Here is a 534,406-nt window from a genome sequence, read left to right on the forward strand (position 1 = left end):
TGGTGTGTCAGAATTTTATAGCTTTGGAAATCTGTTCCAGAAATCAACTTGTAATTGATTTATCAAGTTCATTGAATCATCACAGTGCTTTTTTGTTTATTATTTCTCTGATGATTAAATGCAATAGAATTCTCTGATGTGTCTGTGTCTTAATTGCTTTGAGGCTCATTAAGTGGAGCATTTGTCATGGTTTCATGCAGCCTAGATGAAAAAATCATCATTTGGAAATCACATGACAGGCTAGTGGAGTGTCAGAAGAACACTACCATTATCATCAATGTTTTCTTGGCGGTAATAACAGACCATTTTAAGTTGGGCCTCAAATGGATCCTTGATATTCAGGACCAATGTTAAAATTATATCCTGCCATGCACATATCAGATACTTCCAATATATACAGGGTGTCCCTCCAAAATATATACACACTGTAAAAGCTGATAGCTCAATTTTGAAAATAAAGCATATTTTAATAAACACTGCCTTTATAATTACTTGAAGTGTGTGTATACATTTTTGGGAGACATCCTATATTTATTGGGTGGATTCTAGACTTAAATTCTTTAAGTCTAGAATTTTCACTTATCATATCCCAAGCCCGAAATCACTCCTAACGATTTATGAAACTCGTGATTCTAAAGTCTACCCCTCTCCTTGAGTTCCCGAGTCCCATATTCTGTTTCAAATCTCCAACTGTATATTTTATGTGAATATACTTTCTAAATCTTAAGATCTACCTCACATAAGTCAGATATCATTCATGGTCTCCCTGTGCAAACCTGCTCCTCATTCCCCACCTTTGTAGCATCTTCTCAGTAACCAGAGCTAGAAATGTTGGAGCCATCTTCACTTCCTTATCTTATGGCATCAAATCTTTTCCCCTAAATGCCCCACTGACTCCATCTCTGAAATGTCTTTCATTCATCTAATCTTTACACTACTTCTGTCAAACATCTATAGTGCTTGCTATATGGAAACATCAACACATTCAATCCTCAAAATACCCACAATGAAGACAGCTAATAGTGTTATTCTCACTGTTCAGATGAAGAAACAGAAGCAGAGTTTAAGTAGCTCCCTGGACTTGCACATTTCTTGAACTCTGGAGAGAACATTCACACCCAGGCAGTCGGCTCCTGGAGGCCAAGCTCTTCAAGACTGACTGCCTGCCCATCCCATTGCTAACAAGATTCAGAAACTGCACTCTATCACCTGGCCTTTTTACACTAGAAACTCTCCTTTTCTGAGCTTCTCAAAAAAAGGTAAGGGGATAGAGTAAGAGATTCTTTTAACCTTGTTACTTTATCCTCCTCTCACTTAAAACTTTAAAAAACTCTCATTTTCTACCCTTCTCCATTCTACCCTCAAAATTCCCATAACTTATAAATTTCTTCCGTAATATGATCCCAACCACCTATTGTCACTTTAAGTGGCCTTTATGTAGGTATCACCTGGTTGTGTGCTCTGTCCTGACTCAGTGCCCATGTTTGTGCTGTTCCCTGCTTTTCCAATGCCTTTTTCCACAACATGCCTCATGCTCAATACTACCAGTTCTTTGAGTTCAATTTTTAAAGCTCTCCACCAAAAAATATCTCTTGGTTCACAAATGAAATAATCTTCCCCTCCCCTTGTCTCCCTTGTGTTTTATCAAAGTGCTAACAATGTTTATGTTTAAATGTTGACATTTGTTCTACGTAATTTTGGTATCATTAAAAATATTTAGAACAGGAATGCATTATCGTTTATGATCAGTAAAAACACAAAAGGGCAGAATTAATATTTAGAAAAGAAAAGGAAATGACTTACTCTAAATATCTGCTTGGGAAATCCAACACAAATTATTACTAAAGGAACCCTATCATTTTTTTTCCTTGAAAGTTTCCATCTTGATGATATTTTCAGGAAGGACTTTATAAGCAGATAGTATAGACAGAACTAACTAGTTTCTCAGCTCCTTTGAAATTCAACTTTCACTAAATTAACAAAGTAGCTGTAGTTGTTCTACTCACAATTTAAAAAGAAAGGACACCATTTCCCAATAAAACATCTTTTTGGAGTGCTCCATGACCATATTAGCTAAGATGACTGAAAATCTCCTGTATGTTTCCCTTAACAACTTGTACAACATTTCACTAAGCAATTAAAAATATTGCCGAATGGGACATTAATGGGCTGAAGGGTCACATGTTAAATGAGTCTCACTTAAAGGTCACACCATACTTAAGGGGGTCCTCCTGAGACCAGCCACCCTGTAACAGGTTACAGCCTTCCTAACAGCCTCACTAACTATGTTCCATCCACTACATCTCTGACTGCTCTTTATTTCAAGGAAATTATGATTCTATTCAAACAAAATGTGTACAGAAGAATATTTTGAGAGCAACAGATTTTTTTCATAAGCAAGTTCTTTGTTTGTCCTCGTTCCCCTCAGACAGTACACATACTTCTGCCTAGTTCCAGCATCTGTCCCACCCACTTCACACAGCCCATGCCAATGTGCTTACCACCATTCCATGTCATTTTAATTTGGGCGGCATCTGTTAGTTCACGCTGCTGTGGCAATGACACATGGTACTAGGAACTTGAGCTGTGAACCAGACAAACCTGGGCTTCTGCCTTGGTCCTACTCATTGCCAAGTGGCCTTAGATACAATGCTTAACTTTCCTCATGGAAACTGGGAGAAATTATAAATCCTGATTGCCGTGAGGATTTAGCGAGTCAGTGAATGTGTTTATAAAGTGCTTAGCAAGGGACTGGCATATTGTAGATTCTCTACAATGCATAGCTATTCAGAATCTAAGACCACTCTGGATTTTCTCCTCAGGGATTCCAAACACCATCCATAGGTCTTGTCTATAGTAATCAGATTTAAAAAGCATCTCTGTGTGCAGAATATTACTCTAACAATTCCATGAGGGATATATACAAAACATCCTTATTTAACAGACAAGAACATTGAAGCCTGAAATTTGAGTCTTAAAGTTCCTTAGGCAGGAAGAGGGGAGGTTAGTAGTAGGACCCAGTTACTTAGAAATGAAGACAAATGTTCTTTATAGCATATCCATGCTGCCTCCCTGCTTTTAATTGGTAATTTACAGTGACTAACACAAGTCTTGCTTGAAGTTGACTATAGAAGCACAACTATCTGCTTATATTTAAAATATATATAAACTTGATTTCCTACAATATGTCAAGCATACCACTTGGAATTCAAACAAACATCAGACCATGTAATCTGGGTAGCAATGCTCTGGGGTAGGAGTAATCTCCACTTTATGGATATGGTCAGTTGACTTGCTTGTGGCCACACAATCACAATGATGCGTATATCAAAATATCACATTGTACAGCAACTCCACTACCGGGTTATTTATCTGAAGAAACCCAGAGCACTAATTCGAAAAGATATATGCACCCCTATGTTCATCAGAGCATTATTTACAATAGCCAAGATATGAAAGCAACTTAAGTGCCCATCAGTAAATGACTGGATGTGGTATATATATACAATGGAATATTACTCAGCCATAAAAAAGAATGAAATCTTACGGTAACAACCTGGATGGAGCTATAGGGTATTATGCTAAGTGAAATATGTCAGACAGAGAAAAACAAAAACCATATGATTTAACTGACATATGGAATCTAAAAACCAAGATAAATGAATTAACAAAACAGAAACAAAGTCCTAGATCAGAACAAACTGATAATAGACAGATGGGAAAGTGGGGTAAGAAGGGAAAAAAGGTGAAAGGGATTAAGAAGTACAAATTGGCAATTATAGAAATAGTCACAGGATATAAAGTACTGTATAATTAATATGGTCAATTATATTGTAACTAGAGGCCCGGTGCATGAATTAGTGCACCAGTGGGGTCCCCTCGGATGGCCTGCGGGATCGGGCTGAAACCGGCTCTCCAACATCCCCCAAGGGGTCCCAGATTGTGAGAGGGCACAGGCCAGGCTGCAATTGGTGCATGATCGCAGGAGGGCTCCAGGGAGTGTATGGCCTGTCTTGCTCAGTTCTGATTGGCTGGACCCCAGCAGTGCCGTAGGCCGGTCCATCCTTGTTGTTTGACACAGTTGCTGCAGGGAAGAAACATCTGCACAGTATATGTTTCAAGGTACCTGGCATATACGGCATATTGTTCTTAATATGTTTGCTCCCCCTTTTTTAGCGCTGTGTGTTATAACCAGAACCACCTCCCTGAGAAAGGTTGTTTCCCCAGGTGGGGATTTTTCCCTGGAGTTAGGGTTTAACAGGACTAAGAAAGGGAATAAATCAGTAAAACCTCTTAACTAAGTACCAGGAGGGTAGTTAATCACCTTAACTAGGAACAATCATGCTTAAGTTACATAATCTTTACTTAGGATAATCTCCTTCAGTTACTTCCTTGTAGTTTAACAGAATAGTAGAGTAGTGACCTTGGAATGGAGATAACAAATTCCCTAACCTTTGGAATAGAATGGATAGGATTAAAATCAAATGGTATAAATACAGATGTAATAGGACAATAAAGGGAGAACCTGGCAGGAGAACCTGGCTGGAGAACCTGGCTAGAAAACCTGGCTTTGCTGATCATCTGGACGCTGCTGCCTCCATGTCATTCCTTCTTCGCCGACTCCGTCCACACCTTTGGGAACCCCTGGACGTGCTGGGGCAGGACCCCAACAGCAAGCTAACCTACCAGTCAGAATGTCTGCAACCTGGTGGTCAATGCACGTCATAGCGAGCAGTTGAGCGGCCTTAGCATACCATTAGCATATCATGCTTTGATTGGTTGAATGGACAACCAGACACTTAGCATATTAGGCTTTTATTATATAGGACTAGAGGCACGGTGCACAAAATTTGTGCATGGGGGGGTCCCCTCAGCCCAGCCTGCACCCTCTCCAATCCGAGACCCCTTGGGGGATGTCCAACTGTTGGTTTAGGCATGATCCCAGGCCTAAACCGGCAGTCGGACATCCCTCTCACAGTCCTGGACCACTGGCTCCTAATCGCTCACTTGCCTGCCTGCCTGGTCACCCTTAACTGCCCCCCATGCTGGCCTGATAACCCCTCACTGCCTCTGTGTGCTGGCCTGAACTCCCCTAACTCCCCCCCCTGCCGCCTGGTCACTCCTAACTGTCCCCCTTCCTGCCGGCCTGGTCATACATTATGCCCCCCCTGCCAGCCTGGTCACCCCCAACTGCGCCCCCCCATCAGCCTAGTCACTCCTCACTGCCCCCCGTGCCAGCCTGGTTGCCCTTCATGGTTCCCCCACTGGCCTGGTCACCCCACGCAGCCTGCTTGTTCGTCATTTGGTCGTCCCTCACTAACCTCCTTGCCAGCCTGGTCGCCCCATGCAGCCTGCTTGTTTAGTTGTTTGGTCATCCCTCACTAACCCCCCTGCTGGCCTGGTTGCCCCACACAGCCTGCTTGTTCAGTTGTTTTGTCATCCCTCACTAACCCCCCACTACCGGCCTGTCATAGGCAACCATCTTGTGAGGGTGTGATGGTCAATTTGCATATTACAGCTTTATTATATAGAAAAACCATGTATGGTGTCAGATGGGTACTAGACTTATCAGGGTGATCACTTCATAAGTTATATAAATGTCTAAGCATTATGTTGCATAACTGGAACTAATATGTCAGCTATAATTGAAAAATAGATAAAAATAATACTGCATTGTATACTTGAAATTTGCTAAGTGATTTCATCTTAATTGTTCTTACCACATACACACAAAAAAACCTCATAACTATATAAGATGATGAATATGTTAACTAGCTTGTCATAATCACTTCAAAATGTTACATATATCAAAACATCACATAGTATAGCTTAAGTATATAAAATTTTTATTTGTCAAGTATACCTCAGTGAAGCTGGAAAAAGTAAAACAAAACTTAAAAAGAAAAAAAGAAAAAATCAATCTAATGATATATTAAATACTGCACTTTTCAATTAAATTTATTGGGGTGACATTGGTTAATAAGCTTATATAGGTTTCAAGTGTATATTTCTATGATACATGATTTGTATATTGCATTGTGTGCCTAACCATGCCAAACTTCTAACTTTTGGAAATAAAGCATTTTCGTAATTTCTGAGCATAGAGAACTAAACAATTGAGATGGTGCTAATGAATCTGAGTGCGGATTTACTGTAAAGTGAAAAATATAATCATCCTTCAAGCTGCCTGACTTAATGGATCCCTAATTCCACTTGTGAGGAAATCATCCAGAAATTTCATAAAAGCAGAACTGAATTTTCCATCTTTCAATTAGATCTACTGAGTGCCAGCCTCAGCCTAGCTGTCATGATTTCCTAGTTCTGTTTTTGTTTAAAATTATTCTGTTCAATAGATAAAATTCTACTGAGAGTGAACTGCAGGGGGAATCTTGACACAAACCTCTGTTGTCCAGACACTGTCTCTGGGGTAGGTTTTCTGGGATAGGATCTCTGTGAAGACACTAAACTTAACTTTGATGGACAACAGGAATCTGAAGGGACATTGAAGTCTTCTGTCTTGGCCAAAGAAAAAGGCTTAAGAATTGGAAACATTTCTTGGGAGAGAAAGGCAGTATTTTAGCAGTGAGTAATATACTTTTATTGTTTTAAATTAAGTTGGCCCAAACGAACTGTTCTGCCCTAATTTGGATATGTGTTCTTGGTGCTGTACTCTCTGAGCTCACCTTACTCTGTGGGTGAATGACAAATGTTTCCCTTGGGTGGGGTGAAATGAGGCTGGCATTCATCCTAAGTAATTGGGCATTGTTCCCTGTCACTCTCACCAGCTCAGCCAGGGCCATTAACTCAGGGTGCCAGCCTTTGTTGCAATAAGCCCCAGTTAGTAAATCAATGTGCCAATAAAAGAATCGTGTATGCCATGCAGGAGTACTTGTCAATTTTGTGACAGTCATCTTCTTAATGACTTCTCAGTGTAGTCTTGTCATTCACTAAAGATGTGAAGAAGCCTGATACCGGACCTGTTTCTTTACTCTGTATCTGCTGGAAATCAGGTACCAGAAATAAGCTAGCCAGGAAAAAAAGTAGAAAGACACAGGGAAAGAAATGCCTAACAATGTCATTAATAGAATTACAATCAGGGCTGTAAGTGTTTCCTACTTTCTGTCACCATCACATCACATTTGGGAAGATACCCACGCACATTTTTCTTCCCAACCCCTCTGTTTCTAACCTATCACCTCCAGTTATGTATGGGATGCAGACCTCAGAAGTATCATTGATTTATCCTTTCCTGTCTTCTTCCTTTAGAATATCATTCGTGTCACTCACTTCCTCTCTGTGCTCTGCCAACAACCTGGACCTTAATAATTCACTGAGTCTGTGGCCATTTTCTTCTGGCTGACTTCTTTGCCTCCTGACTGTACAACTCAGCTCAATTGATCCTTTTTAAATGCCAATTTCATTAAGATAATTCTTAATTTGAGCACCTTTGATAGTTTTCTGTTTCCTAAAAGACCACTGTCTGGCTTTTAAGCCTCTCCACATTATGGCCTCATCTCACTTTTGCATCTTGTACTGTTCTCTACTACATCTCTCCTAATTATGCAGACTCTCTGTCACTCCATTCATCAAGAATTTAAGTAGCACTCATTGGTACCTGCACATCCAACACAGGATGTGCCACATATAAGAGTTCAACTGTTGCATAAATGAGGATGAAGCAAAGATACCTTCCCTGTGCCACTCCTTCCTACATGGAATGGCCTTTACCCATCCTATTCAAACCCAGTGATCCTTCCAGGTTCAGGTCGGGCCCAAATTCCTCTAGGAAGCCTTTCCTATCTCTCTGGTCATTTGGCTTCATTTTTCTTTGAGTTTTTTTTTTTTTTTTTTTTTTTTTTTTTTTTTATGGCATATGCTGTCTTTACCACAAAGTTTTTTATTAGACACCAATTTCTCTCTTTTTAAAAATATTTTGTTATTGATTTCAAAGAGGGAGTGGGAGAGAGAGATAGAAACATCAATGAGGAGAGAGAATCATTGATTGGCTGCCTCCTGCATGCCCCGCACTGGGGATTGAGCCCACAATCCAGGCATGTGCCCTTGACCGGAATCAAAACCGGGATCCTTCAGTCCACAGGCCAATGCTCTATCCACTGAGCCAAAATGGTCTATTGTATTGTTTGTTTACAAAGTCCAATATTTCAAAACAGAGTTCAAGTTTTGTGGGGAAAAACAACCTGTTTTGTGCTGCTTTGCCTCCCTTACACGAACCCACAATTAGGGCAAGTGGCTGTTATTGGATAGTTTAGTGTGTCTACCTGGCCACAACTTATTTTAATAGTATACACCTTGATTATCTTCTTGGGACACAGCTTAGTTGACCACAATGAACACCTGAATCAAAGTTTGGCCATCCAAACTCTTGCAAAAACATGAGCTGTAGTTTTAAGTTTAGCTCACATATATTGATAAACTGAATTAGTTGAAAGAAGAAAAGAAAGAGACAAATTAGTGGCACACAATCCCTGGGTCACATTTATGGTGGGCCTTCTGGTAAAGACTCCAGCCCTGTTCTCAGATCTCCAGGTGCCCAGCCAGAGCCCTGGTCCTGAACAATGGGATCTCATTTCTCGAACATCTTGCCTCTCGAACAATTCACTTCTCAACCTGACAACCATTTCATGTTGATACCCGTATGATCAGTCATGTGCCTCTCAGGTGACAAAGGAGAGAATGTGCGAATATGAGTCAGTTTACCACTGTTAAAATCTCAGGATATTGTGCTGTGAATATTTTTGTGTTTTATTTGCTTTTGTTGCTGCTTATCATTATTTTAAGCAGTTACATTTTCATTTTTTATGGTACATTTCCTTTCCTTTTTGTTAAATTTTCATTTACATTTCATGTAGTTTTTATTTATTTATTTATTTATTTATTTTATTATTATTATTTTTTAAATATATTTTATTGATTTTTTACAGAGAGGAAGGGAGAGAGATAGAGAGTTAGAAACATCGATGAGCGAGAAACATCGATCAGCTGCCTCCTGCACATCTCCTACTGGGGATGTGCCCGCAACCCAGGTACATGCCCTTGACCGGAATCGAACCTGGGACCATTCAGTCCGCAGGCCGACGCTCTATCCACTGAGCCAAACCAGTTTCGGCTACATTTCATGTAGTTTTTAAAGTGTTTATAGATTAAACAGTACAATAGACATGGGCTGTATATAAGAAAGGTTAAAACAGAAAATCATTTGGAGATCTGAAATGGATTAATTCAATTTGCATTATTTCTAGTGGGAAAAAATGACTCGTTTTTCAAATAGCCTTCCGGAACGAATTAAGTTCGAGAAATGAGGTTCCACTGTACTTTATTCTTCAAGTTTCATCATATTCTGACAAAACCCCTCCCTTCTTTCTAAGTTAGTTTGGCAACTCTCCTAAAAATATGAGTCTTGATTAGTCCTTTCTGGGAGAACATGCTCCTTTAGGAAGTGACCAAAATTCTGTTCCCCACCTCCCTGGCTCTCTGCCAGGTCCTTCAACTCTTTGTTCTTTGACTCAGTCACTTTCATAATTTTTTTCTCATGCTTTGATTGTTCTGGAATTAGAAGTGAGTGAAACTGAGGTCTCAAAGCAGCAATAAATCATGCATATTTTGTGAGCCATTAAACTAAATAGACCCAAAGTATTAATTTGTGACAAAGCCATCAAAATATTTGTCACAAAAGCCAAACAAAAAGCTCACATGGAAAAATTTAAACCAGAATTGTGTATGTATCTTTTCTACAACTACTGAAATAGGACAAAACTAGAGTACCAAAATCTTATAAAAACAAATATCTACACGCTCAATCACATTTCATTTGTTTGATCCTCTGACATCAACACTGTGTTTTTTTCTGGTTTTAAAATGCAGTGCTTGACAGTAATAACAATCTTTGAATAGTGCTTTGAAGATTACTTAGTGTTTACACATCCATGTTAAGAGGCTGAGAACATAAAAACTATGTTCCCTGATCCGTTGCTATAGCTATGTGGGCGTGGCCAATATTTTATTTTCTCTGTTTTTCAGTTTCTCCATTTGTGAAATGGGTAGACATTAGCCCCTATCTCATAAAGTCAAGAGAGAAAGAATATCAATAATAAAGCACTTAGAATAGTAAGCACTTAACAGTATGCATGGTAAGTACCTTATCAGTCTTAGCTATACAAAGAGAAGGAGGAAGAGTTATTCTATTTGGCCCTCACAATCACCCTGTGAAGCAGGCTGGGCAAGGTTAATTAGAGATACTTTATTTTTGAGGAGATCAAGACTGAGAGAGAGTAACTTATTAATAGTACTTGTAAAATACAAATCTAAATTCAGGCATTTATAATTTCAAGTCCAAAAATATTTGATGATTAGTAGACACTCCAGCCCCCAGTTTGGGCATGTAATCATAGTTCAGTCAAAATTCCTTTGTGCCCTATCTGGTTTGGCTCAGTAGATAGAGCGTTGGCCTGTGGACTGAAGGGTCCTGGGATCGATTTCAATCAGGGCACATGCCTGGGTTTGTGGGCTCGATCCCCAGGAGGGGGCATGAAGGAGGCAGCTGATCAATGATTCTCTCTCATTTATTGATGTTTCTATCTCTCACCCCTCTCCCTTCCTCTCTGAAATCAATAAAAATATATTCTAAAAATTCTTTTGCTAGGAATTTGCAGTATAGAAGAAAAGGAAGAGTAAAAATAAATTTGAGAAAGTGTGAGAGACTTACTGTGGCTAGAACTCAAGCATGGAAACTTGGAAATTATGGGTAGCCCTGTTTTGTCAGCATTACCATATTCTACCACCAAGGCTACCGAAGCATAGCTGGGAGAGGAAAGATGAATACCACTTTATTTGCCAACAGTTTTCCCAAATCTATTTTAATTACTTCCTGAGAGCTAACTATATTCCTTTGGAGACAAACCTTAGCCATGCCAAGGAAATGTTGACTAGTGATGAAGAGCACAGATTCTGGACTGGAGTGGTTGGATTCAAATCCTACCTCTATCACTTATTAGCTATGTGACTTTGGCTAAAAGCTCTGGTGTCATTTTCTGCAGTCAAATGCTTTACCACTGAGCTATACCCCCGCGCCTTTTTTCTGCATCTATACAATGGGATGGAAATATTACCTACCTCATCAGTACCATCATGAGACAATGAGATAACTATAATGCTTTTAGAATAGTGCCTGCGACTGTAGATGCTCAGGAACTATTAGCTGCCATCCCACTTACAACAAATTCCCCCTTGGGGCTTCAAACAGGCCAAAATGGTTGGCAACTCAAGGGGTTTAGAATATCATCTTACAAGAAATCCAACTTAAAAATCAGTCATTTGACTTCTCTTTTCCCTTAATTACTAAAATCTAATCAGTCACTAAGTCCTATTGATTCTAGCATGTGATTCTTTCTGCTACTGCCCTATTCCATATATTCACATTTCACTACATAAGGCTTACTAGACTGCCAATGTGTTTATCTGTGTTTTTTTTTTTTTTTTACATTAGTTCCAGAGCAAATGATCATAAGCACAGAACCCATTGTAGAATGGGGCTGGTCTGCCATATCTGTATAACTAGTGTTCATTTTTAGTAAATGTGCTCTCTTATTTCTCAAAATCCTCACTTAGAGAATAGTGTCCAATGTGATTAACGTAGCGTTCAACGTCCTTCATAATCTGGTCCCTATATAGCGTCCAGTTTTCAATTCCCAGTTCATACCTGACATCACTTACCCTCTACCTTCACTAGATTGATTATTCACTTTCTTTAATTTATGTAGTCCTTCAGTGTCTTAGTAACTTGTTCCCTCTGTAATCCTCCCTGCCTATCAAAATCCTATACATTCCACAAGCCTGAATCTAGGACTTTGTCTTCCAAGAAGCTTTTCAGAATATTCCAGGCAGACTGATGGTCCTTCTTCTGTGTACTTGTCATAAACCAGCCTCGTGACCTTTCATCATTCTACTGGCACAGTGCTCATTTAAATATACCTTTCTCTACCATTGAGCTATGCTCTAAGCTTAATAAGATAACTAAGCTATTATGGGTTTGATCCCTGGTCAGGGCATAAACAAGAATCAACTAATGAATGCATAAGTAGGAGGAACAACAAACTGCTCTCTCTCTCTCTCTCTCTCAAAATAAAAAAAAAAAAATTAAAAAAAACACAAAAGACAGCTAAGCTATCCTCTCCTCCAGGAAGTCTTTCCTAAATCCCCTTCTAGGTTATCTTCCCTCATCAACCCTCTCATAGTATCCTATGCATAGTTACAGCACATTTTTAATAATGCATTTTGGACAATATCTGTTACCATGTTCATTTCTCTAAGGACATGAACTATATTTTCACTTTTGTAAACCTACACTTAGTTCAATGCCTGGTAGACAGTTACCTCTCTGTGTTTGCTGATTTAACTGAACTTGAGGGGAAAGATCTTCTCTAGGTCAACATTGCTGCTTCTTACCCAGCTACAGTGAACACTGGCATTGTTTAAATATAAAAACCTGGCACAGCTGAAGCTATCTTGCTACTTATCCAAGGCTAAAATTCTCTGAGAACCAACTATAACTCTGGATATTTTGTTAGTTAAAATCATACATTTCCTTATGTGGAGCTGAAACTTTCCAAATTATTTGCATCTGGCAGTATCCCAATAGATAAAGGGACAGAGAGCAACAGTAGGGGAGTGGGGGTATTATGTGGAAAGATGTTTATGGCTCTCACTGCCTTGATTAGTGTCCCTCACCCACTCCTCAAGCTTGGACTGGCATGGGAATGGGATTACAGTAATTTCAATTATTACCTCAAGACTAAGCATTTAGGATAGAATGGAGTTAATCAGATCAGTAGAAAGGCTGGTGGGGAGAGGTAAAGAGTGTGGAAGGCTAAAACCTAAGGTGACATTCTTCATATGCCAGATTCAGTAATATCTAAAATTGCTGGGGTCCAACCCCAGCAGGTCCAGGGGTCCCCAAAGGTGTGGACGGAGTCGGCGAAGAAGGAATGACACGGAGGCAGCATTCAGTTGATCAGCAGCCTAGCCAGGAACTCTAGCCAGGATCTCCAGCCAAGCTCTGTCCAGGATCTCCAGCTAAGTTCTATTGCCAGGTTTTCTAGGTTCTCCAGCTAGGTTCTGTAGCTAGGTTCTCCAGCCAGGTTCTATCCAGGTTCTCCTGCCATGTTCTGTCTAGGTTCTCTAGCCAAGTTCTGTAGCCAAGTTCTGTAGCCAGGTTCTGTCCAGGATCTTTTGCCATGTTCTCCTGCTAGGTTCTGTCTCTAGGTTCTGTCTCTAGGTTCTGTGTTTCTAGGTTCTGTGTAGGATCTCCAGCCAAGTCCTGTCTCTAGGTTCTGTCTCCTGTTGTCTTGTTACATCTGTATTTATACCAGTTGATTTTAATCCTATCAATTTCTATTCCAAAGGTTAGGGTGTTTCTTATCTCCATTCCAGGGAGTAAAGATTATGTAGCTTAATCGTGATTGTTTGTAGTTAAAGTGATTAACTACCCACCTGGCACTTAGTTAAGGGGTTTTATCTCCTCCCTAACTTCAAGGGAAAATCCCTACCTGGGGAAACAACCTTTCTCGGAGAGGTGACCTTGGTTAAAACACATAGCGCTAAGGGGAGCAAACATATTAAGAACAGTATGCTATATACGCCAGGTCCCTTGAAACATATGCTGTGCAGATGTTTCTTCTCTGCAGCGACTGTGTCAAGCAGCAAGGATGGACCGGCTCCCAGCATAAAATGACTATCATTTAGGTAGAATGTATGAAGAGAAAAAAATAGTCCCTAGCACATCCTGATCTTTTTCTAGCTTTTATTTGCTCACTGGTAGGCTGCAAAACTTGCAGACATAGGTAGGCATCTCTCAGGTAATGTGAACTGACATGTTGCTGAAAAGCTACAGCTGAGGGATTTAAATTTTTTTTAATCCTCAAAAAATCACAAAAGCAAGCTGTAGAAAGGTAAACATCAGACCATTTAAACTCTGTTATATTCTATAGAATAAAAGGAGATGGCCTTATGCATGTGTCATCTTCAGGTCAAACGCTAGTTCTCTGGACAGAAACCATAACTCAGACATGTTGAATAGTGATCTGAAGTGAAATGGCTTCCCCACAAAGCATCTAGCATGTCACGAGGAAACCATGATCCATGTCCTTTCCAAGGGTACAGGTCTCATTCTACTATTTAAGGGAAATAGGCAGTCGGAAAACTGCTCCTGTGTATGCCTTGAGAAGAAACCATTTCAGTTATCTACTCTTTATTTGGGGCCAGGCACACATTATTCTGCAGTATTAATACTCACCAGAGCCCTATGAGGAAGGCACCCTTATCTTTTCCTTTTGCATTTTTTGAAATTATTATTAGGGAGATGAAGTAACTGGTCCAAGATCCCAGCATAAGTAACTTGTCTAGCATATGGCACTACTACAAAGTGGAAAAGCAGAATCTGAATGTAGGTTTACTTGACTCCAAAGTCTCTGTTTCATGGAAGTCCATCAAATCTCATTCAACTTTAACTTCTATGGTTGACTTATGCTTAATGTCTAGACATATGTAGAGAGGTCACATAATTTTCACCTAAATTGGGATACTTTTGAAAGTGAAAGTGAATGCTAACAAAAATTACATTGGAACAACAGACATAAATTGGGACTGTTCCAAGGAAAACCAGGGTGTGTCATCCTAGATACATGGCTACTTGAGAAAAGAGCATAGACTTGGGAATGAAATAGTCTTGAAATCTAATCCATTCTTAAAATCCATCTTCATCTCCAAGATGACAACAACCAAATCCTTAAATGAGATATCTCTAGATCACCCAGCATCAGCAAAGCTCATTATAACTAAGAATCAAAGAATATAAGCCTTTTTTTTTACTGTTTCTCCTTCCCCTCTTGTCTTATTTTCTCAATCTTGTGTTTATATAAGTACATACATCCCCATTTAAATGCCCCAGGATACAAAGTACAAATTGTATAAAATCAGATTTTCCACTCTCAGCATAGGTGGGAAACTTCATTGGCACTCAAAATATACTTGATTTGACTACTGGGGAAATAAATGACATGTAGAGTTTGACAATAACCATCTTTCACTATTTTCAAAAGTGAATTATATCTCGTCTTTTTTGTAAACAAATATATTTTCTATACATTTCTGGGCATTCACATGAGGGTACTTCTCTACTTTGCTGTGTCACTAATGTCATATTTAATGGTATTGCATCAATTTCTTCACAGTGTCCAGGTAGGTTAAAAAAAATAAAAGGATCCCTAGCTGGTTTGGCTCAGTGGATAGAGCATTGACCTGGGGACTGAAGGGTCCCCGGTTTGATTCTGGTCAATGGCACATGCCTGGGTTGTGGGCTCGATTCCCAGTAGGGGGGGCGTGCAGGAGGCAGCCGATCAATGATTCTCTCTCCTCATTGATGTTTCTATCTCTCTCTCTCCCTCTTCCTTCCTTTCTGAAATCAATAAAGACATATTTAAAAAAATAAATAAAAGGAGAAAATTGTGTAGTAACCCTTAAATTGACAGATTTTTTTAATGCAGATTTCCAATAGACTGCATCAGAATTACCTAAGTCTTGTAACAAATACAGATTCCTCAAGCTCAATTCCCGTCCCTAAAGATTCTGGTTCCATAGGTATAGGGCAGTGATGGCGAACCTATGACACGCGTGTCAGAGGTGACATGTGAACTCATTTTTTTGGTTGTTTTTTCTTTGTTAAATGGCATTTAAATATATAAAATAAATATCAAAAATATAAATCTTTGTTTTACTATGGTTGCAAATATCAAAAAATTTCTATATGTGACACGGCGCCAGAGTTAAGTTAGGGTTTTTCAAAATGCTGACATGCCGAGCTCAAAAGGTTCGCCATCACTGGTATAGGGGGTAGTGTGCAAAAGGGTTCTTTTCTTTCTTTCTTTTTTATTTTTAAACCCCCAAGCTGATTCTGACAAGCAGATGGGGTTGCAAGTCACTTTTTTAGAGCCTCCTTATGACTCTTCTAAACCAGCCATCTAAGTAGTTGAAATATATAAAGAAATACATATTAGGTACTTCATATATAGTTGGCACTAGATATAGAGGATACAGCTGTGAATATAATAGATCCTGATTTTATAATTAAACAGTCAGGTCTTTGAAGCTTAAATTTTCAGGCAGTTCCAATCCTGGGAGAAGTACTAACTGTAGAAAAAAAACCCTTGAGATTCATAAGGGATGAATTCACAGATTTTCACAAATTCCTAAAGCCTTGAGAGAAAACAAAAGCCACAGTGAGGAGGGTTTTCCCATTTATCTAACTATCAGAGACATTCAAGTACCTCATGATATAGTTGAAATCATAATTGTCAAAGTTAAGAATGAAAAGTTTCCATTACACCCACAATAAAGGAAGACTTTGTCATCGCCTCACTTCCTATTATCTGTTCTCTGAGGACCATCTAATTTCATTAAAGGCATATATCTCTACAGTTGCAATTTCCCCATTAGTTTCTGTAATAATTTGATTAATTTACCTGTATCATTGAAGCAGATGGCTCATGGATGTGGCAACTACATATGCTTTTCTTTCACAATTGCAGCCTTCATGCCTAGCACCATACCTCACATATAGAAATATCAAAAACCATTTATTGAATGAATGGGTGAATGAGTGACTGAGGCTCTTCTAACCATCATACTAAAACATTCACATTCTAAAGGATTTTAGAGATTTTCAGGTAGTCCCCTTGGAAAATCCATGTTGCTTCTGATAAATCTAGCATTAGTAAATCATTTCTAGAAGTTAGAGAGCCTGTGAGCATTTCGTTAAAGAAATATTTTCAGTGGAAGTAAATATTCATAATTTAAAATTGGCCTTTGTTTCAAGAGTCAAAGGTCATGCTTAATAAAATATTTGAAAAAAAAGAAAACATTTGCATATAAGTTTTAGCCTGAATTCTTGGGAAAATAGTCATTGCCAAAATTCTTGTTTGATAAGTTGTGTATTTTATCTCTGCAACACCAGTGTATTAAGATGCCTATTTAATTACCTTTTGCCTAACATTGTGTTAAATATGTTTGTTAATGTGTTAGAAATTATTTATCATTGTAATGTAAATTCCTCTGTCATACAATTCAACCTTTTCCTATAGTCATTTGTATTTCTTTTTTCTTAATAGTCAAATCTATTGTTTTTTTCCCTTTGTAATCTTTTCTTTGCTTCTATGTTTAGAAAATCCTTTTTTATCATGAGCTTAAATAATCATTTTTCTTTTTTTTTAAGACTTCAGTTTGTGTGCATTTTTGTTTTCATTTTTTACTCAACACTTAATTGTACTTAAGCAGTGATGTATGGTGTTTTCAGAATCCTCTAGTTTTAGTTTTCACTTGCTCTATTTTTATGTGGTGTGTGTGTGTGTGTTTTCTTTTTTATTTAACCTTGTAATGTGGGGTTGCTGCTTTGGAGAACAAGCCATTCTCTTTTTTTCATTTCTTTCCTCTTGGCAGGGGAGCTATTTACATTTCTATTTCCTTTTATCCTGTTTTCAATCGGTTTTAAGGTTCTAAAACAACTTCCACAATGTGTGAGTGACTGAAAGGGAAGCAGAGGACAAGAACAAGTTTGGCTTGTTTGAATTTGTATGAGTGTTGATCAAAGATGAAGAGATCATTTTGTCCTTTTGAGCAGCCTGACATGGAGAGAATACCTCAGCCAACCCTCGGCTATAGATTGGCTAGTGTTCCCTGCTAGACTGCAGGTACTAGGTGTACTGGTTAATAATGGTGGATTTTGTAATCAAGAAAACATGGTAATTTCAAGAGAAACATCAAAAGTGCTTTATTTAAAGTAATGTCCATCACTAGCTACACATATCCCCCATCTTTGAGCTAATTTGTGGATACCGTCCCAATAGAACTTTTCTTGTTTTGAGGCAAACCAGTCAGAGACCTAATTTTCCACTTCTTAGTACGTTTTGAAGTGCTGCTCAGAAAGTGCGTGTGCCATCGATCAGAACAAGTGGTAATCTGAAGGAGCAAGGTCTGGTGAATATGGTGGGTAGGTTAATACTTCCCAGGCAAGTTCTTTTTATGTGTCTTTAACTGGTTTTGAAGTGTGTAATGGTGTGTTATCATGAAGCAAAATTACTTTGCCATGTCTTCTGGAACATTCTGGTCATTTCATGATCAAAGCATGTTTCAAATTGATTATTTGTTGTTGGTAGCAATCAGTATTAACAGTTTCACCTGGAGACGCTCATAATACACCACACCTTCTTGATCCCACCAAATGCAGAGCATTGTCTTCTTTCTGAAGCAATTTGGCCTTGCAGTCAATGTTGATGGTTGACCTGGATCAACCCATGATTTTGTGCGTTTGGGATTCTCAAAATAAATCCACTTTTCATCACCAGTCACAATTCAATGCAAAAAAGACTTCCCTTTGTGCTGTTGAAGCAACATTTTACTGATGACTTAGTTCTCTTTTCCATTTGTCTTTTGTTCAGTTGATGTGGCACCCATTTACTTCCTTTTAAATCTTTCCCAGTGCTTGTAAATGATCGGAAATTGTTTGCTGAGCAACGTTTAATCTTTCTGCAAGTTGTTTTTGAGTCTGAGACTCATCTTCATCCAATAATGCTTGTAATTGTTGGTCTTCAAACTTTTTCGGTTGACCTGGACGTTCTTTGTCTTTCACATAGAAATCATCACTTTTAAAGCATTTTAACCAGCATTCACAAGTATCTTAAGATGAAGCATGTTCACCATAAGCTTCCCGAAGTATTCAGCAGCACTTTTCTTCAAAATAATGAATTAAGACTTCCAGCAAATGCTCTTTTTTGGGCACGAAATTCGACATTTTTAAGTGTAAAAATATCTATGATGTTAACACCTTCAGCAAATTTGACATATGAAATTATGAAGCTTGCTGTCAATACAACAAAATAGCATACATATAAAATTGCATATATGTCAACATATGTATAATTTCATCTATTGGAAAAAAATCCGCATTATTAACTGGTACATCTAGTAAAGGCCTTTGGTTCTGGTTTACAGAGATGAAGAATAAATTTATTTAAATCATCCAATTTTTATATAGAGAGAAACTCAGGCTTAAAGTAATATGTGCTAGGTACTATACACAATGCTTGGCACATAAAAAGTGTCAACAGATAGTTAGCCTCATCTACACCAAGCATAAAAGTAGAACATATTTTTTGGAAGTCATCTTATATAATAAGAGCCTAATATGCTACGTGTCTGGTCATCTGGTTATCTGTTCAACCAATCAAAGCATAATATGCTAATGATATGCTAAGGCTGCTCAATCACTCACTATGATGTGCACTGACCACCAGGGGGCAGACAGTTGACCGGCTGGCCAACCTCCCATGTCCCTCCCCAGCCCTGATTGTGCACTGGTGGGGTCCCTTGGCCTGGCCTGTGCCCTCTCACAATCCGGGAACACTTGAGGGATGTCAGAGAGCCGATTTTGGCCCAATCCCACTCAACACAGGAGCTGTCCCCTAGTGGTCAGTGTACTCCCACAGGGGGAGCACCACTCAGCCAGAAGCCGGGCTCATGGCTGGCGAGAGCAGGAGAGGTGGCAGGAGCCTCTCCTGCCTCTGTGGCAATGCTAAGGATTGTCCCATTGCTGGCTTAGGCCCGCTCCCCTTGGACCTCCCCCGAGGGCTCCCAGACTACAAGAGGGCGCAGGTCAGGCTGAGGGACCCCCGCCCCAGTGCATGACTTTTGTGCACTGGGCCTCCAGTATAACATAGCACATTGGCCTTAGAACCATATTACCAAGTGAAGAATTTTTGCTCAGCACTCACTAGTTGTGTGACCTCAGGAAAAGTACTTAATCTCTCTGTACTTGGTTTCCTCAACCTAAAATGAGAATCCAGTTCTGTAGCACTTTGGATTATGTTTGGAAACATATAATGAAAACTGAAGATTTCAGTGGTTTATTTATTTTGCATGTATAAGAATTACAGAGAGCCCTGACTGGTTCAGTGGCTAGAGCGTCGGCCTGCGGACTGAGGGGTGCCAGATTCGATTCTGGTCGGGGGCATGTACCTTGGCTGTGGGCACATCCCCAGTGAGGGGTGTGTGGGAGGCAGCTGTTCAATGTTTCTCTCTCATCAATGTTTCTAGCTCTCTCTCTCCCTTCCTCTCTGTAAAAAAATCAATAAAATATATTTTTTAAAAAGAAAAGAATTACAGAGAGAAACCCTCCAGGGAATGTTTCTAGTGTCCTCAGGAACCCAGGCTATTTCTAATCTGCATTCTTAGCAACTGGATTCCATCCTTATAGTCATACTAGATTCCAAGACAGCTGGGAGGACTCCAGCCATTATGTATACATTCTATGCATCAGGAACTTGAAATAAAATTGGGATTCTCTAAGACAATGGAGAGAATCACTAATGTGTAGGAATCTATTATTATCTGCTACATAATAACTCTTCGTAGGACTGGTGGAATAATTAAACAGAATAATGGATGTAAGATATCAAGAATGATGCCTGGAGACACAGAAGTACACCATATAAGTGGTAGTTGATCAACATTACAAAGCAAATCAGTCATAGAGTTAAGACCTGTATCCAGGTCTCCAAATCTTCCCTATATGTCATTTCTCAAGTAGTGGGGTATTCAGGGATTTCCACCAGCTACTAATGTATGGGTTTTTTAATGGGGTGACCCTCTGCATGGTCTTTTTCCCCAAGGCCTGAAGGTTTGCAGATTCAGAATCTTGATCCTATTGATATAATGATAATGGTTGTATCTCTTAGAATAGACTCAGTAAATAAGCCCACATAGACTAATGTATAGTTACTAGGATATCGATTTACTAATTTACATTGTGACATACTAGTATATATTTGGCCACATACTCATTCCATGAGGGTGACCTAAGTTATTTGAAAGTTATTAGTGAATATAATGACAGGGCAAAGAAAATAAAATGAGCTTGAATTGGAAAAACACATCCTTTAGTTAGGTCACCTTCTCTCTGGTGTCATGGGGTCACACTGATTTTCCCCCTATCATCTACAGTCACCATCTCCTATTAAAAACTTTTCAAAACTAGCTGCTAAGCCAGTTATTGCTAAACACTGCTGACCATCCAATGCTGAATATTATACCTGGCCCAGATGTATAGGAACTGAGGGCCTTCCAGAGAAATAGCTCAGGAATCCATGTACTTAAACTTTCCCCCAGATGATTCTGCTGAACAACTCTCCCTGACCTGCTTTTGGGAATCACTGGTTTAGTCTACAACTTTCAACATCCTAATACACTGAGATGAGAGGTAGGAGCAGAGAAGCAGAAAAGGGAGAGTGCAGGTCCCGAGAATATTTTACCCTACAGGAAAGTGTTATCCTCTCCCAACTCTCTTTAATCCCCACTCCAAAATTCAGAAGGACCTTCTTCCTATTTGCCTTGAGAATTAACGCTAAAAGAAGTGACAATTTATCAGTACTTAGCAGACATATTCAGTGGGTTAAGATGCAGAAAATGCTTTACAGGTTACACTGAAAGGAGAAATGTTGGTGGGGCAGAGGAAGAGACAATCTTCTTGAACGGGTTGATTAGGTAAAGATACAGGAAGGCAGTGGCATCTAAGTTCAGCCTTAACTAGTGAGTGGAATTTTGACAAGTGACATATGGGAAACAGCATTCTAGGCAAACAGTACACATGTACACAGACACAGAGGTCCGACTTTGGTTTCTTTGCCCTTAGACCACAGCCAAGCCTGTTCCTTTCCTGGACTTAACTGTAAGGTGATTCCTTAAGCGTTAGAGGATTCCATGTGGGTTCCTGTGCTACCCATGTTGAAAGGTTGATTTCTAGAGGTCTGGGGAACCTGATCCAGAGCCATGTTTTATAAACTAGCAAGGGAATAATAGATAGGGAACTGGCTTGAGATCAGGCCAAGCCTGGTGGGAGGTTAAAGCTAGAAGTGAGTGGTTTCATCATCTCTTAGATCAGTGGTTCTCAACCATCCTAATGCCGCGACCCTTTAATACAGTTCCTCATGTTGTGGTGACCTTCAACCATAAAACTGTTTTCGTTGCTACTTCATAACTGTAATTTTGCTACTGTTATGAATAGTAATATAAATATCTGATATGCAGGATGTATTTTCATTGTTACAAATTGAACATAATTAAAGCATAATGATTAATCACAAAAACAATATGTAATTATATGTGTTTTCCAATGGTCTTAGGCGACCCCTGTGAAAGGGTCATTTGACTCTCAAAGGGGTCTCGACCCACAGATTGAGAACTGCTGTCTTAGATAGTCTTCAGAATCCAAGAACTGTGTTGCTGTGTATGTTTGGATTCATTCGCGGGATATCCTTTAAGAAATAAAAAGACCTGGAATGTTATTGTAAGGATATCAGCTTTTATTCTTAGTGATAAGAAAAGGTCTTGGAAGGTTTTAAGCAAAGGAGTGTCATGACCTGACTGATATTTTAAGGAATGACTCTGGTTATAATGTTGAAAACACCTTGGGATAGGGGAAGGAGAGACAAAGTTGGGAACAAAGACCTGTTAGATTATTGCTGAAATCCAGACAAGAGATAATGGTATCTTGAAACAGGTGGAAGTAAATTGGTGTGAAGTGTTCTGATTTTGTTTATATCTTGAATGTAAATCAAATGAGAGTTATAAAGGTATGAAAGGGGAAAGATGAAAAAAAGGAGTCAAGGGCACACTTTTTAACTGAGTTATTAGAAGAATGGAGTTGATAGCATATTGAGCAGAAACATTTTAATATTTTCATACCTACTCTGACAGCTAACAGCTAATAATTGTCTAGTTCTTTATAATTACAAGGGCATTTGTACATATTATCATGTTATTTTATCATCAAAACAACCTTGAACATAGGCTTGGTGCTATTATCATCTCTGTTTTATAGAAAATAAAACTGTCTCAGGGAAATTAAATTACTTAGCCCAAGATCTCACAGTTGGTGATGTGACTCAAATTTTAACCCAGGTCTGCTCGACCCAAATTTAGGCCGCGGTGGTCTGTCTGTTTGCCTTTTAATTTGCTGTTTATCCAGCATTTATTCAGACTAAATGTACTTCTGCTTTCACACTGTTTTTTTGTACTTCAGCCTATGTAAACAAAGCAGCAGACAGCTATTGCCATTCTAATGAGATACACACACAAGGGAAAAGGTGAGAGGAATGCTTAACTGCATGATGGTGCTTCTGTAAGAAACCCACACACTTAGCCCAGCACACTTGTAACCTGAAAGCAGCAAATTATTTCTCAAATTGCTGAGATATAGCAGAGTTCCATTAAAAGGAGAAATCAACAGGTGTCCTGGAGGTAGGCCTTCCATCAAAACTAGACATTAGAAGACCTAGTTCAAGTTTTAGTATTTGCTATTAGCTGTTTGGTCATGTTCCTGTCAAAAGCTAATGCAAATCTTATTTAGAATGTGACTTATTGTCATTAATATCAATAATTAACAATTCATAAACGCAAACTTTTTTTTTTTTTTGCTTTAGCCACCATTAATTCTGCAAAGGAGAATGTCTTACTGAAGAAAATTCTGAGAATTATAGTAAGTAGAGCTGGGGAGTGGTAGAAAACAGAGCTGAGGACATGTCAATTCCATGATCTTTGTAGAAAACTTTCCATATTTGGCTCTCTGAAAAACCTGGGCCAAGCTCTATTTCTTTCATTTGCCAAGAATTTTCGCTCAAATTCATGAACCCTTGATCTAATGAAAACTCTAAAATAAAAATGTAAAACCCGCTAAGCTTTCACCTTTCTCTCTTCTTCCTCTCTGCACATTGTCTGTCCAGACACAATTTGTCACTTCAGCCAAGGCCAGATGCATGGCAAAGTGGATTCAGATTGAGTTGTTTGCCTGGCTCAGGTCGTTGCACGTTTCCCATCTCTCTGAATGTCGCTATGGACGCTCTGCATTTGCATGTCCTTCCTACGCAGCAGAGAGATGTGTTGGCAAAATTGAGCAAATTAAAATAATCAAAGTGGTCCCTGGAAGGACAAGAAAAAGTATCTATATATATATAAAAGGCTATGCGACCAGCTGACCAGCCGACTGGTTGGTAGGTATGATGCACATTGACCACCAGGAGCTGCTGAACAACAGCAACTTGGCAGAGTGCCCTCTCGCACTCTGGGACTCCTTGGGGGATGTTGGACTGCCAGTTTCAGGCCTGATCCCCTCAGGCCAGGCAGAGGGACCCCACCTGCCAGAGGGACCCGCTCACTCTGCAGATGCCCTTTGAGCCCCACGCTGCGCCAGGTGCAGCCGGCTGGGGAGGGGCTGTGAGAGGTTGGCTCTAGGGCGTGTCTGGGCATGTCTGGCCAGTCTCACCCAGTCCTGCCCCACCAGCCACCTTCTAATTAATTTCCTTTCAATGTGCACAAATCCGTGCACCAGGCCTCTAGTAATGTTACAATCTTGAAAGAGGACCATTTCCTTTAGTGTAAAGATGCTATCTCATGCAGCCTTGCCATTGGATTGGCACAATGACTGTTAGCACATTGTCCACAGATGGATGATGTTAGCCGTGGTGAGAATCCCTTTGGCCAGGGTTTCTGAGCCAGAACTGTGTTAGAATCGTCTCGGGAGAATGCTGAGGGAAATGCAGCTATATACATGGCTCCTCCTTCACTGCTGGCATTCTCCAAGTTCACAATTGCATAAGCCTATGATATTCTTTATTTTTAAAAAAGTAAGAAGTCATTTGGGTCCATCCTAAATTATTCCCTCTAGGAAAGAAGATGGAAGAAAGAAAGATTTTTCCAGCCTGATTCCAATCTTCTAAAATTATTTGAATCTGGGTGTTTTCCTGACCTTGGTCTGCCAGCTGCTCAGTTATGCTAGAATCCCATTCATTTATGATTTGGGAGTCACCTGTCATCATGGTATGCAGAAGAGAGGCTACAGCAAGAGGGAAAAACCTATGTGAATGTCTCAGTTGGCCTCTTGGAAGATAATGTAGTTACATGTTGAGCAAGCAGAGAATGGAAACAAAGAGAAGCAGTGTGCTATAGCAGAAAACTGCTGGGATGGGAGCCAGAAAATGGGTTCCAGTCTAATTCACAAGGGCTTTTGTATGGATTAAATGACATTACATATGTTCCATGTCCAGTTACACAGCAGATGCTCAATCTTTTTTTTTTTCTTGGTCCTGATTCTTCCATGAGCAAATTGTGGCACTGAACAAGTCAGTCCCACTCTCAGTAACCTTGTCTCTAGTGCAAAAACAGCTGAGAATGAAAAGACTACATATTCAGATACTGTGTTGTAAAGCACTATGCTAGGTGTTTAAACTAAATTATTTCATTTAATCCTCATAGTAACGCTTGTGTCAGGTATTATCAGCCTGAGACCAATGAGACATCCAAGGCTCTGAGAATTTTAATAATTTGCCCAAGGTCATGAGAACATTAAACGACAGAGTTTGATTCATGGACTCTAATATCAAGGCCAATGACAACTGTAAATAATGATTCTCAAAATTTCACTCATGGAAGGAGAACTTAAAAACCCAAAATGACTTCACATCTGTTTTATCTTTAAAATTCACATGGATTTGTTTGCATTCTATCCATCATGTATGCATGATTGTTTTAATATGAAATAAATGCTTCAGAGTAGTGTTTATTCTCTAGTCTGATATGTCCTGTTCATAGTGTTAGTTCCTAGATACATGCACATCCACAGATGTGGACATAATGAACTTTAGGAGGTCATCTCTATAGGCTTTCCTAATTTTAATGATTTACAGGTTTAATTGAGTGCCCTGGTTATCAGGCAATTAGAATTATATAAATAGTTGTCAGTGTTACTTAGAAATAGAATGCTGTAATAATCCAAGTTTAATTGGTCAAAACGTTGTTAATGGGGCAGTCTTCCAAGGCTGATGCAGGGGACAAGCTATTAGAGGTGTCGGACGACCCTCTCCTGAGTTGGTGTATCTCATATAATCAACTGCCATAGTTCTAGGCAGCCCATCTGAGATGTGGGTTGCTTTGGACAAAGGGAATGTGGCATCTCCCAGATCCCAAAGACCACAGCACTTTTCAGGTGGTCCTCTATTACAGCTGCAGCTGTTACCCAATTCAGCAGTTCCAACCAATGTCCAGTTAGTTGCCTAATCCTGCCCATATTTTTGTAATAGTTCTTTCATTAACACCTTTTCAGTTACTTCTTTTCCTGCTGAGATTCTTACTTTTCCTCTTCCTGAGCTCTGCTCCCATTTATCCAACATTTATCCAATATACACTGGACATGTTACTATAGTTTCACAGTCACCTCAACTCCAAAACAGAACTCATCATAAGCCTGCTCCTCCCAGAGTGTGGCCTGACTCAGTGATTGATGCTACTCTCTATTAATCACCACACTAGACACCTGAGTGTCCTCCTAGCCCTCTTCATTGCACTCACTTCATCCAGCCAGTTGCTAATTCATATCACTTCTCCTTCATGTTTCCTAAAATTTCTTTTGTCAGGCATATTCTGTGCCTAACAGTCCTTCAAGTTCTACCTCCAGCATTACCTTCTCTAGGTAACTTTCCCAGAAAACCACAACTCCCACAACTGGTTTGGGTGTGTCTTAAGGATTGCAGTGGCCCCTATCCTTCAGGTGATGGCATGTCCCAGGGCAAAGTGTTCTGTTCTGCTGGATGAAATACCATTGTTTAGTGCCGTCCTATGTCAAGTGAACACCATAAGCCTTATACTTGCTTTTCTCTTTAAGATACTGTGTAGGCCTGGAATGAGGCCTGGGACTAGTGTGGGCTATTCTGGAAGGAAGCTTCAGAGCCAAGTCTCATGAGATAAGATATGTTGGAATAGCTGATGGATCTTGGAATCAGAGAAAGTTTTGAATGCCAAGTCTTCTACTAACAGCTGCACAGCTTTTAAGAAAAGTACAGAGAATGTTATACCAATGAACAGTGTGCTTACTAGTTACACAGAGGTCTGAAGTTACAGAGGGCAGTTTGAGCAATGGTATAAGTGAAACCGGCTCTGGATTTTGCCTTTGAGTCAGAGCCAAGACTGAAGTACTAGTTGTCAGGCCTATCTCACAGATCATACAGAAGTTAGTTCTCTCTCTCTCTCATCTTCTTATTGATTTCATAGAGGGAGAGCAAGAAAGAAACATCAATGATGAGAGAGAATGATTGATCAGCTATTCCCTACAGGCCCCACACTAGGGATTGAGCCTGCAACCCGGGCATGTGCCCTGACTAGGAATCAAACCATGATCTCCTGGTTCACAGATCGACGCTCACCACTGACCCACGCCAGCTGGGCAGAAGTTCTTTTTTTTACTTGTGAAATATCATTGCTGAGGTAGATGTAATTTGAAGTTTTCATCCATATTATAAAGTTCAGTGATTTTTAAACTGCAATTAACCAGAGGGGTAATATAGAAATATATTAGGGAAATATATTTTTTAATCTTTGATTTGTGAACCCCCTTTATAAATATATAATTTGACAACACCCCTCTTAGCATTAAAAAAACATACATTTTAGTAGTAAATGATAAATAATTTTATATTAAATAATTTATTTTTTGATCTTTATATATGATGTGATAATTACATATTGTATAATAGAATTTGCTCTTACCTTCAGTAATTGATATATATTTTATAGCTCTAGCCTAGACTTCTTCCTTGAGCTCTAAACTCTAATACCCAACTATCTTCTCCAACAGACATCTCAAATTCAACATGTCCTCAACCTCCCTCCAAAATCTGTTCCAACTACTGCCTTTCTAACTCGATCTTGCAAATACATGTGTAAATTATGACCACTTTTCATGACCTCCACTGCCACTACCATGCTCTATAAGTCACTATCATTTTCTTGTCTGTTAATTTTAATAGCTTCTTACCAGTCTCGATTCTAACTCTGCCTTCTAACAATTTAGTCTAGGACAGTTGTCGGCAAACTCATTAGTCAACAGAGCCAAATATCAACAGCACAATGATTTAAATTTCTTTTGAGAGCCAAATTTTTTTTTTTTTTTTTGAATTTGGAGTCACTTTATTCATCGCGTGTGCTGCGGTGGGCTTAGAGAAAATCCAAATTTTTTAAACTTAAACTATATAGGTAGACACATTTAACTTTAAATTCACGGTTTTTGTCTTCCATTTTTCTTTGCTTCTTCTTCGTAGCCATCTCAAACAGGGCACCTAAAAAATGTTTCCATTTTATAATAATAAAGCCACCAACACAAAAGAATTACAATTCTTAAATCGATGACAAAAATACCTGTAGGATTTGCAGCTGGTTGGAAAAAAATACAGGTAACTTTATGCTTCGAGTAGATACTTTGTCACCTGCGCGATTTGCAGACGCGACTAGCACTAACCACTGCACCTGAGATTGCTGATTGACTGGCTCACTCAACTCATGCATGAATGGCGCGCGCCTCCCCCGAGCTGCGGATCCCGCGGCCACCTGCACCCCGTCTCCCTTTGCCTGACCGACCCACACCCCCCACTTCTTCAAAATAGACTCGCCCAGGCCGAAAACCGACTTCTGCGCATGGGCCATGAAGTTTCAATCGCACCCGCACGTGGTATTTTGTAGGAGAGCTACACTCAAGGGGCCAAAGAGCTGCATGTGGCTCTCGAGCCGAAGTTTGCCGACCACTGGTCTAGGACTTTCAGAGTGGTCCTCTTGAAACTAATCAGATGTTATTAATTCCTCTGCTTAAAATGCTCCGAGTAAAAGCCAACCTCCAAATAATGGCTTAATAGGCTCCATCTGAGTGAACTATGGGCTTACTGACATCAGTCTCCTTGAGCCACACCAAACTTTGTTGCATCTCCTAACATTTCCAGGCTTACTCCTTCCTCAGTCCCTTTGCGCTTACTGTTTACCCTGCCTGGCATATGCATTCTACAGAAAATTTCACAATTTGCTTCTGTACCTCCTTCAAGTCTTTTCTCAGATATACATAGGAGTAAAATATTTCCTGATGAGCTTACTTACAATTACTTCCCTTTCCTGAATATCTGTTATCTGCTTTATTTTTCTCCACAACACTTACTTTCTTATACACATTAGACCTTGCTTGTTAATTTTTGTTTGTTGTCTTTTCTGCCAACATACACATATTCATACTTATAATAAAAAGGAAGGTCCATGCAAACAATAGTTTTTTTTTGTTCCTTGCTCAACCCACAGAATCTCAAAAAGTGCCCTGGCATGTAGCAGGCGCTCACTATTTGTTGTTTGAGTGAATTATATATAAAGAAAAATTTCAATCTTTTCTATTTATCAAAAAGCTTCTTAAAATATACTTGAATTACATTTGTGAAGGGAAAAAAATCATGTTTTGATGACACAATAAGACTTGAGATTGTTTTATGTTTAGTTGAGATATTGAATTAATTGAAAGGTAGGCTGAAATAACACCACATATTATGGCAAAATACTTGCGATCATGATCTGATATTAGGAAATGTATTTGTAGTTTAAAAACAAACTGCATATATGTATCATGTTCATGATTTATTTCTAAATTAAACTAGACACCTTTATGTTTAAACCAATATTGACTTGGAAAACAGTCAAAAACAACTCAGGGCTTAATAGTTGTGTTTAACAGTCTGAATGAGCATCATGAACCCACACTTCATTTTTACCAGCTGCTCATCCCCTCACAATCCCTCTCAGTGTCCATGACTTGCCAACACTCAAATTAAGTTGTTTTTTTTTTTTTTGACAACGTGAGACTCATCGTGCCCTCGACTTTCTCCACCTCCCAACATGAGAGAATTGTGCAACTTTCCACAAGACCGCCTCCCTGTCCCTCCCCAGAGTAACTAGCCCAGGTGTTGGTTATTCTGGGTTTGACACAAGCCAGTGAGGTCCCGTGAAGCCTCTGATGGGCCCACCCCATCTCCTCTCCAGCCTCCTCCACCTGTATCTCTCGCACCGGTTGTTTTCCGTGAAAATGGCAGTAAACAGGTTCAGGTTTGAACTGGCTGGGAAGAAATGGGTCAGGATGTGTGTGGGCAAGAGGGAGGAGTGAGAATGGCTGGAGCATTGAGAGTGAATATTGTTTTTCTCAAAAAAACCCCCACAAAAAACCCACAACATATATATATTTAATAGAAACAACAAAAGCTTTCCGAAGGACCAACACATGGCAGAAGTGGAGCAGTAGAAGCAGCGGGCCTTCCGCAAGGTCACCTACCTTGGCGAGGACCTTGACAGGCTGGGCGAGCAGTCCCGGGGCAGAGCAGCTGATGAAGCCCTGGGAGCCCAACGTCGGCTCCAAACACAGCCTCGGGGGGGGGGGGGGGGGGGAGTGTGCTCCTGCCAAAGCGCCTGCGCAGGGCCAGGAAGGAGGCGGGGCCCCGGGAGAAGCCGCAGGTGGTGAAGGTGCACCTGTGGGACGTGAACATCTCGGGGGAATGGTGGGCTCCACAAGGACAAGACCTTCAACAGGTGGAAATCATGTCCCTGGCAAGGGGACCACCCACTCCTTGTACCCACAACCTCTAGGAAAGTGGTTCTCAACCTTGGCTGCTCATTGGAATCACCTGGGGATCTTTTATAAAATCCTGATTTCTGGAGAGGCACTAGCGCTGACAGCCAAGCCCCACAGCAGCTCAGCGTTGGGCCAGGATCACCCAGCGTGAACGCCTGTGTCTGTGAGGAGAATGGCATCTCAAGATGAACCACCCAGGAACGGTCCCCGGAAAGGAAACTTCCCGCTTAGATCTCGCGGAGGACCGGTCAAGCAGGAGGGAGAGGAGGCAGAGGAGGTCAGCATCCTCAGCCCTGGGCTCATCTCATTGAACAACAGCCGGGATGCGAAGGCGGAGCTGCAGGCCATCTATTGGTCCTTCTGGTCGTGGCTGCGGCCAGACAGGCACACTAAGATGGAGATGATTTTCCAACTGTCGGTGGAGCAGTTCCTGCTCAACAGGCCCAGCAGCGAGAGGGCCGCGTTGCGGGCGAAGTGGGAGTCGAGTGGCAGAGACATGGAGGTGTTCATGGGGCACCTGATGGATGAGTGCCTGAGGCCCCCCCGCATGGTCCTTGTCAGAATGGGGGACCAGGAAGCCCTGTTCCCGATGACCATGACCTTAGGACAGATCCGGGACTACTTACAGGCGCAGCGCTCAGCAACAGCCTCCATGGCACTCACCCTGGGGACACCCTTCCAGACTCCCCCAGCGACACCCCCGCCAACAGCACCAGGAGATGCAGATGAAGATGGCGATAACCTTTCCAATCCAGACCACCAACCCCTGGAGGAAGAGAACCCTCAGGGCCCCGCAGAGAGCGAGGGGTCCGGGGAGAGTCCACGCGGGTCCAGGGAGAGTCCACGCAGCTCCGGTTCAGCAAGTCCGGGCGCCCCCACTGCCCAGGGAGAGCCTCCCCGAGAGGAGGCGCCCCGGGAGGCGGGGGGTGCCCAGAAGCTGTACTGGTACAACCAGTGTCCCCGGGTCTTCAGGTGCCTCTCTCCGTTCCAGCTGCACCAGAGGAGGCACAACGAGCGGCCCTTCGCTTGCGCTACGTGCGGCAAACTCTTCTTCCAGGCCTCGGACCTGCGCGTGCACGAGCTGATCCACGCGAAGGAGGGGCCCTTCCCCTGCGGCCGCTGAGAGCAGCCTGTGGGCGCATGAGCGCATCCACACGGGCGCCAAGCCCTATGCGAGCGCTCAGTGCGGGAGGACCTACCGCCTGTCCTCCACCTACCACCGCCACCTGCGGATGCACCAGAGGAAGGCCTCCATGCCCCGGGACACCACCTCCGGGGGCTCCACATCCAGGGACTCAACGCCCAGAGCCTCCACGCCCCGGGCCTTCACATCCAGGGACTCCATGCCCGGAGCTTCCTCCCTGTAATGTGTGTGTATTTGTAGATATATTTATTTTATTTTATTTTATTTTATTTATTTTATTTTATTTATTTTATTTTATTTTATTTTATTATTTTATTTATTTTATTATTTTATTTTATTTATTTTATTTTATTTTATTTTATTTTATTTTATTTATTTTATTTTATTTTATTTTATTTTATTTTATTTATTTTATTTTATTTTATATTTTTATTAATTTCAGGGAGGAAGAGAGAGGGAGATCACCTGCCTCCTGCATGCCCCCCACTGGGGATGAAGCCCACAATCCCGGGAATGTGCCCTAGAAAGTGGCTGACACGTTTTAAATGACCTAGTTGTTGAATAAATAAAGTGTATTGTTTATTTCTTAAAATCCAAAAATGCCTCTGAGGTGGTGTGGAAAGCGGCTCCCGGGTGGCTAGTGATGTGGGTTGTGGGAGGTGCAGCAAGTAAACAAAGCTTGATCAGGTGTGTGTGATTGAGTAGATTCAAAACCCACGAGAACATTGTGAACATCTTGGCCACATCCACCTTTGGGAAGCCCTGGACCACTGGGGCTGGACCCCAGCATATGGCGCCCAGACAGGCCAAACAGGATTCCCCTAGGTAAGCCCCCACCCCCTCCATTGAGAACCCCCACACTCAGAGGGATAGGACTCCGCCAGGGTACTGCAGACCCCCCTATAGAGGATAAGTAGGGTAAGAAGGTGGATAGTACAGAACTTAGATTAAGAAGATGTGCCATACTGAGTCTAAAGGAAAAAGACGCTGTATTGATCTTCAAACACATATGCTTGCTAGCAGAGAAGTTAAGGTTACTCCCCGTCAGATGGAATGTTTTATACAAGAAGTATGTCCATGCTTTTCTGAGGAAGGAAAGGTGCCGGAAAGGTAAATGTAGAGGCATGGGAGAAGGTAGGCCCAAGGAGCCTTATCCTTAACCCCCCTGCAGCCTTTCCACCCCGGGAAAGTGCAGGATTGGCAAGCTCTCCCTGGGGTGATAGATCAGGACTCAGGTAATAGCAGAAAGCGCGCCAATCCTACTCTTAAAATGGATACAAGAGTGCATCTTAAAATGGATACAGGAGTGCATTTGAGGTTTTTCTTTTTAATGCCTGTTTTGAGTTGAGTAAATGGATTTTACTTAGTTTTAACATATCAAAGTTAGCTCTTGACACAAAAGGAAAAACGAACAGTTTGACTCGAAGTTGGGGTTTTGTTTTGAGGTGCTGAGGCTCCGGGGTGGAGCCAATTCACGGTAGAAAAGTGAAGCTGCAGCTTTTTGGGTTGAAGTGGGAAGTTGTGAATACAGAGCAGTATGTATGTTTATATATGGTCAGAATTCCATCAATATAAACCTTTTCTATAAAAACAAAAAAGGAGAGAAGAATGTTATATGTTAAATTTTTTAAAATTACAATGTAGCCCTAACCGGTTTGGCTCAGTGGATAGAGCATCGGCCTGGGGAATGAAAGGTCCCAGGTTTGATTCCGGTCAAGGGCATGTACCTTGGTTGCGTGCACATCCCCAGTAGGAGGTGTGCAGGAGGCAGCTAATCGATGTTTCTCTCTCATCAACATTCTAACTCTCTATCCCTCTCCCTTCCTCTCTGTAAAAAATCAATAAAATATATTTTAAAAAAATAAATAAATAAAATAAAATTACAATGCAGAGGGTTGTACAGCAGCCAAAAGGCATCGGGCCTCCTGTACAATAGCCTCTGCCGACTCAGCCCAGGGGAAGGATGCAAAACCAGCCAAGAGTTTTACCAGATCTAGTAATGACGTGGGGAAGAGGTAGTGTTTTGTATCTTTCCAGAAGGAGCAGTACAGCTAATTTGGGTACCAGAGCATTACGTACCTCACCATAATGGACCCAGAGAAGCTCCTTGTCCCATCGTCCCAAAGACTTAGAGTTGCCCTGATGACAGTAAAGCAGAAAAGGAAGATGATGAAGGCTACGCAAGGGACTGAGGTGCCAACATGGGGTCAGCTGAAGAAGTTAACAACTGAGGCCCAGCAGATGGTAGAAAAGCAAGAAGTGGAAGCTACTCCCTCAACCATGTTTCTGGCTATGCTAGCATTGGTGAGCTGCCAGTCTTCTGCAAAGTCCTACGCAGCCAAGTCCGAGGACTCTTGAGTAAATCAGCAAAAGAAACTTTCATTTAGTAGAAAAATGTTACTGTAGTTTGATTTCTCACTTATTACTGTTTTGCATTGGCATTTTTTGTTATTCTTACTAGTTTTAAAAATGTTAACACATTAGTATTGTCTTAATAGCCAGAGCTTGATGTTTAAGTTTTACTTTCATTATGGTCTGTAGTTTGGGTTTTGCATTGGCATTATTTTGTTATTATTTTAATAGCCAGAGTTTTGTTCTTAATGCTGAAGTATTGCTTTCATTATGGTAGCTTTTTGATCTTGATGCTTAAGTTTTGCTGTCATTATGGTAGCTTTTTGTTCTTGATGCTTAAGTTAAACTTTCATTATAGTAGCATAAAAGTAAAAGAAGGGTGACATGTGGGGAGCCTCTACAGGGTTAAACCTGGGACTGACCTGTTGGCAAAGCCACAAACAAGTCCCAGCTTAGAGGGCACAGTCCTCTTAAGCATAATTAGGCTTGACCTTATGAGGCTCCCTAGATTTTACCTGGGAAGCTAATGGGCTGAGGGAAGTGCAACAAGAACAAAAACAAATGAAACTCACAAGAACAGTGTAACTTTGGTAACAACTACCTTGTTTACCTCTGACTATAAAAATAAAGGTTCAGCTTGCCTCAGGATCTTTCTCTGTGGCCTCAGCCAGGCACAGGAAGATCCATGGAGACTAAAGAGAGCTAGAGAGTTCTGGACGCTGTCTCTGTGTAAAACATTCTTCGCCGACTCCGTCCACACCTTTGGGGACCCCTGGACCTCCGGGGCTGGACCCTGGCAATCCTTACTTTGCCTCATGGAATCTGGCTATAAAATAAAAAGTTTGCAGGCAAAAAAAAAAAAAAAAAAAAAAAAAAAATCCTGATTTCTGGGCCTCATCCTCCAGAAATCCAGTTTCTTTGTTATGGGGTGGGGCCATAACATTAGTAACAAAGAAACAGAATTTCCGGAGGATGAGGCCCAGAAATCAGGATTTTAAAAAGATTCCCAGGTGATTCTAATGTGCAGCCAAGGTTGAGAACCACTGCTCTAGGAGCTGGCTCTGCCAATAAAGGCATATACTACTCTCTAAACAACAAAAAACGCTCTAGAAGGGTCTTGGGCAACATGTATTGAAATATTTAATCTTCAGTTACTCGTAATAGCTAAAGATGTGGAAACAACAAAATGTCCATCAGTGGATGAATGAATAAATACTAGTAAAATGTGGTGCATAAGTATAAGTACAATGGATTGTTATTTAGCCTTAAAAGAGAAGAAAATCCTGTCCTAACCGGTTTGGCTCAGTGGATAGAGCGTAGGCCTGCGGACTGAAAGGTCCCAGGTTCTATTCCGGTCAAGGGCATGTACCTGGGTTGCGGGCACATCCCCAGTGGGAGGTGTGCAGGAGGCAGCTGATCGGTGTTTCTCTCTCATTGATGTTTCTAACTCTCTATCCCTCTCCCTTCCTCTCTGTAAAAAATCAATAAAATATATATTTAAAAAAAAGAAAATCCTGTCATATATAACAAATTAGATATTAATTATTTACCATAATTAAATTTATCTGTAAAATATTTAGGCCTATGCTTTTTAGTTATTTTAAATTTCCTTTTATCATATTCTGTTGTTACTGATATGCACTTTCTACTGGTTTTTGTTTTAATCGGTAATTTATATTTTCCTAGAATAATATTATTTAATCTGTATTTTCAAAATTATTTAGTATAAAATTTTACCTAGTGTTTTTTATATATCCTCTATACATGTAGCTATGACTCCTTTATTATTACTAATGTTAATTGTGGTTTTTCTCTTTTAGTTCATTATGTTTAATGAGACTCAATGAATGTCAATGTCTTGGTATTTTCAAATTAAAAGACAGGTTTTAATGATCACTTTTAATTTTGGTTAACTATTTGTTTTCTTATATTAATTTTGACTTAATATTTGTATTTTCTGTTTTGTTTATTTTCTAATATGTTCATTTGAAAATTTATTTTTAATCTTTTTAAAATATATGCATTTAGAGTAAAATATTTTCTCTGGACTACTCTTTGGCTGTTATGAAGATTTAAATATGCAAAGTACTCACCATGTTCATTTTAAGTAGGTTATGATTTTATTTATTTTTTAATCCTCACTTGAGGATATGATTTTATTGATTTTAGAGAAGAAGGGAGGGAGTTGGGGGGAAAAGAGAGAGAGAGAGAGAGAAACAGAGATAGACATCTAAGTGAGAAAGAAACCTCAGTTGGTTGCCTCCTGTATCCTGAACTGGAATTGAACTCAAAATCCAGGTATATGCACTGACAGGGAATCAAACCCAAAACCATTTGTGCAGGGGAAAATGTTCCAAGCAATTGAGCCACACCTGCCAGGGCTAAGTAGGTTCATGATTTTAGAGAAGTTTTTCTCTTCATCTCAAAAGAGCACTTAAAGAAATATCCCAAATGAACAGATTTCAAAATTTCATGTTTTTTAATTCAGTGAATATAGCCTTCACTGACTTCAACAATTTTCATTTTTGAAATTAAAATGTCCTTTTTCATCAAATCCAAGGTTAATGATTTTTTAATGTTTATATTTAAAACTTGTCATTCATGCACAGTGTAACTAAAAAGAATGTCTATTCTCTGTTTAACAGAAATAAAGCTTTAAATATATTTGATTATTCTTGGTGTTTACCTTATTGAGTCCTCTAAATTTTATTTCCTTTTCTGTTCTTGGAATACAATTCACCGTTTATTCAACATCTAATGAATGCTAGTATCTCACATACTGATTCATTTGAGGCTGTTGGAGTTAAGGGAACCATCCAACATGTATGATGAAAAAAAAAAGAAAGGAATGATAACCCTTAGTTGACCCCTGAGAGTCAAGCATATGTGCTGGTAGAGTTCTGAGAAGTCAGGATATAGAGAGAATGAATAATAAAGCTGAGCAAGACTTCCCATGGTTCAGTGAGATGGCTCTGAAAGTAATGCTATAACTGTATCAATTCATATTTTCTGCTCTAAAAGCCTTTGGAGATCATTATGGAAACAGCAATTTTTGTGACTAAAAGAAAAAGTATGTATAAATTTTATGTCATTTCCAAAATGTCTTCCATAAAACTACTCTGAGAAAACTAATCATTAAAAATAAAAAGATTTTGAGTTAATGCATATTTGCCTATTTAAAGACTGTCAAGTTCTGAGATGAAGACAGACATTTAACTTAGAGTTATTTTGTTTTCCAAACTTTTAAAACTCTAAAAACTTTTTATAAAACACCTATTACTATTTAGCAGTTCAGAATAGTCAATTTACTATATTATGTCATTTTCATGAACATATCGTTTATATAATTTATTATATCTAATGTATCCTGTTAAAGAAATATAGTTATGAAAAGCTTTATGTCAATGAGTAAAAATATGAGCTACATATAAATAAGCTAAATGTGTCTGATACATGTAATACATAATTGGCCTGTTTATATAAATATTCATATAGGACACATATGTCAAAAAGACTTATATGCCCTGACAAAAATATATGCCTTTGGTCTGGAGTAAAAGCTAATTAAAAATATTTATTCTTGCTAAGGTTAAGCAATGTTTTCCTGTAAATAGTTTTGGTTTAGAATTCTAAGAATGTACAGAAAAGCTGATTCTAAAAGTTTTCTTCATAGAATTTATTAAAATAATTTTTTAAAATAATGAACAGGGTACACTAACTGATTTCAAATTTTGAAATACTTTGACAAAAATCTGTAAATACTATGTTTTTGTTAAGGAGATAATTTCATTCATATAAATCTATCCACTTACCTACCTATCTAGCTAGCTAATTACCCTAGAAAAAATAAATGTTTTAAAATTGTTTATATTTAAAACTTGTCATTCATGCACAGTGTAACTAAAAAACTGGCCAGCATTAAGCATAGATCACTAAAAAAGAAAAGCATTCTTTCTGTGGAGTTTAAGGTTAGTTTATAAGAAATTATAGATGAAAAGTTTCAAGGTTGCATATGAGTTCAAATGTCATTAGGCTTACCCTCCAAAGATGTATGCTTTAAGTTGGACAAGAATTTGTTATAACTCCACCAGTAATATTGGACACAACATATCTAAGCTGCCTACTGAATATTAACTGTATATATTGCCACTAGGAATAGATACTATCTACTGAGCATTTATCATGTACCAGAAATGATGTAAATGAAAGAAATCTCACAGATTATTGTAACTCACTTCGCATTTAAAGAAAGAGGAATTGGTCCTGGCCAGTGTTTCTCAGTGGTTGGAGCAGTGGCTCACGCACTAAAGTGTTCTTGGTTGGATTCCAGGTTAGTAGTACATACCTGGCTTGCATGTTCACTCTCTGGCCCCAGTTGGGGTGCCTGCAGGAGGCAATTGGTTGATGTGGCTCTCTCACATCCATGTTTCTCTCTTTCTTCCTCTCCCGCCCACTCTCTGAAAAAGCAATGGAAAAATATCCTCAGGCAAGGATTAACAAAACAAAACAAAACAAGAAAAAGATAAAGGAAGAGGAATTGAGTCATAAAGAAGTCAATTTATCCAAGGTCATATGGGACAGGGCAATAAGATCCAGATTTTCAATTCAATGTAATTTCAATTGCATTAGCTGGTTTTGACTGGCTTCCATAATTCTATGGGATCTCACTGGACTCTTTTAATCTTTAGAACATAATTTTCTCTACGTGGTCCAGATATCAATGATCTCACCTCAACCTTAAGGATTTTTGTTTTTTTTTTGATATCAGAAAGGAAGGGAGGGAGAGAGAGAGAGAAACATCAATGATGAGGGAGAATCACTGATTGGCTGCCTTCTGCACACCCCCTACTGGGGATCTAGCTCACAACCTAGTCATGTGCTCTTGACCGGAATCAACCCGGACCCTTCAGTCCGAAGGCCAATGCTCTATCCACTGAACCAAACTGACCATGGCTCAACCTCAAGTTTATATAAACATATGACCATTTGTATTACTTAGAATAGAAGCCACTAAACCAAGAAAGTCTGACAAAGCACAAAAAAAATTATTTTCCTTTTTAAGATCAAACATTTTGTGTTAACTTCCATATATACTATAAGAATAAGAAGTTAATAAATATTACAATATAGGGAAGCAGAGAGAAGCTATATTTTAAAATCTACATTGTCTTTCTCATCCATGCATTAAATATCTAGCCTAATTTTGCTTTTAGGATTTAGCCTATTTGTATTCAGGGAATATAAATCTGCTTGAGAATTCATCAAAGCAAAAAGTGATTTGACAAGTAAATTTTTCCCAGGAGATTATGTAGATACTAGAGGCCCAATGCATGAAATTCGTGCAAGAGTAGGCCTTCCGTCCCCTGGCTGCTGGCACCAGCTTCCCTCTGGCACCCGGGATTAGGGCTTCCCTCACAGCCCTGGCTTCGAACAGAAGGATGTCTGGAAGGACATCCGGTTTAATTAGCATATTGCGCTTTTATTATTATTGCGCTTTTATTATTATAGATGCCCTTATATGCACACAGAAACATAAACACACACAGAAAAACATGTATAGATGGACTTAAAAGTGAAATATCTATATGGATGTGTGTATATTTGTATACACACACACAAAAAAATCTATATTATTTTCTGATGTTACCTCTATCAACACAGATCATTGTGGAATTAAATAATTTGTACTTATATTTCCATACACAAATGTGTTTTGTTTTAATCTACTGTCCCCAGGTTACTTTGTAAACCCCATAATTCAATTGTGTGGATCATTCAGAATTTAAGATTTAGATTATGGCTCTTTGGGTCTTAGAAAACACTATTAAGACAACATTCTAAACATTTAAGGGGAAGAATCTTAAAGTCATATAATAGTTTCTTTTTTAATATTTTTCAAAAAGTAACTGACTTCACAAACACCAACAATAACATGATTTAGACAACTGAGAAACAGGCAAGTGTATTTTAAAATGCTAAAATAAAACACATTTGTACAAGTACAAAGCGAAACAATGCTGATAAAAATGTTAAATTTTATGAAAAAAAATCATTTGCAATTCACATCAAAATAATTTAACATTCTCTATAGTTTTAATAGTACAAGTTGCAACAACAGAAAAAGAACAGATACACGCACACAATTTATTTTTAAACCAAATCAGTTATAAGTGCAGAAAAATGTAAGTACAAGCACTTGTAGCCCACACAAATCTTTTAGGATTGGCACCATCTCCCTACAACATCTATATTCTATATAGATTTCTAATTACAACACCACCAGCAGCTGCCATTGAAATCTAGAAATACACACAATATACATAGTATATTTGTTCACATTGGGAAGATCAGTGAAATTCAGCCAACTATTTTATACATGCCTCATTCTTCAACAGATAGTAGAGAATCTCCCAGGCCTCAGACCCTCTGTAAAGTGAATTCTAATTTATCTTTATGCTTTTCACTGATCTCTATTTTTTCACAGTATAAAATTGTAAATGGTTACTACAGAGATTCTGACAGCTTGAGGGTTATTAATAAGCTGTGGCTAAATGTGAACTCAGATAATACCTTTGAAGTCTCCAAAACATGTACATTTTTGCTGGGAGACTAACATAGAAAATGTTTATTTTTTTTTCTTAATAAGTATTTAATTCCTGGTTTGGAAGTCACAGAACTGCAGCAGAGCCATTGTACAATTCATTTACAGTCAGGAACAGCTCCTAGTCTTCCTGATCACTTGCTGGTAACAGCAGTAGCTTGGGAAAGACTGTTACTATCAAGGCTTAGCAACACTTGGGAGTTTGCTTTTTTCCAGTCAAATTTTATCTGGTTCTCCTTTCCATACTCCCTTTCTTTCTGTTCCCCCCTAATCTAGACAGATGGTTCTTCCCAATCCAGATGTGCTTTTCTCAGGCTGCCCCCCACTTCTCTCCCCAAAGCACAGAATGAGTAGACTGCTTAGATAGTCCACATCACTTGATCAAACCAGGTCTTCTTTTTTTTTCCATCCTGGAACCAAACTGTCCTGTAGGGTCACTTTTCTGAACTTTAGCATTTCGCTGTACTTTCCCCTTTCTTTTAGTCCCAACTGAATTATCACTGGACACCAGGAACAGATTGTTTTCAAGGAAATTCAATGAAAATAGGTACCCAAATTAATTGTGAAGTTCACATCCTAGCCCTAGAAGGAATAATCATTTCTCTTTGTATTGTAGATTTATTACTTGGAACCTGGTATGAGAATTGGCAAAGAGACAGAGTTAGCATCATTCCAAAATAAAAAAATCTCAAGAATGCACTACTACGACTAATATATACAATGTATAGAATGAAGTGGCATAGGGCATAGAAATACAGAGAACAATACATATTGTCCCCTAACTGGATAAATTATTTTTCTTAGAGTTGATTGTAATTTCATGTGGAATTATTACATGGTAATTTATTTGCTTTTAATTTCTAATAAATTAATGTACTTTTAAAAGAAATATGTTACGAAGAACTTAGAAAAGATTTGATCATGGAGAAAGTTTAAAAAATGGTATTCTGTTGGTCAATACAGTGAAACTTATTGTACTCGAGAATAAAATGGAACTCAACATAGGGTTTTACGAAAGACATTTTAACACTTAGGTAGTAAAGCATATTTAGAAATGTTTCAATGTCTAAGAAATCAAGACAGTAATCCTCAGGTGAATGCCACCCTTTGGATGAGGATCCAGGGATAATAATAGTTCAATATATTTACATTTGTTTTTTGAGTAGAGGCAGACATTTACTTTCAATGACACCTTAAAATTTAGCTAGGTTCACTCTCTTTCAAGGGTCTCATCATATTTGGAATCAGGGAGCTCTGATGATGCTATTTCAAATCTGTCATGGGAGGTTTGAAGTTTTAAATTTATATTTGAGTAAATTAATGCTAGCTTTTAATATTTTATATTGGGAGATTTGATTTAAAATTTAACACTGCAACAGGTACCAGGAAAAGGAAATCTAGCAGTATATTTATTATAGCTTTTAAAAGTGGAGAATGATAAAATATGGCCAATGGATATATTTCTATTTCTGAGTTCTTTTTTTAAGTCGATATGAAATTAAAAAAAATACATACAAAATAAGGATATTGAGCAAAAGAAAAAAAGGTTTTACCTACATTTCTGCCAAAAATGTACTTCTGCCTCACCGAAAAAGTTTTTCATAAGGCTACCTTTAGTATAAGGCTGGGTCAACTGAACTTGAAATTTGTAGGACATTTCCTCCTTTTATTACTATCCTTATTTAAAAATCAAAAACATTTGGCACCTGAGGATAGCTGTAATGGGAGGAAGAAAGATGACAGTGGATGCAGGTCTTGAGCTGTGAATGCTATCTATATGAGCCTATCAGAGCATGTATATTTCTATTATAACTTTAAATCTCTTTTCTGCAGTATTCAAAAAGTGACAGTATGAAATGCACAAAATGATATTAATAATTACTTTAAAAAGGAAAATAGTCATAATTGCTTTGCCTCTTTTTGGAATGGCTAAGAAAGACTGTGTGGTTTATTTTCATTAAGGTTCCTCTGTTTTAGTATTCTGTATTGCTTTGAAAAAAATCTACATTTGTCATAGTTCATAGCTGCCCTGTTTGCAGCAGCCAAGAAAAGTTAAAATCACTGCTCACTGGCATGGCTAAATCTCTGCTAAGCCAACTTGACACAGTTTAACATTTCCAGTGTATTAAGACTGTGTTAATTTTTTTCAACAACAGTGCCTCCAGTCGTGACAATGTCTTCATTGGGTCTTTGGACCATTCTTCCAGTGGTGGGACTTGAAAAGAACAGAGGAGCTTTTTCCGCAGCAGGTTCTCAAAAGAAAGGAACGAAGAAGCCCAAATGCATATGCTAATAGTTTAGCTGGCAATGCTAAGGGAACAGCATTCACAAGGAGGAGTGGCCCCAGTTCATGAGAGAGATAGCCAAGCTGGAGCTTAAGAATGATTATTATAAAGAGCATTTCCAGCTACACAACGCACCCCAGTAAGGGAATTACAAAACAGTATTCCAGAAAATATTTTTTTGCTACTCCAGTATTGATTGGCAACATGGTGAAATAGTCAAGAAATCTTCCACTGGTTTTCTTGGTCAATGGAGGTGAATTGAAATAAGTAGATGGAATCTCGGATGCAGGCTTTTGCAAGAGGATTTCACAAACAAATTGGAGAGGAAAAGAAGTCTCTGGTTAAAAGCCCTACATACATCAGCGCACCACTCATTATCCAGTTGTGTGCTATGCTTCGGACACACTCACTATGCCTCAGGAAATACAGGGCTCAAGGAACTGCTTTTCAAAGTCTTTAAAAGAAAAGGCGGGGGGCGGGGGGGGGGGGGGAGGCAAAGAAAAAAGGAACAAACAAACAAACAAAACAAAACGAGATAGGTTGACGTTTTGGTCCCAGATTTTCAGTTTGTTAGAAAATGTACATTCATGTTTGGTGAATCAAAGACTCTTCTGGGAAAAGAACTGAAGTAAACAAACGGAAACTGTACAGTTGCTTATCGACTATGCTTGTCCCCCTCCATGATGCTGTTTCACCCTCATTGCTTCCCTAGAGCAAAGCACTTGGTATGTAACGGTTTGAGCAGACTCCTGCCAGCCCTCAAAAATAGCAGTGTTTCTTAAAAGCCCATGTGTTCTAAGGCCACTAGAAGAGAATCTGCCAGAAGATTTGTCGTTGGTGTCTTCGTCGGTGGATGTTAAATAGCACTATTTAATCTCACGTCTCCAGGGCGGCTTTTACTCCACATCTTCCACCGCTGATCTTAAACCCGGCGACTGCACTGGTCACCGTGCGGACACGGGGCGGCCTGGCTCCATGGGGAACCCAGCGTGGTTTCCAGTGACTTTCACAATGACGAGGAGCTCTGAGTGTAATCTCTGATGATCAGTGTGTCATATTTGGGAGACGATGGAATACACAGGGCCGATTCGGACACTGGCGAGTTGGGCGTTGTGCTCCCCGAGTCCACCGAGTCTCTGAAGGGGGACGGCGGGGTGAGGGCCACCAACTCCTCCAGGTCCGGCTTGCCCGCTGCAGCCTCGGGCCCGGGCGCCGGGGTCTCCAGGGCAGCGCCCCCCGCCGGCGGGGCCGCCGCTGCCGCCGCCGCCACGGGCTGCGCCCCGGCCGTGACCTCGATGGCGGGTAGAGGCTGGATCTCGGCGAAGGTCGTCACGGTCGTGGGCAGCTGGATCTCTTTGGGGATCAGGTACGAGGAGCAGAGCGGGGCGCCCGCGCCGGGCCCGGGCGCGGCCGTGGACAGCATCATAGAGTTGAGCTCGCTGATGTTGGCCGTGAAGCGGGTCACCACGCTGCTGATCTGCTCCATGAGCGAGCCCTGCGAGGCGCTGCTGCGCGCCGCGGGCTCCGAGGGCAGCGCGGGCGCGTCCTCGTCGGGGCGGCCGGCCGAGCCCGCGCGCTGGCTCAGCGTGCTGATGGACGAGGGCGAGCGCGGGCGTGCGGGCGCGGGCAGCTGCTCCTCGGCCTCCGCCACGTCGTACAGCGCCTTGGGGCCGGCGTCGGGGGGCTCGGGGCCACCGCCGGGGCCCGCAGCCGTGCAGCTGGCGCCGCCCGGGGCCCCCGCGCTGGTGCCCGCGCCGCCGCCGCCCGCGCCTCCCGCGCCCAGGCCGCGGCTCTCCGTGCTCTTGGGGAAGGGCTTGATGACCGCCGTCTGGTTGGGATTCTCCTTCTTGTTGATGTGGATGGACAGGCGCTGCCACAGGTGCTGCCCCCGGCCGCTTCTCTCGTTCTGGGCCCACGTGACGGACTTGCCATTGGAGCTGCGGAGAGAAGAAGGGAGAGGAGAGGTGACTCAGCGCGGTCTCCATGGGCTTCCCCAGTGGCGGGTGGGGAAGGGGCTTGGATTGGGAAGGACCCTTCTTGTTCCTTCAGGAGATAAGGCATCAACGGGACGCCATGGAAAGAGATCGTGGAAGTGGCATTTGCTTGCTGGTTTTGGTTTTTGCGTTCAAGTCAGCTCCCTCGTGGCTGGCCTTCTGTTGATCATTTCCACGAAAGTGGTCAAAGGGGATATTGGTAAGGGGGAAGGAGTATTTATGGGGATTCTGCGGTAGCACTGAGCCCACCCGGAGTGCACCAGCTGGTTACACTGCAAACGTGGAGGCCAGGGCTCGTAGTATTGTGGCTCCGCGCAGGCCAAGGGCTTCCTAGACTTGGCGGCCTCTGAAAGGAAAGAACTAGGACCTCCACTCACCAACCCCGGCCTGGAGAGAAGGAGGAAGATCAAGCGTTACCAGGAAGTAGACAGTAGTTCCAGTTCAGTTTTTATTCTGCCAGCCATTGGTTGGTGTACTGAACTAGGGATTTCTATATGAATTCCTGACTTTGAAAATGATTTTACTTAGTCTGTCTTATCTTCAGGAAAACAGAAATTCGTATGAATTTCTAATGAATTAGAACTTTATTACTTCATAGAAAATTTCCTCACCAATTTATTTTTAGGCTTAAAATTTGAAATAATTTTATGAGAGAGCATGTAATATGTTGCCTTTGGCACCTAGCATATTGCTTTCAAATTAGGGGCTTATGTATTATCTGACTAATGTTCTTTCTTAGGGTCTTTTCCCCCTCTTTTCCCAGGCAGTTCTTTTTGGTTCTACTCTGGGATCTGAAAGCTGCTCTGATGAAGACTGTATTGGTGCCTCTGTGCCTGACTGCAGAAAATGACACAATGACCCTTGAAGCTATGTGTGGCCGGAGGATGTGGCTTGACCTTCAGGGATGGTATATGAAGAGATCCTGGTGTGATTTCTCATCATGAAGGAACTTGAGATCTCTTTATCTGGGGGTCTGTCTGGGGGTCCAGACAGCTCGATTCTAGGTGCTGTGACCAAGAGATAGCCTTGGGCAGTCTGTAGATAAAAGGCTCTGGCCACCGAATTTTATCATCTCAGCAAGTGGTTATTAAACGTGACTGTGCGTAAGACTCATCTAGGACATGTGTCAAATATCCTAGGCAGGATCCCAAGAGATTCTGATCGTCTGTATTGGGTTCCAAGGACCTATGCGTTTTACAAGTCCTCTTGCTCTCCAAAGTGAGTCTGCAGCAGGTGTTTTGCAAACTGAGAAACTCTATCAGGAAGCTCTCCGTTCTCTCTAGGTTGCCATTGCTCCCTTGGCCTCCTGGAGGCCAAGCTAGAGGGCTAGCCTGCCTTTGCCAGCCAGGGGACTGAATTGTGTTTGGAGCCCACCTGTCTTGGGGTTACCCAACTACAACTGCCATATTCACTCTGCCTGAGACACCCACTGCCTTGATCACTGATCACTGTTTCTGCAGCCTGTAGCACAACATGCTTCCTACCTCTTTTCCACACTGCTTCCAATGTCTTCATCTATCCTTCTGCACTTTGTGGTCTTCCTTTCTCTGCCCCTTTGAACTCTCATTCCATTTAATCAACCCAGGGCATTGCACCTTGGTGTCCTTAGGAATTGGGGAATGTGAGGTACCCTCCACCCCCACCGCTCTTTCTGCAAAGGGTGGATAGAGTATATCCAGGTTTGCTGGTTGCTCTGCATCCTCAGTAGCAGAAAAGGCCCTGCCAACCTCTAACTTTAGTTTCCAGGAAAGTTTCATGGTTTGTTTTTACATTGTGCATCAACCTGACCTGCCGCCTTTTATGTTTTTAGTGCATTACTTTTCTTCTTCCCAGGTGTCCACTAACTCCTGGAACATGACACAGAATAAATGGGCCAGATTATTTATGGGGGTTTGATTTGGAGGATGGTTGCCAACAACCCCTTTCTCTCCTACCAGCAGGATGAAAAACAGGCATGTTGGGAGGGACAATACGTCTTTCAGTTCTCTGAGGCCACTTTAATACAAAGCATGGGCTAGAAACTAGAAGCATAACTGGATTTATTCTCCAAACTTTATCCTGGGGAAGTTCTTGCTCCCAGCACGGAAAGGTTTTGATGGAACATAACTTTGGGTGTTAACAGTGACAATCCTTGGGATCACATGTCGCCATGCCCAAAAACATGACAGCAGATTAAAAAACCTTTGGATGAATGTGTGAGAAGGAAACTATCTTAACCAACCAATATGCACAAAATACTGATATCTTTCCTGCCATCCTTTGTTCACAGTGCCCATGGTCATGCGGGAGAGAGTGCCCCAGGCAATCAGAATAACAAAGGAAATGGACCAGGAAACACCAGAGACGTGGAGTCTAAATCTGAGCACTTCATTTCATTTCTTGGGTTCTTGGGTAATAAAATATATTTTTCTACAAAGTAAATGGCAACTCTTAGGGGGAAAAAACACCTCTAATTTATGACATTAATCTGTTTATTAGTAGAATATAGTTCCCATGAAGACAGGAACCTTATCTATCTTGTTTATTGGCACACAGATCTTCATAAGTGTCTGATGGATGAATAGGATGCTTAAGCTAACAGGGAAGCTTGTGTTGTCCTGGCAAGTGTAATGGACAAAGAATCCTAAAATCTGGGTTCTAATTCTGGATCAGCCATCCTGGATGCTTAGATAATAATAATCATCTCTTTAAGCCTTGGTAAAAAAAAAAAAATCTATCATTTGATGAAGGTTGTTGTGAGGATGTAGAGAAAAGGGTCTAGCAAGGAGAAGGTATGTATAGATTAGTTTTTGCATTCCAGAATACTACATTTCAGAAAATACTACATTTCAGAAAATAAACACAGTATACTCAGTGCCATTTTGAGCTCTGTTTTGAGGAACAGAGAATTCAGTGCAAAGTAAAATATATGGTAAAACCATAAAATATTTCTGGTTATTTCTCCTTAACGTGACCAACTGTAACAAAAAATGGAGTTTCCTAGGGCTTGATCTGTGGTCTCTTTTCGTACCCTGAGCTCTGTCCTTGGATGACAGCATCTACTCCACTAAATTCCACATTATTCATATTCCATATTTTACTTCTTCCTGAAATGCTCTTTCATTGTGCTCTGTGCTCTCTGTCTTTACCTTCCTTTTTGCTTAAACTCTTCCTTTTTAAATTTTGATTTCACCTTAATTGACTTTTCTTGAGGGATGCTTTCCTGACCTACCCCTGACTAAGATACTCAGAGTCCTGCCTTAGGTACTTAATAACTCTTTGCTATATGTACATCTCATTGCTGACTGGTGTGATTTGAAGGCACAAACATAAGGTTCTTTGTTGTCTGTTATATCCTTAGTACCAGTGCATTGCCTATAATACAGTAGGTGCTCAATCATATTTTGGGGCAAATAATTGGATAAATGCATTTCATTTAAAAAAATCATACTGAATTGTTTTTCTGTTAGAATTAAGTTGTAAAAGTAATTCAGTATTACTTAAATTCTCTTTTTGTCTTATGGATCTATTTTTTTATAACTCAAGGTTCTGAATAGTACTTAGTGTATACAGATAAAAGATTTCATTAACTAAATATGAAAACACAGATCTTGATATCTACTATGACTATCACAAAATGTTTCTTCCTTTTCTGTCATTCACATATATCTGTTTTAGTGAAACTTCTCAGTAGTGAAAGCTTACAGAGGCAGTACGAGCCGTGGACTCCGAATGTGGGTCCAAGATCTGGCCCTGAGTGACACTGGGCAAATAAATCACTTAATACCTTTACGCCTCTTTGCTTATTGGTAAAAATGGAAGAAATAAACCTCCCCTGCTCACCTCACATGATTTCTGGGAGGAACCAAAGGGTAATGCACATGAGGGTACTTGAATGAGCAAAGCACCTCTGTCTGGGGATATTTATCAACTCTTCCAATCAATTGAGGCACAGTGTTATTGATTATTACTTAGGCTGAGGATTTTTTTTTAAAGCATCAGGATTGTACATTTGTCCTAGGGGCCTGAGGTAAGAAGAAGGGAGGGGACTTGTCCTTACCTGTCTAGAGCACTTCAGCTTACCCACTGAATATCTTCTTCATTAGAGAAGGAGGAGGAAAGAGGCACAGAGGAGAGACGGGACAAATCATTTGCTACATCTGGGAAGGAGGACAAACTGGCCAAAACAAGGACCAACACAAACACTAACAAAACTTCTTCCTCTTTCCAGGCACCTTTTGCCAAATAAAATTGTATGTAAGTAAGCTATTGTTTTATCATCTATGACAATTTTCTCTTTATTTCTGAAAAAAATAAAGCAGCATTTCAATAATGTTATTTGAGGGATAGGTTTTTACTTTGTTTATTTGGGTCTGCCAAAATTTCACTTTATATCTTTATTCTCACAAGTGTGCTCTCTGTCTTCTTTTCTATGTGGGACACAAATAATTTATTCATTTCAAGCCATCTCTGAATGTCAGTTCAATGACCTCTCCCGTCTCTCTATTCATTTGCCAAAACCTGCAGGAATTAGAGCATTCTGCTATGGCACACCATCGTTAGGAAGCAAATGTTAATACAGAGAGTTTAACCATCAAAAGTCTATGGAATTTAGAATTTTTGTGCTCATTTTAAAAGGCTGTTGAATGATCTGTATGGTTTTTTTCCCCCCTCAGAACTTGTTTAGGGTTTTATTAATAGCATATAAACAATTAAAATTCTCAGAGTATTTTACTTAATGGGAAAAAAAAAAACACACCAAACTCCTAAGCCCTTATTCTCTCTTTTGTTACTTGGCTTATTAGTACCTTCATAAGTTGCACAGTTTCAGGGCATCAGAATAATCAAATATATCCTCTGAAAATTACCAAATTCTCTTTATGAAACAGTTATCTTAATTACTAACCTTTCTTGTTTGTGATTTTGGGCGGAGGGATAGGCAGGAGAGAGACACAATATGATTTTGAGCTTCCTAATACAAAAAGTATCAAAAAAAAAAAAAAGCTTGTAACCTCATTAGCATATATGTCTTTGGAAGGACATCAGAAAATACTAGGTCAATAAGAGAATTTCATGAATTAAGAATATTATAAACTGAAGATTTGCAATTGCAGTTCTATTTTAAATTCATTTTGTTAAACTTTTAAAATCAATATATTTTGTTTTCAGTAATTTGCTTTGAATTACGAAGTATGGAAATACAATTTTTAAAAATGCCAAACAATTTGATATTGTTGCTATTCAGACATTTTAAATTAGGTGGAAAATTTCTTTCTGAGCCTTTTCTAAAACCTGATGTCTTGGTTTTGACAATTGCACTGAGAAATACACCATAATATATAAGAATATGACAGAATCATCTATATACATTACCCCAGGTACAGCATAAATGGATGTAAATAGCTACCTCCCTGACAAAAACAACTTAAATGGACATGACAATGTATGCATTAGAGATGTATGTATAGAGAAAAACACTTGAATAAATGGAAATGAAGTCAAGGACTAAATTACCTATTATAGACACACACACACACACACACACACACACATCAATGCTACCTTATATTTGCATAGTGCTTTACAAAGCACTTTTAGAATCATTCTGATTGTCAAAGGTAGATAGGATCAAATTCTTTATCCCCCGTTCAAAAATGAGAAAACTGAAGCTCATTGAGATTAGGTGATTTGCCCAATGTTACACAGTTAGAAAATGACAAGGTGGGACTATACCGTAACATAATTTCCAATTCCATTTTCCATGACAGAACACTGTCTATATTTGCTTTTTGAAGTGATCTCTCCTTATTCCATGGAAGAGAAGTCTCAGATACTACCTGGTGATGATATGTGTTTTTAAGTAGCTAAGTTAGTCATTTGATTTATATTTTCTATTAACCTATATCACTGTACTTCTTAATCATATACTTTGCACTCTCAAGAAAGCACCCTATATTTCGCTCTTTGGATGTTAACTCAAAAAGCACAGGTTGGTCGAGCACCTACATTTGTCACATATAATGAATGGATGCCTTGATGATGAAGGCACTTGAAGCTTACAAACATATAAATTAATATTATATGGCAGTTTTTAGCCTTTATTTCATGCTGTCATCCAATAAAAGACACTGTCCTATACGTAGCACACATATTTCCTACTCTGATAGTTCTCTCTCATTTTCTCTCTGACTTATTTGGAAACCCAGGAAATGAAAATGGTATAATTGCAATAACCTTAAATGTGCACTATTTTGAAAATTTTGGTGTTTCAACTAATATTGGTAACAGCTGCTATGTGGTAACTTCACAAATGACTTTATTCAGCAATGCTTTTTTATATTGTGACTGAGAAGTATTGATATAAGAAACCACACTCAAAGAGGGTAAAATTGAATTCAAGAGAGAAGATACATAGAGAAGGCTAACAATATGAGTTACTCACAGTATTTTGATAGAAAGAGGCTGTTTCTACCCATCCCTACCACCCATCAGCACCTTGAAATGAAGTAGATGAGTGGGTGATAGGTGCTCAGGGTGAGGAAAGTGAAGGTGAGGGATTGTAGAACATGGGAACACTCAGTGAGTTCACTGAGTTTCTCTAGGTTGAAGCTCACAAGGGATTCAAAACTTCACAAGAGGAAGAAACCATGTCCAGCAGCAGGAGTGTGGCCAGGGAATGCTGCCTGCCCGTAGGAGACAGATGGCGTCTAGGCCTCGAATAATTAGAAGATTACAGCAAAGTACAAAAAGAGAGTGCTAGGCATTGGCTTCCAGGAAGAATGTTAATGACAGAAATCAGGAATCTGCAAGGAGTTTTCCAAAGATAAGCAATAGTCCAGTTTGAGTGTGTGGGGATGGAGCAAGAAGTTAAGGCATCAGAAGATAGAGTTTCCATTTTTTTGTCCACTATAATATTCTTCCTGGCCATCCCTGACCTACATGGATCTTTTCCCTTGTTCTTTCTTTTGTTTTTTGAATGACTTAGTAATTAACCTTGGGCTCCTCCTCCTCCTCCTCCTCCTGCTCCTTCCTTTTCTTTCTCCTCGTCCCTCTTTCTCCTTCTTCCTCTTTTTTGACAGCTGGTAGCCAACATACATTAAAGAAAGAAGGGGTCCTGGCCCAAGCCCTGGCAACCCAAGTAGGTCATTTCAGATGACAAATTATTAGGTTTATTAGAGGCCTTGTCTCTAGTTAGCTATTAGGTTTCTGCACTTATATGCCAATTTCTTTGATTTTAAATTGATTTGTTGGGGTGACATTGGTTAATAAAATTATATAGGTTTAGGTGTACAATTCTATCACACATCATCTGTATATTGTTTTGTGTGTTCACCAAGTCAAGTCTCCTTCCATCACCATTTATACCTCCATTACCCTGCTCCACCCCTTTATCCCCCTGGTAATCATCATACTGTTGTCTGAGGTTTTGTTTGTTTGTTTGTTTTTAATCTCTTCACCTTTTTCAACTTGGGCTTGTTAGTATCTGGAATTCATAGATGGTCTAATATGTTAGATCAGAGAGATGGTTCAAGTATTAGATACAGATGTAATCTACATGCTTCATCAATAAATGAATGAATACAATATAAAGAAATACTCATGGCTTCTTTCCTGTTATTCTTCAACTCTAAGAATTCTACATTGTTATTTAATAGTTTACATACTTAATTTTCTTTCTTGAGCTTAACAAAACAAACCGAATGTAGGAACCATGCCATAATCCTTAAACCCTCACCCCAGCTTCATCCATTGACCTTACTCATCATCTGGCCCCAGTTCTGCTTCTACTTCAGGAAAATGTTATGGCCTAATTAATATCGGTTATGTTAATAAGTCTTTAAGGCAATGAGGAACTCAGTAGATCAATACAAGTCAAATAGTGGTGTCCAGAGTAGATTTAAGAGCTTGTTTTTATAGTGCAGGGTCACAGTTTTCATACTAAAAGGTATGACAAAAAAAAGAGGATGGAAAGAAATATACTGATACCAAGAACTATTGTGAAAAGAAAATATATTTGTTCTTGTCCGTTAGAATTTTCTTGTTAGTATTCATCACTGGGGAAGAAGTTTAAAGGAAGGATTTGCAAATAAAGTGGACTTAATGAGGTGTAAAGCCTGGGGAATCTTGAAATAACATGGATAAGCAAAATCCAGTTAGCATATGTATTGCACATGTGGCTAAATAAATAAATAAATAAATAGAAGGTAATTCCATGTGTTTAATCTCATGAAACCCTTGCAGCAACCCTGTGAGGTGGACTTTCCCTCTCTTCTGAGTAGATGGGAGGGAGCAGTGGCTGCAAACTTCTGTGATAATTCCTCCAGAGCATATCTCTTACTGGGCAGTTAGTCCCTAATAAGATCCTTGTTTGGAAGAGAACCACTGGGCCCCATGTTCACTTCTCTTTGGTTTAACAGCAACAGGAGGCCTTTTCAAAATGTTACATGTCCATTCAGAGTAACTAATGGTAAAGTATAGCTGCTACATCCCCTAAGTCCTCATAAAGAGGCATTTGTTGGATCATTACAGAGGTTTCTTTCTCAAATTAAGCTATTTTTTATGATCCATAATTCAGTAACCTGGACTCAAATCTCAAAACTAAACTACTCCTCATACTGAGATTTAAGTTCTAGGCTTTTTAAGGTTCTTCACCTAAGATTAGAGGTTTTTTTTTCCTTTTCCCCAAAACAGGAAATGATCATACCTCCCTCAACCTCCCCTTCTCCCCGCTGAGCAATCATATAAAACCCAGATTAAAATTGAGTAAAGAGAAAACAAAAGAAGACATAGCTGTTTTGTGCCTGTGGGCTGGTATAGGCAGGACGACTTTCTGAAGGAATCCAGCTTGATTTAACCTTGAATAAAACATAGGGTTGGGATTGATGACAAAGGAGAGGGAGTTTGGGGAAGGTAATACCTCCCATTTGAATAGAACTTTACACTCCACAAGGAGTTTCACTTATTATATTTGACCTCACAACAGTTGTCTGACAGAGCACTTATATGATGGTAATTTTAATTACTTCTTTAACAATCTGTTTCTGCACTGAACCTAGAACACTCCAAGGGCAGTGACTACTGCCTCTCCTGTGCTTAGTATGGTGCCTGGTGTGGAGTAGTTGGGCTGGGAATGTTTGGGAAATGAACTAAATCCCATCACCTTGAATGCTTGGTATAAACAGCTATTATTAACGTGTACTATAGATGTAAACACGGAGGCTATGGACGTTAACTAAGTTGCACAAGTCAAATAAAGGCAGAGCGGTGCCTCAAATCTGACCTTAAACCCAGAGTCATTGCCACCATGCAATACTGTCTCTGTAAGTGCCCAGATGCACACACAAACTAAGGGGCAATAAGACAGACCCTTGTGGAGCGTCCAGGAAAACAACAACACCCAAGTTTGTGTCCATAAAATAACCAGATAATAAATTTGAAAACTCTCTACCAACTGACCTGAATATCGCAGAGATAAATCCCGAAGGACTGTAGAATAAGAGAATCACAGGATTTTTATAACGGTTGCTGAAAAAAATGATTTGTTTAGACAAAAGACTTCTTTTGGTCTTAGTTAAAGCATCTCTCTTTGATGTCAGAATTTTCACTAAACCACCCTACTGTGTTATTTAATATTCCTGATCTTCATTTTCCTTATCTGTACCATGGAAATAAAAAAATACCTTGCTTATAATGTTCTTGGGAGAATGCTTATAATGTTCTTGGGAGAATGCATATAATATATGAAGGGACTATAACAGTATCTGTTATAGTAATTATTATTATTTGTTTTAGAACATCTCTAAATATAAGTTAGAACATTAATTTGAAATTGACTTTGGGAGGGAATAAAGAGAAGTCTACTGCAGAGGTCCTAATCTATTGCTAAGCAACTAATTCGGGCTCTATTGTTCTAGAAAGGCAGAATCTTTCTTTTTTGTGGATTCTGAATTTTATATAACTGTGTGCATAGCCCTAATCTAAGCACTCAGTTCAGGTTTATTACTTAGTTTCTATGTCTCTTAATTCTATTTGCACTGGCAGAAGTTATAGAAATGATATCAAATGGGGAGTTATTCTGACACATTATCCTGTGGGAGAGAGCTTCTATATTATATTGAGATGATCTATTTTTCTGACTCAGTTCCCAAATAGACTACAGATTTTCAAGGGCATTAGTCATGTCTTGGTCACTCATTTATCTCCATAGTCTTGAAAGTGCTTGACTCATAGTATGCACTTCATAAATGACATTAAATGAAGAAGGTAGTAATTGAATGAAAGAAAGGCAAAACAGTCCTAACATAGACATTACATTTTGGGGTTACTTTTCAAATCTGAGTTTCAACTAATTCAATAATAACTATCATGACATCACTCTTACCAGGTTCTCTAAGGATTTATTAAACATTTATACCCACTAAAATTAGATGCTGCATCTACTAGGTGAAAATCAGTTACTCAACTGATTGGGGGTTAATAGTTTACATAACTGATATTATGACACAGCAATAATAAAAATAACTTGATACCGCCCTCCTCTCTTCCATCACTGGTGGGGGATTGTAGATCTATCATCTTCATTTGACTAAGGGAGCTCTTTCTCAAAGAGAGACTGGGAGGCTCAGAATGTCTGTGACTCTCCTACTGGGGTCCAACATGAGCACGTCACACACAGACTCCATCAAATACCCCTGCTAAGATAGGAGATAAGAACATTCATTGAGGTTTTAGTCATTCCTGATGGTGGACCATCACAGTATGAACGCACACAGTGACAGGGTTTAGAGAATTTTCGGTTCATACAGCACCCCCCTGTTTAGGACTCTTGTCCACTTCTCCTGCATTCAGGAGGACTCTGCTCTGAAATACACTTAGACTGGGGTTCCTTTTTCTCCAAATCCTCTCCAGCACTTGTCATTTGTTGATTTGTTGATGATAGCCATTCTGACAGGTGTGAGGTGGTAACTCGTTGTTTTGATTTGCATCTCTCAGATGATTAGTGACTTTGAGCATGTTTTCATGTGCCTCTTGGCTTTCTGAATGTCCTCTTTTGAAAAGTCTATTTAGGGCCTTTGCCCATTTTTTGATTGGGCTGTCTATCTTCCTTTTGTTAAGTTGTATGAGTTTCTGTAAATATTGGAGATTAAACCCTTATTGAAGATAATATTGGCAAATATGTTCTCCCATGCAGTGGGCTTTCTTGTTGTTTTGTTGATGGTTTCTTTTGCTGTGCAGAAGCTTTTTATTTTGATGTAGTCCCATTAGTCCCTTAGTCTCTCTTGCCCTAGGATCTGTGTCTGTAAAGATATTGCTACAACATATATCTGCAATTTTGCTGTCTATGGAGTCTTGTAGGGTTTTATGGTTTCCCGTCTTACATTCAAGTCCTTTAGCCATTTTGAGTTTGTTTTTGTGTATGGTGTAAGTTGGTGATCTAGTTTCATTTTTTTGCATGTATCTGACCAAATTTCCCAGCACCATTTATTAAAGAGGCTGTTTTTACTCCATTGTATGCTCTTGCCTCCTTTGTCAAATATTAATTGAGTATAACGGCTTGGGTTAATTTCTGGATCCTCTATTGACCAGCGGTTCTCAATCAGTGGGTCGCGAACAATGAAAATACACCCTGCATATTAGATATTTACATTACGATTCATAACAGTAGCAAAATTACAGTTATGAAGTAGCAACGAAAATACTTTTATGGTTGGGGGTCACCACAACATGAGGAACCGTATGAAAGGGCCGCGGCATCGGGAAGGTTGAGAACCGCTCTAATTAGAAAAGAGGATCAGAGTGATTCTTTCCATCCAACATGACTAGAACCATGACAGAGATAAGCACAGGGTAGCACCGGGCCCCAGGGGAGGGCACCTCGCACAGACAGGAAAAGGGAATTGGACTCTCCTAGAGTACATGCCCTTGACCAGAATCGAACCTTGGACCCTTTAGTACACAGGCCGACGCTCTATCCACTGAGCCAAACCAGTCAGGGCTCTTTAGAAGGAAAATAAAACCACCTCAAAAAGAATGATGTATATAATGGATTAATTTCCAGAGCATTCACAGATGCCATTTATGTTGCAAGTCTTCCTTCCTGAATTGTTTTCAATTTTCAATTGAGGGGTTATTTTAAAGCAAATAGATGAACCTGGTGAAAGGGAGAAAGAGAGTGAGGAGGGAGTGTGGGAAAGAGAGGCTTTGTAATGACTTCCATGTGAGGACAGCCTGGGACCTCTTTCTCCAACCTCATCTCCTTCCATCCTTTCTTTCACTTTATGGTTGGAACACATCACAATTCCCCAACTTGTACACTATTTCAAGCCTCTGGGGTCTTACTTGGACTGCTCTGTGTCCATGTAGAGTTCTTTTTCCCTCCTTTTGGTACGATTCAAAACTCTCTGCCTTTCTCCTTTCCTTCTTCTAGGGAAAAAGAACAGAGGAGAAGAGCCCTGACTGGTTTGGCTCAGTGGATAGAATGTTGGTTCAGTGGATAGAGCATTAGCCTGTGGACTGAAGGGTCCCAGGTTCGATTCTGGTCATATGGCATGGAGAAGGGAGAGGAGGAGAAGGGAGAGGAGAATACTGTGTTCTTAACTAAGATGTCAGTCTGCTTCCCATAATTCTATGTTCTAAATATATATTTTTTAATCTGGTTCAGAGAAAAAAAGACTACAAATAGATTACTAGGTAAGTAGCTTTTCTTATTTCATCAGTTCATAAGAGCTCTGGGCAACTTTTAAGAGAGTGATTTTTTTTTTTTTTTAAGTCAAACAAGCCCTGACCTCAGCGAATGTATCTCAATCAGATTGAGGACGTTTTTAGCAAAGGCCAGCTTAGGAGTACCCTAATTAAGTTAATAACAATGTACCTACCTATATAGTTTAAGTTTAAAAAATTTGGCTCTTTCTGTGGTTGTTTGAACTTCCTTAGCCCCTCCATGGGACTGGTTGTTCAGTAATGGTTGCAGAACCAGCCCAGTCATTTTCAGAGTAAATATGATAGTGACCATGACTCTGGGAAGCAACTGGGGGGAGTGAATGAGAAAGATGGCCATATAGGCTGATGCTTAAAGTCTCTATAAAAGTCTCATACAGTTATCTTATTTCCAGCTCTATTTAATGCCACAGTAAATAAATTGGGGTTGACAACTCTAACCTCTTATTAGAAATGGTTTACATTGCAGTTGCCTCCTCTATATGTCTTCACTTAATATTCAATTTTAAACTTACTTCTCCTGGAAAAATGTCATCGTGTTTGTGTGTATTTATATGAACAAATATAAAGTTGGAAAAAAAGGATTTAAAGGTCTTAGAAATTTTGGGCTCTCCTTTGTCTGTCTCCAGGCCTTCTGTCCTCCCTAACGGAAAGTTCTCTTAGAACACCGAGGGGCTCCCTTCCTCTCTCGCACATTCTTTTTCTCTCTGTGTCAGTTTTTATTTAATGCTAAACAAGTGGAAAGGAAGAAAAAGTAGGAAGAGAAAACCATTTGTTCCCAATTAACTATGCTTATCTGAAGGGCAGAGAGGGTTACTCCAACAGAACTGTCTTTCCGACAGCATGCTCTGTGTGCCTCTGCACCACCAGGACATACCAGTGGAGTAAGCCTTGCCATTACTTTGGCTATATCCAAACAAGTGAGGAAACAAAAGCTATGTGGTGTCTACCATTCCCCAGGATCGACACATTGAGTGCCTACCTCTGTAGATCTAGATCTCACCCAAGGAAGTTTGGTCTGTGTGCTCTGGGGTCCTCTTACCCTATGTGTCCCACTGTGTCTTGTCCATTCTCAACAAAGGCAGCCTTGAGCAAATCTAATTGCTGAACTGATCAGATCTGAGAGTTCTAAGCATTGACCAAATACTCCTAAGAACACTGCAGGACAGAATTGAGACTTAATGTTTGGCGTGAATAGCTCTATGTCCTCTTTAGATGAATGGAGTATTTCTAAATGTCAGTAGAAACTGGCTAAGACAGAATGACCTAGGAAACATGTAACACTACAGATTTCTAGGTTATATTGTCCAAGATTTTGCATTCGTATGTTTGATAGGCAGCCAAGTTTGCTAGGTTTGGAAACTCCAGTTCTACACTCTGGACAGAGCCCTGTGCTCATTTGATACAGTCTTTTGGCCAGTGAACTTGGGTGCTGTTTGATTTTCAAAGACAGGAATTAGGACACTTTATCATATCTTGATGGAAGGAAACCAGCAGTTCCAGTAGTAGTCTCTTGAGTTACTCCCACAAAATAATCTATTGAGGCTTATCTTCCAGATATACTGAGATAAAAAAAAAATAGTTGTAGAAAGGAATCATAGGCATAAGGCCATCAGATACACCAATGTGCACACATATGTACACACACTCTCGTTGCCTTGCCTCTAGGAGCCAAGGACAAAGGTGGCCAAGCTCTTAGCCAGAGCTGCACAAATGATTGCTCAGGCTGTATGCTGCACATTTCCAGGCGCCATTTTCACGCACTGCAATGTGAATGGTCCCCCAGAAGTTGTGCAATGCAGTGGTCCTTGGAGAAAATTAGAAATTATTTTGAAAACCTGAAGGAGCCCCTACTAGAAAGCAAATGCAACATTTGGGGTAAAAGGTCAACAGGATAAGTTCTTGCTATACAGCTGGCTCTCAAGCTCTGCTCTCAGCACATGCACACACACAGGTATATACTCTGCTTTCTGCACTTCCCTTTCCTTTAATCCAGGGCGATTTCCAAGAGCTTCCCTTCCACACCTCCCAGGTGGATTTGGAAGGGCCACAACAAATTAGAGGTGGAGAGTACGTTCACGGTCAGTGATTTCCCAACTTCTAGGCTCCTTCAGCATTTTGGAACTGTTTAATGCCAATCTTGACGGTCTTTATCTCCAGAACCCTTTTCCTGAAACCCAGTCGCATGCAATAAAGCACATTTATTTCATGCAACACAGCTTAGTCGATGCTTCTAATTACAAAAACCCCAGTTTACTGGGCACAGCTCAGTGGGGAGTGCCTGGTATGAAGGAACATGCATAGCACAGCAACAGGGAGTGCTTGCCACCAAACACAGAGAAGTAAAGGAGATGCAAAGCTACAGTAGCTAGAGTAGGACTAGCTTTCCTGATTTCAGTTCACGAAAAGCCTCTTGCCTCCATAGTTCACTAGTTTGGCATGGCATTTGCCCTTCTCTGTGAGTTGATGTTGTTATGTTCAATAGAAGTCAGGTTAATTCCCAGGCTTGTCTGGGATTAGGAGCTGGCATCTTCCCTCAATTGTAGTTCTTCTCTCAAAACCAGTGTTAGGCTTTTGCATTTGTTTTCCTAAGTAATTGGATAATCCCGAAATGTGAATCTCCTCCAAGCTCTTCCACTTTGCAAACTCCAGAAGCAACTAACCAATACATTAAGATCCGTGGGAGAACTGTGAGGTAAGGCTTCATACATGCAAAGCGCGCAGCCCTGGGAAACAGCAGCACCTGGGACAGGAGGCTCCCATCACTTCACATGAAGATGGTATGGGTTTTGCAAATCAAACACACACAGAAAACCAGCGATGGCCCAGGTTGGACACACTGTATGCGGTGCACAGTTGAGTGACGACCCAGACCAGGGAGCCACCTGTTCCTCTAGCTTGCACACATGTAGCTCACACCACCTCAGGCCACTCACAGTTTGCTTACCTGCTCATTGTTGCTCTCCCACCATTCCCCATACTCCCTTTGGGGGTGAAACACTCTATTTCCGACTTGTGCTGGGCCAGTCTCCTGTCTTTGTACCTGGTATGCATGAACAAGGACAGGAGCAAACAGAGAGATGTGATTGTATGTTTAACTGGCCAGACTGAGGAAGAGCTGTGGCTGCAGAGGGTCACCCCATGCCAAAACAGGGCCTCCTGCTTTTCACTTCAATGGCTGCCCGTGATACTTAATAGATGATTGTGATGGTATATGCATAAGACTGGAGACCATTCTGTTATTTCTTAGTTAAAGCACATGTGATCTACCCTTATACATTATTTATTAATCCGGGAGTTTATCAGATTTTATAGTCAATGGTAAAAGCAATACAATCCCTAGCATCAAGAAAAAGACGAAGATAAGTACGTTAGTGTTTATTTGGTGTTTACCATGGGCTAGCCAGGTAGAATGTTACTTACATTTAAGTAACATTATTTAAGTTGAATTCTGGCAACAACCCTGTGGCAGAGGCCCTGTTGTTATTACTATTATATCCATTTTTTTCTGAAGAAGAAATCTAAGATTGTAAGGATTAAATAAATTGATCAAGGATTTTGAACACAAGCGGTCTAAGTTTTGAACCCACATTTTTAGCGATTATAATGTGTTGCCTTCAATTACCAGTCTTTTAAAAAATGTAGTCTTGTCATTAAAAAAACCTTCATTAAGTGGTACTATGTCTGAACATTACGTACAGGAATGGGCAAAAGTCATCATTACCTAAAAGATAAGCCATAAGTAAGGATACAAGATAATATTAATAATAATAAGGAGAAGACAAATAATACAAATAAATAATACAATTATGAATAAAATAAAATATGAGAATAAACTCTGTTTCATGTACTCACAACTGTAAACCTACTTTTTGCCCCCCCCCCCCCCCCCCCCCCCCCCGTATATTAGAGACTGGTGATGCCAAAAAAGAAAAGAAATTCCTTTGATGTGAGAGGTTTCTATGACCATTAGGCTGAAGTTTGAGAGTCAGTATTGAGTTGCTTAGTTGTGCAGGGTGGCTCAGACAGCTTTTGCATCAGAATTCGCAATTCCCCAGACCTGGAAGGTACCAGATGTTTTATCTAAAATAAGCTATGTGATTTCAACATCAGTGTGCTCCATGGTTCATCAAAATGAGCCTTTATATTTAAATGACAGTTTTCAAAGCCAACATGCTTCACAGAATAATCTGTTTTACTTATCATTTAAGCCTGTGGGTAAAGAGGCACTGTGGTACCCAGTTGCCTAACGAGGTAACTGAGACTTATTTAACTGACTGACAACATCACAAGCCTTGTCAGTACAAAATAACTGCCAGTAGTGATTGCAGGGCCCCACAACTCTTAAAGTTTATCTTTATTACCTTTTTTTACTTGTAAAATTGGAGCCTGAGATGATGTTGCTTCATCCATTTTTGGTATTCAATAGTCAGAAATAAAGTTACTATCAGAAGACTTGTTTGCCTTGGTATGGTCACTTTTTAAAAAAGTTTCTTTTCCTGCTGTCTCAAAATTAGTATTAAATAATAACAAAACAATTAAAATCATTATTAGTCCTGGGATTGAGGCCTTCCTCTTAATTTTTTCCTTTTCAAAGATGTTCAAAGTATCTAATTTTTGAGTGAAAATGGCTCATTAAATCAAGTCGAATGGATGGAATAAATTACCTTATTCAGTAGACATGAATTAAGCACCTATTACATTCTAGGCAATGGGCTTTGTCCTGGGCATATAGAGATTAATAATACATGGGTGCCACCTCATAGAGCTCACACATTAGTGCCAGAAAGAAGGGTAGCAGACAGTATATACACAAGTAACTTTAGATCTAGGCCTTAAAGAAGAGAGGGAAACACTTAAAGACTTGGTTAGAGGAGGTAAAGCATTGGACCAAACCACATGAGTAGCCTTTATTTTACCAAAGAAAATACCTCAGAAGAGAATCCCTTGTGAAGTACCAATCATTGAATGGCATTCCACATGTCAACAGAAAATATTTTGTGCTTGTTTATGAATTGGGTTGCACAACCAGAATACTTCTCTATAGCATAAATTAAAAGAATATTAATAGAATAGAACTATTGATGGTCACTCAAAGGGGTCTTTAAACTATGGGGATAATACTCTAACCAACTGAGCTACCCAGCCAGGGCACTATCCTCAATATTTTTTTTTGGGGGGGGGGGGATAAAAAGTTGATTTATTGGTGGGTGTAAGGTGGGGACAGCACCAAGACTCTCAGGAGTGCAGGGCCAGCCATTTATCCAGGGGGCCACGATTAGAGATGTATTTGACCTCACAGCCATCTGGGATGAGACGCTTCTCGGCCACCGTGTCTTCAAACTCATCCACATTAAACTTAGTAAAGCCCCACTTCTTGGAGATGTGGATCTTCTGGCAGCCAGGGAACTTGAACTTGGCTCTGCATAGGGCCTCAATTACATGCTTCTTATTCTGCAGCTTGGTGCAGATGGACATGATGACTTGGCCAATGTGGACTCTGGCCTCTGTGCCCTGGGGCTTTCCAAAGGCACCCCGCATACCTGTCTGGAGCCTGTCAGCCCCAGCACAGGCTCCAGACAGGTATTGTTGATGCAGATGATGTGGAAGGGGTAGAGTCTCACTCACATGTGAAAGCCATCTTTGCCACAGCTTTTCACCATGGACTTGGCACAAATATAGGCAGCCTTCAGGGCTTCGGAGGAGAGCTGCTCCTATTCATCTGACACCATGTGGCCACAGAGTGGGAACTCATCCGCTTTTGCCTTCTTTTGCCCCAGGTCAAAGATGAGGATCTTGGCATCAGGGACACCTCGGCAGAAGCAAGACTTTGGGTATGGCTTGTTCTTGCAATATCTGTAACCCCAGGCTGAGCGGCAACCCATAGCGACACAAGGATCTTCAGTGGCACCAGGATCTTCAGTGGCATGCCGAAGGGAAAGAGGACCCTCAATTCTTAACACTACCCTACATAGTAGGTGCTTTTATCCTCATTCCAAAGAGACAGGCATTGAGGATCAGTGTCAATCGCCCACTCTCACATCGGGTGGGAAGCCTAAGGTTAGAAATTGGACCTCTCTGATTCCAGAGCTCCTCCTATTTCCATTAAACTTCTCTCTAAGTAACAATGTCAGTCACTTTAGAAACAAAACTATGAAGGCTTGTTATTTACTTTTTATCTCCTTGGCCCCATTTGCAAATGAATGGTACAGTTAACAAGACAGCCAGTGGAGAATCTAGTATGAGACTTTAAATTTTGTTTCTTCATTTAGGTTCCTATAGATGTACTATATATATTTAGTTTATATCATTGAAATCATTTACTTAATACTCCATGTGCAAGGCACTGTGATAAGGGCTCATGGGTAACTCTATGCCATTGATAAGCTCACAATCAAGAGTAGGAGGATGAAATGAAAACATATCATTTCCAAACAATGTGAGAAGTTTTATTATAGGAGCATGCAAAAATATCTACCTAACGCATAGTAGAATGGCAAAAAGTAAAAAATAAAAATGTTAGTGAGATGTGATGCCTAAGATAAATCTTGAAAGATGAGTGGGAACAGTGTGAAAAGATGAGCAGGCAAGCAGAAGAAAAATCAAGAGCAACCACATGGAGAGGCTTAGCAACATGGGGTATATAGGGAAACAGTGTTTAGTATTTTTATGGTAATCAAGCATATAATAAGTCAAAGTAAAATGGGCTGGAGAGGCATATAAAATATATAGCTTATGGATGAATTTATCCTGGAGATTAAGAGATTCCACTGTGATATTTTAAGCTAAGGAAAAAATATGGTCGGAATTGACATTTAGATAAAGTAGTATGGACTCGAGGGAACAAAACTACAAATAGACTCATACTATTGCAATAGTCCATGTGAGAGATGATTAATGCCTTAGGGTAGTGATGGGTGAAAAGCAGGGTATAGTTTCAAAAATATGTCGTAGGTAAAATGAGTAGGATCTATTAGATGATGAGCGTAAGAGAGATGTGTGGAATGCTACTCCAGTTACTGCCTTGAGTGGTATACTTACTTAAGTTAAGAAAATACAGAAGGAATATATTTGGGGTAGAAAGAAGAAGCTTAATTTTGGAATATTGAGTTTGAAACGCTGGTGGGATATCCAAGTGGACATATTCAATAGATACATGGCTATAGGAATCTGGATGTTAGTGGCCATTATACACTGGGGAGACATCAGCATACAGATGGTTGCAAATACCATGAGAATGCTCAGTATTCACAGAGAGTATGCAGAATATAGAGTCAGACTTGCTCACCCTACCTGTTCAAAAACTTTTATAAGACTGTTAATGTAAGCATTTTCTCAAAACATTTACTGAGTACCTACCAAAAGCCAGATCCTGAATTCAGGGTTTTTGAATCTGCTATTTTTTTACAGCCTCCAAATGTCTAGATTTGTGCTCCATATAGTGTTGACACTTTGATTTCTGCGCCATAACCTTGGCATGAAGAACTGTCATATAAGCTTTGATAAATTTAAGAATGATTTGTTCTGAAATTAGCTTTAGCTACCTTCCTTGAAGATTTTTTGTTGTTGTTCCTTTCATACCTCCTTTATCCAGGAGATCCTAGTTCATTTTTGTCCATTCTACAGGAGCCCATGTTTATCTGGTGAATTTAAAAGATGTCGGGGTAAGAATCAGGATTGGATCGAAAATATAATTTCTCCATAATGATTTAAATAAAAAATTCCATTTCTTCACTCCCATTTCTCCTTCCCTACCAATATCTGGTAAAATTGGATTACTGAAATTTCTATATAGGCTATGTGGTCCAGAATGGATAAGTGAGTCCAAAATGAGATGAAAGATTAATAATAATGTATATATTAGCTGAAATAGCAGAAATTGGGGAGATGATACCTGAAGCTGGAAGGAAAGGAGAAGACTTTGGTTTTAGTTAATTAGAAAACAGTAAATGGAGTGTTTAGTGAAGAGTTGAAGATGAAGGAAGGTCTGTATGGTCAAGCAAGGATTACATACAGATTCTTCAAATGGTTTGAAGGGAAAATCCAGTGAATGAAACAAAGAACAATGGGTGTAAGTGGAAGTTCCCAACATGATACTATTTCTGAGATGCTGGGAAGATTCCATTGGTGAATTCTCTCACTTTCCCTTAATGTCAAGAACGAAGATTTTTCCATCCTCCCTGAGTGAGGAGGCTAATGATGTAAATGTTGTTTGAGTAGACATACTATGACCTATTTAGAGGAATTTTTCTGATAGATATTGCAGACTCTCTGAGAACACGGTTAGAAATATGTAGAGGAAGGCAGATAGGAATGCTACTTTGGGCAGGAAGCTTATGGAATAAACAAAAATATAGTGAAAATGATTGGCAGGGTTGATCACTGAAGCCATGAAGTTCACATAAAAAAATAATCATCTAAAAAAAAAGTATTTGCCCCTCCTTCACATGGCCACATTCTTCATAACAAGCTGTCTCATCCTTACCTTCAGGAAATAGGTTTTGATAAGACTAAGATGGTAATTATAACCCCATTTTGCATATCAGTTTCAGCCAATGATCATGAGAGAGGGTCTTCTAGAGGTTTCTAAGAACATTTTATTTTTTAGGTCTTAGCTGGAAAACACGATCCCTTTTTGCTAAGGACAGTTGCCTGGATGTGCTACCCAACAATGCTACAACCATGTTGCAGGCATGAGAGAAGCTAACCCAACAATCCAAAAAAAATGAGAAATTAAAAAAAGGTTGGTTCTGGACAATGTTTCTGAACCACTGAATTAGCCTTTTTAACCTTAGAACTTCTTTTTTAAAAATATATATTTTATTGATTTTTTTTCAGAGAGGAAGGGAGAGAGTGAGAGTTAGAAATATCGATGAGAGAGAAACATCGATAGCTGCCGGCTAGGCAGAACTTCTTTTTATGTGATATTAATTTCCTTATAATGTAAGCCACTTTGAATTAGGTTTTAGGTTCTCTGATGCCAAAATCTTCCTACCTCTTACTTAGCTTTCATTACTTTTTCTATCAAGGATGAGTCTAGGAATTTCTAAGATTATATATAGCATTTATTTAGGTTTAGATAGTTGTGTGTGTGTGTGTATGTGTGTGTATGTATTTATGAAGTCCCTAAAGAAGAAACTTATTGACAAATAATTTAGTCTTACCTAATTGGCTTTATTTTTTAAAATATTATTCCTTTTTATACATACTATTAGGATCTTCATAGAATTAAATTTGTATAGGGATAAAAGGGGGTAGATAGCCTGGGAAAAAATTCTTATTTAGAGAATGCCTAAACAATTGGCCCACGTGGTACAAACACCACTGTTCACTTATTGGGAGCTATGATCATTATAATCATAACCAGTGCCATATTGTGAATTATAAGAAAAAATATATTTGGTCAGTCTGATGCCCTTGGCTCCTGGCTCACAGTTTCCAAAATCCCTTGTAATTTCCCAAGTGTTGAGTGTGATAAAGGTGTCCTCTGGGTTGGTGAACACATAGAAATGCTGTTGAGGGTACATGGAGAAGGCATGGAAGTTCCATGCCCTTTCCCCACACCTTGTCCTATGCATCTCTTTCATATGGTTGTTCCTGAATTATGTCCTTTTATAATAAACTGGTGATCTAGAACTAAAATGATTCTCAAAGTTATGTGAACCACTCTAGCAAGGTAATCAAAATGGATGGAAGGGGGTTTGGAGAAGAAGGGGGAAGGGAGTGGTAGAAATGTATGACTTACAGTCAATCAGTCAGAAGTACTGGCATCTAGAGTCCCAGGAGGGGGTCGTTGGAACCTCTAATCTATAGCTGGTCAACCAGAGGCACAGATGGTAACTTGGGTTTAGGACTGATTAACCTGTGGGATGTGATGCTGTGTCTGGGTAGATAGTGTCAGAATTGAGGTGAATTATAGGACACAAGCTGGTGTCAGGAGAATTTCATGTTGGTATGGGGAAGCCTCCCCCCACTACATTATAATTGGTTCTGGGAACCCAAAATAACCAGTTTCTATGGGGTTAGCTCTGCATTCTCAAAATGATTAGCTACAGTGGTTCCCAAACTTATTTGGCCTACTGCCCCCTTTCCAGAAAAAATATTACTCAGCCCCTGGAAATTATTTTTTTTTAAATTTTAATAGCAGTTACTCATCGCCCCCAAATGCACCTGTGGCGATCACCGCCCCCCTGGATCGCTGCAGCACCCACCGGGGGGCGGTAGCGCCCACTTTGGGAATCACTGAGCTAGCAGGAACTATCAGAAGTCAGAGCACTTATAACTAAATGTGTGAGGCCCAGTGCAGCACAATGCATTTTATTTCCCATATTTATTGCCACGTTACCTTTTTAACTATCCTAATTTTGAATCCCAACAGTGATAAAGCAAGGAGAGAAAATGAAACATACATTTGAGTATCATTTAGAATATTCTAGAAGCTTTTCCCAATACCATTTAATTATCTCAACAAACTGAGTGATGTGATTATTATCCTCAGCCTTCAAATAAGGAACCTGTGGCTTAGAAAGCTTCATAGTCTGGCCAAGGCTCCCTAAATGGTAAGTCACAGAAATGGGGCTAGAAACTAGATGTTGTACTTCCAAACCTCATGCTCTTTATTAACACCTCACGTTTTATTCATTTTTATGCTGGAAAAAACAAACAAACCCCTATCTAAATAATCTGGTAACCCATTTCAGAGACTGAAAAGGTCACACATGAAGGAAATAGTGTGCGCTTTAATGGAGCTAGACTTTGAACACAATATAAACCTATTTTTTCAAAGGTCAAATTTGACTACACTGTGGGGAACTGGAATAACTCCAGGCACCCTGCTAACAGGTCAACAGACTGCCATTCTCTGACTGGAGCTCGCCTACACAGGAACACACAGAAATCTGCAGGCTGTTGAAGTGGCATTGCTGAGACCTGACTGTCAGTGTCTATATGTGGGACACTGTGTGATATCAGGAGATGGACAGGATGAGGTGCTGGAAAATTTCAACAACCCTAAGGTGTTACAAAAAGAGCTGAAAGAAAGTCTAGGTCAATCTTCCAAGCCCAGTTGGCCAAAGGAGGATTCTAGAAGAAGACAGAGGAAAGTCCTTGTGGATCTTCAGTTTAGAGGGAAAGAGTAACCTACTCTAGTTCAATATCACAAAGTAATATTGCCAAGTAATTCCTTATTTCCATCTCATCCTCTTGCCCTCCATGTATCTACTCATAAGGAAATATATTAGAATGGTTTACGACGTGTTCCAGCAGGTCTTGTAGTCTCTACACTCAGAAAAATAGCTTTTGCCCAGACTTGAAATGTCAAGTTGATTCACTCAAAGATTTCAGATTACAGACAAAAATTGAGCTTGATTAATGATCCCAGAAAGTAGTGTCAGGAATGAACATAAGTTTTGAAAGTATTTGAGAAGCTGCCAGGGAACATATTGCTCCATCCTCTATAAAATAAAAGGAAGGTAGAAGTTGACAGGTGGGGAAGCAGTGCTAATAAGCAATTAAAATGTAAAGAATCAGCTATATTGACCCAGGAATTCTATTCAGACAAATTTATTCTAAGGGAATAATTCAACAGCAGCTCAACCGCTTCTGTATAAAGGTTTTTCCCCTTTAGTGTTACAGAAAATAGCAAAAAAAAAAAAAAAAAAATCTTAACAAAACAAGAACAAACAAACCACTGGAGAATCGTTTAATAAATTACAGCACAGCAATATTATGGAAATGTGTTAAATTTTGTATTGAATAAAGCCTTTCATTTAGCTTCTAGAGAATTCCCAAAGCATGTATTTTAATCCCACTTATGATGAGAACTTGTTTTCAGAAATGAATCATCTTAAGTCATTGCCTTTTCATTGTGTACTTTCCTTCAGCTTTGCTGTTTGTTTCACAATCAATAGAAACCCAGGAAGAGACAGATTTTAAAACTAATTCTAAGGTGCTTCACAGCCTTACACAACATCCTCAATGGGGAAAACTTTACAGGGAGGAACACAATGTTGACCAGAGGGGAGGGTCTCCATACAAGGACAGCATCAGTGTGAAGAAACATTGTAGTGAAGCATTAATTAAAAGTTGCTGGCTTCTACTTAGGACCGAGGGATTTCCAGACAAAATAATTATTCTTCCTAAAGTCGGATGAGTAGTTTTCCAACAGGATTTTCTCCTAACATGTTGCGCATGAACAAATGAAAGAGCTTTGGAGTCAGATCAAGCTGGGTAATGATGACAGAAAGAATCAATGTTTTCTGGGCACTTGGAATATACCAGACAGATTCTAAGTATCCAAATTTATTGATATAATTATTACCACATCCCTATGAATTATGTACGGTTTTATCCTTATTTTACAAATGAGGAAAAGCTAGGACACAGGGAGATTGAGTAACTTGCTCAAGTTTACCTGATTGATTAATTATATGCCGCACGTTGTTTCTCACTAAAGATGCTGGTTACAAACACTAGCTGGGTCATTAGTTGGGCCTGGTTCCTCTTTCAATGGCCTCAGGCACACAAGCAACTATGCTATTTTTCAAACTCTTTCCTGTCTTTTCTGATTACTGGCTTGAGCCCCTGCCTTTGCCCTCTTTTGACCCTTTCTACCCTAGTAGAGAGGAAGCCCAATCCCTCTTTGGTATTGACCCTGATTGCAGTTTACTCTCAGCAACTTGATTTTATCAGCCTGGGGTCTGTTGGAGCCCAAACCTCCGTGCTTCCTATGGAAGCAGATTTACTTTGCAACTGATGGAGAGTCAGGGCCCCTCCCTGAAAGCAGTCCCTTGCAAGTCTCTGTTCCTATCTTTGTATTCACATTTTGTCACCTTTTCTTTTTAAATGGAACATTCCCAATTTTTTTTAAACTTTATTTTTCCTATATTTAAAAAAATAATTACAGTTGACATTAGATATTATATCAGTTTCAGGTGTACAGCATAGTGATTAGACATTTTGATACCTTATGAAGTAATACCCCCAATACCTGACACCTTACCTTATTATTACAATTTTATTGACTGTATTTCCTATCTGTACTTCACATCCCCATGACTGTTTTGTAACTATCAACCAAATTGTATGAACTTTAAGTATCACAAAACTTGTCTCTATTCCTGAATCTCAGCTTCCCTCCTCTCCCCTAAGAAAATCATAAATTAGCTGTGTTATGTTACTAGACTTGCTAAGGCTTTCTACAATTTCCCCATCGGCAAAATGAAAATGTTGAGGATCAGGTCAGACAATTTATGTAAAATTCTTGATCTTAATAGGGTGCATAATAATGTTACTTTCATGCCTGTCATTTTTTTTCTTATTAGTAATTTCTATAACCAGGCAGGTTTTTTTTCTCAGACAGTTCTAATACAAAATATGTTGTCTTGTTTTCCCCCCACATGTCCCCTAATACTTATGAAACCATGAATCCTCTTATGGGACATGACCTGTATCATCTTCATTAAATTTGTGGGTTAATGAATCTTTAATTTTTTATTTCCATTTAGACTTAGCTCTTATGATCTGTCTGCTCCCACAACCTAAATTATGCTGCTGTGGTTTAGGCTGGATTTGAAAATGAGATGGAGATCGATGAAGCTCTTCTCTTTACGTCATCTCAGCCTTTCTCCCCTGTTGATCTCTAGAAGAAACATATTCTCTTTCTTCGTAACACTCATTACAAATTACAATTACTTGCTCACTGGTTTATTATCTTTCTCACTAGACTGTAAGCCTTATGGGAGCAAGGGCATGTCTGTTTTTTTTCATGAGCATCTAGTACAGGTGTGGAAAAGGTAATGGCCACAATATTTATCAAAGGTGAGGCAGTAATGTTTATCCAAGCCTCATTCCATCTGGCTAGTTTTTCCCTTCTGTTGTACACAGATGTTCATTCAGAATTCTTATCTCACCAAAGCTATTCTGTTTGCTACCCTCCTTTCTTTCTGTAGTCTTCTTCCTTCACCTTTGTTGCTCCCATCCCACCTTCATGAACAGACTCTTACTTCTTTTTCCCATTCCTCTGTCTCTTGATGACTGAGGAACAAATAAAAAGTGTTTTCAAATTTGGCCAAAGAATTTTTTTTTTTTTTTTTTTAATATTTTTTATTGATTTTTTACAGCAAGGAAGGGAGAGGGATAGAGAATTAGAAACATCGATGAGAGAGGAACATCGATCAGCTGCCTCCTGCACACCCCCCACCGGGGATATGCCCGCAACCAAGGTACATGCCCTTGACTGGAATCGAACCCGGGACCCTTCGGTCCACAGGCCAACACTCTATCCACTGAGCCAAACTGGTCAGGGCCACCATGGCTGTTTTTTTTTTTTTTTTTTTTTCCTTTTTTTTTTTATTTTTCGCTAAAAGTATTACAAAGTGTATTACATAAGAGTCCTTTTTCCCCCCCCGCCCTTGACAGACCCCTGCCCTCCCTTACCCCCCAGTGTCTTATGTCCATTAGTTATGGTTATATGGATGCATACCAGTCCTTTGGTTGATCTCTTAATCCCCTCCCTCCTCCCCCCCATGGCCAAAGAATTTTGATAAGACCAAGATGAAGTAGGATTACAGACGGGGGTTGGGGTATTCTTGCTCTCTGTATGTATGTGAGGGTGATGTGAAGGGAGGACATGTTCCCTGTGAGAGGTAGAGCTACCTGAGAGTGGAATGACGCCCACAGAGAGTGAAGCCTTGAGTCTGTTGAATTGTGCTCTTACTTGAGCTTTCAAAAGAATCATGTCAGAATGGCTATCATAAACAAATCAACAAACAACAAGTGCTGGCGAGGATGTGGAGAAAAAGGAACCCTCCTGCACTGCTGGTGGGAATGCAGTCTGGTGCAGCCACTGTGGAAGACAGTATGAGTTTCCTCAAAAAGTTGAGAATGGAACTCCCAATTCACCCAGGAATCCCACTTCTAGGAATATATCCCAAGAAACCAGAAACACCAATCAGAAAGGATATATGCACCCCTATGTTCATAGCCCCACAATTTACAATAGCTAAGGTTTGGAAACAGCCAAAAGAATCATCTCCATTCCTCTACACTGGACAAAATAATGAAATCACAAGTCTATGACTGGAAACTGCTTGTCTACTTCTATTCATCACATTGTTTTAATAGTATCACTTTAATAAAGGGAATTATATTTCTCCTGATTTCAGATAATGTATTGTGATTTTTTGTAATCAAATATAATTTTAATGGAGGGATTTACTAAGTTTACCATTTCTAAGCAGATTCCACATTGCTCAGTGTCTATCACAATATATTAAAAGTGAGATCGCTTTAATTTCATAATGGAGATATAAAAAAAACATTACAAATTATTCTGTAAGGCCTTTTCTTTGGTAGTGTTTCTGATGTACTTATTATTATCAGATACTGAACTAGGAGTTGGATGGTGGTCTGGAAATACTGGAATTTATCAGCAGAATATAGTAAATTAATGTATGCAGCCATATAGCATCATATATGCTATATGTGTATACATATATGTATACACATACATACACACATATCTCTATATAAGCATACAAGCACACCCATATAGGTACATGAAAGTTCTTCAAATTTTTCTAAACTGATTGCACCTTAGTTGACTTGAGATAGGCAACAAATCATGTTAATTAAGTGAACTGGCTTTGGAATTAATTAATATGGTTTCGATTTCTTAGCACTACTACTTCTAGCTGTATGATTTTGGGTAACTCATATAACTTTTCTTAAATTTTCTCTTTGCGTAATGGAAGGAATGCTACCTAACTCACAGCATTGATGTTTTAAATGGATTTTAACATCATGAAATGTCACAAAGATACTATGAGATAGGTACTGTGATTATCCCCATTTTATAGATAGAGAAACGAAGCAAGAGTTGTAAAGTAATCTGCTCAAAGTCACAGTCAGGGCAAAGCCAGGGCATATATCTGGGCTGTTGAATTCTAAAGCTCATACTCTAGAACATGAGGTCAAAGTTACCAAAGGGACAGAAAGCCAATTCAGAAAAAACCACCAAACACCAAAACTCCAAGAGAAGCCACAGAATATGAAGAAAAGGAGGAAAAGCAAACATAACCAGGCACTGTGTTAGGAGTTTGTATACATTGTCTCAAAAATCCTTACAGACCCGGAGTAGGTTAGTGATGATATTTAAAAGATGGGAAGATCCTAGGACTAAACTGGAAAATGTCATGGTGGACCTTGAACTTAACCTGGCATGACAGGCAGAAGCTAGGCTCGTGTGCAGTCACTATTTGTTGCATGTATAAGTGGTAAGAACAGTCAGTCAGGTGAAAAGGCATGGTGTTCTTTTCCTGTTACCTTTCGGCCTCACATAGATGTATTAGAACTGAAGGGCTTAGTTTTCTCCTTCATTGCTAGAAAGAGGACTTGGTGCGGAGAGGGGAGGGGGAAGAAAACCAACAGGGGCAAGCTCATTGCCTTGCCTATAATTGCCATGTCAGACACCACGTCTGTAACCCAATGTCCACAACAGTGACTGCAACCTGGTAGGGCTCAATAAACAAATGTACGGAATAAAAGAATGAATGAAGGAAGGAAAAAGATGGATTCTTTCTGGAATGACTAGAGAAGTCAGGGGAGAGAAAAGAAATCCACCACAACCAGAATCAATACCATCATGTTATCCTTTCTGTCCTCTCTCATATAACTACTTCCTCTTTGTGTACCCGCAGTGCCTCCTACAGAAACTTAAAACACCTACAATTCTCTATTGACATCTGCTCACATCTCTGGCTCTACTGTGAAGAGAGGAGTTATGGGATATTCATTTACATCTCTCTGGTGCCTAAAATATCACCTAGCTCATAGCAGACAGCATGACTGGTAGGTTTTCAGCAAATAGTACCTACATATTATTATTGTTTAGGTACTAAATATTCACCAAGCAGAGAATCTTGCTGGTCTATGACTGACCACTGCCCAACTCTTCTCCTTTTAGCCCATTTGTTTTTGTTGCATGGTATACAACTTAAATCTTTCTACCTCTTGTATAACTGGCTTCCTTTAATTCACTAAAATTAATCTCAATTCCAATCTCCATAAAAGTGTATATTGCCCCCTTGTGTCTCCTTTAGTGAAACTGCCCACCAACCCCTTGTTTGGTGCAGTAAATCTTCTGGTCCTGTGAGGCTCTGCTGCCCTCTAGGGGGCCTTGCTCATCACATTTCTCAGGACCAGTTTGCCCTGTACTTGGCAGCACAGTCCTTGGGTGGGATTGCCATGCTCAGGGCAGGGCTCCCAAACCCGAGTTCTGTTTCCCTGATCCTGGAGTCCCAGTTTACAAACTCGTGGCTGTATATGTAGTGGGTTTAGGAATATGAAACTTGGCCACAGCAAGCAAGGAGGATCTCAAGAACTGAAACCCATCACAGGTAGAGGCTTTGAAGAGACTGCCATGGGGTCTCAGTGCTCTTGGTACCAACAAGATCTTCGGTCACAGGTATCCCACCTGCCTCTTGGTGGTTTGCACATTCTATCAAAGTTAATTCTATGGAATCCAGTAGCTACTAATGAGAGTTCTACTTGATGAATGAACACTGACTTCCATTTTTGCTTGGGCATTTTGGGAGATAAAAAACTTCTTCAAAGAGATGGAGACTGAAATTGCTTCTTAAAAAATGTCCAAATCCAACATCTGGTTACCATACCAGTGATGAAGACTCTTAGCTCCACCTGATTTTACTTCTCTGTAACATTAGACCCATTGACCACTCCTTCATTTTTTAATCATTCCTTGTTTCTTTTATGGTATCACTTGTATTTGGGTCTTGGGTGTATTTAATACTAACAGTTAGGACTTCTTGGTCCAGTTCTCAGACTTCCTTTTATTTATTTGGTCCCTGGGCTCTGACCTTGGCTCCCAAATTTCAAATACCAAACTGTCTTGATCTTCAGGCGAGTTTTTGAGCAGGTCCTTGAACTTGTTCACTTATATGTCTCTTAGGCACCTTGAATCTAAAAATTCCAAAACCAAACTCATCTTTCTTCCAATTTCCTTTCCTTTCCTTTCCTTTACCATCCCCCTTCCTAAAAATTTTTGTTTCTAATTTATTCTTACTATCATCAAATGTGTATGACTCCCCCGAACCCTTATTTTAATCTCTAGATAGGACTTCTCCTCTGAGTGCAGAGGTTATAATATTAACATGTCCAAAATTAACACTTGATTTTACCTTTCATACCTGTCCTCCCCAATCCTTCCATTTACATGGATCAAAAAACCTGGGACTCATCTTTAATTTTTTCCCTTTATATATAATATAATAATCATTAAGTCTTACTTTCTACTTTAAACCATCATCATCTCTTACTTAGCCTGTCATAATTAATATCTGATTTCTCCCTTCTCTTCTTTACATTCTACATTTTATTCTATCTATAGAAACAACAGGGATATTTTTAATATATTAATATTATCATGTAACTTCTCAAACCTTCCAAAGCTTCCTATCAAATTCAGGACAGAATGCAAAATCTGTACCTCACCTCACCTGATCCCCAGTACCCATCTACCATTCTCTCCCTTTCTGGAGAAGTCCTCTGTCACATGACTCTGGCTTTATCTTCAATTGGTTGATCTATATCTACAGGGTATAGAATGTATATATTCTTTCATAGCTTATAGCTCAATTTTGAAAATGAAATATATTTTTAATAAATACAGCCTTTATAATGATTCAAAATGTGTGTATATATTTTTGGGACACCCTATATCTTTCTATCTCTATCTCTATCTCTATCTCTATCTCTATCTCTATCTCTATCTCTATCTCTATCTCTATCTCGCTCTAGCTCTATATTTATATACTAGAGGCTCACTGCATGAAATTTGTGCAAGAGTAGGCCTTCCTTCCCCTGATGTTGGCACCAACTTCCCTCTGGCATCTAGGACTTGGGCTTCCCTCTGGCACCTGGGACTTGGGCTTCCCTCGCAGCCCCAGCTTGGTCCAGAAGGTTGTCTGGAAGGATGTCTGGTCTAATTAGCATGTTACACTTTTATTATTATAGATTTATGTGAATATTTATTGTGTATTGCTACTTTTGTTGCAATAGTATAATTAACGTAATGAAGTTTGGTTGTAATTTGATTAAATAAAGCTTTCCTCATTTTGGAAAGATGTCCTGTAAAAAATCTACAGCAGGTTTTATTCTTTTAAAGAAAGAACATTTTTTATATACTATGGAGAATTCATAATAATTGAAGGTATGAGAGAAATTCATTACAGAGGTAAGATACCACACATATTATAATAACTTAAAGGCCCCCCTCATATGTGTGTGTGTATATATACCCCACAGTACATGATAAAATCTTTGATATGGGATATATATGTCTAGAACTTCTGTGGACTAGAGTGAAAAATGGCTTTATAAATGGCATATGCTGGACTGAGTAAGATGAGTGGGAATGAATTTCATGCTCAGTAAATGCTTTGTCGAAGCATTAATGTACAGAAATGTTTGGGGTTCATGAGTGAGGCAGCTTGACTTATACAGAAGATTAAAGCTCAAGAACAGTGTGAGGTAAGGTTGGAAAGGTAAGAAAGATAAGTTGAAGAGATTATGAAGAGCCTTGAATTGTCAGAGTGTTTTTCAACATGTAAGGCGTGAGAAAGCACTGCCTATTTTTGAGTTGGTCAAATTGATTGGGTTTAATCACTATTGCAGTAATTCAGATGTACAGAGATTGAGATGAGGTATTGGATCTATATAACAGTTGTGGAAATAAAAATGAGGATAAAAAACCCAAATGTTTGAAAAATACAATTTAAAGTAGCATCTAATAGTTTAATAACTTGTAACATCTGACTTAATATGTTTAAGTTGAGGACAAGGACCAATTAAGCACAACTAACTTTTTGAGGGTGGGAAATAACATTTGTTACAGAGCAGAAATACAGAAATAAAAAAAAATTACAGGAGAATTTATTTGATATGAGTGAGTTGAGGTTGAGGTGATGCCAGGTATTAAGATGGAACTATCCAGATGTCATTTAGACGTTAAGGAAGACTACTTGAGAATTGAAAGTGCAATGATGCTTGAGTTCTCCAAAGAAGAGAACACAGGAGAAAGAAGCCATAGGCCATGGACTGACCTTAGAGAACACCTACAGCTGGGAGACTGGAGGTGACTCCAAGTCGCCCTGCATCAGTCCCTTTGTGCCTGCAGTTATCTTTTGCTCCATGACTTGCTCTATATTTTCCTGCCTAAGAAATCAAACACTCTTACTTAGCTTTCCTTTCAAGTCTACCTCCTCTGTGAGTTTCTTTAGTATATTACGGAGGGTTGAAATTCTATAACTGATTCCCCTTTTCATACCAACAGGACTATTTTCTGCAGCTCAGGAGTAATGGAGGACATAATACGACAGCACAAAAAGCTTGAAGAGAAGCCCGGCAGGCATGGGTTCAAATCACCTCAATCACAAGCTAAGTGGACAGTCTTGGAAAGATTATTTCAACTCTCCGAGTCTCGGTCTTCACAGCTATAAAAATTGGTTTATCTTTACTTTGCAAGGTTGTACAAATTAAATAACAGATTGTATATAATAGCACAGAACACATTGAAGGAGCTTGAAAAATATTTGTTCTCTGCTTCATATGGGTGTGTATGTGTTGGGGAAAATTGGGAGGGATGCCAGAGAAATAGTTGGCCAAGTGACTTAGAAAAGGTAGAGAATTTATTTTAGCCAAGAAGCTAGAGAAAAGGATATTATTTTTCCATTGTTTATTTCTTCCTCAAGAATTCCATCTCTACCAAGGGAATGGAGCTTGAAGGAAGAAAATGAATTGTTAACTCATAGAATTATGCCTTGAGGCAAACTTTTTTTCTGGTATGAGATGTTATGTTCTGAAAGACATATGACTTGCATGCCCCAGCTAGATCAGTTCTAAGGGGTAATACAAATAAAAGGAGCATTATTAGAAATATAGAACTTTGAAAAAAAAGCTTACTTTATCCTACCACCCAAACAATTTATATCAATTAATCAAAAACATTTTAATCAAATTCAAGTAGTAACAAATGAGATTACTAACATCACATGCAAATTAAAATTCACTGTAATTACAGCATTCAAGAATATAAATTCATTATACAAAGGGAGTGTTTTAGATGCAATTCATCAAAATTATTTAGTATAGTCTCCCCCCCCCCACAAATATACTTCAGTTATTGCAGAGCCAATTCATTTAATCATTTCAAAGCATTTCTCTCCTTCAAATGAAATACCTGAAACATAGCATTCATAACACTGTGACCTACCAGATCTAAATCTTCTTAGCATTTACTTTCTACATGTCCAGTGAGAGACAGAAAAGTATATTACCAGGCAGTGGTAGAGCAAGACTTGAAATTGACTTATTTTCTTGGAAGTGAACTACTTTTCAGTGCTGAGTCACCACTAGGGGAGCAGCTAGGTCTTCATCAGAGACCAGAGAAGTGAATTTTGCTGGTCACTCACTTAAAACATATTTTTTTTAGAGAACTTGTTAAAACAGGCACTGTGTTAGTTGCTGGTGATGGAAACATAGAAGGCAACGTCCACAGTAAACTTATAGTTTAGCAGGGAGAAAAACACATAAACCAACCATGCAAAACAACTTGAGGATTTCTACATGAGGAGATCCAGAAAGTCTCATGGAAATGCAGTTTATAAAAGAGGAATGATGTTTGTGTTAGGAATGAAGGATAAGAAGTTGTTTTCTAGGTAAACAGAAGGGAGATAAAGGTGGGTATTAGTAGAGGCATAAATAATAGAATGGTCAGGAGCATACCAAACAAAGAAGTGGCTGAGGTGTGGCCTCTTTAGGGAACTATATGCTGTTTGGTACTGTTGGGATACATAATGTGTTTGAATGAGCACTGGTGGTGGGGACATTGGGGAATTGGTGGAGCAGGTTTGTGGCTGGATCTCAGGTTGAGAAAGTCAAGTCTACAGGGGACAGGTCTTTAAGGGCATTGTGAGGCATGTGAAAGAGTTTTATATATTTATTTGGTAATGTATGTATACCTACTAATTTGAAGGTTGAGTGATGAGATCCGATTTGCATTGTAGGAAGATCACTCTGGCAGCTGTTGGGACATGGTGATGGGTCAATAATATAGCTTGAGGACATTATGTCAGTAGTTCCAACAGCAAGTTACGGGGTCCTGATCAATGGTGACATCAGTGAGAATGCAAAAGATAACAAGATACATAGAGAAAATGTTTGATTGGATATGAAATGTCAAGGAAAGTAAAGAGTCAGGAATAACAGGAGATTGGGCAATTAGATTGAAGGTGTAGCTTTTATCCAGAGAGAAAATGTAAGAGGAAGAAGAACCATCAGTGATAATGTCTAGAGAAGTGATGCTGAAATAATTATTTAATTTCTTGTTTAAAATAATAGTTTCCTCTAATGATCTGTCCTACATGTTAAAATTATCCAGGATGTGAAATACACTTCATTCTAAACATCGACTTAAATATTTGCATGAAATAGGTGCTTAAGAAATATCTGGTAAATTTCAACGGTACCTGACCACTTTTAAAAGACACCTTTCACTATCTCACAAATTTTAAATCAGCAACTTTAGAAAGTTTTCATTTGCAAAAGGGAAATAAAAATAAATCATAAAATCCATAACCGATGAAAATGAAGCCATGTACTTAATTTGAATATGTCTTTAGGAAACATAGCCCATTGCTTGTACCAATTTAGTTCAAGTCAGTGCTTGTCTGAGCCACGCAGACATTTCCACCATGAACCCGAAATGTTTTTCTGGTGCACACTTGCTTTGATGACCAAGCAGTTTGGCTTTGTGCCTTAACTGGCTTGTAACTCAGCAAAGTAGTCTAGACCAGTGGTTCTCAACCTTCTGGCCCTTTAAATACAGTTCCTCATGTTGTGACCCAACCATAAAATTATTTTCGTTGCTACTTCATAACTTTAATGTTGCTACTGTTATGAATCATAATGTAAATATCTGATATGCAGGATGGACTTAGGCGACCCCTGTGAAAGGGTCGTTCGACCGCCAAAGGGGTCGCGACCCACAGGTTGAGAACCGCTGGTCTAGACAGTGGTTTTAAGTCTCACAGAAAGACAAAGTGGTAAGGGAAGGGGTTAACAAAAGAAAATGGGCAATGGATAAACCTTTAGTTTGTCAAGGAGATTAAACAAGAGGATATCCAACCTAAATCAAATTACAGTGAAGATGACACTTTTTCAAATGTCTTTCTCAATCCAGACCTTTCACTGATTCCTTCACAGTCTTTATTACCCTTTCAAATACAGGCGTGGTGCGTATAATTTCTGGCCGCTGAGACCATTGACTCTAGAGCTAAACTGTTTGGATTAGAATTCAAGGTCCAACCCTTTCCCGAGATCTTTCCCTGCTCAATTTGCTTAACCTCACTGTCTCAATTCTCTCATTTATAAAATGGGGATATCTACCATGGGGGTTCTTAAGGATTCAATGTTTATGAGGTATGGATGGTAGTGCTTGCCCTATTATAAATGTTAGCTGTCATCATCCGCATCATCATTCTGATCATCCTCCCCACACCCTACACTCTACCTGTTCTTCTGGAGGTTCTTCCTGTTTCAGCTTTTGGATGGAGTGCCTGGAAGCTTGAATTTAAATCAAGTAGTAGTGCCTGCCTGCCCCCACTTCAGTGTCCTTTCTCACCACCTCCCACCAGCAGATCCCGACTTTGTTCTACTTGGACTGAGCACTCAGGTATAAAATGCTGCAGACTCTGACTCATTCATTTTCACTGAAGTAAAGGCTCCCAGTCCCTTCACCATGCTTTGGTTCTCCTCCAGAAATGGTGTGACTAAACGTGTGACTGGGCAGATTGGCTTCTCATTCAGAAGGTCAAGCTTTAAAGAAAGCCTTAACGTTTAGGGCTAAATTTCTTCACTGCAACAGTTGAGTTCAAACCCTCTTTCAGCCACTCACCACCATTTTTATTAGTTAAGCAGTTAAAGGGGAATGTGTTGCTACACCATTTGGGTGAGAACATTTGGTTCTCATTTTGCAGTCTTGGCAGACACTTTATCTCTCTAACCTTTAGCATCCTTATTAGTATAATGGACATAACAAATCTTCGGAGGATCATTGTAAGAAATGCATTGGATTAAATAAGTAGTATGCATGGGTACATGGTGCATCCCCAATAAATGGGAGATCTTAACAGTACTTGGTTTGATTCCTGAAGAATAGACACTAGAAACATGACCTGTCAAATTGAAAGGCATTCCTGGTGGTAAAAGTGAGTGGTGGGAGAATATTTAGGCAAGGCTCCTCTGTGGTGTGTAAGAATAATGTATCTTTAAAAAAATCTAGCCTCAATGTTCTAGGACATAATGCTGTTTTTCTTCCTGGCTTTTATATGTCACACTATGTTTATAGGTATGGAAATGTGGTATCAGTCATGACGAGAAAACCAACAAGTTTGTATTAGGAATCTGCTTCAATAGGTACATCTGGGAATCAGCGCATGTACTGCTAATACCACTTCTGCAAAAGTTTGCCTCCGGCTGCTTGCAACAAGCTCTCTACACAAGCCCACAGTGGCAGTCCTCTATCATTGCGACCCAAGCTGAGTGCATCTGGAGCAGAAATGCTCTCCCTCTGAGCTGCCCAGAGAACACAGCCTGCCACCTAGTGGCCAGGAGAGGAACCTAGTCCCCTGACTACTGGGGGTAGGAACGATGGTTGTGGGGGCCAGGAAAGGAGAAAGGAAGAATCTGTAAACAGTTGACACCCACATCCTGGTTCTTCAGGACCATCACTAGGATGATGAGAAAAGCCCTGGAGTTTAAAGGCTATCTGTGCCTTTCAGCCCGCAACTTGCTCTCTGTCTGACACTTTTCTCCCTGGAGATGCAGCCACAGAGCAGTGTCTGCACCGTGGATACAATGAAAGGACAGCCTCTGGGAATGTCCAAGGGGACACAAGGGAACATGTGCTTTGGTGCAGGGATTTGGAGTTTGAAAGTGAAAAAAACCAGGCAGGACATCAGAAGTCTGCAGCTGCTCAGCTCCAATTCAGCACATTCGAATCCTGCTAATGTGTCATTGTAAGTTCTCACTGAAGTCAATTTGCTTAGTTTTCTCAGTATCCTCAGACATTTCAAACACCCTTTGGAAGAAAACAAGTCCTAAAGTTACAATGCTGTTGTGAGTGGATAGCGAAATAAATTTTTTTTCTTGTACTTTTATTACTGAACCAATGAAAGGAGAACGTGCTTGCTACTCCATTTGGGTTAGAACATTTGGTTCTCATTTTCCGGTCTTGGCAGACACCAGCTCTGTGCATGGAGGAGAGAGGCCTGCATTTGCCCTGACCCATTCTTCAGCGATGGGCTGCACAGTTGGCTGTACCCAGTGGCTGGAAAGTCCCCGAGAGAGGTGTCCACAGTTCACTCTGAACTCAAATTCCCTCTTTTCCCTCAGATGCTCTTGCTGTGCCTTTAAAATTTTTTAATTTATTTTTGCAATGTCATAATGTGTCTGCCTGAGTCAGAGCACACCGTCTGGTGTGCCTGGCTCTCCCCAAGGGGTCCTGCTTTCCTCAGCTTCTGACCAAAACATGGGGGATCCAGACTGAAGTGTCCAGGACATAGCATTGGAGAAAGTTAAGGTGGACAGTGGAGGACAGCGAGACCTTGTTATCCTTTGAAGAGTGTAAGTTGGAGGGCACATTCGGGCTCCATCTCCTTTTTACCTTCTGCAATACTGCAAGAGTGATTATGGAGCTCCTGCTCCAAGCCATCCTAGAGATGAATAAACGCTTCTGCCCTCAGTGATCTCCAGTAGGGCGTGTGTGTGTGTCACAGATGACCAGAGTCACAACCTTGTAGACTGTCATGGAACTTCATAGGCATTTTGTATGGAGAAGACCAAAATCTCCTCTCCCTCAGCCTATGTCTTTTAGGGCATGTGGTGGTCAGGATAGGATTATGTATCTGAGTCCAGATGGATTGGAGAGAGCATTATTTCATAAGATGCTAATATGCAAGACATAGAATACTAGAGGCCCAGTGCACGAAATTCATGCACAGGTAGAGTCCCTAGCGGCTGCCAGCTGCCGGCCAGGGCCTCTCTTCCCCAGCTGCTGGCTGGGGCCTCCCTTCATTCCGTGCCACCCCCTGGTGGTCAGTGCACATCATAGCGAGTGATCGAACGCCCAGTTGGTCAAACTCCTGAGGGGACACTTTGCATAATATATATATATATATATAGTGTCTCACACAGGATTGGGACTTGCTTAACAAATACTGATTGTAATTACCATTATCTTCACTGGGAGCTTCGTGAGGGTCACCAGACATTTCTTTTCAGTTATTATTTGTTTTAGGGAAACAAGGTCAGTGACACATTCATGTGTGTTTACCAAGTCATGGTTTCTCTTTTCATCACAAGGCCATGTGATAACAAACTAGAGGAAGCAGCATTACTGGTGTGTGATTTTGGCTGTGCCACTGTAACTCAGCAGAGGGGGAGTCACGTTCTCTGGCAGCTCCTACCGTGTGGCTTGTCTGTACGATGGCTGAGAACAGGCCAGACAGCAAGCTTGGGGGATGCAGTGATGATTTCCTGATTTCCTTCAATTGCTTCCTTTTCTTGGCTAAACATAAGTGAACGTAGTATATACTCGCCTCACCAAAGAGAGCTTCATATTACATTATGTATAAAACTGACCACAGTGATTTGTTACTTAATTTCTGAGCATTGGATAAAATGAATCCATATGTTTTGCATCAGGTCAAAAATACTTTTTTTATTTCATGAAGAGATATAAATGCCTGACAAAACCGCAAGGGGAATGAGAAAAAATGGCCAACACCTCGAAGTTATCCTTAAATTCTGGGAAAGCCTGAATTCTAAAAAAATGCATTTAACTGAAACTTTTCAACCTCCCACCTAAAAATATAATGGGAATTTGGAAGGCAGTGGATCCCCAAGTTATGGCAATGATTGACTAGTAATTGGAGCCAGCTTCCCAAAGTAGGATATTTTCATCTCAGTAGCTTTCCTGCAGAATGATGTCATGGAACCTTTCATATTATATCACTGGAGCTGTGCTTTGGGTAGACATGTACTGAGATGACTCCATAACTAGAAAATTGGAAACTCCCAGTTCATGGATCTGGACTATGGGATGCACTCTGTGTTATACTCACAGTGACCCTGTGAGCATAACACAGGCTGCAATGCATAGTATTGTCCCATTGTCTAAAGCAGCAGCTCTCAACCTATGGGTCATGACCCCTTTGCCGGTAGAATCACCCTTTCACAGCTGTCGCCTAAGACCATCCTGCATATCAGATATTTACATTATGATTCATAACAGTAGCAACATTACAGTTATGAAGTAGCAATGAAAATAATTTTATGGTTGGGTCACAACATGAAGAACTGTATTTAAAGGGCCAGAAGATTGAGAACCACTGGAAAGGCTCTGAGAGTTAAGCGCTTTTGTTAGGGTCCCAGCTTATAAGTGGCAGAGCCCAAATTGGAATCCACGTCTTTGCTGACAAGGCACACACTACTACTTCTGCCAGGTCATAATATGAGAGGGGTTGATGGGCTATCTTGTTTCATGATGTCACCTTGACTCATCTGCCTCTATGCAAAAAATTTAAAAAGTCACCTTTAAAGTCATTTCTCTGGGAGTAAAAATCAAAATCAAAATATGAATATTTTATGAGACAGAAATACATTCACAGTGAACTTGTTTATGAAAAACAACAACAAAGCGGGATCCATGGTTGAGAAAAATCAATGAATCAGGAAGCCAATGTTAGAATGAAGAAGAGCTTTGAAGACATATGGACTTGGGTTTGAATCCTAAACTGGGGTTTTAGAATTTATCAAATAAATATGCAGCAAATAAAGCAAGTGTCTCAGTTATTATTTTTCTTATCTATGGATGGAGGTTCTGTTTTCTGTTATAAAATATTGTGTGAAGATACAACAACAACAACAACAAATATATATATAATCTCGCAGTCTCTGTAATAAAGTAGTTTCCCAATAAGTGTTTGCAGCATAATGTAGGAAGAAAGTCACAAATAACCATTATTGTAACAGCACAAATTATTTTCTCTCTTTAGCACAGAGAAAGGGAGAAGACACAGAGTTTTGGTTGGGGTGGGTGGGGAGGCATCAAGTTGGTGTGGGGAGGTGGCCATGGCTATGAGGAATTGGATGTCTGACAGGGTGGTGGGTTAAACAGAGAGAAGAGACCCCTAAAAAGAGATCAAGGGAACTGGAATGAAAGGTGGTTGACTGATGGTTCCTCAGGCTGCGCCTCTCCTCTATCAACTTCTCCAGCCTGTCTCCTGTCACCTGTAGACACACTGTACATGCTGTATTTTCCTGCATGCACCATGCCACTGGGCTCTTGTTCATGCTGTTCCCCAGAACACATGTCCCCTGGTTTTCACCTGGCTCACTTCATTGTCCTTTGGGTTCAACCCTTTAGGTAAAACCTTCCCAGGATCTCCATTGGTGACCTCTGACCTTCCCGGTGCATTTTCTCCTCTATCAATGATTTCTGTATGGGTTAGTGTCTGCTCTGAGTTGCTCCTCAGGGTAGAGTTTGTGTCTTGTTTGTTTCTACATTCCTAGAATTCAGCACTGTACCTGGTATGTTGTTATTACTCAGAAAGACTGGACCAAGGTGAAACATCAGGATTCCTTGCCCTATTTTGTGAGCTTTTATATGACATCAGGCATATAAATAAATAAATAAGTAAATAAATAAAAATTAGTCAAGAAAGTAATACAAATCCTCATAATCCCTAGTTATAATCTTATCTAATAAAAGAGAAACATGCAAATTTACCGTGCCTCCGCTACACTCACAAGCCACGCCCACAAGCCACGCCCACAAAGCCACTCAGAGCAACTATATGCAAATTAACCCAACCAAGATGGCGGCCGGCAGCCAGGGAGCTGGAGCAAGCATGAGGCTTGGTTGCCCTGGCGATGGAGGAAGCCAAGCTTCCTGCCTTCCCTGGCCTGCTGTGGCTCTGCTCAAGGCAACAAAGTTTCAATTATAGAAGATAAACAAATCCTAGATATCTGCATCCAGTCAGCCTTGGGTGGCTGGGGGCCATAGCCAGCCTGAAAACAGCCATCAGCCCCTCACCCAGGCTGGCCAGGCACCCCAGCAGTGACCCCCACCCTGAAGGGGCTGTGACCAGCCTGCAAATAGTCATCAGCCACTCACCCAGGCTGGCCAGGCACACCAGTGGGCAGATGCTCAATGCAGGAGCTGCCCTCTTGTGGTCAGTGTGCTCCCACCTGGGGGAGCTCTGCTCAGCCACAAGCCAAGCTGATGGCTGCCAGTACAGCGGTGGTGGCGGGAGCCTCTCCCACTTCCTCAGCAGCACTAAGGATGTCTGACTGCAGCTTAGGCCCATTCCCCCAGGGAGCGGGCCTAAGCCAGCAGGTGGTCATTTCCCGAGAGGTCCCAGACTGCGAGAGGGCACAGGCCGGGCTAAGGGACTCCCCTGAGTGCACAAATTTTTATGCACTGGGCCTCTAGTATAATAGTAATAACTATAATATACATAAGATGTAAAAATGAGTCAGATTTTTTCTCACAAACATAACCTACATAGACATTTAAAAATCATCACTAAACAGGAAAAATTTCAGGCAGTCCTTGAAGTTCAAATTTTATATCTGATGTGTCTGCATATTTATTCATGCAGCAACAAAAGGAAATGCAGTCAGGCTCAGTGGAAGGAATGGCCACATCAGAAAGTACACTGCAACACTGATCTAGGGGCAGTTTTCAGGGAAACTCCTCGGGGGGGCATCGCACTCCACACCCACTCAATCCCAGTGTTTCTCAGTTCAGGCTACTGTGTATTAGGAGCTGGAATGGGGAACCTACATGGGCTTTGAAGCCAGCTACCTTTTCTACTCATTCTCTGTATGGGCTTGAACAAACAAATTAGCCTCCACTTGCCTCAGTTTCCTCATATGTAAAATGAGGGTTGTTTGAGTGTTAAAAGAGTTAATACATGTAAGGGGCTTAGAGCAGTGCCTGGCCCTGTAGCAGTGGTTCTTAACACTCCGGTGTGGGGTGAATTTCCCGCCAAAATATAAGATGGCGCGGGCAATTATTGGCAATTATTTAGGTTTCCCGCGCAAAATCAGGGATTTTTATGATACCTATTACCCCAATGGGTATGAAACGGTTCGCATACGCAGGTAGGTATCTTTGTGAACGGCAAACAAACAAATATTTGGTAATACGCAGTTACAATCGGCCCGAGTTTACACGTTTCCCGCACTCCACCGCAAATCTATATGAACCGAGTTAAGACGGCTCCCGCGGAGTACGCGCAATTCACGCGAGCCGACTTAACTCGTTTCCCCCACTCCAAGTGTTAACTTTTTGGCCCTTTAAATACAGTTCCTCATGTTGTGACCCAACCATAACATTATTTTCGTTGCTACTTCATAACTGTAATGTTGCTACTGTTATGAATTGTAATGTAAATATCTGATATGCAGGATGGTCTTAGGCGACCCCTGTGAAAGGGTCATTCAACTGCCAAAGGGGTTGCGACCCATAGGTTGAGAACCTCTGCCCTATAGCAAGTGCTCAATAAATATAATTATTTACCATCTTCAGCCCTTGACTGTTCACTGGTAAATGCCAGCATAGCTCAAATGTCATTATTTATCCATCCATTCAGTCACTTAGCCACATTTTTGAGTGTTCACAGGGCCTGGAACTGTGCTAGATGCCAGTGGCACAGAAAATGAATAAGACGTGGTCCTTGTGCTTCCTAAATTCATAGTACGTGCACCTGTGTGTTAGGGAGCCTTACAAGTAAACAGGTAATTATAACACAGGATGATAAGGGCTCATAAGGAAGGGGACCTAATGGAGTCTGAGCAGGACAGGCTTCCCAGCAGAAGTGATATGGAAGGTGACTATGAGTTGGCCATGTGAGACGTGAGGGTGGATGGAGCAGGTGTATATTATACCTCTATCAATGCCTCAATAGAGGCCTGAATGCAAGAAAATTGTGATGGGTCAGTATGGAAAGTCAGACAGGAAGTGACTAGATGCCAGGCTGACCAGGGGACAAGGAGTCATACCACTGGGCAGAGGAAGCTTGGCTCTGTCCTATCTTAGTCAGTGGAGAACCCTGAAGACGTCTAAGCAGGGATTAAAATGTTTAAAGAGTTTCTCTTGTTTAAATTGGTTCCTTGGGAAGATTTTTCTAATTCCCAACATGTAGAATGTACTGCTTCTACCTCTGGCCCCTTTGTTCCCCCATAGACTCCTATCAAATAACTGTATTACTTTATTGAGCTTATCTGTTTCCTCAAAGACCATTTTTTTTTTAGTTATCTCTGCATACCCATAACCTATAACAGTGCTTGGCACAGAGCAGGCATTCAATGGAAACTGCAATGAAAGAAAAAGTTTGGTTTTAGAAAAAATGCATTTCTTCTCATATTTTAAGAACAAAGCATTGTCATATGAAATCTGGACACTCAAGTCAACAAAGCGAGTGGTCTTCTCACCGGGATGATGGTGTGATCCCTGAGAGCTGTTGCCCATCAGATTCATAATCTACCACTGAGCAATGCAACCTGTCAGGCACTGTGCTAGGCACCAAGGGAGATATGAAACACAGTTGTGAAAATACTGCGCATATACCCAAAACAACCTCCAAATCCCCGGGGCTTAGCACAGTTCCTGGCAATGCGCAGTTCTCAGTGAATGTTTGTGAGTAAATAATAGATGAAGAAGATGTGAGGAATGTGTGCTAAATGTACGGCATACATAATACACGTTCTGAGTCCAGATGCGGGCAAGTAGGTGAGATGCCTAATCTGACAGGGTTTAGGTTCGTGGGCCTTGGAAACAGAAAAGATCTGAAGAGACAGTAGGAAGAGGCAGAAGGTTCCAAGGAGAGAGAAATGGCAGGAACATCATTTCACACAGACTAATAACCCCTTAATGAAATCTAAGCAATTGGAAATCATCAAAGCTCTGATCATAGTTGGGTTATATTGGAATTCACACAAGAGAAACAATTTTTCAGGCAAATTATAATCTGGGCTATGGAGATGAAAGGACTAGCAGTTGCTTGAGCAGACAGCCTAAGAGGGCCCTCCTGACAATGTTAATTAAAGCAAAGTTCATTAGTTAATTAAAACAAAAGTGGCAAATGGCAGTTTCTAAAATTAAGGTGGAGGTAATACTAATGTTTCTGCCACCGGAATTCCTAGGGGTGGGTTTTACCTTCTGAGAAAATTTCTGATGCAGGGTTATAGGCCTCTGTTATTATTTAGCTATGAAAGGCCCACTGAGGACCTCAGCCTCACAACCCTGGAAATTCTGAATCTTGTAGAGCAGAACTTTTGACTCATCAAACTCAATGCTTTATTTAGGCCAGAACTGGTTTTGTGTTTGTTTGTCAATCTGCAGCCGAAGTGAAGGCCTTAAGTAGAAACTTGGCATTAACTGCTTGACAATGATTTGATGCTGCACCACATGTGCTGGAAATTAGTGCCTAGAACCAAAGTGTTAATCACAGGGACCTCTATACATTGATGGCATAAATGGTATGTTTCTATATTAAAAAAATCTCTCATGACTCACTGCCTTGTAAATAAAAATCTCCCTTTGCTATTTCAGTGAATTGAATGACTGACTGGATATTTTCCTTTTGTCTGTTCTAGGGTGAACCTATTTAACTTCCCAGTAAACTGCTAGATCTGCTGGAATTAGTTATATTCTTCCCTTAGGTGTTCAGAAAACAGAAGTGATCTCCATGACTGGAGGTAGAAATTGGCTCTTTCTGCTAGCCTCACAGCAGATTGGATTTACAAGTTAGGCCTCAGGAACATGTCTACATTTTTTTGGCTCTGATGAATTTTCTTCCAAGTGAGTCTCCTTTTTAGTATTGATTCTCTGGAATGTTAATAGAGTTACTTGAAAAAAATAGTTCGGTGTTCCAAAGCTTGGGAAAAGATCGGAAAAAAATTAATAGATGACTGATTAGTTTCCACACTCAAGACTTCTCAGTGTTTACTTCCAATAAAAGGGTAGTCAGAGTTTTTTTTTTTTAATTTGTTTAACCAAATAAGTTTTTTTTATTTTTTTTTTATGGAGCAGTTTGTGAGAATAGCTTTCCGAAGAATACATTCTGGGAAATGTTCAGCTCAAGTGCCAAAAAGCTGAGGCCTGTTATAAAAAGAGCTTCATAACTGGCTAGTCTATGGGCAAGTCTTCTAACCAGGCTGGACCTCAAACTCATCTGAAAAATGGGAATGATTATTGTTTCTACTTTCAATATTTTGTGACCATGAGACAATTCTATTACTACTACTACTATTACTATTATGTACTGCTTACTGGTTTATCCAATAGCACTTGACACCATTCCCTTTTCCCTTTCCGTTTCCATTATGGATGCTATAAAAGCTAAATGCACACTTTCTTATACTTATGCAGCTAGGGATAGCTATATGAGATGACTTCGTCCATGAAACATAAAGGTAATTTTTATGGGACTCTAAGAAGACTTTTTTCCCTAACAAAGGGATGCAATGCATAGAACCATGACAGCCAACATGCAACCTTTAGCAGAAGGTGTATAGAATAGCAGAGATGTTAGCTCTGGAATCACTGAGCCATGGAGGAATACTAGGAACAGTTTACCTGCATATTTCCTGTGGTATGAGGAAAATGAAACCAAACAAGTCATATAGGCCTCTGAAAATCTGGCTTAATCTTTCCTGCAATTGAACACATTTCTAAAAGGTTTATCTGCCATTTATTGAGTACTTTTTATGTCTGATACTAAGAATTTAACACATACCACTTAATTTACTACTCACAACAGGATTACTTATCAACCATTTTACAGTGGAAGAAATGAACTGAAGTACTTTGTTCAAATTTAAATAGTACCCTGGGTCCCAATAAATTGGCTCATGACATATTGCAGAATTGAAGCCAGAGAAGCATAAGTAATGGGGGTAATTTAGAATAAAATGTGAAAGTATGAGAAGTACCCAAGTTCACTAGTTTGCCATTACTTAAGCTCCAATGTGATAGGCAATGCAGTACACATTGGCCTTTATAAAACCATAAACTAAACAGGGAGGTAAATCCATGCATAACCAGTCATATTCTTCAATGTGATAATTATTATGCTAGTGTTATGAACACCTGAGTTTGGATCACAAAGAAGAAATACTTACTTTGAGAGCTCCTGTGAGGCATAAAGGAAGGAATTTTAGTTTGGATCTAATTTATTGCTTAAGGTTGTAGCTTAAAAGGGGAGAAGGTATGGCATCCACTTGACACATATGAACCCATTTAGTCTCACAACCACTGGATGAAGTATGTATTTCATCATCTCCATTTATCAGAGGAGGAAACCCAGGCCCAGAGAAGTTAAATGATTGGCCTACAGTTATATCACATAGCTAGCAAGTGATGCTGCCAGGATCCAATCCCAGTGCTTGTTAGTTCTGCATCCTGCTACCTTTAGTAGAGTATCTACTGTGTGCCTGGACTTTACACACATTATTCCTTTCTCTCTTTCCAATCTTATGAAGTAGGTGCTATAATCTCAATTTGGAAGATGAAGAGATGAAGTCTCTGCTCAAATTCAGGAGAACCTGGCTGCAAAGCCAGTGCTCTTCACCACTGCTCCATGCTATCTCTCGAAGGAGCCCGCCCTAGAGAGTTTGGGCGGTACTTAGGCACAGACTCACAATTCTGTCCCTGTAGCAAACTGTTTCCTCTATCAGGATGCCAACGAAGACTTATTTACGAAGACTTATTTCAGTTTAAAGAAAGGCCGATAAATTAAGTTTGACAAAATAAATTTTCTTAGACAACATAAAAGGCTGATCTTGCAGACGTTTCTGGAAATGAATGTTTTAGAGAGAAGTCAGGAAGGTAGATGGAAAACATGCCAGCAGGTTTGAGATATGGAAGGGCTTCTGTGTATAGAACATGACATCTCCAGGATTTATTGAAGAAATAGAAGACGTAGTTTTCCCCAAGGTTTACAATTTTGTTGACTACCTTGCACAAGTGGCATGAAAATATATGAGAGGCATACAGGAATTAGAAAAGAATTGAAAGTGGCAAGGATACATGTTAAAAATGCAAATGAATTGGGCCAGGTGGGTAACTCTAAGTATCTTGTGAGTCCTTTTCCGTCCTCAGCAGACACAGAATCTTTACCATTACCACAACTCAGGCTTTGAGGGATTAGAGTTTATAGAAAATAGAACTTTTTATGTAGGCTAAATGATAGTTAAAAGAATCGTTCAAGCAATATCATTTAGCCATTTATCTTGCATTTATTTATCTAGAGTTTAGGGAACTTGTCAAATCTCTGTAGAGTTAGCAGATGATTTCCTGAGTAGCTCTTTTGTACATCAAAATGATGCATTATTAACATGTATCCTTACCACTCAATTCTTTTCTAATTCCTGTATGCCTCTCATATCTTTCCATGCACCTGGTGCAAGGTAGTCAACTAAATTGAAAACCTCAGGGAAAACTATGTCTTCTATTTCTTCAATAAATCCTGGAGGTGTCGTGTTCTATACACAGAAAGCCTTCCATATCTCAAACCTGCTGGCATGTTTTCCATCTGCCTTCCCTTCACCACCCCCCCTTCTATTTTATTTTTCCCATCAGACTATGTACTTCTTAAAGAGAGGAGATCCTTATTCCCAACCAAATAACTTATGTAGCCTTTTTAACACCTTCAAATTTGTTCCCAAACCACTGATAAGGTGTTTTCATTGCCTTTTGAAGTACCTTAGGGGGCATTTATCATATAAGGTAGTCCCTCACATGGGGGGAAACCATTGACTGTTGACTTCAGATTCTTTTCAGATGGCAACTGCCCAGTAACAAAACCTGTGGTACTGAACTTGGTGGGGTAGGTGGGATGGGACTGTGGGCAACAGAGAAAGTGGGAGACTGGCTGGTTGTTTAGAAAGAGCATATTCAAAGCTACTGTGTTCTCTTGTCTCTTTCATTTACTTAGACATTTCTCAAAGAGTTCAAGTTTCCCATTAAGAACTAGAATATCAATTCTATATTCTCATGTCTCTATGCGCTGGGCATGTGCAAGTGCAGTTGGATGTGTGAGGCTCTTGGTATTCTGTTCTCAGCATCATCTTATTTGTTAATAATTTTCTGTAATCTTTTCTGGTGAACTAGAATTTAGTGCACAATATATCTCTGTCCCCTCAGGACCTGGAGGGCCTTGCCATGGCTCAATGACTTAACTGTGCTCTCTCTGCCCTCTTGACCTCACCCCCTTTTGCGGTAACTCTTTGCTTTATCAGAGGTCTCAGCTTCTATGTTTCTGCCTTGGCCTGAGTCACTGGGTCCACATCCAATTAACCCCACAAAAACTATTCAAATGCCCAAAGCCCCTTTCCCAACACCCTGCTCCCTAGAGCTTCATTCACTCAAGTATTTTACATTTAAAAGGCCCAGGAAGCAAATGTCACTGCTTCAGCCAATAGCGGCCCACGCCCACAGGGTCCCCACAGCTTTTACCTTAGGGTTTCCCCGGAGGAGCCTCTCCTCTTCCACAGATTGACTAGGCTGCTGGACCTGCTGGCGGCCGAGGATGACTTGCCATCCCCCACGTGCATGCGCACCACGGTGGACGTGGTGAAGGCGCTGCGCACGTTTCTCTCCGGTTTGGCCAGGATGATGTACACCTTCGGCACAAACATGCAGCCTAGCGCCACGGTGGCACTGAGGCTGACTGAGAAGCACATGGTGATGATTTTGTAGTTGCTGCCAAAGTAGATGGGCACGAAGGCCAGCCATATGATGCAGGTGGTATACATGGTGAAGGCGATATACTTGGCCTCGTTGAAGTTAGCCGGGACGTTTCTGGTCTTGAAAGCGTAGAAGGTGCAGCTCAAAATCAGCAACCCATTGTATCCGAGAGGAGTGACGACTCCTAGGTTGGTGGTATTACAAATCAGGTAGACCTCCCGGATGCTTGGGTAGTCGTGCATGATATCAGGAGGCTCCATTATAAAGAGGGCGACGATGATGCCCAGCTGGATGCATATGAGAATGAAAGCAATCACCAGCTGGGCACAGGCACTCATGAATCGGGGCTTTTTGGTACAGATCTTCTTCTTGCTGCCGGCCAGGATCCTGGCGATACGGTTGGTCTTGGTTACCAGGGCTGAGTAGCTCATGGCTGGGGAGAGACCAATGCCGATTCTCTGAAGGTAGCAGTAGATCTGTTTGGGCTTTGCAATGAGGCAGAAGGTGCATAGGTAGCCCAGGCAGATGCCAGCCAGGATAATGTAGCAGAGTTCCCTGCTGGAGGACTTGACTACTGGGGTGTCGCGGTAAATGATGAAGACCGCCGTGACGAACAGGGTGGCCAGCAGGCCGAGGCAGGCAAACACCACAGCTGCAATGGGCTCAGGGTCACCCCAGCGAAGGTACTGTACTGGGATCAACTCACAACCTGCAGAGACACAGACACATATTGAAACAGAAAGAAGAAACGTTTACTCGGGCCAGTTGTGACGAAATTACAAGCCGCTGCTTAGGAACCTTTCACGTTGTCTCCAATCTACCATTCCAATCTCAGAATCCCATGCTACTCGTTTCTTCCTATATTCACTTCTCAAATATTTATCTCCGTATTATTAATACATATTCTGTGCTAGGAGCTGTTCTAGGATCTGAAAACAAAATGGTAAAGAACATGAACATGTTTCCTGCCTTCATAAAAAATAATCAGGGGGTGGGTTGGTGCTTCTGAAGAATTACAACTGTAATAAAGGCCATGAAGAAGTACAGTGGGGCCTTGACTTACGAGTTTAATTCCTTCCGAGACAGCTCGTTAAGGAGCTCGTTAACTCAAAATACTCTATCAACTCAATGCAAAAAATCGGCTGAGAGACAGCTGGTATCTCAAAAAACTCGTTAGTTGGGACACTCGTAAGTCAAGGCCCCACTGTATAGTATCAGCCCTGACCAGTTTGGCTCAGTGGATAGAGCGTCGGCCTGTGAACTGAAGGGTCCCAGGTTCGATTCCAGTCAAGGGCATGTACCTTGGTTGTGGGCACATCCCCAGTAAAGAGAGTGCAGGAGGCAGCTGATCGATGTTTCTCTCTCATCGATATTTCTAACTCTCTATGCCTCTCCCTTCCTCTCTGTAAAAAAATCAATAAGATATGTTAAAAAAAGAAGTATAGTATGAATCTTGACCCAGTCTATGGGGGCAATAATGTCTTCCCTCAACAGGAATTAGCAAATGAAAGTATTGGTTTGGCTGCATTTGGGAATTCAGTAGGTCTGGCAAACAGATTGATTGTAAGGAAAGAGCCAGGAGATACTGTAAGCAAGAAAGGAGGTCACCATACAAGAGTGTGAGGAGTGACCCAAGATAAGGCTGGGAGGTGGGTGGGAGGGAATCTTGCAGGGCAGAGTCCTAGATCAATGGGCAGTCATTGGAGGGATCTATGTAGAGGAAACGACACAGTCAAATTTGTGTGTTTTAAACATGCCTTTGGTTGCTGTGTGGATTTTGGATAAGATAAAGGTGTGGGCAGATTTGAGAGTTATTTGAAGCAATACAGAGTATTTAAATTGATGTGGGGATATGGGAGAGAAAAGTCATCAAGGATGACCAACATTGGATCAATCTATGCTGTCCTTGAATCTACTATATAGAAAAATAAGGGTTTTCAGAGAATCATATGATTCCAATGTTATAGAAGAGAAGATAGTGTTCAAAAAAAGGAGTGTGTAGTAGAGGAAAACTGATTCCAAAGGCAAACAGTTGGTCTCTATGGCACGTGCCAACACTCCCCAAATTATTCTCCACTCTTGGCTTGCAGGGTTTGTTTGTTTGTTTTTAATGTCACTTTTTTACACAACAGAAAAAAGTGACAAAATGTGGTATCATTTGGGTTACATGCTTTCTTTTAAAATTTCTTTGGGACAGTAGTTCTCGAACTTGGCTGAACAATGGGACCACCAGGAGATATTGTTATGAATCACTGTGGCCTGAGTCTCACTAACATTGTTTCTGGTTTAATTGGCCTGGGCATCAGAATTTTTTAAAGGCACTTTAAGTGCTTCTAAATTTGCAGCTGAAGTTGAGAACCATTGATCTAGAAAGATCATTCCTGCGAATTAGATATAAAAAAATAGAATTGAGATAGCTTTATTGTGATTAGGAAAGGAGTTGAGTAATCTGGAGGAGTGGCTATTTGAGGAATGTGAGATTACTAATTGCTTGCCAATATATTTTCTCCCCTTTATCCTCAGGAACAGACCAATTTCATTGGGCGTGATAAAAGATGCCGCTAAAGCGTATTTTCCAACAGCCTTTGCAGTCAGGTTTTCCATGTGACTAGGTTTTAGCCAATAAGATGCCAGCAGAGAACTCTTTTAAAGGAAATGACTCATCTTGGTGAGAGCCTTTTTGCCCTTCCCTGCTTTTTCCTTTTGCTGCCTGAAATACAAACATGTTGGCTAGAGCTCCAGCAGTTATCTTGGAATGTAAGATAACTTTAAGAACAGAAAACATGTTCTGGGTTATGGAAAAGAAAATAGAGAGAGAATGCCCGAGTCCCTATTAACCAGAGAACCACTGACTAACTCTGGACTATGTACATTACATTTGCCTTGCTTAAACTACTGTTTTGTTTTGTTTTGTTTTTTTTCTTTTCCCTGATATATGCAGCCAAATGAAATACTAATTGATATAGGTGTAAGGTTTTCCTATTAACTACCCATATTTTATGATCAAAGGTGTTGTAGGAAGTGGCCACAAAAATCAGCGGTTACTGGTAGTTAAGGGAGGTAACAATAAGTAATGGTAGCAAAGAAGCAGTGGGTTTTTCAAAATATTTTTAAGGCAGCTCTGTTGTAAAAAGGAAAGGGAACATTCTTTTTTTCATTATTTTTGGCTTGCAAGTCTTTTTCTTCATGATCTCAGGTTTCAGAGTCCCATTAGTGTTATAGTTAAATTCACTATGTTTTTTTTTTATTATCTAAAGTTTTACATAAGGCTCCTTTTTCCCCAATTGACCCCCCCCATCACTATGGGTTTAATAGGATTTGTGAGTTAGCCGAGGATCCTCAGCACACTTTACAAGATAGTTTCCACAGGAAAATGTATGTTTTATTTTAAAAAGTGTACATTTAATATTGAAACAAAGTGCTTTTAACCTAAAAAAGTGTTTGTGGGTAGCCCAAATTAATATGAGAGTTATTTTACATAATGTTGTTAATTATAAATAAATGTATACATCATTGCTAATGACTATACCTGCATCCATGTTTTTAGGCACCTGTGTTCACATATGTGCTTATATGTAGGAATTCAACCTCTGAGACCTTAGTGTAACACAGGGTTATGCTTCATATTTATAAATTTGTTCATTGTAGGAACTAATTGCAACAGTAAAATAGGAATTAGTCATTCTTATTTTTATTCTTTTCTAATAATTTATTTATAACACCGATATGAAAATGAAATTTACTACCTACTGTAGTTAATTCTATAGGGACCAGTTTCCTTGTTGGTCACGAGCTACTAATGTCCCAGTAATTTACTGATATAGGAAGCGTTATATAATACCTGAAGCAGAACTCCTTTCATTAGCTAGAGAGAATCAACTGGAAAAATCTAAATATTTACATTAAGGGCTTTCATTTTACTCTCTTCTTTTTTCTTGCCGTTTTGTTAAATTTTAATTGCTTTGATATAAATGTAATTAACACCCTAATTACTAAATGCTTTGCATATAACATTCACCACTATTTTTACTTCAAGTCTTCATGTGCAACTAATTAACATTATTTGTGAAACTAAAGAAAAAACCCATTAGATATATGTGTAGGAAGAAATGTGCACAAAGCATGCTTCTCATGTGATAGGATAATTTTCACAAATTTACCAGAACTTATACATTCCAATGAATGCTTTTTTTTCATTAAATGTGCACTCAGAAGGCTTTATGTTCTGTTTAGTGATGTTGCCATTGCACAAAGACTTTGGTAACTATTTTCTTGGAATAGCAAATTGGATTCTGATTAGAGTGTTATAATCACTGAACTTATAATTGGATAAGATCTTGAGTTTCCAAAAATGGATGTTCATCATACTTATTTTAGAGCCTATAAAAGTACAATTCGAGGGTCTAAACTCGGGAGATTTTTGGATTAATACTTTTGGAATGAGATAAAGAAATCTTAGTTTGAATAAGCAAGGTCAATGACTACATAATTGGTCCTTGGTTGGCAACTGGAGATTATGAGGTTGACTTCTCATCCAGCGTGAAAATGTCTTATATAATAATTTCAGGATGTGATCACCCTAATCCTACCTAAAGCTTTCTATTATCTCATGGACAGGACTAGTGGTGGGGGAAGATGGATTAGAAAGGCAGGTCAGGAAGGCAGGTGGAGACTAGAGGAAAATAAATTGGTCAGAAAGGCTATCACAAGAGGAAAAGTCAAGAGATGGTAAGGAAAAAACTAAAAGTCATTGTACTAAAGAAAACATTTAGCTAATAAAGACATTTTAGAACTAGGATTGAAAGAAATTATAAGGCAGACAGACAGAATCAGGAGAGAGGCTTCTAACCAAGTTGGTCGCAAGCTATTAACTAAGATGAAGACTGTAGGAAATAAAGGGTCACATGTTATGGGAATGGTGTCTAGTTCCAGTTTGGAAATGTTGTGCTTGAAGTATCTATGACCTACTGAGAAGATAGAAATAGAGGCTTAGAAGAGATATCAGGGCGGAAGTTATAGCTTTAAGAATCACCTGTTTATAGGAGGAAGTAAGAGACGTGGAAATGAAAGCAATCAATGAGGAAATTCATTGATGTAGATGAGGGCAGAGCCTAGAGGTCTTGTGTGATACCAACCTTAGGGAATGGCAGAGAAGAGGATATGTGAGGGAAGTCATAAGATAGAGGGAAGTCCTAGAAGGAACGAAGTGTGGCAGAAGCCAAAGCAAAGTGGTTAATTGGATGGTCCAGCATACCTTCGTCTAAAAACAACACTTCAGTTTTAGTTTTTCTTAAATCCTTACCCAAAGAGCTTTGAGCTTCAGGTTTACAGATACCTATCCTGCTGGTATATCATTCTCTTATATTCCCTCTATGCTTCCCCTCCCAACCCCATCCCCCCACCACCACCCACATACTCCTATTAGACCTGTTTTGTACAAGGAGTAATATCCTTCCATTGCTGTAGTCCTATCATGGAACATGATCTACCAAATCTCAGAATCTTGAGGTAATGCTAACCCTAGTGCAATGTACATTTAAATTTTCATTGATTACTATTTTTACTATGTGCATTGGTCTACAAACACCTGAATGCCCCAGTATTCTACCTAATTCTCTTCTTTATTTTCTTCTCTTTAATGGTTTTCTGGGCATTTTCTCCATTTAATAGTTTTCTGTTTCATTCTTGGTACAATAGTAAGTTACTGGAAGTACTGTTAGTATACTGGTAAGTTATACATACCAGAAGGGCATGTAGAGTTTTACTAAGAATCTATAGTGTATATATTTTATAGTTTTATCATAAATTTAATCAAGTTAGCATATGCCATCATATTTTAGATTAAAGAATCTTAGATCGTGTCAGTGAAGTTCCCTCATAGCAAACATGTTTCTCAGAAGATGCACATCACATTGGTTTCTAGAACTGCCAAACAGCCATTGGTTAGAAAACCATCGCCCATTTTCTGATCACATCTATTTAAGTAGCTATCCACTTCTCACTTCCATTCCCTTTCATGCTTGATCCATATTCTATGGTTCTCTACTACAATCCATCCTTTCATAGCTTGAAGTGAAATATATATTGAAAATGCAATTGTTTTTTTTAAAGGGAAAGTGAACTGCCAAAATGGTATTATCTATGCTCATCTTGTGACCGCCAGTGTGTTTGGATACACCAAATGGAGGGGCCTCTGATTTCCTGGACACCCCTAAAATGATACGACCCCTCAGTAATGACTGGTGCTCACGCTTACTGTTTGGTTATTAGTCTTACAGGGTTAACTTTACTGTATTAATAGTCCTAGACTATTGCATTTACAAACCCTATTCCAAGTGTTTGTGCAGGCAGTAAGAATGAGAAGTCAAAGATCCTGTGACAGATGCCTGATATTCTGTAAGTAGGCTAGGCAGGAACTCCTTAACAAGCTTCATTATTCCTGGTATATTTCTGAGGAAAGGAGGTTACTGTTGAAAATCTCTGAGAATCAGATGTACGTGTCCTCAGCTGCTGGTTAGGCCACTTCAGGTGTACTACATTGATACATGAACAATAGTTCTGCCCAGAGTACAAGGTGTTGAGTGGTGACTAACAGCATCAGGCTTGCATTCAAATGTGTTCCATCGCAGACCTCCTAAATGCCTTTCCTCCTCTCTTTACCACTCTGGCTTTGGATCTCTAAGGTGTTGGTCTGAGATAGCAAAGGGATGCAGACTCAGATTTTTTCTGCATTGTCCATATCCCCAATCTTGTAATACTATCTGTTCACTCAGGCTAAGCTAAAGGTTTTCATAACATCCATAGTTCAGAAGAATTGGAATTATGTGTGAGTGATAGAGAAAGAGAGAGGGAGGGAGGGAGGGAGGGAGGGAGAGAGGATATTGTTAAGGTCTGTCGTCTGTCCTCCCTGCTTGACTATAAGCACCCTGATGTAAAGGACTTTGTCTCTTTTGCTCACAAACGGATCCCCAGTACTGATCATAGTGTCTCACTCATACGGTTAACATAGCAATTTACAAATTAATGTATTTACTATATAACCAAAATGTATAATTATCATCTGGCAAATGGATCAAATCATTTTCAACAAAATTTTTTGTTTCCTATAAGAAGTTCTAAATTACAGAACTGTTATGTACTGTTATAGACAGAAGGCTAAATTCAGTGCATTGCATCTAAATTTTAGTCAAATTCTACTAACTAAGAAAGGACAAAACTAAGTAACCACTTTAAACACTTACTATCTAGCAGTGTGACATGTTTCACATTAGAAATATTCCTGGTATTGATTATGTATTGATAAGTGTTTTATGATTTACTGATTAACCTAATTCTGAATAATTCATTGAATCTGGGATGTGTGGGTAGAGGAAAAGAATGAGGAAGGCAGTAAACAGCAGTCACTTTTTAACCAGTGCCATCTAACTATAAAGTTCAGATTCACTGTTCCCAGGAAAGCTGTTAATTGCAACATTTTTTAGTTTAAGCCAGAAAAAACCAAAAGCACCCCAAGTCCTCTGCAGAGAAGGCATATGATAGAGTTGATTGATTTTTATCATTATCTTAGTGTGAAAACATACCTTGATCACTGCCTCAAATAAAAATTTTAGTTTCTGTCCAAATGTTAGTTAAGTTATATTGGAAATTGCTTCAACTGGAAGCTGCCTTATTCCTGTTTATGCCAGCATTTTAATTTTCCTTTTTTATTTTAAATTCTTTATTGTTTAAAGTATTACATATGTCTCCTTTTCCTTCCATTGAGCTCTCCCCAGCCACCCCCACCCCCAGCACATGTCCTCACCCCCCTAGTGTCTGTGTCCATTGTTATGCTTATATGCATGCATACAAGTCCTTTGGTTGATCTCTTATCCCCCCCTCCCCTGCCTTTCCTCTGAAGTTTGATGGTCTGTTCAATGCTTCTCTGTCTCTATTTTTGTTCATTAGTTTATGTTGTTCATTATATTCCACAAATGAGTGAGATCATGTGATATTTATTTCTCTGACTGGCTTATTTTGCTTAGCATAATGCTCTCCAGTTCCATCCATGCTGTTGTGAATGGTAAGAGGTCTTTCTTTTTTACAGCAGCATAGTATTCCATTGTGTAGATGTACCACCATTTTTTAATCCATTCATCTGCTGATGGGCACTTATGCCAGCATTTTTAAAAAGGAGCATAATAGCCTATGATATGTCAGATGCTCTCCTAGATACCTTAGCTAATCTTTATAATAAACAAGTGAAGTAGGAATCATCAATTCTATTTTATAGAGGGGCAATATGAGCTAACATGTTATGGCTGAGATTAAAATCCTATGGGATTTTTTGCTTGCTTGCTTGATGCTACCATCAGGGAGGCCAACTGATCAAGTGTCCCTCTGAAAGGGGTCCTGAGGCTACTTAGAAAAGAGAATTATGAGTAATTAACAGTGTCTGCCATGGGCAAGACACGGTTAATGGTAGTATAAGTATTTGCTATTTGTTATCCTGACCTAAATCCATGCTCCCTTCTGAAAAATCACATTGGTTCAAACTCTTCAGCAAGCTTGTCATCCTGGACTATATGTCCTGAGAGTTTCTGGTCAGAGACTCTAATTGGTCAAGTGTTGGATTCGTGCCCCTGAAATTTTCTAGTGTAGATTTTTTTGAATGGGCAAATACCTACACCAGAAGAGGACAAGGATTGACTATGGGGCATTCTTAACACTAGTCCAGAGGGGACTCACAGCCATCCATTTATCATTAGACCCAGCCCTTCCAGGTTTATTACAGACTAGAGGCCCAATGCACGAAATTTGTGCAAAGGCATTGGCCACCGCCATAGCGGCGGCTGCCTCTGCCACAGCCCCCACCCGCTATGGCTTTGTCTGAAAGGAAGGACGTCTGGAAGGATGTCTGCTCTAATGATCATATTACGCTTTTATTATTATAGATTGTTGGCTTAGATTCACTAAATAAAATTCCCTCAGAGAGTTGAGCCAATTCAGAGCAGTATTTTTAATTTAGTTTTTATTTTTGTTCTTTGTTATTGGTTACATTTTATAGGGGAGCTTGAAACTGTATTCAAAGATTCATTTAATAATTAAGGCATAAAGATGATTTACTAGTACTGCAGAGTGCCAGGGGGAAGGATTATCATAGATGAACATTTTAGGGAACAACTGAAAAATACAACTTTCGATTAAACTGAAGATGAAGAGGAAAAACACAGCTTATGAATCTAAATAATACAATGTGCTCCACTTTTACCTTGCCCCTACCCTGTACACTAGTTAACTCCTCTTTTGTTTCTCATTTGCCAGATTCTCTTCCAATGTGGCTTTCCTGATTCCCTGCGGCTGAATGACAGGTTCCTCCCCGGTGGTCACACAGTGCCCTGGCCCTGTGCCTATCACAGCCTTGCACACCATTGTTTTGTTGTTGTTGCCCATAATAGCACAACTGTTCTGCTCACAGTGAGTTTGCTTGTCTGCTTCATGCGGTGGACTGTGAACAATCTGAGAGCAGGAGACTGTTTCTTTGCTTTTGCTGTTTCCTGTCCCAAGCACAGAACCCCGCACACAGGCTGTTAAACGGGTTGAATGAATGATTGATTTCATTAATGAAGAGGATAATAGAGTAAGGATACATGTGCTTCATTTTCAGCTTGCACACAAGTATTTCCCACAAGTATGAGACTTTTGCATTATTTATTTGCATCTCGATTTTTCTATATGTAAAATAGAATAAATGCAGAATTCCATCCCTATAATGAGGGCTTTAATCTGAAGAACTCCTTATAGAAAAATGCACATAATAACAGTGAAGAAATTTTTCAGGACTGAGTCTATAAAATGCTTAAAACTATTTTTGTATTTTGTTAGAATAAAGCATTAAAGTCATCACTTTAAAACCAATAGACTATCAATGAATTTTACATATATGTTATGAGTTATACTGAGTGTTTTACATTTAGTTCCTATTTATTTCTATTAATTAACTGGCTTGCCAGGCTCTTTTCAGAGTCTCTTTCCTCCGGTTTAGTCAGACTCTTAAATTATTTTTTTTGCAAATAATCAGCCTACTCAGGCATTTCCTCCTGTGCTGCTGTTCCGTCCGAATCTTCAAAAGCTTTTCCTTTATACGACTCAGAGTTTTTGCAGCCACTTTCTCGGCCCCACAGTATTCCTTCTGTGTTCCCACCGCACTTGTTACACAGCCTTACTTTTTCTCCCTTTTAGAAACATACCAGACTGTTCTAAGGCCCGGGTTTACCTTTTCCTAAGGCTGGTTACAAAATCGTATGCATTCCTCTGCCACGGATTTTCCCTCCTGCTTCTCTTCCCATGCCTACTAGCTCCTGAATTTTATGTATCATTATGTATTATAGGTATTCCTCAATTAAGCTACTGATATATATTTAAGTAAATAAAATACTCTTTTATTATAAAAAGAAAATATAGGAACAAACCCCACACATATAAGAAAAGTGCACAAGGGGAAGAGTAATGTCTTGTCCTACTCATTAAAGATATTGAAAATGGTTCGCCTAGCACAATTAGAGCACTACCCTCACTTCCTAGTTCAATGCCCATTACCGAGCAGCTACACCCTTCACGCCACTGGGCCTGCACCATTGTGACACAAAGGCAGGCGTTTATTCCTTTAAAAGAGTACATGGTTATGCTCTGTGATTCTACTCTGCTAGGCACCGTGCTGAGCACTATACATACACCACTTCCCTTAATACCCACAACAGTCTATGAAGGAGGCACCACTAGTTCATTCCTTTTTAAACCTATGGAACTCAAGTAGGAAATGCAACAACATTTTTTTTAAATATATGTGTTCTTTTTAAATTGATTTCATAGAAAGGAAGGGAGAGGGAGAGATAGAAACATCATGATGAGAGAGAATTATTGATCGGCTACCTCCTCCATGCCCCCTACTGTGGATTGAGCCAGCAACCCAGGCATGTGCCCTGACAGGGTTCTTGGGTCGATGCTCACCACTGAACCTCACTGGCCAGGCTCATTTCTTTTTAGTTAAGGTAACTGAGGTAGGGTTGGGGCTGAAGAACATTTCAGGTGAAAAGGAACTATATGAGAAGTACAGACATGGACGAGGGGAGAAGGAATGTAAAGGAAACAGCTAGAATGCAGGAATCAGAGGCATGGAGGAATAATACCTCTACAGCATAGTAATATAGTGTCATCAGAGAATTATAACATCTCTGAGAAGTACTGCTGAGAGTTCAGATGCGAAATCAGTTAAAGCTGTAGGAGGGAAGATAATAATATCTTCCAGTCTACATCTCAAGGATTAGTGTGAGCACCACATAAAATAACATGTGACTTGAACAGGGGCTTAATAATTATGAAGTGATAAAAAGAGGAAAAAGAGAAGTATGCACATAAAACAGTAGTGACTCAACATCTGCTAAAGTGTTTTATTAGATTGTCCTATGTTCTTCTGGGAAAAAGCCAGGCCGATTTTATCTTTCTAGCTGTTTATATACACACAGCCCCAAGTAAATGGTATTATATTATCTCAAATTGTTTGTAAGTACAAGGCAGCACATATGGTCTCTGAATTTTCACTCAACTTAATGTGACTTTTAAGAGGTGGTGAAATAGGAGACATTTATCTGTTTCATATTACTCATATAATATACCAGCACTTTATGAAGCACTTTCCAAGCGGGTTAGAGACCAGTGGTAAGCACTGTGCTATAATGTTTTATGTTCTTGGGGGAGAAGGTGATCATTTATTTTGGGTAAGCTATATTTATCAAAAACTGAAATCAATGGAACCACATTGTTTTCTCTATCAGAATGGTTTCTGACCATGATGACATTGTTTTTAGCATTACCACAAATTTATCATTGTGGAGAAGAGCACAGGGTACATTTTTCATTGCTTAGTTTCTGGCAAGAGGAAGACTGCTTTATGTTCTCTTTGGGGACCTATTTTGAAAACTTCCATCAAGAGAGGGCCGTTTAGCAATATTTTTTCCTGGAGCAGATGGTGTTACATTTATTAATATTCCACCTTTTGACTCATCTGGTATGATAAACAAATGTATAAGTTAATGAGAACTGAAAAATTGGAAGAGTAAGAAGGCATTTTACAAATTTCCGATAATATATGAGCCCTGGCATTTCCTTTTTAAAAAATCATTGTATTTTCAGCATTAACTGAAACAATTTTCTCAGGCTCATTGTTTTAAAGGATCGCTGCACAAAATTTTTCATAGGACTTTAGAGGTCTGTTCAGAAAGAATTCAGTGACTCACAGACTTTCTATTTACTTTTACAGTGAGGCTTGAGCCTTTTGCTACTTACTGTGTAAACACGGCACAGATATTTTACATTTTCAACCTTATTTTTTTTTTGTAAAATGAAGATAATTCAGACAAGAATTAGCTGGCAGAAAACAAAGTTCCTAATGTAATGAATGATAGACACTCGCTTTGTTTCCTTTCTTCCATTCTGTAATTTATTTCTTCAGCAAATATTTATTGTCTACTGTATTTGGGGACCTTGATATTCCCAAGTGAACAAAACATGCCAACCCCCCCCCCCAAACAAACCCCAAAACAATAAAACAAACCCTCCTCTTTAGCTGGAGAGACTGACAATATATGATCAACAAAATAAATTAATACATAAACAATATAACAGAGTAAAAGTTTATATATTAAATGGAGAAAATGAGAGAGAGAAGAGGGAAAGGGGGACAATTTGTAGTATTAAACATGTTGGTCAGGGTAGACATTTCAGCGAGGACTTGCAGGAGGGAAGGATAGGAGCCCTATGGTATCTGGGGTAGAGCATTCCAGGCAGAGAACAACTGGGCCAATGATCCCAGGATAAGAAACTTGCAGATATTTTAAAGAAGAACAAAAGGACCTATGTGTTGGGGTAAGAGGGAGATGAAGTGAAAAGGAAAGTACCCCGGAGCTGTAACAAGGGGGCCAGATAACAATTTGTAAGGACTTTGACTTTGAATAAAATAGGAAATCATTGTAGGTTCTTAGAGTAACATGGTCTGGCTTGCTTTCTAAAAAGGTATCTCTGCCTGGGGTCCTGAGAAGTAGCTCTAGGTAGGGACAAGGGTAGAATCAAGAAGACTAGTTAGAAGGGTATTTCAGCAGTAAAGGTGAATAATGTTGATTGCTGACTAAGACCAGGGATTTTACAGTGGAGGTAATGGTAAAATTCTATATTTGAAGGGGAGTCAATGGAGTTTTTCTATGAATTGACTAAAGCAGTGGTCAGCAAACTGCAGCTCACGAGCCACATGTGGCTCTTTGGCCACTTGAGTGTGGCTCTTCCACAAAATACCATGTGCTGGCACGCATGTACAGTGCAATTGAAACTTCGTGGCCCATGCGCAGAAGTCAGTATTTTGTGGAAGAGCCACACTCAAGGGGCCAAAGAGCCGCATGTGGCTCATGACCCGCAGTTTGCCAACCACTGGACTAAAGGATATGAGAGAGGTTAAAATATGATTCCAAAGGTATTGGCCTGAGCTAATGAAAGAATGGATTTGCCATCAGGAGAAATATAGAATGTTAAGGATGGAGCAAGCAGCCTTGGGAATCAGGAGGGTAAAGACCTAGGTTTCAGCTTTGGAAATGTATGATTTGCAATATCTATTAGACATTTTAATAAATATGTCAAGTAGACAGTTGAGTATTCAAGTCTGGAGATTAGATGAGGAGACTAGGCTATATGTTTAAACTCAGAAATTTTCAGTGTATGGATAATAATTAATAATATGAGATTGGAAAATGTTTGTCTCCTCATTTTTGCAGTCTCCCTGTGTTTGTTTTCAGGTATTAGCGAGAGCTACTATGTCCTCAGACTTGGTAAAGTTGCTCAATGTAGTAGGTGTCCTGTAGGGTCCAGTGGCACAGCTTCCATGTTCACCCAAGCTGGGCACTCCAGGTGCATCCCCTGCCCCGTGTGGGCTGTATATAGCCTCCTGTTGTAGCTGAGCATTGATTTCTATTGGCACATTAATGGGAGGGATTTACCCCAAGGCCCATTGGCTGCAAGGACTGACTGCAACCACCGTGGAGGATCAGTTGTACAGGGGCCCACTCACAGACCAGAATGTATTTCAGTGGGGCTCTGGTGCCTGTGAATCCACCCCTTGAGTGTGTCACCTGTGGAGGTGTTTGGATGGTGGTGCTTTGATGTGGTCTGAAGCTATCCATTGTGTGCACTGGCTCTGGGGCCTTCTAGTAGGTTCAGGTTAAGATCAGCCAATACCTGTGTTCTATCTGGCACCACCTGACATGAGCTACAAAGCAATCTGCAGATGGCTGATTCTTATACTGAGCTTGGAGGTATCTGGAGAGGCCACAATGTAAACCAAGACTGGCTGACACTAGTGCTGGAACTGGGGCCACTTAGCAAGAGATATGGGGCACATCAAGGCCAGATACTGCTTATTTGAGAGGTTTTAGGTAAGTCTGAAGCATGAGCCAAGACAGACAATTTGTATGGAAAAGCCACTGGAAACAGCTTGTCAGGGCCCACAAGTTGGTGGGGTGGTCTCTCAGGGAATCACCAGGACCAAGCTAACAGTGTTACCAGGTTGATGGAGACTATGATATGGCCTCTGCCAGCACTTGTCTAGGAGAAAGCTGCCTCTCCAGCTCTCACCCTGATGCCAGTCACTTCAGTTCCTCCCCATATATCCCTGATGGCTTTTGAGCTGCTCCCCCATTGGCGTTCAGAGGAAGTGAGTCCAAGGAAGTCTGTGTTTGAGCCCTTTATGAGGAACTGCCCGAGACTCCAGCAGCCCTCCATTTTACTCAGCCACAATCCCCGCTGGTTTTTACAGCCAGAAGTTTCAGGGACTTCTCCTCCCAACTGGGGGGACTGGTGTGGGGCTGGGACTCTCACTCCTCAGGGAGGAACCCCGCAGCCAAGATATCCTTCCTGATTTTTATCTACCATGTGGGATCAGCCTGTTCCCAATTTTGCCATTCCTACCAGTCTTTTTTAAAAAAAATATATTTTATTGATTTTTTACAGAGAGGAAGGGAGAGGGATAGAGAGCCAGAAACAACAATGTGAGAGAAACATGGATCAGCTGCCTCCCTCACACCCCCTACTGGGGATGTGCCTGCAATCAAGGTTCATGCCCTCGACTGGAATCAAACCCGGGACCCCTGAGTCCGCAGGCTGACGCTCTATCCACTGAGCCAAACTGGTCAGGGCTATTCCTACCAGTCTTGATGTGGCTTCTTTTTTTTTTATCCTTAGTTGTAGGACTTTCATTCAGCTAGATTCCAGGTGGTTCTGAATGATGGTTGATCTGTAGGTTAGCTGTATTTTTTTATGTGGTTCTGGGAGGGTGCAAGTACTGCATTTACCTCTCATTCATTTATTCTTAAATTAATCCACCCATCTCTATGTTCATTTCTTTATAGTTTTGAAAACATTTTTAACACTGGAGAGATAGCAGTTAATATAATCGAACTGCTGAAAGATACTTAACTTGTATATGCTATTTTATCTACCCAATCAATCTATGAATTCGTTACTACTATTATCTCCATTTTATGGAAGAAGATGTTGAAGCTCAGAGAATGAAATTTATTTGCTTAAATTCATTCTATCACTGAGGCAGTGATAGAATGTGGACTTCAACATGGATATGTCTGACTCCAAAGACTTTTGATTTAAACCACTGTGCTATTGGAAGATAATAAAGATTAATTATTGGAGATAATTTATTTGTCATAAATCCCCTCTCCTTAGATTGTATTGCTGAATGTTTATGTAGCAAAATTAACAAGGAAAATCTAGGAAGTACTTAGGGACCTGGGAATTTTATAGTTAGACAAAGTGGTCACTTTTTTTTTTTTTTTTTTTTTTACAACTGGTCATAATTATGATGTTTGTTCTGTAGAAAAGGATAGCTCCCATAGAATAGACTTTGGTATAAAGATGAATGTAAAATAGTGATTCACTTGCTTTGTGATATTGTAAAAAATACACATTTCTTAAATGGGACATGGGTCTGCAGGGTCTTTCCTTCCTGCTTGAACATTTCTCTCCCTTTTACCCGATTAACTAATTTTCACATGCATTGATTCCACTTCTTCCCAGAAGGCATCACTAAACTTTCAAGACCAGGTTAATATTCTCTCCTCGATGTTCCTATAGTGATCAATGTTTACTCTTGTCCTAGCACTTTTCTTCCTCATTGCTTCCTTCCTTCCTGTTTGTTAGTTTGTTCCTTCATTCTTTCCCTCTCTTTTATTCATTCATTATACTAACTTATTTAAGTCAACCTTATTCCACTAAGGACATTTGAGTCCATATAAATTGAAGGTCATATACCTTCCTTTTGTATTTCTATCTCTAGAAACTAGCACAGTGCTGAAAACAGTGTAGAGACTTGATGAAAGAATATTTGCTGAATGAACAACTATGTAGGATGTTTCTATTCAGATTATTACCTAACCTAGAAGCCAAGAAATAACATGTCAACATTCTGAAAGCCTGTTCAATTTTTAATATTAATAGGAACTATTTATTACAATTATTTTAATAGAAATAAACACATTTCTTACCCCTAAAGTATCAGAAACACATAATACTAAATAAATGGGAAGAATATCTTTAACCCCTATCCTTGTTCAAATTTAATTATAATAATCAAATAAACAGTTCATTTTAAGCACATTTGAAATAAAAAAATATCAGAGCGACCTGGCAATAAGTAACATATGACCACTTGAAAGCTGAATTTTTTCTCTTCCTATAATTTTCTGAAACTACAGGGCCTCCAAATGTTATTGTGAAGATAGGCAGGTAAGCATAAAATAGTGAAATCACAGCTCCCAGGCTTGATTTTCCACTAGTTTTATGATCTTGAGCAACATACAAAATCTTCCTGTGTCTTAATTTAACTATAAAATTGTAATATTTACCTCATAAGATTCAAAAGAATAATGCTTAAGATAGTTACAATTATCCTATCTAATAAAAGATGAAATGGGTAATTAACCGTACCTCCGCTACACTTCCCAATGGCTAAATTAGGGCGATATGCAAATTAACTGCCAACAAAGATGGCGGTTAACTGCCAACAAAGATGGCAGTTAATTTGCATACGGGAAACCCAGGCAGCAAGCAAGAGCCGCGGGGGTGCCACCTCGCCTGCAGCCCTGTGATCGCATGGCGATCGGAGGGAGAGAGAGCCGTATCAGGATTAGAGAGCCAGGGTGCAGGCGAGGGGGCACCCCAGCACCCCAGCACCTGACATGCAAAGGTCGGGGATGAAATGACTTTTCCCAACCACATCTGCAAATATCCTGGGGAAGGCATCACGAAGAGTTCACAACTGTCTTACTTGGCAAGGAAGAAAACAGTTGGCAATGGAAACAATCCCTTACATCAAAGTTAAGGTCCCTCTGAGTAAAAAAGAGTATTTCCAAAGTAAAGGAGGGAGCAGGCAAAAATAATAGGTTCTCATGACTTCCACTGAAGATTGAGCATATGACAGAGTCAAAACGAACATACAAATTAAAACAGACAGTGGACATTCAAATGACCCGAATCAACTGTCACTGTTTGTCCCAATAGCAGCAATGCTTATGTGATAATATAGTTTAACAAACATACAAAACAAGTCACATGATAAAAGAAGTTCGGCTTCTAAAGTAAATTGAATATGTTCTTTAAAAATTCTCATGTCCTCCCCTCTGACTATAATTCTTAATTTTCCAATCAGAAAATTACCCCAGGTGATCCAGTAACATGTAGAACTCCAGTAACCTAACTTATTTAAAAAAACAAACATCCCAACCATTTTTAAAATGTTTAAATTGATATTTTAGGGTTAAAATTATAGAAGATATTTAGATCCAAATATGTTTTCTGAATAGAAAATATTTCAGTTTTTGATTTAAAAAAAATAAACATAAAAAAATATAAGTGACACATTTTCCCAAGGAACTCTGAATTAGTACCTTTCCCTCTAACTTTCTTCAAATTAAGAGAATCTATGGAGTTCCCTATACTGCACAAGTTTTAATGAAAGAAAATAAGACTTTCTAAGAGCATCAAATACATGTTTTCTTATTTACAAACATATATACTCTATTCTCTCTCTCTCTCTCTCTCTCACTCTCTTTAAAATATATTCTTACTGATTCAGAGAGGAAGGGAGAGGGAGAGAGATAGAAACATCAATGATGAGAGAGAATCATTGATTGGCTGCCTCCTACACGCCCTGTACTGGGGATCAAGCCCACAACCCAGGCATGTAGCCTGACCTAGAATCAAACTGTGACTTCCTGGATCATAGGTCGATGCTAAACCACTGAGTCACACCGGCCGGGCTCAATTCTTTTTTATAAATTCATTCCAAGGACATATACAACTTGAAAAGCTTTGGAAGTAGTTTCAAAAAACCTGGCTTTTAAATAACAAGAAAACCATTATAGAAGAAAGTTTAAATTAAAAGAAAAAAATGGTTTTAATTTATTCAAGAGTGGGAACATCCTCCATGAAAATGTGTACCTTGACTGTGGATGGCTGGGTGGCCTTATCACACCTTAGGAATTCAAATGCTTTTTACAATGAAAAGAAAGAGAGTTTCATCTCATTTCTCTCCCAGGGTAGATGTCTTTCAACAGAAGGTGGACATCAATAAAAGGAGGGGCTTGCACAATCAATCCAGAAAGTCAGCAATCTATGAATAATCCAGAACCGAGTATTTATCTCCTCTGCCTCACACCCTCCCTCCCAGCCAGTGAGCAAGATAATTACTCTCAAGTCAAGCTAAGTGCCCCCCAGTCACAGTGGCCCAATGCTGACATACAAAGCATACAAATAATTCTCACTCTGGCATAAAAGTGACAACTTTCTTGGAAGAAAAGCAGATACTATAAATTTCTCAAAGTCTTCCTGAAACATTTTTTAAAGTAATTTTTACTTCTTTAGAAAAATGCATACATGGCAAACCATCTGTAATAAAAGGCCCAATCTATAAAATTTTACCTGGTCCTACTCATATCTGCAATCATAACCATATTTACAGACAAATATATCTATAGTAATAAAAGAGTAATATGCTAATTAGACTGGGAGACCTTCCAGGAAACCTTCCAGATGTTCTTCTGGACAAAGCCATGGTGGCGGGGCCGAGGTAGAGGCGGTTAGAGGCCAAGAGGGGAGGGCAGTTGTGGGTGATCAGGCTGGTGGGGGGCGGGGCCGTTGGGGGTAAGCAGACCAGCAGGGGGGGCAGTTGGGGGCAAGCAGGCCATCAGTGGGGGTCAGTTGGAGGTGATTAGGACAGCGGGGGGGGGGGGGCAGTTTGGAGTGAGCAGGCCAGCAGGGGGACAGTTGGAGATGAGCAGGCCAGTGGGGAGGGAAGGTAGGGGCGAGCAGACCAGCAGGGGGGGCAGTTTGGGATGATCAGGCTGGCGAGGGGGTATTTGGGGGCAAGTAGGCCGGCAGCGGGGGGGGGGGGAAGTTGGGGGTGAGCAGGCTGGAAGGCAGAGTGGTTAGAGGCAATAAGGCAGGCAGGCAGGCAGGTGAGTGGTTAGGAGCCAGCAGTCCCAGATTGCGAGAGGGATGTCCGACTGCTGGTTTAGTCCCGATCCCTGTAAACTGTCAGTATGACATCCTTCGAGGGGTCCCAAATTGGAGAGGGTGCAGGCCAGGCTGAGGAACACACCCTCCCCCATGCACGAATTTCATGCACCAGGTCACTAGTTGGTAATGAAAAGCAATCCTTCCACGTTTTTATTTAATGTACTTATTTGTTAAAAGGTAAAAAGAAAGAATTTCAAGATTACTTGGGACAACTGTGAGGATCACAAATGAAGCAAACATTTTTTGGACGAGAGTAATGCAAAAGCTGGAGCAATAAGACTGTCAATGGGTAGTGTTACACCCCCCCCCCCCCACTACGCCCAGTTCATCTTCCACTCCCTCCCAGGTTCCTACCAACTCCCTTTAGTTTGGTTCTGTTCTCCTTTTTCCCCCCTTAAGGGAAGATACAAAGATTCCCACCCCCAAAGCAATCAGATAACTTAGGGAACCAAAGGAACTTCTTAGAGAATGTTCCTATTGACATTAAAATATTGAGATGCAATGCCTCCCTTCCATTTTACAGCTTTGCACATAAAATAATTAAGATACATTTCTTTATGAATGAAAAATCAAGAAATCATTCTAACTTCCTTTCAAGAAGCTTTCCACCATCAAGTTATTTTTCGAAAGCCACCTTGTTTTTGCTTTTTCCTTTTTGCTTGGGTTTGTTGGAAGGTGGCCGGAGTTGGCAAACCCACCTGGAAGCGTTTCCATGCCTTTGGCTTTGGTCTAGGGAGCCTAAAGATCTACTACTTATATGCTATCCTAAATTCTTTGAGAGAAAACAAATGAAAGATTCTTTCTAGGACAACTTTTGCCAGTATCTGGTGAGGAATGGTGTGCAATGGAAAACTTATCTTGGCAAAAGCTTTTAGGGAATTTCTGAGTGCCTAGCCTAAATTGTTGCCATCCACTACTTCATCCTCCCTTTTCTCTCAGGGAAACAATTATGTCCCTCCGTTGATTTGATTTCCTAATAAGGTATTTTCATTTCTCTTTGTTCCCACTGCATTATCATACTCCAAACCACAAAGAGATTCACATTGTGATTTGCAAAATTTCTTTACTGTTGTTTTCTACTATCCTTTAAAAATATCTTTTTATTGATTTTGAGAGAGAGAGGAAGGGAAAAAGAGAGAGAGAGAAAGACACATTGATAGGCCACCTCCTGCACGCCCCCCACTGGGGATCTGGTGACCTCTTGATGCATGGGACAGTGCTCAATCCACTGAGCAACACAGCCAAGCTACTATCCTCCTTTTAAAATCCCCAATTTAGCCCAGCCAGAGTGGCTCAATGGTTGAACATCGACCTATGAACCAGGAGGTCACAGTTTGACTCCCGGTCAGGGCACATGCCCAGGTTGTGACCCTTCAGGCAGCCGATCAATGATTCTCATCATTGATGTTTCTATCTTTCTCTCCTTCTCCCTTCCTCTCTGAAATCAATAAAAATATATTAAAAACAAAGAAAATAAATAAAATCTCCAATTTAGCCTTTATTTTTAAATTTTATCTTTTAGCATTTAATACTTACATAGCTCAAATACTATGAAATATTTTAAATAAAACTATTTTAAACATGCAGGGAAGTATAGAACAAACAAAAATTCAGTTTTAACAAATGTTAATATTTTGTCATTTGTTTCAAATTACACACACACACACACACACACACACACACACAGCTTACAGAAATAATTGAAATCACTTTTGTAACTCACATCTGACCCCATGCTCTATTTCCAGATGAAACCACTATTCTGAATCAGTATCCTCCCTGTTCATTTTTTAAACAATACTCACTCTTTACATTGTGACTATGTAAATATATTTATACAGTAGTCCCCCTTGATTGTACTTCCTCTCTTATTCAGTTTTTGGATATTCCTGGAGATAATAATTGCCTCATTTAAAATTATGCTCTCCACTAGAATGTAAATATCAGGGGGGCAGAGAATTTTATGCTTTGGTCATAGAAATATTTTCAACAGTTAGATCCATATTTGTTGAATGAATGAATGAACAGATGCTTTCAATTTCCCTTAGGATAAACTTTAAAATATTTATCATAGTTGACAAAGCCCTCTAATTAGAGTTGGCCTTTTCCTAGCTTGCCTGTATCACCTTCTTCCCCTACGCCCCACATATTCAGTTCTTTACTCTATGTCCAAAACATTCTTCTCTGACATGTTAGTTTGATCAACTCCCATTTTACTTTAATGCTTGCATGTATGCAATTAATTGAAGAGACAACTTTAAACCTTAGTTAAGTAGCTTCCACTGATATAATGGTGCTCCGGCACCATTCTGTTCTCTGCTATTAACACTCAATATCTTATCATTTAGCAATATTTAGGAGGATGATTTATTTGAGGGCACAGATCCTGTTCCCTATTCACTGTTAACATAAATATCTGATGACTGTTAAATAAGTAATAGCTACTTGATGTCCTCAATGAAAATAAGGTGAAGTAGTCGTGACATTGTCTATTTTGCTGTCATCATCCTTTTATAATCTTCTTTCTTTCTTTTCTTTCTAGTTTTCATGCCAGATTCTCTTCCTTTCTCTTTCTAACTCAACTCTGAGTCCCTGATTCCTGCTAGTTTATGATGGATTTTAAGAATATGGCTAGCTTAAAATTTATATTAATGGCTTTATTGATGAAAACACATCCTTAAAATATAATGCAAAATTATATGCATATATGTTTACACACACATATATATGTGTATGAAAAAGTAACCAACAATCCCACCATTCATTAACATCTTTTCTTATCAGTAGGTAACTTTCATTTCAGACATCTTTCTCTTCTTAAAAAAATATTTTATTGATTTTTACAGAGAGGAACGGAGAGGGATAGAGAGTTAGAAACATATAACAGCTGCCTCTTGCACGCCCCCTATTGGGGAACAAGCCCACAACCAAGGTATATGCCCTTGATCAGAATCGAACCCTGGACCCTTCAGTCCGCAGGCTGACCCTATATCCACTGAGCCAAACTGGTTAGGGCATTTCAGACACATTCCTAAGAATTTATATAAGTCTATAGATAAATACAAAGACAGTAATGTCAGTTGATTGCCACTCCTAGTTGTTTTTCTAAATAATTATTCCATTCTAAGTGGGTTCAGATCTCTTAACTGTGCTGACAATCTTATACAGTTTTGTTAGAATTAATTTAATTAACATTGGTAAGATACTTAAGCAGTTCCTGGCACACAGGAAGCATAAACTATGAGTTAGTTACTATTACCACAGTGAGGGCACTGACCCAAAGGTGACCTGAACTCTCATGTTGTAGGCTGAAGTGAGGTAACTATAAGCCAAGTGGGTAGAAGAAAAGCTTCCTGAAGCTAGCTAACCCAGGCATCTCTGTGGCGGCTTTTAGGATAGCTGCAGCCATCAGAGCAGTCTCTGGCTAGCAGCTCCAAGTGACCTGTTAGGTTGCATCAGAGTCACTGAGATAGGATTGCAAACAGCTACAGGCTCTTTGGAAAAGTGCTGTAGATCTCACTTAAATGTTAAAGTTCACATAATATCAATGGGGAGATCTCCCCATGTTTGCACTTATTCCCGCTCCCCACATACATACACACACTCACAAATACACACATAGCTAGAGGAATCATTTCCTTCTTCTGCTGAAAACCCTCTACTGGCCCCACATTGTCTATAGGATAAAGTCCAAACTTTTTGGTTAAAGGCTAGAATCATTGGATGGTCCTAATTCCTACGTTTGTCTTCATTTGTCCTCTCCCCATCGTTTCACTGCAGGTTGACACACACTGACTAAGTGCTACCTCTGTGCCAGGGAGTAAGTACATCGTGGACAGAAAAGAAAACACATGCATGGATGTGGAAGAACCACATAGCACTGTGTGTAGATGACAATTACAAGCAGCCCTTTACACTAGAATGAAAATGAAAGTTATAAAGTGGTGGTGATTGACACTGGAAAGGTCATTGGAGGAATGGGAGAGAGGGAATTTTGTGTGCCATGTTGAAATACTTGGAGTATATCTATAGAGATATGAAAATGCTGGTAAGTGCTGAGCAATGAAATAAAAGGGATAACTCTGTATTTTGGATACATTACCTAGTAGCAAGATGAATAGTAGACTTAGAGGCATGTGGTATAAATTTGGGAGTAGGGAAATAAACTAGGAAATTATTGTAATAGCCAACTGTGAGAGGAGGAGAACATACTCACGGGAAGAGGTGTACAGATGGAGGGAGCAGAGGGAGTAAGAATATTTAGCAATTCAAACTGCCAGGTGTGATCGTGACTAGACAAGGTGCTCAGGAATAGGGAAGAGTCAATGATTTTTGGTTGGGGCAACTAGGAGAAGAATGGTCCATTAATAGCCTTGATGCTTACCCACTTTCTAAGATGTTCTGCACTTTTGTATTACGTGAACTCCAAGATTATGCCTCAAGAGTAAACTTGCCCAAATTCTTCAGGGTTAGGTAGGCCCTCCTCTATTTTTTCATCCACTTTGTTCATTTTTACCTATAGCCTTTAATATACTATATTACCAGTGTAGATGCTTTTCTCCCACTAGATTATAAGTTTTTTTGAAAACATAGACTGTATTTTACATTTTATATTTCCAGTTCCTATTACATTTTCTGGAACAAACTGTAAGGCCTTACTTTGTTAAATTAATTAATTCACTATTGAAAAGCTCAAAGATATCTCAAAGTGATCTTGCTTAAAATCAAACTATTTTTATGAAAGAATGCATTTATTTCTCCAGCCTTCAAGGCAGATTATTTGGTACCCTTACTTAATATTTACTCTAGCCAATTCATCTGTATATCCTCTTGATTCTACTCCAAAGTCTATTTCAAATTTTCCAATGCACAGTTCAGGCAAGGACACTAAGAAATCTTGCCTGCAGTGCCAACCTGCGGTAATCACCCAACTGGTCTCCCTGATCCCACTTTCTATCCCTCTCCAAATTATTCTCCCGCATGGAAATTAGAATAATATTTTAAAGGTATACATACAATCATGTGTTTCCCCTTGTATTTAATAATAAATACTTATATCTTGGGCATGTTCTACAAGGCTCTATCTGTCCTAGCCCCTGAGGCCTTTCTGATCTCTTCTGACATCATTTTCCCATTTGCTTCCCCATATGTAGACCTTCACATGTGCTTCTTACTTAGCCAGAAAGGCTCTTCTCATGATTCTTTTTGCTAGCTATTTCTATTTAACATTTAAGTCTCAGTTAATTTTCACTCCTTCAGAGAGATCTTGTATAGCCACACATTTAAATTATGTCTTTCCTAATATTTTCATTTAAAATATCTCATTCTTTTACTTTATATTACTTAAACAATTTTCTATACATATGTGTGTGTTTATGTATGTCTCTATGTGTGACAGAGAGAGCAAGAGAGGAGAAAATTAATGTTTCTCTTCTAATAAGATGATAATATATATAAGAACCACATCTGGTTTTCAATCTCAGTTTCTCTACCATGTATTTTATAATGCAAATAAGAAGGAGAAATATTTTTTCTGCTGAATGAATATGGAAGCAGACCATGTCCATTGTCAGCAGAATAGTTTTACAAAATGTAGGACAAGAAATATTATACTCACTTTCAAGGTGCTTAACCATGCAGATAGTTGAATCGGCAAGATAGTTATTCAATTTAATAACAGTACATGTTGAAATTAGATATTTGAAAAAAGTAAAGAAATAGTAGAAAAGTAAAGACCACAATACTACTCCTCATTTCCCTCCCACAAAAACCAATCATGTTCGTTTTTCTTTCTGACATGTTACTGTGTGTGTATGCAAGTGAGCTATAGTTCATCTATTCAAATAAATTTATTGAAGGCTATGTGTTCAGCACTGAGTTGGTTTTGGGATATATAAGAGTATCAGACCCTGACTGGTTTGGCTCAGTGGATAGAGTGTTGGCCTGTGGACTGAAGGGTCCCAGGTTCGATTCCAGTCAAGGGCATGTGCCTTGATTGTGGGCACATCCCCAGTCGGAGATGTGCAGGAGGCAGCTGAATCGATATTTCTCTCTCATTGATGTTTCCAACTCTCTATCACACTCCCTTTATCTCTGTAAAAACTCAATAAAATATATTAAAAAAAAAAAGAGTATCAGAAAGCTCATTGTCCTATAGTAAAAAATAGGATTCAAATGCTAACACACGGCACTTAGATATTGCATTAAATCAGAATTTTTTTTTTTTTTTTTAAGAAAAGGAACGTTTTCTGTATAAATACCAATCACTGAAAACAAAGCTTTAATGTGAGTTGGTCTCAAAAGGCCCAGGATCTCAGGACTTTGAGAACCAGGCTTTTGGAATAAACTAATACAACTACCAGGAATAGTTTCTTGTCCTGTGAGGGATTGAAATTAACACTGTGGATGCTATAATCTTCTAGCCTAAAGCTGTGCTAAATCCATTTTAATTTTAAAACCATTTGATGACCTGACATAGTACGTGGTGGGCCCTCTTATCGAGATTTTAAAAAAAATATCCAAGTAGATAATAATTTATTTTGTCTGTACCACAATCTATATAGTTTTTAATAAGGGTTGTGGATGAAAATTATAAAATTAAGCTAGATCTATGACCACTTCAACAGTCCCATCTTGTAGTTTGGATTTTAAAAATACTTTTCCAGCATAAATGAAGCATCGAGATGTTTTTTTCTCTATTTTCTTTGAAAACTTAGTCTCAAAGGACCACTCCTCATACTCTTATTTGCACAAATCTGTTAATTAACTGGAATCATATTTTTATCTTTTTGCCTCCCTCATTAAGTTAAGATAGAGGTTGTATCTTTATTTCAGTGAGGCAAACAGGCATATAACATACATTGAATAAATTATAAAGAAAGATGAAAGCTATCATATGCTGTTTTTATATTGTAAAAATTAGAAATATAATTTTTAGAACACAATGACACATTCCTTAACATGTTTTGCAGAAAATAAACCCAAACCAAAATAACACAAAACAAACACCCCCTACCATACCCCCTAAAAAACTAAACAAAAAACAATCAGACATCAGTCATGCCCTGTGCTGACAGTATTTAAAAACTCATTAGTTGGAAGTCCCTGGTTTAGATTAAGGAAAAGCACTAAGAGAAACAAAGAGTTTTAGATCAATATTTACCCAATTCTGTGTAACCTTTTTACTCTTGGATATGTCATGACATATCTTAGTTTCTTCCTGGCCAATAGCTCTTTCCTCCTCAAATGACAGTAACCTGGGGTCCTGCATAGAAATTTCTGAGGCCGAACCGGTTTGGCTCAGTGAATGGGGCGTCAGCCTGCGGACTCAAGGGTCCCGGGTTCGATTCCGGTTAAGGGCATGTGCCCTGGTTGCGGGCACATCCCCAGTGGGGGGCGTGCAGGAGGCAGCTGATCGATCTGATCTCTCTCATCAATGTTTCTGACTCTCTGTCCCTCTCCCTTCTTCTCTGTGAAAAATCAATAAAATATATATTTTTTTTTTTTTAAAAAAGAAATTTCTGAGAATATCCTCAGGATGGCATGAGAACCTGGGGATTCTGATCTAGTTTGGTGGGAAGGGTGGGAATATAAGCCAATCTCTCTGTAAGATCTATAGATTTTCACAATTAGCCAGGTGTTGGGGAGGTTTCTGTTCTGAAGGAAATTCATACACCAAGGCCATCAAGATGAAAAATGCTTGTTGATGTGACTCCCTCCTCCCATGTTTGTGTCTTCTTCAGGGTTTTTTTTTTTTTTTTTTTTTTTTTTTAAGAGAGAGCTGCACCTATGCTGACATTGTGATACATGTACTAGTACCTGTAAGGTCATCAGTGGGCCAGGACCCCAGTTGGCACGCCTTGCAGGTGTACTCGTCAGAGACATACTCGTTCTCTTTACATGGTGTACAGGTCCAACAGCAGCTGACTTCTCCCTTCCGGATCACCTAAGGCAAATATTTAAAATTCTGATTATTTCTTTGCATAGATAAAAATCCAGCAAAATCTCTTATTCAAATGTATTGCTTTGTATAGCAGAAAGGGCTTTACATAAACTATTTCAAATGTTACCAGATGGGCAGTGTAAGTATTAATGTTCTCATTAAATAATTAAAGAAACAGGCTAAGTAACCAGTTCAGTATCATAACATTGCTGGTGATAGGGTCAAGAATTAAATTAAATGTAAGTCTTTGGATAATTAGCTTTAGATACCTGTATTTAATTAAGTGCCTGTGTTTTGTTCACATATAAATACACATACATCTACATATATGTGTATGTAACTGAATTTTCCTGAGACTGTGCCTCTCTTTCCCTCAAATTAAAAATTTTTCCTCTATAGTTACCTTGGCTTCCTCCCAATAGCTAAACATTTTAGCAAAAAACATTGTACATCTGCTAAAGTTAAAAAAAAATCTATCCATATTGTTAAAAAAATAATTAGGAATTTGTATTGAATGAAGAGGGAGAATTTGAACTTTTTTTGGGAGCTCATCACTTGGTATCTGTTTCTACTAAAAATCTGGTTCAATAATTCAGCCATTCCTTCTTATTCTAGTAGCTTTCATTTGCTTGGGATGAAGGTGGATAGGGATAAGGTCATTGAGACTATTATATACCTCTTCATCTATTTGATTTTTTTAAGGCAATAGAAAAGAACTGAAGCAATTTGACAGTTGAAAGAGTTTCAGATGTTATTTTTTAGAAATGGATGCCTTTTCCCACCCCACTCCTGGTTCATGAATAGCCTCTGTGGAATAGAGATAGATTCATTAAACATTCCTATAAATAATTAAAACTGTGATTAATAACCAGCAATAACCAGACACAGCAATGATTACACTCTATTTCTTGTCTTAGTTGCTGACAATATTAAGGATCTTTGCTAATAATAATGTCTAGATATTTATAGCCAAATACAGTTGTAAGGTGGCACCTCTTTCTTATTTTGTAGCACCCTTGTGCTGGCTCTCCACACTGCAATGATACAAGTAGGGCAAGCATGTCAAACTCAAAGGCTAACATGGGCCAAATAAACGAGGCATGCAGCCCACGGGCCATGCGTTTGACATGCTTGAAGTAGGGAATGGTGACGAAAAAGGTTAAAATGTCCTTTCTTTTTAATAACCAGAGAAGTGAGACAAAATTGCTAACTAGACCTGTTTAATTGAGCTAAAGTATTCTCTCTAATGATATTGACTATTTTCTGGCTATTTAGTGAATGCCATATGCTGTTATCTCTGTATCACAAAGCTGATTTTATTTTACTCATTTATTTTCCCCAGGGAGGAAATGGAGGCATAGTGAGCTCATACAGCATAATGGGTAAATGAAGAATCAAACAGTAGCTGTTGGACTTCAAGACGCGTGTTCTTAAACACTGAGGCTTTTTGGTCTATATAAAGATTGAGTTCATGATATTTTGGAAGATGTACTGGCCTGAGAATCAAGAGGTACCATGGCTCTAGTCTTACTTATACCCACTAAGTAAATGTGCATCCTGCAGCTGATCCTATTTCTTCAAACGAATACCATTGCTTTTAAAATACACCTACTTTTATAGGGTTTCCTGAGGATTTCTTTTTAATGTCAAATACAGTAGCTAAAACTAAATGCCCACTTAACTTTTTCAGAGATCAATTAATGGACAGCCTGGTCAAATTCAAAGCCCTTTGATGTACAGAGTTTTATAAATGGAACTATTCTACCATCCGGCAAAGTTTAATAAAAAACCTGCCTAGATGGATAGTATGTAGTTTGTGCACTTGTCTCTCTTTACTAAAATACACTCAGGAATCTTGTTCCAATAACAGAATTTAAGGATTAAAAAATACCACAGTGATTTGTGAACTGTAGAATGCTAAAAATGTTAACTGTTTTACTAGTAGTGTGCATATAAATATTCATCCAGAGAAATTAATTTCATTTTTGGGGTAATTTCAACCACACTGGTAAAAAATGGTAAAACTATCATTGGACAAGTACTAGTAATGCAATCAGACACATTTCAAATACTGAAGAATTCTCTTTCTTAGCAGGGCCTGGCAAACAAAAGCAGTTGCATTTTTCCTTCTAGGAATATGCTGACTTCCTGTGGTTCAATTCATACTGGTTTGTGAATTTCATTTTTTTACCAGAATAAGTTTATACCCTTCTCCAAGATTAATTCAAATATTACAATATTATTTTGAATCAGTGGTGACAAGTAATATGTCTCCTTCTGATCATTCAAAACTGATTTGTTTTACTTTATTTCACTTGTTATATATGTTCTGTTCACATTCATTTTGAATACAAGAGATGTTGACAACTCTCTTTCATAGTAATTCCCATTCTTTTTGAAGTAGTTCTGCTTTCTTTATGAATAAAAATATGTAACATATTTGAATCTTTGCTAAACTAATGTCCTTTCATGGACTCAACTAAGTTAGTAAATCTGAACAATGCCATAAGATGTTGATATCATTAATGAAGTTGCTAAGTGACAACCTTAAAACATATTAAGAAAATGTTGATAGGAAACCAAGATGGCGGCATAGGTTAACGCGGAGTTTGCTGCCTCGAGCAACCACTTCAAAAATACAACTAAAAGACGGAACGGACATCATCCAGAACCACAGGAAGGCTGGCTGAGTGGAAGTTCTACAACTAGGAGGAACCGAGAATCAGAGGAGGCGCAGTGCTGAAGTAAAATACTAAGGTGCGGAGTGCGCGCAGCGCGGGCTGGTGGCTGAGGGCGCAGTTGTCTGTTTCAATCCGGAGGGAGCCTCAGACTCTGAGATCCAGATCCGGGCGAGTCTCTAGGGATCCAGACTCAAACGGGAGAAGCGGGACTGTCTGGCTATGGTCCCTCCGAGGTTTGCAGCGGTTGCTGGGACAGAGAGGCAGAGCCCCTGGGGATGGACTGAGAGTAGCCATAACTGTTCCTTCCTCCGCCCTGTTGATCCTGTGGGACCCGCCCCGCCCAAGCCCTGCACAGAGCCATTTGCCAGATAGCCTCAGGCAAAGGCTAGATTAGTACCTCCCTAGAGGACAGAAGTTCTCCCACTGCAAACACAGCTGATTCTCACAGCCAGTTGGCCTGGAGTTCAAGGAGTAATTACCTACAACAATCAAGGTTTGACTACAATGAAACTGCTCACAGAGACCACAAGGGGGTGCACCAAGAGTGTCTACCTCAGGTAATTGGGACACTTAACACAGAAAGCCACTCTATCGACACAGCGAAGCATAAAAAAATGCCAAGACAAAGAAACAGGCCACAAAGGACAGAACTGGAGGAAAGCAGGCTACTGGATATAGAATTCTAAACCACACTTTTGAGGTCTCTCAAGAGGCTTCTAGAGGCTGTCAATAAACTTGATGAGATGTACAGGAAATCTAATGAGACCCTCGATGGTGTGATAAAGGACCAACTAGAAAGTAAGCATACACTGACTGAAATAAAGAATATTATACAGACTCCCAACAGCAGACCAGAGGAGCACAAGAATCAAGTCAAAGATTTGAAATGCAAGGAAGCAAAAAACACCCAACCGGAAAAGCAAAATGAAAAAAGAATCCGAAAGTGTGAAGATAGTGTAAGGAGCCTCTGGGACAGCTTCAAGCATACCAACATCAGAATAATAGGGGTGCCAGAAGATGAGAGAGAGCAAGATATTGAAAACCTATTTGAAGAAATAATGACAGAAAACTTCCCCTACTTGGTGAAAGAAATAGATTTACAAGTCCAGGAAGAGCAGAGAACCCCAAACAAAAGGAATCCAAAGAGGACCACACCAAGACACATCATAATTAAAATGCCAAGAGCAAAAGACAAAGAGAAAATCTTAAAAGCAGCAAGAGAAAGAAATTCAGTTACCTACAAGGGAATACCCATACGACTGTCAGCTGATTTCTCAACAGAAACTTTGCAGGCCAGAAGGGAATGGCAAGAAATATTCAAAGTGATGAATACCAAGAACCTACAACCAAGAGTACTTTATCCAGCAAAGCTATCATTCAGAATTGAAGGTCAGATAAAGAGCTTCACAGATAAGGAAAAGCTAAAGGAGTTCATCACCACCAAACCAGTATTATATGAAATGCTGAAAGGTATCCTTTAAGAAGAGGAAGAAGAAGAAAAAGGTAAAGATACAAATTATGAACAATAAATACGCATCTATCAACAAGTGAATCTAAGAATCAAGTGAATAAATAATCTGATGAACAGAATGAACTGGTGATTATAATAGAATCAGGGACATAGAAAGGGAATGGACTGACTATGCTTTGGGGGGGGAAGGGGTGTGGGAAATTCGGGAAGAGACTGGACAAAAATCATGCACCTATGAAGGAGGACAGTGGGTGGGGAGTGAGGGCGGAGGGTGGGGTGAGAACTGGGAGGAGGGGAGTTATGGGGGGAAAAAAGAGGAACAAATGTAATAATCTAAACAATAAAGATTTAATTATAAAAAAAAAGAAAATGTTGTCAATTTTATATTCAGTAGAGTGAAAATGAGATCTGGTTAGGAAAATAGAATTTGGTATTAAAAAGACTACATAAAAATTATTACAAGTTAACTAGTATTTAAAATATTATAATAGGGAATCAAATTCTTCCACTGTGTAAGTTGATCTTAGTAGAATGGGGTAGAAAAGTATATGCAGTTAATCCTTGAACAATGCAAGGGCTGGGGGTGCCAAACCCCATCTCCCCTCACTCTGCACAGTCCGAAAACCACATATAATTTTTGACTCCACAGAAACTTAAGTTGTCTCTTGGTATCTGCAGGGCAATGTTTCTAGGACTCCCAGAAGATACCAAAATCTGTGGATGCTCTCCAGTCCTCTATATAAAAGGGTATAGATCAATGCATATTATATAGAAATCTCTTAAATCAGCCATTCAGTATTTTGAAGTTAAATGTTCAAACTGTATTGCTATGAAGGGTTAAAACAATGTCCAAGAAGTAATTTACACAGAATAATATTTCTATAGGAAGAACTGGAAATTGTGAATAATCGATATTCTGAATGAGTCCATAAAGAATTTCATGTGAAGTGTTTAACTGAAAGATGATTGGCCAAGATGCAGACTATCATTTTATGTTATAGGTTAGCAAACTTTCTGCAAAGGACCAGAGAATAAATGGTTTAGGCTTTGTAGGCCATGCAGTCGCTACTGAAATCCAACTATGCAACTCTATTTACAATAGCAAATGTGAAAGCAGTCAAAAACAATACATAAAGAAATAAACATTGCTGTATTTCAATAAAACTTTATTTACAAAACAGGCAGGAAGTCAGATTTGGCCTGTGGGACATAGCTGACCAACCCTCATATACAAAACATGAGGAAATTTTCAGATACTGCATAAGTCATTGAGCTATTTAGCAGATATTAATAAATTTATGTTTATCTTCGCTTATCTTATCATTCTTCCTTCTGATCTTATGCTTACTAAATCTTCATGATGACCCTTTGAAGACTTTATAATTGATACTGAAATATTCAATGAACAAATACCTCAAATGTCTTTTAAACAGAGTGAAGATGTGGTTGATTGAAAAGAGCAAGCCAGCTGCTTTAGGTATGTATAATGCCTGGAGCATCCTATAGTACTTAAATAACTATTTGATTAATACTTTATTTTGATAATTGATCTTTCTTCCCCTAGGACATTGTATTCCAACAAATAAGCCCCATTTAATTTTTATTATATCTTTATCCCCTTCTTTCACTGGATTATTTCCTGTGTAGCCAGACCTCATCCTGTATAATAAAAGGCTAATATGCAAATCAACTGAATGGCAGAATGACCGGTCGCTATGACTCACACTGACCACCAGGGGGCAGATGCTCAATGCAGGAATTGCCCTTTGGTGGTCAGTGTGCTCCCACAGGGGGAGCTCCACTCAGCCAGAAGCCCTGAACTGGGCTCATGGCTGGCAGGCGCAGCGGCGGTGGCGGGAGCCTCTCTTGCCTCCACGGCAGCTCTAAGGATGTATGACTGACGGCTTAGGCCCGCTCCCCATGGGCCTAAGCCATCAGTCGTACATCCCCTGAGGGCTCCCGGACTGTGAGAAGGCACAGACCGGGCTGAGGGACCCACCCTCCGAGTGCACAAATTTCATGCACTGGGCCTCTAGTCCTATCTAATAATAGACAAACATGGTAATTAACTGTACCTTCGCTATGCCTCCCATTGGCTAATCAGCACAATATGCAAATTAGCCCAACCAAGATGGCGGCCGGCAGCCACACAGCTGAAGCGAGCAGGAGGCTTGCTTGCTCCAGTGATGGAGGAAGCCAAGGTTCCCCGCCTGCTCTGAGCTCCAAAAGCAACAAAGTTTCAATTATAGAAGCTAAACAAACCCCAGATACCTGCTTTCAGCCGGCCGTGGCCATGGAGCTGGAGCCGGCTCTTAGCTCCAGTGACAGCAACAAAGTTTCAATTATAGAAGCTAAACAAACCCCAGATACCTGCATTCAGCAGGCCGTGGCCTCAGAGCTGGAGCGAGCAGGAGTGGCTCTCAGCTCCAGTGATGGCAACAAAGTTTCAATTATAGAAGGTAAATAAATTCCAGAATAAAAAAAAAAAAAAAAAAAAAGGAGAGGCTGGGAGCTTCAGTTGCCGGCCAGCCTGAAAATGGCCCTCAGCCCCTCACCCAGACTGGCCAGGCACCCCAGTGGGGACCTCCACCCTAAAGGGGGTGTGGCCAGCCTGAAAACAGCCATCAGCCCCTCATCCAAGCTGGCCAGGCACCCCAGTGGGGACCCCCACCCTGAAGGGGGTGTGACCAGCTGCAAACAGCCATCAGCCCCTCACCCAGGCTGGCCAGGCACCCAAGCGGGACCTTCACTCTGATCCGGGACACCCTTCAGGGCAAACCAGCCGGCCCCCACCCATGCACCAGGCCTCTATCCTATATAGTAAAAGAGTAATATGCAAACTGACCCTAACAGCAGAAAGACTGGGAATGACTGCTCACTATGACACACACTGACCACCAGGGGGCAGACGCTCAATGCAGGAGCTGCACTCTGGTGGTCAGTGTGCTCACACATGGGGGAGCTCTGCTCAGCCACAAGCCAGGCTGATGGCTGCCAGTACAGTGGTGGTGGTGGGAGCCTCTCCCGCCTCCTCAGCAGCGCTAAGGATGTCCGACTGCAGCTTAGGTCTGCTCCCCGCTGGCCAGTGGACATCCCCCGAGGGCTGCCAGGCTACCAGAGGGATGTCTGATTGCCAGCTTAGGCCCAATCCCTTGGGGAGCAGGCCTAAGCCAGCAGGTGATCATCCTCCGAGGGGTCCCAGACTGCGAGAGGGCACAGGCCGGGTTGAGAGATTCCCTCCACCCCGAGTGCACAAATTTTTGTGCACCGGGCCTCTAGTTTAGTATAAAAGTAGCTTTTTATTGTCCTCAAACTGCCAGACTATTCCCTTACCTGCTTTTCACCATACATTTTGTGTTGCTCAGTTATTCTATTCTATTCAATTTAGTAGTCTTCTGTTTCCAGAAGGATCCAAGTGAAGGGCTAACCCCAATTCTCATGTCTTCCCTTCAGTCCTTCTCTTCCTTGACATCTTGCTTAGATTGACCACTGTCTTACATGCCACCATGCTCTCTGGTTCTCTATTTGTTCCTCACCCCGTCCCTCAAGCACCCCAACTGGGGATTGAACCCACAACCTGGGCATGTGCCAGTAATCAAGTCCTTGATCTTTTGGCATTTGGGTCAACACTCTAACTCAGTGGTTCTCAACCTTCCTAATGCCATGACCCTTTAATACAGTTCCTCATGTTTTGGTGACCCCCAACCATAAAATTATTTTTGTTGCTACTTCATAACTGTAATTTTGCTACTGTTATGAATTGTAATGTAAATATCTGATATGCAGGATGTATTTTCATTGTTACAAATTGAACATAATTAAAGCATAGTGATTAATCACAAAAATAATATGTAATTATATATGTGTTTTCCGATGGTCTTAGGCGACCCCTGTGAAAGGGTTGTTCCACCCCCGAAGGGGTTGCGATGCACAGGTTGCGAACCAGTGCTCTAACTGAACCATACTAACCAGGAATACCTTTTCTTCCTGCAGCTTCTTCAAGTTCTCTATTTTTGGCGCACATTTATCTTCTCTCTACTTTCAGCTGCAGCAATCTTCTCACCTCAATCAGTTTCAACTTTAGCTATGTTCAATTCCTAAGTCTGTATCTTCAGCCTTATTTCTCATTGTTATAGACCAATATTTTCTACCACTGATTAGATATCTCAAAACCAACAAGCCCCAAATTAACCCATTGCCTTTTCTCTAAAACTATTTTCAGTTTTTGTTCCTGACAATGGTACTTTCTAGTTACTAAGAGTCAAAATCACAATTGGCTCAAACTTCTTTCTCTTCCAATTGGTAGCCAGGGTTTGTTGAGTCTACCTGTAATGTTCATCTCAAGCATCTCCCTTGCTCCCTTTCTATTCTCACTGTTTCTTCCACAATTCAGGACCCTCATCACCACAGTGTACTTCTAACTTGTCTCTTCTTTCATTATTTATGTTTCAGAACTCTACTCTTGAATCTTCACCTTCTAGTTCATGGTGTAATGTCTGACATTTTATTCAGAAGAAATTTCTCCCTTTATTTTTTATGAAATTATATAGCTCCCCTTTTTTCTTTCTTAATAAAGTCATCCCATTTTTCATGATGTTAGTTATCTGTGCCCATGATGTTTTTCCTCATCTAAATTATAACTCTTCTGATAGTAAAGGCATCTAACTTACTTTTTTTAACCATTGATATAAACCATTACATTAGTAGGAGTTTGGTAAATATTCGGTAAGATAATTACCAATTAATGTAATTTCCAACTGTGAACTATTTATTCACAGGAAGTATGTCTTTAAAGGCTTACATGAATAGAAAGGGTGTGGGCAAGCATGACTCATCAGTTGGTTCAATGAGTTCAAGCACTAAGCCTATTGTGGGTCATACTAGATATCATGAGGAATCAATGAGAAAAAAGTAAAAAACACAGTTTCTGACATTAAAAGCTTATAATATAAAAAACAGGTATCTAAAATTTTAAATAACAGCCAAAGATAATGAACACTTCTGGTTCTGAATTTACCACAACCATTAAAGAAACATGGACTCCATTTTTACCTTTATCTGGCCTTTCTCACATGGTTCACTGCACACGGATCTGATGATGGTGTTTTTCTTGGACCATACCTCATCATCATCCATTTTTAATTCTCCATTGTCCCAGCTTCCAACATTGATATAATCAAAATAATCTTTTCCCATTTCCTTGAAGTTCATTATTTCATACCTTAGAAATGAGAATGTAACAATTATTCATCTAACAATATAAAATCTCAGCCATGAAAAATCGAAAGATTTCATTCCCAAACAATGTAAAAAATTAGTGATACTGGAATTTTCTATGACAGTACACTAAGACTAACAACAACAAAAAACCTGTCGGTTTCACTTTGTCTTCAGAGAGACTATTTTTTTTTTTAATTCAAGCATATACCTGAAATAGAAAGTAATCCCATCTGAGAAGGTGACCTGACCTTAGCAGGATGAAAGACAAGTTTTGAAATAACTTCAAGAAGTTTAAACAAGTACTGCTCTTAGGCTCCTAAAAAAGATAGAAAGGTTTTCATCTCCACTCAAGTAAAAGAAAATTTCCCTTTTCTAACCAAGTGAGAAATTTGGTAAATCTTTAATCTTCAGCTATGTGGAATGTGGGGGTAATTTGGAGAGGGCCTGGTTTTCCTTTCTTACTTTATCCTTTACCAATGGCAAAAGTCATTCTATATGGATACCTGCAGTGATATTTAAAATAAGTCTAAAAATAGCTTCTAAAGAACCTCATGTAATGTAAAAATCCCCAGATATACTATCACCCTGTGAATTATTAGCTGTTATTCTTATTTTGAGCATAGGCATAGCAATGTAAAGAGGGAAAATTGATGTGTTTAGGTGATTTTTCTTATATTAAGAACATTACCAGAGAATCATTTCTGAAATAATTTTTCAATCTGAGTACCTTGGATGAGTAGTAGAATCACCGTATCAGTTCCTATAGACATACCTGTAGGCATGTCTTAGGTGCACAGTGCTTTCACATAGTACCCTCTGATACTCCCTCCCAGAACTTACAGGATTGGCAGATGGGCTCTTATGAATGCCTCCTGCAACCGTCCATGCTCAGCATACTTAGTTATCTGGAAATTGACATGGATGGAAAACTTTCTAGCTTTGGGGTTCAATTTGCCAGATTGTCATAGTCAGACCAATACTCAGCACATAGATGCTAAGAACAAATCTGACATCAATCTGTTTGGACATACATTGTAAAATGATACCATTCTGGTTTCATTTCCAATCACGTTTTACTGTAGTATCTTTTTCAGAATGTTAACTCATTCTTAAGTTTTGTTGGCTATTCAGTGGCCAAAGGATAGTTCTACAGTGTTTTATTCGCAGTTGGTAACAATTTTGAGTAGCTGTCCAAATTCCATTTCTAAAACAAAAAACACACCAATCTATAGGATACAAAACTGAGTCCTACATCTTTCCACTCTGCCAGTTACCGCATGGCTACTAAGCTGAGATATTAGAACATGGAACACAGGTAAAAAGGACTCATATATATGATGTCATTGGCTACTTCAAATATATTGGGCTTCTAGCTCTTCAAAAGGTGACTCTGTGAGCAAGTAACTTTTGAACAATCCAGGCTGGGAAGAGGAAAGAAATCTAGGTGTCAGGAGGCTTCTCTCTTTGCTGCTTTTGATTTGAACAGATCTGAGAGTTTCATTATTCACCCCCAAATAAGCCATCAATCCAATTCTACCAATTCTTAACTCTGAAAAGATCTAGTCCAAACTCTTAATTCCACAGCCAATGGAACTGAAACTCAGTAAGGTAGTGAGTCTGACCTGATTGCAGAACATGCCAGCAGCTGAGCCAAGACCTAACCTCAGCCTTTAGGCTCCATTATCGAAATCTATTCGAAAAAGCTAAGAAATCAATTTCCCATTGTTTAATATTGCAGAAATCTGAACTACTCTACATTTCAAGGCTCTTATTGCTATATACATGCCTTTTTTGTTTTCTGTAGGAGAATTAGTGAAAAGTGAAAGGATTTAGTGTTCAAAAAATAAACATGAAAAAAATGTTGCCACTTCTTTAACTGGCCATAATTTCAAGTTGAAATATCCCGAAGATTTTAAAATATTGTCTACATGGCTAAAAAATCTAAAATACATTTTACCAAAAGGAAAAAATGTGTTCCATTAGTTTAGCCACAAAACTAAAGGAAGGCAGGGCTCAGTTACAGAAATAACTGTCTGAGTGATTATAACTTTCTGAAACTTAAAGCAGGCTTCCTCAGAAATAGTGAGGTTCTCCTTACCCAAAGGGCTGAAGAAAGATTGTTGTCAGAGGAATTGAAACATCATTTGATGGAGGGCATTGTAGAGAGCATGGGATTTTTATGGCTTCTAGGGTCCTCTCAGTCTATAATTCTGATGCCAAGGTGATTTTTTAAAAAAAAGTTTGTTTTAAATCCTTACTGGAGAATATTTTTCCATTGATTTTTTAGAGGGTGGAAGAGGGGGAGGGAGGGGAGAGAGAGAAAGAAAAAAAATGATGGGAGAGAGACACATTGATTGGTTGCCTCCCTCATGCTCCCCAACCTGGTCAGGGATAGAACATGTAACTGAGGTATGTGCTTTTGACCGAGAATTGAACCCACAACTCTTCAGTCTGTGGGCTGACACTCTAACCATTACCCCAAACCAGCCAGGTCTAAAAAAAGTTTAATTCTTAAAAATGTGGTGAATATTCTGTTGGTTAATGTAATGGGCTCTCCAAACACTGGTCCCTACAACAAAGCAATTATAATGACCTATGCCTTTGGAGTGGTATAATCACAGAGTAAAGGAGACCACAGAGTTGGTTTGACCAAAAGTTATGCCTACAGTCTGTATAGTCTCATTTTCCTGTTACTAATTGAGTATGTAACCTTGACCATTCCTCTTCCTTTCTCTGAAACTCAGTTTTCTCCCATGGAAGTTAGCATGTTGAAACAGATAATCTGTATGACCCTTCTATTGACAGGGCCACATAATAAGAATCAGTGTGCAAATAGCTCAGTATCTGTACATTTCTAGGGCCCTACCCTTGTTTACTACTTGTCACTCTAATTTTGTCCATCTGTTCCTCATTTCCTGTCTTCTTTTGGGATAATTTGGGTTTTAGAATTCCTCTATTGGCTTTTTAGCTATTCCTCTTGTATTAAAATTTAAGTGGGTGTTTATATGGGATTACAATATGTATTCTTAATTTATCTCATTTTCTACTTAAAGTTAATGTGCCACTTAATGTAAAATATAAGAACCTTGCCCATGTATACCCCCTTCCTTCATGTTGTCAAATATTTTACATTCATATATTTTACATTCACTTATAAATCTCACAATATAATGTTAAAATTTTTGCTTTAAGTAGTCATTGGTCTGACATTGCCTCAGTTCCAGACCATGACAATGCCTCTGAAATCTTAGTTTCAATGAACTCTCTATATCAGAGGTTGGAAAACGTTTGTTGTAAAGGGGCAGACAGTAAATACTTCAGGGTATGCGAAATTGCCTCCGGTTTGTGGAACTTCTCTACATTGCTAGTGTCATGTGAAAGCGCCACAAAACAGTATCTAAACAAATGAGTGCAAATGTGTTCCAATAAAATCTTATTTATAAAGAGAGCAGACTCTCATTGACCTGCAGGCAATAGTTTGCTGACCCGTAATCTATACCGTTGATGGTAAATAGTAAAGGTCCACATTTCTTAGCTGTAATTCCGAATTCCTTAGAGCTCTGAAAACCACACGTTTTTTTTGTTTGTTTTTTTTGTTTTACTTTTACCTTTACTTGGCAGTATAACAGAAGCCTATCTGAACTTACCTAGTGACAGAACCTGGCCCACACTGTCATGAGGCTACTGATAGTCAGTCTATTTATCACACTTCATGTGAATATTCATGTTTTGCTGCAGAAATATTAATGTGTTGATAAAGAAGTGCTGCTCCACAGCATGCCAGGGGCATTAGAGGACTATAACCTTTTGTACATTCAAACATTTTGAATTCTGTAACACACCTGGCACCAAGGTTTTCCTTAAAGAATTGTGAACTGATAGGACGCTAATTAGATGTGAGGTTGAAAAGCAATGATTCTAGTTTACTCTCCAATGACCCACAAGTGTGTGTGCCTAAGTGAGCTGCCACCTCTCCCAGCTTCCTCTGTTTAGGCTCTGGCTCTGGGACTCTGGCATTTTAAGGGAACACTTGACCACCCCAGGCTCCTCTGGTTTGGAATGCCTTTGATCTAGGAAAGCTGTAACTTTTAATCCACAGAACTAACAACAGAATGCCTTCAAATACATTTATCAGAAAACAATGGCTTTTTAAAATTGTGATCCCGGTTAATTGGCAGGGTGTTGTATATGGTTAGGGGTCGAAGCCCAGCAGGCTGAGTAAGAATACTGACTACCATTTATTAGACTGTGTCTTTGGGTGAGTTACTTAACCTTTGTGAGCCTCAGTTTGTAGACCTTAATCTGGAAAAGAGAATAATAATATTACTTATCCCATAGGATTCAAATGTAGAGGATTTAGCTTAGTGTTTGACCCAGAACACACACTCAATAAATGTTAGTTTTATTTATTTTGTAAATATAACTGGATTTGTTGGAAAAACAAAAAGTTTCAAACCACTTTTTCCTAAGTCTGGCTCATGCCCGCAGAAGCCAATTCTGATCATTTATTAATGAGTTAATATAATACCCAACCTTAGTAATGCATGGAAAAATCTCTAAACAGCTGTGAATGCCCAGAAATTGTTTGTAAAACGTTAGGTATATTACTATTAAGAGAATATTTAGAAATTTTTTTTTTTAGATATATTTAGAAATTTTATCTGAGTCTTAAAGAGATTCATGCTCCAAAGAAAGGTTAAGAACCAGCATTGGAAATGTATCTCATTACAGCATATTTGAAAGATTATAAATGAGACAGTGACTCGTTACGATTTTCCATTGGAATAGAACTGAACCATTTATTCACTATCTGGTTTGTGGAACTGGCTTGCATATATGAAATGAAAACTGAATGGTGAAGCTGTAATCACAACATCTGTGAACAATCCCAAGCTGATGTCAGTACGGTGAGGATGCATACAGGACTGATAAATCCATGTGTAGATACCAGAGCACAGGACTTGACCTAAGCCCAAAGACTGAGCTCATTGGTCTACCTGCCCCAAGAAGCATTACAGCAGATGCCAATTTTGACCCTGGGTAAATGCTTGTATCTCTCCCTCACCCTCTGCACCCTTCACTCCCTGTAATGGATAAACTGAATAGCCAAAAATTAGAAAACCACATGTGAAAAGTCAGCTAATCTTAGCTAACAGCCTGCCGGGAGCAATAGTCTTCACATCTCTAGAATAGAGAAAATATCCAGCTTTCCTCTTGGCTGCATGACTTGACACCAGCTGTAACCGAGAAGTCCAGTTTAGTATGAAATGGTAAGGGCTGCATCAGAGACAAGCTCTAGCTTACCTCGGGAATATGGGCCAAGCTAACCCAAGGTGTAGGCACCTAGGTGATGAGTCCTGGAGAGACTCTTGAAACTTTTTGGCACAGTCAACTGCAAACACTGTGTAAGGTCACCCTCTGCAAGCGCAGCTGTCAAACATAATCTGCTATGGGAAGAGTACCTGGAATTTAACAGGGGGAGACCAAAGGACCCCAATTGTTCTGCAGCAAGGCGGAGTGAAGACCCAGCCTTGCTACAACCCAGAATATCATTTCAATGACACCGTCTCTCATGGATTAAAAGTTCCATGTGAAGAGTCACTTAAGAATCTGGAGTATGAAATAGATGTGAATTCTGATAAGTTCTAGGTACTTCAGGACTTTCTCTGGAGGCTGACCTGTAATTATGTGTAAGTTCATATTTTCAGACTCCTCTCTATAAGTAATGGAAGGTGAAATGTCAGAGAAGAAGGCAATTTAGTCCTTGAGAAGGGAGAAAGTGCTCCAGTTGGAGGATAAGAAAATAAAATATGACTTGTAACTCTCTGTAGGTACAGCAAACAACATAACAGTGCCTCATACCTATTTCTGGAGTACCAGAGATTGAATTGTTCCTGTTTCAGAATAGCTTCATGACCCAAGAAGAGATCAGAATACAGGGAATAACATGGCAAACAGAACTTGTTTTTGATGATCTATGATAACGTGAGGCCCCTGCTTCTATGTTTACATCTCTGAAATATGGGGATGATTCCAAGACCATGTTTTGCACATCAGCATCAATATGTTTCCCTGGCCACAGAAAATAGGGCTTTCCCTCTCTGCCTCTTCTCACTTTGTGATGTTGGAGCTAGTCAAACATGACCAGGATGCCTGGAGATAAACAGGCACCTCAGGATCAAGAGATGGCTGTTGTTCAGGATCTATTGTCTAGAGGGGAATTGTAACATACCTTCCTGGAGAGTCTCCATTCTCATCGAATAAGATCATATCTCCAGAAACCCCAGTAAAATTCGTTTTCATCAGGGAGTCCAAAAGTTTCTGTCCATCGATGGGCTTCATTGCATCGCAGAGGCCCGCGTAGCCTGGGCAGAGGGACATCTGCATATTGTGAAGGCCATAGGCCATGGAGTAGATCGCATTGATCACAAATCCCATTTTGGAATCTTGAACGTGATGTGTTCTCAGAGTCAGAGAACCTGTTGGGAAACAAATTAAGAATTAACTTTGAGATTTAATTCAACTATAAGTACATCTAAGACTCTGAATAATTTTGGATAATTAGAAAATAGAGTGGAGTGACATTATAGCTAGAACCAGAGGTAAAACTACGACCCAACAGCCAACATACTATGACTAGTAATTGTCTTCTACTTCCTGTATGTGTTTCCTGCCCCGCCCGCCCCCCCCCCCCCCCCCCCCACAATCCCAAAGGACCTGAATCCCTAACAGCACCAAGGTTCACTTACCCCTTTACCCAACTCTGGGAATGGATTCAGGATAGCGCTACACTTATCTACCACAAAAGTTATCTCAAGGATGGATTAATCTCCCTGAACGCAGCTGTGATCACATACCTCAACAAATCTCCAGTGTCTAAACTATTAAGTTCTTACTTAGCTGAGCAAACTAGATCCTCCACTCTCTTGCCTCAACTTACCTATTTAGATTTATCACCTGCCATTCCAACCTCAAAGCACATGCTCTCCATAAATTAGACTATTTGGAAATTATTAAATATAACATTTAAGTTCCATTTATTCATTCATTAATTCAATAAACTTTTAATGGAGTCTGTACATATATAAAGCTATGTGGTAGATGAGCTAGAGAAACGACAAAGATGAATTGAACATGTATCCTGCACTTAAGAAGAAACTTGCTGGATAATAGAGCTAAATTACATAACTAAAGTGAAAGGCATAAGGTGGTAAATCTGTTATATAAGTAAGTGGAGTTAAAATCCATAGAGGCCCAAAGAGGGGGTGATCCCTTCCAATGAAGGGCTCTTGGAAAGTGTCATTAAAGAATTAACGTTCAATATGGGTTATTGAATTCAACAGTTATGGAGTGACTGCTCAAAACTTGCTGAGATTGGGGGACATAATGTTGAACAAGAGAAGACATGATTCTTGCTCTTGTTTACTTAGAGTCTAGAGGGCAGATGAGCATCTGGTTTGACAAATGCTGAGGTAGGACTGATTCAGGAAGGGCACCAGACCCAGAAGCTCACTGAAGCTTAGCATTATGGCTGAGTATCAGCTGGATGAAGAGTAGAAGGGAAGAGGGTTCCAAACATGTCTGAAGGTACACAGATGAGATAGAACACACTGTGTTTGGGAAACTTTACAAAGATTGAAATGGCCAGAACATGGAATGGGAGGTAGGAGAATGGGGAGAACTGAAGTAGTAGAGGAAGGCAGGACTGATTAAGTCACTTTAAGTTTGCTGTACTTTATTATAAGAACATGGAGATACTTTATAGTATTTAAAGTAGGAAGGAAACTGATCGGATTTCTATTTTAGAAAGACCAATCTGGCTACAGTGTGGAAAAGATTTAAAGGGCTGTAGGAATGGAGTCAGGAGGCAATGCAACAATCCCAGTGATAGTTGAAAATGACCTAGTCTAGGGCAGAGGACATGGTTATGGGCAGGAGTGTATAGGTCATAGGAGGTAGAATTTACTACCAGGCCCAGTGACTGAAGAATGCAGAGGAATGAGACATATAGGAAGAACATGGTAAGAAGATGAAAGAAACATCAAAGGTTTGTCATTTGGTGAAAAGTTTTCTTTAAGTGGGATAAAAAGGAACTCTTTCAAGATAGCATGGCTCTTGATGAGTTTTCAAACTATAGAGACATATTATCCTGTTCTTGATTGCTGGCAAAAAATGCTGACACTCTGCCGAAACCGGTTTGGCTCAGTGGATGGAGCGTCGGCCTGCGGACTCAAGGGTCCCGGGTTCGATTCCGGTCAAGGGCATGTACCTGGGTTGCGGGCACATCCCCAGTGGGAGATGTGCAGGAGGCAGCTGATCGATGTTTCTCTCTCATCGATGTTTCTAACTCTCTATCTCTCTCCCTTCCTCTCTGTAAAAAATCAATAAAATAAAAAAAAAAAAAAAAAAAAAAAAAAAATGCTGACACTCTTAAATTTCCCTGAGTACTAATACAGAGGATCACTAGGAAAACTAGCATAATTAATCCTGACAAGTATAAGAAGAGGAAGCCTGCTTCCTTTTCAAGACTTGAAGCTGGCCCCAGGCTGCCAGCCAAATCTTACAATTTCCTTCTCTACACTGAGTATATTCATACTTCCTCATTTCCCAATCTGCTGCTGGAAATTCCTCTAGGTGCTAAGTCAAATATATTGGGGGCACTTTTAATTCCTCTCTTTCCTTCCTAACTTCTCAAATCTTATTTGATCTATTTTCTAAAGACATCCAGAATTAAACCATTTCATATAGATCTACCTACCTCTGCCAGGTTCACGATGTATCATTTCCTGCCTGGATTACAGCAATAGTCTTTTAACTGGTCTGTTTTCTACCTTTGCCCATCCTCCTTCTACTCAAGCCAATTTTCAACAAAATAGCCAGAAAAATTCTGTTAAAATATGTCAGATCATGACACTCCTTTCATCAAACTTAACCAGTGGCTCCCTTATTACTGAAAGAAAAAGTCAAGTCCTTACAGTGACCCAAGAAGTCATACAGAAGTTTAGCTCGTGGTGCTCCACCCTTACCCTTCTGACTCGTTCCTGGTCCTCTGCACTTAAGTTATTCCTCTCTAGGCACTCTAATCTCCTCCCTGATCCTCAAATATGCCCAGGTGTGGTTCTGCCTCAAGGACCTTGTACTTACTGTTCCTTCTACCTGGAATGTGCTGCCTCAGAGATCTGCAGAGCATCCCTTCCCCAATTCAGGTCTTGACTCAAATATCATCCTCTCTGTGAGAGCACCTCTGGATATCCTGCCTAAAATGCATTTCCACCCCTCTCTTTCCACACTTTCCCTGTCTCCTCCCCCGATATTATTTTTCTCCTTACCACCACCTAAAATGCTATGTATTTTATATATCTGTCTTATTTATGGTCTGTCTCATCTACCCACTGAAATGAAAACTCATGAGATATGGGATTTTTTTCTGTTCTTTTCACTACTCAGTGCCTAGAACAGTGCCTGACACATAGTGGGTCCTCAACAAATATTTGTTGAAATAATTAAAGAACTGTCCCTTCTAACTAGATCATTACTACTATTTTATTTTCCTCCTTGAATGTACTAACACTAATACTACCTACTTTCAAAGGCTCCAAGAGAACTTCCTTCATGAAGACCACCATGATTGCAGATCCTAAAATTAAACTTGCCCTTCCAAACTCTCTATTACTTTCTCTACTCCTCTCACAGGCACCCTGAATACCTTACTATAGCAATGTAGGCACACTTACGGGACAGATAATTTGAACTATCCAGTCCCCAAGTTAGTCAATTGCCTACCTTCCTCTGTTTAAATCTTTAAATAGAGGCAGAGTTACTCACCTGATTGATACTACTTCCAGAAAACTGACTAAAAATAGGCCATCTTTGAGGTCATCTCCAAACTCACTATCAGAATTCAGCAATGAGTGTTTTTATGTCTATTAAACATGTGGTAGTTGATTCTCATTCTTTTATTTTTTTTGTCTTATTAGCAGAATTGAGAGATCTAGGTTTACATTCCTATTTTATGTCTTCCTAGCTCTTTGACTTGGAAAAGTTACTTAACTCTTCTAAGATTAAATTTAATCATTTGTTAAATGAAGACCTTCACCTTGCAAGGGTGATATGAGAATTAAATAGGAAAGTCATAAGTACCTCACACAAGGCCTGGCACAAGGTAGGTCCTTTATAAATAGTAACTATATCAAAATGTACTAGTAAATCATAATAACTTTTAGTCACTATGTTTTATGGTTAAGACTTTGGAGAATAAAAGCAAGCCAAAGGTCTCCTCTGATGTGATGCTCTCAGGTGCTCATCTTTCAGGTTCTCCTTCTGATTTTTTATGCCTTGTCTATAGGAGACAGCAACTGGCACTAAGGCAAAACTTGAACCTTATTCACTTGCAAATAAAATCACAGTGCTCAGGGCATGGTTCCTGCATTCTTTGTTGAATGGGTGCAAGAATGAAAATTTGCATTTGTTTGGCAGTTGTCAAAATAATTTTTTGTGTGTACCAGTGATGTGCATCAATACTGTGTCCAAATTGTAGAGATAAAGAAACTGATGTGGAGACAGGTTAATTAGATTTTTCGAGGTCACACAGATAGTCAAAATCGTAAGTAGACAAGAAATTCTAGAGCTAAAATTAGTATCTTTTTTGCTATATAACATTGCTTTTCACTGGAAATATGTACTCCCTGAACAATATAATGCAGTGGTTCTCAACCTTCCTAATGCTGGGACCCTTTAATAGAGTTCCTCATGTTGTGGTGACCCCCAACCACAAAATTATTTTCGTTGCTACTTCATAACTGTAATTTTGCTACTGTTATGAATCGTAATGTAAATATCTGCATTTTCATTGTTACAAATTGAACATAATTAAAGCATAGTGATTAATCACAAAAACAACATGTAATTATATATGTGTTTTCCGATGGTCTTAGGTGACCCCTGTGAAAGGGTCATTCGACCCCCAAAGGGGTCACCACCCACAGGTTGAGAACCGCTGATATAGTGTATTGCCCTATTAAAATATTTTTAATTAAATGCTAAAATTAGGGAGAATAAACTAGCAATAATATTGGATCTTTCCTGGAAAATGCTTTGTGTCTGTCCCCTTGAATAGTGCCCACTGGTGGGCCCAGGAATATATAGAAAGAGCTGACCACCAGCAAGAGCTTGAAAACCAAGGAACACATGTGTTTGTGCACAGTCTGTTGAATGGTTTGTTACTATTGAGTATCCGGTACCAACTGGCCTATTTGGGGAACATTAGGGTCTTGTAGAAGTTCCTGGTGACTCTTTTCTCTTGTCACCTAAAGATTTCATATGATTGCGCCAAAACCGGTTTGGCTCAGTGCATAGAGCGTCGGCCTGCGGACTGAAGGCAGTCCCAGGTTCGATTCCGGTCAAGGGCATGTACCTTGGTTGCGGGCACATTCCTGGTGGGAGATGTGCAGGAGGCAGCTGATCGATGTCTCTCTCATCGATGTTTCTGACTCTCTATCCCTCTCCCTTCCTCTCTGTAAAAAATCAATAAAATATATTTAAAAAAAAAAAAGATTTCATATGATTGCAAATTAAAAAAAAAACTTGCTAGAAGAAACTAATGGAACTTTAGCCTTTGTAATTTCTCAATTCATTTCGATACATGTATTTTTAAAGGAAGATATTTTAAACTGTTTTAGCATTCAGGCTGCAGCAGGGGTTCAATTTAGAGACATTCAAGTTTGAATTCTGCCTACACCATTTCACCTACTTTCCAGACTCTTTCCTTCAATTAGAAGAAGCAATTCATGGCTGAGCTCTCACCTTCAGGGGGCTGACAGCTATGTTGAAATGTGTACTAACAAAATAAATTCTTTACAAAATGCTTTAATTTCATCAAACTCAGTGAACTTGGAGCGCTTTCCACTATAGATGAAAAAACAAAGGGAATCAAGACGACTGACTGTAAATAACTGGCAAGTTTAGCTTTTTGTATAGGGGGGGAGTGCTACACACATTAAAAGCAATCAATACAACAGATATTTGTAGATGTGGGGAGTCAGCTGATTAATTAGAGAGTTTTTCTGCCTCTTATTTCCTCAGGTTTAGATCTCTGTCTAACTCCACCCCCTTCCTAACTCCACATAATTCTAAAGGGGGTGAATCTTCGCAATGTTCTCTTAGCCCTAGCCAGTTTTGCTCAGTGGATAGAACCTCAGCCTGTGAACTGAAAGGTCCTGGGTTTGATTCCGGTCAAGGGCCATGCCTGGGTTGCAGGCTTGATCCCTGGGGAGCATGCAGGAGGCAGTCGATCAATGATTCTCATCATTGATGTTTCTTTCTATCTCTTTTTCTCTCTCTTCCTTCCTCTCTGAAATCAATAAAAATATATATATATTTTAAAAAGATGTTGTCTTACTTTATGTTAGAGAGTGCATGTCAGCTCCTCAGAGCAGCTGAACATAAAGGCAGGAGAACAGGTTCTAGAACCAGGCAGCAGGTTAGAATCACAGCTGGTCTGTGTGACTTTGGCCAAAGACATTAACCAGTCTGTGCCTGAAGAAAATGGGTTTAATAATAGTGTCTAACTATTTTTTATTTGGAAATACTTCATTTTAACTAAAATAGTTTTATACAAGTATGAAATAAGTTTATACTTATAAAGCATTTGATGAAATAAATTGATTTATGTTATGTGGTTCCTGACCCATGTTCTGTTATTAATGATCTGGTTTATTTCTTCACAAACAAATTATAAAGATCTGGAAGAAGTATATTGCCAAGCAGGGGCTTTAGCTAGGGCAAATGTGCCAACTGTGTTCTTTGAGGGGTCGTATAATGTAAGGCTTTGGAGTGTTTTTCTTGGAGAAATATCATAATATATTGGACCCATCTCAGAGAGTAGACACCTTTCTTTCTGATCATTTCTTTAACATACAGATGCTGGACTCTTTTACTGGCTGTATAGTGTTCCCTTGTATGGATATAGCATGATTTATTTTGACTAATTCCAGATTGTCATAATTTCTTTCTTAGGTTACTTCAACAGCCCCCTAACAGATCTTACTATCTCCGATCTTGCCCTGCCTGAGCCTCTATATTTCCAATGTAGATATATAGAGAGTTGTCTTTCTAAAGTGCAAAACTGATTTTGTTAGCCCCCAAGCAAAACCATTCAGCTGATATCCAAATTATACTGTAAATACCTTTTCCTGACCTTTAAGACCTTTCTTATTCTGCCCTCAATTTACTTCTCTACTCCGATCTATCATACTCCCTAGGGACAAAGATTCTGTGTCAGTTACAGAGGTAGCCCTTGTGCCTAGCCCTACACCTGACACATCATTGGCACGAGTAACATATATAAAATACATGAAAGAGGACTGGTGTCTCAAAGGTACTCAGATTGTCAAATCAGTTTACTGAAGCAATTTTTCCTTTGTAGAAAGACACTAAATAAAATTAAACAATGCCGGCTTACAACAGGATCTGCCAGGTAGACCGGACAATACTATTAAGTAATCAGTGTGATTTTACCATCTAATAAAACTACATGGCAAAAATCCAGGCCCAGTCCATATGGAGAAAGCACTCTGAGTCCTGTTTTTCCCACTGAATGCAGCCAAGAACCCTGGGTGGAATGACTTTCTGTCCTGAAAAGTAAAGGTAACAGGAGAACGAGGGAAGAAAACCAGGATTCATAATGCCACTGAACCATGCATAACATTCTTGGATCTCTTTCCTCCAGTACCTCCTGGCCTGGACTCAAAGGCAGCCCCAAACATGGGCTGTGTACCAGGCCCCGGTGCAGGCACCAAGAGCACCAAGAGGAGCTCTCTATTACTGGTCTTAAGAGTGGAAAGGGCACCCTACAAGGCAGAGAGAGTGGGAGAAAAGCCATTTTTTTTGTGTTTATTTGTTTGTTTTCCTATGCAAGTCCCCGGCAACTCTGCAGAGGGGGAGTGGCAAAGGCAAATGTGGCTCTCCCCACTTGGCTCCCATGATAATCTAGCTGAAGGAACAGAAAGTATGAGACACAGGTAGGAACTAAAGCCTCAAATTTCTACACAGGAGACAAGGAGGGGAATAAGAGAAGCTGGGACCTGGAGTGTCAGGGAGACTATAGAGCAGGAAGGAGATCAAGAAAGTGAACCCACAAAATTGAAAATGATCCTAGACTCCCCTCTGAGTTGTGCAGGCATGGGTTTGACCCCCGTCAGCATACCAAAGTTTTGAGAAGTGAACTATGGGATTCAACACTGCCTCAGCCCAAGACTGGCCCCTCAAGGAGGCACATGCACAGTAAATACCGATAGCAGTGCCAAGGCCTGGACAACTGCCCTGATAATGGGCTCTCAGGCCACAGACGGTGGGTGCAAGCTTATAACCTGAAGATAACCAGATCAATTTCCTGTATTTTTTTTAAAAAATATATTTTATTGATTTTTTACAGAGAGGAAGGGAGAGGGAGAGAGAGTTAGAAACATCAATGAGAGAGAAACATCGATCAGCTGCCTCCTACACACCCCCCAACTGGGGATGTGCCCGCAACCAAGGTACACGCCCTTGATGGGAATCAAACCTGGGACCCATCAGTCTGCAGGCCGACGCTCTATCCACTCAGCCAAACCAGTTAGGGCAATTTCCTGTATTTTTAAAATAAATATTTGACATAAGATAACATTATGTCTGAAATGTCCAGAATCAGAAGGAAGGAGACTGTCTACGGCCTCTGGGAGTGCTGTAAGGATCCCACCACCTCTTACTGATCTTCTGTCTCCATTCCCAAGCATCCTGCTCTCCTTTGGTTGACACAATCTTTCTATAGATGTCTTAATAAACTCAGTTATATTCACTTCCTTTGTTCTTGCTAGCCAGACCCTAGAGAGAAATTCTGGCTCACTAGTTAATTTATTTGCTGGCACATTCAGAGATTAAGTTATTGATTAAACAGATGTTTACTGAGTCCTTATTGTATGTCAGACACTATGCTGGATGCTGGTGATATAAACGTGAGTAATACAGTATCTCTTTCCTCAAAAACCTTAGCGTGTAAGGCAGGCAGAGGCTCAGTGATAGAAGTTTGTGAGGGTATACAAACTATGAAGACCAAGCCCACATTGATCTTGCTTATTATTGTATTTTCAGCGCCCAGAATAGTGGTTAACATTGTCATGAATACATTGGCAGGTCATAATGAATGATGGGCAATGTAGTGGGCCAGAGAGTATACCCTTGTGAGGGTATAAAGAGTTTCACCTTCTTAGGGCAGATTTTAAAGTCCCAAGTGTCTGTCATAAAAGGGCTCATTTTCTCCAGATTTCTTTTCTTATTCAATAAGGAGAAAAGAGAGGACGTGTTACTGACTTGGCATGTAAATGCCTGGAAGAACTGGACTTCATCCAGCAGTATTTCCTGTTTAGGGATTAGTTTGTAGGGTCTGCTCTGGGCCGGCCCAGTGTAGGCAGGAGGATGTGTGCCAACTCAAACTTGCCAACTGCTCTCGGGCCGGATCTGCCACACAGCAGCCTGCACTGAGGAAATGGGAGAGGGAGGGTGGCTGTTTTCTCTTTGTTTCTTCAAAACTGGATTTCTAATTTAGAACACTGAGCATTCAATCCTAATTTTGCTATTGTTTCATCAAATCAGAAGGCCCCACAAGGATGGGCAGAAACTGAATCCTCCAATCTGTGATGACAATTTAATTTTATAGTGTTCAAAACATGCTCTTTCATTCATCTGGGGAACCAGAACTTTGAAGCTTAATAGCCGTTAGACAAAGGGAAATCAGACCGGCTTAACAATGTGGAATCAAAGGATGTCTGAGATGCGAGAGACGGGGAAGCATCTAGGTTAGAAGCTGCAAAAAGGAAGCCCTTGGGCTGAACTCCTTTATTCCTCTTCGGCCTAAATGCTATTTTGTGGAAATTTCACATATGAATCCAGCTTTGTAGACTCTTGACAAACTCAGATGTCACAATACTGGCTTCACATTCTCACCTGGCAAATGCTGACCTGCTTCTATTTCTTATCTCTTTGGCTCCTCTAGGCATCTGAGATTGGGACTGCCTAATCTGGTCCAATAAACTCATTTTATAGATGATGGAAATAAGACCAATAGAAGGAAAAGGATTTCCTTAAAGTCATACCTTTGATGGTAGCTGGCCCGCTACCCTTGTGTCCAAACTCTTGGGTTAGTGCTATTTTCATATGAGAGGCAAAAAACCCCCCATGATTGAATATTGTTTTCAGCAAGCTAACTCATGACTATAGAGTAATGAAATTGGCAATGGTTTTCTTTTTCAAAAATCTTGTTAGTTCTTTGTGTTAGTCTTTGTGCTAACTACGAAAATGCATTCAGATGGCCCTCATTATTTCCTCTCCACCTACCAGTTGGGGAAGAATAGTAAAGAAAAGCAGGCTCTACGGAAAGGGATTCAAATATTTTCTAGGAAGGAGATTATCAATCTGGAAGATGCCATTGGATAACATACTGTAACGCTGTAATGAAAAAGAATTGCTGTGAAACAAATTCTCCCAACTCTCATTTATTTTCCGGATCTACTCATTCCTCATGCCTCTGGCAAATGGATTCCAGTTATGCTCAGTGGATGACACCATAATTTGTTTCCTGCTGTGACAGCAGGGCAGAGCATCCCCCAAGCCAGAATTAATCTTTGGCCATTACCTGCTCCCACAGAAATGTGTTTATACCTCCATTACAACACATAATGCTTTCTGCCATGCATTAGCATCATCTATGTGCTTGTCTGTGCCCACCACAGAGTACGAGCATCCTGAAGGCTAAAACTGTCTTGTTTATATTGTATCTCCCACAGTTCCAACACTGTGGTATAGAGTGTGCAATTAATTCTTTCATTTAACATTTATTAAACAAAAGCCTCTAAATATACCAGGAGATTCAGAGGTTAGCTCAGAATAGACAGTCAGCTCTATGAAGACCAAGCCCACATTGATCTTGCTTATTATTGTATTTTCAGCAGCCAGAATAGTGGTTGACATTGTCATGAATATATTGGCAGGTCATAATGAATGATGGGTAATGTAGTGGGCCAAAGAGAGAAACTAATAATATAATGAAGATGCAAGTATCTTCTTGGGAGCATATGTTAAGATTAATAATAAAAAAGGACTAGTTATTTATATGGTTTAGGGCAGGGGTGGGCAACCCCTGGCATGCGTGCCAAACATGGCACGCCAGTAACGTTTGCTGGCACGCGAAACCCTCTCTTATAATCTTCCATTTACAATTTTTTTCTTAATATCGACTTTTTTATTTTTCAGATAAATTCAGTGTAGGTGCATCTTAGATAAATAATTTTACATAACAAGTTATCTTAAAGACCATAAACATGGATTGATGAGAGAGGGGAAGAGCAATTTCTATGCCTCTGCCTTAACTCTCCCTGCCTTCCTAGATCTGACCAATGTTTTGGTTTCATCCACAAATGCTTGTGAATCTTTGTTCTCAGTGGTGAATTTTGTTAAGTCTCGAAATAGGAGTAGCCTGACGGATGACAGTAGTAGCTCGTGCATATCTCTGAAGGTCACGAAATATAAACCTGATGTAAAATCTCTGTCATCAGTGATGCAGCAGCAAAAGTCCCACTGATAATATCAAACGGAGTCATAAAGTTTTCTGTCGGACTATCAGTGTACATGTATACATTAAAAAATAAATGTATTTTTCATCATCATATACTGTGTTTCTGTCACTCGAATGAATATTATTATTTCTTCAAGGTTCTTCACATACGTACACCTTAAGAGATATCAAATAGGCGTAACATGTTCTCAAAAATTAGGGTTGGCACGCAGAAGAATTTTGAGTCAGAGATTTTGCTGGTTTTGGCACGCACTCACAAAAAGGTTGCCCACCCCTGGTCTAGGGCTTAGTCAGAAACCAGTGATGTCATAAAAGAAAGATTAGTGTATGCGAGGGTTGAAGTAACTAATGACATTACATAAATCATCCATCCCCTTTCCTAACACTGTGCGTATTGTGCATCAGGAAACATGGAAACACTGGGAACCCAGAGTTGTACCCGGTCCCCTACAGATACACCAGTTTAGATTTTCTGCAGTGACTCCAATTTATAACTGTGCCTGAAATACAGGCAGTTGACCTCTAAATGCTGATATTAAAATGCAAATGATCGCAGTAGCTGCGGAAAGAAGACATCTTCAGGGAGCTACAGAAACTCAACAGGGATCCTACACTTCTATGTGCAGATCGCCAAATTTTAAATTTAAATGATTCACCATTAACTGCCGGTTGGCAGCCCTCTGATGGATGTTATTTCAGCTAGCATATCTCATTCATTCACATTACAGTATTTTGAGGAACTTCCATATGGTGTGTAAATGAAGGAAGAATTCCACAGGGATATGAAGGCTGGTGGTTATGCTATTATTCAAAAGAGTAAATGGCAAAAAGCCATAGCATTTCATTCTCATTTTTAAACTCAGACCAGATTCTTAGACCAGAACTTTCCTGCGTGGCTCTGTCTGTCTGTCCATCTTTATCGTCATTATTCTTTTTCATTTTAACTGTGTTTCATAGTGTTTCCTGAAGATGTGGCTTTCCCATCTTAATCTGGTGAGTTTCCTCACAGTTTAATGGTCACATTACTGTGAAGTTGCACTATAGTTTCCCAGGTAGGATTGAGTAATTCTTCTTTTCAGGGCTTCCTTATTTGCAAAACAAGGAAATTAATACCTGTTGGAGAGTTGTGAGATTTAGAGATAATACATACAGAAGTCAAGACCCTGAAACAGGTACTAAGTAACTAGAGACTTGTGCTGCTGTGGTTGTACACCTAGTACAATTTATATACAAGAGGTCACTAGATGAGTCTAATATGTTTATAAAGTTTTGTCCCCACCTGTGAACATTTGAGAACTACTCTGCTTTTTTACTCACGTAATGTCCCAGAGTTTTTGCTTCTGAAAATAAGGGATGCTAAAAACTTAACTTCTAATTAAAAATTACAAGCATGATAAATGAAAAACCCATCTTGTATAATAAGCACCATAATTGAAATGAAGTAGAAAATTGAAAAAATGAATTACATTGTGGCCTATAAATTTTCTGTGAAGAATTAAAGCACAAAATGCAGAGTTCACAAATTGTACACATGGAAGATTAATTATCACGTGTAATACAAGAGATTTGATTAGGGTAGAGATAGTTGTGCAAAATGTTATCCACTGGATCATTTTTATTAAAAAAGTCCACTTCTGAGGATGCTAGTTACTGCCCCATTAGTACTGGCTTCTTTATTATAGATATTACTTTAAAATCACAATAATACCACTTGCAGCCATGACAATGGTTATTTTCTATAAACTATTTTATTCTGAAATATTTTAAAAGTAGTCATTAAAGGATAAGAGATGGGAGAAGAAGAACCCCACAGATGCTAGATGCTGGTTGCTTTACTTTCATTGCCTCATTTAATCCTCAGGGCAAACATATAAACTAAGCATTATATTCTGCCGTTGTTGAGATGAGAAAATTTGGGCTCAGAGAGTTAAAATAAAATGCCAATGACATAAAGTTAAAATGTGGTAAAGTAGAATTTTAAACTCAATTTAAGTGGCTCTATAGACTGACCTTTCTATGCCTGTATCTACCCTAACTTTTTATAAACATAAGGTCACTTTTGCAAATGTCATTTTCTGTCACTTGAAATTGAGAATAAGCATCTCTATTAATTCTGAAAGTAGCACTTGAGGGGAAAATTATATATATATATATATATATATATATATATATATATATATATATATAACATTTTAATTAATAGTACTGGGTACTATTTACTGAGAAATTATTATTATCCTAATTTAGTCATTATTAAAGCCCTACCATTAACCTCATTTTAAAATATATTTATATTTTTATTGATTTTATAGAGGAAGGGAGAGTGAGAGAGAGAAACATCAATGATGAAAGAGAATCATTGATTGGCTGCCTCCTATACGCCCTCTACTGGGGATCGAGCAGCATCCTGGGCATGTGTCCTGACTGGGAATAGAACTGTGATTTCCTGGTTCATAGGTCTATGCTCAACCACTGAGCCACAATGGTAGGACAACTTCATTTTTTATACAAGGAAACTGAGGTATTAGGCAACTTTTCTAAGGACAAATAGATCAAAAACACATCAAATTGTAAAGCATCGCTAGTATCTGGGCGGAACACTTCTCAAACACTCTGGCACTGTATTAACACAGAGATTCTTGGGGGGAATAACAGAAGAAACCATTCTATGAAACATTAACTTTCTTACCTCGTAGGCTCAGTCCCAACTTAACTTCAATCACCTAAGCACCAGACAACACAACCAAGGTCTTTTCTCGTGCACTGGTATTTAATACCTGTGTTAAAGTCAACATCCAATAGCATGGAAACTAAACTAAATCTCCTTGAGACTACTCAGTGAGGGATGGATTTTTCCTGCAAAGTTCCATATTGGGTTCAATGGTGGCTCAATGTTATCAGCTGGACAACTTACTAATTATTTGAGTTCCAATTCAACTATTATTTTTTATTAAAAATCTACTTGTTTGGTTCTACCTACTGTTCCATGTATTTGTTTTGCATTCAAAGAAGGCAGCACAATATAATTTAAAAAAAAGATAATTTAGAGTCTTAGATTCAAATTTTTGCTCTGTATTTGGCATTTACATGTCCTTGGCTGGGAAACCCAGTGAATCTCATTGAAGCCTTAGTTTGCTTAGCTGTAAAATAACAGCTATAATCATATCTGAGGATCAAGAGAGAGCAAGTGAATGAAAGAGCAAGAGGAAACCTTGAACCATTGATAATTATAACAAATTAATACTGTTATTTTATAATCTATAGAGTTTAGAGAAGGTTATACCAGTTTTCTAAAGAAATCTGTGAGCCAGTTCATCTTCATTCTAGAGTGAAGCAATTCAGAACTGAGACATTCATGTCCTCTGAAAAAAATTCCCACTTCTTACATCTAATTGTTGCTGTAAGTCAAGGTGGGACCTGCCCTTGGTTATATTAACTGTGGCCCCATCTGTAGATGTTTCTGTCCTGAGTCTGAAATACTTCCCTTCCCTGCATAGTCTCCAGGATGGATTCACTTTTTTTAATCACAGAGGAAAGCCACGGAGTTAAAAAAATGAAATGATTCACAAAGACAGAGAGATTTGTGTACAATCTCTCATTTAAAAACATTTTCTAAAATATCAAGTTTAAAAAGAAGCAAAAAAAGACAAGAAACTACTTGAATACTCAGTTTACCTTACCATTGTGAATGTGCATTGATTTTATTATAACCTGGAATTGGATCCCTTTGATTCCTGGGATCACCAACTCAGCACAGGCTCAGAGCTACATTCAGGGTAGCGGGTGTCCGGGGGAGGGGACTACAGAGGGGTTGGGACACCTGTCACTGGACAACTAGCCTTTTTAGTAAACATAATATACATTCCTTTATTCATGAAACAAATTTTTATTGAGCACCAATTATATGCCGGAGCTATTCTAGGCAGAGTTTTGAGCCAATATTTGTTAAGCACCTAGTATATTTAATAATCTATAAAACTGCCTAATGGCAGCACAGAAGTCAGTCCCATGTGTGTACACATGGTTAGCTTAGCTTATTTGAGTTGTACAGCCTGAGGTTTGAGACTGCTTGGTCACTTACTAGCTGTGTAATCTTGAGCAAGTTATTTAACCTCACTAAGCATTTTTTCCTTCATTTTTTTTAAAAAATAAAAAGGACAGTAGTGGTTTCATAAGATTGATGGTAGCATACAATGAGCTAGTGCTGGGAAAGTGGGGGTAAGAATAGAGCCTAGCAAGCAAGTAACAGCTTATTAATGTTAATTATGATAACGATGGTGGTAATGAGACCACTTATATCATTCCCAATTACTGAATTAAGCTGTAGTAATCTTCATTATTTGGCTGCATAGGATCCAAATCCCCTTCCTGGTTTTGATGAGCTCCTCATTGCACCTAGATTCTAGGGAAGATGAAGTAGCCTTGTCCTGCGTTCTCCATGCCTTGGTTGCCAGGTAATGGGAATGCAACCCATTGGAAGCACCTTCCCAGGAATCTGGAGAAAGTGACTTAAAGTAAAAGGACGGCCCGTATTTATTTACAAGGAAGCGAGTGGTAGGGCTCATACGCAGTTCTATTCCGGCCAAACTGCTGAAAGCTGAGCTTCTTGTTTCATGGCCTAGAGAAGTGGTCCAAGTTTTCAGACTTGGTCTCCCAGCTACAAATAGGTCCTGGGAGGCCTCACTATTCTTCCAAATAACAGTACTTATTTGTATTTATGATTTATTTTACTTAAGAGAGCCAAGATAAAATTAGTTTCCAGTGCTTACAACCAAAACCCCTAACATGAGTCAAACTGTTTTTTGGAAAAGAAAACTATTATCAACTAGACAACTACTTACTAATTATTTACATTTCAATTCAACTGTTAATTTTTATAATAATTATTGGTGTGGTTCTATCCAGTATTCCATGGGTTATACAGGTACCTTCAGTACGACAAAGGGAAATTATTTAATTTCATACTAAAATAGAACCCCGGACCAAAAATTTCCTGAGCTGAATTCTTTGATGAAAAGGATGCAGACATCCAATTCAATTCACCCCGCTGCTTTCTCGCGCATGGGAGAGCAGATGCCTTGCATGCTGATTTCATGAGGGAGAGCTCTCGCCAATTGCCTGTGACTATTTGAACCAGCTAATTCAGTTTAGAAAAAGAATCACCAGGAAAATTTTCTTCTCTCTCGTCACTGATTGAGACTTAATTAAATATTACATTAGAGCATAAAAGGAAACCTTGCCCATGCCTGCTTTTTCACCTCCTCCAAAGAAATGGGGAAATATGGGAGGAAGGAAAAATGGCAACAGAGAGAATGGGATAAGAAACTGACACTTTCAGGCATCAAGGTGACTCCTACAAAAGAAAACTTGCCATGTGCTTCTGAGGGTGAGTTGAAACATCAGTTTTATTTTCCGAACCTTCTGCATGATGTCCAATAACAGCTAGTTATCCAGAATTTAAACTATGTCCCCATTTGAAGAAATTTACAGTATATCAAATGCAGTGTTCTAGAATCATACGTCACCCTTAAATACTGTTTTAATATTTTTCTAGAATTTCCCAGATGCAACAAATGCCAATTCAAGCAGGATATGGGAAACATGTTAACCAGGAACATTCAAGGAAGGAAGAATTTACACATACTTTACCAATGCACTAACCTCCTATGTTTTTCTCTACTGTGACCTGGAGAGATTTATTTGAGCTACATTTTCAGACAATGTAATTTTTGGATGATTTTTTTTTCTTAGAATCATATTCTTTTATTCGTTCTGAAGTGTTGAGATTCTTAGCTCTGTGAAATTTCTAGAGAAAAATATTGTACAGAAGCAAAATACTAATAATGATACAATTTATTGAATTTTACTAAATGCCAGAGACCATGTGCTCTGGACTGAATTGTGTCCCCTCAAAATTATGTTAAAGTCTAAAGTGCAAATGTGATGATATTTGGGATGGGGGTCTTTGGGAGATGGGGCTTTTGGGGGTATTTGGGATGGGACCTATGATATCATGAGGGTGAGGCCCTCATGATGGGTTAGGGTCCTTATAAGAAGAGACACCAATGAGATTGTTCTCTTAGTCTCTGCCATGTAAGGAGGCAGCTGTGTGCAAGCTAGGAAGGGGTTCTCCACAGAACCCAACCATACTGGCATTCCAGCACAGTCTAGCTTCCAGAACAGTGAGAGAATACATTTCTGTTACTCAAACATCCCAATCTATAGTATTTGGTTATGGTAGCCTGAGCTGACTAAGAGACTGCATTAAGTGCTTCATTGGTACTAGGCCATGTTCTTTTCATAAGATCTCTATCAGGTAAGCATTTAAGATTATCCCAAATTTACATTGGAGTTTAAGTAAAATGTTCAGTGTCAAAGAGCTATTAAATGGCAGATACAGAGTATAAATCTAGCTTGTCAAATGGCACAGCTTGCACTTAACCACTATACTATCATGTCTCCGGTGTGTATGACTTTTTATTTATTTAAAACCACCACTCATAAGTCAATATAATCAGATTTGTGACATTTACTAATATATGAGTTTATCTCATATTTCTTTGTGGTACTTTATTTGGTCGAAGGGTCCCTGCTCTTCCTGAAGTTACTGTCTCAAGGACGGACACAAGGACACTTTTCATTAGCCTCGCTTTGAGTTCTTCATGCTTCCATCTAGGTTTCTAGTAATGTACTTACTGGTTAGTAATTTTGCACAGGGGCCGGGGGCTGGGGGAGTCTTCATTACCACTGCATATTGTTAAAGTAGCAGTCCCACTTCTAATCATCTCTTTGTATTTCTACCTGCATAATTTAATACTTGAAATATTTTAAGTGAAACTCATCTTCTCTATCCAATTTATTCCCCTTTTCCATTTTCTCTATTTTTCTATTAACAAAGTTTTCGCAATAATCTATAATTGAAACCTTGAAGTCACCCATGACTCCTCCCATCCCTTCCACCTCAGGAGTCACCAAGTTTATGCCACTCTTCCAAGTTTATCCAACAAGAGCTGCTGTAACACCCTAAATTCTAGGGGCTTCATAAAATAAAATACTAATCTCTCCTTCAGCCAATAAACTCTGAAGGATACTGTCAGATTAACCTTTTTAAATGTGATTTTTTATATCATTTTCTTTCTTAAAAATCTTCAACAATTACTTGATATGGAGAAGAAAATTCCTCAATTCATGGCCTAGCATGCACAATCCTTAAGAAATCTTTTCCTACTTTCATCCCAGCCGTATCTGTTACTATATATGACACCTTTACTCTGGTTGAGCAAATTTACTCTCTATCATTTGAATAGGTCTTGTATTTTCTCAATTCTATTCTTCAGTTTCTCTAGTCTTCTAAGCTTGGAATACTCTGCCACAAACTCTCCCTCTCACAGCCCAACCAAACTGCAGGACTCAACTGAAATGCTAACGATATCATTAAGGAGTAATCTCCCCAGACACCAGCATTTTCTACCTTCTCTAATACCTAGATCTCTTAGGCCTATTTCATTTATTATTCTAATTAACATGTGTAACCTCATATTAAAGGTTTCCCTAGATAAATTATAAGATACCCAAAGGAAGAGGTAACCATTAGAGAATCTTTGCATCCTCTTTTACAACTCTTAAACTAGCTCAGGATCTTGCTTAATGGATATTCAAATAAAATGATAATAGGTAAAGAAGATAAATAGAAATTTAATAAATGCCCTGAATTCATGGCAACAGTTTATTTTTTAAAAATGAAATCATGTGCCACTTAGGTCATATTTAACATCTACTCTGATTTTCATGAAGCCTTGGGCTAATCAGTAAAATATTTTGAAAGCAACAGCTCACATATTCTGGACATATTCCAAAAATTGATTGAGAGGGTTATTAAGAATCACCATGGTAACAGATGGATCCTCTAATTCTTGTAGTAGTGTTTTCATAGCACAACAAATGGCCGGTAGCTGTGGCCCACAGCAACAGTAGGAAGGTAGATCAAGTCAGGGTAACTAACATTCCTTCTATCAGATCCTTCAAATTGCTAGTATTCTAATACAATAAAAGTTTATTTTTTGTTCACATGGCAGTATGGATATAGATTGTGAAGTTGTCCTATCTTCCAAGTGACTCAGGGAACCCTGACCTGTGAATTGGAATGCTGTCATTATTGTCCATAAACAAATAGGAGCCCTCTCCATAATGGACTATACGTCAGCCCTCCCGTCCTATTTGCTCAGGCCAGTGGTTGGCAAACTCATTAGTCAACAGAGCCAAATATCAACAGTACAATGACTGAAATTTTTGAGAGCCAAATTTTTTAAACTTAAACTATATAGGTAGGTAATTGTTATTAACTTAATTAGCATACTCCTAAGCTGGCCTTTGCTAAAAATATCCTCGATCTGATTGAGGTACGTTCGCTGAGGTTGACCCCTTCCAACTCTCCCATCCACATTCGTCTTGTATACTTGTTTCGTCTATCTCCTTTCGTTCATCCTCTCTATATGTCACCCCCCACTTCTTCTAATGCCACTTCTTCAAAATAGACTCACCCAGGCCGAAAACCAACTCCTGCTCATGAGCCACGAAGTTTCAATCGCACTGTACGTGTGCGCCCGCACGTGGTGTTTTGTGGAAGAGCCACACTCAAGGGGCCAAAGAGCCACATGTGGCTCGTGAGCCACGGTTTGCCGACCACTGGCTCAGGCTATTCTCTCTCCCTGGCCCCTCCTCTCCACTTATCCACAAAGCATCCAAACTCTCCCTTCCAATTACCCTTGGATACCCTGACCTGCACTGATTTCTCCTATCCATAGACTTCCATGACTCTTTCTGGTTGAGTCACACATTCCAGCAATACTCTAAACCTCAGAGATCTTGAGGCAGAGTGAGCAGTGCATGGACTGTGGAGTCCAATGGAGTTCAAGTACTTGCAGTGCAACTTGTCCTGGAAAACTAGTGTCCTACTGCACTAAAAAGTTCCAATACTACTATCCAATAGAATTAGGGAATAAATGATAAAACTGTACTTGAATTTTTCTTCCACAATGCCTGACAGGTAGAAGCGCTCAATACATGGAGATAATTAAAAATACCCACTGCTTTCACTGCTATTGCCTGGATCCAAGCCATCACCTCTCATTTTCTTACTGCAATAGCCTTCTAATTATTTCCCTGCTTTCTTCTTTTTTGGCCCACACTTACCATTTACTCTTAATATGACAGCCAAGTGCTCTTTTAAAAAAGCCAGTTCAAGTCCTGCCTTTGCCCAAATCCTCTAATGGATTCATGTTTCACTTCCGTGAAATCCAAGGCCAATGCAATGCCAACAAGAATCTACACTATCTCACCCTCTGTGACCTCTTTGCTAACATCTCCTAGTAGTTTCCTCCAACTTCCTTTGCTCCAGCCACACTGGCCTTCCAACTGTTTCCTCAAATATGACAGCTCAGGCCCCTCTCTGGATTTTGTACCTGTGATTTCCTATTCCCTGAATCATCTTCCCCAGTCCCCCTGGATACCCTCATCTCCTCCTGGGGTTTATACAGGGTCCTTTTCTCAGTAAGATCATAGCTGACCACCCTATTTAAATTGCATCCTCCCTAGAATTCTAAATCCTGCTTCCCTGCTTTAGTTTTTTAGCATTTATCAGCATCTAATATAATACATAATTGATCTATTTTGTCTTAATCTATCTCCCCCTAGCAACAATGTAAGTTCCATGAAGGCAGGTATTTTTGTCTGTTTTATTTACTTCTATAGCTCTGACACCAAATTAAAAGATAATTATGAGTGACACATTGTAGGCATTCAGTGAATATTACTGAAGAGATAAATAACTTATCTAGGTTTTTAAAAATATGTATATTTTTATTGATTGTAGACAGAAGAAGCGAGAGGGAGGGAGAGATAGAAACATCCATGATGAGAGAGAATCATTGATCGGCTGCTTCCTGCATGTCCCCTACTGAGGATTGAGCCAGCAACCTGGGCATGTGCCCTGACCAGGAATTGAACTGGTCATAGGTCCTGGTTCATAGGTCGAAGCTCGAATATTTTATTCTTTTATGTTGATATCCTGAAGATAAGTAAAGGATCATGCTCTTCCCCTAGATTCCACCTAACATTAGCCAAGGTTGTAAGAGTTTAACAATAATTCAGTCAAGCTATTTCACAACTTTGACAGAAGGCTCTCTTCACACCTCAATTCCACATGACAGCTGTGGGGGACAGTAGCTTCTTTATTTAGTAGCCATCTGGCCTTTGTGTCAGTTCTCTACAATTTTTAAAGGTTATGACACTGACAATTACGGAAATGTTAAAACACCAGACCAACCATGAGGACTATGGCAATAAGGATCCCACACAGTTGCCATGGTGATGTGGGTAAATCCATATACAGCATGCAATGCTCAGCCATAAAATTAAAATCATAATTACCTCTATATATTGGGTCAGGGAATGGCACCTGTTATAAGCAGGCATACTAGACATAAATACCCACACTCATAAGAAGACTGAGGTCAAGAGAAGCAGAGGAAACATACATTTTTTTAAATGTTATATTCTTACTAGAGGCTCGATGCATGAATGGCCTAGCCTGCAGCCTCTCACAATCTGGGACCCCACCCTGTCCAGGAAAGGACAGCGGGAGGGCTCCAGGGCATGTCTGGCCCATCTCGTCCAGTCCCGATTGGCTGGACCCCAACAGAAAGCTAATCTACTGGTTGGAGCATCTGCACCCTGGTGGTCAGTGCATGTCATAGTGACTGGTCGAATGGTCAAATGGCCAGATTCTTAGCATATTAGGTTTTTATTTATATAGATAATATACCATTGATAACCATTCCTATCCAGGAGATAACTGAAAAAAATATTTACTAATACAACATGCTGCATCTATTTTTCATAATAACAAAAGCAAATATTTTCCAAAGCACAATCTATTGTGATAACATTGTTAAGTACAAAGTTTTAATACTTTAGAAATTTTTTTAGAATCGTTACATAGACCATCTTTTTGAACATCTTTTTATTGACTCTAAAATATAGGTATTATCTAAATTCTATAACTAAAGAAGGCAAGACCAGGTAACAGAGTGAGTGAATGAGTGGTGGAGCTGAACTTCACAGGTCTGCCCTCTGAAGCTCTCCTGCCCACTCCCCAGCACAGCCTACTGAGCCATCTGGGAGGCTAGGAGGTCATGCTGCACTGTGCAGCTCAGAGGGATGAGCTTAAGGATTAAAAGCAAGAGGAAAAAATCCTTCTATAAAATAAATTTCTACTTGGTTATGAGCATCAAAATCACAGGAGATATAAGAGAAAATGGATTTCATTATTTGGTTATTTGCTGGGATTCTCTGAAGCCTGAGAATAAGCCTGGCAAATATATATATGGTACCTAAACACTTCTTAAGAACTTTATTAAATACAATTAAAATATGATAAATTTCACATACTGAAAATGAGCAACTTAAATGTTTATATATGCATATTGTTGTGAAACAATTACAATAATCAAGATAAAGAATGTATCTGTTTCATCACGTTCACATGTTTTCTCATGGAGCTTTTTAATCCCTTCCATCCCTAGGCAACCACTGATCTGCTTTCTGTCACTGTAGATTAGTTTGCATTTTCTAAAGTTTATAGAAATTGAATTATGCAGTACGTACTCTTTCTTTTACTGATTTCTTTCACTCAGCAAATTATTTTGAGATTGGCTACATTGGTAGGTATATCAATAGTTCGTTGCTTTCTGTTGATGAGTAATAGTCCATTGGAACTATAGCAAATTTTCTAATGCCATTTGTTAAAAAGCATATATTTTCTCCACTGAATTGCTTGTACACCTTTGTGAAAACCAGTTTTCCATATACATGTGGGCCTGTTCCTGAATTTCCTGTCTTGTTTTATTGATCTGTTTATTTATCTTTATGCTGATACTGTGCTGTTTTGATTACTCTATTTTTAGACTGATTCTTGAAAATCATATACCAGTAGTGCTCATCCACATGTTTGTTCTTTTTCAGTTATTTTGAGTATTCTAAGTCATTTGCATTTCCATTAAAATTTTAAAAATCCATTTGTCAATTTCTATTTTAAAAGAATGCTAAAATTTTGATAGTCATTCTTCCAATCTATAATTCAACTTTGGGAGAATTATATTATTGAGTATTCTGATACATGCACATATTGTATCTCTTCATTTATTTAAAACTTCTTCAACTTTATGAGCAATGTTTTGTTATTTTAAGCATAAAGATTTGCAGATTTGCTATCTATTGCCGGATTTACCACTGATTATTTCATATTTTTAATATTTTAAATGGTAGTATTTTTATTTCACTTTCTAATTGTTTACTACTATTATATAGAAATACATTTATTTTTTTTGGGGTTAATCCTCACTGGAGGATATGCTTTCCATCGATTTTAGAGAGCGTGGAAAGGAGGGGGAGTGAGGAAAAGAGGAGAAAAAGAGAGAAACATGTGACACAGCCACATCAATTGGTTGCTTCCCCAAAGTGCCCCAACCGGGGCAGGGAACCTGCAACCTAGGTACCTGCCCTTGACCAGAATCGAATCATGACCCTCTAATCACAGGCTAATGCTCTAACCACTTATCCACACCAGCCAGGGCTAGAAATACATTTTTAAATATTAATCTGGTATATGACAAATTTAATAAACTCACTAGAACTTTTTATAGGTAACATTAGATTTTCTAAATAGGCAATCATGCAATTTGTTAATAAAGACAATTTTATCATGTCAAATCTCAGTGCCTTTTACTTCTTTAGTTGATGTAGTATATTTTACTGACTAAAACCTCTGGTAGTAAGAGGAAATTTTCTTCCCTGATCATAGAGGGACATCTTATTAGGTTGAGGATATTTAGTCTATTCCTAATTTGCTGAGAATTTTTATGATAAATTAATATTAGGTTTTGACATATTTAATGACATCATGAGTTTTTAATACCATAAATTACACTGATCAATTATTGAATTATTAAATCAATGTGACATTGGGATAAATACTACTTAATCATGATATTATTACTTTTTAAATATTGTTGGATATGATTTGCCAAAATTGTGTTTAGAATGTTACACCAATGTCTATGAGGTATATTGGTCTGCAGTTTTCTTTTCTCATGATATCTTGGTCTGGTTTTAGTATCAAGATAATGCTGGCCTCATTGATTGAATTGGGAAGTATCCTTGCCTCTGGTTTTCTAGTAGTTTATATGGAGTGTTTATCAGTTCTTCCTTTATTTTTGGGAGCAATTCACCAGTGAAAAGTGAAACCCTCTGCTTTGGAGTTTTCTTTGTGGGAAAGTGTTTACAAAATTAATTTCTTTAACAGATATAGGACTATTCAGGTTGTCCACTCATCAGTAAACTTTGGTAGTTTGCATATTTCAAGGAATTTCTCCATTTCATTTAAGTTGACTAATTTATTTGATAAAGTTGTTCTTAAAAACTTGATTTTCTTTTTCACATCTGTAGATACTGTACTGATGGGAACTGATTTAGACTCATTCCTGATATTGGTAATTTGTATTTTCTCTCTTTTCCAGATCAATCTGTGTTTGTTTGTTTGTTTTTGTTAATCATGACCAAAGGATATTTCCTCATTGATTTTTAGAGAGAGTGAAAGGGAGGGTGAGAGACACAGAGAGAAACATTGTTGTTAGAAAGACACTTTGATTGGTTGCCTTCTGTACACGTCCAAGTGGGGCAGGGGATCGAGCCTGCAACTGAGGCAAGTGCCCTTGACCAGAATGGAACCTGTGACCCTTCAGTCTGCAGGCCAATGCTCTATCCACAGAACCCAACTGATCAATCTGTTTTTCAATTTTCTTGATTTTTTAAAAGAACCAGGGTTTAGTTTCATTGATTTTCTCTATTGTGTTCCTGTTGTATATATCATTGATTTTCATTCTGATCTATTATTTTTTTCCATTTACTTACTTCAGGGTTTAATTTTCTCCTATTTTCCAAACTCCTGAAGGTGGGTCTTTCAACATTGATTTGAAATATTTTTTTTCCTTTCTACTATAGCCAATTAATGCTACAAAATTCCCCTAAGTGTTGTTTTAAGTGTTTGAACTGTAAGTTTTGCTGGTCTGACTGCTGGGGACAGACACTGTTCCTTGTCCCTTACGGGGTCCAGCAACACTGTTCTCTCTAATCTTTCAGGATGGTTCTTTTCCAGGCTTCAAATGCAAATAGATATTAAGACTTAGCTGAATATTCTAGAACAGTGGTCGGCAAACTGCGGCTCGCAAGCCACATGTGGCTCTTTGGCCCCTTAAGTGTGGCTTTTCCACAAAATACTGACTTCTGTGCATGGGCCACGAAGTTTCAATCTCACTAGAGCAATGATTTTCAACCTTCTTCATCTCATAGCATATATAAACTAATTACTAAAATTCTGTGGCACACCAAAATTATATTTTTTTTTTGCCAATTTGACAAAATTAGTTATAATTTTTATTGATTTTCAAAAAATAATAATATGAATTACCTACCCTTTTTGCTTTTTTAAAAAAATCAGGTGCCTGTACTTGTATAGAAGCATTTCTGGCATCAAGAATTAACCAATTAAATGCAACCTTATTATGCTACATGAGCAATAAGATGCAACTATATTATACAACCTATATATTTATGGTTCAAGACAGGGCATTCACATCTCAAAGGGCTATTGTTGTGTTGGCTGTTGTCATTTTTTATTTGACAACCTAAGGGAAAAGAGGTCAGTGCCCCTGACTAAACAGTCGGGTATTGAAGGTTTAAAACTTCTTGTGGCACACCAGTTGAAAATCACTAGAGGGAACCTCTGCAGCTCTCCAGAGTCCTCTTTTCACACAGCTCTCATCTCTTTGTCCTGGGCTCTGAAAACTCCAGCTTTCTTGTTCCCTCTGAACTCACAATACCATCTTCTTAACTCAGAGGGTTCACCTCATTTATTTGTCTCTTAAGAATAACTGTCACCCTAGCCAGTTTGGCTCAGTGGATAGAGTGTCAGCCTTTGGACTGAAGGGTTCTGGGTTTGATTCTGGTTAAGGGCACATGCCCAGGTTGTGGGCTTGATCCCCAGTTGGGGGGCATGCAAGAGGCAGCCGATTAATGATCCTCTCTCATCATTGATGTTTCTTTCTCTCTCTCCCTCTCCCTTCCTCTCTGAAGTCAATAAAAATATATTAAAAAAAAATAACTGTCATTCACTGCCTGATGTCTGAAGTCTTGAAAACTGTGTTTTATATATGTTGTCCTGTGTTGTTGTTATTTCAAGCAGGAGAGTAAATCCAGCCTCTACTACTTCATCTATGTTGGAGGCAGGCATTTTCCTATCTGATATTTTTTAAAACTATGTTTTTACTGATTTTAGAGAGGAGGAAAAGGGAGAGAGAAACATCGATGCAAAAACAAAACACTGAGTGGATGCTTCCTGCACACCCCCTGCAGGGATTGAGCCCCAAATCGGCCATGTGCCCTGAGGGGAATAGAATTAGTGACCTCTTGGTGCATAGGTTGGTGCTCAAACACTGAGCCACACTGGCTGGGCTCCCATCTGATCTTTGATTGTATTCCTATTCATCATCATACTGAAGCCTCACTACAGTTTTGAAAGTTGGGTATTATTTTTAATAATCATCCCCACCTCACACACACAGGAAAATGGAGACTCTGAGAGGCCTAGTGGTGGCTATAGGCTGAGTTTTTAATATAGATCTTCTGGGTGAAAAGCCAATGCTTTTTACAGTGCACCTTTATGCCTCAAGTGACTGATTCAGCAAGCTTGTCAGGTCTCCCTTTAGTTTCTTTTAAATATCTTAATACTTGTGCCCCGAGCACATTGAAAGGAAACTAATTAATTGGAAGGTGGCCAGTGGGGTGGGACTGGGCGAGTTGGGCTGGACATGCCCTGGAGCCAACCTCCCACGGTTCCTCCCTGGCCGGCCGCACCTGGGGCACACCGCGCCACAAAGGGCATCTGTAGAGTGAGTGGAGTCCCTCTGGCAGGTGGGGTCCCTCAGACTGGCCTGTGGGGATCAGGCCGAAACCAGCTCTCCGACATCCCCTGAGGGGTCCTGGATTGTGAGAGGGTAGTTCTCAGATGAAGCACCCTAGAATCAGTCTCCCTTCTCTCTGGTTCCGGGGCGCGTCATCTGAGACCCGCTGCTGCCAAGTCACCACAGCTCGGCAGCTCCTGTGTTAAGTGTCTGCCCCCTGGTGGTCATTGCGCATTATAGCTACCAGTTGGATGGTAGGATGGTCGCTGAGCCTTTTATATATATAGATATTCTGGGCTTCAATTCTAGTGTCTTAAGAGTTTGGGAACCTTCACAGGTTCTAATGTAAGGACTTGCTTCTGCAGATCTTATTGAGTACTTTCTGTTGGTGAATATTCATCATGAAAAATTACATACACTACCACTTACTTGGATGAATAATTACTTTTGTTTCTTAAACTCTGGAATTAAAAGAAGAAATGTGACAGATTATGTTTCTTAAAAATTTGATATTTTTGTGTGTGTGTGTGTGTGTGTGTATGTATGTGTGTAGGGAGTTGATCTGCATCTATGTTACATTTCCTTAAAGCACACTCTGAGATGGAAAAAAAATTTTCCCCTGGCAATGAAAAGTACCAAAATGTAAAAAAATACAAGAATTGTATTAAGCCCAAACTGTCACATCAAATTCTAATTTAACTTAATTCGTTGGCTGATATAAAGACAGAAATGGGCTTTTGCTCAGCAGATTTTACCACATGCACTAGGATAATGAGATCAATTATTTTCTTTAGTATATGGTTATTAATATTGTCCTAGTGTAGCCTTTCCTGAAGTATGGTGTTAGTCAGTGTTACATAAGAAGAATGAGTTCATAGTAAAAGAGAAAAAAAATGCTGGGCTAAAGAAGGGTATTTAAAATTTTTTATAGTAGGATTTGTCCTTTTCCAACATGTTGATATACATTATGGATCTCCAAAGAATGGATACAGAATGTGATCATCTCAATATATGTTATCATGGAATCCTTTTTTCACACTAAATTAATTTTATTTCCAAATGCAACCTCAGAAATGTTAATATTGTATGAGAATGAGGAACCTTTGATCTAGAGATTAGCTATGGCACTTACTCTATTTTACTTTGTGGTACTTTTCTTACCCAGATAATTATTTCCTCTCAGTGCACTATTTCAGCTTTTTTTTTGGGGGGGGGGGGTCACGTTTTCAGACTTAGAGATGGTGAAGTGTTCCGAATAATGGCTAAACCACTAATATGCATTTCAAATGCAAACAAGATGACAGAAAAATATTCTGATGCATAAGAAAGTATCCTTTAACTAACCCACCTCCAGTCCTCCTGAGACACATTCATGAGAGAAGATGTGGACACCTTTAGCTGGAAACTTGCTGTAACAGAAAGGGAAGAGAAACACTTCCAAGTATAGATAGATGCCTATGTGAGTGGTTACTTGTTGGCATAAAAATAAAGGAAGTGGAGGATCTGGGTTCAATATCTGGATTGGAATGAGGCTAAAAGACAAAAGGCACAGGAAGGAAAGGTTAGGGAAATGAGTTTCTCTGAGAGCATGGAAACTGGAGTTACTAGAAAGCATGAAAATGTAAGCTCAGTGGAATTGACAAATACCTTGAGGTAGGCCTTCCACTGAGAAAGACTTAGCATGTGCAAAAGGGCAGGGAGAAGTGGTGAGATTGCTCTAAGGTGCAAGAGCACAGTCTGTGAAGTGGCTGTGGCACAGATTTCATGAGTTTAAGGAATAGAAGATGTAAATGCAAATGCCAAATTTCAAAAGTTTTGACTGGAGCCAAAGAATTGAGATTCCTTTATGCAGACATTGGAGAACGATGGAAGATCTTTAAGAATGAAGGTAACATGATGAGATTCATTCTTTAGATCAGGGGTGGGGAACGTCTGGCCCATGGACCATATAAGGCCCGTGAAATCTTTTGGTCTGGCCCTACTATTGTTAGACTTAAATTATAAATTAAATAATAATAAATGAAAAGTATTAAGGCTATGAACACACAGGAAAAATGCCATGGGAAGGCATTTAGCAGGCTAATTTTAAGTTGAACATTTTGTATGGCCCGTGAATGATGTTACAAATATTCAAATAGCCCTTGGCAGAAAAATGGTTCCTCACTCCTGCTTTAGATGAGCACCTTTGGGACAATTTTCAGCATAAAATGGAGGAGAAAGAAGCTGATATCAAAAGGGAAATTCAATAGGGAGATTGCTCTGATACCGGGTGGGAGAGATAATGAAGAACCAAATGTCAGCAGTAGTATAAATTCTTGAACTCAGGCCGTAAGAAAGAGGAAACAGATGTGGACGTTTTTCCAACAGTGGAATTCACAGCATTTGGTGCCCAGTTTAATGAAAGGATGAGAGAAGGGGAATATATGAGAATCACTTACTCCTACATCTCAGGAGACCAGGTAGAGACAGGGTGGATGAGTGACTCTTTTACTTAAACTGGAGAGTCAAGAAGGAGGAGAGTGAAGTTGGAGGCTGTGGTTACAGAAGTCATGATGAGGTTAGTTTTACATACAAAAGTTTGAGGTGCCTTCAGGATATCCAGGTGAGGATGTTTGTGTGCTAATGTCATAAATGACACCTCTGGAAGTTAGTGGAAGTGAGGAGAATTTATAGAAAGGAGAAAGCAACTGAATGTCAGTGGGTGACAGAGTATAACTCTAAAGCAGTGGTTCTCAATCTTCTGGCCTTTTAAATACAGTTCCTCATGTTGTGACCCAACCATAAAATTATTTTCGTTGCTACTTCATAACTGTAATGTTGCTACTGTTATAAAGTCGTAATGTAAATATCTGATATGCAGGATGGTCTAAGGCGACCCCTGTGAAAGGGTCGTTCGACCGCCAAAGGGGTCGCGACCCACAGGTTGAGAACAGCTGCTCTAAAGGAAATGGATCCTTAAATTGATTCAAAAATAGACTATCATGCAGTAATTAGAAAACAGTATTAATTAAATCCTCTGTAGCTTTTATTACTAGGTAATTTAAATAAACAATTAGAAAAATTAAATTATACTCTTAATGCTTTTCATTTATTATTATTAATTTAACTTACAATTTAAGTCTAATATAATTGTGCAATTTAAATAAGACTTACTGAAATCAGGCTCACTGTTAATGATATGAAAACCTGGAGTTAACAATACAGCATAGTTGAAACATAAAAGGGCTATAGTAATATTTTGATTTAAGTTTCTAAATGCTTAAAAAACACAAAAATAACAAAAGTATAAACATTTTAGACATTATAAATGGTAGGCTTTATTTATACATCAAGATTGGGATTGCAGGGGAGTAACAATTATTAAGAATAAAGAGTAGCCTGGCCCTGGTGGCTTAGTGATTGAGCATTGACCTATGAACCAGGAGGTCACAGATCTATTCCTGGTCAGCGCATGTGCTTGGATTGCAGGCTCAATCTCCAATAGAGTGCGTGCAGGAGGTAGCCCATCAATGATTCTCTCTCATCGTTAATGTTTCTGTCTCTCTCTCTTCCCTTACTCTCTGAAATCAATAGAAATGTATATATTTTTTAAAAGAATAAAGAGTAAAGGAGGAACTTCTGGTGTTAAGCAAAATGGAAAAGAAAGCAAATAAAAATTCTTTCATTGCATTGCTTTAACAGGCCAAAGTAATGCAAAAAATAAAAAAAGTAAAGGCAGTGACAATGTATGGAAGCAACAAAGAAAATGAACTAGCAGAGAATAGACCGACAGAAGTGGGCAGGTGGCACTGGCTGCTTTATTATCTGAGGGATCTACAGGTTCTGGACCCAGGTGATGATCCAGCTTGGTCTAAATAAAGAAACGTATTTCCTAGGGCTGCCTAACTAAATACCACAAACTACATGGCTTAAAACAACAAATTTAGCCCCACTGGCGTGGCTCAGTGGTTGAGCATTGATCTATGAATCAGGAGGTCCTGGTTTAATTCCTGGTCAGGGCACATGCCCGGGTTGTGGGCTCGATCCCCTGTGTGGGGCATGCAGGATGCAGTCAAGCAATGATTTTCTCTCAGCATTGATGTTCCTCTCTCTCTCTCCCTTTCCCTTCCTCTCTGAAATCAATACAAATATATTAAAATAAATAAAAAAAACAAATTTATTCTCTCACAGTTCTGGATTTTAGAGGTCCAAAATCAAGGGGCCAGCAGGGCCACGCTTTCTCAGAGACCGTGGGTAGAGCCCTTCCCTGCCTCTTTCTAGCTTCTGGTGGCAGCTCTAAGTCCTTGGCAGCCCTTGTCTTTCGGCAGCATCATTCCAGTTTCTGCCGGTGCCTCCCCATGGCATTTTCCCTGTGCGTCTCTGTTTCTCTTTTTACAAAGACATCAGGCACATTGGATTAAGAGTTCATCTTATTCCAGTATGTCCTCCTCTTGTCTAATTACATCAGCACTGATGCTATTTCTAAATAGTCGCCTTCTGAGGTTCCAGGAAAGGACATGAATTGCTGCTGGGATGGGTGGGGGGCTGCATAATTCCACCTGGCATAGGGCACTGCTGGAAAACGAGAAACCAGAAAAAGTTTTGGAATTTGAAATGATCTGGTATGTCAGTTTATAAACCCCAGGAGCTCTAAGTGCATGACAGCCATTTCCCCTCCTGATCCAGTGGCTGATTCTGCAGGTGGCATGAGAGGCTCAAGATTCTGAAGAGAAAGACTGAAGTCTCCCATTGTTTTGTATTATTTGGGGAAAAAAGCTCCACTTGAAGAATGGAAACTGCTCAAACTTCAGTTAGTTTCCCCCCCCCATGAAATATGCCAAACTTAGAAACATTATGGCGCAGGAGGCTGGAGAGCGAAGCTCAAAAATAGTGAGAATCTGTGAGTCAGTCATCCAGAGCAGGGAATATAATAGCTAGACTCTCAATTAAAATTCCGTGCTAATTGTTCCTTAAAGACATTTTAACGAGCGGTTGATTGCTGCTATTTTATGCTACAACCTACACCATCTCAATTTCTTTGAATCTGGAAAAGGCAAGCTATCGCTGGGGGAAAAATAACGTAAAATTTAATCTTTATGGTAATTTTCAACTCATTGCCTAGCATAAAAGAAAATATACTGTACACGTGTCAGGAAACATAGAATGGGACCAATAACTAAGAGAAATCGGTCAACAGAAATAGACTACCAAAGATCCAGAAGGACCATAAAATAACTATGATCAATATGTTTAAGGAAACAAAGTAACGATTGAAAAAAAAGGTGAGAAGGAAAACTTTAGCATAAAACTGGAAACTATTAACAAGAATTAAATTGGCATTCTGGGTTCGTTAAACATCGTATCAGAAATGAAGTACCTTTTATTTTGGTTAACAGCAGACTGGACATAGGAGAAGACATGATTAGTGAAATCAAAAAGAGAATAACAGAAAAGAATGAAACAGGACACAGAGAAAAGATATGAAGGGACAGATAAAAAGTCACATGTGTGACATGGTCAAATAGTCTCACATTGGTATAAGTGGGTACCAGAAGGAGCAAACAGAAATATGATAGAATGAATGTATTAAGAAATAATTTCTGGGATTTTTCAAAACTGGTAAGAATCTGTAATCTACAAGTTTAGAAATGTTTGGTAACCCTAAGAAAGAAATAATTTAAGGGAATCCATTCCTACTCTCCTCATAGTTAACTAAAGGTTAACATTAAAAGCTAAGAAAAAAGACAAATTACTACCAGGGAAATATTAAGAGTCGTGGCTAACTTCTCAATGAAATCATGGAATCCAGGAAACAGAATGCTGTTTTTAAAGGGGAAAAAAATGCTGAAAAAAAAATAAAATTAAATAAAAGGAAACCTGCCTTCTTTATTATTATTATTATTTAAATCACATTATTATTTTTTTTTATCTTACCTTTTGAAACAGCATGGATGGACCTGGAGATTATTATGCTAAGTGAAATAAGCCAGTCAGAGGCAGACAAATACCATAAGATCTCACTTATATGTGGAATCTAATGAACAAAATAAACTGATATACAAAATAGAACCGGAGGCATGGATCCATATAACAGACTGACAGCTGTCAGAGCGGAGGAGGAGAGGGGGATTGGATAAAAGCAGGTGAAGGGATTAGCCAAAGAACACAAATGCATAACCCATAGACACTGACAACGGTGTGGTGATGACCAGCGGGAAGTAGGGGTGGGGCTGGGGCTGGGTGGAGGTGGGCAAAGGGGGGAAAAATGGGGACATCTGTTGTAGTGTCAACAATTAAAAATGAAAAGAAAAGAAAACCTGCCAATATAGAATGCTATACTCAGTAAGTAGATCCTTCAAAACTAAATGTGCAATAAAGATACTCTCAGGAAAAAAAAACCACACTGATGGAATTTGTTGCCAGCACTTTATAAAAAATACTAAAGGGAATCTTCAGTATTGAAGATACTGAACACAATGAAGGGCCCTGGACACTGTTGACTATTTCTAGCAAATATCCTAACAAAGCTCTGTAGTACTATATATAAAACATGTGAATTATATAGCAGTAGCAAAAGAAGTGTGAGTGGGGGTAAACTAACTGAGATATATGTAAGATTGCTGAATGAAACCATGAACCAACAGAAAGTAGTTTGTATTAATTAAGGGTTCATTTAGTGATTTCTATGGAAAACCCCAAATGAATTATACCAAGAGGTGAGACAAAATTGTCGAGACCAGTGGTAGGATGAAACAATAAATCTGCTTACTGTTGCAGGTCTTGTTGTATTTGCTGTTCTCCTGTGCAAACCCTTCCAGCCGGCACTGAAAACGATGCTGCCAAAACTCTTGAAACCAAGGGTTTCGGAGGTTTGTTTCTGGCCGTAGCTGCAGATAATAATCATCAAACCACTTGACATCGGGAGATTGGAGCTTGATTGTGATTCCACCGACAGCTTCTCGCTGATATCCGTCAGTCACATCATACCTGTCAGCCCAGCCATCACTGTAGGGAAACAGACAACCCCTGGCTTAGAACAGGCATCTCCTCAACAAAGGGTTCCGTTGGCTTTCCTTTTGAAAAGCTGTCGTTAAATGGCTATTTCAGGCCACATCATGGTCCTGCATTACACCTACATGATTTTGAGGTAGCGGTCTGTTAGAATTAAAAATGCAAAGCACAATGGAAACCTTGGGGCTAAAAGTGCTGAAAGGCACAAACCCCACTTGCCTTGGACTGTAGAGAATAACTTAATGGTTTGGCAGAATTTCACTGGTTGCAAAATATAATGTATGCCTGGAAGCTGCATATCACCATTCACACTATTTACTGAACATTTTAGAGCTAAGTCAAGTTCACTTTAAATACATTTTTTCTTAATAGTAATTATTATAAAGATCGTAAAATAAGAATATAATATTTCTAAAACATGCTTATTATTAACTTAACTATCCTATGACATGATCCTCTCTCTCTTTTTTCCTTCCTTCCTTCCTTCCTTCCTTCCTTCCTTCCTTCCTTCCTTCCTTCCTTCCTTCCCTTCCTCCCTCCTCCCTCCCTTCCTCCCTTTTTCTTTCTTTCTTTCTTTCTTTCTTTCTTTCTTTCTTTCTTTCTTTCTTTCTTTCTTCTTTCTTTCTTTCTCATTTTTTTACATTTTACAAGTGAATTATAGAGGTTAAAAAAAAAAACAAATACAAAAGCTTGCTGCCCTAGCCAGTTTGGCTCTGTGGATAGAGCGTCAGCCTGCTCAATAAAGGGCCTGGGTTCAATTCCTGTCAAGGGCATGTACCTTGGCTGCAGGCTGGATCCCTGGCCTGGTTGGGTACGGGAGGCTACCAATCTACGTGTCTCTTTCTCATTGATGTTTCTTTCTCTTTGTCTCTCCCCTTCCCTTACACTCACTCTAAAAGTCAATGAAAAAATATCCTCTGGTGAGGATTAACAAAAATAAAAAAAATATAGTGATTTGTCAGCGCCTCAAAGTGAATCCTTGTATTTCATAGTTCGTAGTCTTTCCTACCCCATCCTGTTTCTCTAATACATTTAAAATACGCATAGGAAATTATGTTTTACGTTAGAGTGATTGAAAGAACATCTTAACAATGTGCCATCAATGGTGTCAAGGAACATACGCCTCAGCGTTGCTGTCATTCTGTGCACTGATCACTCAAAATCTATGAATCTATATATAAAAATCCCTAATATGCAAATAGACCGAACAGTGGAACAAACGAACAATCGAACAACTGGTCGCTATGATGTGCACTGACACCCAGGGGGCACTCGCAGAACATGGCAGGCATTGGCAGTAGGCAGCAGAGCGCAGAACATGGCAAGCATTGGCTACGGTGGGATGGTGGAGCAGGTGAGCGGGGGCGCCAGACCAAGGCGGGGTACCAGTTGCTATCATCAAGGTGAGCCTCTGTTGGTTACTGAAAATTCTTTGCTCCCACGCACCACGGTCCTGCCCAGCACTCGCACCTCTTGCTGGCGCTGGCGCCGGCCCCGCTTGCACCTGCGCCGGCCCCGCTTGCACTTGCTGCCGGCACTGGAGCTGCCACTCACACCCACCGATGGTGCCAAGCGATTGGGACCAGCACCGGGTGCCAGCAGCAGGTGCAAGTGGCAGCTCTGGTGCCGGCAGTGGGTGTGAGAGGTGGCTGCCAGCCCCAATCACCACTCAGGGCTTCTCCACCTCCCCCTGCTCCTGAGGAGCGAACAGGGCAGCAGCCGTCACTCATACCCGCTGACAGCGCTGGCCCCAATCACTCCACACTGTCAGTGACTGGGAGTGATGGTGGCGATGGGAGCGGGGCTGCCGGCAGACAGGGGACCAGGGGGCCCATGGTGGGAGGGGCCGGGTGGGGGCAAGGAGGATGGCCAAGACCCGCCCCTGTGCCCACCGCAGTCTCGCGATCCATAGTTCCTTTCAAGGTGCATGGATTCATGCACTGGGCCCCTAGTTTTAAAATAAAAGAGTTAAAACCAGAGAGTTCATGGTGTAATGGTCTGAGTATAACAGTTTAAGTAAAAGTATTCTTAGCTGATAAGAAAAATACATAAGACACAACATTGGAAATAAAGGGTGTCCCAAAATTCACGCAAGAAGTAACTTTGATAGAAAAAACAGGTTTAGAATTAAAAATTGTAAATTTTTTATTGATTCATAAAATGTACAGTATAGGATTATGTATGGAATAGTATATCGGGTAAATGGCCTCCACGGCTTTGCTGGCACATACGCACTCTTTTGTTATTGCCTGAGCAGCTGCATTTTCGAAGAAGAATGGCCCGATGATGCCTCCAGCCCAAAATCCACACCAAACAGTGACACATTGTGGATGCATTTGTTTCTCAACAATCACTCGTGGATTTTCTGAACCCCAAATGCAACAATTTTGTCGATTAACCAAGCCATCAAAATGAAAATGAGCCTCATCGAAATTCAGCCACATTTATGCAAAACGGTCATGGAAAATTTCAAAAGAGTGCATATGTGCCAGCAAAGCTGTGGAGGCTATTTACCTGATATGCTATTTCTTACATCACCCTATATTGTATCCTTTATGACTCAATAAAAAATTTATAATTTTTATTTATAAACCCATGTTTTCTATCAAAATTACTTCTTGCGTGAATTTTGGGACACCCATTAAAAGACATTGAAATGATGTTAGTATCAAATTTGTTCACACCTTGGGACATTCGGGGAAAAAAGACACTGACTTTTCCTGTCCTCTCTCCCACTGGAATTTGTACAACTTGTGCTATGTATCTGCTGGGACCCACTGGTGCTGGCCTTTCTTTGAAGAGGTACAAGTGTTCTTTCAAGAAAGATAAAGAAAATCAAGGGGAAATTCAACAATGAAAAAAAAATAACACCAAAGAGTGAAGAGAAGGGATACAGAAAGTGTTGAGTGGAAGAACAGAATGAAGCCTTCTGAATGCATTGTTGGCCTGTGAAGATAAGCTGGGTTGGGGGAGTGGGCACTGTGGAAAGGGTGAAGGAAAAGACTTACATTAAACAATCATTGTTTACTTAATTGATATCCAGCTATTTTTATTTTTCAGAATGTCAATAGATTTTTACCATTCTCCAAATTGCTCTTTTGTCCTTCCTACTTTATTTTTGCAGGCAGAGAGCATGCTCCAATATTTTGCATATAAAATCAGTGCCCGGGGACGTGTTATGAAAGTAATTAATTAACATAAGAGCAAAAAGCATTTTTTTTCCAGTATACTCTTTTATATTAACTCTGACTTAAAAATTGGTAGTGAGAGTTGTTCCAAAGGTCATAAATTACTCATTAAGATATCATAGGGGCTCAAGAAAACTTGAGATATTTCCTAAGTCCTCAGTAGGTGGTAGAAGAGAAAAAAATAAACAAACAAAAATAAGCTAATTCTTCCTCTAAGTCCTCTTTGACAAGAAGGTATTTCATTCTAAATTATCTATGGTGAAATTTCAAAAACTTTTGTGGCAGATCAGAAAAAAAAATGCAATATGTTTCATTCCCATGTTGAATTTCATTACTTCTCACATTATCTTCCCTCAAGATTCTCATTTTCAGCTGCAGAAGATTTTATTTAAAGCTGACAAATTGAAATGAAGTGGGCTTGTTTGTCTCATTTTCTCCCTCTGTTTTGGAGGATTTATTATATCATTGGTATGAGAGTGTGGGTCTCATTGGCACTTGAGGAGATGCATGGGCGTGCTGCGAAGGAGACAGGAAGCTCTGTTTGTCAAGCACCCATTCTCCAAGGAAGAGAGGATTTAAATTGCTCCTTTTGTTAAGGCGAGCTTGCTCTCAAGTAATGCTATGACTATGCATATTACATAAGAAATATAAGATTACAATGGGTTCAATTTACCCTTCACAATTCATTCATTGAATTTAATGGGGATTGTAAAAGCCTGTTCTGATAAACTTTTTTTGAAGGTTATATTCCATGAAAAGTGTTAGAACCAGAGTGTGTGAATTTACTCATCTCTCATCATGTTTTTTAGCTTTTTAAACTTATTTATTTATTTATTTTTTTGTTAATCCTCACCTGAGGATATTTTTTCCATTGATTTTTAGAGTGAAAGGGAGGGAAGGGAGGCAGGGAGGAGAGAAAGAGAGAGGGAGAGGGAGAAGGAGAGGGAGAGGGAGAGGGAGAGGGAGAGGGAGAGGGAGAGGGAGAGGGAGAGGGAGAGGGAGAGGGAGAGGGGGAAGGGGAGGGAGAGGGGGAGGGGGAGGGGGAGAGAGAGAAGACACCTAGATTGGTTGCCTCCTACATGCACCCCAACCAGGCTGGGAACTGAACCTGCAACCCAGGTACGTGCCCTTAACTGGAAATTGAACCTTTTGGTATAAAGGTATAAATCTCTTCTCTATGTTTAACAATTTAGCCAGAAGTGATATTTTATTAGTAGCTTACAAGTTAGAGTTGTGAGTTTAAAATAATTTTGACACATATTCTTTCATTCAACAGCAAAATAAAAATCATAGAGGAGTTTGTGTGTAAACAGAAAGTTCCAATATCTATATGACAAAGCAGGATTATTCTATTTAAACTTACTGGGGATTATTTGATATGTAAGTTTCAAGAAAGTTCATTCTATGCTGGCTAAGTTAGATGGTGCTATATTGACTTTAGTTTATTAAAAATTAACATTTTAATAAAAATGTGCTTCTAAGATTTGTGTTAAGATGATAGGGTATGTCTAAGTGAGGAATAACATATTCAAAAGTAAAATGATATACCAAGAAAAACTTGAGCTTACTTTTCTACTATCTAATGGTTTCTATTGCATTGATAGAGTGGACTGTCAAGATTTTGGCACTACTTTAATATCTTTAGATGACTAATATTTTACAAAATAAAAAAAAAGATCAGGAAGATTAGGGAACAAACTGGAAATATACCATATTTAAGGCACTTTTCTAGATTTTGTTTGTATGTGTGTATCTTCTATCTATCTATCTATCTATCTATCTATCTATCTATCTATCTTCTATCTATCCATCCATCTATTCACACATCCATTCATCCATCCATTCATGAAGTCATCTGTCCAGCCAGCCATCCAACTAATTTTTCTCTTTTCACTGGTTGATATTTTACTCATCTCCTCTAATCTATTTCATTATTTTCTTTCCAATTCTTTGATAATGACTCCATCCTCATTATATGCAGACTAGAGGCCTAGTGCATGGCACTGGTGGGGTCCCTTGGCCTGGCCTGAGGGGATCAGGCCAAAACCGGCTCTCCAACATCCCCTGAGGGGTCCTACATTGCGAGAGGGCACAGGCCAGGCTGAGGGACCACACCAGTACACGATTGAGGCTGGGGAGAAATTGTGGGAGGGCTCCAGGGCATGTCTGGCCCATCTAGCCCAGTCCTGATTGGCCGGACCCCAGCCACAAGCTAACCTACTGGTTGGAGCATCTGCCCCCTGGTGGTCAGTGTGCATCATAGTGACTGCTCAAATGGCCAGACACTTAACATATTAGGCTTTTATTATATAGGATTCTATATTTGCAGAGTGATCTATTTAGCAAATTTTATTTTTTGTGTTTCTTTTTAATTGATTTTGCTGTTTAAAATAACTCCCAAGCATAGTATTGATATGTTATCCAGAGTTCCCAAGAGCAAGAAGGCAGACATCAGATTTGGGTAAAAAAATGGAGAAAATGAATGCAAGTTGGGGTCTACAATAATCAGATTGCCCTTGCTATGCTCTCTAGTATTTCTTTTTCCTTGATTTCTATCTAATTTCTACATACAAAATTGATTTGAATGTTAAAAATACAAGTTAACACTTTTCTTATATGTGGTTCCAGTGCCATATCGAACCCACTCTATTTTGCTTATGTTTTTGTATGCTGAATAACAGCTGTTGGCACTAAAAAGAGAGAGAGAGAAATAATGAGAATTATAGAACTGTAAAGACCTGATACTCTATTATATCATTATAACATAAATATTTTAACTTTAAAATTGTTATTTTTATCATTCATTGTATTGAATTACTGACATATAAAGCATACCAAAGGTTATGGCTTTAAAATAATTACTGCAATACTTAAAATGACTAGATTTAATATCAAAATACATTTCTAAAATGTGAAAGCCCCTGAAAGCTACATGCTAACAGGAATAGAAAATTCATATTGGAAAATTCATATTGGAAAATTATGAAAAAAAGCTTCATGAATTATTGAATGTTAATGTATAGAAGCTAAATAACTTAAAATTTTTCTCACCAGCAAAAATATAAAAATTTACAATGCAGACAATATAATATGTGCTTCCTTTTTTATTTTTATCAACATATGTTTTAAGTTACTGCTATGGAAAACAGAAACATATATGTAGCGTGAGATGATCCTTTAGCAACAGTCTTCATGTTCTATTCATTCTAATTCATTAATTCAGTAACCATTTTGCATGCCTCTTCTATATATTCAAACTGCACAGGTTCTATGGTAGGTTCCAATACATGCCTTCAACAAGCCTTTAGCCATGACCTGCTTGAATAGGCATCGAGGACTTCCAGATCATTGGAAGTGTCCTCATTTATCCTATAGACTGAACATATTCTTTCCTTTTTACTCAATCTGTCCACAAAAAGTACAATTCATTAGGTTTCCAGTCACCAAATCATCACTTACTGAAAATCACATTCCTATCGTGGCTCCTGAGATTATTCCATGATCACCTCAATTACTATTCTGGGTGGTTCAAAACTCTTCATTCTTACATTTAGAATCTCCTGATTTATTTACAAGGAAGGCTAATCACATTTAATGGATAGGATTCCATTATTTGAATTCTCAAAAAGCAACATGATTATCTATATCAGGGGTGGGCAAAATTTTTGACTCGAGGGCCACAATGGGTTCTTAAACTGGACCAGAGGGCCGGAACAAAAGCATGGATGGAGTGTTTGTGTGAACTAATATAAATTCAAAGTAAACATCATTACATAAAAGGGTATAGTCTTTTTTTTTTTAGTTTTATTCATTTCAAATGGGCCGGATCCAGCCCGCAGGCTGTAGTTTGCCCACGGCTGATCTATATACATAAAAGTGAATGACCGGAACGACCAGAACGACCAGAACGACCGGAATGACCAGTCGACCAGTCATTATGACACACACTGACCACCAGATGGCAGACACTCAATGCAGGAGCTTCCCCCTGGTGGTCAGTGAGTTCCCACAGCCAACCTCTCGCGGCCCCTCCCCCTGCCCAGCCGGCCCCCCCCATCAGCTGGCCAACCTCCTGGGGTCCCTCAGGGGCCAGCTGGACAACCTCCCTGGGTCCTTCCCCCCAGCTGGCTAGCCCCCCATTGGCCTTGATCGCCAGCTAGGCTCAGGGACCCCACTCATGCACAAATTTGTGTACCGGGTCTCTAGTTCAGTACAACTCCTCAGAGTTCTGGGGAAAGCATCTGCCATGAGAAAATAGCATAAAGAAATCACCTCAAAAGCTGTATCAGAAGGAGCAGTACCTGACTAAAAATGGAAGCATCAGAATGACTATTATTCCTACAGTCATTATGTTTATATCAGGGATGTGAGTGGGATGGGTGAGGGAAAGCGAGGGTGGACATGCAGTTATTCTTGCTCCCTGAATTCTTTAGTCCTGCTTATCTTGATGACATTGGTACTGTTTACACTACCAGGCACATGTTGTGCATTAGAGACATAGCATGCTGTTTCTTATTTCTCAACTATGTCACTTTTGCACCTCAATGCCTTGGAGTATGCTGTGCCCTCTGCACAGAGCACCATCCTTTCACCTCCTCACGTGTTTTCTGATGTGATAAAATCCAATTCATTCATCAGGCAGACAGACTGAGCTTGGTTGCAACTTATAAAAACCATCCCCAAGCTCCCCTGGATTTAATAGTTCCCTCCTCTCTGCTTCCAAAACAAGGTGGCATTTATTCCCTTATTCACTGATCAGGCATTGGGTAACTCATATTCTACTAGTAAATGTGGGGGTATAGTGGTGAACAAGAAGATAAGGTTTCTGCACTTAAAGTGGTAACATTATGATGCTTTTAGTTTTGCATTTATCATCGTATTAAAGTTAGGTACACTTATTTCTGTTTTGCCCAAGTAGAATATAAATTTTATGTTTCTGATGTCTCCTCATCCTTAGATTTATTATAATGTCTGGCACATGTTAAGCAGTCAAGAGATGTTTAACATAACTTATTAGAAAATTAGTCTTTAAAAGGCAAACTTCAAATTATAGAGAATTCTGTTCAGCAACTACATATATTCATTTTAATTGTGAAAACAATGCTGTCAGATGTGCCTTATACAATGATTCTGAAAGGCTAAATTGGTTTCTCCTCCAAAATGGTCCTCGCCCTCTCTACCTGATGCTATTACGATTAATGAGAACATTCATTAGGCCACATCCAGCATGTTTTCCAAAATCTGTTCGCAACCCACATAATTATTATGGAAACTGCTGTTCTGCCCACATGTAACCATCATCCTGCCAAATCTCTAACCAATAGCATTTTAACAGATATTCTGGGATTTTTTTCTAATAGTGGGAGTCTACTGACTGCTTGGCTGTCTTCATATAATAATCCTTTTTTTTCCCTTTCTTGATGGAGTAGGAGGCCTTAGAATCACTAAATAAAATAGTGAAAAGCAAGGAAGGATATTTTGCTTTTAAATAAAATCTCTAATGAATATATACCAGTCAACTCCAGTGAATTAATTCTAAAAAGAAGCACAATGTAGAATTTTCCAAAAAAATGGTTAGGTGATTTACTGAAAATCAACTTATTTCTTGGGTTTGTAGATCTTAGTTTTCCCACTTTGAAGCCTTTATATATAGATGTGGATTAGAGGAGCTATATCCGAACATTGAGAATGTTCTGAAAGGAACAAGTCAGGAAATTCAACATTGCTACCTGTCTAGCATAGGACAGGTGGTTGCCATTGTATTACTTTTCCTAATTCCCTTTAGGCCATAGAGGTCATTATATAACCCTAGTTTTTACCATGCAGGAAAACAAGGCTCTGAGGGATCAAGTAATCTACAGAAAATCCCACAGCAAACAGAGGGGGGATGTAAACCCAGATCTTTCTAGCTCCAGAGCTTCAGCACTTTCTATACTTCACAGAGCTTCCAAAGTGATGGCATACAGTGATGAAAGTACTGAGAAATGTTTCTTAAGGGGGATGATATTTAAGAGGCATTTAATGGATGACAGGAAGGGTAGGGTTGAGACTGTACAGGTAGAAATCTAACATGGCATCCAAGGTGCTTGCTATCTGGTATACACACATGCTTTCAACTTATTCCATCAAACATTACTCTAGATAGGTGAAGGAATTTTCAGGATGTACTTAGGATCCCAAATAAATTGCTGGGCTTGAGTGATTGAGCATCAACCTATGAACCAGGAGGTCCTGGTTCGATTCCCAGTCAGGGCACATGCCTGAGTTGTGGGCTCAATCCCCAGAGGGGAGCATGCAGAAGGCCACTGCTCAATGATTCTCTCTCATCATTTTTTAAAAATATTTTTTATTGATTTTTCACAGAGAGGAAGGGAGAGGGATAGAGAGTTAGAAACATCGATGACAGAGAAACATTGATCAGCTGCCTCCTGCACACCCCCTACTGGGGATGTGCCTGCAACCAAGGTACATGCCCTTGACCGGAATCGAACCTGGGACCCTTCAGTCTGCAGGTCAATGCTCTATCTACTGAGCCAAACCGATTAGGGCTCTCTCTCATCATTGATGTTTCTATCTCTTTCCCCCTCTCCTTCCTCTCTGAAATCAATAAAAATATATTTTTTTAAAAAGATCCCAAATAAATTGACCTTAAAATAGGGAGATTATCCTCAGCAAGACTGACCTAATCAGGTGATCCCTGACAAGGGAGTGGCTCTTCCTGGACCAAGAGATTCAATCATGAGAGGCAGTTGGCATGAGACAGCTGGCGGGAAAGCTCCATTGCTGGGTCTGAAAACAGAGGGAGCTTTGCATAAAGGAGTGCAGGTGAACTCCAGGTCCTGGGAGTGACCCTCAGCTAAGAACTGGCAAGGAAACAGGCACTCAGGTGTACATCCAAAGAGAAGTGTATTCAGCCAAAAACTTGAATGGGTTTGGAAGCAGATTCTCCCACAATGTTTCCAGAAAGAAATGCATGGGGGCAATACCTGATGTCAGCCTTTTAGCTCTGAATGGTGAACCCACTAAGGCCATACATGGCCATACTCCTGATCTCCAGAAAGTATGAGATAGTAAACGAATATTGTCTGAAGCTGCTAAATGTGTGATCATTACCACTCCCCACCTCTGTTCGATATTTTCCTCTCTTGGAAGGCCAAACATGTTACCATCGGAAGGAACTCAATCCCTAGGAGGTCTGACCTCATTGTGGGTTTGGTCAGAATAGACTGACTTCCAAAGACTTTGGAATTATAGAAAATGATGGACAATATTAAACATACTGGAATAGATAGACTATCCACCCTTACCTCAATGTGGGCTCTAGGATACCAGGCACTCTCCCCTCTGGTTTAAAGTCTTATCCCTCTAGGAATGCTTCCTTACAATACCCATCCTCCACAGAGGAGAGGCTGAGAAAATTTGTGTAAGTAGACTATTTTGTGAATTACACAATCCATTGTTTCTCTTGGCATATTATAGCCATTTGAAGAAAGGCAAAAATTGAGGTGATTGCATAAAATGTGCAACATAGTAAGCTAAATGGTTCAGTTAAGTAGAGAAAGCCTGTTATGAATAGAGTATCCACAGCTTTATATAATCTTTATGTTTTCTCATGAAGCTTCTTTGCTTAGAATAATCCTCCAGTTTTCAGTCTGTAAATGCCTCTTTCACTGAACTGGACTAGTTAATCTTGTTATGCTGCTAAGCTAAGCATAATGTTCAGCCAAACAGCCAATAATTACTTTTTGAAAATATATTAAATTTCAAACAATCAGGCAGACTTCATGATGGCATTGAAAAATATAACTGCCCCCTCCCCCATGTGTTTCCTTTCCTTATTTCTTATAACAAGGGACTTCATAATTTTGGACCTAATACATTTTCCTTATACTTTGTTCAAACTGCCTACCGTGTTTGACACTATTCTTTCATTTAGCAAAGCCTAATGAGCAACATTACATATGCCGATTTCTCTGCAGAATGCTACATATGAGGAATAAACCAAAGGAAAAAAACTCATCCCCTACCCATTCCTCAGCATAAGAGCCCAGCAAATGAAAACTTACAGAATAACAGCGATCATGTATGTAGGGTGTGCTATCTGCCAGGCATTGTTCTAAGCTCTTTATGCATATGCTTCCTCTCTGCCAGATATCATGTATAGTGTGATCCAATGAGGTAGACATTTTTGCATCTTCACATTTCACATGAAGAAACTTCAGTCTGAAAAGTAGTAAGTCAGCCAGGGATACACAGGATTCAAACTCAGTCTACCTAAACCTAGAAACCAAAACTGAAGCAGTACAATCATGCGGTCTTTGATCCAAATCTGTCTCCAAAGTTATATGATTTTGTACATGAAAATATAAAGTGAAGAGTTATTTTAATTTCTATAATATGCATACACACCCATCCCCCCACAACTTGGGATTGTTTTCTTTTTTATTTCCTCCCTGAAACTGTAAACAAAGAATTGCTTTAAACCACTGGATTCATCTTCTGATAAAATGCCCATCTTGGTCATGTTAGAAAGTTATGAAAGAGTCTCACTGTTCACACGGAAAAGAGCTATTACAGGATGCCAAGAGACCTTGATATCTGTTCATAAACACAGAATGGACTGTCTTCAATTCCCATTTCACTTTGAGGCAACATGTTTTTCCTTGACAAAATATCCCCATGACACACCCCGAAACCGAGTCTATTGTTAGCTTCGCACATCTCTCAGATACGGTTTACCATTGAACACCGCCAGGCTGTAGAAGACCAGTAAGTAATTGAGAATTGTCCTGGGTGTGAGATTAAATTTTAGAAATAGGCATTATATAAGAAGCCAGACAGAGTCAGAACCTGACAGCCTGAAAAATTTAGATGCCACATGCCCAGTGATTAATCTAAATGGACTGAAAATGTAAGTCACATATTAGAACTGAACAGCTACATCCATTTCTAGCTATGATAGATTAGACAAACTTCCTCTGAAAACAACCAGAAAGGCTAGATAAACTTTTTTTCCAAAAAAAAGTGTATTTATGCTATCAGGAAGCTTTCTGGTCAGCCAGGACTCTAGAGACTAAAATCCAGGTGAGATAAAAAGATGTACTGAGGTAAGACTTAGCCTTTGAGCTATGTGGCAGTTCAGTGAAAGGCAAGGATGAGAGAGAGGCTAAGAAGTTGGAACAAAAGCAGTAGGGGAGGCTCCAAGGCTGATGCAGCTCATTGGCTGGTGAACTGAATCTGGCACAACTACCCACTGGGCTTCCTGTCCAGCAGGCACTCAAGCTTCGCTCTGCAGCTGAACGGGCAACTGGCTGTATGACCTATTAATGTGGTCTTTGATCCAAATCTGTGTCCAAAATTATCTGGTTTTGTACAATAAAATGTAAAGTGAAGAGTTGATTTAATTTCTATTATATACATACATACCCATCCCCCCACAACTTGGAATTGCTTTCTTTTTTATTTCCTCCCTAAAACTGTAAACAAAGAGTTGCACCACTTGGGTGCAACTATGAGGAGGACTGTGGTGTGCCAAGACTTGAGTGCTAATTGCTGTAAACCCCACCCCGCTTCTCTCTGTTTGTATCTGATTCTTAGTGATCAAAACCCACAGATTTCCCCAGTTATCTCTGTGAGGTGAGACCCAAGTGTGCCTCCTAGGAAGCAACTCGCATCACCAAGGGAGCTTGATGTTTGCCTTGGGTTCTGTTTTAATTTTCTCCACTAGTGAAACCATAGACCAGGGAGGCCCTCTCACCATGGGCCTGTGACAGCCTAGGGGAGGGGTGATGTGGTCAGAGGGTAGCTGCTCCTCTTGCCCTTCTAAATGTGGTCCTTCTCAGTCTCTGTGTTCCAGAGGGGTGCTTCGGACGCACCCCTAAGTTCTGGGATTTTGACAAAGCCACCTTGTCTTCGGCTAGTTGCTAGTGGGTCCTCTTGTAAGGACAACTGAAGTCACAAGCAACCAGTGTCCACGATCCTGGTTATGCTGGCCAGCAGTTTAGTTTTTTATAGAAATTTTAAACATGAATGTGACACAGTTCAATTTATAGTTTTGATAGAAGACTCTTTTATACACATGGAAGAATAAAAGCAAGGGTACTTGTTAGGAGCTACTGCAGTAATTCAAGTGAGGGCTGATGAGGATTTAAAAAAGGGAACTGATCACAGAATGAAAAGAAAGGCACTAAAGTAAGAAACACTACATTTAGGAGTTCAACGAGGCAGGATTTGTTTATTAATATTATGTGGAGGGGGAGGAAGGAAAAGGAGTCTAGAATGACTGAATTTTCTTATTTGAGTGACCAGTACCATTCACTAAAAAGAAACATGTTGGGAAGTTTGGTTTTAGATATGTTGACTTTGAAATGTATGTAAGATATTCAAGTGGATTATGTCAAGAATGCAATTACACATATAATCTAAATTTAGAGAAGTCTGGCCTGAGGTATTTAATGTAAATGTGGTCAACAAGTCAGCATTTAGCAGAACTGTTAGAGGAAATGTGATTACCCATGAGAGTGTTTTGCATGATATGAGCAAGGGAGAAATGTAGAAGTCCACATAATACCAATACTTAAGGAATACATGGGGGAGGAGATGTCCTTTTAGGATTTTGATAAAGAAAATGTCAAGAAGGAAGAGAATAACAATGGTAGTAGTGATGGGGAGTGGAGTGCTGACACAAAGTCAAAGAAGGCAAGAGCTTCAAAGGAACAGTATAGCCAACAGTGTTTGATTCAACAGAGAGCATAGGGCTTTAGACTGTCTTTAGGATCTGGCAAGACGACTGGGGAGGTTTGGCAGAATGGTAATGACAGAAGCCAGATCTTAGTGGAGTAGGATTGAAGGGGAAAAGAGGAAGAAGACAAAGCTGATTTGGATCATCACACCACAGAGTGGCATGCTTTTCTCTAGTAGATCTCTACAGTTTAGAAATAGGGCTGCAGCAGCTGAATGATACAATAGATTTTGCTAAATGAGTGAAGTGTAAGATCAGGTTTGAAAGAGATTTGAGGGTCTGACTGCAAAAGTGGTCTAGGCAATCAACTGTAGCATAGGATTACTAAGGAGGTCAGGGTGGCCTAGAAGAAGCTGTCAAAGGAGGGGTGTGTGTGGAGAAATAAAAACAAAACAAACAAACAAACAAACAAAAAACAAGGGCATTCTATGAGAGCAAGGCCATAGAAAGGATAGCAAAAATAAGAGATGGTTAAAAAAAAGATGGTAAAAGTAAATTAAGAGATGATAAAAAGCATGCTTATTTGGAGACTGGGAGACTACATTTACAATTTCTAGGTGGTGGAAGAATTCAGGTATGGCATTAGATGTGTGTTAGCAGAGACAGGGCATTTATTTTTTCTTACATACTATGCAACACTATTCTTTTCAATTAAATTTCCCTTCAACCAATTATTTTTAAGCACACACATATTATCATGTTAGAATATAATAAAGAAGTTTTACTACTAGAAGCTCTTACACAGGCATCAGTAAACAACATTTTAATAACAAAAAGGTTATTTTGTTTGTTACTGTTATTTGTTGAGTTGTTTTAACCCAATGTGATGTTCATCTGATGGACAGAATATTTTTATCTAAATGGGTACATCACCCTGTTTGTCTTTTCTGCTAACAAGAAAACATGATAGCATCTGTCCTCTTGAGAAGCTTAGTTTTTACACAGTCACACACATGTATTCACATATCAGTACACATGGTAACACATGCAAGCACACATATATGTATGCACACACAGGATTACATATAAATGTTCACAGGAAAAACAGATCTTGTTATTTTTAGTAAGCATCCCCCCATCTGAGTGTTTATTCCTTACAAGATATTTTGTAAAGAAGAAAAATGTTTCAAAGAACCGAGACAATATGACAGCCGGCCGTTGTGAAATGACTGGCAATGAGGACTGCAAAAGTTTGGTCACAATTCAATACAGAAGAGTCAACAACATAAATAACCAGCACTCGGAGTTTGAAGTGAGGCAGTTCAGTCATTCTGCTCTGGAACCCACGTGTGGTGACTAAAGGCATCTCAGAGAAGCCTGGCAACTTCAGAATCATTTATTTCTCAGAAGTTGACTCATTTGTTTCTCATCTTACCAAGTTCATTTATTATAAATACTTTTTAAGCTGGTAAAATCACTTTTCTAGTTTGCTATTGCCCCTAAATGGTTTAGATGGACTGGCTGTTCATGCATGAATGTCAGGTTAGAGCAAAAGACATGCTCCAGAAGTAAAAAGTGAGAAGAAAAAATAATGTGTTGAGAAGTGTATTTTATCTTTAGTAGAAAATATGAGCCCAGGCAATAAGAGAAAAGTAGAGAAGGGTTGGACATGGCCAAATGGTTCATAGTTTAATATCAGGAGACACCACACTAGTTTGAAAAAAAGATTATAACAAACACGCATCTATGTGCTACAGGTTGTGAGACTGTGTTGCAGTGTTTGAAACAAGCAGATGTGAGGACAAGGTATAGACATACAGAGAAGCATTGAGAGGATTCAGAGAAGAGTGAGGGAAGGGTTGGCATGTCTTGTTCATGGGCTGGATAATCGCCCTGAGTTATATTTGGGTGGGGAAGGGGTGGTGAGGGTCTCTGACCTCTGCTGCATTTTAGATGATTGACCACTTCCTCCTTGAAGTCTTTTATGCCACGTACCCTGCCCCCACTCCCCCTCCCCCTCTCCACCCGCCCCCGCCCCGGCCCCAGCACTCCTCTTAATGCCTGACTTCTCCATTCTCTGGAATTCTCTGGGTGAGCCTCTGCACCTTAGGGATTAGTGTTCCCTGGGGTTTGGTCTTTGGTATTGTCTACCTGCACTTCTATGTAGTCTCATTTACATTTCATCCTATGACTTCAATTACCATTAAAAAAAATTATTTCTAGATCTTTACCTCTACATCAGAGTATTCACCACCTACAAGATAGCTCTACCCAAGGGTACCTCCAATGCAACTTATCCAAGATGATATTTATCATTTCCCCGACTGAAATGTCTACCCTTTCTGCTGTACTCATGATTGCTACCATTATTCCTCTCATTGTTCAAACCAGAGTCTTAGAGGAGGGCCAGTGCCATTCTATTTGTTACCAAGGAGCTCCCCTTTCCAGAGACCAAATCACCCTGATTCCATGTCCTTACTATTTTGGGAGCCTACTTCTTTTCCCATGGCCACCCCAGTGATGGATTTATTTAGGAACTCATCCTCTCTCACTAGGAATATGTACTAATGGCCTTCCTTTGTTGTTGTTTATTTTTATAAAGCACAAATTTAATAGTAGCACATTTTCTTTGGCTCTGTCTGCCTTTAAATAAAGTCAAAACTCCTTAACAAAGCATGTAAGACCCTTCATGCTGTTGTTTTGCTCAATATTATCTCTCATCATTCTCCCCTTTCTTGTATGCCCTAATTAGGTTCCTCCAAGAAGATATCATGGTTTCTTACTAATTCTCACTAGTACTAGTTTTAATAACCACTCAGGGTTGCTTGGTCACACTTTTTATCCCTTAATTTTATTAAATTCTATCTGTTGTTTTGGCCTCATTTTAGATGCCTTTTCTTCTAAGCTTGTTAAAATCCTACCGGCCTGAAAGAGATATGCATTTTTGTACCATAAACACTCTGTGCTTAATTTCAATTTAGCATACATCACATTGCATTTTAATAGTTTACATGCCTCTCTTCTTCAAGAAACAGTGAAATCCTAATGCATGGTGTTTTAGTTCCATAGTCCCAGCACTTCACCATTGGTTATCAGTGAAACAGGGACTCTATAATATTGGATAAACAGAAGGAGTGGGGCAAGTTTTAAAGATGAAGGAAAAGAGAGATATGCTAGCAATTTAAATGGATAAGGAATTTGAAGGGTGTGCTGAGCTTTCAGGCCTGTGGGGGATTTGAGAGGGGAAGTAATATTTTCTGTGCTCAAGAAGATTAAAGTCTTCTTGGTTGATAAACTTCTGATGCACAAAATAATCTAGAATAACCTAAGGCTATCTATAAGCAAATGGCAAGTGTTATGATGCACACAAGACATTCAGCAATAGGGGGTATTTAAAGGAATAAGAATATTCAGAGCAGGCTTTAAAGAAAAGAACATGACTTGAGATTTTATGTATTCAGGTATAGGCTGGGAAAAATTGGGTATTTCAGATAAAGTGACCATCAGGAAAAAGAATGTATATTTTCATGGCATATGTAAGTGGTGGTAATAACTTCATCTGAACTATTGCCACCACGGAGATCTAAACTCTGTCCAACAATGATAACCATTTACAGATGGCTCTATTCAGGTGTCCCACTCGCATCAGAAACTCTGAACTTAAACTCAAACATATCTTCTTCTCTCCTAGCCATGTGCCCTGTATAGATTTCTCTCAAGTCATTCACATGTCAAACCTCGGGCTCATTCTCCCACATCCCTCACACATAGAATCTATTATGACCTTGGCACATAATAGGCATTCTATAAATGTTTGTTGAGTTAAGAAAAGGAAAGGCGTTGGAGTTCAGCGTGACAATGTGGAAAGTTATACATAGGCTGGGTGTGGAAATTCAGAAAGAGTAGACGGCATAATTGAGGGTCTGGGCATCTTCATATGTAAGAGAATCAATCGTAGTGTTTAAAGAATAGAAACATCAGGTGCTGGGGACTCTAACTCTGGTTTCAGGAACCCTTAGATAAAGGCCTGAGGTTAATTCTTACAAAGAACTTGACAACAGGAATCATTAGGAAAGTAAAAATACGTTATCCTCTAGGGAAGTTATCAGCATTCCATAAAACATAATGTCTTGAATTTTATTATAATACTCTCATAAAATTTAGTCTATCTAATTTAGTGTTTTATTGCCCTGATTGATTGGTTTTTATAGCCATGACTGACTAGAGTCCCATTTCCATAGGAATGGAGTGAACAATAAATTCTCCAAAGGACATTAATTTAGTCTTCAATGAATTATCTGTAAACTTAAATGTTTATTAGGCATTTACCATACTACTAGTATATCTATGCTATCATTGAGTTAAAATGACAAATAAGACACCCTCACCCCGAACACAGTTAAGTTCCTTGGGAGCAGGCATTATATCTTTGTTATATTTATATCTTAGAACTTGGAAATAGTAAATACTGAGTAAACATTTGTTGAAGTGATGGATGACAAATTACACAATACAAGGGCTATCTATGATTTATATATGCACAGGATGCTACAGGAAATATAGAAATAATGATAATTATATATTGCCTAGAACAGTGTATTTCATAGGGTGTATTTTCAATTTTTCAAAAAATTTTGGAATAAAAAAGTGACTAAGACACAGTGAATCTCTCAACTCAAGTACTCCATTGTTAACCAAACTGCTGGACAATAAAAGTGACTATTTTTAAAGTGAATTTAAAGACTTGTAATGGATCTTTAAAGCTAAAGTTATCCATTCACATAATCAATACCTATTTAGTTAGCATCTACTGTGTGCCAGGCACTGCATTTAATGGTGTGGTCAAACAGTGATCCAGGCATGTACACTTTTGTTGAAAGAGCTCAGTGATTATTCATCTGAAATTGTAGAAAATAAATTTTTATTTAAGAAATAAAAATAATCTCTTCTGATTACCTAACCACTTGAAAAACATTTGAAAGCTGTGGAAGTGGAGTTAGAGGAATGTCACAGACAACAAGTTGTTATATAAATGAATTAATAACTAAATGATCTTATTGGTGGACAACCTATAATTTCACATTTTTACTTATGTTAATGTCGAATAAGTTATTTTATATATGCATTTATGTGACTAGAAGGTATATATATGTACATGTATACATCTACATATATGTGTGTGTATATATGTGTGTATATATATATATATATATATATATATACAATTTTTATTCAGTTTTACATTTGCAGCATCATACAAAAAACCTGACTTACAATATAGTGGTTAGTGTTTTCTTGTCAATATTCACTCATGTCCTCCCCTGCAGTAAACATGGCTTACTTCTAAAGATGGGCCCCAATTGGTCTGTCAATCAGAGCAATGTCTCCCATCGCCACTATTACTGTTCTAGGTAACCTTGGCCAATATAATTAGAATTTATGTCTCTCCCGGTCTGATCAGAACATTTTCTGGGAACTGTGGGACATAGATATTCTCTTTTTCCCTCTGGATAATGTTATATGAGGTTGTAAAGCTGCTAATTGCAATTCTTCCACCATGAGGGAGAAAACAGTCTGAGAGTGAAGCTGACACATGGAGAGTCACAAGAAAATGGAGTCAGAGTCCTGCTCACACCATGTCTACCACCTGACCACTTTGAACTTTTTTAATTACATGAACTAATAAGTCCTCTTTGATGCTGAAGCCAGTCTACATTATCTGTTATTTCTATCAAAACCAAAAGTATTAAATGTTACAAGTAGGTGTGAATTGAGATGTGGCTATGAATTTATCATTGACCATAAAGCTGTATCTTTGTGCTTAATTTGCTACTTTAAACATTTTGTTGCCAGAGACTTATTTTATTGAATACTAAATATTGGCAAGCTTTTAGACTAGCACATTATCACAACACATAAAATGTAAATAGTTACTGACAATTATGCTGCAAATATTTCACATTATAAGAGCTAGCTATGATTTATATATGTACAGGATACTATATAAAAATATGAGGAATATATATATATATATATATATATATATATATACTAGTTAAAATATGAGAAAAATAAGTGGTGAGAGGCAAAAGTAGAAGATGCACTAGTAAATTAAGATGCAGTTATACTGATTTCATGAGAAAGGTTACTGTAGCTTGGATGATGGTAGAGGAGATGGAAAAAAGTGAAGAAATTTGACAGAGTGAGAAATAGTTCTGGGGTTTTCAGACACATTGGCTGTATGAAGAACATAGAAGATTATGTGACTTTTAAAATCTGCTTAAACAACTATAAGGTTAGTTGTACCGTTCATTGAGAAAAGGCACACAGTTTTGTGGAGAAAATTATGAATTCTATTTTAAATATGATGACTTTCTAATATACAAGTAGAGATGTTAGATATATTAGTTTGGGATTCAAAAGAGTTTGCATTACAGACATGAATCTGAGAATGAGATGTCAGATTTATTAGGTTATAAAAGAAATCAAATACACACTAGCTTAGTAAATATATGTATGTATGAATTTGTGTGTATATATGTATCTGCCTATTTATCTATCTACTTAATCTATTTATCTATCATCTATCTACTTTAATCCATCCATCCACCCATCTATCCATCCATCCATCCATCCATCCAGGTTCTGTTGTCTTATACCAGTGGTCGGCAAACTGTGGCTCACGAGCCACATGTGGCTCTTTGGCCCCTTGAGTGTGGCTCTTCCACAAAGTACCACTTGCAGGCGTGCACATACAATGCGATTGAAATTTTGTGGCCCATGCGCAGAAGTCGGTATTTTGTGGAAGAGCCACATTCAAGGGGCCAAAGAGCCACATGTGGCTCGCGAGCCGCAGTTTGCCGACCACTGTCTTATACTATTGGGAAGTCCACACATAGAAATGACTTCATGTATCACTGTATCCTGGGACCCCTGTGATTTTATTAACCCTTTCAATTTAGAAGTTGGGAGAGAAGATCATTAAATTAGCTTGAAAATTATGTGGAAGAGAAGTAGAACAGTAAGTGTCATTCTGAGGGATATCTCTGTTAATCACACTTAGCTCCCCATACTTAATTTCTATTAATTTAGTTCAGTAAAACACAAGGTTGGCCACATACTTGACATATCCATTTAAATAAGGCACTTTTCTACTTTGGAAGAAAACAAACAACAACAAAAATCAAAAACAAACAACAACAAAAAACCCCGAAGACCTAAGGATTGCTACAATTCCAATGATTGGACCACTAATTTACTTACATAAACTTAGTTTAGTATCCTTCTCTTGGCTTCTCCAGATCCTATGTTTGTATTCTATGACCAGTAACTTCAGTGACTCTCTCAGTATTAAACCAAAATGTTACACCTTCTTCATGTGTCATCATATCTGCCTCTCGTTTCCATCACATAATCCTCACCATTTTCCTTCTTCAGCCTTCTTGGTGGTCTGAAAAGCACTCAGAAAGAGGTCCATAAGGAAGATAATGAAGGAGCAATGATGTCATGGGTTCCACCCTGTCTGGAGTATTCTATGATACAAATTTCCTACTTGAATGATAGATTGTCCTTGAAGAGACTACTCCCTTATATATAATTTTTTTCTCTTTAATTCAGAGCTGGATTGAAAGACCTCTTGAGAGAAGAGATCACTTAACAAAAGGAAGAGAGTATGTTGCAACAAAATTTGGCCTAAAAAATTTATCAAGGAATCAAATACTATGTGGAAAACATAGTTGAGAATAATAGATGATATCATTATAAGACTTTTGCAAGTGGCTTTTGTACATTATCCTCACGACTGATTCTAAGTCTCAGCTCAAAGTTTTTCATTGTCTCTAGGTCTCAGACACTCCTCTTCCAGACTGTTGAATAGACTTGCTCGCAGAATCTTTGTGGGCATTTCAGTATTCTGTCTGCGTTCCCTTCTTTCCTGGATCTTCAAATTTACACAGGTCTCAGCATCTTAGAAAAAAAAAGTCTTAAATTGCTCAGAACTTTTCCTGAGTTATGTCACATCTATTCCTTTTTGTTCACTTTCAAATTTGTATTAATGGAGCACAGCTTATAATCCCACTTCATCATTTTTTTATCTTTTTAAAGTCATCTTCCCATCTACCCCTCTTACAGAAATTCCTTTGTCAAGTAAATAAATGCTGACACAATTATTTTATTTTTTGGTAATGTTTGTCCTTTTTTCCCCTTTGATCTCTCTGAAGACCAACATTTCTTCTTGAACTCCTTTCTCTCTGGTTTCATGACCCAGTGATATTTGGTCTGGAACTTGTTTTCTGAATCATATTCTTCCTTCTAATTTCTGGATTATATTTCCTCTGTTGTCCACAAACTCTAGAGGTTGAGTTTTTTCTCTTTTTGTTATTTGTATTACATGCTGTTTGTTTTTTTTATAAATCTAACTATTCTTAAGGTGATTGCTTTTCCTATTCATTAAATGATCCAAATTGTAGCCACCAAATAAACTACCACATTTGTATATAAAAAAAAATCTGCCCAACTCGTGTGGCACAGTGGGTGAGCATCAACCTATGAACCAGGAAGTCATGGTTTTATTCCTGGACAGAGCACATGCCCAGGTTGCAGGCTCAATCCCCAGTGGGGAACATGCAAGAGGTGGCCAGTCAATGATTCTCTCTCATCATTGATATTTCTGACTCTCTTTCCCTCTCCCTTTCTCTCTGAAATCAATAAAAATATATTTTAAAAAATCTAGTGCTCGGTACATCTACACAATGGAATACTATGCTGCTGTAAAAAGAAGGAACTCTTACCATTTGCCACAGCATGGATGGAACTGGAGAGCATTATGCTAAGTGAAATAAGCCAGTCAGAGAAGGATAAATACCACATGATCTCACTCATTTGTGGAATATAATGAACAACATAAACTGATGAACAAGGACTGATCCAGATGGAGAGGCATTGATTGGACTGTCAGGCCTTGGAGGGAAGGTAGGGGAGGGTGGGGGTAAGGGTGAGAGATCAACCAAAGGACTTATATGCAAGCATATAGGCCTAACCAAAGGACATGGACAACAAGGGGGGTGAGGGCATGAGCAGGGGTAGGGGGTAACGTGGGGATATGGACACATATGTAATATCTTAATCAATAAAAATATATTAAAAATTTTTTTTTAAAATCTAGTGCTCATGTCGGACACTGAAATTACCAATATTCTTAATATAATTTAAAATCTATGATTAGTTTTTGATGTAAATTCAATAAAATAACAAAAGTAAATTAGGACACAGGACTGAGAAGAAATAACATCTATTCTTATGTATCAGTACACATCTGTGGAGTTACTGGAAAGTTGGCTGAAGTAAAGAGGCAGAGCCTGGAAGATGCAAGCATCAGCATGCACATTTCATGTAAATATAAAAATTCAACAACAATCTAACCTTGGAGAATAGTTATTTTAATAAAAATACTGAGCTTATGATTCAAGTCAGAAAAGGCTAAACATTGATTATAATAAGGGTTGATATTAGATATAATCATGTGTAGCAATAATATACAGAGCTACCTATCTATTTAGCTCTATGGGAACTACCAGCAGAATATCAGTTACTCAAAATCTGAAAAAGCTACACCATTTCTATTTATTTATTTATTTCTTTATTTATTATCTTTATTGTTGACATTATTACAGATGTCCCTCTTTTTCCCCCCCACAGCTTCCCTCCACCTGGTTCCCACCCCACCCCAGGCCCATGCCACCCTATTGTCTGTGTCCATAGGTAATGCATACATGCATATAGGATCTTTGTCATATCTCTTCCCGCACCCCTCTACATCCCCTTTCCTCTGAGAATTGTCAGTCTGTTCCATTTCCATGCCCTTGATTCTATTCCATTCACCAGTTTATTCTATTCATCAGATTTTTTATTCATTTGACTTTTAGATTCAATTGATAAATATGTATTTGTTGTCACTTTGTTGTTCATATTTTTTTTATCTTCACCTTTTTCTTCTTCTTCCTCTTCTTAAAGAATATCCTTCAGCACTTCATATAATACTGGCTTGGTGTTGATGAACTCTTTTAGCTTTTTCTTGTCTGTGAAGCTCTTTATCTGACCTTCAATTCTAAATGATAGCTTTGCCGGGTACAGTAATCTTGGTTGTAGGTTTTTGCTATTCATCACTTTAAATATTTCTTGCCACTCCCTTCTGGCCTGCATAGTTTCTGTTGAGAAATCAGCTGACAGTTGTAGGTAGGTAACTGTTCCTTTCTTGCTGCTTTTAAGATTCTCTCTGTCTTTTGCCCTTGGCATTTTAATTAAGATGTGTCTTGATGTAGTCCTTTTTGGATTCCTCTTGTTTGGGGTTCTGCCGGGGACCAATTCCAGCATGTCATAATTTCAAGAGTTTCATCAAAAGGTTGATGAGACTTGGGGACTCAACAGGGTTGAGTCACACATGTAGTCACCTGTTGGGAATGGTTAAAGGCATTTCCCCAAACCTGAATAGGAAACTGATTGTGGCTGCTAGACAGTTAAAGCGCATCTTAATCTACATGTTATTGCCTCCTACTGGCCAAACATCTGAACAGCCATAGGCTAATTCTCCCATTCTGACAATGCTTCTGTACCCTTTGAAAACTTACCCTTTGAAGTGTATTATCTCCACCTTGCCTTAGGACAAATTGTGTTAATAAAAGCAAGGGTCCTAGACAAGGAGGGAGTCTTCAGTTCCTTTAGCTGAAGGTCCTCTGACCCCTAATGCCTTTCAAAATTATATCTCGTCTCGAGACTCTTTATTAGTCCCTGGATTCTTTAATCTATGCACAGCTTTTTCCAGATTCCTGAACCCTTCTTGATGCTGGGACAAGAACCCTGGCAGGGTTCTCTGCCCTTCCTGGACTTGTAAGTCTATTTCTTTCACCAGGTAGGGGAAGTTTTCCATCATTACTTCTTCAAATAGGTTTTCAATATCTTGCTCTCTCTCTTCTTCTGGCACCCCCATAATTTGGATGTTGGTACACCTGAAGTTGTCCCAGAGGCTCCTTACACTATCTTCATATTTTTGGATTCTTTTTTCTTTTTGATCTTCTGGTTGGGTGTTTTTTGCTTCCTCATATTTCAAATCATTGATTTGATACTCGGGATCTTCTAATTTACTGTTGAATCCCTGTATATTATTCTTTATTTCAGTCAGTGTATGCTTAATTTCTGACTGGTCCTTTTCCATTTTTTTGGCATTCTCACTAAGATCCATGAAAATCTCACTAAGTTCCTCAGGGGTTTCTAGAAGATTCTTGAGTAACCTTATAACTGTGGTATTGAACTCTATATCCAGTAGTTTTCTCTCTTCCATTTCTTTCATTTGTGACATGCTTCTTTGTCTCCACATTTTGGCCACTTCCCTGTTTGTTTCTATGTACTGGGTAGCTGCTAAGTCTCCTTGAATGATAGAGTGGCCTTGTGTGGTAGGTGTCCTATAGAGCCCAGTGGCTCAGCTTCCCCAATCACCTGAGGTGGACACTCTTGGTGCACTCCTTTGTGGGCTGTGTGCACAGTTTTCTTGTAGTTGAGCCTTGATTACTGTTGGTGTCACTAGGAGGAATTGACCTCCAGGCCAATTGGCTGTGGGGACCAGCTGCAACCACAGTGGGAGAGCTTCTCTGAGGAGACACCCTTATGGAGCAGGACTTGTTTCAGTGAGGCTTTGGTACTCACTGAGTCTGCCCCTTGAGTGTGTCCCTTATGGATGTGAAGAGTTGTAATCTGGTATGGTCTCACACTGATCACTGGGTACACTGGCTCTTGGGCTTCCAGGTAGATACAAAGTCAGCCACTGCCTGGGGCCATCCACCAGGAGCTACAAAGAGATCTGCAGATTCCTCCTCTTTGTTTGGGGTTTGGAAGTGCCCAGATGTAGCCCTGCTATGAAGCAAGGCAGGCTGTTGCTGGTGACTGGTCTTAGGTCTTTTATTGATAGGTTTGGGGATCCCTGACCCAGCTGCAGCTTGTTTGACATATTTTTAGCCTGAGAAAGGACATATCCTTCATATGCAAAAGCCACTGTGCACAGCTTGGTGGGATTGTAAATTGGGGGGGGGGGGAGGGGGGGCGGGTCTCACGGAATCTCCAGGGTGGAACAAACAGAAATGGCTGCCAGTCAGCCCTGCACTGGGGAGGTCCCAGCACGGGAACAATGACCTCTGTGAGCACCCCCGTCTGGAAGAAAGCCACCCCTGAGTTTCTGCCCGATGTCAGGCAGTCCAGTTTCTCCCCATATATGTCTGGGTCCCCCAGAGCCTTGCCTGGCACTGGAGCTCAGAGGAAGTGGGAACTTGTAAATTCAGTTCACAGTGCCAGCCTTTTAAGAGGAGTAGCTGGGTCTCTAGCAGCCTGTGTGTCACTCAGCCCCAATTCGCACTGGTTTTTATAGTCCATAGTTCTTACTGCCCATAGGGACTTCTTTCCCCAGCTCTGGGACCCTGTGCTGGGGGTCTGGTGTGGGGCTGGGACACCTTGCTCCTCTAGGCGGCCTACCAAGAGGTGATCTCCCTCCCAATTAAAAAAGCAGCACACCCGGGTGGCAGACCAGCCCGTTCTGTGCCTCACACCTCCTACCAGTCTCAATGAGCTTTCTTCTTTACCTCTTTAGTTGTAGTACTTCCACTCAGCCAGCTTTCCTGCAGTTCTGGATGATAGTTGTTCTGTATTTTAGTTGTAATTTTGATGTGTTTGTGGGAGGCAGAGAGTACAAACGTTTACCAATGCTGCCATCATGGTTCTCTAATCTACACCATTTATTTTTGCTCTTTAAATCCTACTTATCCTTTACGGACACATTCTGGCATTACTCACTTCCTGACACTTTACCTAATCTTTGCTTTACTCTCAATAATGAGTCAATTTTTTCATACATCTGCTTGTAATGCTTTGTTTATATGCCTGTTAATGCAGTTATTGCTAATCATAATTGGACAGGGTATAGTCAGGTGTTTATTTATGGATGCTACCACTAATTTGTGATGTCCATGAATTAAAGGAGTCTTTTTCTCTCCCTCCCTTCCTCTCTCTTTCCCTCCCTCCCTCCTTCCCTCTCTCCCTCCCTCCCTTTATTCTTTCTTTTTCTTAGTATTTTCCACTTGTTTGGTTCATTATAGCTGCTCAATAGCTTATTGGTGTTTAAAATGAATAGTCTTTTTAATCAACTGATTTCAGCAACCATTTCATAGTGAGCATTTTAAATGATTTCAAGCTACCTTAAAGAGTTAATTTCTCAACTATTAAACAAAAGCAAGATACTTCCCTTCCAACTCATACAAGCATTGTGTTATTAATAAAGTTTCTGTCCTATTTTTCAAGGTACTTTTCCTCCTAACAATTTACAACAATGAGTCATAGCTCTAATGCCACCACAGGCGGGTCTCAGGGGATCATTGTCCCCACAAGGCAGTGCATTAATTTCACACTGTGGCTCATTAATGGTATTGTCAATGCCCCCATGAGGTATGGGCCTTTGTAACTCCCTGATATTTCCTGATTACACAGCTTGCACTCTTTTTCTTTAGTAAAATGACATTCCCACTAAGTTGTCACAAGGGAAAGTAATGCAACAATCATCTTCTATTACCTTAGCATTTTATATTGCACTTAAGTTAACTAATTAGTTAATTAGTTTATTCATTTAGCTGCTGCTAAATTAAACATGTTAACTATTTCCTAGGTATAATGTGATAAGTTATAAACGGACTGATCAAAATGGAGTCTGTCAGTTGGCATTGTCCTCAAACTCACTATTATGCACTCAAAATATCTTATTAAGTTTTATTATTTGGAAATTAGTTTTCAATATAATTTAATTTATAGTTGATAGTTTTAAAAGAACTGTTTGTGCTATTATGCAAGATTCAACATATATTTTGGATACAGGAAAATTTATTACATAGGAAAAATTTATTCAATAGCTAAAAAATATTTAATGAGCCCTAATATGCACCAAGCACTTGCCTAGGCACTGAAAAATTAGTCGGGGCAAGTGATGAGAAGGGTGCCTATTCTCATGGAGCTTCTTTTGGTGGTATTGACTGAAAAAAAAAAAACAAGTACACACATATATAATAACTTTAGGTATTGATGTGTGATATAATAAAATGTATTAAGGGCAAAGGATTAGAGAATAACAGTGGAGGGGATTGTGGTACTTAGCTAAAGTGATCAGTAAAGAGTATTCTGAGTTGGTGACATTTGAACTGAGACCTGAATAATGAGAAGAAAGCAGTCATTTGGAGGTCTGGGAACAGAATATTCTGGGCATAAAAAAAGGAAAATACAAGGGCTCTTATGTAGAAATACGCATCAGCATGTTCTGAGACTAGAATGAAGAACGATGTAGCTGAAGCATAATGAAGAATTGGGAAAGTGGTAAGAGATTACTTTGAAGAAGTATAGAGGTACCCAATCACATTGGATTTGTAGGCCATTTCATTCTAAAGGTGATATACTAGTCCAGGTAAGCGATAATGATGGGTTGGAATTGAGAGATAAAAATCTTGGTGATATAAATTATTTCTATTTTGAAGCATAAATAAACATAGTTTTCTATTGGACTAGATATGAGGAGTTATAAATAGAGAGGAGTAGAGGGTGAGCCCAAAGTGTTTGGCTTGAAGAATCCATGGTAGAAATATAATTAAATGGGAGATATTTGGATTAGAGCAAGGTTTAGAGGCACAGGACAAGTTATGTATATGAGAATGCTAAATTTAAAATGCTTATTAGACATTCAAATGGAGATATTGAGAAAGCAGCTGAATAGGTGAGTCTTGAGCTCAAGAACAGTGGTCCAGTCTGTGACAACACATTTCAGAATCAGCAGCAATAGAGGTGGTCTTCAACTCCCAGAAAAAATGAGACTATGAAGCGAAGAGCATTAGGACAATACTGTGCTTTTCACAAAGCCTCCCTCCTCCTCCTTCTTGCTCCTCCTTCTCCTTAACCCCCACATATCCTCACACCCTTCTCTGGGATTTCTCAGCTGGAAATGACCCATATTTAAACTCTCCTCAGACTGTCCCTATCCTATTCTCATGGAACTCGAATGGCACCAACTAGATTTGTTTCCCATTACAATTACAGTGGGGCCTTGACTTACTAGTGTCCCGACTAACGAGTTTTTTGAGATACCAGCTGTCTCTCAGCCGATTTTTTGCATTGAGTTGATAGAGTAATTTGAGTTAATGAGCTCCTTAACGAGCTCCTTAACGAGCTCGGTCTCGGAACGAATTAAACTCGTAAGTCAAGGCCCCACTGTATGTTTTAGCTTTATCTCCTCTAGTAGACCTTCAGACAAGAGTCCCACCTGGAAGCTTCTGTACTTTCTACTCAGTTTGCCTGGAAATGGTATTTTTCTTTCCCAACCCCTGCTTTCCCCCCAACATTTTATCTGGCCTACATTTGATCATAGGATGGGACCTTTCTTCCCTAAAGCTTTCCCTAGCCCCTCAATTTAAACAAGGCGCTGGTACACTCTAGATTTAGGTTCTCCTATGGTAGGAAAGCCATATTAAAAATATATCATTAAAATATATATTTCACATCTGTCTACATTTAGTATGTGGTAGAAAGTGAATCATAATACTTTGCATCTCAATGTATTTCTATATATTTTCATTGGGAAAAATGGGAATTTTTAATTCAATATGTAGGGTGTGGTGCTTTATATTTAGAAAATCCCTTCACTAATATTATTTAAATAATTCATCAGAGTACTCATGCTAATTATTAGTGTTACTATACTATATATGAGAAAAATCAGACACCTTTAAAAATTTTATCTAAGTTGCAACAAGACAGTGATGGTATTGACGGTCAAATCTAGAACTCTGTCTACAATTGCAATCGTCCTTCCACTCTAAAACAGCTTATCCAGAAGTGTCAAATGTTAAATTTTAGCCTTGATTTAATTTTTAATCTTTTCCTTCCCTTCACTACATGTATTTACCTCCATTCACAGGCATTTAAACATACATACTCATTCACATTAAGTGGTCAAATAGGCTGGGACGTCTGGAAAGGTCCTTAATGAGAACTGAGAAGGACAGCGTGATAGGTATGATTATAGACCTGTAATATAAAGCTTTCTAAAGATCTACCTTCAGTACTGTGCTTACATACTAAAGACTTAAACTCCTAGAATCAGATCATTGGGCATTTAAATAAATACAATAAAGGCACTGAATTGTGTATAAAGTAAAATTTATATCATAATGTCTACTTGTTATATAGTCTCTTTCAATTTTCTTTAATTGTATTTAATTTTAAATCATTTTATTCTCAACAGCTATAATTACGGTGCAAGTGGATAAGAAAGACATTATTTTCTGATGCTCAGGTTGTAGGAGGCCCAAATAAGAACACAGAATAATCTCTAAATTTCAGTACAAGACAACAGCATTCATAAAATATTGACCAAAAGCAGTTCTTATATTTTAACAAAGTCTATTTGATTTAATAACTACATATAGCCTAATGAAAATAAATGTTAAGGTATATAGGAAGATCCAACTAGAAAACTTTTCACTTATTCAGAGACTATTTTTTTCAGTTATATAGACAATTTCTCAAGGAACTAAAATTACCCAAATATTGTATTCACTAATCTCAAACACATCAAAGAGGAACAAAATCTCTATACTTCATTTGTTCACCAAATAAGAGATTTAAAACAATTTTAAGTAAATATTCATAGACACATAGTATAAAAATAATTGTCTTTATTCAGACAGATCTGAGTTTGATTTCAGCCTCATCCTCAACTTATTTGATTAGACCTTGAACTTCCATGAAACTCTCTTTTATCATCTGCAAAATGTGAGACAAAAGCACCACCTGTACTTGGTTATTGTTATAATTAAGGTTAAAATGCAAAAAGTACTCATACAAAACAGACACTAAGTGAAAGGGTCATTGCATAGTTAAGATATAATTTCATAATGCAATGCTCACAGCATCTAGGATAAGTACCTAGGCCCTTGAAAGATATTTGTTAAGTGAATAAATCCTAAAAATTGTTAAATGTGATACTGAAAAGAGAACTCCGTGTTTCAACCGTTTTTGTCCATATTTAAAAAACAAAACATTCCTCCTTATTTCACTCAACAAATATCTATCAATGCCCACACTGTTGTAGGCACTGTTTTTTTTAGCTCAGAGTATGATGATGTAATCTTCAGACAAGTTAGTGAAACAGATCCCTGAATCAACAATGTCCATACACTGTGATGGGTTTGGTAGCACAAAGAACAATACCAGCCCTAGCTGGTTTGGCTCATTGGCTAGAGCGTTGGCCCTCAGACTGAAGAGTCCCGGGTTGCAGGCTTGATCCTGGCCCCAGTCGGATATATGTGGGAGGCAACCAATCGATGTGTCTCTCTCACATTGGTTTCTTTCTCTCTGCCTCTTCCCCTTTCTTCTACTCTCTCTAAAAGAAACCAATGGAAAAAATATCCTCAGGTGAGGATTAACAAAAGCAACCAACCAACCAAACAAACAAACAAACAAAAAGAACACTGTGAACTTGTAGGAAGTACACCCAATCTAATTTTGAAAAGTCTGTACAAAAGCAGCGCAGAGCTGGAGGTGATGAAAGGTATAGGTGGAGGGAATAGTATAAACACTGCAGAAAACCTGGTCCACTATGAGCCTATCTGGCTGGTAAGCAACTTTACACTGTACATATGTTCCCTGGCTTTCTTCAGTTTGCAACTCACTGACTGCTCTGGATCCTGATCCCAGGTGGTCCCTCAGGCACCATTGTTCTCACTTGCTTCTGGGCTCAGCTTAGCAGCTCACTTTCTGATCCCCAGCTCTGATTTTCCTCTACCTGCTCAGTCTTGAGGTCGTGCCTATCCTTCCTGATATCTGACATCAGTTCCTGACCCTTTCCTGGCTTCCTTCCTGTGCACTGCTCTTCGCATGAAGACAGAGGCCCAAATGCAAAGCATAGTGATAACAATGACCACCAGACACCAGCCAAACTCAGCTGGGAAGAAATAAATGGTCCTGATGCCCTTCCTTAATCAAAACACTTTTTTTTTTTTTTGGTTTTGCCCTAATTGAGGAGACATATTTAAAGTTCTTTCTTTATGCCAGACACCATCAGAGACACTGAGGAATCCTGTAGTCCAGGAGCTCATTATCCAGCTGGGTAAATAACCTGACAACAAATGCACAGTGCAGCAGGAGAGGTGTTGATGAAAACATCTGTGCGAAGGTCTGGTACCACAGAGACAGTCAATTTATTAATGCAGATAAATAAGAGTATAGCTGAGCATGTATAATAGAAATGCATATATCAGGCATCATGGTGTCATTATAGTTTTGTTTCATTTGTGGTTAACTCAACCCTTTTATATAACAGGAATGGTTTTAAAATATGAAATTTAGAATTTCTTGACCCTGAATGTCAGCTATATGATAAGCAGGTGACTAAGGCTTGGGAGGATAAAATGACACAAAGCCTGAGTAGGGAAGACAGACCAACAAGCACATATGTATACATCAAATGAGTGCTATGAATGGGGACTGCAGGTTGCGGGTGCACAACTGAATAGCTCATGTTTGTTTTGTTTTGTTTCTTAACTGAGACCAATCTATTCTTGGGGGGTGGGGGTGGGGAGAAGAGAAATTCCATCATTGTGGGAAGGCATATTATGAATCTTGAACAACGAAAGTGATATAATAAAATAGATTCATTCGTTAAAATAGGATATATGCAATTCTCCAATGACATTTTTATTCATGACGCTTTATCTTTTTAAAAAGATGAATTCTAGGATGAATTATAGTTTTACTCAGAGGAAATGGCTCCTAATTCATATAACTTGTCACGGTTTGACATTAATAACTAAACCACTAGATTTCTATTTTGAATTTGATGCCAACTAGGTGCTGAGGCAACCAAAATAAATGGTATGATCCCTGCCCCTAGGAACGGCACTCTAATCACAGGGATATGGGTTGTTCTGTATTGGGATGGGTCTGACAATGAGAGGGGCTATGGAACTTTTCCAGGTCAGAGGTATAACCTGAACTGAGCTGTGAAAGTAAATTCGACAATCACTGAACTCACATTCAGTTTTGGCCTCACATCTTTATTTATCTCTCTTCTCAGTGACTTGGGTTAGCTTTACAAATGGAACTTGCATAGCTTTACATATGTGGACTTTGAAAGAGAACCAATTTAAAAGCAATGTATAGACAAGTTTCCTTAAGCTGATATGTGAATGTAGTAGAACACAGAGGACCCTGCCCTTTTGGATTGTCTTTTACTAACTTGCCACTGACACCTGAAGGGTTAAAACTGGGGTGCAGTTCTGCAAATTGCATGGGGTGAGGGTGGGAAGAGAGGAGGGTGAGGAGAGCAGCATAAAAGTTGGTTTAAGAGAGGATATTACATTTCTCATACAGGGAAATAGGGGCTTGAGTCAAATCCTACTGCTACCAGTTTTGTTTTCTCTATTTCTGGAGAAAAGATCACATTTTAACATATTTTAATTAGTGTCCTTATCCATGTAGTCATTTTTCTATATTCCTAAGAATAATAAGTAGATGGGTCATAATTCTGTTGTTTGATAGTTCAAAAGAATAAAGAGTTACTTTGCTCAGCCATGAAGAAAGACCTGAGAGTGATCTTATTGGAAGTAAGAAATAATATCAGTAAAGTCAAAGCAATTAGAAATATGGCTACATGTAGAAAATATTTTATAATTTCAACCATATCTCTGTATTGATGACTATTTTATGCCTCCTGGCCATACTCTACAGCTATTCTCTACTATGTCTGCCCACTGCAACCTGGATATTCCACAAACACTTCAATCTCAACATCAGGATTTATTTTTTTCACACTTACACATCATCTGCCTTCCTAACATTGGTAATAGATATAACTATGCACCCAGCTGTTTAAGCCAGAATTTTAAGTGCTATTCACAGTTCCTACTTTCTCTTCTACTGTCTTTTCCTATGAATCCACAACAAACTGGCTTTTAATCATGACCGAGTTCTGTCATTCTATCATAAATATCCCTGAAATAAGACTCTTCTCCAACCCTTTGATTCTTTTTTTTTTTAATTTTTTTAATTTTTTTAAAAATATATTTTATTGATTTTTTACAGAGAGGAAGGGAGAGAGATAGAGAGTTAGAAACATCGATGAGAGAGAAACATCGATCAGCTGCCTCCTGCACATCCCCCACTGGGGATGTGCCCGCAACCCAGGTACATGCCCTTGACCGGAATCGAACCCGGGACCCTTCAGTCCGCAGGCCGACGCTCTATCCACTGAGCCAAACCGGTTTCGGCTGATTCTTATTGGACAAAAATATTGCAACAGCTTACAATATATTTCCCTGGTTCCACAATGAACTTTTTACCATGTAATTGATGACATCAATTCAGGATGATGTCATCAATTACATTCTTAGTGTGGCCTAAGGGGCTCTTCATAATCTGGTTCCAGCCTTACTGAGTCCTTATCTGCTGTAGCTTCCCTCAGAGGAATATTCTGCTCTGGAAATACTGGAAGCTCTGCACCATTTTATTTTGTCTCTGAATAACTCCATGAAAACCTCCAATGTTCAGCTCAAACCTGGTCTCCTTTAAGGGATTTTCTTAGACCTCAGGCTGGTTAGAGACCCTCCCTAATCCTACCATAGCACCCTTATCTCATCAAATAATTCCTTTATTGATCTGTTCTTCCCTAAGGACAGGAGTGATTTGTTTATCTCTGTCTCTAGCACCTCCTATTGGGTTTTGTATATATGCTCAATAAGAGCTTTTAGATTTATTAAGACATGGATACATGAATGGATGAATGAGTAAATGAATGAACTGGATTATGATTAGCTAAGGAATGAATTTCATGTAAAAATAATGCTGAATGAGCAGAGCCCAACCTTCATACAAGGCCCTTGTGACATTCAGAAGCCCCACACTGTTGTTCTCTGTGACTTCTAATGAGTCACTTAGTCTCTCATCTGTAAAGCTTAATTAGTGTATTGGCAGTAAGTGCAAGTTCTTAAAATGCTAAGTGTTAAATTAGTTGCTTCAGAAACTGTCACACTCATATTCATTTGGAATAAAACTATAAGATGTGCAACAATACTCCATTTCCAATGCAAAATATTAGGTTCCCTCTTGCCTGAGATAGACAACAGCAGCTAGCTCCCAGATGCTTAGATGCCTCAGCTTCAAACATGAAAGTGTTACCATTTCTGAGATGCCATGGCTCTTCTCTTTATTCCAGGGTAACCTTTCATGATGGTTGCACCTTGGGACTGGTGTAAGGTACATAATCACAGTGACTGGGAGGAGAGGCAAACTGGCAATTCTTCCAATGGAAATGGTGGCTCACTGTCAGTCAGATGACCAGAAATCTAACAATTTATTCCCTGGGCCTGAATGACTACACTGAGTGGTCTACTGCAGTTGAGAGAAAAAGGAGTATGTATATCCTACAGCTTTTAACCAACTGGGGAATTCAAGAAAGTATACATTAAAAAGAAGTTTAAAGCTACACATGAAGATGACATGACATAGAAGCAATTCAATTTAATTCAACTCATGCAACAATTTTTTGAGGTCTTACTGTTTGCAAAACACTCTGTGAGGTTCTGTACATTGATATATGGATGAGAGACAGGTCCAAGCCTCTGTAGTTTCACAGGGGCAGTAGTAGAACATGTCACTCACATAGTGAACCTGTTATAAGGGCTAGTATGAAAATACAAAATATTGTGGGGATAGGAAAGGGAAAGGTGATTTATGGGAAAAGCTTTTCAGAAGAAATAGAATCTAGGGGTCTGAGTGGGCTCCCAAACTGTACCCCTCATCCTAGTTAAATTCTGAAAAAGCTGAGTAACAGGGTCAGGCAAAGTATCACCATAATGACTTATGACACTAAGCTGGGAGATTTGTCAGATGGAGAATCAAGTGAGCTTCTTGAAACTGATCCCTAGAACCAGGCAGAGGCAGACCCAACATGATAGCAGTGGACTGGACACACTTCTCCACATGGACAGGCTGCACATGGAAACCTGGGGACCTCGGACAGCTCTTGCCCTAAAACAAGGATCACTCCCCAGAGAAGAAAGGTAAAGAGAAGCTGACCCTAGTTATTCTTTCCGAACTTACCAGCCAGGGAACCCATGCTACCTCCTTGGAGAGAAGCCTAGAGCCACACTAACTAAGCTCTCTCATAGAAAGGAAATATTAATAGTAGGGAAGAAACATTTTCAACATATAAGAGGATTTGAGTGGTGAAAGAGAGGAAGGGACTTTTCAGGCAGGGCAACAATTGAATGTGAACTCTGTAAGCAAGCTCTGAGGAGATGGAATACGTAATGATTGAGAACACTCTATTGAGTAAAACAGAGATGGGTTTAATCCTAATTCTTTCTTGATCTACACAAGTCTTCTAAATTCTCTGACCCTTGGGTTCCTCATCTTCAATTTGGGGATAATAGTACCCATTTCACAGTCTCAATAAATAGCAGCTATGATAATTTCTACTACCAGTGTGACTGGATAAGAGATAGGTATGTTGAATAATCGAACAGCTTCCTCCACAAAGTGTTTTAGCAATTTTGAATTTATTAAAGAATCTATTTCTTTCGGATTTATCAGCTTGGTGAAATCAAATTCCTGTGTATTGGGTTTTTCTGAAGTAACTGAACCTACTAAACACACGTAGTCCACCATATTACTGTAATGCATTTGTATAGGAAGAGACTTGTATGGATTTGTGAAGTAAATGAGAACATCACAGGCAGGTACAATGAAAAGCACAAAAAAGTGTAGAGGTAAGTACAAGGATTTGACAAAGTTTAAGAGAAGTGGTGTAAATGTAAATGAAGACTGCCAAAGGACATAAGGGTAGATATAACAGTGGGCATAATTTCATTTCTATTTCCACTCTTTTTAAAACACCTAACTTTTTTTTGATGGGATCAGGCTAATGAGCCTGAACAAGCTTTAAGCTGAACCAGCAATGCTGCAGGGCCCTAAATGCCTTTAAATGCACAATCAGAAGACTATCATGACTATCGAGCTAAGAATTATTCAGAAATGCATTTTCTTGATCTTTTAGAAAGCAATGCTATGAGTATTTTAATTTTATTATATAAATATGAGTGTTTATGGCTATAGAATCTTCTTAGGCTATCGATTATATGTGACTGCAGGGAAAGATGAACTATTTCTCCTGTGCATGAATCTGCTAGAATGCTAAGGGGCATCCATCACCAGACTTCTTTGTTGAAGACCAAGTGCAAACTGTGATCTTCAAATGGAAATCCTTTTAAGCTACCTGATGAAGTACCTGCTCTTAAATGAGCTCTGAACTTAACGGTATAAACCTTGGCCTTCTGCTGGTTTAATGGCTGAGTTCAGAGAGATAAATTATGAGTCTGGATCAAAGGCTATAGAATAATTGGGAGGGGTTATTTACAGCCATCTAGGTGTCACACCTGATGAGCAGAAAGAAGACAGAAAAAGCTTGCATGCCTCTTAATTTCCATAAAATATATTTTCAGAAGGAGGCCAAGAGAACTTGTCTAATTGCAATTTAACAACCTCCAGAAATTATTATGTAACATGTAGGAGTGATTTATCTTTTAAAAATGTATAGTTCTTAGATATTGAAAAAATGACAGCTCGACCACTCCTTAACTTAGCCATTTTCTAAATACGTACTTTCATCATTTCTGCAATACAGCTGTCCTACTTGCTTTATAAGACAAATTACTGAGATTCACTAAGAAGAAACTTTTTATATAATAGAATATTTATACTTTGAGTGATCATATTACTGCTTTGGAAGGCCCTGGGTCAGTATTTATAGGAAATAACTATAGTATTATTAATTTTTAAGGAATTCCTCTAGATCCCAAGTAATTCTATAATTCCCATTTCCAAAGAACCATTGATAGGATATGGTGACTTAGATTAAACTTGCTTTTAACATTTGAATATCCTGGTAGGGTTTTCTCTGTCTTTCAACTACAATGGTCCTGAAACAATACTTGTAATTTAGTTTTCAAGAAATCAACACACATCTTTGGTAGCTGTATAATCGTAATGGTTAAGAATGACAGACAATTTGGATATTAAACTACTCATCGTTATTTCCATTTAGGTGGGATGCAAGGTTTAGGTGAAATGGTAATTTATAAGACAGCATGTGGGTGTTCCAAGTCAGCACACCTGGATTTGATTATGGCATTAGTTACTCAATGATGGAGTCCTGCTGGAAAAATTATATGACATTTCTGAGTTTCAGTTTGCCCCTCAGTAAAATGGGTTTTATCAAATGGCATCTATTTTATAGAATGACTAGAGGCCCGATGCACAAAATTCGTGCAAGAAGCTCGGCCCTCACAGCCCCAGCTTCATCCAGAAGGTCGTCCGGTCTAATTAGCATATTATGCTTTTATTATTATAGATTATAAAGATTAAATGAGATAATGTATGTAAAGTACTGGCACAGCATTTGGCATACAGTAAGCCCTCAGGAAGTATTTGGATTATTACCTTTGATTGAGGGACATAGAAGAAATCTTTGAACTATAGCAAATCATCCCTAAACTCTACTAGTAAAGAGCGTGGTTAAATTCCATGTCAGATGATTGTGTAATTCTAAAAGACTCTGGAGAAGTTGATACTACATCTCCATTTATATGATTTTCCTTTAAAATATTTCTCCTTCTAAGCTGCCAGATGCAATTTAAGCATTTGTTCTCTTTCCTGTTATTTCTGGATTGGCACAGGAGCCGATTTAGTGTGTAATTTATGTCTCATGTATATACAGTATGTAGTGAATACAATTGCTATATATAGTATGTTTATAAAATGCTCATCATGGAATCAAATCCTAAGTCAGCAATTCTCTTTCAAATGCAGCTGCATCCAAATGATTCTCTCCCTGGGGAAGGACATATTTTATTCCCTCCCCCTTCCTCCCCCCAGGCAACATGAAGCCCTGCCTGTGAAAAGGAGCTGACACCAGGCAGTTTTTCTCTGAGGCAGAGCTGCTTTTTCTGACAGCAGTTGCCAGAGGACCCTTGTGTTTGGTTCTGTCATTAGGCTTGATGTGATTTTGTATGGGTTCCCAGAGGAGCATTTATGCTTTGTGATTCCCTGAGGATTAGAATAGTGCTTTGCAAGTGCCCACTCAATACTCATTTGCTAACCAACAGGAAAATACAATAAATGGATAACTGTAACAGTCATGCAAAGACATGTTCAGTCTTCCAACTGTGTGGTACATTGTGCTTGCGAAGCAATGAGGCACACATCGTAGAATAAAGATCTGCCTCCGATCCTCGGACTGCATAAATGCCATGGGAATTGAAATTTACATGGAGGAAGCCGACCCCCAAAAAAATACATGCAAAATCATGAGTTGGTGCAAAGAGCTTTTGTCTGGACAAAGGTTTCATAACTTTCATAAATTTCTTACAGGATCCACAATTCAAAAATTAAGGACTGTATTGAAGACCAAGGCTCTAAATTCATAGATTTCTCTTTGTATGCAAGTAACCTCATGAAATATTTAATGGCAATCTACATGGAAATATTTATATGGGTCTATTTTGGCACTACTACATTCCGTCATGCTAACAAAAAAACCTAGAAAGTCACCCTAGATGTCTTTTCTCCCATATGTAATCTAGCATCAAGTGCTGTTTTAGTCACTAAATACTTAAAAAAAAAATCTTTATCATGGAAAGTATTACAGTTGTCCCCCGCCATTGACCCCTTCCACCCACTCCCACCCCCTCCTCAGGCCTTCCCCACACTATTGTATGCTTTTCCAAATCCACCCACTTTTCTCCAGCTCTACCAACTGAATCCAGTCATGCTATCACCGCTTTCATCAGAATGACTGCAATAGTGCCATAACTCTCTATCATTACCCAGTCTTGTCCTTTGCCAATCCATTTTCCACAGGGCAGCAAGGGGACCTAAATCATGTTACATTCTTTCATGATTAAAACTATTTAGTGCATTTTCTCAGGGTAAAGACAAAAGTCCTGAATATGACCCTGAGTCTGGTCCTTGCTTACCCCTGCAGCTCTGCTATGCTGCACACTTCCATGTGTTTTCTCCAGGCAGAATAACCTTCCCATAATCATTCTGCCATGCCCTCTTCTGCCAAAGGGTTTCAGTACCTATTATTCCCTCTGCCTTGAATACTTTTTTTTTTTTTTTTTTACATTTTCTTCATCTAGTTAACTCAATTAATGTTTCATATCTCTATGCAGTAGACATTACCTTAACAAAATCTTCCATGACCTCCATGATTAGGTCAATTCTAATATGCACACTCATGGAACCACATGCCTCTATTTCAGAGCACTTATCACAACTGAAGGTTTTTATTTACTTTTTGATTATTTTCAAAATGTGAATCCTTACAAGTAGACTGCAGGTTCTGTGAAAGCAAGTCCTCTTATCTGTTAAATTTCCATGACTTGGCATTGTGCTTGGTACAGAGGAGGCACCAATAAATATTTGCTGAGTGAATGAACGGTCTATTTTATTGATCAATAAAGGGTTTTAGAAGTAGAAGTTATAGATGCACAGTGGATTGAATAAATTGAAGGATTTTTAACTATTTGCCCTAAGACCAAATGCTGTCTCCATTCACTTTCTAGTTATGTGGTCTTCGGTATCTGTAAGCCTCCAGTTACAACCTATGCAGAAACTACTGCAATTTCAAGTTTACAAGTTCAGAGAACCAGGGCTTAGTAACAAAAACCAGATAAACCATTTCTCCTATGTATTAGTTTTCTATTCTGAAAAAAAATGAAAGAGTTGGATTAATTATTCTCTAAGGGTCATTCTTTTTTAGAAATTTTATTTCAGAGAGGAAGACAGAGGGATAGAGAGATAGAAACATCAATGATGAAAGTGAATCATTGATCAGCCACTTCCTATATGCCCTGCAATGATGGTATCAAGCCTGCAACCTGAGCATGTGCCCTGACTGGGAATCGAACCATGACCTCCTGGTTCATAGGCCGACTGTCAACCACTGAACCATGCTGGCTGGGCTCTAAGGGTCATTCTTGATTATGATACCTAAAAGATTTCAAAATGACACTTTGGGCAGTTTAAGTTTACACACACACACACACACACACACACACACACACACACACACACACAAACGAATTCTTCATGGAATCAGACCTCAAGCAAGGTTTGGAGTTACCAATCTTCCTTCAGTTCCTAAGTCTTATCTCTGTCAGTATAATCCTTTAAAGTATGTGCAGTGGTTGCTGTGGAGTGCCATGAAGATTGCTCTTCAGGACCAAGGCGTTCATGCTCTCAGTTGCCAAGAGTGTTGACTGCTGACAACTCACAACTGAGCCCCTCTTCAGGAAGTTGCCTCAGCCAAAGGCGCTATGAAGCTGCCTCACTCTAGGTACTCAGCATCCATGAGAGCATCGTCCTTCAAATGTACATGTACAAAAGCTGACCCTCTTACTTCAAATGGGGACAACTCTGGAGGGTGAAGTGCCATTCCTCTGTAAGATTAAAAAAATGGTACATTTTGGATCAAGCATGAGTGATGCCAGTGGGCATTAGCGTGCTGCCAAAGTAGGCATTCCCATGTCATCTACCACTGTTAAATCAGCAATTCTCCCAGAGCTAACCCCTATGGTTGCATGGGGAGTTTCTTATGACCCAATGATAGAGGAAAAAAGCTAAGCTTGATTAATGGATGAGCTAGTTTATGGGTACAAGACAAAAGTGGGCTATTGCCAAACCACAGACCTTTTTCAGGATGGCCCTGAAAAATAGTGGTGAAAGAAAATCCTCCCAATAGGCAGAACTTTGGTGGATATCTGCTTTAGGTGGAAAGAAAAGTGGCCTGAGTAGAATATATATGGATTATTGAATAGTGTTGGATGACTGGTTAATTAGGGGCTACAAGGAAAAAAAGAGGTGGGGGAGAATTAGCAGCAACAAGGGGGTCTGGGGAAAAGTTATGTGTATGAAGCACCTATGCGGGTGGCCAAAGTGTGAAAAAAGCTTTGTGTTGCATATTATAGTTGGTCAGAGAGGATCCACCTCAGAGGAAGCACCAACCAACCACTTGACAGCAGCCAATCTTTGTCTGTGGCCACCCCATTGCTGGCAGAATGGGCTCAAGAAGAGAGTAGCTATTGGCGAATCATGGATCCCACGGCATGACTCTCATTCTCCAAGATTGATTTAGGTACTTGCACTGTCAAAGGTTCAACCTATAAGCAACAGAGACCAAGTTGAGTCCCCAATATGACAATATCACTCAAGGAGTCAAACTAGCCACTCAGTGGCATGTTGTCAGCATTGTACTCCTTCCACCTTGAAAGGGACAACAATTTATTTTGACAGATATCAACACGTATTCCATGTATGGACTTATTTTTCCTGCCCACAGGGCCTCAGCCAGCACCACTAAATGAAGGCTCACAGAACGTCTGGTTTACCAACATGGGATCCCACATACTGTTGCACCAGACCAAGGGATTCACTGATCAGCCAAAGAGGTATAGGAGTGGTCACATAGCCGTGAAATTCACTGGTCTATCACACACTACACATCCCAGAAGCTGCCAGCCTTACGGAGTAATGGGAGAGCATCTTGAAGGCACAACTATAGTATCAGCTTTGGAACAATGCCCTACAAGGATGAGATACTGTTGTCTAAGATTCAGTAAACATTTTTAATCATTGAAGTGTTGCTATGTCTCCAGTAGGTTGAATACATTCAACAACCAAGCAGTTCAGCAACCAGTCAGTGAAACTATTAGTGGTTCCACTTACCATCACTCCAAGTGTCTCACTTGTGTGTGTGTGTGTGTGTGTGTTGCGGGGGGGAGGGTATATTGTGCTTTCCATCATTATATACTTAGGTTTTGTGGCTCCAGATGTCTCAGCTTCCAAACATGAACACAGCAGGGGACAGAGCAAGTATCCCAATCACTTTCAGCTTTAGCTGTCACCCAGTCACTTTAGGCTTCTTGGGTGAAGAGATCATTGAGCAAGGAAAAGAACCACTATGCCCGCATGGATAATTGATCCAATTATCAGAATGAGAAAAGATGCCAATGCATCATGGCCATAACGATAGGGAAGAATATGACTGCTACTTGGGTGAATCACTGGAGTGTCTTTTGATACCTCCCTGCCCCATCATGACAGAAAATTAACAAGTGCATTAGCCATGGTTTACAAAGGACATGGTGACCTGGAGCTCAGAGTATTCCAGGATGAAGTTCTGGATCACAAGCCATCTAGAAAACTACAGGCAACAGTCCTTGCCAAGAGTGAGGGGCACCTAGACTAGGTAGCAGAAGAAGGGAGGATAACAATAGTATCAGGTAAGGACTCAATGTCAGCTTCAGAGATGAGTCCTATAGTATGTTCCACCACCTTTTCTTTCGTATGCTTCTTTGGAAAAAAGACCAATGAAAATCTCGGAACAGCTATTCCTAGTTTGAACTCAGTATATGAAGTAACTAGATCCAAACAGTACAGAGAGTAGACTGTGGTGGATACTAGGAGGCTGACTTGTCCAAGGCACTCCCCATCCTTAAGACCAATCTTCTGATGAAAAGGTAAAAAAGGGGACAACTGCTTCTAAAAGAGACAAGCCTGAAAATTTCTGTATCTCAAGAATCCTAAAGGATCAGAAAAAGTTCTCAGATGCAACTGTCTCATAATTCAGCTTCTCGTTCTGTCCAGTCCTGCTTTGTTCATCTTTCATAGATGTTGTTATAAAGAACACTCTTCAGTGAAGCTCATGCATTCAAATTGCATATTCTCAGTGTCTCTTTCCTGGACACTCAGCCTATGGTATTGTGTTATGTATCCAAAAGGAAATTCAGCTATTCTTCAGTATTTGGTGTTTATTTGATTTTATGGGGAACTGAGGTAATCTTGAAGATAACACTAAAGGTATTTTGGGACCATTTAACAGGATCAGAAAATGTATTACTCATTGAATTAAGATGTGTCAATAAGATATTATTGGCTAAATTGTGTCCCCCACCCCCATTTATATGTTGAAGTCTTAACCCCTCACTAACTAAGAATGTAACCACTGTATTTAGAGATAAGGTCTTTAAAGAGGGAATGAAGGTTAAGTGAGGTGATTAGTGGGGGAGGTAATCCAATAGGATTGGTCTCCTTATCTACACTAATAAAAGAGAAACATGGTAATTAGCATACGACCGCTACCCTTCCCATTGGCTAATCAGCATATCCTTATGCAAATTAACTGTCAGCCAAGATGGCGGCCGGCAGCCAGGCAGCTGGAAGCGAACATGAGGCTTGCTTGCTTCAGTGACTGCAGACTCCAACGTTCCCCGCCTGACTTGCCGGCCTCTGAGGTGCAACTCTAAGAAACTATGTTGCAAATATAGAAGCTAAACAAAACCACAGAAACCAGCTTTCAGCCAGCCGGGATCTCAGAGCTGGAGTTATACATTGTTTCGATTATAGAACGCAATCAGCAGCAGAAGCCTCAGAGCTAGAGCCAGAGCTAAAGCCTGCCCAGAATAAAAAAAAAAAGAAAAGAAAAAAAGGAGTGGTTGGGAGCTTCAGTCAACAACCGCCAGCCTGAAAGCAGCCCTCAGCCCCTCACCCAGACTGGCCAGGCACCCCAGTGGGGACCCCCACCCTGAAGGGTGTGTGACCAGCTGCAAACAGCCATCATCCCCTCATCCAGGCTGGCCAGGCATCCCAGTGGGGACCCCCACCCTGATCCAGGACACCCTTCAGGGCAAACCAGCCGGCCCTCAGGCCTCTATCCTTTATAGTAAAAGGGTAATATGCCTCCCAGCACCAGGATCAACGGAACCGCGAGGCCTCCTGGCACCAGATCAGCGTGACAGGGGGCAGCGCCCAAACCCCCTGATCACCCTGCAGCTCTGTATGTGACAGGGTGCGGCGCCCCAACCCCCCCCCCCCTCCCGCCCCACAGGCCCTGCTCTGTGTGTGACAGGGTAGAGCCATAACCACCCCATCGGCCCTGCACTGAGTGTGACAGTGGTGGCGCCCCAACCCCCTGATTGGCCCTGCTCTGTGGGTGATAGAGGGTGGCGCCCTAACTCCCCTATCAGCCCTACTCTGTGAGTGACAGGGGGGAGCTCCCCAACCCCCTGATGGACCCTGCTCTGTGCATGACAGCAGGGAGCTCCCCAACCCCCTGATGGGCCCTGCTCTGTGCATGACAGGGGGCAGCACCCCAACCCCCTGATTGGCCTTGCTCTGTGCGTGACAGGGTATGGAGCCCCAACCCCCCTGATGGGCCCTGCTCTGTGTGTGACAGGGGATGGCACCACAACCTCCCCATGGACCCTGCCTTGAGTGTGACAGGGGGCGGTGCCCCAACCCCCCAATCGGCCCCACCCTGAGCATGACTGAGGGTGGCATCACAACCTCCCAATCCGCCCTACTCTGTGCATGACAGGGGGTGGCACCCCAACTCCCCAATCAGCCCTGCTCTGAGCCCGACCAGGGGTTGCACCTAGGGATTGGGCGTGCCCTCTGCCACCCTGGAGCAGGCCTAAGCCAGCAGGTCGTTATCTCCTGAGGGGTCCCAGACTGCGAAAGGGCACAGGCCGGGCTGAGGGACCCCTCCCCCCCCCCCCCCCCCGAGTGCACAAATTTTTGTGCACCGGGCCTCTAGCAAAAAGAGATTAGGACATACACAGAGACACCAGAGGGGCAACCATGGGCAAAAGCAACAAGAATGAGGCACCTGCAAGCCAAGGAGAGAGGTCTCAGAGCAAATAAACTCTGCTGGCACCTTAATCTTGGACTTCCAGCCTCCATAACTGGGAGAAAATGCATTTCTGTTGTTTAAGCCACCCAGTTTGTGGTATTCTATTATGGCATCCCTAGTAAACTAAAACATAAGGATGTTTGAAATTAGGGGATTTCATATCATTTTTTAAATCACATATTTTCTCAAGATGGTCAACACAAAATGGAGAATTCAGTGAAAATCTTGTCATATTTAAACTATAAACCTTTGGTAGATGTCTGCAACCAGGAGAAATATTTGGATCCTCTTCACACATAACCCCTCCCCTGCCCTGTGTTGTATCCTCCCATGGCATAATCAAGATTCCTAAGGAAAATATGTAAAGTGAGAAAGAAATCTCTTCTCAGTCACAGTATTTCTTACTTATTTCATTATACTCTAAAGAATAAGAATTTCTTTTTTGTTTTTCAAGAAACTTATCACCTGCCAGGTCAGTGTGGCTCACTGGTTGAGCATCAATCCAGGAACCAGGAGGTCACTGATTTGATTCCCGGTCAGGGCACATGCCTGGGTGGTGGGCTCGATCCCCAGTGCTGGGCTTGCAGGAGGCAGCCAATCGATAATTTTCCTCTCCCTTTGATGTTTCCATCTCTCTATCTCTCTTACTCTCTCTTTAAAAATTAATAAAAAATATATTTTTTTTAAAAAGAAACTTATCACCTTGTGAAAAGATTACATACCTAAAGGATGGCATAGGGAAATATAGTATTTCCTTAAAACACCTAATTTTCAATCTGTGATCACAGTGGGACTATAGACAGGCAAGGCAAAGCCCACTCAGGAGTTTTTATTTTGAAATAAATGGCTGAGCAAAGGACAATAAAGATGTATCTACCTCTAAGGGCTCCTTGTGACACATGTAGTTTCTCATATCCTTGTTCTTTGCTTTTATCAGTGAGAAGTGGAATGGGTCAAATTATAATAATTAAAATAGTAATACAATAACCATTAGAGTACAATAATACATCTAACATTTATGAGCACTTATCAGGTGGGGGCTGAGTTCTTAATATCTTTATATGCATCACCTCATTGACCTTTGCAATAACTTGAATACACTTGTCAGCCCATTTGGGCTGCTATAATAAAATATCATAGACTGGGTGGCTTAAACAGCAAACATTTATTTCTCACAGTCAGAAGTATGAGAAGTCCAAGATCAAGGAGCCTGCAGAACTTTTTATCTAGTGAGGGGTTGCTTCCTGTTTTTCAAATTGCCTAAGCTTATCATGAGGGCTCCACTTTCATGATATAATCTAATATTAATCATGTCTCAAAGGCTTCACCTCCAAATACCAACATTTTAGGGACTTAGGGCTTCAAAATATGAATTTTCAGGGGACACAAGCATTCAGTCCATAATAATACCCATCTTAAGGAAACTAATAGTAAAAGCAGTTACGGACCTTGACCAAGGTCATACAATAAGCAAAAGGGCCTGATTTTAAGTCCAGAACTTATTCTCCATTGAGCTTACCTTTATATACAGAACATCAATAACCATCTTCTCTACATAGACCATCAGACAGGACCAGGACCATTGAATATTCCAATCTCAAAGAAATTCAAAGATGCTTCTGGCAGAAAAAGAAGCCCAGTATATAAAAGGAACTGAAAAATGTGAAAATTATTTTATCATCTCTAAAAGTTAGAAAGATTTAATGGACTGAACAGAAAAAGTGAATGAGTGACTCTACCTGACACTTTTGCTTTTTTCCTATTCTTTCATTTATTTAGTCCATAACTAAGGTGTGGGACTAGTCTATTTGCAAAGTTCTGCTTTTGACACTGGGGATGCACAAGTAAACAAGACAGACACAGCCCCCTGAATTCATGGGACTTTTGTTCTTATTATTTCTATACTTTTTCTGTTCTCTCCTAATCACCCTTTACCAAGGAGGAAATCAATTTGGCATAATTTAGGAGGCCTTGTCTACCTTGGATCAGAGGAATGCATATGTGGTCCACTTCCTTTTGTTTGCATAAAGCTCTTCCTCTCTTTTTATCTTTATTTTGCAATTTTGTTTTCATGTCTTATTTTTTTAAATATATTTTATTGATTTTTTACAGAGAGGAAGGGAGAGGGATAGAGAGCCAGAAACATCGATGAGAGAGAAACATCGATCAGCTGCCTCCTGCACACCCCACACCGGGGATGTGTCCACAACCAAGGTACATGCCCTTGACCAGAATTGAACCTGGGACCCTTCAGTCCACAGGCCAATGCTCTATCCACTGAGCCAAACCAGTTAGGTCTCATGTCTCATTTTTTCTTCTCATTTCTAGCATCAGAATACACTTAATACAAAATACATTATATCCAAGAGGTAGCAAACTTATTATAAGTACACTAGAGGCCCAGTGCACGGAATCGTGCGTGTGTAGGGTCCCTAGGTCTAGCCTATAATCAGAGCCATGTCCGCCGCTCCGTGATGCTGCCGCTGCCCCAGGAAGCTCTGCAATGCTGCTGCCGCCCCATGATGCTCCGGTAAGCTGCTCACTGCCACCCTGGGAAGCTCCGCAATGCTGATGCTGCCCCGTGAGTCCAGTCCCCAGTCTCACTCTGCTGCCACCAAACCCAGTCCCCATGGTTCTCCATTGGCCATTCAGCGATGGAAGCCTGCAGCCTGAAGGGAGGGACCGAGAGGTGGTCAATGCACCTCTTAGCGACTGGTTGATTGGTAGTTCTGGTCGTGACGCTTGGCCTTTTATTATTATAGATAAGAAACTGTAGCTATATATTCTATGTCAGATGTATAACACAACTACCACCCACACCCTAAAAGAAGTAGAATTTCTGGGGTTTATCTTCCACCTCTGTCCAGCATGGTTATTGGATGAGAATGCAAGTGGTTCTCTATCCTGGCTGAACATTAGAATCACCTGGGGACTTTTGCAGACACAACAGTGCTTGAGCTTCTCTCCTAGTGATTCTTACTTATTTGACCAAGTATGGGGTCTGGGGAGTGGTATTTTGTAAAATCTTAATGGTTTTAATGGTAACTAGAGTAGAGAACCACTGAACTGGATCATTTTTTAATACCCCTTGTGGCTTTCATATTCAGTTGCCTGTAAATATAACACTCATAAAAATAAGAGTATTACTGTGTTGAAGGCTCAAATTTCATCTCCGCACCCCTAATTCGGTTATCTTGCTCTTGTGGTGAGAATGTCCCATCAATATATTGAAGGTTTTGACATGAGTGAGGTGATATTGCCTAAATGTTTCTTAAATAGCACAGAGGGATTTTTCTTCATCCTTGCTGCCAATCCTCATGTACTATAATAGCCTTTCTCTCTGCCACCTATTAATCTATCTCCAATCCATCTTCCATACACTTGCCAAGAATGATTAATCTTTAAAATATCCAATCTGATTATATCACTCCCCATCAATAATTGCTATTTCCCTCAGTATCAAATACAGACTCCTAGGTTATGTTACACACAGAACTGGTTTTCTTTCTCATCTTAAGATATTCACATGCATATACTTTACATATTTCAGACTAATTAAACTAATAATAACCCATCTTTTATAGTGTTTACTATTCACCACCCACTTGTTAAAGGTTTTCACATATACTGGTATTAATTTATTGAAGCCTTACAACAACCTTGTGAGTTAGATACTGTTGTTCTCCATTTTACCCATAAAGAAACCAAGCCTCAGAGGAGTTCAGTAACTTCCTAAAGACACACAGCTAGAATTTTAAAGACTTTGAATTCAAACTCTTGACACTTGATACCAAATCCTGGGCTTGTTGATCACTACATACTATTACCTCCCTCACATATACCATCTAAGTTTACTCTATTTTGAATGCTCAGCTTTCACCAGATACTCAGATATTACTGGTATTTGTGATCCTTTGTATTCAACTGAAGTGTTACCTCTCCTAGAAGCAGTTTCTAAGTCTTCAAGCTTCCTCACTCTACATTTAGTGCCTCTCTTCTCCTATTCAGACATCTTGTTTTGATATCTCTAGCGTGGCATTTATTGAACTATAGTAATTTTTAATGTATCTTCCTCAAAGTGGAATGAAATCCAATCTGTGATATTTTTGGGTGAGGAAATGTGTCTTTTATTTTTGTACTGCTACCATCCACTACAATGGAAACTCAAGTCACCAACATGGCATGTTCTTTTAGGTGGGGTGGCCTTATAATATAACACCCAACCCAGGAAACTTTTCAGAGTAAAAGGGGCACTATTAACACTTGCCCAGGGATAACAGGCATAAACTTGGGTGTATGGCTGTCTTATTTTTAAAACTGCTTCCTCAAGTGATTTCTCCCATGTCTTAATATCAAATTTCCTCAGAAAGAATACACAAACCTATCTGCCTTTTAAAAAATCCTTTATTTTGCATGCAGAATTGTACAAATTCCCAGACATATGAATGCTTATAATTCTATGACATCTTTACTTTTGCATATAGCTTAGTTTAAATAAAAAAACTGGTTGCTCTCTCCCTAAAGGAGATGATATTTATTTAGTAGTGACAAATCATTGGCATTTAGGAAACGCTCATGAAATTGGTGATCTTATAGTAATTTAATTACTAATGTGGTATATAGATTGCAATGCTTGAGGATTAATGCATTACACCTTCTCTTAGTCCTGCTGGATGGGTTCCAAGGAGTAATTCTGCATCTCTCTGTATACCTCCTTTCTAGGTGCCTCAGGGGAACACTAGTGGATAACCTGATTGATTCTATGTTAGTCATTACCAAGATGATCACTTGTGCTTGACTATCTGGGGTTGACTCACAGTTCTGCTACCCATTATTTGTATGATCTTGGGGAAATTATTTAGTGTGCCTCAGCTTCCTCATCTATAGATTATTAGTAATACCTAAGTCATATAGTTATTGTGTTAATACCTAAAAATACTTAGATCCATGCCTGGCATGTATATATAAGTATATGGTAGATAAATAAATGGGCAGTGTCGCTGTGAATGTAAAGACCATGCACATGTGTGAGGCCCTTTTCCTTTCTCTATCACATGAGGGGGTACCCGTGGCTGAACCAACCAATTTGCCCATCCAAATTATTTTACTTCCCTTATATATGACACCTACACCCCTTATGTTTCCTTCTATATCTGGCTGAGAATGTTGGCTAATTCTTCAAATTTTTGTACCATGAGGTCTCCAGTGGGTGATACAACCCTGAGGTTTTGATTCAGGGTCAGGAATAAGGACTTTTAGGTCTCAAGGATCAGTGGTGCTCTGGGTCATGACCTAGTTAAAAAGACAAGGCACATTTCTTCTTTGTGTATAAGGAAGATCTTCAGGATTTGTTGGAGAGGAAAGGCATATGGCAGTATGGGATTTCAGCATTTGTTGTGCATTTAAACAAACATATATCCTTAAAATTGTACTCCTTTATTTAGCTGATAAGAGGAACCTGAAGAGCATCAAGTTGTGGTAGATCAAGACAGAAGGAAATAGCTTAACTGGGTACTACTTTCTGCTAGAATGTTGAGCAAAGGGAGAGTGTTTTCTTGATATGATCTAAAAGACTAAAGGAGAAAGGGAATACATTTCAGCATGAGATTTAGTGTTATTTAATGCTTTCTCTTTGTATCAGTCTCTTGTAGGCATCTCACCATTGGGGGGAGGGGAAGCAAAGAAACATGGTATAAAGACTAAAGGTTTCGAGGCATAAATATTGGATTTTAATCATCTCTCTGCCACTTAACATGTGACCTTTCAAATAATTTTCCCTTTTGAGCTTGTTTTAATCTCTAATTGTGTAAGACCATCTCCACCACAGGGATTTAGTGACTACAACATTAAACAATATGTGTAAAAGATCCTTCCACACATAGCCTCACACATTGCAGATGTTCAGGGTTGAGTAAATTATTTACCTTTTTTCTAAAGTTTTTTAAATGTTTTAATGGGAAAATCTACTCCTGTTATTTTAGGAGAGATAAAGACTGGCTTTACTGTGGGTCATATCTGGACACTTTAAAAATGTCACCTTTGATTCTCCAGGTTGCTGCATCCAGGACATAGCAGCAACCTCAGCCTTAAACTTTCTTGTTTCTACTCTTACCGCAGAAACACTGGCAGGTGGGGAGAGGGTTTGGCCACCCCTGGCCAGCCTTGAGCCAGGCACCACCATTGTAAGGAAACTCCATCAGAAATTCAACTGGTTAAAAAAAACATGACTTGGGCCCAACCGGTGTGGCTCAGTGGTTGAGCATCAACCTATGAACCAGGAGGTCAAGGTTCAATTCCAGGTCAGGGCACATGCCCAGGCTGTGAACTCGGTTCCCAGTGTGGGGCATGCAGGAGGCATCCGATCAATGATTCTCTCTCATTATTGATGTTTCTATCTTCCTCCGCTTCTCACTTCCTCTCTGAAATCAATAAAAATATATTTAAACAACAACAACAAAACCTCACCTGGTTTACCACCCATAAGATCACATTTGCTTATTAAAAACAAAAAGTATTTATTAAGATCCTGATATGAACTAGATACAATGGGAGGAACTACGTTATGGAAATGAATGATAGAACACACTTGCTCTCCAAAGGTCTAATGGGAGAGGCAAGTAAACAGAAAACTATCATGCTGTATTTTATCAATTCCAGTTTCCACAATTTTTTTATTTTTACATTTATGTGTGACATATCTGACATTTGATGACATCTTCTACATGATGAAAATGGTATGTACTATTTTGGACAAAATTCTAGTGTGTTTTGGGGATGAAAGGAGAGAGTAGACATCAGACAAAGCTTCGCAAGGAGAGGTGCTTAGTGATCTCTCAGTGAGTGGACCAAGGAAGGAGGACAGTGGCAAGGAAGGGAGTACAAAGACACAACAGATAAGTGACCATGTGCATCATTCTATGTAGTAATAGCATGGAAGGGGCAGGGAAGATAAAGTAGTGATGGGCCATGAGACTAAAGGGTTAGTTAGAGGTCAGGTCATGTAGAGCCAAGTTAAGTGACTTGGACTTTACCTAATGAGCAATAAGGAATCCTCACAGGATCTGGCAAGCCTGGGTTTACAATACTGACAGATTCCCTGGACTAATGACACTGGAGAAAGTAGGCAGTGACAGTGAGGACCAGAATAAGGGAGGGATTTTGGACATGGAACCCAAATCCAGCTTTCTGCAATGAAGTACCAAAGCAAGTCTCTGGAAAAGAGGCCGCCTCAGTGTCATCCTATCTGGTCAGAGCAGAAACCATGGTGCCCTGGCATGAACCTGCAGCACTGGGTGGCTAGGCTGTTCCCTTGAACTCACCCAAAGTCAACAAAATTGTATTTCCATGGCCAATTCCAGGAGACACATATCAACAGACACAAAGTCGACAAAATCGTATTTTCATGACCATTTCCAGGCAAACATGTACTCCTGGAATCATCCCCATGTGCCCTGGGGGGGAATTTAGCCGGGATTTGAATGTGTGAATGCTCCATTATAGCTGTGCATCTGAAAATCTCTGTCTTTACAAACACGCACTGAACAAATGGAATCTGTTCTCAGTAGGAAACAACTGTGCTATGGGGTTGGCACCGAAAGCAGGTAACAGCTCTGCTGCCTACCAAGCTGCCTCTTCGAGCTTCTTGCTAAAAGCCCTCTTGGTTCTTCCTCCTCCACAAACCAGAGGGAGAGGCTGCGTATTTGCATTCACAAATTCAATTGTTTCAAATTAAACTGCCCCAGGAGCTGCATTACCTCAGCTAATGTTTCTCAGTGGTGCTGTGGCACTCTGCAATCAAGTGCTTTCAGCAAGAGTCCCTCAAGACAGGCATGTTCCTTCATCTGTTCCAACATGAAGCAAAGTTGCAGTCATGTTCACTATAGAAAAGGTTTTGTTTGGTTTCAAAAAATGGTGGGTAGGACGAACATATTGGCAACAAAATAGAAAAATAAAACACGTCTAGAAAAGAATAGTTTCCAAGGGGAAGGGACAGGAACCTCCAGTTGGTGATGGCCACGTGAGCCTGGAGCTGAACCTGGGGAGGCTGCTGTGCCACTGCAGGGTGATGACAACAGAGAAGCAGGATGGAGGAGCGGCATTTGGAGAAGAACTTGGGAGCCCTCGGGGACTTGCTGCAGGCCCTGAAAGCCCAGCAAACCTGCCTCTGAGGTGATCAGTGAATATTACCACACAGCTGACCCCCTCAGAGAAGGCACCCACCAACAAGTTCCTGGTCCCCATACACGTGCCAACCTCAGCCAGGGAGCATGTGCCGGCTGCCAACATGGTATGTATGTAGTTGTGGGTGTGGTAGTCCAGCAGGATGCAGAGTGTGAGCTGCTAGGCACGGACTCTGCTGGACTGAAGAAGAGAAAGGGGTAGCAGAGGCCAGAGGATGAGAAGCAGTCAGCAACTGAGCTAGACCTCATCCTGCAACAGCACCAGAACCTCCAGGAGAGGCTGGCCGAGAAACACAAGGCCTGGCCTGGAGCCTTAAGACCAATACACTGGCTGTCCAGAGTGTCATCAAGAAGGACAAGCAGGCCCTATCACTCAAGATGGCCCACCAGAACCTGGAGAATCTGCGACAGAATCAGAACAGCTAAAGCAGCACTCACAGGAACCAGTCAACTGGCTGCTTCATTTTCATCAGCATGATTCTCGTCACCCCTATCATGCCCAAACTCAAATAAAGACCTGGACTGGCCAAAAATAAGTTTCCAGAACACCCTTACAAGAGCCCCTTTTATTTTTAGTGTCAGGCAGAACCTTGCTGAGCTGGTGAGCATTTTGCCCACCAGCATTTGGCCCTAACTTGCAAGCCTGAACCCAAGAAATGCAATGATAGTAGGACAAGGATTCCCACCAAGCAGGGTTAAATCATGGCTCTGCCACTTACCACTTGGAGCATGTTAGACAAACCACTTAAAGTTTCTCAGAACTCATGTTCTTCACCCTCACAGAATAAGTGTGGATGAGAATATGCCATGCACTTATACATTTCTTGGGCTTCTGGTTCCATTTATTAATTAAAAAAATATAATTGAAACCTATTATACATGGCAGGTAGGTCTGTGTTAAGTATGTGAGAGTGTGTGTATGTATGTGAGAGTGTGTGTATGTGTTTGAGTGTGTATGAGTGTGTTTTTGAGTGTGTGTGTGAGTGTGTGTAAGAGTGTGTGTGGAGAGTAGTATTGAAAAAGAAGTGGCATTCCAAATAGAAGGACCAGGATATGAAAAGTCCCTGTAACTAGAAAGATTGCAAGCTTGAGCATTGGAAAAAGTCCATGTCACAGAAGCACTGAATATGGAGTTAGAAAATTACTTATTAAGGATGCCATCATTTAAGCCCAGTGTATTTGTCTGTGTCACTAGAGGGAACAGATTGGACACTTAGATTAGAATAATTAGGAAAATTTAAGGAAGATTAATAAAGGGACTGTTTATGAAGGTATAGGCAGGATGCAATGAAATCACTAGGGATTGTTGAGTCCCCATAGTAACAGTGGGGCCTAGTTAATAGCCTAAAGCAAAGGGGCAAGAGGTATGAGGAGCAGTGACTTTACAGAGACCCAATGATAGGGCTGAGGAAAGAGGACCATGAGAGTAGACTTGGGAGAGAATGCAGCCAGTTCAAGTAACCTCACTGGGAAGGAAGTCTCCAGAAAAATAAATAACCTGACCTCACTTTCCTTCCTCCCTCCAACTTCTGGTTGGCGGAATCCTACTGCATTCACAGGCAAAGGAGCCCACTGATGATGCCCACGTGTGTCAGCTCACAGGGCACTGTATTGGCAGGGGAGAGATGACTGTGGGTCTGGAGTGGCAAGTGGAAGGGGCATTCCCTATAAAGGAATGTGCCTTTATTCTAATGGCGATGGAAGCCTCCAGCCTTAGAATTCTCTGCCTTATGGTTCCCACACTGGCTTCAGCTCACAGGCTTTGGATTCCGATGGCTTGAGTTCACAACCTGGAGCTACACTTGTTAGCTCTATGACCATGAGCCAGGTATTTAATTTCTAGAATTCTTCATCTGTAAAATGGGAATAATAATAGTAACTTCTGATTAGGACTATTGAAAGGATTAAATGCAACGCATTTAAAGCACTTAGAACAGTGTCTGGCAAAGAGTAGGAGTTAAAAAATGTTAATCTCTTGATTCATATTGACATTTCAAAAGGTGGAAAATCAGAGTTTAATGCAGTGGTTCTCAACCTTCTGGCCCTTTAAATACAGTTCCTCATGTTGTGACCCAACCATAAAATTATTTTCGTTGCTACTTCATAACTGTAATGTTGCTACTGTTATGAGTCGTAATGTAAATATCTGATATGCAGGATGGTCTTTGACTTAGGCGACCCCTGTGAAAGGGTTGTTCGACCGCCAAAGGGGTCTCGACCCACAGGTTGAGAACCGCTGGTTTAGAGACCTTTTCAAAAAAAAAAAAAAAGAAAAGAAAGAAAGAAAACTCAGTGTCAGAACTGTAGGAGAGAGATTACACTGCAACACATCAACTCTCAGAATGGTAGTCTACACTTTCCCTAATCACCCCATCCTCCAAGATTGTACAATTTCTTGAGGGAAAGGATTATGTGCTATTTATTTTGCATCCAAGAACTCATCATAGCACCCAGCTTTTGCTCCTCAATGTTTGATGAATGACTATTCAAAGCACTGTGACAGAAAGTACAGAAGTAATTACTGGAGGAGAAAGGAGAGCTTCCCATGTAAGCCTAAAATCCTTATCTCTGTCCTGAATAAATAATTCTTTAAATAACAAGATGTAATGTGGCTTCTTCAAGAAGGCACTGAGCTTTAGTAAAAATTGCAAACAATTGACATATTGTATGACTGCTCTGAGGCCCATGACTTTGGTTGAAATATCTGAGTCACCATTTCCTAAGCTCTACCCTCCCCCATCACATGTATATATTGGAAGTAGAGATAATCTGTAGCTTGTAGGAAATCATGAGAGCTAATATTCTCTGCAGTCTATGGTTTTTGTTATTGTAGAGGAATGATGCTTTATTCAATGTATTTCTGGAGTTTTATTCATTTCACCTGGCATTGAGCACTGGGGCAGCTTTGAGTTTCTCTGGGAAAATTGAGGCTGAACATGTATAATCAGAAGTGTGATCTTAATGTCTTACTTGCATAGGAGGAAGAACAGGAGTCTTAAATGACAACATAGATAAGTTAGTCATTTTAGGGTTAGAATGGTCTTTGAATAAGTCCTGTTCATCATTTGATGTCCATAAATTCATAAGAAAAATAGAGTAGGAGTCAGAAGACCTATCATAGACACTTGTTTGGACAGGGTAATTTCACTAAATTATAAAATTAAAATAATAACTTGCCTTGCCATGATCTTGGGAACATCGTTAAATCAGACGTAATTTTATTTGTGCTGTGAATGATATGAAGAGCAATGCAAAACCTAAAAGTTATTACCTTTCTGTTTCTAAAACTTGACATTTATACATTTTTTCCCTATTTGGTGTCTTTGAGGTTTGTTTCTTCTACTTGTTCAAGTTTTGCAGTTATCCCTGAGTATAGAAAGGCCCTACTGTATAAAAAAGGAAAGCTTGACTTCAATTCCCTTCTAGATTTGGGCAGATCCCCACAGGTTATAGAAAAATTTGTAGAAACAGTTTTTAATTGCATCCCACAAAGCATTTGCCATCCTGTAGCTCAAATTCACTTTGAACATTTGATCATATTTACTAAGTATGCACTAATAGACAGGTGCTATGTTAGCCAAATGGTTTCTAAATAATTAAAATATCCTATTCCCCAGGGGGAGTTAACGGTTTATTACAGTGTAGTGCAGTAATTAAGAATGATAGCTTTGGATATGCATGTTGATCCTCTCTCTCCAAGCCTCCATTTTTTTTCCATGTGTAAAATAGGGATAATGATTATATCTACCACTTGAAAATGCTGTGAAGATGAAATAGGTTGATGATTATAAAGCTTTCGGCACAGTGTCTGTCACATAGTAAGTGCTCAACTAATGATATCTATTTTGATTTTTTTTTAGGAAAGGCACATACAGAAATGGATATTATCACATGTGCTACACAGTGACAGAACAGAGGCAGTGTGCTTATCCAGAGAATATTTACCCATCTTTTACTGTTGTGGGATACAGATACTTCTCGCTGTATACCCAAAGATTATAATGTCAGAGACATGAAGGTGATGTTATAGATGTTCAATGGAAGGAAGAAAAGTAATATTTTTTTCCAGTAGGGAAGTATGCAACTCCATCTCTGCATGCATGTACAAGTTGGCTCAAGCACTTAGGGCCATCTTTGGAAATTTAGATTCATTTGGGGGCCTAAGTGGTTAAAATGCTACAGGAGAAAAATACTGCCAATGATTGCTAAAAGTCCTCCAAATTGTTGATGGCTGTCCCAGAACTTAAGAAAATAGATTCTTTTCTTCCAGTTGAAAACAGTACTTTTTTTTCTAATATAATACAGGAACAAGATTGACACTGAAATTTTAAGATTTATGAATCTTATGAGCTAAAATTAACTTCTCAAAATTTTTTAAAATTTTAGATAGGGGGATTTCTTTGTGTGATGAACATGGATCTTAGTTTTCACTTCTTTCAATTGTGGCTGCTAATTTGATATAGATGTAAGGGTTTTGTTTTGTAGTTTCTGCGAACTAGTGAAGGAGTGGCCTAGAGAATAAGCTTTGTGGATATTTGGAAGGTGGAAAACCACCATGGGCCACATGGGGACTGTGGAAGGTTTTCTAAAGGATGCAGGCCTCGAGCTGGTTTCTTAGGGATGAAGAGAACAATGGTGGTTAAAAGAGGAGGTTTCTCAAAGCACTGGAAAGGTATGCCTAACGTTAGGCATGCAAGGAGGGGCCAGAGAGGGGGTGTCAGCTCTCAGGTAAGTTTCCAAATACAGCATCCACACCTCTGCCTTTGGGAGTAGCATTTATCCTTGATAACAGCAGAGGGAAATTATGTTTGATGGAGACATTCTGGGAAACAGTGATACAAATTTGGAGCATGCCCTGTAGCTCATATGTATGGCTATACAGCATTGCATTGTCTGGCTACGGTCCATTCTTTGAGACATAGTTGCAACGTGATTATTATCGAGTTAGTAATGAATTTGTCTCTGCTATTTGCAATTTCATCTACAATCATTTCATTAAGCTCTAAACCCTGTGAAATGGAGCTTCCTGCACATAAGAATGAGTGTGGACGCATGCTTCCTATTGATGCATATTGAGGGCATCTATTGTATAGTTGTATTTAAATCTCTAAAGATGTAACTATTTTCTTCTTCCTGGGTCCAGTCAAGGTGAAAAATTACAAATGAGACTGTAAATGCCACAAATTCTGCATGGAAGAAAGAGCCTACATACAGGCCTCAGGGACTCCTTTGCCTAATTTTTCTTCAAAATTACAAGTTTCTTTTTTGAAAAGGACTATTTGGGAGAACTGTTGGCCCCAAGGTATTTTTGTATGCATAGAGCACTTGGAGAGACTCAAAAGTGGGCAAAAGAATTAACATTTATGAAATGCTTGCAAATATACTGGGCCTTCATACACATTTCACCTTCATAACAATCTTCTAAAAAGGCAGAACAATGTCTCATAGATTAAAGGCATCATGGGGGTGGTCATTGTTGTCTGTTTTGTCTCCCAAGTGCTTAAAATAGTACCTGCCACATACCTACATACTAGATGATCAATTAATACTTCTGAAATAAAAATCATTTGAGTTGGCTCTTGTCGCTTGATGAATTAGTTTAAAGAACAGTTAAGTATCTCTTGCAGGACTGCAGAGCCACCATGGGGTACCTGTAGTGCATTAGAAAGATCTGAATGCCGGTTTATCTGACTGCAAGGCAGTATCATAATACCTCTCCAGAGACGGTAATTTTTTTTATGAAAGAATGAAAACCTATACATCCCTCAGTAAGGTGGGTGTTACTAATTCAGAATTAGAATTCATCTAGGAAGCAGACAGAGCTGCTGATCCCCTGGATCAGTCTACAGTTGAATCCTCTCCTGACTCAGAGCGGAGAGAGACTTTACATGAATATTTGTAAGCTGTCTTAAATCCTTTTTGAAACAAGGTTGAGGAACTATGAATACACAAATAAGCAATGCTGAGGATATGCTATGGTTTCACTTTCATTTCAACAGGTATTTACTTACTAAGTGCCAACTCAATTCCTAGGATTGGAAAAAAATGGAGAGAGGACACAATTCCTGCCTGAATTCGCTCACAGCTTTATTTTAGGTGGGAAGAGGAATTAAATTAGTGATTTCTAAACCTGGTTGTATATAAAAATAACCCAAACGGCTTGTTAAAAATACAAAATTGGAATATCAGAGGTTAGGTCTGAAAATGCTTATTTTTTTTCAACAGCCCCAGAGGATTCTGATTACAGCTAGATGTAAGAAATGCTGAATTAGATGCACACTAAAATCCTTCCCAGCTCTGGAATTCTATGATTTGCTATTTTTCTAAAGTTTCTTACAAAAATAGTGAGGAACAAAGGAGGTGTGTATTTCTGCCAGCAGAACATTGTTCTGAGAGGGAACACTAGAGCAAAAAGGATGCAAGTTGCTGGTAAGAAACGTTTGGTCTGGAAAGTCATGAGCAGCTTGGGCCAATCAACTGCCGGAGATAAATTCCCTAAACAGTTTATTTAGGTTTGGCTACTTTGGCGTGACTTAGACTAATTATGAAAATTAAGCCAGCTTTTATTTCAGATATTTCATATTTAGAAAAGTAGTAAATCATCATGTATGCTTGGTCTGGAAAGTCATGAGCAGCTTGGGCCAATCAACTGCCGGAGATAAATTCCCTAAACAGTTTATTTAGGTTTGGCTACTTTGGCGTGACTTAGACTAATTATGAAAATTAAGCCAGCTTTTATTTCAGATATTTCATATTTAGAAAAGTAGTAAATCATCATGTATGCCTGAGCCTTACCAGCAAAAGCTACACCATGCACCTGCTTCCTTCCTTAGGAAAGGATCTCAGTTGAATAGAAGATCTGAAACAATGAAATACATAGAAGGAAACATACCTACTAAACATATGGACTATGGTCTCAGAGAGGTTTTTGTGAACTTGACCCCAAAGGCAAGGAAAGAAAAAGCAAAAATGAAGGAATGGGATTACATCAAACTAAAAAGCTTCTGGGCAACGAAAGAAACCATCAACAAAACAACAAGGCCGCCAACCAACTGGGAGAAGATTTTTGCAAACGATATCTCTGATAAGGGGCTAATATCCAAAATATATAAAGAACGTATACAACTCAACAACAACAAAACAATCAGTCCAATTCAAACATGCGAGAGGACCCAAACAGACATTTTTTCCCAAGAAGACATACAGGTGGCCACCAGTTATATGAAAATATGCTCAACTTCACTAGCTGTTAGGGAAATGCAAATCAAAAGCCATTCCATGTTTTGGTTTGAATGCTCCTGGTTTGAAAAACGTCTTTTTGTCATGTGAACCATACATTTTTAGTAAGTAGTAAAAACAAACAAAAACAAACAAGCAGAAACAAAAAAAGGCCTTCTGTAGAGAAAGCCACTTAAATAGCATTCAGTCCTTTTAATCACAAAAAACAATATTAGTGGCTGAGAGTTACATGTTAACAAAAACCATCTGTTAGTCTTTGTGGGTGTTAGGAATGCTTTATAAGCACTGAAACGTGAGGGAAATAGTTGTTAATAGTTTATTATACATAATAATTACATTTGTTAATAATTATAGTAATACCATTTATTTATTGAGTATTTAATATTTCTAGTTACTTTGAAATGCTTACCACACTTTATTCAATCTTCATAAAAACCTATCACATAGGTCCTTTTTTGATCCCCATTTTACTAATGAAGAAATTGAGGTTTATAGCATTGAGTTCCTGGTGACATGCTGCTGGCAAGTTCAGGCCAAGGACTCAAGCCTACTTCTGTGTGACTCCTCAGCCTATGTTTTCAAACATACACTAAATTATCTATCCTATATAATAAAAGGGTAATATGCAAACTGACCCTAACAGCAGAATGACTGGTTACTATGACACACACTGACCACCAGGGGGCAGATGCTCAATGCAGGAGCTACCCCCTGGTGGTCAGTGCCCTCCCACAGGGGGAGCTCTGCTCAGCCACAAGCCAGGCTGCCAGCTGCCAGTACAGCGGTGGTGATGGGAGCCTTTCCCGCCTCCTCAGCAGTGCTAAGGATGTCCAACTGCAGCTTAGGCCTGCTCCCCACTGGCAAGTGGACATCCCCCGAGGGCTGCTGGGCTGCCAGAGGGATGTCTGATTGCCAGCTTAGGCCCAATCCCCCGGGGAGCAGGCCTAAGCCAGCAGGTGGTCATCCCTTGAGGGGTCCCAGACTGCGAGAGGGCACAGGCCGGGCTGAGGGACCCCCCTCCCCCGAGTGCAAAAATTTTTGTGCACCAGGCCTCTAGTATAATAAAGAGCCAGGTCGTAACAATGGAAGGCTCAACCAAACAGGAAGTCAGTGCTGGATTGCCATGGCGACCCAGCACTGACTGGAGCCCCTGTGCGCCCCCAACCCAGCACTGACTGCCTAGGGGGCTGCGGATCAGGCCTGGAGAGAGGCCTGCAGAGAGAGAGGCAGGGTCTGATCCGAAGCTTCTGTGGCAGCCATTGATCAGAACTTGCCTCTCTTTCTCTGCTGGCCTGGCCAACAGCAGCACCTCCATTTCTCTTCAGGCCTCCACAATCAGCCCCACCTTTCTGACCAGGCCCCATTGATAGCCCCAGAGATGCTGACTGGCATAGAAACTGACCAATCAGAACCAAACCTGGGTGAATGTAAGGAGCCAATGGTTGCCTAGTAGGCGGAGCTTTTGACACTGCCTGGCATAGAAACTGACCAATCAGAACCAAATCTCAATCAACTGTGAGGAGCCAATGGCTGCCTAGGAGATGGAGCTTTTGATGCTAACTGGCATAGAAACTGACCAATCAGAACCAAATTGGCTGGCAGAGGGGGTGTTCCCTCAGCCCAGCCTGCACCCACTCCAATCAGGAACCCCACGGGGGATTTCCAACTGCCGATTTAGGCCCAGTTAATCCTAAACCAGTGGTTGAACAGCCCTCTGACAATCTGGGACCGCTGGCTCCTAACCACTCATTGGCTGGCAGTTGGGGGCGAGATCAGGCTGGCAGGAGAGGGCAGTTGGAGGCAACCAGGCTGGCAGGGGAGGGCAGTTAGGGGCAATCAGGCAGAGGCAGTAAGGGGTGAGCAGGCAGGCAGGCAGAGGGGTTAGGGGCAATCAGGCAGGCAGGCAGGTGAGTGGTTAGGAGCCAGTGGTCCCAGATTGTGAGAGGGGTGTTCAACCACTGGTTTAGGATTATCTGGGCCTAAATCGGCAGTTGGAAATCCCCCGCGGGGTTCCTGATTGGAGTCGGTGCAGGCTGGGCTGAGGGAACACCCCCTCCGTGCATGAATTTTGTGCACCAGGCCTCTAGTCTTTAAGTAAATTCACTCTTTCCCACACCAGAATATCATTCTCTAGCCATTAAATTATGTTTTTGAAGAATATTTAAAAGTATGGGAAACTGTCCAGGGTATAGTATTTATGATACACAATTAAAAATGTATATACACATTTAGAAAAAATGCTTGAAGAAAATACATAAAAATGTTAAAGTTTTTCTCTGGGTGGTTGAATAACAGATTTTTTTTTCTCATCTTCCTAATACTTTCCTGTGTTTTCCATATTTTATAAAACAGATATTTATAGTTAGAAAGATAATTATGTTATTAATTAAAATAGACTATTAATATGTTAGAAAGATTATAAGAAAATTCATCAAAATATTAGAAGGCTGTTAAACAAAAGAGCTGTGGTCACACAATAATGATCATTCTTTTACTTATAATTTCTAAAGACTCCTCATAGAAAAAAAAATTTAAAATCCAAATGCTTTAATTGCCATACACGGTCCTTCATAATCTAGCCATTGGCTATTTTTCTAGATTTATAACCCAGCCCCTGGGTATCATCCAAGACTTATTGTCTAAAACTTTCTGTGGGATGTATTCTACTCTCTGGTATCACCAACCACTTGAAGGTGCCATACTCCTTTATAAGCCATTTGCCTGGAATCACTGGACTGTAACCTTTTTCGGGATAAAGGTCATGTTGCTTTAATAATGGTATTCAATATCCCGAGCACAGTGCTTACTACACAGTAACTCTTCAACATATATTTATTGAATAAATAAATGGTCTTCTTTTACCTACTCCTCTCTCCACTTTCAGTGTAACCAAGTGGTTAGATCCAGGCTTCAGAACCAATGAAGTGGATGAGTCATGTGTGGCTTTCACATGTACTCTATGCATTTCTGTGTGAAAGGGTTACAGAGGAAGTTCACTCATATGCTATAATGTAACTTGAAATATAAAGATAAGAAAACATTTTATTAAAAATTTCCCTGAAAGAGAGGACAAGGTTAGCTGTTATTATTAGCCGTTATCATCTTTTAATCCTCTGTTTAAATATCACCTCCTTTCTAAAGCCTTCTCATATTCCCTTTAGGCTTAGTTGCTTCTCTATCTTTCCAATTTCCATTTTGCTTTTTATGTCTCTATATCTATGCATTTCACTGCTTTGCAGTTATTTATTTATGACCGTTTTCCCTACTATGATGTGAAGGAGAGCACAAGGCTTACTAACTCAACTTTATATTGTAAAGGCTTAACTCAATATACATTCGATAATGACTGACACATATGACTCCTTTCTTAAACAACTCACAGACTGTAAAAGACCTAGGTGAGAAGGTAACATCCTTTATTTAGGCAGCAAAATTCCTCATCTGCTTCCTGTTGTTATTCTAATGCCCCTTCAAGTGAAGCATGCCTGGCCCACTCGTCTGAAATGGCTTCATCCCATCTTTGTTCATCACTCTCTTTTTGCCTTCCTTATTATATTTTCTCCTTAGCACTTATTACCATCTAACATGGCATACACTTTACTTATTTATCTCTTTATTGCTTGTCTCTCTTCACTAGAATGAGCTTCATGAAGAGAGATATGTATCTGTTTTGTTCACGGCTCTATCCCTAGAGCCTAAACAGTCCCTGGCACACTGAAGGTATCCAATTTGATATTTGTTGAATGAATGAATACCATGTACACAATTATAGAGACAGATGGTGGGAACGGTGGAGTGGATTTACTATATAAAATCTAAGCCCTTTCCTTGAGGATTGTTTTGACAACCAATAAGAGGCACTGAATTCAAGCTAATGGTCTGGGAAGAGCTTTGTGTGGTCGTCTTTTTTATTTTTTTATTTTCTTAATTTGAAAAATGAATCTTCCTCCTGACTTTATTTTCAAATACACTTTCTTTTTAAAAAAAAACCAGTACACTTTCTGTGGGGATGACAAATATCAGTATTAGGAAATCCAATTATACAAAAAATACTACATTTAGTTTGGGTAGATTTATTTATTTTTTGGTAACATACATTAGGTGGCACTAATTACACAGTAACTATAAGGTAACTAACGTGAAACCACAGAACTGGAACTGCCACAGCTGCATGAGCCTGGGCCTCTCTGGCTGAGCACATTTTGAAAACGGGATGCCCCCTCCAGAGGCACGACAAGGAAACCAGCTTAGGAGTCAAGCCCTGAAGGGGTAGCTCCCCAGAGTCCCTTGCAGCTGACAGATGACAGGCAAGCACGTCAGTTATGAAGTAGTTACAGCCTAATTCACAAAAGTTACCATTTCTCTTTCTAGAAAGAAGCAAGTAGTGAAGGAATTCCTTGAATTAGCGCCTGGTGTATCGGGTGGGAGCGCAGAGGAGGGCTGTTAGAGCAATGGCAGAGGACCCGGCGGGCCAGATCATTAATAATCATGGTTGGCTTCTAAATGCTGGTAGCAAGATGACTTCTGACTTGTAATCTTAGGTAAATTATAGATAAATGAAAAAGGCCAGGAATTATACACTAAGATTAATGAACAGCATTTCAAAATGAACGGCGTGAGGGCTGTGCTTACAGCAGGCTCACAAAACAAGGCACCTAGATTTCTTCTTCCCACGTCTGGCTCGCAGAGCAGCTCTCGTGGCCATTTCGAAAACCTCCCTCACTCCATCTTTGGTCTTTGCTGAACACTCCACATACCCCAAAGCGCCAATCCTGTTTGCCATATCTCTGCCTTCTTCCGGTTTGACTGGCTTTTGCTTCATCTTGGCTAGCTCCCACCTTGTGTGCTCATCATTTCGAAGATCCTTCTTGTTCCCAACCAGGATGATGGGCACATTGGGACAGAAATGCTTGACTTCCGGAGTCCACTTTTCTGGGATGTTTTCTAAACTATCAGGGTTGTCGATGGAGAAACACATCAGGATCACATCCGTGTCCGGGTAGGAGAGGGGCCTCAAGCGATCATAATCCTCCTGCCCGGCCGTGTCCCACAAGGCCAACTCGACCTGCTTCCCATCCACTTCAATGTCTGCCACATTGTTCTCAAACACCATGGGTACATACACTGCTGGGAACTGGTCCTTGCTAAAAACGACGAGCAAGCACGTCTTGCCACAGGCTCCATCACCAACAAGCACCAATTTCTTCCGGATGGCAGCCATTGCTTACGAATGTGCTGCAAGACCCAGTGCGGCCTGTGGCAGAAGTTCTACAAAGTGCCTTGAACTTCTCAGATGAAAGGCACTCGGGAGACGCTCCCACTCCAGCCTCTCTTCGCTGATCCGCGTGTCCCAAGCTCGGAGACTAGGGCGGGCGGCTAAGGATCCACGGACTAACTAACGAGAGAACCAGAGAACCAACGGAGGGAGCGCGAGCGAGCAAGTGAGGGTGGGCGGGGAGCGATGGGTGGGCCCCCGCGTGCCTGGTGGGCTCGGCCTGGCCGCGGTCCTTTGTGGTCGTCTTTTATATCGACTGATGTTAAGATCTATCAGGATCTTAACTGTCCCCAGGAGACAATTAAATGAAGAGAAGGGTGAGCATCCTTTCATTAAATGTAAATACCCCACTAAGAGGCCTCCCTCAGCTTTTGGTACAAGGTAACTGAAGGGAGTATCCGCCTGCAAGCCTGTCACACACGTTAAGAGCTGTTAAGGACCCTGCCTCTCACACTACCCACTGAGTGAAGAAGGCTGTGAAGTTGTATCCCACAGATCCTGGCCTTGAACAGTTTATAAAGTCTTAGCTTGAAACATACTCAATGTGGGTCTAAGTAAATACCCACCTTAGGGTATAGTCTCAACAGAGCCCTTTCTAGAGTATCAGCTTCTTCCATGTAGTCCACCAAGATAAACGGAATGAGACACAGACACAGAGGCAACTAGCTGAGGTAACTTACTGATGACCTGGGCAACAGATTGGGAGCAAGAACAGAAGATGAACTTTGTTTTGGAACATTTGCTATTCCCCCTTCTTTTCTCTTGGCAACTGAAGCTAACATGGCCTACTGTTTGCTTAGACCTTCCCTACTTTTAGTGGATAAAACCAGACTGCTTGCTATAAAAGCACACTGGTCATTCTTTTCTCTTGAATGGGGAGACATACCTAGTTTATAAGAAGTGAAGCCAACACATTTTAGAAAAGTTAAAAATAATGTTGGGGAGTGTCTTTCTGGTTAACTTCTCTGAAATTGTTATTGCCCTATCTGAAGACCATTTCTATAGACTCAGGCTCATACAGTTTCTGTAGGACAGTCACTAGCAGGTGTGTTTGTGTGTGTGGTAGTGGTCATGGAGGTAGAGGTTCACATTAAGCTTGTACAACTTGGCTCAAAAACAGTCCCAACTGAGCATGACAAGTGTCCACTAATGTTCACAAAACCTCAGCTTTGTTTGCTTTTCTATTTATTTTTATTTATTGATTTTAGAGAGGGAGAGAGAAACTTTGATTTGTTGTTCCACTTATTTGTGCATTCATTGGTTGATCTGTGTATGTGCCCTAGCTGGAAATCAAACTGGCAACCTTGGTGTATAAGGATGATGCTCTAACCAACCGAGCTACCCAGCCAGGGCTCAGCTGTGTATTCCATAAGGTAGAAACAAGTGCCCAGCGGTTAATGTAGGATAGCCATGTTGATGATATGTGGGTTCAAATCCTGGCATTGCTATTTTACTCTATGTGTGACTTAATTTTTCAGAAACATTCTCCACAGTTACAAATTTGGTAATAACAGAAAACTAAGATGGGGTTGTTGGGAAGATTAAATGAGAGAATACATGTTAAAACATTTAGTATTGTGCCTATGACACAGAAGCACATGCAATGACTGTTAACTATTATAGTGAGTAATTCCCTCAAGAAAGAGCAACTAACTTTCCTTCTTTCTAGGAACTGAATCTTTTCTGGTGGGAGGGTGGGGTGGAGAAAGGTCCATGGAAGAGGTAGTAGCATCTAATCATTACAACCACTTCAGCAACTTGGAGAATCTGAACATTAAGAGTGTACTGTTTCATATTTTTTTGATTTTTTAAATTATTTTTTTAATCCTCACCTGAGGATATTTTTTCCATTGATTTTTAGAGAAAGTGGAAGAGAGGGAAAGACAAAGAAATACCAATGTGAGAGAAACACATCGATTGGTTGCCTCCTGCATGCGGCCCCGACCAGAGCTTGGGCTGAGGAGGAGCCTGCAACCGAGGTATGTGCCCTTGACCAGAATTGAACCTGGGACCCTTTGGTCAACAGGCCGACGCTCTCTCCACTGAGCCAAACTGGCTAGGACTTCTTGATTTTATTAATGGAGGAATATAGAAGTAGGAACTGTTCAACAAAAGTGGGGCGTCTTTTCTTTATTCAAGCATGTTTCATGCTTAACAGCAACTACAAAAATACAGTTTAAAATTACTGTTGGTAGCAGTAGCTTTCATCATAAGTGGCATTAATCATACATAGTTAAATTTTTAAGCTAAATAGTAGCATTATTCTCAATAAGAATAAACTTCTCCAGAATCACTTTGTTACACATGCACATCCACACTTACTGTGCCAACTAAGTAATTGACAGTGTGTGACTGGCATCCAGGCATTGACCGTGTATTGGAAATGAGTGCAAAGCTTCTTTCTATGAAGTCTCTCTTTGTAAAGAAATTCTTATGCTTCTGAGGTTAATATAGACAAGAACATCCTATTATACCAAGATTATCAAATATGTGAAAGGAAATTGACAAAGAAAAAGACAGCTTTTGTTCTTCACAATAGTGGATGCAAATTTGAAAGACTGTTCGCTTTTATGAAGACAGACCTCATTGCTTCCTAATTTCTTCCCAGGAAAACAGACTGGGGATGTAAGGTGTGACTGAATGACTAGTGATACCTAATTATCGCAAGCTGAACACAAGGCCTGTCACTGAGTATTGGGTCAATTCACATTTCTAAATTAATTAGCAGAGCAATGAGAAGAAAACATCAACTGAATATTCTCTTGGTCCACATTTAGTCACGATCACATGGCATGGCTGAGAATCACTAACAATTAACACCTGAACATATAGCCTGTAACCTTACTTGACATTATATTTGTACCTTTCTCTGGTTTGGGCCTTTGGGGGAGGAGGTGTGGAATAGCAAAAAAATATTAATCCACTTCTCCTGTAAAACTGTGATGATTTGAGTTGGTATCACCACAGAGAGGCCCTGATGACGTGATGTAACATCTGCCTCCAAAAATTTGTAGTTTCTTGGGGAATATTCTGAGCTTTCTGACACTACTCCATCCTGCCCCAGGGCCCTTGCTGTGGCTATCATTTGGACACACCTTTAAGTGTTGAGCAGAGGGAAAACCCAAAAGTGAGAGGAATCACTTCATGATAGTTTTTGTATTTTTCAGAGACCACAACATGCATAATTTTTGGTGCAGTTGCTTCTACTTTCTAAATCTCTCACATTTGTCTGGGAAGTACTGGCATCATCCATCTCTCTGTGCTAAGATAAGGAAGCTCCCTGCGCAGAAAGCGAAAATATATTCCACTGTTTGCTGTGTGACAAAATGGTCTGTTTAGTTTGGGTTTTCAAGTAGTTCATGACCGTGCCATGATTTTTGTATTTTTTAAATTAATGGGCTAATTTTTAGAGCAGTTTCAGTTTTACAGAAAAATGTATCAGAAAGTACAAAGTGCCCATATACTCCCTCACCCTGCCCTCAGTTTTCCCTAATATTCCATTAATGTAATACATTTGTTATCATTGGGGAACCAATATTGATACGTTACTATTAACTAAAGTTCATAGTCTACGTGAAACTTCACGCTTTGCATTATACACTCAATGGGTTTGACAAATGTATGATGACATGTATCCACCATTAGAGTATCGTACAGAATAATTTCCCTGCCTTACACATCTCCTTGGCTCTACCCTTTCACTCTCCCCTGAAGCCCTGGCAACCAGTGATTTTTTTGTACTGTTTCCATAGTTTGCCTTTTCTAGAACAACATGGAGTTGGAATCATACATTATGCAGCCTTTTCAGATTGTCTTCTTTCACTTAGCCATATGCTTTCAAGGTACTGCCATGTCTTTTCATGGTTTGATCGCTCATTTCTTTTCATCGCTAAATAATATTCTATTGTCTGGATGTATCCCAGCTTGTTTATCTATTCATCTACTGAAGGACATCTTGGTTGCTTCCAAGTTTGGGCAATTATGAATAAAGCAGCTATAAATATTTGCGTACAGGATTTTGTATGGACCTGTTTTCTATTCAGTCGAGTACATACAAGGGGCATAATTACTGTTTTGTAGGGTATGTTTAGTTTTGTAAGAAACTGCCAAACTGTCTTCTAAAGTGGCGATCCCATTTTTCATTCTCATCAGCAATGAATGAGAGTTCCTGTTATTTCTTGCTTTTTTCTTGCTTGTCTCTCCAATCAAATGGTTTTTACTGTTGAAGAGGTCACTGAGCTACATGAATTCTAAAAAAAAATATGTAGGAAACATCTGAAAAATCAAGCAACTAAAATAGCAAAAAATCTTTCCGTGTAGAGCACCCATATCTCTGAGGTTCTAAGCTGCAGTGTTAACCTGTGCTCCGTGTCTCCAATACGCTCCATCACTGCAGCCAGACCCCCATCTTGGCCAACACCAGAGCCCTTTTTATTCCAACCTTATGTTTGATCTTCCAGCATCTGTTCTAACTCTTTGTGCACTTGGAAGCCAGACTGAGCTTTTCAAAATGCAAATCCTGACCTAAACACTCCTAGGAGACAGTACAAATCCTTAATACAATCTCTGAGGCCATGCACGTACTGACAGATACCCATCTCTCCCAATCCATCTCTGATCATTTTCTTGTCTGCTCAGTTCGACTGGTTGCTCCCCGGATCCATCATGAGAGTGTGAATTACTAATCCACCACAGGGCCTAAGCACATGCCATTCCTTCAAGTCAGAAGGTGTCTTCTCTCCCACCTCATCTTCACCTACTGAAATCATATTCATTCTTCAGGTCTCCTCTGAACTGACCTTTTCTCAGGAGACCTTCCTTGGCAGTCTACTCACATTGGGCCCTGAAGTTAGTGGCTTCCCAATACCCAAAACCTCTTCATAGAATCTCCCATAAGTGTTATTTCATAGTTAGCTGCTTGATATTTATCTCCTCTAGACAGTATATTTCATGAGGGGAGATTGCATACATTTTACTGACTGCTTTACTCTCAGAAGCTATAATAGTGATTGGGCATGGCAGGGAATCTATGAATACTTACTTGGGGAATGGATAGATAATAACAAACACATAAAGATAATAATTCCAGATAGAAATTGCCATGAATTAAAAATATATTTATCAATGCACTGCTGACAACAGAAATTTCTATTATCCAAAAAAATTGCTATTTCTTTTAATAACTCTGGAAAGCTGATAAAGTCCTTTGTCATGCACACTTAGGCATATATACAAGGTTCTTCATGACTTCCCTTCTGCCTACTTCTCCTGCCTCATCACCTGCTGCTTCTCCCTTCTATGTGATGCTCTAGCAATGCCGGACTGAACTGTTTGCTATTTTCCAGAAGCACCGTGTTGTTTTATGGCCCTGTGACATTGCTCAGTCATTTTCTCCTGTTTGGAAGATTCACATTGCCTGGCAAACCACCTGTGATTCTTAAAAAATAAATTCAACTACAGTTTACATTCAGTGCTATTCTGTAATAGTCTTAGAGCACAGTGGTTAGACAATCATGTACTTTACAGAGTGGCCCCCCTGATATTTCAAGTACCCATCTGGCACCATACAAAGTTATGATATTATTATTGACTATATTTGCTAGGCTGTAATTTAAATCTCTCTGACTATTCTATAGCTACCAATCTCTACTTCTTAATCCCTTAACCTTTTTCACCCAGCCCCCTCAACCCTTCACCTGACAGGGGACCCTGTCAACTGTCAGTCTGTTCTCTGTATCTATGAGTCTGTTTCTTTTTGTTTGTTTATTTTGATACAACTCAGGGGCTCCCTTCTCCAGGAAGATTTCCATAAACACCTGGCACAGCCCAGTGAACCTCTGGTGCTCCATATCAGCCTGTATAGTCCTATATCAGGCTAAAATATGCAACAAATATTTAATGAAGGAGACTCAATATTGCTTACAAAGTTACACCATCATGGGAATATTTCTATTTGCCTTCCTAGCTCCCCTTGCGACTGGGAGTGACATCAATGATGAGACTAATTTTGTCTTGTTCGCTCTCTATCCCCAGTGCCTGTCAGGGAACAGCCACCTGACCTAAGTTTACTGAAATCAACTGAATGATCAATACAAAAGTAGTAAGCAGGGTCAGATTTCCTTAAGAGCAGTTCATTGAAACAATCACAGCATCCTTTTTGATCATCCTAGATAACCTGAGCACTTACAAAAGTACAGAAATTTGCAGACTAACTCTACAGCTGTCAGAATTTATTTCTTCTACCTGTGGTCGGCAAACTGTGGCTCGCGAGCCACATGCGGCTTTTTGGCCCCTTGAGTGTGGCTCTTCCTAAGCCTTAGGAGTATCCTAATTAATTTAAGAACAATGGGCCGAAACCGGCTTGGCTCAGTGGATAGAGCGTCGGCTTGTGGACTGAAGGGTCCCAGGTTCGATTCCGGTGAAGGGCATGTACCTGGGTTGCGGACACATCCCCAGTGGGAGATGTGCAGGAGGCAGCTGATCGATGTTTCTCTCTCATCGATGTTTCTAACTCTCTATCTCTCTCCCTTCCTCTCTGTAAAAAATCAATAAAATATATTTAAAAAAAAAAAAAAAAAAAAGAACAATGTACCTACCTATATTGTTTAAGTTTAAAAAATTTGGCTCTCAAAAGAAATTTCAATCGTCGTACTGTTGATATTTGGCTCTGTTGACTAAAGAGTTTGCTGACCACTGTTCTAGACGATAAAATGAGCAATTGTGTCCCAGCTACAGTCTAAACTGACCTAGGACCATCAAATTAAGGCCCCCATCATTAGCGACACCTCATAAAAATTAGACCAAAAGTAAGATGTATCCAGGTTCTCTTGGATCATACTCCAGGTCTTTCTCCGCTGAGACAATTATCCATCCTTTTCCGCTTTGAAGCATCTCTGCCTACAAATGGGAGCGCTCCCTCCTCTGAGCCCACACACTGGACATGTCTCCATCACTCCCTTCCCTTTTGCATTAAAACCACTTGTTGAAATGTATGTCTCATGTTTCATTGCAAGATCCCCGAAGGCAGGACTCTAGAGAGTATTATGCTAAGTGAAATAAATCAGTCAGAGAAAGACAAGTATCACATATCTCACTTATATGTGGAATCTAATGAACAAAACCAAATAGATTCAGAGTCATGGAAGCATGCAACAGACTGAGGATTCTCAGAGGGAAGGCGGGGGGAGGGAAGAGATCAACCAAAAAACTTATATGCATATATGCATAACCCATGGACACAGACAATAGAGGGGTGAAGGCCTAAGGAAGGGATGGAAATAGAAGGATAAGGGGGGGGGGGGTGGCATCAATGAGGATAAAAGGGGACATCTGTAATACTTTAAATAATAGAGATTTTTAAAAAATTAAACAAAAAAATCTCTAAATTCCAAGAATCTAATCCAGTGGCTAGCTCACAAACACATCAGTCAATGTTTTCTGAATGAATGAAGCAATAATCCTATGTACAATGGGATCAAATAGAGTGTAGTGTTATGAATAGGTATAATAAATACATAAAAACAAGAAATCAACAACATTTTCAAAATACAATATAATCCCCGACATTGGCTCTGGGGAAATAACTGACATTTACTGAACGTCTACTATGTACTGAATGCTGTGCTGGGTTCTAAGCACTTTGTCAATGTCACCGTGTTTTATTTTTATAATAACCTGTCAATGTAAATAAAATCACCTTAGGTTTTAGATGCAGAAACTCAAATTCAGAGAACAGATTTGTAAATTTAAGAAATGTCTGACACCAAAATTCCTTTTCCTGCTGTTGAGACTATTATTTAAAGGGAAATTATTCAGAGAGTGAAAGACGAAAGGACCTCCGATTAAAGGCCGACAGGAATCCTCCCCATGCAAACTGTGTGGGCCTCGGAAAACAAAGTCTCATTTCATCCCCTTCACTGTCCCTGCCTGTCTCTCTGTGTCTAAGCAGATAGAACTCACTCTGCCCTACAGACCCTGGAAGGTCTGTCCTGGCTATAGTTTTCCCACACTGGGTGGCATCAGCAGATGCCTTAAATTGAGATCTTTGTTAAAGATCCTTTTAAAGGTGTGATTACTTAAGGGTATTTTCTTTTCCCCCTGAATTTCCTTAACACTTTTATTTTAGCACTAGTGCCCCAGTGCACGGATTCGTGTACATTGAAAGTAAATTAATTAGAAGGTGGCGGGCGGGTGAGACGAGCTGGACACAACCTAGAGCCAACCTCCCATGGTCCTTCCCCAGCCAACCACACCTGGGGCGGAGCCAGGGCTTGAAGGTCCTCCTGCAGGTGGGATCCCTCAGCCTGGCCTGCGGAGATCGTGCCGAAACTGGCTCTCTGACATCCCCCGAGGAGTCCTAGAGTACAAGAGGGCACTCTGCAAAGTGGATGTTGTACAGGGTGTGGAACGCAAATGCAAGTGTGCAGTAAACCAGATTCGGGCCAACAACGCCCCAGCAATAATATAACCCACAGCCGAAGGTGGAATCGTGTGGCCTCATGAGAAATCAGGCTCCCTCCTTTCTGGTTTTGGGGTGTATCACCTGAGAACCACCGCTGTCAAGTCACTGCAGCTCAGCAGCTCCTGTCTTGAGCATCTGCCCCATGGTTGTCAGTGCACATTATAGTCACTGGTCAGACAGAGGGAGGGACACTTAGCATGTTAGCCTTTTATATAAATACTAGAGGCCCAGTGCACAAAAATTTGTGCACTCAGGGGGGGTCCCATAGCCCGAGCTGTGCTCTCTCGCAGTCTGGGACCCCTCGGGGGACCACCTGCTGGCTTAGGCCCGCTCCCCGGCGGATTGGGCCTAAGCTGGCAGTCAGATATCCTCTGGCAGCCCAGGAGCCCTCGGGGATGTCCACTTGCCAGGGGGGAGCAGGCCTAAGCTGCAGTCAGACATCCTTAGCGCTGCTGAGGAGGCGGGAGAGGCTCCCACCACCACAGCTGTACTGGCAGCCATCAGCCTGGCTTGTGGCTGAGCAGAGCTCCCCCTATGGAAGCACACTGACTACCAGGGGGCAGCTCCTACATTAAGCGTCTGCCCCCTGGTGGTCAGTGTGTGTCATAGTGGCCAGTCATTCCCAGTGGTTCTGCTGTTAGGGTCAATTTGCATATTACCCTTTTATTTATTATATAGGATAGAGGCCTGGTGCATGGATGGGGGCTGGCAGTTTGCCCTGTAGGGTGTCCCAGATCAAGGTGGGGGTCCTGCTGGGGTGCCTGGCCACCCTGGGTGAGGGGCTGAGGGCCGTTTTCAGACTTGCCACACTCCCTTCAGGGTGGGGGGTCCCTGCTGGGGTGCCTGGCCAGCCTGGGTGAGGGGCTGAGGGCTGTTTGCAGGCTGGCCACGGCCCCCAGCCACCCAAGCTCCCAGTGGAGGCTGGCTGGAAGCAGGTATCTGGGATTTATTTATCTTCTATAATTGAAACTTTGTTGCCTTGAGCAGAGGGCAGGAGGGAAGCTTGGCTTCCTCCATCGCCGGGGCAACCAAGCCTCCTGCTTGCTCCACCTCCATGGCTGCCAGCCGTCATCTTGGTAGGGTTAATTTGCATATAGTCAGTCTGATTGGCTGGTGGGCATGGCTTGGGCATAGCAGAGGTGTGGTCAATTTGCATGTTTCTCTTTTATTAGATTAGCTAGATAACTTCTCAGTCCTGCCAAATAGATTTCATTGGAATAGCTCAAAACAACTATTTAACAATAATGGACATAAGGGCAGATAAAACCTTTTTAGTTTCTATAGGATCAATCAATACTTTGCATATAGTATGTCATTTCTCTGGGTGTTTATACATTATTTTCCTTATTATATTGTAAGCTTTTTGAAAGTGGGAACCATATGCTGCTTAACTGTGCATCCCCAGCATTGAGAATAATATCTTAAACATAACAGCTGTAAATTAAAGTCTGCCATTGAATAATTAAAACATAAAAATCATTCTCCCATCTGTTCATGAAGGTTCTGGAAAGCCTGAAAAAAATATACACTCTGAGCCCTGGCCAGTGGCTTTAGCATTGTTCTGTGCACTGAAAGGTCACCAGCTGGATTCCAGGTGAGGACACATAACCAGGTGTAGGGTTCTATCCATCCCTGGTTGAGGTGCATATGGAGGCAGCCGACTGATGTTTCTCTCCCTTTCTCTCTCTCTTCCTCTAATATTTATATTTATTTTGAGATGAGGAATGATTTTTCCCAGCTTAAATATACATGTTGAAATTCAGTAAAAAAAAAAAAAAAATACCTTCTTCAAACCATGCATTGTGAGGGCTGGAACACAGGTTTTCTGAATCCTCTCTGTTTGCAGTTTAAGCATCTTGGGAGCTAGAATTGTCTTGATATGACAGACTTTCAGAGCCCAGCAAATTTCTGACAGTGAGGTTTTCACTTTTCAGAGAAAATGAACAATGTTGCCACTTATGCTATGATAGTTTTAGACACATTAACAAGTGAAAATTGAAAAGCTGGAAATAGCAAAGCTTTTGTGGTTAGATATTAAGATTTCCGGGAGTTGACCCCACAGGACCGCAGATGTTCTGTCTGCTTGTCTGTATTACATAATGGCAGAGAAACTTCTCAGGAACCTGAGCGGATTTTAATCTTGCAAATGTGTATGGTTCTGGGGGAGCTCCAGGGAATCAATAAGCTTTAGAGAAGGCAATTGGTTTCCATGAGAATAAAATGCGGTAGCGAAAGTGAGAGAAGAGTGCCTGTGACCAATCCTACCCTTACCTTAGAGCTCTCCTGCACATTCCTTTGTTTTTTCTTTTCTCCTACATGCAGGGTCCTCAAATAGGGTTTGCATATATTATTTCTGATTCCTTAAATTGACTAAGCTTGCTGGTTGTTTGCTTCTGTGGCACCCTCTGGGCTCTCTTTTGAAATACACAAGCCACTTGTTAACGTCTGTTGTTTTTTTTTCAACAGACCTCAACTGGACCTGAACCATTTCAGCAGGGCAGGGCGCACATGAGCCTCACTCACTGCTATTTCCAGCACTTCCTCTACACCCCCTGTGCACCCTGTCAGTGGTGTCTCCTGCCGCCTACTCCCTCTGCAGTCATGAGAAGGTGGGTGAGCCCTGCTTACCAACGAATGCTGTGAGGGCCACTGGGAATATACAAGATGAATTCAGGCACATACTGATGTATGTTTTTATTTCAATAGTTGTGTTTTTATGGTTAACCAGTATTTATTAAAATTCTCTGTTCTTCCATTTTATAGCTTTAAAGCAAATTCGCCTTCGAAAATAAACTTATTTCAGTCTGGAAGTGTTTTTAATTCAGAAACAATAAAGGAATAATACAGGTAGTGCATGGATATGAAAAAATATTTCTGCTATATGATATAATCATAGCTGACACTTAAGAAACACGAGTTTACGGCATCAGTTGACCCAAGCTTCTATTTTACAATTTCCTTTGTGAAATACAAGGCTCCAGGTGTGGCACATCATCAACATTGAACCTGTTTTTAATTTGAGAATATTTAGATAAATTTTTCTGTCACAGATGTTAGAAAATTAAGAGTTTTTTGTGTTATTTGTCTATATAATACAATACCTGGTACAGGAGGTGGTAAATAAAGGCAGCCAATTTTGCATTTTTAGAGAGTCTGTTATTGATTTTTTATATATATATATATAAATATATATATATAAATATATATATTTATAAATATATATATATTTTATATATATATGTGTGTGTGTGTATATATATATATATATATATAAAACTGGAAATAGATTTCAGTTTTGAAATCAACAGTATTTGGTATCCACATGACTGAGCTGAGTGACCAAAGGAGAAACATCATAGATGGACTGTAGGTTGACTAAATGAATATTTAGATAGTAACGTTAAAATAAATTGTAAAAACTGATCATAAACTGGTCTCATATTACTGAGATTCTACATTTGATATGCACATTCAAAACAAACCTATTTTAAACTAGCACTGCTTTTATAACACGCGTTATTCACTCTAAATAAAATCATTTCATTATATAACTCTGAGAAATATATTAAATTTAGTTTTTAGTTTATTTTTAATGTTGATACTCACCACATTCTCACCCTTGTCTCGTGGGCTTTTTATTCATTTGCCCAAAGATAACTGTTACTTTAACAGTGAAATGAAATCTCTCAGCTTCCCAGGCACTCTGTGGTCAGTAAACAGTCTAAAAAATGTAGTTTGGCCAGAATTCCATTTTGCCGAAAAATGACATAAAATGAGTTCTCAGGATAAACATTTTCCATGCCCATTACCTTGTTAGTTTGGTTTTGTAGTAAAACTTTCGTTTTGTTTCATGTCACTTCTCACCTGTCTCTATTCCTGTCCGCAGCTTTATCTCCACACAGCAGTCTGTACTAAGAGCCTAGCCTGGGATAAGCTTAGTTCCCTGGACCCTGAGCCAAGGAGAACCTGGAAGTAGAGTGGGGCCTCCTTCCCTTTGACATGTAAGCAGAGTCTGAAATGTGTCTGCTGCTCCCTCACCTGGGCATGTAGACAGCTCCTGCATGTGCAGGAGAACATTGAGCTATAGTTTCCTGCTTGCATGGACACCAGTCTCCATGGGCTTCTGCTCTCCCACCAGTTTATAACTAGAAAACAATTCATCACCTCTTCACCCTACTCTCAACTCTGCAAAGTCATAAAACTGCCAGACTGTCCAGGTGACAATGAATACCGTTCTCCATACTACTAACACCCAATGCTCACGTGCAGCCAAGTCTCCCTCACAGGCATGAAGGGGGTGTACTTGTCAAATGGTTTGATAACCAAATTCAAAAGACACAATTATTAACTATTATTTGTATGTCCAGAGGAACCGGATGGCCTAGTTTTTCTGTGATATTTCCCTTTATGCCTGTTCTCCCAGAATAACAACACTCTTGAGCACTCTCAAAGTTGTCCTGATTTAGACAATCAATTGTGGTTACTCTATTTGTCCTTAGAAAAATCTATTTACTCTTTTAGCCTCAATCAAAGGCACTGAACACCGCGATTTCTAAAGATCCTTCTAGTTCTAATGTTCTATGAGCAATAAGGCCAACCTCAGGGGCACAGAAAAAGGATTAATAAAAACACACAACTTTTCTGAAATCTGTGCATCCTCAGTAATAATATGAAATTTTCTTTGTTAGGTTTGGACTCATAGACTAACTTTTCCAGTGTCTTCTTATTTTCATGTACAAACTGATTTTATGCGTACCCAACCTTAAGCAGGTAAAGAAAGATAAGGTGTCATGGCCCTGGAGGTTTACTTTCTCTCTTTTGCTCAGTACCTCTTGCAAGAAGCTAGGGGTACAGGACACCTCGCTCAAAGACAGCACAGGCTGGTGCCAGCAGCTGGGTGCTGGAGGCCCACTTTCTAACAAGGCTATTTCATCAACCAGGAAAACTCTGTTATTATGTAGGGAAGTTGATGTTCCCTGTTTTCCTTTCCAACTTTCTGACACATATGTGAGTATGAACAGGTCAGGGTTCTGTCTCGTTAGCATTTTTCATGGTGCCTACAGCTAGCCCACTCAGGCATGTTGCTCTGCAGGACAAGGATGAATAGGGAAACTATACTTCGCTGATTCTCTATTGTTAAGCAATATAAAACATTATGACAAATTAGAGTGCTGCTTTCATAGTATCAGTAGCCATTTCAACAGGGATGCAAAATTATGTAACATCAATATACTGAGAATGAGGCGGCACAGTTTAGCAAGAGTCCTGAAAGCCTCTGGCCCCCGTCCCAATGCTCCCATGGTGCAGCTGTGCATTCTTGTCACTAAGTCTCTAAACCTGTCTTTTTTTTCCATTACAATATTATTTTATATTAGTTTCAGGTGTATAGCACAACGGTTAGACATTTATATAACTTACCAAGTGGTCCCCTGATAATTCTAATACCCACCTGGCACCATACAAACTTATTACAATATTAGTGGCCCGGTGCATGAATTCGTGCACATTGAAAGAAAATTAATTAGAAGAAATATTTTAATATCGCTATTTGCCCTTTCTATATAATAGAGATGTCAACCAAATTCACAATCAACAATGACAGATGGAAACACACATGTGTGATTGGCACCAGGGAGAGCTTTATATGTATCATGCATGCACGAGTCAACTTAGCCTTTTATAGATATAGAATAAACTTGCTTAATTAGACCTGCTTTCTGATATAGCTAAACTTTTTCTAGCCCAGTGAAGCACCCCAACTTCTCTTTCAGGTAATGTCAGTAACACAGCAGTAAATATCAACACAAAGCACATTATTATTGTAGATCATTCAGGGAGAACAAAAGGTAAAATATTTCACTGCAGCAGTATTTGACTATATTCTGTGCAGTGAGAAAACCTGAAGTCATTTATAAGGTCCACCATTTCTTACTTCTTTTCAGTCAGATCAAATTTCTAAGCTTCCTAAATCTCCATTTTCTGGATAATGAAAAGAAATTAGGATTCCACCAAATCTCCTATCTACCTACTCCAGGACTTCTGTGAGGATCAAAAGAGATGAGGCATGGGAAAATGCTTCACAGACATCTGGTTACAGTGTGAAATGTTTCCACCTGGCTATAAAGCAAGTCGTGTTCCTGGGCTGAAGAAACTGCAAGGAGGCTAGTTGCTAGGGAGAGGAAGCTGGGTGTTGCTATGTGACATCATTACCTGGATGGAGGGAAGGACACTTAGCATATTAGCCTTTTATATATATTATTGACTATATTCCCTATAATGTACTTTACATCCCCATGACTATTTTGTAACTACCAATCTGTACTTCTTATTCCCTTCATCTGTTTTACCCATTCCTCCAACCCCTTCTCCACTGGAGACTGTTAAAATGTTCTCTGTACCTATGAGTCTGTTTTTGTTTTGTTTATTTATTCTGTTCTTTAGATCCAACATATAGGTAAAATCATATGATATTTGTCCTCTGTCTGTCTTATTTCATTTAGCATAATGCCCTCTAGGTCCAACCACATTGTCACAAATGGTAATATTTCATTCTTCTTATGGCTAATATTCCATTATATATGTATCAACTCTTCTTTATCCAATAACCTTTAATATAAAATATATATATTTATTTATTATTGACAATATTACAGATGTCCCCCATTTTCCCCCCTTTACCCTCCTATGCTCAGGCCCCTTCTGTCCCCCCTCCTCCCAGGCCTCCACCTGCTAGTATGAATGGGCACTTGGGTTGTGTTCATAGCTTGGCTATTATAAGTAACACTGCAATGAACACAGGGGTACATATATCTTTTTTAATTAGTGATTTTCATTTCTTTGGATTAAATACCCAGAAATGGAATTGCTGGGTCATAAGGTAGTTCTATGTTCATTTTTTTTGAGGAAGCTCTATACTATTTTCCATAGTGGCTGCACCAATTTGAAAACTCGCCAACAGTGCACAAGGGTTCCTTTTTCTCCACATCCTCACCAACACTTGCTGTTTATTGATTTAATGATAATAGCCAGTCTGCCAGGTATGATGTGTTATCTTATGGTTTTAATTTTTATTTCTCTGATGGTTAGTGACATTGAATGTCTTTTCATATGTCTATTGGCCATCAGTGAGTTCTCTTTGGAGAAGTGTCTATTCAGTTCCTCTGCCCATTTTTTAAATTGGATTGTTTGTTTTCTTGATGTGAATTATTTGTAGATATTAACCCCTTATCAGATGAATCATTGGTGTATATCCTCTCCCAATTGACAGGTTATTTTTTTTTGTTTGTTTTGTTAATGGTTTCCTTTACTGTGCAAAAACTTTTTAGTTTGAGGTAGTTCCAATTGTTTATTTTTCATTTTGTCTCCCTTGTTGAGGAGATACATATATTAAAAAAAATTATTAAAAGCAATGTCAAAGTTTACTGCCTATGTTTTCTTCATAGTTTCAGGTCTTGCAATCAAGTCTTTGGTCCATTTTGAGTTTATTCTTACATACCATGTAAGAAGGTGGTCTGGCATTTTTTCATATGTATCTGTCCAATTTTCCCCAAATCAGTTTTTTTATCTAAGAAATAAATGCATTGGATTGATCAAACTAAATTCTAGACCACTAATCTATCTCAATAAATTGATTATGGAATTCAGGATAAAAGAAGGTGACCATTAGAGAAACAGAGAGTTTTAATCCCAGGTATAACGAAAATATTTCATGTCTTCAGAGAGAATAGCAAATGCCCATAAAGTGTGGCTCCTTATGCCCAGACACAGATTTTGTTGTCAGGGTTAAAAATGTTACAGTGATAAAAGTGGAAATCATAGTTACAAGATTTTTGAGAGATGCGTATAAAACTGGACAAACTAGAATGAAAAAAAAAATTGGGAAGCTTTATCTGGTGAAAATAGATCTTTAAAAATTCAAAGTTTACTGCTTGTATTTTCTTCATAGTTTCAGGTCTTACAATTAAGTCTTTAATCCATTTTGAGTTTATTCTTGTATACTGTGTAAGAAAGTGGTCTAGTCTTTTTTTCATATATATCTGTCCAGTTTTCCCCAAAAGTCATTTACAGAATGACTGTGTCACTTTTGAAGATTACTGGCCAGTGATTTTGTAGACTATCGCTCCATTGGGGTTTGTCTGTATTCCTTCCTGATTAAACTTAGATTATGTATTTTTGGTAAGAAAACTACAGATGTTATTTTGAGCCCTCTCAGAGTATCATAACCAGAGGCACATGATACTGATATGCCCCATTACCAATGATGTGCATTTTGATCACTTGGTTAGGGTATTTTTGTCAGGTCTCTCCAATATCAGGTTACTATTTTCCCCTCTGTAATAGCTAAGTACATTGTACATAGATACTTTCAGAATATGAAAAATATCCTATTTCTCATCACTTTAACATACTAATTTTAGCATCCACTGATGATACGTGTCTGCCAGGAAATGTCCGAAGAACTAGAAGGACTTGAACCTATAGATGGTGCTCTCTCATTCGTTTACTCTTACATTCATGCATTCATCTTCATCGAGTGCCTGCAATGAGCCATGCCCATAAGCAGGGAACAGGCCATGATGGAGACATGATTTATGTCCTTGAAGAACTGATGTTCTGGTGAGACAGTGCTCTAGTAATAAATACACGGGAGGGGACAGTGCCTCAAACTTTGGTGGTGTGTCTGGGTGGGAGGGTTAAGAGAAGGTTTCATGGAGAAAATAGATCCAGCTGTGAGGAAAATCAAGCCAGAGAAATTGAGACAAGTACCGAGAGAAGCACACATCTGGTATAAACACAAACAGATTAAAAACAACGAAGTGGCCCAGCAAGCGAGATGACTGCTCCGGTAAAAGAAAAGCATCAAAACCATCCCCACTACCATCTCTGATTAACAGGCTCGGCTATGGTGAAATGGAAGGAAGGTTAGGCTGTCCAGAGATATTTATAGATGCTTAAATAGCTGTAAAGCATGGCGCTGAATGGCATTTGTGTAACCCCTTCCCTAATAACAGGGATTAGAGCTGCGGAAGATCTAGGCAATCATGGAGTTCAATCTCTGATCATTTCTAATTCTAGACAAGGTATAATGATAATTATTTACATTTGCATAATACTTTGTAAAGCACTTTTATCACCATTATCTCATTTGCTCCTCACAAGAATTTGGTGAGATAAGCAGAAAGAATACTATTAAAATCCTTATTTCCCAGAAGAGGAAACTAAAGGAGTTAGAAAATTTAATGGCTGGAGAAAACAACTCGAGTAAGTAGAGCCAAATATAGAATCAAGGATTCTAACTTCCCATCCAGTGATCTTCCCATAATACTAACTTCTCCAATTTTCTAATTAATCAAAGGGCAGTTCATACTTTGAAATGGAGAGTTTAATATCTTTTTGTAGTGACTCCTCATCAATCTACTGTCTCCTTTCTATGGAGAAGCTCTGAGGAGGAGTAGTGTCATTCTGAGAAAACCTTTCCAAATGTGACTTCTGTGGAACACCTTCCTTAGCATCTCCTCGGGAGTCTGGAAAAGGCTTATTCTTATCTTTATGACAATCTTTCTCATTGAGAATCAGCAGGTGTGAGGAATGCACCTTTAACTAGCCCATCTGGAAATTTTTATGCACACTGAAATTTGAGACCTGCTTCCACAGAGATTTGGAAGCTCTGTCATAAAAAAATAAAAATAAAAAACACAACAAACAAATAAACAAAACCTTCCTCCAATTAGGATAAAGCAGAAGAAAGGTGAGGAGGAGGTTTGCCAGCTTCCCTCGATGTAAAAGGAGCATGCAGGACGAAGATTGGAGAGTCCCTGGCTCTACCACATATTCCATCAGCCTTTATTTTTTACCTCATTTTAAAAAATGGAGATATAATTGATATATATATATATATATATATACAGATATAGATATAGATATAGATATAGATATAGATATTTAACATTGTGCACATTTAAGGTATACAAGGTGTTGTTTGATACACTTACATATTGCAATTATGATTATTAGCACCCTAACATGAGATAACACCACTATCAAATCACATAATTATCATTTCATTTTTGTGCTGGGAACATTTAAGATCTAGTTTCTTAGCAATTTTGAAGTATACAATACAGTATTGTCAACAATAATCACAATGCTGTACATATTTATCTTTGAAATAAAAGTTTATACCCTTTGACCAATATCTCCCCATTTTCCCCACTCTCTAGCCCCTAGTGATCACCATTCTACTAGTTCTATGAGTTCCACTTTTTTAGATTCCACTTAAAAATGAGGTGGTACAGTATTAGTCTTTCTCTGTCTGGCTTATCTCACTTAGCTTAATGCTCTTAAAGTCCATCTATGTTGTCACAAATAGCAGGATTTCTTTCTTCCTCATGGCTGAATAATGTGTGTGTGTGTGTGTGTGTGTGTATGAGTGTGTGTGTGTGTGTGTGTGTGTGTGTGTGTGTACATATATCCTCTTAATTTACCCATCTGTTAACAGACACTTGGGTTGTTTCCATATCTTTGCTATTGTGAGTAATGCTGTGATAAACATCAGAAACATCTTTCTTTGACAATTTACTTGTATTATTACCTGATTTTTAAGCCTCGAAAAGACAAATACAAAAACAGGAAGCTTGCTGTGCAAATATTGCTTCAAGAAATGTTTCCTAGGCTCTCCTTCCAATAAGATTGCCACCCATTAAACCTTACTTTTATATAAACTCCATAGCTGCTCCTGCACGGGCTGCGACATCAGACCCAAGGATTTCAGGGAAAACAGCGAGGAACCTCCCAGCTTCCCCATGGGAATCTGATAGGTCCGTGAATGTGCAAAGCTGAGGAAGCTAATCACCCAGCGTGCCACTAGTTGGCACAGAATTTGGGTATAACAATAGGTCTCACAATTACGTTTCATGCTTTAATGGCACAAGATTCTATGGAGGAAGGGAGAGTGGAGGACAGATGACATTCTGATAACTTGAATACACTGAATATTTATCCCCATCTCAAGTTCAAACACTTGGGACACCCACACTTCACCTCCCATGCCAAACAGCCTCCCTCGCCACTGCTGGATACACTCAGGATGATTGAAAATGGCAGAACCCGGGCCTTTTCCAAAATGACTCTGGGTCATCAACTCTTTGCGGATACTTGTCTCTTTAATGTTGTAATTTTGTGGGCTCTCACAGTCTGAGTAGGCTTGTGGAATTCAGTGACAGCGAAAGGGATATCACTATAAAGCCTCAGGTTAGGCCTTGAGCCATTTTGTTAGGATCCAAATTATTAGTGAACCAAACAGCCTGCCTAGAAGAGATTCGAGGCAAATAAAATCATATTGCATCATATCAGAAACCTAACAACAATTTTGCACAATTAATCACTAACCAAAAATGGCAGATTGTAGCCCCAGAAGCAGCAGATACTTCTAATTAGTTCTAGATGGTCGACCACACACACTGATTTAGCTATACATGCTGGAAGGAATTGCAGTTCATGGCCAATGGTAATGAAGCTTATACTGATTAGTTAGGCAAATATCAAAAGAAAAAATCAAAGCTGTTTCAAGAAAAGATTGAAATGATACTGAAGGTTGACGAACAAGGTGGCTGTTTGCAGATTTGTCAAATGAACACAAATGTGAGAAGCATGCTAGTCAATTTCTCTTCTATATAGTAATTACAAAAGGAGATTAAATGTGCGCCTCCCCTTTACTTAGGTCTGAATTTATAAATTCAGGACCATAGACAAATAAATTAGCACCAGCGCTTGGTGGAAAGCCAAATGAAAGCAATTTGATTTACATTAACTATCGCCAAGTGAATAACGTTAATGAAAGGCCAGAGGGAAAACAGGCAGGACAAGAAAAAATGATTCGGAGACTTGATAGCAATGATTACAAACAGACAGGGAGACATGCCAGACATTCTGGGCAGCAAACCATTATTTCTGACAAGGTCACCTTCATTATAAGTAGCTGTTTAGCAATCATTGAGTTATAGACTGGTGGCATCTTAAAAGTTACAAAATCTTCCCCTGCTTTCACAGCTTCTGCGGCTGAAGCCCAGGAGTCGGGAACGCAAGAGGAGGGAAGGAAGTAATTATTAAACATCTCTGGTAGAAACGTGCACATCTCTACGCCTTTCTCAGTACCCACTCATTCAGTCCCCACTGGAACCCTGAAAGGTAGGAGGAAGTGAAGGCTTCAGAGAAGTGATGGACTTTGCCCTGCACACCAAGCTGCCTTTATGGGAAGGAATCATTACTGGCCTCTTTGTTGAACCAGTGGCAGTGCTGAGAGTGGACTCCAGTTTCAGGAGCTTATTCCTGACCCAGGAATCAACCCATAGAGGTTCTATCAGAGGCATTTTCTAGAATCCCCCCAAAAATATCTGGGAAACACTTAAAAGTTCTGGACTTTGAAAACCTCTGGATTTTAGGACAAGGGAAGGCCTACCTATCCCAGAGTAGTCATGTATCTATATGCCAATTGAAAAAGAAGAAAGTTTACTATAGAACACTGATCAATAATTCTGGCTCCCACTTATTGAAGACCAACTACATGCTTGGCCCTGTACTAGACAATTTACTTGTATTGTTGCCCGACAGTATAACTATTATTAGACATTGCCAATAAAAAAATGAATGTATCACAGAGTGGTTAAGTGACTTATACCAGGTTACATGGTCAAGAAGTGGCAAAGCCTGATTTTACACCCAGGTCAATGGGCCCCAAAATCCCTGATTTTGCCACAATACACTCAGAGCTCTTGATAGTCCCTAACTATCCACTGAATTCCCAAAGCATTCTGAGTCTAAACAGTACATTTGGACCTTGGCCTTGTTAAATATCCTGGGTTTTTTGTTTTGTTTTGTTTTGTTTTTACTCAAGAATATTACTCATTTTATTTTGTACCAGAGGCCCGGTGCACGAGATTTGTGCACCAGTAGGGTCCCTAGGCCTCGCCAGCTATCAGGTCCAATCAGGGCCTTCCGGCTGCTGATCAAGGCCTCCCTTCTCCGACTGCCAGCTGCCAGCCAGGGTCTTCCTTCATTCTGTACCACCCCCTGGTGGTCAGTGCATGTCATAGTGAGCGATCGGTCTCCCGGTCGAACTCCCATGGAGACAATTTGCATATTAGGCTTTTATATATATATAGATTATCTTATACATTTTTTGGGTTGTTTTATAGTAAGTTCTTCCATAAATCTGACATATGTCACATTCAGCTTCTTCTTGAATATTTTATATGGTTGGTTGCAAATGATAGCTTTTAGAAATAGTGCAGTTCTTTTGGGAACATGTTAAGGTTTATAGAAAATTTTAGAAAAACACACACAGAGTGTTCCTGTATACCTCATCACTCTCTCCCCTATTATTAACATGTTGCATTAGTGTGGTACATTTGTTAGAGTTGATGATCCAATATTAATGCATTATTTTAAACTAAAATCCACAATTTACATTGGGGTTTACTCTGTGAATGAGTTTTGACAATGTATGACGACATGAATCCTCCATTACAGTGACATTCAAAATAGTTTCATTGCCCTAAAACTCCCCTGTGCTCCACCTAGTATTTATTCCTTTCCTCCCACTAACATAACAGATCTTTTTTCCTCTCTATACTTATGCCTTTTTCAGAATGTCATATAGTTGGAATCATATGGTATGTAGCTTTTCAGGTTGGCTACTTTCATTGAGTAGTATGCATTTAAGTTCCCTCCATGTCTTTTGGTTGCAATATTTTATTTCTTTTTAGTGCTGAATAATATTCCAGTATCTGGTGTGGCTATACCACAATTCACTTCTTCATTCCCTTACTGAAGGACATCGTGGTTGCTTCTAAGTTTTGGCAACCAGGAATAAACAATTGTAAGCATCCAGGTGCAGGGTTTTGTGTGGACCTAAGTTTTCAACTCCATTGGTAAATACCAAGGAGCACAATTGTTGAATCACATGGTAAGAGTATGTTTAGTTTTATAAGAAACTGCCCAACTGTCTTCCCAAGTGGCTGTTTGAAAAGAGGAGTTTTAAGGGCAAGGATTTTTAAAAATATCCTGTATTTTTCAATTTTAAGGTCCTTTCTTTTCTGGCCCCTTTCTTTGCTTGGCAGATGACAAGTTTGGATATCTCTCTATATTCTCCCAAACACCAAGGATGATGTGACAGCACATGTCAATAGTGCTATCAGTGACAAAGGGCTGCTGTAGGCAAGCTCTGGGAGGAGGGTCCCCAGCCACCACCCCCAAGCCTGGATTTTTTATTTAGTTAGATTCTTCCCTTGTTTGGAGCTGCCTGAGGCATTTGAGAGGATGGCATTTTTACAAGGCCCAGAGGATATGGTTCCTGGTTAAACCATAAGGGCTTGATAATATCCAGTTGACCCAAGGCCCATCAGTGTCAATGAATACCCCAACCTATCTTTCTATGTAGGATAGAGGAGAACTGGTGCCCACTGACTTGACTCCCAAAGGATTCTGTTTTAAAAAGATGTTTATTTATCTTATTTCCTCATTTCATAATGACGTCACCTTTCTCTCAACTGTTTCTCTCCTTTGCAGGTACTCAATTCAGAATCCTGTCTAGAGGCGAAGCCAGTGACAGTGGGGAAGGTGACAGGAATGAAGAAAACACTTCAAAAGGTAGAAGCAGCAGGTAGGTCTTTCCCTGGTAATGAGACCAAAATGGAAAACTCTAAGTAGATAAGTACTTAGTGCCACCAATCCCTGGTCCAAGGGCAAGATTTAATAACATTTAAGAATAGAGCCCTAGCCGGTTTGGCTCAATGGATAGAGCATTGGACTGTGGACTGAAGGGAATCAGGTTTGATTCCAGTCATTGGCATGTGCCTAGGTTGCAGGCTCCATCCTGGGCCCTGATTGGGGCCCATGTGGGAGGCAACCAATTGATGTGTCTCTCTCACATTGATGTTTCTCTCTGTCTCTCCCTTCCACTCTCTCTAAAACAACAATGGAAAAATGTCCTCAGATGAGGATTAAAAAATAATAATAAAAAAAATTTAAGGACAGAGTTATTCAGAATAAATTCAAATTCATTTTGAGAGATAAGTTTGAAGAGAATCTTCCTTAAATTCATTATTTGAAAGATTATGTTCTCATTTTGGTTTACCACTGGGACTAGAAACAGAATATTAGAAATAAATAATATTTTTCAAATTTTTCCTTTTTGTTTTCAGTTTTATACATAAAAATTGTATACAGTTTGACCTTGAAGATATTCAAATACTACAGAATTGTATTTGTTTTTTAGTCTTAAAAATGGGTATTGCATTAATCTTAATTAAATGAGACTTCATTTCCAGTTACCTTGCTGAATTGAAAACTGGTGAGCAGATACTACTGCTTGAGATAAAGTTACCCAGCTGTCACCAAAAAGCATATGCATGCATACAATCCTTTGGTTGATCTCTCTCCCTTACCCCCACCCTCCCCTACCTTCCCTCTGAGGTTTGACGGTCTGATCGATGCTTCTCTGTCTCTGGATCTGTTTTTGTTCATCAGTTTATTTATGTTGTTCATTATATTCCACAAATGAGTGAGATCATGTGATATTTACCTTTCTCTGACTAGTTTATTTCACTTAGCATAATTGACATTTTCCTACTTAACAGTAGGCAATAAACTCCTTAACAACTGGGATGACACCTAAAGTATTTTTGTTCAGTGTGCTTCTAGTGTAGTATCTACCATAAATGTTTACAGTATGGTAGATATGTTGTTTACGGTATGTTGGGTACAATATACAAGCAAACTCTCTCTCCCTTGCTTATTCTAATACTGGATCTTGTCTCAGGGACCCAGTGCTTTCAGAATAGCATCCCATCTTCCTGAATAACCTTCAAAGATGTTTTGTTTTCTAATTCATCAAGGTTAAGCTCTATGTGGACTTCAAAGTCCTGTATAATCCAGCCCCACTATAGCGATCCAGTTTTACCTTCCACTGCTTGCCCATTGTGAGTTCTCAGCTGATGGGCAGGATTGCTTCCATACCACACTTGATGATACAATGTTTATTTCCATTGTTAAGAACATTTCAAAACAGAACTGATAGCATTTAGTTCCCCAAGTGAGAAAATAAAGGGCATCTTATTTTGATTTCATGGTATTTTATTGGCTTTTCTGACTCTTAATCAAATACTCAGTTATATAGTGAATCAATCAGAAGACTAGAGTCAGATCTTGACTCCTTCACTTGCTAGCCACATGAATTTAGATATGCTGTTTAACTTTACTAAACCTCAATTTACTCATCTGTGAAAGGGCAAACACATTAATAACCATCTCCCAGGATTGTTATCCAGGTAAAAAGAGACAACAGCACATAGCAAATGATCAATTAATGCTAATTGTGATGGTGATGGTGACTATTGTGAATAATTTATATTCTCCATGCAGAAATGGGATTCACTTTGTACCCACAGCATTTGGAGAGGGGGTGGAGGAGTGGAAGGGTGAGGGTAGGGGAAGAAAAGCTTAACCCTTTATCTTTTTCCAAATTCCTAATCTCTGTAATAGTCAAAGAGTGTCTATGAATCTAGCTAGAAAAAACATTTTCTATATGTTCACACATCAAAGCTAGTTACAAAGAGAAAAAATATATAGCACATAATGATTTGAAACTGAAGAAAAATTATGGTTGCTATTGCCAATATAAAAAATTTAAAAATGATAATGGGCCTGGCCAGTGGGGCTAAGTGGTTAAGTATTCATCCATGAACCAGGAGGTTACAGTTTGATTTCTGGTCAGGGCATATGCCCGGGTTTCAGGCTCGATCCCCAGTAGGGGGCATACAGGAGGCAGCCAATGGATGCTTCTCTCTGGTCATTGATGTTTCTATCTCTGTCTCCCTCTCTTTGAAATAAAATTAATGCTAACTTTATAAAAATATATTTAAAAATATATTTTAATGATAATGAATTCAAGAAATCTAGCCATAAAAATGCAAACTCTAGTCCTGGCCCTTGTGGCTCAGTGGCCAAGCCACTGAAGGGTCGCAGGTTTGATTCCCAGTCAAGGGCATGTACCTTGGTTGCAGGTTCACTCCCTGTTCCTGATTGGGGAGCATGCAGGAGGCAATCAATCCATCTCTCTCTCTCTTGCTCTGTCTCTCCTCCTCCTCCCTCCCTTATATTCTCTCTCTGAAAAGCAATGGAAAAAAAAATCCTCCCATGAGGATTAACAAAAAAAATGCAACTCTATTAATCATACACAGATATAATAATGATTGCTTATGTGGAAAATCCCAAAGAATTGACAAGAAGACTCCTGGAATTAATAAGCAATTAGAGCAAGGTCACGAGATACAAGGTGGTATACCAAAGTCAGTTGCTTTCTTTTTTTTTTTTTTTTTTTTTTTACCAATAATAAGCCCTTGGGACTTTAAAATAAAATTAAAATACCATTTAAATTAGCATAAGAAAGAATGAAATGCTTGGGAAATAATTCTAACAAAATATGTACAGCATCTGAATGTGGAAATCTATGAAATTATGATGAAATAAATCAGGTAAGATCTAGATAAGTGAAGAGATGTTCTGTGTTCATGATTTGGAAAAGTGGATGTTGTTGAGATGTTGATTTTTCCCAAGTTGATCTGCAGATCCAGTGCAATTCTAATCAAAAATACTTGGTATAATTTCAATCTTCTTGATTTTTTGAGACTTGTTTTGAAAACTAACATGTGGTCTACCCTGAAGAATGTTTCATATGCCCCTCAGGAATTGTACTGCTATTTGGTGGAATGTTCTGAGTATGTCTGTTAGGGTCTTTTAGTGCTGTCTTCTGTTTCTGTATTGATTTTCTGTCTGGCTATTCTACCCATTGTTGAAAATGGGGCGTTGAAGTCTACTATTATTGTCTTGTTGTTTATTTGTCCCTTTAGATCTGTCAGCAATCTAAAGCATCTTCAGGATAAAGCACCTAAATATATAAAGTATATATTTCTTTGCTCTGGCAGCTGGAAGGGCCCAGTAGTAATGAGCATACCTAGCATTCAGATCTGATTTCTATTACCATTCTCTAATAAAGGCTGCTTGGAGACATGGCTGATTCTAGGTACTGAAAATATGCCAGATGTGTCTGGAGTATTTATTACATAGTACCATAAAGTAAGGAACCTCTCACAAAACAATAAAACTCATTGGTGGAGTATGTCAAAGGGCATAAGAACCAACTGAAAGGACTCCCAGTAGACAAAGATGGACAGTTTGAGCAACAAAACAAGTATTACTGGGTTATAATCTAAAGTATAAAATAAATATTTATAACTCCATACTGATATAAGCGAATAATTAAATGAATAAATGGGAAGAATAGAAAATTTTTCACTGCAGAAGAATTCTAGATAAACCAAGTAAGTATTTAATCTAGATAAACCTAGTAAGTATGCTAGAGAATAAATACTGTGACTTCCTTTTAAAGAGTAAATGTATGGGAACAGCAGGAGAGAGTGACTTTACAGTGAGGAAACCTGACAAACCCTCCTTCAGCCAGGTGATCAAGGTCCACATTAATCCCTCTGCATTTTGTTGATAGGATGCACCCTGGATATAATGTGATTAAAATGTCACTTGACCTCTGTGAGCTACCATCCAGAAATCTAACCCTAAGGAAAAAAAATCAGACAAATCTCAATTTGGGAATATTCTATGAAATATCTGATTAGGGAAACTCCCAAGGTCATCAAAAGCAAGGGAAGTCACAGGTATGAGAAGCCTAACAAGACAGGATAGGATGACTAAATTGGTACCCTAGGCAGGATCCCAGATCAGGAAAAGGACATTCGGTAAAAACTAAAACAATATTAATAAACTAGTGACTTTAATTCATAAGGGCATACCAATATTTTTCATTAATTTTAACAAATGTAGCATATTAGTGCAAAATTAATATATTTTTAAAGATGTTAATAATAGGGAAAACCATTTATGTATGCGTTTGAGAGCAATAGAGAACTCTTGGTATTGTTTCCTCAAATTTTCTGTAAGTCTAAAACTTCTAAAAAATAAAATCTATTCATATAGAAATCAATTGAAAAAAATTCTATACTCCTAATTTCTTGATGAAATATCCAAATGGTATGTTTTAATGTCGTGGGAATCAGAAATAGTGTCGGCTTGGTTATATGTTATACTACGTTGTGATTGATAGTATGTGTCAATAAAATTGAACATAATTTTATCACATAAAAGGAGTACGAGGAATATGCCTCCAGCAAATAATGTATACTTGATAGAAACTGGTAAAGGTTATAATTCTGGGGCATCTAATAATTTAAATTGACAACACATGTACTAGTGGACTTTGGCAGTGTTAATTTAAATATAACCATTTGATAATGTATTCCATTTAAAAAAATAAGAGAGTGACATTTGTCACTTAGCCTCAGAATGGATTCCTGGGCAGATAGAACCATATTACCACTCAGCAGTTGCTAAGCAATTTAGATGTGTTTTCCCCCCTCATTTTTAACTCAGTTAAATCAGAAATTCAGCCCTCACAATTGGTAAACTCATGTGCTCATAAAAGCATTCAATAAAAATAAAAAAGCAAATAGCTTAATATGTAGTCAATATCGTAGAATGTTAGACATGGAAAGATTTTGAGAGCTTCTCCAGCCCCAGGCTGTCTGGTATGGTAGCCACTAGCCACCTGACATGTAGCTGCTCTGAAGTAAGATATGCTGAACGTGTAAAACACCTGGTGGTTTTGAAGACGTAATAAAAACATAAAAACAAAAAGCATAATAGGTCAATTACTTTTATATTGGTTACATGTTGAAATGACAATATTTTAGATATATTAGATTAAATAAAATATAATAACTTTCACCTGCCCCTTTTCATTTCTAAAATGGTGCCATTTGAAAATTTAAAATTATACATGTAGTTCTCATTATATTTCTATTGGACAACACTGTTCTAGTCTAATTTGATTTTTGTATAAAAGAAGGAGATATCGACCAGAAAAATTAAATGACCAATGCAAGTTCTTGTTCTTAATTGATCCGGGTATTTTTTAATATACACATATGTATTTATTAATTGACTTCAGAGAGAGGAAGGCAGAAGAGCAAGAAACATCAATGATGAGAGAGAATCATCAATCAGCTGCCTCCTGCACGCCCCCTACTGGAGATCAAGCCTGAAACCAGAGCATGTGCCTTGACCAGGAATTGAACCATCCATCACCTCCTGGTTCATGGGTGGACACTCAACCACTGAGCCACACAGGATGGGCAATACGGGTATTTTTAAATAAAAATGTTTCTCTATTAGAATGGGAGAAAATGTGTTTCGTATTAATTATCACAAGATATTTTCACGAAGTTCAAATGTATTTTATATAACAAGTTCACTGCTCTCTACTGAAGCAAGATCTCGGCTGGCTGCTCTCCTGGGTAAAATAAAATGTGCTACCATTTATCTAGTGCTTACTCTTTCTAGACCAAGGCTGCACTTTGTATAATAAATAACTTGTATAACTTACTGAGTTTAATTATCACCAAAATCCTTTATAGATGAAGAATTCGATGCATAGAGAGCAATTTGCTTCAGTAACCATAACTAGTCAGAAAGTGATAGACACGGTATTCAAACTGGGATGTTTCCCCTAAAGCCTGTGTTCTATCTGCTGTTTGTAGCTGCTCCCTGAATACATGAAGTGTCTAGCTAAGCTGCTAGAGCTGCAAATGGGAACCCTGTAAGGATAATCTAGCCTTTCACAGCTCTTTGGGAGTAGCAGGCCGTTGAGATCCCTTCCATTTCTCATCTGACTGAATCTTGCCCTGGTGGCATTTGCTCTAAAGAAAACAAGCAAACTGGTGCCTTAAATCCATGAGGCTCTGCTGGGTATAAAGAATCACATTGCAACAGAGGGCAAGGAGGAAGGAGAGCACTGTGTAGAGTTTGGATGGGTGTTCCATTTTCCTGCTATTTAGAAAACCCCCAATTATCTGAGGATTTCAGTGACAGGATTTTGTTCTGTGCTCTTGAAGGAGAAAGAGGAAATGACTTCAGTTTTCTAATTTCAGAATTACAGAAATTAATATCCTCACACACCCACAGGCATGCCCACCCGCGCACAGAGCTATGGAAGGGGTTTATCACCCTTGGAACTGCTCCTCCCCCTAACTTCTATATGGAAACTAAAAAAAAATTACTTATTTGGATTCTTAGTCACCAAAAAAGCAAGAGCCACAGCACATCTGCTTCAGAACAACCGTCTTCACCTCACACACCAACACTGTCCTGAAGGTCCAGCAATGACAACTCCATGATGGCTGTTGCATCCTCTCCCTCTCCTTCTTCGGCATGACACCCATCAGTCCTGGCCCTCATCACCTCTTCCTGGCTAGTGCTACATCTCCTTCTTCCTCTCCATGTCCCAGCCACCTGGCTTTTATCATTTGCTAAAAAAATGAGATGCTCCTCCCTCTGCCAGGCAGGTTCTCCCCATACCTTCTTTCCTGAGCAAAGTCTAACTCATTCTTTAGGTCTCAGTTCGTCTGCAGAATCCTTTCCTGCAGAAATAAGATAAAAGAAGTCTTCTTTTAACAGGCTCTTATAGCAACTTGCCTGTTTTCTCTTGTAGTACTTATGGAGATAACAATTAAGTGTGCAACTTATTTTAATACTTGTCTTCCCTGGTGGAATGCTCTTGAATATTATGCTAGGCTGCTTCTCCAGTATAGTATGCTGCTTTTTCTAATCAAGGATTTACTTTTTTTTACTTCCCTTGGGTCATCTTTGAACATTTCCAAAATAGTAGTAAAAGCATCAAGTGCTTTTGCTTGGTTTCTTAATTTTTTAACTCCTCCTACAGATAGTTGAGACCATGGTTTCAGACTAATCATGGTTTTAGACTCCTTTTCTTAACCTATCAAGCTAAGGTTTACTAAGCTAGTTATCCATTCTATGATATTGGGAGAGTATCTTAATTTCTCTGAGTCAGCTTACTCACTTAGAACATGGGGCTTATAATACCACTGAATCTCATGGAGTTTTTAGAGTAAAGAGAGTGAATTTAGGCAACGCATTTGAGGGTACATACATAATACCCATGAATGTTATCAAATATTAGTTTGCACTTAAGGAATATCTATATATTTTGGATATATATCTCAAATGAATTCTTACAGACATAAAAATAAATGATCAATACAACTTCTCATAAATAAATTCTTATTACCAATGGGAGCAGCTTTCAGGAGTAACACACATTTGCATTACCCTTTGATCTACTCACATTGTAGTCATTAAATCAGGGGTCCTCAAACTACGGCCCGCGGGCCACATGCAAATACAAATATTGTATTTGTTCCCGTTTTGTTTTTTTACTTCAAAATAAGATATGTGCAGTGTGTATAGGAATTTGTTCATAGTTTTTTTTTTTAAACTATAGTCTGGCTCTCCAAAGGTCTGAGGGACAGTGAACTGGCCCCCTGTTTAAAAAGTTTGAGGACCCCTGCATTAAATCATGGAGGGTTTTCTAAAAAGCTTTTTTTAAAAATAGGAAATTTAAATGCTTCTTGAAAATCAACTCAGGATGGTTGATCCTAGTCTTTCTGAATAGCTGTACATATGGCATTCAGAGCTGGAAAAACAAACAAATGGGACATAGAGAAGCAACCAAGCTACTGTATCTATGTTTTCTTTTGATGTAACATTTTGTGCAAGGCTTATTTTGAAAAGCATGTGGTGGGTAAAGGTGGCTAAAAACAGAAGCACAAAGGGAAAGAGAAAATTCACCATCTTTAATACATCTCTCTGATTATCAGCACTGTTCGCATCTGACTCCAAAGAGTACCAGAATGTGCTCTGAGCATTGGCAGCAGTGAGCTGAAAACATGACAGAAACAGAGATAGGCCTCACAAGATACACGCAAGAGTCCTTATTATGCGTAGGCATGCAACTTTCATTTGTTCACACATACAAGCAGATTCACATCACTCCATCCACTCTTCTGTGCACGTATTATGTTGACATACAGTTAAGTGAAGCGAAGGTGTGGTACAGCCCTGTGCTTGGAATTTCCAAGCAGGTTGGATTTTCCTGGCTGGGAGTCCAGCCATCATAACTACATTTGATTCTCACAGATGGTTGCTTCCAACCGGGCCCATTTGTCAGGCAAATAGTGAGCATGACTTGCTGCTCAGTGACTTCCTGAAGGGTGCCTGGGTTCCTGCTAAGTGTGAACAAAGAGGGGAGCCTTCAAGGTGCTGACCATACAACAACTCAGGCACAGAGTCCTGCCACCACGAGGGAACTAGCATCCTGGGTCCATTTGCCTCTTAGCTCAGTGACACCTGTTGAAATTGACAAGCCAACAAAGCTGAGATACCATACTGAGCAGAGGAATTAGGGACAGTCCTGGCTGCCAAGAACATGGCTATATGACAGCTGGAGCCTGAGAATCACATTAGCACGGCACTACATTTATACACGTGATTTCTAAGCCTTCCTCGTATGCTGTCCCCGTTAGGTAAACATTTTGGCTTTACTCATTAAAAATATTGTGATTCATGAAATTATAATTTTTATTTATTTAGATTTTTTCTCCTTGTATTATATATTTATGAAAATGTATATTAGTAGGTTCTTATTTTTCAAAAGACTAAGATTGAATTTCTAGATTTCTAATAAGAAAAAAAATCAATTCTTCTTATAGAAATAGTAATCCTATATAATAAAAGGCTAATATGCAAGTAGACCAAACGGCAGAACAACCAACCAACTGGTCGCTATGATGTGTGCTGACCACCAGGGGGCACACACAGAACATGGCGAGCGTTAGCAGCAGGCGGCAGAGCACAAAACATGGCAAGTATTGGCCGCAGCGGGATGGTGGAGCAGGTGAGCGGGGTCACCAGACCAAGGTGGGGTGCCATTCATTGTCATCGAGGTGAGCCTCTGGTGGTTACTGAAAATTCTTTGCTCCCTCACGCTGTGGTACTCACACCCACTGCCGGGGCTGGCACTGGTCCCAATCGATGCTGTGAGCGGGTGCCAGTGGCGGCTGCCAGCTCCAATCGCCCCGGAGGGCTTCTCCACCTCCCCCTGCTCCTGAGGGGTAACTGGGGCAGCAGCTGCTGCTTGCACCCACTGCCAGCAACAGCCTGCGTACACATGCTGCTGGAGCTGGCCCTAATCACTCCGTGCCAGACCCAGTGCCTTTAGTGCCTGCGAGTGGCGGCAGGAGCAGAGCTGCCAGCAGACAGGGGACCAGGGACCATGGTGGGAGGGGCCGGACAGGTGCTCAGAGGATGGGCCAAGACCTGCCCTTGTGCCCACTGTAGCCTCGCAGCCCACAGTTCCTTTCAAAGGTGTATGAATTCGTGCACCAGGCCCCTAGTAGTAATAATAAAACCATACCGTGGATGGTTAACTTTTATTAAGTACATATTTTTTGCCATATATGTCCCTATGAATTTATACATATTGGCTTGTTTAAGATTGTCTCTATTATAATTGAGGCTACCTCTCTATGAGCTGAACATTGGAAAACTTTAGGTTTCATCATGGACCATTCACTATGCATGCAAGGCAGAGCACTGAGCCCTATACTAACATATTGCTTTTTATCTTTGCAACAAATTTATTAGTTAGTAATTAATATCATATCCAGTTTAAAGATGAAAACTGAGGTTTGGAGATTAAGCCATTTACCGAGGACTGAATGTAAAGTTAACTATACTACCTCAGACCCAAATCAATTATTTTCTAAATATTGTGTTTGTTCCCACACTTTCAAAATGGAGTGAAGATGTCTTTGCATATAGTTAGTGATGTGGAGGCTGTCTGTTGGATTTAATGACCTTTAACCATCCCCTTATAGTAATTTGGAGAAAACTTCAAATCAAACTCAATGTGACGGACTTATGTTCCAATGATTTGTTCATTAGAATCATCCTTCAGTCTTTAGAATCCTATGAACAATTCAGCATTACGTGTTGTCTCTTCCTTATTGCCCATCTATGTCATGACTGGGCCTCCATTATAAAACAATAGTTTATCACCTGCATGTTGTCTGTTTGACAAAACAAATGAACTATTTAAAATTCTCCAGGCTCTAGAGCACCACATTATGAGTAGAAAAGAAGAATGCGGGTAGGGAGGTGCCAGGGCAGAGACACTAGAATAAAAGCAAAGAGAAAGGAAAGGAATGAAGCAGAGGTGGCAGTTCGAGCAGCGCACACATCCCGAAGGTCTACTACAGAATAACTATGACTACACAAGTTTGACTTCTGATTCTGTTTTTCCTTCTTTCTGGATAATGAGGATGACGTCCATGTGACTGAGGCAGCACAAGACATATTATGACAGAATTGAAGGGGCACTTCTATTTCTCTTTTTGTACTTAGAATATTTCTTAACCTATTTCTCTTGTCTGTAAAATGGATAAAAACACCTACTTGACAGGGTTTGGGGAGGATTATATGGGTTAGTGTTTGCAAAGCACCTTATACACTGGCACACAGGAAACAGTAGTGATTATTTTTACATTCTGCCATTTGACCCCATAAATCTGCTGGTAGTGGGTCCTTCTATACGCAGAAGGAAAATCATTTCCCCATAATCAGTGGAGCGCTGGTGCCAGCCTCATGCTAGCCTACAGGAGCCCGCCCAATATGCATATTTTTCCTAATGTCTTATAATGCTATAAATCAAACTCCTCCAATGCCAGCTTCCCACCCATAGCTTTCTCCCAGATTCAGTTGTTATACATTCGCCAGCACAGCACATAATTTTCCTTCCATATTCTTCACTCTAGGAAACCATACAGCAGCAGACACAGTGGAAAGCAACTACTGAAAAGAAAGCAATCAGATATCTTGTGTTCACAGCAACCTCCCGCTCAGCTCAGGTGTCAAAGATGAGACGATGCCATCTAATCATATACTTGATCCATTAGATAGGATGCCCAGCCACTTAATGTAAAAATCTGCTTGCTCAGAACCACTCTGAGGAAGCACATTTCTACTGCCCATCCTCATGCCCACTGAAGGACCAACTAATGAATCACTGCACTGTTACCAATGAGCTCACTCTTTCTTAGGTACCAGATGTTGTACTGAGTGTTTATTTTGAATGCAAATCACATTGAACTGTGGCAGTAATTTGATGTGGTAGGTATTATCTGCCACAAAAAAAGAGAGGAAGAAAACGAGGTTCAGAGAGACTAAGTGAATGACCCAGTGTCACAGAGCCGTATGTGACAAAGCATGGCTGGCTAGAACACAGGTAATGAGACTACAAAGCCTGTGCTATTTCATACCCCCTCCATTCTGTTTAATGAAACTGTATTGCATAGGTAGATGTTATTCATCTTATAAGTGAAGATAACTGAAGCATTAGAAAATGAAAGTTTTAAAAAATGATTCCATAAATGCTGAATTTCATTCCTCCCTACAGATTTATCCAAATCCACAGCAAGTTCATAAACCCGATTAGCAGATAAAGGGCTGTCATCTTCGGGAATGTTAATCTCTGGTCACATGTTGCAAATATTTAAGTTATCTCTATTATATAATCCCTTCTGGTAAATTTATCTTGAAATATTTTTAAAGTTCTCTCTGTGACATAATTCATAAGAGAAGTCCTGCTGTAAGCTAACGCTTTGAAACAATTCTCAATTTTTAAGATGGAAAATTCTATATTCAATTTATCCCACTATGGTAGCTAACACATGACAACATCAGAACATTTTGATTGCTAGCATTAAACAGAGCTCTTAAAAGATTCCAAATGTATTCTGCAGAGGATTGTCAGCGGAGCTGGAGTGTATGGGATTATCGTCCTTTCTTAACTGAAATGATTCCATGAAAAGCATTTGGTTGCTTAGCAACATTAAAATTGCAATTATGTTCTTTTATAATTAATGACCTTCAAATAAATAGTTTTGTGAACAAATTACATATTTTACCAGAATTTCATTCTTCCTATCTGTAGTTATGTCACTCACTTTCTAAATGCAGAGACCATAGTCGTCTTCTCTGAATACCTTTGTACACTGGAAAGAAAGAAGTTTAGCTTATGCTAAAGTTGAATGTGAGGATGGACAGAGCAAGAGGAAATGGACTAATGGTTTTTATTTATAAAGGTTTTTAATTGATTTTTAGAGAGAGGAAGGAAGAGGGAGAGAGAAAATCAACTATTGGCTGCCTCCTGCATGCCTGCCCCTACTGGGGATCAAGCCCTCAACACAGGCATGTGCCTTGACCAGGAATCGAACCAGCAACCTTTCAGTGCATGGAGAAATGCCAGGGATAATTATTTTTTTAATGAATCAAGAAGGATGGAATGAAGATTTGTACTCTCATATTCTTTGTGGCTCCAAAACATATACAGTTAAAGTAAAAGAATTATGAACTTAAGGCAGCTGAACCATCCTGTCTTAGAATATTGTGAGTGTGATGATGTTAAAAACACATTTTGGTAAAATATATATATATATTTTATATATATATATATATATATAAAAATGTATATATATATATATATAGAGAGAGAGAGAGAGAGAGAGAGAGACTGTTATCTCCATTATATAATCCCTTCTGGTAACACAACAATATGCAGCACAGCATTCGGTTGCTTGAACCAGTTAGTCACTTTTACTAAAGGTTTTGCAAATAATAAGTATTTAGGAAAGATTTACTGTGATTAGTGAAGTGAAACCTCCAATTTTTATTGAAAAGTTTAGCATTAAAGAAATTAACAAGAAAGGAGCATCCATGTTTTGTCATTTTTGCATAAGTAGCAAGAGTGATAGAGACTGTAAGTCATTTAGCTCAAGGCAGGGTGAAAAGTAACTATCAGAATTAAAACAAGCTAATATCTGGCTTTTACTGGAAATGCTCTCAAGCTCAGCTCAATGTCATGTAATCATATGTTGACATATTAGATGCGATGCCCAATCACTTAAAAATCTGCTGTTTCAATAGTATGTCCCACATCTTAGAGCAGAGGTTCTCAACCTGTGGGTCGTGACCCCTTTGGCGGTCGAATGATCCTTTCACAGGAGTCGCCTAAGACCATCCTGCATATCAGATATTTACATTACAATTCATAACAGTAGCAACATTACAGTTATGAAGTAACAACGAAAATAATTTCATGGTAGGGTCACAACATGAGGAACTGTATTTAAAGGGCCAGAAGGTTGAGAACCACTGTCTTAGAGGGAAGGCAGTGGTGGGTGAATGGGTTGGTAGGTGGGAAGAGATCAATCAAAGAAGTTGTATATATATATATATATATATATATATATATATATATATATATATATGCATAACCCATGGACACAGACAATAATGTGGTGAAGGCCTGGGATGGGCTAGAAGGGGTCAATGGGTAAAAAGGGGGACATATGTAATACTTTAAACAATCAAGATTTTTAAAAAATATCTGCTGTTTCATAAACACCAATAAGAAGCACACATTTTCTAATCTCCACCCTTATGCCCTTTTGTCCAAGAGACATCACATATTTGCCATATACAGCTCCAGGTATGGAATATGCAGGCATGGATATGACATGGTTCCTGGCACCATGAAGTTCATGGCTCAAGGAAGAAACAGACTATACACAATGAAATGAAAGAGAAGCATGCACAAGATGTAGTGGCAGCATGATGGAGGTGACAATCGGGATGTGTTCTGAGTGAAGAGTAGGAGTTTGATAAGTAAATGAAAACCATCTCAGCTGATTTCCTCCAAGCAACCTTTGCTGATTCTGCTCTCCCTGCACTACCTAGAATGGAATGGAGGTGACACCTCTGAGCTCACAGAATGCTTAATGCTTTGCTTTGCCATGATTTGGGTGAGAAGTATATGTATTTAAAATCTACTTTAAAGGTAGATTAGTAGGTGCTGCTGATGGATTGAATGTGGAAAATGAAGAAAAGGTATAGCTTTCACTTTTCTGTCTTTGGTGATGAAATAATACCATTTACTGAGATGGGGAATCCGACCTGAGTAGGGAGCAAGAAATGGAAATCTATTTTTTTTTTTTACCTTTTAAGTTTGAAAGGCCTGTATGTATCTAAGTGGAGATGGTGCTAGGTAAACAGATATATAGGTTCTATCTATGCCTGTGTTCACCATTAAGATACGAGTTTCTCAAGGGGCGATATTTTACTCTTTTCATCTCTATGGAAAGTGGCTGATTTACAAATGTTGCTGCAACAGAGTTTTCTCTTTATATCCTTCTCGCCTCCCAGCTAAGGCTGCCGAGCACTAGGTTTGGAAGAAACATCTCCTTACTCTTTCTTACTCCTAGGGTCAGAATAGGCCGTTACATGTAAATGATTGGCTCCAGAATAACCTTTTTTAAAAATGCTTTTGTTTTGTTTTGTTTTGTAAGGTAAACCTGATGGGACCTTGGATATGAAAAAATAAGCCTGATGGCAAGTTTTTTAGATGAAACAGCACAGATCAAAGTACGGGTAAAATTACAGGCATAAAGAAATACAAAGGAGTTTTGCTGCCTCGAACAACCACTTCAAAAATACAACTAAAAGACGGAACGGACATCATCCAGAACCACAGGAAAGCTGGCTGAGTGGATGTTCTACAACTAGGAGGAAAGAGAAAAGCATACTGAGGCTCAGAGGAGGTACAGTGCTGAAGTAAAATACTAAGGTTCGGAGTGCATGTGGAGCGGGCTGGAGGCTGAGGGCGCGGTTGTTTTCAATCGGGAGGGAGTCTCAGGCTCTGAGCTCCAGTTCCGGGCGAGTCTCTAAGGACCCAGACTCATACGGGAGAAGCGGGACTGTCTGGCATCGCTCAGAACCCTAGGGCAGCTTTCTCTCTGTGGGGCTTGCAGCGACTACTGGGACACTGAGAAGCAGAGCCTCTGAGGGCAAGACTGAGAGCAGCCATAATTGCTAACCCCACCCTGTTGATCCCGTGGGACCCGCCCCGCCCAAGCCCTGCAGGGAGGCTTTTGCTGGATAGCCTCAGGCAAAGGCTAGATTAGCACCTCCCTAGAGATCCAGGAGCCAGGAAGCCCAGAGGTCAGAGTGGGACCATCCAGCTTTAAGCTCCGTGGAACCATAAAAGACACACTCAGGAGGCAGACTCAGTGAGCACCAAAGCCCCATTGAAGCAAGTCTAGCCCCAGAGGGGTGTCTCCAGCACAGAAGTTCTCCCACCACAGACACAGCTGATTCTCACAGCCAATTGACCTGGAGGTCAATTCCTCACAGTGATAACTACAACAATCAAGGCTTAACCACAACAAGACTGTGCACAAAGCCCACAAGGGGGTGCACCAAGAGTGTCTACCTTAGGTAATTGGGACACTTAGCACAGAAAGGCACTCTATCGACACAGCGAAGCATAAAAAAATGCCGAGACAAAGAAACAGGACACAAACGACAGAATTGGAGGAAAGCAAACTGTTGGATATAGAGTTCAAAACCACACTTTTAAGGTCTTTAAAGAACTGTTTAGAAGCCCTCGAAAAGACTGGTAAGACTGCCGATAAATGTAGTGAGATCCTCAAGAAATCTAATGAGACCCTCGATGTTGTGATAAAGGACCAACTAGAAATTAAGCATACACTGACTGAAATAAAGAATATTATACAGACTCCCAACAGCAGACCAGAGGGTCGCAAGGATCAAGTCAAAGATTTGAAATACGAAGAAGCAAAAAACACCCAACCGGAAAAGCAAAATGAAAAAAGAATCCAAAAATATGAAGATAGTCTAAGGAGCCTCTGGGACAGCTTCAAGCGTACCAACATCCGAATTATAGGGGTGCCAGAAGATGAGAGAGAGCAAGATATTGAAAACCTATTTGAAGAAATAATGGCAGAAAACTTCCCCTACCTGGTGAAAGGAATAGACTTCCAAGTCCAGGAAGGGCAGAGAACCCCAAACAAAAGGAATCCAAAGAGGACCACACCAAGACACATTATAATTAAAATGCCAAGAGCAAAAGACAAAGAGAGAATCCTAAAAGCAGCAAGAGAAAGAGGCTCAATTACCTACAAGGGAATACCCATACGACTGTCAGCTGATTTCTCAACAGAAACTTTGCAGGCCAGAAGGGAATGGCAAGAAATATTCAAAGTGATGAATACCAAGAACCTACAACCAAGACTACTTTATCCAGCAAAGCTATCATTCAGAAGTGAAGGCCAGATAAAAAGCTTCACAGATAAGAAAAAGCTAAAGGAGTTCATCACCACCAAACCAGTATTATATGAAATGCTGAAAGGTATCCTGTAAGAAGAGGAAGAAGAAGAAAAAGGTAAAGATACAAATTATGAACAACAAATACACATGTATCAACAAGTGAATCTAAAAATCAAGTGAATAAATAATCTGATGAACTGGTGATTGTAATAGAATCAGGGACATAGAAAGGGAATGGACTGACTATTCTTGGGGGGGGGGGGGAGAAAGGGGTGTGGGGGTGAGTGAAGAGATTAGACAACAATCGTGCACCTATGGATGAGGACAGTGGGTGGGGAGTGAGGGCAGAGGGTGGGGTTGGAACTGGGTGGAGGGGAGTTATGGTGGGAAGAAAGAATAACTAATGTAATAATCTGAACAATAAAGATTTAATAAAAAAAAAAAAAAAAAAAAAAAAAAAAAAAAAAAAAAAAAAAAAGAAATACAAAGAATTTTAGAGTGGAGGATCCAAGGGAGAACAGAAAACAGTACAAATAGAGTGGGGCGAGGCCAGGGGCCATGTAAGGTGGTAAAATACATGAAAAAGTTGGGATGCAGAAAGGACTTTTATATTTGTATCCAATAACTCCATTTACCGAAGTACTGAAATGATAGTTTTACACTGTGTTCCACAGGATCTATGTTTCACTGGATCTATGGTACTTCTTATAATTGAGAACAAAGAGTAACATGTTCTGCCCTGGCTGTAAAAATAGTGGGAGTAAATTACAAAAAAAAAAAAAAGTTACAATTATCTGAGATTTCTAAAAATTTGACTAGGATAGAAACAGGTTGCATTTTTTTCTTAAATTCCAGCTTAAAGCAACTTTATTGTTTTAAAATTTAATCAGTTGCCAGGGAAACTGAAAAAGGGACTATTAAACTGTAAATGAAAATCTATATCTCAGAATACATCAAGTGGAGTTGTAAGCCATTAGATAACTTCAGAGGCAAGAAGATGTGAACAAGCCTAAGGGAAGGATAGAAGCCTCAAAAACTGATATTTTGATAGAGATTCCATGCCACCTTCACCACAAAACACTGGTATTTTTGTGGGTATCCATATTATTGGTATGTTGGGAAGTATATTATTAATAGAGTGTGAGTAAACCTGCAAGAAAAGCCAGGGTCTTCGTGGATCAATAACATAATTAGAGGAAAGATCATTGGACCAAGAATTAGAATCATGTTCCAAACCAGGACCAGGTGTGAATTTAGGAAAGTTAGTTCCCCTCACTGGTCCTCAATTGAAACATCTGGGTAATGAAGCATACGAGACAAATAATTCCTTCTAGCGGTAATAATCTAATCTATGATTGGCAGATAGCTGAATGGGACCTCAGGAAGTAGAGAAGGATAATATACTTAATACAAAGGAAATTGCAGTCCTGAGAGCAACTGTCAAGATCTGGAAGCCAAGTTCAATGTAAGCACAGAAGCACAGAAAAAACCTTGAAAGAAAATTTAAGAATGAGTTACTTATGTAACCCTTATCTTTCAGTTATCTGCCATATATAACACTTTTCATTTTGTGTCAAATTATATAATACTTTCACTTTTGTGTCATTTATCATTCAAATTCACTATATTTAACCATTTATTTAAAGATATTTTAAAAATATATAAGGGAATTTGCAAACAATTCAAAAATCTTACAGTTCTATCTTTCGGAATGATCAAAGCCATTTATCTCCTTCTGGTACCATATAAAAAAGGCAAGGGAAAAATTCTAGCTCACTACACCAAACACCAATAGCATCTACTTGTCTATTAGAATAGCTAATATACTAAAAATTTCATCAGTTATAGAAATTCTTTTATATAATTATCCTTATAGTAATTTCTATGCTGTAATAATACCAAAGTACTTGCTTCTTCCCAAATATACTATACGCTTTTGTTCCCTCATATCTTTACACTCCTCTGGCCTACAATGTACTTCTTTCCTTGTGTTTCTACCCAAGCCTTCCATACTCTTTAAGGTTTAGTTAGTACCATACACCAGATGAAGCCTTATTCTCTAGTAGCCACTACAACCAGAAAAAAAGATGTCTCCATGATAACCCTTATCATATGTGACTTGTAACTTAGGATGAATCATGAAACTTTTCTCTCTTAAACTATAAAATATCACTAGGAGAAAGCATGTAATAAGTCATTTTAAAAGAAATATATAAGGTTAGGTGTACATGACATATAGACACACACTATGGGAGGACAGGATGCCTAGGATGGGAGAGAGACAAAAAGCATGAAGTAAAAATGAGGAATAAAGACAATAAGGAGGGCATCTTAGGCAACAGATGGAATGATTTGCAGGTAGGGATGACATATTGCACTTTGGAAAGGTCAAGTTGGAGCATTTAGAAGCAGGAATGAACACAGCAAATGATAGGTTTAGAGAGGATGGCAAGTGCTTAGATAATGAAGAGCTTGAAATGAAATGACAAATAATTTAAATTTTATCTGGTAGGCTTACAGGAACAGAAGAATTAATTTTGATAAAGCTCACTGGCAGCAATGCGAAACATGAATTGCAAGGGTGGTAGAGGACCAAATGCAGAAAGACCAAATGCAAACAGTTGCAAATGCAAGCAATGACAGAGGTCTGAAAGCAGTGGCGTGTGAATGCAGAGGAATGAGAAAAAGTATAGGAAAGAAGTATTTAGTCATCAATTAGACTGGAGGGTTAAACTTTTAAAAGATGATTCTACAATGACTCTCAATTTTCAAGATTGATAGGCTAAAGAAGAGAGCAGGATTGGCTTTAGATAATAAGATAACAACTCTTTCATTCTAGCCAAATTTGAGGTGTCTATGAGAAATTCACTGGAAATGTCATATAAGCAGCTAAATATGTATGTGGGTGAGAAGCTTAGAAGAGAATTTTGGCTTTAAAACATAGATATGGGGGAATATAATATGCTTAAGAAGAACAACTTTTTCCAATTTTCTCTGTACTCTCAATTTCAAGCCTAAGGCCTGGAACCATCAACAAACGCCAAGCTGCAGCCATTAATGCGAACCTGATACCATTACCAACCTCCAATACCCCTGGATTAGATAGATAACAGATACAAATTACCTGTCACAAAGTAAGGGTTCAATAAATGGACATGACATAGATAACTTAGCTGTCCTATTCCTTTGACATGTCTCAGGATTAGAAATTATCAATACATACTAGATGGTAAACATTACAATAAATACTGAAACATATGAGAGAACAGCACTATTAAGTAAAAAAAGGTTTACGTATTTTAAGGCATTATATTACTATTTTGAAAACTTTTTTTTTACGATTTTATGGCATAAGTCAGAAATGAACTGGATGCCAATTCATGTTAAACCTCTGGCCTCAAGATTGTATTCCTCCCCTTAATCGACATTTACTCTGTGCTCTGTAAACTTAATCGTTTTTCACTGGGCTTTTATGCCACTTACTTCCTATCCAGTTATTTGTAACACCCATTTTTAGCTTAACTGAAAGAAGAGTAACACAAATTTTAAGGTACTCATCAGCACACTACCTAGGCATGTGTTAAGCTAGACAGAAAGAGAACTTAGAAATTAAAGAAAGCTAGGAGAGCAAGGCAGACAAAATGTAGAATCCCAGGAATAAGACTGTCAACCTTTAGGCTGCTTGATCTAGCACCCAGTTTTATCAGCAATAATAGGAGTTTTCAAATTCTTGTGGTAGCATTTGAGAGGTGAACTCTGCAATCAAATCAACAGTACTGTTTACTTAGTGGGGGCCTGACCAATCTCACAGATATTTTTGCTCTAGAAATAGTCCATCTCATGCTTAGATGAGTCTGCATGTATATATACCTGGGTAAAGTCACTTATAGGGAACATGAGGTTGCATTATTCTAATTTGCACTACTTACTGGCCAGAAGTAGCACAACTGGTGCCAAATATTGAAATGGAAAAGAATTAAACAAATGTGGTGGTCAGGGAAACTACTTTTCAATGAGCTATCATTAAGATACTGCATTCAAAAAAAGCAAAAAAAATGTTTATAACAGGACTTCTATGATTTCTGGTACTGAGCAGATGACAGTGACATTGAAAATAAGGGGAATTTCTAGATATCAGACTGATAAAGCTTTAACTTACATCTCTGTTGTAAGAAGGAAATTTTTTTTTAAAATATATTTTATTGATTTTTTACAGAGAGGAAGGGAGAGAGATAGAGAGTTAGAAACATCGATGAGAGAGAAACATCGATCAGCTGCCTCCTGCACACCCCCCACTGGGGACGTGCCTGCAACCCAGGTATATGCCCTTAACCGGAATCGAACCCGGGATCTTTCAGTCCGCAGGCCGACGCTCTATCCACTGAGCCAAACCGGTTTCGGAAGTAAGAAGGAAATTTTAAAGAGGAATTTCTATCAATAACTCAATTAAGATGTACTCAGCACACACTGCCTGCCCCATTTAATATACGTTGGTGCCTTGAAATAGATAAGAAAGGTATAAGACATGGTTTTTATCATAAATTACTGCCATCTAATAGTGTTTCCTTGAAAAAACAATTTCTTATAGGAGATCATACCATTCCTTATTCTCATAGACTTAAGAATATGTGCATGTATATTTCTGAATTCCTTAAAAATAACAAGGTGTTAATTGTGATATGCAGATAATAATTAGAATGGATGTCTTTTTAAAAAACATTTTAATTGAACTTATTGGGGTGACATTGGTTAATAAAATTATATGGGTTTCAGGTGTACCATTCTTTTTTTTTTAATTTTGTTTTATTGCTTAAAGTATTATACAATTCTCTAATACATCATCTGTATATTGTATTGTGTGTTAACCACCCTGAGTCAAGTCTCCCTTTATCATCATTTACCTACCCTCCCAACCACCTTTCCTCTGGTAGAATGTATTTCTGAGTAAGATGTAGAATCTCCTTCTATTTTATTGTATGATCATTGTCTAATGTTTTAGAACTAGAGCCAGGACAAACCTACTAGGAGGGTCAACCATGTTTGCTCACACTGGAACAGAGACACCCTCAGGCAGTAAGGTATAGAAAAAAAAAAGGAATAGAAGGCACTACAGACAGGCTGGGAAAGGAAGGAGAAGGAATAATTAATATTGGACTTGTATTCCACAAAGTCTTTGGAACACGCCCATGTTTACGCATTCCCATCTGTACTATCCTTCTTTAGGGCACCAGCACCTCTCACCTGGATTGATGCAACAACCTCCAAAATGTCTCCAGCATTACCCATATTCAAGTCATTCTTTACACTGAATTAAAAGAACCTTTCTAATAACAGGTCATTTTAATCCCCTCTGTAAATATTCTCTGGTTACTTTTTGTTCCTATCAAGTAAGAATTACTGGCTTAAAATCCTCTGGATTAGTGGGTCAAGTCTGGAGAATCAGGTTGGAGTCAGATCATAGACTTTTGAATGAATTATATTTTATGAGTAATATTCTGCTGTACCTTTAGAAGATAAACAAAGATGAAGTTACTACAAGGAACATGATCAGTGAAGAAGCTACTGCAAATGAGATGTTCAGAACATGAAGTAAGGTGAATCAGTGGGAATGGATGTGAGAAGCATCATGGAGATAGAGTTAATGAATTTGACAACAAAATATTGTACATGCTTTGGATAATCAAGAGATTCAAGGCTGAACAAGGAAGAGAATAATGATATTATTAAGAGAGTATTAAGGTGAGGGGTCACATCCTGTCATTGTAGGGTCATTGGGCCTTCTTGTCAATTGGAATAAAGAATTAGGCAAGAACTACATTTATATCCTAATGGGTCTGCCTCCTAGATGGGCTACATCAAGGGTTCATCTATGAATCTGGAGCCCATTGAGTATGGGGAATAGCTCAGACAACTGTGGAGATAAAGCCCAGACCAACTCTGATGGGGCATGATTACCATCCACCAAGGTGCACTGCATGAGAAAGAATTTTGGCTGTGACTTTCTAAGGAAAAAAAATTAACAAACACCAAACTGCAATGAGTAGAATTTTTTAAAAAATTCAGATTAGCATAAGTGAGACTATTTTAATAATTAGAACTAGAACATGTGGAAACATAGTGTGATCCCTATGAGAAAGTGTTGAGAGGCACTGTGATCCCATTCTGTAGAATTTCTTTCATCCTTTTTGTATGTGTGTCCAAATCCCTTCATTAGTGGAAATTCCTTCTGTGCACTTCCAAGTAAAACAAAAGCATCATTTATATCAATGATATAAAACAAAAACCATTCTGTAGAATTCCATAAGACAGCTTATGGCATAGCAAAATTGAAAGAGCTTTTATTTCAGTTGGTGACATAATCTGATACAATTTTTTAAAAGATTTTTTTAAATTGATTTTTAGGGAGAGAGGAAGGGAAAGAGGGGAGAGAGAGAGAAACATTGATGTGAGAGCCTACTTGGATAGGCTGCCTCCTGCATGCCGCCTACTGGGGATCAAGCCTACACCCCGGGCATGTGCCCTGACTGGGAATCCAACCATTCAGTGCACAGGACGATGACCAACCAACTGAGCCACACAAGCCAGGGAAATCTGATCCAATGTGACTAACAGCACAATGCCCTGCATACTACATCATAGTGGCTACTCAATTCAAGCAGCAGTGCTGTGACTCCCTCAGGGACACCACAGAGGGGAAGGCCTGAAATGGAGCAGGCGACTGGAAAAGAAAGGAAAGTAAGTCGACCATGAACATAGATAGTCTCTTCGGATGGATTCATTAATAGGGAAAGGCAACTAAAGAATTGTTTTTCATGGCATCACTGCTCAAAGACATCTGTAATATTAGAAATAACTAATTACTGGTGTAATATTAATAAAAATAATACCTACAACACTGAACACTTACTTTGGACAAGGCTCTGTAAATTTTTAGCCTGGATATTACTCTTTCTTTACAGCAACTTTATTAATTAGATACTATTGTTACTCCTCATGTTACATGTGAGTAAATGAAGGCTTACAGAGGTTACATAACTTGCCCCAAATCATTTCTCTGGTCAGTCAACAAACTGAAACTTGGGGCTTAATCCATGTTGTTAACCATTTTGCTATACTGCCAATGTGCTTACCAGTGTGTTCACCTTAGCCTAAGAAAGCAAAATATTTCATAGCTGCACGTGTCCCTACTGCTAGAAGGGCTCTGGGGAGACAGACATTTCAGAAGCTTTGTTGGTCAAAAACAAAACCAATTAGCCAATCCTCTGGATTGTTACCTATTTAATTAAATGTATTAGTAATTTGAAATGGACTGCAATGAATTACTCAGAGAAAATGGGTTCATCTCAAGGATATAATTAAATTGCCTAGTGTACTATTACTGCTAGAATAAACATGGTTACTGATCTTCAGGACTGCTTGCATTTGCAGTATAATTAAAAATAAGTTAGTGGGAAAAATAATATCCATGAACAAAATGTGGTTCAAGGAATCAGGCACGTGGTTAGCCAATGAATGCAAAGCAAGGTCAGCCTTTGAATTGTTTCCAGAATTTGGATTTTCTACTATAGGTTTTTGTTCTTAGGAATCACCCAATTTAAAAAATCATTAAACTCCAAGTTTTTAAAGGCCATTATGATTCTTGTTTAAGACCATACTTCTGGGTTCTCACATGTTGTGTGGAACTAAATATAGGTTGAATAAGTAAAATCAATTTTTATAAAAAGTATCATTTTCTTCCAAATGTTGTGGAAGATGCAATTTAAAAGACATACATAACACACATCACATGGTTTAGTAAATTGGAGCTATTCCATGCTGATGATAGAGAATTTGATCAGAGAACCACAAACAGCTTCAATTCAATACTGTTACTTCTTGATGCTAAAATTCATGATGACAAAAAAGCCAGTTAATAAATAGTAAGGCAGAGTAATCATCTGTGAAGTGCCAGGGTATTTTCATGCCAGATTTCCGTTATGCACTAAAGGTCATGGAAGAGGGATCGACCACATCTGCCATGGGTCCTGCATTTTACACGCCTGACTCATAGCCTAAAGAATGATTTGAAGTTAGTAAATAAATAACAATAGTCTTTAGAACTTAGTTAGGATCATATGTGTTTCTTCTTTGCTACAAGTTACCTTCTTTGAGGGCCATAAAGTAATATTTCTCTCTAGGGGAGATGCAGAAAAAAGAGGTGCCTGCATCATTTTTCCTGACGCCATAGGTGGGAGGAAGATAAACACATGTTAGGAAAACAGGAGCATAATATTATTACACTCTCAGAACTTGGATTATTTCCTGGTACACAGTTGGCAACCAAGAAATGCTTGCTATTGAATTAATAAATGTCGTATTAAATCCAGTGATTGTGCAGGCATGGGCACCATCTCTGTGAAACTCAGGTGTTCAACATGAAAAGATGATGATCATTATCAAGTCAGCTTTTTTTTTTAACAAATGCAAATCAAAGCACTAGTGCCCGAGATGTGCCAAATATAATAACCATGTCTTTAGTGATTTAAGCAATAGCTCAGAGGGTTTAACCATTAAATTCTTCCAAGGTTTGCTTGTGACCATACAAAATACACTGTGTACCACTGAAGCAAAAATGTAATAAGTCCAGCAACACTAATTTCACAATGCTGATAATAGCCTTTTCCTTTTGCTTTTTACAGTCAGTTCTAAATTTTCTGGATTCTCCTACCTATCGCAATATAGGAGCCTTTTGTGGTGTAAGATAATTGAGAAAGGTGTTAGGATACCCATATTTCTCTCTTGATTTTGAAAATATAATTTACTGTATGAATTTAAATATAAATTTTTATGAATTGCTATGGTTAAAAATGAACATTAAGGACAGAGCTAGCATGCCCTCCTCTCCCCACCCCCCATCTCCACCTGTTTCTAAATTTAACTTGAGACATGACATATACATAAAAAAAATAAACCTTAAAATATTGTGAAGTGAGATAAAAATAGTGTATTTTTTTCTTCTATGACTTTTTGTGATGCTCTTCTTTAATTCCTGTGTTTTGCTCTCACTGACTGGAATCCCATTTTTCTCTCTTCTCTTACCAAATAACAAACTCCTATGTAGGCTTTATCCCAGATCAAGTATAAATTTTTTTAATATTCTAATATGTTTCTTTGAACACTTTTCTAGGGATATATTTATAGAAATGGCATTCTTCGTTCAAAATGCATGCATGTTTAGAATTTAGATCCAATGAGAATACATCAATTTATTCTCCCACATTGAGAAATTTTCCTTTAAAATATTCATATTGTTTAAATTTTATGGGCAAAAAGGACATTTAATTTTTCTCTTACTTTTTTCTTTTAAATAATGAGTGAGCCTGGCCGGCATGGTTCAGTGATTGAATGTCGACCCATGAACCAGGAGGTCACAGTTCAATTCCCAATCAGGGTACATGCCCAGGTTGCAGGCTTGATCCCTAGTAGAGGGCATGCAGGAGGCAGCTGATCAATGGTTCTCCCTCGTCATTAATGTTTCTGTCTCTCTCTCCTTTTCCCTTCATCTCTGAAATCAATCTTTATATAATGAGTGATATTGAGCATCTCAAAGAGGTTGTTTTATAAATGTTACTGATTTTAGATATCTTTCCGTTGTTTTTCTTCCTTTTTATTAAAATTATCAGGGTGACACTGGTTAACAAAAGTATACAGGTTTTAAGTCATAATTTGAAAGTATCAATTTCTGATGGAATTTTTTTTCTGAGACAAAATGCTTTCCTCCCACCTAAATCAGTGTTAGGTGGCATTCAACTTTGCTCTCCATCTTATCATTTTGGATATGATGTCATTTAATTAATGTTTTTTTTTCTCCTGTCCTCTCCACTTGTCTGAAAAATCCATTGAAGGATTGGATTCATGATACTATGTCATCTTTCATATACCCATTCTAAAAATGTTTATGAGATATTTTTTTATATAAATAGCACTGTATTTGATGCTGGGAATTCTTGATCCTAAGTTCAGTATATTAGATAGAAATAGTTCTGTGGAATGAATGAATGGGAACTTACAGTAAGTCAAAGAAATTTTAAAAGGTAGCTCATTTTAAAGGAAAAATCTGGAATGGAAAGTTGGCCATTGTGGGGTGGTTGTCTAGCAGAGCACAAAACCATCTTAATCTCACATCGTTAAATTTATAATTGTCTGTTTAACAAAAGTGAAATTTTTTTCTTTTAATGTCATGGCTGTCTTCTCTATGGTTTTAACAACATTGGTATGGAAAATAAATCTGGAAGTTTTTGAAAAGCATTATGATATTGTAAAAAGTTATTATTATGTGCATAACTATTGTTTTATAGATAGAAATATTTGGGAGAGAGTTGGGATTTAAAATCCTGGCTGTGGAGTCAAAGTGATCTTTTTTAATCTTAGAAAAGCATGAAAAACTATGATAGTTATACCTATTTTATATGAAAAACTGGAGAAGGGGTCAAACATGCAACCTCAGTACTTGTCCTAAGAGCTCTGCATATATACCAATGAGAAAGGTATAGATTTTTAAAAAATGTTATTGTTTTTCTAAAATTAATCTTTGTTTGGTATCTAATGTTGAAAAATATGTGAAAAATAGGGACTCGTGTCCTTTTTTCAGGACAAATTGGTAATGTGCATTAAGATTTCCAAAAAGTACCTGACATTTAACTCAGAAAGTTCATTTTTAAAAATTGGTTTTAAAAATGTATCCACATCTTTTCATAGGCACATTTTCAGTGCATTTCTGTATGTAATAGTGAAAATTTGGTTAAACCTAAAATCTCATTATTAATTTTTAAAATAATTTATAAATATTCAAAATAGATATATATATATATATATATATATATATATATATATATATAATTAAATATATTTTATTGATTTTTTTACAGAGAGGAAGGGAGAGGGATAGAGAGTTAGAAACATCAATCAGCTGCCTCCTACACACCCCCCACTAGGGATGTGCCCGCAACTAAGGTACATACCCTTGACCGGAATTGAACCCAGGACCTTTCAGTCTGCAGGCTGACGCTCTATCCACTGAGCCAAACCGGTTAGGACCAAAATAAATATTTAAAACTAACAATTAAACAAGGAACTTTATCAGAAATAATTAAGTTAGGAAATACAAAGCAGTATATGTAGTGTGCTCTCATTTTTGTAAAAGTCTAAATGAATGTATAATGCAAGAGAATTATATATTATTATATATGATATGTTATGATGCATGTATATCTTAAGAGAATTTTATATTATATATATGCTATATTATGCTATACATTTGTACAGACATAGAAAAGTTTTAAAGGATTTGCACCAAATTATTAGTCCTATTTATTTTGAGGGGATTGAGGATATGCATAATATGAATACACAGACAATGACATAAATAATACAAAGAAGTAGAAGTACATACCACAAAGATAATTCAAATGTAATACACCACATTCAGCAACTTTAATGGAAAGCAGATATGACGACTTCAGCCTAAATTTGCATATGGACATACATGGCCACCTGTCCTGGGTTTCTCTGGAGCAATGTTGGCTTTCTTGTGTACCCATGGTCACAGCAACCCTAGACGAAGGATAGGAAAATGTAGTTGGAAAGATCTTATAACCTACATTTTCCTATCCTTCGCCTACAGAAATGAGGAAAGCGTAAATACTTTAGAATGTGCCTAGTTCAAACCAAATGCTGGATCATGCAGAAGCACACACATACCAGTGATTCCAATGGAAACAGTCTGGGCTTTGGTCCCAGACATCCTGGCAGGCTGGGGGCCGAAACACAATTGAAGTTAGAACCAATCTCCTAGGGAAAAGAGAAACTGACATCATGTATGAATTCCTAACTCGGAAAAAACACCTAAGAAGCAATTTCTGAAAACAGCCCTTGGGGGAGTTTATGCACATCTGTAAGAAAAGTAAAAAGACTAAAAAAAAAATCACCTCAGGCTGGAAGGGAATTTAGCTCAATTCTTTCATTTCACAGATGAAGAAATTGAGGCGCAAAAGGGGAAAAAGTTGCCAAAGTCACTCTCTAAATTAGTTCTTTAAAATCAAATCTCCTGATTTTCAACTCAGTGCAAAACCACCACTGTTTCTGTAGGCTATGTAATTCTCTGGAAAAAAGGAGATTATGTCAGATCAAACATTTTTCTGATCATCCCAGGCAGAGTTATGTAATATCTCATGTTACATAGCACTCTTTTTTAAAACCTCAATAAAATTAACTGCAAAACAGTATCAAATTTTTAAAATATATCTCCCATAACAAATTATGCCTTCCTTGAGGACAATTATATTTTATTCACCTCAAATCCTCAGTGTCAATGACACTGTCCATAATACAGCAGGCACTTAGTAAATACTTCATAAATGAATGAATTATTTCTTTACTATTATAACTGGTGATGAGAGGCACGTTTGATGGATTAGCCAAAGGACATCATGGTATGATAGAGTTGGCTCTGATAATTAAGAGCCTTGGATTTCAGTCGCATCTGTATCAGTTCCTAAACGCAAGCCTAGGCAAGACCTTTAAGCACCCTGAACAGCATGCCCCTTATCCATAAATCTGAGGAAATAATATCTGCTATTCCACCTCCTATTCTGGCCACGAGGATCAAATGTGATACATGTGAAAGTAATTTTATGAATAGCAAATTGTTACACGAATGGAAGGGATATATGTGCCGGCAAGGGGCTTTTAACCATGATCTGGATTTTTCCAATATGGCATATCACTCAAATAAAATGCCTGTTATAATAAAATACAGTAAGTAGGGCTATTGCTACTGTAATATGACACATGTCTCAGGTATGCTCCGTTGAGAAATCCAAAGTCAATGGCTACAGAGTCCTGAGACCACGGCAGTTCAGAGGCCTATCAGTAGACCTCCGGCACTTGAGAATAATATAGCCACAGATTTGGGGAATTCCCATAAACTTGAAATACTTTAAATTCCATAATTTTTTCCTAAAATTCACAAATAATTGCAACTGGATAATAAGGAAGGATGTTGCCATGCAGGTACTTGGCAATTTTCTGCATTGGAGATTCCTAATATGTCTCAATAAAGCAACAAACTGCTTACATGGCACAGGCTGTTGGATTCCCTTTTGTATAGAAACATTGCAAATGTTTAATTCAAGAATGCCGACATTCTGCTGTAACTGCACAGACCAATGCCATTCTTTGAGGAAAAGAAATCTATTGTAAATAATCATTCCTCCAAGTTCCTTGGAAGAAAATGTAGGAACATCTGATCCTCTAAATTTACCAACCAGCCTGAATTCTGTGATTTGGTCTCTACAGCTTCATTAGCTCTTTCTTAAGGAGTGTAGCAAGAGGGAAAGAGAAGCATAGGAGAGAAATCCATGTGACAGGAACATTAGATTTCTCTCACACATAGTGAGTGTAGTGAAAGAGAAGGCCCATTGGCTTTGGAGTCAGTCACTTCTAAGTCTGGATTTAAATGCTGGTCCTGCCACTTACTAAATATACTGTCTCAGTCAAATTTTATAACCTGTATGAGGAGAAAAGCTTATATAGGCCATGCTGACAAGGGCCAGAGAATTTGTCATGCTTAATCCTTTCTGGGTTGCGCCCAAATGGATGATATGAAGGAGCAGGAATATTCCTAAGCTACAGGAAACCTCTTCCCTTGACTGGCCAATCAGGGACAAGTGTTGGGAAACGACATGTAGAGAGGTGCTCCGGGATAGTTTTTCTAAGCTTCCGGGAGACAGATTCTCTCTTTTTCCCTGGGTTTCCTTGATTTTGTGCTTTTTAAAAAAACTCTTGCAATGAAAGTGCTAAGAGCTCCTGGGGCCAGATTTAAGAGTAAGGACATAGAGAAAGGAACCAAGAATAACATTTCTTCTGCATTTGGTCCAGGCTTTATGACTCTAGGAAGTCCAGCTCACCTCACAAAATAAAGAAAACCAACCAAAAACATTTTTAATTGGATTGTCTGTCTTCCTGGTGTTGAATTGTACATGTTCTTCATATATTTTGGAGGTTAACCCCTTATCCAATGTATTGTTAGCAAATATGTTCTCCCATACAGTGGGTTCCCTACATGGGCTTAGAGGTTATTATGCTAAGTGAAATAAGTCAGTCAGAGAAAGACAAATACCATGCCATCTCACTTGTATGTGGAATCTAATGAACAAAATAAACTGACAAACAAAATAGAAATAGAGGCATCAATACATGGAACAGACTGGCAACACTCATAGGGGAAGGGGAATTGGGGAACTGGATGAAAGAAGGTGAAGTTATTAGCCAAAGAACATATATGCATAGACACAGACAATAGTGTGGTGATGGCCAGAGGAAAAGGGGGGAGGCAGGTGCTGGGTGAAGGTGGGCAAAGTTGGGGAAAATGGGGATATCTGTAATAATCTCAACAATGAAAATTTAGTAAAAATAAAATCAAAACAAAACCCCAGAAATTGCAAATAGAAGTTGATTTGTAATGAACTCAATTGTAAAGTTCAATTGTAATGAAGTCAGTGATTTTTGTCTAGTGTTTCCTTTGTATAAATGTATCTATTGGTGAACTAATGGTGATCATTGCCACCAATAGTAGGTGGCCTGTTAAGGAACGAAATTGGAGGTTCTTCTGTATCTCACAAGCTTTCACATGTATTAACTCGTGTGTTGGCATTTCTCTGTAGAATTATAGAAAACAGAAAATACTGATTAATTTAATATACTTAATATATTCAATGTTGGTTTCCAGAAAAGTAGGGAAGTTTAACCCACTCACATAACTTTATTAATGCAAGAGAGACTTCAAGGAAAATTGAACATTATTGATCTGACCATGTGTCTTCAATCTTCTAGTCAATAATACTTTTGAAAATGCTAAAACCCCAGAGAGTAAAACCTAGGCTTCATGATTTGTCTTCTCCTTTCTCTTCTTCTCAGTAATTAGCATAAAATAAATGGTCAATAATTTTTATTCAATGAGGGAATTCATCAGTTTCAAAAAACATAAAAACATGTCTCTAACTTCTTTTGTTCTAGTTGAGGGTTATTCGATCTTTGGGGAGTAGTCTCTTATCTATAATTTCTTCCTCAATGGCACTGCCATTTTTAATTTCTGATCACGACTTTATTCTGCAATTAGCTTAGGCTTATTAATTCTTCCACATGTGTCCAGAGGTCAAGCCCTTCAGAGGCAGCTGTCAAGTGCTGCTGAGAGTGCTGGAAAATATAATAACAATTCAAATCCCAGCTCTGCCATTGCTAGCTGTATGGCCTTGAACAGTATGATTAATTTCCCTGAATCTCAGTTTCCTCATCTGTGTAGTGTAAAGAATGAATTTTAGCTGTGGTTCTTCACCAGGAATACACATTGAAATCACCCGTGGAACTCCTTAATATACAAGCCCAGGTCCATTCATAGAGATTCTGTAGGTTTGATGAGTGAGGCAGCATAAACATCTATATTATCTGTATTTCTAAGAGGATCCATAAGTTTCTTTCAAACATAAGTTTGAAGTCCTAGTACTTTCAGAATTCTCAATAATTTATTCAACAAGAATTTACTAAGCAAGAATGGTATACTCTGGCCTGGCTGGCATGGCTTAGTGGTTGAGTGGCAATCTAAGAACCAGGAGGTCACAGTTCAATTCCCAGTCAGGGCATATGCCTGGGTTGTGGGCTTGATCCCCAGTGTGGAGTGTGCAGGAGGCAGCCGATCAATATTTCTCTCTTATCATTGATGTTTCTCTCTCTCTCTTTCTTCTTCTCTGAAATCAATAAAAATACATTTTTTAAAAAAGAATGCTGTGCTCTGTATTATTCCAAATATTCTGGAGGAAATGCACTGAAAGTTTCAACATTAATTTGACCATTAATTTTTATTATTCTCTTAATTATTATTTTTTTAAAATATATTTTATTGTTTTACAGAGAGGAAGGGAGAGGGATAGAGAGTTAGAAACATCGATGAGAGAGAAACACCGATCAGCTGCCTCCTGCACACTCCCCGCTAGGGATGTGCCCGCAACCCGGGTACATGCCCTTGACTGGAATCGAACCTGGGACCCTTCAGTCCGCAGGCCGACGCTCTATCCAATGAGCCAAACTGGTTAGGGCGTATTCTCTTAATTATTAATTTAATTACTTGCAGTTTATAGGTTTCTCAAAAGGAGGACAGACCATCAGTCACTGATTCAGGAGGCCCTGCAGTGAATGCTTACCAGAGGGGTGGTATTCTGTGGACATAGGAGAGCAAGGAGAGGACCCACATATTTCCCAGGTATTTAGCACAGTACATGGAAAGATAATCATGAGACTGTGGTTCTGTGAAACATCTCCCTGCTCTGCTAAGGCTCCATGTGATGCTCACCATGGATCTCACCTCTGACCAGAGAAACCACCCTTCTGGTAAGCACTCACTGCTGGGCCTCCTGAGTCAGGAGTGACTGATGGTCTGTCATCTTTGTGAGAAACCTATAAAGTGCAAGTAATTATTCTCCATCAGGCTGTTCAGCAGGTCTGTCACCAAAAGAGAGATCTGATATGCAACTTGCATTTAGTGTTTCCCAAAATCATTAGAGAATAAGCAGGGAGAGTCTCTTCATAGGGACTATTGTTTCTGAAATGATCTGTAAGTTAAGAAAGGCAACTTCCACGTAAGACTTTTTCAAATTATTTGAATACACTGTGCTAAGAAATTTAGTTGTATCTACTACCCAATTAACAAGCTGTTTCTCACTTGCCAGGCAGTTTTTATAACACTTTAGAACATTTACTTCTCAGTATTTATTATCACTTATAGAATGCTAATTTCAATTTAAAAAATGAGCACATTGAACATTTTATACCATACATTTTGGTAAAATACTCAATTACGAATTTCTACATTTTGGTCATTTATTCTATAATATGCATGTGTACAAATAACACTGTATTTAATCATGGTATGTTATAGGATATATACTGGCAATTATTTAGAGCATAGACATATTTTACATAGTATATACATGGAATACCTTTGTTCATGTGTTTTAAAGCCTTGTTACCTAATATCTCATATTTGAATTTTCTACTGGAAAATAAATTTTGGAATGACATCAGCATCCCAATTCCTCACTAGTTAAAGCATTACAAAAATATTACAAGCTATAACAAAATCTGGTTCTCTTTAGACACTGTGATAATACACTTTACAGTCATGGAATGTAGATTCAACATGCAGGGTGTTTACTATGCAAAGTACATGTTTAAAAGAATATGCAGACACACAAAGAAAACACGCTAACACTTGATGCTGTATTTCCATGGCTATTTTTAATTTCTCCACTATAAAAGGGAAAGAAGAGCAGAGACTAGCATTGATCTTGACAGTTAAATTGTGAAAAACAGCTCTTGTGAAGTGAAAGAGTAAATTTCCCTAGACTTTATTTAGAGGTGACCAATTCCTCAAAACACATATCAACACGCTGACCATGGAAAATGCCACTCTTAGGTGTCAGCATAAAACATTGGAATCTGAGATATAACTGTAGGAAAAACAGTAATAGTAATGACATCAAACGTAGCTATTTTAACAGCTCCTCTTTTCTTTCTTTTTTTTTAAAAAAAATATTTTATTGATTTTTTACAGAGAGGAAGGGAGAGAGATAGAGAGTTAGAAACATCGATGAGAGAGAAACATCGATCAGCTGCATCCTGCACATCTCCCACTGGGGATGTGCCCGCAACCAAGGTACATGCCCTTGACCGGAATCGAACCTGGGACCTTTCAGTCCGCAGGCCGACGCTCTATCCACTGAGCCAAACCGGTTTCAGCAGTCCTCTTTTCAATCTTTCAGTCTTCCTAGACCTAGACGAACTGCTAGCTTGGCGGGAATCTCTGACTTCCGCTCGTCCGTGTTCATGAATACTAATCATGTACCTGGAAATATGGGCCCTGAGCATGAATTCCTCCTGCTCCCCAGGACATATGTTTATTTTTCACATCTCACAAACATTTAGGAGACGGTTCTTTGGCATGTGTCGGCATGAGGGTTTCACTAGCTGATATTCTTGAACATCCATGGAGGAGAATGGACACAGACTTACAATCTGCTTCTTTTATTTCTGAACAGTGTGTTTGCTCCTGTGTGGAGACTATTAATTAGTTTCCTTAAAAACTTTTTCTGCTTGGACTTTTAAAAAAATTCTAAAGTCATTGAGAGAAAACACAGAGCAACTGATTCAAACCAAGATCATTACCTCATATATTTATTAAAATCTTAAAAGATATTTCTTATAACAAGGAAAATGCTCCTCCTGAAGTTAGGGGATCATCCACGAGAAGGAGAAAAGGTAATGAGTAAATGTACTTTCTTAAGCTATAACATGAGGATTCATGTTTAAGCTCCCCCTGTCCATGCATTTGCTTTGTGATATTAAGCAAGCTAAGTAGGTCGATGGCAGAGGAGAGTGGAGGTTATATAGGTTCATCTGGTTATTTGTTTTCTTTTGTCTTTTAGGGAATTTATGTTTTTTATCCCATTTAATCTTTGTAACCATTCACCAAAGTGTTAGATCCTAGATAATGGAAACACAGATATATCAAAAAACCAAGTAAACAGTGGTAAAGTTAGTAATCATTCACTTGGGTAACTATGAAGAATAAATAAGGTAATAAATGTGCTTTGGAAACTGTATGGCATTACAGATGTGTAAGGTACTGCATCATACAGACTGACATATCCCAGAGGGGACGGGGAGAGATGGGAAGAGATTAACCAAAGAATACACACACACACACACACACACACACACACACACACACACTAGTGTGGTGAAGGCCTGCATGGGACAGGGGCTGGGAGGAGGGGCATAAAGGGGGGAAATTGAGGGACATCTGTAATACTGTCAACAATAAAATAAAATATTTTTTTTAAACAAAGGACACTAAGTCAAGATTGATTGCAACCAGTATCATGCTGTTAATATGTCAAAAAAAGTTGGGGGGATTCCTCAGGAACAGGGTTTCCAGATTTAGGATTACCAGTTAAATTTGAATTTCATCAAAACAGTATTTTTGGCATACGTATTTCCCTGCAATTTTTGGCATAGTTGGTATTTAATAATTGCTTTTTCTTTTCAATCTGACTTTGAAAGTTAACTGGGTGTCTTATGTTCGGTCTGACAGCTCTATTATTCAGGAACTTTGACCTACAGGAAATATAGTCTAGAGAGATCTTTGCTAGTGAGGCTAGAAACCACTAGAGGAGCTTGTACAATACCATTTTTGTGTTTTGGTTAGACCTGATATGATAAGGCCCCAAGTATGAGCAAGACTTCAGAGCAAAATGGATAAAACTGAAGTTTAGATCAGAGAGTTTGAGTTCATGGAAGAATAGCATGTGTGGTAGTCTTGTTAGAATCCAGGAAAGCCAGTAATTATGAGATCTGGGTAGTTGAGAAAAACTCTGATAAGAAAAACTTGGGTAAACTCTTGAGTGATGAGTAGGACTTGGGAATATAAAAAGTAATATAAGAGGGCCAGTCTCTCTGGTGACATTAGCAAAAATAAGTAGACGAGACTCAGTCTTTACTAAACATCAGTTCTCTACTAATATTCTCTGTAGCTCTATAAGCATCACAGGAAGAAACAGCTAAAATGAGAATAAATGCCCAAATATAAGATGAGCAAGTTAGAGTGGGCTCTTGGAAACCAGGAAGTGAATGAGGACAGAAGATACCGCAGCTCAATTTGGGGGCTGTTAGAATAAGCGTGCTGTAGAAGGCATCTATTTACCACCCACCATGTCCAAGGAGGAAGTCAATATTGGGACATGGTCTCCTTGCCCTCAAAAAGTTTTCCAAATTATCTCAGCGTTTGGGAAAAACAGAACTGGAGTCAGGAAACCTGCTTCTGCTATTAACAGAGTTTATGTACTTGTAAAATGCGGACCAGGCAACCTACCTTAGAAAAAGATCATGGAGATTAAATTAGAGAAAGTCTGGGTATAAACTATATTAGCTTTAATATCCTAGGCTCCTTGCTTGGAAAAAGGCCATTAATCTAGAAATACCCTTTTTGTCATTGCCATTCTCAAGATATGATTCTCTGAGAGATGAGAAGGACAACTTAGAAGTTACAACACTTGGACAACAATTCAATTATTTAAGCATGTCTCTAGCAGGACGTGGGCTAAGATGGTGTCATGGAGGACAAGTAAAGGTATTTTATGAAAACCATTCTGAAGGTGTTTAATGGACTTTATGACAGACTGTAGAAAGGGGAGAGAAAGAATAAAAGGCTTAAAGTGAAATCTAAAATATAAAGAAACAAGGACTTTGATAAGCTGAATAAGGAATCAAAAACTCAGTTTTGAATGTTTTCTAACAAAAGAGACCTTTTATGCAACCCATAGAATTCCCTAGTATTCCGCACAGGTAGAGACATTCTGGCCCTTGATCCTTCCAGACAGAGGAAGGAAAGGGTTCCTGGAGGCCTCTCTGAGATAGAGAAGAACATGGTTTTGTCTGACAACAGCCTTGGTGCACTTTTGGAGATCGAAGGGGCCTATTCTGGCTTGAGTTGTGAGGTAGAATGGATATTTTCAGAATTAGAGAGGTTGGCCTCTGTGACGTTAATACCTGTAAGACAAAACCCAGGTTTCACAAGATGGGGAAGCAATGATACAAACTGTATGCACTGTCCTGGGTATGAAATGAGCTTCGTTATAAAGCATACCACAGGCACACAATAAATGGTCATTTCTTTCCTTCTCCCATCATATATGCTCTTCCAAGCCCAATGACTGACACCTGCTAGGGGTAGAACATGCAAAAAAAAAAAAAAAAAAAAAGCCAGCCTCCAGTGGTACAAATTTACAATATATATTAGAGATCATGGCCAAGAAGAACATGAAACTTCCCCGGGAGAAAGTCTTTTCTTCCAGAGTGGAGAGGGAGAATTAGGTCAGTTATGTAAGACTCACAGTAAACGAGCACACTCTCGGCCACTTTGCTAATGTTACTGCCTACAATTGGTAACAAGGGGAAGGTGAAGTTAATTTCCCTTTAGAAGTTATATGCTTTATAAGTCTGAAGGGTGCAATACTATAATGATAACCTACATACAATATTAACCATTTTCTGCCAAGAGAAACACTATATTTTAATAGTAATTTCATAAATATCCAAGAGAAATTTTCCCAATATTCATATATATTGCAGTTGGCTCAGCAGGAAAAGCCATTTCAGTTATGAGACTCTAAAGAGCCCCCACAAACTTCAGATAATTACATGTGATAGATCAACGACTGAAAGCATATTGGTAAGAGCTGCTTAATTATGTATGAATAAGGATCTAAGGATTGTAGAATGCTCTAGCTGAATAGGATCTTTTCTAATGCATTTATTGTAAAGATAAGGCAACTAACACTTGGAGATTATACTTGTCCCTTGGTAACAGTGCGGGATTGGTTCCAGGATCCCCATGGACACAAAAATTGTGGATACTCAAGTCCTGATATAAAATGGCTTAGTATTGCATACAACTTATGCACATTCTGCCATACACTTTAAATCACCTCTAGATTACTTATAATACCTAATATACTATAAATACCATGTAAATAGTTATTATATTCTATTGTTTAGGGAATAACTACAACAAACAAACAAACCCCAGTCTGCACATATTTAGTATATGCAAACATAGACCAGCAACAACATAGCATAAAAAATCATGTTTGATCTGTGATAGGTTGAAGATACAGATGAAGAGCTGTTTGAATTTGCTTATGATTGCCCAGTAAGTGGAAGAAATGGTCCAGCTCTTTGGATTTAAATTCTTTCCATCAATAAACTATTATCATTGATACAAGTATGGCTACAGTTTATCACTACCTTGGTGATCTCTTTCTATTGAATAAATTTTACGTGTAACAAACACTATGTAAGTTTAAGGTGTACAATGTATTACCTTGATACATTTATAAATGGTAATATGATTGCTGATGTCATAATATTTATATTATATCATCATAGAAAATGATTACTGTCTATATTATTATACTGTGTGCTAGATCTCTATGGCTTATTTACAAGTCTGTACCCTTAAACACCATCACTCTTACCCCTCTCCTACCACCCTTTGGTATTCATCATTTTACTGTTTTTTACAGGTTTAACTTTTTTAGATTTCACAAATAAGTGATGTGGTATAAAACTTGTCTTTCTCTATCTGACTTATGTCAGTGTAATGTGTTCAAATTCCATGCATGCTGTTGCAAATAGGAGAATATATTTCTTTATATGGCTGAATAATACCTAATTTCGTAAATGTTGCATGTCTTTTTTATTCATTTATTCATTGAAGGGCATTTGGGTTGTTTCCATACTGTGGCTATTGTGAAAAATGCTGTGATGAACATGGGAGTGCATATATCTCATCAAAATCCTATTTTCATTTCCTTTGGCTATATACCCAGAAATGGAATTGCTGGATTGTGTGGCAGATCTATTTTTAATTTCTGAGGAACCACCATATTATTTACTATATTGGTTAGGCCAATTTACATTCTCACCAACAATGTGTAAGGGTTCCCTTTTCACCACATCTCACCGGCACCTATTGTCTGTTGTTTTCCTGATGGTAGCCAGGTATGAGGTAATATTTTATTGTGGTATGAGAGAGCTGTCCACTTTCACTGTTCATGTGTTTCTCCAGTTTTCCCAGCACAATTTGTTAAAGAAACTAGCCTTTCCCCATTGGGTAGTCTTGATTCATCATCTTGAGGGTCTTTATAAAGAGATGGAAAGAAACTATAAAATCCTCTCAATAATGAAAAAAATACAATTACACTAGAGGCCCTATGCACAAAATTCTTGCAAGAGTAGGCCTTCATTCCTCCAGCTGCCGGCACCGGCTTTCCTCTGGCACCCAGAACCCGGGCTTCCCTTACAGCCCATGCTTCGCCTGAAGGTCATCCGGAAGGACATCTGGAAGAATGTCCAGTCTAATTAGCATATTATGCTTTTATTATTATTGATAATTTCCTCCAAATCTGAGTTTTAGCACAGAAAACTTTGAGCTCTAGGAATTAAAATACTCCCTTTGAAGCTAGAATGAAATAATACACACCCAGTTTTACATGTGGGAAAATTGAAACACTAATGTTTTAAATGTTTTGAACATGGTTTCAAAGTGAGAAAATGACAAACCTAAGGCCTCTGAATCTCAGTCTGTGCATTTTTCCATTCATCTTTTTTTTTTAATTAAATCTTTATTGTTCAGATTACATTTGTTCCTCTTTCCCACCCCCCCATAACTCCCCTCCTTCCAGTTCCCGCCCCACCCTCCGCCCTCACTCCCCACCCACTGTCCTCATCCATAGGTGCACGATTTTTGTCCAGTCTCTTCCCGCATCTCCCATTCCCCTTTTCCCCCCAAGAATAGTCAGTCCATTCCCTTTCTATGTCCCTGATTCATTATAATCGCCAGTTCATTCTGTACATCAGATTATTTATTCACTTGATTCTTAGATTCACTTATTGATAGATGCATGTTTGTTGTTGACAATTTGTATCTTTACCTTTTTCTTCTTCCTCTTCTTAAAGGATACCATTCAGCATTTCATATAATACTGGTTTAGTGGTGATGAACTCCTTTAGCTTTTCCTTATCTGTGAAGCTCTTTATCTGACCTTCAATTCTGAATGATAGCTTTGCTGGATAAAGTAATCTTGGTTGTAGGTTCTTGGTATTCATCACTTTGAATATTTCTTGCCATTCCCTTCTGGCCTGCAAAGTTTCTGTTGAGAAATCAGCTGACAGTTGTATGGGTATTCCCTTGTAGGTAATTGAGTCTCTTTCTCTTGCTGCTTTTAAGATTCTCTCTTTGTCTTTTGCTCTTGGCATTTTAATTATGATGTGTCTTGGTGTGGTCCTCTTTGGATTCCTTTTGTTTGGGGTTCTCTGCGCTTCTTGAACCTGTAAGTCCATTTCTTTCACCAGGTGGGGGAAGTTCTCTGCTATTATTTCTTCAAATAGGTTTTCAATATCTTGCTGTCTCTCATCTTCTGGCACTCCTATTATTCTGATGTTGGTATGCTTGTAGCTGTCCCAGAGGCTCCTTACACTATCTTCACACTTTCGGATTCTTTTTTCATTTTGCTTTTCCAGTTGGGTGTTTTTTGCTTCTTCGGTTTGATTCTTATGCTCCTCTGGTCTGCTATTGGGTATAATATTCTTTATTTCAGACCATGTATGCTTACTTTCTAGTTTCTTTATCATAGCATCGAGGGTCTCATTAGTTTTCGTGAGGCTCTGCTCAAGTTTATTGCAGGCCCTCAAAATTGCGATTTTTAGCTCCATATTCTCCATTTCTGTCATGTTTTTTTGTCTCCGCATCTTTTATGCTTTCTTGGTGCACCCCCTTGTGGTCTTTGTGCACAGTCTTGTTCTAGTTAAGCCTTAATTGTTGTAGTTAATACTAGAGGGATTTGACCACCAGGCTGACTGGCTGTGAGAATCAGCTGTGGGAAAACTTCAGTCCTCTTGGGAGGTGCTAATCTAGCCTTTGCCTGAGGCGATCCGGCAAATGGCTCTGCCCAGGGCTTGGGCGGGGCGGGCTCAACAGGGCGGGGGGAGGGAGCAGCTATGGCTGCTCTCAGTCCGTCCCCAGGGGCTCCACCTCTCTGTCCCAGCAACCGCTGCAAACCTCGGAGGGACCGTAGCCAGACAGTCTAGCTTCTCCCGTTTGAGTCTGGGTCCCTAGAGACTCGCCCGGATCTGTAGCCCAGAGTCTGAGACTCCCTCCTGATTGAAAACGACAACCGCGCCCTCAGTCACCAGCCCGCTTTGCGCGCGCACCTCCGCACCTTTAAATTTTCCACACTGCGCCTCCTCTGAGCCTCGGAATGCTGTTGTTTTTCCTTCTAGTTGAAGAGTCTCTCCTCAGCCAGCCTTCCTGTGGTTCTGGTTGATGTCCGTTCAGTCTTTTAGTTGTATTTTTGAAGTGGTTGTTTGCGGCAGCGGTCTCTGGTGTTTACCTATGCCGCCATCTTCAATTCTTCCATTCATCTTTTATACACTTTCTTAACTAAATGCTGGTAAAACCTGGCTGTTGTTTTTTGTCCTACCTCCTCATCCTTCTCCCCATATTTGTATTTATTTGACTTTTGCTTTTAACTTCAGTGTAAAAAATTTTTAAGTCATTTTAATTTTATCTTTTTTTCTTCTTAGTCCAGTACATTGCTTTAGCATGGTATATCTTAGAAAATCCTACATTTCTTTTTACCCAAGAAATTAGTGTTTTTTACCAGGTTTTCACCCCTCATCAATGTATTAAACACTCCCTTTCAGTCCTCTAATAAGGTGCTGATGTTTACTCATCTGTGTGTTCCCTGTGACTTGCAAGTGGGGAGTACTAAATACTTCCTGCTACATGTGTGAATAACTAACGAGACAGCACCTAGGACAGCACCCAGGCCACTTTGTAGTCTCCCTCTTGGTTTGCTGAGATCTTTTAATCAGCATATTTCAGGTGTCAATTGACAACCTGCTTTAGTGCAACTTTTTCTACCACCATCTACTTCACTTCAATTTTCTACAACTCATTTAAAAAAATGTCAAAAAAAGATTGCCATTATATTGGAAACATTTCAAGTTGGTATTGGTAGAATGTCTTCTTGTTTCCTCATCTACTTCCAGTGCAAGTTTTCTGAATATATTTTGACAAGTCATAGTTTTATATCACAATTGATTCATAATAAATTGAAGATTATAAACCTTTTGAATTAATCCATAATGTCTTTATAAGTTAAGCAAAGCAGACACACAAATGTGTGCATACACATTTCCACATACACTATATGATTCATGTAAAACTTGGGATTATCCAGATAATTCCATGTTTAGGCAACAGTGTACAATGCTGAATAAAGTAGCTCAAAAAGATTTAGGAAAGAAATATGCACTCTTTACTCCACTTTTTTGTTGTTTGTTAATCCTCACTGAGGTTTTTGTTTGTTTGTTTTGGTTTTGGTTTTTTTTTTCCAGAGTGGAAGGGAGGGAGAGAGACAGAGAGACATTGATATGAAAGAAACACATTGATTGGTTGCCTCCCGTATGTGCACTGACAAAGGCAGGGTACTGAGTCTGCAACCAAGGTACGTGCCCTTGACTGGAATCGAACCCGGGACCCTTCAGTCTGTGGGCGGACACTCTATCCACTGCACCAAACATACTATGGCAGGGTTATTTTTATTCCATTTCAGTAGATTCTATCTCTCTATCATAAGTAGAATCTTTATAATGATATTTACTCTCTTATTTAAGCATTAATCCAAAAGATAAAGAAAAGCAAGACTTGGTTTTCCAAGTTCAAGTTCCTTCTAGGATGTAATAGTTCTTTCTATTAGTAATGATTCAAAAATTAGTGCCATTGGAATCTAACTTCAAGATGTTGTAACAGAGATCAGATTTACCCTTTCATCTAAAATAGCAAAAAAGTGGCCTAGTCGGTGTGGTTCAGTGGTTGAGCATCAACCCATGCACAAGAGGTCACAGGTTCAATTCCTGCTCAGGGCTCATGTCCAGGTTGTGGGCTCCATCCCCAGTAGCAGTGTGCTAGAGGCAGCCAATTGATGTTTCTCTCCTATTGGAGTTTCCATCTCTCTCACCCGCTCCCTACCCCCCTCTCAAATAAATAAAAAACATATTTAAAAAATGAATAAAATAGTGAAAAATTGTACAATATATAAATTTTTTCAAGAAACTGTATATTAAACAATAAAAGTCAGTTATCAATAAGAGCTAAGAACTAAAAACAGTGTTGTACTTTGAAGTCTGTTTTCTAGCTGCCATGTTACAATACTTTCTTAAGACTGTTTCTTTCATCGATAGTCTCACCTAGTCTAACTTAGAAGTAGCAAGTACTCACAGAAAGCTTATTAAATAATGAGCAATCCACTCACTGACATTTCCATCATTTAATCTGATCAAAACATCAGTTCCTTTTTGCTTTGAAGAATAGGGTAGCTTATGAAACATAAGCATACAAAACAATAAAGCCACCTCCATTATAAAAAAGAAAAAATGAAAATGAACTAATAATCTAAGAACCTAGGATAACCCCATTCCGATTACCACTCGGAAGAAATCCTACAGGTATAAATTGAAATAGTATATTCGGTTTACCTGCCACCATCATTTCTGGCTTTATTTCGTAATACGTTGTATTCATGATTGTGACAGAAAAATAAATCAGCCTTTAGCATTCTAGAAATGCCTCTATTATGTGCAAGAGTATAAGGCCGATCTATATTTTGAAATTATGTTCATGAATGATGAATACATCTTTCAAATATAATTAAGTCATGCTCTTTCTGGTAGCAAGATTAGATTTACAAATGTATGGCTGCTTAGATATTCATATAATTTTCTCATTTTTGTTATTAAACATTCATACTGTTTTGTAAATTATAACAGAATTACATATTCACTTAGTTTGTATACAGTAGACATTATTCAAACTTAAGTTATTCTACCTCAACTTCTCAATTATTCTTCTCACAATAGCTGTAATCAATGAGTTCATTTGCAGAACAAAGCTGACTAATAAACATATTATATGTCTCTGAATCATGGTTTTCTATATAAATATTCAATAAAATCATATAGGAGATATCAAAGATAAAATGCAGATTCCAATTCTATCAAACAGAAAAGGAAAGAAAAAGAAAGCATTAATTATGTGTAAGTAAAAGATTCTCATAGTTCTACAGGATCTCCAAGATAACTGAATCCATTAATTAAACCTACTTGCTTAGATTTCAACTTTCTAATCTAAGTTCAATTTTCTGTGTAAATTCAACTTTCTGTCAGAAGCTTTTTCTTAGGATTTTTCTCCTGTCATCAGTCACATTCGTTGAAACTTCCAGCTCTGTGTGAAGGACAAATTTGATAAGCAAGATTTCTGTGAGTTCATACAAATCACTAACAAAAATGTTTCCAAGGAAAGAGAGGCAGTCTAAATAGAGTGGAGGGAACATAGATCTTGGAATCAAAATAACTAGGTTTGAAGCTTGATGCCATCACTTCTGAGCTTGTGACCTTGGGCAAATCTTATAACACTGTGAGTCATAGCTTTTTCCTCTGAAGCAAAAATAATGTACAAAAATAAAAAAGTACCTTGCAAAGTTCAAATGACTATATAAATGTACAAATGGTGTCCACATTGTACAGTAGCTATGTCACTAAAGACATCTTTTAAGTTGATATTAATGTATCAACATTATTTAAGTAATGAATTCATCTAAATTAACATTTAGCTATCTACTTAATTCCCATTTTTATACCATCCTGTGTAATATCTACACAGATTTGTATTAGATATCTTGATAAATTCAGTATCTAAATTGTCATAAAAAAACCTGAGTAATATATTGTTATTATTGACAATGATTTGCCCTTCATTCCTATTAAAAATGGGGGAAAAGACCACTTTTAAAAAAATTATTTTAAGTTAATTAATGTGATTCCTGTAGATAACATAATTTCTTTTTTAAGGTCCCTACACCAATTTTTTAACAATAAGCTGATATAAATATAATCATCAAAATTAATGTTCCTGTTATTTCTATCCTTCTCTCCCCAGCCACATGCCTTTTGAAAACGAGGCATTCATTGATCAATTGATTCATGTACAGTTAGATAATAGGAAAATGAACTTTGTAGTTCGAAAAACTATAATTTTAACCTGGCTCAGACAGTTATGAACTATGCAATTAGCCTGTATTTCCTGAGCATTGGCTTATTCATACATACAAATGTATCAGATAATTCTTAATTTGCCAGTTTGTTATGAAAACTAAATGACAAGTGCACAGTATTTAGTCAATGTCTGACCCACAAAAAATGTTATCCCCCAATACATTCTCTCCTCTCACCATTCCCATTTCTCTCTGAAATAGAATGAAATATGTCCAGATATATCCTTTAGTGGCATAGATTCATAAATATATATTCTAACTAGGAAATATAATGAACACTAAGAAAATGGCTTCTCTAAAATTTATGTAAGCCAACATACACACCCAAATTGGTTCTTTCAACAGACCTTTTCATTGGGGTTCAAGACAATTTAATCTCACATAGGAAAGGCAAAATTCTCTTTATTTAGACTTGTAGGATCTCCTTTTAGAAATATATAGAAATAAAGGCCACTGCCTTCAGATGCCCATCACTGAAATTAGGAAGTTTGTCAGCAAAGGTAATGATCCGATGGCCTCAGCTGAGTTCCAGAAAGGTCTCCACTTCAGTGTTAAAATGCCCATAAACAACAAGATAATTAAGCATCTGTCCTGAGAATCCATTTTAAAAGAGCTGTTCTAAGTTTCTGAGAGTAAGTCATCAAAAACAGTGATGGAAAAGCACAAGGGGTTGGGCTTCTTCAATTCACTGGCTTCCTGTTTCCTACTTCAAAAGATTCTTATAAATCTTTTGAGTTGTCTGCATTTTTGGAAAATTTCCCGAGGAGCCAAAAAGAATGGGGAGAATAAGGTAGGATGAGAAGGGCCCTGGGTCTAGAATGTTGTCTTTCTGAGCAGAGAATGCTTCCTTCTGGGACCAGCCCCACACAGGCAGAGGCTCAGTTTTCCCTGCCACCTTCCTCTGTTCTTCCTCTATTACCATGTTCCTCCAGCCTCTTAGCAGCTCCTGAATTATTGCAACCATATCCCAGCTGGTCTTCCTTGACTCAAGTCTGATTCTCCTTTTGATCCACTTCCATTTTACTCCAGAGTGACCCTTATCAAGGACACTGAACCTGCCCCTGTACTTCTGCATAGACTGTTCCATAAGGCCATTGCCTATAGGATAGTTTAGCTTGGAAAAAATTCCCTTCAAGTTTTGAACCTAGTATATGTTTGCAGATTCTTCTTCAGCCATGGGGAATTTGGACTTGAAAAGATGGTAGGTATTGTGGAAAGGAGCAAAGGTGCTAGTGTTCCCAGTGAAAACAGTAATGGGAGCAAGAATGAACAGTGAAACTCCCTGTCTTCAAGAGACAGGGAACTTGACATGAGAAGACTTAACCCTTAGAATGGCTTTGAAGGTTAAAGGGATTATATTAACCAAGATGACTGGTGAGAAAATGTCACCACATGAGGAAAGTTTAGTTATGACTCTGTGAAAGCAGGAGACAGGTGTGGTCTGCATGAGGTGTCCATAATATTTGCCCACACACCTCATCTCTTCCCAACCATGAATTCACTTGACCCTCTTGGACCAGACACATGGTAGGTCTACAACAAATATTTGGTGGTAAATGAATTATCTACGATTAGATTCATCTTATTTGCTACATAAATTTTATTGTGAATCAGCCTGTGTCCATCACTTAAGAGAGGATCTTCTCCTTCTCCTTTTGATGCCTCTTTTCATGGGAAATCATTTTGGTGAAAGTTGTTACTCAAGTATCTTTTGATACTTTTTCTCTTAGACTTTTGTTTGGAGCAAATATTTAGGTGACTTTGCATAACATCTATTTTGTAGGCAACTACTAAATGACAGGAACTGAGAATACAATGGTAAACAAAACAGACATAATCTATGCCCCCATGAAATTGATGTCTTCATTGTAAAAAGAATTACAAAAATAGGTAATTTCAATATAGGATAACTCATAATTTGATAGTGAAATACCATGTTCTAGCCACTATAAAAATACCAACTCAGATATAATTATAAATTACATAAGTGCAATAATTTAAGAATGCATGATAATGCAACAGGAATAAAGTTATTTTAGATAATAATGGAAGAACTCACTGAGGAAGTGACATCTACACTGATACTTGATGGATGAGTAGGAATTAGCTGAGCTAAAATCTGTAAGAGCATTCAGATCGAAAGAAAAACATCAGCAAGTACTCTGACACAGAAAAGTTTGGTATATTGTAAGAACTCAAACAAACAGCTTTAGCTGATACATGATGAGAATGTAGAAAATATAAAGAAAGTAACAATGCTGAGCTGGAGTAGAATTGACATCTTAAGAATTTTGGAATAGTCTGAGGAGGATAGGTTTTAGTTTCTGAATGTTTGGTAAAACTCCCCTCTGAAGCCATCTGGCCCAGGGCTTTTGTTTGCTGGAAGTTTTTTGTTTACTGCTTCAATTTTCTCCATAGTTATCCGTCTATTCAGATTTTTTGATTCTTCCTGATTGAGTTTTGGAAGGTCATATTTTTCTAGGAATAGGTCCATTTCTTCTAGGTTGACCAGTTTGTTGGAATCGAGTTGTTCACAGTGTCTACACTAATAAAAGACAAAGATGCTAATTGACCATACCTTTACTATACCCAAGCCATGCCCACCAGCCAATCAGAGCAACTATATGCAAATTAACCCAACCAAGATGGCGGCCGGCAGCCACAGAGCTAGAGCAAGCAGATGGCTTGGTTGCCCTGGCGATGGAGGAAGCCAAGCTTCCCCCCTGCTCTGGTTGGCTGTGGCCTCCGCAAAAGGCAATAAAGTTTCAATTATAGAAGCTAAATAAATCCCAGATACCTGCTTCCAGCCAGCCTCCACTGGGAGCTTAGGTGGCTGGGGGCTGTGGCCAGCCTACAAACAGCCATCAGCGCCTCACCCAAACTGACCAGGGACTCCAGCAGGACCCTCCACCCTAAGGGTGTGTGGCCAGCATGCAAACAGCCATCAGCCCCTCACCTAGATGGCCACACCCTCATGGGGTGACGGTCCCATGGCCAGCCTGCAAACCTCACCCAGGCTGGCCAGGAACCCCAGCAGGACCCCCAAACTTGAAGGGGGTGTGGCCAGCCTGAAAACAGCCCACAGCCCCTCACCCAGGCAGGCCAAGTACCCCAGGGGGAGCCCCACCCTGCTCCAAACACCCTTCAGGGCAAACCAGCCGGCCCCCACCCATTCACCAGGCCTCTATCCTATATAATAAAAGGGTAATATGCAAATTGACCCTAACAGCAGAGCAACTGGGAATCACTGGTCACTATGACACACACTGACCACCAGGGGGCAGACGCTCAATGCAGGAGCTGCCCCTGGTGGTTAGTGCACTCCCATAGGGGGAGCTCTGCTCAGCCACAAGCCAGGCTGACGGCTGCCAGCACAGCAGTGGTGGTGGGAGCCTCTCTTGCCTCCTCAGCAGCGTTAAGGATGTCCGACTGCAGCTAGGCCTGCTCCCCACTGGCAAGTGGACATCCCCCGAGGGCTCATGGGCTGCCAGAGGGATGTCTGACTATCTGCTTAGTCCCAATCCTCTGGGGAGCAGGCCTAAGCCAGCAGGTGGTGATTCCCCGAGGGGTCCCAGACTGTGAGAGGGCACAGGCTGGGCTGAGGGACCCTCCTGAGTGCACAAATTTTTGTGCACTGAGCCTCTAGTTTTAAAATAAGCTGATGAACAATAATAGATCCAGAGACAGAGAAGCATTAAACAGACATCATACTTCAAAGGAAGGCAGGAGATGCTGGGGGGGGGGGGGGGTATAAAAGATCAACCAAAGGACTTATATGCATGCATATAAGCATAACAAATGCACACAGACCTACTGAGGTGAGGGCATATGCTGGGGGGGGGGGCGGGGGGGGGGGTAGGAGTGGCCAGGGAGAGGTCACGGGGAAAAAAGGGAGACATATATAATACTATAGGTAATACTTTAAACAATAAAGCATTTAAAAAATATATGGACTCTTCTCATCCCTTAATGTGGTATATCTTCTCATTTATTTAAGTATTTTTAAATACTTCTAAGTTATATTGATTCATAATCCTTTTAACTCTTCTCGTCCTTTCCTTTCATTTCCCTTCCATTCCCTTCTCTACTTTTCCTCTCACCCAAACCTTCTCACTCTGGAACTTTAATATATCTTATCTTTTTCTCATTATCAAAAATTTGTTAAAAATGGGTCACAATCTGGTAGTGATGGGGTGAGGCTTTCTACCCATGGATGTATTCAGAAGGCTATTTTAATATTGAAATTCATGGTCTTCAGTTATGGGAAAAAATTTTTAAATATGGTTTTAATGATTAATTTCCTTTATTTTTTCTACTCTTTCTCAAACTCTTCTTATTTAAATGTCCAGGAATCCTGAATTAGTTATCTAGTACCATCTTATATTTTATCCCCTGTATACTATTCCAGTGATGGTGAACCTATCACATGCGTGTCAGAAGTGACACGCGAACTCATTTTTTTGGTTGATTTTTCTTTGTTAAATGGCATTTAAATATATAAAGTAAATATCAAAAATATAAATCTTTGTTTTACTATGGTTTCAAATATCAAAAAATTTCTATATGAGACATGGCACCTGAGTTAAGTTAGGGTTTTTCAAAATGCTGACACACCGAGCTCAAAAGGTTCACCATCACTGAACTATTCCTTTGCCATTTTTAAATTTTCATATATTCTAGCAATTTTTTTCTACATACCCTTCTAGTAATGTTTTATTTCCATTATTACATATGTTTTTCATGTCTAAATCTTTTTCTTATTCTATACCTTTGTGCAGTGTTTGCTTCTATTTTCAAGGATGCAATATCTTCTCATGTTTTTAGAAATATTACTGTGTTCTTTATTTAAACTTTTCAACTCCCTGAAGAGTCTGTCTCCTCCAAAGACCCTTTAATGTGACTGCCAGGATCTGGGGGAAGGGGAAAGGGGGAGCTGTTTTTCAGTGGGTATAAAGTTTCAGCTATGCAAGATGAGTAAATTCTAGAGATCTGTTGTACAATACAGTACCTACAGATAGCAATGACATTTTTCACTTTAAAAAACATTAGGAAGATAGAACTCATGCTATGTTCTTACCAAAACACACTCACACACACACACACACACACACACACACACACAAAGACACGGACAGTTTTAAAAGTGATATGTTAAGTACCTTGGTTGTGGTGAAGATATCACAGATTAAACATATATCCAAACTAATCAAGATCTATACGTTAAATGTGTATAGTATTTTACATATCAATTATACCTCAATAAAGCTTAAAAAAATCTAATTAGAATTAAATACTTGGTTTTTATTTGTTGTATACTTAGACTTTAGCTCCAAGATTACATGAGTCATTTTTGCTACATTATATTCAGTGTATAGTGCCTGCAATATAGTTAGTATCAAATAAATACTTGTTGAAGCAATAAATAAATGAAAATATATTTTCAAAATAAGGGCACACAGCAACTATACACACAGAGACACAGAGGCATGCACATGCTATTGTTTGCTTAATTTCGCTTTGGACCTTTGAAACTTTCATTAATGCTTTCTAAGGCATTTATTTAGTAGCCATTAGTCTGGTGTTTATTTGGGTGGCTGATATTTATTTTCAGCCATCTGGACCTATTTTCACTGATGACTATCTTGTAGTTACTGGACAAGGAGGATTAAATGGCATAATGTACATAAAAGCATTGGTAATCTTTAAAGCACTATAGAAACCCAAGGTATTAGCACTGTATATTGCCTCAAAATGCATAGCAGCAAATTCTAAGCCAAAACAAATCTTCCTTCTCTACTTAGAAATCATAAGATTATATAGCAATTTTAGGAATGAAATTTTCCCACAGGAGTTTTCACCACTGCCTTTTTCAATTGTTTTGCCACACAACCCAGCCTGCTGTTGACACTGCAGAAATGTAAAAATGGAATTGTCAAGCTATAACAGTCTCTTGAGGCTACCATATTAAATGCAGATACATCTTAAAAATTTTGGGCATATCGTCAGAATTCAGATTATATTGTATGAGACCAAAGGTTTATTTCTAAAGGATTTTGGGAGGAGGAAATAATGTTCCCTCCTCAGGCTGAACAAAGGATTGGTACATCCAACAAATGTCTTTTTATTTGCAATATGAGGACATCTGAACACTGAAAACACAGAAACTCCTAGGAAATTTAACATTTACATAGACAGCTTACCGGAAGCTAATGGCAGTATCATTCACTTTGACATTAATTCAGTCATCCCCTCCTAGGGCCATCTCCCAGGCCAAGACTCCGTTTAGCACCGCTCCACACCAGTGTTGTTGCATTTTTACACTCTAATCTTCAAGCATATCTCATCGCTCTAGGTCTCACATAACTTGTGCCCACATGCATCCTCACATTTCATGCAAATCTCTAGAACCCTTAGCTTTGATTTTTTTTTCTGCATATACAGGGCTCCTCTTCCTATCCAAGGATGTGTTTGAGGACAAAGAAAGAGTCAACTGTATAGAGAAGCAGGTGAGAGCCAAGGAAGAAGCTCATCTGCGCTGAGATTGTAAAAATACTACTTGGCACTTGGCCGGCATGGCTAAGTGGTTAAGTATGGACCTATGAACCAGGAGGTCACAGTTTGATTCCCAGTCAGTGCACATGCCTGGGTTGTTGGCCAGATCCCCAATGTGGGGAGTGCAGGAGACAGCCAATCAATGATTCTCTCTCATCATTGATGTTTCTCTCTCTCTCCCTTTCCCTTTCTCTCTGAAATCAATAAAAATATATTTAAAAAAATACTACTTGGTTGGTAATGTAAAACTCACTTCTTCTCCCACAACTGCTATCTCTGATCTCAGGTGATTCCAGGTTTCTCACCAGAAAACTGCAAAAATTTGGTCAGCCAAAATATGGTTTAAAGGTTCTCCAGTTTAAAATGATTTTATTAGGTTTTTATTCTGTACCAATCAGGTACTTTTCCAGGGACAGATGATAGAGCAGTCAACAAAATGGATAAAAATCCCTGCCCTCCGGGAGCGTGTCTTCTAGCACAGACTAGAGAGGTAATAAACCAAGTGAGTAGGAAAACGACATAGCGTATTAGAAGGGAATAAGGGCTGTTGAGAAATGTAAAGTGGGTTGGGAGTGAGAAGTGTGGGTGGCAGTGTATGTTTCAAGTTCAAATACAGTGATCAGGGGAGTTGTACTGGGAAAGTAACATTTGAGTGAAGACTTCACATAAAGAATTCAGTGGAAGACTGTATCGGGCAGAGGGAACAAACAGTAAATGCATAGGCCCCAAGCTAGGATTTTTGGAAAACAATAATCACATCACTGTGGCTGGAGTGGGGAGAAGGAAAGAGAAAAGGAGCAATAGGAGGGGGAGGGGAGGCGTGGGGGCCTGTAAGTACTATAAAGAGTGTGGCTTTTACTCTTAATAAAATGGCATGTCAGTTCAATGGATTTTGAGGCAGGAAGAAGGGTCAACTTGTGTATGCAGGTTGCCACTTGAACCTGTGGATGAAAAGGGGCCACATGCTAACCTGACAAGCTCAGGGAAGGCTTGTGTGGCGGCCTTGCAAACTCAGAGACCTAAAATAACCACAAAGGATGGTCTGAAATTAAAACTTTTTTTTTTTTTTTAAAGCAGTTTATGGTGGGTAGTCATGTCCTTGACTGGTATCTTCCCTGACAAAGGCCAATCTTTTCCTTAACTGAGCCTACTGTCTTTTCGCAACTACGAGAACATATCCTTGGAATGTCAGAGTAATCTTCCTTTTTCTGGACCCCTCAAAGCATAGGCACTGCTCTGCCGAGACCACAAATCCCCTCATTGTTACTGAGTTAATTGTTGGCTGTTAACTCTCCTGCACCCACTTAAGTAAAAGACGTATGTGTCTATCATTTTATTCTTTATCCAATCCCAGAGGTTTCCCCACTTTGCTTTCTCCCGCCTCCCTAATCTATCACTAATGGATTTTGTATAACCCATTGATGTCTCCTCTTTTGATTGAAATGTATAAAACAAGGAACAAAACTGCCATTCTCTGCAGCATAATCTCAACCCATTGAGATCCTGCTTCCCGGCAACTGTCCACAGTTTGCCTCAAATAAACTCACAAAACTTCATCACAGGTTTGAATGTTTCTTACGTTAACAAACCAGGTCCAAATAAAACTTTTCAAAATATTCCTTGGGATAGAGCAAATTTTAAAATATAAAGTTAGGCTCCTAATTTCACATTTATTTTATTTTTTAAAATATATTTTATTGACTTCAGAGAGGAAGGAAGACGGAGACAGAGAAACATCAATGATGATAGAGAATCATTGATCAGCTGCCTCCTGCATGCCCCCTACTGGGGATTGAGCCCGTTGTACCAGAATCAAACCCAGGACCCTTCAGTGTGAAGACTGATGCTCTATCCATTGAGCCAAACCAGCTGGGGCTCACATCTATTTTAGTTCGTTCTTATTTGAGATTGTGAGTGAGTGAGTGTTTGTGTGTGTGTGTATGTATGTTTAATTTATGTTTTTGGATTTGAAGAGATGAACATGCAGGGTTACTACAATGACAATCTAAAAAGAAGAAAATAAGTAAATGTGATAAAGACAAAAATATAAAAGTTTATTCTAAATAGTAAAATAGCATATTCTTATCAAAATTAAGCATAGAAAAGGATAATTGTTATCACTATTAGAAACCAGTGTTTTGAGATTTTACTGAATGTGATAAATTGAGAAAATGGCATAATTATTATGACTAATGGAGAGGAAGTGACTCAATTATTTTGATAAAATTTTTGCATACCTAGAAAATTCAGCTTTGGGAAATAGCTACAAATATTAAAAAAGAAATTTGAATTATACAAACATGGCATTACTTTTCTCTATACTTGCAATAATTAGCTGTAAATTTTAAATATGCTAACAAAAACTACATAGCACAATAATAATTCAATAAAAATATAAAATCTTAAAATTATTTTTATGGAAGGATGTAAAAATGTGAATAAAATTTATATTCCCTATTTTTGGATCAGAACGCCTAATATTACTAAATTTTCAATCCTCTAAAAATTAATATTTGGAAACCTAACTTTATAATTAGAAAAATAATCTTAAAATTTTTATGGGCCAACAATATTTAACAAAAATAAAATTATGGAAATAGGAATAATGTTTTACCAGTTATTAAAGTATATGAGAAAGAGTGTAATAAAAACACTATGCTACTACAAAAACATAAAAGACAAATAAAAAGTGGTACCACAGAGAGAATCTAAAACTATATTTGAGTATATAGAAAATATGTACTGTTAAACATGTAAAATTTAATATATGAAATATTATTGTTATTTCAGTGGGAAAGAATGATTTATTTAGTAAACCTGCAGGCACATTTCAGCATCTACTTTAAAGAAAATAATGCTGGAGTTATCACTGTATAAATTTAATTTAAAAATTCTGGTTGCATTAAATGAATAAATGTAAAAAACAAACAATATTTTTCTGGCTTGGAGAAACCTTTTTGATAACAAAAGTAAATTGAGAACTACAAAAGAAGCAAATTTGATTGTTTACATAAATGAAATGATAGAATTTTAAATGATCAGAGTAAAAAAGAAAAACCCACAAAAAATGGGGGGAATGTGTGTTGATGATTATAAGAACAAGAAGGAATGTAAGGAACAAAACAGAGGAGTTATTCATATTGGTTATTTGAGGGAAGGAAAGGAGAGGAGTGAAGAAGGGTTTGAAGGAATAGATAAGGATAAAATAAAAGATAATGGAAATATGCATTAGCCTAATGTCTACTGCATTAGCATATCATTAAAATATGAATGGGCACTTCCTGGGACCACTTTTTAATTGTATTGTTTTTCTAGTGTTCATTTGTATGAATTCTTCATAAATTTTGAATATTAACTGCTTACTGGATGTATCATTGGTGAATATCTTCTGTTTAGTAGGCTGTCTCTTCATTTTATCAATGTCTTGATAAGATAGTAGAAGACAGTAATGTTTTAAAGTGTTCTAAACAAATAAACCATTTCTGATCATCATTTACCTTCTTAGCTGGCAAGTCTAACACAAGGTCAAAGTACTGAAGAAACTAAGCCTGTTCTCTTTCCCTTTGAAAGAACCTAAAACCTTTGAAGCAGCACAGGCATGTGTCCAAACATGCTCATGGAATTTCTTGTCTCACCATCTTACTAATCATTTGACTTTTCCTCCTGCAAGTGACTGATTAGTTGAACACAAAGTGTGTGCTCAGGAATTAACTCTGCCCTCTCCCATGGGCTCTTACTTGGCTTCCTTACAGAGCAGCACGTATTTATTCTACTTTTCTAGTCTGCAAGGGCTAAAGAAACCTGTCTTTTACTCAGGCTGACTGGAGTTGGAGAGAACCTTTTCTACTTTTTCCTCTGTAGTCACAGCCATTCTCAAGGCTGAATAATAGGTTAGGTACTGGAGGCACAAAGATTAATAAATTTTTACCCACACTTCTAGGTGCTTATCTTCCATTGGAAGAGAGGAAGAGGAAAACACAAAACTATAAGTGAAAAGTCACTGTGGCTTTAAGGGATCTCTGGAAGTCCTACTAGAGTTCAGGACATCTTTAAAACTATGGAGGAATGTTTTGAAGTACGGTAGCAATCATCTCAGGTACAAACTGTAGTTTAACTTTAACCCTGCTGTTTGGCTTCTGTACTTATTTGCTTTAACAATAGAAAAGTTACTTTGATTTTCTGAATTGTATAAATCTAAATCATCCCATTCGATTGAATGCCTTATTGATTGTAACCTGACTATCCCATTGATTGTGATCTTACTGGTTTTAGAAAGCAAATTCCTCTCTACCTGGGAACCAGGACAGCACAATTATCTCAAGACCTGAGGGTTTCAGATAATGTTTCCCTGTCAACTCAGTGGTCCCAAGACCAGAGGGCTCTACATAATGTGTTTCTGTCAACTCAGGGTCCAAAGACCCAAAACTATAATTAATCTTTGTAGATAACTAATCAGCTCAATCTCGCTTCTATAACTGCTTTGTGCAAACCAGGGTCCTCATTCCAAACCCTGGGATGTAATCAATACCTTTGTGATTTTTGCCTATATAAATTTGGTGTTGCGGCCATCTTAGCACTATGAGATCTGGGAATGCCCCCTCATAGTCCCGGACTGCAATAAATGTGACTCTTTAATTCGACTTCTTGAGGCGTCCTTCTGTGACTCGTGGGGTACATTATAACAGTTTACATGATGAACTTGGGTTTAATTTGTGAAAAACAGGGAGGTCATCCTAAGGAGAAGGCCGTGTGGGTGATACTGTGAACCAGGTATCTCTGGGGAATTAGGAGAATTTTGATGTAAGAAAGGTGAAGGCTTGGACATGGTAGGAGAGGTGTAGAAGTGTATCAGTTCAGATACTTAGGTGGCATGCACTGGCACAGATTTACGCTTTGGTTATAGATTTCACCTGTTTTAATTGCACACATATTACTAGTTGCATAAATATTTTAAATCTCACCTCTGAGTATAATGGGAAATCATTGTCAAGTTTGGCCATATGTTGAATCACCATGTATGTCAAATTTGAGATTTGAATATGAAAAAAAAGGGAGTGAACTAAGATTACTATGCAGAAGGATTAAATAATTAAATTAGTTTTTTTAAGAAAAATAACTCTCAGGAAAATGGAGAAGATGGATGGAGGGAGAAAGATACGATGAATTTTTAATCCATGCCCATCAATTAATTTGGCAAATGAGAGCAGAAAAAAAACTTTATTAGAAAGATGAATATTTACACACAAACAGTATACTCCTTGCTAAATTTAGCACACTCCCTTAGTTTAGAAAAAAAACCAATCACTCAGGACTGACTAAAGAGGCATTGCAAATGTACTGTAGTTCCAATTACTTTGAACATTATGTTCCAGGATGCTAAAATCACAAAATGATTCTTTGTTCTTGGTCTCCTTTCCACTAATAAACACAACACTCAAACCTGCCCCCCTAACTTCAACCTACACCCCTAGAACTGTCTGATCCAATAACCCAACTGGAGCCTTAAAACCTCAGGAGAAATGAAAAGAAAATGGAGTTTATGTGCAAACCATGACTACTGCTGAATAAATATTCAAATCATAAGTTCTAATATGTTGTGTAAGTTGAGCCATAGTCACATATAAAAAAATAATCTAGGTCAGGGGTCAGCAAACTTATTTTGAAAAGGACAAGATAGTAAATATTTTAGGATTTATCAAACATTTGGTCTCCGTTCCAACTTCTACTCACTTTTACCATTATAGCCCAAAGGCAGTCATAGATATTTTACAACAAAACTTTATTTTAAAAAAACAGGGAGTGAGCTGGAGTTGGCCTATGAGCCATAGCTTATCAGCACTGCTTTTAGAATGATTTATCACAATGTCCTCCAACTTAGAGAAACATGTATGTAAGACATTCACGCCATCAAATCATACTAGTCTTCCAGAAACAATGAAAGAACAAATGAATTTCACCTGGTTTTACCACAGAACAATATTCTGTGTTTGCCTTTGTTTCTTCACAGATGTTTGATCATTCTTCTAAAGTAACTTTTATGTTTTATCTTTCCTGAAACCTAAATTTTATCGTTGTGTTTTCAGGGAAAATAATAATGCAGATTGACTAATCTGTCTCATCACTGAATTTTTCTGATTGATAGAATGTTGGATTGCTTCAGGTTTTATTTGTCTTACTTTAAAAAAAGAAGAAATCTCTCTTTCAGAATCATCTTTAATTACTATTTTCCTTTATTAAGGATTGTCTATTTTAGTAGTATATAAATATTGATATTTTATGCTATAAGAATCTAATTTATTATTGAAATTAAGGATTATAAAAAATGTAGTTGACCATAGTGTTTAAAATACAGGCTATCTTCCAATGCCTTCTCTGCCATTTACTGCCTGTGCAATCTTGAGTAATTAAGTTGTCCTTTTGTACCTCTGTTTCCTCAGCAATAAAATGAGGTTATAATAACAGCTTTCAAATAGAATTGCTATAGAAAACTCAATGAATTAAAACATAAAAACCCACCATTTAGGTGCTTGCTACACAAAATAATATCTATTATTAACATCATCCATTTGTTTTTACATTTTATCTAAACAAATATTAGAAGTGCAATCACTCTTAAAGCTACCGGAAGCCTTTGAGTTGCAACGCCTCTAAAACACAAACCCCAGTCCTAGAAGAGGCCCTTGATGTCATCTGTGGGTGTCATCTCTCACACAGGAAACCTTCTCTGTCCAATTCCATCCAGGCCCTTGGTTCTTCTTCTGGGCATTTCCACTTGTCAGATCCGTAGCACCATTCAAAGGAACTGGTTTCACTTAAATTTCAGCAGCACATCTGGTGAGCATGGTGACACTGATGAGAGAAGTAATGTCTCGGAGCTTCATGGTCTTCATTGGTAAGTTCAAGTTAATATTATCTGTGTGCTTCAGAAGGGACTTGTGAGAAACAGAATATATCTTATTCTTCACATTTTATCAGGAGAGTTTCAGAGATTTCCACTCTCCAGGAGGGAAAAGCATGAAAAGAAAACACATAACTTTTCTCCACTATTTACCTCCGTCACCTCCCAGGAATGAGTGACTTATCTGTCTGGTGACACCAGAGAGTTGAGCATGTGTGATTCAGCTTCTACTTTAACAGAGCAGTCTGCCCTCTGCACCTAAGATTTTTCCTATTGTCATTCTGAAAGCCGTCTTTGAAAGCAGGAAAGTCCTGCTGTTGCCCAGCCCTACATATCACTCTGGGGTTGGAGACAGCATTTGGGTCACAGATCAAAGACTTTGATTAGTGGCTATGTATTAATCTCCTTGACTCACTTTTTCTATTTTTTTTTTGTGCATGTGTGTTTTAAATTTGAGAACAAGGCTGTTTAATCAACCTTTAAAACCCTAACAACATAATGGCCTGGGTTGACTTCTGGGTTCTTTGTTCTGTTCCATTGGTCTATATGTCTGTTCCTGTGCTAGTACCAGGCAATTTTGAGAACAGTGGCTTTGTAATATAGTTTGATATCTGGTATTGTGACCCTCCAAGTTTGTTCTTTCTCAGGATTGCTGTGGCTATTTGGGGTCTTTTTTTTATTCCAAATGAATTTTTAGAGAGTTTGTTCTAGGTCTGTGAAATATGCCATTGGTATTTTACTGGGGATTGCATTGAATCTATAGATTGATTTGGGTAGTATGGACATTTTAATGATGTTGATTCTACCAATCCATGAACACTGTATATTCTTCCTTTTGTTTATGTCTTCCTCTATTTCTTTTTCCAATGTCCTGTAGTTTTCTGAATACAGGTTTTTTACCTCCTTAGTTAAGTTTATTCCTAGGTATCTTAATTTGTTTGGTGCAATGGTAAATGGGTAAATGGTTTTAAAAAAAAAGTTTCTCTTTCTGTGAGTTCATTTTGGTGTCTAAAAATGCTATATATTTCTGGGTGTTAATTTTGTATCCTGCTACATTGCTGAATTCATTCTTAAGTCTAGTAGTTTTTTGATAGAGTCTTTAGGGTTTTCTATATACAATATCATGTTTCCTGTGAATAATGACAGTTTTACTTCTTCTTTTCCAAAGCCTTTGGATGCCTTTTATTTCTTCTTCTTGTCTGATCGCTATGGCTACCACTTCCAGTACTATGTCGAACAGGAGTGATGAGAGTGGGCATCCCTGTCTTGTTCCTGCTCTTAGGGGAAATAGTTTTAGTTTTTGCCCATTGAGTATGATATTGGCTGTAGGTTTGTCATATATGGCTTTTATTATGTTGAGGTATGATCCCTCTATTCCCACTTTGCTGAGATTTTTTTTTATCAAGAAAGGATGTTGGATTTTGTCAAATGCTTTTTCTGCATCAATTGATATGATTATGCAATTTTTGTTTCTCAATTGTTTATGTGATGTATCATGTTTATTGATTTGCAGATATTGTACCAGCCTTGCATCCCCAGAATAAATCCGACTTGGTCATGGTGTATGATCTTTCTAATGTAATGCTGGACCTGATTTGCTAGAAAGGAGGCAAGAGCATAGAGTGGAGTCAAGACAGTCTCTTTAATGAATGGTGTTGGGAAAATTGGATAGATAACATGCAAAAAATAAATAAAACTAGAACACTAATTTACATGATACACAAAAATAAACTCAAAATGGATAAAGGACTTAAATGTAAGATGGAAAACCATAAAAAATATTAGAAGAATCCACAGGCAGCAAAATATCAGACGTATGTTGTAGCAATATCTTTACTGATACAGCTCCTAAAACAATGAAAACTAAGGAGAAAATAAACAAATGGGAACACATCAAAATAAAAAGCTTCTGCACAGCAAAAGAAACCATCAACAAAACAACAAGAGAGCCCACTGAATGGGAGAATATATTTGCCAATGCTATCTCTGGTAAGGGTTTAATCTCCAAAATTTATAGGGAACTCATACAACTTAACAAAAGGAAGGTAAACAATCCAGTCAAAAAATGGACATAGGATCTAAATAGACACTTTTCTAAAGAGGACATAAGGAAGAACAAGAGACATGAAAACATGCTCAAAGTCACTAATCATCTGAGAGATACAAATCAAAATGACAATGAGGTACCTTTTTACGCCTGTCAGAATGGCCATCATCAACAAATCAACAAATGACAAGTGCTGGTGAGGATGTGGAGAAAAAGAAACCCTTGTGCACTGCTGGTGGGAATGCAGACTGGTGCAGCCACTGTGGAGAACAGTATGGAGTTACCTCAAAAAATTAAAAATGGAACTCCCATTTGACCTAGTAATCCTACTTCATGAATATATCCCAAGAAATCAGAAACACCAATTAGAGAGGCTATGTGTACACCTATGTTCATAGCAGCACAATTTATAATAGCTAGGATTTGGAAACAGCCTAAGTGCCCATCAGCAGGTGAGTGTATTAAAAAATAGTGATACATCTACACAGTGGAATACTACACTGCTGTAAAAAACAAAGAACTCTTACCATTTGCAACAGCATGGATGGAACTGGAGGGCATTATGCTAAGCGAAATAAGCCAGTTGAAGAAAGATAAATATCACATGATCTTGCTCATTTGTGGAATATAATAAACAAAAATAGATCCAGAGACACAGAAGCATCAAACAGACTGTTGAACTTCAGAGGGAAGACAGGGTAGGGTGGGGGGTGGTAAGAGATCAACCAAAGGACTTGTATGCATGCATATAAGCAAAACCAATAGACAAAGACAGTAGGGGGATGAAGGCATGTGCTGGGGGGTGGGAGCAGCCAGGGAGAGGTCAATGGAGGAAAAAGGAGACATATGTAATACTTTAAACAATAAAACATTTAAATTAAAAAAGAACACCTAACAACAATGAGAATTCATTACAATATTGATGTGACAGTACAGGTACAAATGTTAAATTTGTTATTTTAAGAATATTTCTTCATTATAGTATAGACAGATCTTCTTTTTCTCCCCATTGTTTATAACAGTTGAAGTAAAATAAAGTAAAAATAATATATGAAAACACTTATTAACAGTGCAGTTTTCTTGGTTCTCCAATCTCTACTGATAACTCAACCTAGCGCCTCCTGCAACGTGCGCGCGCGCACACACACACACACACACACACACCCTCCCTTCTTGCCTCCAAATTTACAAAGAAAAGAGAGACTATCAAGTGAGTTTCCCATTTAAAAACTTTTAAACATATCCACCGTCACCCCTGGTATATTTTTTATTTTGTTCCAGTTTTGGAGTTGACTTCCTCAGCTTGTTCCCTCCACATATGCTTTGCCACCCATTCCCCACATTTGGGGAGAGGGATTATACTGTTAATTGTACCCCCTCATTTATTAAATTTTTCTATCCTACCTGCATCCTAAAATTAAACAACCAACTAATAAAACTCTGTGGCTGGCCTCTACTTGCAATATACAAATCCTATGAGTCGTTAAAGAAAAATGTGAAGAAAATAACTAAAAGATAAAGTTTGGCATTGTTCAAAATGCCATAAATAAAATTAAAATTAAATGACAAGAGGAAAAATATTTGTTACACATATCAATGAATTACTTTTCTTAAGTTATAAAGTGCTTTTATGAAAATCAGCAATTTTCACCTGGTGTGCAACAAGAATTTTTTTTAATATATATTTTTATTGATTTCAGAGAGGAAGGGAGACTGAGAGAGAGTGAGATAGAAACATCAATGATGAGAAAGAATCATCAGCTGCCTCCTGCACACCCCCTACTGGGGATTGAGTCCACAGCCCAGGCATGTGCCCTGACTGGGAATCAAACTGTGACCTCCTGATTCCTAGATCGCTGCTCAACTACCGAGCCACACCAGCCAGGCTACCACAAGAATTTTTAAAATATGCAATACCTGACTGTTTAGTCATGGGCACTGACCTCTTTTCCCTTAGGTTGTCAAATAAAAAAATGACAACAGCCAACACAACAATAACCATCCAGTGTGAATGAATCAAAATTATACCTATTTCTGTCAGACGGGCAAAATATATATTTTTTGGTGTGCCGTAGAATTTTAGTAATTAATTTATGTATGCCATGAGATGAAAAGGTTGAAAATCATTGAAGTAATTCACTAAGAAAAATAACCATAAAAAAATGGACTAAATGCATGATTTGGTGGCTTGTAAAAAATATAAATATATATCACTTATTGGCATATGAAAGACATACAATTTCAATCATGAATGAAGAACTACAAATTAAAAAATGATGCCAATTTCACCTGTAAGATTAGCAAATGCCAAATAATCTAATAATACTCTGTGTTAATACAGATGTGGAAGTATAGATGCTTTTCATTTTATAACTTTGTTCCCCATTTAAATTATTTCTTTATTATCATAAATTACATTTTTGGAAAAAAATAAAATATTATGTTAAGAAATCTTTCTCTTGACCTGATTTTAACTCAAGATAAAGTTTTATCATTCTCCATCCCTTATTAGATTGATGTCACAAAACAGTGGCTTTAATGCCATGAGTTCATTTCTACCTGTACTCACCTATTAGCTACTTTATCCTGAATCTGCTTTTATTTCTCCATGCAGCCATCGCTTGCTAAATCATTAATTACTTCCAGTTCAACAAATGCAAAGACCTGTTCAGTATTATTTCCACTTACTCGCCTAGAATCATTTGACAGTGGTGGTCTCATCTTTAATCACTCTCTCCCATTGGCTGGATGACAGGGCACTCTCTGAGTTTTCCTTCTATATCTCCAGATTTGCCTCTCCCTCTCTTCTTTTCGTAATTAATCTTTTCTCCAACCATTAAGTATTGAGGTTCCTCAAAGCTAAGTTCTTCAACTTTCTCTTTTAATTCTACACACCTATGTCTTCCCTTAGTACATCTGAAATACCAAGATAACTCATTAATTTTTATTGACAGCCTATATATCTCTTTTGAGCTCCAGATTCAGATATTCTCCTACTTTATTTTTATATTTAAAGTGCACATTAGGTCAACTTATCCAAAACTGATCTTATATCTCCTGTCTACCTCATACATTATTTCCCCCCAATTGTCTTCATTTCACTAAAGGTACCATCATTCATGCTGTTATACAGCATAAGAAACTAGGAGTCATCCTTGATTTTTCCCCTCCTCCTCCACAGTATCCAACATATCAGCAGCTCCTACATTTATTTTTTCAACTTTAGTATACATAATATACAATAAGTTGAACATATTTAATGTATACATTTTGACGAGTTTGAATAAACCCCTAATACATCTCCACAAACAAGGTAATAAGCATATTTTCATTAATAAGTAGTTCTTGGTCTGCCACCTTTTCATCACCCACCATGTCTTAGTCATAGCATAATTTTTGTTAGGGACACCGATACCCTGTATCTGCCTTAACTCTTCTATCCATAATCCACATCCCAGAATTATCTTTTGGAAATTCACAGCTATCATATTTTAGCCCCCCAAAATAAATTCATACCCAATAATGGAATAAGTATCAAAATACTGCAAGGCTGAAATATTGTCTCCTAGGCCCCTCTCCAAATTTTTCACCCATGCTCTCCTTACTCTGTGCTCAACCCATATGGTTCAGAAAATTTTGCATATCATTCTAGGCATATATATCTAAACAGCTGCCATTTTATAGAATGAACATTATGCGAGTAGTCTGTTCTTCCCAACTCACTGTAGATAAGCAATAAGACAATTCCAGGCAAAATGGGCATGGTTTGGTTGACTTATTTGCATTATGAATTCATTACCAAAATCTCAACAATTTTCAAGGCATTTACTAAGCTCATTTAATTTTTAAAATATAACCTAACACAGAAAGAACAAACAAAAATAAAAGTAAACTGAGCTTATCCTAAGTGTGAGAACATTTATGTTGCTAAAAATCATATTATTTATGAATATATATTCTTTTCTCAAGCTTGACTTCTAGATTCTAAGAAACAACCATCCAAGTGAAATTGGGGGTGAGGATAAGAAACTGGAATGGTCTTTCCCAGTCAGTCATTCACCCTCTTTGAGTCTCAATTTTTCCCCCTATAAAATGGGGATATTAATATCAAGCTCAAAGTCATCTAAAACTCGATATACCAAGTATTCTCAGAGCATTTAATTAGTGTTTTTCTGTCTCTGTCTCTCCTCACTTTCTCTTCTTTCATTTCCTCTCATCTCCTCTCATCATCACCTATTCTTACTTCCTCCCTTACTCTCATTCCCTCCCTCCTTGTCTTGCCACATATATAAGAATTCAAGAAAATAACTGTTTTATATAACAATTAAATGACACTGAGTGGCCCCATGGAACACAAGTATACTTGTTTTCAAATTGCTTTAATTTGAAATAAATACTCGGGAACTATACAACAATAAAGACTAATGTCTACTTCTGGTTAATAGCTACAATCATTGTTTTACTAGAACAATTATTTGTAATTCTACCCACAAATATATTCATTACAGTAAGCTCTTGTCCTTTCCATTTTGAGAAATATTGATGTAGCGTGACCTCCTACTAAGAAATACCAGGTATAAGTCCAAAGTATATTTGAATTTAAGTATATTTTCTCTTATGGCTTGGTAACAATCATCAAATTAAAGAACAGAGAATCTTCATTCAAATAGATAAACACTTTCAGTTCATCTTAGACAAGAAAAAGTGATCTTTACCTAGTTAATTTGCTAAAAATTGGTCCTTGTTTCCAAGTTCATATTTAAGTCTACAGTTCCTAAATAATATATCTCAAATAACATTTTCTGAGGTCAATAACTAAAACACTGTATCCATTCTAAAAAAAAAAAAAAGTCCCTTTAGAAATGTCATTTTTGTTTGGATTATTGATCCCATCCTGTTGGCAGAGCCAAAGTGTTTAGCAAGACTATTTCAGGGACCTGGAACCGACACTTTTATTGGCAGTGAGACAGCAGATTACCCAGATCTCAAATGAGAAGACACAGTGGCCAGGTCTACATCACTCTAACATTCTACTGATGTGCAGCACAGATGGTGAGATATGTTGATGGATGAGGTTGTCTTAAGCAGTAGAGTTATCTTAGTCCGGCCAAACACTTTAGTTGAATGACCTATCAAAATTGGCTGTGCCAAGGCCACTGGAGAGATTTAGAAGTAACTAAATTTGTTAAACGTCAGATTCTCTAAACATTTATGAATATATATTCTTTTCTCATAGCTTGACTTCTAGTTTCTAAGAAAGATCCATCCAAGTGAAATTGAGGGTGGGGAAAGGAACACAAGTATAGAGTGGGAAAGGAGGAAGTATAGGGATTGGGAGAATATATGCAAACAAAATGATCTCAAAATACTAAGAGGAATTTTTTAGGGGGGAACATTAGTTTAAAAAGGCTAACTTAGATTTGAATTATGTAGGATAGTTTCCTTATACATCAGGATCTATGAAGAACTGAAAATTTGCTAACAGTTTATAACTTCTCCCCTATATTTATTCTATAGGAGACAAGCTAATAGAAAAAAGCATTGGATTAAGGGTCATGGTAATTGGGTTCTTGTATAACCTTCATCATGGCATCCAAACTTTTGGAGTACCAGTTTTCTCGACTTATTAAATGAGAGTGAGTAGATGGTCTAAATTCTCTCTTACAACTACTAAATTTTGCTTTTCAGCTCACTACCCCAGACCTCCAATTTTATAATCAGGAATACTTTAAACTTACAGAGAAGCAGTAAAACACAATGCTAAGTACTCAGTCTCTAGAGTTACACAGACTTACTTTAATTTTATCTTTATCACATACATGTATATGGCCTTCATATCATCATTACTCAGTATTTATTGAGTTTTGAGGTCGTCTATAAAATGGAGATAGTAGTACTCAACATGCAAGCTGTTCTTAGATTTATTTTGTTTTAATTGCACTTATTACCTTTTATTTAACTTGTTGTCTGTAATGTCCATAAGAGTAGTGATTGTTGTCTGTTTTAGTCACTGTTGTATCCCAGTATCTTAACATGCTCAAAGTAAAGGCACTCAATATTTGTCAAATGAATAATTAAACAAAACAATGCATATAAAGTTCTGAGCATAATAATGGGCATATAGCATTTGATAAATGATCCTATAAATGGTTTTATTAATACCCAGAGTGTCACTTCACTATGAAGAAGCAGGAATGAAAGAAGTAAAAATGCTTCAAAGAGAAGATGAAGGGGACTGAAGACCATACTGTTGTTTCCAATTATTTAAAAGAGTATCATATGTTACTTTCCAAAAAAATAATATGATCCAATGGGTGGAGACTTCAGGGAGTTATTTATTAATTCAGAGTAAGGAAGACTTTTCTAAAAAATTGCTCAAAGATGAAATGAACTGGTGCTCAAGTCAATGTTCAATTCTTATCAGCCAATCAATGACTGTATTAAGAAATCTAATTAAAGGTTTTCAAACTATCACCTTATGCATTAAATAATTTGAAGAGAACTTGTTATAAATAGCATATACAGAATAAATTTTAAAAACATAGGAAATACTGAATTATTTCCTTATGGTGCTATTGACAATAAAAATACAGATGGAAAATAACAAATAAAGTATCAATCAATTTTCTTTGTGTACACGCAATCAAAAAACATTTAGTCATTGACGAATTACGGCTAAAAACAAATGCTGTTGATTTGTCTTATTGATGTTGGCCAAAAAGCAGATAGGGGGCACAAAATCTCTTATTCCCTATCAGAAAGGCAGGATTGTTTAAGGCCAGCTTTTTCTTTCCTGTTCTTTTACCCCAGTTGCAACACTGCAATTTGGAATTTAAAAATATTGGCAGTGGAAATGTCCTGGTTGTATGGAACTAACTGGTGCATCACTCTTGCCAACTGGGAATGATTTTAGATAGAAATGCATGACACTGATGAAAAAGGAATCTCACTCAATATCACTTTTTATGAAGGATAGTAGCCTCACATTAAAATAGTGCCATCAATCTACTGCCATCAGGTCAGACAGAAAAGAATTAGGTACATAAAGTGGCAATCATAAAATATAGCCAAGCAGGAGCTATGTCTGATCACAGAAGGTCATTTAAGCATTTGGAAAAACAAAGGTACCTATTTTTTTATTGATTTGTTTTGGGGAGTGAGGGGGGGAGGGGAAGAGAGAGAGAGAGAGAGAGAGAGAGAGAGAGAGAGAGAGAGAGAGAGAAGAAAGAAAGAAAGGAAGGAGAGAATGCAACGTCAATTGGCTGCCTCGTCCAAGCCTCCTACTGAGGATCAAGCCCAAAACTGCAAAGTCGAGCTTGTGCCCTGACTGGTAACCGAACCAGCAACCTTCCTTTCAGAGCACACGATGACACCCAACCAACGAAGCCACACCCGTCAGGGCCATGTTTTTTGTTTTATTATTTTTAAATGAGCTATCAAAAATTAATCACAAGTGAGTTGGCTTTCTATTTTGGACAGTCATATTGAGGAAGATGCAGTGGTTCTGACTGTCTTCAATAATCTTTAAATTGGTCACCTGCTGAGAAAAGATATGTGATCACATGATAACTTTTCCAAGGTATAGAACAGTGAACTGCACTCACACATTCAAGCTATGGTGTCATCTGACTGATGGCAATAGTTAATTTTATGTGAAAACTTGCCTGGCCCATGAGGTGTCCAGACATTTATTTGGCCAAACATTATTCTGGGTGTGTCTATGAGGGTGTTTCTAAATGATATTAACATTTGTATTCATACACTGAATGATGCAGATTTTTCTCCCTAATGTGAGTGGGCCTCATTCAACCAACGGAAGATCTGAATGAAACAAAAAAGCTAAGTCAGAGAGAACTCTGCCTGTGTGCCCACATGAATTAGGACATTGGTCTTTTCTGTTCTTCACACTTGAACTGAAACATTGTCTCTGCTGGTCTCAGGGCTGCCAGCTTTTGGATCAGAACTACAATATTGGCTCACCTGGGTCTTGTGATATATATATACGAGCACTCACACTATCATTTCTGTTTCTCTGAAGAACCCTAATACACTGGTTCAACATCAGCAGGGAATGAACTGAGTTGTGCCAATCAAGTGGGTTATCCAGACAATTAAAGCCAATCCTATAGAAGTTAATCTTTTAGAAACTTGTCTGGTAGCAATGTGGTAACCGGGCAATGTAATAACACTTTTGTTATATAAAATAATGAGCCAATTTTCCAATGCTTCTAAATATTAGTTTTGTAAGCAATTCCTTGCTTTCAAACCCCAAATTCTATGATTCTACTATTATAAAACAAGCTTATGTAGCCATTCTCAAAATCAATTTCAAAAGGAACAGCAAAAAGTTTCAAATGTGTTTACTTCCCAAGGGAACTATGCAAGCATTTAGGAATCCATCTCGTTTCCTTACAGTCACTTTTTGGAGGACTTACGTACTCATCTTCTTTATGCGTTTATTCCCGTTATCCTCATTCATCAGCACATGGCCTATCTACTTATTTTCCATGATTATTTCCAGGCTCTGGTGTTTTATATTTAAAATCTATTTCTACTACACAGATTAAGCTTCCAAAGCAACTATCCTTGTGGACCTGAAGATAAACTTTGATGCTGCCAAATTCCTGGTATTACCTCCGTGTGAATTTTCTTATTGTCACTCACCTTCCCAGAAGCAGAAATTCTCCAGCTAGACCCAGGCGCCTCATGGCCATCAACAGTCCTCGCACGGTCATGCCCTCACAGAAGCAGGCTACAACCCGGGCCTTGGGCAAGTGGCTCCTGAGCTTCTTCAGCAGCTTATCAAAGCTCTGCTCCCCCGCGTTGCTGTAGATTTTGTAAGAGTGAGCAATGCAAATCCCTTCCTTGGCTGACATATCTTTGAAAGCTTCCATTCCACTTTCTCCGTAGTTGCCTGTGTGAAGACAGATAAGCAGAGGGGTAGTGAAATGGGAGTGTTGGGTTCATTGGTACAATTAGAAGGCAGATGTGCTGGGAGGTTGAAGGTTACTTCGTAGTCTTGGATTTGTAACCTGAAGACCTGAATGAGTTTTTGCTCTTTTACTGACTTGCTCATTTGGAGCAATGTACAATAAAACTACATTATATATATTCATTGAACTTTTTCTAAATCCTCACTCAAGGATATGCTTTTATTGATTTAAGAGATAGAGAGAGATGTGTGTGTATGAGAGAGAGAGAGAGAGAGAGAGAGAGAGAGAGAGAGAGAGAGAAACATCAATTAGTTGCCTCCTGTATGCGCCCTGAGTGGGGATCGAACCCGCAGTCTGGGTATGTGCCTGACCAGAATTTGAACCCGAAACCTTTTATTTTTTTAAAATATATTTTAATATTTTTACAGAGAGCAAGGGAGAGGGATAGAGAGTTAGAAACATCGATCAGCTGCCTCCTGCACACCTCCTACTGGGGATGTGCCCGCAACCAAGGTACATGCCCTTGACTGGACTCGAACCTGGGACCTTTCAGTCCACAGGCCTAAGTTCTATCCACTGAGCCAAACTGGTTAGGACAAACCTGAAACCTTTTAGTGTAAAGGACAATATTCCAATCAACTGAGTCACTCAAGTAGGGCTGCATTGAACTTTTAAAAAATTTTCACTGAGATAGAGAATATTAAAAGTACAAGTAATTCAGCTCCCCTTTGATACAAAAAAAGCTTATATTCTAGTATGAGATGATGAGATAGATTTATCTATTTTTTCTTCTATATTACTTCCCTTTGCTTCTCATTATATGATCATATCACCCCACTGATTAGTGTATGTATACATACACACACACACACACACACTGAATGGCCAGATTATTATGACCACCCCATCAGAACTTCGTTGGGCCACCTTTTGCCTTCAATAAGCAGCGATTCTTCTTGGTATTGACTCCACGAGATGTTGAAAGGTAATCCAAGGAATCTGACACCATGCCTGATGAATAGTACTGTCCAGTTCTGTGAGATTTGATTGTTGTGGAACCAGCTTCCTGATGGCTCTTTTAACTTTGTCCCACAAATGCTCAATTGGATTGAGATCTGGTGATTGTGGAGGCCACCTAAGCAAGGTAAAGTCTCCTTCATGTTCTTGAAACCACTCCTGCACAATACGAGCACCATGGCATGGCGCACTGTCTTGTTGGAAGAAGCCATCTCCATTGGGATACGCCATCAACATGATAGGATGAACTTGATCAGCAATGATACTTAGGTATGTTGTGCTATTCAGACATTTATAATGATCTGGCCCTCTAGCAACTTCAGCAGGAAATTATAGCTAATTTGCCTACAAATGTCAGGTGGTCATAATAATCTGGCCACTCAGTGTATATATATTATAGATGATGTACAAATATCTTATAGCGTATTATATTTTAGATTATGCATATTTTATTAATAATCATGAGAATTTGTGGTTTTTGTCCCAACTAAAAAATTCAGATCCTTGAGATTTTAGTAATGTCATAGTTAAATGTATAAGCTTATGAAAAGCATTTAAAGTTTCATTCTATACTACCATAGGAAAGTTAGCTATATTAGGGAATAATTGAAAATTTCTGAAAAATGTAGGGGCTAAGGATTGTTGGCAGTTTTTTAAAATTAACAGAAAATGGGGATCAATATTGACTATCGACTGTTTGCTAGGAAGTATAAGACCTTTGTATATATGATTGCATTTTACTTTCACATTAATATTTTGAGATATGCATATGACCTCCATGCTACAGATGAAAAAAAAAAAAAAAACAGGTGAAGCAGTTAGGTTTATACTCCCCAGAGTTTCACGTGCAGTAGGTGGAAGGCTGCACTCCATCCACAGATCTAAGAGTAAAGATTCTGCTCCCTGCATTCTTCTATGGCTGACTTATAAGAGAGTCAGAAACCCAATTATATCTGCATTTCTCCTTCCCATTTAAGTGCTTCAATTTTAGATACTTTTTGAGCCTTTTAAGGCTCTATAGCTCATACTGGGCTCATTTTCTGAGTTTTCAAGAAATTAGATGGGTGAGGGGCATTGATTTGAAGAACACAGGAGACTATTATGTGACCCAAGGTGAGGGAAATATAAAGATGTAACTGGCCTAACAATCAACTATACCTAGGAACTGGAATTTCATCAGAAGGAGATGTCAAATGAACAAGAGAGTATAAGGCACTCATTTGCATAGGTTTCACTATATGACTATATTAGAGATAACATATAAATAACTATACCTGTACAACATTTTTAATTTTGGAAAGTCAGTCCATATATATTACCTCACTGCTCCTCACACCTAGTCTGTGACAAAGGTAATATTATTTTTCCCTCACAGCAGATAAATTTGAAGTCACATTTAGCAAGTAGGTGGCAGAGTCTTGGTTTGAACATATATCTTCTCCTTCCTAGGCTTATATGTGCTCCACAGGTACCTTCTACTAAAGGGATACTTGAAGTTGAGGTTGGATTTTTGTGCAGTTTTACAGGGCAAAGTAGAGCAGGCTATCTGAAGTCCCAGCTAAAAATGCCAGGCGGCCAGCTGCACCTTTCCTTCTCCAGAAATAAAGCAACAAGAACCCTCTATGATGATGGCAGGTGGGCAATGTAGTTATTTTGCAATTAAGAAAGTTTAAAGGGCTCTCTCTGAAAAATGTGCCAAGGGGCCTAAATTACTAGTTTTACACTAATCTGAGTAACCTATTTTCTGATTTATTTTTAGCCAATTCTAGTTTCAACTGACTGTCTTGAACTTAACGTTTTGATTAATGCTGGGGCACTTGCATAAATAATTTAAAGTTAGATATATAGCAATTGTGATGACATCAATGAACATTCTCAATACATTCACAGTTAAAACAAAAAACTATACCCAACAAATTCATAATCTTTATCTCCTCTCCTAAAAGCTTTGTTTTAACATTGTTTTCATTTATACAGTAAGTTACATGGAAGCAGCTTGTGTAAAGGGAGGGAACTTAGTTATTAGGAAGATAAGAGTTCTAATTCAGCTTGAACAGTCTCTCTAAATCTCCGTTTTTCTCTCCTGAAAATCAGAGATAACACTGCTTAACATATGGGCATTTTGTGTATTACATTTAACATATGTAAAATAGCTGACAGGTAGCCTGAACCCAATCAATTGCACCCATTGGGATTATAAAAAAAATATTCTAGGTATAGTTAAGCTGCTCTCTCTTGGAACATCTAAAACAAATAATATGGCAAATGCATTAGCACTGAACAATAGACTAAAGGAAACATGATTTTATCTGATCAAAGCCCAAGTAGTACACTTTAAAATTGAAATGGAAAACAGTCTTAACAGATGTGAGACATAAAAATTCTGCAGAGCAATATTTTAATAAAAGAAGCCCATTGAATGCTGGGGATTAAAAATAGGAATATATGTTTTCTAATAAAATTGGGAAGACTGAAGTGTTGAGATTTTCAGTAGTTGATAAAATGACTGCATTCTGGAATTGCACAATTAAAAAAAAGGAGAAACTGAAAAAAAAGTTCATAGGCTTCTCAAAGGAAATGAAACAGATTTCAAGTGAGGTACAGAATGAGGACAAATCTGAGAAAGCAATTTTTTTTAACAACAGTGAAACAAAAATGATTAAGAAAGGAAGATACAGGGTAGAATATCAAACTAGCCTATAGCTTCATTTTATACAACTGGTAAAAGTAAGAAGGAACCCATCAGACATTCTTCTTTAAGTAGTAGAGGGTCTGTGACTTGGTATGATAACAAGAAATGTAATCATAGCCTGACTTGACTCAGCTTACACTATAGTTGCAATGATGGAAATTTCAAATATTGATTTCTTTTTGTTAATCCTCACTTGAAGATTTTTTTTCATAGAGAGAGAGTGGAAGGGAGGAAAGATGGAGAGAGAGAGAGAGTAACATTGATGTGAGACATATCGATTGGTTACCTCCTGCACGAGTCCTGACCGAGGCTGGGGAGTGAACCCACTACCCAGGCACATGCTCTTAACCAGGAATTGAACCTGTGACTCTTTGGTTGATAGGCCAACACTCTAACCACTTAGCAACACCACGCTGGGCTCAAATACTGATTTTTAACTTTTGTAAATCCACAAAAATACAATATGAAAAACTCATTATGCAATAGAATATGTATGTGATCAATATTTACTATGAAAATTAGAGAGTAAGATGATAGCTTGAGAGGTGGGGGCAGGAAGAGCTGGTGGAAAGGGGGAGGGCATTAAAACCTTCTGCTCCCGATTTGGAAGTAATAAACAGGAAAAAAGAGAGATGATTAAGGGGATTATTTCAAGCTAAAAAAAATAAGAAGGAACTAATCTAATATTATTAAGTGAAGAAATGAGAAGATGTGTGAATCAAGAGATGTCTATTGTTAATAAATTTAAAAGGTAGTCATTTAAACCGTAGTATATTCATACCACTTAGAAATAAAAAGGTAAAAACACAAAAACATAAAATTCGCTTTTTTCTTGAAGCCCTTCACTACTTTGACTTTGAAAAATATGAAAGTACAAGTTTGATGGAAAAATTTAAATAACATAGTTGAAGCTGTTACAACTGGAGAGTAGATATGGATAATTTTAAATGAAGTGACAAGTGAACATCAACAAATAAATTTGTCATGTTGATATTGAGGACAAAATTTTCCTATAATATCCTTGAATCAAATGTAAAAGAGTAAATATTAATTTATAACTTTTAGATATCCTCATACGTTTCTGATGAGATATACCAACATGCAATTATTCTTATACTATCTCTGTAATGAAAATAACTAAGGAATTTTCAGTAATTTTGTAAATCATATTATTATACAGCAAATTTAATCAAAATCAAATATTATTTCAAACAACTGCTGAGATATCACTTTGTTTTGGTTCTGAGTTTCTATCACATCAGTTGGTTTTGGCTATAGTGTTTTTTAAAGATGCATAATTTTTTATCCCACTGCATTCAAAGAGTGAAAGTCTAATGCATGAAAATGTAAAACAGGACCAAGATTATTTTTTTTTATATTATGAAACACAGTAATGCTGAACCCATGACAGCATGATTAATTCACATTTATTCCAAGAGTAGATGCTCTAACTTAAGACTACATGAGTCATTTCTAGTATACCAGAAACTTTAAAAATGAGGTGATATCCACAAGATGTCATAGATCGAAATAAATGAAGAAAAAAAAAAAAGCAAAGTTCAGTTAATTTTTCTTCCTCCTGTCAAATGATCATCTACTCACTGATTCTTCAATATCAAGCTCAAGGGATTTCTCTGCAAAGTCTTCCCTAAACCTCCTATGCATCCCCTCCTTTGTGTCTTATTTGACCTTACAATGGACTACTGCCTTTACTTCTCTGTGCTCCTACTAGACTGTATATACCTTTTAGAACACGAATGTTATTTACTTTTGTATTTCCAACAGGGACCTGGAAGATAATTAATACAAGCTGAATAAAGAAAAAATGAATGAATGAAGAGTACAAAGTAATCAATACCTACAGAGAATTTTCCTGCTGAAAATAACTGTTGAACTGGTTATCTGACCTACAATCAGAATTGCATCATTTGTGTCTCAGTTGTATCACTCTAAGGAGTGATTACATAATATTTCACTTAAAACGTGAAGAACAGAGTTGTGCAATAATCAACACATCTGAATTTTTCCCCCCTGAGGATTTCAGTTTTCCATTGGATAAAAAGATTCTAATATCTCAACCTCAAATATTATTTAAAGGTAGTTGCTCTCACTATTGCTAGTTGACCTGTACTGTGTTAACTGGGATCTGGATGTACCTGCCTCTATTTGAGCCTAAAAGTACACATTGAAAGTCAGACTTGCTAGGGAATAACTTTAAATCTTTCTCCTAACCAAAGAGAGATTATTTATTTGAATTTTATGCTTAAAAGCACTAAACAACTCTTTAGTATGCAATGTATAACCATAGATAACTGCTATTTTTAATGGTACCAATTCACTATCAGTAACTACTGTGCTTTTGTGGCTTAAGCATGCTTTTGGATAAAGAAAACAAAGTATGGTAAATAGAATACTAGTGAGACATTTTTCTGGTAATACAGTGGGGCCTTGACTTACGAGTTTAATTCGTTCCGTGACGGAGCTCGTAACTCAAATTACTCGTATGTCAAATCAAAAAGTGAACGAGTGAGATACGTGATGCTGGGCTAATGTGCCGTTCACTGTGACGTTCGCTGCGCCAACTAGTGGTGGGGTATCTGAAGCTGGCTCATAACCCGAATTTTAGCTCACAACTCAAAGCAAAAAATCGGCCGAGAGACAGCTCATATCTCGAAAAACTCGTTAGTCGGGACACTCATAAGTCAAGGCCCCACTGTTTAGGTATAATACTAAGCACATGGTAGATTACAGATATTTACACATTTTAGCCTATTGATCTATTTTACTAGTATAATATTGAAGAACATAATTTTTGTTACTTATAATTGCTAGAAATATTTAACAATGGTTCATTTACATTTATGAAAAGGCTGATTATACTGATGAGTTGATATTGAGAACTTGGCTAAAAATACAGTCTACAATATCGACATTTTTTTTCCTTTATAAACCCACTTTATATTATTTGTTTCATCATGAGATTTCCCTGAGTCAGATGACAAGTTATGGTGCTACTATACTTTATTAGAGTTAATATTTAAATAATATATTCTGTATTTTATATTATGAACATATATTTATATGTTGCATGCTGTATATGTTTATGTATTATAACATTTATATATTCTACTTTCCAAGCTGTAAGCCGCTTGAAGGCAGTAAGTACACTTGTTTGACTATATTTATCATCACATAGTAGTAATCAGGGTTTTCTTGAACAGAAAAGGTGGTACAGAAAGATAGGAAAGAGTAAAATTTTAGAAAGGTAAATATATTTGTTCAAAAATGATTATATAGTAGATGCTAAATTTTTAAAAACTATTCTTTCAGAAAGCATTCACTTTAGGAAATATTAATTAACTTCAAAGAAAAGTATTAAACTTGGACATCCATATAAGAATTTATTTTTCCTTTTAGTTGGACCAAATTATCTTTTGTCAAAAAGGAAATAAAATTGTCAATATAAACAGTAATTTAAAAATATATTCCAAATGGCCTTTACTACTAATATCCTGTTGCTATTATAAACAATGTATACCATTAACAACTACTAGTAAAGGAAAATGCTACCATTTCTCATACCATCCCCCCAAAATATGTGTGGGCAGGATCAATAAATCAGTATTCAATTACGCAATTACCACTTCCGGCTCTTTAATGAGGCCATAAATGTTCATCAGGATATCTTAGCCAAACCTGCCCATATCGAGTGGGCTGTGTTTTAGTTATACTGGTAGTTAACTAAAACAACCAGAAGGGAGGAAAGCCAGAAAGACAAACACCTGTTCTCATTTTATTAATAGCTCTCTTATAAGAATGTTCTGTTCTTCTCTTTTTAAAATATATATATTTCCCCATTCTAGCCATATGTGCAATGAGTATAGCAATTTCAAACTCTGTTGGATTAATTTGTTTATGTTTATCTCCAGCTACCAGATAATAATGTTCTTCAAGGTAGATATTTCTATCCTTACAACAAAAACAATGTACTGTATATAGATTTTTGTTGAATGGGGGAAAAAAAGAAGGAAGTTAAGGGCCCAAGGAATATTTCTAAACAGGACCATTAAACTACAGAGCTAGGCATTTTAGATGCTAGAGATATGATTAATGAGAAAAAATTTTAAGCTAAAGCATTGGAGTAAAACATTATCATCATCAATCATGTACCTCATCAAGGTTCCATGAGTTATTATAAATGCCTTTCCCATAAAACCTTTGCTAACAGATGGATTTCAAAGTTTTGTCCAATTACTCCACATCCTACCCTGGAGTCTTTCTATGACATTACCCATAGAGCATAACATGGAACATAATGGCAGGCCATTATTGGATCTGATCCAGGCTATTTTAACATTGGAAGTACTAGAAGCATCTCATTTAGCAAATTCACTTTAGGCAATACTCTAGACATGGATTACGTAAGCAACACTTGAGCAATACTTCAATAGTAAATTCAGCATTCAATAGTAAATTCAGCAGAAAAAAAATGCTAGTATAACTTAGTAACTTGGATTTTGAGCTATACAATGTATAAAATGTTATTTATGGAAATACTAACCAGGGCCACAGGACACTGTCAGAAAAAGTATATGTCAAGTGGTTGGTTGAGTGGTAACCTAAAGTGGTGAATTTTTCTTCTGTCTACCAGGAATGAAACTAGAAAAATAAGTTTGATCTTAAGAGAAAGGGTACATTTTGAACACACTAAGTCGTATGCAGCAGAGGCCATGAGACAGATTCAATGAAGGATGTATGCATGACAGCTATACCTGTCACACATGTGAAGCACAAGTCTGAGTTTCATCTCTGGTTCTGTTCTGAAAGTTTCTGAGCCCTGGAATGAAAAGTTGAGATATCTACTCCCTCCAGTGACTCTAGTTCTTGTAATTGGGTAGAACTAAGAGAGAGAAAATTGAAAGAGAACCAAATGTAGGAAAAAATAAGATAAAGTTTTAGAATTTATTTTTAAATTACTGTGAAATAGCCAATTAGAAATACCATGCCGGAAACTGAGTAAGGACATCTGGCTCAGAGACTAGAAGTCTAAGTTGGAACTGTTGGGGAGTCATCGACATATGGATAGTAACAGTAATAGATGAATGTGTAGGATGTGAAGGTAAGAAGAGTTCTGATTATACCCTAAATAATTCAAATATTTATGCATTAATTAAGAAGGAAAAGCTCACAAAAACAATGAAAAACAAGAGAAATTAAGACAATGTATTATGGAAACCAAGATAGCAAAGAGCTTTTATTTCTTTGTATAATTAACCTTGTGAATACTAAAATAATATGAATAGGTAAAAAAAATTACCAATTTGATAACAATAGTAGAAGCCATATAAGAGCAGGCAGTGTGATCATCATCATCACTATTAACATTTATCTAGATCCTGTGGAATTAATTGGTAAAAAAATCACTGTACGAGTCACTACAAATAATGATAATAATAATTCAAACCAAACAATCCTATGCAGTGGCTATTATTTCCCACACTTATAAATAAAGCATTTATGCTGAGAGAATTTGCCAAATAATGAATAGCTATTTTGTGGAATTTCAACTTCCATCTGTCAAGTTTCAAAGCTTGCACTCTTTCCCTATAGTATATTATGGCCCTTAAAGCACTGAGAATTGTTGGTAGTTCTGTGGTTCTTCAAAGGCACTTACCCACTACTAAATGGTTCATTTGAAACCAATTCTGGATACTACTAAATTAAATTAATTTCAGCAAACATATCTTATTTAACAAAGAACTTTTTGCCTAATTACCAGAAATATTATAGGCATACTAGAGGCCTGGTGCATGAAATTTGTGCATGTGTAGGGTCCCTAGGCCTGGCCAGCGATCAGGGCCGATCTGTGGGGAAACTGGTGGGCGTTGGGGGGGGGAGGGTCCGCTGGTACCCGCCTTGGCTGGCCTGGGGCCTGTAGGCCGGGGGCACTGCTGCATTGAGCATCTTCCCCTTGGTGGTCAGTGCATGTCATAGCAACTGGTCGTTCTGCTGGTTGTTCTACTATTCGGTCAATTTGCATATTAGGCTTTTATTATATAGGATTTGATTTAGCACTAAGTTATCCCATCCATATGACTGCTGAGAATTGGTGTTTCAATATCAATGCCTTCCTACAAAATATACAATGCTTTATTATAGCTTTCTATAGACTAAGGCCTGTAAAATTAGAGGAGGCTTTTGGATCTAGACACATGTTATTAGCTACTTAATTAAATCTTTGCTGGGGAGGGAAAAAGAACTTTAGAGGGACAAAGGAAAGGGAAACATTGATTTTGATATTAAAAATGCTTGCAGTATTTTAATTAGTAGCTGTTAATGTAGCTTAAATTGAGATTTGCAAAATTAACAAAAGTCACTTTATCAATCTTTGCAAAAATAACAAAGTTTTTGACTTGTTTCATTTTCTGGCTTTTCTTCCTAGAGGAAAACAACAAAAAAAAGTTTGACCCAGATTCCCAGTCTAACCCTCCAGACTCCAACTTCCTTCTGATTTCTTTACAAGCTGTCAACCTCGCAGCCGAAGCCTGCAGTGCATGTCTCATTAAGAGGGATTCCATTTCCACAGAAAGGACAAACCTCTCCATGGAGCTGTGTGCCAGTGGTTCCGCAGGGCGGGGGAGTTATTCATTGTGCCTCTGTTTTAGCTCGCTAGTCACCTCTGATCCGCTATTCTAACTGGATCTAATGACAACCCAGACATTCTCCCATCACCAGCTGAAGGCACAAAATTCTCTGCAGCGCAGCCAAAGCTGCTCAAGCTTGACAGCCTTTTCTGACAGCAGCTCCCTGGCCTACCGCCCCCTTCTCCTGCTCAGAGCTGCTCTGTTTAGGTTTTGTGGCTGCTCGATTCCCTCTGGAAGGACTCAGTGACTCCCGCAGCACTGAGTGGAGGGACTCAGTTTACTTTCCTTTACTCGAAGATTTAAAAATAAGTAGAAATGCCAACCTGTTGTTGTTGCCAAACTCTGAGCTTCATTTGGGAGTGGGTGCAACATGCTGTGTTCAGGGATTCTGGCCTTGGTGGCTGTTGTCTGTAATTCAGACCTGTGCTGTCCAATGCGGTGATTGAGTGTGTTTGTGGCTATTTGACATGTGGCTAATCCAAATATTTTGTTGCCATAAAACAAAGACTAGTATGAAAAAAATGTAAAATATCTCATTAATACTTTATAAAAATGATTACATGTGGAAATGATAAAATTTTGGATGCACTGAGTTAAATGTATTTTTTAAATAAATTTCTGTTTCTACCCCCCCCCCCTCTTTTTTTGACGAGAGAGAGAAAGAGAGAGAGAGAGAGAGAGCGCGCGAGCGATTAGAGAAAAACATCAAACAACTGCCTCCTGCACACCCGCTACTAGGGATCCAGCCTGCAACCCAGGCATGTGCCCTGACCAGAAATCAAACTGGCAACCTTTCAGTACATTGGACAATGCCCAACCAATTGAGCTACACCAGCTTGGACTTTACCCGTTCTTAAAATTACATACCTGGCTGCATTGTATCTTTATTAGAGAGTATTGAATTGCTACTGTGCTCTCACTATCCAACCCACTCCAACATCATATTTTATTGTAATTATTTGTTTTTATGATTCCATAAAGGACTGAGAGCTAATCAGCAAAAGGCTTTATATTTTAGCTACTTTTTTTCTCCAGAGCTTAGGCTGCCTAGGTATTTGTTGAATAAATGCATTTGAAAAAAATAAGTATTAGCTTATCCAAGATTTGTTGAGATATAATTGACATATAACAGTCTGTAAACGTAAGGTGTAAATGTGATGACTTGATATACATATATTGTGAAATTGTTAGCACAATAAAGTGAGTTAACATACACATAAGCTCTCATAGTTACCTTCTTTTTGGTGAGTATATTTAAGATTGACCTTCCTTAGCAACTTGCAAGTATGCAATACAGTATTGTTAACTACAATCTCTATGTTGCATATTAGATCCTCAGAATTATTCATCTTAAAGTTTGCACCCTCTGACTAATATCTCCCCATCCCAAGTCCATGGCAACCACCAATTTACTCTTTGTTTCTATGAGTTTGGCTTTTCTTAGATTTCACATATAAGATCATGCAGTGTTTGTGTTTCTCTACTTGACTTATTTTACTTAGCATAATGCCCTCAAAGCTCATCAGCTTTCCATTAATAAATTATTATTAAGCATCTACTGTGAACAGCTGTGCACAGCAGCTGTGGTATCAAAGCCACTCTGTGTTCACTGTAATCCAGAGGGACTGTTAGACTAGATAGGGTCTCTCGTGAAGGGCAGCACAGTTAGTAGCTTGTGCCTTATGTAGAGTAGAGACTGTTTGAAATCTTCTTTAACTTATCACCTACAGGGTCTTCGAGAAACCATGTACCTTTTCTTGTGAATTTAATCTCCTCACCTATAAAATGATCACTAAGGATCCTTAGTGGGATTTTAGACCAGCTTCCTACATAATTTTATTATCCTATTTAATAAAAGAGTAACATGAAAATTAACCATCACTCTATCACTCCGTCACAAAGATGGCAGGGGCCACAGAGCTGGAGTGAGCAGGAGGCTTGGGTTGCCCCTGGCAATGGAGGAAGCCAAGCTTCCCACCTGCCCTGGGCTCCGCTCAAGGCTACAAAGTTTCAATTATAGAAGATAAATAAATCCCAGAAAAAAAAAGATAAAAAGGAACGTCTGGGAGCTTGGGTCGCCGGGGGGGCATGGTCAGCCTGAACATGGCCCTCAGTCCCTTACCCAGGCTGGCCAGGCACCCCAGTAGGGACCCCACCCTGAAGGGGCTGTGGCCAGCCTGCAAACAGCCATCAGCACCTCACCCAGGCTGGCCACACCCCCATGGCGTGAGGGTCCCCACTGGGGGGCTTGGCCAGCCTGAAAACACCCATCAGCCCCTCACCCAGGCTGGCCAGGCACCCCAGTGGGACCCACATCCTGATCTGGGACACCCTTCAGGGCAAACCAGCCAGCCTCCACCCGTGCACCAGGCTTCTATCCTATATAATAAAAGGATAATATGCAAATTGACCCTAACAGCAGAACCACTGGGAATGACTGGCCACTATGACACACACTGACCACCAGGGGGCAGATGCTCAATGCAGGAGCTGCCCCTGGTGGTTAGTGCACTCCCATAGGGGGAGCTCTGCTCAGCCACAAGCCAGGCTGATGGCTGCCAGCACAGCAGTGGTAGCGGGAGCCTCTCCCGCCTCCTCAGCAGCACTAAGGATGTCCGACTGCAGCTTAGGCCTGCTCCCCGCTGGCAAGTGGACATCCCAGGCTGCCAGAGGTATGTCTGACTGCCAGCTTAGGTCTGATCCCCCAGGAAGCGGGCCTAAGCCAGCAGGTGGACCTCCCCCGAGGGGTCCCAGACTGCGAGAGGGCACAGGCTGGGCTGAGGGACCCCCCCGCCCCGCCCCCCAGTGCACAAATTTTTGTGCACCAGGCCTTTAGTATTGTAATAATTATGAAAAAATTTTAGCCATTTTCTGCATTCCTCTTACACATGCTTGCTCCCAGTTCCATTTTCCATTTCTCAATATATATTATGAGCCTTGTGGATAATTTCTAAGCTAGGTTTGCTTTGTATGTATTTAAATATGTTTCAAGTGTCAGAAATTCTCCTCAATGCAGTTATTGAAAAGGTGTCTGGTAGCATGTCTCTGGTAATATACAGAAAACAGTCTTCATTGAAGCTGGAAAATTTGTAATTTATGTCACAAATCTTTAGTCAAGCATCTGTTCTACCTATAACTCCCAGACATTATAACAAGTATTATTTAGCCTTTTGAGATGCCCCACCCTACTGAGAGCTGCTTAGTATCATGAGGCTTTCTTTTCTCCTGAATGTGCTCATCTCATTTGTTAAAGGATGTAACAACAGCAATAACTTTCCACCAGGCACAAGACATGCATTTTCTCCAATGTATCAAACCAAGAGAGGACAAAATGCACTAAATATATTTCCAAATAAATAAGTTGTTTGCTGATAAATTAGTAGAAACCTGTAGGGAAGAAATGTACATTTTCTTTTAAGTCAGATATACCAGTTTTGTGTGTGTGTGTGTGTGCTTAATACCAAAAAATCCCCAGAAGTTTCTGTTCTAAGGCAATGGCAAAACCTTCTGAGCTAGAACCAGAAAATTTGTGCTTTTAGTTTTTCTGTAGAAGGAAGCCCAATTTCAAGCATTACTAGGTTGACCACTGGTTGTATATACTTATAGAAGTCATTAAAAAATGGGGTAAGTGGAGGAAGACTGACCAAGTTTATTGTTTTTATTTGTTGTTTTTTTAATCTTGGGTCATTTCCACAGATCCCAGATTTAATACCTTCAAGAGGATAGGTTCCATCTCAGTTAATATCTAAGAATTCGGCGAAATAAATTAAAATTAAAAGCTAGATATTAAATAAGGCTGGAGGGGAGCCAGCTATATAAATAAATATCTGTTACTTAATATCTTAATAAGCACATAGAGGGCTGATATAAAAGTATATATATATATATATATATGTACATATATATACATATATATACACACATATATATACATATATACATATATATACTTATATATATACATATATACATATATTACATATATATATATAATGATAGACATTCTTATATGTGAGCATGTATATATCTATACATAAACAAATATTCATAACAGAGGTACAAAGTACTGGGTTAGATGTAAGTGGTAGAGTTCAATGAAATGAGAGATTACTTCTAATTGAACACATCAGGTGACAAGACATATACATCCTTTTGCTATTTCTGTTTCTCCCTTATTATTACTGGGTAGTTTTAATTTTTGTATTTGACATGGTACATAGCTTAGCTCTGCCCTATTTCCAACGACTAGTTTAGTCACATGAAATAGATGTTCTCAAACTTTTCTCCATTTGCCCCACATGATTATGGGAAGTACCTTAGCCTGGATCCTGTATAACACAGGGCTGAGGGAAACCAAGATTGCTACAGCGAAGGAGAGGAGGCCCATACAAGAGTGGATCACTGAGGCTATCTGATTGCTCATTTCATGAGCTGATCTATCCAAAGGCCCTATAAAGACTGCTTTTTAAAAACTGTATTGAGGAGGGAGGGAGACAAGAATGTCCACAGTCTCCCATTTGCCAATGGTTAAAGATGACCTCCCCAGGGCATTATTTTACCTTTCTTATCATGAATTGGCTCCAAGCAGTCTACCTGAGCATAGCAAGGGAGCTCCTAAGTAGAAAGTCAGAGGTGTGCAGAACAGACCTGAGGCCAGGCACTCATGGGCAATTATTTCAAGTCCAGCAAGTTTTGTCACTGCTTCGCTGGCTGGGAGTAAAATGAAGAACAAAAGTCTGGAAATAGGAGAAGCCAAGAAGATTTAAAGTGATATTTTAAATGGTATCTGATACAGGAGAGGTAAAATATTGAGGTTATTTAAACTATTTGCAAGTGCCTCTGTTTCTTAGATTTTGACAAGGAGTTTGCTTGACTCCCACGATATGCGGGAATATCTGGTGGTAAATGTTTAACAGCTACCTTTCTACAGGGGTATGTGTGTGTGTCCATGTGTGTTACAAATTTTATTTATTATAAAATAAATGTAGCACACAATTTAGAAATAACAAAATACACAATGCTGTTTATTATAAATTTCACATAGCTAATTAACTCACAAAATGCCAAAATCTTGCATCCGTAGCCAATGCATGATTGCAATTGACTAATTAAGAGTTTTCTGACATGAATATTGACTGACATTTTTATATATGTTATTTGATGAAAGTGAAACCAAATAAGTTGTATGGCAGAACTTTGCTCACCAATCAATGACACAAGTAACTTTTCTGAATCAGAAAATAGTTTCAAGTACTGGAAGCATATTTCTTTATATATTGTGCTATTCACAATATGATGGCTACAGATATGACATACTTTTGAATCTAATCCTAACTGTTAACATTTTCATTACATTCTAGAAGTCAAGACAATAAAAATGAAGCTCTGGTTTTTAGTGTGCTAATTTCCATGGTGTAAATATTCCCACCACAATGAATTTCAAGCTACCAATGCGAGGTCATTGAACATGGCATTGGAAGGAGATGCAGAGTAGTACACCAATATTTACTATATTGACCAGATATCTGTAAATAGCCCAAAAAGTATAAAAACAGTAAAATGTGGTAAAATAATTAGTAATATTTTGTTTTTAACTAGAATTTGCTGATATTTTACATTTCAAAAATAATTTAATTTTACATTTATATAATTTAATTTTAATAATGGCTTTGCTCAACAATAGGCTATTATAAAATTTACCAATTCTCTTGGGCATACCTCTATGAGCTATTGTCAGGGAAACACTGGACTATTCAATGAAATCTCCTAAGATTCTGTGGCCAATGGATTCTATCATATTTTCAGTTACTCTAAGACTTTGAAAGTGCCACTGAGGTTACAGTGGCTGCAGTAAAGACTCCCTTTATAAAAAGATCTGATATAGTAAAGATGAAAGCTTAATGGTGAAGAACAGGAGATTCTATCATGACTGATTGGGTATGTCATGAAAATGTCTGCTCATGAAGTGGAATTTAAGTTGGGTCTTGTGGAAGGAGTGGATTTTGGCACTAATTTGATGGCATTCCAGATGGAGCAAACAGAAAAAACACAGGCAGGTTTAGGTGGGTAAATGTGTGAAGATCCAGCCTTATCAATGCAGAGGCTACAAGAAGGGAGAACCCAAAGCAGGCTAGGGTCACAGCGGGGAGCTCTAACTTGATAAAGGGCACAATAGAAGGGGTTTGAGAGGGCAGATGACATTATTGGAACTGCACTTAAGAAAGAATACTCTAGCAATAATGAGGCAAGGAAGTAGAGCTTGGTCCAGAGAGAAAAATAGAGTATTGTAATTATAAAAGTTTAGAATTAGTAAGGGAAACAAAGACATAAGAGTATGGAGGGCCACTGTGTAGTATAACTTGGAGAAGGTTGGCATCCACAGGAATACAAAGTAAATGATGATTTTGAGAATTGTGCTATGTGGTCTTTTAAGGAAAAACACTGACAAATTATTCTTTCATCTGAGGTTAGATAAGAGAGAAAGCAAGAAGCTTAGTTAGGAGGTTAATGCAGTAATCCAGGTGAGAAATATGGTAACTTGAAAGTGTTGGCAGTGGACATTATAGCCTACTTGAGCTGTTCAGTTTAGGTCATATTCCCAGAGCACTGTTTGCCTTGCTATAAGCTAAATTATGTATCCCCAAAATTCATGTATTAAAACCCTAACCCCCAGAACGTTAAAATGTTACTGTATTTGGAGACAGGACCTTTGAAGAGTCAATTAAGGCAAAATGAGGTTAGATGGGTCTCAAATTGAATATGACTTGTAGAGGAGATTGGGATGCAGATACGCTGAAAGGGGAGGTCATATGAGAACACAGGGAGAAGGTGTTTATCAGGGTAAGAAGGAGAGATCAACCAAAGGACTTGTATGCATGCATATAAGCCTAACCAATGGACACAGACAACAGCAGGGGTGAATGAATGAGTTGGGGGGGGAGATGGGGCGGCAATAGAGCAATACGGGCACATATGTAATACCTTAATCAATTAAAAAAAAAATAAAAGAAAAGCCAATGAGGAAGGCCCTAAGAAGGAGCCAACTCTGGTATACGGTGAGTTTACACTTAAAGCCTCCAGAACCAGGAAGAAATAAACTGTTGTTTAAGCCACCCAGTTTATGGTTCTTTGTTAGGGCTGCTCTAGCAAATGAAAATAGACCTCAGCAGCTGATCAAAATGTCCTGTCACAAAAGGTACCCAAATCCCTGGGCAAGATAAAAATTAATATAATTATGTTGTCAGAGACATCATGATATTCGAAAGCACACAGGGTTTTGTAATATATAGACTGAGTTTAATTCTTTCATATGAAATGTCCCAGATACATTGGCCTAGACAAGTTATTTAAATGCCTCTGAGCTTCAGTTTCCTAAATCGCGTCCAATATGGTAGGACAACCACCCGTTCAATGTCTGGCACAAAATAGCTTCTCAATAAACATTAGTCCCTGTCTTAGCTTTCTCATGGGTTTTTCTTCCTAATAGGCAGTCACAAAATAGGCCTTAAGAAAATGGCTCTAAAGTTAGACTAAGTTTTAATCTCAGTTTCATCAAACCTGGGTTCAAATCCTGACCCTGCCACTTACTAATTTTGGTGTTTGGACAAGTGACTTATCGCTCGAAGCCTTGGTTTCCTCATCTATAAAATTCTCATAAAGTACTTATGAAGATTAAATGTGAATTTCGCAGGTGAAATGTTTAGAACAAAGTCTGGCATATAAAAATAGCTCAACAAATATTGCCATTCTTAATCACACAGAGTTTTATAAGTTCTTTTTCTATAAGTTTTTTTCCTTGGATGCTGCTATTTGGCATCACTGACTTTGACCAGCTCCTCTTAATAGGAACTTTCCCTACATTGTTGCCTCTATTCTCAACGCTTCAGTTAACACCCACAGTTCCCAATTCCTATCTCCTGTTAATTCCACCATTAGAGTATTCTTCCAAGAAATTGAAAGCTAAAGCTGTTTCTTAGATATGGTGGTGCGCTGCGTGTTCAGTAGTGTTGCCACAAAAACCATTTTAGTGTTTCTTAAAAACATGATCCCTCTCCCTGTTGCCTATGTAGACACCTCACAAAGCAAATTAGAACAGACATAATCTCTGTCATCAGGGAACTTAAACACTAAAGCCTCATGATTGGATTCACCCAGTGTTTTAATAAAATCACTCATGGTCCAATTCTTTTGTCCTCGATTTGCCACTGATGAAATCCCAGGAAGATACCGAAGTGTTGGCTTTTTACACTCTGTTGCACTAATGTCTGCTCTTCTCTCCACACTCTAATCCTTCAATCACACCTTTGGGACACTAGAGTGTATTAAACCATTTGGGATCATCTAGCTCACGGGAATAGCAAGTTATTCTCTGAAGCATATGGAGGCAACCAGTGTGGCTCAGTTCCTCCCTCTCCCTCAAGATATCTGTGATTCTTCCCATGCCTCCAAGGGGCACTTCTGGCTGAGAGAAATCCCTGATGTGGGAGTCCTATCTATTCCTAACGTTGCAGCAAAACAAAACGTGATTCTGTTTTAAAAATAGTCCTATGAATTAGGACTATGTTGGACCATGTGCTCATGGAACTATACACCAGCCACAAAAAAAAAAAAAAAAAAAGAAAATGACTGTGCTCATGCTCTAAATTTAATAAGAACTCATTTGTATTGACATAAACATGGTAACTGTAGCTTCCAGGAAGTGCCTCAGTGTCTGCACATAATTTCTTTGTCTGGCAATAGAGTCCCCTGCCTCTCTGCTGAATTAAGATGAGTATATGATCCACTTTACACTTGCAGCTCTTTAGCCTTAGTGATGGACCTAATAGGGAGAGTTATGGCCGAAACTGGTTATCAGGACTTCTGCTTGGAGTTTTTCAAACTCAAGCTAACATAGGGAATCTCCTTATTCTCTGCAAAAACTCTTCCTTCTCTACAAAAACATGAGCCAAGAGTAGTCAGGAGTGTGGTTCTAGACTCATGAGGAAATGAAAAGAGAGAACAATGCCCCCATGAAAAGGAGAGGAATTAAGCGGCGGGGAGAGTAATCTATCATTATTGGGCTCTTGGTTGTTATTTATTAGTCTCTCCTACTCCATTCCCGACTTTTATTTATATATATAAAAGGCTAATGTGCTAAGTGTCTGATCAGTAGCTATGATACGCTCTGACCACCAGGGGGCAGATGCTCAATGCAGGAGCTGCCGAGCTGCAGTGACTTGGCAGTGGTGGTTCTCGGATGATGCACCCTGAAACCAGAGAGGAGAGAGCCTGATTCCTCACGGGGCCATGCAATTCCACCTTCGGCTATGGGTTATGTTACTGGGGCACAGTCAGCCCCAAATCTGGTTTACTGCACACTTGCATTTGCGTTCCACACCCTGTACAACAGCAACTTGGCAGAGTGCCCTCTTGCATTCCAGGACCCCTCTGGGGATATTGGAGAGCCGATTTTGGCCCAATCCCCGCAGGCCAGACCAAGGGACCCCACCTGCTAGAGGGACCGGGCTCACTCTACAGAAGCCCTTTGAGCGGCACACCCGGGCAGGCTTGATCCCCAGTAGGGGGTGTGCAGGAGGCAGCGGATCAATGATTCTCTCTCATCATTGATGTTTCTGTCTCTCTCTTCCTCTCCCTTCCTCTCTGAAATCAACAAAGAAATATATTTTTTAAAAATTTACAAAATAAAACCAGCAACGGTTGATTGAATTGAGGGCTTACAAATACCAAACAAAATGATTCTCAAAGTTTGTGATTCCATTGTTTCATGTTATCAGCAGTGCCTGGACCAGAACAGTCATCAGTTTGAAAACAGCATTGACAAAAAAAATTAGTCATTTCTGTAGAGATTCTTTTACATTTTGAAAATCAACTGCATGTTAACAAACACTGACTTTATAAACAATAAAAGTGTGTATACATTTTGGGGGCACACCCTATACTTTAGTAGACAGCAAAGAATTCCAGATATGGGACAGAACCTTATATGGGGTTGACGGAGGGTATATTGGATATGAATTATGTTTGTGGTTGTCATCAAATTTTTCTGAAGCATAGGGTCCACATGGGTTAACAATGTGAGAAAGCACTGAAATACAGAGAGGTTTTAAGACCAGGTGGAGAATGTTAACCTAATACGTTGGACAATAAAACCATTTTATGTTTTAAGCCGGAAAGTTACAGAATGAAAATTGTTTTTAAAAAACATTTTTCTGGAAGTGATTTGTTGTGATGATTGGATTCAAGAATGATGAGAGATAAAATGAGAAGCTACTGCAGGAATCCAACTGTGAGATGACAAGAGCTTGAAATGTGACACAGGCAGCAGAAATAGAGAAGAAAGAGTTAAGTGTGAAGGCACTTACAAGAAAAAATGATGCTTGGCATTATATGGAGCAGTGGAATGTAGATCAGACTTCAGTGCAAAGGAAAGATGAGAAATAGAAGGTACAGAGGGAGCGTATAGACTTCAAATTCAGAGTATGGACATGATAGGAAGGATCTGATCAATCGAAACCAGGTTAACCAACATTAGTAAGACAGGCACTAGTATATCAGGAAAGCTTTCATTCATACAATATTTTCATTCTTCAGAGTAATATAAAGTGCTACTTAGTAAAAAGGAATGGACATATTAAATCAATGGCTATAATTTAAAGTAATGAATTCAACTGCATTTTATTGTCAGTTAAATATAACTCCATAATAACCATGGGAGAATGAGTTAGAGGTGATTATACCCAACATATAGATAAATAAACTGAAGTTCAGAAGACTTCAGTAACTTGCTGAAGATCACAAAATAATAAATGTTAGGAAGAGAAACTAAGTGTCTGAAATTTATCAAGTGCTCTTTCCATTATACCACATAGAAACTTATAAATCCAAGTATCATTTTGCTATTAAGAAAAACTACATTTTCATTAGAAGAAAAATGAGGACAGAAAGGAAGACATTAACATTATTTAGAATTGTCAGGGTATTCCTGGAAATCTCTGTGAGACTAATGAAAGCTACATGTTCCAGAAGATATTATATTATCATATATGCAAAGAATAATGAGAAATAGAATTAATAGCCAAGGGAAAAAAAGCATGTCAAGATAATAGGAAACAATGCACTAACAGAATACGATGAGATGCATTCAATCATCCAAGAATTGTAATACAGAGAAATGATGGAAATCAGGGATAATTTTAAATTTACATTTTGTTGAAATGAGCCTTATAAAAGGTAAATCCATATTAATTCAAGATGAAGCTACAATTTTTCCTCCTTCCAGAACTCGGTATTTTAAGTGGGGAAATCTTTTAGAATAGATCATAAAATTTTCATATGTTAATGATATTGTGAATATTAATGAAAGCAAAATAGATGATATAAAATATTCTAAGCTAAGAAATTATTTCATAGAGATGTTATAACTTTAGTTAAGCTACAAAGGCAGGGTAGAAATAATACAGGGTGTCCCCTAAAAAATGTATATACACTTCAACAGCTGATAACTCACTTGACCTTTATAGGAAAAGAAATACTATTATAGTGTTACAGTGTTTAATCCAAAAGACTTCCATTAAATGACAATAAGCTGAAGGATGGAAAGATAAAAAAATTAAACAGCAAATATTTTCTGGGTATTTACAGTGGGAGGCCTTGGGCACTGAGAAGTATATACAGAAGGTTGAGATAGTGCATATCTGTGAGAAGGGTACATTACAGTAAAAGAATGTTCACTGAAAAAAGAAAATAACAATGAATATATATACTAGAGGCCCGGTGCACAAAAATTTGTGCACTCAGGGGGGGGGTGTCCCTCAGCCCGGCCTGTGCCCTCTCGCACTCTGGGACCCCTTGGGGGATGACCACCTGCTGGCTTAGGCCTGCTCCCCGGGGGATTGGGCCTAAGCTGGCAATCAGACATCCCTCTGGCAGCCCGGCAGCCCTTGGGGGATGTCCACTTGCCAGCGGGGAGCAGGCCTAAGCTGCAGTCAGACATCCTTAGCGCTGCTGAGGAGGCAGGAGAGGCTCCCACCACCACTGCTGTACTGGCAGCCATCAGCCTGGCTTCTGGCTGATCAGAGCTCCACCATGTGGGAGCGACTGACCACCAGAGGGCAGCTCCTGCATTGAGCATCTGCCCCCTGGTGGTCAGTGTGTGTCATATTGACCAGTCATTCCCAGTCTTTCTGCTGTTAGGGTCAGTTTGCATATTACCCTTTTACTATATAGGATAGAGGCCTGGTGCACGTGTGGGGGCCAGCTGGTTTGCCCTGAAGGGTGTCCTGGATCAGGGTGGGGGGCCCCACTGGGGTGTCTGACCAGCCTGGGGGAGGGACTGATGGCTGTTTGCAGCTGGTCACACCCCCTTCAGGGTGGGGTCCCCACTGGGGTGCCTGGCCAGCCTGGATGAGGGGCTGATGGCTGTTTTCAGGCTGGCCGCACCCCCTTCAGGGTGGGGGTCCCCACTGGGGTGCCTGGCCAGTCTGGGTGAGGGGCTGAGGGCCATTTTCAGGCTGGCCGGGACTGAAGCTCCCAGCCTCTCCTTTTTTCTTTTTTTTCTTATTCTGGGATTTATTTACCTTCTATAATTGAAACATTGTTGCCTTCATTGTCGCTCCCAGCTCTGAGGCCATGGCCGGCTGAAAGCAGGTATCTGGGGTTTGTTTAGCTTCTATAATTGAAACATTGTTGCTTTCAGGCTCAGAGCCAGGCCGCGGCAGGTGGGGAACCTTGGTTTCCTCCATCACTGAAGCAAGCAAACCTCCTGCTCCCTTCAGCTGCATGGCTGCCGGCCGCCATCTTTGTTGGCAGTTAATTTGCATATTGCCCTGATTAGCCAATGGAAAGTGTAGCAGAGGTATGGTTAATTATCCTTTTTGTCTTTTATTAGATAGGATATATATATATATATATATATATATATATATATACATATCAAACTAAATTTTGGATACTATTTCATAAGACTTAAAGTTCAAGAAGGAAGGCATTTCAAGTGAAAGGAGAAAGACATAGGGATGAGAGTGTGATATCAGTTTCAGTCAATGATATAAAATCCAGTTGGGCTTGGAGTAGAATAATCCCATAGCATAAAAGAAAGTCATCGGATTGAAAACACAACTTAAAGGCAAGTTATAGAGTACACTGAATGTGTGTTGAGTAAAGCTGAGAAACTTTTGCTCTAATAGCCACGTGTCATTTATTTCTACAGGAATCATACAGAAAAGAGGTGTTTCAGTTTCATTTCTTGCTCTAATTCACACTTATAGGGTTTCTTATCTGGTCAGCATGGCCTCAAACATTCCATAGATAGAATTCATAGCTTTCATAAATTTGGTTAGGAAAAAATAAAATGGAACATACCCAAATTTGTAGAATGCAGTATGCTAATGCTTAGAGGAAAATGATAGCACTAACTGCTTAAATTTGAGATGAAAGAGGTATTAGATCAATAATTTAAAATTTAACTTTAATATGAGAAAAAATAGCTAATTAAATTCAAAGGAGGAAAGGAAATCACACACACACGCACAGACACCTCAGGACAGATATTGATAAAATATAAAATAGAAAAACAATTGAGAAAATTAATTGAACCAAAAGCTAAACTACTAATCATATTTACCAAAACTAAAAGAGAGATATCACAAATCACAAATGTCAGGAATAAAATAAGAACATTACTAGATATCCTACTTTATCCATAGATTCAACACAATTCCCATCAAAATTACAACAGAATACTTTTGTAGATAATAATAAGTTTATATTGTAATTTATATGGAAAGGCAAAGGAACCAGAATAACCAAAACAATTTTTAAAAAAGAACAAATATGGAGTACTCATACAGCCTGATATCAAGGCTTACCATGAAGTTACATGATCAAACTGTATTGGTGAAAGTATATACACACAGATCAATAGGACAGAAAAAAAGTCTATAAATAGACACAAAGTCATATGGTAAATTAGTGTTTAATTTAACCTTGACACTATTGACATTTGGGGCCAGGTAATGCTTTGTTTTTTTACAGGGATTGGGGGGACGATTTCTCTCCTTTGCATTGTGGGTTAACATCAACCTCTGACTCAACCCACTTGGTGTCACTAGCAATCCTTCCAATTATGACCATCAAAAATATCTCCAATTTCCAAATGTCCTTAGAGGAGCAAATTATACTTTTAGGGAATCCCCCATTGAGAACCACTGCCCTAAAGCATTGCTGCTGATGTTCACCTGGCAATAGTATTACAGGCAACATTTATTTCAGGACTATTTCATATTAATAAATTGCTTTATAATTTATTACCTGATTAGTAGTTGCCTGAATCATGGTATATAAAAGGACTATTTGACTTTTCACAGATTAGAGGGGAATATGATTAATTAATTATACTTGTCATGGGCCCTGGAGGGACAATCATGGGCTTTCCTGTGTAAGTATTGACTTCCAGCTGGACGTTCTAGGCAGAAGGAAAGGACTAAACTCTCTGTATCTTTGTTTCAAAATTTTAACATTGGTGAGAGTTAATTCATTGAATTACATATTTTTACTGTCTGTTCAGTATTTCAAATACATTTGAAGTTTCTTTTGTACTTTCTCAGTTTTGCCATTTTGATAAGGTTGTTTTCTTCCAGAGATGAAGATAATCTTTAAAGAATTGTTTAGCCTTAGTCATCATAATTGAACTGATGTCACATCCTAGGTTTTAGTAGCACTAGTTGGTTAGTTGATCAAGGCATGGTGTACTGGAGCTCAGATCTCCATACAAGGCCTCTTCCTTTTATAATGGGAGGTTTAAACTACTTCTTTGAAAATTGTCTTATTCCTTTAGGTATGCTAGTGGTTAGATACACAAATGTTGGAGATAGATAAGCTTAGAATGGAACTTTGGCTCACCATCTGTAAGTTGTAGATGGTGATCAAATTCCTTAAACTCTCTGAATTATAACTTCATCTATGACATTAGAATATTTGTTATATAAGTGAGAGACTATGTACCATATTCCCAGTACATTGTAGCTACTCTCTAATATACGTAGATAATAATATATTTTGGAATGTATTTGCCCATTTTTTTTTTTGCCTGAAGAATTCCAATTCCCCCTTCAAGTCAAATTTAAATGTTATCCTAATGTTTCTCAATTTTAGTGCTGTTTCTTTTACAAGATTTTGAATAGGGTATACCTTTTTTTACCTCTATATCCCCAGAACCAAACATGTGCCTGACACGTAGAAGACACAATAAATATTTGTTCAGTTACATTTGATGATGCAGACTTCCTACATATGGTTTTTATAATAGATGTGAGATATATATTATTATATATATTATGTCAGTGAGCAGCATTTTCACAGCAAAGACAATTTATAATAGTTCAGAGGTTGACATTACTATTAATTAAAGATTAGCAGAGATGTCAAGAAAGCAAGAAATATATATACATTGGTTCCTCAGATTTGTCTCTGTACATTTTTGCCTTGAATATTAGGAAAAGCATCCTATGGAAAAATAATAATAATGGATAGTAATATTTTATATACTTTATAACTCAAAAATATTTTTACAACACAGTCATTGTAGTCTACATTTATTGTTACCCATGCAAAATTCTTTAATGTATTATTCTATTTAATCCTTAGTTAAGAGAGATATGGCTATTAGCTCTACCTTACAATGAAAGAAATAGCCTTACAGAGGTTAAATGTTATGCTCAAGGTTATAAAGCTGAATGTTTGGATTTCAAATTCCAGTTTGCCTGGAGCCAAAGCACATTCATGTCATCACCCCTATAACCAAGCTGAGAAGTTGTTTTCAGGATTAACTCCAGTCTTCGGATGATGAAAGTGTGTCATGGAGATCACTGTTATGTTATTCTGTGATATAAATGACCCCAATCTAAAACAATTGGCATCTACAAAGAATAAATCAACTCAGTCTTTCTTTTAACTTTTCATGTAGTATTTTTTAGTGGGACCTTTAGGGCTTATAATATATATCTTAATTCATCAAAATCTACTTCAAATTTATAGTAACTTAATTATGGTATGATATAGAAATTTTACTCCAGAGTTAACATTATTGTCTACATTTATATACCTTTCAAATAAATATCATTTCATCTAAGCTTTTGTTTGTTTTCTGAGATTTCACAACACAGATCATAGAAATAAAAAACTTTTAACCTATATATTTGAGTTGGCATTTGAATCTGTTTTCTTTTCTTTTTTTTTTTTAAGATTTTTTTAATGTATTTTTTTACAGAGAGGAAGGGAGAGAGATAGAGAGTTAGAAACATCGATGAGAGAGAAACATCGATCAGCTGCCTCCTGCACATCTCCTACTGGGGATGTGCCTGCAACCCAGGTACATGCCCTTGACCGGAATCGAACCTGGGACCTTTCAGTCCGCAGGTGGATGCTCTATCCACTGAGCCAAACCGGTTTTGGCTGAATCTGTTTTCTGCCCATGAAAGGCAGAATAAGGGCCCTCAAATATGTAATGAAGATTATCCTATATAATAAAAGCCTAATATGCTAAATGTCTGACCATTCATTCGACCGTTCGACCAGTCGCTATGATGTGCACTGACCACCAGGGGAAAGACGCTCCGACCGGTAGGTTAGCTTGCTGCTGCTGTCCAGCAAATCAGGACTCGGTGAGATGGGCCAGACATGCCCCGGAGCCATCCTGCGGCCCCTCCCTGGCCAGCCAATCTCCCGCAATCCTTCCCTGACCTCTAAAATATTTCTTCTAATTAATTTCCTTTCAATGTGCACGAATTCATGCACCAGGCCTCTAGTTAAATTATAAAAAGGTTATCATTTTTCTATAGGATAGAAAAAAAATATAAAGATAAAACTTTAGTCTCTATTAATAAAAACAATATAATTAAGATGTCTTTTTTGTAGGGTAAAAAATTAAAATATGTTACTTATAATTGTAAAAGAACAGTAGCTACAAGGGTAATAAGAGGGGAGTTTGTGATAAGTTCCTCATTTATAAATTTATTTCTATGTTAATTCAGTATGGATATTTGGATTTTAAAGAAAGACTTTCTTAAAAATAGATACCAGTAAAAATACCAAGAGATATTTTTATGGTGGTTTTTTCAATATTAAGGTATAGTATCAGAACAATGTTTGAGACCTGAGATTGTGCTTGTGTGTTTTTTTATACATAATTCTTGAAACATATAATTTATGTGATCTCATAGAAGATTTTTTTTTGTCTTCATTAATACATGATTGTAAATTTTCTTTTATTTTTTAATATAAAGCTGAGTAGAAGCATTTTGCTTTCCACAATTATTAACAGAAAAAAAAAAGGGAAGACATTCTTCTTCCCTTTCTCAGAACAATAAACTTATTAACATTATACCTATTTCAGGACATTGAACACATCATTGCACTGATGATAAAATCGTGCTAGACTACTTGTCACACAATCAAGTTGCTTTTAGATTTTACTATGCTGGACTCTGAATTGAAAAATGGAAAATTAAAGTATAGGCTGAAAATATTTGAGGAGAGATAAAATGTGGATAGAAAACCAGATATATCCATTTTCTTTTTCAAAAAATATATTTTTATTGATTTAAGAGAGGAAGAGAGAGTAAAAACATCAATGATGAGAGAGAATCATTGATTGTCTGCCTCCTGCACATCCCCTATTGGGGAATCGAGCATGCAACCCAGGCATGTGCCCTTGTCTAGAATCGAACCCGGGACCCTTCAGTCCACAGGCTGATGCTCTATCAACTGAGCCAAACCTGCTAGGGCAAGCTTTATCATTCCACCTACCAAACAACTGAGTCCTTATCTTCAGGAATGTAAAAACAAACACAACAACTCTAGGGACTAACAGCAATGTTAACAACTGGTTCCATTTAAACTGGGATCCTTGGGAATCCTTAAGACAGAGCTGATTTAACAGTGAAGTTATGTGTCAGGGTCTGTAGAATTATCCTGACCTCAGAGAGTTTTCAAAGGCACTTTCTTTACTTTTCTACCTGAAACTCACTCTTCAAGAGTTGGGTAAAAGTCACTTCCTTTGTGTAGGAGGAAACATGTGGGCTTTGGAACCAGAAAAGGAAGGTGGTGAGTCACTACTTACTGGCCTCCTGTTTTTGATGAACTTTGTAAGTTTCCTAGGCTGACATAAGGAAGTACCACAAACTGGGTGGCTTAGTACAAGAAAAAGTTTTTGTCTCCCAGTTCTGCATGCTGGAAGTCCACAATGGCAGAGCCACGGTCCGCTGAGACCTGTGGGGAAATCCTTCTTTACCTGTCTCTAGTCGGTGGTCTGACAGCAATCTCTGGCATTCCTTGTCTTACGAATGCATCACTCCAATCCTCCCCTGTAGATGGCATTCTCCATGTGTGTGTTCCCTCTGTGCATGTCAGCCTCTGTGTTCAAATTTCTCCTTTTATAAGAATATCAGTCATGTTGAATTAGGGCCTACCATAACAGTCTACTTTCTTTTCTTTTTTAAAAATCTTCACTCAAGGATATTTTCCCATTGATTTTAGAGAGAATGGAAGAGAGAGAAAGAGAGACAGACAGAGAGAAATATTGATGTGAGAGAAACACATCGATTGGTTGTCTCCTGCACATGCCCTGTCCAGGGCCCTGGCTGGGGAGGAGCCGGCAACCTAGGTATGTGCCCTTGACTGGAATCAAACCCAGGACCCTTTGGTCTGCAGGCCAGCATTCTATCCACTGAACCAAACCAGCTAGGGCAACAGTCTACTTTTTGATTAGATTACCTCTATAAAGTCACAATTTCCAAAAAAGGTGATATTGTAAGTTACTTGGAATTAGAACTTCAACATATCTTTTGAAAAAAATATGATTCAACCCAAATGCCAACATAATTTCCCTAAGCTTCAGTTTCTTCATCTGTGAAATGCAAATAATACTGTCTGGAGTATTATTGAGAAGAATAAAAGAAATAAGCTATGGAAATCCAACTAGCATAGCAGCTGGTGTATCACAGGTGTTCAAATATATATTTTCCCTATTCATTTGCATTTCTTCCAGATATTTATATCTCTCTGGTGTTCACACAATACATGATGCAATTTTCTTTCCCTTTATGACATTATATTCAAATTTTGTATCTATTTGTTTGCTACTATTTTTGAGATCTGAGACTATTGCAGTAACTTGTAGATGCCCAATACATAACTTAGTTTATTCATTTAAAAATTTATTGTTGAAAAGAAGGAGGATTACACAGATAAATGGATAAAAAACACCTACACTTTAGCAAAAACATTCCCTTTAAACCTCAAATTCTCTTAGTGGGTAAGGAAGTATCAGAAGTAATTTAAGGGCCCTAACTGGTTTGGCTCAGTGCGTCAGCCTGTGGACTGAAGGGTCCCAGGTTCGATTCCGGTCAAGGGCATGTACGTTGGTTGCGGGCACATCCCCAGTAGGAGGTGTGCAGGAGGCAGCTGATCGATGTTTCTCTCTCATCGATGATTCTAACTCTCTATCCCTCTCCCTTCCTCTCTGTAAAAAATCAATAAAATATATTTTTTTAAAAGGAAGTAATTTAAGGAATATACATATTTTGCTTTGTTATTTCTTTGTATTCTTGTTTTTGTCACTTGATAGTCTCTAAGTTATCTGATTGTGAGGTTTAGATCTTTTCATTCCTCTACAAACTTCGATTTTTAAAATCCTAATGGTATCTGCTACAGTTTCCCACAAGTTTCCTTTTAGAATACTAGTATATGTCAAAATAATTCATTGTTCTCTCAGGTTATTTAATCTTCAAAAACAGCAACATTCTGCCTAGGATGGAATATGAGGAGAAATCTCATCAGTAAAGACGTTGCTTATAATTGAGAAATCTATCAATCACAGTTAGATGTTATCTCATTCTCTGAGATGGCCAAGATATGGAACCGATTTACCTTCTGCAATAAAAATTATTTCTTTCCCATTTATTATATTTGGAAGAAAACCCTAGTAGCTTCATTGATTTATTTATAAGAGAAAAAAACTGTGAACAGTATTCTAATAGAATTTTTAACACACCCATATTTTTGAATATTTCCACCCTCAAGTAATGACCAAGGAAATGAACTAATTTATAACCAAAGATTGCTTTATAATAATGACCTGCATTTTATCCAGGCTTAATTTAGAGACAAAAAACAATTATTCATAGTACAGAAATAGCCTGAAATAATCTTTTATTATCCTGAATATAAATCTGAAGTTAAGGGGGGAAACTTGTCCTTTTTCTATGTACAGGGGTCTACAGCCATCTCAGCCATTTTTTTTCCAGAACAATCTGAAGAACAGCCTTAACTCCACATTTCTCTGGCCAAATAAATAAGGCAAAGAAGAGGTTTGCACAGCTGATTAAATTTATCTGCACTTTTAGCAATATCATTGCTTTTTAGCTCCACAAAGAACTAAAAAGCATTTTGGGCGTGTTTATTATGTATGCAAACAACTATGTTGGAATTATTTGTGCATAGCTAGGTGGTGTAAAGAATTAGGTAGAGCCAGAAAACTAGACGTGGTTTACCTTAGATAGATGCAGACATGAATGTAGAACTACACAAATTATAGTGAACCGAGAATCATATTCAGTGATATACTGGTAAATGTACAACAACCTCATTTGTGGAAAATAAAATTCCCTGATACACAGTGTCTGCTGATTTCCATGACATAAACATTCCCACCATTGCCAATTTCAAACTACCAACATGAAGCTGCTGAACATGGAGTTGGGAAGATATACACACAACAGGATCTTGTGAGTTGGTCTGAACAAACTACCACACACCACTGTTTAGATATAAACATGTAGAGTGAATGATTATTTTGCCAGATGTAATATTAAAGAATCTATGTGAAATTTTAACTAACATAGAAAATTATATGCATCCAAAAGAATGCATACTCATCTTCATAATACTGATATTATTAAAACACAGTAATGACTTTCTGTATAGGACTCATTAATCACAATAAACTACTATTAGATTATGTTAAATATAGAACTAGAGGTCTAGTGCACAAAATTTGTGCACTGGGGGGCGGGGGTGGGGTGTCCCTCAGCCCAGCCTGCACCCTCTCCAATCTGGGACCCCTTGGGGGATGTCCGACTGCCCATTTAGGGCCGATCCCTAAACCGGCAGTCCGACATCCCTCTCACAATCCAGGACTGCTGGCTCCCAACCCTCACCTGCCTGCCTGCCTGATCATCCCCTAACCACTCCCCTGTCAGCCTTATTGACGCCTAACTGATCCCCTGCAGGCCCGATCACCCCCAACTGCCCTCCTCTGCTGGCCCTGTTGCCCCTAACTGGCCCCCCCTGCTGGCCTGGTCGCCCCCAACTGCCCTCCCCCTCTGGCCTGGTTGCCCCTAACTGCCCTCCCCTGCTGGCCTGATCACCCACAACTGCCCTCCCCTGACAGCCATCTTTTGGCAGCCATCTTGTGACAACACGGGGGCGGCCATCTTGTGACCACATGGGGGCAGCCATATTGTGCGAGGGCATGACAGTCAATTTGCATATTACCTCTTTATTATATAGGATACCTACTAGGTGTTAGACGCCGTGCTCTAAGCAAGTAATTCTGAGATGTGTAGGGCGTTGCAGCTGCCCTCTCATTCTAGAGAGGGCCACTGACCAGGTCATTTCTGTAGGTAATGAACATCTGGTAGGATGGAGGAAAGCACCTTCCCTGCAGGGCAGAGAAGGGATATTTAGCCCAGTCAGGTCCAGGCTGGCTTTCTGGGAAATTGGTGCTGCCAGAGCCACTTGATGAAACACTATTCTGTTACTTTAGAGTCAATCTAGTTTGCCAACCACTCCAGACTTCCCTTCCCCATATTTGAAATGATTTCTTAAGGTTTCACTTGAAGATGAAGCAGGTCCATGATTTTATGAGGATGGTAAACAGAGACTGAAAATCAGATAGAAATTTTAGAAAAGAGAGATCTTCAATGCAATGTAAAGCCATTTGGTGGTGATAGTTCGATGGAGAGCCCTGTGGTAGGCTGGTGGAACTTATAATTAATGAGTTCCATGTGTGAGCTTAGTCAAGTCCTTTTCCTGTATCTATTTACTTATCAATGAAATAAATGGTTTTGGCTGGATAATAACAAAATAGCAGCTATTCTTTATTGTGTGACTTCAATGTTGTTAGGTTCTTTCACATACATTAATTCCATTAATTATCACCACAAACCTATAAAGTTATATCTTTCTTCCCCTCTTTATATTCAAGAAATTTGAGGTGATTTTTAAGCTCTATAAAATCCCAAAGTTAAGAAGAGACAGAGGTAGAATTCCATCCTGGTTCTTTCAGACTTTGATTTCTCAGACAAATCCTGAGGTAACTCCAAGCCTTAATGTTCTTTGATCTCTGAGCCATCTTGGAATGGTCCCTTAGATGCTGTATTGGCAATGCAGCCAAGCCAGGGGAAACCAATGATCCAGGCTATGCCTCTTCATGAATATCATCCTTTTGAATGAGCTCTGAAATGTCAGGGAATGTTTCCATAAAGTCTTCATAATGACTTTCCTGTAATATTCCCCAGTTTACCAATTAGGAGGGAGGTCCACTGTCCCTTTGAAAGTGATCATGTGCTTGATTGCTCTCAACAAAGATCTTCCCATAGCCTCTGATATCTTCTTTTCATATCTTCTGGGGTGTTTATTTTTAATTACTTAACATTTTTGAAGCCTCCTCTTCTGAATTCATCTGGAGCCTAAGGCTAAGTAAGCCAAATGCTTCAATTTCATTCCCCTACTTTCTAAGCAAAAAGTCAAAATGAATTCCACAGCGAGCCATGAATTTTTACAACTCTGGTATTCCACGGGCTGTCCCGCTTCTGGGAGTGGTACCGTCCTTTCTATTTCTTACAGGGCAAAAATTCTCCTTATTCTTTATGATTTAGACAATCCTCTGAGAGGTTCCCAAAGTATCCCCTACCTTAACTCTGGTATAGCTCTCATGCGATTGTATCACTGTTGATTTTCTCTTCTACTCAGAAAGCTCTAGGCTGCCTAAAAGCAGAGTTTTTAGTCATCAGTTTCTCTTTTGCACTTGGGACAATTGTTGTACAACCTAATGTTCAGGAGCTTTGGTCTGCAGTTAGGATATCTAAGGTTAAAACGTGCCTCTGCCACTTACAGCTGTGTGGCCTTTGAAAAATTCTTAATATCTCTCAGCCTCATTTATTCATCTGTGAAGAGTAAGTAATAAGGCAATTTACCTCAAAAGGTTTTGGTGAGGACTAAAATGAATTGTGTGGAATAGTTACTGGCACTTACTGATAATTCAACAAATGTTATTATAGGGGTGGGAATAAGAAAGTTTTTAGCTGCAATACAAATAAATAATATGATAACTAATAACTAATAAATGTGTTTTACATACTCACAACTGTAAACCGACTTTTGCCCACCCCTATATTATTAGGCGCTCAAATGTTGACTGAAGAATAAATAAATAAGTGTATGTATTCAGAAAAATGCTTATTGAGGTTTACTCCATCCCAGGCACATTTGTAAGATGTGAGAAAGCAGCAGTGAGTCTATTCGTGCCACTCCCTGATTTTATAGAGCTTGTATTCTCTTAATGAGAGACAGATGCCAAACATAAAACTTAAACATGCTATGTATGGAAATAAATCATAGTAAGAGAATAAGAAGTAGCAAAGGAAGTGTTCTTTTAAAAAAGAGATACCCCCTAGGTCATGATCAGACTTATTCATGCACCTGAATGTAGAAGGGAATACATCTATGTCTCCAACTAGGGGAAGAACAAATGCAACGGCCCTGGGGCTAGAGGGTTTCTGATGTCTTCAAGGAAGAGCAAGTGAGTAGCTTTTTTGTAGAAGGAGAATGATGGGAGGGGAGTTTAGGTGGGGGATGTTAGGAGAGGAGGAGCATGACAGTGGAACAGACCGTTAGGGCTTGTTGGCCAGGTAAAAACTATGAATTTTATTCTGAATCTCATGGAAAGCCATTTCAGAGTTTGGAATGAGATTTCAATTATGGCCAGAACAGATGATGCTTCAATTGAGAATAAAATAAATAATTGGGAAGAGCGGCAGCTTCAAATAGACCACCAAGTGTCTAGTGGCCAGCTGATGAAAATAATGCATTAAGGGAGACAAAGTTCAGGAGAGGGTGAGGACTAGAAAAAATAGATATTAAAAGTAAAACTAGATTGACCTTGTGAAAAGCAAAATTAAGACAAAGACATTGTGATCAGTGCAAGACTTTGAGTGCATGTATGTATGTCTGAGTCTCATTATCCAGCCTCCACCACCTAGAAAAACCTTTGACCATTTATTTTCCTCCTGGAACCCCTACTTTGAAACATTTTATTCACCAAAAATAATTTATAATGAATTCATGCTGCCATATTCACCAACACCTTAATTAATGATCAATCTGACCTCCTGATTGGTGAGAGCAAACCAATGCCATCCCCTCCCAGAGTCATCATTCTACCAGCCGTGGGCAAACTACGGCCCGCGGGCCGGATACAGCCTGTTTGAAATGAATAAAACTAAAAAAAAAAAAAAGACCGTACCCTTTTATGTAATGATGTTTACTTTGAATTTATATTAGTTCACACAAACACTCCATCCATGCTTTTGTTCCGGCCCTCCGGTCCAGTTTAAAAACCCATTGTGGCCCTCGAGTCAAAAAGTTTGCCCACCCCTGTTCTAGCCCAAAGCAAATGGACTTCTGATTTTCATCAACTTGTGCCACTTTATGGCAAGTATCATATGCTATCTTTTAGGTTCTTTAAAATACTGGAAATAATTTTTATATTTTCATTACATCTATGGTGGAATTCTAGGAATCTACAGATCATAAGTTTGAGACTAAATACTCATGTAAAACTGCAAATATAAAACATGTCTTATGTAATGCACTATATATATATGCATTAAATCATAGTACCCATACAATACACTGTACTTCTAGAATATATATACACGTTTCATATATAATGCTCTTAAGTGAGATCACATTTATTAGTTTGGCGGGGGGGGGGGGGGGTCAGGATGTGCATATATTTTTTGAGGGACCACCATTCAACTCACTACCTATATAAAGTTGGGTTGGAAAGCTATCACGCTGCATCATCTGTTAAGTATCTGGGGTTATTGTGTTAATATAAAGGACTATAAATAAAAGCCCTTGTTATCCTGTCAAAGAGAATTGTCATTTTTTTATTGGTGTATAATTATGCGACTGATTCATGGGTTCCATTGGGAGCATGAATGTATCAAATATCTATATCCCATCAGAAGATACAGGCCAACAGTGTTTATATGTTTTATCTGCCCTAACCGGTTTGGCTCAGCGGATAGAGCGTCAGCCTGCGGACTCAAGGGTCCCAGGTTCAATTCCGGTCAAGGGCTGTTTTATCTGTTGATCTTTCAAAAACTTTGTGGGGAAAGGAAAATGTTACCCTTTCAGATAAATAATTCGCAGTGAGGGGAAGATTGTGAGGTAAGAAGAGTGGGAAAATAACGCACGGCTACATCTTCCCAATGATCGGGCAATATTTATGAGGGGCCCAAAAACAGGAGCTTGCCAGAGAGCAGAAGACATGCCCGCAAGAACCAAGAGGACACTTTATGAGAGAGGTCGGGATCTCCTGCAGGATTGGCTTGGTGATATCAGACTTGGAGTGCAGGGCTCTCTCTGTAGCTCTCAAAAGTTCATTCCGAAAGGCATTTATTAAACACCTACTACATACCAGACACAGAGATGTGTAAATGAACAAAAGAGAGTCCCTGTCTCCAGGGAACATAAAGCTTGGAGTAGGGCAGGGCTCCAGTGGGTTTTGGGGCCAGAGGGAGAAACATACACATTCAAATCTTTTTTTTTTTCCAGAAAAGCCAATAAAGGTGGGGAGGAATGGTAGAGACAAAGAGCAAGATCTAAAGACTACTAAGAACTTTAAAAATATATTAAAAATCCTTGAAGTACCCTGAAGTCTACTAATATATGAGAGTAGAAATTGAATTATATGGGTTGTCTATGTTTGGTAAACAGAAATTACTTTACTTCATCCTCACCCAAGGATATGCTTATTGATTTGAGTGTGAGAGGAAGAAACAGAAGACACAAGCATGGATGTGCGAGAGAAAACATCAATAGGCTGCCTCCCTTACACACTCCAACCAGGGATCAAACCCACAGGCTTTTCATGTATGGGAGGGCTTTCCAACTGAGCCACCAAGTCAGGGCAGGAATTAAAATTTAAACATCTCTCTAAGAGAGATAAAATAACTGGCATGTGTTGACAAGTAAAATCAAAAAGCATTTACGGTCAGTGGCTTGTTAATTGCAGCTTCTCTTGCCTCTAACATTGGAGAGTTTTAGTATTGGGCTATTTTAATGAAAGACAATACGCAGGGCTGCTGAAACAAAAGTGTTTCTCAAGTGACTTTTCTAGGAGATGAGACATACTTTATTACGTTATTAGCTCTCCTGACAATGTGAAGATATTTACACATAAATCCAATAGTGACTTTCAAGAGATTATCTCACTAGAAATCTCACCGGGGTATAAGAAGCATCATAGAAGTAATGCTTTCTATCTGAATGAAAAAGATTTCTTACAACCCTGCATTATTTTTGTCTGTTGTTTTTTTAAAGTATATTTTCATTGATTTCAGAGAGGAAGGGAGAGGGAGAGAGAGACAGAAACATCAATGATGAAAAAGAATGATTGATCGGCTGCCTCCTGTACACCCCACACTGGGGATCCAGCCTGCAACCTGGACATGTGCCCTGACCAGGATTCAAACTGTGACCTCCTGGTTCATAGGTTGATGCTCAACCACTGCGCCACACCGGCTGGGCTTGTCTATTTTCATTTTATTTTCTAGGCAGAGGCAAACCTAATAAATAGATGTGGGTAAGTTTCAGAAAAATAAATACATGCCACAATATTGGAAATTGACTGCATTGAAAAATAAGCACAATCATGGTCTAATGAAGATAACAGTTGACTTGGAGTTGGGAAATGTGGCATACAACTTGACCTTTGTCACATATTAGCTTTGTGACCTTGTGCAAAGCACTTAACTCTACTTAAATATCATCTTCCTCTGCTGAAAATTGGGTGACTTCGCATCGAGCAGTTAAATAAATCAACACACACTACCATGTTTGAAAGTGGGAAGAAATCTGTACCAGCCTAAAGTAGAGGATAACCAGTTATCACTTTCAATAAAAAGAAATAGTCAGTAATTCCAGGTGCTTATTACTATTTTGAACACCTACAATGGCCAGTAATAACCTTTTTTTTGTTTGGCTGTTTTTGTAATACAAGAGTTACTTTGAGGATTTGAGGCGGTTCAGCTAATGGGTAAAGAATACTGGCTTGGAAGCAGATGCCAGAGTTCACATTCCAGCTGTTTCATTTTTCCAGCTGTGAGAGCTTGCAGAGGTTCATCGGCTTCTCTGTGCCAGTGTCCTCACCTGCGTGATGGGGATGTTTATGAGAATGAAGTAACTACATGTGAAGTACCTAGCGGCTCCTCCGGCCTGTAGTGCTGACCCCATTAGTGGTAGCAAATAGCAGTCATTGCGGATTTAGGCTGACAGGCTGCTAACAGCCGGGAGGTCACAGCTGGTCACATTCCAGCCAACCACAAAAGCCGCACAGGAGCCTCCTCTGGCTCTCTGCCCCACTCTGGCTCTGTCCAGACCTGTTACCAGTGCCATTGCCTGGTCAGAAAAAGAGACCGAGAGCGAGACTGAGAGAGAAGACTAGTTAAAAGAATGATGGACATAGAATACAACACGATTCCATCATGACACAATCAATAGACTTTAGAAGGCAGAGGGCTGGGCCACAACTCAAGATCTGACTGCTAGTATCATATCTTATCACTAATGATTTGTAGGACTTTAACATGTCTCAGCCTTCCTGCAGCTGTTTTTGCACACCTGTACATGTTACGTGATCATAATTACACAGAACATTTGATATGGTTTTACGATTTACAAGGGAGAGGGGCAAAATAACTTGATAGTTTTGGAATCAAGCAGATATGGATTGAATCCCAGATCTGCCACTTACTACCTTTGTAATCTGGGCAATTCGCCTAACTTTTCTTTGTGTCTGTGTCTTAATGTGAAGAATAGTAATTAAGTCATGTTTGTCATGGCATTATTAAACACTTAAATAAAATTTTATAAGCACCTATACACAGCTATAGGACCTCAGCAGAAAATTGGGCAGAGGTGGTGCTCATAAGTACTGGCTTTATTTGTTTTTTTAATGCATTTTTATTGATTTCAGAGAAGAAGGGAGAGGGAAAGAGAGATAAAAACATCAATGATGAGAGAGAATCATTGATAGGCCGCTTCCTGCATGCCCCGCACTGGGGACTGAGCCCAAAACCCAGGCATGTGCACTGACTGGGAATCGGAACCATGACCTCCTGATTCATGGGTTGATGCTCAACCACTGAGCCACATCGGCCAGGCCATAAATATCAGCTTTAAAAACATTCACGTGATCTCTGCTGTACGTGATCCATACCATTTGCACATGATAGCCCCATGACTAGAAACGACAGTATCGGAGGGAACTAAAAACCATAGACAACACTAGTGAAGGTGCAATATAAAGCAATGTCACAAAACAGGATACAGAAAATATGTACCCAAAGACTATTACCAAAATGAGATCAAACTCAAGGCAAAGTTTCTTATTCATCCATTTCCATAATTTATCATTTTCTGCAAATATTACATTTAATGTTTAAGCAAATAATATGAGCAAATGGAAATAATTCCGAGTAGAGTGCCATCTGAACACTGCCTGTCTTGGAGTGCTATTCAGAGTTAATATACCTGCTTCTCCCTGTCATCTAATACCTACAATAGGGAATGTTGCTCCTGAAAAGCCCAGGCTTGCAAGATAGGTTTTTGAAAATAACAGTCATGATTCATCACCTGTTATTATGTGATGAAAAGAAAACAAATTATTAGACTCCTTTCTAGGAATATGAATAAACATCATCTCGGGCCTGGTCAGTAGTGATTGCATCCTTACTATCATTCCCGTTATAGTCTAGTCTCTTCTGCAAGTCATCTTTCACATATAGCCCCTGCGCAGGTCAGGTGACTATTTCCACATATAGCCCCCAGCCCAGATCAGGTGACTATTTTCCTGTGAACTTGAAAATGATTGCCCTAAGCATAAACATTAGAAACTAATTTGGGGAGCCTATTTTCAAAAATAATATGGCCTTAAATCCCACGTTCAGCTTCTTATCCCATTATACCTTCTGTTATTACTGTATTTTATTTTCTAGGTATATTGGAACACAATCCCCAAACCTTTGGTTCATTTTCTCCCTCTGACTAGCATGTGTAATTTTCCCTTTATTATATGCCTGTGAGAATCCTGTTCATATCGCAAATTAACCAAACATGCCACCAAAGTGTAGATTTTAAACTGATTGGTCAGATTTCAGGATGTCCACTTACTGGGTTGCATAACAAAAAATGAGGTTACCCAAATGCATGTGGCTACTACCTATTCTCTCCACTCCCCAAGGAAGCCCATCCACCTTGCTTTCTTGGTTGCCTTTCTTTGGTGCACAGAAATTCTCACAACTTTGAACTTGGCAGCAAGCTACTGGTAAGATTTTGATCTGGGGGGAAGGAAGCTTTTCTTAAGAATATTGAATCCAATTCACATAATCCAATCCAGCTTTTCCAAAAAGTTTCATTGGCAGTTACAGGCACTAGCCCAACTGAAATTGAAATGAAACTTTGATTTCTCATTTATCATTGTTCATTGAGCATATAATTGCCTTGGAAGCCTCAAGAAAAATAGATAATTTATTAGACATGGTTTTAGCAATCCTGGGTTCCTCTGGCCAAATACTATTTAATCACAATTTGAAACTCATCTTACATTTACATAACGTATTAGCAAAGCTGGCATCTTGTTCTAGCTCATCTTCTGCCTCCTTCAATGTGCCTGGTGTGTGAGCTAAAATGGGTCCTAAGGCACGCTCATATTATTCATTCATTTTTATCTGACACTACCCTGTGGTGGAATGGCTGGATTGACCAGCCATCCATCCTTATTTCTTCTGACTTGAGATGTGTGTGTGTGTGTGTGTGTGTGTGTGTGTGTGTGAATTCAATATATATATTGAATTCAGAGAGGAAGGGAGAGGGAGAGAGAGATAGAAACATCAATGATGAGAGAGAATCATTGATTGGCTGCCTCCTGCACGCCCCATACTGGGGGTTGAGCCGAAACCCAGATAAGTGCCCTGACCAGGAATCGAACAGTCGACACTCAACCAATGAGCCACGCCAGCTAGGCTAAATTGTATGTTTCTTTAGAAAGAGGGTCCTCCCCCACCCCACCTCTACCTCACACGCATGTAAACACACAGGTTCTGCTTCATTCCCTGGATTCCTTCCTTCAAGGCAGATATTACAATTACAGTTTTCTTTTTGTCTGTTTGTTTGATGTTTCTCAGCCTTCCCCACGGGCACACAAGCTCCGAGAAGGCAGCAGGTGTATCTCTCTTCCTCATCTCTGAATCCACAGTTCTCACAGCAGTGTGTGGCATAGACAAGGAGAAAATAACAATAAATATGTTCTCACCTGATATCATGTGCCCAGAACCCTGCAGTGGGCAGGCCTAGCTATTCATCTATAGTTATTTTGAGGTCAAATAAGATTCTGACTGCTCTTTGTCTTTCTTTTTCCTCTAAAAAGGGTGGGTGTACTTCATTCTTTTTTTTTAATTGTGGTAAAATATAGCATAACAAAAACTTCCCTTTTAACCATTTTTAAGTGAAAAGTTCAGTGGCATTAATTACATTTATAGGGTTGTACAACCATTATCACTATCTCCAAACCCATTTTACTCCAAACAGAAACTCTTAAACAACAACTTCTCATTCCACATTTCCTTAGTCCTTGGTACCCTCTAATATCCTTCTTGTCTCTATCAATATACCTACTGTAGATAGTTCTGTTAAGCAGAATCATAACACACTTGACATTTTGTGTCTAGCTTATTCATCTTAGCATACATTTTCAAGATTCATCCATGTTGTAGCATATACCAGAACTTCATTTTTTTATAGGTGAAGAATATTCCATTGTATAGATATACCACATTTGGTTTACCCATTCATTTGTCCACGGATACTTGCTTAGCTATGATAAAATAATGCTTTTATAAACAGTGCTGTTTTACTCCCTGTTTTCGGTACTTTCGGGAATATACCGAGAGGTAGAATTTTGGGGTCACGTGGTAACTCTATGTGTAACTTTTAAAGTACTGCCAAAATGTTTTCCACCACAGCTGCACTCTCCGTCTTACATTCTTGTGGGTATAGTTGAGATGGGCTTTCCCTTCCATTGAGATTGAGAGAAGGGATGGATTAAACAAAAGCTTGAAACAATTCCTCATATATAAGTCTAAAATTGTGTACTGGTTAGACAGACGGAAACATTATCACCTATGCCATTTGAAGCAGTGGCAGTTACAAACAAAAACATGACCAACCAGCAGAGGTCATTTCCAGCAAGAATCCAGTCACTGAATCTCTATGCACTAAAACATGTGGCCAGATAAATAGGCTCAACCCTTTAAAACACAAAATGCAGGGCATATTTTATTTCAGTTTAAAATATACTAGTAAGTCCTGAAGTCCCATGTAGCCTGAAATATAAGAAAGATTTGGAATTCCTGGTATCTTTTTGGTAGCCAGGGAATGGGGAGAGAAAAAGAAATTCAAAGTCCTTCTGACCCTTAAGGATTCAATCTTATACTGGAATGAGCACATATCCTAAAATAACAAGTAAACAGCTCATATCATATTTGGAACAAAATGGTTTCTTTGTAAATAGAAACACTTTTTTTTTTCCTAGCCACTTCTTGAGTTTTCCATATGACTCATCTGCTCTCAAAAAGATTAAAAAAAGATTAAAACCCACCATCTCGAGTCTATAATAAAAAGGGACTGCCCTGATTGTGTGAACAGCTCAGTTTCAGGTACAGAGATAACTGGCTGGACCCCTGAGGAGCCTTAAGGAAAAAGGTCTTATTTTAACAAGTCCTTTACCTACACAGCACTGTAACTGCATAGCTTGTGTGGGTGCCTGTACCTTTATATATCTCATCTTTCTTGTTCCTTTTCTACTGAAAAGTATAATAATAACATAAGCCAGGTGAAATTAAACAAATTTGAAAGCATGTAGATTTTTGGACTCAAAGGTAAAGCTGGAATTCTCTAAACTTTTCTGTACACATGATTGTAGGTAGTTCATCCATATGCCAACAGCACTTTATTTAGTCTTGGTAGCATACTGTGCTTAAAAAGTATTGAGGTTCAGAGCCCTAGTTTTTATCCTGGCTCTACTTTTTTTGTTGTTGTTAATCCTCACCCGAGGATAGTTTTCCATTGATTTTTAGAGAGTAGAAAGGAGGGGGAGAGACAGAGAGACAGACAGAGAGAAACATTGATGTGAGAGAGACCCATCAATTGGTTGCCTCCTGCATGCGGCCTGACCTGGGCCAGGAATCAAGCCCACAATCATGGTACATGCTCTTGACGGGAATCACAACCCAAGAACCTTCAGACCTTGGGCTGACGCTCTAACCACTGAGAAAAACCGGCTAGAGCCTGGCTCTAATTCTAATAAGCTGTGAAATGAGCAACCAAATCTATCTGGGCTGTGTCTCCTTATTTGTAAATTGAGGAGGTTGAACTAGATTGTTGGTTAACACATTGTGTCATCTTAGAAGTTAAAATTAGATGTGAGGGCTTGGTAAATTTGTGGGGCTCTGCGTTTCTTATGCTCACTTCAAACACAATGATTTTTACCTGCATTTTTTATGCTTCTCGGGTCTGTGCACAACTTTGCTTTGGGAGAGGACAAAGTTCTCCAGTAAGAACTTAGTGGTGGGGAAAAAACAAATATGCATTATTTAATAACAGTAAACTCCTTGTTATCCAAGTATCAACTTCATTTATCTTCTCAATATAAACTAGCTAATCTGACAGCATCTACTAGTCGGGGATGCAAACCTGTAAGTGTTGGTAAGGCTCAGAGGAGCATATGTCTATGTAACTTCCCAAAAGGACCAAAATGAAGAATAACAGAGTGTCCAGAAGTTGAGATCATGAAGTACAAGTCACAATTCTACTCTTGTATAGTTGTTTGCTGTTGTTGTTATTGTTGTTTTTGCATCAACACATATTAAACTATAAACTTACTTTGGTATGAAAAATAATGTAATGCTATATTGACAATTTATTGTTATCCAACAAATCCATGTTTATTCTTTTCATAAGGGGTCTGACTTGTGCTAAGAAATGCTTCACTTCCTCCCACTTCATGGCAATAACTTTAGGCTGGAAATCAAGATGCTCTGATTCTGGCCATGGGTTCCGAAGTTCACTCTACAAAGACTGGCATTTTCCCGCTAAGCATCTGTCCTATGTTTCTGTACATCATCACATTTTTGGCATAGTGTTCTATAATTATAATAAATTAAAACATTAATAGTAATAACGTGAATATAAATGTCTAAAATTTGGGCATCACGGCTATATAAGAAAAAATCCTATAAAATCTCTCCATAAGAAAAATACCATATATATCATTTCTGGTTAATTTGTCTGTAATATACCATCTTCTGATGATAAATTTCTCAAAAAACTCTTACATTTAAAATCCTTAGAGTTGAAAATATCCATATTGTTCATTTTCTCCAACATCCTGCTTAACATGAAATCCTTTTCATAGCATCTCTGACAGATTATTACTAAATTCAGCACAAACAATGCCAGCTACGGGAAAGATATCATGTTATCAAACAGATCAAATTGTTAAAACACACACACACACACGGAAAAAACAGTTGATTAAATGCCCTTCCTTGGTGTGGTTTTTAGTATCTTAAGACACAGGCTAAGCTTTATCCATTGACCCCATCATCCACATGCCAGTCCTTTAAATGTTTGTCCTTGACACGTTCCCAGGGCTGCCTATAAGGGCATGCAACCTGGAGTGTGACCTAGGGGGCAGCATCCTTGGTTACTCCTCCACTGTCACTGACCTGACTTTTGAACAGTGCTCCCACATCTTCATTTTGCAGTGGCCTTGCAAATTATGTAGTCAGTTCTGTACGTTCTATTAAATCATGTATTCTCAAGCTTAAAAATCCCAGTTCCTACATCCACAATTGTATTTAAATAATGTGTAGCCTTTTATCTGTCAATGACCTTGTTAGGAGGTGGTGCCCAGGATTAAGCATAGCCACCAGGTGTGGTCTGATCAGAGGGATATGTATGTCCTATGTTGATTATCCCCTGTGCCTCCCTGTCTCCATACCTCCAGATCCAGTCTCTATAGTTCTCTGACCTGCTCTGTGCCCAGGTAGGCTAACACTGAGGGCAGAAATTAGGATCCCTTCTTGCCTGGCTTCCAGCCGGGTTTGGTTAATGGTTAGCCATATGGATGAGGGGTATGGAAGAGAGAGGTCAGGGTGGTGTTTTTTCTCCTCCATTCCAATCTCAGAACTGTACCTCTAATAGTATCTGCATTCAGTCCTTACATGAGTTCCCACTGCTTGGCCCCACTTCCACAATTCCATATCTCACTGGGCTTATAATACAATTCTCTCCTTGTTCCATCAGCTCTATGTATCAAGTATTCTTCTAAGAGCTGGGGATAGAGTAGTGATGGAGCACATACAATTTGCTATCCTAATGGAGCCTATTTTCTTGTGAGGGGTGACAGGTAATAAAACAGAGAACATTGAGCAACTAAAGGACATACCTGACAATTTAGAAGGATCACTGTGGCTGCTGTATTGAGAATACACTGCCAGAAGCTAGAGACAGACACGGGGAGAACAATTATATTAATCCAGGTGAGAGGTTATGGTAGTTCAGGCCAAAGTAGTGGCAGTGGGGATGCTAAGCCCGTGGTTGGCAAACTGTGGCTTGCGAGCCACATGCTGCTCTTTGGCACCTTGAATGTGGCTCTTCCGAAGCCTTAGGAGTACCCTAATTAAGTTAATAACAATGTACCTACCTATATAGTTTAAGTTTAAAAAATTTGGCTCTCAAAAGAAATTTCAATCGTTGTACTGTTGATATTTGGCTCTGTTGATTAATGAGTTTGCCGACCACTGTGCTAAACGAATTCTGGGTCTCAGTGCACATCTGTTTACCTTATTCCATTGAATCCCAAGACAGGATTCATACCCCTCCTGAACTTTACTGGTTTACTGCAAACATGGTGTGAAAATCTGCACAACGAATTTTACAAGGTCAGTAATACTAACCTCAGAAGGCCAAGGGAAATAATTGTTCTTTTTCTTAGAAATACGTATTACTTTTTCTTTTCTTAAACTTTAAAAACATGAAATTATAACAAGCTGGTGATTATAATAGAATCAGGGGCATAGAAAGGGAGTGGACTAACTATTCTTGGGGGGGAAAGGGGTGTGGGGGATGCGGGAAGAGACTGGACAAAAATCATGCACCTATGAATGAGAACAGGGGGGCGGGGGGTGAGGGAGGAGGGTGGGAAGGGAGCCGGGTGGAGGGGGGGAGCTATAGGGGGGAAAAAGAGGAACAACTGTAATAATCTGAACAATAAATATTTAATTAAAGAAAAAGAAAAAGAAATTATAACAAGCTGTATAGGGCCCATGAAAAATTCAAAATAAAAGACAAGTAAAAACCTATTGTTGCCCTGACCAGGTAGACCAGTTGGTTAAAGTATCATCTGGATATGCCAAGGTTGTGGGTTTGATCCTTGGTCGGGGCACATGCACGAATCAACCAATGTATGCATAAATAAGTGGAACAACAAATCTCTCTCTCTCTCTCTCTCTCTCTCTCTCTCTGTCTCACTTCTTCCCTCTCTAAAATCAATTTTTAAAATATTTTAAAAACGCTTTTATTGCCTTTTCCTGTCTGACTTATTTCATTTAGAATAATATTATCAAGATTTATCCACTCACAGACACTGGCAACAGTATAATGATTACCCTGTAGAAGCAAAGTGGGTGAAGGTAGCAAAGGGTAAAGGAGGTCAAATATATGGAGAAGGAGAGTTGATTTTGGTTGATAAACACACAATGCAATATACAGGTGATATATCATAGAATTATACATTTGAAACCTATCAAATGTTATTAACGAACATCTCCCCAATAAATTTAATTTAAAATAGCTAAGATTTCAAAACAGCCTAAGTGCCCATCAGTAGATGAGTGGATCAAATAACTGTGGTATATCTACACAATGGAATACTATGCTGCAGTAAGAAAGAAAGAACTCACAACAGCATGGATGGAACTGGAGAGTATTATGCTAACCAAAATAAGCCAGTCAGAGAAAAATAAATATCACATGATCTCACCCTTTTGTGGAATATAATTAACAACATAAATTGATGAATAAAAATAGATCCAGAGACATAGAAGCATCAAACAGTCCATACACCTCAGATGGAAGGCAGGGGAGGTGGGGGTTGGGGGGGGGGGGGGTTGAAATCAATCAAAGGACTTGTATGCATGCATATGAGCATAACCAATGGACACAGACACTGGGGGGCTGAGGGCATGTGCTGGGGGGTGGGAGTGCCAGGGAGAGGTCAATGGGGGGGGGGTCATATGTAATACTTCAAACAATAAAGAATTAAAGAATATATATATATATATATATATATATATATATAATCATGAACAAAAAGCCTTTTATTGAATTGTTCATTGAAAATTATCTGAAATGAAAAAGGAAATTATCACCTTTAATTAGTCTTGATGTTCAGGTAAAGATAAGAAAATATTCAGATAATCAAGGTTTCCTCAAATAAGACTTAGAATGGCTTTTAAAAAAAACTAATGTTTATTAAAAAGAGAATATCTACATTTTCCAAAAGATAGAGTAATTGATAATTCTTATATTTAGAGCACTAATTATGGCTCTCACCTTCTAATCTTGACAGAATAAAAAAATCTTATTCTCTAATTATAATGAGATCAAAAGCTATGTAGCAATAGGAGAGGGAGAAAAAGGAGGAGGGGGAAGAAGGAAGAAGAGAATAAATATCAACAGCTATCCTCTGAAGCAGTTGATATATATATACATATATTATTGATTTCAGAGAGGAAGGGAAAGGGAGAGAGAGATTGAAACATCAATGATGAGAGAGAATCACTAGTTGGCTGCCTCCTGCACACCTCCTACTGGGGATTGAGCCCACAACTCGATCATGTGCCCTTGGTCAGATTCGAACTTGGGACCCTTCAGTCTGCAGGCCAATGCTTTATCCACTGAGCCAAACTGGCTAGGGCTGAAGCAGTTTTTCAAGCTGTCCTATTCAGCTTTTCCAAAGTAACATGAGGCTGTGGGTTTACACATAAATAATAGAGCAATCTACTCCTTCAAGGACCTCCATCTATTCTAGAACCACCAAAATATAAGTCCCATGAAGGCAGCTCCATGCTCTGTTCATTGTTGATCCCATGCCTAGAATGGTTATTTACCCATGGTAGTCACTCAGCAAAATACTGTCCAATGAATAAATGACTTTTCTATTTTAAATTGATAAATTAATAAAATATTTAGCAATTACCTTTTACTATTTAATATTTAATTAGTTAAATATTCATGATTCAACTATTTATATATTTAAGCATTTGTACTAAAATGCTACAATTCATTTCTTATGGTCCTTTGTTTAGCCTTTCTTCTCAGAAGGCTAAAACTTTATATTAATTCAGCCTCATGACAGATAAAATCCTCTTTATCCCTCAGTTGTTTGGAAGAACTTAGCTGAGTGCACCAGGACTGAAAATGCACCAAAAGCAAAGAAGTCAGTAGTCACCAAGGAAGCTCAGTCCTCATGTTGAACTTCCTCCCCCCCACCCCCACCCCCACCCCGCCCCCGCCGCCCGAGTTCTACTAGCAGTTATTTGCACACAGCCAAATACCCCGGGATTGAAAATTAAAGCCTTCAGAATTCTTGGCAGAAAGAATGTATTCTAGAAGCAAGACCTCTGTGTTAGATTGTTTTGACTATCTGGGCGAAGGCATAGTTATTTAGAATTTGCAATGTGAATGCTAACCCAAAGAAGGAAAGAGAAAAAGGAAAAAAGAACGAACCTCAATTTGAAAGCTGCATATATTTGTCATTCTTTAGAAAGAAGATTGCACTTTAAAAGGTCTACATATTTTAAACAGAAATTTTTCTACCACAAAAGGCAGTATTTTATCATAAATATGGCATTTGTTAGACCACTGAACTTAATTTAAATGGGTCAAACTTTGTCTCTTGGCAACCAGAATCCACTGGCATTGGTAGGCACTGTCTCTGGAGGAGGCTCATGCTCCTCCATATTCATGAGCCACATTATTAACTTCCTTGTCGTCGTTTCTCTAGCTAAAGGCTGGCATTACTTTTTAAAACACCACAAAGTTAAGCAGGAAGGATTTTCGCCCTCCATTTTTCTTATTTTGTTTATTTCTTTGGCTTGTGCATGTGTGTGTTCAGTTAACTTAGTGAACTAAGAGTGAGATTCAGGGGTTTTTTTTTTCCTTATTAAAAAGATTTTAGAGATTTAGATCCTAATAACATTCTCCAAAAACATTATTTATAGCTCAAATAAAGCCTCTACTAAATGTACATGATACTAAGTATTTCCTGTTAAAATTGAGGGAAAAATGAAAGATATGGCCTAAAAACTTCACTTAATCATTAGGATTTCAGATCCGGCTTCTGGACACCCACTCTCACTCTGCCTCTCAGACTACTGCTTGGTGTTCAACACAGCAATGATGATCATTTTGGCAAGTGTCATTATCTGGGACTTTAGAGTGGCCTCTAACAAGTGTATGAAATCTGTTGGGTTTATGGAAAACATTTCACGTGGACATTTTCCCAGGCTAACAGTCCACCAAATTCTCAAAGGGACTATGAGCAAACATGATGAGAAATGTTAGTGTGGGGGAAAGCATCGAAGACCAAAATTTACAATTCTGGATTCCAATTATTATAGGGTACTTACAAGTTATATAATGATAAACAAATCACTTCCCTTCTTGGCCATAGTTACTTCAACTCTAAAATGAGAATAATAGGCTACTACAGTGGACTGCAAGCAACGGTAGCACCAAAAAGAATAGCTGTGAGGAGGCTATGAATCCATAAGTGTACTAAGGTCCATTTATGTATTCACAATATATTTCACACAGTAAGCTTCTAAAGAAAAGGTGATTTCACTATGATGAAAGCTGGGCAGTGTTGGAGGAGAGGTCTATGGTTTCCCTGGACCACCAGAAAGGTGAACAGGTGGGTCCCAGAGCAAACTAAGCCTGAAACATTGCTGAAGGCAAAAATGACAAAACTGAAGCTGAAAGCTGTCCTACTTCGTGCACATCATGAAAAGGCAGGGTTCTTTGGAAAAGACAACAATATTAAAAAGAAGAAGAAGAGGAAGAAGAAGAGAAAGAAGAAGAGGAAGAAGAAGGAAGAGGAAGAGGAGGATGAGGAGGAGGAGGAGGAAGGGGAGGAGGAGGAGGAGGAGGAGGAGGAGGAGGAGATGGCGGCAGGAAAAGCAGAAGACCAAATATGAGATGGATTGACTCCATAGAAGAAGTCATAGATATTAGTCTATGGTTGCTGAGCAGGACTGTTGAGGACAGGACATTGAGTGGATATCACTCGTTCACAGGGTTGCCAGGATTCAGAGCCAACTTAATGGCATGTAACACACACAATAATATACAAAGCACTGAAAAGCCTCCCTCAATTCATTCTATTTTTTTGGTCACTACATGTTTTCTGAATCAATTGTAGTGGGGAAAAAAATGACAACTAAGTGTGGGCTCTGCCAAAACATAGACAGGGCTTCTCTAGATAACTGCTACCAATTCCAGGAGACATAGCAGCTCTGCCTAACACATAGAAACACACACAGGGAAGCAGCCAAAATGCAGAGACAAAGACACATGTCACAAATGAAAGAACAGAAGAAATCTCCAGAAAAAGAACTAAATGAAGTGGAAGCAACTAAGTTACTAGATACAGAGTAGAGAAAGAAGGAGGAGGAGAAGAAGGGAGAAAAACTCTCTATATATAAAGAGCCAGATTCTGTAACATTCACAACCAAAGGCTCGACCTAACGCAGTGATGGCGAATCTTTTGAGCTCGGCCTGTCAGCATTTTGAAAAACCCTAACTTAACTCTGGTGCCGTGTCACATATAGAAATTTTTTGATATTTGTAACCATAATAAAACAAAGATTTATATTTTTGATATTTATTTTATATATTTAAATGCCATTTAACAAAGAAAAATCAACCAAAAAAAATGAGTTCGCGTGTCACCTCTGACACGCGTGTCATAGGTTCGCCATCACTGACCTAACTCCTAGGCTGTGCGCACAGCAGGCTCTGGTGGGTGGGGACTTGTGGCAGCGGGGCCGGGGCTGGGGGAGGTGGGGCTGGCACTCTCACTCACAACTGCACACACGCACAGACACACACAGTGCCCACCAGCTCACAGCATTTTCTCTCTTTCTTTCCCTCCCTCCCAGCTCGCTCTTGGAGCCTCTCTCAGAATGAGGCTCCAGGGTGGGCAGAGGGTGGAGCTTCCCCAACTGGCTTTGACCCCTCCCAGCCAGAAAAGAGGAAGAGGGAGAGAGGGAGGCACGGAGGCCTGGAGGACTGCTGAGAAAGACAAAGAGAGACAGACACTGGGAGAGCCTGGGATGGAGAGATGGAAACAAAACAGACTGGGCTTGAAGAGGCCTGGATGGAAGGGAGGCCTGTGGGGGCCAGGAACTGAAATGTTTCACCAACCCCTCCCCAACTCATGTGTGGCACTCAGAAATGAGCAGGGGAGCCAAAGCCACAAGCAGGGATGGAGAAGGGTGCCCTCCCCTCTGGAGATTCCCAATATCTTCCAACTGCCTCCCAAAGGTGTCCCAAGTTCCTCTTCCTCTCCAAACTGCGGTGGCAGTGAGTCCTGGGTCACCACGGTGCCTGCAGCGCAGGCCTCTCTATGGGGGCACCAGGAGAGACAGTGCCCAGCACTCACACTTATTCACAACTGCACAGGCACAGACACAAACAGGGCCCACCAGCTCACAGCCTTGTCTCCCTTTCTTTCCCTCCCTAAAAGCTCACTCTCTCGGAGCCGCTCTCAGAATGAGGCACTCCTAGCCAGGAAAGTGGAAGAGGGAGAGAGGGAGGCACGGAGGCCTGGAGGACTGCTGAGAAAAACAAGGAGAGACAGAGACTGGGAGAGACTGGGATAAAGAGATGGAAACAAAATAGCAATATTAAAATATCTAATTAAGTCCCTATTAATGTGCATGAATTTCATGCCCCAGGCCACTAGTATGAACAATAAAATGGCAATAAATACATAGCTATCAAAAAGTGAATGTAAAAGTCAAAATCAATGAACTAGGAATCTAATGAATAAACTGATGAATAAAATAGAACCAGAGGCATGGTAACATGGAAGAGACTGATGAATCTCAGAGGGAAGGGGTGGGGTGTGGGTGGAAGAAATTAATCAAAGAACATATGCATATATGCATTACCTATGGACACAAACAATAGGGTGGTGAAGGCCTGGGGTGGGGCTGGAACTGGGTGAAGGAGGATAATAGAGGGAAAAGGGGGGGCATCTGTAATACTCTCACCAATAAAGATACTTTTAAAAAATAAAATAAAATAAAATAATACTCTAACAGGTTAATTACTCACATTAATAGCGAGGTCAAAGGCAAAGATGTCTAAATTCTTAGCCCTTCTATGCCCTGGAAGAATTAAATGCAGTCATTATTGTTGTTTTTATCCCTGAACTGGCTCTATATTATGAGCTGAGAATTACTAGTATATTGTGCATGATGTTATATAACATTTGGAAAATAAACGCCCTTATATCATTTTATATTGTCATTTTTTTACGTGTGTACATATGGAAAGTATGCTAAAATATTTTGAATCTGTTTTATGGTTCACATTTAAACTAGTGATAATACTGTTTAAATATCCCCTTCTGCTTTCAGATATATAACATTAGGTATACTGCGAGGCCACACTACTTGGGCCATCTATTAAGATGTCTGAAGATATTAACCCACCTGTCAAGAGAGAGAGTGATCATTCAGTGCCTTCTGGATCAAATAAATCCACCTGGATTGGCTTCGAGGCTAACCAATCTCAATTGTCAGCAAGGATGTATAGAAAGGAATATCATGAATTATTAATGGAAGGGTCCACTGGCATGAGATTACTGGGTGATAATTCATCGATCCATATCAAAGCCTCACTGTTAATGGAAAATGTAAATGTTTTGTTTTATGAATTATGCTTCTAGCAATTTATCTCAAAGAAATGTTTTAAGGTGCATGAAAGGTTTGATATGAAAAAATCATTTAATATTTGTATATGTAGCACAGAATATTTGGAAGTAACATAAATGCCTACCAATAGTCATTATATAGTCATACAATGTCATATTGATATACTATGTAGACATTTAAAATTACAAATTAAAATATACACATACATTTAATTATTGACATGGAAACGTTCATGATATGTGTAAGCAGCGCTTAGCATAGTTTCTTGGATATAGTGATCATGCTAAGCTATTATTATTATTATTGTCTATTAGTAATGAAAATTAATATCAATATATAAATAAGAAACAGGTTTTATATCTGTATATACAGGATGCTTGTAGAAAGAGACATAAATAGTTATATATGTAGCAACATGTTAAGTGTTGTTATATCTAGGCCATGACATTACAGTGATTTAAAAGTGATTCTTTGTTTATAAATAGCTGGTACTCTCCCCTTTTTTTCTGAGGTTACCAATATTTTTAAATCACATTGGCTTACTTCAAATTGAAATTCACTCTCATGAAAAGAGTGTGATGTGATGTGGAAGTTTCAGTGTCCTGCTGATTCATTAGATCAAAAGTTCTTAAAACCTGATGTTGCCAAAATGCCAAGTGGGCTTTCATTAAAGACCACCAAACTGTTAACATTTCATTTCCAATTACTTATCTACTTTCTGACCCACATGTCTCTAAATCAATTTAGAGACCTTTTGACAAATCAATTTTATTTGGGAAAAAAACATTCTTTGAGATTCTTTGAAGTTGCCACAGAGACAAGCCTTCCAAATGGGCAATTCAGAAATGTTTCTTAATTAACATTTAAACTTACTATTAAAAATTTGTTAAACTTTTTATTTAAAAATAGTATACAGTATTTTAAAGATATCCTTAAGTTTAGCCTTACATTTCTTTAAACTAAAAATTCTTATCTTTGGGATCTTGTAATAACTAACTGTTCATGTCACAGTGCCTCAGGTTCAACCATTGACTTATTCAATTAATAAAATATTTATTCAAATAGGACCATATTCATGATTATACTTTGCATGGAAACATTTATTCATGTAACAAATACATATTTAGTATACTTACTATATTTCCAAAACGAGGATACACACTGGGGTTTTAATGGAAACCAAGTAGACAAAGGATTTTCCTCAGAGTGCTTACACTAATGGAGGAAATGTAGTAAACCAACCATTATAATGCAGAAATTCAGAGCTGAAGGCCCTAACTGGTTTGGCTTAGTGGATGGAGCGTCAGCCTGTGGACTAAAGGGTCCCAGGTTTGATTCTGGTCAAGGGCATTTACCGTGGTTGCGGGCACATCCCTAGTAGGGGGTGTGCAGGAGGCAGCTGATCGATGTTTCTCTCTCATCGATGTTTCTAACTCTCTATCCCTCTCCCTTCCTTTCTGTAAAAATTCAATAAAATATATTTTTTTAAAAATTCAGAGCTGAAGGAAAACCATAACAGTGAAAGGGAAAACAGTGGGGAGCATGTGAGTTCCTGGGTGAAAGAAGGGGAGTTCCTTCTGGGTAGCACTCAGATTTAAATCAGGGTCCAATGCCTCACCCATTGTGCTTTTGTTCTACAACCCTAACCACAGTGGCTAAAGACTGTTGGAACATCTAACAGGGATCTGCATATCAGTCATCAATCCAGGCGGTCACGAAAGGAGCGAAGCAAGCTGATCTGGGCTTGATGCTCAGTTGGATGCAGAGCAATGTCATTCCAGAAAGAAAATGGGAAGGTGGCCATGTTTTATTTCCCACGGTTTGGCCCAATGGAAAAACAATCATTCTTCCTTTTTACTCCCTTTACACTTCATGTGCGCTTGCCTTGTCGCTCTTCTTCCTTCTTTGTATTATATTCCTTAGATCCAAATTTAATTTCCCCTTTTATTCTGCTCTTTAATGATTCCCATCATCATTAAAGGAACTTCATTCCTTTGAGATCTAATATTTTACACATAATCAGAAACCAATAATTATTTCTTGAATTTGTATTTTCTTTTGGATATAAGACTATTCCTAACAGTGATCCTCCAAAAAAAAAAAAAAAAAAAAGGGGGGGGGTGTGCATGTTAGCTGGACAAGGCACGGGGGCCAGAATGGTCTGGGAAATATAGGTTGGCTCCATGTAGTAGGCCAAACCCCTAGGAACTTGGTGAGATCTTCTAGACTTGGCCCCTGTTAGCACCCAGGTTATACCTAAGTTTACAAAGAAACAAAATGATTTCCCCGATGTCAGGTGGATTTCATGAATGTGTAAGAGCAGGAACATTTTACCAATGTTTCATTCTTTATGGTCAGGAGTAAAATAGTGTTTCTCGTCATGATTAGAATCGTGTGAACTGGAATCAGCATGCCATCCTTACCCAAAGCCCTGAAACTGTAGCCATCTGTCTTCAGTGAACCACACTGGGAGTTAATTAAAGAAACCTGCTCCTGATTCAAACCGCTGTGAGTATCTATTCCTGATGCATTAATTGGGGAATAAAGTTCCTAATGCTTTGACTATGGGAAGTCAGAATGTTTAAACCCGTAATTTTAAAACTTTAAAAAAAAAATAAACGCACCAGTTTTCTTTCTTTTTTGAAAGGACACCTTATACAGAAGGCCGATCTAGAAAACAGAGAAGAGTGGCACTGCTCTGGCTGAGATGGCACTGGGCTGCCCAAAGGCCCTTCCTTTCTCCTCTATCTAACCTTTTGGCCTCCCGCCTCCTTCCACTCTCCCTGAGCCATTTTCAGGGAGTTAAGATTTCTGCTGATCACACTTGAAAAACAAGGCCTGCACAATTTAATTTTCTGGTTCTAGCTCCAGAGCTTAGACCTTAAAATTACAGTTGTTTCACAAGAAAGAGAGAGAGAGAGAGAGAGAGAGAGAAGCATGCATGCAAATTATTGATATTGTTATTGGTAGTTGGGGGAAAGAAGATAGGAGTGAGGTATTTTATATGGAGTAGAATAATTATTCACTAGTTTTTCCTTAGCTCTGAACAGGTTCGTTCAGGAAGAGGAGAGGAGCCCTGGTGATCGCCTCCTCCACCACTGAAAGCAGGTCTTTTCCTGCATTCCAGATGGGTGATATTAATGGATTATTCAACCGGAACGACACCCACAGCAGAGTGGGTAGTTACAAAGACTTAAAAACCAGGACTGATGCTTGAGAGCTAAAGTGGAGCCTTGAATGATGAGTTCACCAGGCAAAGAGTGTAGAAGAAACAGTAGGAAAAGGGACTAAGAATTGCAAGGGCACGCAGGTAAAGAAAACACATGATATGTGGCTAAACCCCTGTGGTGAGCATTGGGTGGTAGAGGTAAGGTGTGAGTTACATGATCATCCCAATGAGGAGTTTACATTTATTTCTGTATGGCAGACACTGGCAAAGGCAATTAAAGATAATTTTTGAGGAAGTTGTTTAATCAGTGTTAATTCAGCAAACATTTTCAACCAAATAAACAAAGGTACTCAAAATAGGGATTTCTATCAACTTTAACATGCAAGAATATAAAAATATGAATTAATGCAGGAGGCAGGATAAAATGGGAAAACTATTTAAATCATGCATGATTTAAATCGTACATAATTATTGACATGGAATAATAAAAGTGATATAATAAAAGGGAATAATTTTTTCATAACTCTTATAATCTCTCATTTAGTCATCCTACTGTTTTCTAACTCATTTGTTTCCCATTCCTTTGTTTAAAAAATTCAGCACGAGAAATAATAAAGCAGTTATTAAGAATGCTCCAGGTGATAACATGTCTGTGGCTGGCATTCCATCAGTGATGTGAATGCCATTCTGCCCTCATTTTCTCCCAGTACCTTGTAGGGAAGCCAAATTGAATAACTAAACTAAAACAATAATGATAAAGATAATATTTTAAAAGGTCATAACAGTTTGGTCTCCAAGATAATTACTTTGTTTGCATGGACAGATCCGGAATAGATAACATAGAAAATTTAAGAAAGCTATTGATCATAAATTTGGTGTTTGCACTTTGTTACCTAATAATTTATAGTTTCTAGGCATCCTACTGGATTGCAGTCTTTGTTTTTAGCTCTTGGTAACCCATTGCATTTTCTATCTGGAATCTGAGTCAAAATAGTTCACTCTGAACCAAACATACACAAACACACACACAGGTGCACACAACTCTGTTATGTTTCTTTCTTGCTTATACACCTTCACTGCTTCTCTATAATCCAAATTTCTGAGTTTGTTATATAAGAAACTTTATAATCTGGCCTCTCCCTATCTTCCCAGTTTAAAGATTAGCCTCTCTATCCCTACATTCTTTGCATTTACCAAAGTAAATCTCTTACTCAGCCTGTCATAAGACAAGCCCATAAGAATGAAAAAAACTTGTCATGAACATAGTAGTGACCAACCAATTTCACCTCCAAGGTGCAGCTCAAATGTATCCTGCTTTAGATCACACAACTTTAGGAACATTTATTCTCTGCCCAACACTATTAAAGTGCCAGTTGACATCGATTTTTCATAGTGATTATTCACAGCAAACGATTCAGGTAAGATTTGTCATCTCCATTTGTAGACAGACAAATTTGAGGCCAAACCAAGTGAGAGCATATACTCAGTTAAAGATACACTCAGAATTTGAATCCATATCTATTGACACAAAGTCTAAAAAATGGACTTTTGTATTCTAATCCATACCCATTGACACAAAGTCCAAGGAATGCCTATTGTATTTTAATTTTCACTACAGTATGCTACTTTTCGTGGTGGATGAGAGAGAGGAGTTCCCACAGTTTTCACTTGGAAGCCTGGTGGAACATCACTAATTGATAGGACGATAACAGGAGAAAGAAAAGAAGCTGCCTTGATAGGTATGGCTCAATGGGTAGACTGTCAGTCCACACACTGAACGATCAAGAGTTCGATTTCTGGTCAAGAGCACATACCTGGATTGCAGTTTCAAACGCTGGCCCCAGTTGTGGTGCATGCCGGAGATAACCAATCAATGCATCTCTCTCTCTCTCTCTCCCACCCCCCTTTCTCTCCCTCCCTTTCGCCCTCTCTAAAAAAATAATAAATGGAAGAAATATCCTCAGATGAAGATTAACAAAAAATAAAGAAAGAAAAGAAGCTATGCTTTTATTTTGAAATGTTTCCAATGAGTGATAGTGATATATTGAGGTGGTTATGTACAATCAAAAATTGGTTATAACCAGTCTGACTGAGACTTTCAAATTTCAGAATCTGTAGCATTTATGAGATAGAAGAAATGATGGAAATGGATGAAATTATCCCATTGCTGCTAACTCTGTAGCTAATGTATAGAAGAGAGGCTCACATCCATTTCATGACAATTTCTGGTTGTTTGGAGAAATTTTCACAGTATATAATTTTCAAAATGAAAGTTAGATTTTATTAAATGACCACTATAAATTTAAAACTGTATGAACATCAAAATCTATTCCCTATGTGATAGAAGAGATAATATTCATAGCGTTCAGGAGTTCTTTACTAAGGACACCTGTGAGAAGCTGTGTTAGAGCACATCAGTGAATCTCTCTAACCCTCAGAGCAATAACAGTTATTAACAACAACAGCACTAAAGTGCCCACAGGGGACCACTTGTCCCTTGCCTGCAAGGGGGTTGTAAGGATTCACGAAATGGTGCCATATTAATAAATGAGCAATTAGAGTCGCTTGCCTGATACATGTATTGCTCTACACTTTTTGACTTGGGCCTCTAGTTTGCATCCTGCAGTTTATTATAGAGGAAAAAAAGAAGAAGAAAAAACTGTGATAACAAAGATGTTGAAACCTATTTGTTGAGGTACTGAAAGAGCAAATGCATTATTATAAAAGTCAACTGAACTCAAACATCAAAGTAATTTCAAAATTCAGTGCTGTTGCATCTGCAAGTAGATCAAAATCTCCTGGCATAAAAATGGGCAGTGAACAGGTTTCCAGAATGAGATCTTTAAAAAGGCCAACCTGTTTCTTTAAATCACAAAAGGATGTTTTATTATATTTTCCTCCAAGAAGACTATCTTGGAAGGGCTGCGTGAAGGTGTGTTGAGTAGAAATATAACCTTAATATGTACTCTCTGAGGGTCCCTTAAATTCACATACCCTGACCTCTCGGAGGCCGTAAGACCGCAGGAGCCTGCACCCTCATTCGCTTCCTTGTGCCTTGCGATGGACACCACTGCTGGTCTCTGTGGGTGTTCTGGCCACTGAATAAATACTACTCTTTCAGCCAAGCACAGAAAACACAGAATCCTTCCTACCCACGATGTCAACAATGCCTAATTTGGTAATTTGATCCCAATACCTATGCTTCTTAATCACATAATGTATGGAACACATACAAAATGTCACGTTATGGAGGGAAAAACAGGTATGAATTCACAGCAAGACAAAAATTATATAACTGAATATTTTATGCTGCTAAAGCTATTTCACCAGCCATTTGCATACGATCTTTGTTGTGTGGTATTCTGCCTTAGAAAGGTTTCAAGAGAAGTATTTCACTTAAATGCACATGTCCAGAAGCAACCGCTTCTGTAAACACCACAGAAAGAAACACATTAGGCGTTATGCTAATTTAGTCTTTTGGATCATAACTTGTAGACAAAGTTACCAGTCAATTAAAGGTTATCCACAGGCTGTTCAACTGTTGTTAGACAAAGTTACTATTCCAAAGAATGGTTATCAACATGTTGTTCAGCTGCTGTTAGAGTTGGGTTCACATTCCAGCTATTTCTCAGTAGATTTATTTGATGTTAAATATGGACCCACAATTTAGCTAAAATGCTTTCCCTTCCCAATTGAAGAGTGAAGAAAGTGCAATGTCAAATTGTGTTGGCCCCCTGCATGTAACAGTACCAAACACAGTCCACTTAGGATGTAATGATGCAGACCTAAAAGGAAATCAGTGCAGCATTCAAACAAAACCCTGCTGTCAAGCTCATGAGACCCCAAAGTGATACAGTGACACCTGACACTTTACAGTGATTTTTAGTGCAATGTTATAAAGGCTTTTAGCCAACATTTTATTTATATGGTCCCTCAGGTAAGTAAGGCCAGAGTTACTATTTTTTTATGATAATGTTATATAAAGCAAAATGAGGACCAGAGAAAATACTTGATTAAAGATTAACAACTTAGTACTGTAGTCGGGTCTAACATTAGAGTCTAACATTGTTCAGTAGAACTTTCTGCAATGATGAAGATATTCAGAGCAGTCTGATATTGGTTTCTATTGAGCAGTTGAAATGTACAATTAGTACAACTAAGGAACTGAAATTTTCATTTTTTTAATTTTATTAAATTGAAATAGCCACAGGTGACCAGTAGCTGCCATCTTGGACAGCACAGTGCTAGCCAATCCCTCGCTGCTCTATCTTGTAATCACCTGGTTGATTGTGCTACCACTGTGGGGAGTTCAGTCTACCTGCAATAATGCTTCCTCTAGTCTCACAGCCTAGTTGTGTGCATGCTGGAGACCACATTAGGGATGTGTGAATGGAAGTAAGTTGTAATGGCAACGGCTGAAGGATCACAATTTAACACAGTGAATTTTGATCTATTAGGCCTTCCAAAATAATGCAGTGTATTGGAAGTACTTTCCCATTGACTACGTTTCCAAAAAATTATGTGGACCACTTTTCTTCTTTCATTGATTTCAGAGAGGAAGAGAGAGGGAAAGAAAGATAGAAACATCAATGATGAGAGAAAATTATTGATCGGCTGCCTCCTGCATGCCCCATACTGGGGATTGGGCTTGCCATAGGGCAAGTGCCCTGATCGGAAATCAAACACTGACCTCCTGGTTCATAGATCAATGCTCAACCACTGAACCATGCTGGCCTTACTAACACTTTCATTGTATATTAACAATAACAACAACAAAGAGCCAACCAGCAAGTAATTTTGTGTCATTTTTACAGATATAAACTAAAGCTAAGATAAGGTAACATTTGGTTGCACAACCACAAGGGATACAATATTATGATCCTTTAAGAATAGAAAAGATGGAGACAAATCATTTTAAATCTGCTCTACAAAATATTTTGAACAGTGCTACTGTTTTATAGTTGTATGTTGATCACTGCCATGCTTAAATTATAATATTGAAAAATATTATAAGTATTGAGATTTAACAACAGTTAATGATGAGTATTTATGTTTAAGTATACTATTTTGAAAATCAGTAAATTTTGTATACCATATACTTTTCCTCTTAATAACTATACATGCAAGTAATGATCTAGCTATAAAAAGGCTAATATGCTAAGTGTCCCCTCAGGAGTTCAACTGGAGACTGGGAGTTCGATTACCCGCTATGACATCCGTGACCACCAGGGGGTTGCGCAGAATGAAGGAAGACCCAGGCCGGCAGCTGGCAGCCAGGGAAGGAAGGCCCCAGCCGGCCACTGGAAGGCCCTGATCGCTGGCCAGCCAGTGCACAAATTTTGTGCACCAGGCCTCTAGTAACTGTAAGATTAAGAAAAGTCCACATTTCTCCAACATGTAAAACTACTTTGCCACATTTCTTCCCCCACATTCAACTACTTCATTAGCGTAAATGCCTGTACTCTTTCTATCAAAATCCTTCACATTTCACCTACACTTTTAAACCTTTGTTTCTCTCCATGTCCCAAATTTACCCTGAACTTTCTCACTTTTCTGCCATTATGCATGAAGTTCTCTTAAAGTGCTCTTCCCACCTGTCTCCCGCCTACTAAATCTTACATTGTTCAGTCCCTAGACCCCCTGCCTCCCAGTACAGAAAGTCTTTTATCTTATCAGAATTTATCATTCCCTCCTCAGTATTTTCTTAGCAATTCTGACCTTAACACTATACTCTGCACAATAAGTGTATCGCTAAAAACACTTGTTACCAGTCAGTAGTCAAAAAGCTCCTGGAAGTAAGGACTATCTGGATCCTTCCAGAGTGCCTGCTTATAAAATAGGTTCTTAAAAATTACAGTTGAAAGGGATTTTTAAAACATCAAGATGCAAAAACAGCATTTGTGCTTCAGTTGTTTTTGTCTTACTGACTCTACCATGAGTTTCACAAAACAGTGTTAGAAGGAAACTCACTCTTCTTCTCAGGCTCTCCTGAGACTCCTCATAAGTGAGAATGTGAAAGTGCGGAGCAAAGAGTAGCAGGTTGGTTCAGGATGCCCTCACCTTGATAATTTTGTCAAAGTAAATAATCACCTGACACTTCGCCTTCACAATTTTGCACATAAAAACTGGAGTGTTCAGAGTACAACTCCCTTAACAGATTTTTTTAAGTAATGCAGTCAGAGAATAAAATGAATCTAAGTGAGGAGTGACATTTATCATTAGAAAATGTTTTGTAATTAAGTGAATTATTTTGTTTCCCAGTTATATTCTAAAAGCCTATTTTCCTATGATTGGATAAGCAATTTATGAGTTTGTTCAACAAGTATTCATTAAGCACACATTGTATGCTAGGCACTCTGCTAAGCTAGAATTGATTATAAATATTATGTTGTCGGGTTCTCAAGAACTCACAGTCTGATAAGGGAGGCAGATTATGTAATAGTTAAAAACACAACTTTAAGTCCACTGACTTTCTTTTTTTAAAATTTCTTTCTTGATTAAGTTATTACATATGTGTCCTTATCCCCACATTACCACCCCCCACCCCCTCCACGCATGACCTCACCCCCCTGTTGTCTGTGTCCATTGGTTAGGCCTATACTGACTTCCATTTCTTTCCTGGCTTCATTAATCATTTAACTTTGGGCTTGAGCCTATTTCTTCATCTGTAAAATGGGGGACAGTAAAAGAACATTCCTCATTGGGTTGTTGTGAGAATGAAATAACCCAATGTACATAATTCCAGATAATACTTAGTACGATGTTTGGAAGTTAATAAATGCTCTTTGATTATTAGTAATAATTACGGCAATTCAAAGTGAACAGTTCTATGACCAAGGAATACTTAGTCTGCTGTGCAAGTGTGAAAGGCAAAGGACCTCATTCTGTCAGCGTGAGTTGGAGAAGGCTTCCCAAAGGGAGGAATGGGGAAAGTAAGACTTGAAAGATGAGTAGGAATTTTCCACGTGACACATGCTGGAGCAGAAAGCATATGGAGGAGAGCCTGTGAAGCATGGCAAAGGGATCCAAGAAACATTTGGAACAGGAGGGCAATGAATGGATTTCCATTTTATGAAGAGCGGTATGGCTACAGTTTATAAAAACACATTTTAGAGGACTGAAGTTTTAAATGAGAAAACAAGTTGGGAGTTTACTCCCCACTCTTCAAGGCCATAGATGAGAAGACTTTGAACTTAGTTGTGGGCTACATGGATGGAGAGGAGGGAAGGATAAGGAACATTTCAATATAATGCAATGATTGGTAATAGGTGTTGTGCTGATACATCACTGTACTGTCACACTGAAAGAATGCTCCTCAAATGAGCTATTTTTTTTATCCATTTGCTGTAATGAAAATGGACATAGGAATACCTGAATTGCCACTACTAATAGCATTATATTTCAATCATTGTTTGAGATCTAAGTAGATCATATTAGAAACAATGGGGAGAATTTAGTACAATAAGGTGAGTGCTATTCTGACTAGGTTTCTATGCATGTTGCTGCATGAGAATTTCTTCAATCTACACCAAAAAAATTAAGACATATCTCTGGATTACCTGAACTTAAATATTAAAAGGAATAAAATATTAGCTAAGAATACTCAAAGGGAAAGTAAAAATTTTCCCTATGGGGGAAATGATTGTAAAGCATGAAATCATTCTATAATACTCTTTAATCTTCTGATAAGCCCTTATTTAGAACCTACTCATTAATCAAGAGAATTTGGTTGGTGAAAAGAGCATGATTTGGAGACTTGACTATTTTAGGGATTACATGGCCTTTGAGAAAGTTTCCGACCCTTTCACTCTATTCATATAGAAAGTGAGGCTAATAATACCGACAGGCTGGGATGGTTGAAAAGGAAAAGTGAACTGCAGATTTAAAGTAATCATCTCAGTCCAGCTGTGTATTAGGTGCTAAGTAAATGTAAATTCCTCTTCCACTATTAGCCTTAATAGTTAGGAAGACTACATACCCAAGAATAAACTCAAAATTAAGACTAACATGTAAGTCACTAAACCATAAAAATCCTAGAAGAAAACATAGGCAGTAAAATCTCAGCCATCTCTTGTAGCAATATTTTTGCTGATATATGTCCTAGGGAAAGGGAAACAAAGGAAAAAATAAACCTCAAACCAAAAAGTTTCTGTACAGGGAAAGAAACTATCAACAAAATGAAAAGGGAACCCACTGTATGGGAGAATATATTAGCCAGTGATACATCCGATAAGAGGTTAATTTCCAAAATGTATAAAGAATGTATACAACTCAATACCAGTAAGACAAACAATCCATGGAAAAAATGGGAGCACATGAATAGACATTTCTCCAAAGAGGACATTCCATCCAGATGGCCAATTGATATATGAAAAAAATGCTAAACATCACTAATCATCAGAGAGACGCAAATTAAAACTAAAATGAGGTGTCACCTCACACCTGTTAGAATGGATACCCTCAATAAGTCAACAAACAACAAGTGTTGGTGAGGATGTGGAGAAAAGAGAACCCTAATGCATTGTTGGTGGGAATGCAGACTGGTGCAGCCACTGTGAAAACAGTATGGAGTGGAGTGGAGGGGATCAAAGGTGGGGAAAAAGGGGGGCACCTGTAATACTTTCAACAATAAAGATAAATTTAAAAGATAAGCACTGAAGATAGTATCACTTACTTTTGTGATGTTAATAAAAGTACAATTTTGATGGAGAGATGTCTGAGATTTTATAGCCTATCTCTTTTTTTAGGGCTTTTATGGTTTTGTGACTTACATTTAATTCTTCATTTTTGAGTTTATTCTTGGTGTAAGTTGGTGGTTTAGTTGCATTTTTTTGCATGTACCTATCCAATTTTCCCAAGACCACTTATTGAAGGGACTATCTTTACTCCATTGTATGCTCCTGTCTCCTTTATCAAATATTAATTGACCATAAAGGCATGGGTTGAATTCTGGGCTGTTCTGTTCCATTGATCTATATGCCTGTTCTTGTGCCAGTACCAGGCTATTTTTATTACAATGGCCTTGTAGCATAGTTTAATATCCAGTATTGTGATCTCTCCAACTTTGTTCTTCTTTCTCAAGATTTCTGACATTATTCAGAGTCTATTTTGGTTTCATATAATTTTTTTAAACATTTGTTCTAGATCTGTGAAATATACCATTCATATTTTAATATGAGTTGTGTTGAATCTATAGAGTGCTTTGGGTAGTATGGACATTTCAATGATGTTAATTCTTCCAATCCATGAACACGATATATGCTTCCACTTATTTGTATCTTCTTCAACATCTTTCTTCAATATGCTACAGTTTTCCTTGTACATGTCTTTTACATTCTTGTTTAAATTTATTCCTAGGTAACTTATTTTTTGTTGTTCCAACAATAAATAGGATTGTTTTCTTAGTTTTTTTTCTTTCTGACAGTTTATTATTGGTGTATAGAAATGCCATTGATTTCTGGATATTGATTTTATATCCTGCTACTTTGCTAAATTCATTTATTAGACCTACTAGCTTTAGGGTTTTCTATATACATATCATATCATGTTAGAATGACTTTGTTATGTAGGTGTTATATGTTGATATTTACTATACTAGTGTCCCAATGCATGAATTCGTGCACATTAAAAGGAAATTAGAAGAAATATTTTAATTTCACTATTCACCCTTTCTCTATAATATAAGTGTCAACCAAATTCATGATCAACAATGACAGATTGAAACACACATGTGTAATTGGCGCCAGCAAGAGCTTTATATGTATCGTGCATGAGTGAGTCAACTTCCCCTTATATATATATTGAATAAACTTGCGTAATTAGATCTGCTTTCTGATTTAACTAAACTTTTTCCAGGCCAGTGAAGCACCCCAACTTCTCTTTCAGGTAATTGTCAGCAACACAGCAGTAAATATCAGTACAAAGCAGGTTATAATTATAGATCACGCAGGGAGAACAAAAGGTAAAATATTTAACTATAGCAGTGTTTGACTATGTTCTGCGCAGTGAGAAAACCTGAAGTCATTTTCAAGTTCCATCATTTCTTACTTCTTTCCAGTTGGGTCAAGTTTTGAAACTTTCTTAATCTCTGTTTTCTGGCTAATGAAAAGAAAATAGGATTCCACCGAGTCTCCTATCCACCTACTCCAGGACTTCTGTGAGGATCAAGAGATGAGGCATGTGAAAATGCTTCACAAACATTTGGTTAAACTGTAAAATGTTTGCACCTGGCTATAAAGCAAGTCATGTTCCTGGGCTGAAGAAACTCCAAGGAGGCTAGTCACTAGGGAGAGTAGCCAGGCATTGCAACCTGACATCATTACCCAGGGCCCACAGCTTCCGTTTCTGGGCTGGGCTGGGCTGTGGGCCACATTTTGCACCATGGGGTCTTGGCAGCATTGGCTGTGATTTGGTGGGGTGTTGCTCCGGGGTGGTGGCAGGGTCTGTGTCCTACTTGGGGAAAGCTGAGTGTTGGTTTGTCAGCACCAGGTCCATTGTGCTGTTTATTTTTAAATGGCCAGTGGGCATCATGGCAGCTCCTGCGTTGAGCATCTGCCCCTGGTAGTCAGTGTATGTCATAGTTACTGGTCAGATGGACAGACACTTAGCCTTTTATATATATACTAGAGGCCCGGTGCACAAAAATTTGTGCACTGGGGGAGGCGTCCCCCAGCCTGGCCTGTGCCTTCTCGCAGTCTGGGACCCCTCGGGAGATAACGACCTGCTGGATTAGGCCTGCTTCCGGGTGACAGAGGGCAGGCCCAATTCCTAAGTGCAGCCCCTGGTCAGGCTCAGAGCAGGGCCAATTGGGGAGTTGGGGTGCCGCCCCATCATGCACAGAGCAGGGCGGGTCGGGAGGTTGCGATGCCACCCTCAGTCATGCTCAGGGTAGGGCCAATTGGGGGGTTGGGGCACTGCCCCCTGTCACACTCAAGGCAGGGTCGATGGGGAGGTTGCGGCGCCACCCTGTCATGCACAGAGCAGGGCCGATCAGGGGGTTGGGGCGCTGCCCCCTGTCACGCACAGAGCAGGGCCAATCAGGGGGTTGAGGAGCTCCCCCCTGTCACGCACAGAGCAGGGCCCATCAGGGGGTTGAGGAGCTCCCCGCTGTCACTCACAGAGTAGGGCCGATAGGGGAGTTGGGGCACCACCCCCTGTAACACACAGAGCAGGGCCAATGGGGAGGTTATGGCTCTACCCTGTCACACACAGAGCAAGGCCCGTGGAGGGGGGTTGGGGCGCCACCCTCTATCACCCACAGAGCAGGGCCGATCAGGGGGTTGGGGCGCCGCCACTGTCACACTCGGGGCAGGGCCGATGGAGAGGTTATGGCTCTACCCTGTCACACACAGAGCAGGGCCCATGGGGGGAGGGGGAGGGTTGGGGTGCCGTACCCTGTCACACAAAGAGCTGCGGGGCAATCAGGAGATTGGGGAGCTCCCCCCTATCAGGCACAGAGCAGGGCAGATAGGGAGGTTGTGGCCCCGCCCTCTGTCACACACAGAGGGCGATCAGGGGGTTTGGGTGCTGCCCCCTGTCACGCTGATCCCGGTGCCGGGAGGCATATTACCCTTTTACTATATAGGATAGAGGCCTGGTGCATGGGTAGGGGCTGGCTGGTTTGCCCTGAAGGGTGTCCTGGATCAGGGTGGGGGTCCCCACTGGGGTGCCTGGCCAGTCTGGGTGAGGGGCTGAGGGCTGTTTTCCAGAAGCGAGTGACTGAAGCTTCCAACCGCTCCTTGTTTTCTTTTTTTTTTTTTATTCTGGGCCAGCTTTAGCTCTGAGGCCTCGCCTGAAAACATTGATACAATGTTGCTAAAGCCCGGCTGACTGAAAGCAGGTTTCTGGGGTTTTGTTTATCTTCTATGTTTGCAACATAGTTTCTTAGAGTTGTAGCTCAGAGGCCAGCAGTGCAGACAGGGAAGTTGGAGTCCTCCTTCACTGCAGCAAGCAAGCCTCATGTTCGCTTCCAGCTGCCTGGCTGCCGGCCGCCATCTTGGCTGACAGTTAATTTGCATATACTCACTGATTAGCCAATGAAAAGGGTAGTGGCCGTACGCTAATTACCATGTTTCTCTTTTATTAGTGTAGATAGTCAGTGCATGTCATAGCTACTGGTCAGATGGACAGACACTTAGCCTTTTATATATATAGATTAGAAAGTGAAGATAACTTTGAGGTCTTTACCTTGGTTGAGTGAGACAGAGACATGGAACTCTAACTTAGAACCACTGCCCAGGCACGAAGGAGGAAATGTGACAAGAGGTCAGTGTATTGCTATCAATCATACCACTGATTTCTATGCTTAGATGAGATGGAACAGAATAAATCATCGAAGCAAACAAAGTCTTTCTGACAGGAAAAAACAATACAGCTAGAACTTGGAAAGATTTTCTTCTCTTATTTTCCAGAGAACATTTTCAACTCTATTTAAAATATGGTATTCAAAGCAAAGCAAAGTAGCATAGCAGAAGCACTATGGAAAAGATTACTAAGTTAAAATTTTAGCTGGCTGTATAATAATGCTGTTCCTTTCCTTCCCATTTTTTTTCCCATTTTTAAAAAAGATGGGGCTCACATAGGACATGGACCTCGGGTGATATGACTTACCTATTCTCCACAGAGGTTGAGCAGAACAGCTTGTAAGCCAGTTAAGTGATGGAGAAAGAAAAACACAAGCTTAGGAACCCCTGTGCCTTGTCCCTGAATATTGAGGAGGCCAGTCCTAAAAAGACTGAAGCATTGCTCAGGGATCCAAATGCTGTCTCATTGTAACCAGCCATCAAATAGGGTCCACTCCTTGCTGAGACTTCTCAAGAGTGTGGCCAGCCCACCAGTTATGAAATTGATATTTATAACTCAGATTTCAAAAGCAAGCTCTGACCAACTCGAGAAAATGTTAAAGTATTATGAAAAAATTTGGAAATTGTATTCTTTTGAGTTCCTAATAAACCTGGTTACCTAATACTTTAAAAGATACATGCTGTTCACTAAAGGCTTCACTGATAAGATGACATCTGGAGGAGGAAAATAGCAAGCCATGCAGACTGAAGGAGTGAAGCATGTTCTATAGGCAGAGGGAAATTCACTTGCAAAGGACCGACTTGGACTTGGGAGTTTTGGGGGAAGAACAGGTACACCATTTGCCTAAAGTAAAATTCAGGAATGGGTAGAAAGAAGTCATGAGGTCATAGAAGTAGTAGGGATCAGAATGGGTAGGTCAGTTTACATTTCCTATGAATGAGTTTGGGGATTTCTGAAAAGGTCATAAACAGAGCAAAATATTATCTAATAATTAACACACATAGTAATCAGTTTATATCAGGCAGTTTTCTAAATACATTATATAAGATTATACAATCCCCACAATAACCCTATGAAGCAGGCACATTATAAGGACATATTATTAAATAACTTCAATTTTATATGCTAGGAGAGTAGATTTCATATGCTTTTATCACACATAAGATATAACTCTATGTGAGGAAATAAAATGCTGATTAGCTTGATTGTAGTATTCCTTTCATTATGTGTATCAAATCATTATGCTGTACATCTTAAATATATATAATTTTACTTAAAAAGGAATGTTAGTACATATTAAAAAGGCTTTATGGAATTCTCAAAAGTGACTTTCTTAATCACCTTTAGACTAAAGGCAAAAGTTTTGTAGAAAGGAACATCCACTACTAAATGAAGTTGATTTCTGCAACAGAACTAATTTCTAATTCAAATAGATCCCTCTGCACCTGGCTGGTGTTGCTCAGTGGTTGAGTGTCGAACCAGAAACTAAGAGGTTGCTGATTCAATTCCTGGTCAGGGCACTTGCCTGGGTTGCAGGATCCAGCCTGGTGGGGGGCATGCAGCAGGCAGCCAATTGATGTGTCTCTGTCATTGATGTGTCTATCTCTCTATCTCTCTCCCTTCCTCTCTCTCGAAAATCAATAAAAATATATTTAAAAGAAAATAAATAAAGGATCCCTCTGCATTCTGAGAATAGACAGTAGCAAATAAATGTGGAATCAAGAAGAAGACTCGGTAAACTCACAATATTCAAGGATTTAGGGATACTCAGGAAAATGTGAGATATGAAAATGTTATTCATCTCTGCTAGAGACCTAATAGAGTTAGTTGCATTTGATAACACAGGGCAAAACAACAGTTAAGGAGTCCAGTGGAATGAGAGCACAGATCTGAAACTAAATGAGTGGATGGGACTGTAGTTTGTATAACAGTAAGCTCAAAGTCACCTGTTATTTCTGATTCATTGCTGTATGAGAAAAATATCCTAGATCTACCAAAGTAAATCAACAGATATTGGCATTTCCATGATACTGATAAAGATACTGATAAGGCTCAGAGAGATTAGGCCACATACACTCAAGGACACATAGCTAATGACAGGTAGAGTTTTGATTAGAATCCAACTTATGTTAGACTTCAGGGCCTAAACTAACTCTAAATTATTCCACTAACCCTTTGATTTATAGTTGCTCAGGAGCCTGTGGACCTCTGGGTGATAAATTTTTCAGGAATAACCTAAATATATAAATCAAGTTAATCTAGGAGGCTTGACTGGAGACAGGTAGGGTAAAAGGAGAACATGAAACTAGGCAGCATATATAAACTCACTGTTTTAAAACATTGTTCTCAACATCTAGAGAGGCAGGTAAACAAACGAGTGTTATGGACTAGCACCTCAACTCTTCCCAGTGATTTACGTTTTTGTTTAAGTCAAAACAACAGCCAAGTTGTCCTCAGAGAAATGTTATAGCATTTAAAAAATATTTTGCTTATTTTAAGAATACTGGCAAATCTAGAGAGACATGGCTGCCAAGAATTGAGGATGCCATTTGCAACAGTGCCAGGGTCAAAGTCACCGTCTGCCCTTGGGCCAGTCATTCAACTGTTTTTGAGACCTTATTTTTCTTTTACAGCTAAATGGAAACCTTGCAACTTATTCATTTTGACTTTGACATTCATAAGATAATTTGCTGTTTAATCAGATGTATGAATAATATGCTATCATTTCCTCCCTGCTAATTTAACCTCCTTCAAGACTTGGTTGACCCCTCATGATCTTTCTCTTTTTTTTCAGTTCCTCATCAAGTTATCACCTGACACTGAACATTCCCTTCACTTTAATGATGGTTATCCTATAATGCATATCTCTTATCTACCCAGAGATCCTAGAGGGCAAAGAGCCAAGATTACATATATATTTTCCACATATACCCAGGGATCAGTCAAATGTTGTGCAAGAAATAAGAGTTGGCTGAGTATTTTATCATGATAATGATTGTAATAGCAATTACTCTTAATAGAGCATATGCTTTGCACCACTCACATTATAAAATGCCTTATTTTACCCTCACAAAAACTTGTGAAGTATTTATTATAATTTTATCTTAGAATTGAGGGTATTAAAATGCATTGAGTTTAAGAAACTTGGGAAAATCAGAGAAAAAATGGCAAAGGTGCGATAAAAATCCAGGTGTGTTTTTTTTCTCTCCCAAATGAATGAAATATGGCAGAAGTCTCAATTCAGATATATTTCTGTAGATTCCATTCACCATTCACTCACCAATATACTTACGCATTCATTTAGCCATCAATTTAATGATTCATCCATTCATCCACCTTCCTTTCTATCTGTACACTCATCTACTTATCCATTCATCTATTCATGCATCTGCCATTAAATCAATCTATTCATCCCTTCACTCACCCATCCAGTCATCTAACCATTCATGCACACTAAACAATCCACTCATTGACTTACTCATCCATCCAATTATGCCCTAAATAATTTATTAATTTCCTCACTCATCTGTATGTTGAACCCCTTGCCAGTCGTTCCATTTATTCAGTTAATCACCGATTTATTCACTCATTCTTATTTCATCTATCCATTCATTTACTCACATATACATTTATTACCATTATTAAGAGCCTTATATATAGTGTACCCTTGCAAGACACATAGAACACTAAACTGAGTAAGACATGCCCTAGAATATCTTAAAGCCTGATTTAAAGAATCAGAGAAGAAACCAACTTTGTAATATAGAGAGTAGAGATGGTTCAATTAAAAATTCTCACAGTAGGTGATACATAGATAAGTTTCAAAGGAAACATGAATAGAAATGTTGGGAAACAAGGGAAACATTCATTTCAGGCAATGAAAACAGGAGAGCAAATGTAAATTTTCATTAAATAACAGCATATATGTGGCAGATTGTTGTTCATCCTTCCCCAATTTCATTATGGCATTCTCTTTGGTAGTAATAAAACTACTGATTAATAGCTAGGCAAATAGTTACCCAAAATCAAATTTACATTTGCTAACCTCCATTGTAGTTAGATATTACCATTCATATAAATTTTGATAACTGAATGAGCAGGAATGATGTATATAATATTCTTATCATGTTTTAAATGAAAAAAATCATATCTTCTTTTATCTTGCTTTTGGTTGGAATACCACTGCATTATTGAGCCATCTGGAACTGTCTAGATAAAAGCAACCTGCTGAGATGGCAGAGTAATAACAGAAAAATGAAAGGCCTTAATGGCTGTGCTTTTAAACATTCTCTAGCTTGGGCTTTTACCTTCTATTTTATTTAAGTCATTGCTCACTTATTAAGATTCTTAATGGTATGTGAGCCTATATCCTCAGCAATTTAGACTTTATTTCCTTAAAATGGGATTTTTCTCTAATAGAACATAAACCATGTGGCACTGTCTTTGAGGTTGTGGACTGCGTTGTGAAGACACAGATAATACATTATGAAAAGTTGGTAACTCTTAGTATGTTGTGAGAAATATTTGGTAAAACTTTCCTCAACACTTAGAAAGAAGATCACTTCCTAAGAGAGTCTATGCTCAAGAGGCAATGATTAGAAATATTCAGAATATTGGTATGTATCAGGTCCTTCTTTAATATTTTAGTAAGATCCCAGGAAAGAAAAGGCATTGGGCTCAAGCTAAACAGTTTGCACAGATTGTGGGCTATGCTAAGTAAGGCACTTGATATACAGCTTGCAATGCAAATTGATAGAGATTCTGATAATTCATAATCTTTTGGATTAAAAAGGTGAATTTATTTTTTTCATCTTAGATTGAAACAGTAATATTAGGAAGCTTCAAAAAAAAGGACCTTAGTTGGAGAAAATAATATGGCACCAAAATTTTTAAATTTAAAAATGTTAGCCAGACATTGGAGCCACTACATTGCAAAAATCAAATTAAGGGAACTGACTTCCCATCCAAACCTGTTGTTTCAGATGATTCCACTATAAGTCATTTATCCTGATAGACAGTAGAATAGACAAGATTTATAGAGGAATTTTTAAGAATTAGATGTTCCTAACTTAAAACTATACTACAATCTATATTTTTCTCAGGGTAAAGGGAGCTAGAATGTGCACCAATATAACAACAGAAAACAAGCTAGGCAAACATCAAATTCACAAATGTTCTGGAACCCATCAAAGTGCTGTGGTCAAAGGGCAATTGATTGGCCCCAAATCAGTAAATGGAGAGATACCTGCAGAAAGAAGTAAAACTGATTACTTTTCCAATATTACTGATGGAAAACAAGTCACAGACCCAAGAAGCTCAGAATAACAAGCCGACCCCAAATACCATATCTAGTCCCATCATATTCCAGCTGCTGAGCACCAGAGACAAAGACAATTTCTTCAAGGTAGCCAAAGAATGAAGTTAAATTATATACAGTGGAATAAGAATTGGGGTTATAATAGAGTCCTTCACAGAAATCATACAATATGTAGGACAAGAAAGTGACATCTTTGAAGTGCCAAAAGAAGTAAAGAAACATACACCGGAAAATCCCCTTTAAAAATGCATAGTTACACAAGATAGTCAGAAAAAGGAAAAAGAAAAAAGAGAAATAAAGAACAGATGGAACATGTACAAAATACCTAACAGAACTGTAGATTTTAATCCAACCATATTAATAATAACATTAAGTGTGAATGTTCTGAACACACTAGTTCAAAGACAGTCAGATTCAATAAAAATCTAATGCATATAATATATGCTATCTATAGTTCACTTTAAATATCAAGTCTTATATATGAAAAATAAAATAATGGAAAGAGATGTAGTAAACAAACACTAATCAAAAGGAAGTATGAGTAGCAATATTAATACCAAACTCAGTAGAATTCAAACCAAGAAATATTTTCAGGCATAAAAAATTACATGATGGGGTCATTTCTCCAAGAAGACATAAAAAGATCTTAATTGTGTGTGCCATGAACAACTAGCTTCAAAATACATAAATCAAAAACTGTTAGTACAAAAAGGATAAATTGACAGTTCCCCAGTTATAGTTGGAGATTTCTCAATAAATTATAGAACAAGGAGGAAAAATTCAGGACGTTTATAGAAGACCTTAAAAACCTCAAACCTGAAAAAGTAACCAACTTGACCTAAGTAACATATCATAGAACACTCCCAAAACAGCAGAATATACATTGTTCTCAAGTACACATGGAACCTTCACCAAGATAAACTATATATATATATATATATATATTCAGTAAACTTGAAATTTTACAAAAGTAAAAACCATACAAAGTAGATTCTTGGACCATAGTAGAATTTAACTAGAAATAAATAATGGAAAGATATCTGGAAAATCCTCAAATGTTTGAAAACTAAGCGACAGACTTCTAAATAATGAAAGGATCAAAGAGGAAGTCTCAAGGGAAAAAATAAATGAATATATAAATAAGACATCAAGATTTGCAAGATGCAGTTATAACTTTTCAAAAGTTATACCAATAATGCTACCTTATAAAATAGTATCTAAAATTGATCATTTAAGTTTCAATTTAAGAAATTATTGAAAGAGATAATCAAACTCAAATCAAACAGAAAGAAAATAAAGTGATGAGCAGAAATCATTGAAACTAAAAACAGCAAAGCAATAGAAATACATTAATTTAACCAAAAACTTCACATTTGAAGAAAAAAAGCACTGATAAAATTATTGTCAGACTGGCAACTTAAAAAAAAAAAAGACATAAATATCCATATCAGGAATGAAATAAGTTGAATCATTATGTACCCTCACAGGCATTATAGGTATATATTATAAGGGAAAAGTGCCTAACTCAATGCCCATAAATTGACAAGTTGGATGGGAGAGTTACTGTGACGATCTTGTTCCTACTCCAGTGTTGCATTCTGAGTATTTTTTGGAGCACTGACTCATAAAGAAGCCCAGCTAGACCTGATACAGGAGAGTATTCATAATTCAGAGACCATGGACCTCATGCCAGAAACTAGTAACTGGATGAGACTTTGAGGCATCTCCCTTGAATATGAGATGAATGTGTTCTACATGTGGGAGGAAGTGTGCAAAGATGTATCTAGGAGCACACTATGGCAGATAATGCTGAATGTCCTTTAATTTTCGGTGTCTTCTTCTCTCATAGAAGATCTGTGATTTTCAGGTGTGCAATGAACATACAGAATAAAAGTTAGACTTCCCAGCATCTTTTAAAGCTAGCTGTGGCCACACTGCTAGGCCAGCAGAAGTGCAAAACTAATGTGTGAAATTCAATGCCAAGTACTCTATCAGGCATAGCTCAGCTATTAAAATGGAGATCAGTCTATGCGGTTCAATCAGAAAGGATTTCATAGAATGAATGTGTTACACAGTGACAAAAGATCTGAGATTAATAACAGAAGGACATCACTACAACTCATAGAAATAGAGGGATAAGAGGAGGAGTTCAGAACCAAAGTTCTCTGTTGATGGCTGCTTGAGAACTGAGAGTGAGAACTGAGTCATGGGGCCTTGAACATCTGTCTGAGATCAGGGGCACAGAGGAAATGCAGTTGCTGTTGGATGCCACTCAACGGGGACAGAGGGAAAGAGGAAATACCCTACCTGCCCAGGTCATCTACCAGGTTCTACAGCAGAACAGGGAAAAGTGAGGCATACATCTTAAAGTATTACATGAATGACCAACAGAGACTAGTATATAAATGAGATGGATAGCTGGCCTATCCTTTCCTTTGAGTTGCAATTTGGGTGTGAGGGGAAGCCGTCTGTTGACAGAGTGACAGGAGAGAAAGAAGCTGGGCCCCTGACAATTTAGTGGAGGCTTTTATGTGAAAATTCAGCTCAGTCTTTTATGAGGAAAAGAAATACACATACCTCTTGATAAAGTTATATGTTAGTGTTGAATGTCTGACCCAATAGTTAGTCTATATTTCTATAGTATGTTACAATTAGAATTGCATTGCTGCAATGAAGAAGCTGAGAGATGGTGTTATGGGAGAAAAAGGGGAGAGCAGGGGCGTAAAAAGTAGGCATCTAACCTCAGCTTGAACACTTCAGTAGTGACAGCATCTCACTTAACAGGCCAACACATTTAATCATTGGTCAGTCATCTCTCATTTTTGCTTTAATTACTTTGTGAGCCACAGTCTGCCTCCCTCCGATTTGCTCCCAATTTTATACTGTTTTTTTAAAATATTCATTATCTTTAATCAGTCAGCATCTGCACACACTCAATGTATGTATTTTAAGTTATAATTACCTCGGAATCAATTTTATTTTCCTCTTCTTGAGGTTCAAATCAATAATCATTAAATAGAATCACTTCAGTTAAAGCATCATTACATTTACCAAATTAACTAATCAAATAGATGGAACCAACATAACAAGTAAGCAATTTCACAAACAGCTCCGTGCTAGTTGCGACCTGAATATTCATGCAAAAGTGTAAAAACCCTGTCGGGTTGTAGCTCTCTCTTCAAATGGAAGCGAGGCACATTATAGTCATAACATTCTTTCATTCTTACCTTCACCGAGGGAAGACCCAGTGTGATCCCCGTTATACCCATGCAGAAACTAAGGTTTGCAGAAGCACAATTTATTCCTAGAAGCTTGGCTTCAAATCTTAATTTTTCATCCACAGTTTGTTAGAATCAAAATGGGATCAACACCACCCTTTGAACAAAGGTGAAAACTGAGATCTTGATCTGTAAACAATACCTCCCAGAATGCAGTCCTCCTTAAACTTTAATGCCCATATAAATCACCTGGGGCTAATGTTAAACTGCTGCTCCTGAGTCTGTAGGTCTCAGAGCCTAAGGTTTTTACATTTTTAACAAGCTCCCAGGTGAAGCTGATGTTGCTGGCCAAGGGTCAAACTTTGAGAAAGAGAGTTCAGTTGGAGTTTTGAGATTTAAAGTTGGTCTCAGACTGGCGTGATCTGAGACCTTCTGAGAAGTTCAGTCTCTCTGGCCTCACTTGAGACCCACTGAGTTAGAATATCTGGGCATGGGCCCTGGAAATCCATGGTTTACCAACCCTTCAAGGTAATTCATGTTCACACTGAAGTTTGAGACGAATTAACTGATCACAGATGGAATCAGTATCAGAACAAGGGATTATGTCTCCTCACTCTCCTGATCAGTGCTCTTTCCTGTGTATCCGATCGATTCTCCCAGAGCTGGAATTAACTGCACGAAACATATTGGTCTGTAAATGTTTCTCCTTCAAGATGGCCATCTGATGGCTTTGAAATTATGTCAACAAATCCTCTGAGACTCCTCCTTCAATAAACGGTGCTTAGCTACCCACTGCTTGAATGTTGGCTGGACTGAGGGACTCATCTACAATGAATGGACTACAAGAAGTAGTGATCTGTTACTTGCATGACTAGGATATAAAAAGACGAGCCTCCATTTGGGACACGTTCTGTCTCCCTAAAACCAGCTGCTGTCTTGTGAGGACATTCAGATAGTGTTCTTAGTGAGCGAGAGGCCAGTGTGACTGGTGAACTGAAATCTCCAACCATCCATGAGGAATTGAGTCCTGCCAGCAAGTGAGAGACTGCTCCCCTCCCCCACCCCCAAGCCTTCCTGTGAGACTCAGGAGAGACCCTTGGGCCAGAATCACCCAGCTAAGCTGCTTGCACATTTCTGATCTAGAGAGTCTGTAGGATGATACATTTTTATTTAAGTTGATGAAATCTGGGTTTGTTACACAGCAATAGAAAACTAATACAGTCTCTTAGCAATTGATTTCCTATGAAGGGATCAGGATATCTCTTCAAACTTTCTCTATTTTGACTGTTTCTTGAAAAAGCAATCTATAGGATTTCACCTCTCCTGCTGCTTTTAGTCTTCAGTTTTTATAGCAGTGGCCTCAAAAAGGGACCATATTCTAAGAGAAACTGAATGTCTGCAAATAACACCACTAAACTTGACATGATATAAGGATTCAAGAAACTCTGTGAATCTTACCAAATCACAGAATAAATGAATCAATCACTGATTAAAAATTACATAGGTCAGCCCAGCCCGAAACACCACTCACTCCTCAACACATATGCAGGTCCTTCCCAGACTTGGGAGATGGGATTTCAACAGTTAAAATGATTTCACAAAATAGGAAATATTCAAATAGTTCAGAATGCTAGAGCTGTAAATCTAATATTTATGTGGAAAATATACTCTTTAATTCTCCTTCTTCAGTGACTCTGAGCTTCTCTGTGTATGTTTCATAAACGTAATTAAATGCACAGTCATGTGATGAACTCCATAGTCCCACGCAGTTCTCACATACTGTTCGTTTCTAGTGAAATGGACCTTTGACATAGACAGTGAAAAGTGGTTGCGATAACATCTCAATCTCAGCCCTAGTTAGTCCTCTAAAAGTGTATTTTGGACCTTTTATTCCCGAGTATGCAGCCAAATAAGGTTGTAAACCTTTTGTCTAATACAGTGGGGCCTTGACTTACGAGTGTCCCGACTAACGAGTTTTTCGAGATACGAGCGTCTCTCGGCCGATTTTTTGCTTTGAGTTGCCAGCTAAAATTCAGGTTACGAGCCAGCTTCAGATACCCCACAGCTAGTTGGCGCAGCGAACGTCACAGTGAATGCCACAACATCAGCCCAGCATCACGTGTCTCACTCGTTCAAAATTGATTTGACATATGAGTAATTTTAGTTATGATCTCCGTCACGGAACAAATTAAACTCATAAGTCAAGGCCCCACTGTACTATCATCAAACCAAAGCCACTCATTAGGCAAAACACTGCAAATGAGAAACAACTCTGATACATTAGTGAACAGGTCCATGGCACTGAAATCAATGCCAGGATACATCAGCATATTACCGGGGTACTGAGGAGAGAACTGCGTTCTGAGCCACCCACCTTGACCTCCAGGCGCCTAACCAGGAACAGTCAGTCATAGAGAACAGGTGAACTGGGCTAAGCAGGATCGTGCTATTTTGCTCTTTTAAAGTTGAAAGGGAATTTTTAGGTTATCTCATTTTCTACTTTCTTCTTGTCAGGTGATCACTCCGATTCTGCTTAAACACTCCTGGTGTTAATCATGAAAGGCATCTCATTTCATGTTCGTTATTCTTACCGCCTCAAAGACCCTGCAAGTTTACATCTAAGCACTGCTTCTCTCCAGTCCCCACAATTGGGTAAAAACCACAGAAGACGACCACAGCTTGAGTTAAAGGTAGTAAAAGGACAGTGCCACGTACAGAGCTTTTGCCGTGATAGCCTGGGGTCTGTGCCGAGGAGCCAGGAGGGGAGGCCAGCCACAGAAATATAGTTTTGACAAACATCCCAAGTGTAAGCCTTCAAGAGGTCGTATCTGAAAAGGCACCGAACCCTGGAGGATCTGGCTCATTCTAAGTCCAATGTGTTGACAAGGTTGAGTCCCATCAAGTAAGGGAATTAGTAACAGTGCTAAAGGGAAAGTTAAACACAGCTGATCCTAACTCAGTAGCTATTTGCTTTTACTTGCCTGTTCCCCAAAGACCTGTATGTTGTTTGGAGAAACAAAGGCTACAGATAAAATTAGAAAAAAATTGCACAAAGACCTAATAGATTAAGCAGGGGCAGATTGCAAATTTACTGTGATGATTCATCTCTTTGAAGAACCAATTATTGAGTCAATGTGATGGGGTTCAAGGGTATTAAAGTCATCAAATGAAATCTAGCCGTTTTCCTAAAATTGTTTCTGTGTTATACAAGATGCAGAGTCATAGCCACTGCCTACAGCATGCATTCTCTCTGTTCTTCCAATGATAAATGCATCCATGTTTTAAAATAACTGTTATGTAACCTTCCCAGTGTTAGGGTATTGTTGTTCTAGCTGAGATTTTGAAATGATGTAAGATGTTTATCAGGAATTCAAAGAGAAAATCCTTTAGTATTAGAGATGAAGAAGGGATTGCTGTACAAAATTTATATTTTGATAATTCAGTGCTTCCCCCCCTGCCCCCCCATACCTTTAATCTGGTAAAATAATGTAAATAATTTAAGTCTATACATATTTCTGGTATATGTGTGTAAATGTGGGAGTATGTATGTAATATACACTGAGTGGCCAGATTATTATGACCACCCCATAAGTATTTCATTGACACTTCCAAAAATACTGAATATTGAAAACTTCCTAAGCAAATACTCTCAAGGTTTTATTATTATTATTATTATTTGCATAACTAATTCACTTCATTGTACTGATGGGGTGGTCATAATAATCTGGCCACTCAGTGTAAATTTTGTGTATACATTTCCAAGAGGGAAAGTAAAATGGACTAAGGCCATCTCTCCAAAACTTATTTACTCTCAAACCTCATTTTTTTAACAGTCATCTGATATATGCTTTAATGCTTCCAGTAATGAGAAGCTTACTACCTCATATGATAGTTTACCTTAGCCTTGGCCTGTGTGGCTCAGTGGGTTTGGAGTGGTCCCATTGAAAGGTTGCCAGTTTGATTCCTGGTCAGGATACACACCTGGGTTTCGGGCTCGATCCCATTAGGGGGTGTACAGGAAGCAGCCAATAGATTGATGTATTGCTCTCACATTGAGATTTCTCTCTCTCTCTCCTGCCCCCTTCCTCTCTCTAAAAATTAATTTTAAAATATTTAAAATATATATAATTTATTTTAATTCCCCAAATTTTCCTTTAATGTTAAGCTGAAATCAACTGACTGATGTTTGGGCGTTAGTCTCACTAGCAGCTCTGTAGACACTAGCGTATAACACTCAATAACAAAAATTTTAAGCCCAATATATGTAGTTTCTTCTACCCTGATTTAGTGGCATAGTACTGGAATCTATCCAGTCACTATTTTCTGAGACATTTACCAGTGTGTTTGGGTCCTTCTTAAATGAGAGCCCCTGCACCCTCACGTGGCATGCAAATCTATGGAGGTGAGCTGCTCAGTGTAAAGAAATAATAATAATAATAATTACCACCATTTGTTAATCATGCACACAGCCCTAAGGTAGACAGATACATTACAGAATTCATTTATTAGCATTCCCAGAACCTACAGTTATCTTAAAATGCCACCATATTATTGATTCAGACGTAATTTGCAATAAATTAAAAAGCCTTTATAATTTTTTAAATGAGCAATTTAGAAAGTCTCTGATATCTCTTTATATTCATACTAGTGGCCCAGTGCATGGATTCGTGCACACTGAAAGGAAATATTTTAATATCACTTTTTGCCCTTTCTCCATAATAGAAGTGTCAGAGATGACAGAAAATTAGTAAAATGTATATGAAAATAGTATGTAAATTGATTAATAAACAATAACAACATGATATAACAACAAAAACATGATATAAAAACAACAAAAACATGATATAAAAACAACAAAAACATGATATAAAAAACAACATTGATAAAAAAATACTGATAATTGATTAAACTTATTCTAATATCTCCCTGTATACCACATTAAGAGTAAAAACACTTTCAGACTGCTTGAGAAATTTCCCTTTTGATGAAGTATTTACAACTTTAACTTTAACGTCACACACTCTTCAAACTCAAGAGAAAGCAACATATAACTGACCATGTCCGAAAATAGGTACAGGTAGGAATATTCCTACACTGTCTAGAGTTTGTCCTTGTGATTTATTAATAGTCATCGCAAATACTGGCATCATGGGAAACTGTCTTCAAATTAATTTAAATGGGAGGCCAGTGTCAGATGGGGACAAATATCACACATGTGCGAGTCAACATTTATTTTTAGATTGCCAGTGTGCATCATATGTACAGGCTGGTCAGTTGGCCGGACAGTCGGACGAACATGTGGTCAGTCACTTACCCTTTTATATAGATAGATTCAAGCAGAATATGTTTTATCCTAAAATAAAAATTGAATTCATCTCTACAAAATGTCATAATTAAAGATAGCACAATGCAAGAAAAACTTCTTGAGCTTGGTGTGAGATAGACCTGTCTTTGATCCCTAGGACTTCTACAAATTGACTGTGTGACTGAAGGTCACTTCTTGACCTCTCTGTGCCTCAAGTACTTCAAATGTAAAACGGAGAAAATAATGTTTACCCTTTTAGGTTATTGTGATAATACATGAAATGTTTGACTTATAGAAGGGCTTGGCAAATAATATATTATACTTTCATTTTTATTGTCATTACTAGAGGCCCGGTGCACAAAAATTTGTGCACTCTGTGGGGGGGGGGGGGGGGGTTCCCCTCAGCCTGGCCTGTGCCCTCTCACAGTCTGGGACTCCTTGGGGGATGACCAGCTGCTGGCTTAGTTCTGCTCCCTGGGGGATTGGGCCTAAGCTGGCAATCAGACATCCCTCTGGCAGCCCGGCAGCCCTCGGGGGATGTCCACTTGCCAGCGGGGAGAAGACCTAAGCTGCAGTCAGACATCCTTAGTGCTGCTGAGGAGGCAGGAGAGGCTCCCACCACCACCACTGTACTGGCAGCCATCAGCCTGGCTTGTGGCTGAGCAGAGCTCCCCTGTGTGGGAGCACACTGAGCACCAGAGGGAAGCTCCTGCATTGAGCGTCTGCCCCCTGGTGGTCAGTGTGTGTCATAGTGACCAGTCATTCCCAGTCTTTCTGCTGTTAGGGTCAGTTTGCATATTACCCTTTTACTATATAGGATAGAGGCCTGGTGCATGGGTGGAGGCTGGCTGGTTTGCCCTGAAGGGTGTCCCGATTCAGGGTGGGGGTCCCGCTTGGGTGCCTGGCCAGCTGGGTGAGGGGCTGATGGCTGTTTGCAGCTGGGCACACCACCTTCAGGGTTGGGGTCCCCACTGGGTAGCCTGGCCAGTCTGGCTGAGGGGCTGAGGGCCGTTTTCAGGCTGGCTGGCAACTGAACCTACCTGCCTCTCCTGTTTTTCTTTTTTTTTTATTCTGGGATTTATTTACCTTCTATAATTGAAACTGTTGCCATCACTGGAGCTGAGAGCCAGCTCCTGCTTGCTCCCAGCTCTGAGACCACGGCCTGCTGAAAGCAGGTATCTGGGGTTTGTTTAGCTTCTATAATTGAAACTTTGTTGCCATCACTGGAGCTGAGAGCTGGCTCCTACTCACTCCAGTTCTTAGGCCACGGCCTGCTGAAAGCAGGTATCTGGGGTTTGATTAGCTTCTATAATTGAAACTTTGTTGCTTTCGGAGTCAGAGCCGGGCCGCAGCAGGCGGGGAACCTTGGCTTCCTCCATCACTGGAGCAAGCAAGCCTCCTGCTCGCTTCAGCTGCGTGGCTGCTGGCTGCCATCTTTGTTGGCATTTAATTTGCATATCGCCCTGATTAGCCAATGGGAAGCGTAGCGAAGGTACGGTCAATTACCCTTTTTGTCTTTTATTAGATAGGATTGTGTCTAATGTTTTTAATTGACTAATCTCAAAGATTTAAATCTATTCAAATTTCATCAGTGTTCTATCTCTTCTAGTATCCAGATCAATAATGCAGATATCCAGCGGGATGTAGTGAGATCAGAATTCATGGTATATGACCAGGTAATTTCAGGTTGTCCTAAATTATTTAATCTAAAATAATATCTCACATGTATTGAATCTTAGTAAAACCCAGGGCAATTATTTTATAAGTATTCAGTAACGGAGGTACTCTAACAATTTCACAAATAAAGAAAGTGAGATAAGAAGGAGGGCAATTATTATTCTGAATACAGGCTCCAAACTCCTAACCACTATAGAATCTATATATTTTTTCTCATTAGAAAATAAGTTATAAATTTATCTGAATCTTCCATCTCAAATTTTGGCATCTTAGGTGTTAGTCTATTATAAAAAATCTTGTTATATGTCTTGTCAAAATTCAGATATATTGTGCCTACAGATTCTCATAATTTTATAGTTCTAAGCTTTCAACTAAAAGGAGTATGAGGTTTATTTAAACATTAATATTGTGTTTTTTCTGTTTCCTTTTCAGAGTTCTCAAAATGTCTTGAGTAATAAGCTCTAAACTCTTGTTGAAATGTACTTCAGTCCTATGAGTTTTGTGAATATACTATTTCCTCTCCTTTCTTAAACTCTATTTTATATATATATATATATATATATATATATTTGATTTTTTACAGGGAGGAAGAGAGAAGGATAGAGAGTTAGAAACATCGATGAGAGAGAAACGCCAATCAGTTGCCTCCTGCCCAGTCCCCACTGGGTATGTGCCCGCAACCAAGGTACATGCCCTTGACCGGAATCGAACCTGGGACCCTTGAGTCCGCAGGCTGACACTCTATCCTCTGAGCCAAACCGATTAGGGCATTAAACTCTATTTTTTTTTAAATAGGAATTTGGTAGCCTGAATTCACAAAGATTTTGTGTCTTTATCTAATAAATGGAGATAATAATATCTAATAAATGGGGTTGTTGTAAGAAAGACATTTAAAAATCTAAGCACTGAACAGGGGGCTTGGCCAAAAAAAAAAAAAAAAAAAGCAAAGAAAAAACACACACACACACACACAAAAAAAACGCAAATCAATAATAGCTTTTGTTATGTAAATTTCACTCACAATAGATTTGTGAGCAAGTTGATGAGGCTGTTTTTCAACATTGTGTTCTTTATGATCAGGAGCACTCTATTATACATACAAGCAACATTCAGTAATTGTTTGCTGAATTAAGCATTCAGAGTAAGTTTTTATATTGCACCAGTACAATTTTAAAGTAAATTTATCGCATAAGACATTTTTTTCAGAGATAAAAATGGAAGTTTTTAGACTGCTAGTGGACTTATTCCTACTAATGTTTTCCTATAAATACAATAAAAATACTTAGGTATGCTGATTTTTCCTGTAGGCTTAGCATATTTCCCCTAAATAATCCTGCTTGGAAAGAGAAAATGAACTATTTCATCTCTAGTACACTAGTCAATATTTGGGCAGAAACTCAAAGTTTGTTCTAATTTCCTTATAGATTGAATGAAATACTACTTCTGGTGTGCACAGAATGAGATTCCAGCAAAATTGTGTTTTTTGAAATAATAGATTCACTTGAAAATAATAATAAAGACTGTGTAAATAAAAGAATTTCTCCAATTCTAAATGAACTAGAGAAATTATTCTTACATGGTTTCAACTTAGGGTACTTTTAAAATCTGATAAGTATTGATAGATAAAGTCTTTAAAAAACTGGGCTCCATTTAAAAAAAATTAATTCCACTCAAAATGTGTTAAGTTTAAATGTCAAGGGACTTATACACTTGCTGGCAGATATAAAGATTTGGGATATCTGAAGTGGTGTCATGTGTAAGGGGTTGAGACTTGCTCTAGTAAGTGACGCTAGCAGTAAGAAGCACACTTTCTGCATACTGTGTGACCTTCCTTTTTGAAGGAGGGGTCATTTGCTGCGGAGGGAAATTTTGTTTAGGAAGACAGACTCACTGTGTATAGAATGCCTTAGAAACTCCCATGCTCTAGATTGGCAATTGAAGGGAATGTTATTTGACTTCAATAGGCCCTGGTAACGACAGGTTGAGAGAAGAATTACTTTCTCTTGCACACCAACACAACTCCATTGCCGAAGCAGTCGATCTCATACAAATCTTGCACAGAATTTTTCATTTCCCCTGACATTTATCATTTCTGTTTATAAATCCTCCTGCTTCATTTGCCACTGTCTAGAAAAGTCTGCACATTTTCACTTACAGTAGTTAATGCAAATCAATCTTCCTCGCAATTAGCCTGCTCTAAAAGGTTGATCTATAAGATTGAGATTGCAGAAGCTCAGTAGGGCTTTGAAGACCAGACACTGTGGACGCCACTCATTCATAGGGTCCTCAGGAGTAGGAGAAGACTAAACAGTACATAGCATCCTCAAATATTGATGTTGGAGAGAAGATGGCAGCTGATGCTTTGAGTGCCGCATATTGAGGCAGGATAGTAAGAAGCTAGGAAAATTCCTTGGCAAGTGGAATGGGGAAACTGAGACAGATAGTTGAACAAGCTGGTTGAGCAATTTAGAGCCAGATAATAAATCACAAGGTCTTATCTTCCCTAACCAAGGGCCCTTAGAAGCAAATGGTTTACACATTCCAGACCCTGCCAGGGAAGACCTCCTTGGTCCAGGTCTCTCTTCCATGACCTTCTTTGAAGGTGAAACCAACCAGAGAATGACCCTGACCCCTCTATATACTCATTTGGATGAAATAGCATATTAAAGAGAACACCTGGAAAGCTGATGAATATTCTATTGAGATCCTCTCCTGAGATATCCACCTTTGGGAAATTCCCACCTTTAGAAAAGAGATTAAAAAAACAACAACACATTAAGATAAAGGAAGCCTGCTCATGCTCTCCTTGGGACATTCCCACCCTTCTCCTTTTCTCTGGTGTGTATTTTTGCTCTTTCTCCTAAACACTGAAGGTCCCCAGGAGACTTGCAACAAGAGGAGCAGTAGGTAGCAGCAGCTCATCCCAGGCTTACCCCTGAACCTGTCTCCAAAGCCCCCTTTTCTCTGTTTCCAGTGAGCTAAAGGCAGCCCCACCTTGGCCGACTTCTGTCTCTGTGACTTGGACTTTTATTTCTCAGTGAGTCCATGTAGCCCACTGTGGGTCTCTTCTTTTCTACAACCTTGTAGTGAGCCAAAGCAGCACTGCCTAGGCCAGGGATGGCGAACCTATGACACGCGTGTCAGAGGTGACACGCAAACTCATTTTTTTGGTTGATTTTTTTTTGTTAAATGGCATTTAAATATATAAAATAAATATCAAAAATATAGGTCTTTGTTTTACTATGGTTGCAAATATCAAAAAAATTCTATATGTGACACGGCACCAGAGTTAAGTTAGGTTTTTTCAAAATGCTGACACGCCGAGCTCAAAAGGTTCGCCATCACTGGCCTAGGCTCTCTCTGTTTGCTTCTATCCTAAGCCCATCCTTTCTTTCACTGTCCCCAGCTTTAACTAATGTACTCTCAAAATCACCCAACTCATACTATGAAATTCTTCCTACATGAAGTCAAGAATTCACACACCACAGACCAGCCGAAGGCAGACCTGCTTGGGGCCTGGTCCCTTTCTGGTGACAGTATGTGACAGTTACTAACCAAGGAGCTTCATATCTGTTATGTTGTATAATCCTCACATTCTCTATTAGGTATGCATAATCTCCATTTTACTGATGAGGAAACCGAGGCTCAGAGAGGGTGGGCAACTTGTCAAAAGACACCAACCCAGTGAATAGAATAGCTGAGATTCAATGCATGGATCCTAACTGCAATTTTCATGCCTTTAAGGTTGCAAACTCTTTCCTATGTGAGAGAAGACATACCACACGAGGGTGTCCTCAAGGTCCTTAATTTACCTCCTACTTTCCCTTAACAGTCTCAGTTCTAATAAAAATCCATTTCACAGAGACCCAGAATTCATTTTCTTGTGGAGCAATGCAGTTGTCTCTCTGATGCTCCAGTAACTCTTTAGTAACCCAAACCTAATGAACGGTGGCAAGAGTCACAGGCAGGCAGGTGAACGGAGAGGAAGAGCCCTGAGGTTCTGTGAGGAAGGCTTAGCTGACCCTGACAGCAACCAGTCTGTGACAGTACTAGAAGCTTCTCGAGTTATGGAGGGTCAAGCTTGTCTCACTACCATGCATTCATAGCACCTGGAAGATTTAACTTTTAATTCCCAAAAGTAAACAAAATAATTCTTTATACACTGGAACCAACCATTTGATGGAATAAGGAGCTAAACTTTCTTATCTAACAAATATCAATACATATATCAATACATATTATATCATCTGTGAGACTGACATAAATGTCCATGTCCTTTGAAAAAAAAATAACCCTTGCTAGGAGAATTTATTAGGGTCTACATCTTTTTTTATTTATGTCCTAATATTGCTGGTCATCTTTGGAGGGCCCCATGCCTTTCCTATGATTGGCAGAACGGCCTTCAGCTTTGCTCGAAGTTTCTTTTAGTCCCTCTGCTTCATACTCCGGTGCTGCCTTTCTCTGTACTCAGGTCTGATGCTTCTGTATATTTCTGTATTACTCTCCTATATTGCAGTAGAGAGGAGTCCTTTAAACTCCTTTGTTTGGGAGTACAAACTTCTTTTTATTACTTCCTAATGGTTGTGCTGAAATCAATGGGTAACTGAGCAGACACATGGAGGCCTGTAACAGACATGCACATATTTCCTAATGCTGCTGCAATTCAGTCACGGTCCTTTCTAATACCAACCTCTTACAGTGGAACCCACATTGGCCTACCCATGGCAAAAAGCACAGATATCAATGGCATCCTATTGCCTGGGTCATTCAGTCAATAGCGAACTGTGAAATTTTAAATGCTGGATGGAGAGCATGGGAGATTGTGTATCATGTGAGGTGAATGGAGAGAAGGAAGGCCTGTGCAGATGTTTGAATCCTGCACACTTCCTGTTCTATCCACTAACTAAAGCTTCAGTGCACATTTTAATAAGTGCCTCATAGTTTTTTATTTGAAAAAAAAGCCTGAAAACATTGGAAATATAAGTGACAAATATAATAACTTAAATACCCACTCTTAGTTGGAATGGTTAAAAATAGGATATAAATTTAGGTAAATATGTTCTGATTAATTAACAAGATACAGGCTATATTTAGCCAATTTAAAATGTAAAAGTAGATTCTTACTGACTTTGTTTTTTTTATATTGAGTAGGGCAGAAAAGTCCTGACATACTCAACTTCAATGGTTACTTGTTTGTAAAAAGTGAAGATCTAAAAAACACATCCCAAAAGAATTATGTTAACAAAATAAAAGGATTCTTGCTTTTCCTAGTAGTTCTTACATTGTAAACATAATATACTAGTAGTTTGTTAATAGTATTGTGCCATGTTCTTTTATTATTTTACAAATGTAAGATGTTAATATTAGGGAGAAAGGATTGAAGGGTATATAGGAACTGTATGTACTATGTTTATGATTTTTCTGTAAATGTAAAAATATTACCAAATGAAAAAGTAATTTAAAAAATCTATGAGTAGGAGCTATTCCTTACCCATATTTTTACTCAAAGTTTATGTTTTTTACCTTGGTCTACAAGGTACTGTGTGATCTAGCTCCTATGCCTTTTCAACTCTCAGTACCCACTGCCCTTGACTCCAGGTGTTTTTTTTCTCTGCTATTCAGTTTGTTAACATTTTACAGATGAGGATACTAAGGCTCAGAGAGATTAAGTAACTCATTTAATGTGCCATATATTCAATAAAGCATCAAGGTGTGCAAGTCCATGTGACTTTAAATCCTAGACTCCAACTGTCCCTCCTGAAATTGTAATAAACCAATATCCCTTAAAGTTGAATTTTTTAAAGGGCATGTGTTATTCTACTTAATAGTATTTTTTTCTTACAATTTATAGATACAACCCTGGAATGGGTTATCAAAGGATTGCTATTTAAACTACGAATCAAGGAGAGACATCATTTATTCTGAATGATTTAGATATTTATTATTCTCAAACATTGTGCAAAACCAAATCCTTTCTCCAGCCACTGTACCTTCCCTCCTCTTCCCCACAGATATATCAGATTTTGATTTTAAGATTATGGAATTAAAAGTAGTGACTAACAACACGTTTAAGTGCAAAGAGCAATGAACTGGAGTTCAAACCCCAGCTCTGCCCTTAATTTTAATAGGCACTTAGCTTCTCTAGGCCTCACTTTCTTCATCTGTAGAATTAGGATACTGTCTTGCATTACAGAAGAATATAAGGTTAATGAGATCAAGCAAGTGAAATGCTCAGAGGAGAATGGTATGAAGGAGGCCAAATTAAGTTTGAATGTGAGCTACATCCTAACATTGATCAGCAATGCTAGATTTTTATCCCCTTTGTATTCTTACAATGTCAGATATGTAGTATTTTCCCCTAAATTTACATTGATTCAAAGTGTAAAATATTTGGAAAAAGCAAATCTTGGTGTTGGTGTTGGGTAACCTTCAAAATCTTGGTGCTGGTGTTGGGTAATCTTCAAAATCTTGATGTTGGGAAAGCAATATTTTTGCAAGTCATATAAATTATAATTTTTTTGTTTTAATAAAAATTGTAGGAGGGATACAGATAATAGTGCAGTAGAGGCCTGGGGTGGGGTGGGGATTAGGTGGAGCGGGACAACAGTGGTGGGGAGCATCTAATATAACAGAAATAACATCCTTTGTTACTATTCAAAATTATAATTAAACATTTTAGATAACAACATAAAAAAGTACAAATGTATGTGTGAATGCATTGTGTGTGTGTGTGTGTGTGTGTGTGTGTGTATGTATGTGTAATTTTTTAGGGTATATGTGAGCAAAGAATTAGAAAACAAATGAGATAGTGCTAAATTTTGAGTAGTCAAATAATTAGGTAATTTGGAAGAGCAAAGATTCATGCGCCAATAGGATAAGGACCCTGAGACTAGAGAATGAACCCACCTTATTTGTTGTTCTATCCCTTGAATAATGCCTAGCACATAGTAGAATAAATAAATGTTGAATGAATGAATAATTTATAGGAGAGTACATGTTAATCCATATTGTTTTAGCCTGAGTCAAAGGACATAATCTCCTACATTTTTATCTGCTGATTTTCTTCTTCCAAAGAAGTTAAAATTAGGCTAGCCTTCACAATCATGATATAGCCTGCTTTTACAACTTTTCTTTTGCAAGGCATTAACATTTGCATTTTTAATTGTATGCTATAATACTAACCAACAAGTCTTTGCAACATAATCATAATAACCTTTGAGCTCCATTCATTATAAACTTTTCTTCCTCACAGCAATTCTCTTCCTATTTTAAATTTATACACAAATAAAACTATTTCCCCCTTGGTTGTTTTGCCAACTTGTCTTAAATAGTACCAAAAGCTTCCATGTGCATAACAACTGTATGTATATTATGCAACCAATTATTCTTTTAACTGTAAAAGAGTTATTTCCCTAAATTTAAACAAACAAGGATTATGAAACTTGACTAAATTAAGTTCACTTCACATTTGTAAAAGATGCATATTTTTATATCTAAGGGTTTTTAAATCTTTGTAATACTCAGATGATTTATTAAAAACACCAGGAGAAAGCACTTTGGAGGGTATTGACCACTAAGCTATACATCTGAAACTGGTATAAAATAGCATTGAATGTAAACTATAATTGGAAAAATAATAATAATAATAAAATAAAACAAGAACAAGAGAAAGAAAAGCTAAGATTTGAATTGCAGTATTAGTCAATAAAACCTAAAAACAGTCATTGGGCTCTTTCATTTTACAGGGTATACCATTTGAAAGAAATATTTTATTTAATTTATTTAAATTCTAAGAACATTTGCCTGATAATGGAACCTAGAGTTATGTCGAGAACTTTTTCCATGATACCTCATTGTTTCACTTCCAGATTTACAGAATCAGTAAAAATCATTTGCCTTTTGTGTGGACATATGATACATAATACAAGAAGAAAAGGAAAGTAGTATTTGCTTTATCTCTTTAAGAATCTATGGCTAATGATATCAAGGTATACTATTGAAGTTCAGTAATTCCACCAACACAGAATAGTATTGATGGAAAATAGATATATAGATCAATGGAATAGAACACTCAGAAATAAATTCACACAAATACGCCCAACAATTTTTGACAAAACTGCAAGAGCAATTAATTCAATGGAGGAAGAAAGGCCTTTCAACAATAATGCTGGAGGATTGGACATCCATAGTCATAAAAATGAACCTCAATTGAAACCTCATGTCTTATACAAAAACCAATTCAAATAGGTAACATGCTTAAATGTGAAACATAAAATTATAAAACCTTTAGGAAGAAAACAAAAACATAAGAGAAAAATTATAGTATGTAGAGTTAGACAAATAATTCTTAGGTTTGACACCAAAAGCATGATCCATGACATGAAAATTGATAAATAAGAATTTATCAAATTTAAAAGGTCTGCTCTGTGAAAGCCCACGTGAAGGAAATGAAAAGACAACCTAAAAGATGGGAGAAAGGATTTGTAAACCACACATCTGATGAAGGACTGGCATCTAGAAAATATGAAGAACTTTCAAAACTTAACAGTAAAACAAAAAATGCAACTAGACAATAGGCAAATGATGTGACCAGCTATTCCACTGACAATGTGATGATAAACAAGCACAGGAAAAGATGTCCAATGCCATCAGCTAACAGGCGATTGCAAATTAAAGCTATAATCAAACATCACTCCATAACTATCAAGATGTCTAAAGCAAAAAACGACACCAATCATTCAGTCATTGCTGATGGAAATGTAAAATGGAAACAAGTTTGGCAATTTCCTCAAAATAAAAAAATAAACATTCCACTATCATACAACCCAGCAACTGAACTCCTGAATATTTATCCCAGAAAATGAAAACTCATGTTTACAGAAAAATGTGTTTACAAATCTCTATAGCATGTTTATTTGTCATAACCAGAAGCAGATGGCCTTCAGTGGGTGAGCATTTAAATAAACCATATACATCTACTACTAGGCAACAAAAAGTAACAACTATTGATACTATTTATATAAATCTCCAGAAAATTATGCTGAGTGTTAAAAACCAACCTGCAAAAGTCACAAATTGTATGGTCCTATTTATATAACTAACATTCTTGAGATGACAGAATTATACAAATGGAGAACAGATGTGTGGTTGGCAGGTGTCAAGGAAAAGAAAAGAGGAGGGAAGTAGTTGTGGCATAAAAGAGGAACATGAGGGACCTGGTGGAGATGGGACTTCTGTTTATTAGCTATTCCAATGTCAATATCCTGATAGTAATAATGTGGTATTGTTTTGTAAGATGTTACCCTTTCGTGGCAACTTACACGAGTCAAGGAGACAGGAGATTTGTTTGTATTACTTTTTACAACTGCATGTGAATTTACATTTATTACAAAATAAAGAATCTAATTTTTAAAATCTATAAGTAATACTCTTCAAAAACATGCCAAGGCCGTGAAAAATAATATAGGAAATACTGAAAAATGTAAAAAGACTGGAGGTATTTGTATTACTAAACATTACTAACTGTGATTGAAAAGTAGTATGTAAATCGTGTCAAAAAGGGGAAGGGCACCAAGCAAGTCCTTGATCTTAAAAAATTTCAAATGATAAATACAAACAATATATACAAATGTATAATGAATGGTCATAAATTGGAGCTTTGGACAAAGAATAGGGAGGAAACATATGACTGCTTTCTTCACCCGAATTCTTCATCCTGAGACTTCCTATAAATGTGCATCTACCAGAGACAGGGTCTTAAAACCAAGGACCCAAAGAAAAAGAAAAGCAGAAGAACCTCACAGAACAGAGACAACAGTACATAGTTGTTAGTCAAAACGAATATGGTCGTGTGAGAGCTTAAAGCCTCACGGTTTTCAGGAAAATTTTAATTATCACTCAATTTGTTAGTTTCACAGTCCAACTCAGCAGAAAAACCCTGTGGGAGAGTTTTACTACAAATCAGCCTATTTTCTATGCACAAAGTTTTATTATAATGATGTCTCTGAAGTCCATGAGAAATGCTCTCTCTATCTGGAATAAAACACTCCATCTTCAAACACAAGGAGAAAAATAATGGTGAACTTCCAGAGGACGTCTTTAAGTACCTCTGAAGAGGAGAGAGGTTGGTCTTTGGTGCACGTGGGCTTCACAGACCGTGCAAGATAATTCATGTTGAAATAACACACTTAATACACACAGACACACATGCATGAATACCATGCATGGCTGTAGCTAATTTGAATGGTGATAGATTTCAAATGCCATAAGTAGGATAAGTAGGTGCTAACTCTCTATTTCCCTTTGAACTTAAAGACAAAAATAATAAAAGAAAGTTTCTACCTTTCGAAAAAAAATCTGAATGCTCCCCCTTCTCTCTCTCTCTCTCTCTCTCTCTCTCTCTCTCTCTCTCTCTCTTTTGCTCTCCCTTGTCCATTTTAAGTATGTGGAGCTGTACAATAAAGCAATGATGCTAGAAGCTGGAAAGGATTCCACATGGAGTCACACCAAAAGGTACCACCCCAAAGGGTCACATATTGTATGGGTCCATTTAAATAACATTCTTCAAATGACAAAAATGGAGAATGGATTAATGGTTGCTAGGAGTCTGGGATGTGGGTGTACAGAGAGAAGCTGCTTTAAACAGCAAATGAGGACCCAGCCAGGGTTTCTCAGTGGTTGAGCATTGACCTATGAACCAGGAGGTCACAGTTCAATACCGGTCAGGGCACATGTCTGGGTTGTGGGCTGGATCCCCAGTGTGGGGCATGCAGCAGGTAGCCAATCAATGATTCTCTCTTATGGATGTTTCTACGTCTCTCTCCCTCTCCCTTTCTCTCTGAAATCAATAAAAATATATTTTTTTAAAAAAAGAAAGGCAAGATCCCTGTAGTGGAGGAGCTGTTGTGTATCTTGACTGTATTAATGCCACTATCCTGGTTATGATTTGTACTATAGTTTTGCAACATGTCACTACTGGCGGAAACTAGGTAATGAGTACATGAGGTATCTTCATATATGTCTTACAACTGCACGTAAATCTATAATTATCTCAAGGTAAAAGTTTATTTTAAAAAGCTCCTACCTTCAGCATCCTGCTTCATCAAAAATAAATCAAAGACTTTAAATAACATCACATTAATCATAATAAAGTCAACAAAACCAAAACACATCTATTTTAGGCAGATTGTCATTATTAAAACACATATTCAAAATCCTACTTGTTCCTAATGCTCTCACTTCTGGGTGATTGTTACTTACATCAAAACCAGAAGCACCTATATATCTTGGAACTGGGAGCTATCTTCTCCCCAGGAGAATTCTGGAAATATAGTGATAATATTTTAGAAGGCATGCGGGCAATGAACAAGTGCCTTAGCACATCTTGTCTTCTAAATCTCTTGGCTTCAGTGCATTGGCTTCTATTTCAAATTTATCTATTTTTAGCTTGTGTTTCTAACTGTATTTAGGTTAAGAAAAAAAATTAAGGTGCCAAAGTTGAAGGACAATTAAGAATTCCAAAAGATCACACTTTAAATAAAACCATAACAAGGAACTGGAGGATTTTATTAAAATGTGGAAGTTATTTGCATCAGGGAAAGGGCTAGTGGATGTATTTAGCCAACTGGATGTGCATTAGTCTTGCCATTTAAGAACATTAAATGAATTATGGAGAAAAAGATTCTGTTTGAAGCCCTTACATCCTAAAAAAATTTAAAAAATTTAAAAAATGCTAAAAAACTGGATTTGTTACCCCTGATTCCCACAAAAAGACAGGCTGATTTTGCAATGAGTCCTGGTAGACAGCCCCTTGGGAACCATTCATTCAAGTTCATTAACTCCTTTATTTACCAAAAATATAATGAATACATTCAGTGCATATGATCACCAAATATGTATTTTGTAACAATAGCAACCTTTGTTTTGCATATGCTCAGATTCACTATAATACACAGAACTGACAGAAAGGAGTATTTCATAAAATCAACTGTTCTACATTTTACAATCAGCGAACCCTCTTGCATTTTCATTTTCATTTTCATCTATATATTTTAGCATAAATCAGTATCATGCTTCTGTGTGAAACTCTCCAAAGCCTTCCCATCCCTACCAAACTTTCTACACTGTTCCCACTTCTCAGAATGCTCTTCCCCAGAGAGTCACATTCTCTCACTCCCTCATTTGCTTGAAATCATTATTCTCAAGTCCCATCTCCAGTGAGGCTTGTCCTTACCTAGTAGTTGATCTAGCCCAGTGGTCAGCAAACTCATTAGTCAACAGAGCCAAATATCAACAGTACAAAGATTGAAATTTCTTTTGAGAGCCATATTTTTTAAACTTAAACTATATAGGTAGGCACATTGTTATTAACTTAATTAGGGTACTCCTAAGGCTTAGGAAGAGCCACACTCAAGGGGCCAAAGAGCCGCATGTGGCTCGCAAGCCGCAGTGTGCCGACCACGGATCTAGCCTATCCCACACTAACAAACTTTAGGGTTCATTTATTATTTTATTGTCAGCCTTCACCACTGGCATATGAGCTCCAAAAAGCAGGAATTTTTATCTCTTTATGCTCATTGCTTTGTCTTCAGCACTTCCCTCATGACAAGACACAGATTATGTGCTCCAAAAGTTGTGTTAAGTAAATGGAAGTACTTATTTTTTTCCTTGCCATGTTTCCACAAACATTGGCTTACTATTTATTATGCCCATAGCATTATGCTAGCACCAAAGCAACAACATGCCTGACGCAGCCTTTGCTCTCACGGGTCTCAGTGTGGAGGGAGAGGCTGGAGCTGGGGTGAGGGAAGGATATTGAAAACAGACAGACAGCCCTAGCTGATCTGGCTCATTGGGTAGAGCATCAGCCTGTGGACTGAAGGGTCCTGGTTTGATTCTGTTCAAGACACATACCTTGGGTGCTGCCTTTATTCCAGGCCTGGTTGGTCGGGGGTGCGTGAGGGAGGCAACCAATCAGTGAGTATCCCTCACATTGATGTTTCTCTCTCTGTCTCCCCTTCTCCTTTCCACTCTCTCTAAAAATCAATGGAAAAATGTCCTCGGATGAGGATTTAGGAAGAAAGAAAGAAAGAAAGAAAGAAAGAAAGAAAGAAAGAAAGAAAGAAAGAAAGAAAGAAAGAAAGAAAGAAAGAAGAGAGAGAGGAAGGAAGGAAGGAAGGAAGGAAGGAAGGAAGGAAGGAAGGAAGGAAGGAAGAAAGAAAGAAAGAAAGAAAGAAAGAAAGAAAGAAAGAAAGAAAGAAAGAAAGAAAGAAAGAAAGAAAGAAAGAGACAAAGAGAGAAAACACATAGATAACTTCAGTATTTCAGTCCAATATGTGCTAAAGCATCAGGTTTTTTCTTGCTAACTCTTGGGATAGAAAGATAAACAGAACACAACATAGCCTTGAAGATCCTTACTCTGAGAAGGAGGCAGGGAAGCTGGGGGGGGGGGGGGGGGGCGGGGAGCAATAAATATGTGCATTTAGATGAATGCAAAGGTTGCTGGAGAATGGGGGAAGGACTATCTAATTGGCACGGGACGCTCCAAGAGTAACATCTGAACTGTGTCTTAAAGGATTAATGACAACTTTCTAACAGTGCTTTGCAAATGAGCTTCAATGGGAAGCGGCTGAGATACTGTCCTTGAACTTGCTATTTGAATGTTATTAGTCTGGGTAGCCATGTAGCACCAAGTCTAAGGGGGGCATTCGCATCACCATCTCTGTGAAAGCCTCCCTCCCCACCCTCTCCTAGTTGAGTGCAGTGCACCACCACCTGTGCAGCTGGCCGTGCAGCCCCAGTTCTGACAAAGTAATACGGTGTTTCATGCTCAAATGTTTTATAATTTACAAAACACACGCACGCTCGTTATGTCATTAAAATCTCATAATATGGGTAGTTGATGTTACTGCCTCTATTTTTAAAGAGAAGGAAATGAGTTTGAAGAGATTTACCTTCACTCACTTCCAAAGTTGTATAGTTAAAGATATAGACCTTCTGCCCCACTTTTCTGACAGCAGGTCACACACAGTCATCTGTTTAGTACCGAGCACCCTCATTTGCTGGTACATTCTATAAGGAGAGGAGCCATCCCCCAGGAACATAATTTCTAGAACCCCGTACATGGTCCATCTATTGAACAGAAGGGGAAGTGAAATGCATGGGTAGAATCTCAGGGATCTTGGTGGATCTGTTGGTGAAAGAATTAAGATCCCTACTGATTTATCTTTATTTGCTCAGTGAAATAGGAAGAGAGGCCATTATTGAGCATAAAGAGTCAGAGAAATGTTACGAGTTTCAGAAGAGAGGAGCAGGCATGTAATAGTAATCTAGGACAGTGGGAGAGTGAGTTGACTAACAAAATGTAGTTGCAGGTTGACAGGCAGTAAATTGGGGCCGCGCAGGGTTTATGAGACTGAATTGAAATAAAAGCCAGTCAGCATCCTTGTGTGCTTTCTCCGGGCCCGTTCAAGGGAAAGTGGAATTAGCCAAAGCTGGAATTGTGCCAGGGAAGTATGTTGGCAGAAATGATGTACAAAGAAAAAAGTAAAGCGATTCCAATGAGTGATTATAAAGTTGAACTTTAAATAGGGGCTGAATGAGATAGTAATGAGGTCTTGAGAAGGATAATGGAGATTAAAAGGTAAGTAAGGTCAATGAGTTGTAGATCCTCATGAAATCAAAGAATTATTGGAGTTAGGGGTACTAGCGAAATACAATTAGAAAGATAGAAGGTAGTAGAGGTCCTGGCAAATTAATAGGTGCCAAATGGTATTTTTTTATGAATGAATGTAACACAACTTTCTCTTAAATGGTGGAAGCTAGAACAAATGATCTCTTATTATCTCTATGCTAAATTTTAATATAGTTCCTAAGATAAGTTTGTCACTTCATCAGGAAGAAAATATGGTTGGTAGAGTTTTGATGTTTTATTTTATCAGAGATAGATTTTAAGTGTGAAGAAGTCTGAACAAGTCTCTAATATTGACATTTACATTCTGCAATGTAAATTACAATTTAATTTTTCACATTATTTCACATCTACACTTTTCTTTGTTAAAGATTTCTCACACTTGGGTTGGGAGGCTTTCCTCTCGCTTCCCTTTTAGTAACCATGAATGGGGACCACTGATGAGGACAGAATAAAGCCACATCATATAAGGAAAGCTTATGGGATCCACACCTAATCAATTCTTTGATCCCACACAGAATTGGGTGAAATACGCATGTTTTTGAGACTAGCAGGCTGTACCCTTCTGCAGGGTGGCTGTGGCAGCCCAGTAGCCATGACAGTGGGTGAGTACACAGCAGGGTCAGTGGCATTCGCAAGGTGGTGGCACAGAGTCCAGCTGGGTCCCCATTGGGCGTAGGGGGTCAGGCTGGGTGCATGCCAGGCACACGGAAGTCCCACCAGTGCCTGCAGCCAGTGCGCAGGGTCTGGGCTGTGACTTCTGTGGGCACAAGAAGACCAGGGTGGGTGCACATGGGTTCGGGCCCAGGACACAATGAGTCCAGGTGGTGGGAGGCTTGGTGCCTCGCCACTGCCTCTCCCCGCAGCCTCCTCACAAAGAGGACCTTGTAGGTGGAGCGTGCCCCAAGCTGGAGCTGCATTCAGGGAGAAAAGACATTATCTTTCAAACAAAGCTCTGACTGCTTCCTCAGTCTAATCAGAGAGCGATGGAGCCCAGAGAGATAACACAGGGGCCATATGGTTCCACCTCCCAAACCAGAACACGCTGGCAGGCCAGGCTGCTTCTGGGCTCCGGACACTACTGCCCTCTGACCGCTGGATTCCGCATGCTGAGAGCAGGGCCACCGTTAGCCAAACTCCTACACAGTGAGACTTACCTTTAGGCCAACAAGTAAGATGCCATAACTGTGTTTTTTAAAAACATTTTACCATGTCTTATTTTTTAAATGTGTTTCTATAAGGTATAGATTTGAAACAGTTGTTGCCAGAGCTTGCTGGAAGATTACTCCTCATTGCAGGAGAAGAGGAATGCGTGCCATTGTGTGCTAACAGCGGGTTTGCATTCCATAAGCGGAAGGAGTGGGAAAGAGCAGAAATAACCGCGGCCAGAAAGAGCCACCTGCTTCTCTCCGGTGACTAGAGAAGATGTGTAACTTGTCAGTCTAGGTCGGGAAAGTCAAGATGTTATTTCCCATCTCACAACTCATACTGGACAACCAAAAACAAGCGCAGCCTGGATGGATGCCTCGAATGTAGGTCAACGGTCTTTGAATGCAGAATGATTTAAGCTTAAATTCTGGAGTTGGTGACTTCTGATAACATGCTTAGTTTTCTTGTCCATAATATTGGCATAAGAATGTCTATTGCATACAGGCTTTGTGAGTATTAATACGATAGCATTGCAAGTGTTTAGTTTTGTGCCTGTCACCGAGGAGGAGGTCAGTGATGGATTACCAAGGGCAATGGCAGTTGTCTCCGGGGACCAGTTGCCTGGAAAGCTGTACAGACTATCTGAGATTTGTTGAGTGTTTGATCTAGAAGATTGCTACAAGCATTCCTTTCATTCAGTTGTTGCTCACCTACTTACACTTGGCATCTTGCTAGGCATCAGGGCTGGGAAAATGAAACTCTACTCCCTGTGCTTAGAAGTGCATGACCCAGAGCAGTGGTTCTCAACCTTCTGGCCCTTTGAATACAGTTCCTCATGGTGTGACCCAACCATAAAATTATTTTCGTTGCTACTTCATAACTGTAATGTTGTTACTGTTATGAATCGTAATGTAAATATCTGATATGCAGGATGGTCTTAGGAGACCCCTGTGAAAGGGTCGTTCGATCGCCAAAGGGGTCTCGACCCACAGGTTGAGAACCGCTGACTCAGAGGAAGAAATAAGGAAAGAGCAGTAAAACATAATGTGCCATGGACTCCTGGAGGACAGATAGTAACAGAGGCTGGAATCATGAAGTAGCAGTGGTTGATAAAAAATTCTAGAGATTTGCTTAATGGAAGAGCATGGCAAGTTCAGGCAGGAAGCAGTAAATGGAAGTTTATAGCAACATGAGAAGCACAACAGGCCAGAATACAAAAAGGGAGCCACCGAGTTGAAAGAAAATATGATTTAGATAGAATTCAGAGACCTGGTTCCCCTGGCCTGACTGTTTTGTTGCTGTTATTGCTGCCCCACTGTTATTTCATGGTGAGGGCTTTTATAACTAGAGCACACATGCAAGTCAATGATGAAGAAAAAATAATCCTGGGGGAAATAGGAAGGCAATGGATAATTGTCTGCCTCGCTAGGGGATATCGTTTTACCCAGGTGTACAGGAGGAATAAGTAAAGGGTGAAGCAGAAGAAACCCATGAGCAGCTCAATGCTTAAGAAACTTCTTATGAGTTTGGGAAGGATAGGAAGGTAAGGAAGCCAATAAGATGCTCTATGTAATTAAAGTGAGAAAAGAAGGTGCTGAGCTGGGGTTCTGGGTCCTGCGAATCTCTGATTTCCTAGGTTCACTGTCATGTTATTAATAGCTGCACTTGATGGTTAAAGTGGCAGCCTCTTGCTTATTATTTGTTTCATCACTCACATTATTAAAACATCTATAATTTCAAATAAGGAAAAGCAGTCTAGGGGACCACTTAGAAAACAGAATTCCAAACCTCAGTATGAGTACTAGGTGCTAAGAAAATATCTATCTTTGGTTTTAGAAGAGAAATGTGGAATAAAATTAGATTTTTCTTCTAATTGAATCTTAATTAAACAGAAATATGTAAAAAATAGTATTGCATAGAGAAAAAATATTTTTGGGATCAAAATTTGTCTTAGATCCTATGTTGCAAAAAAAAAAGCCTTTTCTAGTGCTGATAAGTAAACTAAGGGATAAAGTCTATTTGTTATTGCCCCAGCTGGTTTGGGTCAGTGGATAGAGTGTCAGCCTGTGGAATGAAGGGTCCCGGGTTTGATTCCGGTCAAGGGCACATGCCTGGGTTGCAGGCTTGAGGCAGCCGATCAATGATTCTCTCTCATCAATGATGTTTCTATCTCTCCCTCTCCCTTTCTCTCTGAAATCAATAAAAATGTATTTTTTTAAAAGAATATTTACTACTTAAACCATTGATTTTATCAAGTAAACTAAGAATCATGGCTTGCTGGATAACTGGATATTCAGAACAAATGTTCTGAATAATATTAAATCTGACTATGCTCAGATTTCTGAGCATAGTCATAAGTAACACATGACTAAGTAACACATCTTCTTTCTTGTTATTTCTGTCCATTATCCTATACAATAAAAGGCTAATATGCAAATCGACTGAACAGCAGAATGACCAGTTGCTATGATGTGCACTGACCACCAGGGGGCAGACGCTCAATGCAGGAGCTTCCTCGTCGTGGTCAGTGCACTCCCACAGGGGGAGCACCAATCAGCCAGAAGCCAGGCTCACGGCTGGCGAGTGCAGCGGCAGTGGCAGGAGCCTCTTCCACCTCTGCGGCAGCACTAAGGATGTCCAACTGCTGTCAGTTGGACATCCCCCAAGGGCTCCCGGACTGTGAGAGGGCACAGGCCGGGCTGAGGGACCCCCTCCCTGAGTGCACAAATTTTGTACACCGGGCCTCTAGTATGTAAATAAACAAGGACTATTTTCCTGTAAAATTGTTTTACTTCACTGTGTATATTTACCCATCTACTTGTTATTCTTCATGGCTAGATTTGTCAAGATTATGAAAGATTCATTTTGATAGTAGCATATACTCAAAACTATTGCTAGAATATTTAATAATTGATAAATAACTAATCACTAGTCTTTTCTATTATAACTGAACTGAAGGAACACAATAGTTTTCTTGTTATTGTTTTAACCCTAAAATTAAGTTCTTTAGTTTCAGACAATATAAAATTTCATTGTAACTTCTAATGTTGGAGAATATAATTTGACTTCTTTTTTAGTCAAGAACCATATGATTTTACTCATATGTGAATATAAATCTGAAAGCAACAAATGAACAAATAAGAAAAACAAACAAAAACTCATAGACACAGACAACAGTATGGTAGTTACCCTAGGGAAAAGAGTTAGGGGAAGATAGTAAAGGATAAAGGGGATCAAATATATAGTGACAGAGGAAGGAGACTTGATTTTGAGTGGTGAACACACAATGCAATACACAGATAATGTTATAGAATTGTACACTTGAAATCTCTATAATTTTATTAACCAATGTCACCCCAATAAATTTAATAAAATTTAAAAAAATAGTTTCGTCTATTCCCTTGCATTTCCTTGTTTAAATTTAAAGATATCTCTTATTATTTCTGATTTAAACTCAAAAAAATGTTTCTTCACATTATATAATAAGTTATGATTTCCAGCTGGTCAGACACAAGTAAAGATTTCATTAAAGAAATTAAAAGAAAGCACACTTAGAGGACAGAAGGAACAATAAGTGTACACAGTTCTTTTAAAATTCCTGCACTTTCATTTGTCTCTGTTATTTGTATAGAGTTTGTTTTCTAATTAAGTGCATTAGCATAATTTTTAGAAAGTAACTGACAAAGAATACCTCTGTTCGCTGCCGTTAGCCTGATCATTTTAAACACCATATCAGTGTCTAATCTGCCTGTGCAGATTAATCTCTTCCTCCTTTGCTCTACTCACCAATTTAAAAAGTATGGACAAAACTATTAAAATAACACTAGTGTTTCCAAGTTAATAAATAAAGTGTATAAAATAGATTAATTTGCCTGGCTAGTGTGGCTCAGTAGATTGAGTGTCATCCCATGCACCAGGAGATCACTGGTTCAATTCCTAGTCAGGACACATGCCTGGGTTGTGGGCTCAATCCCCAGTGGGGGAGGGTGGTGAGGGAGACAGTTGGTCGATGTTTGATCCATGTTTCTCTCTCATTGATGTTCCTATCCCTCTCTCCCTCTCCCTTCCCCTTTCTCTAAAATCAATAAAAACATATTAAAAATAAATTAAATTAACTTGTTAAAGCAAAGGTAAATTGACATGTGAGAATACACATATGAATGGCACTAAATTGTAAATCAAATAATTATAAACTTTATTCTGAACTCTTTTCCCTTCTTTGGCATTCCTTAGACTTTTCAAGTTGAATGAACAAAATTTAATTTTGAAAATTTTTTTTGAAGAGTTAAGGATTAGATCACTATATTCAGCTTCATTTTAATCACTAATTAAACTAAGTTTCTTTGAAAACAAGCAGCAGTTCATTGAGAAAATTAAAACTCAAAGAAATGGAAGAATTTACTCAAGATCATCTAATAAGTGACAAAATTAGGTTTCAAAGCATAGCCATTGTATATGAGGTGATAAATATTTTAATTAACTAGATGGGAGGAATCCTTTCACAATGTATATATATATCAAACCATCAGGATGTACACTTTAAATCTCTTACAATTTTAATTGTCAATTATATCTGAATAGAGCTAGAAAAAAAACATAGCCATTGTATCCATTAGATAAAATAAAATACATATAAAATGGTAGAGATTATAAAAAATGGTTAAGACCCAAACAAAACAATTATTGTCTCTAAGAACAAAATGAAAATTTACAATTTTAATGAAATACCTGCAAATTGAAACATATATCAAGTAATTGGCAAAAAATCTTTCTCTCTCTCTCTCTCTCTCTCTCTCTCTCAGTTACTTTGCTGAGAGAGTTAATTTGGTTATCTTGCTTATTGCAAACGGGGGTCTTTTGGGTACAATCCATGGCAAGTAACAAAGTATAATTTCCTTCTCATTCTACCTTGAGTGTATACATAATTCTATCTCTAGGTGTATACATAATTCTATCTTTAGATTTTGCAAATCTAAAAGATGCAAAAGCTATTGCTGCACGGAAGCTTTTGACAGCCCACACCCTAAATGAAAAAGGAGGAAATGCACAGATGAGCACTCAAAGCATGCACAAAATTGAACAAAATGTGAAGACCCTACAGAGGCCAAACGTTAAAAAATCTAGGCCCAAATGATCAAAAAGCACTAAAACAGTGCTCAAGAACAACATTAAGAAATCATTCCATAGCACTTGAATAATTTCATGAATTCTGGGTTCTCTATCTATTATTAGCCAAAGCACTGAGAACTTGCTTGCCATTACAGATGGTTTGCATAAAATCAACATCCCATGAAGTCCTGAGAAAAACATATGTTTGCGGATGATTACCCAAAGATAGCGCTGGGACATTCATTATTCATTAGCTACATCATTACAATTTTAACATGATCCATTCTCTGTATTTCACTGAATCTAAGTCCCTGTGGACCAAGTCCATGCATGCAGTTTTATTTCCCTTTTCAGTTCAAATTAGAAAAGTCTTTGGAATGTTCACTCACCTCGTGTGAGAGTTTTGTAAATGTGATAAGTGACAAACGTTGGAAGTAAAACACACAGGCATTATTTTTCTATATTTGTCAATAGCTCTTTTAGCAGAACTTATTTAGGCTCTCCTCACCTGTCTTCCTGCATTGGCCCACAGAGAACACTTGTCCATGAGTATTTCTCTCTTCTGGGGAGTATTGGAAGGAAGCATCTGTATTTGTCTCTAAATAGTACCAGAGGACGGAGAGTAGCATTATTCAAATGTCCAGGTGACACTTGAATAAAGCTGATTTATAGACCTTTGCATTGCACTCTATGGGCATCATGTTTTGGTCAGGATACTGGTGTAGAAGAGAGTGAATTATAAAAGCCAGGCACCAAAAGCCCACTTGTCGACAATTTACAGGTGACCCCCAAAATGTATATATACTTTGACAGCTGATTTCTATTACATTTTAAAAATGAAATGTATTTTAATAAACTGCCTTTAATTATTCAAAGTATGTATACATTTTGGGGGGACACCCTGTATTCGGAAGTGCTGTCAAATCTTCGTTATTAACAGAATTGCTGAAACTGGTTTTGCTCAGTGGATAGAGCGTCGGCCTGCGGACTGAAAGGTCCCAGATTCGATTCCGGTCAAGGGCATGTACCTGGGTTGCGGGCACATCCCCAGTGGGAGATGTGCAGGAGGCAGCTGGTCGATGTTTCTCTCTCATCGATGTTTCTAACTCTCTATCTCTCTCTCCCTTCCTCTCTGTAAAAAATCAATAAAATATATTAAAAAAAAAAACAACAGTAGAATTACCACAAACTACTTGCAGACAGAAATCTTTTTGCTTCTGATTGCAACAGTAGCTGTGAACTGTGAAGTTGCTCATCAACCCATGTCACCATCCTTTTCACAATACAGGGTTTGGCCAAATGTCATTTCCACTGAAAAATGGTAGTTACAGCCCAGTTCTACACCTAATGTCCCCTCTTCTATGATACTTTAATGATTTATACCCTTTTATAGTACTTATCACAGCCTGCCAGATGATTACTGAAATGATTGGATTGAAATTATTGATAGCAATCCAATAATTGCCTTGCTCAATGACTAGAATATGCATGTTTAATGAGTAGAGATTGATATTGATTTGTGTGCTCTCCCAGTTCTGACAGGGCACATTATATAGGGAGGTATGGACAGATTTCAATTTGTAAGGCTATGTATTTTAAATTCTAGTTCAGGAAAGACAGTGGCCAACATCAGCAAATCAAGTCTTCTACTGAAGAGATTCACTGGCATAGTCACATATGACAACACTGAAGACATGCATACACATGTATGTGTGTGCCTGAATCACACACACACATACACGTGTACACACAGAGCACTCCAGTCATCTTCTCTTATCTTTTCACAATTATTGCTAGTAACTCAATCTCTATTTCTTAATAAAAAATGTAGCCCGAAGGGAAGAAAATTGTAAAGGTCATGGACCATTTTTGCAATATATAGTACCAGAACGCATGGTGCTATAGAACATGATGGTACTGTAGAACAGTGATGGCGAACCTATGACCCGCGTGTAGAGGTGACACGCGAACTCATTTTTTTGGTTGATTTTTCTTTGTTAAATGGCATTTAAATATATAAAATAAATATCAAAAATATAAGTCTTTGTTTTACTAGGGTTGCAAATATCAAAAAATTTCTATATGTGACACGGCACCAGAGTTAAGTTACAGTTTTTCAAAATGCTGACACGCCGAGCTCAAAAGGTTCGCCATCACTGGTGTAGAAAGCTATTTGTGTTCCTGGTCAACAGTGCTGGCACATCATAAAAGATAAAGGAATTTTGCTGAACTGATCTGATCTTGGCTTAAAAGTTGTTGCCTAAATTAATTAATTAATTATTATTATTTTTTTAGACTGGGCTGCTTCTTCCTTTTTGCCTCAATTACTCTTGAATGCCTGGTTTTGGCTCTGTCTGCTTCTTGGGATCAGAGTGCCCACTGCAGGTGCTCAGGTGACCTGCACCCACTTATCCTTCATCAAAGATGGTTCATAGGGTAGCCAAGCACCCTATTAAGGACCTAGCTGGTGGCTTACATCAGTCAATGGAATCACACAAAACACAATTTAACATGGTTCTGTTGAAAGAGCACGGAACTAGATGTCAAAAGATCTGGGCTTAAATAATATTCCATACCTTAATGTGCATTTGAACTTGGATTGGTCACATTGATTGCATAAACCTCAAGTCCTTTATTGGTGAAATAAACACAGTTCTAAAATTTCATCAATGCAGTGATTTTCAACTGCTGTGCGGTGGCACACAGGTGCACCATAAGAATTTTTAAAACATGCAATACCTGACTACTTAGTCAGGGGCACTGGCCTCTTTCCCCTTAGATTGTCAAATAAAAAATGACAACAGTTAACACAATAGTTGTCTGGTGTGAATGAGTAAAAATTATATATATTTTTGTCAGATCAGCCAAAAATATATATTTTTGGTACGCTGCAGAATTTTAGTAATTAGTTTATGTGTGCGTGAGATTAAAAAGAATGAAAATCACTGCATTAATCTGCTTCATAAGATTGCTACATTCTGTGATTTTGTAAACTTAACTATCATACAAATGTCAGTGAGATCGGAGCACACAATTTAATATGTATGAACTGGTCTCTCATCCCTTTTGTTTCCCTTCATGTGAGGTAGCTCATGATATCACTTTTGTGCCAGCACCAAGGGAATGTGTTGCCTGTTTATTGTATTGTGCTTCTCCCTGACACTCATTACTCATGACTGAAATCAATGGGTGTCTGTTGGCAGTACTTGGAAGGTGTACTCTTTAGGTAATATATAGTCATAGTTACTTATGGGCAAACAGAAATTTTTGAGGATCTGAGTCTGCCCTCATGTGGATATCTCAGAGCCCTATTCTTCATCAGGCAATTATCAGTTCATTTTATTTTTATTTTTATTTTCTTTGGTCTGAAGCTAGTAAGTAGCACATGGAGACAGATAGTACTAACTGCAATTTCCCAGTTATATGTTAAGTACTTTGGAGAGCATTCATTGAACTTTCCATGACAAAAGCTTCTCAAATGGATAAAAGTTATTTGATTGAAAAGAGCTTCATGAGCTCTCATTAAAACTTTGAGTGACTACACACACCATTTTGGAAGAGTACCAGGCAGCACCTGGCTATTGTCACCTTGAGTGTGCCATTAGCTAACCATGCGATTTCAGGAACATGCCATTGTCCTCAACGCTTTCATCAGTCCCTGCTCTTCTCCAACATCATCTCAGCACAATCACAGTTCAGAGCATCTACTGGCCCTTCAGATATTCATTCATTTAAAAAAAAAACTCATCTATTTATTTGAACATTGATTTGTTCATTTTTTATATTTATTCTATCACTTAGTAAGCACTTATATATCATGTATCCTGAACAATGTGAAAAGCACTAGAATATGGAGTTAAAAGAACAAAACCCTGTCCGTAGGGGCATTTAGTCCTGTGAAACAATTGTAGCAAAAGACAGTGTGATATGGAATAGACAGGAGAGGTAAATCCAGTCCCTGCTGGTGGGGAGAAACCAGGTTAGAGGATTTCATAAGAAGATTTCCCCCCAGCCAGTGTGTCTCAGTTGTTTGAGTGTCATTCCATGTACCAGGAGGTCACCGGTTCTATTTTCAGTGAGGGCATGTGCAGGAAGCAACCGATCAGTGTTTCTCCCTTACATTGATGTTTCTCTGTCTCTCTCCCCCTCCCTTCCTCTCTCTCTAAAATCAATAAAAACATATTTAAAAAAATATTTCCTAAAGGAGTGATCTAATTTTTGAAGAATAAAAACAATAATTTTCAGAACAGTTTTAGGATTATTGTGCAGATAATACAGAGAATCCCTATATGCTTCATACCCAATATTTCCTATTGTTGACATCTTGCCTTTGTGTGGTTCATTTGTCACAAATAATGAACTAACATTGATAAATAGTTATTAACTGAAGTCTATACTTTACTCATATTTCCTTAGTTTTGGTCTAGTTTCCTTTTTCTTTTCTAGGGTCCCATCTAGGGTACCACATTATATATAGTTGTTATGTCTCTTTAGGCTCCTCAAGACTGATCGATTCTCAGCTTTTTCTTCTTTTGGATTATCTTGAACATTTTGAGGGGTATTAATCTGGTATTTTGTAGCATGTCCTTCAACTGGGTTTCATCTGATGTTTTTCTCATGGTTAGAGTGGGGTGATATGTTTGGGGAGGGAGAACACTGAAGAAAGTGTCATTTTCATCACATCATATCAAGCAAGGGTACATACTGTCAATATCACTTATGACTTTTTAAATATATATTTCTATTGATTTCAGAGAGGAAGGGAGAGGGAGGGAGAGAGGGAGAGAGAGAGAGAGAGAGAGAGAGAGAGAGATTGATTGGCTGCCTCCTGCCCATCCCACACTGGGGTTGAGCCTACAACCTGGACATGAGCCCTGACAGGGAATAGAACTGTGACCTCTTGGTTCACAGGTTGATGCTCAACCATTGGGCCATGCCAGCCAGGCACTTAGGACTTGCTATGTTGAACTTGATCACCTTGCTGAGGTAGTGTTTGTTAGGTTTGTCCACCGTGAAGTTACTCTTTCACCCTTTCATATTATATAGGATTAATGCAAAGAGAAGTGCCATCTTATAAAACATTACCTTTCCTCTTAATTAGTTCCCAAATTTCAGAGTGGGAAGATTATTTATGAAGCTGAAACTGCAGACATTTTTCTCCTATAAAATAGGGTGATGAATTGGTGCCCTTTGCTTTAACTATTTATATGATTTAATGAAAGACAGTGACATGATTCTGGAACCCATCTTAGTATAGTTTCCTTCAAACACACAGAGAGCTGTCTTATGGGCTGCAGCTGCTGCAAGCTTAGGATATGCCTCATAATCTCATCAGTGCTAAATCTGGGCAGGGATAAGGGTATCCAGCAGCTGTGCAAGATTTGTGGAAGGAGGTAAGCAAAAGCATTAACAATTGCTAATTTCTCACTTTTGAGGTGTTGAATATACACTGTCTTATTTGATGTAACCCACTTAATAACCCTGGGAGGTGGGCATCACTGACCCTATTTTATAGCAGAGCCATGTAAGCTCCAGACAATACTAGCTGGTAAGTGGCAGAACTAGAATTTAATCCCAGGCATTAGGAATCCCAATCCCATGTTTATGGGACTGAAATATATTTTGAGCAGAGATCTAACTTTAATAATACATTCCATTCTTTTTACCACCACAGAGATTGCAGAGCGTGTTCACTTGTAGAAAAGGTTTTTGAACTACATCATCATACTTCCTGTGAGTGGAGAAAATAACATACTAAGAGTGTGAACCAGAGGAGAATTTAGTGATAGACTGTTGAAATTATAAAAGACTAGAGGCCCAGTGAACAAATTCATGCATCAGTGGGCCCCTCAGCCTGGCCTGTGGGATTGGGACAAAACCAACTCTCTGACATCCCCTGAGGGGTCCCAGATTGCAAGAGGGCGCAGGCCAGACCGAGGGACCCCACTGGTGCATGATCGGGGCCAGGGAGGGATGCAGGCGTTGGCCAGCCGGGGAGGTACCACTGGAAGGCTCCAGGGTGTGTCCGGCCCATCTCACTCAGTCCTGATCGGTCGGACCCCAGCAGCAAGCTAACCTACCAGTTGGAGCATCTGCCCCCTGGTGGTCAGTGCACGTCATAGCAACTGGTCACCCAGTCAACTGTCTGCCCCCTGGTGGTCTATGCACATCATAGCGAGTGGTTGAGCAGCCTCAGCATATCATGAGCATGTTACGCTTTGATTCGTTGAACAGACTACCGGACACTTAGCATATTAGGCTTTTATTATATAGGATTAGTAGGTGTGCCATGCCAGCATGGCCATGGGTGAACCTGATGGGGGGGTAGTGAAGGATTAAAGAAGACAGACAAGAGAATAAAGCTGGGGCTAGGTGGGACACTGCCCTCTGATTAGAGAGACAGTGCCAAGGCCTACAAGCCGAGTCTTTATTTTATAGCCAGATTCCAAGAGGGAAAGTAAGGGAGTGGTTAAGATGTTTACAATGTTACCACAGGTTTTGAATCTACTCAATAACATGCACCTGAACTCTATCAAGCCCACATCACTCATCCTCCTGGTACCACAGGTTTGGACCATAAGGTCAAGCTTACAACTAGAGCTTTTGGCTATCATTATGCTTGGACTTGCACGTGGCTTTGCCACGAGATGATCCCGCCCTCTCATTAGTCCAAGGCTTGAACCTGTCTAAACTCTATAGCCGCTCTCCACAAGTAGGTGTTAGCGGTTAGAAAAATCTAACTATAATGCTATTAGCTATAGGAGTAAAACTAAGCAAAGTATGGCCATGGTGACTTTTTTTCAGGTGGACTGGTAGGTAGTCTCCTTAAAGACCTCAAGATTACATGGCCTACAGGTTTAGACACAGAACTGTAGGCAGCATTAATTCCAGCTCCCAGGCTCCAGTCTAGTTTTTGATTAATTACTAATCCATTTCAACTGGGAGCTCATTCATCACGTACTGGCCTATGTTAAAATAATAAGTCCAACACACCGTTATGCAGGCCCTACTATGTGCCAAGCACTGTCCAAGGGCCTTCACAATCATTATCTCACTTAATTCTCAAATATCCTTGCCATGTAATCATGATGAATCCCATTTGGCAGAAAAAGAAAATTAAGGCTTAGTGAGGCTAAGCTCTTTCTGATGGTGGCAGAACTAGAATTCGGTTTTAGGATATTCTTCTTACTGAACCCCATTTCCTTTCCAAAGGCCCGTGAGAGCCCCTAGGAAGAAAGAATTGCCTTCTTTCACTATCTAAGTTCCATGTCATCATTATCTTGATACAACCTCATTAGTCCATAGAAAAAAAATGAGTTTGTTCTTAGAAGAATCCGATTCTCAATATTTTGAAGCTAATAAGAAAAGGTCGAATTTAAATGTCTATATTATAAAAGAACTAAAATGAATGAGATTCAGTGGATATTTGCAGTTTTGGCAAAACAAAACAAAACAAAACAAAAAACAAGTAAAACGCCTTCTGCTTCCCTCAATATCATAAAGAGAAAGAGACATGTTCAGAAAGTAGGGAGGAATTATCACAACAAACAAGGTCACCCAATCACCTGCCCAGGCCTCTTTAAAAGCAACCCATGGCCAAGTTTCCTGCTGTCAGTTCACTGGACTGGCAATATATTGGCTAACTGCTTCCTTAATCCCATCTTTCTGCTTCCTTGATTCAGTTCCAGGAAGCTTCCACAAGCTGGGGCTGCAGATACCAAAACTGTTGGGAGAGCTAGTTCTATGCAAGCTTATGGCATTCCTGGGTATTTTAATTCATAGAAATACTTAATTTCAAAGCTCCCTACCATTTTGTGCAGACAGTTTTCAAGCGCAAGCAATCTGTACTGAGAACTGCAGCCCAAATTCCTGTGTAGGCTTGAAAAATGAGAGACAAACACTCAAGGGGAAACATCACATGGAGAAAGCCAGTGTAGCTAAGGAATACAAGCTTTAGAATTGGAAAGAATTTAGCTTGAATTCTAGGCTTTGTATCTTTTAAGCATTACCTTTAAATTCTCAGCACCTTTGTTTCATTGTCTGTGATGGGATTTATATCTTTCTCACAGTGTTGTTTATCCTAGAAGTCATTCATCCATTCAAAAACATGTAATGAGTAGGTGTTATGTACCAGGGTCTCTTAGGCATTTGGGGATACGGCTGTGATATTGGGCAAAGCTAACTCTGATGGAGTTGGGGGAGGGGCAGATAATAAGCAGTAGAACAACAACAAAAACACATGAGATTTTGAGATAATGATAAATGTTCTTAAGAAAATGAAAGAGGGTAATATGGTTGATAGTGTCTCAAGGGTTTGATTTAGTTTGGGTGTAGCCTGAAATAAATGGGGTGGTATTGAGAAGACTCATGAGACATATGAGTAAGGATAGACTGCATGTTTTTAAGGGTAGATGTCATCTTGAATTTTTCCCAGTGTTCCCTGCAAGGCCTGATTTGCAGCAGGTATTCCATATAAACGACTTTAAATGAATATGTGCTTGGTCCCCCGTAGGTGCTCACTTCATGATTTTTCTTTCTATTCTTGTGAAAGCTGGTTCTCATGGCCTATAAGATTCAATGTACATTGCACAAGCTAACCAAAATTTTAAGTATCTTGATATTACAGAACCCTTACTCTAGGCAAGGGTGAGGAACCTTTTTTTCTGCCAAAAGCCATTTGGATATTTATAACATCATTCTCAGGCCATACAAAATTATCAACTTAGATATTAGCCTGCTGTATTTGGTCAAACATTTAATTAACTCACCCCTAATGCCTGGGCAGAACCAGATCAAATGATTTTGTGGGCCTTCTACGGCCCACAGGGCCAGACATCACCCATCTCTACCTATAGTCACCATTCACCAACTATCTAAATATGATCCATCACAAGCTAGGAGGTAGGCAACATGTTTAAACAAGAGAGTAAGACAAAGTCCTTTTCCTTATTTGTCTGGCCAGAGAGATACAATGAGTTAAACAGAACTGTAATACAAGACAGTACCTCAAAAGGTCCCCAAGTGTGATAACAAATGCTTTCAGTATGCCAAGATGACCCCTTACTTATGATGGGGCTCCAGGAGGGTGGGAGGAGGAAGTGTATTTTAACTGGGTCTAGATTTAAAAATAAAAATATAGGAGTAACTGCTTTTCAGGAGTTATATTTAAAATGAAATCCCCAGCAACTTAATTCAGTACTTCTCAAACATTAGCCTAAATCAGAATGCTTACAATGAAGATTGCTGGCCTTCCCTCTTGAAGTTTCTTTTGCCCTGCATCTGGGGTAGGGCCCAAGAATGTGTGTTTCTGACACATGCCCAAGCAATTCTTCACATGAATGTTTCCAGTTACATCTCCCAAATAGCGATGTATGTTCTGCCAGGGTGGTATCACTGCACCACGCTGCTCTGTTATGGGTCATGAACAAAATAGATATAAGGGGTATGTGGAGTCTTTGTGTGTGTTCACTCTGTGGGTAGATGCAGAATATTGGCATAAATGTGAATAAGGTTCATACTACATAACCAGGAAAAATGGTGTCCCTTTCATATTTCTCTGCTTTCCATTTTATACATCAGGGCTCCTCTTGTGCCTTTTTTCCTTCTACTTCCCAGACTCATCCTATAATGTTAAAGAAACAGAATGATTGCTATGAAATTGGAATTAAGAGCTACTGGGTTCATTAAAAATTCTCTGGTAACACAGACTAACCTGACACATCAGGGTCTTTCCTTGACCAGCATATTGGTTTCATCAGTTCCTTGATGCTCTTCAGTGTTATGGTCGGTCCCATAATAAATTTTCAAATATCAATCTTAATCTTAAGGTTATCCACCTCATACAATGTTATTGAAACATACAAATAAAGCCTCAGGCAGCTAGACCTGCCATGATAGAGATACTGAGAAGGGTATGCTGAATGAGCCCCCAACCACACCATCACTACTATAAAATATCCCCAGCCTGTCTTTGATTTCAGAATTCTCATTTCACAGATAATTATGGTGCTCTACTAATTAATGAGGCAGCCTATTTCATAAGTAAATTAATTTTTAACTTCATTGTTCCAAATAATAGATTTCTGTTTTTCAGTTGATGTAGAAATTACTAAACACTAAATGCCAGAGGCATGTGGCCTCATATCACCATATCACCCTTTTCGCTCAAAGATCTCAAAATCAAAGTAACAGAAAATATTTGTATTCTGTTCCAATATATTAGGGTCAACAATATTGGAAAAACAATGTGTTCTCCTTTGTTCAACTTTTTAATGACACATTTTCAATTGTTGTTTGTATAACTGGAAAGAACAAATCTAACAGCCTGGCTTATCAGCTTGAAATTTATGGATCAAGCCTTGTAACCTAATATTGGGCCCTAACACTCTGCTTATAAATTATCCTCCATACCCACATTATAGTAGATTCCCCAATAACCAGTACTGGCTGTCCTACAGATGACCATCTCAAATGACAAGCTATGAAATCAGTTCTATATCATGATTAGACAAGTCTTCCACCAAGAAAGGTTAACTTCTCTCTTCTTGATGTCTTTCTTTAGCCAGAAATCTATAAGATGTTGGCAGGAGAAACTGAAAGCTAAAAACCACATGTAGTGAAAATGTAATCTAGAATGTTTTATTTATGTTTTGTATGCTTCCATTTTCCCTTCTACATCCTGTGATGTGAGTATGTGTGGAGTTGTGAAATATGAGTAAAAGGAATATGAATAAAACTGCTCTGAAGAGAATACCTCCATTGGTGTTCCTGGTTGCCAGGAAAACTTATAGTTCTGTTCAATTGATTACATTTTGACTGGATCTATATTTGTGGCTGACAATAATTTGTGAGCTCAGTACCTGAAATGGACATGAATTTATGAATAGTTTTGTCTCATTAGGTAGCTGTGATCATGGATTTAGTATAATACCTAACATATAATAAGTGCTTAAAAAAATTTGGCTGCTGTTATTTTGCTTTCTATTTTCAACTTTTCCTAATCACGCCTTTTCTAAAATGATGTAATTGAGGCTTAGAAAACTCGCCTCGTTGTCTACAGCAGATAGTGACAGGGCTTGGATTTGAATCCAGGTCTGCACTTAATGTCTGAGCTCTTTCTTAACAACTATTCAGTTCACCCAGTGCTATAACTGTCAGGTCACTTCCAGACCTGACATTTTATCAATATTTGTTAAATACTATGAGAAATGGGCACAATGTTGGAAAATTGGTTCAACAATTTCCTCCAACCATATCCGGCAATCAAAATCTCACTGGTGTGTGTGTGTGTGTGTGTGTGTGTGTGTGTGTTTGTGTGTGTGTGTGTGTTTAACCCTTACCAAGAATATTTTTCCATTGTTATTTAGAAAGAGTGAAAGGAAGGTGGGAGGGAGGGAGGGTGGAAAGGAGGGAGAGAGAAAGAGAGAGAGAGAGAGAGGTGGAGAGAGAAAGAATGAGAAACATCAATGTGAAAGAGACACATCAACTGGTTGCTTCCTAAACGCATGTCACCAGGATGGGAATGAAGCCCACAATCAAGGTATGTGACTCCTTGGTCCAAGGGCTGACTCTCTAACCACAGAGCAAAACCAGCCAGCCAGGGCAAAAATCTCATGTTTTTCATTGTGAGAGAGACATCATTAATGAAAAATCTCTTATTAGTATTTTTATTTTCATAGTACTATACTCAGTATTTTGCAAAACCCTAGCCTAAGCAGATAGCTTTTGGCACACAGTGAGTGTTCACTTAATATTTAATTAATTAATGTACCAGCCAACATTAGATTTAAAAAGTGCACTAACTGATTACTCAGTTGACCATCATAGCAAAGCATCAGTGCAGAGAGTGCAGATACAGCTATTTGTCATGTTGTGAATGAGGATCTGTGTATTCAGAAAGGTTAAGTGAACTGCCCAAGGTCATCCCAAGGTGGGAAATCGAGTATCATCTCCAGTATCATTCCAAAATTAATGCTCTTGCCACTGACCTCAAAATCAAATTCTTGGAGCCTCTAACTGGATCAGAAGTAAAGTTTTCCATATTGAAATTCAATCACTTAAGCCCAAGTTTCTGTTCTTTTTCAGGAATGGTTAAGACTTATTTCAGTTTCTTTGATTAGGAAATGTGTACAATTCCTAAAAGTCCACTCATGAAGTCTTTAGTATATTAAAACTGTAAAAGCATATTTTTCTTCTTTGTGTTTCTAAATGATATTCTTTTTTTCCTATTGCTCATGTGTGTAAAAAGAAAAAGAAAACAGCCTCCTTAAGCCTCTCATCAACATGCAATAATTTGCCTTCTACTGACAGAGTGAAGGTAAAATCAAAGGCATGGCACAGGCTTTGAGGCTAGAAGAGAAAGGTCCTGCCCCAAACAAACCCAAATTACTAGTCGCCATAGTCACAATATAGCACAGCTTCCTTCAAGGGCGCTTTTCAAAAAAGTGAAACCAATTCAGTACAACCATTAATCCTATTGATTACTCAAAAGAACTTGAAAGGAGACTTTAAGACTCAGAAAGCACCCAGGGAACAAGAAGGTTGAGAATTTAAGAAAAGCGGATACTAAGAAACATCAAAATCAGAAAAAAGTTTGAAATTGAGTAATATCAGTAATAATGTTAAATCTGTGCCAGGAAAAATGTAGCATGATTAGACAGGATTAAAAGTTTTTAAGTTTTCCTAGCGTTCCACATAATTACATAATTATCAGAGGTCTAAAACTCATAAAAAGAAATGATATCAATTTTGTTAAGCAAGCTGGACAATGTTTTAGTTATGCCTTTTATATTTATTGTTTGAGGTTGTCTGCTATAGCCATTAATGAGGGAGATTTAAATCTTAGCTTTTTATTTTAAAACAATACTATTAATGGCATCTATCTCAGACTTCCTATCTTGGATGGAACAATACTTATTAACTTCAGACTAGAGCAGAAGACATTGAATAGTATAAACAAAAGCATAAGTAGGTCACCTGTGGCTCTACATGGCTCCCTGCCATCCCAGAATATTAAGTGGTAGGCAACTACAGAATCACACTGTGCTAAACAAAATGACAATACGTCACTGTTTTCTTTTTCTTTTTACTTCCAATAAATATCCCTCCCTCTTCACCTTAGCCATGCAATAGCCTGCTTCTGAGATCATGTATCACTAGTACTGTTTGGTGAGGACTGGTAAGTGAAGAAAGTTTTCTTATCAAAAAATATTTAAGCTCTATAATTTCCCAAATTATGCTTAATAAAGACTTCTTTCTTCCGATCTAGTTTCTTAATACAGTTCTCCTTTGTCATACTGTGTGTGTCACTTTATGAGTTTCTTTTTTTCACAAAACCGTATTCTTTCTATGGGGGTAAACTTGATATTAATATGAGGCATGGTTTGGTGTATATCTGCAAAAAGACGGACTGGCAAGTGCTTCCATCTCCCTTTCTTCACAGCATGTACCACAGAGGCTAGCTAGTACAGAATATATTCTCAATAAGTATTTTCAAATTAGTGAATAAATTAATTCATTTGTTGTAACATCACATAGACCTCAAGCTCGATGAGATGTGCTTTTACATACTACATGTAACTCTACTGAAATAGATTGAACTTTGTCAAAAATGTATTATTTATTTTGTGCAGAAAAATTCTCTCAAAATATTTCCATAAATTTTTAGTTATCTTTATAACTTCACACAAGTTGGCAAATAAAAGTACCATCAAACTCAACTAATTTGGATTTTTTTTTTTTTGCATTTTGTGTGTGTGTATACAAATCCAAATAATTATTATTGCCAGCTTAATTCTTTAGTATTACTTAATAAAACTTAGGTTTTAACATTAAATATAGTAGAAATCAATGCTCTATGTATTTTTACTTCCTCTGAACAAAAAAAGGAGAATAATTATGTTTGTATAATGAGAGATGAGTGTACTAATTTGGGAATTTAAAGCAATCAAATTAAGTTTGATTACAAATAAAATAACCAGATGGGGTGTTATTTTTTTAGTGTCTTAATACAGTTTTACTGTCTTTTCTCTGTTTACTTTAATAAAACATTAAGTACAAGCTTCATTTGTAATTTAATTTTTTTCAAATTCCATGAAATTGAAATTAAACTCATAGGATGCTTAAATATGTCTTACTTAACTTTTATATTCAGCTTATCTAAAGAATAAAAATCTATCATATGGCAATGCGATAATACATTCTTAAAGAATTAATGGCTCTCTACCCTCATTAGAGGGAGACTCAAGGCTTGGAATCCTAACCCAATCTCGTGCAATGCAGATATATGGCTTCTGAAAAGAAGTTATATAACCAAGAGAATATGATGAAAATTTTTGAATTGTCAAAGATGCAAATAGTTCTATTCTTAGAGTCTTTGAGAAAAGGAACACAGACATATTATTTTTGCTTCATATTATATCTACTTTTTATTTTAGCTGTGGGTAAGACTGACTTTCAGATAATATTAACAATTATCCTAATATATAAAAATCCAGGGTCCATAATGTCCCAAACTACTGAAGGCTCAACCTAATGCCAGGCTGCGTGCCCAACAGGCTCTGGTGGGCGGTGACTGGTGAGCGGGTTGAACTGCTGATCTCTCCAGGAGAGAGAGGCGGGGCTGATCAGCAGACTCTGCTTCTCTCTCTCTCTCTGGGCATCGCCAGCAGCCGCACCTTTCTCTCTCTGAAAGATCAGCAGTTCAGCCCGCTCACCAGCAGCCTGGGGTGGCTGTTGATCATCCCTGCCTGTCTGATCATGCCTAGAGATAGGCCCAGAGACGCTGACTGGCATAGAAACCGACCAATCAGAACCAAATCTGGCTGAACTGCAAGGAGCCAATGGCTGCCTAGGAGGTGGAGCTTTTGATGCTGACTCGCATAGAAAATGACCAATCAGAACCAAATCTGGGTGAAGTGCCAGGAGCCAATGGCTGACTAGGAGGCAGAGCTTCTGACGCTGACTAGCATAGAAACCAACCAATCAGAACGTAATCTGGGTGAACTGCAAGGCAGAACCTAAGGTGGGGGCTGAGGAGGGGTTTTAAGGGCAACAGTTATTTGGTGTAAGGTGTAAGAAAGTGGTTCAATATTTTAATGACCAGTTTGGCAGTATAGTGCATATGGCTGATTATCAGTCCAGATATAGGGATTATGTATTTTTGTCTGCCAAGAGCATCTCCTCCTGCTGAAAAAGGCTCCAACCTCCTATTTAAGCAATCCTAGCCTATATAATTTATCTATACTAATTCAAGGGTAATATGCTAATTAGACCGGGTCAACCAGCCATCTTAAGGACGTCTGACTACCTTCCGGACAAAGCCATGGTGGTAGGGGCCAAGGCAGAGGCAGTTGGGGGAAACCAGGCTGGCAGGGGAGGGCAGTTGGCGGTGAAATCAGGCCAGCAGGGGAGGGCAGTTGGGGGTGAGATCAGGCTGGCAGGGGAGGGCCACTGTGGGTGACCAGGCCAGCAGAGGAGGGCAGTTAGGGGCAATCAGACAGGCAGAGGTAGTTAGGGGAAATCAGACAGGCAAGCAGGTGAGCAGTTAGGAGCCAGTGGTACCAGATTACAAGAGGGATGTCCGACTTCCAACTATACCGGCAGTTGGACATTCCCCAAGAGGTCCCCGATTGGAGAGGGTGCAGGCTGGGCTAAGCGAACCCCCCTCATGCATGAATTTTGTGTACCAGGCCACTAGTATACTAATAATAGCACTAAAATATATATTGTAATATCACTTTATAGAACAGAAAAAATCTGATAATTTCTGATATCACAGTAAATACTTGATTAAAATAATTATTACTACTGTCATTGTTATTATTTTATCTATAACAATTTTAAAAGAGCATCAGTTAATTTTCAATCTAATGTTTTATTTCCTAAGGTTCATATTATTTCCTTTAATTTTATACTCAGGCCTATGGAATGCCTCAATGTACTACAACTCAGCTTCATTAACAAGTTGCAGTTACTGACTAGTGAAGGTTAGCATGTTCAAATTGAAATTTACAAAGAAGTTATTAATTTTGCTGACTTTTATATACAAAAGATGTTTGTTATAAAAGTAAATACCTTTCTATCTCCAATCTCCTGTTTCCACTCCCTACACACACACACACACACACACACACACACACCCTAGCTCTGGAACTTTCCAGATTTTGCTCATTTTACTACGCCATAATTCTTCTCCACAATTGGAGGAGAAGTTATGGGATCCACTTATAACTGTGCTAAAGCACTAGCACACTGAGTTATCTTATACTAGAGGCCCGGTTCACGAAATTCGTGCACTCCAGGGGTTCTGTCAGCCCAGCCTGCACGCTCTCATAGTCCAAGAGTCCTCGGGGGATGTCCGACTGCCGAAGAGGCGGGAGTGGCTCCTGTCACCACCACTGTGCTTGTCAGCCATGTGCCCGTCTTCTGGCTGAGCGCTGCTCCCCCTCTGGGAGAACACTGACTACCAGGGGCAGCTCCTGTGTTGAGCATCTGCCCCCTGGTGGTCAGTGCACATCATAGCAACCGGTAGTTTTGCAGTTCAGTTGATTTGCATATTAGCCTTTTATTATATAGGACAGTGCACATATGGCTAGCTATGTGCAACTACAATAAAAATTTACAAAACAATATCTACTCTTTCTATCCTGTAATACACTCTGATATTTATAATATATTGTATCCCATTTTACTCTATGTTGACTGCTGGTTGCAACCCAATAAATTGGTCTTATAAATAACTCATGGGTTACTATGTATTTTTTGAAAAACCAGTGGGTAGATAATCTTATTCTTTTGAAAGTCTGTGTGTGTGAGAGTGCCTGTATGAATATTGATGCATAAAACTCATCATTGCAGCACAATCTATTGTTTCAAAGTCCCCCAAAACGAACACATCTGGCAATCACACCTCTTGCCAAAAAGTCTCCTCAACATTTGGTTAAATTGAGAAGTCTTTCTAAAGTATTTGCAAATGTGCCAAAATGAGATGTCATAACTCCTAGTCCTGATGAATTCCAAAGAAGTTTTTCATACATAAGGCTGCAGCACTTAACAATATGTCCTCCAGCTCTTAAAAATGTGTACCATACTGCTTCCTCCCATAATTGGCATCTGAAGGATGGAGTAGGGAGTCTGCAATAGAGATTTGAATAGAAACAACAAGGTACAGTCTGTACTTATCATCAGACTCACTGTAGGTCTTCTGTGAGGTCTTGTTGCCACATACGTCCTCCTTAATTTATTTTATTTTTTCTGTAATTAATTCTTTCCATGGGAACAAGGAAATGTGCTGCTTTCAAAGCCAGATAAAAAGACACAAGGAATATTAGAGAAAGATTTTCTCTGTGGGGAAACAAATGGTGTTTTCTTGTTTTCTAAGGAAGGGAAAAGAATCAATGGGTGTGCATTCCAGTTTTTCTTCAAGTCATAACTACCTCAATATAAAGACAGGAAGTTTGAACTTAATTAAAAAGAATTGGCCTTAGGTCCAAATCCTTGTTCTGTCACTAACCAGTTGCAGTTCTCTGGGGGAAACATTTTTTCTATACCTACTCTCTAATCTATAAAATGTAACATTATCAGACTGTGTTATGAAATAAATGAATCAACTAACAAATTCATGAAATATTATAGTACGTATGACCATGTTTTAACTTACAGAATAATAGAATCCCAGTTAAATGACATTTGATTGTCAATAATAGGAATTACCCAAAACAAGACCAATAGTCCAACTCCTTTCCTCCCTCTATTGAGGCTTAAGTTCATTTTCCATATCCCCTCCAAGTGGTTGTGTTAGGTCTGATCAAATAATTGAACCAACACCCTCTCCCCTAAGAACTGACCTTTAGACCACTTCACAACTGACATTCCCTTTCCTTTAAACTACATTTCACTTCATAAGACCACATTCTACTTGTTAAACCACTATCTTTTCCCCTCTGGACCCACCCAGAAAATTTTCCACCCAGAATAAAGCCCACCTAGAGTCCTTTAAAATCTCTGGCTCCCTGTCCCTGGTTGCTCGCACCATTTGGGGGCTCAGACCATTTGGTTTACCAGATGACCTAATCTACACTAATAAAAGAGAAACATGGTAATTAGCGTACGACCACTACCCTTCCCATTGGCTAATCAGTATATCCTTATGCAAATTAACTGTCAGCCAAGATGGCGGCCGGCAGCCATGCACTGAAGCGAGCAGGGAGGCTTGCTTGCTCCAGTGATGGTGGACTCCAACGTTTCCCCGCCTGACTTGCCGGCCTCTCAGCTGCAACTCTAAGCAACTATGTTGCAAATATAGAAGCTAAACAAAACCCCAGAAACCAGCTTTAGTCAGCCAGGCTTCAGCCAGCTGGACCACAACATTGTATCAAATACAGAAGGTAAAGGCCAGAAACCTGCTTTCAGCAGTGAGGCCTCAGAGCTAAAGCTGGCCCAGAATAGAAAAAAAAGAAAAGAAAAAAAGGAGCAGTTGGGAGCTTCAGTCACCCGCCAGCCTGAAAACGGCCCTCAGCCCCTCACCCAGACTGGCCAGGCACCCCAGTGGGGACCCCCACCCTGATCCAGGACACCATTCAGGGCAAACCAGCCGGCCCCCACCCATGCACCAGGCCTCTATTCAATATAGTAAAAGGGTAATATGCCTCCCAGCACCAGGATCAGTGAAGCCGCGAGGCCTCCCGGCACCCGGATCAGGGTGACAGGGGGCAGCGCCCAAACCTCCTGATCACTCTGCGGCTCTGTGTGTGACAGGGGGTGGGGCCACAACCTCCCCATCCGCCCTGCTCTGTTCGTGACAGGGGAAGGCGCCCCAACCACCTGATCAGCCCTGCTCTGTGCCTGATAGGGGGGAGCTCCCCAATCCCCTGATCGCCCTGCGGCTCTGTGTGTGACAGGGTGCAGTGCACCAACCCCCTGATCGGCCCTGCTCTGTGTGTGACAGGGTAGAGCCATAACCTCTCCATCGGCCCTGCCCTGAGTGTGACAGTGGCAGTGCCCCAACCCCCTGATCAGCCCTGCTCTGTGGGTGATAAAGGGTGGCGCCCCAACCCCCCTCCACGGGCCTTGCTCTGTGTGTGACAGGGTAGAGCCATAACCTCACCATTGGCCCTGCCCTGAGTGTGACAGGGTGCAGCGCCCCAACCCCCTGATCTGCCCTGCTCTGTGTGTGACAGGGGGCGGTGCCCCAACTCCCCTATCGGCCCTACTCTGTGAGTGACAGGGGGGAGCTCCCCAACCCCCTGATCGACCCTGCTCTGTGCGTGACAGGGTACGGAGCCCCAACCCCCCTGATGGGCCCTGCTCTGTGAGTGACAGGGGGCAGCGCCCCAACCCCCTGATCGGCCCTGCTCTGTGAGTGACAGGGGGCAGTGCCCCAACCCCCTGATCGGCCCTGCTCTGTGTGTGGCAGGGGGTGGCGCCACAACCTCCCCATTGACCCTGCCTTGAGTGTGACAGGGGGCGGTGCCCCAACCCCCCAATCGGCCCTACCCTGAGCGTGACTGAGGGTGGCACCGCAACCTCCCGATCCTCCCTGCTCTGTGCATGACAGGGGGCGGCGCCCCAACTCCCCAATCGGCCCTGCTCTGAGCCTGACCAGGGGCTGCACCTAGGGATTGGGTGTGCCCTCTGCCACCCGGGAGCAGGCCTAAGCCAGCAGGTCATTATCTCCTGAGGGGTCCCAGACTGCGAGAGGGCACAGGCCGGGCTGGGGGACACCCGCCCCCCCAGGTGCACAAATTTCTGTGCACCGGGCCTCTAGTATATTCATAATTCTTTATCCCTTTTGGCCTCATGTGTTCCTTCTTCGGCAACCCTAATGGATTGTCCATTTCGGGCTTGTGCACAGGAGTTACAGAAAACTGATCATTATTTCCTTCATTGAACAGTCCTATTAATTAGCAAAAATATCCTTTTTAAAATGTTGAACCACAATTGGTTACTCTGGCATTTCAGTAATTAGCTCTTTGTCATGCTCCTGGCCTTCTAGAGTGAATCCAGTTCCTCTCCATATGAATTTTCCAAATACCTCAAAATAGTGGTCAGTGCCCTGCTGTGTCTGGTCTCCTCTCTGCTAGCTTTATTCTTTGAAGACATGGTTTCACGTCACATAACAATTTTGGTGACTCTCCTTATTTATTTATCTTATTTTAAATGTGACACCCAATGTTTCATCCAGGCCAGGTGTGGTCTGTGGAAGCATGTGAAGAGCAGGTGGCATAGAAGGGATCTCCAAGAACATCCTTTCTAGCCCCTTTCATATGACAGGTGAAGGAAGGCGTTGAAGTGACTTTCTCAGAGTCACATAGGAAAATTTTGATGTCAGTGATATTTACTTTAGTCAAATTTGTTCTTTTAACTATTTTTTCACCTCCAAGATATCATTAATGTAATCTTTATCTTTTTTCAAACTACTTTAAAATTACTGTTATAATGAGAAGACTATTACTCTTGATCAGACTTATTAAACAGCCTATCAAATATAAAAATGTTTTGTAACTAAAGAGATGAGGAAAATCTACACTAATAAAAGAGAAACATGGTAATTGGCGTACGACCGCTACCCTTTTCATTGGCTAATCAGTGAGTATATGCAAATTAACTGTCAGCCAAGATGGCGGCCGGCAGCCAGGCAGCTGGAAGCGAACATGAGGCTTGCTTGCTCCAGTGACTACGGACTCCAACGTTCCCCGCCTCCCTTTCCGGCCTCTCAGTTGCAACTCTAAGCAACTATGTACTATGTTGCAAATAAGAAGCTAAACAAAAGCCCAGAAACCGGCTTTCAGTCAGCAGGGCTTTAGCAACATTGTATCGATGTTTTCAGCGCCGAGGCCTCAGAGCTAAAGCTGGCCCAGAATAAAAAAAAAAAAAAGAAAACAAGGAGTGGTTGGAAGCTTCAGTCACTCGCTTCCGGAAAACAGCCCTCAGCCCCTCACCCAGACTGGCCAGGCACCCCAGTGGGGACCCCCACCCTGATCCAGGACACCCTTCAGGGCAAACCAGCCGGCCCCCACCCATGCACCAGGCCTCTATTCTATATAGTAAAAGGGTAATATGCCTCCCGGCACCGGGATCAGCGTGACAGGGGGCAGCGCCCAAAACCTCTGATCGCCCTGTGGCTCTGTGTGTGACAGGGGGCGGGGCCACAATCTCCCTATCCGCCCTGCTCTGTTCATGACAGGGGAAGGCGCCCCAACCCCCTGATCAGCCCTGCTCTGTGCCTGATAGGGGGGAGCTCCCCAATCCCCTGATTGCCCTGCGGCTCTGTGTTTGACAGGGTGCAGCGCACCAACCCCCTGATCCGCCCTGCTCTGTGTGTGACAGGGTGCGGCGCCCCAACCCGCCCCCCCCCCCCCCCCATGGGCCCTGCTCTGTGTGTGACAGGGTAGAGCCATAACCTCTCCATCAGTTCTGCCCCGAGTGTGACAGTGGCGGCGCCCCAACCCCCTGATCGGCCCTGCTCTGTGGATGATAGAGGGTGGCGCCCCAACCCCCCTCCACGGGCCTTGCTCTGTGTGTGACAGGGGATGGTGCCCCAACTCCCCTATCGGCCCTACTCTGTGAGTGACAGTGGGGAGCTCCTCAACCCCCTGATCAACCCTGCTCTGTGCGTGACAGGGTACGGAGCCCCAACACCCCTGATGGGCCCTGCTCTGTGCGTGACAGGGGGCAGCACCCCAACCCCCTGATGGGCCCTGCTCTGTGTGTGACAGGGGGTGGTGCCGCAACCTCCCCATCAACTCTGCCTTGAGTGTGACGGGGGCGCTGCCCCAACCCCCCAATTGGCCCTACCCTGAGCGTGACTGAGGGTGGCATTGCAACCTCCCGATCCGCCCTGCTCTGTGCATGGTGGGGCGGCGTCCCAACTCCCCAATCGGCCCTGCTCTGAGCCTGACCAGGGGCTGCACTTAGGAATTGGGCCTGCCCTCTGCCACCCGGGAGCAGGCCTAAGCCAGCAGGTCGTTATCTCCCGAGGGGTCCCAGACTTCGAGAGGGCACAGGCCGGGCTGGGGGACCCCCCCCACCCATGCCCCGAGTGCACAAATTTTTGTGCAACGGGCCTCTAGTATAGCAAATAAAACGAGCGACCGAGAAAGAGAAAGAAGGAAGTAAAAAGATCCTCTTTTTAGAGTTTTGTGGATCTTTGTTTTTTTCTTCTGTGCTTGCTTCCTGTGTAATCAGTAGAGTTTGCTGTGCAAAAATTGTTTTGCATTGGAATATAAAAACTTCACACTATGCCCTCCCATTCCTCAGCTTTCCTCAATCAGAAGCAACATCTGTTACTCATTACTAAACCTTATAAACCTAGCAGCTAATAAGGTATGATGACTGAGGAATTGAATCACAAGACCAGTTCTTTAGTAGATAGAAGGAATAGACCTTTTGAATATGCAAACTCTAAAGCTCAGACAATAATGTTATCTCTGTGAGATCGGAATAACAAAGACTAAAGGAGAATATACTATTTGTTCTGCTCCCAACCATAAAATAGATAGGTACCAAACACCTAACAGGCATACTCACTCAGAGATTATCTTCACATTGAAAGAAGCATTGGCTTGATTAGAACTATAGTGCTCACATTTACACATCATCCCAGGTATTTATTTGTGTGTGCTGGGGGAGCGGTGTAGTGGCATCCTCTGAAAAAAAAAGTTTCTTCTAATATAGTTATCCTAGGGATGGAGTATTTGGGGGAAAATTCTAGTACTTTCAGCAGTGAATGGACAGCAATGGTACCTGAGAAAATGTACCTGAGAAAATAAGAGGATGTTATTTTACCTCAAGCCGGAGTATTTTATAGGGGAGTCAGAGGCCAAGCCAGAACTTATATTAAAAAGCAAACAAACATAAAACTGAAAATAGGGAAGATCTTGCCCTGGCCACAGCTAGGTATGTCAGTGAATCCCATTTTTGTTTCCTGAGACAATAATAACTCTCTGAGGGGCTATCTTCTATCTGGAAGATAAGAAGTAGGACCCCTCTGAACGCTCTTCCCAGGGCTACCGCTTTTTCCCTTCACTACTGACGATACAGTTTGACAATGACATGAATACGAAAAATTGCTTCTTTATTATTACATTTGTCACTGAATCTCCAGAATTATGGATCTATGATCTAATGTAATGAAGAATCTACCTAAAAGTCATTGCATCTTCTGGCTTTTATGTATTGTTTTGTCAGTGGTAACCAATATAATTATCCAATCAATCCACACTTACGAAGATTTATGGGTCTAATGTTTTTAGGATGTTTATAAAGCAAAGAAAAATATTTCAAAGTTTCTTCAAATCTTAATATGACCCAGGCAAAGAAGTACTTCATCAAATTTACAGGTCAAGAACAAAGGGACCATACTATTTCTCAAAGCTAATTTTTACATGAACCAAGCCATTTGTGGTCCCTGCTGCTATTTAAAATGAGCATTAAGAGTTTCAGCAGATTGGCATCATTCAGATGAAGGGAAAAGGAGTACAGCAATAAAATGGAGAGGTCATGCAATGGCAAAAATAAAGAACTTCAGTAATTATCTTCAACGATTATGCATAAACAAAATTCTGGACAGTAATCTTGAGTTCTAAGACCCAAGTCTGTAAAGAATTATGTACAAGTAAGGCCAAGTTACTTGTCCTGACTTTGTTTTCTCAACTGTCAGATAAAGGGGTTAGATTAAGTGCTCATCTAAAACCCTTCCAGTGTTAACGTTCTAAAAGCTACCAGTAGTTTATGTGTCTGAATTATCATCATGATCATCTCAAAATTCACCTCAACTCTCAGCACTACTTAACCTCTGGAGAAAGAAAATAAAATCTTTTTAAAAAGTACTCAGTAGAGCCCATAATGACATTTCTGGTCTTTCCAACCTAAATTGTTGTTTTGATGTAATCACAACAGAAAAGGTGTGATGGGGGATATATATTTCCATTTTTTTAAGAAGTTAAATGCAACTTTTTTAGAAGTTGGACTATGAATCACATTGACGGTCTTACAACCAAAGCCAGATTGCTATCACGTTTTAAAATAATTGATGGAAAACGATATCATAACCTACAAGTGGCACAACATTACAATATGTAGGTTAGGCTGAAGACCATGTTTTAATGATTGTCACATTACCAGTACAACTTATTGGTACACTTTCCCCCCAAGAGCATCACTGACATATTTGTTGGCTAGAGCGAATTAGCATTCTATTATCATTAGGTGGAAATAATAAATTCAAGAACCAGTGCAAACAAAAAATGGAATGGGGTGTGAATAGCATTTTGCAATTAATCAAGGGAGGCATTTTGGCACCTCATTTTTCTAAAGAAATAAAACTGTGAAAAATTAAAAGTGTGTGGTACTTATCCACATGCTATATGTTCATAAACAGTGAGGTAGGTACTATTTTAACACAAATTCACCCATTCAGCAAAGAGTCTTTGAGTGCTTATTATGTGCTAGGCACTCTGCCTTGGGGATATTCAGTGAAGTTTCAACTCAAGTCAGCAAACAATTGTGGTGTGAAAATCCTGTATGTCACCTGTAAAGTATAATATTCACAGTTTTGTGTATAAAATACAATCTGTAGTTACTTTTCTCCCTAAAATTAAGCTAGATCAAGGGGGAATAATGGACTATATACAAGTGTGTGACTATTCAAAGCATTCGGGCTTTAGGGAATTATCAAATCTCTAGTTACAAAAGTATGAGTGAAGCATTTTAAAATGTCCTTTTTGCCCACAGCATTTATTCATTTTATTTCACATTTAAATATCAAGACTATAAATGTATGTCAATATATTTTAAAAACTTTTTGAGGTTTAAACATTGTAGCAGTATCCCATTTTGGGGGGAAGATTAAAATTTAAATGAATTTTATACTGGGATGAATATGTTTATACTGAAGCTATTACTGTTGCTCATAAATGTATGGTTAGCTGGGTAGTTTACAGTTTCAGCTGGGCTTTCTTGTGTGACTGCAAATAACTGTGAGACAGGAAGGCAGTTGTGCTGCTCTGTGTTGGGTTCTCTCACATAGTTGAGGTCAAGTGGCCCAAAATGGTCTCATGTAGAAAACCTGGGTGCTCTTTTCCTTCACATGGTGAGGACAGAGCTCCCAGACAGACAGACTAGGAAGGGAGTCCTCACTTCTGCCAAATTCTATTGACTGAGGCAGTCACAGACCAGTGTGGCATGAGAGTGGAAGGGAACTATCAAGTTACAAAGCAAAGGGGATCATTAATGGAAGTCATCAAAGCCAAAACAGTCCATCTGCCCACCCCTAAGTAGGTGAGCACCACTGATCTTGTGCATTAATGGGCACATGTACCAAGGTTTGCAAAAGTACTGAAGCAAAGAATCCCTTAAATCTTCTTATAGCAAAGACAGGGTAGACTGACTGACTCCTTTAAAGGAGTAAAAAATAAATAAAAATGAGTCATTGCCTGTTCCTTTCCTCCATATAGTTCAAGAGCTAATGTTGTCTGCCCTTAATTTTTTTTCCTTCTATTTTGTTTTGTTTTTCTTTTCATACTATTAATCTCTTTGCCTAAAACACCTAGGAACAATTTCTGCATAATACAATAAGCCACAGTAAATGCACAGTCCTTTATCCTACAAAAAATCATAAATCAAGGAAAAAGCAAGTGTAACAGATTAACCTTGAAGCTGAAACCAAAGTCACCTTTTGTTCTCTTCTGATATTCTGTAATAGCATACCTGTTCTCCAAAAAAACATCTTGTGATAGCTAACAAGAGGACTGAGTGACAAGGTACTGACATGTCTCAGTATAAAATGGGTAATTTGGGGGATAAAAAGTGTTTGTTTTTTAAATGGGACATCTTTTCATAGACCTCAATGCCTTATGTGAAAGCATTTGTAATTGTCTATATTCTTGAAGAAAGAGGAATACCAGCTGAGCAAAGGATAATTATAAGGATGTAGGAATAAATTTGGGATGCTGAGACTGAGTGCTCAAGGGCTGGATAGGATTACTCCAATTCAACCAGAAAAAGGCTCAAGTAGGAACTGACTTCCTGAAGGACCAAACAACAGAAAACAAGGCATCACCTGGAAGCTCTAACAGTACCAAACAGAGTTGTATCTTGTTACTCCAGCACTTTTCTCATCCTGGGGGAGTTTTACCTTGTGAAACTTCCTACCACACTGCTCCTCCTCTGATAAACCGTAAGAAGGAACAGTATATAACCTCATTATCCAGATGTGCACTTGATTACAATCAAAGGAATATAAATGCTTCTTCACTAAACTACATAAAATGATAAACCAAAGAGAATTTCTTCCAATCTTTAAATGTTCACATTCAAAATTTGTTCTCTCCTGAATCCTGGTGGTATCATCCAAACACTTTGCCAGAATTGGGCAACAAAATTTCTATTGGCCTATTTAAATAATTAAATAATTGAATTTGCCTAAATTTGGCAATAGAATATTTTTGTCTTAGTTTATGCCCACAAAAACAAAACAAAACAAAACAAAACAAAAACCCTGTTTTCCTTTAATTGTTCTGTTGTAATACATGGTTTATGCATGTAATATGTAGCTTTAAATATTTACATGTAAAAGTTATATAAGAAAAGTAAGTTTCATTTATTCCACTCTATCCCCTAACCACTTAAATTTCCTCCCCAGAAGGAGCCATTGTTATCAGTTGTGCTCTGCTCTAAGAGCAATTCTATGAATATCCAATCAAATGGTTTTTATAAATTCAAGTAACATACCATACACATAGGACTTCCCCTCACTTTTTTCACCTGAAATGATCGTGGATATAATTATAATCTCACAATAGAATGCTTCATTAATTTTAATCGATATCTAATAATACATTGGATGCATCATGATTTATTTATTTTATTGGATTGCTGTTGGTATACATTTTAGTTAAAAAACAAAACAAAAACAGTTTAAATTAGTAAGAACCGGTAGTCATGATGATAAGTTTCTTTTTTAAGACAATATTGGATAAGCATCTCCCACATAGTGACCATCTATGGAATGGCCCTACTCTTTGGAATCTAGAGGGAAGTTCCTAAAAAAATCTTGATTTTTTTGAAGCAAACCAAAACATACCTTTATCCTTGTTTTTTCCCCAAAAAACATTATTTTACTTTCTTACCTTCCCATATTTTCTCATGCTCTTTGCTGAAAATCCATCCCTTCTTAATTTTCACCAATTGTCAGTGTTCTTCCTGTTAAAATGCAACTGTCAAATTGCATTTCCTTCTTTAAGATTTCCACCATGGCCCCCATCACTACAGAGTAGAATGTGATTTTTGCTCTCATTCAATTTACTTTAGAGATATTTTAACTCCTTGTCATCTTGAATCATCTCCTTTGTCAGACTGCATGCCCATCTAAGATAGTGATGTATACAGCAAAGGGCTATCCTTATAAGAACTACCAGAGGGCCTTTCATTTATTTGTGCTTAATAAATATGTGTTGTAGAAATATATCCTGAGAGTGTGATTCCATTAGATCCTGCTAAATTATAATAGGTCACTGAACTATGAGTCAGTAGCTATAAGCCTTACTTCTGGCTCTGATATTGCTATTAGGTATTTATTAGATGAATTATTTGAACTCTTAAAACATTCGTACTTTAAAATGGGGGTGGGTGGGAAGAGATTAACTAAAGAACTTATATACTTACATGCATAGCCCATGGACAGAGACAGCAGTGTAGTGAAGGCCTGGGGTGGGGTAAGGACTGGGTGGAGGGGGCAATGAGGGTGGGAATAGGGGGCATCTATAATACATCAATAATAAAATATATATGTATATTAAAAATAAAACAGAAATAAAATATCTGGATTATTTGTATAACTACTTGTGAGAATCAAATGAAATAGGGATTTTATAACAAAAATCTCATCACTGGACCAAAAAAAATCAAAGGTCTCCTACTTCAATCACCTAAACATTGCTCAAAATCTCTATACATTAACATCTCTGTAAGTTAACTATAAATTTATACAAGAAAATTTCCAGAGGCATAGAAATCTCAATCAATATAGAAGCCCAATTTATGTTTATGCCATTCTGAATATTAATGAGTGGCTATTCAGTGAAACCCATATTATGCCACTTAATGATAAAAGTTTGCTATATCTACTCGGTGCTTGGCTCCCAAGCTCTGTACTAAGATTTCTTTGGTTCTTTCATTAATTTCTCAATAATGCAAGCCCACATTTTACAGGTTTAGATTGTTTGGACCACACTGATAGTGTTATTGCAGGATTTTTAAGTCTAAACTAACCCTCACAATGAGTGAAGAAGATATAAAAAGTATTTGGAACCTTTTTTGGCCTTCTATAGTGTGTGTAGTATATTCTCCTAGATCAGCGGTTCTCAACCTGTGTGTCACGACCCCTTTGGGGGTTGAACGACCCTTTCACAGGGGTTGCCTAAGACCATCGGAAAACACATATGTAATTACATATTGTTTTTGTAATTAATCACAATATTTTAATTATGTTCAATTTGTAACAATGAAATTAGGGGTCACCACAACATGAGGAACTGTATTAAAGGGTAGCGGTATTAGGAAGGTTGAGAACCACTGTCCTAGATGGAAAATTGCATAATAAGAGAGTCTCACCATTTGGGTTCCTTAAACTCTGTAGGTCAAACCCAAACCATCCCAAACAGGCTTGGGTAAGAACTAACAAATAATGTACACAAAAGCATTTTAAAAACACAATATACAATAAAAGGGCTAATAGTATTATTAACTGCTATAAAGCCTGTCATATTTTCCTTCTCCACTAAACTTTGAGCATACAGAAGCAATTTAAAACTAAATTATTAAAATTTTACATTTTCTAAGTATGCTATATACAAAGATAAAACTAATTCACATGTATCTCCATTTCACATTTAATGATATACTCAGTTGAAAAAGTGGTTGTAAGACTAAGCTGTTTGGTATTTTTCTTACTACATTATACCTGGGCCAGAACTGGCTGCCTTCACTCCTTATGTGTATTTATGTGTATCTCTTTTTATCATAAATAGTACGCAGTTGAACACCTTTAAAATGTTAAAAATATGAGATGTTCAATGAAGAGCTAAAAAACTTAAAAATCTCTAGCAGTATTAGAGCAGAAATGCAAATAATGCAATACATAATCCAAAAAAAAATTCTATTTAGCCAAATGGCCACGTGACCATTCCTTTATCTTAGATTTTTGTCATTCTATACATATGCCATCCCAGTTCCTTCTTTATTAATGATATAGAATGGGGCAACTCAAAAGATCCCAAACAGTTAAGAATATTTTCACCTTCCAAAACCTGACATTTCAACTGGGAAGCTGCTGAGCGCCTAAGAACACATACTTCATGAAAGTAAAGAAAACATACCTTCTGTGTGCACAGCTGACACATAGGTCCAGTTGTACCTCTTCACTATGTCCACCATGGCCCGAGCCTGCTGGGCATCTGAAGGCACGACCCTCATGAAGTACTTGAACAGAGTCTTGTCACTCAGATCCATGCTTGTTGCCGAGTAAGCAATCTGAGGTATGTTGAAAAGCTGGAGCAAGTTCTGGACCTGAATGGCCACAGAACTGGAGCCGGGCCCAATGACCCCTACTATGGGCTTCTTGGAGCGGAAGGAGGAAGAGCCATCCACACAGCGCACCAAACCTTCTTCTTCTTCCGAAGAAATGAGGGAGTCCCTGATGAACTCAATGCTCTGTTCTAGGGCCACAGCCGAGTGCCAGCAGGAATCCCTTATCTCACAGCCCAGTGTGATGTTGGGCAGGAGTGTGGGGTCTGCGTTGATCCTTTCCAGGGTGTGCAGCATGGCTTCCACTCTCTGAATGCCATACTGTTCGCGGACTGCCCCACACTTCCTCTCATGAACTTTGTCCACGGTGGGCTGGTGGTGGACAGAAAACAGAGCTCCAATAATGATGTCACCCGGCATGTGAGCCACCACCCTCCTCTCGCTAGACTGTGCACTCCCACGGACATCTTCTTTCAAAAGCAGCACTGACAAGATCAACAGAAGGACCATTTTAGGAAAGGAGTTCAAGCTAATAAAGACAGCATGGTGGGGAAAACGTAGGAGAGTTCTGATAGAGAGAATCAAACAATGTCCTACGCTGAGTGGCAAACCAAGAAATTAGCCAGTAATTTAGATGTGCTCTCTAAAGGACCACCATGTCCCCAGGTACCGTTTAGTTAGATGAATCCACGTGATCATGATCTTCAAAACCTGGGGGAAAAAATAGCACAGGTATTAATAGCGTAAATGCCACTAGTTTGGAAAGCTCTGATGGTCTATGCTATTGGGGAAAGAGAGGAGTCTTTGATGATGTAAATAACTTGAAAGTAAAAGAGAATATAAAAATCTTTCTGACTATCCTTTGTCTCCTTTGTGAATTTTGTGATGTGATGAAGCAAGTGATATAGCTTCTTGATCCTTCTTTCTTAGATTAATATTTTTTTCATTTATTCATTTGAAGTATAGGAAACTGAACCATATGTGTAGCAAGCTGAACCATGTTCTCACTTGGGGGTGAGAGAAAGCATCCTAAAAGCAAAACTACGCTATGGACAGAAAACCTTAGGGAGTATGAACCCCCAAAATTAAACATTGCTGATGGCTGGGTAGTGGTATTTGTTGTTTTAGAAATGCTTTTTATTTCTTTCCAAATTTTCAGCATTGAGCATGCATTAATTATACAATTATAAAGATAAAGTTACTTAAAGAAAGCCTACATACCCCTTCTTCAAGTGTAATGTAAAGCAAGTTGAATAATCTTTCTAATGAAATAAGTGTGGTGTCTAATTTTCATACATGATAGAACAAAGACAACTGTGGGTATTTCCAAGTTAAATGTTCTACAGGAGAGAAGGAAGAAGTTTGGGGTATCGCAGAGTAAAATGTCCCACATATCGGCAGCAAGCATAGTGACATGAACACCAATTTTTGGAGAAAATATTCAGGTTAAGATTCCAATTCTACTATCAGGAAGTATTAGTAAATTGTTTAACCTCTCTCTCAGTACCTGAATTCCTCATCTGAAAAAATGGGGATAATATGTGCTAGGCAGCCCAATGGGAATCAGCATGATATCAACCATGCTAATGTTTTATATATTGAATAGGGCTGTACATATTTAAAACATGGCCTTTTCTATTAGTAAATTTCCAAGGGCATTCTATGGCTAGATAGTGAAGAACAGAAAATTCTCTGTCAATTCTCTTGGTTCTCCAGAGTCTTCTAAGTAATTACAGAATCTTGTAATAAAATTCCCAGTAATCAGTCCTCTATCTCTGATCCAGGAAAAAAAAAATCCACATCAGGAAGACTCAGCAGGCTGGGAGAATGCATATTTGGACTATCCTTCCAAGTAGACTCATTATAGCTATGAAGATTGTCATTATTTCAGTATAAACTCCAGAGAAGAAAAAAATTTGCCAAGTTGCCTACAGAAAATTCTAGCATCATTTGTAAAAGGGAACTGACAAGTTAGTGATTTGGGTTATTTAAAGGATTGTATGAGAGACTTATTTTGTATCTTGTCATCTCTGCCAACCAAGGATCTCAAATTGTTTTAAAGTGACTAAATCCCTAAGCACCGCCTTTCAAAGATAGGTGATGTTTCTTCAGGAATTCAAGCAATTACCATGGTTCTTCAAGAGTACTAATAGTTTCCAAAGCTCATCAGATCTGCAAAAATTCTAGCCCAGATGCAAAATGAGTATAATCTGAACTACATTTCTAATCGCTCTCACCCTCATTTTCATCGTTTCTTCTACTGTTTCCTATGGCAACAGAGAAAGGCTCCCTCTGTATAGTGCCAAACACTAAAATAAAATTTAAAAACACCTCAAATAACTAGATGTTCCAGAATAACTAGGTTTTTGGCAATATTTAGGAGACAATGTTATTTTTTTCATTTGGAAATTATCTGAATATTCTCAAGCTTTCCCTTCATTCTGCTTAGACCAAAGACCTGGGACCAATGCTTATTTTCATGATCATGTGAATTCTACTGCAGACAAAAAGAAAATTCTAAAGGAAAAGAAATTATAATTTATCAGTAAATCCAGAATATTAGTGAGCAAACTCAATAACAAAATAGGGCTCATTTTTATTATGTAGAAGTATCAAAGTGATATGAGAGACCAGAAATTGCCTATCAAACAGATGAAACTAAAATATCAGTACCATGCATTTTATTTATTGGAGCTATTTTAAGCAACTCCTATATATTGAGACATATATATATGATTAATGAAAAAAGATTAACACGTATATATAATATTTAACATGTTGCATATACCCAAACTGAAATGCTGTCTTCCTATTATAGCTAAATGAATTATTTAACTCACTGTACAAATATCTATTAACTATTGAGTGGGAGACACTTATACAGTGGGGCCTTGAATTACGAGTTTAATTCATTCCATGATGGAGCTCGTAACTCAAATTACTCATATGTCAAATCAATTGTGAACGAGTGAGACACGTGATGCTGGGCTGATGTTATGGCGTTCACTGTGACGTTCACTGTGCCAACTAGCGGTGGGGTATCTGAGGCTGGCTCGTAACCCGAATTTTAGCTCGCAAATCAAAGCAAAAAATCAGCCGAGAGATGGCTGGTATCTCGAAAAACTCGTTAGTCGGGACACTTGTAAGTCAAGGCCCCACTGTGTGTGTGTGTGTGTGTATATATATATACATATATATATATATACACACACACACACACACATATATATGTATATAAATATAAATAGAGAAATATGCTAATTAACCTGGACACTGTAAAGGGTCAACTGGACAGGAGGTTGCACGCGCAGCGTCAGGGGCAGGGCAGCACGGCAGGGGCCTCTGCACACCTGTGCTGGGGGAGGGCCTGATCAGCAGCAGCTGCAGCTGCTTCAAGGGCCAGAGAGGGAGGCAGGGCTGGGTCGAAGGGTGGGCGGCACCTCGCAATTTCAAATCGCGCGCTGGGCTCCTAGAACTAGTATGACAAAGAAGTGCAATGATGTGCATTGATAATTACCATCATTATCTTTCACTGAGCACTCATTATGCACCAGGAACTTATTCTTTAACTCATTTAACAAACATGTATAACACATCTATGCTATGACTCTCTCCTGAGAATTAAAGAGTCAAGAGAGAACAAGGTATAAATGTTCCCTGTACTCTTGGGGCTTACAGATCAGTTCTCTAAAGGTGACTTTAGCTGGAACCTGATGAGTACAAAGAACAATAAAATGAAGGATAAAAAGTGTGTCATGTGAAAGTGTGGCTAGAATGGAGGGGTTAGTGGTACAAGATGAGGTTCGAAAGCTAATAAAGGGACAGACCATGTAGAATCTCATAAAATCCAATTTTGGTGTTAAGTGCAATAGAAAGCCATTTAGGAGATGTAAACACATGAGTGGCAAAATTCAATGTTAGGAAAGATGTGCTAACTGCTCATAGTTCTGGATAATGGACTGGAGAAATCTAAATAGAAGACTCATACTAATCTACGTAAGGATGATAGTGACTTGGCCATGATTGGTAAGAGTAGATATGGAAAGAAGTTTATGCAATCAGATAATTTTGCAAGTAGAATGAACTGGATTTTCAGATAGACTGGATGTGAATAGTAAGGGAGAAAGGAATTAGTGTCCTGGGTTTTGAGTCTACAAAACTAGTGTATTTAGGTACCATTAAAAGAAATGGAGCTTGGCTGGTGTGGCTCAGTGGTTGAACATTACCCTATGAACCAGGAGGTCACAGTTCCATTTCAGTCAGGGCATATGCCCAGGTTGTGGGCTCAATCCCCATTAGGGAGCAATGCAGGAGGCAGTCCATCAATGATTCTTTCTTATCATTGATGTTTCTGTATCTCTCTGCCTCTCTCTTCCTGTCTGAAATCAATAAAAATACTTTTTTAAAAAAAGAAATAGAATAGACTGGTACAGAAACAGATGGGGGCACAGGAAAACTTAATAATTTTCTTTTGAACATGGTAAACTTGAGATATTTTTGAAGCATCCAGGTACAAGTGTTAAATAAGAAGGCAAATATGTAAGGCTGGACCTAGAGGACAATTCTGAGTTACATATGTCAACTGAGTGTCACCGATATATAAAATCTTTGGGATGAATACAATCACCTGGGGAGCAAATATAAAGAAAGCGGAGCTAAAAAGTAAGCCCCACAAAGAGGCCAGTTGTGGGAAAGCCAGCTAAGGAAATGGGGCAACTCAGAAAGTAAGGAGAGAAAGTGAGAACATGTGACATCAGAGAAGCCAAAGGAGAATGCCCTTTAGTATTTACAGACCTAGACAAGGCTTTCACGTTGCAGAGAATACAATATATCTTACTCCCCCATTGTGTCTTCGTGTCTGCGTGTGGGGCTGTCTCTATCTGTGGTGTGTGGATGTCAATAATCCTCATAACAATACTGAGATGTGGGCATTATTTCATTATCTCTATTTACAGATGGCATGGATTTTGTAAGCTAAAAACCAGCCAATTACTCAAAAAGTGATGGACCTGGAATTCAGGTCAAAGGTTAGCATTGTCTCTGCTGCCTTACCCCCCTTTCCCTCAAGAGAGGTATTTATAAAGGCCAGGGAAAATGAGAGGGGGCACCCAAAGACAATTAGAACTTTCTAGGGATATAGAATCTTATGGGAGCTTCTTTGAAAACTAGAGGAAGAAGAACATTCCAGGAAAGGGATGATTCAGAACATAGAAGGTACAAATATTTATAATTATCTAGCACAACTGTATTTGTATTATATTTAGATTGCCCTGGCCGCCCCTGCTACATTATGGGCCACCAGATCATAAAGCAATGACTGCTTCTTAGTGTGCCTTGGATAGACATAATGGCTATATTTTATTGATATGAGCTATGAAGCTCAGATACCATGGAAAGCATATTCGGAAATAAATTATGACTTACACATTTGACAGAACTGTGCTACAACTGAACTTGTGGTAAGGTTAAACAATTCATTCCATGTGCTCTCAAAATACAGAAAATTAATAGAACATAAATTCCAAACCGACCAGTAGGGTATACACTAGCTCTAATCGCATCACTCAGTTGTCCAATAAGTGTTTATGGAGGAACAGCTTTACACCAAGCACTCTTCTAGTTCCTGTGGGTTCAGTTATGGGCAAAGTAGATATAAACTTGTGCCTTCATAGAGCCTGTAATTTAAAGAGGTTTGTCAGACAGTAAGTAAGGAGGTAAAGGACTGTATGCTACACAGTAATAAAGGTTAAAGAGAAACAATAAGGCAGGGAAGGAAGATAGAAAGTGTCAGATATGTAAGAAAAATTTAATAATGTAGCCAAAGAAGCATAGACTATAAAAAAAATTTTGGATAAATTGCAGGTAAAGGTAAAATCAAATGTAAAGTCCCTGAGGCAGATTTAAGCTTAGTGTGTTGAGCAAGCTCAGGAGGCTAATGTGATTGCAATGAAGTGAAAATGGGGAGAGAGGAAGGAGTGAGGTTCAAGAGATGATATGATGATGTTGAGTCATTTGAGACTTGAAAAGACTTCAGCTTTAACATTCTATGAGAGAGATTTTCTGGAAGAGTTTTCAATAGTGGACGGACACACACTGACCAACATTTCAACAAGAATAAGGGCACAAAGGCAGAACCAAGAGAGCACTGAGGAAACTACTGCAGTAATTCAGGTGGGAAGATGACAGACAGTCACCTGGATCAGGGAGATGGTAGGACAGGTGGCGAAAACTGGTAGAATTCTGAATCTATTTTGAAGATAGAGTGAGTTTGCTGTTGGACCTGACTTGGGATGTGAAGGAAATAGAAGAATCAATGAAAACACTAAGGTTTTCGGCTTGTGCAAATAAAAGATGGTGTCGCATTGACTAAGGTGGGAAAACTGGAGGAGTGGATTTGGGTGAGATAACAAATTCAGTTTTGATATATCAATTTTTAGATACTTATTAGAAATTCAAGAAGAGATATGTCAAAAGAAGCTGGATATAAGTGTCATCCATATACAGATGTTCTTTTTGATATACCAAAACTGGATGACAAAGTGGATATAGAAAGGAAACTAGTTCTAGGACTGAGCCCCATGGTACTGCAATATTTAAATTCAGAGAGATAGGGAGAAACCTACAAAGGACATGAAAAAATATTTTGACCCAGAAACTTTCTCTTTTGAAGTGTGTGTGGTGGCCTGAGGGGGGTGAAATGTGAATTTTTCATGTTATATTAAGCAAAAATAAAAAGCAGATATGGTTTTATTTTCACAGGAGAGATTATGAGTGTGTGTATATGCATGCACGAAGTTCAGAAACGTACACAGTGACATTAATGGGATGTTCTCTGGGTGGTGGAAATAGGCACGATTTTTTATTTCCTTTTTGTCTTTATCTGTGTTTCCTAAGTTTCTAAATTTACTAACAAAACATAGGTATTATTTGTGATTATTTGAAGTGTGAGATTGAGGGATCTGCCTTCTAAATTTTTGCCCCAGTCATTCTTGAAGCCTCATCTCCACTAAGTTTGCTCTTCCTTGGGAATGTGCTAGTCAGATTAAATATGTTTCCTCCAGAAAATCCTTTTCCCCAATGGTTTTCTTCATTCTGCTTCTGATCCCGGATACATTCTTAATTCAAAGGCCTTTATGGTAGAGCTTTTTAAGAACTGGGGCTTGGAGAAAAGCAGACCCGGGTTTGAATCCCGGCACTGCCATTTGTTGGCTGTGTGGCCTTGGTCACTCAGCCTCTCTGAGCCTAATTGGAATGAGAATAGGACCTAACTTGAAGAGTTTTCATGAGGATTGAATGAGGTAATCCTAGTATTTTTAAATAGTCCATTTACAACATCTCCCCAAATCCCTTCCCTTGCAGTGTTTGCTCTGTCCTCTGAACTCACATGGCAGTTTTATCCATACTTTCTTATCATGCTTATTACTAAGCTAAAATTGTAGTTATTTATACACATGTTTTGTCTTCCAACAGACTTCAAAGACATTAAAGGTTAAATCTGTGCCATGTACAGCACCTAGTATAATCCTTGAATAAAACAGATGTTCAACAAAATTCTGCAGGCAAAAAAACAAACAAACAAACAAAATACAAACAAAAACAAAATAAAACAACAACAACAAAAACACAACAAGCTGCTTCTGCTTGGCTTTCTGGTCAACTACCTAACTGAGGTTCGAAGATAGCACCTCCTGCCCCACCATGGGAAACTAAAAAAGAAACAATGAAACTCCTGTTGTCCAATGGGGCCAGGCAACAAAAGGCCTCAACAAGAAAAGCAAGAACTGATGAAGTATCAGGGAGAAACCTTTAGTGCTCTCCATGGGCTTTCAACCTACTAAGGAGAACAGCAACATAAAACTAGAGAGAGCCTGTAGATGATTCAGTTTAACTGAAAATCGTAGACATTAAATGCGTTTTAGCAGGCCTGGGACCAGAAACAGCAAGTCACTCAAAACGCAGGCTTAATCACTTTCTATAACTTCATATTTTCTCTTCTATAATTTTCTAAGCATGTAATATTGTATACACAGATATTTTATTTGAATGAAATATTAGCATGAAATCTATATTATAATGTATTTAATTTCTATCTATATAATGTATTGTAAAGATTTTTTTCATATTAATTCATTTTGATGAGGAGGACAATAATAAGAATAATTCAAATATTCAGAGCCCTGGCTGGGTGGCTCAGTTGCTTAGAGCATTGTACTGGTCAGGGCACATACCTAGGTTGCAGGTTCGATCCCCAGTGGGGGCATATATAGAAGACTATAGAAGACAACTAATCAATGTTTCTCTCTCATATCTTTCTCTCTCTCTCTCTCTCTCTCTCTCTCTCTCTCTCTCTCTCTTTCTCTTCCTCTATCCCTCTCATATCAAGAAGAATATACACTTGGGTAAGAATTTTTTAAAAATGCACTGAGAGCTTACCATGTTCTAGGTACTATGCTTAGTCATAGTTATGAAATGTCATTTAATTGTCATTAAAAACTATAGGATAAATAATTTTATGCATATGTTACAGATGGAGGATCAGGATCTGGGGCTCTTAGAAACAGAATAGCTTGGCTAAGATTCCAAAGCAAGTGAGTAGCAGAGATAAGATTTACACTTAGAAAATTTATTTCTTTTTGACAGTTGCATAGTATTCAATTATATGACTGAACCTAAATTTAATTAACTATCCCCATGTTAGATATTTAGATTGTTTATGAATTTTCCTACTTTATAATATAAATACTTTACTTACATTTGAGAGTATTTCAATGGGGGTAATGCATGATATTGCTGGCATAAATGTTTTCTCATTTTATAATCTATTAATCTAGATTTTCAGAAGTGGCATTAACTTCACTCTCAGTCCTCTTTCCTTGCTTAACCCCATCAATTCTGGGTACCACACAATATTATTTCAATTAGGACCTTCTCTTTCTTGCTCTTGTACAAGTTCATCAGTGAGGACATTTCTCCTTAGCTCTGAGGACATTTCTCCTTCACCATGAGCTACATTTGTTCATTTAATAAGGGTCTGGTATAAAAATAGAGGAGATCCCTCGCTGGTTTTGCTGAGTGGATAGAGTGTTGGCCTGTGGACTGAAGGGTCCCAGGTTTGATTCTGGTCAAGGGCACATGCCTGGGTTGTGGGCTCAATCCCTAGTAGGTTGTATGCAGGAGGCAGCGGATCTATGATTCTCTCTCATCATTGATGTTTCTGTCTCTCTCTCCCTCTCCCTTCCTCTCTGAAATTAATAAAATATGTTTTAAAAGAAATAGAGGAGAAATAATGATGCTACATTATTTTCAGTGTACAGCGCCATTTTCCATTATTAATCCTACTTCAACCTAAAACAAAATTATTGCTAAGAAAGTCTGATTATCCCCATTTTATATATCAGGAAATAGAGTCTCCAAGAGAATAAATTATTTGCTTTAGATTATAACTCTGAGATGGTAGGGGTAATAGATTGGTAGAAAAAAAATCAATCAGGTTCTTGCTACAGATAGTGGGCAAGAATTAACTAATACAATGACAAAAGCCTTCAAAACGTTATAGATATATACATTAAGAACTTTAATCCAGCCAAAAGTGGAAAGTGATGAGAGTATATAATAGTGCAACTTATAAGATATATTGGTTTAGGCTCCTATTTTCAGAAGCCCTGGACTGCTTTATTCAGTATTATATTTTTGGGTTCATAACATAACAAAATTAACCACTACCCCATTATAGAAAACAATAGACATATTTAATATGCATAAAAGTATTTTGTCTTAGGTAATAATACAGTCTCATATTGTATCCTAAATGAATCTAAAAAAGAAATATTGGTGGATAGAGTTTTCCATAAGTGACAACTTGCATTGTAACAAGATTCACAAATCACATTGTCTTTTATTTTCAACAATCTTCTCAGATGCTGACCATCTTTCTGGCACAGATGTCTCTTATATAACTTAATCCCCACACAAGCAAATCACACAGCTCAGGACATCAACACTAAAAATGATCCCTTTTGCCTGAGCAATACCCTCATCAAAGGCAGTCAGAGGTGTCAATATTGCATATATCACGGATGCCTTTGATATATTTTCTTGAAAACAAGTGCATACCATAGATAAGAGACCCTCCAAGGTATAATGATATCAAGAGTGCTATAGCCTGAGGAAACCTCCATTGTTGTAGCTATCTCAAGCACACATCTGTGACCTTGTAAACAAGAAAGTCCAGCACCCTCTCTGCTTTGCCCAGGGGGGAAAAAAAGCAAAGCCATACTTTAATTGAAAACCCTTGGAACCAAAAAAGGGGCCTTAAATAATACTATATGAGAGTTAAATCTGTAATTTCATGCATTAATTAAAAGGTGCTGGCAGTATAATAAAACTCACTAAATCATTTAAAAATACTGGTTTAGTAGTCCGTGAAGACCTGAAACAGCTTTCAACAGCAAAGCAATAAAAATGATGTAATCCACTGTTAACTAGTCTCAATTTAATTATCGAGCAGGGATTATAGCCTTTTCCCCATTTTGCAGCCTTCAGCTGCTTTCTTGTTATTTATGGCATGGCTCTAAAGACTTTAAAGCATTATTGTGCATATTATATTACCTATCATCAGGTGCCTGACAATGTGGCTTTGCATTTCTAACTCAACCTCTAGTTACTAACTTCAAAATACTTAGTGAATGCTTCCTTTGTGCTAAATAATGTGCTTGTATAAGCATTATTTTAATATAAATCTCAAAAAGACCCTGTGAGGTTGGTATGATTACTATCCACATTAAATATCTCTAGAAATTGAGGTTTAGAGGTAAAGAATCTTGCCAGAAGTCTCAGATCTATACTAAATGGCAGACTCAGGATGGAAACCCAACTCTTGGCTCCAAAGCCCACACTCAACATAATCAAATAATAATGCCTCCCATAGGATCAAATGGGTTATTTAGTTAAACCTTATACATTGATTACAAAATATGCTGAAGACTCTGCTTTCCATCAAATTCTTAAGTCATTCCAGTCAGCTCTTTCCAGAAGCCATAGGAATAAACCAAATAAATCTAGGTAACTGTTTCCTAGAAACATTAGGTCAGGATTACTCAGCCTGAGCTCTGTTGACACTTTAGACCAGCGGTTCTCACCCTGTGGGTCGAGACCCCTTTGGGGATCGAACGACCCTTTCACAGGGGTCGCTTAAGACCATCGGAAAACACATATATAATTACATATTGTTTTTGTGATTAATCACTATGCTTTAATATGTTCAATTTGTAACAATGAAAATACATCCTGCATATCAGATATTTACATTACGATTCATAACAGTAGCAAAACTACAGTTATGAAGTAGCAACGAAAATAATTTTATGGTTGGGGGTCACCACAACATGAGGAACTGTATTAAAGGAAGGTTGAGAACCACTGCTTTAGACAATACTTTGTTGGGGGCGGGGGGAAGGGGTTGCTGTTCTATACACTATAGGATGTTTCACAGCATGCCTGGTCTCCAGATGCCAAGGGCACACACCTCCTCTAGTTGTGATGAATAAAAATGTCCCCAGACTGTCAAACGTCGCTCTGCAGGTCAAAGTCATTCCCAGCTGAAAACCGCTGATTTACATGAAACTCATTCTGGTAAGGTCTACATAATCATCAAAAAAGAACACAACTAAGAGCCAATCATTTGGACATGTCAGCTCCGCAAAGTCTTTTCCTAACAATTCTAAGGAAAATAGTTTGAAAAAAGCTTGTCAGATTCCCTTGACTTTGTATCTTGCTTCTGGTTGCATTATCTTTGCTTGCAATTTTAATTTGAGAAATTCAGATTAAACTGTGAGCATTAAGGATAATATTGCCTTACATTAAATAAGCATAGTTCTGATTATCCACAAATTACAATGAATGAATGTGAGAAGAGTGTCCCATGATATATTTCATCATTTCAAAGGCTATTTTTGATAAAAAGGGCAAAGTTCATTATAATTTTAACAAGATAAAGAATAGCTTTATATAGTAATTTATAAGTTGTTTTTTCAAAATCTCATTTTTATTTTTTAAAAAGTAACATAAAAGTATATTATTTTCTTTTCTTTTGGATCTTTAAAAAGTTCTAATACATTACTGTATATCAGGACAAGTTAATTTTTAAAAAATACTTTTCAATTATTCCTCTGTAAATGTATTATAAATGTAAATAGGCTGGATTATTATTGAAATGCTCACTAGTGCCATTATGATTATGAGCCTTTAATTTTTCTCAGAACATTTATGCTCAAAGGTTTAAAGTTAGTGGCCTATTACCAAAGTTATTGTGAAAGCTAATCATTAGGGAATTATTCTTAGGTCTGTTGTCTTTACAAGACCAACCTAATCACTTCTACATAAAGCACATTTTTTTTGCAACTATGTCTTTCCATTAAATTTTGTGAATAGTTTGACTAAAATAAGAGAAGATATTTGAGAAAGCAATTATGTACCAACCCACAGGGCTGTTGACAAGCCGTAATTACTATTTCTATACTCTTCACTGTGGGTTGGGCACTTTACTTAAATTTGTGCAATTAATTCATCATAGTCACTCAATAAGGCTAATAGTGTTACAACCTGTTCCCCATTTTAAAAATGAGGAAACGGAGGCAGAGCAATGCTAAGTTAACCTGCCCAAGGTCACAAAGCTGGTAAGCCACCAAACTGGGGTTCAAACTTGGGCAAACTTGTGCAAGGGTTTGCACTGCAAACATACCACAACTCACTGGAAACCACAATGAAACAATTTCATGATGTTGAACCATACCATAGATTAAGGTTATCTAATGCAATGGCAAAAGGGCAAGTTTGAGTTCCAAAAAATAAGTTGTATATATTTTTATCCTTTCCATTCTCTTCTGTGATAATGAAAAGAAGAAGAAGAAAAAAACTCTGTTGAATAACATAAAAGAACACACATTGCCTTGATAATTGTTATGAGGATTAAATAACATATCTAGTGCTTGGCATGGTGCCTGATGTGCTCATTAATTGTAGTTATTAGAGCAGGGATGAGCCTGCACCGAGACTTTTGCTTAGTTCCCCTTCTGACAGAAGGTGCATATTACTCAAACAAGATTAGAACTGGTAAAACTCTAGATTGTTTTCTGTAAATTTAAAAGAAATGAAAGCACAACAGTGGCATAACATATTTTAGAACTATGTTTCAACCAATTGAGATAAAGTAATATGGAGGTGGGCAAAGGGAGAGGGGATGGGGGACACCTATAATAGTGTCAACAATTAAAAAAATTAGGAATTATTTTTTTTTAAAAAAGAAGATATTGTCTCATTTACATATAGTTGAAATTTTAAAATCAGAATTCAAGCTTTTCTCTTTGGTTGTACAAGCACATCATCGACTAAAAAATATTCTTTTAAATGCTGCTGTCTTATGTTCTTCTAAGCTCCACTCATTATGGAAAATGATGACTAAATGTTGCCTCAGGATGAGGGTTAATTTTTCTCTAAATATTAAAAATAACACATGTTTCTAAATTGTAGAGTGTTTCTGCCTTGTAGTAATACACCTTCAGTATATCCAAACAAACTGACTAGCTTAAGCATATCACCATATATCAATTCATAAAATAGAAGTTAGTTTATATTCTAGCTACTAAAGTAACATGAAAAATATAAGGAGGAATAGTTAGATGTGTCTCTTCACCCAATAAGGATGAAAACCCTGAGAGAAAATTGTGTACAAACAAGTACAATATGTTTTATGATTAACTTTATCTTATATTTTCTACCTGCAATTTCATCTACCCTTATTGGCATTTAATTTAGTTTTTCTATCTAAAATGTTCTGACAATTCCATAACAGACAATATGATAACTCCCCCATTAAATCTTCAATGTGTTTTGAAGAAAAAATTAGAATTAACATCTTTTAGCCACGAAAGTGTATCTGAGACAAATTATTGAACTGAAGCATAACAATGTCAATAATGAGAGTAAAAACTAAAAATTGTATATAGTTACTTGATATTTTCAAAGTCTGTATATTTTGTGCTGGACGTAGTACCTATGAATGAATTTTTCCATTTTCAGCTTGATGTTTGTCATTGTGCCAACAATGTGTACTGTGAAGTGATGGCAGAGGGCTGTGTCTACCTGTGGAAATAAAGAACTGGGGAAGTACTTGGATTACTCAAATACCACTACAAATAATCTCAATATTCCCGCTTAATAAATCAACATTGAAGAGTTTGATTTGTCTTTGAACATAACCCACAGCCAAAATATTGCCACATGATAGCAGAGATATAGGAGGTGCAATAAAATATTTAGATTAAATATGTTGTCAAGCAGAGTGTAAATGACTAGGGAAAGCTTTTTTCTCTTAAAAGAAGTGATTATGTAGCAAGTGTTCTATCAACATTCTCCTAAGAAACCTTGGAGGATCTGTCCGGAGTGCTGAAAAGGTTTAGGCTGGCGAAGGCTGGAGACTTTGTGGCATGTGCATTAACCTGATGAGTTCAGGGAGCAGAGTTTTCAGATCCATACCAAAGAGCCTTTTAAACAGAAATCACATCCAAAAAGGACAGAAATGGTCACAACTGATTCTTAAATGTGTAACTACAAAGATATAAAGGAGAAATTAAAGAAGAAAATTTCCTGTGCGTCATGAGGGAAATAAGGAATACAAAGCACACTTAACAAGAGGCAGCATGCCCAAACACTCCCGACACTCAAAGAATGTCTAGAATGTTGTATAACTAAGAGGATTCCACAGAAAACTGCAGCTTCTTCCCACTGGGTGTAGGGGATGCACATAGTACAAGGCAACGCTTGCTTGGCTGCCTCACATGGCCAGTGGCCAGCATTAAAGATACAGATTAGCTCTAGCTCAGTCTCTAGGGACTCTGAACAATAGAGCAACATGTAGGGAATGAAGAAGAGGGTGGAAGGGAGACTCTGCATTCCCACTGGCCTGTGCCAATTGCTTAGCGGGAAGTAAAGTGTTGGAGAATCTATCTGCCTGGCTACTCAAGTTTATAGTTCAGCTGAGGCATAACCAACATTGTGCCTAAATAAGCACAAAGGCCTGTTAACTTCTCCTCAATTTCCCATCACCACAGCACCTGCTCCGGAGGGAAATGGGGGCTGTAGGAATTCCAGCACCAGTTCTAAGGGCCTTCTAGGCTGACTGCATGACCCTTTGTGAGGTCCCAAGTACAGTGGTAGGCTCTGGGCAAGGGCTAGCTGCGGGCCTGCCCCAGGTTGGGTTCATTCCCCTGGGTGAAGTCACTGTAGCCTGGGTGCCCTGCTCGCCATGTCGCTCAAGCTGCCACACTGGGGTAACTAGCAGGCTTTGTGTCCGAAGGGAAAGGTACATCCATGGGGGAGGGAAAAGCGGGAGGACTCAGACGGAGGTTTAGAAAGAGGCTCGCTAGCCTGTTGGAAAAATCCGTGCTTTCAGCACCACCCGCTGTCCCCACTCTTCCGCAGCAGGCGCCAGGGTCGCAGCAGCTAACCGAGCTCTCTCGGGAAGCGACTCTCCTTCCTTCCCCTCTCTACCTGGGCTTCTCTCCATTCCGAGGGATCCCTTGGGTGGTTTGGGGCAGCTCAGCTTGCATTCTAAACATGCGCGCCTGGCTTAGGGAGCGGGAACTCGGATCTGAAGGCATGCAGGATCCCTTTCCCAACCTTTGCAGTACTTCCCTCCTTTACCCTATCACTTTCACCTTTTCTCCCAACAGGTTTAACTAAGGCAGCTGCAAATGGAGCGGACTTCAATCTCCGTTCTGACCACCCCTCCTCCTCCCTTCCCTCACTCCCTCCGGAAAACCAAACTGTGAGTTACCCAGCAAACTGACAGCTGCTGCATCCTTCCCGCCCCGGGGACTCTTGGGCATGGGGACACTAGCAAGCTTACCCCCCAGTTGGCCACGCCGCGGGCAGTGAGGTGCGGTCTAGCTAGCCCCCACAAAGTTGGGCCTTGCAGATCACAGGGGCAGAGCCGGCTTCTCCAGTTTCTTGTTCCCCCCCCAATAGATCTTAAGCTCATCTCCTGAGCTCAGTGAGCACCGAACAGCAGAGCTGAGGGCGTTGTGTGCAGCAATGTCCCTGCTACTGAGAAAGGGGGGAAGGGGGAAGGGGAGAGCGCGGAGGAGGGGGGGTGGTAGTTTGTATTTATAGAGAACAGAGTTCTCAGCACAACTTTTTGGTGCCACCAAGTGGCACAGTGAGTTCCTTTAGGAACACAGACTTGGGGTTGAGTCTGGATAAGGTAAGCCAGCTCCACTGCCAGCTGCTCACATGGGGGACTTGAGGTTTCCCATGTGCACCTTCATATCTCAGCACCTGGGATGCAGATCCCTAGGTTCTAAGCCTGCGCCTGTGGAAGGGGTGCCTGTGCCCTTTTCAGACAAGTGCCAGAGGCGTCAGGGACACCGGGCAGATGCCAGTCCCTGCCGAGGAGTCTAGCCACCCTTCTCTCAGAAAGGATATCCGTTCCCTTCTCCCTCCTGAACCCTCTGCCCAGATTACAGTCTCCTAGGATCTATTTCTAAAATGTTCTTCCTCCACCCTTAGTGACCAGCCTTTAAAGTAGGGTGCCATTGATTTTCCTTGTGTTCGAATAGATTCCAAATTCTTTCCCAAGCCCTCACATTTAAAGAACTTCACAGCTTGCTACCAAACCTCCTTCTTGAATTGCTACCTTGAAAAAAAAAAAGCATGTGATTTTAGCTCTGTGGAACGGAACCCCTCCAAACAGCACTCAGAACTCCAGGTTCCCTTGGCTACGGCTAGGTGTCCAATTGTCCTGCTCACCCATTTCTACAGACCTCCCAGCACGCATGACACCAACCGCACAACCAGGAGCTTACAAATGCCTTTGACACTTGGAGGGGAAATGCCCTGAAACTTCCATGATCTGGATTTTCTGGGTGCTCTTCCTTTCTTGTATACAGATCCTCAACGCCATACAGTCACGGTTACTGCCTGGGACCTTAGTGTTCCAAAACACCGAACAACATCTACACTTTGTAGATGGAGTAACTGAATACACAAAGGTTAAGGAACGTGTTCAAGGTCACACATTTCCCTTGAGACCAGCCCAGGGACCACCCAGGGGGCAACTGAATGAATACAATGATACCAAACCTGTCCAGGCTCCTGCTCCTCTTCCTCCCAACACAGCCCCTTCAGGCATATTCACTCCCTTCTCTTCCCTCTCTCTCACTCCCCACATCCCTCTCTTGGACCCCATCCTTTGCCAAAGTTCCATAAAGGAATCTAGAGTAAGGATGTCTTCCTAGCCCCACTTGGAGTACATGAACTTGAGCTCAAAGGGCCAGAGTTGCATGTAAACCCCCTTAAAATGGCCCCCTGCTCTAGAAAACCTCTTCCTCCAGGCAATGTAGTCATGGAAGTGTCATTTATAAAGGGAACACTGGCATTCATACCCAACAACGTCCCCTGCTTGCTGCCTCTTTTCCGGGGGAAGCAACAGCAAATGCTTCTATAATAGCCCCCCTCCCAACACCCAATAGCCTCAAAGACAGCGCAGCCCCCCTCCCTTGATAAATGCACCCCTTTGTGCACATGCATCGGTATGAGAGTGAGAGAGAGAGCGGTGTCCAGACGCCTCCTTTGGTCCCGATCTCTATTTTCTTTTTCTCCTCTGATATTTTTCAGTTCGTTTTCTATGGAAACGAGCCCACTTGAATCCCTCACTCGTGCAAAGAAGAGCAAAATGAGCTTCATCCACCCTCTCATTGGAGCGACACGGCGGTAGCTGGGGCTCCCGACTCGAAAGGCAGGTCTGATCCCCACCGCACACGTCCTTGCGGGGTGACTTTTCTAAACTTGCAGGACCTCCCAGAGTCCCTGGCTCCACCGGTTCTCCACCTGCCCACCACCTGCCCGGCTGGGTCCGCGGCCCGCGCTCCCGCCCCCGGCCGGAATGCTCCCAGCCCCGCGCTGGGGGAGGGGCTCCGGCACAAGGCTCACAAGAAAGAAAAACCGCGCGGTGCTTACCAGCTGCGCGCCCTGAGCCGGGCGCCCCGGGCTAGCGGCTCCCCGCGGGCTTCCTGCGCTCGGGGAGCGGCCTCGGCGGCGGCGGGAGCGCTAGCGGCGGCGATGGAGGCGGCGGCGGCGGCGGAGGGCGCGGGGCCCGCGGCGGTGGCGCTCGCTCCTCTCCCGCGCCAGCGCCGGGAGCACGTGCCGCACTCGGGCGGGCGCAGCCGGGAGCGCAGCGCAGAGCCGGCTCCCGCTCCCGCGGCGCGCGGCGGGGCGACCGGGGCGCAGGCTCCTCGGGGGACAAGTGTCTGGAAGCCTCCTCGTCTCGGGGTGCGGGCGAGGGTAGCCTCGGGCTCCCTCTGCAGCTCCTCTGCTCCCCTCCAGGAGACGCGGAAGACGAGCTGTGTGGGGAGGCGTGGGTGGCGTGTCACTCAGAGAGAAGCTGGGGGAGCAGGTACAGAATAGGCTTCTCTCTGACGGGGGCACTCGAACCCCTGACGGTGTTGGGGAGAAGGGGCGTCACTGCCGGAGGGCAGAGAAAAATCAGGAAGCCCGGAAACCCACAGTCAGAGGTGTGATCGGCGAGAAAGGACGGTCTCTTTCATGGCATTACTTATTAATAGTGCCATTTTGCATGTCTGCACTTCTTACAAACCATTCTTTCTACGTCCATTAAAATTTCTTCCTCCGAAGCAGTTAAATATATTTTACTTCCTCACATGACTTTGCTTCCCTTCTCCCACCACCCCTATAACTCACCAAGACTGTATTAATAATAATAATAATAATAAATTCTGAGTTAATCTTTAAATCCAAAAACACTTCATTTCTACCTCTGAAAAAGATGCCGGTATAAATCAGTTGCATGGCTTAATTGAAAGAACAGAAAGGCATTGCACGATATGATTGTTATGATACACGTTATATTTCCCTCCTGAATTTGGGGAGCCAGGTGTTGCAGCAGGTGGATGGAAGATTACAAGATGAAGACACTGGAGTCGAGGGCTTGGTCCCAATGAGTTCCTGACTAATGTAGATTTCCCACCAAACCCTTGAAAACAAGGCAAGTTGTTCCATGACAGCTTCGGGAATTGGCAAGAACAAGATATGTATCTATCACACCTTGTTGATCTTTCAATGGTGTCTTTCTTCTCCCCGTTTTCATGTGTTCTCTGATGGTGGCATTCATTTTGGAGATTCTTTGACTGTAATCCACGAATCGAGCTTTAGTACTTTGTTGGGAGGCCAGCAAAGCTGTTGGTTGATCTTCCTGAATAAGAAAGATGGGAAATATGGTGTACGTGAGACAAATACAAAAAAATTTTTAAGAAATAGTGAGAGTTCTGAGGAAAATAAAAGGGGAACTAATGACAAGATGATTGTGGAAATGCAATTAAGCCTGATGTATAAAATGCTCTGTTAGCCCAACTGGATGGGGCACTGGCAATGAGGACAAGGTCACAGATTTGAGCCTTGTGTTGGCCACTTAGTTCTGAGTTATCGTAGGATACACTGAGTTCCTCATCCTTCATCAGTTAGAATTGGCTCAAAGTACACAAGCGAGTGGGCTGAGCTTAAGTCAAAAGGGGTTCTCAAGGTGGCCACTCAGTCATTTAAACTCTCCAAATTCCTACACACATTCCCTGCCCTGCTGTGTCCCAGGGGTATGGAGGGGATGGGCTCAGATAAAACATGTCAAAGCAGGTCAGGAATGATAAAGCACTCCATGAAGGTAAAAAAAAAACATTGTTTACCAAGACATGTCTACTTCCTATGCTCTAAAAGCTAAAATGTGAAGGATATTCCATGTTGTATAATAGTGATATTTTCAGGTGAAAAGGAAAACAAAATTATATAATGCTAAATTGCTCAGTGACATTTACAATAGAGCTTTACATCATACTTGAAAAGTGCTGAATTAGGGCAAATTAAAAGGAGCATGGAAACAACTAAGTCTCGAAAGTAAGTTCCAATTGTAACTTGCTCAAGGGTATGACATTTGCCTTAGGATGAGCTAATAATAATAAAAAATTGTAATTCTTGTGTAGGATGAAAAAAAAGTTATTTATACTTATAATTGACTCATTTTATAACTTTGACTTTTCATTGATTTCTCTCTTTCTCTAACATAGGACAATTTATCAAGAAATCTTCTTGGTTCTATCTTCAAAATATACTCAGAATGCTACTGCTTCTAACCACCTTCACAGATACCATGTTTAATCAAACCATGTCAGCTTTTACCTAGTTATAGTCTTTTAGCTTCTTCACTTTTTCTCTACAGGCTATATTCAACACAGCAGGAAGAGTGTTCTTTGTAAGAAGTTAGCTTAAATCAAAACCCTCCAGCCATGGCTGGTGTGACTCTGTTGGTTGGGCATCATCCTGTGCACCGAAAGGTTGCCAGTTCAATTCCCAGTCTGGGTCATGCTGATCAATGTTTATGTCTCTCTCTCTCTCTCTCTCTCTCTCTCTCTCTCTCTCTCTCAGAAATCAATAGGAATAAATCTTTACCATAAATAAATAAATAACTCTCCAACAAGTTTCCATTTCACTCTGACTCAAAGCCCAAGTCTTTACTATTACTCTACCCAATCTGCCCCCAGTCCATTACCTTTCTGACCTCATTTCCTAGTACTCCTCCCCCTTTGCTCATTCTACTCCAGCCACCAGGACTCCCTTGCTATTTCTTAAACATGACCCCATGCTTCAATCTAATGACCTTTGCATTATGGAATGCTCTGTTTCCAAGTAATTCTTGGGCTAACTCCTCCCTTTCAAATCTTTGCTAAAATCTTATCTCTCTAATGAGGCCTTCCCAGAGTACCCTACTGTAAACTATTATACCTCATGATCTCAGTGCTCCTGGTCCCCTTTATACAACTCTATTTCCCCATATCTCTTAATATAGTCCAATATACTTATGTAATTTATTCATTTGCTATGATTATTTTTTATTGTCTGTCTCTTCCTCTCCCCTCCATTAGAATGTAAATTCCTCAAGGAAAGGAATCTTTGTTTATTTATTTGTTTTTCAGTTATATCCCAAATATTCAGAAGAAAATTCTGGCACATAGAAGCTACTTAATAAATATGTTTGAATGTTTAAATATTTGTTAAAATAGAGGTATACATGTTACATGCATGCTGCCCTTCATTTCTCTAGTTGGGGTCACTGACAGTAAATCATATGAATGTTTGCAGGAGATTTTCAAGACTCCTGAATGACAGCATTTTTTCCAGCCTGGACACTCTTACCCACCTCTTAAATTCTATTTTTGCATTTGTGCTTCTTAGACTTAGATAACTCATATTTTAGACTAAAAAAGGATTATTGCAATATTGAATGTTTTGCAACTGTATGGCTATCTGAATCTGTCAAACGATAGGTTGTTTGTGGCTTTTTAAAATTATTTCTCCAAAGAAATTTTTCTTTCATTAATGAATACTCATCATGGCTTTTTTTTTTTTTTTTTTTTTTTTTTGCTAGTTACTAAGCAAGAATTGCAACAGAATGATAAATGAAATAAATACTGGCTTGACTGAGAAAACCTATACTTATTAGGTATGAGTGCATATATGTTTGATTCAATCATGCTAATTATTAGATATTTATTAAACTACCGTATGCCAATCATGGCTAGATAATGGGGATGCAATGGTGAATGAAATAAAGTCAAGCAATGGGCACACAAACAAACAAACATGTCTTGCTACTTTTGGGAGGTGCAATAAAGAATTGAACAAAGTAAGTTATAAAGAATAATATAGCATTAGAAGAAGCCTAGTTGTCTTCTTTGTATAGGACAGTAGAAAGCTAAATCTGAGACAGTGATATTTGGTAAAGATCCAAGAGTCAACTATGCAAATAATGTTATGTGTGTTTGTGTTGTGTGGGTTGGAGGTGAGAAGAGACAATTAACTAGACAGGGGGGCAGGGAGAAAGGAAGGAGGTTTGCAGGGATAGGGAACGACAGCTGGGACTTCTGAAATACTTGCCATGTTTTAGAAACTGAAAAGACATTGATGCCACTCAAGTAGAGCTTGGAAACCCTTCACTGTATCTCAGTTTGCTTAACTGCAAAATAGAGGTTGTTATTTTATCCTATTTTATTTAGTAAATTGAATCTGCCTACTTTCTAAGTGTGAATGAAGCAAATATACATATATGTTTTTCCCTCATATTTAAAATAGCAAATGAAAATCATGCAGAAAGAGGTGATGAACACACAAGTTATTCTGACTAATGTAGTATCTGTGGTCTACTAGAAAACATTTAGTTCTGAGAGAAAATGTCTTACCTAATTATCATTATCTAACACTAGAGGCCCAGTGCATGAAATTTGTACACGGGCAGGGTCCCTAGCGGCTGCCAGAATATGGCCCTGGGAAGTTTTCAATTTGTCATGCTACTGAGTACAAATACAATAATTAAGGAGCTTTATTCACTCGGTACTTGGGAAACTACAAGTACTTCTCTCAGTGTTTTCCAGGATGAATCCCTGCCCAGCCTGTGCTCTTGGCTTATATGTGGCAACACAGAGGCACTCATCTTTACTCTGTGATTCTTGGTCATGCTGAACGCTGTCATCACAATAGGCAAAGTACTTCTCTGATAGCCCAGAGTGAACACTCAAATTCAATTAGACTTTGAGTGCCAACTCAAAGAGTGTATCATAGTACCTAGTGGATTTCAAGCCTGACAGATTGGCATTTGAAAACTGGCTCTTGCTCCTACTTGACTAGGGAACTTAGACAAGCTACTGACCCTCAAAACCTCATTTCCTTCTGTGGAAATGGGAAAATGGAAAATACCTAATTCTCTTGGTTATATATAAAGCCACTATGCAAACTAAAAGTGTGTTATAGAGATTGTGGGCAAAACATGGTTGTTTTTTCCCCCTCATAATCTGGCTCTATGATTCCAGTACAATACCATGTGTAGGCAAGAATTTTGATAATGACTTAGAATGAATATGGTCATAAATAGCAAAAGAAAACTCCTCCCTGAATTCTGTTTTCATATTAACTAGAAACTTCTTTTTCTCCTTCTCTAAAACAGGGATAATGGTATCTGTCTAGTGGGGTTGCCACTAAGAGAAGCAATGATAGGTGTGAAGCAGTTGTACAGCCCCTAAAATGTAGTACATACATACTATTTAGAGATGGTGATGATGGGAATAAAAATCAGCTTATTTTAATTTCCAGTTATTTACATCATGTATATTGGAATGTGCAAGGCTCTAGATTCATAGTTTGGGCTTGAGGTACACTCTTTTGGACAACTGAACATTTGAAAACCACCTTTTAATCCGGTAGAGTTCATCTCTTTGTAAACTGCAGGGCAAGATGTTATCATTCTTAGTTGATACTTCTGGCAAAGGCAGTGATTTCTTTTTCATCTACAATCAAAATAGATTAAAGATAATGGCAACAGCATTCTGTTTTGCATTTAAATGACCAAGTAAGGTTATACAGAGGATTATATCCTTCACAACAGAGCCTTGGAATCATTGCTTAATAGAATTCCTGGAAAGTTTGCACTGTATACACAGGAGACAAATATGCTGTGGGTATAGATACAGCTATTGCAATCATTCATAATGCATTTAATTATAAAGAGTCTTAACCACCTGGAATCTAACATCATATCTAACATTCACCATAGTGACTTAGGAGAGTTCTGTTGTTTTCCAGTGTTTTATTTTCTTAGTAGTTTATTGAGCTAAAGTCAATAATGTATATAGTAATCAGTACAATGCCAGAAACTTGAAAATTGATGAACTGATGCCTTTTTTTATATTACTAAATGCTTGGCTTTTACATCTCTGCAAGATTTAGCAGGGCTGTTGAGCTGTGCTAGACACATGAATCTAGCAAGAACTCTGACCAATGGACCAAGAACCCATATGCTACAGCTGAAGTAATACAGCATTCATTTCTGTTTCTTAACTTCCTTACCTAAAATGGGGAAAATACTAGTTCCGTAAGTTAGTTGTGAAGACTAAATAAGTTATAAAGCACAGAGTTTGGCACATTTCAAGCATTCAACACATTTTTAGTTGTAATTATTGCAGATGAAAGCTCTATACCACATGAATCACAGCACAATCTCTGACACCAATCTACATGGATTTAACTCTTGGTTGTGTTGCTTACTAGTTGTATATATGCTAGTTATTTAACCTTTCTGCATCTTAGTTTCCTTATCTATAAAACAGACAGAAAGTAATGGTAAGCACTTCATAAGGTCTTTGTTAGTATTAAAGGAGTTAACTACTGTCAAGTCCTTATAAAAGTTACCATGCAATTGATAGCTATTAGTTGCATATAACAATTTAGTAAGCACTTTAGATCCAGTCATCATTCAACTTAAAAAGCTTCCTATAATTAAATTGAACCTGATAATCCAAAGAACTATGAAACATTTGGCTTTCTAAATCTTATATTGGAATGGATATCTTCAAGGGCACTCAAAAAGAATAAACGGTCTTGTTACTAATCAATCTCCCCCTCTCTCTCTCTCTCTCTCTCTCTCTCTCTCTCTCTCTCTCCTGATATGTACTCTCATTTCTAAATGCTCATAGAACAGAGTTCAAACTCTGCAATATGGCATCTGGGTCTCCTCCTTGTTTGGCCTCATCCTCTTTTCTAACCTCTTCATTACTTGCTTGCCTTTCCCACACACACTGTATTTTTACTATGACTTTGTTAAAAAAAAAAAAAAAGTCTTTTTGAAAGGCTCTTATTTTTATCCTCATCTTTTCCTAATGCATGCATGTTCATCTATTAAGATCAGTTTCAATGAAACACTGCCCAACCCTCTTGTAGGAGTACCTACCATTTCTTTATGCTAGCACAGAACTCTGTTAAAAGCCATAGCATAAGATGTATAATATTAAATCACTAGGGCATTGGTTCTCAACTTGTGGGTCATGACCCCTTTGGGAGTTGAATGACCCTTTCACAGGGTCGCCTAAGACCATCGGAAAACACATATATAATTACATATTGTTTTTGTGATTAATCACTATGCTTTAATTATGTTCAATTTGTAACAATGAAATTGGGGGTCACCACAACATGAGGAACTGTATTAAAGGGTCGTGGCATTAGGAAGGTTGATAACCACTGCACTAGGGGCCCGGTGCATGAAATTCATGCACTGGGGGAGGGGGTGTCCCTTAGCCCAGCCTGCACCCTCTACAAACTGGGACCCCTTGGGGGATGTCCGACTGCTGGTTTAGGCCCGATCCCAAACCGGCAGTCGGACATCCCTCTCACAGTCCAGGACTGCTGGCTTCCAACCGCTCACCTGCCTGTCTAATTGCCCCTAACCGCTTCTGCCTGCCAGCCTGATCATCCCCTAACCACTCCCCTCCCAGCCCAATCGACGCCTAAGTGCTCCCCTGCCGACCCGATCGCCCCCCAACTGCCCTCCCCTGCCTGCCTGGTTCCTCCCCGCAACTGCCCTCCCCTGCTGGCCTGATCTCCCACAATTGCCCTCCCCTGCCGGCCATCTTGTGGCGGCCATCTTGTGATGACATGGGGGCAGCCATCTTGTGACGACAGGGGCGTGGGCGGCCATCTTGTGTGAGGGTGTGGCAGTCAATTTGCATATTACCTCTTTGTTATATAGGATAATTATCCATTTAGGTTCCCACCTACTCTGATATAATGCAAACTTTGGGGGCTAGTTATCCTATTTTATGCATTCCTTGTACCTAGTTGGTGCCTAGTACACAGTAGTTCCCAAACATATATACCAAACACAATGATTCCATAAATTAGTGAATACATTCTATCAGTTCAAATTCTCAAATGCTACATTCTAAAACAGGCTCAAATGGGTTCAGATTTGTAGTCTTTCTAGTTTAGGGATTCTGAACTTGGGCTACACATTAGAATCATCCAGTAGAGCTTTTAAAATCACTGATCTGGTGGGGGCCCAGGGAATGAGTATTTTAAAGAGCTTCACAGTTGATTCTAATATATAGCCAATAGTCAGAACCAATGCCCAGACTATTTAAAACATCAGTATCTATTTTAAATTAATTTGGCATAAGTGATATCATAAATAAGAGTGTAGGCACCATGTTATTAAGCAAAGCATAATTTGAGACTAAAGGAAAATAAATAACTTCTATGAGATTAATATTCTGTTAGCCCCTTCTGAAGTATGAAATTTACTTATTTACTTATTTATTTATTTACTTATTTATTATTTATTTTTGTTACTCCTCATCCGAGGATATTTTCCCATTGATTTTTAGAAAGAGTGGAAAGGAAGAGGAGATACATTGATTGGTTGCATACCACACGTGCCCCAATTGGGGCCAAAGATGGAGCTTGCAACCGAAGTCCATGCCCTTGACCAGAACTGAACCCAGGACCCTTCAATCCTCAGGCCAACACTCTATCCACTGAGCCCAACCCGCCAGGGAAGAAATCTTTTAAAATAAACTCACGTATTTCACACTTATAAACACATTAGCCCAGAGGTGTGGTTCAGTGAGTGAGCATCAACCCAGGAACAAAGAGGTCCTGGGTCTGATTCCTGGTCAGGGCACATGCCTGGGTTTTGGGCTTGATCCCCAGTGGGGGCATCCAGGAGGAAGCCGATTGATGATGTTCCTCTCTCATTGATGTTTCTATCTCTCTGTCCCTCTCCCTTCTCTCTCCCTCTCTCAAAAAAAATCAATAAAACATATTCAATACACTTTAAAGGCATACTTTATATAAAAACACACATATCTCCAAATATTCTTCGTATCAATTATGGGAAGTAGACAGCAAAACCTAGAGAGGTGAAACAACTGTCCTTACCACACAAGTTTGAAATAGCAACTCCAAAAAGCAAAAGCAAAATAAGATCCTAAAACCCTATACTTGTGCTATATCCATTATCTCATGCTACCTCTTATCTCCACAAATACCTCTACCCTTTGATGCATAATTGGATAAATTTTGAGTATTGACATATTTGATTAATATATTCTAGAATAAAATAACTTTATTATAAAATCTCAATTAAATAGGTATCTCTGCATTTCTTTAAAAAAGTAAAAGCAAAATAAAGTTATATAAGTAATTCATGTTATGAAAATATATTAAAGAATAACAATGTTCAAATTATTACAAGATAATTAATTCAATGCTCCATTTAGAAAACAAGAAAATGAAGAAAACATTTATTTTTATTGTCCAATAACTTCAAAATAAAGTAGCTTCTAATTTTTAAAATTTAATTTTAATGCCTTAAAACTATATATGTGTATGTGGGTGGCTGTATTCTATAGACATTTTTGGCAAATATTAATTGAGCAGCTGCTACATGTCAGACCTTGCACCAAGTACAGAGGTTACAAAGTACAAAAACCTCAAGGTTCTGAAAGTCTAAGTGCATTTATATTGTACAGCACTGTAAATTATATTCTTATTGCTTTACTTTCAATTGTTTTCCAAATAATTTCCTGTATTTGTAGAGATACTATTATTTTTTTCACTGCATATCATTCTATTTTATTTGTATGTAATTATATAAGGAGATGCTCAAAAAAAGGGTCAAAATTTTTAAAATTAGGGGTTCACTTTGAACTAGCTAGAATATTTTGAATATTTAAATTATCTATTTTCCAGTTAATGCTCTCATTATATATTTTGATATGTTGTAATATTTTCCTCAATTCTTAGTAATATTCTAAGTGTGAAAAAGCCAAGGGAGTTTTCTCTCATCTTCTTTCTTTCACATGTCCCACCATAGATCTAGACTCAAACAAAATGAAAAAGGTGAAGAAGAAAAAAAGGGAGAAATAAAGAACAGAGGAAAAAAATGAATGAATTAAGAGAGAAAAAGAAAAAAGAGGAAGGAAAAAGAAAGAGCGGAAGAGAGGGAAGAAGGGAGAGAGAAAGAAAATAGCACAGGATAGAATTTTGCAAAAATTGTCAAATCCCAAGACTGTGTTATCTAAACTAAATCACATAATTTATGAAGAAGTTATCCTCAAATGAGGGTTAAAATCTATGTCAGCGTTCCAAATTTAAGACTTAGTGTTTCAGCCCAAGACCTCTCTTCTGATCTCTTGATGTTCCATAGACTCATGTCTGGTTTCCATGGTGACCATTTTCATGAGTCTTTTAAATAATAAGAAAAATTTATCTTCTCTCATTACTTACTTTCAGAACCTTAGAATTAGAACCTGCCCTCCATTCCTGAAACCCCAGTAAGATTGTATTGTTTAGATAATAAATTGTCATTGCAATAAAAAGTAGGAGGAAAAAGAAGTAAACAAGAGGTATTGAGCACTACAAGTTAAATTTTTAGATAGATAGGTGATAGATAGATGATAGATAGATGATAGATAGATGATAGATAGATAGATAGATAGATGATTGATAGATAGATAGATAGATAGATAAAGGTAGAATTGCCTTGTGTTTATTTCTCTGAAGAAATGCATAGAAACTCAGATTTCTTTCTTCCATGGAAACAGGGGATCTGTAACACCAATAAAGAGCTAGTGAGAAAACATAACTCTATTGGAGACATAAGCTGTGCTTCAGGGGATTAAGTTAATAACCTGTAACTGATTTTTTAATTCAAAACATTCTAAATATGGCTCTCCTGCATCAGATAATATGCACAATGCAATTAAGAAAATCCCTAGAAACGTTGGCATATTCTGCTATAAACAGGCTTTATCTTAATTTAAGCTCTCAATTTTGTCAGATCCATAATTGTAAGTTCAAAATTTTAATCCAAATCTTTTTTATTTGAACAGTCTATGTATTTTATTATAAATACTTAATTTCCAGTAGGAAACAGGTAAATAGTACATTGACAGAATAATAGGAAACACTGAAAACTTGGTTATATAACCTTATATCTTCCCCTCACTCACATCATTGGACCACTTCTCTACTCTCAAGTATTTATTGGACCTCCTATTCTGTTCCCAAAGTGCCATAAATTTCTATAATCACAAATATCCACATTATAATGTTACTAATTGTTTATTGTTTAGATCATCCAGTGTTATTTCTATAAAATTATGACCATATGCTCATTTTCTTCTTACTATCATGCCATTGACCTGGTTAGGACTTGTCGGTCACATTTTAGCAGCTTAACAAATCTTTACTGAATGAATATATGAGTTGACATTCTTTTTTCTTTTAAGAGTTGACATTCTTAAAGTTTCCTTTCATTTACTTTGATAGACCACGAATTCATGAAAAATGAAAAGAAAATTGAAATTAATACTAAGACTTGTTTAAAAGAAACCCAACAAATTGTATAATATAACCTTTTGTAATACATATGCACACATATATATAAGGTTTCTAATTTTATATATAAATGGTAGATTACCAAACTACAGTATTTGATAATGGGATTGATGTAATGCTAATTTTTAAAGTTTTTATTGCTAATAATTGAATCTTGTTCTTTATTGCTAAGTAATATTTAAAGGCAGAATTATAGAATCTTCAGGTTGTAACACATCTTCAAAGTAGTGTTGCCAGAAAAAATAGAGGAAGCCGAGTTAAATTTTGGATTTCAGATTACTGGTTCATTTTTCTAATATGAGTATGTCCCAAATATTTCATGGGACATACATATACTAGAAAAATATTTTTTCTGACATTAAAATTTAATTGGGTGTTCAGTATTTTTATTTGCTACATCTGACAACCCTACTTTTAAGCCACCTACTCGACCTTTCCTATTTTCTGGGAATCTCACAGTCTACTTAGGAATGAGGGAGAGAAGACAGTGACTGTATGTTCTGATGAGTGCCAGGGTCGAGCAATGTACGAGCCGCTAGATGAGGGCACATCCGGACACTGTGAAAGCACCCAGGAGACACAACTTCACGACCTTGTGATGAAATGTTGGAAAGTTACAGTTACACGTGACTACATATACTAAAAGTCAAATACATATAATTAGGAAATGAGAACAGGATCACAGTGCAGGGCCATGGCCAAATCCTTTGGGGTATATGTGGGGGGGGGGGGGGGGGATCTTTCTCTTCTTTATGATGCTTCATGGGCCTACAGTTCATGATATCAAAGAGCCTCCATCCTGCAGTAATTACTTATGGTCGGTATCAAAGAAGCACCATCAAAAAACAACACTGATAATAATATAGTGTAGCCATTGATGATTTTTTAAACATGCATGAAATATCAGTTATGAAGCCTCTGGCAGTTTCTATGAAAATTTAGAAATATTTTTTCATGAAAGTTACTCTAAAAATATCTGAGTGCTTGGGAACAGCAACCACAGATGACTCACCTCAATATTTCTAATGCAGCACAGTACCTGGCACTGAGTTAGCACTCAAACACTATTTTTAAAATAAATGAATGAATACCTCCTCACTCTCCTATTGTCCTGCTTCTCCTCTCTGCTTCATCTATTTCTTGGTCTACTTTCTTTTTCTTACTGGGATTCTCTCAGCCAAGAGGCAAACTCCCAGAGACTATGGATAATGACCAAGTAGTAGAGCTTGCCTCAAAGAGTAAATGCAACTAGTGTATCTGTCTACAAGAACCAGAGAAGGGTATCTAAGTTATACAGGGTTTGAGTGGACATCACCATTGGGGGTCTGATATGTACACAAGAGCACTGAAGCAGCTGGTGATCCTTGAAGTCAGGTAGCCAGAGACATTCTAGTCCCAGGTGATCTTCTGGATGTCTGGAGAAAGCAAACATCTGTATACCCCGAGGAGAAATTATCAGGCCAGGGTTAGGCAATTTTCATTATGAGAAAGTATATTGGGGTTCATGACAATATTCAATCCTAGCAAGAAACTTCATAGAGAAAAAGAATGTCATCCAGAGAGTGAGATCCATTCGACACTGGGACAAGTTAATTACACTGGGACAGGTGAATTAAGACCCCAAAGAATAAAATGATTAAAACGAAAAATAAAAGCAATAAGTATTTGTTTTAAAAAATGCAAAAAGCTCTACAGCGCTCTCCATTGTGGATCCTGCTTTTGTTTCCCAGTTACACAGATAGTTGGCTTTTAGTGTGTGTCTGTAACTATGAGGTTATATCCAAAGAACATAATCAATTGTACTTTTCACAGGTATCCCCCAAATTCCCTCCACAAAGGTTGCTCTACTCCAGTGATGGCGAACCTTTTGAGCTCGGCGTGTCAGCATTTTGAAAAACACTAACTTAACTCTGGTGCCGTGTCACATATAGAAATTTTTTGATATTTGCAACCATAGTAAAACAAAGGCTTATATTTTTGATATTTATTTTATATATTTAAATGCCATTTAACAAAGAAAAATCAACCAAAAAAATGAGTTCGCGTGTCACCTCTGACATGTATGTCATAGGTTCGCCATCTCTGCTCTAGTTAATTCTTCAGAAGGGATACCTATCTTTTTGAAATGCTCTTAATTGTATCCCCCTACTTTTCCTACTGAGTGCATATTCATCCTTCAAGATGTTCCCGTGCATGTACATTCACCAACAGTATGTCATCATATGTATGACCTAGTGTGTGTGTATTTTAAAAACTACAACATACAAAAAATAATAAAATTAAAACTATAACATATAACATATATGTAAACCATCTGGGCAATGAGTATATTATATAAACTCTCTAGGATTTCTTAATAATGGGAAAACTAGACTTGAGAAGAGATCATTTTCAGTTCTTCCATCTAGCTTTACCAGGATCAATCAGTTATAACATTTCTGCATAGCTCCTAGAAGAAATGTTTTAAATAACACAAATGTAACCATGGGGAACAATGGCCGGCACCACAGATGGCAAAAAAATATGCAGTGGGGGCCTCCTAGCTTCATGTTTTAAAAACTAGCAAGAGATGCTTTATAGTGTTTTCTACAAATATCCTCAAGTCAGGCTAATATATACTAATAATAGAGGAATATGCAAATTGTATGGGACACCATCACAGTAACAGTAATGACCAAACAGCAGGCTGCGTGGGGCAACCAGGCTAGAAGGGGGGTTAGTGAGAGACGACCAAAAGACTGAATGGCAGACTGCGTGGGGCAACCAGGCCTGCAAGGGGGTTAGTGAGGGATGACCAAACAACTGAACAGCAGGCTGCGTGGGGTGACCAGGCCAGCAGAGGGGGCAGTTGGGGGTGATCAGGCAGGCAGGTAGGTGAGCAGTTAGGAGTCAGTGGTCCCGGATTGTGAAAGGGATGTCCGACTGCTGGTTTAGGCCTGATCCCTGGGCAGTCAGACATCCCCCAAGGGGTCCCGGATTGGAGAGGGTGCAGACTGGGCTGAGGGGACCCCCCCCCCCAGGCACAAATTTCCTGCACTGTGTCTCTAGTTAAAACATAAAACAGACCTTTATATGGCTTAAGCTATAATATCAAAGTGTTCATAAATACAAACAAACAAATACATCGTACAAAACTACTATATACAAGACTTCATGATGATTAGTGTACTTGTGGGTTAGAGGGAGATTGGGTTAACATAGATAAAAAAAAAAGAAAGAAAAGAAAAAGTTCTTGCTCTCTGGAAACTCCAAATCTAGGGCCAAGGAAAAATGTTCCTGTCTCAAACCTGATCTCTGCAAAATCAAGGGATTATCATTGAGAATAGTAACAAGAGAGAGGGAGAAAAAGAAAAAACCTCCCAAACTCACAGAGAAAAATATTGTTTGCGTTGTACTATGTAGGAGTTACAGTGTTAATGTCATACATTACTACCACAATAATTTCTACCTTATGAGGTTTGAATTAAATTTCCCATTAATACTATCATTTCTCTGAAAAAGACCAAGAACCCACAGACAAGTTATTTATTGTTTGCATTACTGGCCCTTGCTCCAGTAACAGATAAATCCTCAAATCTCACAAATTTACTGGTTGCTCACATTAGTCAGCAATGACAGTGGGGCAGTTGGGAGCTGCGGTGCAGGAAATGGTGTCTTTTTTGCTACAAGTTAATTTAGTGACTAGGTAACTTCTACCTTGTGACACCGTTATTTTTTTTTAATGGATAGTTTATTGATTTCTAGAGAGAGAAGAAGGAACAGAAACACTGATGTGAGAACATACCATCGATTGGCTGCCTCCCACATGCCCCCCACCAAGGTTCGAGCTGCAGGGAATCAAACCTGAAACCCTTTGGCGCGCGGGATGGTGCCCAGCCAACTGAGCTGTGCACACCAGCCAGGGTGTGGCACTGTTATAGTTCCCAAATGTCTATAGAGTGGAAAAGAGAGATGAGGGTTTTCTAACCAGACCTGAATGTGCTGTGTATCAATTCTACCCACACTCCACCAGCCAGAATTAAGTGAAACGGCCCAACTTAATGCTATGAGTTGTTGGAAAACAATCTTTCTTTATACCCAGGAGGAAAATGAAATGGGTTGTTGGACATGTGGCAGAGAAACTTTGTCACTGAATCCACAGAGGAAGTAAGGAATCTGAGAGTCAATGGCAATAACAAATCAAGCAAAACAAAAAGCGAAGTACCTTAACTTCTTCCCTATATCTCTGTGAAACACAGTTTTGTTTTGTTTGTAATGCTGATGACCCAATTTTGAGGCTCTGTAGAGGTCAGTCAGTTCTCCTTGAGTAGCCAATAAGGCCCACACCCCCAGCCAGCTCCCATATCAGGCTCTCACACTCCAGGCGACTCTAGTCCTGCCCCCATTGTTCTAACACCAGGTACCAGACAACCAGGGTCAGCCCCTATGACACTACATCTGCTGTAATTATTCACGCTGAACCCTAGAAACTGCAACCAAGGCACTGGCCCACAATTCTCCTCTTTCCTCTGCTTGGTGACCAATCCCAGTGTTTCTGAGGGGCCCTGTGTTCTCTCCAGGGAACTGTGAGTGACGTCACTGTGCAACTCTGCGGTTTCTCTCTCAATCTGTGGCTGCCCTCACCATACCTCACTCAAGCTAAAATGGTTAAAACACTATAAAAAAAAAGGCATTATAAATGCACAACCCATTTTCAGCAAAAGCGTACTAGGTTTCAGAGCCTAATAAACTGAAACCTCTCAGAGCATCCTATTTGTCAACACGGCACTAATAGTCTGGGCCCAAACTGACAAAGGAAACGGAGACGTTTATGTCTCTGACGCAAGGGAGAGATCTGGAAAAGGTGGACCAGTTGAATTCCTCTGTCCAAGCCAGTCTGTAAGTTAAAACACATGAAAGGCCACTGGCCAATAGGAAGATGGCACCCAACTCTGGAAAAGATGAAGAGCAATATGTTGTTAACTAACAAGAACATTTATGGTTTGTGATGGGTTTAAAAATGCATTAAGAAGACTTAGCTAAAATGAGCTGTAACCTATTTTCTTTAAAATATACAAGTATATTAGAGTAAGAAAATCTAATGCAAATTAAAAATAATCTTGTAGTTTATAAAACTAGGTGAAGGCTGGTCAGTTCATTTTTTAAAAATATGTTTTTATAGATTTTTTAGAGAGAGGAAGGGGAGGAAGCATGAAACATCCATTAATTGACTGCCTCCTGCACACCCTCTGTTGGAGATCAAGCCTGCAACCTGGGCATGTGTCCTGACTAGGAATGGAACCGACAACCTGTTGGTGCACGGGAAGATGCTCAATCAACTGAGCCACAGTGGCCACTGCAGGTCCAGTTCATTTAATGGCTAGTTTTCATGCCTGATTTCAGTGCATCATTTTCTAAGGTTAATTTTTGAAGAGGAGGAAGAAAAGGAACAAGATATAGTTCTTCCCTAGAGTCCTCCATGAACCTATTTTGCAACAGTTGTGATTCTGAGGCATCTGAATAAACCCAGGAAGCTTTCAGGTTTGAAATAATAACACCATGAGTTACTATGAGAGGCATTTACCAAATTGTGTTATTAACCTAGCACTAAGGTCTCTAGTGGGAAAGTACACCAAAATAATTTATAATTTTGTCTTGGGTCCTACAAAGAGCCTGGGGTATCAGATATTATGAATTCCTTACTCTAATAGATAAGCCGTACCTTGATTTTTCTAGCAACTTTTATCAACTATTCTTTAGCTACTTTATTTTTGTTGAAATGTCAAACCAAGTTCCATGGGGAAAGGACAAAAGCAGAGAACCTTTAGATTATTGGGTGGTTGAACAAGGATCTGATCTGAGTGTGAATTCTGGTTCCTAGACTTACATAGCTCTTGAAAGCTTGATCTGATGACTTAAAATCTCTGAGCATCAGTTCCATATCTTTTAAATATCAATAATGATACCTTTATTCTAGGATGTCAGAATGGAAAGACTTAATGCATATAAAATTTTGCATATAAAGCCTGTTGGACAAGAGGTGCTAAATAGTTGAAAGAATTGAGTAAAACTCACTCAGCTTGTACCTCTCCATATTTTAATGCCAATTTAGAGCAACAAGGAAAAAATTTCTCTCTCTGGGTCTACCAATGCCTTTTCTTCAGATAACACAGGCCTAAATATGCCATCTCAGACACATTGCAGATGATATTTCCTGGTACATTTAACACTTGAGTGCTTGCCTATGTTTTTGACGCAGAAATAACTGTTTTTAGTTTAACAAAATAAAAAAATAATAATAATGTTGCCATTTATGGAGCATATAAAAAATGCCAAGTATCATCCTAAGCATTTTGCTTTAATCTGCATAACAATCCAGTGGTTAGGTATTCATTACTAAACTCTTCCTCCCTCCTTCTTCCTTCCTCCCTCCCTTCTTTCTCCTTCCTTCTTTCCTCCCTTCCTTCCTCCCTTCCTTCCTCCCTTCCTTCCTCCCTCCCTCCCTCCCTTCTTTCCTTCCTTCCTTCCTTCCTTCCTTCCTTCCTTCCTTCCTTCCTTCCTTCCTTCCTTCTTTTTTCCTTCTTTCTGTCCTTATACCCCACCACCTCTTTATCATCCATGTAGAGTTCATGCAGAAAAGAACACCTGGCCTCCTTGTGAACAAGTAGAATCTGGTCAGCATTTAGTTGCCTAATTGAGCAATCTGTGCATGCTAGAGAAATTGGTTAATAGACTGTTAATTTTAAAAAGTGAACGAACTAAAGTAGTATATAGTAAACGTTACTTACCATTTAACACACCTTCAAAGGAAAGCTACGCATGTTCTATAAAATGGTTGCCTAGGAAACAAATAATTCCATCTTATTTTTGGCATAGAACTGTAGGTGTATGAAAGCTCTGAATTAGTCCCCACACAGCATGAACACCGATATTATGAAGCCAGCAAGACAGAAAAGGTGTTTCTACTCTTTGGTCTCTAGAGAGAAAATGAGGTCTAATTTTTATCTAAGAATTCTTTGAGAGGTCAACTGGACAAGAACATCCCTTCAAGTTAATGAGAGAAGGTAAGAAGGACTTAAATAGTCCTATATAAATATGGCCATTAAATATATCAGTCTTTCATCATCACTAATCATCAGAGAAATGAAAATCAACACCATAATGAGATATTACCTCATACCTATTATGATAGCCAGTATAACACACACACACACACACACACACACACACACACGCAGGCACACACACGCAGGCACATACACACACAAAAATCAGAAAGTATTGGTGAGGCCGAAACCGGTTTGGCTCAGTGGATAGAGCGTCGGCCTGCGGACTGAAAGGTCCCGGGTTCAATTCCGGACAGGGGCATGTACCTGGGTTGCAGGCACATCCCCAGTAGGAGATGTGCAGGAGGCAGCTAATCGACGTTTCTCTCTCATCGATGTTTCTAACTCTCTATATCTCTCCCTTCCTCTCTGTAAAAAATCAATAAAATATATTAAAAAAAAAAAAAAAGAAAGTATTGGTGAGGATTTGGAGGAATTGGAACTCTGTGTAATGCTACAGCTGCACACCTGCTATGGAAAACAGTATAGAGGTTCCTCAAAAAATTAAAAATAGAACTACCATGTGATCCAGCAGTTCCACTTCTGGATATTTATCCAAAACAATAAAATAAATAAACAAAAAAACAAACAAACACAGAATCTTAAAGAGATATTTTTACATACTATGTTCATTGCAGTGTTACAATAACCAAGAGGTGGAACAACCTACATGTTGACCATCAGATGGCCAGATAAGGAAAGTGTGGTATGCACATACAATGGAAAATTATTCAGCCTTAGAAAAGAAGGAAACCCTGGTATATACTATAACATGGTTAAACCTTGAGGACATTATGTTGAAATAAGCCCATCATAAGAAGACAAATACTATATGATTCCACTTATATGAGGTATCTAAAGTAGTCAAATTCTTAGAATCAGAAAATAGAATGGTAGTTGCCAGAAGCTAGGAGGAGGGGAAAGTGGAGATTTTCAATGCATATAGGTCTCCAGTTTTGCAAAATGAAAAACATACAGAGATATATTGCAAAACAATATTCATGTAATTAAAACTGCTGTCCTGCAGATCCAAAGTGGTTACAATGGTAAATTTTATGTTAGGTGATTTTCACAATAAAAAATTATAGAACAGTATTGACTATTCAGATCTGTTGCCTTTTCATATAAATTATTGTTTCCTTAACAAATGTATCTTTTTTATTCTTAATATTGGCAATTTTATTTTAATATTGCAGCCTTGTTAGTGATTTAGCAATTTTAATAACCTTTTAAAAAAACCAGCTTTTGGTTTTACTGGAATTTCTCTATTATTTTTTAGATTTCTATTTCATTGATTTCTACTTCATTGATTTTTTCTCCTACACTTATTTCCTTCTCTCTGCGTTGAGTTTAATTTGATCTTCTTTTAATAGTTTCTTACGTTAGAGACTTAGAACATTGATTTGAGCCTTTTTCTTTTCTGTTGATTTTAGTGCTATAAATTTCCCTCTAAATTGTGTCCAATAAATTTTAATATATTCTGCTTTCATTTAAACTTATTTCAAAAAGTCTTCTCATTTCCTTTGAGCTTTGTACTTTATCCATGTGATATTTATGAGTGTTTTCTTTAATTTCCAAATACTTGGAAATTTACTTTTTTTTCAGTTAAATTCCATTGTGGTTTGCATACATACTTTATATTATATCTATCATTTTAAATTTATTGAGATGTTTTTAGGTTAAAATACTATCTATTATGATGTGTGCTATACACACTTGAAAAATGTTTTATCTTTATTATAGTGTTCTATAAAAACAAATTGGTTGATAACTTAGTGCAGTACTTCTTACAAATTTTGTGAATTTATTTTATTAATTATAATAAGAGGAGTTCAAAAGTCTACAACTATAATTGTGAATTTGTCTATTTCTCCTCTTGGCTTTATTAGTTTTTACTTTCTAAGTCTCTGTTATGTGCATATCCATTTTGAATCATTATGTATTTTTTGTCAAATTTCATGTCTATCTTTGTCACTTATGTTGAAGTCAATTAGTTTTTAATTTGGCTAATATTATTCTGGTGTATCAGAACAAAGTCAGTCCAGCAAAATATAAAAAAGTATAACATACGGCCTTAGCCAGTTTGGCTCAGTGGATAGAGCATCGGCCTGCGGACCAAAGGGTCCTGGGTTCATTCCATTCCAGTCAAGGGCACCTACCTTAGTTACAGGCTCCTCCCTGGCCTGGGCCGCTCTGGTCTGGGAGCATGCAGGAGGCAACCAATAGATGGGTTTCTCTCACATCGATATTTCTCTCTGTCATTCCCTCTCTTTTCCATTCTCCCTGAAAATCAATGGAAAAATATCCTTTTAATATATATATTAAAAGTGTAACATATGATAAATAGGTTTTATCTTATAAATGTAAGATTATGTCAGCATTAGAAAATGATTTCATGCAGTATATGAACAAAATACAAATAAAAGAAAAATTATAATAATCATAATAAATGCATAAACATATTTGACAAAAATTCAACATTAATTCATAAAAACTCTCAGCAAAATAAAAAAAAAGACCTGATAAAAAGCATCTGTGTAAAATCTTTCACCTAAGAGTGAAGAATTAAATGCTTTCTCTTTTATAAAATATTTTTTAAATTTATTTTTTAAAATTTTATTTTATTGTTGAGGTTATTACAGATGTCCCCCATTTTCCCCTCTTTACTCCCCTCCACCCATTTCCTACCCCACCCAGGCCTTCACCTATCTATTGTCTGAGTCAATGAATATGCATCTATGTTTATAAATTCTTTGGTTAATCTCTTCCTGCCTTCTTCTGAGGTTCATCAGTCTGTTTCATGCTTCCATGACTGTGGTTCTATCTTACTTATTTTGTTCCTTAGGTTCAACATATAAGTGATATCGTGTGATATTTGTCTTTCTCTGATTGGCTTATTTCGTTTAGCTTAATATTCTCCAGGTCTATTCATGCTGTCTCAAAAAGGTAAGAACTTCTTTTTTACAACAGCAAAAATCACATGTAAAAAAGTAAAAAATATCTTCTCTTACTATATTTGTTGACTATTATACTGGAAGTAGATTTCAACTAAAGCAATATGACAAGATAAAGCAAATAATACATATAAATTGGAAAGGAAGAAATGAGTCTTTATTTATAGATGACATTTTAGTCTACATAGAAAAATCCCAAAGAACACCCCCCCCCCCCCCACCAAAGCTATTGGAACTAGTAAGTGGTTTTAACAAAATCACAGGACACAGTCCAATATATGAAATTCAGTTGTATTTCTATATACCAGCCAGAGGATATTAAGGTGAGGCAAAAGTGTTACCTAGGGCACAACAATTTAAGAAGGTACTCAACTTGAAATTCAAATAAGAAAATGATGTTTATAATAGCACTAAAAATCTAAATATAATGCATAGTAATGAATATAATATGTGCAAGGTTTGAATGCTGGAAATCATGAAACATTGCTAAGAGAAATAAGTAAAATGTAAGTTGATGAACAGATAAGTTGTGTTCAATGACTAGAAGACCCAAATTCTCTTCAAGTTGATCGATACATTAAATTCAAACTATATAAATTTCTCAGTAAGCTTTTCTTTTAGTAGAAATTTACAAGCTTAATCTAGTATTTATTTGGAAACGTAAAAAAACAAAAACAAAAAACAGGAACAGACAAAATAAAAGAACAATGTTGAAGGACTTTACTCACCCAATGATATCAGTGTTTACAGTAAAGTTCCAGTAATTAAGACACAAAAGACAACATAAAGAATGATCCCATTTATATAAATTCTGGAAAAGGCAAAACTATAAGGGCAGAATCAGATCATCTTTTGGCAAGAGCCAGGGGTAGGAGAAAGGAAATAATTGCAAAATGGCAGCAGAGAACATTGTGGGATGACGGTAAAATTCTTGATTATGGCAGGGTTTACACTACACACCGTTGGCCAAATATATGCACTGCAGGACAATCACTTTGAATATGAGATAAACCCAAAGGGCAGCAGAAGGACCATAGACAGTGGATTCAGGACTCCTTTCATCTGAGTCACAGTTCACCGCTTTCTTATCAGTATGACCTCAGGGACTTACATGGTGTGCCGTTCTCATTTTTCTCATGTCAAGTAACCGTGATGATATTTACCTCTGGGTAAAGCTCTCTTGGCACAATGCCTGGCACATGGGCAGAACGGTTTTTTGGTTTTTTTTTTTTAACTAATTTCTCTTCCCTTTCCTTTACACCAATATTTCTCAAACTAAGCTTTTGGACTTCTGGCACCAGAATCAATGGCTGTATATTAAAATGCAACCTTTGATTACAGAAACCGAAGATCGCAGGAAGTACATTTTACCAAGTGCTAAAAGTGCGCAGCCGGTGACACCCTGATGCCCTCAGGCTCCACCTTTCCCAGCCTCTGCACCCTTCTTTCCCACAGGCAAAAGCTCCACCAGTAGGATCCGCCTCCGTTTCTAAGAATAATTTTAATATTCAACCATGAAGGATTCATTTTTTTCCCTCTTGTATCAGAATGCCTTGGTGGTGCCTGTTTAAAAATCCAGATTTTTGAACCCAAATCCATACCTACTGAATTATAATTTCTGGGTGTAGGGGCTCAGGAACCTGCATTTGAACAAGCTTTCAGGGTAATTCGTATGAACTGTAGCATTTGAGAACTATATAAGTCAAATGCATCAATCACACCTACCAAATATGTGACTAACCTTGAGCCCAGTTTTGGTCATTTCATTTGTATCTGCTGTCCTGTCCCTAGTTCTCACTTCTAAGCATCAGAAATGGGGGACTTCATTGTCATTTGTACGGGGAAGCTTCTGGCCCCAACTACAGCTTGGTGAACTGAGTCTGATGCCTACTGATATTTCTTTATTTAGAAAGTGTTTATTGAGTAACTAATATATGCCAGGTCCTGATCTAAGTGTTGAGGATAAAGCAAATGACAACAGAAGAAGAAGAAGAAAAAGCAATGCTTTCCCAAAGCTTATTTTTGAATCACAAATACAAATAATTAACAAAATTAAACAATGAAACATAGCCTATTTAGATGGTTAAAGATATAAAGAAAAATGAAACAATGAAGGAAATAGACATGGGAAGAATATTTAAATAGGATGATCAGGAAAACATTCACAAGAAGCGGCTGATCTACCTGCAACTTCTGGTTCCTAACGTGGCCCAGTGAAAAGTAGTATTTTTGTTAGTGCCACGCCCACCCTCTTTGGAGGAGCATACTGATACAGTGGGGCCTTGACTTACGAGTGTCCCGACTAACGAGTTTTTCGAGATACGAGCTGTCTCTCCGCCGATTTTTTGTTTTGAGTTGCAAGCTAAAATTCGGGTTACAAGCCAGCTTCAGATACCCCACCACTAGTTGGCGCAGCGAACGTCACAGTGAATGCCACATCAGTCCAGCATCACGTGTCTCACTCGTTCACTTTTCGATTTGACATACGAGTAATTTGAGTTACAAGCTCCATCACGGAACGAATTAAACTCGTAAGTCAAGGCCCCACTGTAATTTAATGGTCACCAGCCAGCTATGGACTGCTTCCTTGCTTTACCACCTAAAGTCTCTCATCATAGACTTCAGATGTCAAATTCTGGGATGGACTTGATTTCCTAAAGCCCCGCTGGATTTGGCTATGAGGCCTGCCACATGCCATTATTCCTAATTTGGCCATTACCACAGCCACACTTGGATGTAAGGTTCACCTGGATTTGCAGGGCTAATTGCAGTGATAGACTCCCACCAGAAGAGGGTAGCAGAGGGTTGCAGAGTAAGAGCTGTTGCTGGTGTAGGTGCTCACCCACAGAGGCTCTGTTCAAACTGAGCAGCATCTCAGGGCACACATAAACTACTTACTAAAGTCTGCGGCACACCAAATGATATATATTTTTGCCGATCTTACAAAAAAATAGGTATAATTCTGACTCATTCACACCAGAAGGCTATTGTTGTGTTGGCTGTTGTCATTTTTTTTCTTTTTTTTTTTTTTTTTTTTACAATCTAAGGGAAAAGAGGTCAGTGCCCTTGACTAAATAGTCAGATATTGCGTGTTTTAAAAGTTCTTGCAGCACACCCATTGAAAAATCGCTGAAAAAGAGCATTACTGTCCTTAAAGTCAAGAGTGGGTTCCCTGAGAAAGACATCATTTATAAGAGCTGGGACTAGCCTTAAAGAGCACATGCCCTGGAAGTAAGAGGGAACGGAGTGCACCAAAGTGACAATTCCAGAGCACTCTTCTAATGCAGTGTCTTACCTAGTAACAAACATGTCATTTCTTGCTGAAGTAGATCCCGTGGCATCAGTACATATTCCCCCTGTGGCCCTATTGATTCAACTCCCTCTCCTGCCACTTTCACACCTACCCTGTGAATTTCTACCCCATGAAGAATACCACAGCCTCTAAGCATGCCACGAGACCCAAGACTCAAACCTTTTTTTTGCTTTCTACCCATGGTAAACATTCATTCGTCTTGAGTCCCTTACTTAAGCTGAGCAAATAAATAATGAAAAGCATTTATTGGAGAAGGAACATGAAGGCAGAAGCAAGACAACCTGTAGGATTCTTCTCTGCAACCCCAGAAACAGCACAGGGCCTGGTACCTCATAGAAACACAGTGTGTTGTGTGTTTTACTGCAAGAATTCATATTATTACTGAAGGTAATTACCCACCTGGCAATTCTTACAATCCTTTTTTCTTAAAGGGGCAGTGGTAGGATAAATTTCATTTCTATCTTAAGCTCTGCAGAAACCAGATATAATGAATGCCTTGTTCATTGGAAGCACCGAATGGGATGCCTCTTACCTACTGACCTCTTTGTGCAGTGATCTGACAGTGCTACTGAACACACGAAATGAAGTTAAAATGCATCCAAGGAATGCAAAAAGTTCTTAAAATGATCATCCAATGACCCTCGGTCCAAACAAGACCAAAGGTCAGCACTGTCCCCTGTGCTCCCAATGGCCAGGACACTGCCACCTGTTGACTGCAGCAGGTTTACCAGCATCTCCCTCCGGACAGGAACGAACGGATTTCTGGACAAGAAGCAAGGTAATATTATTGACTTCCAGAACCAATATATATGCAAAAGGAAAAACTAATACAGATTCATTGAGCTTTTTCTTTCCAACAATGCTATAAAAATATTCAAAAGCATTATCATTCCTAACTTCTATAATAACCCGTGAAAGGCATTATTATTGTAATTATTAGTGTTTGCTTCATTTTGAGGAGGCAGTGAGGTAGGGAGAGGTAAAAAGACTTGTTCAAGATCACTCACCCAGGGCTATAGACTTTAGAGTCTGTGATTTTTCTAGTCTGCCTTGCTTTCCCAACTCAATTCAATGTAACCCATGTATCATGTTTGATGTCTTACAAAACACATTAATATTGATTTTCTAATTTATCCATCACAAGCACTGTATTAGACAGATGAAATGTCAGTTTCCTCTTTGGACAGATGAAGATTCTGAGGCCAGGATGGGAACACATGAAGTTTGACTGTAACTCCTGTCTTCTTGAATATGGCCTGCTCTTCTAAAACAGTGCAGATTGCTCAAATGACAACCGCCAAACAGGCCAGAAGCAGGTCTTGCAAGATAAGGTCTGTCCTTTTACTTTTAGATGATGCTTAACAGCATCAACCTGTGCACACATAAGGTGATAAAAACTTACATGAAATGGCATTTCCTTCATGCAACATTCTGAGAAGACAGAAAAAATAAACGTTGTCATTTTAAACACAAAATAATCATAGTCCTTGCTACTTTCTCATGTGGGAGGGGCAGGTGGCAGTGGGCAGGTAACGGAGGATGGCATCATTATTATCAGATAAGGAGACAAACAGAGACCAGGTGTGGTCAGTACACTTGTTGGGCATAGTGCATTAATGAGTTTCTTATGACATGGTTATAAATAAAAAGTAAAATTTAGGGCAGAGTTTGGCTGTAGGGTCTAGTAAGAACTACACTTGTTACATAAGAAAATCTGGGGGATATTTTTTGTTTTGCTTGAATTAACACCAAACAGCAAAAAGACAATCCTGAAATTTTTTTTCAGTAAAAAGACAATCCTGAAATTAATGCTGAAGAGGAATAGTTTAGCAGACATGAAATCAAAGGTAAAACATGACTATGACAATCGACTTCCCTTGGGATTTTAGAAATACTAAAGAAGATATCTGGTACAAACAGGAGGGCTCAAGCTAGTCCAATCCAGGTATTAAGAAGCAGGGAGAACCTAACTAAAATCTAGATTGTACTTGTAATTCATAACATGAATAGCCCATTTATTAAGCAATTACTATTGCCAGAATTATTTAATGCATTTTCCATACATGGCTTTATCCAATTTTCACAACCCTATCAACTGAGTATAATATTCATTCACATTGTACAAATGAACAATGTGGCTTAGAGATATTAGGTAATTTTTCTTAAAACCCCATGAGAAATAGAATCAGGATAGAATCAGACAGGTCTGCTTGATTCTGGTGCCTGTGACCTTAAAACTATTCTACTCCATAACATCAAGAACCTGCAAATATAATTGCAGTTATAGCAGAAACTTCTTATCTCTAAGTTATTCATTAGTTTAGATCCAATTTTTTCACAGTTATCACGACTTCCAAGAAATATGCTAATAGAGCCATTAGTTAGGATGCTTCCTTATTATACCCTTTAAAATATAATCAAGATGAGCTGTTCCCATAAAACTCACTCACAATTTGCAAACTTCTCTTCATTATTCCCCAGAAATAAATGTATATGTCAATGACCAGCTTAGAAAATTTTTAGAAATATTAACTTCCAAGGATAAATTAGTATGGTAGGATTATTTAACAAAAAATCATGATTTTATGATTTTTGCATTTGTGTCATGGAAGTGTGAAGCAGCCTTAAATATGTGAAGAGAAAGTGATGATTTTATATCTAAAAGGATTAGGAGTAAGTGAAAGGGGTAAAAAATGAATAGAAAATTTGATCCCTTTCTAGGAGGAATTTATACATCAAGTGAGAAGACTAGTTTATAACATATAAAACAACTGGGTAGAATATCTACTAGGAAATGATAATATGGTGCTATTATCACATACATAGCTCCCAATTAATGAATGATTTCTATTGCCAGGCACTATGGGAGGAAATATCTAGATATTATTAATCCTCACAATAGCTCTATATAGTCTTTATTATTTACTTCCATTTTACCAATGAGGGAACTCAGACTCTGTCATGGGCATGGAGATCATGGGAATAGAAGGTATGGGCTAGCAGTCTAAGTCCAGGAGGTTACTGTCCTCCTTTCTACTTGCAATCTGCAATCTAGTAAGCTTTACAGTATTACCTTCTATAATGAATATGGGGACCACTTCTACCAACCAAAGCTAACATGGAGTGCTTGCTACTTTGTAATTTAAAAGGGGCTTTGTTGGATGGTTATTATATTGGCTAGGCATGTTTTTGGATGCAAACAGCTAAAACAACCTGCTAAACAGTGTCTTAAAATTCATGGATTAAGACTCTCATCTAGCAAGTAGTCTTGCAATAAGATGCTGCAGGTCTGGTTTAAAGAGGGTGAACATCTCTAACACTGTATCATTCTCTTGGCCTTTTCCCATGATCACATGGAAGCTTCATTCTATTGGCATTCATGATAAATTTAAGGAGTATGAAGATAAGTTCATCTTTGGGGTTCTCCAGGTAGCCATCATGGTCATCATCATCATCAAAACTATAATCTATCTACACTAATAAAAGAGAAATATGGTAATTGGCGTACAACCGCTACCCTTTTCATTGGCTAATCAGTGAGTGTATGCAAATTAACTGTCAGCCAAGATGGCGGCCGGCAGCCAGGCAGCTGGAAGCGAACATGAGGCTCACTTGCTTCAGTGACTGCAGACTCCAATGTTCCCCACCTCACTTGCCGGCATCTCAGCTGCAACTCTACCCAACTATATACCATGTTGCAAATAAGAAGCTAAACAAAACCCCAGAAACCGGCTTTCATTCAGCCGGGCTTCCGGACAACAACATTGTATTGATGTTTTCAGAGGCAAGGCCTCAGAGCTAAAGCTGGCCCAGAATAAAAAAAAAAAAAAAAAAAAAAAAAAAAAAAAAAAAAACAAAGAAAACAAGGAGCGGTTGGAAGCTTCAGTTACTCGCTTCCGGAAAACAGCCCTTAGCCCCTCACCCAGACTGGCCAGGCACCCCAGTGGGGACCCCCACCCTGATCCAGGACACCCTTCAGGGCAAACCAGCTGGCCCCCACCCATGAACCAGGCCTTTATTCTATATAGTAAAAGGGTAATATGCCCCACGGCACCAGGATCAGAGGAGCAGCGAGGCTCCCGGCACCCGGATCAGCGTGACAGGGGGCAGCGCCCAAACCCCCTGATCGCCCTGCAGCTCTGTGTGTGACAGGGGGCAGGGCCACAACCTCCCTATCTGCCCTGCTCTGTTTATGACAGGGGAAGGCACCCCAACCCCCTGATCAGCCCTGCTCTGTGCCTGATAGGGGGGAGCTCCCCAATCCCCTGATTGCCCTGCGGCTCTGTGTTTGACAAGGTGCAGCGCACCAACCCCCTGATCGGCCCTGCTCTGTGGGTGATAGAGGGTGGCGCCCCAACCCCCCTCCATGGGCCTTGCTCTGTGTGTGACAGGGTAGAGCCATAACCTCCCCATTGGCCCTGCCCTGAGTGTGACAGGGTGCAGCGCCCCAACCCCCTGATCCGCCCTGCTCTGTGTGTGACAGGGGGCGGTGCCCCAGCTCCCCTATCGGCCCTACTCTGTGAGTGACAGCGGGGAGCTCCTCAACCCCCTGATCGGCACTGCTCTGTGCGTGACAGTGTATGGAGCCCCAACACCCCTGATGGGCTTTGCTCTGTGCATGACAAGGGGTGGCGCCGCAACCTCCCCATTGACCCTGCCTTGAGTATGACAGGGGGCCGTGCCCTAACCCCCCAATCGGCCCTACCCTGAGTGTGACTGAGGGTGGCATCACAACCTCCCGATCCGCCCTGCTCTGTGCATGACGGGGCGGCACTCCAACTCCCCAATTGGCCCTGCTCTGAGCCTGACCAGGGACTGCACCTAGGGATTGGGCCTGCCCTCTGCCACCCAGAAGCAGGCCTAAGTCAGCAGGTCGTTATCTCCCGAGGGGTCCCAGACTGCGAGAGGGCACAGGCCGGGCTGGGGGACCCCCTTCCCCCTGCCCCCGAGTGCACAAATTTTGGTGCACCAGGCCTCTAGTCTATATATAAAAGCCTAAGCAACTATCCGACAGTTCAACCATCTGACCGGTAGGTATGGTGTGCAATGACCACTGGAGGCAGACACTCAATGAAGGAGCTGCAGAACTGCAGGACTTGGCAGCTGCAGTTCTTGGGTGACACACCCGGAACCAAAGAGGAGGGAGCCTGATTCCAGGATGCATCAACTGAGAACCGCCCTTTCGCAATCCAGGACCCATCGGGGGATGTTGAAGAGCTGGTTTTGGCCCAATCCCAGCAGGCCAGGCCCAGGGACCCCACTGGTGCACAAATCCATGCACCAGGCCTCTAGTAGGAATAATAATTTGTTGCTGCCTTTGTGCTAGGTTTTATAATATTTTTCTGTAGATTGTCTCATGATCTTTCTAACAATTCTAAAGGGAGGCACTATGATTACTATCCTCATTTTACATGTGATAAAATCAAGACTCAGAGAGGTTACATATTTAAGGTCATAAAGTAGTAAGAAAGATAAACAGAATTCCAGCTCTGTTCTTTCTGGCTTTAAATGTGATGCTCTTATTTTTTATATTTAACTAGAGGCCCAGTGCATGAAATTCGTGTACTTGTGAGGGGTCCCTCTGCCCAGCCTGTGCCCTCTCATAGTCCAGAAGCCCTCAGGAGATGACTGACTGCTATCTTAGACTCACTCCCTGTTGTCGCTGCACTCACCAGCCATGAGCCCGGCTTCTGGCTGAGTGCACTGACCACCAGGGGGCAGTTTCTGCGTAGAGCATCTGCCTCCTGGTGGTCAGTGCGCATCATAGTGACCAGTTGTTCCGGTGTTTGGTCGATTTGCATATTAGCCTTTTATTATATAGGATAATAAGGACCTAATAAGCAAGGTCCATGTCCATTATTAAGCTTGAGCAGGTGTTTAGTAAATGTGTGCTGATAGTGAACTGAAACCCTCGCCCCTGGTCCTTCTGCATGCTATTTTATGAAACGTGCTGTAATCTGGGATTCAAGATTAGGCTAAATCCAGTTGCTTGGCCTCTCTTATGCCATTGCTGGATATGCCAGTCATGAAACATAATTTATGATCTCTGGTAATATAAATAGGAATACAGCAGCTCTGTGACTCTTTACTTGACTAGTACCACTAAAATCTCCAGAATAGAAACACAGCTTTTATTTTCTGCAGAATAAAAGTCCAATTCTATAATAAATCAGTGGTCTGTCATTGTGATGTTAAATATTTGTAGTTTTTAGGGTACCGATACATTTAGAAATGGAATAATACGTCTGATCTCGGAAGCTAAGCAGGGCCGGGCCTGGTTAGTACTTGGATGGGAGAAGTGGAATAATAATAATTGTCACTGTCTAGTTCCATACAACATTTCTTTATTGTAGAACTGCAGGCTATTAAGTTTTTGTTGTATACTTTATATTCATCAGGTATCTTCAGAGTCCTGTCTCATCCTTTAACCCAGAAAATATTTAATAATACTTATTCTGTGCATTGACTAGATGAGGTACTAAAAATATAGAGATATAGTATTATGGATATTAAGTATAATTATATTCAAAGTACACTAATAGGCAAAATCAGAAGCTATTTTTTGATAGCAGTATAAAAGGCCTTATAGAAGAGAAAATAATTGAACAAGATCTTGAATAATAAGGAGTTTACTAACTGAACAAGAAGATAATAGGGTAAAGGAAAATCAGATGCAATGATGTCAAAAATATGACATATTGGGGCAATATAAGTCATTCCATGTGGGTAAAGTATGGATTGCAACATGAGAGTGATGAAGGCAAAGTTGACATAGTAGGTGGTCAATCAGTCAAAGTAAATCTCACTCAACCATCAATGCACATGTAGTCCTTCTGTAGGAAAGAACTCAGTGTAAATCATAAAGCAAGAGCAATGGATTCTCCCATTTTATTTTTTATTGAGTGAGGCAATAAGACAAGCCTTGGACCAGCTATACCACACACCATTATTTTGGATATATGATGTATTAATTATCTATTTTTGGCTAATAAAGTATTCCCAAACTTATTAGCTTAAATCAACTTTTTTTCCCCCCTCAGAGTTTCTGAGGATCAGAGACCCTAGAGCAGCTTAGGTGGATGAGTTGGATTCTGAATCTGTCATGAGGTTTCAGTGAAGCTGTCCAGTGGGGCTGAAATCAACTGGAGGCTTAACATGCACTGGAGAATTTTCTTCAAATATTAGTTATATAGGATTGCATATGACCCAGCAGGTAGCTTCCCCTAGTGGGAAGAAGAAAAATAGAAAGAGGGTCATTGGGAGAAAGAATCTCCAATGTCTTTTATGACCTACTAGAGGCCCAGTGCACGAAATGTGTGCACAGGTAGGGTCCCAAGGCCTGGCCGGCAATCAGGGCCAATCTGTGGGGTGAGGCACCCACCTTGGCCAGCTGGCACCACCCGCTTGCCAGCCCCACCTACCCCCGCCGCCCCCACCATCACTGGTGGCCTCCCTCTGCAGGGCAACCAGAGGGGCAATCAGGGGGCTCCCACTGGCACCTGCATTGGCTCTCTTGGCACTATCCATTCACTGGCCCTGCCACCCACTGCTGATCACCTCCCCCTGCGGGGCAACTGGTGGGGTGATGGGGCCTGCAGGTTGGGGAAAGTTCCTGTGTTGAGTGTCTGCCCCCTGGTGGTCAGTGAGAGTCATAGCGACTGGTGGTTCTGGTGTTTGGTTGATTTTTATTATATAGGATAGCTTCCAAAATCTCTTTTGCTTTAATTCTATTGCACACTGAGAGCATCTTTGATATAATATGGAAAGGTAATATACAAGGACACAAGTACTAAGAGGTGGGGATCAGTGGAGACTATCTTACATGCTGGTTACCATAGTCGGCACTCTGGATCTAATGAGTCATATCCCTCCCACAAAATATACAAAATACACTCAAATCCCTCTTCCTCCCCCCTCTCAATGTCTCATTCCATTACAACATCTGCTTGAAATCAGAGTCATGTCATCTAAATGAAATCCAGATGCCAATAAGGATCCTGGGAACAGTTTCATATGTCAAAAATCCTCATAGTCCCATCCGATTTGAAGTCTTATGAACTAGAGGAATTTAGTTACCTGCCCCTCATATATTCAACATAAGCATAGAATACCTTTAACATGCATTTACATTCCTTTTCAACAAAAGGGGAAGTAAGTGGCACATAGGAGTCTTGGTTCCTAGGCATTCTGAGATTCATTTGGGAAAACATTGAAAGTTCTTTGATTATAATACAAGCCTACTTTTGCCCAGGAATTACTCTCCATAGCTCGTGACTTTGCCTTCTGGAATCTTGTTATGACCGAGCCATTCCTTTTTTTCCATGAGAGGTAATACGTGTTTGCAGGTAAGTCGTTTCTCAGCCCATTTCCTGCAAACAGAAGTATGGGGGATCCAAAAGCTTTTCATTATGTTCTCTCTGATTCTTTTAGCCCAATCTGACATTATTTTTACTGACATAATTTTCTGAAATCATTGTGGCTCAATCACCAGTAGGGAGCATACAGGAGGCAGCCTATCAATGATTCTCTCTCATCATTGATGTTTCCATCTCTCCTTCTCCCTTTCTCTCTGAAATGAATAAAAATATATTCTTTAAAAGTTCAAAACAATCAAATCTTAATCTCTTCATATAAAGTCGCCTTTCCTTTTGGTTACCATTCTGTCTCACTATAAATAACAGGGAGAAAAAGGAAGCAATTTAACATTTTTTTCCTGGAAATCTCAGAATTCAGCATTAAACATTTAATATCTAACATACTTTCAGAAGATCAGGAATCTAGGAGCAGTTTACCTGGGTTGTTCTAGCTTAGGATCACTCATGAGGTTGCAATAAAATGTATGTAGAAGCTACAGTCATATGAAAGCTTGACTGGGGCAAGAGGATCCATGCCAAGTCACTCATGGGTGTTGGCAGGAGGCCTCAGTTCCTGTGACATGGACCATTCCAGATGACCTCTCAAATCATTGCAACTGATGTTCCCCAGAGTGAGTGTTTTGAGAAAGAGAGAGAGAGAAAGAGTGAGAAAGAAGAAAGCTTCAGTATATTTTATGACCTATGATCTCTAGAGTGACAGGCTATCATTTCTTTATTTCTGCTTTATTCTATTGGACATGCAGTCCAACCCTCACATATTGTTGAAGGCAGGTAAACAAGGTCGTGAGTATCAAGAGGGAAGATCCACGGGGTCCCTGTTATAGGTTGGTTACTACATATGGGCATAGTCATAGACTACCTCCAATACCTTTACATGTGAAGGTAGCCAACTTACATGGATGTATAAAGCATGGATAAGTCATCTGTCTTTTTAATTTCTTTAAAATTTGGGAAGAAGGGTGGAAGCTATGAGTCTAACTCAACAAAGCATAGTGGAAAATATGTCCTGCTGCTAAACTTGAAAGTCAAATCTTTTAAGATTTGAATTATCCTTCATTCCTTCCTTCTAAAAATAATGTTACCCTGTAGGCTAAAACACTTACTCAAATTATCCTAATTTACTCTTGAGTACAGAGAAGGAATAGAAAACAGAAACTAACATTTGCTAAACTCGTGATATGTAGAGATATTATACCATACCTATATATGGTCAATCTAATTTAATCTTCACTACAACCCAGTAAGGTAATGATGATATTCTTTATTTTACACTTGAAGCTAAAATTGGGGATAGGGGGGCAAGTATTAGAAAAAAGGAAGCTACAAAGAGTGGAAAAAACTACATAGCGAGCTGAGAAAACCTACAGAAGGTTTCCCCGGAACCTTCATGTGAGTAGAGAGCTGTGGATGAGTGTGAGGAGAGACTCAAGGTCAGGAAAAGACTACCAGAAAGAAGCTGGTGGAAAAATTGGGGGAGCTCACAACTGGCCAGAAATCATTTGTCTTCCCACTAGCCACAGTGGAAAATGTTATACTTCATAAGACTTCAGGTAGAGTAATCAAGAGGATATTACCTGAGTATTGTGGAAAAACAAGGCCTGGCTCTAGAACAACTTAACAAAACTAAAAAGAAAGCCTCAAAGGATGGAACTTTCCTAAGAAAATGAACTGCACTACAGAATAGAAGTCAAAATATTTAAAGAATCCAGTATCTAGAACTTAAAAAAAAAATCCACTATACCTGTCATCTAATAAAGAAACTAACAGTTATGAAAGATGCAGAAAAATACAACCACTAATAAAGAGAAAAATAGATGCTAGAAACAAAAAGGATATAGGTAACAGAACTCGTAAACAAGGACATAACAGAGAGATATAAGTACATCTCAGATGTTCCAAAAAGTTGGCACAACAATGACCATGTTAAGGAGAGACACAGAGGACATAAATAAGCAAAACTGAATTTCTGGAGATAAAAAAATATATATATTGTCTAAGATGAAAACTGTACTGGATTGGGTTAAACACAGAATAAATATATTAGTGAACCTGATCAACAATAAAAGAAACTATCCAAAATGAAACACAATAGTAAAAGTAGTTATCTAAAAAGAAATAACATCAGGGAGTTATGGCACAAGTTAATTCAGCCTAATATTTTGCATAATTGGAGTCACACAAGCAGGGACACATAAAATTTTTTAAAAATGGCCAAGGCACATCACATTGCTTTAAAAGTGGTAAAGAGAAAATCTTGAGTAGGTAGAGATAAAATAGACATATTGTGTACAGAGGAACAAAGAAAAAAAATGTCAAGAAGCTTATTTGTTGTCACAAACAATGTTAGCTAGAAGACAATGGAGCAACAACCTTAAACGACAAAAAAGAAAACTCTATCAAGTAAGAATTCTGTACATGGTAAAATAGCTATCAAAAATGACAGTAAAATAATGACTTTTTCTGACATACAAATGCTGAAAGAATTCAACTCTAGCAGACTTGCACTACAATGTACAATAATGTTAAAATGAGTTGTTCAGATAGCAGAAAAAATAATAGAAGATAAATGAGTATAAATACAATGATTTCCTTTTAACAAATTGAAACAAATGACAGGATGGAATATTAAATCCAAACCATATGAACAATCATATTGAATGTAATTGATGTAATCACCCAATCAAAAGCAGAAAAGCCATATTGAATTTTATAATAAGGCCCAGTTACATGATGCTTAAAAGAAATTCACTTTAATTATAAGGACATAAATCAGATGAAAGGATGTAAAAAGGTATGTCATGCTAACACTATCAAGAGAAATATAGAATGATAAGTTTAACATAAGACAGAGCATATATATATATAAAAGTAAATATTATCAGGAATAAAAGGGTTATTTTATGATAATAGAGTTAATTCATCAAGAAGATATAAAAATTTAATGCTTCTGCACTTAATAACAGAGCTTCAAAATACATGAAGCATTTACAAATAAACATTTACAAGTGAAAAGAGAAAGCAGCCCATAGAGACAGTTGAAAATGTCTCAATATTTTATAAAACAAGTAGATGGAAAATCATCTTGATATGGAGGATTTTCACTTCACCATTGATTCATGTTATCTATTTGACATTTATATAACATTCCTCCTAACAATATCAGTATACAAACATTTCATGAGTAAACATAAAACATTTCTAAGACCATAGTCTGGTCCATAAAGCAAGTCTGATTAATATAAGTATATTTTCTGACTATAATGAAATTTAAATAGTAATTAATAATGGAAAAATATCATGCAAATCACCAAATAGCTAGAAATAGTTAAATACCACACTTATAAATCATACATGGTTCAAAGAAAAAAAATAAAAATAGAAATTAGAATGTATTTAAACAGAATCACAGTGAAAACATGGCAAATCAAAACTTGTGGATGGAGCTAAAGCAGTAATCAGAGATAAATTGAGCATAACCTATGTTAGATAAGAAGGAAGGTATCAAATAATGACTTCAACTTTCACCTTAGGACAATTAGAAAGGTCAAGCAAATTAAATCCTATCTAATAATAGACAAACATGGTAACTGACCATACCTTCACTATGTCTCCCATTGGCTAATCAGCACGATATGCAAATTAACCACCAACAAAGATGGCGGCTAATTTTTTATACTGCAGGCAGGGCAGGACAGCACAGCCGCCAGCGTGAGAACCGCCATCCAGGCCCCCATGTGAGACCCCAGGAGCTGCTTGCCTGCCGCCAGTGATCGGATCTGATCCCGGGCGAAGGCTGGCCCCAGATGCCCCAGAAGCCGGTGATCGGGGGGAGATGGGGGTCCCCTGCCCAGGCCTGAAGCCTGGGCCAGAGGCGTCAGGCCTGGGCTGGGGAGGCCAAGCTGGTGATTGGTGTGAACTACAGAGGAAACACCTTTTCTGACCTCTCACTGGCTAAGCTCCCTGTATGCCACTGGTAATATTCTTAGTAACTTGGGTAATAAGAATCCAAAAAGGTGATCTAGGGTTTTTCACTACACTCCTGGAGAAAAAAATGAAGTCCACTGCTGGAGGGCTAAGAAATGTTATATCCTGCCCTAGCCGGTTTGGCTCTGTGGATAATGCCTTGGCCTGCCGACCACAGGGTCTGGGTTCAATTCTGACCAAGGGCATGTACCTAGGTTGTAGCCTCCTCCCTGGCTGGGGCCCAGGTCAGGGCTCATGCAGGAGGCAACCAATCAAAGTGTTCCTCTCACTTTGATGTTTCTCTCTGTCTTTCCCTTTCTCTTCCACAGTTTCCAAAAATCAATGGAAACATATCCTCAGATGAGGATAAAAAATAATAATAAAGAAATTATTATTATTATATGAAAGACACATCTTGAAAATGCCTAAAGAAAGTTGTCATTTTTTCATGGTGAAAGGACTGGAGTCCGTGTTGATGAAAAAACCTTGCTGGCTGTGGTGACTGGCAGTGGCTGCAGCAGCGGGGTGATGGGGCTGGTGCCTTCCCCTGATCAGCCCGGTCACATCCCACAAAGGGAGACCAGACTGCAGCTTAGGCCCACTCCCCAAGGGGAGCAGGGAGCGGGCCTAAGCCATCACTAGGACATCTCCTGAGGGCTCCCAGTATGTGAGAGGGGGCAGGCTGGGCTGAGGGACACCACCCCCCCACCGGGGCCCCTAGTCTATAATAAGCAGGGAAAAGGAAATAATACATAGCAGAAAGCACTGGAAAAAAAACACACACAGATAAATGTTAGAGAAACTGACAAACTTTTTCTAAGTGGTGGTACCATTTTATATTCTCATCAGCAGTATTCTAGAGTTCCAGTTGTACACCAACATGTGACATGGTTAGTCATTTAAATAGTAGTCATTCTAGCAACTGTTTAGTGTTAACTCATTGTTGTTTTAATTTGCATTTCCTAATGCCTGATATTGAGTATCTTTTCATGTATTTATTTTCCATCTGTACATCATTTATGAAATATCTGTTGAAATCTTTTGCCTGTATTTAGAATTGGCTTATTATTGAGTTGAAGTGTTCTTTATGTATTTTATACATAAGCTCTTTATCAAAAGCATGTTTAGCAAATATTTTCTCCCAGTCCATGGTTTACATTTTTACCTTTGTTAATTGTGTCTTCTAAAGAGTAAAACTTGTAAGTTTTGATGAAGTTGAATTTATCCTTTAAGATCCCCTGCTTTTTTATGTCCTATTGAAAAATCTTTGCAGAATCCAAGCTCTTCTATGTTTTTTTCTAGATATTTGATATTTAGCTCTTGTATTTGAGGTCTGTCATTCATTTGGAGTTAATTTTCATATAGGTATAGATATGAAATATTTTCTCCCAGTTTGTAACTGTCATTTAAACATGTTGTTTATAATGTATCTTTTTTTTGTCATAAAATATGTTATTTTTTTTTAAATTGTGTGTAATCAAATTTATCAATCTCTTCTTGTATTTGGACTTTGATTCATATTTAGAATGCTTTTCTCTACACCTAGGTTAAAGAGGAATGTAGTTTTTCCCCCCACTAACTTTAGAAAGAGTGGAAGGGAAGGGGGGGGAGAGAGAGAGAAACAAGAGAGAGAGAGAGAGACCTATATCACATCCATAGGTCACATGCACACGTGCCCTGACTTGGGGCGGGGATCAGACCTGCAACCCAGCATGTGTCCTTAACTGGGAATCAAGCCCATGACCCTCTGGTGTGCACGCTGATGCTCAAGAGAAATGTACTTTAAATTTAAAAGTTTAAAAGTAAAGATGAATAAAACATTTTAAAATGATGTATTTTTTTAGTACCTGCATGGTTTGATATTTAGTATTATATTGCTGTCCCATTTAAACCTTATTTTTTTATGTAGAGCGAGGAATGGACTGAAGTTCCTTTTTTTTTTTTAAATGAGTAACCAATTGTTCTGGCACCATTTACTAAAAAGGCCATCTTTGAATTAGTGATTTAAGATGCCACCTTTATCATATACTATAGTTCCACAGTACTTGGGCTCTTTTTTATTATTTCACTGGCCTCTCTATTCTTACACCAATACCACACATTATTTCAATTTATATTAACACATGATTTTATACATCTCATATATGTTAAGATCTAACCTTCTTTCCACCAATCTACTGAAGTATCTTCACAAAGTTTATATTTCTTCCTGGATTACTATTAAAATTATACCCAACATTTAACATTTTACCTGTTCCATTCCTTTCTTTTCCAAGTGAGCTACTCGTTTCTTCTTGGAGATACTAAATAATAGTAATCCTGTAACTTCATTACCTTACAGTAAAATCATTTAACACAGAAGGAATACTTCTCCAGGTGAGGTGCCTTGTCAGTGTTTGTCTCCTGGATACTGTTCTCTTCTCAACATCATTGCACACCTCTCAGTGGTTCAGTTTATATCCAGCAAGGGTTTCAAGCATGTGACATTCAGGGCTGGTGTTTTGGAGTGGTAACTCCACCAATTGTTGTTTTTTGGGGGAGTGTAGATATAAAGGGTCTGAAAATCTGAAGACTTCTCACTCAAAATGACTTTTGTTCAATGACTTATTCATGGATAGGTGATGCAATTGTTTCTTCATTTGTTAGCAAGTAAAAGGGAGTGGCCAATTCAGCCAGGTAGTAAACAGCAGAGAAAATCTAGAATGTGGTGTTTTCTTCTGCAATATTGGTTGGCCTCACAAGGGTCGTAGAAGAAATGGAGGTTGTTTAGATTAAGGTGTTAGGTATTTTATAACTTGTTGTTCAGTGTCTAAGAATCCATGTAGTACATTCTATTTGAAATTCAGTGCCAGATATCTAAATAGATTACCTCATAAGCTATTACCAAATTTTTATGGAAGCAGGGGATATAAAACAACCCAGCAAATAATTAAACTTGTATCTTATGGCACCTGGAAATCTATAATAATAAAAGCATAATATGCTAATTAGACCAAACAGCCAAAAAACCTTCTGGACACCATTCTGGACATCCTTCCAAACGAAGCTGCCACAGCGGGGACTGAGGCAGAGACATTTAGGGGCAATCAGGCAGGCAGGCGAGTGGTTAGGGGCGATCAGGCAGGCAAGCGAGTGGTTAGGGGTAATCAGGCAGGCAGGTAAGCGGTTAGGGGCGATCAGGCAGGCAGGCAGAGGGGTTAGGGATGATCAGGCAGGCAGGTGAGTGGTTAGGGGCAAGAAGACAAGCAGGCAGAGAGGTTAGGGATGATCAGGCAGGCAGGCAGAGTGGTTAGGGGCGATCAGGCAGGCAGGCAGGTGAGCAGTTAGGAGCCAGTGATCCAGATTCTGAGAGGGACATCCAACTGCCCCTGAGGGGTCCCGGATTGGGAGAGAGTGCAGGCCAGGCTGAGGGACCCCCACCCCCGTGCACAAATTTCATGTACCGCACCTCTAGTAGGTATATATTCCCTTATTTTCCCTCATCACTGCAAGGAGTAGTATGGTAGCAGGTCAAGGAACAGTCTTTCAAGATAAAATTATATGAACCATGAAAGGTAAAATCTAGCAAATCGATTATTCTAACACTACAAAGTCAAGCACACCTAAAGGTTAATATCACTGTAAAAAAAAATCTCTTATAAAAAAGGTGCTCTAAATTTTGAATTCACTGAAAAAGAATTAGTCAAAATGTTAAGTGATAAGTATATTAAACTTCTTGTCTGTGCCACCACAGTGGTAGAGAACAGATTTTCAAATGGTTGAGAATAGTATAAAGATGAGTAAGAACACGTGAAATGAAATGTCAGTGTGTACAGACTTGCTACTTTAGGACTAGACATGTCATTTGATAATTAAAGTGTCAGCAAAATCAAGGTTTTTAAGGCTTGGGTAATGAAATTATTGCCTGAGAGTTATTGATTCTCCATGTCAATGGTGTCTTGAAATGACATGTTCCTTTGTCACATAGATTTTATATAATACCATGTTAATATTTACACTATCGGGGTTCTAAACTACTTCAGGATCAAACCTGTAGAAGAGAGAGAACAAATACTATAGGCGGTGTTATATTACCTTGTCAAAAACAGGGCTGGTGAGAACTCCCAAGATTCCAGCATCATGGATTTTTTTGCTATGCCCTTTTCTCATCCACTTAATGTTACCTCTAGCTCATCTTCTATGTCAATATCTTTAGCCTTCAAATTTTTGTGAGCTGTCACTGCCAGTTTTCAGTTGTCTGATGGGTATCCACACTTGTGTACAAAACAAACCCTTCCGATTTCATTAAGGCAACTTCCAGTGTCTGGTCTGGCATGCAAGGAGCTCAGAAATTGCCTCTCCCACCTAACAACATGTAAAAAGCTGAACAAATTTTAAAATCAACAACTCCTTTTAGATCCAGAGGGAAAGCAAGGAAAAACGGATGTCTCCAAAACTGAACAGACAGACAAGCGAATGCAGAGAATCACAACTTACCAGAGCAGAAACCTCTGTGGGAACCAGAGCTGGGGTAGGAAACCTCAGTGGTCATGGATGCATTGCTTCAGGCTCAGGGTGGACAAGTTTGAGAATTCCAGGGGCCCCAGCCATGGAAGTAGGAGGTCCTCACGCCTTTATAAGTTGGGAGAAAAATCCCCTCAAGTGTCCTGCAGAAGTGGGGGGAAGTCACCATTTTGACATATGGCCGAGTATTCTGTTCTTATCATGGTGTGACCTCAGGGGAAACTATTTAACCAGAGCCTAACCTGCTGGGGTTTTTACTAGAGCCCACCTGACCTGGGAAGAGAGCACTAACCAGTTCCAGCTGCTTTCACCTCCTACAGAGAAATACCCACCTCCAGACCCTTCTAGCTTTCCACATGAGAAAAAGGAAATACTCAACTTCAGCCCACTCTAGCCATCCTTCCCTAACTAAGGGCAGGGGGAACTGAGAAAGATTGGTGAAGTTCACGGTCAGGAACAGACTCACGAAAACACAGAATCATGGGTCTATAAAATGCTTCCCATCCCCCCACACCCTACCTATTTAAAGACCTATTTACAGAAATTCCTTAACCTAGCACATCGTGTCTGGGGACTAAGAAAAAATTGCAAGGCATGCAAAAAGGTAAGAAAACACAATTTTAAGAGACAAGCAACACAACCAGACTGACATAGAAGGTATGTTGGGAATTTAAAACAACTAAGAATTTCTCCAATTTAATATCAGGCATCAAATCACAAATCTGGGAAGTTCAGAGAACACCAAGCAGGATAAATGCCCAAACTTTCACCGAAGCATATATACTCTCCTTAAATTTTTTAAAAATAAAAATCTTGGAAGAAGCCAGGGGGTAAAAAAAAAACTATGACATCCAACTTCTCCTCAGAAACCAGGTAAGCAAGAAGAGAGTGGAATGACATATTTAAGTGTTGTGAGGGGAAAAAAAAAAAGACTGTTAATGTAGAAATCTTTACCCTATAAAATGGTCCTTCAGAAGTGAATGAAAAATAAAGACTGTGTTGTGGTTTTCAACCTGATGTGTAAGGCAGAGAATGGTGAGAGACAATGCTAGTGAGGTGGTCAAGATTAGAGGGGGCTAAGTAAGTCATTCTAAAATTAACTTAGTCCTATAGTCAATAGTGGTGGCCAGTACTTATTAAATGTGTATCATTTCTGAGCATTGTGGTATTTTTTAACATACACAGTCTTAGTTAAATCCCAACAATAACCCAAGGAAGGAGATTGGGACCCAGAGAAACTGAACAATTTCTTAACCGTAATGCTATACTGCAATGGGGAGCCATTAAAAGATTTTAAGCAATAAAATGATGTCACTGTGTATATATTGTTTGCCTTCTATTATTGGCTCCTTAATGGGCTCAAGGAATATTAAATCTAAAATGTACATTAGAGATAATCTGGCTCAACCACTTCAATTCACACAACTAGGAACTGAAGCTCAGGCACATTAGTTAACCTGGTCAGGCCATACAGGTTTGGTAGTAGAGTAAGATTAGCAACTCATACTCCAAACTTATTCTACATCTTCCTGCAGTACTCCTTCCATTGACAGCCTCTTTCTTGATTTTTAAAAATCATCAATTCAAGCCAATAGCAATGACTATAATCCTAACCCTAATGACATCTCCTTCTTCCCTTCCTTTTCCACATTTATCATAACTAACATGTAGTCTAAGATAGAAAAGAAGCAGACACTGGTTTTCCATTAAGTGGCATTAGAATACTTGATATTCATTGATGCTCCCTTAGTCATTTTAAAGAGAATTACTTTCATCCTATTAGAGCTTTTAGGCCATGAATGTCAAACGCAAAGGCTAACATAGGCCAAATAAACAAGTTTTAAGTTTATGTGGGCCACACAGAAACAAAAGCTTCGGTTTTCATAGAAATGTAGGTTTATTTTGATAGAGACAGGCTGAATACAAAGGGCTGAGATAAATGAGTAATCAATAATGAGTATTTGTGTGGGCCGCATGCAGCCCACGGATTGCAAGTTTGACATGCTTGTTTTAGATGAAACTCATAAAATTTTACTCTTCCAACAAGCCCCCTTGAAAACTGTTGAGAAGTTATCTCTGTTATTATTGGCATCTTCCTTCCTGCTTCTCTGGTTATAGACCAGGACTCAGCTGCAAGCACAAAGGTGGACATATGTCTAAGACTGGCCAATGATAGTATCCCCTGAGCTGAGCCATCACAATTCAACTCGCCATGAAATGTGTTCAAAGACAAATGCCTCCATTACCATCCAAGAAATCACTCCACCACCTATTTTATTAATTTCTTTAAAATTGTGTTTCTGTCACTTTCAACTGAAAGTATAATGTTTTAACCAATACATTTAAAAATAATTTTTCCTTTGGATGGATATTCCTAATGATTAAGTGTAGAATTACAGAGGTGTACTGTCTAGCCTTAAAGAATTGGAATTTGGATGATTCATTCATGATCACACTGTTAGGAGTGGAATTATAATTAGAGCCTAGGCCTTGTAATTGAAAAAGTAACAAATTAATGAGCTTTTGGAGCTGAAAAAAAAAAAGAAATAAAACTCACCTATTCTACTTCTCAATCTAATACTTAATACTCTTGATAATATCTCTAACAAATATCAAATTAATGTTTCATGATTACTATAACACATTGTTTTTCATAGTGATGAGTATAACAAATGTAATTTAATTCTAAGTGTGCTGAATAGCAATAATATTTGATGCCCAACATGTGGTATGTCTATAAAGTTTTGGATCTGATTTCTTAGGAGGCTAATAAAGTTCAAAATCTTCAAAGATGTCCCATATTTTTTGCTGGATGGCCAACTGCCAAATTGCTCATGTACAAATAATTAACATCCATAATACTGATGATAATAATAATACTTATATAATACTAGAGGCCCAGTGCACAAAAATTTGTGCACTCGGGGGTGGGGGGTCCCCCAGCCCGGCCTGTGCCCTCTCACAGTCTGGGACCCCTCAGGAGATAACGACTTGCTGGCTTAGGCCTGCTCCCGGGTGGCAGAGGGCAGGCCCAATCCCTAAGTGCAGCCCCTGGTCAGGCTCAGAGCAGGGCCGATTGGGGAGTTGGGGCGCCGCCCCGTCATGCACAGAGCAGGGTGGATTGGGAGGTTGCAATGCCACCCTCAGTCACGCTCAGGGTAGACTGATTGGGGAGTTGGGGCACCGCCCCCTGTTACACTCAAGGCAGGGTGGATGGGGAGGTTGCGGTGCCACCCCCGTCACGCACAGAGCAGGGCCGATCAGGGGGTTGGGGCGCTGCTCCCTGTCACTCACAGAGCAGGGCCGATCAGGGGGTTGGGGCGTTGCCCCCTGTCACTAACAGAGCAGGGCCCATCAGGGGGGTTGGGGCACTGCCCCCTGTCACTCACAGAGCAGGACCCATCAGGGGGTTGAGGAGCTCCCCCCTGTCACTCACAGAGTAGGGCCGATAGGGGAGTTGGGGCACCGCCCCCTGTCACACACAGAGCAGGGCAGATCAGGGGGTTGGGGCGCTGCACCCTGTCACACTCAGGGCAGGGCCAATGGGGAGGTTATGGCTCTACACTGTCACACACAGAGCAAGGCCCGTGGAGGGGGGTTGGGGCGTCACCCTCTATCACCCACAGAGCAGGGCTGATCAGGGGGTTGGGGCACCGCCACTGTCACACTCAGGGCAGGGCCGATGGAGAGGTTATGGTTCTACCCTGTCACACACAGAGCAGGGCTGATCAGGGGGTTGGTGCGCTGCACCCTGTCACACACAGAGCCGCAGGGCAATCGGGGGATTGGGGAGCTCCCCCCCTATCAGGCACAGAGCAGGGCTGATCAGGGGGTTTGGGCGCTGCCCCCTGTCATGCTGATCCCGGTGCCGGGAGCCTCGCTGCTCCGCTGATCCCAGTGCCCGGAGGCATATTACCCTTTTACTATATAGGATAGAGGCCTGGTGCACGGGTAGGGGCCGGCTGGTTTGCCCTGAAGGGTGTCCTGGATCAGGGTGGGGGTCCCCACTGGGGTGCCTGGCCAGGCTGGCTGAGGGGCTGAGGGCTGTTTTCCCACTGGCAGTTGACTAAAAGCTCCCAACCGCTCCTTGTTTTCTTTCTTTTTTTTTTATTCTGGGCCAGCTTTAGCTCTGAGGCCGCTGCTGAAAACATGGATACAATGTTGCGGTCCGGGGCTGACTGAAAGCCGGTTTTGTTTAGTTTCTTATTTGCAACATAGTAATAGTTGCTTAGAGTTGCAGTTGAGAGTCCGGCAAGTGAGGCGGGGAACATTGGAATCTGCAGTTCCTGGAGGAAGCAAGCCTCCCTGCTCGCTTCAGTGCATGGCTGCCGGCCGCCATCTTGGCTGACAGTTAATTTGCATAAGGATACGCTGATTAGCCAATGGGAAGGGTAGCGGTCATACGCCAATTACCATGTTTCTCTTTTATTAGTGTAGATTAATTTCTTAGGATAGTTTTGAAATATTGACATATATCCCAGACCTCTGCTTTGACATATACAAAGATATAGTTCTTTGGTTTAAGAAAATATAAAAAATTTATTAAGAACCCTCAGACCTCTTAGATTAAATAAAACAACATGGGTGGCATATGATAATCACTGTAGAACAATTGTTCCTTTAAATCTAAAAAATCTGTTTTCATGCAGTAGAGGAAATACAATATCCAAGACTGAAGTTTCACACCACACAAAATGCCTTTCAATATCACAAACTAAAGTTAGGTCTCTGGAGCTGTGTCAATGAGCAAGTCATTTAGTGCATACCTAGCATTGTGAGAGAAACACTGAGGCATCCCATTCTGTTAGATTAAATAATTCTTATCAATACAAAACTCAAACAATTTATATATAAAACAAAGAAGGCAGTGTTACACGGGGTAACTAATTTATAGATCATATTACCTTGACTCCTCTGTTACTATCACTTTTTTCCAACCTTTATATGATAGAGTTCTTTTAAGGAATCCGCGGCTAAAATAGCTAATATGTAATGTGTCCTTATAAAATATTAGAGGCCCGGTGCACAAAAATTTGTGCACTCGGGGCGGGGAGGGGGGTCCCCTAGCCCGGCCTGTGCCCTCTCACAGTCTGGGACCCCTCAGGAGATAACGACCTGCTGGCTTAGGCCTGCTCCCGGGTGGCAGAGGGCACGCCCAATCCCTAGGTGCAGCCCCTGGTCAGGCTCAGAGCAGGGCTGATTGGGGGGTTGGGGCATCGCCCCCTGTCACACTCAAGGCAGGGTTGATGGGGAGGTTGCGGCGCCACCCCCTGTCACGCACAGAGCAGGGCCAATCAGGGGGTTGGGGCACTGCCCCCTATCACTCACAGAGCAGGGCCGATCAGGGGGTTGGGGCGCTGCCCCCTGTCACTCACAGAGCAGGGCCCATCAGGGGGGTTGGGGCTCCGTACCCTGTCACACACAGAGCAGGGTCGATCAGGGGGTTGGGGAGCTCCCCCGTGTCAAGCACAGAGCAGGGCCCATTAGGGTATTGAGGAGCTCCCCCCTGTCATGCACAGAGCAGGGCCGATCAGGGGGTTGAGGAGCTCCCCCTGTCACTCACAGAGTAGGGCCGATAGGGGAGTTGGAGCACCACCCCCTGTCACACACAGACCAGGGCAGATCAGGGGGTTGGGGCGCTGCACCCTGTCACACTCAGGGCAGGGCCAATGGGGAGGTTATGGCTCTATCCTGTCACACACAGAGCAAGGCCCATGGAGGGGGGTTGGGGCGCCACCCTCTATCACCCACAGAGCAGGGCGGATCATGAGGTTGGGGTGCTGCATCCTGTCACACTCAGGGCAGGGCCGATGGAGAGGTTATGGCTCTACCCTGTCACACACACAGCAGGGCCCATGGGGGGGGGGGGGGGTTGGGGCGCCGCACACTGTCACACACATGGCAGGGCCGATCAGGGGGTTGGTGAGCCGCACCCTGTCAAACACAGAGCCGCAGGGTGATCAGGGGATTGGGGAGCTCCCCCCTATCAGGCACAGAGCAGGGCTGATCAGGGGGTTGGGGCGCCTTCCCCTGTCAGGAACAGAGCAGGGCGGATAGGGAGGTTGAGGTTGTGGCCCCGCCCCCTGTCACTCACAGACCCGCAGGGCCATCAGGGGATTTGGGCGCTGCCCCCTGTCACGCTGATCCCGGTGCCGGGAGGCCTCGTGGCTCCGCTGATCCCGGTGCTGGGAGGCATATTACCCTTTTACTATATAGGATAGAGGCCCACCCAAGCTGTGCCCAGAGGCTTTTGCATATGAATGACTTGGCCCTTTGCAATCTAAAATTACCTAACAAACTGCAGCTGGGTCAGAGAGACACAGAACTTCCAAAAGAAGGCTCAAGGCCCCACAGCAGCTTGCATTGCTTCACAGCTGGGCCTCATCTGGGCACCTCCAAACCCCAAACAAGGAAGAGGAATCTGCAGATCTCTCCGTACCTCCTGCTGGGTAGCCTCAGGCAGAGGTTAAATTAGCACCTCCTTAGAGATCCAAGAGTCCATATACCCAGTGATCAGATTGGGACCATCCAGATTACAACTCCTCAGATCCATAAGGGACACACTCAGGGGGCAGACTCAGTGAGCACCAAAGCCCCACTGAAGCAAGTCTTGCCCCATAAGGGCGCCTTCAGCACAGAAGTTCTCCCACTGTAGACACAGCTGATTCTCACAGACAATTGACCTGGAGGTCAATTCCTCCCAGTGATACCAACAACAATCAAGGCTTAACTACAACAAGACTGTGCACACAGCCCACAAAGGGGTGCACCAAGAGTGTCCACCTCAGGTAATTGGGGAGGCTGAACCACTGGGCCCTACTGGACACCTAGCACATAAAGCCACTCTATCAACACAGGGAAGCAGCCAAAATGCGGAGACAAAGAAACAGATCACAAATGACAGAAATGGAGGAAAGCAAACTACTGGATATAGAGTTCAAAACCACAGTTATAAGGTTTTTCAAGAATTTTCTAGAAACCGCCGATAAACTTAGTGAGACCCTTGAGGATATGTAAAAGGACCAACTAGAAATTAAGCATATACTGACTGAAATAAATAATAATATACAGTGGGGCCTTGACTTATGAGTTTAATTCGTTCTGAGACCGAGCTCGTTAAGGAGCTGGTTAAGGATCTCGTTAACTCAAATTACTCTGTCAACTCAATGCAAAAAATTGGCCGAGAGACAGCTGGTATCTCAAAAAACTCTTTAGTCGGGACACTCGTAAGTCAAGGCCCCACTGTACAGAGATCCAACAGCAGACAAGAGGATCCCAAGAATCAAATCAAAGATTTGAAATACAAAGAAGCAAAAAATACCCAACCGGAAAAGCAAAAAGAAAAAAGAATCCAAAAATATGAAGATAGTGTAAGGAGCCTCTGGGACAACTTCAAGCGTACCAACATCCGAATTATAGGGGTGCCAGAAGAAGAGAGAGAGCAAGATATTGAAAACCTATTTGAAGAAATAATGACAGAAAACTTCCCCTACCTGGTGAAAGAAATAGACTTACAAGTCCAGGAAGTGCAGAGAACCCCAAACAAAAGGAATCCAAAGAGGACCACACCAAGACATATCATAATTAAAATGCCAAGGGCAAAAGACAAAGAGAGAATCTTAAAAGCAGCAAGAGAAAAACAGTCAGTTACCTACAAGGGAGTACCCATACGACTATCAGCTGATTTCTCAACAGAAACTATGCAGGCCAGAAGGGAGTGGCAAGAAATATTCAAAGTGATGAATAGCAAGAACCTACAACCAAGATTACTTTATCCAGCAAAGCTATCATTCATAATTGAAGGTAAGATAAAGAGCTTCACTGATAAGAAAAAGCTAAAGGAGTTCATCACCACCAAACCAGTATTTTATGAAATGCTGAAAGGTATTTTTTAAGAAGAGGAAGAAGAAGAAAAAGGTAAAGATAAAAATTATTAATAACAATTACATATCTATCAACAAGTGAATCTAAAAATCAAGTGAATAAAAAATCTGATGAACAGAGTAAACTGGTGAATATAATAGAATCAGGGGCATAGAAAGGGGGTGGACTGACAATTCTCGGGGGGGGAAAGGGGTGTGGGGGGGTGGTAAGGGCAGGGGGGTGGGAACTGGGTGGAGGGGAGCTATGGGGGGAAAAAAGAGGACCAACTGTAATAATCTGAACAATAAAGATTTATTTTTTAAAAAAGAAATAAGTTGTTATCATGGTAAGATTTCAAAATTTGGGGTTTCTCTCTTATATAGTTTTACGTATATCCTATGAACCTGTAAAATAGTGTGTAGTTCTATAAAATTATAGATCCTCTCTAAAGAAAAGTGCATATCCATGTGAATTTTGCTTAAATTTTAAGGTGGTCCTGGATGAGCTCAATTCCATCCATCGACACTTGAATCCCAGGTTAAGAATCACTGGTATAATGATGACTTTCCCATTAGTAAAATGTTTCTTAAAAAAATTAATCCTGACCACTCTTAACTTTCCATCTGATAGTTGATACTGGGATAGACAGGTTATTGAAAATAATTATATATATAAATGTTTATATATGCATGTATATACATATGTATGTATATATATCCTAATACATAAAGGGCCAGGGTCTGTCATGACCGAAACATCCAGACGGATGACCGAACACCAGGCTAGGGTCCTGGCCGGCGCAGCGGAAGTCAGTCCTGTGTCCCAGCGGCCCGCGGTGCGTCGGCGGGAGGGAGCTGTGGGAACAGAGCCATGCAGCCATCAGACTGGCCTCTGGGTCCCTCCCCCCACCCGCGCGCCTGGGGAACCAGAGCCATACTGTGATGGGACTGGACCTTACCCAAGGGGTCCCGGATTGTGAGAGCATGCAGGCTGGGTTGAGAGACCTCCCTGAGTGCACGAATTTTTGTGCACCGGGCCTCTAGTATTTATATAACTGTTGTGTGTAAAACTTATACTGTTTTCAAATACTGGTAAATAAGCCAAATTAATGGTTAGTGATAGTAAGAAATAGTTTTTAGATTGCTATAGTACCCATCCCTAAATAATCTCCAAAAATACCCAAGCCAACACCAAATATTAATTTATAGAGTCAATTGACATCTTTCAACTTTGTGTAATTCCAAAAAAATTCCTTTTAGAAAGTGATTACTATTTTTGTTTATTTATATTATATAATGTAAATAAAAATAGTGTGCATTCTTTTGGCATGCAGATTTTAGATCTCTTGGCCCATCTCTCTATCATATTGCTACTCCAAAGACCACGCTGTGAAGGAATTCTGAGCTGTGGCTAGGAACGACCTGCTAAAACTCATCAAAGCAAAGGCAAGTAGGCAGGCAAAATATAAGTGCTTGGCAACACAGCTTAGACACATGGGAGTTTGCATTCCACTTTTCTTCCTTTTATTTCTGTTTCCTTATTGGAGAATATAAAGAAAATAACAAACCTCTGAGGGGGTTGGGGCAGAAAGTGAGCTCAAAACCTTCCCCATGATTAGATCAGACAACACAGGCTGGGTTAACAGAGCCTGTGGTCACATACGACTGCTT

At 39.1% G+C, this 534,406-nt stretch overlaps 3 protein-coding genes and 2 pseudogenes across 8 annotated transcripts; 2 read left to right on the forward strand and 3 right to left on the reverse strand.

Annotated features, from left to right (window-relative positions):
• Positions 1-30,707: 30,707 nt before the first annotated feature.
• On the forward strand, positions 30,708-31,658 carry LOC139018467 (zinc finger and SCAN domain-containing protein 4-like). The gene has a single exon (XM_070427049.1). The coding sequence runs from the start codon at positions 30,708-30,710 to the stop codon at positions 31,656-31,658; it is 951 nt and encodes a 316-aa protein (XP_070283150.1).
• An 8,085-nt stretch (positions 31,659-39,743) lies between these two features.
• Positions 39,744-483,493, reverse strand: GRM5 (glutamate metabotropic receptor 5). Of its 3 annotated transcripts, none has more exons than XM_070425827.1 (10): positions 483,410-483,493; positions 465,250-466,108; positions 330,907-331,156; positions 171,731-171,966; positions 137,594-137,840; positions 131,194-131,362; positions 121,866-121,992; positions 94,212-95,151; positions 60,555-60,650; positions 39,744-44,854 (listed from the first exon to the last, which is right to left on the reverse strand). In XM_070425827.1, exons 2-10 carry the CDS (start codon positions 465,905-465,907, stop codon positions 43,924-43,926), a joined length of 3,654 nt encoding a protein of 1,217 aa, XP_070281928.1. In that variant the 5' UTR covers positions 465,908-466,108; positions 483,410-483,493; the 3' UTR covers positions 39,744-43,923. The 3 variants fall into 3 exon arrangements, with proteins under 3 accessions (XP_070281928.1, XP_070281929.1, XP_070281930.1); XM_070425828.1 differs by lacking the exon at positions 483,410-483,493 and adding an exon at positions 481,302-481,394; XM_070425829.1 differs by lacking the exon at positions 60,555-60,650.
• Positions 62,846-63,492, reverse strand: LOC139017423 (large ribosomal subunit protein uL16-like; annotated as a pseudogene).
• LOC139017629 (vesicle transport protein USE1 pseudogene) lies at positions 215,096-226,353 on the forward strand (annotated as a pseudogene).
• Positions 237,719-238,300, reverse strand: LOC139017424 (transforming protein RhoA-like). Of its 4 annotated transcripts, none has more exons than XM_070425831.1 (2): positions 238,172-238,300; positions 237,719-238,111 (listed from the first exon to the last, which is right to left on the reverse strand). In XM_070425831.1, the coding sequence occupies exons 1-2, from the start codon at positions 238,298-238,300 to the stop codon at positions 237,719-237,721; spliced, it is 522 nt and encodes a 173-aa protein (XP_070281932.1). The 4 variants fall into 4 exon arrangements, with proteins under 4 accessions (XP_070281932.1, XP_070281933.1, XP_070281931.1 ...); XM_070425832.1 differs by having other exon boundaries at positions 237,719-237,895; positions 238,145-238,300; XM_070425834.1 differs by having other exon boundaries at positions 237,842-238,023; positions 238,145-238,300.
• Positions 483,494-534,406: the final 50,913 nt, after the last annotated feature.

Source organism: Myotis yumanensis, unplaced genomic scaffold (genome assembly GCF_028538775.1).
Source record: "Myotis yumanensis isolate MYYU_CA2020_CCGP unplaced genomic scaffold, mMyoYum1.0.hap1 SCAF_10, whole genome shotgun sequence".
In the NCBI taxonomy this organism is placed as follows: domain Eukaryota; kingdom Metazoa; phylum Chordata; class Mammalia; order Chiroptera; family Vespertilionidae; genus Myotis; species Myotis yumanensis.

Coding starts and splice junctions, on each gene's coding strand:
- LOC139017424 (XM_070425830.1), bottom strand. CDS start 238,300: ATGGCTGCCATCCGGAAGAAATTGGTGCTTGTTGGTGATGGAGCCTGT.
- LOC139018467 (XM_070427049.1), top strand. CDS start 30,708: ATGGCATCTCAAGATGAACCACCCAGGAACGGTCCCCGGAAAGGAAAC.
- GRM5 (XM_070425827.1), bottom strand. CDS start 465,907: ATGGTCCTTCTGTTGATCTTGTCAGTGCTGCTTTTGAAAGAAGATGTC. Junction 331,157..465,249: donor GTCAGCTGTGCACACAGAAG/GTATGTTTTCTT, acceptor GTCTTCACACAG/GCAACTACGGAGAAAGTGGA. Junction 95,152..121,865: donor GCCCACTGATGACCTTACAG/GTACTAGTACAT, acceptor GTGTCTCTGCAG/GTTGTGAGTTGATCCCAGTA.